Source organism: Heterocephalus glaber, unplaced genomic scaffold (genome assembly GCF_053883595.1).
Source record: "Heterocephalus glaber isolate CG9 unplaced genomic scaffold, H.glaber_assembly_v1.0 deba00001444, whole genome shotgun sequence".
Lineage (NCBI taxonomy): Eukaryota > Metazoa > Chordata > Mammalia > Rodentia > Bathyergidae > Heterocephalus > Heterocephalus glaber.
Window position 1 is genome coordinate 12,284,779 of NW_028258297.1, and position 503,013 is coordinate 12,787,791.

Below are 503,013 nucleotides of genomic sequence, written 5' to 3' on the forward strand. Positions count from 1 at the left end.
GATCATCTAGGAGATTGAATAGCATAAGAGAATGCATTACTTGTCACACTCGCTTGAGTTTTGTTAAGTACTTGCAAATTTAGAATGATGCCGTTCAGCGTGGCTTTACATTTTTCTCTAGCAATATTAGCAGGTCAGCTATACAGCAGGCCAAACGTTAGATTTAACTAAGTTTCACCCATTGAATAATACAAACAAGGAGAGGATAAAGAAGAGTTGAGGATCATGTAAGGGAGCTATTATGATGATCAACTAATCAAATTGAGCAAGAAGGAAAAACAGGGGATATGAGAGGTGGGATACCATCTAATAGTAATGACTCAGTGGGATTATGGGGGTTGAAAGCTGTTGGAGTTAGGGTGCTTAGAGGGTACAAGTAGAAAGATGAGACATAAATGTAGTAAGGGATTAATCTGCTTGAAATGGACACTATGAGTTGCATTTATTGGTCAATAGAATGAGGGACTGAAGCAGAGAGAAGGAAGTGAGGTCATGTTATGGCTTGGATATATGTTTCCCAGGCTCATTGTGTGGAAGGCTTGGTTGCTGTAATGAGCTTTTTAGGAAGTGATTGGATGATGAGCACTCTAATTTCACCAGTGGATTATCCTACTGATGAGCTCACAGTTTGAGGACAACACTGGGCTATGATGGTACCAGGAGGTGGGCCATGGGGATGTGACCGTGGGAACTCAAGGACCTTGGAAGAGCTGGTCTCCAGCTTCTTCTCCTCTGGCTCATTCCCTTTTTTGTCTGTTTCCTGGATGCTTGAGGTGAGCAGCTTTCCTCTGCCACACCCTTCTGCCATGATATTCTTGCCTTGTCACAGGCCTAAAAGCAATGGAGCCATGGAGGACCATGGGCTGTCTCAGGTATTTGGTGACAATGATGAAAACCTTACGAATACAGGTTGAGAAGACAGGATATGAGAAATATCATTTATGTAGACATTTGAAAGTATCATGAGTTATGGCCAGAACATTGTTGGCATATATAACAGTGAGCCAGGAGGTAAATTTGCAAGGGGTTGAGAAGGATGACTCAGGAGTCTATAAGTGTCTGCAACAAAGATAAGAAGTATATATTTATGACAGAATATACATACAAACTCCAGAGCCATAGAACAATAAAAGTAAGACGATAATACTAGAATTACTAGATCTTGTAAAAGCAACACAACTATGACAATGGTTCTCAAATTTAGGAAACATCAGAATACTTAAGCAATTAATTAAAATAGAAACCCTTAATCCCCACTAGAGTTTCTGATACAGCAGTTCCGGAGTGGGGTCAGTAATTTGTATTTCTAACAAGTTCCCAGGTGGCACCAGTGTGGATGGTTAGAAGCCACATTTTGAAAACAAATGTAGTATAAAAATTCAGAAGAGGAAGGGATTGCTTATGGTTGGAGAGAACTGGAAAAGTTCACAGAGAATAGATAGTAGTCTGATATCATTAAATATCATGTATGGATCAATTAAAAGAGAAATCACACTTTTGTATTGGGCTATATAGGTATTCATTTTTCAAGTTAGAAATGCAGAGGAAATGTAGCTCCCTTGTTTGTCTAAAATCTGCATTGTTTAAAACTGATCTGATCTTCATCCCAGGCTCCACCTGCTGGACGACCAGGAAACAACCGACTTCAGTCCTTTCCTATTGAGAATTTGATCCAGTTACAACAGTTTAAACAATCTTTGGGTAAATGTCTACTCTCTTTGGGGTAAGATGTTGGTCTTCTGGATTTCACATGGCAGGATGTGGTTTTATGACCTTGCGGCTTTGAGGTGGAGGGGCGTTCCCTGTTTCACAGGCTCAGTCTTCTCAGTTCGCTGTGGCAATGGCTCTTCTCTGCCAGGTTGCTGGCTCTGCCTGCACTTGGCTGCTGCCAGTGGTGTGACGCATGGTCAGTCACCTGCAGTTTGACCAGAGCACAGTGGTTCTCCCTGACTGAACTTCGCAGTCCCTGGCTTACTCGGGTCCCTTCTGAGTTTCTGCCTTGTTCTCTAACTGGGCTCTGGCCTAGTGGATGATGGGGTCGGCTCGCCCTTCACCACGGCCATGGCCTGTGGCGGCCCCGTGGGTTTCAGTGCCCGTGCCTTCACGCTCACCTGTGACCAGCATGTGCCCTCCCACCTGTACCACACAGGGGTACCGGTGAGCATCGGGAACCTGCATCTCCTCCACCTCTTCTCCAAGGACGCCTTCTGCCCTCAGTGTTGCCTTCAGGTTAGTTTAAAGTCCTTGAGTGAGGAGAGTGGAGCCTCTCACCTACTTCCTTGGCTTCCACACACATCTATTCACAATGCAAGTATGTGAATAATCTGTTGTTTACTGAGAAAAGCTGGCCTGCAAATGGTCTGGATAGGATTTTCTCATTTTTGTAAAAAAAAATATTATCTGTATAACTACACATGAATAATAAAGGCCAAAATGAGACACCAAGATAAATACAGGGCTTCTGTGTGGAAACGTAATGGTGTTTTTTCTATTGTTTATCATTATTTCTATTTTTATACTGTAGTATGACTTGTTTGTACATTATTTAAAGGTTAGGCATAGTTATTGCAACTAAGATTATATTCATCCTCCTTATCCATGGGGGGATATATTCTAAACCCCCAGTGGACACTTGAATCTGTGGATACTACTGAACCCTATAGATACAGTACTGTGTTTTTTCCTATGCATACATAGCATGATAAAGTTAAATTTACAAATTGATAAATCAGGCACATTAAGAGATTAATACTAAAATAGAAGAATTATAACAATGAACTGTAATAAATGTTACTTAGAACTTATGAATTTTTTATTGCTAGAGTTTTGCATTGAATGTTAAAAACCCTGGTTGATCTTGGTAACTGAAGTTGCAGAAAACAAAAACATAGATAAGGGAGAATTATTATACTAAGAAAAATAGAAGTTGACATATGATACAGTGATAGGAGATGAGAATGGGGAGGTTAGGATTTAATTACTGACTTATGGATTAGACGCCTAAGTTATCTAGGCCTTAATTTTTATCATTTGTAAATTTGGAAAAAATGATATTCATCTAGGTGTGGAGCTGTTATCAAGTCTGGGAGTGTTCTATTTGCAAAATCAGAAGGAAAATTGAGTTCAAAACAAAACACCAAAATAGAAGTAAAAAACAGATATCTAAGCTTGAACTCAAGAATTTGGCTATTTCATTATATTATGAATCATCCATAGAATTTCTTCTATTTTCCACCTTTTTTTCACCAAACATTCATACACTGAAAGAAACATTCACAAAATTAAATGATTTTATTTTCTTCACTTGTAAAAATCTTAAGTATTTTTAAAATATTAACTTAAAGTATATGTAGAACTAGTCACCTCATCATTGCTCTTATGGATCTTAAAAGTAATTCTGTTGAGTCAGTTGTTGCTCAAAATAGGATTGAGTAATGCAAAATACAAAATCATTGATTTCTTTATCTCTCTCAAACACAGCTTCTGCTCCCATAATATACCGAGAGTACAAATTATGAACAAACCTATAATTCAGAAGTTTCCTGCTCACTATACACATCATGTATTTATTGATATCCTCTCTGTTTTCAGACCTATAGTGCCAAATTTCCCCCATTTCCTATTTGGGTATAGTTCAACTGAATATAAAAATAATTCTGAAAATTCTAAACACTATTGAAATAAGTGGCAGAGTTATTCTATATGGTCCTTGATAGGCTAGGCCACGAAAATTTGTTGTTATGGAAATCTATATTTAACATTAATATTTAGACAGTATGGCCCCTGTCTCATATACAGACCTGGTTATTGAGGAGTATTTGTGAGAAGGATATTTTTTCCTTTGTGGCCTTCAGTGAGGCTAGTCCAGGTTAGCTGAAAATTGCCAGGGAACAATAGATGATTGAGGATATATGATGTTTGTTGATTTGGTAATTGCTTCAATCTCCTGGATTTGGAACATGTTATTATTCACATTAATATGTGTCAACTTAAAAAAGGGATGAGATCAATTATCTATGTACCCTCAATTGCAATTTTTGTAATGCAACATGAACCAAAAATATACTTCAGATGTGATCAAAATTAACATGCAAATTTTAAGTTTGTATAGCTCTAAAATTTTAATAGTTTTGTCTTCTTTAGAAATCATAAAACACATTTGTATCATCATATTTATATTAAAGATACAGGACCAGAATAACATTTGATTATAAAATGTACACACACAGAAAACAATATGTATCTATTTCAATTTGGGATAAATAATGGAAATAAATAAATAATATTTGGCTTTTGTAATTAGAAAATACTGTTCACAGAAATGCTGAACTTCACCATTTAGCTAATTAATTGAGCTAATTTTTTTGATGTATTGGGGATCGAATGCATGGCCTCATGTATGCTAGGCAAGCACTCTACCACTAAGCTACATCCCCAGCCCCTTTAATTTTTTTTTTTTTTTTGGCACCAGGAATTGAACTCAGGTCCTTGCACTTGCACAGCAGGCAGTGAAACCACTGAGCTAAATCCCCGGCCCATTTAATATGTTTTTTTTAACGTGCAAATATTTGACTTCCCTCAGTTATAATGCAAACCACTCGAGTTGGCCTTTCGTGTCCTTCTGTAATTCTTAATTGACTTAAAAATGTCAGTGCTATGGATTTTATGTGTTTTTCCCCCATAAGTTCATACACAGAAAACTTTGTCTCCCGTGTGGTGATCTTGAAACGCAGCGGATTAGGAGATGGATCCTGGTGAGAGGTGGTTAGGTACCTGGGGGCTAGGCCCTCAGAAGGAATTAATGCTGGTCACTGAGGGTGAATTAGTTCTCAAGGGAACGGCTGGTTATAAAGCAAGGCTATGCTATACACTTGGCCCTTTTTGCACCCAAGCTGTTCCTGTTCTAATTCTCAGCCATCATGTGATGCATAGACCCTTTTCCTTTTTAAAGTACCCAGTGTCAGGAATTTTGTTATAGAAAGCAAACATGAAATAAACAACAAATTTGTTAATTTATAATGCCTTGGAGAATATGTGTCATTATACTTATTGCTGATGGTTGACAGTGTACGGAGTGGTTTTTTTCCCCTCAGAGCACCAGTTTTCTAAGCTTTCATTTCTTGTCCCCCCCAAGTTGTTTTTTTTTTAATACCAGAACAACATCCCTATTATAGGAGTTGATGGTTCAAGAAATTCAGGAGCTTAATTTCTATTGTGAAGTTAATGCATAATCCAATTCAATTCAAAGTTACCATTTTGTTCAGAAAATAAAGAGGAAATCAACAGTTTTCGTAGTGGAGAAGATTTTGCCTGCCTTTCTCTAGGGCTAGCCCTGGGAAGAGTGTGAGAAGGAAGTTGTTCATTTGCTTTCTTCTGTTTCTGTAGCACCCTACCTGGAAGAGTGTAAGTAACTGATAGTTCTTGATGTGATTCTAATGCTTGAAAGGCAATTTCTTTAAACACTTCATCAGATTTTCACCTTAGTTCTGATTTTAAAACTTAGTCTTTAAACAAGATGCAACTGGACAATATAATTCATAAAATATTCAATATTCATTTTTCCCTTAATATTCAATCTTACAAAACTGAGCTGGCATTTTCTAGGAGATAGCTATGCCAAGCTCTTTGCAGGCAGAAACAGTTTCTCCTTCACTGTTATAAAACTTCCACTTAGAGTGGTTGGCTCATAGTATGTGCTCATAAATATTTGCTGAATAAATACAATGGTAACTTGACTTATGAATTTAATTTGTTTTACAGTTTTGGAGACGATAGATGCATTTGTGTTTGTGTGGGGAAGATGACCTTGGTCACGTTTGTCACCTGATGCAGAGACGGCAAACAGAAGCAAAATTTTGCTGAATGCTTTTGTTTGAAAATTGAATTGTTTGCAAACAGAGGTGTTCGTGAACCAAGGCATTACTGTACAATGCCTGCCAGCCTTCCCTGTTAACTTTGAGTAAACTGTTACATTTTAAAGCATTAAAATGTTCATCTCTGCTTGCTTTCTAAGAACATTGTCAGACAAATGTCCACTGTAGTAGTCCACTTGCCATCACTGGGACAAAATACCTGAGAAAATCACCTTAAAGGAGGGAAATTTTTTTAATTTTTTTTTCTATTAAATTCTTTTATTGGTACATTGTAGGTATACAACACAATTACATTTCTCATTGGAAACTGTACCTTTACATAATGCATCTTGGTTCTTATTTTTTCCCCATTCCTAGCCCTCCCTTCACGCCCTCCACCCTTCCCTATTTACAAAGACGTTATTTCCATTATTTCCAGGAAATTTTATTTTGGCTCATAGTTTCAGAGATTTCAATCCATGGTCACTTGGCTCCATTGTTTTCTGGGCCTAGGGTGAAACAGAACAGCACAGCAGGGAGTTGGTGGTGGAGCAAAGCTGCTGAAAGGGGAGGACAATATAAGGGCACGCTTCCAAAGGGCAACTTCCTCCCCGAGGGTCCCACCACTTCCCAATATCCCATTCATCACCCATACATAGATGAATCCATTCACCAGGTCAGAGGCTTCATCATCCAATCTCCTCCCAAAAGCCCCACTTCTGAACCCTGCTGCATTGGAGACCAAGCCTTCTCACCAGCTTCAAATTTACTCGGTCATAGTATATGTGCTGCCAAAGTGAGCACATACTGAGTCGTGGTTTAGAACAGTACAGGAAGATTTGATTCTGGAAAAAAATGAAAGCTGATGCTTCTATTAGTTTGGGGGAAGAAATGGGTAGATGTTTGGAAGTGGAGCAATCTGAAAAAGTGTGAAAGCGTCTGATGCAGCATAGACTGATGAAGCTGTACTCGAAATGTACATGAATGGTGCCTGACTGATGCAGTTTTGATGGGTAAGATGTGCCTCAGTAGGGGCAGGGGGAGGGGTGGAAAGGATGAACTCTCTTCCTGTACTCCCACCTGTTATCCGAGAATAAGGTGACTCAAAAATATTGGTAAAGCAAAAAAAAAAAAAAAAGAAGTTTAATATTGTTAGTAGAGAATACTAACGAATAAAAGACAAATGATTTTAAACTCTAAGGATGCAAAGTAAAATTAATGTAGCTTTGTAGTATAGCTGCCAAAAACCCAAATGGTGGAACTTTATGTAGATATGTGTGTGACTGTGTGCTGGGGGGATAGCATCTATCAGAGATACAGGCAGCTATGAAACGACTCCAGGAGGCATGTTCCAAGTGACATGGGAATGGAGGAATTGTGACTTGCAGGGAAAACAGCATGTTTTCCAGAAGCAAACAGAATGCACACTGTCAGCTTGCATATTTTCCCAAGCCACTACCACCTGGCTGTCCTTAACATCCACACACTGACATCACTTAACACAGTCTCTTAGAAACTTTACACCACAGACTCCTTCTATTTTTTTCAGCACTGGAGATATAGCCCAGGGTCTCACAGGTGCTAGGCAAGCACTCCACCACTGAGCTATATCCCAGTCCTTTTCATTCTTCATTTGGAGGTAAGGCCAGCTAAGTTACTCAGGCAGGACTTGAACTTCCGATCCTCCTGCCTTAGGCAACTAAGAAACTGGGACCACAGGCCTGTGCCACTGGGCCTGTCTCAAAGACAGACTCTGGTACAGTCCATGAGGAAGTGAAGGTATATTCAAAACTTAGTGTTCCTGTTAGCTTAGTTTACAGACAAACACGACCAGGAAGTAACATCAGAGGTAGGTTTCTGTCCTTTCTGGGAACTGAAAGTCACTGTCAGGCAGCTGTAGAGAAGACCCTGTTGGAAGGAAAAATTTTCAATTTTCTCTAATCTAACCCTATTTCAATAGGAAAAATACTGAATTAGATTTAAGCAAGTCTTGAAGCATTCTTAAGAGGAGATGGAAGATCTGGGGAGCTCGCTGGCTGAGTTTAGGCCCCTCGATTTGGCAGCATGTCAGAAGTTCCTATTGAAACGGGTTTAGCATTTTATCTCCCTGTCAATATTTTTGTAATTTATTGCTAGGCTTATTGAATCCAATACCTGCTCCCGTCTGATAAGAAGAGATTGTAATGGGGAGTTAAGCCAAGTTCTTGCTCAGCCTGATGGCCGTCACTAAGGCAAAACTGGTAACAAGTTTAGTTGCAACACCTTCCTGGAACTTGGTACCCAGAAATAAGCAGACCCTACACACTGATAAGGTTGTCATGGAGAACTACATTCCAATCTTAACTCCGCTTCTGCCAACAAGGGTAGATTCGAATTGTACAAGCTTCTTGAATTTCCACACAGGCCAAGATGTCCTGAAAGATCCTGGGAGATACTGGCCCAGGCAAAACAAGTTACTGTAGTGCCAAGGGGCTCTATGTGCTCTGCTTATGTCTCACAATAAAGAAAATGATAAACATTATCTTAGAAATGCACATTCGTCTGAAGAGATCAGCTGAAACACCAAGAGTCAGGGTCCCATCAGGTCATCTGTGAAGCTGAGTCTGATGTGTTCATCTCCTGGGTCATTATGAGATTGCCCAAAAAAGCCTTTCATGTGGCTAATTACTTCTATGGGAATCTTTCCTCTTAAACGAAAATATTATTAAGTGTTAAGTGTTATTTTTTCCTTTAAAAATCATTCTCTCTAAAACATCAGGAAAGTTAAAAATTTATCCATACTTTTATCATGCAAGTCTTTTCTTTTCTTATATGTTTGGTCCCCCCAATATTATGACTGTACTTGATACAGAATTCCCCCCCCCCATCCTCAGTACTGGGGATTGAATCCAAAGCCTTCACACTGAGCTACGTTCTTTGCCCCTTTGGCTTTTTACTTTGAGACAGAATCTTGCTAAATTGCCCAGGTAGGACTTGAATTTACAATAGTACTGGGATTAAAGGCATGTGCTACTGCACCTATCTTCAATATAGGACTTTTATTATGCTTTTTAACTCATCATATAAATCATTTTCTATATTATTATATAATACATACTTTATTTATTTATTTACAATACTGGTTCAAGCCTAGGGTCTTGCATATGGTGAGCAAGTGCTCTATCACTAACCTATATCCCTACCCCAATATGACATATTCTTAGTAAGAATCATTGAATATATTCTGTCAGCCACTAGAGTCTATATCATGAATATGCTATTGTTCAATTTTTACTTTATTTCCAAAGTTGTTCATCATTATTAATGCTATGATAAACATAATTTTGAACAGAGTATTTTTCTTATATAAAATTATTTCCCTGGGATATATTCCATATTTCTATTTAAAATGGTTGCATAAAATATGAAATTGATTGTTTGACTATCTACTTTTGTTAGGACAATTGAATATCTGATAGGTGAGAAATTATATATGATTATTATATTTCTTTTGTTTTTGCCTGTAGTCAACTTTTGGGTTTTACAAATTGTTGAAGATAGATTTCCCATTTTGTTGTTTTGTTTTTAATTTTGTTTGAGTTTTGACATAAAATTTACTTGATTCTTTGCTTTATCTTTTTATATTAATGCATATGTATTTCTAAGCTAAGAAATCCCTTGTTCTCAGGGTGTTGAATATCCAATTCCCTTTTCTTCAGTGTATGCATTTTTAAATATTGAATGACTCAATATGACTTGAATTCATTTTTAAGATATTTGATATACTGAAACTGTTAAACTTATATTCTCCATATAAATAAATAATCATCTTAGCATCATTTATCGAACAATCGTATGCTTTCCTACTGATTTGTTTTGTTTCTTTGTTTTTTTGGTACTGGGGATCAAACTCGGGTCCTTGTGCTTGCTAGGCAGGCAGCGGAACCACTGAGCTAAATCCCTGGCCCTCCTATTGGTTTTGATGCTTCCTTTAGCATATATCTGATGCTTACAAAAATCAGGCCTGTAGGCCGTGGCCCTGTGGCTCTAGGTACAGATAACTGATACAAGACCCCTTCTTCGTCTCTGGGCATTGGGTGTGGGACAGGTTAAATGAAGGTCTTGTTTCCAGGATCATCCCTCAGGAGATCCCAGGCTTCTGGACTCTGAAGTTTACTCTGCTGGCCTCTTTTAAACGTGCTTAGTCTTTAAATAAACACATGCAAATTGCTCCTCTTGCTCCTTTAGATATTTACTTGGCTTTCTGTATTGTGACCCATCGGCCTCTGAATGACTTGAAAATTTAGAAAAGTCCATCAGATAGAAGTTCATTTCCTGAGTCTTTGCCCCAAGCAGAGTGTATAATGGAAATATTGTGACTTGGATCCAGGAGCATTTCCGGGCAAATGATCTCAGTACTAGGGTGCAGCGGGGATAGATAAGAGAAGTATGGGTGAGAGTTTTTGCTTTAATCAAATGTATGATTTAATGAGGCAATCAGGATGCATATGCCTGAAATTATGCACAAAACCAGATCCATAGCATTGCAATTCAAGCCACTTACATAATGAGAGGAAAACAAGGTAACTTGTAGGAAATGAGAAAAAAAGACTCCTGGGAAGTTCTCCCTGGGTTTATGCTCCCTATTTTTGCCCTTTTCTGAGTTATCCGCTCCTTTGGCTTTTCTCTCCCATCTTGCTAGTTTGGTGAGCTTGGATAGGTTCCGTCTCTACGTGTCAGTTTCTTTGTCTGTTAAATGAGATTGATAATAGCAATTATCAGTCTTCCTGAAATCACCGAATCAGCCTGCTGCAGACAGGCTGGTCTGCGGACTTAGTCCCCAGGTCGCCAGTCGTGCTGAAAACATCGAATCAGCCCGCTCACTGGACACCCCCACCCACCCCCCCACCCCCCCCCCCCGCTCCTTTGGCCTCTTCTCTGTACATCCACCTGGTTCCATACTACAAAGACTCAGAGGACACTGGACCACCAGGTCACTGTACTGGAGCTAATCAAATTCTCAGCATTTAAAGAATTGCTGCCCAGAGGTAGGGGCTTCTGAGCCACCCCCCCACTGCTCCTGGTCCAGAGGAAGGGGCAGCCCAGCCACCATCCTTCCCACCACTGCTCCCAGCCCAGGTGAAAGGGCTTTTGGGGCACCAAACGTCCCACCGCTCCCGGCCCAGAGGAAGGGGCTTTCAGGCCACCAGCCCTACCGCCCCTCCTGGCCCCTGGCCCACCTCTCCCAGCTCAGAGGAGGTGAGCCGCGTGGACGACAACAGCACCCCCCTGGCCCCCCAGTCAAAATGAGAAAACACGTAAATAAGTCTCAAAACCAGACTTCCCAATCACCTACAGCAACCCCAAAGGGAAATGAGATGGAACACTCTGATACTCAACCACCTGGACCCACTGAACTGGCAGCAAAAGGGGATCTGGAAAAAATGAAATCAGAAATAATTTCTCAGATAACAGGAGAAATTGTGCTCCTAGTGCAAGACATGATTAATAAATCTAGAGAGGAGCTCAGAAACATGATGGAATCCCAACATAGGAAACAAATGGAATCCATAAAACAGATGCAAATAGATTTCCAGGAGATGAAAAACTCCATTGAAAGTCTACACAGTAGAATGAACCAATGTGAGGATAGAATTTCAGATATAGAAGATAAGATTGCAATTAATGACCAGGAAAAGAAAAATTGCTTCAAAATTATAAGGGAACATGAGAAATCAATCCAGCAGCTGCTAGACAATGCAAAGAAGAATAACATAAGACTGATGGGAGTCAATGAAGAAACAGGAGAGAGGGCAGATGACATAAAAAAATTCTTCACAGAAGTAATGGCAGAAAACTTCCCAAGCAGGGGAAAAGAACTTGACATACAGATAAGTGAGGCATATAGGACTCCAAATAGCCTTGATCAAAAAAATCTACACATAGGCATATAATTGTTAAGATTCCAGAAACCCAACAGAAGAACAAAGTTCTACAAGCAGTTAGAGAAAAGAAACAAATCACATACAAAGGAAAGCCCATCAGAATCACAGCAGACTTCTCAACACAAACCATCAAGGCAAGAAGAGCTTGGAGTGACATATTCCAAGCCCTAAAAGAAAACAGCCTCCAACCCAGACTGATGTACCCTGCAAAACTAGCTTTCAAAATGGGTGGAGAAATAAGATACTTTCATGACAAAAGGCACCTTAGGAACTTCATGAATACCAAACCAGCACTCCAAAGAATTTTAAACAATATCCTAGGAACAGACATTGAGGATCACAGCCCCAGGAAGCAAAGCAGAATGAACCCATCTGGCATGACAAGAAATTAAATGTAAAGGGGGAGAACCCAACAAAAAGAAAAAGTCATGGCAATGACAAGTCAATGCAGTTCAGTTATAACCATCAATGTTAATGGTCTCAATTCACCAATCAAAAGAAATAGACTGGCAGAATGGGCCAAGAAGCAAAATCCAACAATATGCTGCATACAAGAAACACACTTCATTCTAAAGGAAACTCATAGACTGAAAGTTAAAGGGTGGAAAACAATACTCCATGTGACAGGAACCTGAAAAAAAGCAGGAGTAGCTATCCTCTTGGCAGATCAAGCAGATTTCAAACCAACACTGATTAGGAGAGATGAAGAAGCACACTACATCCTTGTAAAGGGAAGAATCCAAGAGGAAGACATCACAATCATAAATATCTATGCACCAAACACTAGTGTGCCCAACTATATAAAACAAATACTAATGGACATGAAAAGTCATATATGCACTAATACAATTGTAGTGGGGGACCTCAATACCCCACTGTCACAAATAGATAGATCAACGAGACAAAAAATAAGTAATGAAATACTAGAACTCAATCGAACTCTTGAACAAATGAACTTAACAGATGTTTACAGAGTCTTCCACCCCACAAAATCAGAATACACATTCTTCTCAGCTGCACATGGGTCATTCTCCAAAATAGACCACATACTCACACATAGAACATGTTTAAGTAAGTGCAAAGGAATTGAAGTTATCCTCTGTATATTGTCAGACCATAGTGCGATGAAATTGGAGATCCATAGCAAAAGAAACTGGAAAAATTTCATAAACACATGGAAATTGAACAACACACTTCTGAATAACCAATGGGTCATAGAGGAAATTAAAGAAGAAATCAGACAGTTCCTTCAATTAAATGACAATGACAATACAACATATCAGAATCTATGGGACACAATGAAAGCAGTCTTATGAGGGAAATTCATAGCAGTGAATATGCATATTAGGAAAACAGAATGAGCCCAATTAAACAACCTGATGCTGAACCTCAAGCTTCTAGAAAAAGAAGAGCAGGACAAACCCAAAGCTCATACAAGGGAGGAAATTATGAAGATCAGAGGAGAAATCAATGCAATGGAGACTAAGAGAATGATACAAAAAATCAATGAAGCCAAGAGTTGGTTCTTCAAAAGAATCAACAAAGTTGAGAAGCCCTTAGCCAACCTTATCAGAAAAAGGAAAGAAAAGGCCCAAATTCATGCAACTAGGAAAAAAAGGGTGAAATTACAACAGACTCAGCAGAAATCCAGAGGATCATCAATACCTACTTCGAGAACCTATACACCAATAAGATGGAAAACATAGAAGAAATGGACAGATTTCTAGATACATATGAATTACCAAAGTTGAATGAAGAATACCTAAAAATTCTAAACAACCCAATATCAATCAATGAAATTGAAAACATAATTCAAAACTTAACAACTAAGGAAAGCCCGGGCCCTGATGCCTTCACTGCGGAATTCTACAAGACATTTAGAGAGGAACTACTGCCACTACTTTTTAAACTCTTCAGTGAAATTGAAAGGGAAGCAATACTCCCAAATTCATTCCTGGAAGCAAGCATCACCTCGATCCCCAAAACAGAGAAAGACCCAACCGAAAAAGAGAACTATAGGCCAATTTCACTAATGAACATAGATGCAAAAATCCTTACTAAGATTCTGGCAAATAGAATGCAGAAGATCATCAAGAAGATCATACACCCTGATCAAGTGGGATTCATCCCAGGGATGCAGGGATGGTTCAATATACACAAATCAATCAATGTAATACACTATATCAATAGAGCCAAGGACAAAAACCATATGATTATCTCCATAGATGCAGAAAAAGCATTTGACAAAATCCAACATGCATTTATGATAAAAACTCTACAAAAAATTGGAATAGATGGTCTCTACCTCAAACTGATAAAAGCCATCTATGAAAACCCAACAGCCAATATCATACTAAATGGTCAAAAACTGAAATCCTTCACACTCAAATCCGGAACAAGACAAGGATGTCCACTATCACCACTCTTGTTCAATACAGTTCTGGAAACATTAACCACGGCAATTAGACAAGAGAAAGAAATAAAAGGAATAAAGATAGGAAATGAAGAAGTCAAATTGTCATTCTTTGCAGATGACATGATACTCTATATAGAAGACTCCAAGAACTCCACCAAAAGTCTTCTAGACTTAATAACCAAATTCAGTAAAGTAGCTGGTTACAAGGTCAACACACAAAAATCAATAGCTTTCCTCTACACCAATGACAGACTCACTGAGACAGAAATAGGGCAAACAATTCCTTTCACAATAGCATCCAAAAAACTGAAATACCTAGGAATCAACCTAAAGAAAGAAATCAAAGACATCTTCTCTGAAAAGTATAACACTCTGAAAAGAGAGATTGAAGATGATATCAGAAAATGGACAGACATCCCCTGCTCCTAGGTAGGAAGGATTAATATAGTGAAAATGTCCATACTTCCAAAACTGCTCTATAGTTTCAGTGCAATTTCAATTGAGATTCCAGCACCATACTTCAAGGACCTTGAGAAAACAATCCAAAAATTCATTTGGAAGAAGAGACCCAGAATAGCAAAAGCAATTCTAGGTAACAGAGACATGGCAGGGGGTATCACAATCCCCAACCTGCAACTCTACTACAAAGCTACTGTGATAAAAACAGCATGGTACTGGCAGAGAAACAGACCTGAGGGCCAGTGGAACAGATTAGAAGATGCAGAAACAACTCCAGACACACTCAGCCATCTTATGTTTGATAAAGGAGCCAAACACCCTCACTGGAGGAAAGATAGCCTCTTTAATAAATGGTGCTGGAAAAATTGGGTTTCAACTTGCCAAAGATTAAAACTAGACCTATATCTCTCACCATGCACTAAACTAAAATTGAAATGGATTAAAGATCTAAATATTAAAATAGAAACTCTGAACCAGTTGGAAGAAAAGTTAGGTAGAACTCTTGAAGACATTGGCGTAGGAAAAGATTTTATGAACAAAACCTCAGTTGCCCGTGAACTAACACAAACAATCAACAAGTGGGATCTCTTCTTATTAAAAAGCTTCTGCACAGCAAGAGAAACCACCAGCAGTGTGAAGAGACAACCCACAATGTGGGAAAAAATCTTCACCTGCTCTTCCTCAGACAAAGGTCTACTATCTCGAATCTATAAAGAACTTGCAAAGATCAGACCTCCCAAATTTAAAGACCCAATCCAAAAATGGGCATCTGAAATGAACAGACATTTCTCAGACAAGGAAGTAGAAATAGCAAATAAATAGATGAAAAAATGTTCAACATATCTGGTCATTCGAGAGATGCAAATGAAAACAATGCTGAGATTCCACCTCACTCGAAAAAGAATGGCTGCTATTCTGAAATCAACTAATAACAAATGCTGGCAGGGCTGTGGGGAAAGAGGAACCCTTCTCTACTGCTGGTAGGAGTGTAGACTGGTGCAAGCACTGTAGAAATCAGTATGGAGATACCTCAAAGAACTAGGACTGGAAGTTCCAGTTGACCCTGCTATTCCCCTGCTGCGGATCTTCCCCAAAGAATTAAAAGAATCATACCACAGTGATATATGTGCACCCATGTTCATAGCAGCACAGTTTGTGATAGCTAAAACTTGGAAACAGCCCAAATGCCCATTAACTGGAGACTGGATAAAGAAAATGTGGTTTTTAAATAAAATGGCGTACTACTCAGCCATAAAAAATGAGAAATTAGAGAAATTTATAGCTAAATGGATGCACATTGAGGCAATACTCTTAAGTGAAATAAATAGGACACACATGTATAAATACCAAATAGTTTCTCTGGTGTGAAAGTGTAAATAAGGACTAAAAGGTATAATAGATAATGTGAAATAGGAAGAAAAGGGGCAAAGGGGAAGGAAGTAGGAGGAGTAGGGGAAAGGAAAGAAGGGTATGGAATTAATATGAGAAAATGAAAAAATAGGAACAAAATCTTTGTAAATAGGGAGGAATGGAGGGGTTGAAGGGAGGGCTGGGCAAGGGTGAAAAATAAGAACCAAGAGAGATTATGTAAACGAGCAAATTTCCAACGATGAATGTCATTATATTGTATACCTAAAATGTACCAATGATTAGAATGAAAAATTGATAATGCAAAATAGGAGGAAAAGGTCCAAAGGGGAAGGGGTAGTGGGAGGGGCAGGGGAAAGGAAAGAAGGGAAAGGAAAAATGATGAGAAATGGAAAAAATGGAAATAAAGTCTTTGTAAATAGGGAAGGGAGGGCAGGGAATGGGGAAAAAATAAGAACCAAGATGCCTTATATAAAGGTACAAGTTCCCAATGAGAAATGTAATTGTGTTGTATACCTACAATGTACCAATAAAAGAATTAAAAAAAAAAGATAATAGCAATTATCTCATGGGTTTATTAGGGAACTATGAGGATTGCTCCGCACAGAAACTCAAACATTATGAAAGTTACTCAGATATGTCAGTTTTCTTTCTTACCATGCATTCTTTCCCCTCTGCTAAAACTTGCCCTCATACTTTAATTTCCATTGGCATTATAATCAATACGTCTTTTCCCATTTATTAAGACAGGTTTAGAATTCCTGAAGTAAGGTTTTAAGAGTAGTTCAGAAATCCGGAGTGACCTTGGAATTGGGACTACACTTCATGAAATTGCTCTTACTTTGGATTTTAGACTTTTCACTGCCCAAGCAGCCTTTCTTATGGACGCTGAAGTCTACATAAGAGGTGAGGGACAGTCAAAGTCTGCATTACATCTCTCCATCATCACCCACGGGACCACAAGCATGACAGTGTTCTCTGGTGTTAGATGGCAGTTTCTCTGTGGGTTTTATCTGCTCCCTTCTGGGAGAAGATAAAAAACCTGTCAGCTTGTGGAAGGCAGTATTCTCATGTGACATTTGTGGGTGGTTTTGCAGCACCAGCACCAGGCTGGAAATGTAGTTGCAAATTTTTTTTTTTGGCCTTAAAATGTGCTTTTCCCTGTTGTATCTGAAATTTGCCTTTTAAAAATTGATTTTTCCTTGAATGAGATAAAGATGTCATGAATTACCAAGTATTTACTGTTGCTTACAGAAGGGACTAATGTGTAAAAGCTGTCAGCTCAAAAAGATTCCCCAGATACAATCCTGGGTTGGCTCGATCAGTAGTGTCTTCTTGTATAGGTTAAAATATCTCTGATGTTTGGGCTTTTAAGAGTAGAACGTGACTTTCACTGAGCACTTAGTTTGTGCCAGGCAGCATCATGCCAAGCCCTTTAAATATATTTTCTAATTTAAACCTCAGTCAGCTCATGTGAGATAGGTACCATTATTGTACTCACTACAGATAAGGAAAACCAGGCCACTGAGGTATTTGCATAAAGACTGGGAAAAGGTAACTTAGTGAGCTAATGATTTCACTGAGGTCTCTGAAATGTTTGCACAGTTACAGGATTCTGTTGAGTAACTGATAAATGTTCATCCTGAAATCTGCCTGGCAACATGAAAATACATTTGGGGAAGAATCATTGCAAATTGAGGTAGGCTGGATTGGAGATAGTCATGTATTTTATCTCAAAGCTTGCAATTCTTTCACGTTATCAAGACAGGCCATTTTTTTTCCTTCTTCAAAAAATGTCATAGATCTCAACTTTGAATGATTATGACTTACAAACTCCCACAAATTGATAAATTGTAGTAGCTCTTGATGTAGTACTTCTAATTACAACATTCCTTCTTTTTTTTTTCATTTGCAGGCTCTCATAGAACTGTGAAGCCTGGGTATAATCACAGGTATAATCCTGAGTGACTCAGCAACAAGTACTATAAATATTTTTAGGACTGGGACCCTATGAAGTAGATTGGAAGAATATATATATATATATATATATATATTTTTTTTTTTTTGGTACTGGGAATCAAATTCAGGACCTTGAACTTGTGAGGCAGTTGGCGGCACCACTGAGCTAAATCCCTGGCCCTGGAAGAATATTTTAATAGGGTGTTAAGTTGGGAGTTTCAGTGAAAAATTCAGGGTATAGTAAGATCAAGATGCAAGTTTTGAAAGAGAATATTTGAACATCAAGGATACAATGCTTAACAATCCTTTTCCTAAGTTAGATGTAGTGCTGTTTCCCTCTAGTACTATCTACTCAGGAAGCTAGGCAGATGGATCACTTGCACCCAAGAGTTCAAGATCAGCCTGGGAAACACAGTGAGACCCAGTCTGAACAAAACCAAAAACAAGCTGGGCATGGTGGTGCGTGCCTATAATCTCAGCACTGTGTGAGGTTGGAGCAGGCAGATTGCAAGTTTGAGCCCAGCCTGGCCAACTGAGCAACTGAGACACTGTCTCAGAAACAACAATAACAACAACAAAAGCCTAGGGATGTAGCTAAGTTTGAAGGCCCTAGGTTCAATTCCCAGTACCAGAAAAACTAAATCTTTCTCCTAGGACATAAAACAGGTGGACCGTTGGAGACATGAATGTTTGGAATGAGCTGCGTACAGGCAAGAGTAGATTGAGGTCAAACTCTGGCCCTGCAAACAGATTAAGGGTGAAGAGATTGGTTGGACAGCATTTTTAGCAGAAAGATCAGACTTGCTTCTGGCTTGAGATTGGCTTTCAATTCCAGAATTGTCTTAGGTTAAAGAGGGGCCACATCTTCACAAAAGATCAGATTTGGGATCATTCTTAAATTTCTGTGCACCAGAAAATGCCCTGACAGTGCTCAAAATTGATGCTGTCAATGAAGGCAGATGGACACCATGTCCCTGTGGTTAAGCTACCTTGCAATGAACACCATCTCTCATCTAGTGTTCAATCAGGGAATTCTTTATATCTAATCCAATTGTGAAGAAATGCAAGACAAACCTAGTTGAAGAATACATTATATATATATATATATATATTTATATATATTATTATTATTTTTTGGTACTGGGGATAGAACTTGGGTCCTTGCGCTTGTGCAGCAGGCGGCAAAACCACTGAGCTAAATCCCTGGCCCCAAGAATACATTATAAATAAATGGTCTAATATAATAAATGGTCTAAATTCTTTATGAATGTCAATACCACTAAAGACAAAGTACAGCTGAGGAATTATTACAGATTAAAAGACACTAAGGAGATGTGACAAGAATTCATGATCCTGGACAGGATTCTGACCCAGAGGGAAAAAAATGCTTTAAAAGTTAGAGCTGAGACAACTGAAAACATTGAAATATGGGGAGCAGTTTAGGTAAGTTGTTGTTGCTCTTTTTTTAATCAATGTTGCATTTCCTAATCTTCATAGGTGTACTTTGGCTATATAACAGACTATTCTTGCTCTTAGATACTGGGTACATGAACTATTAAAAGGCAAATGGGAATAGTGTATGCTATCTACACTCAAATGGCTGTGAAAATAAATTTTGTGTATATAAAGGTAGCTATAAAATATATGTAGCAAATTATAAAAATGGCTGAATCTGTCCTTATGCATTTTTAATCATTTTTTTGTAAGCTTGAGATGATTTCAAAATAAAAATGAAAAGTAAGTCATTTTCTCAGCAAGGCCTTCCCAGTAATTAAGGTTTATTTGAATTCCACACTCCCTCAGGCCCTGTCCAGGAATGATGGCAAACCCCACCCCAGAACTGCTGAATCAGAATCTCAGGGGACAGGGCCCAGAATTTGTGTTTTAATGAGGTTTTTAGATGGTCTTGTGCATTCTGAATCTTGAGAGCCCCTGATTTAAGGCTCCTCAGGATCCATGTTTGGAATTAGGGGTACAGTTATACAGCGGGGGACAGATGGAGAATATAGAGGTGGTGACCACATGATCTACCTCATGGGATGCTGAGACAATACTGATTGAAGACCATCATATTTTCCCCTGTACTATCTACGTTTTCCCTTTCTGCTTGGATCCAGAAGCTTAAGGACCACATTTTTAGTACAAAATTTCACAGGAAGGATAAATGACTAATGTATATTTAGAGCATGAACTTATCATGGTGAATACAAGTTGGTTATAATGAGTTTGCAGAGTTTTGTTTTTTTTCAGTATTAGGACTTGAACCCAGGGCCTAATACATGCTAGTCAAGTGATCTACCACTGAGCTGGTTGTCCATTTTCAATCTGATTAGGAGTGACAGTCCAATTCCCTTGTCTCCATAGAGGCTATTTTGGAAGGAAACCTGTAGAGTGGTAGTGTCTGAAAGAGAAAAAGCCTGGTTGGTCAGACTTGTTGATGTGGCTGAGATGGGCAAAAGGAATTGGTGCAGGAGAGATTCACAGAATGAGGGAATTGGCAGGACAGTTCACATGCTCTTTGGTGTGGTAAGGAGGTCTGAATCCAGAACTGGCTATATTAATTGCAGCATGCAGTGCAAAATGAAAATACGGGGGTTCTTGTTCAGAAATGCTCAAGAATTTCAAGATGGCACCAACAAAACATCAATTCAAGCATGAGGAACTTCCAGGCATGGGTCCTCTGCATAGGTGGAGTGACCATGAAGAAGACTGCCTGAATCTCCCATAGTCTGAAGGAGGCCAAATTTACTAGAACTTCACCCAAGTTCTGCCTGTGGGGGATAGTCTCAGGGGTGGAGCTGAGAGAACTTGAAGTCAGGCTGGGGACTATAAGGACTGTACACTGCAGAGTTCCTTCAGAGCCGTTAGAAATGCCACTCAAGCCCCAAAAGAAAGCTAACATTTGATACCCACAGTAGAAGCCCCCAGTAACCAGTCAGCTTTGGCCTAATGAGCTGTGATAGTTCAGAGAGGACTGAAATCACACACATAGTTCAGAATAATATGTTTATTCTTTTCATCCTGATCCTACTTCCCCATGCCAACACTCAAAGGGCTAAAGTATGGAGACATAAGAACAGTAGCAAAAGAGCAGACCATATCCCTTCCATGTGGCTGAGTCATTGCTTTGAAAAGGGCCAAAGGGGATAAGACCAATGTTTTAAATTAGAATAGATGGTGTGTGTGTGTGTGTGTGTGTGTGTGTGTGTGTATTTGTGTGCAGGTACCTGGGTGTCAATTTTTAATAACTAAAAGAACTTTCAAGGGGTCTCCTTGAAATAGTATAGAATGTGTAGATTTGATAGAGCATTGTTAAAAGGGAGTGATTATAAAAATTCATATTTTATTTGTATCTCATGAAGCAGGTTGCTCAATAAACCAATTATATTTTTAAAATTATATTTGCTGCAAGGGAAGGAAGAGAGGAAAGCAATTCGTGAAACACTCAGTTGACATAATAGCTTGCAAACCCTTTCACTTCTGGTATTGATCTGAACACTGAATATTCAAGTGAACGCTGAATATCAATTACCCTGAAAACATCTCCAGTGGAAAAACTCCTTCCTGGAAACTTATTCTTAATATATTCACTCCTTGGAGAGTAAACATTTCAAATATTGCACTGTGTTCTATTTATTGCTTCTCTGTATAGATTTTTTTAAAGGCATGATTACTGGGGCTTTTGCTGAAGTTAATCATGGTATCAGCATAGGAGACTGAGGGCTGTTCAGTTAAACTGATGTTCCCAACATCTACTGGTGTCATCATCAGTGGGAATAAAAACATTTAAACATTAAACAAGTCTACATTGTTATTTATTATTTTATGTACTTACCAATATGTATTGAAACTCTAAATGGGCACTCCTAGGCCCCATGAGGCATGAAACATGAATTAGGCACTGACTTCATTCTTCAGGTGCTGCTAGTTTGGTAAGACTTGAGATGTAACAAGAAGACAAGGTGGAAAGTGTTGGGAGGTAGTTAATAAAGGATGTGCTCTCATGCCAGGTGCTGGGCTCCGAGTTTCAGGTGACCCAGCTCTAAGCAAGGGAGCATGCCCCCTATAAGCCAGAACTTGTGTACATGGCTTCACACCTTTACCTGTTCATTGGCCTGCCCACTTGCTCATTTTATTATGTGTTGTCCCAAGATACTCTGAGGAAGCCAAGGACATTCTTGACTTTGACCATTATCCGTTGAATCCTCTATTTCCAGGGTTATCATCTTGTTCCATCTCAAGTTTTTTAATAATAACTCATGGCCAATCTCTTGAAGGCTCTCAACCGTGATATCATGTGTATAGAGAGGGGAGGACTCCTGTCATGTAACAGGCATTTCTAAGTTGCTAAGTAACCCTTTCCAGGGGAGAATCCAGAAGTGGAGAGATCTCTCAACTGCAGTGTAGTCAATGACTCAGTCTCCAGCTTACCCCCACGCGCACAGCCTTTTTACTTGTATTTCCCACATTCATTATCTAGTCTCCTCTGTCCTGAAGGCTTTCTAAATACACACTTGAACATTAAGCTTATTTTTATTTTATATTCTGTGATCATAAAACGAAACCAAAACGAACTCTGAGTTGTAAGATCCGAGTGCCATCTGAACTGGAAGTTGCATTTTGGTCATTTGCACAATTTGGCACGCGTCCCTCTGCCCGCCCAGAATTCCTCTGCCTTTCTGCAGACCTTGCTCCGCACGGCCTGCTTAGGTAGCAATTTTGAGATTGAGTGGCCAGTGTGTCATAACCCACAGAGTTTGCCTCTTCCAGAAGAGTAGGGCAGAAGGCTTTTATCACGCGCAAGCGACTGAGAAGGTGTGGAAACGTGTCCCGCCTCCAGTGTCCCTTATAACCACTAGGCTTGAAGGGCCACCGGCCCTACAAGCCAGCCAGCCGGGGCTTCAGGTAAAGTGGAGACCTCGCACTCCTGGAGGTGGAGATTTAACCTCAGTTAAGGAAGCGCTGGGGGCGTGGCCTTGGAGGCCTAAGAGAGGCTCAGCTCTACCAAGGCCCTTGGCGCTAGCGATTGGCCGCAAAACTGCTGGCTCTGCCGAGTGACCTGGACCTCGGCGGAGGCTTGCATTCACCTGGACAGGTGCCGACAGGCCAAGTTTCATTAACGCCAAGCATTTGAGAAAAAAGAAACGAAAGGAAACAAAACAAAACTGCACGCTCCACAGATCTTCCTCTTTCCCTTCCTTTTTCTCCCTCTTTCCTCTCTTACCTTATTAAGCACTTTAAAAAAATTTTATATGCTTGCCTTTACTTCCACTCCGTCCTCTCCCTTGGTCGGCAGCCCCCTGTCCCTCAGCTCATCCCACCCCCAGATACCCCTTTTTTGTGTCCAGGCGACTCGCTGGCTCCCTCCCTGTCCCCGGGTCCCCCTGCGCCCTCGCCACCCCGGTTCTCACCTCCCCGGCCTCTGCAGGCTCCGGTGCTTTCCCGGGCAGGGACGGTCGCGCGCCCCTCCCCGACTGGGGTCCCCGCTGGCCCCGCCCCGCGGTGGCCCCGTCCCAGCTCCGCCCCCGGCCGCCGCCGTCCGATTGGCCGCTTCCCCCCATCCCTGCTCCTCTCCTCCCCTCGCCGGTGCGCTCGCCACCTGGTCCTCAAACTGCCGGTGGGAACCGCGGGGCTCAGCCGCCTGCAGCTCCCGCGGGGCGGCGTGACGGCGCGGGCGGGGAGGGCGCGCGGAGGGAGGGGAGGAGGAGGGGCGAAGGTGTCACGGAGGAAACTTCAGAAGAACAGGAAACCTGTGGGGAGGCGGCGGCTGCGACTTCTCGGGGCGTCCTGAGCTGGCTCCCCCGCGCGGAAGCGGGCTGCGCCCCGACATCCTCTGCTGCGCCCGGAGCTCGTCGTGCCCGGGCCGTGCGCTCCATTGAGCCTCGGCCGCGGGGAAGAAGAGGACGTCCACTCTGGAACATGAGGCAGCAGCATGTCTGAGAAAATGTCCAGTTTCCTCTACATAGGGGACATCGTGTCCCTGTACGCGGAGGGCTCGGTCAACGGCTTCATCAGCACCCTGGGGTAAGCAGCGGCGCCCCCGTCCCCCGCGCCCCGGCCCAGGTGGGGCCCGGCAGGGTCCCCCGCTCGCAGGAAGCCGCCCGAGAGGCAGGACTTTCTTGGCAACTTTGTAATCTCAAGCTGAGAGACACATCAGAAAGGAGGAAGTGATTCGAAAGCCCGGAGCCAGGCCCTGCGAAGACGTCCTCGCTGGCTTCTCCATGGCTTGTTTTGATTAAAATGTGTGTTTGTTTTCCCTTCAAGGGAAATCAAAACACCTTCTCTGCCCATCTCTTCTCACTGCTGTGCCGCTCTCGGCCGCTTGTCTGTCAGTGCCGGGTTGGAAAGAGCGGTTGCTAGAAGGCTGTGGCCTTGACACGAAGCTCGGGCGATGTGGCGAGCCCCAGCGTGGCTTTGTCCTCGCGGAGCAGCTCACCGGCTCCTCTTCGCTGAAGTAATTTCCTTTCGGCTCTGACAGAGAGGACTCCGCGCCTCGTGGGCAGCCCGGGGGCGTCCGGGACTCAGACCTGCCTTACCCCCTCCCTGGCTTTGGTCCACAGAACCCAGAACCTCTGGTGGAACCCAGTCAAGTGCAAGGCTCTTGAGATTTGAGTGGTTTATGAGTTGGGGAAATACATAAGTGTGTACAGAGATAAAAGCAGTCTGCTAAGTAAATGGGACTTTTGGGGATTACGAGTAGTTTTTTCTCTCTCCTGATCATCCATACTACTGTGCAGTTGAACTGCGCACACTGCAGTATGTTTTGATGCATAGTTTAGTTGCTGTTGTTACTTCATGGTCCCAGGCTCTTAGACTCCCAGTCTTGGAGATTTGTGGCTGTGAAACTGGTGTTTCCACGTCTGGCTGGTCACTGCTTTCAGCTGTTAGGTTTTGGGCACATGACATGCAGTGACCCCTCGACTGTGCCTGGGAACCTTGTTGTAAGGGAGCGCTGTCTCCTTAGCTCGGAGACTTGGAAGACACCAGTGGTTTCACAGTTCCTGTTATGTGCATTTCCCCAGATGTCTGAGAAGGAAAGTAGCTTTAATTTAATCCCTTTTCCATCAGTGTTAATATTTACTTGTGAAAGTGAAGCATGGAAGGAAGAAATATCAACAGCAAGTGCTCAGGCTGGTCTTTTGTAAATCATGTTGCTAAGAGAATTCACGAGTACAAGTTGAGTTTTGGGGCCCTGACAGCGTTTTGCAGATGAAGTCTGATGTTGTTTGTCTCCATTGACCTCTCGGTGTGTGTAATGCAGTAGTTAGGAAGGAGTGACTCCAGGACCAGAAGGTTTGGGCTTTAAGTTCTGGGTTTTCTACTTAGAAGCCCATGAACTTGGCTTGTCACACAATCTTGGGCAGGTGACAGAATCTATCAGTACCTCAGTTTCTTCAGTTTTAAAAGTGAGACTAAAAATGGTGTCTATTTCATGGGGTTGGGGTGAGGAAGAAAAGAGTTAGTGTATGTCAAGTGCTTAGCATAGTCCAGGCTTGTAATAAGCGCTTATGTAAGTATTAGCTATCACAGTAATTATGATAGTGTTGGTGAGTGTGTGCAATAGTGACATTTTGGCACAAAATAATAAAAAGGATGAGAATAGAGTATAAACCCTAAACAAACAAAAGGTAGTGTTCTTAGAGTATCTTGTTCAGTAAAGGTATGCATATGGATAACTTGCAAAACAAACACTAGCAGGGCTGTAGGTGATAAATCAAGAAGCGACAACTTTGAAAGTGGTTGAATTTCTCCTACTTACATTAGAGATCAGGAAACCGAGGGAAGGAGAAATGAAGTGACCAACCCAAGATGCAAGACATGGATGCCAAAAAAGTGGAACTGTAACCCTGCCTCCAGATTCCCAGCCAAGTACTTTTTCTTTGGTTGCGCACAATAATCTTTAAGCCTTGAGAGGCAAGAGCTCGAGTGACCATATTTATGGCATATACTTTTGTATAACCGTTTTTTCTTTGTATTCAGCATTTCTTGTGTGTGTTTTGAAAGTTGAGTTTCCTCAGAATGCCGTTGTGCAGCACCTCACAGTATTTTTTTTTGGTTAACGAGCTGAGTCTTGTTGAGATTAATCTGATAAGACCTGCATGCAGTTAGATGCAGTTGAAGAAGGGGCTTTAGAAATGCTGCCTTTGGTGACACTTGGTGCTTTGAATATTCTTTTTCTGAAATCACTTGCTCAGAGGTTCAGATCCTACTCCAGATGTAGGAGTTGGAAATGACCATACCTCCCTCCTGGTACTTGCTTCTGAAATGGCTTTTCAAAGGGCACAGGGGGAAAGTCATTGCTGATGTGCCCTGATGCAATTCCTGGCCCTCAGTGAAAAGTGTCCAAAGGGTACTCAGGTCAGGGTAGCATGATGGCAGTCGAGGCTTAAGTTGGTTCTAGGTGAAGAGAATACTTGTGCAATAATCACAACAAACTATGAAAGTGCTGTGATAATCTCAGCCAAGTGTGGTGGTTTATACCTGTAATCCTAGCACTCTAGGAGGCTGAGGCCGGAGGATCACAGGCTAGAGCCCATCCTGGACAACTTAATGACTTATTGAGACTGTCTTCAAAATTTAAAAAAGGGCTGAGTTTGTAGCTTAGTGAAAGGCCCTGGGTTCAATCACCAGTACTGAAAAAAAGCAGTACTGGAATATTTTACTTGACAAATAATATGTATTACATCTATGATGCATAAAAATATAGCATTTTTTGGCTCTGAAAACAAGACAGCTTGGGAAATATGTAATTTTAGAATATCAAATAGAATTAAACTCAATTATTAATGATCATTTCCAAACCTTGCTGTATATGAGACATGTAAATAATAGTGCAAAAGATGCTTCAGAACTCATGTGGCCCCTTAATTTTTTTTGCTGGGGATCAAACTCAGGACTCTGCACTTACCAGGCAGGCGCGGTGCCACTGAGCTAAATCCCCGGCCCCTGGCTCGTTAATTAAGGTTCATTCAATTTCTAAAGGGACCATGAAGCTTATTTTTATTCTTCATCTCATTGATTTTTATTACCATGTAGATAGTTTTCAAAGCTACAGATTCATTAATATAAAATAATTCTCTAAAATCAGGGATGAAAAGTTTCATCTATTGAGAAATAATCCTATTTTATTTTGTAATGGTTTAATTAAGGCCACAGAATATAATATCTGATTTTTTTCTTTGTGTTAGCTTTTCTTCATTTTTTTTTTTTTTTGAGATAGGGTCTCACTATGTAGTACAGGCTGGCCTCGAACTCATGGAGAGCCTCCTGCCTCAGCCTCCTGAGCACTGGGATTTTAGGTGTGTGCCTCCATACCTGGCTGTAGCTTCTCATTGTAACAAAGTACTTGAGATATTCAATGTGAAAAGAAAGAAGGTTTATTGTGGCTTACAGTTTTGGAGGCTCCAGTCCCTGATCAGTTGGCCTCCTTATGGCTCATTTTATTGCTGCAGTGCATGTGGTGGAGGGGACCTTTCATTCACCTTCTGGCAGCAGGAAGCAAAGAGAGAGCCGGCAGAAGGCGATGGGTCCCACTGTCCCCTTTAAGGCACACCCCTAATGACCTGACTTCTGCACAGCACACCCACCTCTGAAAAGGCTCCAGCACCCCGAACACTGCCAGGAGTGGCGACTCAAGCCTCTCACTCCTGGAGGTTTTTAATGGCCAGGCCTGGTTTTAAGGCTCAGGACTTTCTTTAGCTTGTCCAACCACACTGGCCTCAGTTTCGGGAGTTAGGAAGCTCACTAGGAGTGCAGGCCGGTGCTGCAGGAACCCTTATCGAGGCAAGGGTGGAGTAGTATCCCTGACTTGCCAGGTTAAAGAAAAATGGGTACATACTGCATTTTTCAAGTTGGTCCTGGGGCTATGAAACCAAAGCAGTACAGCATGGTAGTTCCTCATTATATTGGTCTTTTTAGTTGTTATTTTTTAAAGCTTTTTATTAGTATTTGTTTGTAGTACATAATGTTTACAGTCCTGGTGGGGAGTTGGTACTTGTACATAACACACTTTAATTTCTCTTTTTCATCCCCTTCTCTTCCCCTCTTTACCTCTTCCTCCATTAATTGACCCTGTTTCCCTTTGAGAAAGATCTGTTTCCCTATTTCCTACTATCTGTCTTTTCTTTTGCTCTTTATTTATGCTTTGGGTTTCTCATATAAGATAGAACTATGTGATATTTAAGCTTGTGTGTGTGATTTATTTCACTTAACATTATGATCTTAAGGTGCATTCATTTGCCTACAAATGCCTCAAGTTTATCCTTCTTTTTGGCAGAGTAGTACTCCATTACGTGTAAATATCACATTTTCTTTATCCTTTCATCTGTTGATGATATACAGGCTGCTTCCAAAATCTAGCTATTATGAATTGTGCTGCTATTAACATAGATGTGTGTGTATCACTGTAATATGATGTCTTTAACTATTCCAGGAATTATATTGTTTCAGAATTATTATTTGTATACTTTCTGTATCAAAGACAGAGTTGGTACTTCCGGTGGAATTTTCTTGCTCTTCTGTTCATGAAAGGTTTTGTTTTTTTTTTTGGTACTGGAAATAGAACTCGGGTCCTTGCACTTGAGACGCAGGCAGCGAAACCACTGAACTAAATCCCCGGCCCCTGCCTAGCTCTCCTGTTATGTGGAGGTCTGTTGTCCTGGGTGTGCTGCTAATTAGCTGGATGGCCTTGTTCACATCCTTTATTCTCTTATCATCATAAGAGATATCTTCCTGGAGAGTAAGGACGGCAGATGTCATCCTTCCTTTCCCTGGAGAAATTCTAAAATTGAGCAAAAGAGACAGAAATGAAAGATTTCTTTTTTGAAATTTGCTAGGAAAATTACATCATGCTTATAGTTTTGCATGTAAAATTGCAAACTTTCTTCAAAGGCTTATGAATTATTAAAGTGAATCAAGAAGCTAGATTGGAGACATTTGCATTGTATCTGCTTAGCTAAACTAATTAACTCCACTGTATTAAAAAAATCAATGGAAGAGCTACAAATTAGGCTTGAGGTATCTGGTTTCCATTTTAGTTCTTCACCCATTTGACACTGGTGGTAGCATGATAGTTTTTCAAATTCAGCTTAGGAGATTTAGACCTAAAATGTCCCTTAAAAGTCTCATGTGTTCACACGGGGGTCGCTTTTGGAAGGTGATTGGATCGTGGGTGTGTGTGATACTCAGCAGTGGATGACTACATTTTTGGGAGGTAGGGCCTAGTTGGAGGGGTGGATCACAGGGACTGTGGCCTGGAAGAGTGTATTCTTGTGCCTGGCTCCTCCCGTCTCTTGTTATGCTGCCTGGATGCTATGACAAGAGCATTTGTCTTTTACCACGCCCTCCGAGCACCAGGCCATTTCTACCTTGGAACCAGCCAACCACGGGCCGAACTCTGTGAAACTGTGTAAAGTAAACCTCTACTTCTTCAGATTACAGATGTTGGGTGCATTTTTTGTTTTGGCAGTGGGAAAGTGTCTCATACGGGAGGGTAGTTCAGGACATTTACACAGCATTTGAGGACAATGAGTAGATGTTTATTTGCAAACAAATTTTGTTGAATTTTAATATTTACTGTGTAAAAATTTTTAAAGAATGTATTATTATTACTGTTTAGTTTTGGGGGATCTTTGCAATAGTGCAACAAAATTTTCAGCATAAAAAGTGGTGGGATTTCACTATATTTGGGTTTAGCAGGCTCTTCTTGGAGGCCCTTCTTACTGGAGATGTAGGAGGAGTTTCTTAAGCTCTATAGAACAGCTTTTGTTTGATGGTTTTTAGTCTGTGCGGAATTTGTCCCAGTTGCAAAGATTTGCGTCGCTCCTTTAATTCTCAGTTATCCTTTAACCAGTATATACCTGATGCTTCTGAATCCACATTTCTTACAAAATTGGTTGCAGTTATTACTCTTCTCTCAGTTTGGATAGGTGCAGGGGGCCTGGTTTGTATCTCCTAATTTAATTTTGTATCTAAAGATCTGTATAGGAAATACCTGTACTGACTTGTGGAAAACTGCTTTGAGTCTTATTGAACAAAGATGGTGAATATATTTCAAAGAAACTTTTTTTTTTTTACTGGTACATCTTAAGGACTACAGTTTTATTCTTCTTGTAAAACTGAAAGAGGAAGTTTTGGCATATGCTGTACAATTTAAGATGCAGTGTTAATTATCCATCCCCACTCTTTCCAATTTCTGTATATTGGGACTTTTCTCCTTTCTGTTGCTGCAGATGTTCATGTTTGTGTACATCAGCTTGATATCAGGTATCACAGATGGCGATTCCCCCGTTCTTGGGATGGGGGGATATTAGGATCAGCTATTCCTTCCTTAACCATTCATATGGTTGAAAGTTAGTAAATGAAGAGTGTGCATATTCATTTGTGTGTGTGTGTGTGTGTGTGTGTGTCTATATATGTCTGTTCAAGCCACTGCTACCTTTGATTTGGGGGTTCATCTTAGGTTCTACCAAGAATCAACACTGACAAGATGTCAGAAAATTGTCAAGGGACCCCGAACTGATCAGTGGTCTCAAAGCATCATACTAGTCTCTTAATCAGAGCAACACAAGATTGGGGCCCTTATTTTTATTTTCTGCCTGAATTTGACTAATTCAGTTATTTTCCATTCTTCTGTTTCCATATTTAATAGTGGGTGTCAGGTTGGGTGAGGGATGGGTCACATAGTTTATAATTCTGACTTAATTCCTGAAATAACAAGTGTGCACTGCTTGGATTTTATTGTTTCCAATTACAATCCCATGAATTATCTTCCTGTTGTATTTTCTGCCAAAAACTTTTTTGATATTTAAATGTTTGCAAATTCGATTTATTACTTTTTCTTTCTTCTTTTACTTAATTATGCTATTCTTATTATAATTAAAATCTTTCTCTTAACAGGACTATGTGATTGATGGGGAGTTGTAGATGAAGCATGGAATGGCTATAAACAGCTTTTATTTTTGTATAATTTGTAAGTTATCTTTAGTATCTTCCAAGTAGAAGCCTTCCAAACAATAGCCATTGTTTTCAGCTGTAGCTAGTCATAGACGCTTAGCTTTGTTTTGACTAATGCGTACGATAAAGGGATAAAAGTGCATAAAAACCTACCGGACACTTGCATGCGTGTTTAGTGGAGAGGGCAAAGATGAGATATTTTGGCAGATCAGAGAGTGGGAAGTGTGACATTGTGGAACTTGAAACCGGCTTAGGTTCAAAGACAGTTTCTGAAGTGGCAAAAGTAAATTCTATTTTGAGCAGAAAGATGGACTATTTCTTAAACCTGTAAGTCATTCTGTGAATGACCTTGCAGCTTTTGGATCCTCACTGGCAACAAGAGCTCAGTCAGGTAAACAGTTGTTCCTTCTGAAATGGACCTGGTTGCTGTGTTTTGACATAAAGAATTCAGCGGCAAATGCTTGACTTCATTTTAGGTCCAATATAAGCTTTTCCTTTTTGCATAGATAGCTCTTTTCACAAACGCTTTTTCCTTTGGGACTGTTCTTATAGAGATGGTGTGTAGATAACTTAGAGGATATAGACAGAATGCTATAGGCTCAAACTTTAAAATTTAAATTCCAGGTCTTTTTCTGTGTGCTTTTTTATGTGTATGTGTGTGTGTGTGTTTGTGTGTGTGTATCTTTCTACTTCCATAGTCACTTAGATGGGAAGGTTTTTAATAGATAACTTTAGAAAACCTCAATTCTAGTAAATTCTTAACATCATCTGTGGAAAATAGAACAGTGTGGTAGCAGTAGTTGACCCTGCGTGGTTAATGAACGATTTTCATTTTTATTTTTATATAGCCTATATTTCCAAGATTTTGTATGATTTTAGTTAACCATCACTGTTATAGTCAAGAAAGTTGACTAAAATAAAAATATTTTTAAGAATTCTTTAATCTTTTTATTCTTTATATTGTTAATTCAACAATATTTATTTAAAAAATCATAAAGTATTTTCCTCGTTATGGGCAGTGGAGGAAAACCACAAACTAGGAAATACATGTTACTTTTTGTTTACCTTTTTCCTAGTTCTTAGTCGTATTTTAAAATGTATTATGGAAAATGTCTGGTCAATAATGCTGAGCAGTTATGATGGTCAACTTATCTCAGTAAATATATAATCTGTTTCATTTTAGAAGTCTGTTTACACATGTAAAATAATACCTCTAAGCATGTCTGATTTGTTCATTTTAGTAATTTTAACACTCAGTATGAAAATGTGCGATAACTTCTATAGTGTTAGTTTGTGAGAAGTTTGTGTGTGACTGAAATAAATCAACAAAGTTTTTATTAACTGTTTTTGAAATGGATGGATTAATGCTCTCACACTTCAAATCAATAGCTATCATATAGTTTATAATGACACAAACCTCCAGAACTCCAACCTTGAATTAAGAATGAGTTAAAATATCAGATTATGCAAAAAACAACTTTAATCATTAAATTAATACCATGACCACATCATACTCAAGGCCATGTGACCATCTTGTTAATGTGATTGAGCCAAAGCAGGCTGCAGATTAACTCATTCACTCATTTATTCACTCAGTCATTCATTCAGTGCTTATTGAGCTTGTGGTAAGGGTTAAGGATACACATGTAAAGAGATGCCAGTTATTAAGCTGTAATATTATCTTTAAAAATCTTCCTTTGCAAATTCTTAACATGACATGGCCAGTATTTGTGGGAGACCTTTGCTGTCAGTGTTATAAATGCTTGCAAGATCAGGAACTGACTGTCCTTTTAATTCTTGTGTGGTCAGCACCTGACATAAGTCCTGGTACATAATAGGCATTTAGTAAATATTTGTGAAATCAATGTAGCCCCTTTGTATCTTTAGAAAGAGAGAAGACTGGTGCTGAATAACTGTAGTGAAAGGGGGTTATTTGCTGTCCCCATACAGAGGGCTAGGACAGTATCTTACATAGTCAGAGAGTCACATTCTCTCTCCTCCCTGGGATGCCCTGGGGGTCGGGGCTTCAAGGCAGAAGTGGCACTTAACCTGGACTTTGCAGGACCGCAAAGATGGACTGTGACTCATACCTATGCCCATAACTGATCATGTACTCTTGGTACTTTTGTCTTTCATTAAAAAAAAGTCAGTGAAATTTTACTGTCCATTTCAATAGCTCCCTCCACCCTCAACAAAACAAAACAAAAACCCTGGATACAAACAGTTTGATATTGTTGAGCTAGGGAAATGGAGGAGAAATAATATCAAAACCTACTCTATCCTTATTTACCAAATATGAGAGGTTTAAGCATGCTTTAGGCCCTCTGAGATCAAGAATACTTGTGTGCTAGATTTACAGAGGCTTCAGATAATGAGGCTGGGCCTATAAAGCTTGGTCAAGAAGAAACTTGACAATTATTTGGGAGAAATTTAGAAAATGTACCCAACCCCTTTTGGATATTATAGTTTTATTCCTCCTATTTTTCCCCACCTCCAGTATTTTTGTAGTATTTCTTCATGAATCATGAACTTAGAGTCCTATAGATCCCTGAAAAACTGGAAATAAGAATAACTTTTCATCTAAAATAATTCTTATTTTTGCCTTATAGTGCATATGATTGTTTACATGGGTGCACGCACATGCACACACACAAACACACAGCCACTTGGTATAGAATACTCTTCTGCTATGTTTGGAGTCCACTGTTCCCTCTTTGCCTTTCAATGTTTTGACAGTGGCAGAGGTCATGGATAGATTTCTATGAATGCCGGGAAAGGCTAAGGAACTCAGCAAAGCATAATCTAAATTCATATCTAAATTCCTAGAATTCAAACATATGTTATTGAGGTTTTATCTATTACTGAGCTGCTTGAGTCCCTGTTAAAGTATCATTGTAAAAACTTCTTAATGGTCATTATAAAATGCTGGATTTTTATTGCACTAGTTATCCGAGAGAATTCCTCAGCAGAGTCTTGGAGAAAACTCAAGTTTTGTGTGAAATAAATCCAAGTTGTCTTGCTCCCTGAGACCTTGTGGTAACGGCTAATTTTGAAACAATCACTAAGGGCTGACGCTGCTATTTCCATGTATTATCAAATCATGTAGGGAATTTATATGAAACATCAGCACTAAACATAAAGAGTCCAAATGGCTAAATAAGACATAACAAATGAAAAACCCCAAATGGGTTTAAAAGTTGTTGTTTAACCTTTCTAGTGACAAATTAAAGTTTATCATTTATAAAAATTTCAGAGAATAAAGTACTGTACTCTTCAGCTCCTTTCAACTCATGTTTAATTCAGTTATTTACAAGTCTTACAGTGAATTGCATTCGAACTCTCGGAAAACAGTTTATAGGGGTCCCTTGCTATCCCGTCCAATCTCAAAAGCCCAAAAGATTCGGAAACCAAGGGATACTTGTACATTGCTTTGCCCACCTGGATAAAGCTTAAGAATAGAGTGGCTGTATTACACTGGAAGGAAGGTTCTGTGTTGGTTATGAACAGAAGCCATTGCTGGCAGCCTAAGAAAAGGACATTTATTGAGGATACTGGAAGAGTCCCAAGGGACGGAATGATGAGCTCAACAAGTGAGCACCAGCCAGGCAGAGACACAGCCAGCTGTTGTGGGAGTCTCAGGGGCAGCACCTTCTCTGTGGGTCCCGCCAGTTCCACGACTAGGATCCCCCAGTTCCTGTGTTCAATGTCGGGTTACAGGGCAATGGGATTTGCCCCCACTTGGATTAGTATTCATCCATTATGTCTGTGAAGGGAGTCCCAGTGACCTGGCTACCAGGGAGATCACTGTGAGCAGACCTAGATTTCTATTTCTTCTGTCTTGGGGAAAGGGAACAAAGGGTCTGAGTGTGAGCTGGATGCCACTGCTTACATAGTAGGCAATTTAAGAATGCTGTAAATTCTTATACCTTTTAAAATAAATCATGGTACTATATACATGACATATAATTTACCACTTTAACCATATTTCAGCATATAAGTTAGTGGCATTAAGTAAATTCATAGTTCTGGACAACCATTATGACTGTGCCTCCAGAACTCTTTTATTGTCTCTTTTAATGGAAACTGTGCCCTTTAGAGCAGGGATGCCCAAACCCCGGACCATGAACCAGTACCTGTCTGTGGCCTGTTAGGAACGGGGCACACAGCAAGAGATGAGTGGCTGGCAAGGGGTGAAGCTTCATCTGTATTCACAGCCACTTCCCACAGCCTGCATCACCCTCTGAGCTCTGCCTCCCTTCAGAGCGGTGGTGACATTAGATTCTCACAGGAGCTTGAACTACTGTCCCTACTGTGAACTACACAGACGTGGGCTCTGGGTTATTTGCTCCTTATGAGGATGGAATGCCTGGTGATCGGAGGTGGTGGAGCTAGCTCTGGGGGAATGTAATTATGTTTTGCAAGCAGATTGATAAAAAAGAAACTAAAAAAATCTCCCCTGGCCCCATCAATGGAAAAATTGTCTTCTACAAAACAGTCCTAGGTGCCAAAGAGGATGGGAACCACTGCTTTAGACTGTGGGTCCTTATCCTCCCCATCTTTCAGCTCTGGTGGCTTCTGGTCTATTTTCTGTCTGTATGAATTGTCTTCTTGTAGTTAACCTAATGTAAGTGGAATCTTACAGTAGTTGTCCTTTTGTGCCTGGCTTATTTCATGTAAACATGTTGCTTATTGAATAAGTATTTGTTGCATTGGGATATATATTAAACTAGCTATTAACGACAATCCCTTTCTGAAAAGGAAGTCATTGTCATTATTATTTGTTAAATATCTTGAGAAATATAGTCAACTCTTCCAAAATATATGGCCGTTTTCTCTGGATTTATGGTGCCATTAAATCTTGCTATCTTAAGTTCTTTAGTATTCTCTTTAATAATCCATTAAAAATATCTGTTCACACTCAGGCTAATGTTTGATAAAACTTATATGCTAGAAAATAATGTACATGACCTTTCTTGATGGTTTACTTGTGATAGCCACATCAAAGAAAAGTTGATATTTCTGTAAATTCAGTTCTGTTCTTACATATGCAGAGAGTGAATTTGTACAAGCTTTGTGAGACCATTTCTTAATTTAAAACAGCCCTTTTTCTTCATGTATAGTACATAATGCTTCCCGGGAAACATTTTTTGCTTTAACTGTTATTGATAGAAAAATTCAGTTGGAAAGAATTTGCTGATACCAAACCTAGAGAATAGTTGAATTTGTAGAAGGTAGGAACTTCAGGAAAATAGAATAAGGTATATGGCACATCATAATTTCTAGTTTTAAAATTCAGGAGTAAATAGTTGGATAATGATAGACATTTAAATAGAGGTTAGAGAGAATAAATGGCCAGTATTTTTAATTAATTTGTGTCTACTGACTGATTCTGTTGTAATGTGCTGTGTGCCTCAAGCCAATTCCAAAACATACATATTTGGCTTATTCTGGTAGTGGTGTATAAATGGAGACTTCTTTGACTGTATGTGTAAGAGAGAAATAAAGTGAAAAATACAGAGAGCTACAAATTAAAAAATAATTTGAAAAAATAAGACAATATCATTTAGGTTTTGTTCTAGTTCTAACATGCCGTAAACCTCTATGATAGACGTTCAAAATATAATATCTTTAGAAAGGTAATTTTGAGATGATAGTAGCAAGTACTGTCAGAGTTTTATTTCATTTCTTTAACATTCAAATTAATCCAATTTAATAATATTATACCCAGTAACGATGACGACTTAGCAAATGGACTACTCAAATAGCCAAACACAGTTATATTAGAAACACAAAGTTAAGTTAATGATTTAAAGACTGGTCACTTGTGTTTAGAGAGTGTTCAAAGTCATCGTTAATATCAGAGACATGGCTACTTAAACATTTGCATTGTAGAATTTAGCTTCAGTTAAATTTTCAAACAAGATAATTTTAGTTCTGGCTCTTTATATTAGGTGGGAAGGTGAAGAAAGGAGTTTTGTTGTTCCTAGGATTCTATAGTTGTGCCTAGGAATGATAAATCTTAAAGGACATTTTAAGTCAAATCAAGATTCACTGTCAGTGAAAATGTTATTAAAAATTTACTAAATTAATGCATCTCTGTGATCAATAATAGATGAGAAAAGGGCTTTTATCTACTTTTCTTCCTTTATTTACCTGACAGGTCATGATTTAAGAATCGTCTTTCCTGGTTAGTACAAACAAAGTCATTGTTATCTGTTAGGGCAGAAATCAAGCACTTATTTCCAAAGTCTCAGCTGCTAAAGATTCTCTCAGAAGGTCTTTTAAAATATTTTGATATTGCAATTTTGATATTTTGATATTACTATAACAAAAGTACTTTGTTAATAATTGGGGAATCTGAATCAAGAATTGTTTAGGTAAATTGTCATGTAGGGGCATTGACAGGCAGTAATTTCTTTGGCAATGAATATCTATAAAGTTAGTCTGTAAACATTCTAAATAGACTAACATAATGACATTTTTTAAAAAATGGAAATTCTAATTAATCTAATAAATTCTGATGAACTAATATCAACTGTATCATTTAGTTTGAAACATATTTAACAAAAGGCATGTTAATTTCATTTTCTCTGTCGGAGACTCTAGTTCGTCTCCAAAATTTATTTTTTCCTTCTTTCATACTAATAGAAGTACTTGGGTATGTGGGTATCCAGAATAAATGTCACATTTCCCAGTTTCCTTGTAGCCAGGTGTGACCACAAGCTACACTTTGCAGAAAGCCTCTTAAAGGAGATGTTTAGTCCCCTATCCCCATACCACATGGGCAGGGGAGGAGGGCATCTTGGACCATGCAGATGGTGCCAATTCACTAGAAATAACAAAGCACCAAGAAACAAATTGGTTTTCTGGATGCCCTCAAATAGGGGCTCTATTTTCTAATGAAAGGTGAAACTAGACGGGTGGTGAGGAGCTGGATGATTATTCTCAATCTGGCAGTGTGAAGTCCCTAAAGGATTTTTAGGCAGGAGAATGAAGTAATCAGATGTAGCTCTAGAAAGATCAGAGAGTGATAGAGAAAAGACCAGAAGGAAGCTGCAGATGACAGTCATAGGTGGACCCGGGTTGCTCTGTGACAGAGCCTGAACCAAGCTGCTGTGGTGGGTGTGAAGAATCTTGGAGGGACAATGTCTTTATTTAGTGCTTCACTTTAGACCTAGAAGAGATTTATGAATTAAAAATACCATGGCTATTTGAGGTTTTATTACTTTAAAAAATTGAACATACAGATTTGAGGGAGATACTCATGTGCTCACATCTGGAGAAATGTCTTTGTGTCCAGCTCACCTTCTGGCTTTCCAGTTTTCTGAGCTGTAAACCTTGTCTTGAACCACGCTCCCTTCTTCTAGCTCTCTGCTTTGGGCACGCTGCTTATTTTCTTTTTAGGTGCACAGATGTTCTGTCTGCTCAGTCTGCCTTCTTACCCACATCCTTTCACCTCTTTCTCATGCAGATTTCAGCTCCATGACTCTTGTAGGACACCACGACACCAGGCACCATGATTTCCCAGACTGTGTGACATCCTTTTACTCTGTGCACTTCAGTGCCACGTTCTTCTCCTTCACAAAGATTTTTGACAGTTGTGGTTTTGATTTTGCTGTTGTTTCTCTGAATGTTGGATTATGTTTGTTTCACTCACTAGACTTGAAATTCTGTAAAGGCAGAGGCTGCCTCTGGTTTTGTTCAAAATGATTCCCCAGGGCCTCACATAGTATGTGTCATACATTCAGTCCTCAAGAAATATCTTGAATGTTTGTTTGATTTTTTTTTTGGTATCGGGGATCAAACTCGGGTCCCTGTGCTTGCACAGCAGGTGGCAAAACCACTGAGCTAGATCCCCGGGCCCGAAATATCTTGAATGAATGAATAATGTTTCATTTAGCATACAGTTAAGACTTTTGGGTCAAATAAATCTGGTTTCAAATTGTAGCCCCATCTATTTTTATAGTGTGATCTTCAGAAATTATTTAATATTGAATACCTCAATTTCCTTATTTGTAAAGTGGCATTACTGCTTACTTTATATTATTGTCCTCAGATTATGGCATTCAACATACATAAAACAGTAAGCATTAGGTTAAGCATTGGACACTGTTAGTATGATTTATATTATATTTGAAAAATCAGCATGAATCAGTTTTTGAAAGCATAGTTGAGTTTATATTGCCTGGATGTTAAAAATTCTACTCTGTAAGGTTTATATAACTTCATAGTACACAGTTTTTAAGCCGCTATTTGTTTAGTAGGCTGTTCAAAGGCACACTGCCTTATCTATTATTTATTTTGGTTTTGGTCTTTTTTTTTCTTCCTTACTTTGATAATACATATTACTAAATTGCAAGTACTCATATTTATCTTTTATTTCTGGTTTTGATGTACTGCAAACACCTAGAGTGTTCCAACCTTAATAATAACCTTAGCATTGCTTGATTTGTATGTATTTCCTTGACTACAGTTTTCAAGTTTGTTACATTTTCAAGCCAATATTTAATTGTTACTATTTCTTCTCTACTAGAACATAGTATTAAAGGAAATAATTTTGTTTTATTTATTGAAACACAACAAACATTTTTTCCCAGTCAATAAAATAGTTTTTGCATAAGTTTCCATGTCACAGCTGGTGGTCCTGTCTCTTTTCTGCGCTTTCGTATTGGCCAAGAATAATTCTGATTGAATTTATGTGACTGTTTAGAATTAGCAAAAACATTTATCTGGCTTGGATAATTAGCTAGTGTACAATAAACTTGTTTAGGAGGGGTCAAATTTTTAATAGTAACTAATCACATTATAATACTTCTCTTGGAATACTAATGATTTTTAGACAAAATTATAGGGATTGAAAAATTATAGAAAGTTTATCTTATTCCTCCCCCTAGATCTATCTAACTAATGAATAAAAAGTATTGAGGCCTTAGCTTTCTTTAGTTATGCCATAAAGGAAAGATTTTCCTATTTACTGGAAATGTAACATAGACATGTTCACAAACTATAGGAAAACCTTCAAAAATACTTTAAAAAGAAACTACTACTTCTAACCCCTCATTTGAAAACTTCTCTATGAGAAAATATTTCTTGTTACTAACATAAATTCCTTAGGATGAGATTTAATCCAGTTGGCTAATTCTAGGCATACTGGAGTTACTGGTAATGCAAATGAGCATCAAGAGTACCATACTGCAGGACATGATGAAGAATTTTCAGCCCAAACGAGAGCTCTGTGACTAGGGTCAGTGGAAACATCTTGACATCACTGGATGGCTCCCAGGATCCTGCTGCACCGTCTGTATTAGTCCCAACTAGGCAGGTGGTTGTCTTTGGTGGTACCATGTTTGCTACTGGCTTCTACCTTAACCTGGCCTCTTACACCCAGCGTGTCGGAGAGCACCCCATGTCCTTAAATCTAAAATGTACAGTACTACAGCTATCTCTGTTGAAGTGGGAGATAACGGTCTCATGTTTCAGTTAAGCGTGGTGGCCCAGGTTACAGAAGTGATAACATCATGTTCTGACTAGGAAAAGAGAGCTTGTCTCCATTCTCCAGCCAGGAGAGGCCAAGACAATACAGGTCCACTGTGCCCCGCGAAGATCACCCTTCACTTGATGAAGCTGCATTTCCTAGGTCCTTATAAACAGGATTTAAACATTTGAAGCCCTTAATTATTTGGCTACTTGCATCAGACTGTTCTCATTTCCAGGCTTTATTCTAAGACTTGTTTCAGGTGGAGTTTACTTCCTGTTGAGAAGGCAAATCGTCTGAGTGCTTTCACATGTCCCCTCCAGGGCTCCATAGTCTGGTCTGAACTTTACTTTGCCTTTATCTAGTGAAGAAAGGAGTTCTAAGGAACTCAAGGGCAGGAGTAACGGTGAGGGGGCAGAAAGCCACAGAAATTTGCTGTAGCTAAATTATATCTCAGTAGTGTTGATGTAAAATTATAAAAGGGAGGAGAGCTTATGAAACAAACTTTTTAAAAATAAGCACATTTTCGCAAGTGCAAGGTCCCAAGTTCGATCCCCGGTACCGGTACCAAAAAAAAAAAAGCACATTTATTCATAAATGCAGAACTTTGATAAATGAATCTCATTCGTGGCAACATACATATTTGAAACTTTCTCACAATAAGCTTAATTGTGAATGGTTTTGCTTTTTTAGACATCTTTGGTTTGGACAAAATTAGCTTGTCTAATTTGTGGCATAATAGTAGTGCTTTATGTGTATAAACTGAACATGAATTAGTTACTATAATGGACATAAACACAAAGAGTAGTATTGTTTTTTTGTTTGTTTGTTTTTTGTTTTTAGTACCGGGGATCGAACTCGGTGAAAGAATTGTATTGTATAAGCAGGATTTAACATTTTCCAAATTTAAAGTTTTAATTTTAAAATAAAAAACTCATTTAGATCTCAAGAGTTAGGAAAATTTATGCTAAATTGCTTTTAATTAAAAACTCCCCCTGTATAAAAACTAATTTATATTGTGCTTGAACTAAATATCAGTTGTATTTCATAGTTAATGTATAACATGTAATATCTGAAATGTCACCTTGCGTAACCCTTTTGAAAAGTTAAAAGTAATTTTTCTAACTCTCAAAAGTCAGTATCCTCCGCTCATTTATTTTATTTTAGTGTGTTTTTTCTGTCTTAAGTATTCAAGTCAGATTCCTGTTGATCTATTAAAGACATCGGTTGATTATGACATGACTGTGTAGAAATTGTATTTCATTTCAAGGTTGATCTCAAATCCCTGAATAAATAGATGTTTGGTAATGATTCTTTAAAGGCAGTATGGATTACAGAAAGAGTTGTTCAGGAATTTCGTTCTGAATTCTATTCTGCCCTGAAGAAGTTCTGAAACCTTGGAAAAATTATTTAACTTTCAATTCAGTTTCCATCTTTAAATTGGGAGCACTAATAATGCGAGCTCCCTGGAGATTAAAAAGTGACATTATGCCTGTTCTGAGTATTTGACATTGAAAAAATTAGTGCTAAATTTCAAAAAATGATTAAGTCAGGCAGAGGTCACTGACACTTGTTGTATTAACCAGAGTCGAATCATACGACACATCTTAATATCAATTCCTTATTTTTCCAGATTTCTATAATTTGAAAAGAAAGAAAATATTTCCCTGCAGCAGTGGTACAAATAAAAAATATTAAATTAGTTTCATAACCCATATTTCTTAGTTTTCCATTTAGTGATGAAGGAACAAATTTGGAAAACAGAAAGTACTCTAGTTATACAAACAGTCTTGTCTTGGTAATCCTTTAAAAAACTTTCTTCTGCTTATCTGACTACAATTCAACAGATCAATCATGATATTTGCAGTGTCAGTAGGTGTTCTTTATTACCTTTTTTTTTTTTTTTTTTAGCTTAAACATAAGAGAGAAGATGAACCATGGCTTTAAACTTTGTTGATTATTTAGGAAAAACAGAAGAATCCCAGCAAAACCCAAAACAAATAAACACCCCCCTCCAACTGTTCCAGCTGCTTTTTCAAACTCGAGCATTTAGGGTAAAAGACTAAGCACTGTTATGTCAAGGAAACGTAACATTAAGTGAAGGAAAATAAAACATTTCCTATCACATCTTTTCTATTTCTGTTTTAAAATTCTAAGTCCTTAAAAAAAAAAAAAAAGAAAACTTTTGCTACTTAGTGAGTCTTTAGGCAAGGCTTGGAATGCTCCTGCAGGGAATCTGGCCCCATCACAACTCTGGACTGCCAGCCAAGTTTGTGGAGCTTAGATGTTAGACAAGCAGGGAAGAAGGCTTTGATGGGTGTGTGAAAGGAAGGGAGACTGAATGTCCCTCAGTGCTGTGCTGAGCAGAAGAGAAGAAAAAAGGGTCATATCCACCCTTTGGACATAGGGAAAGTGGAAAATCCCTACTTAGTGGCTTTTTGCACATAGAGAAAATTCAGTGATTTAGAAGAATGAATAAAGCAGGTAACTAAAGAGATGTCATTTCACTAATTTAACACTGAACTACAGAGCACTACAAAAAGAAAAACGAGGCTTCTGAGTGACCATTTACTAGAGGGATTACCCATAAAATTACTTTGGAAGAAAACTAAAACAGGAATGGGGTTGTTGTATGGGTCATACTAAATCTCAATCCAGAGTAAACGTGTGAGACATGTGCCTTTCACAGATCTCCCTCAGACAAGACTACCACAAAAGCGAAGTGAGATTGTGGTTTCCTTATTCTTTATGACTAAGGCTAATTCTTACTTCTTCTGGCAGGGGATATCATGGTCTTGTGTGGATGTGGTCTTTCAGTGACACAGCCTTTAGTGTACAATTTAGAAACAACACACAGTTGGAGAAATGTCTGTCTCCCAATGGATGTGTTTTTCCATGTAATTTACAATTATGAATGGTATTATGACTTAATGTGCAAGTCTAAACAAACTTCTTTAAAAAGAAACTCAAATCTGTAGGGAATACATTACCAAATTTACATTTGTTTCTTACAGCGTCTCTGGTGACCTAAGGTAACTGTGGAAGTTTGTCTCTTACATGATTAGAAGTTTGGTTAGAAACTAACACATTGGTAAGGCTACTGAGCTCTGAAAGCAGTTATTCAAAAAAGACAGTTTAAAAATATTTTGGGTACATTTATCTCAAAATGTGTTTCATGCTTGATGATATAAAAGAGAATGAGAGGCAGATACAGATATAAAAATAAGGAGAGCATGTGCCCTAGAAAGACTCCTTGCTTCTAGTTATGGAGCAAAATGGCTGTTGGTGACACTGTTTTTTCTCTCTTCTCTCCAGGAAACAGGAAGCTCATACTGTCTTGGAGGGATGTAGGAAAATGTTGCCAGCATGTTGAATGAGATTATTCCTAGGGAGATATCTTTTAGAGAGAGTGAAAGTAGTGTGATACTGGTGAATATGAATCAGTGAATTATTTTGGAAGGATTAAAAATGATGTACATTTGATGACTTCAGTTCCATTCTACAGATGGTAAAAAGTTGAAAAATAGGTTGTTTTTCATTTAAAAGGAATCTGCTTTAGGTACCTTAGAAGTATGAGTAGCCAGAATTAAAGCCATGAATCACACGCTCACAGGAAGTTTAGGTGAGAAAATGATAATAATCAGCTGCTGTTTAAACATCTTTGGGGGAAGTTTTTTTTGATACCAGGGATCCAACTTGGGATCCTTGTGCTTGTGAGGCAAGTGGTGGAACCACTGAGGTAAATCCCCGGCCCTGGAGGAGGTTTTTGAATAAGAGAATGCAGTGGTCTTCATTTCAGTTTCTCTTTTAATCTGGAGAGGAATCTGATCAGCATCAGTTTAGAATAAAAACATTTTGTAGATGAAAGATTTCTTTCCTTTTGGGTCCAGGAGACCCAGGAATGAAACAGAAACAACCTAGCACATACTTCAGAGAGAATCGGAGTCTGGACTGAGGTACTCACCATCCACTCAAATGAGGGTTAAGATGCCAGGAGAAGATGACTTTACAAAACTTTATCTTTGTAAAATTATTTTTCTGCAGCAGAGCTAAATGGATGCATATTGAGGCCATACTCTTAAGTGAAATAAATAGGACACACGTGTAAATACCGAATAGTTTCTCTAGTGTGAGAAACTGAAAGTGTAAATGAGGATTAAAATGATTAAAACGAATAATTGATAATTTGAAATAAGAAGAAAAGGTCCAAAGGGGTAGGGGAAGTGGGAGGGAGGGGAAGGGGAAAGGAAAGAAGGGAAAGGAAAAATTACGAGAAAAGAATCGAAACAAAGTCTATGTAAATAGGGAAGGGTGGAGGGGGTGAATGGCACCCAGGTAATGGGGAGAAAGTAAGAACCAAAATACATCATGTACAGGTACAAGCACCCAATGATAAATGTAAACGTATTGTATACCTAAAATGTACCAATAAAAGAATTTAAGCAAAAAAAAAAATTATTGGGCTAATCAGGCATGGTGGTGCATGCCTATAATCCAAGCACCCTGGGACTCTGTGGCAAGAGGATTGATGGCAAGTTTGAGCCCAGCCTGGACAACCTAGTGACTTAGTGAGATTCTATTAAAAAAAAAAAAAAAAGACCTTGCAAGCAGAAGATCCCAAGTTTGATCCTGGTACCAAAAAAAAATAAGTAAAATAAAAAAAGAAAGAAAAGAAAAAAGGTGGGGGGCTGGGAATGAAGCTGATTGTGAAGACCTTGAGTTAAATCTTCAATTACCGCCCCCCCCTTCCTGGTTATATGTTGGCCACAAACGTGATTCAAGGGAGATGAAACTATACGTGATCAAGAAGGGAGGTTCTGTTTTATCATCTGCTCCTACATAAGTCCTTAATGAAAGTGCTAATATTTGAGACACTCTCTAGCTTATTTGGAGTTAAGGGAGGCAATCGTTAGCTGTTTTCATAAGAAAAGGGATGATTAGAGGCATCAGCTTCATAATACATTGTAAAAGAAAATGGTATTTCTGTGCAGTGCTTTTTAGTAGAGTGGGACTCCTTTGAACACAACTTTATGCTAAGGTTAAAGGGTTAAATTTCCTTAAGAATTTCAAGACCATTTGACCCCAGGGTGTGGTTATGCTCTCTCTGAGTACCTCTTTCTTAATCTTTTCTGAGATCATATGTCTCTTTGAGATGCTGAGAATATATATGTTGCAACTTTCCATAAATAGGCACAAACAATATTTTACATATATTTGAGTGTCTTTGAGTTTCCCTGAAGTCCACTCCCTGGGCACAAGCTTAGGAGGACTTGTACTAACATGCAATAAAAAATGGAAGGTATAGATTTAGTCTGTTGTGTACACTGCCCATGGGACAGTGTCTGGTCCATAATTGACATTCAAGAAATATTTATTGAATGAATGAGTCAATGACAAAATACACATACTTCATTTTTTGATATGTAGCTAACCTGGCTTTTTTGGTTGTTTATGCTGTATCAGTTCTTTACAGCTATGTGACCTCCATGACTACATTTACTTAAGCTACAAGAGACAGGAATCCAACTACTGTAAGCAAAATAGAGGCTTGTTGGTTTGCGTTACTGGGAAATCCTAAGAGGTGGTTCTAACTTTAGATATAGCTGAAACTAAGGGATCCGTTGATGATGTCAGGATTTAATCTCTCTTTCTTCAAAGGTAGGGTTTGTTCTCTGGCAGATGTTTTTCATCCACGGTGGAGAAAATGATTTCTAGGCCTGTACTATCTCTCTTGATGCTTGATCTTAGAAGCAGGTGGACCCTGCATGCTCCTTCTTTCTCCCATTATTTCTTTCATTGTTCATAACTGCTTCTATAAAGGCAGTTTGGCCCTGCATGGGTGAAGGGTTCTCCTCTGGACCAAGCTCCCTATGTGGCTGATGGGAGAGAGAGGAGCCAACCCTGGTCTCATAGTCTCTCTTGGGTGGTATGAGTCTTACTGGTTTTTAATGTGTCATGTTATGAGGCATAAGTGGGCAAGAGACAGAATCAAAAGTAACAGATGTGCTGTTGTTTACAATTAGCTTAATTTGAAGTTGATATTTTGCTCTTGGTATGTCAGCAGATCCTCTGAATATCCCTGAGTACTTGGTTTTCTGGATATTATGGAAGGCATGTATGCACTTCTGTGTTTCTTGCAAAATTTTTTTTCCATTATGTTTATTGGCACATTTTAGGTATAAAATACAGTTACATTCATCATTGGGATCTTGTACCTTTACAGGATATATCTTGGTTCTTATTTTTTTCCCCTTCCCCTGCCTCCCTTCACCCCCCCCTTCCCTATTTGCAAAGACTTTGTTTCCATTTTTTTTCTTTTCTCATATTTTTTCTTTTCTCTTTTTTCCTTTCCCCTACCCCTCCCACTTCCCCTACTCCTTTAGACCTTTTCTTCCTATTAGGCAATATCAATTATACACTTTTGAATTACAATATCAAAATTTAGAGGACATTACCATAGATTTTACAGAATTTAAAAGGTTAAAGAAAGCATATTAGAAAAATCTTTTTTGAAATAAATTTGACAACTTCTAAGAAGTACCTTGGAAGACAAATTAATGAAACTGACTCTGGAGGAAATGTAAGATTTGAATAGCACCTATTAAAGAAAGTATATTCCTAGCTTGAAAACCTACCTATATGACAACAACAGGCTCATATTCATTTTAACTGATAAATTATATCAAACATTTAAAGCAGAAGAAAGAAGGAACAATTCTCCCCTCATTTTAGGAACTCAACATTGTGCTAATCCTAAAACTGGATAAAGATAATAGAAGAAAAATGTATAAAAATAGGTAAACATTTGTTTAACAAAACAAACTATTAGAAGTCAGATCTGGGAGTATGTAAAAAGTTGTTTTATTATAGGGATGGCAGTGTTGGTTCAGCATTGGAAGATCCACCCCCAAAAGTCATCATTTTAACAGAGGAAAGGAAAAAGCCGTATGATCCTGTCACTAGTTGGAGAAAAAGTATTGGACTAAATTCTACAGCTGTTCATAGTAAAAGCTATCAGGAGACTAGAAGTAGAACAGAACCTTCTCAACAGATAAGCCATGTCCTCCATATTTCCAGCGAGAACACCTTATATGAATGGAAAAGATACAATGCTTTCTCCCTAAGGTGGGGAACAAGGGCAGATATGCCTACTCTTCATCTGTCCCTTAAACTTTGAAACATAGGCCCAAACCAAAATAATCTGGCAATAAAAAGACAATTAGCATATGATTGGCAAGGTAGAAGTAAAATCTTTATATGTAGATGAAATGATCATCTACAGAGAAAATACTAAGAAATCTCTAGGAGCCCCTAGAACTTGTATTTGAATTTAGCAGGATTAGAAAACACAAGGTATATATAAAAATTCAGGTCTATGTATACTTGCTATAGATGGAGAATTGGATATTGAAATTTAAAAGTTATATAGGAGTACAAAGCACCTATGAAAGTAAAAAGAAAAAAAAACAGTGTTGGAAGACATTTATTACCTAATTTTAAGACTTCCTTTAAAGCTACAGGAATCAAGGCAGTGTTGGTGTAAGGAATATAGATCAATGGAATAAATCAATGTATAGATCAATGGAATAAAACAGAGAATCTAGAAATAGAACCACGCATATATGGTCCACTGAGTTTTGAAAGATTATTTAACATAAGCATTTTATAGAATATAAACTCAATTCAAGAGCAGAGGAAAAGATAGTGTTTTCGGCAAATGGCACTAGAACACCTGGTATCTGTATGCAAAAAATTAACCTCAACCCTTTATTTCCATACATAAAAATAACTTGAAAGGATCTATGAACCTAAATACGGAAGACTAAAACTAAAACTTTAAGAAGAAATTATAAGGGAAAATGTTCATTAAGGTAGGCAAGAATTTCCTAGGATACAAAAAACATCATGATATATAAAAGAAAGATTGATAAATGAGATTCCATCAAAATTTAGAACTTTAAATGACATCGTTAAGAAAATGAAAAGTAGTCCTTAAACAGACCATATTTACAATGCATATAACCTAAGACCAGAATATTTAAAGAATTCTTACAGCTCATTAGTAGACAACCCAATTATCTTGCAAAATTTTTAAGAATTAGAAGAGTAAATAACAACACTTGTACAAAAGAAAAACTGAGAACACTATAGGAATCTCATGGAGTTTATTATAAATCCCAGGGCATGCTGTCTTCAGGTGACAGAGGTAGTGATTTGGACTTACCATGTGCGACTCAGTTGACTTCTCACCTGCCCTTTGGTGCCCGCAGCAGGACATGGGCATGGACTCAACATATTGCTTGGCAGGGCTCATAAATGACACCAGTGCAAATTGATTTGGGGTAGAGAAGAATACCTTAAAATAAATGGGCACTGTTGAAATACTTTTTCTGTGTACTTTTTAAAATAGAAGATAGTCAATATCAATGATTGAGATCCCAAGTTACTGCAGTTTCAATTACTCCTTCCTTGAGCATATGTATCTTTCAACATTAATTTGCTGCTAGTGCCTGCGTTGTTTTTCTTTAAATAGAAGGGGAATATTTTCTTTCCTTTTTTTTTTGGTACCGGGGGGATCGAACTCGGGACTTTGTGCTTGCGAGGCAGGTGCCAGAACCACTGAGCTAAATCCCCGGCCCGGAATATTTTCTTTCTATAACCACCATGCACGTTTTAGAAAAATATTCTTAGAATGATTTAAATGCACTTAAGTCTTTAAGGTACATTTTGACAAACTGAGATGATTGCAATGGTTAACTGCCACATTATTTAAATCATAATAATTTAAATTCTGTTTGGCTCATTGTGGGCCCAGGCTGAGCAGGAGACTCAGGTCCTAGATGAGGGGCTAGCTTTTGAATTGTAGCTGTTTAGCATATTAGGATCTTCATCCTGAACTTTTCATGTTTAGTTAGGACAAAGTGCATCTATTTGGAATATTTTCACACTTTTGTTCTTTTTGTTTGTCCCTTAAGTCTTAATCGAAGAGATTGGTTAGAAACATGTATGGTACCTGACGCAGTGTAGGTGGTCAGTCATGTTTGTTTAATGAGAAGATGATCAATCTAAATTAACATGTAACACTAAGATTCCTGAGCAGCAGGTACTATACACTTTCTTGTTCTTTTTCAAGTTTTTTTCTATGTCTTAGTTTCTATTAAAAATCATATCTGGATAACATTTTGTACCAAGAATTTAAATAGATTCTGATCTACTGAATTAAAAAGGTGACTATTAAATGTTTACTTTGTGCTAGGCACAGTCTAATTTTTTTGGCACTGAAATACTTACCTGCAGCTAATTTATAGTAATACTATTTTCCCATGCATAATTCTCTCAAGCCATTTGTAAAGCTCTTTAAGAGAGAATAATCATTGATAGAGTTCTTTGGGTTCTCATCCTAAGAATGTTTTTTTCCAACTGGCATGATAATTATTCACGCTGGTGAGGATATTGTTAACTTTAGGTGAAACATATGTATGGGATTAATTTCACTTTTCTTCCCTGGATTACTGTGCTATTTCTGAAATAGTCTCTCTACTTGTCTTTTGTTTTTGTTTTTGTACTGAGGATCCAACACAGGGCCTTGAGCTTGCTAAGTACATGCTCTACCCCATGCTACTCCTCCCCAGACCTATTTCTTATTAATAAATCTTATTTGTATACATTAAGGTATACAAATATGATATTATAGGATACATATTGATAGCAAAATGTTACTATAATAAGAAAATTAACATAGCTATCATTTCAGTTACTCGTTTTTATGTTTTTATTTTGGTAGCAAGGGCAGCTAATAATCGACATTCCAAGTGAATCTCATGTGCAGTACAATTTGTCATCTTGTACATCAGATCTCTCCCTATTTGTATCTCCTTTATTTCCACTTGTCCATTCCTAACTCAGGAGCTACAGGGTTCTTCTTAGAAATACGCCAGCTTACGCTGGCCTTCTTCTACTCCAAAACCTCCAATAAGTCCTTTCTCACCTGCAATAAAAGCCAGAGTGTTTACTGTGACACAAGGATCCTGCAGCACCTGGCTTTCCATTCCTTGATGGTTCTGATCTTCTGTCCATTCATCAACTTCTTTGCAGGCTTTCAAACATGCCCAGCATGGTCCAGCTGTTGGGGTCTGTATCAGCTGTTCCCTCTGCCTATAACACAGTTCTAGTAGCATTTGTCTGTTACTATGCTGTATAATTTATGGATTTACTCTTTGTCTCTTCCTCATTCCCCCATTCCAAGAGTGTTGGCTTGGTTTGCTCTTATACAATGCCTGGCAAATAGTAGCTGCTCAGTAAATATTTGTGGAATGAATTTCTTTATGAAGAGATTTAAATTCATTTTCTCTATGAAGATTCCCTTGTCAACTTTTTTCAACAATTAAGTGGCGATAATAAATACCACTGATGGTGAAAATGATGATGAAAGTGATGATAGTTAATCATTATTTAGTATTTGCTTTATGCTGGGCATTTATAATAAAGAACATTAAGGATGTGATGATAATGATGGCTAACCATTATTGAATATACTGAGCATTTTGCATTACCAGCTAAATTTCAAGATTGCACAGATAATCCTATGAGGTTAGTACTATTTTAATCTGTTTTCTATTTAGGAGAGAGTAGTAACTTTCCCAATATCATACATTTGGTACAGAATAGACAAAATTGTGATACTAGAATCTTTAAAAGACTGTAGTGTTAATTTAATATTATCTCACTTTGTTCTGTTCTGTTTAAGTCAATATATCTCTTTAGAAACTTTTTCTTGTAGTTATGATGATCTCTGAAGAATAAGGGATTAGAAATAGGAATACTTGGAAACATTTACATTTAGATGTACATTCATCTCTTAGAACTAATTACAAATTCTGCTTTAAGCATGCTATATTTTTTGCCTCCAGGGGTTGGAAAAAAATCTGTGCAATCTAGAAGCAAGGGAAATAATTTAATGCATGTGTAGATAGCTCTTTTCAGTCACCGGATTTTTCTGCTTTTTTTTTTCCTCTTTGATTTTATCCTTAGTTCTGCTGTCAGAGGTAAGTGTATTGCTTCCATTATTTTGGGGTAAGGATTCACTCTTCATTCCAGAAATAGTTCTCTGCTCTTTAAATAAAATTCTCCAGAAATGGGTTTATCTGTCATTCCAGCCAAAACTAGACCCTGCCAGTACCACAGATAAATCTGGGATTATTTTTTGTGTGTGCAAAAATGCTTGAAAGAAGGCCTTATGTCCACTGATTCCTTCCATACCAATTACAGGTGTGACCTTAGAATGACAACTGTGCATTTTTAAAAACTCATATTTATTCAGTTAGCCACTGTCAATTAAATGCAGGAAGTTTTGTCTTGGAAGGAATTATGTAAGAATAGGAAGTTGTTTTGTTTTTAGCTCTTCCCTTTTGTGAGAGTTCTTAGAAAATCCTAGTTACTGATTGACTCAGGAACAGAGTCATCTGCTTGTAGTTTTAACAAGGTAACTTTTATACCTTCCAACTTTCTGGAAACAGGAGTCTAGTTTCCCATGCTGTCGTGATTGTGGGAATCGGTCTATAGTTGCCAGAGGTTTTTCTGGCCAGGGAACTTCACTTGCCAACTATTTCCTCCTAGAAATATTTTTCTTTTATGTCTGATCAGTCAGGAAATGGTAGTTGGTTCTCATATTCACCATTTTTAAAAGAAGGTAATATAGTTAAAGGAACATGGAAGCAGCAAGTCCCGTGGTTACAGACCTAAGCACCAACTGCAGTGTCTGAAGATTTTAAAGCAAAGAAACGTTTTGGCTAACTAATGTTCTATTCTGTTCTGTTCTATTCTGCTCTGCCTTGGTGCTCTTACAGACTGGATTATTTTTGGAAGTTGTTTAGCCATCCACTTTGAGAATATATAATTAAATGCTACTTGATGGTTTGCTCAGGGGATATCCAAGAATAAATAGTTATATCGTGATTACCTACTTGCTTCATCTTTCCTTCCTATGTAATTTGTTTTCTCCACTTCTGTGATTCATTAAAATACAAATTTCCCATTCAACAGTTGTTTTGGGGGCACGTACTATGGGCCCAGTCACTGTGCTGAGTAGCAAGCATCTGAAGAGTAAATAAAGATATAAAAGGATCTCACTGCTTGTTGGAGACATGTAGCTGGGGGTATAATGCAATAAGGCAAGAGCTTGAAGTGTGGCACAGTAAGGAAATAGCATGTCAGGCTTAGGGATCAGAGAAGGACACTCAGCCTCTGGAGAATGGGTGAATTTGTTTTTAGTTAATAAAAGTTCAGCATAACCCCCAAAATATTTAAAAACTCCCCAACTTGCAAACTTAGGCTTTTCTTTACCGATAGAACGGAGATATGAAAACCATATAATTTGTAAATAGTTAAGGTAATTAGTATGTTAAGATTTTACATATGCTCAGAATGAATATATTTTCTCCAGGTGTTGAGTTTTACGTGCTTCTATTAGAAATTGCATGTTTTATGGATGTGTGTTACGTTTCAAAGCATGTAGTCTTACTACATTTTTTTGTTTGCCCTGTTAGTAATTGACAAATATGTTGAAATCTCCTACTATGGTACTGTATTTGTTCATTTCTTCCTGTAGTTTTGTAAATTTTGTTTTATATATTATGAGGATTTTTTACATATAAATGTAGAATTTTTGTATCTTCTTAGGGAACTAAAATACTTCTCATTATGTAGTGGCTTTCTTTATCCCAAATAAAGCTTTTTTTTTCTCTTAAAACTATTTTTTCTACTATTATCACTGCTACCACACAGTTTTTTTTATTAGTTTTTCCCTATAGTGTCTTTTTTTCCCCTTTTGTTCTAGGTATGACTCATGTAAATAGCTTATGGCTTGGTCTTTTTCATCCAACTGAAAATTTGTTTTTTAGATGATAAGTTAAATTTTTTTAAAAATGAAGTTATTATGATTATGGGCAAAGGACTGAATGGACATTTTCTAAAGGAAGACATACACATAGCCAAAAGGTATGTGATAAAAATGCTCAGAATCACTAATCACCAGGGAAATTCAAGTAAAACCACAAAGGAATATACCACCCTCCTGATAGAATGGCTATTACCAAAAAGACAAGAGATAACAAATATTGGCAAGGGTATGGAGAAAAGGGAACTCTTGTATATCCATACTGGTGGGCATGTAAATTAGTATAGTTATCATGGAAAACATCGAGGTTCCTCAAAAAATTAAAAATAGAACTACCATATGATATGGAAATCCTAGCTTTAGGTATTGAAATGAAATTATTTCAGAAAGACATCTACACTCCTGTGTTTATTGCAGTATTAACAATAGCCAAGAAATATGTAAACAAAAGTGTTCATTGATTGATGAATGTATAATGAAAATGTGGCGCATGCACACACACACACACACACACACACAAACACACACAGTGGAAAACCATTCAACATTAGAAAAGAAGAAAATCTTGTCACTGGCAACAACCTGAATGAGCCTGAAGGACATTATATTAAGTGAAATGAGCCAGGCACTGAAAGTCAGCTGCTGCATGATCTCCCTCATATGTGGAATCTAGAAAAGTGGATCTCATAGAAGCATCAAATGGTAGTTATTAGGGCCTGGCAGGCAGGTGTAGGGGGAAATATGATGATGTTGATCCAAGGGTAGAACCTTTCCGTTGGATAGGATGAAATTCTGGCAACCTAATCTAGAATGTGGTGACTATACTTAATAATAATGTTTTGTATAGTTCAAAATTGCTGAGAGTAAACTTTTAAATGTTGTTACCGTAAAAAGGATATGATAATTAGATTGAAGTCATTCTACAGTGTACACCTATATCAAAGCATCATGTTGTACAATTAAATACATATGATTTTTGTTTGTCAGTTTCACCTACGAGAGCTGGAATGGGAAACATTTTTACTATATACTCAACAAAATATTAAATTAATTGATATTTAAAGATGGTACATGGTAAATGCACTGGCCCTGGAGATAAGGTATTCAAGAAGGGATAGTTGGGAGACATTCTAGAAGTTGGTGCAAGATCTACCATTAAAATCCCATTTGACTTTTAACATCAATGATTGTAATTGTCTTATAACAGATTTAAACCCCTTTCCCTTGCTTCTTACCTCTGCTTTCTTCTATTCTCTTTAAAATTAGTTCCAGTTCTTTAAGTCTACAAGATGAAATGATTGCTTTTGTGATTAGTTTGTGTAGAAGGAACGGGACAAATTCTTAGAACTCAAGTCATTTCTAATTGTTATGGTTTTATCTGGGCTCCCAGTAATTAAGAATAGACACAAATATTTGCCTAAGTGCACTATGATCTGATTTATAGCTTTAGTTCCCATTTCTCTTGCTGACTGGCCCATGCAGGTGGGACCTGGAGGCATCCAGTGGAAGCCTGTAGTTTGATGGAATGGGCAGGCACAAAGAATGAGTGGAATGTTGGTGTCACTTACTATCTATTTTTTATATGCTCTAAACAAGACTGCTTTTTTATCATCATATTTTGAATTCTTAACATGTCAGACTCATTAGAAAGGCTGACCTTTTCTTTATAGCATCTTAATCTAAGTATGATGTGATATTCTTAGGACTGTTGAAGCCTTTCAGAGTCAATGTAAACAAACTGCAGTTGGACATTTGGAGATTGGGATTTGCTTTCTCTTGACCCAATGTGACTTCCTGTTTCTAAGAAAACAGCTTCTAAAGACTCTTAAAAAAATATCTTGCATGCCTGGCAACTCTTATAAAACCACACTTTAGTAAACTGCCATGAATGAAGTATATATTAAAAAATCAAAGAAAGAATGGTACTGCTTGATCAAGTCAGCATTTTGTTTTGTGGAAATTGGATCCAATACAAAAATCTGGTGGTTTAGGAAGTGTCTGCCTCTGGTAATTAGATAAACCAGGAACCAAAAGTTTCACTTTGACTTGGTTAGTCATCCTTATTCAAAGTGTTTATTCTGTGCTGGAGCTGATGTATGTTTCCAAATCTGGTAAATACTTAAAAAAGGAAATTGCTATGGGCATCTCCATTCAAATGAATTCACATATGTGTAACTAATTCATATACATTCTCACAATATTCTAGAACAACCACCAGTTATCCCTAGCACTTATTCCACAGAGAGATGAGTTTTTGAGTCCTTGGTAATCAGGTCTTTCTCTCTGAACATAAGATTCATGTCTCCTGACTTTCAGTTCAGAGATTCAGCTTCTCCCTCTTGAAATTGTATTAGACCTTGACCCTTTTTAAATATTCAAAAAGGAATTAAACATGTTTTTTCTAACTGCAAAGGTAATTCATTAATTTGACTAGTATTTGTTGAGTGCCTGTTATGTACTAGGCCCTCTTCTAGAAGCAGAGTATGGTGAAGATTAAGTCAGACACGGTTCTTGATTGTTTTAAAATCAACTAAGTCTTTAGGGACTGATTGTATGCCAGAAACTGTGGTAGGTATTTTAAAAATAAGAACTCATTTCATCTTCCTAACAATGCTGTGAGGTATGTCCTCTTAGCCTTGTTTTATAAGAATAAAGGAGTCCTGAAGTCACCTAGATAGGATGTGGGTGAGGCAGAGTGTGGATGTAGGCTGCATGCTCATTACCACCTACTTCATGGTCACTCCATGCACATGATCTCATACGCTTACCCATTCCTTATTCCATACAGGTGGGGTGGGGAGAGAAAGGAAAATAAAAACTGAATAATCTAACCACTCAATACTGTGTTGTGTTCCATTTTTTATATGTATATTTCTATATGTATTTGTAGAGGGGTGTGAGTGTGTGTGTTTGTGTGTGTGCGTGTGTGTGCGCACGTGGATGTGCCTGCATGTTTGTGTGCTGTGGGAATAGTATATTTTGAGCTCTTTATGTTCACTCTGGATGCATGTGCATGTATTTAAACATTTGTGATTGTGATATCTTTTACATTGGTTAATGCTTATTTTCACAGCATGTTTTAACATTTGAGTGTCTTGTGCATTTTGTTCAGTAGAATTTTAAATAGCTCTACAGTGTTCCATGGTTTATCTCTGTCGTGACTTTATCTAGTTTCCTATACTTAACAATGCTTTCTATTTTTATGTTTCATAATCCTTGCTTTAATGAACATCTCTACAACCAGATCTTTTGATAAATTTATGATTATTAAGAAGTTTCTTAGTGAAGAATGGTACTAATACTCTTCGTAAATATTTATATGATGTCCTTGTGCAGTCTGTGTTTTATGATATGAGGACATTAACAGTGTAAACATGCTTTCCCTTCTAGGTTAGTGGATGACAGATGTGTGGTACATCCAGAGGCCGGGGACCTTGCCAATCCTCCCAAGAAGTTCAGAGGTTAGAAATAAACTTTTTTTTATTATGTGACCTATGAGGGCAGATTACTTTCATGTCTTAAAACAAGTGAGGTTAAAGCTTTATTGAATGTGAAACTTTCAGGCAACACTGAAAACTCTTTTGGACATTTCTCCATTGTTTTTCTTTCATACCTTGGAAGATTTATAGTGACAGAATAGTTTCCATTTTTATTTTGCGGGATAATTGTCTATCTGTTGAAAGGAAATCCTGGTAGTTAACTGTGAAAGACAACGACATTTCAAGTGAGCAAACATAGCCACATAATATTTATATGTTTCTGTGGCAGGTATATTATCAATGTTGTAGTACTTTGATGTGAGCCCATTAATTTGTCTTTGTAAAGTCTTCAGGAGTGTGATGGTGATGCATTGACTTGGCTTTTAAAATAGCACCCTGAATGGCGTATAATCATTAGCAATTGTCTTAGAACTCCTTTCTAAGTGTAATTTTAGAAGTAGCTTGATAATATCCTTAGAAAAATTGGTCATAAGACCAATTTTTTTTCTGCTACAAAAGAAAGGTGAATGGGATCTGTAGAGAATCACAAAATTAAAATCAGTAATTAAAATCTTGCCAAAATCAATTTCATAATTTGTGTATACTTACAATAAATAGAATTTAAAGCAGCATTCATCTTGACTACTCAGTATGCATTCATTCTCACAGAGGTGGGAAACAGCTTTAAGAAAAGATGAAACAGGACCCGGGATTTAGCTCAGTGGTTTTGCCACCTGCCGTGCAAGCGCAAGGACCCAAGTTTGATCCCCAGTACCAAAAGAAAAGAAAAGATGAAACAAATGGAAAGAGTTGAAGGGATTCTATGGCGCCTCATGCCTAAGTCTAGATTGTTGCACTAACATTTGGTAAATAGTTCCTATGTTTTACTCTCGGCAATAGGTAGTTTATATATAATATCTCTTTATAAGAATATTTTATTTTCCCCTAATCTCAGATCCTTGAAGAGAGTGACATTCATAATCAATGTGCTATCAACTAAACTGATCACTTTGCATAAGGAATCCAATTTTTTTCTGAATTGGAGAAAACATAAAACAGGTTTTAGAGAATAAACGGCCCACTGGAAACTGTCATGAAACCACTTAGCAGGGACGCTTCTCTAACCCTGGACAAGTGAGGCTTTATCACTGTAGATGTCTCTGTCCTCTGAGGATGGACTGACAGTAAAACCACCACAGAGAGGCCATTAGCACTCAAGAATACCCTGCTGAAACTATGTAATAGGTGTGTAAGATAAATTACGTGCTAGAAGAGGTTGGAGAAACCTTATTGGAAGAACAGGCAGTATGCATGCATACAGGCTGGTTATTAAAAAGCATAAATTAGCAGGTTATATAAAGCTGGAAGGAGAATTAGTGCTCCTCAAAAGAGATCTGAGGAAGTCATGTAGAACAAAGAAGGAAAAGCTGTGCAGGCATAGTGGCACACGCCTCTAATTCCAGCATTGTGGAAGGCTCACACGGGAAGATTGCAAGTTCAAGCCTAGCCTGGGCAATGTAGTGACTTGGAAAGACCCTGTATCAAAATAAAAAAATATAAAAGGGCTGAGAATATAGCTAAGAGTGAAGGCCCTGAGTTCAGTTTCCAGTAAAACACACACACACACACACACACAGAGGAGGAGGAGGGTGAGGAAGAGGAGGAAAATAGGACCAAAGTGTGAAGAGCTTAGAGGATGAACTAAGAAAGTTCAGCAAGGTCTAACTGAATTCTAGAAGGAGAGACTAGAGGGGATGGAGAGATCACATGTGCAGGGATATGAGTAAGAACTTGGCGGAGTCAGAGAGGAAAGGGCTACGCGGTGTTCAGAGTAGTGATAATGAGTAAGACCAAACCCAGTGCGAGGTACTCCTCTGGGCAATGTAGAACACTAAGGACCAAAGAGAAGGCTTTGAAAAACAAGCTGGGACAGCACTCTAACCAGAAGAACCCGGTTATTCCTACTTGTAACCAGAAGAAAGGTGAGGTTCGGGTTTTGAATGCTTGCTTTGAATGCTTGTGTCCTCCTAAGGAGGTCACCTCACTGTTTTGAACCTCACAGGACCTCTGTCATTGGCCGCTAGGGCAGAGGAGGAAGATAAGGGCAGTGCCTACCCCGTGAGGTTTTGTGAACCTGGAAATCTATCTGGAGAAAGTAAATGTAAAAGTTATTTAGACCATTATAAAAATGATAGCTAACTTATCATAGGAAGGCATAATGCATTTCTGTTAAATGTACAAGAGGTGATTGAAAGATATAGTGACTGTTTAAATTTTAAAAAATTAAAGTAAAAAACACTTTGCCAAGAATGATGGGATAAGTGGGTTTGAAGCAAGGGGAGTATTTTTAGAGGGATTAATGACATTTTGTCTTTTACTGTAATACATTTTAAAATTTAAGTATTCACAGAATTTTATCTTCACCCCTCCTTGATCAACTGTTGATGGTAATTTCTATCAAATAAAAACATTATGGTGAGTCCTCACCTACTTTATTCACCAGATCTGGCACTGTATAGCTTCTGGCTCTTTCCCAAAGTCAAAATAACCATGAAAGGTAAACATTTTGAATCGATTCAAAACGTTGAGATAGCCATAATAGTGCAACTAAAGATATTCATGAAACAGAGCTTTTAGAATTGGTTTAGAAAGTGGCAAGAATGATGGGATAAGTGTGTTTTAAGCGAGGGGAAGTACTATGAGGGGGATTAATGGCATTGTATCTTTTAAAATAATATTAAAGGCCCGGGGATTTAGCTCAGTGGTTCCACTGCCTGCCCCGAAAGTGTAAGGACCCAAGTTTGATCCCTGGTACAAAAAAAAAAAATTAAAAAATTAAAAAAATTTGAACATTCACTATAGTTTTTTATCACACCTTATAGTTGACTCCACCCTTACATTATTTTTTTTATATTTCTCAGGTGTATAGCTTTACTCATACTGTGACCATTTGATACTTCTACATGAGGCATTCAGACTTTCCCTAGGGTCATGTGATAAAACATTTTTCCTCAGGGTGCCCCGGATTTCATGGCCGTGGACCTGGTGAGCCTTATTCCTCTGTTGATCAGGAAGGTTTAATTTTTCAAAGATAAACATTTAGTGTTTGTAGCTGCCTTACTCTTTTTCCTCTTTCCCAGCATAGAAAATTGTTTCAAAGTGCAAGATTATTTTGGAGAACATGAAGGAACCTAGGGTAACAGCACTATACCCAAGAGGTGAATATATTCAGATACTTGGTCCCGTATTATTCAATGGGCACTGGTTCACAGTATGAATCATTCTTCAGGAGCTCCATCTCTGGGCTGAAACGCTGGCTTTTCCTGTAATCTGATGCTTCAGGTCATTATCCTTGCTAGTTTTCTCTCGTTTTCTGCATCTAGTTGAAGACTAAACCATTTATCTTACTCCTTTTATCACTGGAAGTAGGGGTGGGTCTTTCCTATGGGAGACTCAGGATGCTCTCTTGTCTGAAAGCTCAGTTCTTCGTAATTCATTGGCCCCCATCCTGGCAGAGCTGGGAAGAGCACTCCTTGGGCTGGGCTGGCCTCCGTCCTCTTCTTCATACAGTCCAAAAGCCAAGGGTAAACACTGTTGACTAGATGCTTCATCCTTCGGTGTAGCTTTTTCTGTACAATGTTTGCCTTTTAAAAAGACTGTTGCTGCCTGAACGTATTTCCCTTGACCCCTTCAGCTGTCAAAGTCATTGCTGTTCATGGAGGGGCCTCTCAGAATCCCCCTCCTGGTGTTTCCAGCCTCTTCTGCCAAGTTTCCAGAGCACTATTCCCTATTGTTACTTTTTAGACAACACCAAGAAACAATTATCCATCAGCAGTTCAGGTACACAGTCAGCTTCTCTTGCCCTGGCCAGGCACATGGTACTCAAATTAATTTTAAACGACTTTTGGTTTTTATATGTATGCTATGATTTGTTCAAATGAATTATATCATTTCAGGCTTTGGGGCAATTTTAAGTAAATCTAGCACAACTCCTTCAATTTTTGGAATGAAACACCAAAGTCCCAGATAAGGTCAAAATGATTTTTCCCAAATACACCCAGCTGTAAAGCGTTTTTCCAACTGTGTCCAAATTGCCTCTCTTGCCAACACAGGAAACTATATCCTAACAAGTAAACAATATCCAAAGGGTTGTTTAAAACCTGGCGGACAGCTATTTTTTCAATAGCAATCACATGGTGAAAACAGTATTAACAGAAGCAAAGTGGGTTGATCTTAAGAAACAAAAATCCCCTTGGCGACCAGATATTCGCTATTTTTAAAATATAAACTTGAAGTTTTGCAATAAACTTGGATATACAGAAGAGTTGTAAAGGCAGTACAGGGAGTTTCCCTCTACCTGTCTCAGTGCATTTTTTCATGTTACCATGGGACATTTGCCAAAACTGGGAAATTGCCAGTTGTACATTAACTTGGGTAAATTCCAGACTGCATTTGATTTTCTAATTTTTACACTTATTCAGGATCTCATGTTGCATTTGGTCATCCTGTCTCCTTCATTTTCTGTGGTGTGTGATACTTTCTTGGTGTTTCCTGCTTTTTGACCTTGAAGTTTCTGAAGAGTACGGGTCACCTATTTTATAGGCTGTCCTTTGGACCAGGTCTGACTGATGTTTTGGTTGGGAGTAGACTGGGGTTGAGGTTTTGAGAAGCAGACCATAGAGGCTAAGTGCCCTTTCTGCATTGTTATCAGGAGGTGTAAAATAGCAACATGATTAGTCATCAGTGTTTTGTTTGTTTGTTTTTTTGTTTGGTACCAGGGATCGAATTTGCATAGCATGGGGGCGAAACCACTGAGCTAAATCCCCAGCCCCTAGCCATCAGTTTTGTTTTTGGGTATACTGTTTAACCTTCCTCTTCACCCTAGATTATGGCAATCATTTTAGTTTATATTGTATTCTTTTGGGTTTTCTTTTTCTTTCCTAGATGCTTTTTGTACTTCTCCATTCTTCAGAAAGCCCTTCTCTAAGTATGGATTGTTCCAAAAGTCTGTGCATATTCATACATGCGCCTGTTGATTAGAAGCTGGCGTAAATCAAAGCATGAGAGGTTTATTTGTCCTTCTCCAACTATGAGGGCAATTAAACAAGCAACCGAGAAGCCAGGGTGCCTCAGGAAGGCTGAGGGAAGAGAAAACAGCCTGTCATCCTGGTTGATTACCTTCTCTCCAGGGTATGGGTTATTAGGCCTGGAAAGTTCCAACTCTGAGATGCTATATCCATATCTGTATATCTCTGTCTGTCTGTCTGTCTATCTATCTATTTATCTATACTTTTTTTCTCTCTTTTTCTTCGGCTACACTGGGGATTGGAACCAGTGGTTAGGCCTGTGCTTTACCACTGAGGTTCATCCCCAACCCTTTTTTATTTTTTAAGTTGCCCAGGCTGACCTGAAACTTGAGATGTTCTTGCCTCAGCCTTCGGAGTTGCTGGGATGACAGGCATGTGTCACCATGCCTGGCTTTCTGTAATCATTTGACACTTGACAATTTCATGATCTCCTAAGCCTAATACAGGGCCACTTGTGGTAGACAACAATTCATTTTGAAATAATAAGTCTGAATTCTTCAGGAATTGGAACTAAAATAATTTCTTTTCTATGCAATGCAACAGCAGTGAAAATCAGGGATTTGGGGAGAGGATTGACAAGATCTTTTCTTGAATCCAATTCCTCCTCTTCAGGTAACTCAGGGAAGTCACTTTGAAGGGATCACTACACCTTTAGCCTCCACTTACGGAGTAACACACTAAGGCCACTAAATGAAGTTTGCTGGGCAGTTGCTGTGGCTTTTGTGTAGTTGAGTATGTCAGTATTTTCTAACAGTAGTTCTCCACTAGGAGTCAGTTATAAATACTTCCTCCACCACCTTAACAATTGTTATTTTGAATTTCTTCAGAATTGGCATTAGTGTAATTCTTTTTTTAAATTTTATTTTATTGGTACATTTAAGGTATCCAATATAATGACATTCATCATTGGAAATTTGCACCTTTACATAATCTCTCTTGGTTCTTATTTTTCCCCCTTCTCCTGCCCTCCCTTCAACCCCTCCATTCCTCCCTATTTACAAAGACTTTGTTTCCATTTTTCCATTTTCTCATATTAACTCCATTCCCTTCTTTCCTTTCCCCGACCCCTAACACTTCCCCTTCCCCTTTGCCCCTTTTCTTCCTATTTCACATTATTTATTATATCTTTTAGTCCTTATTTACACTTTCAGTTTCTCACACTAGAGAAACTATTCGATATTTACACGTGTGTCCTATTTATTTCACTTAAGAGTATCGCCTCAATGTGCATCCATTTAGCTATAAATGTCTCTAATTTTTCATTCTTTATGGCTAAGTAGTACTCCATTTTTATTAAAAAACCACATTTTCTTTATCCAGTCTCCAGTTGATGGGCATTTGGGCTGCTTCCAAGTTTTAGCTATTACAAATTGTGCTGCTATGAACCTGGATGCAGATATATCACTGTGGTATGATACTTTTAATTCTTTGGGGAAGATACCCAGCAGGGGAATACCTGGGTCAAATGGGACTTCCAGTCCTAGTTCTTTGAGGTATCTCCATACTGATTTCCACAGTGGTTGCACCAGTCAACACTCTCACCAACAATGGAGCAGTGTTCCTCTTTCCCCCCAGCCCCCGCCCCCCCAGCATTTGTTATTGGTTGATTTCATGATAGCAGCCATTCTTTCTGGAGCGAGGTGGAATCTCAGTGTTGTTTTCATTTTCATCTCTTGGATGACCAGTGATGTTGAACATTTTTTCATATGTTTATTTGCTATTTCTACTTCTTTGTCTGAGAAATGTCTGTTCATTTCAGATGCCCATTTTTGGATTGGGTCTTTAAATTTGGGAGGTCTGTTTAAGTTCTTTATAGATTCCAGATAGCAGACCTTTGTCTGAGGAACAGTAGGTGAAGATTTTTTTGCACATTTTGGGTTGTCTCTTCACACTGTTGGTGGTTTCTCTTGCTGTGCAGAAGCTTTTTAATAAGAAGAGATCCTGGGCCGGGGATTTAGCTCAGTGGTTTCGTCGCCTGCTGTGCAAGTGCAAGGACCTGAGTTCGATCCCTGGTACCAAAAACAAAACAAAACAAAAAAAAGAAGAGATCCCATTTGTTGATTGTTTGTGCTAGTTCACGGGCAACAGGTTTTGTTCATAAAATCTTTTCCTACACCAATGTCTTTAAGAGTTCTACCTAACCTCTGTTCCAGCCGATTCAGCGTTTCTGTTTTAATGTTTAGATCTTTAATCCATTTTGATTTTTCTTTAGTGCATGGTGTGAAATATAGGTCTAGTTTTAATTTTTGGCAAGTCGAAACCCAATTTTTCCAGCACCATTTATTGAAGAGGCTGTCTTTCCTCCAGTGAGGGTGTTTGGCTCCTTTATCGAAGATGAGATGGCAGAGTGTGTCTGGAGTTGTTTCTGTATCTTCTAATCTGTTCCACTGGTCCACAGGTCTGTTTCTTTGCCAGTACCTTGCTGTTTTTATCACAGTAGCTTTGCAGTATAGTTTCAAATTGGGGGTTGTAATACTCCCATTAGTGTAATTCTTAAAATGAAAACAAAGTATTTCAGATTTGAAATCAACTAACACTTATTGAGTACTTTGTACATGATCCACTGTGCTTAGGACTTCCTATGAATTATTATTTAGTCAACACAATCATCTTATAAAGTAGGAATTGTTGCTATTCCAATTTTACAGTTGAGAAAGTTAGGTATAAAGAGGTTATACAACTGTCTTTCAGGTTGCCAAGTTTACTAGTGGCAGAACTGAGATTTAAACCAAGTTTTATGACTCCAGAGCGGTTTGTTTTTAACCACTATACCATATATCTTTTCAATTATGCCCACCAATAAATTCTGTTGGTTCTATAAAACCACATAGATTAAATCTAATGGTCTGTCACACAAAAGCCTTAAGTGTTTGTTTAGAATGATCAGATTCCTACAGATCTCTTTTCTTCTAGTCCCTGTTTTGCTTTGTTCTTGCATCTGTTGCCAGCCACAGATTGTTCAGGGATTTATGTAGTCTTCCTCATACTGCCTTGTTTTCTGCTTAGGCTCCTGCTTGTCTCTTTAACCCCTGGAAGTGTAGAAAGAACTAAACAGAGCAGTTGAGTTTGTTCTGATGAGAATCCCTCTCATTTTTGGAGGTCATATGTGCAGCCCAAGATCCTTGAGCAGGATTCCTTTGCTCACCCAAGTTTCTAGTTACCCCAGACTCCCAATGTAATAATTTGCTGCTCACAGAACTTTAGAAAATTGTAATGGATTTCCAAGCTAAGATCTATATGATTCTTATCAAAAACTTTAAAAGTCTTCAGTTGTATGTTAATACTACTATGTAGTTTCTGGGTAGTATGGCAGGTCATCGTGTTAGTAACCCTCTACTGCTAATCCTCTATTACTAAGCTCTTCACAGGCAGTGGAAATTGGATAATGAGTTTACTCTTCTCAGTGAGGTTTCAGAGGGGGTGAAGGGTGACATGAAAACACTTTTTTTTTGCTTTGCCTCTTACTTTCTCCTTTTGAACTAGTCAGGATGGTAAAAGTGCTTGTATGTTAAAATAGTTTCTATTGGAGGGAAGTTGTTGTGGTTCTGAGTGATAAAATAGGACCACATCAAAAGGCTCATAATTGCTGTTGAAAGCAGCACTTACACAATTAATTGTGTGTCTAAAACATGAGTGATGTTTGAATTTTGATTGATTTGTGGCTTTATTTAGGAGGTTGAATTCTCTCCCTTAAGTATTGAACAGGCAGAAAATTAACAAATGTGGTGCCCGTGGCACCACAGTAGCTTAGAACAGTTCTCTAACCCCTTCCGTTCTGAATCTGAGTAGGGGCATTTTTTATGAGCTGTAGGCTCATGTGTGAAAGCTTCCTTCTCATGTTGTATATGAAGCCAGTTGTCTAAATTTATTTTCAGCACTGAGTAAATACCCGTTTTTGTGAGCATTTTAATAGCCAAGATTACTCTTTCCAAGAACAGGAAGTCTTTTTTTTTTGTACCAGGGATCGAACTCGGGTCCTTGCACTTGCAGGGCAAGCAACGGAACCACTGAGCTAAATGCCCGGCCCAGGAAGTCTTAAATATTGAAATTCTTAACTCAGAGTGCTGTGACAGCATTTCTACATATTACCTTGCTTAACCCTTCATAGTCCCATCTTACAAATGTAAATGCCACACTTTAGAGAAGCAAAGTACATGCTCCTGGGAAGGCAGGCTTGTTTGAAGCTGGTGGTCTTTAATACTAAAAGATCTTGGCTATGTGCTGAGAGATGTACTCAATATACAGTATGTACAGTGTAGCATGTGAACTAGTTGTAATGGTCCAGATGAGTCAGACATAAATGCTCCTTTTGAGGAATTTATAATCTGATGAGGGGGATAAGATGTGTATATAAATAATTACAGCTTCAGATAGAAAGTGATAAGGGCTAAGGAAAAGGTATGGTGAAGGTATAGTGGGAGAATGGACATTTTGCCTTCCTGTTTTGAGTAGTGAGGATAGATTCTCCACTAAGACAGCCTTTGGCCTGAGAGATTTGTATCAGTGAGGAAAACACCTGGGCTTCTCTGGCCCAAGTTGCACTTTTCATGAAGGGAGGGTAATAATTGGTGTGCAAAGCTTCATTTCATTTCTTCTTTATCTTGTAATGAAATTTTGGGTATTCTTTTGATTTTTACTGAGATAAAAGCACCAAGCCATTATCTCAGTAAATTCAGTCTTCTGAAAGTGATATTTAAGTCAATCAATGTTAACTGAAGGTGACAAAAGATATTCTACTGCTACTACTACTAATAATTAATGTTTATTTAGTCCATACTCTATGTCAGGTGATTTTCTGAGTCATATTTTGTTAATCTATCTAATCATTATGCAACCCTATGAGAAATATATTAATATTTAAATATGATTATCCCTCTGTGTTAGAGAAGGCACTATCATGGAGAGTAAAAAAAAACCCCAAACACAACATCTTACATAAGTAGAAGTTTATTTCTCTTTCACTTAATAGTCCCCAGGTGAGTGATCCAGGACCACTTGGCCATTCTCAACACAGGACTTCCGAAGTTGCTTCAGTAGTCTTCACTTCCCTGTCAGTGAGATATGAGGAATCCAGGGAAAGTACGTTCTTTTTACAGAAGGACACCTGGAATTTCTTACACCACTTCTACTAGTATTTCATAGTCAGACAGTATACTAAATTCCATGGTGGCCCTGTGGAAGACATGTCCAGGTCCTATATCCACACCCTGTGAGTGGAACCTTATTTTGAAAAAGGATCATTGGCAATGCGATTAAGTTAGGCATCTTGAGATGAAATCCTTCTGGATTTCCAAAGGGGGTCCTACATCCAATGACAAGCTTTCTTATAAGAGATAGAAAAAGAGAAGACATACACAGAGGATAAGGGCATTTAGAAACATGGAAAATGGAATTTTGCTGTCACAAGCCAGGGAACACCCAGAGCCACCAGAGCTGGAACAGGCAAGAGAGTATTCCCTCCTACAGCCGTCAGAGGGAATATGGCTCTGCTGACACCTTGACTTTGAATTTCTGGCCTCTGGAACTGCAACAGAATAAATTTCTGTCATGTTAAGGTAATTTCTGTTGTGTAAGCTATCAATTTTGTGGTAACTGATAGCAACAGAAAATGAATACTCGTCTATGCATACACATGTCATACCGCAAGGAGGCTGAAGAACATGGTAGTTGGTGAGTTGGCCACATGGAAACCTGAAAACTACCTAAAAGAAGAAGAAAATGGATATGAATGGGAGTTAGCATTTCTTGTCATATCTGACTTTGTAGATAAGGAAATCGAGGCTCCAGAAAGTTAAGTAACTTGCCCAAAGTCATGGCTCTACAGGGAAGCCAAGGTATGATTGAAATCCAGCCTTTCACTGTTAACTAGACTACTCCCAAGGCCAGGAGCCTTCAGAGGCACAGGGAAGAGGATTATAATTGGCTTTGGGATTCAGAGGAAAAATGGAGGAAAGTTGAAGCTATGGGAGACCAGGCAGTTGTTAAACAGGCAGAGAGGAGGGGGTTGAGGAGAAGGAGACTTTGCTAGCTGAGGCACAGAGGTGTGAAATAGCCAGACTTGCTTATGGTATAGCTTTGAGAAAAAAGCTTCGGAGAATTTGGAAGACTGGCAGAACTGACCTTAGAGAAGGATCCACATACCTAACAGCCTTGAGTGCTGTGCTGAAAAAATTGATTATTACTTTGAAGGCAGAGGAGCTACCCATCTTAGTCCATTATCACATTTTCTCACCCAGGACTCTCATACATTTCTGATGGTACATACAGTGCTACAGACACCTCAGAAAAAGAGTTTGGCAGTTTGTTAGGAAGTCCCACATGCAAATACCATGTGAACCAGGAATTTCACTCAGTGAATCTTAAGTCCACACAAAGATATATACACGCATGTTTGTAGCAAAACCTGGAAATAACCAAAACTTCCATCAGCAAATGAGTAGGTAAGCAGTACATGCATTGGTACATCCAACATGGTGGAACACAGTTAAAAGCAATACACCACTGATATGCCCAACCATGCCAGTGAACCTTAAATGCATTATATTAAGTGAAAGAAGCCAGACTCAAAAGGCCACATAATGTACACCTCCATTTGTTTGCTCTTCTGGAAAAGATTGAGTTAGGAAAGGTGAATTTGGCCAACTCAATATTCAAGGAGTGTACAGAAGTTCAGTTGATCCAGAAATGCAGTTGACTTCACTGAAAAGTGATCGTCTCCTTACACTACATTTGTGTGACTTATTTTTTTAAATCTCTAATACTGTCTGTGTGGGAAAATGGAGGCTTTATTCATTCAGTTCTTTGCTTCTTCCCAGGGCCTTTTGAGGAAGGTTTTTGGTGAGGTCTTCAGATATGTATATGATAACGTTCTACTTTTGGGCAAATGTTACGGAGGGTTAGATATTTCTACCTATGCTGTATTCATTATTGATTTTGTAATTTTTAGGATTTATCCCAATAGAATTTCCTTTGAAAAATGTACTTTTTAAATAATGTAGTTTTTAGGAACGCACTATAGTGAGAAGCACGGGCTGTTTGTAGAACTGAAGCATTGCTCACTCAAAATACTTGTCAGTTAATTAAATAGCATAAATAGCAGCTCTTTTAAAAATGTAAACCATTCCCCATCCTCTTTACTCTTATCATGTATTGGGCATATTAAAAGGCATATTTTACATGCACTGTGAGATAAATAAAAATATCTCCAGTGGGAGGGAGAATGTTACATACATGTTAAGTGGAAATGTGCATGAATTAAGATTGTGCTATGGTTTTCTTCTAATATTAAAACACTTTATGTTGTTTATGAAACTCTCCATGTATCTAATTAAAGCTCAATAATCATTAGTTTTTTCAACTTACATGGGGAGTTTGGATAAAAGATCAATTTGCCCATGTATATTCAAGTCCAAGTCAAATGCTTTCCCTTCCTAGGTGTTGACTTAGTGAGTGAGCAGTTTAAAGAACTTCTCGGGTCAGGTGCCCTTGTTTATAGTTTGTGGTTTTCAAGGTAAATAAAGCAATTTCTGAAGAAAGCAAATGTTGTTGGTGGGTGGCGGTGTTTATTTTCCAAATGCTTGGAAGTGGTGTAGAAACTTTGTGTTTTAAAGAATAAGGGGGATAATAACCTAATCAAACATATCCCACAAATAGACATGCATTCTCTGTTGACCATGAACTCCTGATCCATCCTGTTTTTCTCCAGCCTTGGTTGCTCCCTCTTTTTATATGGGGACCCCTGCAAAGAGAGATTTGTATCTTGAAAGTGAAAAGTGATGGGTCCCCAGGAACATGCTGAGTCTTGGTACCTCTCTAATGTTTTCCCGAAGGCCTGAGATTGGTGTGTGTGTGTGTGTGTGTGTGTGTGTGTGTGTGTGTGTGTGTGTGAGTCACTTAAAGACTTGGAGATGGTTAAACTTCTATTTTTATTTTTATTTATTTATTTTTTGGTACCAGGGATTGAACTTGGGACCTTGCGCTTGCGAGGCAGGCACTGGAACCACTGAGCTAAATCTCTGGCCCTAAACTTCAATTTTTAGAGGTCTCAAAGGTCTTAAAAGGCTTGTGCCAGGGATTTAGCTCAGTGGTTTCACTGCCTGCTGCGCCAGCGCAAGGACCCGAGTTCGATCCCCGGTACCAAAAAAAAAAAAATTTTAATTAGGGCCAGGGATTTAGCTCAGTGGTTCTGCTGCCTGGCTTGCAAGCAAAAGGACCTGAGTTCGATCCCCGGTTCAAAAAAAAAAAGGTTTTAAAAGGCTGGATGATAATATGCTTATCTAGAGAAAGTCTTATCCTGGAATTATTGGTAGGCTAAAAATGGTTTCTTAGACTAGCATTTTCTAAAAGACAGAAACTTTAGCTCCATTTAGAAATAGGGCTGTGGACATTTGTCCTTCTGGTCTATTAGTGTAAGTGCAGGTTTGGTTATTGGAAGAAGCCTCACAGTTATGTAGCTTGAATTCTGATTATATCTGCATAATTAAGTACCTGAATGTGGGTAAATATTGGAAAAGCAGTAGATAATGAAAGGTAGGTGGTTAGATTGGCAGTTAGGTTCTATAATATCATTATATAAAAGAAAAAAACTCCAATACCCAAAATGTCTACAAAAAATAATGTGACTGTCCATTGTGCAGATGTGAAAAACAAGGCAAAAAGCAATCGAGTCTGATATTTTAACTAAGAACAGTAACAGTGGAAGTCCTTTAATTCCTATTTCTTTCATTGTCCTGTTTTCCTTCATTATATTTGGGCAGCATTATAAAATTAAACGTAGGCACTTCTACTAATCGGCTTATGCCTATGTCAGCAAGGAGAACAAGATAGCTCCTTGCTTTCACTAAAACCCAGAATATGGGCTGCAGTGTCCTACAGGATTCTAATATTCTGCCTTTCCTTCTTTGCCATCCTGAAGTTTATTAAACAGTGCCACCAATAATTCATTGCTTCCCAAAAGCCTAGAAATGCTGATTCAGTTGAATAAAGCCTTTGGTACTTGCAAACTGGTCACTTTTTGTGGAGAAAACAAAGGCCACTGGGAGAATTTATTGGATGTGCCCTGTAAGTCATGAGAACACAGTGTACAGCAACCTAGCAACAGGCCATGGCTATCAATTAGGTAACAAAACAAGTCATAGGGCAAGGACAACGGGGGCTCTTCCAGATCTGTTGGGAGAGGGTCTGCAAGATCCAACTATTTCCACATTATTTGCTTTTTCTATTTATTCTTTCTTGAGCATATAGCACTTTCTAGTTTTTATGTAATACAGTAACTGCATATAGAAATGGCCCACAGAACACAAACTCTTTTGGGGACCTCTGGCCCCAAATTTTGAGAAATGTTTCCTGGAGGAGCAATGAGATGAGAATAAGCTTAACTGAGCTATGGGAAGCAGCAGGTGTTAAAAGTAGGAGATGGTCAAGGATTAGATATGAACGATGGGCAAGGAAAATGATTACAAAATCAGGAAATCAGGGCAGACAGGCAGGCAGGCACACCAAACTGAGCAAACAAGAGAAAGCCCATTTTCTGTAAGTTTTGGGGGGTCAGCATTATACCCTTATCACTGTGCTTACAGTAAGATGGGTCTTTGATTGCTGCGGGGACACTGACTGACAGGACACCGAGGCCTTTTTCCCAGGAAGCAGCCTTATTGTGCCATCACTGACTCAGCTGATTCGTATCCAAAGGCCGAGTCCTGGACAAGGCATAGTTGCACCCTTTTATGCAGTTTTTTTGTCTTTGTCTCCCTTATATGGGCATATATTAACACGTTACAGTCTGGTGGGGTACACATTAACATTCTGCAGTCTGGTTGGGTATTATTTATGTTACAGAGTTACATCAGAACTATACATGCTACACAAAGGCTGATATCGCTATACTGTAAAAAGTTCCTGGCCCACAAGTCTGGAGGGTTTGTACCACATGATGAGTGTTTGTGAATGATTGTATTGATAAGGATAAAGATTGAGGACTCAGGAATAATTTCGAGAAACTTGTTTAGCACAGGATTACTTATAATGGAGGAAACTTAAAAATACAAAAGAAAGAAAAAGACATAAATACATCATGATGCATGCTTATGAGGGGATTTCATGTTTTCAAGTCATATTTAATGACATTAGAAAATATGAAGAAAAAAAGCTTTATGTGAGATTACGTAGATAATATATATCCAGGATATATAATGTATATGTATATTAGTCAGCTTTTTGTCACTGTAATAGAATACCCGACACAGGCTACTGATGAGAAAGCACACGAGGTTTATATGAAGCTCACAGTTTTGGGGATTCAAGGCCACTGTGCTGGCATTGGCTCAGTTCCTGGCTGGATCACATCACGGCAAGATAATGAGAGCAAGTAAGTGATTACATCTTGAGCCAAGAGCAGAGAGAGTGGGAGGGATGGGACATGTTCCTTTTATAATAATCCTCTTGTAGTAATTACCAGAGAGTTTCATGAGCAGCATCAAAAGGTCACAGGAAGATTAACCTCATGACCTCAGTGTCCTAAGAACCTTCCGCTAGTCCCACCTCCCAGGGAATAAGCTTTCAATCACCCTGGACACTTGAGGGACACAGACTGCTCAAACCACAGTAGCATGTGTATGTGTATGTCGGCAAATGCATCTGTGTGTCTTGACAAGGATATGCACCAAAATGATACCTGTGTTTAACTCTGGGACAGCAATAGATGTGGCTTTTTTTTTCTTTATACTCTAGATTTTTCCATTCCCTCCAAGTGATCATGCATCAGTTTTATACTTAGAAAAAACCCCCTAGTTTTTAAAGTATACTTAAGTACTTTTTCACCACTAGAAAAAATTCATCAGTTTTCATACCTGGAGAGCTCCCAGTCTCAGAATTTTTAAATTTCTTTTCTGCCCTTGTGAAGCCAACCTGAGTATCTGGAGGTAGCAGATGCAGGAGGTAATTCTAGATAGAGGGAGCACTAGCAGCCAGATGCTGCCTACTTCCACTGAGGGAAAGGTACAGATGCAAGATTGCTTTAATTATGCTGCAATTCCTGCCTCTCCCTGTGAAGGGCTTTGACAAACTCCAGACTGGTAAAGAGGCTTGAATGTTGGGGTATCAAGGAAAAGACAAGAAAGCTTATAATGCTGAGAATGAGAAAATAAAGAAGGAATTATTGATGTTTTGGCAACTTTTGCCTGCCTTTGCCATTTGGAAGGGATAAAATCTAGACTTATAATATGAGAAAATAATCACAGAATATATTAATATATACACATACATATATGCATCTACTGGTTAATGTTTTTTTGTGGTTTGAATTTTCTAGTGTTATAGAACACAGACTATCCTATTTTGCCTCAATTCTACCTGTTTTCATTTTCTCTTTAAAGTAATAGGATATTTTGTGGTATTTAAAGTTAAAAGGCACATACACAAAAACTAACTCAAAGTGGATCATTGACCTAAATGTAAGAAGTAAAACGGAAAGACTATTAGAAGCAAAAATAGTAAATTTTGATGACCTTGGGCTATATGCATTGATTTCTTAGCTATAACACCAAAAGCATACACACAAAAAAAGAAAATCTGGATTTCATCAAAATTAAAAAATTTGTGCTTCAAAGAATACCATTAACAAAGTGAAAAGATAAGGCACAGAGTGGAAGTGAATATTTGTAAATCATACATCTGAAGAGGCATTTGTATCTAAAGAACTGTTACAACTCAATAATAAAAAGACTACTTGTGGTGATGAATGCTTACTAGAGTCCAATGTAGAAGTGTGCAAGACACTTGTCTGTGCACTGGAGATCCGCAGGATCCAGTGGAGGGCTTGGAGTCCGTGCCAAGGTCCCACGCAAGTTCCTCCTAGGAGGTAGAAGGATCCGTGATGGGAGACCAAGGACCTGTGCAGGAAAGGCCTAAGGGCCAGTGCCAGAAGCGGAAGTGTCTGCACCGAAAGACTGAAGCATGTGAGCCAGAAGGCTGAGGGATCAGCACCAGAAGCCAGGAGATGAAGTCCATGTTGAAGACGGGGATTGAAGCTCCCCAAAGAAAGAAAACAGCCAAAGCTCCATTGAAGGAAAACTGCTGAAACTCTTCAGAGAAAAACCGCCACAAGGAAGCTCTTCCAGGAAAATCAGCTGAAATCCTCCCCTCCTGTTCTCCTTTATACCCTTCTGGCAACAGTCCTCCTTAAGTGGGGCTTCCACGCCCAGAACCACGCTGACTCAACCAAGCTGTGTGTTCCCACCCAAGGGGACAATTTAGTTAATTAACCACCGCACAACCCAATTGAAAACAAGCAAAGGATCTGAACGGATATTTCTCCAAAAAAAGTATAAACATGACCAATAAGCACATAAAAAGAGGGGAACATCATTGGTGATTAACAGCAAAATGCAAGTGAAAACAATAAATATACCACTGCAGATCTGCTAGACTAGCTACTTTCATAAGAAAGAGAGATAATAACAAGTGTTCAGGTTGTTACAGTGCTCCCAGCCCAGAGGTAGGGGCTTCAGGGCCACCATTCCACTGTAACCAGCTCAGAGCTGGGGGCTTCCGGGTCCCCGTTCCACAGCTCCCAGGCCAGAGGAGGTGAGTTGTGTTGGTGCCAACAGCACCCCCCCCCCCCCCGTCAAAATGAGAAGACACATAAACAAGGCTCAAAACCAAACTTCCAGATCACCTACAGCAACACCAAAGGGAAATGAGATGAACACTCTGATATTCAACCACCTGGACTCCCTGAACTGGCAACAAAAGAGGATCTGGAAAAAATGAAATCAAAAATAATTTCTCAGATAACAGCAGAGATTATGCTCGTAGTGCAAGACATGATTAATACATCTAGAGAGGAGCTGAGGAACATGATGGAATCCCAACATCCCAACAAATGGAATCCATAAAACAGATGCAAACAGATTTCCAGGAGATGAAAAATTCCATTGAAAGTCTACACAGCAGAATGAGCCAATGTGAGGACAGATTTTCAGATATAGAAGATAAGGTTGCAATTAGTGACCAGGAAAAGAAAAATTGCTTTAAAATTGTAAGGGACCATGAGAAATCAATCAAGCAGCTTCTAGATGATGCAAAGAAGAATAACATAAGACTGATTGGAGTCAATGAAGAAACAGGAGAGAGTGCAGATGACATAAAAAAAAAAACTGTTCACAGAAGTAATGGCAGAAAACTTCCCAAGCAAGGGAAAAGAACTTGACATACAGATAAGTGAGGCATATAGGACTCCAACTAGCCTTGATCAAAAAAAAATCTACACATAGGCATATAATTGCTAAGATTCCAGAAACTCAACAGAAGAATAAAGTTCTACAAGCAGTTAGAGAAAAGAAACAAATTGCATACAAAGGAAAACCCATCAGAATCACAGTACACTTCTCAAGGTAAACCCTCAAGACAAGAAGAGCTTGGAGTGATGTATTTCAAGCCCTAAAGGAAAACAACCTCCAACCCAGATTGATGTACCCTGCAAAACTATCTTTTAAAATTGATGGAGAAATAAGATATTTTCATGACAAAGGGCATCTTAGGAACTTCATGAATACCAAACCAGCACTTCAAAAAATTTTAGACAATATCCCAAGAACGGACAATAAGGATCACAACCCCAGGAAGCACAGCAGAATAAACCCATCAGGTGTGACAAAATTAAATGTAAAGAGGTAGAATCCAGCAAAAAGAAAAAGTCATGACAATGATAAAGTCAATACATTTCAGTTATAACCATCAATGTTAATGGTCTCAATTCACCAATCAAAAGAAATAGACTGGCAGAATGGGTCAAGAAGCAAAATCCAACAATATGCTGCATATAAGAAACACGCTTAATTCAAAAAGAAACTCATAGACTGAAAGTTAAAGGGTGGAAAATAATACTCTATGTGATGGGAACCAGAAAAAATGCTGTAGCTATCCTCTTTGCAGATCAAGTAGATTTCAAACCAACACTGATTAAGAGAGACAAAGAAGGACACTACATCCTTTTAAAGGGAACAATCCAACAGGAAGAGATGACAATCTTTAATATATATGCACCAAACACTAGTGCACTCAACTATATAAAACAAATACTAACAGACATGAAAAGTCATATATGCACTAATACAGTAGTAGTGGGGGACCTCAATACCCCATTGTCACAAATAGATAGATCAACTAGACAAAAAATAAGTAATGAAATACTAGAACTCAATCGAACTCTTGAACAAATGAACTTAACAGGTGTTCACAGAGTCTTCCACCCCACAAAATCAGAATACACATTCTTTTCAGCTGCACATGGGTCATTCTCCAAAATAGACCACATACTCGCTCATTGAACATGTGTAAGTAAGTGAAAAGGAATTGAAGTTATCCCCTGTATATTATCAGACCATAGTGTGATGAAATTGGAGGTCCATAGCAAAAGAAACCAGAAAAATTTCATAAACACGTGGAAATTGAACAACACACTTCTGAATAACCAATGAGTCACAGAGGAAATTAAAGAAGAAATCAGACAGTTCCTTCAATTAAATGACAATGACAGTACAACATATCGAAATCTATGGGATACAATGAAAGCAGTCTTACGAGGGAAATTCATAGCAGTGAACACACATATTAGGAAAACAGAGCAAGCCCAATTAAACAACCTGATACTGAACCTCAAGCTTCTAGAAAAAGAAGAGCAGGACAAACCCAAAGCTCATACAAGGGAGGAAACTGTAAAGATCAGAGCAGAAATCAATGCCATGGAGACTAAGAGAATGATACAAAAAATTAATGAAGTCAAGAGTTGGTTCTTCAAAAGAATCAACAAAGTTGAGAAGCCCTTAGCCAACCTTATCAGAAAAAGGAAAGAAAAGGCCCAAATCCATGCAATTAGGAATGAAAAGGGTGAAATTACAACAGACCCAGCAGAAATCCAGAGGATCATCAATACCTACTTCCAGAACCTATACGCCAACAAGATGGACAACACAGAAGAAATGGACGGATTCCTAGATACATATGAATTAGCAAAGTTGAACGAAGAAGACCTAAAAATTCTACACAACCCAATATCAACCAATGAAATTGAAAATGTAATTAAAAACTTAGCAGCTAAGAAAAGTCTGGGTCCTGATGGCTTCACTGCTGAATTCTACAAGACATTTAGAGAGGAACTACTGCCACTGCTGTTTAAACTTTTCAGTGAAATTGAAAGGGAAACAATACTCCCAAATTCATTCCTGGAAGCAAGCATCACCTTGATCCCCAAAGCAGAGAAAGACCCAACTGAAAAAGAGAACTACAGGCCAATCTCACTGATGAACATAGATGCAAAAATCCTTAATAAGATACTGGCAAATAGAATGCAGAAGATCATCAAGAAGATCATACACCCTGATCAAGTGGGATTCATCCCAGAGATGCAGGGATGGGTCAACATATGCAAATCAATCAATGTGATACACTATATCAATAGAGCCAAGGAAAAAAACCATATGATCATCTCAATAGATGCAGAAAAAGCATTTGACAAAACCCAACATGCATTTATGATAAAAACCCTACAAAAATTTGAATAGATAGTCTCTACCTCAGTCTGATAAAAGCCATCTATGAAAAACCAACAGCCAATATCATACTAAATGGTCAAAAACTGAAATCCTTCACACTAAAATCAGGAACAAGAAAAGGATGTCCACTATCACCACTCCTGTTCAATATAGTTTTAGAAAGATTATCCATGGCAATTAGACAAGAGAAAGAAATAAAAGGAATAAAGATAGGAAATGAAGTCAAATTGTCATTATTTGCAGATGACATGATACTCTATATAGAAGACCCCAAGAACTCCACCAAAAGTCTTGTAGACTTAATAACCAAATTCAGTAGAGTAGCTGAATACAAGGTCAACACACAAAAATAATAGCATTCCTCTACATGAACAACAGACTCACTGAGACAGAAATAGGGCAAACAATTCCTTTCAAAATAGCATCCAAAAAACTGAAATACCTAGGAATCAACCTAACGAAAGAAATCAAAGACGTCTTCTCTGAAAAGTACAGCACTCTGAAAAGAGAGATTGAAGATGATATCGGAAAATGGAAAGACTTCCTCTGCTCCTGGGTAGGAAGGATCAATATATTGAAAACGGCCATATTTCCAAACCTGCTCTATGAGTTCAGTGCAATCCCAATTGAAATCCTAGCAGCATACTTTATGGACCTTGAGAAAACAATCCAAAAATTCATTTGGAAGAAGAAGAAACCCAGAATAGCAAAAGCAATTCTAGGTAATAGAGACATGGCAGGGGGTATCACAATCCTCAACTTGAAACTCTACTACAAAGCTACTGTGATAAAAGCAGCATGGTACTGGCAAAGAAACAGACCTGAGGACCAGTGGAACAGATTAGAAGATGCAGAAACAACTCCAGACACACTCAGCCATCTCATGTTTGATAAAGGAGCCAAACACCCTCACTGGAGGAAAGATAGCCTCTTCAATAAATGGTGCTGGAAAAACTGGGTTTCAACTTGCCAAAGATTAAAACTAGACCTATATCTCTCGCCATGCACTAAAGTAAAATTCTTCCTTCCTGCAGTTTTTCTCGTGGTACTTTGGATTCTGTCACTTACAAGGGGGACCCGCTTCGGAACTTGGGGACTTTTTCCCTAAGATTTTTTGGTTATGCTAAGTCCATACTTGTCAAGCCTTAATAGCTTTATATTCTGCTTTTTTAAAATAAAAGCTTAATTTTATAATTATTCTTTCATATTCTACAAATTCATTTTAATTATCATTTATCTTTTAAGGTCATTATGGCATTTCTTGAGAAAAATGTGAAATAAAGCATACATTATGGCATTTCTTGAGAAAAATGTGAAATAAAGCATACATTTAAAAATGTACATAATGGCTACATGGGTATATAAATCTAAATATGTATATATATATAGATCACTCATTTATGAATACTGTATATGGATATATTATATTGAAAAAGATATAGAACTAAGTGGGAAGAAGTAAAAAATAATCCTGCTGTTTATAAAAAAATGGACTTTATTTTTAAGAGCCGTTTTAGGTTCACAGCAAAAGTGAACCACAAATACAGTGATTTTCCATATATTCCCTGCCCCACGTGCACATAGCATTTTCCACTATCAAAATCCTGCACCCAGTGGTACATTTGTTGTGATTGATGAGCTTACATTGACACACCATGATCACCCAGAGTCCATAGTTTACAGTGTGTTTGCATGTAGAATGTACACTCTTGGGGGTGTACGTTTTTTGGGATTGGACAGATGTGTAATGACTTGTAGCCACCAATATAATACCATGCAGATTAGTTTCACTTTCCTAAAAGTCTTCAGGGTTCTGCCTATTCATCTCACCCTCCCTGAACTTTGGGCAAACCATGATTTTTTTCCCACTATTTCTATAGTTTCACATTTTCTAGAATATCATATAGTTGGTATCCTACACTATTTAGCCTTTTTGGGTTGACTTCTTTCACTTACTGTAATGCATTTAAGGTTCTTCTATGTCTTCTCATGGTTTGAGAGCTCATTTATCTCTAGTGCTTAATACTATCTCATTGTTTGAATGTATCAGAGTTTATTTCTTTATTTAACTACTGAGGGACATCTTAATTTCCTCCACATTTTGGCAATTATGAATAAAAAAGCTGTAAACATGAGGGTGCAGGCAAATGCCAAGGAGTGTGACTGTTATGTAAGCATGTTTAGTTTTATGGGAAATCACTAAGATGGCTTCCAGTGCCATTTCACATTCCTACCAGCAATTCGTGAGACTTCTTGTTGCCCCATATCCTTGCCAGCATTTAGTGTTAGTCATGACTTTTAGCTACTCTAGTAGGTGTGTAGTGCTCTCTCATTGGTGTATTAATTTTCAGTTCTCTAATGACATGTGATAATAAACATCTTTTTACAGGTTCATTTTACAAGTTCATTTGTCTTTTGTGAGGTGTGTCTGCTCAGGCCTTTTGGCCATTTTTAAATCAGGTTGTTCATTTTAGTATTGATTAGTTTCTCACATTTATTTTTGCCAATATTTTTTTCCCAGTTTGGGCTTTGAGTTCTCATTTTCTTGACATTGCCTTTTGCAGAAGTTGGAAAATTTTACAAAGTTCAGCTTATCAATTCTTTCGTGAATTGTGCTTTGGTGTTGTCTGTAAACAGTCACTGCAAAACCCAAGGTTATGTATCTTGTCCTCTTTTTCTCTCCCAGGAATTTTATAGTTTTGCATTTTACATTTAGGTTAATGACCCACTTTAGTTGATTTTTGTAAAGATGGAGGGTCTGTGTGCAGATACACTTATTTTGGCTGTAATGTCCAGTTTTTCCAGCAGCATTTGTTAAAATACTATCTTTAATTCATTGTATTGCTTTTATTCTTTTCTCAAAAATCAATTGACTATTCTTTGTGAGTCTCTTGATTTTCTATTCTGTTCTGTTTTCTAGTTTCTCACCAATACCACACTGTGTTGGTTACTGTAGCTCATTAGTAAGTTTTAAAGTGGAACAGCTCTGTTCTTTTTCACTAAGGAAAAGTTGGGAGGGAGATAGGGTAGGAAGATCAATCCCAAGATTTCACTATATGAGTCTAGATTTGGATATTTAGCTTCAGGAATTTTTGCTGAGTTAGTTTACTAATTCTGAACCTGCAACCAAGTAGAAATCTTTGCCCAGACATTGGCAGCATTCAGGCAAAATCATGTAATTTCCTTCCTTTGTCAAGGGCTGTGAAAGTAAAGGAATGAAGAAATGCCAGTTTCACTACACAAGTTTCCTTCATCAGAAAGGCATAGTAGAAGTTGGGGAGAAATTCCCAAGTACTGTTAAAAAAAAATGACACACTTGTAATCTTAGCACTCTGGGAGGCTGAAGCAAGAGGATTGTAAGTTTGGGTATTTTTATTTGAAGTTTGATTAAGTTCTTCAAAAACAAAACTCAACTATTCTTAGTTTTTTTAGTCCCCCTATTGAAATTTTTGTTCTTTTAATTTCTAAAAATTAAAAACATTTATTAGTATGTGTTTGCAGGATATAATGATTAGATTTGTTGTGGGGAGTTGCTACATGTACATAACATAGCTGTCTGATCATTCTGGGGTCACAAAATATATTTAGTAGGTCTGCTGATGGTGTTCCATAGTCCTTTAGGCTTTCTTCACCCCTTTTTTCTTTCTTTTCCCCTTACTGAGTAATTTTAAATTGCCTATCTTTGAGCTCATATTCTACAGATTAGTTAAATCTGTTGTTAAAGCTCATGGAATTTTTCCATTAAGGCATTGTGTTTTTTACCTCCAGAATTTTGTTTTTATTAGGATTTCTTTCTCTCTGTTGAATTTCTGATTTTGTGTGTTTATCTGATTTTGTGATTTTTGTTTGGTTGTCTGTTTCACTTGTAGCTCACTGAGTTCTTTAATTTAATTATTTTGAGTCAAAGATCAGGCAGTTCATATATTTTCATTTCTTTAGGATCAGCCACAAGTGCTTTACTTTGTTCCTTTGCTGATATCCTGTTCCCCTGTGTATTTGTGATCATTGAAGCCTTGTGTTGGTGCCTGTGGATTTCAAGAATAAGTGTTTGTTCCAATCTTTACAGGTTGGTTTTGGCCAGAAGAGCCCTTTACTGGTCAGCCCTGTGGAGACTTTGGACTGGCTGTCTGGAGGGATCCTTGGGCAGGCTTGTTGACTGAGTCCTTGGGTAGGCCAGCCTTGTACTTTCATTGGCAGGTGGGTGAGCCAGGTGCCTTGGGGCTTGAGCCTGGGTCCTCAGGGACTGGCCCAGAGTCTAGGTCCATGGAAGTAATCTGGAGGCTGGATCTGTGGGTGGTGGCTTGGTGCCCAGGACTCTGGGACTGCTCTCATTGCTTTCAATAAACTGTTATTCTATGAAGGAGTCCATGAACTTCATGAAACTATCCAAATCCATGGTACATTCCACCAGGGTTTTTCTCTGACTAGCATTGCTGGGTCTCAGGGAATGTGCTTTTTACTCTTGCTAGAAATCCATTAGACTTTCCCTACTCTTTCTCACCTTATCTACCACGGAAAGGGGACAATAATGCAAGTGACTGTTTTCAGTTCTCCAAAGGATGAAATGCAACCAGTGCATTCTATATTGGTAGGAGAGCAGTTAATTCATTATTGCAATAGATTCTTTAGGGAATTAGGCCTTACTTCTCTCCTGGAAGTACAGTTTTGCTATTCAGTTCTTTGTTGGATTACTGGGCACTTTTTTTCCTGTATTGGGGTACAGTGGAGTTAAGACTGATTGGTGCCATCTACTGGGGATGTGACTTTGAGGGATTACTTAATCCCATTTTGTTTCAGTATATTCAGTATAAAATGATGGTAATATTGACACATTGGGTTTAATTGGGAATTTATTAAAATAGGTTGTGTAAGTAACTAGAATAGTTACTGGCCCAAAATAGAAATCAGTAAGAGGAGTGTTCTTCCCCATTCATTTTCTGTATTATAAGGAATCAGAGATATACATGTTAACATATCAGTTCATTATAAATGAATATGGCTATAAAAAATGAAAACAAAACAAAAAATGGTCAACAAAAGAAAAGCACAACAAATTTCTTAATGTTTGTGTGTACATGGGAGCCATACAAACTATGAACCTTAAAGAAATGGCCAGGTGGTTGAAGCTTAAATCCTCCTTTATGGGAAAGAAGGAGGTCAGGGATGTAGGTAATTTTACAGGGACAGGGAATGATTTTTAAAGGAAATGAAAGAGCCTGGAAAACACACAGTGGCCTCAGACAAAGTTCCTCTGGGCTCTAGGTGTGGTGTTTGGAGTTTAATCTTCCTGGCGAATGAAATTTCAGTAAGAGAATTGAAGGCCATTGGGTTCCTCTTTGGTGGATCTGGTCTTTTGGTAAATAAGGGAACTTTGGAGAAAGCCTTCCCTATGCTTCAGAAGAGAAAGTGGCTCAAAGTAGACTGAGTTTGGGGCTGGGGGAAGGTCAGAGAGACCTTGGCTCTGAGTCTTTCTCTGGCTCAACATTCAAAAGACTGTATTTTGGGTTATCATTTTCTGAACCCAACACTTTCTTTGTTGAGATGCCTAGAGTTGTTTTTAAGTTCATCTTTATTACTCTAGTAAATTATATTTGATTCTTTAAACCTCTTTCTGTCTCTTGTGCTTTCTCTTTCCCTCCCTCCCTCCCTCCCTTCCTCCCTTCCTTTTCTATCTTTTCCTATAATGAGGATTGAACCTAGGGGCTTCATACTGAGTTTACATTTTCAGCCCTTTTGAAATTTTTTATTTCAAGATCAAGTCTTGCTAAGTTGCCCAGGTGACGCTGGAAGTTGTGATCCTCCTGCCTCAGTCTCCCAGAGTGCTGAGAATGCTATTGATTTCTTTAGTTCAAACTTTGCTTTGGCTTAGTGGATGAGGTATCACTAATCACTGGTAGCTCTAGAAAAGATGATGGGGAGGTCACATACTTGGTCCTTGACCTTATCAAAAACTGCTCTTTTAATATCCTTTTTGCACCCTGTTTTATTTCTGTCCAACCACTACTAATCACTCTTTAATCTTTGATAGAATCCTGTCCTCTTTCCATAGTAAGTTGGTGTGTGCCAGCTCATAGTAACTGTGTATGCAATTTGTTTAGATTTGCTTGGTGTTTGCAAAACTAGGATAATTTCCTTACATAAGATAAAATTCACAACCGAGTGATACCTGGTAATTTAAATAACAGCTGTTGAGGGAAGGCAAACAGTCACAAACTGTTCCTTCTCTTCTTTTGAAAAAGAGCCAAGCTCTGATGACATGAATAATGTATTTTAGAACATACCTGGGCTTGCTACTCTGGGTTGATTTACATGGACAAAGAAAAAAACCCTACCCATTGGAATTTGGTTTCAAATCAAACACAAGTTAGATTCCTGTAAGAGAAATTTGAAAAAACACTGTCTTGTTACTGAGAGAAGGAAATTTTTAGTCTAAGTTAGTTCATGGGATTACATATTGCTCAATCACCTATGTCTAGAGATGGGTGTTCCTCTTGATAGGTGAAAATTCATATATGCATTCATGAACAGTCTTTACATGTTAGGTACTTTGATAGATTCTGGAGATAAGATAGCAAGCAGTGTAGACACCGATTCTGCCCTTGGGGTCCAAATGGTCAGAGCAGCCCACAGTGTTTATATTTGACTTCTTGACCTCTGTAATGGAGATGACTGTGTCAGCATATGTGTGGCCCGAGGGGACCATTAACCTGCTATTTGAAAACACTTTTTGTAAGTATTTCTTTTTATGTTTTCACTTTTTTTTTGGTATCAGAGATTGAACTCAGGACCTTGCGCTTGTGAGGCAGATGGTGGAACCACTGAACTAAATCCCTGGCCCCTACATTTTCACTTTTAATAAGAAAATTTTTAAAAAAATGTTGGCTAATTTCACTTGAACTAAAAGAATATATAAAGTCCTTCTGCCCATTTATGTTCCCAGTTGCAGATGGGGAGCCACAGACCACTGAGGGGTGGCTTTCAGATCTCAGCCGTGAAACCTCAGTGGTGGACCAGGATTTTTAATTTGGGCAATTTTTATCAGAATTGAATTTTAATAACTTTTTTTTTTTTGGTACTGGGGATCGAACTCAGGTCCTTGTGCTTGCGGAGCAGGCGGTGAAACCACTGAGCTAAATCCCTGGCCGTTAATAACTGCTATTATCCCTGAGAATTCTAATTAATGCTCAAACAGTTATTCTTACCACTTGTAGAACTGCAACTGGACTTTTAGAAATCCTCAGGTAGGAGTCATGGCCGCTATCTCCTCCTTTACTTTCCCATTTTCTGTATCCCAAAGTGAATATTTCTCTAAGGACTCTGCCTAAAACATTGTCACAATGTGGGATACTTTCAAGAGGCCAATAAAATTAACCTGGGATGGGTTTGGATCAGATAGAGAAAGAATAACAGTTGAGATAAACAAACCTTTTCATGTATTTGAAAAATTATGTGAAGTATGAAAAGCCAGCAATCGCTAAACTGAGGAGGCCATAGGAGAAACAGGCTCAAGCATTTTGAGGAACTTAATGTAGACAAGAAGAGTTTTATTACTAACAAAGAGGGCTGTTGAAATTCAATGTGTTTTGGATGTCTACTGGGAAATCTTAAATTTTTTTAAAAAGGAGATTGTTTACTCGTGAAAGTTAATTATTAATCCTGCATATGCATTGGCCTCTCAACACTAGACACGTAGCCCTGTAGTTCTGTGGGATTCCGTGTATAGTAAAAAATAATTGTATATGTGGGTTTAACATCATGCTGCTCTGAAGTGTTCAGGACCTTTGAAACTTTTAGTGTAAGGATGGCTTCAACATTTCAAACTGATTTGAGTCAATGGGAGTTTATTATGGAGAACTGAGGGAGAACTTGGATCAGTCTTGGTCTCCAGCACTTGGCCCTCATAGCTGCAAAAATGTTTTTGGTAGTTTCAGATTAGTCCTGTTGATCTCACTGTGACTGCAAAGGCTGTGCCCTCAACACTGCACAGCTACTGCTCTGAACTCTAGCATGGTGTTCTTGCAACTTCTTTTGGTTATATGCTCCATGAGAAAAAAAGTGAGCATAGTAGATATATAATTATAAATAAGTTATATATTTATTACATATATGTATCACTGCAATGCTAAGATGTATACAGTATTACACATACACAAAAGAAGAATTAAAAAAGAGGATAAAAGTCAATATAAATTTAGTTTCTAGAACTTTCTTCCACACTCCAGTTTACCCTAGAAGGTGCACACCTTTTTTTGGAACGTAATGTCATGGTGTTTTGCCATTATGATGACTCAAATGTTCTTGTCGATTAGGCGGTGTGTTAACTAGGTACATGATCTTAGGCAGGTATCCTCATTTAATTTACTTTTAAGTGGTGGCTATTGGACATATCTCAGGATTGCTTGAAGATTAAATGCAACAAGTAATTTAAAGTTGGTAGCACAGTGACTGAAATGGTAGCTCTTATCTTCCCATTTATGAATTTCTCTCCATTCTACTCTGTCTCACTTCTGCTCATTTGTGGTACCTACTGCCTTTTCTTCTGCCTGAGGACTTTGCTTGTGGTCTTCTGCTTGTGTGTTTCTGTTGGCTTTTTTCCTATGTCTCATGCACATAGAGGAAATCTGTTTGAGCTCATTGGTTCTTATTTTGCCAGGAAAAATCCTAGTTTTCTCCTGATGTCCCAGTGTAATTGTAATGATTCTTTTACCTTTTTAAAGAAATCCTCGATTTGAAATAAAGGACCTAATTATAGGAAGTCATCATCAAGTACGGAGGACTTGTAGGAGTTTTGCAAAGGTTGCTGCCTTTGGCACTGCATAGCCTGGAGATGGCTATCTTCACAGGGGGTGTTAATCAGAAGAGCAAGTCCTGTGGCTTACAATTTATAAGGAAAAGATGGAGTTTAGGTGGACAGGGTAAGCGTGGCCTGCCCTCAGAGAGATGTCTAGTATAAGCGGTAACTACCAGTACACAAAGGGTACACAGAGAGACACAGAGGTGAGGGGTGGCCAGTTGGAGTCTATAAGCAGAGTGACTATCTTCCCAGATTGCAAAAATGAACATCAAGAGATTATTGAGTATTGGACTTGGAAATCTAAATCTATGATTGGAAACTCAACACAATAGTTAATGTCTTTTAAATTGAGAAAACATCTTGATTTGGGTGCTGCTATTAGGAAAGGTTATATTAGCGTTTATAGCAGCAGTTAGAAATGGGGCTTCCTGTGTTCCAAGTGCTCTAGAAAGAATGGAATGGTTTCCTGTTTCCCTAATAATGGTTTACTTGGAGCTGTTAGCCCTTGTCCTGTGGGTTTTTTTCATCTCTGGCTCCAAGATTTATCCGTATTGAACATTCAGTAAATATTGATTAACAATCATGAAGATTAAGAGTGCCAGGGGCCGGGGATTTAACTCAGTGGTTCCAACATCTGCCTCACAAGTGCAAGGACCTGAGTTTGATCCCCGGTACCAAAACAACAACAACAACAACAACAACAACACCCCAAAAAAGAGTGCCAAGGGGAAAACTCATATGATTAATGAATCATGAGCATTCTCTTTACTTTCCAGTAAGTTTCTACAACTGTATTCCTGAAGGATAATATTTAAAATAACCATTTTATTTGAGATGTTATAGAGAACATATATAATCATTACAAAAGAAATTTTAAGGAGGTTTTGTTTTTATACCCACTTTTATACATTTATCAGAATTGACAGTATAAACAACTACTGGCTAAAAGTTAACACTAGCATTTCTTGAGATCTGTGGGGTTGGTTTTCCAAATTGAACATGGTATTTGATTGTGGTGCCCAGATCTGAAATGTTACATTTAGGCACAATCTGAGAAACATGACCTCTATTTCCTCTCAGGAATCAGGAACAGATGATAATGTATTGAAACATGTCAGTATTTCATTGTTTCTTGAGGAAAAATAGACAGTGACTGAAATTTTATGGTTGTTAGAGTTATTAAGAATTATAAGAGACTATAACTTGGACTTTTTCACTAGTGCCAGATGGTTTACATTATGGAATAAGCAGTAACTTTTCAAATAGAGATTCATAATGATTATGTCTGAGTGATTGTTTCTTTGGGTCATAGTACATATTTAATTTCTTGACTTTGACATTTAAAGTACATGCTAAAGAATTAAGAGTCATCTTCTTTTTCTAGTTTCCCTCTTAGATTTTCAAACTATAGAATAGAAGTAGTAACTCATAATGACTTAAAAGAGAAGCAAGCTCATACCTTTGGCTAAAGACTGCAGTTATTTGAATATATGTGACATCTAACAGTTTAATCCATGAATCTCATTTCCTTTAGTCATTCAACATATACTTTAGAAATATGAATTTTCCCAGGTTTTACTCTTTTTCTTCACACTCCTTACATTTCCATTTTAAAATTTTGTCTATTTCTGTAGACCATCTGGATGGACTTTAAGGTTTACACTTCAGGTTCTTTCTAACTTTCCCTGTCTCCTCAGTGACTCATCACCTGTGGGTTTCCAAAAGGAAACAATATTTTAAAATAAGATCTTCTGTTTCATGGTTAAAAAATTATACAAACATCATGAATGGCCATCATAATTTTCACAAAGACCAAAGGAAGCTCTGCCTGTCAAGGAAAATGAGATATCCAGTGGATCTGTTCTGAAGACAACTTGGACATTATTGTACTGAAGGTTTTGGGAAAAGATGGTTTAGAGATACCTGTCTGAAGTTTAGGTGGGAGCAATTGTCAAAACAATTAGATAGAATAATTTTTATATAATATTTTAAGCTATTAAATGTCAGTTACTTTTCTTGGTTCTGGGACAAAATACCTGACACTCAAGTTAAAAGGAGGAAAGGTTTATTTTAGCTCACAGTTTGTAGAGGTTTTAGTCCCTAGTTGGCTGGCTGCAAAGCAGGGTGGCACATGGCAGAGGGGCATCACAGAAGAGAAACAGTCCATGGCAGAGCAGGTAGAAAGCAGCAAATCAGCAAATGGTGGCAGTAAGCTTGCCTTTTTTTCTGTCCATTTATATTCCATCCAGGCTACAAACTTATTGATTGATGCCACCTGTGCCCAGGCATTATTCACATCCTTAATCCCAGCATTACACCTTTAATCCACATTTACAGACCTTAGTCTAGCCACCTTTGAAACTCCCCACCTATGACTGCATGAGGCCCTGGGGAGCCATCTAGATACAAGCTACAATATTATAAAATTATTTAGTTAAAGTTTTCTGGAAAACTGTTTCTTCAGGATTTTGAAGACAGAAGGGACTAGAATTGGTTGAAAGTCAATAAACTGAATTATTCAGATGATGGAATAGCACACGGAAATCCCATAAGAAGGAATGAGCAGTTGTAGGTTTCAAACAAGGACTTTTTTGTGGGTGTCTAGAACAGAGAATCTACTGGAGAATATTGAAAAAGGGATAAGAAAGGGATAGGAGAGAAGTGACATGATGCAGGGCACTGAAGCAGGGGTAAATAAGTTTGCATTTGGTGCAGAAGAATTCTTGAACAGAGAAATATATGAAGAGCAGTGTTAGAAGATTGATCCAGTGGTATTGGGACTGGATTGGAAGGGGAGATTTGAGTGCTGCTGAGTTAAGCAAGGACAGAATTGGAAAGGTGACAAGCATTGATGTTCAAAGGCATTCAGTAAAAGGAGAATGGTGGCTATAAAAATAGAATAAAAGACATCAAAAAGACCTTATAGAATTTGATTAGAACCTTATAACATTTGAATAAATATAGGAATTAAAAGTTGTTTATGAGATTACTAATATTTGACTTTTTAAAGTCTGCAAAAGTGGTGGTTTTATATGTATTTTTGTAATTCACACCTGGGTGAGGTAGAGATGAATGTTCTTAAAACTGGATAATGAACTGGTGCTGTGACTTATATCTAGATGTCCCCACAAAGACTCATGTGGTCGTAGGTGGGGCTTTTCAGAGGTGGCTGGATCTAGAGTGTGGGATGCTGGGATCAAGGATGTGATGCTGGGATTGATTCACAGAGTGATGCTAGGATTAAGGGTGTGTGTACTACCTGCCCTAAGAACAGGTATTTTGGATAAGTTATAAGAGACAGGGAGCTGCTGTTGTTGCTTGTTGCTTTCTGCTTCTTCACTATTTTGGTGCCTTTTGCCTTCTACCTGCCATGGACTCTTTCTCCTCTGTGATGCCTCTCTGTGATGCCAACCTGCCGTGGAGCCAGCCAACTATGAACCGAAACCCCTACAAACTGTGAGCCCAAATAAACCCTTCCTCCTTTAACTTTGGGTGTTGAGTCTTTTGTCTCAGCAATGAGAAAAGTATTTAGACAGCAGTGGCACTGGTGTTTTCCTGTAATTTCAGCTAATTGTGAGGCCACAGCAGGGGGATTCTAAGTCTGAGCCCAGCCTTGGCAGCTTAGTGAGATCCTGTCTCAAAATAAAAAATAAAAAGGGCCAGGGGTGTAGCTCAGTGGTACAGCCTTTGAATTTAATCAGCAGTACTGAAAAAAAAAGAGAAAGAAGGAAAGGAAGAAAGAGAGAAAAATGTATAATAGCCACAGTGAAGCACCAAAAACTGCAATGGTGACAATAATACCATTTAAATGAGGACAGAAGCCTTAAGAGATTGTGGGTATTTTCAGAGCTCTGACTTGCTAGCAAACTGAATTATAGTATTGTAATGAAAGAAAGGAGACACACACACACGCACACACACACACACACACACAGGAGTCAGAAAGAAAAAAGCAAACAAGCAAATTTCATGTGTCACTTTTCTTTGAAACTGTGAAGATATATGTATGTACATACTAACTGAAAGTCTCAAATAAAACATTATAGCTCTTGACTAAGTGGTGTTTGATCAGGGTAGAAAAACTTTTTTTTTGTACAGGGGATCGAACTCAGGACCTTATGCTTGTGAGGCAGGCAGCGGAACCACTGAGCTAAATCCTTGACCCTGGGTAGGAAAACTTTCAAAGATGATTACCTCTCCAATAGTGTGGTACAGACTTGGCCAATTGTTTAGTTGTGAATTATTTGGATATTTAGCAAGAAAAAGTATTTTTCAATTTGAAACTTTAGCCTGAAAGAAAAATAGACCTGAGTTAATTAAGAAGCTAAACAAAATATCACACACACTCTGTTAGAGAGAAATGCAGGTAGAGCATACAGCAGCACTGTCTTGTGAAATAACCCAATTTGGCTGTGTCACCTTGATACCCCTCTCCTCCTCTTTGGGCAGGTCTGATTGATGAACATAAGTTAGTCCTAAATGGTCACATGTGCTTTGTAATAAAGAAGGTAGCAGCACTGCCAAACAAAGTTCATGATGCTCTCAGGAAAGCAGGGGCGGTATGAGTGTATGGATGACATTTTAACACAGACTCCTTTGAGAAAGAGGAGACCTGGTCTCCAAGAAGGCATACCACACTAAGTTAGGACCCAGCAGCCATGGAGAGGAGCCCACATGTTCTGGGGGATCAAATTATCAGGTTGTTTCTGCTCATTTCCCAACTCATGCCCCACACTTCCTGAGTGCCACAGGAAACACTAGCCCTGTCTTCCCCTGAGCACAGGGAATGTGGGGCATGGACAGAATAGATAGAATGCGCTCATTCTCTGGGTTCGCTCCATTTGCATGCATATTTTATTAGCTCTTCAGAGAAGCAGCTTGTGAAGAGCCTCACAGGAGCATCGCACGCGCGTGCGCGTGTGTGTGTGTATGTGTGCATGTGTGTGGGTGCGTGTGTGTGTTGTGGGAATATTACATTTCAAGCTGTTTGGGCTCACTTTGGGTGACATGGTTCATATTTAATATACTTGAGATCCCTACACTTTGGTGCTGTTGGGTTACTCAGAAGAAGTTTAAGGTGCAGATTATGAGGGGCTCACAGTCTGTTTGGGGAGGCAGAAATTAAAGAATAAGAAAAATAGTTTATAATCATTGTTCAATAATATGTATTACAGGAATCTATAAAAGGAGTTTCTTGTGAGCTAATGTATCAGGGAAGTCTTCTTGGAAGAATGAGATTTAAGTTTTAGAATTAAATTTTAATCAAAATGGTATTTGTTGAATATCTACAGCCACCATACCTGGTAATGGGACTAAAACTCGACGTATGAGTGGGACTGAAACTAAACTCTTGGTATGGTTTAGACAGAGCCATGTAAAATGCTTTTTGATAGTTGTGTTAAACAAGAAGGACATTATGACCTTTCTCTCTCTGAAACCCAATATTCTTAAATTCTGCTTTGTTAAATTTTGACTCCCCAGTAGACTTCTGTGCTTTCTGTAATTGAGAATTTTGTCAAGGAATCTTTTTCTTTCTCTAGTCTGTGGTTCTGGGAAGGAGTTCAAGGGTACTTCTTCAAATAACGAAAGTTGGCTATGTTGGTAGCAATTGTTTTAACAAGCAAACGGTTTAGCTTTGCAGTTTGGGCTATCAAAAAATAATCCTGTACCATTTACTGGATCATTAAAGTATCCAGAGTTTATGCCTGAAATAAAGTTTTATGTCTGTGGTGTAGAGAGCTGCTTTTGCCTTGTGTCTGGATTCAGTCACACAGAATGGGAAGATGACAATGTGTAATCATTAGAAATGCAATCAAAACTGCACATCAGTTGAGCCAGCTCCTATTTAGTGAGGTCACATCTGCTTTATGTCTCTGTTTGTTCAAGGATGAAAGGAAAGAAGCACCAGGGCTCCTTTATGTTCTCCTGTTTTTATCTGGCAGGCCAGGAGCTCAGGAGGTCTGTTGTTCGTCATTCCTAGATCACATCAAAGCCCGTTCTGGCAAAGTCATAGCTAATCTGTGGGCAGGATAGGCCTCAGTGACCCCTGAGAGCATTTAGACTGCAGCTACCTGGGAAATACTTCTCCCTTTTGCAAAATCTTTTATCTGAAAAAAGTTGCACCTACCATTGTTAGCCTAACTTCTAATGGAAAACTGCTGACAATTTGTAAATGAGCAACAGTTGGCCTGTAAAATAATTTTCCTCCATATTCACATTTTTCTTTTAATTGCTCACAGTCACCACTCTGTTAGTAAAGCCACATGGATGGAAAGATGGTCAGGATGAAAAATACACTGCTTTGGCTTTACTGCTTATTCTTTTTAAGCAGATCCTGCATAAAACCCAGGTGAAGTACAAGCTACTGTGACCATGTTCTCTTATTGCTTGTGATGGAAAATAACCCATATTTATGACAACAATTCAGATTGTATTGGTTCAAGATCTTTTCTGTATTCAGAAATTATAGCTTTTATTTATTTCTCTTCATAGTCAATTTTTTTCATTCATTCATTTATCATATGTTCATTCATTCAGAAAACATTTATTGAGTACCCTCTAAGGGCCGTGCATTTCTCAGATGGTGAGATGCTACGTAAATAAACAAAGCAGGGTAACTAGAGTGCCAGCTAGACAGGGCTGAATCCAGTGCCAGAGTAGGCAGTCGGCTTGGAGAATAGGAAGAGCTGGACAGACTGTTGAGGGCAGAGGCCTCTAGGTATGGTCCTGGGTACGTTTCTAGTAATAGCAAGCAGGCTGGTGTGGCTGGGTGGAGCTTCGCCTAGCCAGGTGATGGGAGGCGAGGCCAGCAAAGTGGGTGTGGGTGGGGGCGGCAGAAGAGAAAGCGGTGTAGGCAGGGCCCCTTGGGCACTGGGAGGCCTTGGCTTTGACTCCTAGGGAGCTGGGGCTTGGAGGGTTGTGAGCAGAGGCTGAGAGGCCCTGACTTCTGTCCTAACAGGCTCAGTCCTCCCGCTGTGCGGAGATCTGCGGTCAGGGAGGGGCAGGGGCAGAAACAGCCTTGTTAAGTGGCTGCTGTTATAGCTAGAAGAGAAATGATGGTGGTTTGGATTAGGTTTGTGAGTTGCTAAGAAATTAGATGATTCCCTTCCCCTCCTGTTCCTCATCTCCCCTTCCCCGTCTCTCCCTCCCTCTTTCCTTTCCTTTCTTATTTTCTCAGTACTGGTCTTTGAATCCAAAGTCTTTGCACTGAGCTACATCTCCAGCCCTTTTTAATTTTTTTTTTTTTTTTTTTTTGAGTCAGGATGTCACTAAATTGCTAAATTTCCCAGGGTGGGCTTGAACTTGTGATACTTCTGCTTCAGCCTCCCAGAGTGCTGGGATTACAGGCCTGTGCCATCATTCCAGCTGAGAGGGATATTTTAGCATATGTGCTGCTGAAGCGAGCACTTCTATATTTTAGAAGTAAAAGCTGCAGGGATCCTTTAAATCTGGACATGAGGTATAAGAGAATCAGAGATGATCCTAGGGTTTTTAGTCTAGGCAACTGACTGGGTAAATTTGCTTCACTGAGCACATACTGTGTGCTAGAAATGATTCTACGAGGTTTACATCTACTACTAATGTCTGATTCTCATTATAATGCTATGGATTGAATTTTTTTCTAAAAAATGACTAAACTGCATATCATATTCAATAAAATGGACAGTTTTGAAGAGTAAGCATAAATATATCAGATGTAAACCTGATAAGTGAATATGTGTGTGTGTGTGTTTATTCATGTAATCACCACTTTTATTCAAAGGTATGGACTTCCAGACCTGCAGAGGGTCCTTTGCTAAAGGTAGCTAATATTTTTACTCTCATCACCATGGATTACTTTTGTCTTTTTCCAAACTTATGTTAGTGGAACCACACCCTTTTTCTAAAAAATAAAGTTTTACTTGACATATAATTCATGTACCATAAACCATACCATTTTCAGGTATACAGTTGAGTAATTTTCAGTGTATTTACAAGCTTGTGCAGCCATCACCAGCACTGTCTAATATTAGGACATTTTCACCCATCTTATTTCTGGTATCTATCCCCTGATTACTTTCCGTCTCTGTGGATTTGCCTGTGTTGAGCTTTCATATGAAAGGAGCCACATATTAGGTGCCCTTTTGTGACTGGCTCCTTTCGCTCTGATAATGTCAAGGTTTATCTATGTGGTAGCATGAGTCAGTATGTCTTTTTAAAAAAATGATGAACGGTATTCCAATGTGTTTACATACCATGTTTTGTTTATCTATCAGTTGATGGACAGTTGGGTTGTTTGCTCTTTTTTGCTACTTTAAACAATGCTGCTATACACATGTGTAAGTTTTCGTGTGGACATAGCGAGCTTTTCACTTCTCTTGAGTATGTACTTAGGAGTAAAAATATGTATCTTCTACTAACTAGCTTCTTTGGTTCAACATTATGTCTATATAATTCACTTATCTTGTTGCGTGTCTCAGTAGTTTATTCTTCCTTATTACTCTTTAGGATTCCATTCTCTAAACATACTTCAGTGTACTTATTATCCACTCTCTAGCTAATGGGCACTTAGAGTGTTTAGAGTTTCTGCCCTTGATGAATAACCCTGCTGCAACACGCTTTGCATGTCTCCTGGTGGGCGAGTACTCATTTATCTCTAGTAGATGCACAGAGGTAGAACAGCTGGCTCTCTTACTTGGTTCTCTCTCTATCCTTCTGCAACATTACATCATGCTTATTCACCTGGGTGCTGGCCACACCCTTGTCAGCCCCTGGATCAATGAGATGTGCTTCTTCTTGCAGACCTGGTTCCAGAGTCTTCCTTCCTGCCTGGGCACACATTTTAGGACTGATTTTTCTTCTGTTTCTCTAAAGCATCCTTTAAGAACCCTCTCCTTTATATATTGCCTCTTCTGCTGCTCAACAAAGCAGAGTTTACATTTGTCTGCTGCAGCTTCCTATGTTTGTGTAGCTTTCTTCCCAAGAGCCTAAGATGACTTACACTGCCATGTTCCCTTACAGGAGTGCTTACTACAGGGTTCTGAGGGACTGAGATTCCTTTAAGAATCTGGTAAAGTCTTTGTACCATTCCATAGAGAAATGCATCTGTGCACGTGTGTGCACACATACACAGAGTTTTCTTACACTTTGGGGATTTGTGGACTCCATGAATCCCATTCATTGTGGGTCCAAGATTCTAAGATTAAGAACTCTTCTCTCAAGTAAAGGGGAGCAAGAGGAGGAGGGAGGTTGTGTAAGGGAAGGTATTTGGGGGATGGATATAACCAAAATTATGTTATATGCGTGTATGAAAATGCCATAATGAAACTTACTATTGTGTAAAGTTAATGTACACTAATAAAATATATACAGTGACTAAAGTAAATTATAATCATTGCCATCTACCCAATAAATTTATCTCCCTAGAAATACCAAAAGTAATTCTTCTCCCTTTTGTAATGTCTTAATTTTTTGTTCACATATATCTTCCCCTGACTTACTAAAATCTTCTGCCCCAGACTGTCACTGTCAACTGACATAGACATCTGGAAGGACAGTAGATGCACAGATGTGAATAACACTAGCTAGTACAAGATTTCAGTTAGAAGGAATAAGTCCAAGAGATCTGTTGTTCAACATGGTCACTATAGTTAACAATGCCTTGTATACTTGAAAATTGCCAAACTAATAGATTTTAAGTGTTATCATTATAAAAAGCATATAAGGTAATAGATATGTTACTTAGCTTGATTGAGCCATTCCTCAATATATACATGTATTAAAACATCATGTACACCATAAATAAGCATGATTTTTATTTGTTAACTAGAAACAAAAGGAAGCAAACCTGGCCAATACGAGGCCTTGACTTGGACCTAAAATTTATCAAAGGAGGTAACAATTACTAGCACTTAGAAATTGTTGTGGAACCCGCATTCTTTTCCAGGGACAGGCATTTGAGAGCTTTAAAAATCATATCCTTCTATATGGTACTGGAGATCGAACTCAGGACCTTGTGCTTGTGAGTCAGGTGGCGGAACCACTGAGCTAAATCACTGGCCCTAAACTTTTTAACTAGAGGTTAAAATGATTACTCAGGCTGGGCCCTCCCAGGCTGAGAAGGCGCTGCTTTGGCTGTAGGAACAGCTGGCATCCATGTGGGCTGTGTGTGCTCCAACCTGAATCCCTCGGCTGTGAACCCGCCCTCCACCTGTGTTTCCTGTCTCACTTCTTAAAAGTTGGATAATAGTTGGGTGCCAGTCAGTTACAGAGCTCCCTGGAAAAAAACAGGTGTGGAGTAAGTAATGTAGACAATTAGACCTTTTCTAAATATGAAGTTTAAAATAATTTAGTGACAATGGTAACAAAAGTAGGTGCTAAGGCTTGTTCTCATTCGCTGGTGCCCTTCCTCTAAGACAGAAAGAGAAACCAGAATGTTAAAGACAACACTTTTTATTTTTAGTTTTTGAAATATCTATCTATCTATCTATCTATCTATCTATCTATCTAAAATTCGGGCTTCATTCAAGAGGAAGTATAACTTTATTGAATCATTGCAAGGCCTTAATATATTTTCATTCTAAAAATATTTTTTCCTGGAAAAATAAAGTTTTTGTTTTGAAATTTATTGCTTTAAAACTTTTACAAAAGTAATAAAAAGCACAAAGTGAAAATCATTTTCCTTTCTTTGCAATACCCATTTCCACTCCTCAGGGATAACCACTGTTCATAGTTTTTCTTCTTGGAGTTTTAAATCAATGCTATAAAAACACTGTGTAGATTGGTTTGTTTTATTAACACCGTGATCACATTATACAGTCTTGTGCAGCTTGCTTTTTCCACTTTGCAATAGATGGCAGACATCCTTGGACATATGTCTTGATTTACTTTCCTCTTCCCTTGTCTTTTTAAATGCTTATTTCCTTTTATCTACTGGTTTTTAGAGCGTTGAGTTTTACAGTTTTAATCTTTAAACAAGACAAGTAAATTTTGTATTAGAATTATGAACTCATGGGTTTTAACATATTTGTTGTGTTTTAATCCAGTATGGTCCTTAAGCTTGATGGCCATATAATCTCATCTTTGCTCTGATGCTCTTATCATTGAAGATAGTCTCATCTCTCCTGAAGTCTTTTTGACATGATCCCCTGTTCTTCATTGACTTTCTTACTTTCAGATACAACGAGGCCTGCCAGTCTATTCTTTTCTTCAAACTAAGATTAAACTGTAGATTAAGCCTCTATTCTATTTCACGCTGTGTTTAGGAAAATTTTCCTCAATAGTTTTAACCTGATTTACTGCCTGCATCCCTGGGTGTGTCTTATCAGTGAATCGTCAAACATTTTTTAGAGCTACCATGTGAAGAGAAGTCATCTATATTGGGTGATGTCAGCAAACAAGTCACCCCAGTGCTCCCTTCCCCACATACTGAGCAACTACCATCAACATGACTAGAATAGATTCTCAGGATGTCTTTAAAGCTTATCTTTGATCTTAAGGAAATTTACGAGAAGGCACTGATCCCTAGAAAAGTCAGTAACTGAAGGCCAGATGTAAATGTGGCTATTTCTTTTTCCAATTTTACTTTACAGTAATTTACATGCCATATATTTCACTCATTTTAAGCATTTAGCTCAACAAATTTTGGTAACTTGTGTACAGTGGTGCAGTCAACACTATAATCACACTTTCATCCATCCAACTGTTCCTTCATACCCTTTTGTAGTCAGTATCATCCCCATCTCAGTTTCAGGTTGATCCTCTTCTAGATGCTATAATTTAAAAAATGTTTTATTAGTACATGTTTGTAGTACAAACTGATTACATTCATTGTTGGGAGTAGGTACATGTACTAGGTGCTATAGTTTTGTCTTGTTTTAGAATTTCGCATAAATGGCACTGTATAGTATGTGGTCTTTTGTGTATGGCTTCTTTCACTCAGTCTGATGTTTTTGAGACTCATCCATGCTGTTGTACATATCCGTAATTATTCCTGTTTGGGGCTGAGAAGTATTCCATTGTGTAGATATAGTACTACATATGAAGTTGAGCATTTGGAATGTTTCCCTTTTGTTTTTTCGACTGTAAATAATGCTGTTGAACATTTGCATACAGGCTTTGTGTGGCTGTGCTTTAATTCCCTTGGGTAGATACTTGGGAATAGGATTACTTGGTTGTGTAAGTGTATGTTTAACTTTATCGAGAGACTACCAAAATGTTTTCCAAAATAGTGAAGCATTTTGTATTCATACTGCCAAATGTTTTAGAGTTCCAGTTATTTCACATCCTCAAAACACTTGGCTTAGGGCCAGGATTTAGCTCAGTAGTTCTGCCGCCTGCCTTGCAAGCAGAAGGACCTGAGTTGGATCCCCAGTACCAAAACAAAAACAAAAACAAAAACATGTGGCTTTGCCATCTTCTAATTTAAGCCTCTCTATTGAGTATGTAATGTTCATAGTTGTGGTTTTAATTGCATCACTAATGGCCAGTGATATCAAATATCTTTTTACATGGCTTTTGCCCTTCTACAGATCAGTTTGTTTTGTTTTCTATTTGTTTTTTTGTGAAATGGTTGTTCAAATCTTTTTGGACTGTATGTCTTCTTTCATTGAGTTTTAAGAGTACTTCATATATTGTGGATTCAAGTTCTCCGTTAGATATATGTTCTCTGTTTGCCCTTGAAACTAATTTTAAATTGAGTTTTGATAAGAAAATGTATAAATTATTTATGTTTTGCTTAAATACAAAAGGTATAACTTTATCCAAAGAAAATAATGGTACGAGTTTTAGAAAAAGTTTATGATCATGAAAGGGAGAGAAGGAAGAGAGAAAGTTCAGAGAAGAAATAAAGGAAATATTAGAGGCAGAGACTGTAAAAGGAAAAAAATGTTTTGGAAAAAACAGAGAAGGAGATAAAACCACAAAGAAATGTGTAATGAGAGAGAATTTAAGAAATGGAAGAAGAGAACCACAAACACATTTAAAGCTATAGAGAAAAAAGAAGACTAGACATGAAAGGAGAAGACAAAAAACATTTTTTTTTTTACTTAAATTCTTTTATTGGTACGTTTTAGGTATACAACACATTTAAATTTCTCACTGGGAACGTGTACCTTTACGTGATGCATCTTGGTTCTTATTTTTTCCCCATTCCCTGCCCTCCCTTCACCCCCTCAACCCTTCCCTATTTACAAAGACTTTGTTTCCATTTTCTGCTTTTCTCATCATTTTTCCTTTCCCCTGCCCCTCCCACTACCCTTACCCCTTTGGACCTTTTCTTCCTATTTTGCATTATCGATTATTCATTCTAACCATTGGTACATTTTAGGTTTACAATATAATGACATTCATCATTGGAAATTTGCACCTTTACATAATCTCTCTTGGTTCTTATTTTTAACCCTTGCCCAGCCCTCCCTTCAACCTCTCCATTCCTCCCTATTTACAAAGATTTTGTTTCTATTTTTCCATTTTCTCGTATTAATTCCACTCCCTTCTTTCCTTTCTCCTACCCCTCCCACTTCCCCTTTGCCCCTTTTCTTCCTATTTCACATTATCTATTATACATTTTAGTCCTTATTTACACTTTCAGTTTCTCACACTAGAGAAACTATTTGGTATTTACACATGTGTGTCCTGTTTATTTCACTTAAGAGCATCGCCTCAATGTGCATCCATTTAGCAATAAATGTCTCTAATTTCTCATTTTTTATGGCTGAGTAGTACTCCATTTTATAAAAAACCCACATTTTCTTTATCCAGTCTCCAGCTGATGGACATTTGGGCTGCTTCCAAGTTTTAGCTATTATAAATTGTGCTGCTATGAACATGGGTGCACATATATCACTGTGGTCAGTGATTCATTTAATTCTTTGGAGAAGATCCCCAGCAGGGAAATAGTGGGGTCAAATGGGACTTCCAGTCCTAGTTCTTGGAGGTATCTCCATACTGATTTCCACAGTGGTTGCACCAGTCTACACCCCCATCAGCAGTGGAGTAGGGTTCCTCTTTCCTCACAGCCCCACCAGCATTTGTTATTGGTTGGTTTCTTGATAGCAGCCATTCTTTCTGGAGTAAGGTGGAATCTCAGCATTGTTTTCATTTGCAGCTCTCAAATGACCAGTGATGTTGAACATTTTTTCATATGTTTATTTGCTGTTTCTATTTCTTTGTGTGAGAAATGTCTGTTCATTTCAGATGCCCATTTTCAGATTGGGTCTTTAAATTTGGGAGGTCTGATCTTTTTAAGTTCTTTATAGTTTCTAGATAGTAGACCTTTGTCTGAGGAACAGCAGGTGAAGATTTTTTCCCACATTGTGGGTTGTCTCTTCACACCACTGGTGGTTTCTCTTGCTGTGCAGAAACTTTTTAATAAGAAGAGAGCCCAAGAGTTGATTGTGCTAGTTCACGGGCAACTGAGGTTTTGTTCATAAAATCTTTTCCTACACCATTGTCAAGAAGACAAAAATTGAAGGAGATGAAAGTGCCACACTGTGTTCTTTTTGCTTCTCATATCCTGTCCATGGCATAGCTGCTCTGTTAGCTCATTTCTCCATTGCCAACTTCTCACATCCAGCCTCCTTTCTTTTCTCCCATGTTCCAGTGCTTCAGTGTTTTACTCTTCTGTCTTCTACATCTTTAGGGTAACAGCATAGACTCCGAAGTTATGTGGTTGGGTTTGAGTACTAGCTCTGTGATCCTGGACAGAGCTTGATCGTTAACAGTCTCCAGCTTTATGATTTGTAACATGGGAACGATACTAACACCTGTCTCAAAATTTTCTATGGAGATTAACAATGTATATAAAGCTTTTTTTGGGCTTGACACACAACACTTGGTTATCAAATATTATTGAAGCTGATGTTTGTGTGTATGTTAGGAGGAGAGGGTGCTTCTTGGTTATCGTGCCTTCTATCTACTTGCTCATTACATTTTCCTTTGGGAATATCTTACCCGAATAAAATAGTTAAATGGCATAATATGACAAGGATCATGCTTCTGAAACTGTAAGATATAAATACAACTGTATTTGTTCATCTGGAGTACAAAGTTGGAAGTAATAATAATGAATATTTACACAGTGCATGAACTGTGAGATTAAGCATAGGACTGACAGATATTTAGTAGGAAAACTTTTAGGGCCTGGGACTGGAATTTTCTGGTTTCTGGAATGCTGAGTTGCTGAACAAAACCACAGTTTGATAAATACAGCTGAGGCAGGTGACAGGTCTGGGGTTTTAATGTAAATCCAGGGCATGAACTCTACTTCTTTTATGCCAGTCACATCTCCCACAACTCCCACAGGAAAACAGAAGGCAGTATTTGGAAAGGACCTCTTTCTTGATGCAAGATTCCTTCAGCACCATTTTGTACCTGCCTCTGCTTTAACATGAAGAATGAAGTAATTTTAGGAGTAATTTTATTGTTTGGATTTTTTACAGTTGTTTGAAAGTTTTCCCTTGCATCGAAGTACATTTGTTTTTATCTTGGATCAATATAAGGAAAAAATATTTCCTCCTTTTTACCTGTAGCCCTTTGGCTATATGAAGTAAGATCATTGAGCTCTTTGTTTTCTCTCTCTAATGAAGCAATTTCTAGTTCCTATGACTGTTCTTCAAATAAAAAGACTTTTATATTTTACTTGCTGTCTCGTTTGTCCAGCTCTGGATATAGGCTGTTAGAATGCCACCTAAAATATGGCTCCTATAATTAATCCCAATAATGTAGTGTGTTCCTTTTTCTGATCAAGGTCCATTTTTCTCTCCACTTGCCTCCAATAGTGGCATCAGGTTTTTAGCTGTTACAGCATAGTGTTCATGTATTGTGTTCAGAGTGGTCATTTAGTTATTGTCCAAATCAGGACACATTGAGATCGAAAGAGGTATGATTAATCATTAAGCTCAAGCAACAGTCTTAAACCAGAACTGTCTTGGATATGCAGGCATGTATAGTCACCGTATTAGTCAGTTTTCTGTTCTTATAACAAAACACCTGAGCGTGACTATTATAAAGAAAAGAGATTTACTTAGTTCAGAGTTTTGGAAATTTAAGAACATGTTTCTAGCATCTGCTCAGCTCTGGTGAAGGCCCCCTTGGCTATATTACATCATGGTGGGAACATGTACGAAAGTGAGAGATCATGTGGTGAGACAGGAAGCCAGGGAATGGGGGAAGGGTCATTCCTGCTCTTTTGTAACAATCTTCTCCTGAGAACTCTTCGGGGTTCCTTGATAAATGAGGTTTTTTTTTTTTTGGTACTGGGTATCGAACTCTGGACCTTGAGCTTGTGAGGTGTGCAGCTGTACCACTGAGCTACATCCCCAGCCCTGTTTCCTTGAGAACTACTTTAATCCCTTCTAAGGGCAACATCTTGAATGACCTAATTACCTTCCACTAAGCCCCACTTCTTAATGTCCCACCACCTCATAATATGGCCACACTGGGGCCAAGCTCACAACACATGAGTCCTTGGGAGACAAACCACATCTAGACCATAACAGTCACCCTAATTATGTTAACCTCAAGGCTGAGGTCTGGGTTTTAAAAACTTTCACAGAATATTAATTGCTAATAACCCTCGTGTTCCTCTCTATCATGTTCTTAAGTAGTTGAGTTTTTTCCTACACATCCTATTTATGTTTGTATAAAGTATAATTGTGTTATCCTGAGATTAATTAAAACCTGTCAAATTCACTATTATCCCCAGTTCCTATCATCTGAAAGTTTGAGAAACAGCTTTCCTGCAGATCTTCCTTATTGTTGCTACTCTAAAAGTTGCCTTCCCCACATCCTCAGTACCAATCCCTCTCACCCTCCTGGAGCTCGCAGGACCCGGGCGTAAACCAAGCACAAAGATCCTAGGGTGCTCCCTTCACACATATTTCTGTTGAAATACAAGACAAGAAAGACTGTGAAAGCTTTCAGACTAGAAAAAGTAGGTATCTCATGGTTGTTCCTTAGGTAATTTGGCAGGAGTTTCCTCCTGAAAACAGGTTCTGAGCATCTTCATATACCAAATAGTAGGTGCTGAATGTAGAGTTACATGCAAACATGTTGACTAATAAACAAGACCAGGTGATAGATTTTTGCAGGAAAAGTAGAGTCGAGCAGAGTGGCAGTAAAGAAAAGAAAAAATATTTTTAAAAAAACAACTTCCCTTTTCATCAAAATTACCTGTACACAGATTTCATAAGGCAATTTAATAAAAAGATAATTTTTATATATTTCTAAGATTATGTATGTAGCAGAGTTCCTTTGGTGTCAGTTTCTTCTATTGACCATAGGATTTAATGTTTATATTTTCTTTTTATTCATATTAACTTAAAGTTCACTTAACTTTAATTCATGTGCATGTGTCATCTTCTAGAATAGTGAATTGTAAACACTTCTATTGCAACTCTCTGAAAGAAATAGATTTTACATTGTAATCCAGCATGCATCTGTACACACACACACACACACACACACAGAGTCAAAAGTTTCTTGAAAGAGTACTTATTCTTTGCAATTTCCATTTTCTTTTCCTTCTCCTTCTCTTCCTTCTTTCTTTCCCTTTCCTGTCCATTCAATTTCCTTCCATTCCAGTCAAAGAGGACTCATTGAGACCAAACAAATTGATTTCAAATCTGGTGTGCACAATTATAAAACTCTGCGATACGTTTGTTGCCCATTGACTCCTAAATTATCTGTAGATACTGGTGGTGAGAGTAAGCAATAGAAAGATAGACTCATTTGATCCTGAATCTACGGTAACAGTGGTGAAAGAATTCTATGATCTTGTTCCTATGCACAAATTTCTGCTCATAGAGGAACTAGCATAATAAACTGATTTTGTTTTAGTTCTCCCATATGAGAACGGTGATTAATTCAACACTGGGCCAGTGAACAGCAAGCAATTCTTCAAATATCTCTATTACATAACTATGACTTGGCATAAACTCTCCTGTGTTAGGCATTTTAAAGTTAAAAATTTAAGCCAAGAGTTATTATTGCCTTGCTAAAATTGGTAGGCATCTATGAAAATTAATTTACCTATATTGATAGTTTAACTGTTCCTCTATTAGAAGGTATTACTTTCTGAGTAGTGGGCTTGAGGCCATAAAATTTCCTAAGTGTTTTTCCTTGCTTTTGCACACTTCTGTTATGTTACTGGGTACAGATTTTGAGACAGTTTCTCTTTAAAATATTTTTGGGGCCTTGTAAGAGATTTCAGCATCTCTTAGAAGTTGAAATCAAGAAAAGTTAGACTGTCTTATTATATGTTTTAATTTCAGTGAGTGTACTTAGATTTGTTTTTCAAAGTTTATATTTTATAAATGTAAAGTATCATATAAAGTTATGAAGAAGATAGGCTTTGGAAATAGAATGATCTGGAATAAGTTGCAAAACTTGTAATTAGACTTTAAGATTGACCTCTAAAACAACCTGAATTTCACTTTCTACATGTATAAAACTAATACCTCAAGGAGTTTGTAAAATTAAATGATATATATGTATATTTATATATAGCAAGTAGTATGTGTATATAAGAAATATATGTATATAGTAAGAGTTATGTATAAACAAACCCTGACATATAGAGGTACCATAGAAATATATATAATTAAACGTAAATATATTATTCAAAATATATACATATATACACATATGTATGTGTGTGTCTATATGAATAAATTCACTTCTTTTTCAGTATTTTGTAATAGAGTTTAGAAGCTTGCACTATAATCTCTGAATCAGCTTGCTCATTATAGTTTTTGATTATGTGTTAATATAGCACACTGAGAATGAGAATCTTAATTGAAAAATTATACATTGTGATTTTCCAAAACCAAATTCTGGTTATGTCTACTGTAATGGTTTGCTTAATGCTGAAATTCAAACCTTGATAAAAATGTAAATTACCCTTAGCGAATTTGAATTTTATTTTATTTCACTGCTCCAGTTAAAGTAAAAGACAAAGTTTTATTGTTCTTCAGTATTCACTCATTAATGTTTGAATCAGGGTGATTAATCTCTTTGAGGGTAAGATTTTGCAATATTTTTATTGATGTTTTATCATCTTATTTAATTATATATACACGTGTAGCAAATTCCCTATGAAAGACATTCATTGTGTTCTTCTGAAGTACAATAGCTAGTGCATATAGGTAGTTTACCTTCATAATATTTTTCTAGAAGTTATGTTATGTTGCAGGACTGTGTTAGGGTGAGAACCATGACATTCCTTATTGGCTGGCCTATGTATTTTCCACTATCTCTACTTGATGAGTATATTAATCAGTGCTTTAATAGTGCCTTAAGGGTTAAACCTTGAGTTGATCAGTTACTTCTATTATGGGAAAGAAGTGTTGATAGTATTTAGTGTTAAAAATGGTAGTTTTTGAGGCAATCTTGTGATAATCAAAGGAAAGTCGAAGCAGAGAAGTTAGAAGATGCAGAAGGGGACATGCACAGCTGCTGGGTAGAGTCTGTATTAGATTCATTCTCAGTGGCCTTGGGTGTACACATAAAGTTTGGAACAGCATTTAGCCTTAGATAAATTTTGCTTCAGCACCAGAAGCCTGCTTCCAAATGCTGCCTTTGAAGAAAAGCGGCACTCTGAATTGGGTTCAGAGGCACTAGGTTCAAATTCCAGCTCATTTCAACTTTTCTCTGCCTAAGTCTCATGTGTGTTGTGGAGGAGAAATAGTTTTTATTGTAATTATGTAGTACTTTTATGGCTTAGAATGTGTTTATGGTAGTCAACTGCATTGTGCAAACCAAGTGTAGCATTAATTTATTTTTTGGTACTGGGGATTGAACTCGAGACCTTGTGCTTGTGAGGCAGGCAGCATAACCACTGAGCTAAATCCCCGGCCCATTAATTTTTATACCAAAAGTTAGTGCACCAGGTTGGATCTTGAGTGTCCTCCAGAGCCCCATGTGATGAATGCTTGGTATCCATGCTGTGGTACTGTTGTTTTGGGAGGTGGTGGAGCCTTCAGGAGGGAGGACCTTGTGGGATTGTACCCTGAAAGGGGATATGAGGACTCTCGTTCCTTCTTATCTTTCTCTTTTCTTCTTGTCTTTCTCTTCTTTTTGAGGTGATCCATTTCTTCCACCATGATGATACTACATCACCACAACCCCAAAGGGTCAAGTGACCATGGACTGAAACTTCTGAAACCATGAGCCAAAATAAACCTTTTTCCTAATTACGCTGATTATCAGATGTTTTATCACAGTAACAGAAAGCTGACTAACACAGGCAGTCACTTGTCAGAGCATTCAAGCCTCCTATATACAGTTGAACTTGTTCATATGTATAATTAATTCTAATCTAGAGATTTCATCAGGAAAGACCAGGCAACTCACTTTGAGTTTTTTCTTCTTTATCTCAAAGAAGGGAAAGGTTGGGTTTTATCTGAGGCCTCTTCAAGTTCTAACATTTTGGAATTCTATAAGCCTGTAACTACAGAAGACCATTTGACTTCCTCTTCAGTTGTAAAATAGCTGACTTACAGCCAAAGGAAGTTATATTGCAGTCTTCATGGTTGCCAACTTGTATGTTGTGATTAATTTTAATGTTTGGTAACATATGCAATAAATTTTCTGTGGCCTTTGTAGCATTCTAAAGTACATTTTCTTCCTTAGATTCTCTCTTTTAGGCAAAGTAAAAGAGGTAGATGTTTGGTTTGAAGTTTCCACACTCAAATGAAATGAAACACAGTAGTTTTAAAGACTTCTAAACGTAACGAGTTTTGTAGTTTTATACAAACACTGTATTTTATCATGCATTTCTTTGAGCAAATAAAGAGCAGAGTTACAGTTATATTTTTGGCAAACGAATGTGTACCACTCCTACGATCAACTCTGAATTCTGATTGCTGTTGTGTAGTGGCCTTGTCTGCCTGTCTCTTACCCTGGGGAGAATTTTCTTACCATTTTCCATGTATAACTGTGGAAGTCCTAGCTTGCTCTTTGTCACAGAGTGCATTGTCATCATGGAACTCTGCTGCACCCTCTTATACAGAGAAAAAGAAAAGCCCTAGAGCCTCTCCCTCCCCATCTTCCTCCAAGTAATAAAGTCCCTGGCAGCCATGTTGCCTGTTATCAGTTACTCCTCAAATTACAGGGGAATTTTACAAGTGACCATGAAAAAGCCTTTTGTTGAATGTCCCCCTTGTGACAGGTGCTTGCTGATGGTTTGATATGCTTTGCCTCATTTACATCTGAAATGAAATGAAATGAAATGAATTGAAATGAATGAAATGAAAAAGCAGGCTTTCTTGCCACCATTACTAAAGGAAATCTGCTGGCAAAGATGTAACTTGAGCTTTGTGTACAGTAGCTTTGAATTTAGTACCAAAATTGGTTGCAGGGGGGGGAAGAAGTTTCTCAGATAAAAATGTTCTAGCGATACATTTTGAAATTACTTAGATGGGTATTGAAAGTGAAGATGGAGATGGGTTTCCTGCCAGATTTGCATGGAATCCAGTGGGGAGGTTAGTCCTCTGACTCACAGTGACACATGGTAAGGCTTCCATGGGCCACACTACTTGAGGAGCTTTCGGTTTTCTACCTTTCATCTGTATTTGAAACCAGGCTAAAGGACTACATCTGGGTGGCTTAACTTCCTTTCTGTGACTGTTAAAATATTTCTGATTTTAAGCCATTGTTCTTATAATATTGCTTGAGTGAACATGTCAGATCTTCTTGGATTCCTGACATTTCCTGAACTTCTGTATTTCTGCAAAATTGTTGGCCTCAAGTCTGAAGGTTAAACTCAAATTACTTCTTTCTATTTGTGCTGTTGGTACTTATCCTATGAGACAAACTTTTCTTTCTTTCTTTTTTTTATTCCTTGTGTCTTGAAATGCTGAAAAGTGTGTGACCCAATTAAAAAGTGACGCTGAGGTGATTTCCACCTGGAGAACTCCCTAAAAGCTTTTTCTTAGCATATACACAATTCTAATTTTAGAGAATGAGCAGACCAAGGAGTACTAGAGTGCGGGGTGTGGAAGGTGGAGGGCAATTGGCAGCTCTGAAATAGGTGAGTTCTCCTAGGCAGGCAAAAGGCTGGCTTGTTAGCCTCCACCCACCCTGGGTCTAGTGATGGTATTGCATGTTTCAAAAATATTTAAGGTAATGGAGATTGTATACTCTGCTCATCACCATTCTGTTTCAGAGACTTTGAGAATTTTATAAAACCCCACTGCAGCATCTTATACCTAGGGATCAAGCACTTTGTCCTTAATGGCCCTCCTTTTGTGCGTGCTCAGGTTTAATCCCAGCACTCCACCTTTTGTTGCTCTTTGTTGGGAGCCCTAGAAGGACTTAGTCATCTCTTCATTTTAGTGAGGCTATTACTGAACGAATGAGGCAATATTAATAATAATGCTTAACATTTATAATAGGGCTTCCAAGTTCTTAGGGAACTTTCACACAGATTATCTTTTTGTGCATCTCAGCAGTCCTGTGAGTTAGGTGTGGCAGGTATTATTAACACTTTTATTATGCAGTAAATTTAGAATCAGACAACATGTGTGACCAGCTTGAGACAAGCAGATTTAAAAAATGTGTTCTGAATGAGGCAGAGACAGAAAATTAAACACACACATATCCATCGCCACCAATAAAAGCAGTAGAAGCCCCCTCCCCCTCAAAAGCCTGTGTTGCCTTACATTGCCTCCTCTCAGCTAAAATAGTCCTGCAGTTTTTTTAAATTCATTAAGTTTATCGTTACATTTTAGGTATACAGTTGGTTCCTATTTTCCCCCCATTCCCTGCAGTTTTAATTCACACACAGAAGCAGGTTGGTTATTTACTGTAATATGAATTAAGATGTCACCTGTGCAATATTGCTGAGGGGGGTTTTGCCTTTTAAGGCTTTGTAGGGCACAGTGCGAGGAAGCTTGTTCATCTGGCCAACATGCTTCCTCCCTCCCTCACCTTTCCCCAGCCCCACATCAGCTAGGTTATTAAAGCCTGTTGGTTCAGCTACTTTCTTCTTAATCTACAGCTTCCCTAAAGCTACTGTCCAGCCCCAGCTCTCATCACGTGGTGGGCTTTTATGTTGGTCTTCTTGCCCTGTACTCCTGTCATCTTTCAGATGCTGGGAGGGCTCAAAACTCAAAGAATTTAGTACTTTCTATGGGATGTAGCTCATTCTCCTTAGTCTAGAACATAAGACTGCAGACCCTGACCTGACCTCACCACTCCACTTTCATTTCAAAGCCCAGGTACTAGTTTTCTTGCATAGTTACTGGTTCCTAGCATTCTGCTGTGCCTTTGTATTTCTGCTGGCTCTGTTTGGAACACCTTTCCCCCTGCACTTGAATCTCCTTAGTCCTGTGTTGAATTACTATTGGTTGTTTAAAAATTGGCTGGGTCTGCCCTTTACTTCTCCTTTGGGAAGCCTTTCCTGACCTCCCTGCCTAGTAAACTTGGCCACATTCATCTTTGGGCCCATAGCTCCTTCTTCAGAGTTCCACTGTGAAGCTTCAAGTAGCCTGAGCTTTCTGAGAACAAGGTTTGAATCTTGAAGCTTAGCAGCATAGGGCAGAATTCCCTTCAGGACGATTACAGTAAACATGGGTCATGGGTTGGCCAAATGTTTGGCTTAACTTCACAGTGACCCCAGCCACATGATTAGAAGTGTTTGGCTATGACATAGTTGGTTTACTCAGCTTCCCAAATATACCAGTAATTACAGGTGCTATTGGCGTGCTTTGGAAGCAATAAAATATATTTTCTCTATCAAAAGACCCTTTCTTAATGAGTCTAATTAGGATTCTATAGTAGTGGACAAAAACATAAATTTTCTCTTTTTCTTTTCATACACGAATAAATTTAGAAGTATAGATTGCAGTTCAGTTCTATTTGAACATGAATTTATATTTTTGTTACATGAAAACAATGTGGAGTTTTGTCATTTGCCTGATCCCGAATAGTCAAAATAATCTTGCATTAAATTAGGAGCACTCTTGAGGCATTGTTTGTGAACAACCTTTATACTTGTGCTTCAGAATCATTGTATAATTCTTTGGAGTTGCCAATACACAGTAAATAATTGCCAGGGGCTATGAGATACATTACAAAGGAAATAATTTTTTAGGTGCTTGTTTTTAGTTTTCACATGGGTGTCTGCTTGGTGGTTTCTGTATCATACTGTAATTGTGATGGTGTCTCAGCCTGTCTTCAGCAGTTGATAGCGTCTGTTTTCTGCTACCTATAAAATCTTTACCTGTGTCAGAATTTTCAAGATGGAAATTAAGACTTAGTTTTTAGAGCCTTGTATATGGGTGGAGAGAGAGCCAAGCAATAGAATTTGTGTTTATAATTACAAGGTATAGAAAAAGATAATTTTTTTGTTTTTTCTAAATTCCTTCAATATTTTACAGTCGTATTTCTTAACCACTTATACCATTACAATAGTCAGTAATGTGGCTACATGGATATTTGAGTTGACTGAATTTTCTTTTCCTGATAACATCTTTGAAATATGAAAATTATTTTAAATATTAACGCATTAATCAAAATAAACTAAATCTGTTATATGGATTTATATACTTTTTTGTGAGAAAAAGTAAAAATAATTTTTAAATTTTCTATATCATTATTCCTTTATTATATAGTTTTGAAAATTGATCTTTATTCTAGATTGAAATCTATTCCATAAGTTTGCAGAATCATAGGATAGATTTAAGTTCTTCATTTTTCCTCAGTAAAAAGAAAACATATATTTTGCTTTTTGATTTAGAGATATCACTAACTATAGTTATTTCCTATTTTGATATTTATGAGTGGAATCAGGACTGTAATGTTGGTGCAGTTGTTTGTGTTGCTTTATTTTTGCATTATAGCATGCTCTTTCTCAGATTTCCATGCCATATTCACCCCAGGTATTTGGAAACTTGAGAAATGGATGACTATAGTGATTGGGTTTCTACTTCCTACGTCATTTTAGCTGTCAAAGATACATACCACAAAAAAGTATTAATTGGACAAGCTCAAATAAGGCACACATCTCATTTTTTTACTTTCTAAGGCCAGGTACCTCTGTTATAATTAAGAAATGCTTTATAACATAACAATTTTATTGGTTTGCTTTCTTTACCAAAAACACTGGCTAAAGTACTCTTAAAAATAACCAATGAACAAGGGATTGTTTTAACTGTCTTAATTATTTGAAAAGGATACTATAGAGGGAATTTAAGAGTTGGCCAGAGGATGAGCTATATGACCTTTTAATGTTATTTATAAATTACGTTGTAAGGATAGCTAAGAAACGCTAGTAGCCTTAGTTACAATATCTTTGTTTGTTGGTTTGTCGTAGACTGCCTTTTCAAGGTGTGTCCTATGAATCGATACTCTGCCCAGAAGCAGTATTGGAAAGCGAAGCAAGCCAAACAAGGGAACCACACAGAGGCTGCCTTGCTGAAGAAGCTACAGGTACGAGCCAGGCTGCATGTGTCTTGTTTGAGATGGACTGAGAACAGCAGAAACAAAAGATATACTCATTATTTCCAACTTCTTAGCATTGTAATTTCACCCAGTACACAGAGATTTCAGGTGGATATGACAAAACATTGAAAAGTAGAGGGTTTAAATTAGAGGGTGTGACTGCCTTATTTCCTGGCATGTAAGTAGCACATTCCTGCTGCTATTTTTTAAGGGTGTGCCACACTAATTCAAAGCTTTGCATCGAACTGAGAACCAGTTCAGAATTTCTGTGGGAAAATTAAATCCAGTTGTATTTTACCTGACATTGTACTTAATATTTTTTCAATCTGAAAGGGTATGGAAAAATATTTGAAAGATTACAGCTTCTGGTTTGGTGCAATATAAATCGAATAGGCCTTAATTTTGCAACATTAAATGCCTGTTATTTTCAGAATTGAAAACTGAGCTTTGGTTCTCCTGTAATTCATTTACTATCTGAGTTGGTGTTTCAAGCAACATTCCTTCTTAAAGTAATCTTATTAAATCCAAAAGCCTGGCACTTTCCTGAAATTTTGTTGTTGTTGTTGTTGTTGTTTTTGTTTGTTTTTGCGGTACCAGGGATCAAACTCAGGACCTTGCGCTTGTGAGGCAGGCACGGTGCCCCTGAGCTAAATCCCCAGCCCGTTTCCTGAAATTTTTAATGTAAAAGTGGCTCAAGACATTTTTGGCTGCATTTCAGCATAAATTGAGTAATTTTCACACTGTTATGACCGTTAATTTATTATCCCCTTTCTGCCTCTCTCTCTAAGCTTCAAGAATAAAGCAACTGGTCCATTTTATTTGTCGTTATATTCTTGCTACTAAAAAATTTATTTCTTTGTCAGTTATTATATTCTGTTTATTGTGTTTTCACATTGACTATTTGGTAATCACAGCATGCTGCAGAACTGGAACAAAAGCAAAATGAATCAGAGAATAAGAAGCTGTTGGGAGAAATTGTGAAATACAGTAATGTTATACAAGTAAGTTCCTACTTATTTTCTTTTTAAAATGGTGACTGTTTTATGGGTAATTTTCCAAATTGTCCGTATGGGTTAGAATGTCAGACTTGTGAAAATTTTGAGATGCAGTAGTTTGTTCTTCAGTGGAAATTACAGGTAGTGTGAGTGGTGAGTGCTCTGTGCTACACATTCAGAGTAAGTTGGGGCTGGAGGTCAAGATTAGTTCAGTGGTGGAGCACTTGCCTAGCATGTGTGATGCCTGGCTTCTCTCTCCAGCACTGAAAAATAGGTCTGATGTATACACTTAAAGCAATAATAGATCTAGATGCATGCATAAGTTCTTACATCAAAAGTAAGAGATTGGGGAAGTAATTTGTAAGGACCTAAAGAAAAAGTCTTTTAGATTAATGGGGCTAATGTTCCATGTGGGGAACTTTATCTTTTCATTTTATAGGGAGAGGAAAGTTTTCAAATTGTACTGCGGAAATCATCACTGGGTTGTTGCTAGAAGGTCTCCCATTTCAATTTGTACGCATACAGATTTATCTCAGCCGCATTCCTTTCCTGTGCTTCATTTAGATCTTTTTAGCTTTTTTACTTGGTTATTTGTTAATAAATGTCCCACCTTCTTCCAAAAAGAATGTGAGGCATTTTCCAAAATACATACCACAGAACAAGGTTAAATACAAATAAATAAGGCACCTGGGTCAGAGGGAAAAATAATGACTGAATGAATAAGGTGAGGTTAGGAGAGAGGCATGTCCATAAAAATCACGTTGTAAAGTCTGGAAAACTTTGGCCTGAAGCTTTCTTCTTGTCTTCTTAGCCACTAGGAAAGTACAGTATGTCACGCCATTGGTATAGAAGACCCATGACATATAACTAAATCTGAGGTCTAGAAGCACAACCCTTTCCGGCAGTAATACCAGGGAAGTATTTCTCTCAAGAACAGTCATAAAAGAGGACACTGTTTAATATAGTAAACAATAGCCTTAACAACTTCCCTGCAGTAAATACTACAATGAGGTACTTCATGCAGCTGTTTTTAAAAATAATATCTCCTGATACTTTGCTGTTGGCCAATGGCAAAATGCCAGAATACAGGGCAAGCAGTTCTCTTATGGAACAAGATGAGGAACCCAGGTTTGCAGCTTCCTCAACTTAGGACTTAATGTAATGATAGATAGACTGATATCTTTGGCTTGGGGGAGCTGCATGTGTCTTGGGCAATCCTCCAGAAATAGAGGTTTGATTATTAAGTCCATCAAGTGGCGCTTATGTTCCTTGGTAAGTACTTGAAGTGCCAATGTCAGCTTGCTCAGTTAGGGGCTGAGCCATGGGCTTTAACATGTAGAACCCAGAGGGGTAGGGTCAGCCCACTAGGGTTTCTGTTGTTTTCTGATAAAATGAGAACCCAAGGTATGATAGTGGACTTTTCAAAAAAGCTGACTATTTTAATAATTAAAGAGCCGCCTTTTACTTTGAGATACCTTCCTTCTCACAGTTAGGTACTAAATGATCATTCTTTTTTGAAATGATTTTAGCAATAGATGGGAAGTTTACTGTAGTTTGTTTTGATTTTTTTCTACTCAGTAGGATTATGTTTTGGAAAGACTTTGTCCACGGAATCCAAAAATCTGAGGAATAGTGCTTCTGCACTCCTCTGAGAAGGAGGTCGGGTCAGCATCCTTTTGGGGAAAGCACTGAGCCAACTTACTCCAGAGGAAAACAGGACTGTCTCTGGGGTGGAAGGTTAATGATGCTAAGTAGGTGGGTCCATTATTTCAGTTTCTTGGGGTTTTTTAAAGTGTTTTCTGTTTTTGTGGCTGTGTAGGCATTGAGAAAGGGTGTGGGGGAATCTCAGGCCTGCTTTGCAAAGCCTGGTTTTATTCCATTATTTATCAGTAGATGAAAAAGAAATCACTCTGAGTGTCCTCTGGTTTATTTCCTCATGTGCCCATTTCATTATGAAGGAGAATTGGGTGGAAATGAAGAACACAAAGAAAAAGCAGCTTGGAAAGATGATGTTTGTGGAGTCTGAAAACATCTCATTTGTTTAATTTTCACACCAAACTCTGTTACCTGGACATATGACATATGTATAAACATAGAAATGCAATTAACAGAGGAGATCAAGGAATAAAGGTAGTAATGCATGTCTTTTCTCTGCAGCTACTACATATAAAAAGCAACAAATATCTGACTGTCAACAAGAGATTACCTGCGTTACTGGAGAAGAATGCCATGCGAGTGTCTTTGGATGCTGCAGGAAATGAAGGATCCTGGTTTTATATTCATCCCTTCTGGAAGCTGAGAAGTGAGGGTGACAATGTATGTAAATATCAAATTAAGGGGGAAATAGTGAGTTTGTAAAAACAATCTTACTCTGGAAGGGAGTCCAGAAAGTACAAAGAATGATAGTTTTTAATCAATATATTGTTTTTATGTTAACATCTTTATGAGGCTAAATGCATAATACAAATTTATAGTACAGATTGTGTTCAGAAATCTTCTAAAGACAAAATGCAGATTAATTTAAAATCATCTTCTAGCTAGAATTTGGGTGAAAGAACTTGAACAACCTTAATATTGGCTAAGACTTTTTAAGAAGAGTTAGAAGTTTTCTCCTTGTCTTGAATGGAGGGTGGATGTTTGTAAGCAAAGAACTGTGTTTAGCCAGTGATGTCTGCCCACCATGAAATAATAGAATGACACCACAAATCATGGCAATATTCCATTTGCTGGCTTCAGGGTCTACTTCTTACAGTCTGTATGTTTTAATAAATGTTAACATATATGAAGCTGTAGGTTTCGCATCTAGTTATTGATGATAGTTATATTTAAAAGAAGTTGTGAATATTGTCATATAAAATTATGTGAAATGATTTTTGTAGCATCAATAGTTTGATATTTTAGAGTGTGTTAAGTAAAATACTACATGACAGTCTCTAGCACTGGGGAGGTGCCTAATAAATGCCAGTTGACCCTGAACACGAATAACTTCCATAAACAGAACACTACAAATTTTAGGCCAGGTGGAAATTTAAAAAATTAACATCATATATTAAAGTCAAAAGCTTAAATTCTTTTGACAGTTTTCTCAGTCAACCCTTTGATTGCATTTTAAATGTTTTGGGTGTTTCTTATCTTAGAGATGTCTTCTTTTTGTAGTGAGTCTGTTTTTCCAGTGAATTTCAAAGTACACATTCAATTCCACAGGATGCAACCTTCATGATTTACTTTGGTTAATAAATTATCTGGTGATATCTTCCTTAGGTAAGGTTTGGGAGAAGCATGGCATGCAGGAATGTAATGCATTTTAAGTCTTGTGTTGGAGTTCTTGAAACAATAAGTCCTATTTGTTTTTCTTTTGGTATCAAGTGGTCTGTGCTGTGAGCATGATATTTATTTTAATTTAGTAGGTAGTTAATTGCAATCAACTCTCAATTATTCAGCTACTGATTATGTAGTAGATGAATGACTCATGCCTTTGATATCGTTCTTTTTTTTTTTTTTTTTTTTTTTTTTGGTACCAGGGATTGAACTCAGGATCTTGTGGTTGCGAGGCAGGTGCTGCACCACTGAGCTAAATCCCTGGCCCCTTTGATATCTTTCTTAAAATACTTATTCTCCACCTCTTGTTGAGCAGTGTCCCAATCTACAGGTGATCCATAAAAATCAAACATGAAAGCGAACCAAACCTAATCTCAAGTTTAGAAGGAATGGATGAATGACTGGATTAATTCGGGCCTTTGGATTAATTGGGAATTTTATCAGTTCATTCTGTTCATTCATTTTCACCTGTCTACCTTCCAAATCACTTTACCAGGCCAATAGAGAGTTGAATGTAATGAACTATTTCAAATAATTCCTTGTAGTAGAAAATGAAACAAAGCAAAACCCACTATTCTAATGCTCCATCTTGGTGAAAATGGACAATGGAATTATTAAGTGTGGCATAGGAATTGTCTTCCTCTAGGGGCGCTCCCTATAGCATGGCTCAAACAACCTCCACATCGCTTTTCTGCTGAAATAGCACACTGTTGTTGCTTGTCACTGTGTAGCCTTTGTGTGTCATTAAGGTTACTGTGCAAACCTAAGCACCCACAGCCCTATATTGGCCACAAAAGTGGTTGTGTTGTAATCCTCATTTTCTTTCCTAGGAATAGGTAGTATTTTTTGTAAAATATAAATCTACTGTATCTTGTTGAAGGCAGTTGCAAATACTGTCACTTTACAGGAAGTAGTTCAATCACTACTGACTCTTTCTTTACAAGCATATTAAACACAGAGGAAATTGCAATGGTTGGAGGACTTTATAATTTACCAGGAGCAATTAGTTATGATTTAGGTGGTACATATTCAATAAGATGTTTTGTGTTCTACATCAAATGCAAGAATAAGGCAGATGGTAGTTTGGAATAGTCAAGAAAGGTACTCATATTCTCAAAACTCAGTGGCTTCCCCCACTTGAATGCACCTTTATAATATACATGAGAGGATGTGTTATATCTTCTAATATGTCCTCTACTTAAGATGGTTTTGGGGGACAAATAGATTCATGGATCCCTCAACTTTCAGCTGCATAGAAAGCCTTTACTTGCTGTTGAACTTTTAGAAGTTAATTGGGAACAACTATGAGCAGAGAGCATCAATATTTAATTTTCATTTATCTTCTCATGATTGAGCAGTAAATTTTTATTTTCAATTTTGAGCTAAGAAGACATGGGTTCTGTACCTCGCCGGTAGATTTTGAAAGTCTGAAGAGGCCAGATAGTCTTTAAATCTCAGCTCTTAAGGAAAGAGACTTTCTGTGTAGCAAGTAGATTCTGCTATTTAAAAAAAAAAATATATATATATATATATATATACCTTGAATTTCTAGCAGAGGTGGAACCAGAACCCTAGAGTTTTGATTCCTATTGAGATGCTCTTTTCACAATACCAGGTGCAACTTCAGAAGGAGGTTAGCTGCAAATGGCATTACATTGCTCTTTATTTTCAGTAAAATCCCAGCTTGAATCTTACATGGCTGTTATATAGAATCAAAAGAAATGCTTTTGGAATTGCAGTTTTTTTTTTTAAGACATTTGTGCACTGTCAGTGAATGTGATGGCTAATCTGAAGATGTGACATAAGATAACTTCACCCTCAGGTCCTGTACTAAATATACAATGTCTCAGAAAGCACCTGGCCCTGCCAGTGGGTCAGGGCCTAAGCTCCATTTTTTTTCTGAGAGTGTTAGCAACTTCCATATAATTAGGTGTGAATTTGCTGCAAAAAGGACTATTTTTCATACACATTTTTTCTTTCTTCCTAGCTCCCCCTACTATTCTTTCTATTTGCCATAATTGGCCTATTATTTGTTTTGTCTGCAAGTTTTATTCATCTTGGTTAGTCAAGGTAGAGGTTGTCAAGAACAAGACTGAGGAACTGAAAATTAGTGAATGAATGTTACATTCTCTTTATGACTAGTGTCCTCATAAACCTTTGGAAGCTGTTTCATAGACATGAGGAAACATTTTGATTGTACAGTTGCTCTCTGAAGAATGTAAAAAGGTTTATGGGTGGAGCTTTGAAGGAAATATAACATGAACAAACAGTAAGATAGAGCAGTGGAGATAGGTCAAACAAAAGTGCTGAACAGAAGCACATAGATAAAATAGATCATGATGTTTAATAGCTTATTGACTAATATTTATATGGTGCAGATGAGAATGAAAGAGTAAATCAAATCCAGTTGTTCTTTAAGAAAGAAATTGGATGATTAGATGTAACACTGGCAAGATACGGTATTGCACTCCCAGTAATTTATACTATTGACGACTACTCAGGCCTCTGCATGGCTCTGCAACCTGGGGATGTCTTTGTGTCATAGGAAATAACTTCAATAACATGTTTTTTCCCCCCTAAGGGAGGAAGGTATTTGAAATATTTAGACCATGTTGACCTTAATTTGTTTTTTTGTTTGTGGTTTAATTTTAAAAGATGCACCAATTTATGGTTCAAAGACAGAAAACAATACAAAGATTGTGAAAAGTCTCTCTCTTACCCATTTTTTCCATCTGCCATTCCCACTGCCTTCTTCCATAGTTAAACACTGCAGATGTTTCCTTAGGCGTATACTCCTGTTACTCTCCTCTCACCTTTACACAAGAGATAACGTACAGTATGTCTTGGTGGGTTCCTTTATCTTTTACCTTTCCTTATCCTTTTATCTTCCCTTCTCTGTATATAAAGAGCTTCTATGAGGAGTCTCTGTGAGTCACAGCTTCTGACTTAGGATGGATTTGGAAGTTTGAGTGATGAATGGAGACTAGTCCTGTAGAGAGTAGAAGCTATTTCTATAAACGGAATGGCTTGGATTACTAAACTTGAGGCTTCGCTATCATATTTGAATCTCCAGATATAGATTGTGACAACAGTAACACATGTGACTGTAGATTCCTCTGTATAATCCATATAAGGTTATCTGATATTGACTTTATAAAATTATGCCCCTTAAAATTTTGGCTTGGGTTCAGATGTGTGGAGAAGTTCTGAGTCCCAATTTATTCTTCAGCTGTGTAGCATCTTAATCTTTTAATACTGAATTGGTATGAAATATGCAATGTGAAGGTTTTGTTTTCATTTCTGAGTTGGTGGAGCCAGTCTATAATTGAGAGCATAGGCTGTCAGAGAGGGGAAAGGGATTGGAGGGGAGTGAGAAGGGGTAGTGGGATGAAAATGATAAAGATATGTTGAATGCATGAGCCAGTTTCCCAAAACTAACTTTGGCATTCTGTATTACTAACATGCTCCAATTTAAAAAAATTAGCAATGTAAATTGAGTGAAATTAGTAAATTCATATTAGATCTACTTATAAATGTTGTCTTTATGAACCCTTGGAAGCTATAGCATAGACTTCAAGAAGCATTTTGGCTATATAACTAGTCTTTTACAAATATAAAAGACTTCGTAGGTGCTATTTTGAAGCTAATATAGCATATGAATTAACCCAAAGCCTACAGACAATTATAGTAGAATATAGATTATAAACTAAACTAAAACTAAGCTGTTCCTTATTATCATTAAGAAAGGATAACATTAATTCCCACAATTTACAAGTAAAAATATTTTAAGATAAAGTAGACATTGCTATGATAGCATAAATAAAAATCAACATGGATTTACTTCTTGAGCACTTTTCCTAGAACCAATTTTAGTGTGTATTTAAAAAGGAACATCAGGTTTAAGGAGCCATGTTAATTTTGGATGTTTAAGATAACAGGAACCAGATGCCAAAGGTGCAAACAGAAAACATATGTTTGCAAGATCATACCTTCTTTTTTTTTTTTTTTTTGGTATCAGGGATTGAACTCAGGACCTTGTGCTTGCGAGGCAGGCGCCAGAACCACTGAGCTAAATCCCAGGCCCAAGACATACCTTCTTATATTTCTTGAATCCAGATGACATTAGAATGTTTACTAAATTTCTGAGATTATGGTAAGATCAAATTTGTCTCTTCTCTCTCATTGTAGATATACACAAATATATAACATTGCCCTTGAAATGATTCTGATATGTAGGTAGACGGGTTTCATTGTGGTGGATGTATTTACTCTCTGTATCTGCCATGCTTGTGGCCTAAGATCTTGTGGGGAGGAAAAATGGCCTAATTATCAACTCTAAGAAAGCTCCAGCTGAAATGGGAGACTAATGAAAGAAAGATCTGCACTAGCTTTATGAATCCAGAGTGATAGGCAATATGGAATGTGATTACATGATCATTTATTAAAAGCTGTTCTGCCTCAAAGAGAAAAAGAATTGAACTAAAATTTGTGCAGAGGATAAAGGGACCAGGGTCAGGTTGATAATGAGGACTCTTGTGGAGTTATTTTTAACTTTCAGTGTAACACCACAGATCTGTACAGTGTCTAGATTGCGATTTATTTCTGATTCCCAGATCGTTGTAGGAGATAAAGTTGTTCTGATGCCTGTGAATGCAGGACAGCCGCTACATGCCAGCAATATAGAACTTCTGGACAACCCTGGGTGCAAAGAGGTAAGTGCTAGAGGAAAGGACATGGATTTGGTGATTTTGAGAGAGAGAGAGAGAGAGAGAGAGAGAGAGAGAGAGGCCAGTTGCTTTGTTTTCATGAGTATAATCCTGGTGATGCTAACTAATATCCCTAAGTTACTTGTAGATAGATATTGATTAGCTATTTTTAGTCCTTTGAATGTATTTTTACTGAGGTACACATACTTCATTACCCAAGATTTTCCTTTTTTATAAACTACCAGCTGAAGTAATAATTTCTTGTGTAAGAACCTGTTCTCTTATAACTTTATAACATTAACATTTCTTCACTAATAGGTGAATGCTGTTAATTGCAACACTAGTTGGAAAATCACTTTATTCATGAAATTTAGTTCCTATCGAGAGGATGTATTAAAAGGAGTAAGTATGTGCTATGCTGAACATTTGCTAGAAAAGCTAAAGGTATTCTTCCTAAAATTCTAGATGTAAAACCTATGTATTCATTAGTATTCATAATTTACAATGTGACCACATACCTTAATTCTGACTATGAATCTTTTACTGGATTTCTCCTCCAAATATTTTAATATGTGTAAATAATCATTCAAAGCCAAATAGCTGGCAGAAGGGCCCAGAAGATCGAAACCCAAAAGATTCTCCTGCTTCTTGTGTCTATTTGTTCACATGGATACTGGAAATACAGTTTTTCTGACATGTTTTTCCAGGGTGACGTTGTTAGATTGTTTCATGCAGAACAAGAAAAATTTCTGACTTGTGATGAATATGAGAAAAAACAGCACATTTTCCTTCGAACAACTTTGCGTCAATCAGCAACTTCTGCTACTAGTTCTAAAGCACTCTGGGAAATAGAGGTGTGTAGTTTTTTTTGGCTTTTAATAAGATCTACTATGTTGTTTGTTTTATTGTTATAGTGACTGCTTGTGATACACCCATAACACCAGAATAATTTTTGTGAACTGTCTTGTACCTTTCATTGCATGTGATCAGTTGGCAAGAATGCTACTTCCTACACCTGTCTGGAGTGTCTTTTATTCATTCTCTCTCTTCTCTCTTTTCACACACACACACACACACACACACACACATTTAATAAGGACATATATCATTTTACTTTTCAAAAATCCTTTTTGAAATATCATTGAAGCTGATCAGACTAAAGCCTCTGGTGGTCCAGGAATTAAGAAGGAACAGGATGGCCCACTATAAATGAAGACAAATATCAGAACTACGTAGTCACTAAGAGAACAATGTTCATGTGCCTATCTTCTGGGAATACCATTTCTATTGGAATCAAGAGACTCATAGTTAAAAATCTATTCATGCTTTAGAAAGTATTCATTAAATGTGCCAGCACGATAGAGTAGTGAAGAAAGTACAAAAGATACAGAGTTTTTTTTAAAGGACCTTTGTATGCAGTGGAGGAGGTAATATATGCATAATCACCAATGAGCAAGCCAACAGCTGATAAGTCACATCTTGATTTAATGGACGTATCAACCCAACACAGTGGTCCTTATCCATTTCAAACCATTGCCAACCCCGTTTTAAAGCATATGTTTTGTAATACTTCCCAAAGTATCCTAGAATGAAATGTATAGGTTGTCATGAGTAAAAATGAATACAATGCTCAAATTCTAATAAATAAAAGAAATGAAATGAAAATGTTATAAAGTAATATATGTTTCACCATGTAAGTGACCTGTCTGGAAGATGTAACATTTCTGTGTATCTGTGATAAAACCATTTATACCCTGGATTAGCGAGAAGTGGTAGAAGGTCAGAAGGCATGCCACACCAACACAGGAAAAGGAAAGAGCAAAGGAAATTGTGAGACCTTGAGAAATAACTAGTGAGTAAAGTAATAACACAACAGACATATTGGCCCATGAAAAAGAAGGAAATAACTATAACTAAAGGAGCCTGTAACAGGACTAATACAGACACCTGAAACAGAAAATGAGGAAGTATTACATTTATGTAAATGAGCTGAGCCTTGTTTAATAAACGTAACTAACACCAAAAGAATGTTGGGAGTTGTAACATGATTTAGAGTAGAGATGAAATCACATGATTAAACAAATCTTCTATCTTGAAATCTCACTACATGTTGAGGCATATTTTCAGCCTGACATTTGGGAGAACTTTTGTGCTCACATCCATCAGTAGGAAACAAAATTGGGAAGGTCTGGGATTAAGAAGCACTTCCATCCAAGCCAGGACATGAGGCTGAGACCTTTCCCAGAAGGATGCCTCACTCATCAGGATAAGGCTAAAGAATTACAGGCAAGTCTCCAAATAAATACATATGTAAAACGAGTGCTGTCACTCTGTAAATTTCTTTTCATTGTATTCAGAAAATTAAATCAAGATTGCAATAATGTGAGATATTATTTAAAATTGGATTCATAAAATATAGTGAGTTTCCTGCCTTCTTAATATTTGCTTCTGAGTCTGTTGAAAGGCTTATTGAACTTCTGTCATATATTTAGTTTTATAACTTTTGCTGTAAGTGTAACACTGCAAGGAAACTGTTTTCACCAAATGTTAGGTGGAAATTCTGTAACACACTGAGCAGTCAGAATGGAGAGAAAGTTGTTTAATAGTTTTGAGCTAACGTCTTTACCTCACCATAGAGAATTTCTTAAAAGATTAGACCTTTCATGTAACTCTATATGAAAACCTTTTAGCATGATTATTCACCAAAGTACTACCAGTGTACATTAGTGGTAGGCTTATTGCTACTGCAGATTTGAAAGATGTAAGCTGCAGGACATTTCCCCATCCTATGCTTCATCAGGAAGCCTCGGCATCTTGTTTAATCAGCCTGAGGATCAGGCATTTCATGCAAAGAGGTATTTAACATAGGAAATTAGGCTTGGCATTATTGGAAGGGCTGGAGGAAGAAAACGGGGTGGGGAGCCCATGAACTTATTAAAAATCCAGCATAACATCCGTAAGCTCTCACAGCCCCTCTCTGAGCCCACAGGCCCCTCCTTTATGTGCTGGGCATCCTCACGTCCTCACTGGCATGTAGGAGCCTGCACTTTCACAGCCATCACTATTCTGAACACCAAGGAGGAATCTCTATGTTACCTCCTACTTTTTTTAATAGTTGCAGGAAATGCCCTGAACGTCATTGGGTAAGACCCCAGGCCCTTGATACAGAGAAGCATGTAACGATGTTCTTTTGGGTTGCACATAATATCTCCATGCTGAATGTTTCTGTGAATGTTAGGATAAACATTCTCTTGATTATTCCTCACTGTATACCCATAGCTTCTCTCCAAAATCATCGTGAGAAATGAAACATTCTCCCTTACATATTTTCAAAAAGTCTCCTAAGGAACCTGCAAGGAAGCTCCCCCGATGCCATCCCAAGCTCCTAGGGCAGAGAAGCTGAGCCAGTCCCAGCACCTGGAAGGAAGCTCCCCCACCGCTATCCCAAGCTCCTAGGGCAGAGAAGGTGAGCTGTGTGGGCACCAGAAGCACCCCCCCTCCCCCCGCCGCCGTGGAAGTGAGAAGACACATAAACAAGCCTCAAAAACAGACTTCTGGATCATCTACAGCAACCCCAAAGGGAAATGAGACGGAACAATCTGATACTCAACCACCTGGGCTCTCTGAACTGGCAACAAAAGAGGATCTGGGAAAAATGATATCAGAAATAATTACTCAGATAACAGCAAAGATTTTGCTCATGGTGCAAGACATGATTAATAAATCTAGAGAGGAAACAGATTAAAAAAATAGAGGATCTGAGGAACATGATGGAATCACAACATAGGAAACAAATGGAATCCATAAAACAGATGCAAACAGATTTCCAGGAGATTAAAAACTCCATCGAAAGTCTGCACAGCAGAATGAACCAATGTGAGGATAGAATTTCAGATATAGAAGAAAAGATTGCAATTAGTGACCAGGAAAAGAAAAATTGCTTTAAAATTGTAAAGGAACACGAGAAATCAATCCAGCAGCTGCTAGACAATGCAAAGAAAAATAACATAAGACTGATTGGAGTCAATGAAGAAAGAGGAGAGAGTGCAGTTGACATAAAAAAACTGTTCACAGAAGTGATGGCAGAAAACTTCCCAAGGAGGGGAAAAGAACTTGGCATACAGGTAAGTGAGGCATATAGGACTCCAAATAGCCTTGATCAAAAAAATCTACACATAGGCATTATAATAGTTAGGATTCCAGAAATCCAACAGAAGAACAAAATTCTATAAGAAGTCAGAGAAAAGAAACAAATCACATACAAAGGAAAGCCCATCAGAATCACAGCAGACTTCTCAATGCAAACCTTCAAGGCAAGAAGAGCTTGGAGTGATGTATTTCAAGCCCTAAAGGAAAACAGCCTCCAACCCAGATTGATGTACCCTGCAAAACTATCTTTCAAAATTGATGGAGACATAAGATACTTTGATGATAAAGAGCACCTCAGGAACTTCATAAATATCAAACCAGCACTCCAAAAAATTTTAGACAATACCCTGGGAAAAAACAATGAGGATCACAACCCCAGGAAACCCAGCAGAATAAATCCATTGGACATGACAAATTAAACACAAAGGAGGAGAATCCAACAAAAAGAAAAAGTCATGACAAGGCTTTTAAAACTTTTAACTTCATCTCCCTAATGAGTGTATAATTCAGTCTTATTATTGTACTGATTAGTATTTTTCTGATTCTAGAGTTGCACACCTTTCCATATGCTGTACTGACTATTTATCATCTTCTTATGTCTACTTTTTAATTGGGTTGTCTATTAATGAGCTCTAAGAATTCTTTATATATTCTGCTCATAGGTTATATGCATTGTAAATATGGTCTGTTTAAGGACTACCATTTTAATGATGTCATTTAAAGTTCTAAATTTTGATGGAATCTCATTTATCAATTTTTTTCTTTTATACATCATGTCTTTTGTATCCTAGGTAGTTCTTGCCTACCCTGAATTCATAAATATTTTCCCTTATAATTTCTTCTTAAAGTTTTATACTTTTAGGCTTTCATATTTAGGTTCATAGATCCCTTCGAGTTATTTTCATGTATGGAAATAAAGGGTTGAGGTTAATTTTTTATATATGGATACCAGGTGTTCTAGTGCCATTTGCTGAAAACACTATCTCTTCCTCGGCTCTTGAATTGAGTTTATATTCTATAAAATGCTAATGTTAAATAATCTTTCAAACCTCAGTGGACCATATATGTGTGGCTCTATTTCCAGGTTCTCTGTTTTATTCCAGTGATCTATATGTCTTTCCTTACACCAACACTGCCTTGATTACTGTAGCTTTAGAAGAAGTCTTAAAATTAGGTACTAAATGTCTTCCAACACTGTTTTTTTTTTTTTTTTTTTTTTTTAACTTTTCTAGGTCCCTTGTACTCCTACATAACTTTTAAATTTCAATATCCAATTCTTCATTTATAGCAAGTATACATAGACCTGAATTTTTATATATACCTTGTGTTTTCTAATCTTGCTAAATTCAAGTACAAGTTCTAGGGGCTCCTAGAGATTTCTTAGTATTTTCTCTGTAGATGAACATTTCATCTACATAAAAGATTTTGTTTCTACCTTGCCAATGCTATCCTAATTGTGTCATTTTATTGCCAGACTATTTTTGTGGGGACTAGGTTTCAAAGTTTAATGGACAGATAAAGAGTAAGCATATCTGCCCTTGTTCCCCACCTTAAGGAGAAAGCATTTTATCTTCTCCATTCATATAAGGCGTTCTTGTTGGAAGTATGGGAGTACATGTCTTTAATCTGTTGAAAAGATTCTGTTCTACTTCTAGTCTCCTGATAGCTTTTACCATGCACAGCTGTAGAATTTGGTCCAATACTTTTTCTCCAACTAGTGACAGGATCATATGGCTTTTTCCTTTCCTCTGTTAAAATGATAACTTTTGGGGGTGGATCTTCCAATGCTGAACCGACACTGCCATCCCTATAACAAAACCACTTTCTACATACTGCCAGATCTGACTTCTAATAGTTTGTTTTGTTAAACAAATTTCTGTCTATATTCATACTTTTTTCTTCTATTATCTTTATCCAGTTTTAGGATTAGCACAATGTTGAGTTCCTAAAATGAGGGGAGAAGTGTTCCTTTTTTTTTCTGCTTTAATTGTTTGATATAATTTATCAGTTAAAATGTGTATGAACCTGCTGTTGTCATATAGGTAGATTTTCAAGCTAGGAATATACTTTCTTTAATAGGTGCTATTCAAATTTTAGATTTCCTCCAGAGTTAGTTTCATTAGTTTGTCTTCCAAGGTACTTCTTAGAAGTTGTCAAATTTATTTCAAAACAGATTTTTGTAATATGCTTTCTATATCCTTTTAAATTCTGTAAAATCTGTGGTAATGTCTCCTAGATATTGATATTATAATTTAACAAATGTATAACTGATATTGTGTAACAGGAAGAAAAGGTCTAAAGGTGCAGGGGAAGTGGGAAGGGTAGGAGAAAAGAAAAAAGGGAAAAGAAAACATATGAGAAAAGGAAAAAATGGAAACAAAGTCTTTGCAAATAGGGAAGGGTGAAGGGGGTGAAGGGAGGGCAAGGGAAGGGGAAAAAATAAGAACCAAGATACTCATGTAATGGTACAAGATCCCAATGATGAATGTAACTGTATTTTATACCGAAAATGTACCAATAAACTTAATGGAAAAAAAAAAAAGTCTCCTAAGGATCTGTACTGCCATTGCTAGACACTCCTGTGTATAGGTAGAGTTCTTACTCTGGGATCCATGGGAACTTCAAGTTTTTTGTCTTTTTTTTTGTACCCCTAGCAGTTACAGTAGTTCTGTCTTTCCCCAAAGAGTAAGAATTCCAACTTGATGAGATTACAGTGGATAGGCTGATTAGCCAAGAATTTGTGGAAGAAGTTTGATTTGAGAACTGACCCTGAAAGGATGGGTAGAGTTTTGGTCACAGGGGCTCTAAGACTTTGTACACTTTGAAATTTGTTAATAAGTATTATTTTATTTGAATTATGGAAATAGAGGAAGATATAGAAGCTGGAGTCTACCAGAGACATTAGAAAGCTACATATGTTGGCACACAGAATTTGAGACTGTAGAATGACCTAAAGAGTGGTCAGTACTAACATAAAGAAGGTCCTCTGTTGAGGGAGAATTCTGAGAAATTATCCTTGCTATTTACTGTGCCTTAAATTTAATCAGAACAGTAGGTGAATTAACCCCATTTTGTACACGAGTCAAAAAGGCTTGAGGATATTAAATTACTGTGACTATATGATTGTCAAATACCACTCATACTCTGAGCTCTTCCATTGCACCATATCTACTTCTATACCCAGATTCTTCACACCTTCTTCCTATTGCTTTCATCCCCAGTGACCCCAGAGGCTCAGAACCCAGGGCCAGTTTGTAGGGCAAGTACCAAAGGACATGGTGTTTGTGAAAAGCAAACATGGAACGGGGCAAGGACTAAAATAATCCAGACCTGCTGGCCTGAACTGTTGGGCTTCCCTCTGCCTGCATTGCTCTCTTCTGGTCTCTGCATGGCTGTCTCTCTTCCTGCAGGTGTAGACTCCATGCCATGTCTGAGTGGCCCATGAGGATTGCTGTATCTATAGTAGCCTTTCGTAATTAGTCCATCATGCATTCAGTTTGTCTCCTTCCTGGCATTTGTCAAGTCTTATTTATTTACTTGCTACTTCTCTCTTCTCTATTAGAATGAAAACTCTATACCCACTGCCATGTCCTTATTGTCTTGCAGAGTACCTGGCCCATAGTATGCTGTTATGCTTTTCTGTTGAATGAATATTTGAATAATAAATTTGGGGGGGCCCATAGTATTTCCACTTTTGGCTTTGGAAACATGCCTTTTGAATTAAGGCCATATTTGCAGATGTAAGGCATGAGCAGCATGATGCATGCATAGTAGGATAGTAACTGTAATCACATGTCTCTTGCACACTTATGGAGAATTTTGTTTTTCTGACACATTGTACTCTTTAAACATATATTAGGTTTGACAGGTCAGCAGTAATAGGAAGGTGCTTCATGTAAACTGTTGGCATTTGCTTGCCGGGACATGAATACCATTTTGTCATTATTGTCATTCCTCTCTTTGTCTGTAGGTGGTTCATCATGACCCGTGCCGTGGGGGTGCAGGACAATGGAACAGCTTGTTCAGATTTAAACACCTTGCAACTGGAAATTATTTAGCAGCAGAGGTAAGAGTAGTGATAGGGTGCTGTTAAGTGTGACTCTGAATCAGCCAATTAGGCAATCGGTTTCTCTAAAATGCATTGTATTTGCAGGTATGGTGGTTATATAAATTTAATTATTGCCTATTATGGTCTGGGTTGGGATTTTAAATTTTAAAAGGGAAATATTGGTCAAATTCAAAATAAAATGAAAACAGTGACAACAACCAGACTGCAATGGATTGACTAAAGTCAGCTGGAGTGAGTGATATGTACATGTCTGAGATACGGTCTGAAATGTTCTATTTTCTTTCAGTTTCAGAATGTCTGCTGTGTTAGAGATATGGCCAGTTTGTTGTTGATATCATGTAGCCCAGATAGTGTAAGATTTATATTCAGTGGCTACTCTTTTATTAGTAGGTGACTTTTATTGTTTGAACCACTGGAGAGGAAAGAGTTTACTTCTGTCATACCAAACTGTTCTAAGCTTGTCAGTAAAAATGGTAAGAACGTATTAAGAACTTTTTTTCCCTCCACTAAAGACATATTGACAATCCAATGAAAGGCTGGGTAGAAATAACACCAACAAATAGTTTAAAGTTTGGTTCTTTAATTTAAAAACTATTATTTTTTAGACATGAAAATATCCATTTCTTCTGCTCTCTTCCACTGGATTTTTTTTTTTTCAATTTGGAGTTTCTTTTGGGATTTGAAATGAGAATCTGTCCTTAGGAGTGCCAGTATTACTCACCTAACTTTGGTTTTGGATGAGAGGAAGGGTAAAGCAGGAAGCAGGCTTAGAGGAATGATGAGGGGAAGGTGAGTCACAGGTGGGTCTTCCAGGTGCTGTGAACATGTGACCCCTGCCTGCACTGGCAGCCCAACCATGTCAGCCTTCTCATCCTTCACATCTGCGATGATCTTTGGTGCACTCACCATCTGACTGTTTGTCTGTCTCTGCTATTTTTCCCCGAAGCAGTCTGGTATATTTGGAGGACCTTTTCTTTGACCTTTAATTCTTTAGATAATATCGGGTTTTTTTAATGGTAAGATGGGAGAGAATCAAGCATTAAATACATGCTGAAAAACCAAAAACTAGGAATCAATTTTTTATCAGTTTTAATTAGAATAATGTATGATGATGCATTTTATTTTAGTGACTGTTGAGTGTGCACTTTTGGAAGCCGGGAATTTTCTTTCCATTATTGTATCTCCAGCACCTAGAACAGCACCCGACACATAGAAAACATTTGATAAATAATTTTATGAGTGAATGAAAAAATATAAAGAAGCTGTTCAGGCTTCTGTAAGATTAGAGAATGGGAGGAAGGAGATTTCAGGATTTGTACGTGAGAGGCATTTAGAGCCACATTTGGGCCAATTAATCTCTCTAAGCTCTACTTTTCACCTCTGGAAAAGGGTAATCAAGTAGTTAGGTAATTCTCTTTAATTCATTAAGAGATTTAAATAAGGTAAAGTGCTTAGCATAATGTGTGGCTCAAGGTGGACACCCAGGAAGTAAAGCCTGCACGATTAATTTTATTACAGGATAAACAGAGACTATCCTTGCTTTAAAAAATATCTGACACATTATTGCTGCTCACCTGCATGAAAAATGGTGTGGCAATTTATAGGCTTTTTATGTCATAAGTATTTTACTCTGATTCTTTTGAAAAGTAACCCTTTGAAGCAAAAATATGCGTTAAGACAGAGAATTTTATCTAAAATAAGAGTTGGAAAAACCTAGCTAGATGTTCTATTAAAAATAAAAATTAGGCTGAGGATTTAGTTCAGTTGTTCTGTGCAAGGTCCTGAGTTCAATCCCTGGTACCAAAAAATAAAAAATAAAAAAAATAGAAATTATAGCCGGGTGTGGTGGTGCAGCCCTCTAATCCCAGCACTCGGGAGGCTGAGGCAGGAGGATTGCTTTGAGTTCAAGGCCAGCCTGAGCTACATAAGGACAGACCCTGTCTCAAAAAAAAATTGTAATTAAAATCCTCTTGTATCTCATGTTATGAGTCTTTTCCCTAAATCACTTTTCTGTTAATAGCATTTTTAGCTACTGAAATTCTTTAGAAAACTCACATGATGCACACATTCCTTTTTAAGTTCTGTAATGAAAACTGGTATCATTCGATAGTCACATGATTTGACTATCAAGAATTAAATACTTCGTCAACTTTCATGAAGATCCATGACCTTAATAAACAAACGAACTTATTAAAAATTTAAAAATAGGAAACTACTGGGCCGGGGATTTAGCCCAGTGGTTTCACCGCCTGCTGTGCAAGCGCAAGGACCCGCGTTCGATCCTCTGTACCAAAACCAAAACAAAACAAAAAAATAGGAAACTATTCTTTGTTGAAAAGAATTGGAAAAACTATTTTTATTCTGTCTCTAGGGAACACAGCTTTAAATGCCAGTTGCTATTTTGTCCTCTAAGGAGTCTGGTATATTGTGAAAGGGCTTAGTCTGGTATATTAATTCTTTAGATAACATCTTTCTTACAGCAAGAGGGAAGAAGGAGAGTTAAGCATTAAATGCATATCTGAAAATTTTAACTTGTATAATAGAATGGCTAAGTCTGTGTGGTATTCCAACATCAAAATAGAAATCATGGCTTCTGATACTGACAGTCAGTAAGTTGGGACTTTATGTTTCCTGTGCTATTTAAGTTCAGATGCGGTTCTGGCACATCCATCTTCCGGGGTGTTTGTCTTCCTGGTGTGAACGTCTGGAGGTGTGGCCAAATCACAGTGATTGTACTCACTGTCACTTGATAAAAAATTAATTTCCAGTCAGGAAACAGGTGGTAATCAACCTCTGACAGCCACTGAAAAACCAGGATTATCCTTTTGTCAGTTCGCTTTTTACAGATGCCCACATCTTTAATCTGAAACCGTATGATGTTACTGAAGTAACATGAGTTCCCAACATTTTGAGTTGGAGTCTCCTAGCATTATTTATTTAATTACTCCTTGCTCTTTTCCTGAGGTGGGGGAAAGCTCCATAGCTTTTGTTTATCTCATATTTTTAGTTTTCCCTTTAATATCTAGATATTACTTAAAATACTAGGTATGGGAATGTTGAAAACACAAGAGGAGAGAATGATTCTTTTTAGAACTCATAAACACTGCAAACATCATCGTTAAGACTCAATGGAACCTTGAATATGTGTATTTTTAGTGCCTGACAAATACACAGTGGAGTAAAGGATGCTGCAGGAACAGCAAGCAAGTTAAGGACTCCTTTGCCTTTGGAGAACTGACCTTGTAGTTCAGAAGGTAGCATGTAATAAACAGCCATAGACCACTGGTGAGAGCAGGGTGGGCCAGTTAATTATGCATGCAAGGGAAGTTAGGTCAATGTGAGATGAGTCCAGGAAAGTTCTTGGATGGGATGAGCTTTTCCCATGGTTCTCAAAGAAAGTAATAGACACAGATTGGCAGAAAAAAAAAGAGAGCAAGCCCTGTGGAAGTTGCCAAGGACACACAAACAGGGATGCAGAAAGTCTAGCTAATGTGTGGACTATGTAAAAATGGAGACCTAGCTCAAGGAAGGGGTTGGGAAAGGGATTGTTTAGTGACAGTTCTCTTTGATGTGAGATTTTTGCCTGAAAAATTTGAACTTGCTATAATTAGCAATATGAATGAAGTTTGAGGCAGTTTATCATAGCTTCCTAGAGAATGAGCCTGGAGAACTATTTGAAGCCATTGGTAAAGACCAGTGACATCATTAATAAAAATCTATTCCTTATGCTCAGAAGCTCCCTGCACAGTGTGGTAAGTGTGTGACAGCAGTGTGAGCAGTGGCATGCTTGCGAGGAAGCTCTGAAGTGCAGCACACCTTTGTTGGAAGGTGCCAGGGAGGTGCACGGGATGGCCAGGGGGCCTTAAGAGGAGCTATGTGTTGGAAGAGTGAGGCAGATGGGGAAAAGAGGGGAAGGGTCTGCAGGTGGTGAGGACAGCTTGTGCGTGACAAGGAGGTGTGTGATGCCGTACAGACTGGCTTCCCAGGGCTGATATATGGATGTGTATGAGCTTGGAAATGGTGCTGGATGGTGGGAGGCGAGTGACAGGACCAGAAAGGTGGTTCAAGGCTTATCTATTAAATTAAGGAGCACTGGTTGAAGAAGAGTGTTACAAACAAGTTTGTGTCTAAAGAGTAGCACTTCAGTTTTGCACTGTCCATTGTGGTAGCCATTAGCCATATGTTAAATATTAAATTAAAATTCATATTATTAGTATTAGGTAAAATTTAAAAATCAGTTTCTGACTCATATAGCTGTATTTTGCTTTGCTCAATAACTACCCAGTAAGGGATAGTGCAGATAGGAAAAGCTGCTGTTATCAAAGAGAAGATTCTAGAAGAAGGTGCTGCTTTGAAGTCTTTGTGAAGTGACTAGAAGACTGAAGAGGAGAGAGAAGGATGGTACCTTTGAAGAACTTTGAGAGCTTGGACCAAGGGGATGGCATTGGTAATGGCAAGAAGAGCAAGGAGACAGGATGAGTAGCATGGTAGTCAACTGATGGTACAGTTTACGGAGCAGAAGGACGTCAGCTTTGAAGAGCTGGGGATGTCGCTGGTCAATTTGGAGAAAACAGGAAGTGCAAAATGGTGGAGGGAAATAATCCATTCCATTGTGATTATGTTTAATTGGAGGTGCTTATAAAATGGCCAGGAAGAGATCTAATAGGCATAGGTTCATAATGTCTAGAAGTCTGGGGATTGACCAAGGCTGATGAAGTAGATTTGGGTCTTTTCAGCACAGATAAAATCATCAGGGAGGATGAGAAAGTGGTGAGATGTTTGAAGATGGAACCACAAGGGACATCATCTTTTAAGGGAGGACAAAAAGACTGGGAGTCTGAGAAGCCAGGAAAGCAGCTGGAAAATGGGCCGAAAAGGAGAAATGCCAAATAAAGGAGGATTTAGAGTTTCAAAGATGAGAGAATGTTACTGAAAAGGTCAGGAGCAAAATCTATTTACTGTTCTCAGCGAGAATGCAATCATTTGTGGCTTTATTGAGATCATTTTTAGTGGAAACCAGAATGCAGGGGTGGAGAAGTGATGAGAAAGCCTGAAAACAGAAATGAGTGCAGGCTGTTTCACAGCACGGCTGCAAGAGGAGAGAAGCAGAGCAGTGGTTAGAGGGAAATTATGAGTCCTAATGGATTATATTTAAATATAAAATATATTTTAAAAATATGAGTGAGAATTGGATCATTTTTGTGTTTTGAAAATAAGCACCCAGTGGAGGAGCAGGAACAGCAGGTAGTGGGTCTTACTCTCTTCCCATGGTTTTTCCACCCATAACAGACATATTTATAATTTAAAACTTTACTTAATGTGCTTTCGGCATTCCTGGTAAGTTGGATTATGCAATTCTTGAATTGCCTTGGAGATTATAGATATTTATATTGGCCAGTAGGGCAAAGAGAGGCTAGAATAATGGAAAAATAGATTTGCAATGTATCTGATTTTGAGCAAATATTTACCCTCTCCAGACCTGAGTTCCCTTGTGTGTAAGAAAGGTGATAATATATGTTATATGGGATTATTCTGGAATTAATAAAGACAGGGAATATATAGCACTCTGTACATAAAAGGCATTTAATAAATGTTATGTCCTTTTACTTTGTAGAGAGGAAGAGTAAATGGAAAGTAGAATCTTATCATCACTTTTTAAAAAATGAATTTTATTGGTACATATTAGGTATACAGTATAGTGACATTCATCATTGGAAATTTGCACCTTTACATAATCTCTCTTGATTCTTTTTTTCCCCCTTCCCCTGCCCTCCCTTCAACCCCTCCATCCCTCCCTATTTACAAAGACTTTGTTTCCATTTTTTCATTTTCTCATATTAATTCCATTCCCTTCTTTCCTTTTCCCTTCCCCTCCCACTTCCCCTACCCCTTTGGACCCTTTTCTTCCTATTTCAAATTATCAAATATTCATTTTAATCATTTTATTCCTTATTTACACTTTCAGTTTCTCACACCAGAGAAACTATTTGGTATTTACACATGTGTGTCCTATTTATTTCACTTAAGAGTATGGCCTCAATATGCATCCATTTAGCTGTAAATGTCTCTAGTTTCTCGTTCTTTATGACTGAGTAGTACTCTATTTTATAAAAAACCTCACATCTTCTTTATTTATCCAGTTTCCAGTTGATGGGCACTTGGGCTGTTTCCAAGCTTTAGCTATTATAAACTGTGCCGCTATAAACATGGGTGCACATACATCGCTGTGGTATGATTCTTTTAATTTTGGGGGGAAGATACCAGCAGGGGAATACCTGGGTCAAATAAGACCCTCTAGTCTTAGTTCTTTTGAGGTATCTCCATACTGATTTCCACAGTGGTTGCACCAGTCTACACTCCCACCAGCAGTGGAGCAGTATTCCTCTTTCCACACAGCCCTGCCAGCATTTGTTATTGGTTGATTTCAAGATAGTAGCCATTCTTTCTGGGGTGAGGTGGAATCTCAGCATTTTTTTCATTTGCATTTCTCAAATGACCAGTGATGTTGGACATTTTTTCATGTACTTATTTGCTATTTCTACTTTGTCTGAGAAATGTCTGTTCATTTCAGATGCCCATTTTTGGACTGGGTCATTAAATTTGGGGGGTCTGATTTTTTAAAGTTCTTTATAGATTTGAGATAGTAGACTTTTCTCTGAGGAACAGCAGGTGAAAATTTTTTCCCACATTGTGGATTGTCTCTTCACACTGTTGGTGGTTTCTCTTGCTTCTGCTTTTTAATAAGAAGAGATCCCACTTGTTGATTGTTTGTGCTAGTTCACGGGCAACTGAGGTTTTGTTCATAAAGTCTTTTCCTACACCAGTGTCTTCAAGAGTTCTACCTAACCTCCTGTTCCAGCCAGTTCAGCGTTTCTGTTTTAATATTTAAATCTTTAATCCATTTTGGTTTTAGTTTAGTGCATGGTGAGAGATATAGGCCTAGTTTTAATCTTTGGCAAGTCCAAACCCAATTTTTCCAGCATCATTTATTAAAAAGGCTATGTTTCTTCCAGTGAGGGTATTTGGCTTCTTTGTCAAAGATGAGGTGGCTGAGTGTCTGGAGTTGTTTCTGCATCTTCTAATCTGGTCCACTGGTACTCAGGTCTGTTTCTTTGCCAGTACCATGCTATTTTTATCACAGTAGCTTTGTAGTATAATTTCAAGTTGGGCATTGTGATACCCCCTGCCATGTCTCTGTTGCCTAGGATTGCTTTTGCTATTCTAGGTCTCTTCTTGTTCCCAACGAATTTTTGGATTGTTTTCTCAAGGTCCTTGAAGTATGCTGCTGGAATTTCAATTGGGATTGCATTGAATCTATATAGCAGTTTTGGAAGTATGGCCATTTTCACTATGTTGATTCTTCCTACCCAGGAGTAAGGGATTTCTTTCCATTTTCTGATATCGTCTTCAATCTCTCTTTTTAGAGTGCTATAGTTTTCAGAGAAGAGGTCTTTGATTTCTTTCGTTAGGTTGATTCCTAGGTATTTCAGTTTTTTGGATGCTATTCTGAAAGGAATTGTTTGCCCTATTTCTCTCTCAGTGAGTCTGTAGTTCATGTGGAGGAAAGCTATTGATTTTTGTGTGTTGACCTTGTATCCAGCTACTTTACTGAATTTGGTTATTAAGTCTAGAAGACTTTTGTTGGAGTTCTTGGGGCCTTCTATGTAGAGTATCATGTCATCTGCAAATAATGACAATTTGACTTCTTCATTTCCTATCTCTATTCCTTTTATTTCTTTTTCTTGTCTAATTGCTGTGGCTAATGTTTCCAAAAGTATATTGAAGAGGAATGGTGATAGTGGACATCCTTGTCTTGTTCCTGATTTGAGTGTGAAGGATTTCAGTTTTTGACCATTTAGTATGATATTGGCTATTGGTTTTTCATAGATGGCTTTTATCAGATTGAGGTAGAGACTGTCTATTCCAATTTTTTGTAGGGTTTTTATCCTAAATGCATGTTGGATTTTGTCGAATGCTTTTTCTGCGTCTATTGAGATGATTATGTGGTTTTTGTCCTTGGCTCTATTGATACAGTGTTTTACATTTTATTGATTTGCGTATGTTGAACCATCCCTGCATCCCTGGGATGAATCCCACTTGATCAGGGTGTATGATCTTCTTGATGATCTTCTGCATTCTATTTGCCATTATCTTATTAAGGATTTTTGCATCTATGTTCTTTAGTGAGATTGGCCTATAGTTCTCTTGTTTGGTTGGGTCTTTCTCTGTTTTGGGGATCAAGGTGATGCTTGCTTCCAGGAATGAATTTGGGAGTATTGCTTCCCTGTCAATTTTATTGAAGAGTTTAACCAGTAGTGGCAGTAGTTCCTCTCTAAATGTCTTGCAGAATTCAGCAGTGAAGCCATCAGGACCTGGGATTTTCTTAGTTGGTAAGTTTTTAATTGCGTTTTCAATTTCATTGATTTATATTGAGTCATTTAGGATTTTTAAGTCTTCTTCATTCAACTTTGGTAATTCACATGTATCTAGGAATCTGTCCATTTCTTCTGTGTTTTCTATCTTATTGGCATATAGGTTTTCAAAGTAGGTGTTGATGATCCTCTGGATTTCTGCTGGGTCCATTGTAATTTCACCCTTTTCATTCCTAATTGCATGGATTTGGGCCCTTTCCTTTTTTTGATAAGGTTGGCTAAGGGCTTGTCAATTTTGTTTATTCTTTCGAAGAACCAGCTATTGGCTGCACTAATTTATTTTGTATGGTTCTCTTAGTCTCCATTGCATTGATTTCTGCCCTCATCTTTATAATTTTCTCTCTTGTATGAGCTTTGGGCTTGTCCTGCTCTTTTTTTTCTAGAAGCTTGAGGTTCAGCATCAAGTTAATTGGGCTCACTCTGTTTTCCTAATATGAATATTCACTGCTATGAATTTCTCTCGTAAGACTGCTTTCATTGTGTCCCATAGTTTCTGATGTGCTGTATGGTCATTGTCATTTAATTGAAGGAACTGTCTGATTTCTTCTTTAATTTCCTCTGTGACCCATTAGTTATTCAGAAGTGTGTTGTTCAATTTCTTTGTGCTTAAGAAATTCTTGCGGTTTCTTTTGTTCTTGATCTCCAATTTCATTGCACTATGGTCTGATAATATAGAGCTGATAACTTCAGTTCCTTTGCACTTACTTAAACATGTTCTATGAGTATGTGGTCTATTTTGGAGAGTGACCCATGTGCAGCTGAAAAGAATGTGTATTCTGATTTTGTGGGGTGGAACACTCTGTAAATACCTGTTAAGTTCATTTGTTCAAGAGTTTGATTGAGTTCTAGTATTTCATTGCTTATTTTTCGTCTAGTTGATCTATCTATTTGTGACAGTGGGGTATTGAGGTTCCCCACTATTATTGTATTAGTGCTTATTTGATTTTTCATGTCCATTAGTATTTGTTTTATATAGTCAGGCACACTAGTGTTTGGTGCCTAGATATTTATGATGGTCATCTCTTCCTCTTGGATTGTTGCCTTTAAAAGAATGTAGTGTCCTTCATAGTCAGTCTTAATCAGTGTTGGTTTGAAATCCACTTGGTCTGCAAAGAGGATAGCTACTCCTCCTTTTTTTCAAGTTCCTGTCACATGGAGTATTGTTTTGCACCTTTTAACTTTCAATCTATGAGTTTCTTTTTGAATTATGTGAGGTTTTTTTGTATGCAGCATATTGTTGGATCTTGCTTCTTGACCCATTCTGCCAGTCTGTTTCTTTTGATTGTTGAATTGATACCATTAACATTGATGGTTATAAGTGATACATATTAACTTATCATTGTCATGGCTTTTTCTTTTTGTTGAATTCTCTCCCTTTGCATTTAATTTCTTGTTGAACCTGACGGATTCATTCTGCTGTGCTTCCTGGGGTTGTGATCCTTGTTGTCTTTTCCTACGATATTATCTAAAATTTTTTGTAGCGCTGGTTTGGTATTCATAAAGTTTCTAAGGTGCTCTTTGTCATGAAAGTATCTTATTTCTCCATCAATTTTGAAAGATAGGTTTTCAGGGTACACCAGTCTGGGTTGGAGGCTGCTTTCCTTTAGGACTTGGAATGCATCACTCCAAGCTCTTCTTGCCTTGAGGGTTTGCATTGAGAAGTCTGCTGTGATTCTGATGGGCTTTCCTTTGTATGTGATTTGTTTCTTTTCTCTAACTGCTTGTAGAATTTTGTTCTTCTGTTTTGTTTCTGGAATTTTAACTATTATATGCCTATATGTAGATTTTTTTTTATGATCAAGGCTAGTTGGAGTCCTATATGCCTCACTTATCTGTATGTCAAGTTCTTTTCCCCTCCTTGGGAAGTTTCTGCTTTACTTCTGTGAACAGATTTTTTATGTCATCTGCACTCTCTTCTGTTTCTTCATTGACTCCAGTCAGTCTTATATTATTCTTCTTTGCATTATTTAGCTGCTGTTGGATTGATTTCTTGTGGTCCCTTACTATTGTAAAGCAATTTTTGTTTTCCTGTTCACTAATTGCAATCTTATCTTCTATATCTGAAATTCTGTCCTCACATTGGCTCATTCTGCTGTGTAAACTTTCAGTGCAATTTGTAATCTCCTAGAAATCTGTTTGCATCTGTTTTATGGATTCCATTTGTTTCCTATGTTGGGATTCCATCATGTTCTTCAGCTCCTCTATTTTTTCATCTGTGTCCTCTCTAGATTTATTAATCATACCTTGCACTATGGGCACAATCTCTGCTGTTATCTGAGAAATTATTTCTGATTTCATTTTTTCTAGATCCTCTTCTGTTGCCAGTCCAGGGAGTCCAGGTGGTGGAGTATCAGTTCCATCTTGTTTCCCTTTTGGGTTGCTTTTGTAATCTGGAAGTCTGGTTTTGAGATTTGTTTATGTTTCTTCTCATTTCAGCGGGAGATGGGTGGGCAGGTAGGGGTTGTGCTGCTGGTGCCTGTGCTCCTCTGCACTGATGGTGGCTTACTCATCATCACTGTTAAGAACTGATTTGTCAGATGACTTAAAGGAAAAAGTATTTAGGGACAGTTTAGTTTCTTAATCTGTTTATTGTAAATAATCACCCAATATTCTTTGACATAGGAAATATTACCTCATAAAGACATTAAAAACCCTTCCACCATTCACATGTCCAGTGTAACACACAAGTCAGCCTCTCCCTTGACATCAAGTAGACATTTTGGATGGGTTACTCAAACAACTGGGCTAAATATGCTATGTGTATATTTAGGAAGGCAACTGAAAAGACTATTCACTACTTGAATTATTAGAATGTTTTAACATTCATTGTTTTCTAAGTTCCTTTGATAAATTTTTAAAAAATGACTAACTATCCTAGTCTGATCATTACACATTGTATATATGTATTGGAATATTACAATGTATCTCACAAGTGCATATAATTATGTGTCCATTAAAAATAAAGTATATATATTTCTGAAGAAGAAATGGAGGTTCTTTTGGGTAACTTGAAATTGTTTTCTCTTGTTTTAAAATTTGAGTTAAGCAAGCCCTGTTGTATAATAATTTGTGGTCTTATAATATATTAGAATTTATTGAGCATTTTAACATAAATGTATTTAAAAAAATTTTTGATTCTGTGTAGTGTCACAGTTACTCTCTATAAAGCTGTTAAGGCGTTTTAGAAATTCCCCATTTATTTTTAAAATGTTTACAATATTTCTTTGGATTTATTACAATTTGCAATTATATATATATTTCTTCACTTCATATTGATTGCCGTTTTAAACATAGTTTATTTATTTGTAGAGAGGCAAAGCTTCCACTAGATGGCACTAAACACTTATTTCCTAACTATTCAGTAGCCTTTGGATATAATTGGTTAAAAACTTACTATTCAAGAACCTGTACCGTAATGTAGAATTATGCATATTAGAGCTATGGTTTTAAATACTTGTGTTTAATTCTTTATCAAATGCATCAGCCATAGTATAGGAGAAGGGCCTGGTTTTTATAGATGTACAATAGACTAATACATAGTGGACCCTAAATACATACATGTAAATATTCTATATCAGAATATAAATTGTGCTTGGCACATATTTTTGATTATTTTTTCCTTTCTCTTCTGTTTTAGACTTATGAATCAGAATAATGGATTGGCTGTGAAAACTAGTCACTGGAAAGAGGAATATGCATATATAATTATTTAAAAACATATACATGATGATTTTATGACTTTAATGTTTCCTGTAGAACAAATTGATTAAAATGTTTTTCTATGTAAAAAGCAATTCTTCTGCAATCCTGAATATTCTCACTCATATATGGATGCAAAATAAAATTGATTTCATAGAAAGTTGAACCGTGGTTTCCAGAGGCTGGGGAGACTATGGAAGGGAGGGGTGGGGAAAGGTTGGTATGTGGGTACTGAGTTATATTTAGATAGCAGTGAGCGGTTGTGGTGTGCTATTACACAGCAGGGTAACTTCAGATCACATTATTATCTATAGTTACTATAGGCACACTATTGTAGTATAGATTTCAAAAAGCTAGAAGAAAGGATTTTGAAAGTTTTTACCATAAAGGAACGATAAGTATTTGAAAAAAAGATATATTTAACTGATTTAAACATTACATAATGTATGCAAGTACAACTTTCATGTTTTTATGTATCAGTTCAGAATAAATTTTACTAGAAAAGTAAATGAACATGTGTTATGGACTTCTGATACTAATTCTGCTACTGATTCTGATACTAATATGACTTTCACTGTTGAAGTATTCACAGTGTCACTTTCTCTCTATCACTTTGCACTATATAATTTCTTTCTATTCTTCTTTGGCCATTTAATTGAAGACTCTCTTCAAATAGCAGTAGGTCTTTAAATTCATTCTTTGTCACCCCCTCCCATGGCTTTGGTCCACGAATGTGATCTTGGCACATTGCCATATAAGAGTAATGACTATTTCTAAGAATAAATTTTCCTGCCAAAATGGTGATTTTTCTTAGTGCAAGTCTTGGCATTTAGTGATTTTTTTCTCATTTTACAGATGAGGACACAGAGTTCTATGGGGGTTGGGTGACCTTTCCCAAGGCCCATGATATTTCCTTTTAGAGTAGTCTGGAATCCACCTACCCAGTCACACTAGTTTGAACTGGGTGACTTTTTTAGTCCACTCATATATGGATTGATCGAAAAGTACAGTGAATGTTTAAATTAAAAAAGTATTTATTACAGTAAAGAACACATTGCTATTAATTCCCTTCAAAATACTCCTCCTCATTTTGAATACACTTTTCTCATCATTCTTTCCACTTTCTGAAGCAGTTCTGGAAATACTCTTTCATGAGTATCTGTAGTAGCACTATTGCAATGTCTTGAATAGATTCAAAATGTTTACCTTTCATGGTCCTTTTAACTTTGGAGGAGAGCCAGAAGTTGGATGGTACCAGATTGTCAGATCTGATGAATATTGTAGATGATGACACAACTTAAGGTTTTTAGGAGCCTGCCTTTCTGTGGATGTCATTAGGAAACATTCACCATGTTTTTGAAGAAGACTTCCGGAACTGCTTCATTTCTTTTCTTTTTTTTGTTTTTGGTACCAGGGATTGAACTCCAGAACTGCTTCAGAAAGTAACAAGAATGATGGGACAATTGAGTTTGAGCCAAAGGGGAAAATTTTAATGAAAATTAATGGCAGTGTGTCTTTTACTGTAATTTAAATTTAAACATTTAAAATTTCACAGTATATTTTGATCACGCTGATACGGCTTGATAGCCATACCCAATGGAATCCCCCCCTTTTGCCTTCTTTTTAAATGTTATACTAAAAATATAAAAGATAAAGCCATGTTACTTTTATACATTAAGTATACGATATATTTTTGTTGTTGTTGTTTTTGTTTTTTTTCCGGTACCGGGGATCGAACTTGGGTCCTTGTGCTTGCACAGCAGGAGGTGAAACCACTGAGCTAAATCCCTGGCCCCAAAATTATATATTTTTATGTGGTCCAAGACAACTCTTCTTCACTAAAGAAAAAGAAAAGTGTGAGAGAGGTAAAAAAAGGCAGGCTTCAGGTTTCAGGTTGGACAGATCTAGAAAGGGCCCATTGGTCTGAGCCAGTTTCCCGACTGCCTTGGATCTTGGATCACAGCACTCTGCTTTCCTGAGGCAGGAGGGAAGCTACATGAGGTAGTAACTAACTAGGAGGTGTTGGCCTGGGTACTCCTCTCGGGATTTCCTTCTCTTTGTGGGAGGGGCCCACAGTGCCTCTTCTGTAAAGTGGGGTTAAGAATCCCTTCATACAGAATAATTGCAAGGTTAAATGAATGAACTTTTAAAAGCACATAAAAAAGTATTCCATAAATGATATTTATGGGTCTTTTCTAAACAAGTCCTTCCCTCTCTGGCATCCTCTCCCTAGCACTGCCTGTCTTCTCACTCCCTCTTTTCCTTTCTGCCAGTTAAAATTCTACCCATCCTTCCAGGTGTATCTTCCAGCGCTACTCTCCATGAATAATTCTTGAATAAATTTGCCCACCCCAGATCCCTCCTTCCTCTGACCTATATTATTTATAAATTATTCATTCCTGCCTTATATATCTGGTCACATCCTATTTTGTATTATAGCTAGAAGTTTATGTCTTATTTTCCCACCTCGAACACAAGGTCTTGTGGTCAGGGACCAGATTCTCTTTGTCTTTGCTGAAATACCATATGCCACAATGCTTTGCCCATTAGAGATGCTCTATTAATATTTATTGAATAAATGATAGAACAGCATATTAGTTCTCTCTCTCCAGTGGCAGATTTATAATTTGTTTTTTAATGTAAGAAAATATTTCCTCAAGAACTTACATAGAACCATATATTTTCCCTCTTTTAAAAATTATTTTTTCTATTTATCCTTTGTGTACTTATTAGAGTAGGACAGCATCAGTATAATTTAAAGAATATGCTTATTGAATCTTTAATAGTTAATGTTGGAGAATTTGTAGAGCCATAGATTTATTGGGGTGGGTTTTCTTTTTCCTTTCCCTACTCTTCTTTCTCTTCCTCCTCCTCATTATTATTATTATTATTACTATTTCTATTTTAATGAATTTACTGAAGTAATCACTCTATGTTAACTTAAAAAAAACCCACACATTACGTGGGTCAGTAATTTAGCTCAGTGGCACATCAGCTCCTGCCTCGCAAGCACAAGGTCCTAACTTTGATGCCCAGTACTGGGGAAAAAAAATTACAGGGTGGAAAGACACAGATGTGGCAAAAGCTAACCCATCTTTAGTATTGCCGCCAAAGACATGAAAATGTAAAATTTAGCGACGTGGACTTGGGATTTAGGCATACGTGTTTCCCCCTCATCTTACAGATGAGGACATGGAGTTCTGTTGGGGTTGGGTGACCTTTCCCAAGGTATTTCCTTCTAGAACATCTGGAATCAGATCCTGGGTCACCCTAGCCTGAGCTGGATGGTTGGGAGCAGGTGGCTTATGTAAAGACTGAGTTTAAGAAGGTAACATTTTCTGTGGGGTAGAATATGACCTGCCCTTCCATGGGCATAAATTCTTTTGTATTTGGCTTGAATATGTTAATTATTATTGTTGTGGACATTTTAAGTATAGATAAGTTTTATTTTCCAGTATGAATTTACTTTATGGTGTCCAAAACCAACTATTATATATTAAATGGAGATTTTGATCTTAACTTACATCCTTGGTTAAACATGTCGCATATCTTTTAGATATACTTTGATTAAAATTTTAGAATGAATTTTTTACATTTGAGAGAAAAGTTTGAATTACTCAGGCTTTCAAAAACTCCCAATTTACTTGGTTAAAAATAGGTGAATAATCTCTCTGGGCACTATGCTAGAATTTTTCTTTACTTTCAGGTAAAAATGTGTTTTCTTGAGTTATCAGTAGATAGGAGGCAACTTAACTCAATCTCTGGCCCTCCACTTTTCCCTTTTGGATTTTAAAGGCAAGATTTGGAATAATATCATGACTCATACTCCACGAGAATGTAAGGAGTCTGAGTCACTGTAGAGAGAGAAAGGGGAGCCCAAACTCCCCACTGCTGGTCGGCACTGACAGGCAGCTTGTCTCTCTTCCCTCCTCACACATCAGTTCTCAGAAACAGAAAGGCAGCTGCCAGGAGACTCTTGACTGGGTTCTGCTTCCTGTCCCTCCCCCCATCCCACCCCACTCCCTGTCTGATTTGTTTCACCATATTTGAGGTTTGTTCTTGTATTTCATATAAATGGCGTCATGTAGGATATTGTTTCTTGTGCCTGGCTTCTTCCACTTAATATTTTTGAGGTTTATCCTTCTTTTTTTATTATTAAACAGCTATTATGTTTGTTTTTTCCACTCTTTATGTTTATCACTACATGATTGCTGTACGTAACAGTTACATTCTTTGTAGGGAGTTGGTAGATGTACATCTCCCTTTCTCATTGGGTGTCTCAGTAGCACATCACATTTATTGCTGAGTATTTCATTGTTTGAATAGAGCCCATTTGGTTTATCCATTCTCCCATGATATAATATGGATTTAAAAAAATCTAAGCCTAATATCTGCCTTGAGTTATGCCTGTACTTCTGTTTTTCCTCTTTTTTCCACTTTATCTTTTTTTAATGAATATGTCCACCCCTTTGAGTTGGTTTTTGTCCTGGGGTAGAGTAACTTCTGTGTACACAGTTCTGTCTTCAGCTGAGAAAGCTTTACTTTCCAGAGTCTCTGATTACTGCTTGTGTTCTTTTTTTTAAAATTAATTTTAGTGATACATTTTAGGTATATAATATAATGACATTCATCATTGGAAATTTGCACCTTTATGTAATCTCTCTTGGGTCTTATTTTTTCCCCCTTCCCCTGCCCTCCCTTCAACCCCTCCACCCCTCCCTATTTACAAAGACTGTTTCCATTTTTTCATTTTCTCCTATTAATTCCATTCCCTTCTTTCCTTTCCCCTACCCCTTACTGCTTGTGTTCTTATTCGCACTTCCTTCTAATAGGCCCTTCTCCGGTCCTCCATGACCACTTTCTTTTTCCTGATTTTTATTTCTGTGTACCTGTCCTCTGCCGTTCCACTTCTTGTCCTCTGCATCACTCATTTTCTGTAGCATCAAATATGCTTTTATTGCTGCCCATGTGGACTTGGACTCTGTATTTATGTTTTAATTTTCATTGAAATCCCCAAGTTATTTTATAGTATGATCTTTATATTCTATTATTTTATTTTTATACTATCTTTTTAGCATAATTTAACACAAATTTTTGTTATTTTGTTACTTTTCCATAGATCACATTTACTTATATTTTCTTGAGTATGCAAGATCATTTCCTGAAAATTTATTTTCTATCATACTATAGGAATATTCAGGAAGAACCTGAGAAAAAATTTCCTGTTTTCTGACATACTTTTTCATGACTTCCTGTTGTTTTTTCTGCCCTCCCCTTCTCCCTCCCTCCCTCTCTCCCTTCCTTTCCCCCTTTCCTTTCTTCTTTTTTTGTTTGTTTATTTGTTTGAGGCAGGGTTTCACTATGTAGTTCAGGCTGGCCTTGAACTCACAGTGATCCTCCTGCCTCAGCCTCTTGAGTGCTGGGATTACAGGCATGTGCCACCATGCCTGGCCCTTCCTTCTATCCTTTCTACCTTCCTTATCCCCAGATGTGTGAGTTCTGTGCAAAACCATATGGATTAAGTGGATTGTCCTTGTGTTCCATTTTTAAATTCTGTCATGTGACAATTCAGTCTTCTTCCTGTAGCTTCAGCTGCAGGGCCGAGAGTGGGTGCATTTGCAGAGTGCTTCCCCTTTGTAGCAGATGCTGACTTCACCCACCTAAGCTCTAATTGCCAGAGTTCTCCTGTCCTCTGCTGTTTCTGCATCATTACTCAGTGTCATTCCAGCACTCAACATCCGTGCTTCTCAGAACATGCCCTGCAGCCACCTGTCCCTGGCTTCCTGTCCACCTCCCTTCTGAGCACTGTGCTATTTCCCTGGTCCTGAGAAGACAGGCAGGTCATGGATTGGGCTGGGGAAACAGTTTTCTGATTAATCTAATAGCAGCTTCTCACCGATAGAGAAGCCTTTCTGTTTGTTTGTTTGTTTGTTTGTTCTGGGGATTGAACCCAGGGCCTTCACACTGAACCACCCCAAAACTCCCATTTTTTTTTTCACATTTCAAGACAGTGTCTTCCTACATTACTAAGTTGCCCACGCTCGGCTAGAACTTGGATTCTTCTGCTTCAGCCTCCCAGAGTGCAGGTGTGCACCACCATGCCTGGTTCTGAGTAGCTTTTTGTTTGGTAGGTTCTCCAGGTTTCTGAGTCAGCCGACAGATAGTCTACGGCATGCCGGTTTCTTCCTAACTTTGACCCATGGCTGCTGTCTTGAAGGATGTGACAAGATAAAGCTGGGTGGTTGCCAGACTGTCTTCTCAGAACAATCTGCTTTATAATTAGTGTAGATTCATTGACAATTTGGACTCAAGGTTTTTTTTTTTGGTACCGGAGATCGAACTCAGGTCCTTGCGCTTGTGTGGGAGGTGGCGGTACCACTGAGCTAAATCCCTGGCCCTCAAGGTTGCTTTTCAGTGTATGTTCTTAATGAGATTGAGGGTTTTTCTTTTGTTTTTTTTGTACCTTTATTGATATTTAGTGAGAGTGGCAATTAGTGCTTTTAAAAGCCAAATATCATTTTAAGAAAGACATCTGAATTGGGTGTGATGGTGCACGTCTGTAATCCTAGCACTCTAGAGAGCTGAGGCTAGAGGATCCCAAATTCAAGCCCAGCCTGAGAAATTTAGCAATTTAGCCACACCTTGTCTCAAATAAAAAATGAAAGCAAGGACTGCAGATGTAGCTCCGTGCAGTACTCCTTGGTTCAGTCCCCACATGCACTCACACAAAGAAAGACATCTGACTTTTCACTTTAAGTGATAATGCTAACAATTTGGGATTACATGTTGTACACACAAATTGATTTACATTAAAAGGACTAAATTCAGTTGGACAGTTATTTCCAGAAAAACAGTTTCTTAATCCATTGTTTGACAGATTGTCAACTAGTTACTTCGGTACAACTAAGATATTGTTTTGAGAGTGGGAATTAAGAGTTACGGCATCTGACCAACTGGATGACACTTGGATCGACACTCAGCATGTGAGAACTCATTTAAAATGACCCCTGAACTCCACCATCCAAGGCCAAAGACATGCATTTCTGTGTGCTGGCTTCAGCGTTCCTTGTGTATTAACTGACATATCCGATGCTCAACTCCTCTTCTGCTCTGTTTTCCTTGTGGTGTAGAGTGTGTACAAATAGAGCATGATTTTGAATCATTGTAGAAGTTTTCCCTTCACCTATTTTTATTTATTTATTTTTAACTTGGTGGCTGTGTTATTGGTTGATGGCAGTCTTTGTGGCAGGCCAAATGGTGAACTCTTTGGAGTGTTTCCCTTGAGAAGCTGAGACTGTCATTTCTCACCTTTTTCAAGATGTCAGGAGTTCTGCTATAAAACAAAGCCATAAATTTTGTATTTCAGCTCCTGTCCATGAAACGGGTTTGGCAGTATATTTTAAATTGTTAATTTACTATTTTTTTTTTTTAGCATTTTAGGTATTAAATTTAGTTAAGCATAATGAACTGAATTGAATATCACCCATCAATGTGCTCTTAATAGCAATTCTAAACTAATTTTGCTTTGCTTTTGTTTTTTAGCTTAATCCTGATTATCGAGATGCCCAAAATGAAGGGAAAAATGTGAGTAGAATTGCTTTTCCCCCAGCAAACCCTAAACATTGTTTATTGTACTTTATACAAATGAATTGAACATTCAGTGACAAATTTGAAGACTAAGGACTCAGAGGCGATCTTTGAGTGAAAGGAGTGGATCAAGGAAAAAAGTAAACAGTAATATGGCTTAGATTATGAAGTTTCTAGTAATGGACACTTAGGAGATTTCTAGCAACTTGAAGGGCATTGAGAGCAGAATGGTGAAGGCTCCTGGCTCCTGGCATCTGGGACATACAGCAAGTCTCGCTTCATTTGTCAGAAGTGCACATTAAATAGGGAACACAAATGGAATCATGGTGTGACATTAACACAGGACAACAGGACCCTGCTTTGGGATTTAAAATAGAAACGTCAAGCAACTATATGACTAGTTTTTAAAAGTGTGCTGGTAGAAAGATATCTCAATTTTATTTTAAAGCCAATTTCCCTGAAAATATTTTTTATTATTCATTCTGCTCATTCCACCATCATTTGTAAAGAAGGTGACTGCATGGTTACTGTTTTATTTAATCAAAAATTAAGAAATCTGGGGACAGTTGATATGACCAGACAAAACCTCTGGATGATGGGCTGGATTAAAAAAAATTAACTAGATATTTTGAAGTATTATAGACACAGTCAGTTGTCTTGAGAATTAAACAGTTGTTTTTGAAATCTGCATATATTACTAGTACCCCATTCACAATTGTGCCTTTTCAGCACAAGTTTGCAGTTAGATAAGAGGAGTAGGAATGTATAGCCATTATGAAAACGGTGTGGAAGTTCCTAAAAAATTAAATTTAGAACTACAATATGATCCAGAAATCCCACTACTGAATATATATCCAAAGGAAATGGAGTCAGTGTGTCAAAGAAACATCTGGACTCCCATGCTTATTACTGCACTACTCACAGTAGCCAGGATAATAAATCAGCCTAACAAGTTAAGTGGATAAAGAACATGCAGTATATAAACACGGTGGAATACTATTCAGCCAGAAAAGGGTAAAATCCTTCCATTTGTGATAACATTGATAGACCTGCAGGACATTATCTTACAAGCGAAATAAGCCAGGCATAGAAAGACAAGTACCACGTGATCTTATTCCCATGTAGGATTTAAAAAAGTTAGTCTGATAGAAATTGGGAATAGAACAGAGGTTGCCAGAGGCTGGGGAGAGTGGAAAGGAAGAGGGAAGAGGAAAGGTGAGTCAAAGGTACAAAGTTCCAGGTAGGAGACACAAGTTCCAGTGTGCTATTGCCTGTGGAGTGAAAATAGTTAACATTCAAATAACTAGAAGAAAGTATTTTGAATGTTCTTACTACAAAGAAATGACAAGATTTTAAAGTGGTGGATATATTGATTACCCTTATTTGATCAGTATGCAGTGTACATATGAATCAAAACATCACATTTTACCCCCTAAATATGTACAATTAACGTGTCAATCAAAAATGAAAAATTAAAAGAAACACAAAAAGTAACAACACCCCCCATAAAATTCTACTTTTTGATAGAAAGAATTGAATATTTAATTGAAATGACTACTATGTTTGCATCTATATACAGCTTTATATTTTATTTTGCCATGGGGAACCAAATCAGAACTTCCCCAGGAGGCTCAATCCTGTTTACTCCTTTTCCCATTTGATTATCAGGATTAAAATAGGAATGAAGCCAGAGTGTCAGGTCACTGGCCTCATGAAAGCTTAATTTGTGTTAAAATATGCTTGAACGCAGAAGTAGGCCTATTTACTCAATTAGATCTTCTGTTTATATTTTAGTTTTATTATCCTGAATGGTTTTCAAATGGCCGCCCCAGCAATGTTGGATTCTCACTTTCCTGTGATTCAGGAAAATGCTATCAGTAGCCAGGTTTAAAAAGCTGAGAACGCAGCATGGTTTCTTTGGGTCTTACTACAAGCTTGTCAGTGGCTTCCAACCACAGACCACCAGGGACACACCTGCCTGTAGTCAAGCAAGGGGGATTTATTCCTCAGTGTAGTGAAATGCGCATGTACACACACACACACACACACACACACACACACACACACCCACCCCATGGGGGATGTTGAGGTATCTAGAATTAATCAGAGGATGTGGGCTTGTGGAAGGTGAATTGGGGAAATTTTAAGGATTGTGTTTTGCCCTGGATAGGAACACTGTTAGGAAAAAGAAAGAACTCTATGATTGGTATGTTAATAAATTTTATCTGTAGAAAGGCAGACTAAAGAAGCTGCTGTCATTAAGTCAGCTGGAGAAGAAGGATATTTAGTCATCTTTGTAGCTTGGCCAATATTCATGTTTTGTCACAGTCAGAGTGGCCCTGTCTGACTTTGCTCTTTCTACTGCGACACTGTTGGTGGTTCTGGGCAGAGCGGAGTGTGTGGAGATAAGAGTTTGAAGGTTTATGGAGCAGCACAGAAAATATACATAATAAATCAGTGGTGAAATCACTGGGCTAATCAAACTTGTAGTTTGGCTTGACAGTGGCTTTTTCTTTCCTTTTTATTTCAAAACACCATGTCTTGTTTCACCTCTAAAGGTGGAAAGAATGCTATTCTGTTTAGGCAGTTATCGCCTGCATTACTCAGTTGGACACAGGGTAGGTCTGCACCTGCTATAAAAGTTTATGGTGGATCTCAGCTGCCATCTCAGAGAAACATACAACTGGAGACATCTGATTAAGTTTTTTTTTCCCGCTCTCCAAAATCCCTAGACTGAGAGTAAACAAAACTGAGAATATGGAACTATACTGTTAACAATATGGCTTCTCATTTTATAGACCATTTACCACATAGCAATTATTATGTTTCTGTCTAAACAAGAAAACAAACGAGCCAGCCAAGTTTATCTCCAGCCTGTGAAATAAGAAATCAGTTTGCCCAAACAGTTGCTATTTCACCTCCAATCTGGGTTCCAGTAATGCTGAGTTCACTATGAGTATGCTAAGTTTTTCTTTCCTAATTATCCTTATGTTGTCTATTTAATGCCCAGTTAATATCATGCCAGTAATTCAGAAACCTTTATCAAAATGTTGCCTTCCAGTTTTGAAGTTTCAGAGGTTAATGCATGGTGCCGGAGAAATAAGGCAGTGTGTGTCAGAGCGCCCATTAAGACCCAAATTGCTGTATTTATTTGACAAAGGAGTCTATTATTTCCAATTTTACAAATGTACAACATCCACAGGGACTTGGTAAACATTGGAACTGTGTCAAGCCCAGCTGGGAACCTGACAGTCATTATTTCTTCTTGAAAGGCTGCATCCTTTTGAATGGCTCTGTGAAGGGGTTTTTTTTAAAAAAAAATTTTTTTGGAAGAGTTTGTAATACCATCCATATTAACATTGCCATATTTATGTGGAATGGATCTGACTTTTTAAAGGGCCAATCTTGGGTTTGTGTTGAGGTTTCTTAACCTTTGCATTGTAGGGTATTCTGCAGCATCTGTGGCCATGACCTCCACTCTAGGTACCAGCAGGACCTCCCCACCCCAGGCCACTAAAATGTGTCTAGAAATTGCCAAATCTCCCTCCCTCAGCCTCCTACCCTCACCCCAGGAAAAATCTCCCCCTGTTGAGAGCTGCGAGTCTATGTGCATTTATATACAAAACAGAAATATTCTTGGAACCAGGAAGCATAGCTAAACATGTAGTTACAAATTGTATTCTGAGGAATTTGGAGGTGAGAGGAGTTCTGGGTTCTGAGAGAGCCGCACACTTCCTTGAGTTTGACTCTAGCTCCACCAGTTAAGGTGCTAAGGAAAAAGAAAGAAACCCATATCCTCTTAGGAATCAGTTGGGGAACGAAGAGAAAAAAGCGCCTGCAGCTTTAAAAGGCAGCACTGTGTGGTTACATAAAATCTGAAGCCACAGGAGCTTCCACATCATTATGCGGCGGGGCCCACGCAGCTCTGAGGCCGCAGACAGGGCTTCTTACAGAATGTCTCCAGCGCCCAGCAACGGAACTGTAAAGTGATGTTCCTGCTGAAAATTCGTTGACTCACAAGTGAGTCAACAGAGAACACTGCAGTGCAGCCACTCACAGGCCCTGGGGCTGCTGGAGCAGGGAGAGCTTTGGTTCCCTGGCCAGCTGTTCATCAGGACCTTTCTCCTTGTGTAATGTGGAGGCTGCCTGCTGCCTGCCTTCCTTCCAGTGAAAACTGCCAGTGTTGAAGTTCACAGACTGAGACCCTGCAATCCCCCAAATTGAGTGTGTTTGGAGCACATACTGATGCTACACTTCACACCCGTTTAAGCTCTTTTGGGCCTTAATGTATTTTTCAGATGCAAGAGGAAGACCATTGCGCTTCCTAATTTTGTGTCAGGAACTGGAGTTTCTTTCTTCTTTTCTTTTCTTGGTTAACAATCAGCATGAGTTTATGAACAGAAGCCACAGTACACAATCTTAAACAGGATTGTCTTTGTGGTAGAAAGATACAATATTGATTTTCTTCTGTATTTAAGCTAGATTCATATGTTAAAAGTTGTATAGTTATTATTCAGAGTTCATTAGTTAAAAATTTAGAGAGCCTGGCTTAAAGTTTATTGGCAACCTGTGTATGAAGCAGAGTTTGTTAGGCACACTAACAGAGTAGGAGAGATTAAAAGCAGAATGCTTAAGACAACAGCACTTTTTAAAAAACAGCTAACTGTATTAGGAGCTCAGATTCCCACATAAACAATTGTTATGCTGTTTATAGATAGCATTTTCTATTCATTAAATGGGTTTTCCAAGAACCCATATAAATTGTTTCTGGTAGAACACTACATTCCACTTATTCTATGTAATTAAAAATAAAACCACAGATCTTAAGTAGTATGAGTAATTCAGAAAGGACTGTTTTAATTAACCCTAATTAGTGAGTGTTTTCTATGTTTAGAAAAGATTTTCGCTGTTGCAGTGTAAGAGTGTCAAAATAGGTACCTGAGCATTCTGGTTCGGCCTCCCCAGGAAGACATTACTAAGGGGTGGCCAGGAAGGACTTCTCTAGGAACCCATATCTGACCTGTTCTTGTAAGTCTAGGAAATTAATTTCATTAGCATTCCAAAAAAGGAGTGAATGGAGGAAGATTCAGTCTCCCTAACACACTCACAAATGACTGATATATAAACCCTAATGCCAACTTTCAGTTGCGAAGTAGATCTAAATAGGTCAGTTAATGCATTTTCCTTAAATGATTATCTATATCAAAAGCTAAATTATACTACAAATTGGTGTAGAATAAACTCAGTCAGGAAATTAGATGACATTTCCCTTTTAAGGATATACTGTAGCATTCTTCCAAGAAGACTGGTGTACTGTATTAGTCCACTTTTCTGTTACTGGGCCAAAATACCTGATGTGTAAAATTTAAAGGAGAAAATATTTATTCTAGCTCATGGTTGTGGAGGTTTCAGTCCATGGTCAGCTGACTCAAAGGCAGAAACCTCATGAAAGGGAAGGGGAAATCTTATAACCTCGTGGTGGCTGGAAATAAAAGAGAGCAGTAAGGACAGCAGAGAGGAAGAGGAGGAGGAAGAGAGGGAGAGGGAGGGGGGAGGGAGAGAAAGAGAGGTAAGGGGCTTGGGACAGGATATATCACCCTTCTAGTTCATGCTTCCAGTGAACTGCCTCCTCCAAGCAGCTCCACCTCCTAACAGCACATCCAGCTATGAGCTAACTCATCAATGCATTAATTCACTGATGAATGTAGCACCCTTGTGATCTAATCACTACTCCAACGCTCTGCATCTGAACGCATGAGACTTTTGGGGGCAGCTTTGATCTAGACCATAACAACTGGTATACATGTACTCTGGTCAGTATTGGGAGAGACTATGAAGTCCTTGCTCACTGACTATGTGTTTAGGTTACATGTTGATCCTTCATTTTAATAAAGCCTTTCTTTCAACATGCTTCAATGTAATTGATAGGATTTTATTATAAACACATATTTTACTTGTACCTTTCCAATAGTCTACTTAAACTACTTGTGCCCTGCTATGGCTTAAATGTATCTCCCAGATTTCATGCGTGGAAACTTGTTCCCATGCAGCAGCATTGAAATCTGGGACCTTTGAAAGGTGACTGGGGCACGAGGGCTCTGTCCCATGAGTAGATTAATGCATTTGTGTGATAGTGCAGGAGTGGCATTGTTTCAAAAGCCAGGGCTCTCCGACCTGCTTGCTCCGCCTCACCATGTGATGCCCTCCACCATGTCACGATGTAGTGAGAGGTCCTCCTCATGGGCTGCCAGAACCATATTCTTGGACCTCCAGCCTGCACAGCCATGAGCTAAATAAACCTGTACTCTTGCAAGGTATATTCCTGTAAGTCTCTGATGTTCAGTTATAACAACAGAAAACACAGTAAGACATTCCAAATGCCATTGTCTACATATTTAAAAAAAATCCTTTGAGTATTTCTACATCTGACTGATCTTGACCATAATTTCTGTATTCCTATATCCTGAGGCAGTTTTCTCTCATGAGTATTAACTGCATTCATGATATTGGTGCTTCTTTCTTTTGACAGCAATAGCATTGCAAAATCAAAAAAGAATTTCTTTTATTGTATTTCTTTGCAAATGAAGTCATTTTCATGTTACTAAGGATATAATTTAGAACAAATTTCCTTTTCTTTTAAAATTATCACTTTCTTTTCTTAAAATTTCTCCTTTTCTTTTTCTGTCTCTGCCTTCTTCTTTATCATTATCATCTTCAGTATCAGATGTCTCTCTAATTTTTAACCTGGAGAAGGAACTCCTAGTTGTGGGTGGGCCCTGTAAAAGAAGATGGTAGACCTTGTTCAGGCTTCTTGCCGAAATCATTTGCTATTAGATAGCTGTGTAGTTTCTTTGTCCCTGTTAATTTTCAGATCTCCAGGGAATACTGGCTCTCTGCTATCCATATCTTAGTACGGCACCTGGATTTTGTTGAGCTGCATGCTATAGATTAATGAAACAATGAAGTTCACCTGACTTCCTTCTTCCTTCCTTCCTGTCCACCTTCCTTCTCTGGGTTTAAAAAAAATTGTATATATTTAAGTTGTGCTGCATGAGTTAAATGCTTACTACAGTCAAGCAAATTAACATATCCTTTAGCTCATATAGTCACATTTTTGGTATGTGTGGTAAAAGTACCTACAATCTACTCTCTTAGTAAATTTCCAGTATACCAAAACTAGAGCCTTCCTGCTGTAGTTCTTCATCCTACACAACTGAAACTTTACACCTTTTGACTTTCAACTTCCCATGCCCCCACCCCTGTCCCCCTGGTAATCACCATTCTTTTCTTGCTTCTTTCTCGATGTATTTGAGGTTTTTTGTTTGTTTGTTTTTTTAGATTGCACATATAATTAAGATCATGCAGTGTTTTTTTCAGTGTCCGGCTTATTTACTCAGCACAGTGTCCCCTATGTTCATTTCTGTTGTCACAAGCGGCAGAATTTTCCTCTTTTTAAAGGCTGGATAATATTCCATCGTAGAAGTGTTACTTTCTGAGTAACTCATTGTAACTTGAAAATATCAGCATTTAAAAGTGAGTTTAATACTCCTAACCTACCAAACATCATATCTCAGCAGCACAGTAAAATTAAATTATTGGTCGTGGACCTTCATGATCTCATGGTTAACTGTGGCCTGGGGTTCCCTGTCATTGCCCAGCATTGTAAGAAAGTGTCATATTGCATGTTTCTAGCCTAGTCAGAGATCAACATTCAGAATTCCAAGCGCAATTCTAAGGAATGTGTATGGCATTAGCACTGTCATAAAGTGGGAAAATTGTAAGTCAAACCATTATAAATTGGGTGTGTGTATGTGGGTATCATGGATTTCTTTGCCCACTCATCCCTTGAGCAGGTAAGTTGTTTCCATGTGATGGCCATTGTGCTGCAGTGAACCTGCAGGGTGCAGGTGCCTTTATGAGGTGATGATTTCATCTCCTTTGGATCCATACCCTGAGGAGGAATTACTGTGTCACGTGCAGTTCTGTTTGTAGCTTCTTTAGGAATCTGCACACTGTTTTCTGCACACTGTTCATTCCAGTCAACTGTGCACTGGGGCTCCCTTTTCTCTACACCTTCCCTAACACTTAGCCCCTCTGGTCCTTTTGATGATGGCCATCTTAACAGGAGCGAGGTGATTTTCATTGTGGTTTTTTTTGTGTGTCCCCGATTGGTGATCTTAAGCACCTTTTCGTATACTTGTTGGCTATTTGTATGTCTTTAATTTGTGTAATTGGAAAATTCAACACACTGTTTCTTCTCTGTTTTCATTTAATTGTGAATAGTCAAAATTACTACTCTGTAAAAAAGGAAATGAGTTATAGTTATTGTGACTGTCAGTGTCTTAATAATGTACCTAGATCAAGCCACCCCACTCAAAAGTGTGTGACTTTCCACTGTTGATAATTTTCTCAAGGCCTGTTAGGCCTGATGTACTTTTTCTGGGTAATGTGAAATAGACCCAATGTAGAACTAACACATAAAATTAAACCTTATATCCTGATTAATTAGAGAGTTTAGCTAGAAAATTGATAAAAGTAAATAATTTTGTACATCCTCAGCAGAGAGATGGAGATCTTCCAACTTCAAAGAAAAAACGCCAGGCAGGAGAGAAGATCATGTATACTTTGGTCTCAGTCCCACATGGAAATGACATTGCGTCTCTTTTTGAACTGGATGCCACAACTCTTCAAAGAGCTGATTGCTTAGTTCCAAGGTAAAAAAAAATTACAGCTAAAAGATGTTTCTTTGAATAACTATTCCATAGGTAAAGAATGAAAATCATAATGTTGATATAATTTTTGCACTATCAAAAGAGTAGAAGTGAAGAAAAAGTGTGTAAAACATTGTACCTTTTTGTAAGTAGATTAACATCATTTATTTTTTCTTATAAATAATTAAAATGTGCAGGACCTAAGAAGTTCTAAAAAATTCATCAGAATAGTTTATTCTTATTACTTATCTAACCTTTGGTTACTCAAATGAAAAACAATCTGAAAGCGTTTTAGTAATACTTTTTCATTTACTTTTATTATGTGAGATTCCTCACTTCATTTATTTAATTATTCAGTTAGCAAATATTTATTGAACATAGGTTATGTCTTAGGCATTGCCGTTGGCCTTGGGAAGATAATAGTAAACAAACTGGTTACATTCAAATGAGGGAAACAGGTAGTAAACAAACTAGTAAACATAAAATTTATGGTCAAAGTACTTTGAAGAAAAAGTGCAGGGCATGGGGGCGTTCTATCAGATTGGACACTGCAGAAATGGCCTGAGTTAGGACAGTTGAGCAAAGATGAAAATGAATTGGGGGTGGAGTTCTCTCCATCTGGGAGTAGCACTTTAGGCAGCAGGAAAAGGAAATGGAAGAATTTTGAAGTTTCTAGGTGATTTTAAAGACCAGTGAGGAAGTCATCGTAGTTGTAAGACAATTAGAACTCAGTGTAAGATATTATCTTTCATTCTTTTGCTCAACTTTGACTATTTTAGGTATGCTCTTTTCACTCTCTAGATACATTGAACCTTGTCTATTAGGTCAGGTGGAATGGTTCTAAATAGTGTTGTACTTGGTGTTGGGCAGTGGTTAGCTGAAGATATCTATGTAGAAATGCAGACGCTGCTATGCCTATTCCTTTTAAATAGGTGCTGTACTAGTACCGTTGAGAAACATTCCTGGTGTCCCATTCCTAGTGTGTCCCATGGCTATTCCCATTGATAAGGAATGTCACTCTTCTCTTTCAGCAATGTAGTCTGTAAAGGGATCCATCCCCTCTGAAGGTTTCACCTGACCCAGGTTGGCCTCTAGCTTTGTCTTCCCAGTACTGGAATCTTAATCCTCACTGTGACTTTACTCCTTTTAAATTTTTCAGCAAAAACGAAATCCTCTTTGAACATCAAAACAGTTTGCATAAGGAGATGATAAAAGAACCTCACTGAGAACTGCATGGACCCATGACAAGGCCCCCAAGCTTAGCTTTGTCTGGAGGTGTTAATCTAATATTATTCAGAACTGTTGAAGTTCTCATTGTTGTACAGAAGTCTGTATTAAGATGGATTCATTTGCCTTTTATTGTGTTAAAGCTAACATTAATTAACACTTGATAGTAGCTACTAGTGTAATAAAATTCTCGAGCACTTTCTTTGTTTTTTTTAAATGTTAATTTTAATTTTATTTTTCTTTTTTGGTACTGGGGATCGAACTCAGGTCCTCGCGATTGCAAGGCAGGCGGTGGAACCACTGAGCTAAGTCCCTGGCCCTTTTCCTATAGTTTTATTTTTTAATTTTTTTCTTAAATTCATTTATTGGTACATTTTAGGTATACAGTACATTTACATTTCTCATTGGGAACTTGTACCTTCACATGATGCATCTTGGTTCTTATTTTTTCCCCATTCCCAGCCCTCCCTTCACCGCCCCCACCCTCGAGCACTTTCTGTATGCTAAACTCTATGTCAAATTCTTTATAAATGTAATCTTATTTAATCCTCATAGTAACCCTTACAGGTTGGATATGAGAGGCTGGGTTAGAGCAGTGCTTCCCAAGCTGACAATACATTAGAATCACTCGAACCTCTTCATGTCATGAACTCATTGTTTTCCTTTTTTTTTGAAAGCATTACTGAAGTGATTTTGTTGTGAAGTCCAGTGTTTCTCAAACTTTAAACTCTAGCCCAATAAAGGTTTAAGCTTTACGTTATACTGAATCAATTGTGGGGATTCTGATAAGAATGAAGCTTGGCATTGATTTGTTCTAGAATAAGGAGGGACCTGAGAATACATTTCTAACAAACCTTCAACTAAAGCCATTGGTGCAGATATGCAGGTCCTGGAGCAGTAGTTCCCCATCACTCCTGCGTATTGAGACACCCTTGGGAATCTTTAAAAAGCGCCAATGCCTGGCTTCTGTTCCCAGACATGTTGGTCTAAATTGTGTATGATGTAGTCTGGGCATTGGGATTGTAAAAGCTTCCCAGGTGATATAAAGCAGAGTTTGAGAACCAGTGTCTTAGAGTGACAAGCTAATTAGCCTGTGTCATGCTCATGAAGTGGAATTTGATCATGAAGCATGGGAATGTCATCTGCACTCTAAACCTCTATGCTACAGTGCCCTCATGTTACAGGCATTTAGATTATATCAACATCTTAAAGCCAACAGGTTTCTGTGGCATTAGGTCCTAAGAGTTATTCAGTCTTAGAATCTTTGCAAATTGTAAGTTATGATACGGGAATATAATCCCTTGGTTTGGAACCCACAATATGGGTTGATTCAGTAAGCATACAGAGGTTGAGACTGTCTAATCTGAAAATATACAAAATATTCTAAAAACCGAAATTTTCTTAGTGCTAAAATAATAATACAGTGGAGAATTCCACATTTGACCTCAGGTGATGGGTTGCAGTGAAAATACAGATGCACTAAAAAATATTATATAAGATTATCTTCAGGCTGTATGTTTAAGGTGTATAGAAAACATAAATGAATTTCATTGTTAGACTTGGATTCCATCCCCGAGATATCTTGTTATGCACATATTTAAAAATGAAAAGAATCTAAATCCAGAACAATTCCATCCCAAGCATTTGGATCAGGGATATTAAACCTGTATTGAAGAAGTGTAAGGGTCAAATAGCAGAAGGAGCTATGAAGTTGAGCAGCAATGAGCACATTTTCCACATGCTTAAAATACAACGGAAAGCAACTGAGTGCAAATGTTGTCTCCTTTTTAATTCAACACAGAAGATGATAAGTGATAAAGCAGAGGGATTTCAGAATTTGTTCAGGGATTGGATAGATGACATTTTAGATTTTTAAAGCTCACTTTCTATTTTATCTACTTTTATGAATGAGCAGAACCATAATGCTGAATGAAGCTCTTGCCCTGAGGCCACCAGGATGTTATTTGATTTTCTTTTACAGGTCCTAATGTTTTATACCTTATATTATATGACATTTAGATGCTTTATGTTTAAACTGAACTCTAAACAACTCTAGGATATAAAACTTTTCATTTAGTAGGTACTATGGACATATTTGTTAAAGAAGTAATGGTGGTAAAAGATTCAGTAAGATGGTAATATTTAAATTGTATGAAATTCTAGGTCTCTTCTAGGTGATTCCCACATAAGTCAGTTTAGGTTATTCAAGATTCATGGAGTTAGCACACACTGAATCAATCATTCATTGTTCCTGGGTGAAATACAGGGTTAGATTCCCATGAGCTTCTGCTCACAATTTTGTCAGTCAATTCGTAACCTTCTTTTGTGTGTGTTTCTCTTTAAAGACACCCTATTTACTCTACATTTTTTGATCATTAACCTCATACTCATGGCAAACAGCACTGTAACTCATTCCTGAAAGAAGCTTATTTAGCTTCTTAAGTTGTGTCACACCTATCTTGTTCTTCAGATCACCAGACAATGCTTCTAAAATGGGGGCCATTTTAAACACCAAAATCACCAACAGAAAGCACAGAAATGTGAGAAACATGGCAGCAAATGTACCGCAGAAAGGATGCATGCTTACAGTATGAGAGCTGAAACAAGAGGGCTGCTTGTCAGCTTGCTCTACCTCAGCTTGCAAACATGCCTATTGGGCAACTCAAACTTCTTTCCCCTCCGAGTATGTTCTCAAATAACCACAAAAGGTGCATGATTTGAGGGCTACAAAGAAATTTTTGTAAGTAGGAGAATTCACGAAGGTGGCATCCACAAATACTGGGGATTGATTGGACATACAGTCCCATGAGGTGATCAGACTGGAGGAAGGACAGCTGTGGCAGCAGTTTTGATCCACCTGGTCACTTAATCAGTGTCTCACTCGACTGTGCATCATAGTTGCCAGGGGAGCATTAGACTGCTCACTGTGGGCCCCACTCCCAGACTGTCTGATTCAGTGGCCTGGGATGGATCTTATAATCTACACTTCAGACAAGTTGTGGTGGTGCCAAATCTGTTGGTCCAGGGACTGCACTTCGAGAACCACTGGCCTAGGTACTGATACTGCGTGCTTTGACATAGTCGAAATTCAGATTTTTTTTTTCTTAAGCCAGACACATCTTCAATCAGTTACTGATTTAAGATACATTTATGTTCATATCATGTATGCAACTGAATGGGTTAATAAGTTAAATGTTCTAAATTTTAATAATCTCTTTTTGGCTTTTAGAAACTCCTACGTTCGGTTAAGGCACCTGTGCACCAACACGTGGGTAACCAGTACTAGTGTCCCTATAGACACAGATGAAGAGAGGCCTGTTATGTTGAAGGTAAATACTGTTGAAGATGGTTTAATTTTCCACCCAATGCTGTGTTCATAGAATTAGTAAGTGACAGACACGTCCTCTACTGTGTGTCTTTATCAACGTTAGAGATTATTGCAGTTAACTTCACTAACCACACATGCCTGCTGGTGGCCTACGTAGCCGAACCCATATGGGGTGGCTGCTTCAGAAATGAATGCTCAAAATGAATGGGAGCAGCCAGTGGAAAGAGGAGATGATTCCGAGAGTGCCTCTTCTCTGTTGAAGCTGAAGCACGGGGCAAGTGCGAAAGGACCACATTTCCAGGGTACCGTGGGGGCAGGACTGGAAATGGACAAGGAAATCTCTGCTCCCTACAGCCTTTCAAAGTGGATATGATGCTTGTGGGAATTACTGTGTTTGGCTGATCTATTTTTTTTTTTTTTTGGTACGGGGGATCCAGCTCAAGACCTTGCGCTTGCGCAGGCGGCGGGCGAAACCACTGAGCTAAATCCCAAGCCCATGGCTGATCTATGTTTGCCTTGTTTTTCTTAAACAGTGCTGAGAGGTGTTAGTCCTCAAAGAATGTCGCGTAGTTATTTAGCGAAACTAACCTTAATGGAAAAACACATTTCAGATTGGAACCTGCCAAACAAAAGAAGATAAAGAAGCATTTGCCATCGTGTCTGTCCCGCTCTCCGAGGTCCGAGACTTGGACTTTGCCAATGATGCAAATAAAGTGCTAGCGACCACAGTTAAAAAGCTGGAAAATGGCACAATAACTCAGAACGAAAGGAGGTTAGTAACTTTAAAATGGCTTTTAATCATCAAGAGTCAATTGTCAGTTTTTCCGTAAACTTTAGATGAATGAATGACACTAAGGGAATACTAAGAAGACTCCTGCTAGCAGCACTTTTTGCTTCTGGATGAGGTGGGAACTTAATACTTCTTAATTGTGATGAATGAACAAAAATGGCAAAATTAAAATCTGGTGTAACATTTAGTTTTTCCATTTCAATTTGGCTTGAAAATAGTTATTTTTAGCTACTTTCTGGGTTTTTTGTTTGTTTGTTTTTTGGTACTGGGGATTGAACTGAAGACCTTGTGCTTTCGAGGCAGGCACAATGCCACTGAGCTAAATCCCCAGCTGCTTTCTGGTTTTTTAATTTTAATGCTTCATAGGAAGCAGTAAGCATTCATCCACTATATCATTTTGGTGTACTTGGTTTGACATTTGAATTTAGAATTCTAAAGTTCCTAAAGGAGATTTTATGTTTTTCTGGTTGTTTTTGTTAATAAGACATTTCTCAGCTCTGGTGCCACAAAATAAACAAATATATATCAAATATATAGAGAGAATATATATATATTCTATATATATTCTATATATATTCTATATATATATATATCTCAGAAAAAATTCTGCAATATGTAGCTCTTTGCCCTTCTAACTCACTAAGAGAAACTGGACCTTTGATTCTTAAACTTATTTTGGACATAAATGAGAGAGAGAGAATGAAATTGATAGTTTCCCAATTTTGTGTCAGTACTATGTTAGGCATTATAAATATATTTTATCTAATTCTAATAACCCTCAGATAGACATTCTCAGTTTACATAAAGGAAAATTGAGAGGTTGAACAACCTGGACAGGGTCACATCAGTAATTAGTGATTTGAAGTCCATATGCTTTCTCGTATACCAGCACAGGCATCATCTTTATTTCCCCTCTTCATGGTTTGCTATACATCTTTTCATTTGAACAAGTAAAAACTATTTACAACTTCCCAGGCATTCATCGATTTGAACTATTGTACACAGCTGAGGAGATGAGGACTGATGTAAGCACTTGGAAAGATGCTTTGGCAATGACTAGCAAAGTTAAAGATACAGACACTCTGTGACTCATGAGTTTCCCTCCGAGGCTGAACATTCTCGGAACATTCTTGGACATCTGTCTGAAACAGGGTCCTTTGGATATGCACCATGACACACATTCAACAACGTGAAACCTTGTTCCAAGGACCCCCAAACTGAGAACCATGCAAATGTCCATCAGCAGTTGAACAGATGATGACAATTTCAGCATGTTTATAGGCTATGAAAATTTATGAACTACATCTGCATGTAATGCCGTGGTTCAATCTAACCAACTTAGATGGAGTGAGGATATAGCAAATGCATTCACTGTAACACTCACTACTTATAAATTCCAAAGCAAGCAAAAATAAACTCTCTTTCCCTGGGGTGTTTGATCTATTGCATGAACTGTAAAGAAATACAAAGACGTCACTGTCACAAAAACCAAAAGGATGTTTCTTCTTAGAGGGGAGAGAGGGGTGAGGACCGCGGAGGCTGTAGTCTGTTCCTGCTCTGGGGCTTTCATGATAAGTGTTCCTTAATTAAACTTAGATGTCTGAGAAAGCTTTAGATACATATCTTACCATTCAGAGGAACAAAAACATTTAATCTGTTTCCTCCCGTGTTTATCAATTAAGAGATCATAATATGCAGATAAGTGGACTGGCTGGTTCTCAGCTTCCCTTCTGCTGCTTTTACCTCTGTTTTCCCTTGGCCAACCAGCATGTGAAAAGAACCACTGGGTGTTCAATTAGACTTCTAATCCTATTTGGGGAAAATGAATAAAGGCCAGAAGCTGAAGCACTGCCCCACTTTTGTGGGCTACAGATAATTAAGGATCAGAGCGAAATTATGACAGGAAATGGGTTTCAGTGTGCAGATAGGAATTTTTATTTGCCTGTTATTTAAGCTGTCTTGATGAATCTGTTTTCGTCTCTGTTCTTATATAGGCACAGAAATTTACTAAGCCTCTGTTACAAAGCCTCCCATTCTAAGAATGGAGGTATTTGTTGAAGAAAGGGACAAATAAAAATTCCTATTATGAGTGCTCCACCGTTGCTGGCTGCCACTGGGCAAGTTACCCTTCTCCAGTTACAATGGAGGGGGTTTTATCCCTTTAGGATGCTTCTGAGGAGGGTGGTAGGCCAGGACTGACCAGAGATAATGCTTTTTAAGAATACTACCCCTCTCATTTCCCTACTCTTTAGAATGAAAAATATTTTAGCAAAGAAATGACTTCGCTTGACAAGTATGAAGTCGCAATTATTGATCTTAATTTAGTAATTTCAGAAAAGCCATATCCCACCAAAATGCAGTCAAAGCTGCCTGTCAGCACAGTAGAGTTTATTGGCATAGTTGAGTGCATTAATATTATTTTCTGTGTTTTAGAATTCAATATGAAATTCTTTCTGAAAATAACTGACAACTCTTGACTTTTTCTCTCTGTGGAGAATGAAGTTATTATTCTTTTTTACTCAGAGCCAGGAAGAATGATGGAAGGTCAAAGGGAGGGTGTGAGAATATTGCACATCTGCCTCCAATACCCACGTGTTCCAACCCTCTCTTTCTCTCTTGGAGCTGTCCTTTCACTGAACCCAATAATGGACTCTGGAGATCCAGCTGCTGTGTTATGCTCCGATAACCTTAGATGATTTTCAGTTCAGTTTTCTGATCTCGTTTTACATAACTACCCCAGCAAAATAGAGCATATTGGGAACATGTTTAAGGGGAGGAAAGAAGGGAGATGGAGAGATGTTAACAGCTGTTCAGTGCTCGAGGGAGTGACACCCACACTCCTTAACTAGAATTTCTGCACCATGCTATACCTGTCAGGGTCCATGTTTGACCACCAGAGCTCCATTGGAGCCTACTCTTAACAGGTGTAATTAATTCAGTGTCATTGAGCTCTTGGTGTATGCCAGGCACTGGGCCGCAGTGCATGTGTTTATGTGGTGCTAATGTAATGGTGACGGTCTTAGGCTAGACCTATGTCCCACTTGAGGAGTGCTTCTAACTCCCCACGATAAAGCTGAGGATTTAGAATAGGCATCGTTCAGCCTAGACACCAGGTCAGGTGTCTTTCTGATGTTCTTCCTAGAGCAACATCAGTTTTTTAAAAAAAATTTTATTTGTCTGGTATTACTGTTACTACATTAGCTCTGTCTTTTCTTTAGTATTCACCTGGTGCCATTGGCTTAGGATGTGGCTCAGTGGTAGAATGTGTACCTCAAATTCTCCTGGTGTCTGTTTTTAAAAAATTTCCTTGATTTCAGATTTTCTAGTCATTTTGTCCTTAGTTATGTGTCCTGGGAACAGCAGAGCACTGGATTTTAGAACCTAATCTGATAGTTTATTTTATTTTGCAAGTTTAATTACTTTGTATTTGATAAATAATATTTTGGGACTCATTCATATTTTTTCATCCTTTAGTTTAGCTTTTTTTTCCCTTCTACTTTTTTCTGGCTTTTTGTTTAAGAAAGTTCATCATTCCCATAATCCCCCACTTTGCCTTTTTCACTATTGATTTAGAAACTTCAGGTCATATTTCTATTTTTTTGGCAATTGACCTGAAATTATTGATCATACATTTTAACTGTTTATTTTTTTCTTTATAAAACTTGAGGTTATTAATATTCCTTTCTTTCTCTCATGGGAGCAAGTGCCTGACAATGCATTAATTATGTGCTGTTTGTCTCCCCATCTTTATTGTAGCAGGTATCTAGAAACATAGTTCTATGTTTCTTCTATAAAATTTTAGTTTATATTTGATGTCCACAAAAGAACAAAAGCATCATAAATTATGATGCACCATCATTTTTAATGAGAAACTTTCTAAAAATTGTTTTCCAGTGGTTAGTTATATTTTTAAATATAGTTTACCTCTTTCTCTGCTTGCTTTTGTTCCTTGAATCTCATGTCTCACTCTGCTCACTTCTCTTCAGTCCATTCAGTAAAAGTCTGTGGATTCTAATCTTTTTTTTTTTTTTTAAGTTTTTGCATATGTGAAATATGAAAATGTCTTTCTTTTGCCTTTATTCTTTTTGTTTTGTTTTGTTTTGTTTTGTTTTGTGCTTTTGGTGCTGAAGATTGACCCCAGGGCCACACATATGCTAGGGAATTATTTTCCAATGATTTGATTGTTTTCTGGCATTTCTTCTTGCTGTTGAGAAGTTTTTTAATAATAGGTTTACTAATAATTATTGTTGTTGTGGTGCTGGGGATGGAACCCAGGGCCTCTCACATACTAGGCAAGAGCTTTGCCACTGAGCTACACCCTCAGCTGGACTTGCTATTTTTATTGGTAATTTCTCTTTACTTTCTAGTAATTTTGTGGGGTTTTTCCTGTCTTTGGTGTCCTAAAGTTTCAGTATGATGTGTTTATGAGGCAGTCCCTATTTTTGTTTTCTTTGCCTTATAGGTAGAGTATATGTTTAATCAGAATACTTATGTATTCATTAAATTCTGGAAACGTTTCAGCCATTTTCCTTCAAATATGGCTTCTTTATATTTTCCCTTTGTGGGGACCCCTATTAGATATATGTGGGTCCTCTTTACTTATTCTCCTATTCTCTAAATCTTTGGGGTTATTGTCTGCATCCATTCTTTGATACTCTTATAATCACTGATTTTCTTAGAATATGTGCAGAATAGTTTACCTTCATCAATTAAAATTTTATTTAAATAACTAATTTTTATTTTTCAGATAACTATTATTTCTTATCTCTACTTCATCTTCATTAATATATAACATTTAAAAAATTTGTTATCTTTTTGGGTAGATAATTGCTTTCTTTATCTCTTTAAGGACTGAGAATGCACTCACTTAGAAGTCATTATGAAATGGTTTTGTTGCTTGGGTTTTATTGACAATAAAATAGCTTCCTGATTTTTCAGTGTGATGGCTGTCTTTCTTAATGTCAGATTTTCTCCTGTGCTTTGGAATTTAACATGCAGGCTCTTCTCAGGTGGGAAATTTTTGTTTTTTCCCTCTTCTTATGGTCATTTTCTCAGCCAGCTTTTGGGTTGACTCCATGGGTGTCCCTCAACTAGTCCAGGGCCAGATCTGATATTGAGGGCTGAGGTTTCAGGTAGCTGGATCTGGTCCTGTCTACTCAATTCCTCTTCTTCCTCCCACCAGCCAACCCTGGAGGAGGCCACTGAATTTTTTATGAGTTTTGAAGAGACAGAGAAGCCCTATGTTAGTCGCTGCTTTCACATCTATAGTTCCAATAAAGTTTGAATTTAGGGATTTAGAAGTATAACCATTTTCCCTTAAACAGAAATATCCTGCTTCTGCCAGATAGTCATGGAGAAGCATCTGGTGGCATTGTCTGGGGAGCTCATCTGTTGTTTGGGGTTCAAGAGACTTTGTTTTGTAATAGTCTTTGCAAATATTCAATTAGATCTGGAGACGGAGTAGAGATTGGAGGAACTGTAGCAGGAATATTATTGTAAAGGTAAACACTGCATTAAATGTTATCTTTAGCTGATTAAATTTTCTAGTGTTTTACTTCTTAAGTTTAATGAAAAAAATCCAAAATTAAACCACAGAGTAAAATTTCCTTTTTATTTTATGACAGGTTTGTAACCAAATTATTGGAAGACCTCATCTTCTTTGTTGCTGATGTGCCTAATAATGGACAGGAAGTCCTGGATGTGGTCATCACCAAGCCAAACCGAGAACGTCAAAAACTAATGAGGGAACAAAACATATTGGCCCAGGTGAATTTTTTCATGGCCTAGATTTTCATATTTTACTTTTTGAATGAGAGTGTCAGGAAAGCTTTTGGATTACGTACTTATTGCTGTGTGACAAATGACTCCCCAAACAGACACTCATTACAGTTTGTGTGGGTTAGTATAGCTCAGTTAGCTCTTGCTCAGAGTCACTCACTGAACCACAGTCAAGCTAACAAGTAGCGCTGCAGGCTGTGGTCATCTCAGGCTTGCCCCGGGGAAGATCTGCTTCTCAGCACGTTCACCAGAGTCTTGCACAGGGCTGCAGTAAGCAAGGCACCCTGCTTCCCTTAGTGAGGGATCCAAGAAAGAACAAGAGAGGGCACCAAGACAAAAGTGGTAGCCTTTTCATAACCCTGACTTAGATGTAACATCCTATCATTTCTGTTGTGCTTGGTTAGAAGTGAGTTGAACATTCCCCGGTGGTAGAGTTTAAGGTTTCCCTTTCTAACCTCTATTGAATAGGTACAGAAGTATGTTGTTCTGACCAATGACCTTTTAAGGGAGGCAAAACAAAGTTATTTCCTCCTATATTTTATAGTAACATAGCTATATGAAGGTCTAATATTTGTATGGAGTCTAAAACCTCAAGATTTTGGGATGGTCACGTGGTAGAAAGAAGAGAGGAAACCAGTACTTCTTGAGTAGTCAGGGACCAAGCTCTGTGCTGGTGATGTCCTGTATATTTTATCATTAGGTCCTCAGAATAATCTTTAAAGGCATCTTGACTCCCACTTTTCCCTATGAATGTACTAATGTCCAGAGAGAGTAATCTCCTAACTGTAGATTGTGGATCTCATAACTGACAGAGCTGACGATTGAAACCGTGTGGGAAAAATGTCCAGGTAGAATTTCCAGGTGATCTTGGAAAGTGCCTTTTTCACCTGCTTTCTACTTTTTTCCTCCTCTTCTAAGAAAGTAGGACCATCTGCTCATTATTGTATAAGTGGTCTACACAATGTTCTAGATGTTTTTCCCTGAAAGTTTAGAGCTGATCCTATATGACATCTTCCTCAAATTATTCAAACATCCCAGGAAGTGGATTCACCTCCTAATAATATGCACATATGGACACGCCTACCCTTATGTCTTCTTTTTATTCACTTTTGTGTTAAGTATGAATTAAAGAAGATATTGAAACATACAAATTATGTTATTAATATACATGTTCTTTTGAGTTGGAAGAGGAAAACAGTAGCTACATAGTTAATATTGATAGCCAATTGTCTGAAAATTTGAAGTCAAAGCTCTCAGATAAATTAAAAGGTTACAAATCTAGTGAAACAGTCAAAATCTAGTGAAACACCAACAGTTCTTTTGTATGAAGCATTTGAATTCAAGGACTTTTAGGGCTCTGTATGATGTATTAATATTTCAGTCAATATATGTCACATGTTAATTTCAGTACTATAAAATGCAAGGCTTAATAACTGTAGAATTATTGTAGAAATGGTATTATATTTCATGTACTCCAAAGGGTAACTCTGTTCCTGTGTTAATGCTCATGCTCTTGGCTACATGTTCTTTTATGGCAGTTTACTCTTCCTAGGAGCTCAAGTTCAGGTGACCCCACCTGCTGATTTGCTGCCAAAAGTTATATTCCTTAATGTTTTCTAATGCAGAGTAGGAGTTGCTAACTGCTAACTTTCTTACAAGAACCTGGCTAGCTGTCTCCTACCACCTGCTCTTGTAGCCCCTTGTTTGTTATACTGCAATTCTCCTGATACAGTCATTGATTTGGCCACATCTTTCCTCGTGTGTCCTGAACAGAGAATTCGCTCTTAGAGGTTTTATGTATTTGGGTGCTCTGATATTGGCTGGATATATGCTGCAATTTTCTAATGTAATTTTCACATTAAAAAGCAAATGTCCTCTTCATATTACTTTGATTTGGGGAAGTTATAGAAAGCAACAGAATAAATTATAAAGCATATAGAAATTATATTTTAGTTCATATGAATATATTTATGTAACTTGGAATAATTGAACATCTTTATATTTCCCATTTTAATAAAATATAATGCCTACATAAAATTAAGCATTTTAGATGAATAATGTTTTTGTTATTTAATCTAGGAAAATCCTCTGGCAGTGTTTTTAACTGTTCCTTGCATGTCAACCCTGTGTCCTAAGTACTTTTCCCCTTTTACCTTATTTCTACTCAAATATTATAAAAGTGTTTTTGCGTCAATATTCTTATTTGTAAAATAGTTCAAATAGGTTGCAAAGCATGCACCTTCGTTCGTCCGAATAGGGGGTTCTTTGTATTCCTGACAGGTATTTGGGATTCTGAAAGCACCCTTCAAGGAGAAAGGGGGAGAGGGCCCTATGCTGAGACTGGAGGACCTGGGGGACCAGCGATATGCTCCCTACAAGTACATGCTGCGGCTCTGCTATCGGGTGCTGCGACATTCTCAGCAGGACTACCGGAAAAATCAGGTCAGAGAGTGGCCCTGTTCTTAACTCTGCTTCACGTTTGAAGGATGAGCAAGATTCTTTGGTTGCAATGGTAAAAGCACAGAAAGTAGGAATGGGAAATTTCACCTTTCAATGAATTGTTTTATATTGACACCCCAAAGAAAATGATCCATAAGTATTTTTGAGCTGACATATGTATTTCTTTTTCCACATAAAATTAGAATCACTGGGTGTGGCTGTCCTGAGGGCTTACATGTGCATAGTATTGCTCCTGCTGTCAGGAGGCATCTGGGATCTAGACTGTAACGAGGAATGAGACATTTCTTGGCTTGAGGAACGTGTGAGATACAGCCTCATGGACCGAGGAGTTTATTGTCTGGTGGAAAAGATACAAAATGTGCATCTGAGATATAAGGAGGAGGCAAAGAGGGGAGCCCGAGACGAAAGCAGGATAGGAGTTCACAAGAGGGAGGGTGTAGTTGTGTCTATGAAATCCAGGACATATACATGGGGAGGGAAGCATTTGAGTAGGATGAAAATCATTTTCATAAATTGCATGTGAACAGCCGTTGGAGGAGGAGGGGCCTATGAAAAGAGAATGATGAGTGCTAAAAAGAGCACTTGTGCCTCAAAATATCTGCAGTTGTCGGGAAGATATGGGTCTAGGAAGGCAGCTAAAAGTTGGCAAGAGCTAAGGCGTTTCTTTCAAGTCTCATCTTAAAAAATACATAATATTTTGCATTGTGTTCAATAATATCAATGTTTAACATAAAATTGTTTAAAATGAATTATCATTTGGTTAATTAGTGTGCATGTTTCTCTTTCCCAGTGGAGGGAAGAGCGCATCCTCAGTGAGTTTTGCTGATGAGTTTAGTCCATGAGGAAGAATGGTGTGACAGAGGGTTGGAAGGCAGGGGCCTGAAGGCCTCCAAGGGCCTAGGACTACAGGCCGAGAAGGTGGAGGTTGCTAGAGAATGATTCATAGTATTTATTGAGTGTTTGTTTGTATCCAGCTAATTATTTTTTTAGGAAATAACTCAGCTTAGTTGATACTACGATAAGGTGAACTTAAGTAACTTGCCCAAGGTTTTAGGTTGTTTATTTTGGAGGAGGAGGAGGAGTGGATTATTGGGGTTTGAACCCGAGGTTGACATATGGTAGACCACTGACTGACTTGGATTCCCACTCCCATGGTTGTAGTTTTAAGAGTGAATTTAGTGTAGAAACCCAGGCTCTTAGTCAACACACTTGTTTCTCAGTAGTTTGAAAGTATTTTGGCAAGAAAGAAAAAGATTTGCTTTAGGAAAAAAAGTGTTAAAATATTTTGGCTTTGGGAGTCTGTTTAAAGATTAAGATCTAAAAGAATGTATAAAATAGGAGCTAAATACTACAGCAAGGAACAGAAGAAAGGGGAGTAGCGTAAAGAAATTCCTAAATGTTTTCTAGTATGAGCCTAGTGATAGACGTCTTTCTTTCCAACTGAAAATGCTGTCACTAGAATTATGCTTTCCAGTTTCACTGCAGTAGAGTTATTCATGTTTTTTTGGAGAAAACTTAAGTTCCCAAAGGTTCCATGACGGACCTTCAGGCATCTAGAGAGTCAGTGTTGGGGATCCTCCTGATATGAGGGGCCCAGGTTATCCAGTGGAGGTCTGGAGTGAGGCCACTCAGCATATTTTTCTTGTCCCCATTTCTTTTCTGGGTCCAGAAAACATACAGTAGTTCCCCCTTATCCACGGTTTTGTTTTCTGCTATTTCCAGTACCCACGGTCAACTGTGGTCCAAAAATATTAATTAGCAAATTTCAGAAATAGATAATTCCAGAAATGGAAACTTACCTTACTGACCTGGGTACCCAGTACAGAGTAGCTATCATTTTAAATAATGATACCACTGTACTTTACTAGATAGGCCACGACTGTACACACACAAGTAGTACTGGATTATGGAGAGTGAATTTATCGGAAGAAAATCCATAGCTCTGAAGAGGTTCCCTGGAGCCCACAGTCCCAGTGGATCACAGCTGGTGGAAGAGTGCTGAGGATCTGTCTGCCCTGTCTGTAGCCCGGCCCTGGGCTTTGATGCCGGATCTCCTTGGGCTTGGTTCTCTGCTGGTTCCCTGTAGAGTCCAGCTGCCATGCCTTTGCTGATATCTTTCCTCAGTTTCTCCAAGTCTGGCATGCTCAGTTCTCTCATTTTTTAGTCTTAGCTGCAGATTTGCCTAGTGTGCTGATGTGCACACAGCTTCTGCTGAACACACACACACACACACACACACACACACACACACACACCGCCTACCTAGTTGCATCATTTCTCCCAGGTAAATGTTTACACACTTCAGGGCCCTGCTTTCCATGGGTGACCTACTCCCTCCTCTCCTCTCCCCAAGAGGTAGGTCACTGAGCTGACAAAGGAATGAAGGGTCCCTGGTGTCCACTGAAGGTCAGATTTTAATTCCCCTCACTCTCTCCTTCACGCTCTAATGGAATCTCAGCAATAGCTGAGAAAGGTTTTTTTCTCATTGCTATTGAATTAAGTGTTTTGTATTAAGCATAAAGCAGCTCTGCAATGTGTTGTAGAACAAGATTTCTAAAATGTAGGCAGAAAGACCTCCTACTTTTTTTTTTGCTTAATTACCTTGTTTTCTTTTATCCGCACCTATATTTTATAGCCCTAATGGAGCAGTTACTCATGATACAGCACTATTCCAGGTCTTTAGAATTGAGCTTCTGTTTATTATTATTTATAGAATTTGATAACACCTCTAATTTAATTTAATTATTTATTAACATCTGGGAAGTTTGTCTTGTACCAGAATATGACTACAGTAGTCATAAAAGTGTGTAAATCAATATATATCCTTAAAATGATACACTAACAGAAGACATTTACTTTACTTAATTGGCTACCCAATACACAAAGTCATCATTTTGAAAGGCCACAAAAATACTGCCTAGAATATAATTAGATTTGTGCAACTGATATCATTTTCAAGGAATAGATATGTTCCAGTAAATTGTACCTCAGGCAAAAACCACTTTATAATCAATAAATTCTCCTATCACAGAAACAGAAATATACTCCCAAGGAAAATCTCCAAGAAATGGAAATTAATTGCGGAAGGGGTTAAGTTCACTAGTTCAATGATTATATGAGATGTGTTGCTTGCATGCAGAATGCTAAATATGAACAATAGTGGGTTTGAATATAGGAGACTTAGTGTGAAGAATAAGGAGCAGATTAAATAATGGATGAAAATAACCTTTCCTTACTTTTAGAATAACCTTTTTGCCCTTTACCATGACTCACAACTCAGGATTCAGTGGCTACAGTTTGTTTATAGAATACAACAAGCTCAGTTCCACTACCCCTGGGCCTTTCCACCGGTTACTCCCACTGCCTAGGGAGCTTTTTACAGGGCTTCCCATGGCTGCTTCCTGTCCATCATTTCCACTCTTGCTCGACTATCACTTCCTTAGCATCTCCCATCTAAACTTTTCTCCAACCTTCTGCTTGTTCCATTTCACCTACATGTAAAATTGTCGTACTTGTTTGCTCATTACTGCTCTGTCTCAGTAGGAAGAAGGCTACTGAGAACTCATCTGTCTTGCATGCAGCCATATCCCTAGCTTTCCAGTACCTGGAATATTTCAGGTCTTTAGGAAGGATGAAGAGATCTGATTAATAACACAACTAATTATATTATGGTATTTGAAAGCTTTTAATGATGAAAGTGTATTTAATTATTACCATTATTTTTCAGAGAACATCTTATAGATCACTATAGTATATATACAAGAAAGAAATCAACTGAAATTCACCTTTAGGTAGCTACATAGAGCTCATACTTTATGAATAAAATATCAGGGAGTCATGTCTTCTTCTTTTATTTAGTCAAAATCTTCGGTCATGATTTTCAGTGAGAGTTGGAAGAAAGATCTGTATGAGGCTGATGAAATCCTAAGTGACCATATTGTAAAAACTTGTTATTTTATTTAGATTTATTTTTGTTTTTTCCTACTATTTGTAGGAAAAAATACTATTAGTATTTCCTACTATAGTACCCATATTGAAACCATTTCTAGCAACAGAATTTTTTTGTGTAATTTAATTTACATGTATGTTGATACATTTTTCATTTCCTTTCTTTGAAAAGCTCTATTGATCAAAGATTTTCCTGGTTTTCTTTTGACGAAACTTCCAGTGAGTTGTCTGTTTTGAAAAAATTAATGCGTGTTGCTGACCCCAGTGAAAGCTGTTCCTTCTGAATGCCGGGCACACTCTGACAGCCTTTCTTCTTTGTAGGAGTACATCGCTAAGAACTTCTGTGTCATGCAGTCCCAGATTGGCTATGATATTTTGGCAGAAGATACCATCACAGCTTTGTTGCACAACAATAGAAAACTACTAGAGAAACATATCACAGCAAAAGAAATAGAGACATTTGTCAGCTTACTCCGGAGGAATCGGGAGCCAAGGTTTGAAGTGGTTCATGCAGTGTTCTTTTCTATGGGGGATGGCGGCTTTTTGTTTTATTTGTGCAACAGTTAAAAGTTAGGATTCTTTTGTAGTGCTGACTTTCATGGACAGCCTATGTCGGGTTTATTGCTGTAATAACTATGTATAATAAAGAGTTATTACCTTGCGGGAGATCATAGTCCATCGTGGACTTGTATTTGTTTATTTGTTTTCATGGTATTGAGGTTGAGGCAAGGACCTCATGGCTAGGCAAGTAAGTGCTCTACACTGAGCTATAATCCCAGCCCTAGACTTGTATTTAAATGCACTTGATTTCCACATGATAATGTATGTATAGTTTTCTGAAATATATTCATATGCATTACCTTATTTAACTCATGCACATTCTCATGAAGTATACTGATCATATATTTATTTATTTATTTATTTGGTGTTTGGTGCTGGGAGCTGGTCCCAGGGCTTCATGCATGCTCAGGACTGAGCCACATTATCCACATATTAGAAAGGAGAAAATAGAAGCCTAAAGAGCAGCTTGCCCAGAAATACCCCAATAGTTTGGAATAGAGTGCAAGGTACATCAGGGTGTCTAGTTTTCCTTTGATTACAACTTGCTGCCTCTCCTGGGAGAAATGAATGCAGAGAAACCAGGCACTTTGATCAAGTTTCCTTAACTACAGCACCTGAATGCTGGAGGGTAGAAATAGGCCTTTCACCTGACCAGGACGTGGTCATTTTGCTTAAGCTTTTGCTATAGTCCTGTTTTACTCAGTACAATATTGGCGTAGTCTGCTTTTGTTTTGCTATTCAATTTTGGAGACTCTCATGTTAGGACAGATAAATGATTTTTTAAATATAAGTCAGCAAACTAAGGAATTCATGGCAGCAGACAAACAGAAGCAAACACTTCCTTTGTGAAACAAGATTTGTATTAATTAAAAAGACGAGCCTTTGATTTGTTTCTAATGACAGTAGATAACACGTGAGAAAAATGTTGCATGGAAATCATATTAAAATAAGTTTCTTTTGTTATATTCCAAATTACATTTTTGTTGTGAAGATTTTATAAAGTGTTTTGCCTTAATGGTCACTTTAATTTTTTTTCTCTTGCCAGATTTTTGGATTATTTGTCAGATCTATGTGTGTCTAATACCACCGCTATCCCTGTCACTCAAGAACTCATCTGTAAATTTATGCTGAGTCCTGGCAATGCCGACATTCTCATCCAAACTAAGTAAGAGAGATAAAGGGACGTCTGTTTTCTGTTCATTATTTTTGTAGGCATTGCATTTTTTCATGTCATACTCTTTAAGTATGGCTCTTGATAGATTTTTGTATGTGTTACTGATTTCAAGGCTGGTCTCAATGCAAGTGGACAACCCCATGGAGAGTTCCATCCTTTCAGATGACATTGATGATGAGGAAGTTTGGCTGTACTGGATTGACAGCAACAAGGAGCCTCATGGCAAAGCTATCAGGCATCTGGCTCAGGAAGCAAAAGAAGGCACCAAAGCTGACATAGAAGTTCTTACCTATTACAGGTTAAGTATTGCAGAGATTCATGATTCTCCATCTCCCGTACTTGTGACAGTTGATTCTCTGACACCTTTAAAAGTCAGGTATTTATGAGGAGGAAATTTTAAAAGTCACATCAGAATTAGGGTAGCTGAAATGCATGGGACTTAAAATATCCAAAATGAAAGTTAACATCTGTGTGTTCCATGTATGTCACTTGCTGTTTCCTGATTTTTCTACTTAGTTTGAAATTTGTGTGGAGCAAAGGGCTTCTTCTCTTATTGATTGAAGTAGAGACAGATGAGAGACCAGTTAGGACCTAGGTCACAGATCGGGAGGTGGAACTGGGGCTCAGGAGACTGTTCTGGCTTCAGGCTTCAGGTGCCTTAGTACAGGTCATTGTACTGTGTGAATGAATTTATGCTGAGCTGGGGCTTCAGGGGAGCTGGTGTCTGTAGTTTGAAAGTCCACTGAAGGAGGTTGTCTTAGTCATTTTCCTATTGCTGAGACATCATGCCTGACACCTGCAATTTAAAGGAGGAGAGGTTTATTTTGGATCATGGTTTCAGTCCTTGATCCGGTGGCTTCGAGACAGAAACAACACAGTGTAGGATTCTGGTGGAGGAACAGATGCTCAATCCATGGCAGCAGCCAGGAGCTGAGAGAGAAGGAAGGAGACAAGGACCAAGAATACCCTTCCATGACACCCCCAGTGACCCACTTCTAACCAGGACTCACCTCCTAACGGCTCTCAGCTACTGAACTCATCTATTGATGAATCCACTGATGAGTACAGTGCCCTTATGCTCCAGTCACCTTACACACACACACACACACACACACACACACATACACACACACGGAGAACTGGGGGGACAGTTTAGATCTAGTGGTCACTATATTGGAGGCAAGAACCTGCCTGACATCTTTGAGCTTAAGGTATAAAAACCAAGGCAGAAACTCTTGGGCCAAGCTGGCCCCAAATGGCAGGAGCCAGAAGCAGAAGCAGAAGCAGAGAATGCTTCTTGTTCCCTGGTTTCTACAGCTGCAGCAACACAAACTTAAGGCTAATTCTCTGTCTCAGAGGCTGAAGAATCTGAGGTACCAGTGCTGTGTGGACTCATCATGGTGTTGGGGCTGAATGGGGCTAAGTATACAGTGTAGCTCCCAGAGCTCCCAGATGAGTGAAGCTGGGGAAGTAGGAGGCTTTCATGTGAGCTGTTGTCCTTGGCCTTCTAGTTTCGTGTTTTTGTAATCCCAGGAAACTGAGAGCCTAGTGACACTGTCCTCTAGAGACTTGTTGGCGGAACAAGTAAGAGAAATCGTAGTGAAGGGGCATAGAGGCTGTTTCATATCTGTGTTGCTGTTTGATCATTTGACTTACTACCAAAACAGTTATAATCTGTATCAAAAACACTTGGGATCCCTGGTACCAAAAAAAAAAAAAGTGCTTGATGGGGCCAGGGATTTGGCTCAGTGGTTTCACTGCCTGCTGTGCAAGTGCAAGGACCTGAATTCAATCCCAGGTACCCAAAAAAACCCCAACAAACCAAAAAACACTTGGAAATGCAAATATCATAAACAAAAACCCTGCCTGATGCTATGATGTTTAAGAACTTCGTCAAGATACGACAAACAATGTACTGTGTTTAACATTTTTAAGGTACCAGCTAAACCTCTTTGCAAGAATGTGCTTGGATCGCCAGTACCTGGCCATCAACCAGATTTCTACACAGCTCTCCGTAGACTTGATCCTGCGCTGTGTGTCGGATGAGAGTCTGCCCTTTGACCTCCGAGCATCTTTTTGTCGTCTCATGCTCCACATGCACGTGGACCGGGATCCCCAGGAGTCCGTGGTGCCTGTTCGCTATGCCAGGCTCTGGACAGAAATCCCCACAAAGATTACAATTCATGAGTATGTTTCGAGACATTTCTCAAGGCTTTTAAATTTAGCAGATGTACTTAAACTCAGATGCCTTTAGCTTTGAAATGAAATCCATGGAAAAGGCATCTGTGTTTTCTCACTAAAATTGTTCATCTTCCAAGTGCAAATGGGATACTCTTCTTGGAGGGTAAAATGACAGCTTTTGACAAATAGAAACTTCTTTCTAGAATCCAGTACAGAATAAAATGGGTATCCATTTGCTGAATGATTGATATTATGGCTGGCTTTGATTTATTGCCATGCATTACCTCATTTTACAATAACCCCATTTTACAGATGAGGACACAACACCTAGAAAGATTAACTGATTTATCCAAGATTACAAAGCCAGGAAGTTAAACTATATATCGTAGTTGTGCGCTTTGGCAGCACATATACTAAGAAACTATATATAGTAGTTTCCCTCTTTTTAAATGATTAAAACCAATTCAACTTGCTCTATCTTCTTTTTGTCTTCCTAGATATGATTCTATAACAGATTCTTCCAGAAATGATATGAAGAGGAAATTTGCACTGACAATGGAATTTGTTGAAGAATACTTGAAAGAAGTGGTAAATCAGCCCTTTCCTTTTGGAGATAAGGAGAAAAACAAACTGACATTTGAGGTATTTTAAAACAATTATTCTTGAAGTGATTAAATGTTCCCTGTCAAAAATTAGAAACATTGATTTTGCCCTTTAATTTTTAGGATGTTTTGGTAATTGGGTAGTTTAGCTCACCAAGGTGTGGTTTTTCTCTGCCACTGACTAAATATAGATTTGATGCTTTGATTATACCTCGATGTGCAATAGAAATACTTTAATTGTCTATTAGTTATTGTTTTCCTGATATTTTTGTGTCATATATGTAAGGTTTATTAACTATCTTTAATGAACAAAGACAGTTTTGTATACTTTATACTATGTCTGGATACTTTATTTCATTTTCACAGAGGTGATGCTTCTAGTCTCATTTAATTAAATTGAAATACCTCCAGTTATAATGTTATTTTGGGATTTATTGGCACCCTAGAGAGAGGGTGCTATTACTTGATACCTGTTGTATTAGCTTCCTATTTGTGTGACATGCTTCTCCAAGGAATAGTACCATAAGTCAACAAACACTTACTATCTCATAGTTTGATGGGCCAGGAGCCCAGGAATAATGTGGCTGGGTGGTGCCGGCTCAGGGTCTCTCACAAGGGAGCTATCGAGCTGCTGGCTGGGACTGTGGCTGCCTAGGACTAATTTACTTCCCACCTCATTGTGTAGTTGTTGGTGGCCATACTTCCTCGATGGCTTTTGACCAGATACTTCAGCTTCTTGCCACATGAGCCTTTCTGTGGGCTATCTGACATGTTCCCGTGTGATGACACCTGGCTTCTTACACACACACACACACACACACACAGAGAGAGAGAGAGAGGAGGGGGAGAGACTGCAGTCTTCTCTGCTCTAATCTTGGAAGTGACACCACCACTTCTGCCGTACTCTGTCAGTCCCCCAGACCAACCTTGACTCAAAGTGGAGGACACCATACACATAGGGCCACATCTTGGAGGTTGACTCTCAGCCTTGGTATGGCCTGTGACATCCAGAAGTCCACAGAGCAGTGTAATGAACTACATTTCTGGGGAAATTTCATGAATTATATTTATTAAAGTAATTTAGCCATTAGATGTGTTAAGATTTCATTAAGAGGTAAATAATTCTGGTGTAAACTTCTTTAGCCGCGTCAAAGCACTCAGCATCTTATGCATTAATTCCAGGCTTGAATAAGTCAAAAATTAAGTGGTTGCTTTTGCAGAGATTTCAATTCCTGGTTATTAGAGAATTACAAAGTTTAGAAATACCTGAGATTAAAAAAAATACTCACTTCAATTTCTAATAAATTTTCTTTTCTTTTTCACCTTCTTCTCCCTTTTTTAAACTAAGGTGGTCCACCTGGCTCGGAATCTCATATACTTTGGGTTTTATAGTTTCAGCGAGTTGTTGAGACTGACAAGAACACTTCTGGCTATCCTAGATATTGTACAGGTTCCTATGTCATCGTATTTTGAAAGATTAAGTAAATTTCAAGATGGAGGTAAGAACTTTTACAGAATGTTATAATGTTTTGGTCTTTTTTTTTTCAGTACCAGGAATCGAACTTGGGTCCTTGTGCTTGCGAGGCAGGCAGAGGAACCACTGAGCTAAATCCCCGGCTGTTTTTGTTATTACATAGATGTAAGATTTTTAAAAAATCTATAGAGAAGTGGTTATCAACATGCACCTACTCATATATTGCACAGTATTGATGAAAATTAAACCTGTGCTAGGAGTGAGTGATAATAGATGGACTCACAAACATACTTAGCTGTTTTTAATGGTAAAGTTTTGATAGACAGTTTCCATAAGACTGAATTCCGTCTTTAGCAACTAAGGTTACAGCTAATCCACTGATGAAAGGACTATGTGTTAAAAGGATGAAGACACCTTGCTATTTGTGATCATCTTGTTATGTGTTATTGGCTAGCTCTGGTTTAGAGAGTGTTGTAGAAAGATGGGAGAGCAGGAAGGCTGGGGTTCATGTAGAGAGGTGGGGAATGCAAAGCTGATGAGGTGCAGAGAAGTGAAGTGGATGAGGGAATGGGCCTTGAAGTTGAGTGCCCGTGTTCAAATCCTGCCTCTGCCATCTATTAACTTATGCATAGTACTTGGGTTTTTTTTTTGGTTTGTTTTTGGTTTTTTTGGGTTTTTTTTTGGTACTGGGGATCAAACTTGCGACCTTGTGCTTTCGAGGCAGGCAGTGGAACCACTGAGCTAAATCCCCAGTCCTGCATAGTACTTGTCTTCTCTATGATTATCTTCTCTTCTGAGATCTGAATATGATCATAATAGCATCTTTGTCACAGTTTCCTTTTGAGAGGTGAGCAGATATATACAATATATTCAGTAGACTTACAACAGTGACAGTCTCATAACTCAATAAAATTATTTTATACCAGTGATTGTCTTACATTGGATACACCACATTCCCCCGAGACAGAGAGGTGTTTACAGGAGGTAAATTGAGGAATGCACCCAGCATATGCACCTGTAAGGAGGTGAGGACAGTAGGGATGAACAGACATGAGAAGCCAGTCTGCAATGCAGTTACAGGTGAGATCTACAAGGAGGTCTAAACTGGGAGGGTCCATTGGGATTGTTCCATATTAAGGCTAGGGGACGAAGCTTTGTATCTTAGCATGAGCCAGCCTCTGGATGCCCCTGGAGAGGGTGTGACATTGAGTCTCAGGCAATTCCCTTCGGCCAATTGTCATGCTAATGAGAGGCAGTAAGCTTTTAGCACCTGTGATGCCCAGAAATTAGGGGAAGAGGTGCCTCAGAGGGGCATGGTTGGGGCACAAGAATATCCACTACAGCATCTGCTACAGGATAAAAAATGTGGGATGAGCACTATGGTTTGGATCTGAATGTCCCCCAAACCTCATATATCGATGGCTTCGTCCCCCATGCAGTAGTGGTCAGAGACGGGCCTTTGGAAGGTGATTAGATCATGAGGTCTCTAACTTCCAACTGATGGACTCATAATTAGATGGTGTTATTGGGATGAGCCAGAAACTTAGGAGGTGGGGCCTAATGCAGGGAGTGGGTCAGGGGATGTGCCCTTTGGACTGTATCTTGTCCTCAGCCGCTTCTGTGTTCTCTCTGCTTCCTGGCTCCTGTATGGTGAGCAGCTTTGTCTACCACACACTCCTGCCTCACTGTGGCCCCACAGCAGTGGAGCCAGATGGACTGAAACCCCCACAGGCTGAAATATACCTCATCTCCTTTAGGTTGTGATCCTTAGGGTTTTGTTTTGTTTTCCCTACAGGGGACTGAATCCAGGGCCTTTGGACTGAGCTACATCCCAGGCCTTTTTTATTTTTAGACAGGGTCTCACCAAGTTGCTAAGTTGCCCAGGATGGGCTTGAACTTCTGATCCTCCTGTCTCAGCCTCCCACAGTGTTGGAATGACAGACCTGACCTGGTCTGTTCTCATTGTGCTCTTATGGTATTTTGTCACAGAAATGGAAAGCTGACTAACAATGAGAAATCTAACTTCAGATATAATAAGAAATACCTGATAAAAATTACAAATGGGGCACTTCCAGATAAGCTGAAGTAATTAATTTCTGCCGCCTAAATCTCAAGCCGTTTTACTTCTTCAAAAAAAAAATTGTACGGATCAATAAGGAGCAAATTAAGCTACATAAACCCCTCGCCTTGAGCCTAAGTAGAAGCCAGAGAATAGTAAAAACTTTAGTTACTATAAGTAGGAAAATGAACATCAGTTTTCAGTAGAGCTACCTCATGAACTCTCACAGCAGGCCACAGGCCACAGAGAAGCAGAGGCAATTGTGTGAAAATCACTCTCAGACAGAGAAAGTGGAAAAACAATGAAAAAATATCCAGGTAGACAAGAGCACCTGCTACAGAGGATGGGACTTCATATGGATACACTTTGAGACCATAATGCTAAGTAAAATAGATCAGACATAGAAGGTTAAATATCACATGGTTTCTCTTTTATGAGAAATCTAAAATATAAATAATTTAAACAGCAAAATACAAGATGGATGATAGGAAACAGGGAGATAGACTATGTAGAGATTTATGTAGGGGATCTAGAGGTGGGGAGGGACATGGGAGGAAGTGGAGAGGAAGGGGAAATAAAAAGGATCAAGATGTGATACATATGTGTACCGGATCCCACAATGAATGCATTTATTATGTGTCACAAAAATCCACAATGAGACTTCACCTTACTTCAGTAAGAATGGCTATTATAAAAAAGACAAAAGGTTACAAGTGCTGTTGAGGATGTAGAAAGAAAGAGAACATTTGTACACTGTTGGTGGAAATGTAAACGAATACAGCCATTATGGAAAACAGTATGGAAGTTCCTCAAAAAATTAAAAATAGAAATAGCATATGCTCTAGCAATCCTACTGCTGAGTATATACCCACAAAGAAAAAAAAAAGGTATTCAGGTACTAGGTACACAGCTTCCGGGGATGAGTAGTCTTCAAGGTAGGGAGAATCACTTTGCTGGTCTTGTGAAGGGAAGGGAAGCAAAATGGGGACACCTAGGATACCACAAGATAAAAGAAAGTCACGAAATAGAAGGACATACAACTTCCTTGTCCACCACGAAAAGCCACTTAAAAGGAACTGCACTTCATGACTCTGGCAGGAGGGGGAGCTCTTGAACCAGAGATCCTGTGAACCAGCTCTCATCCTGCGCCCCACTTGCAAAATGTGTCCCCAGTCTTTATCTCAGTGAAAGAACTGTGAGATCAAGACAGAATGGAAAGCCCAGGCATTGCAGTTGATGGAAAATCCTCTCTGAAAAGCAACCATGAAATAAAAGAATATTGAAAATGGCACCACACGTGGTATTAGATTTCTCCCACGCAAACATCGGTTTATGAAAAAACAAAACAAAACACTTTGAAACATAAATTCCAGAACCAAGATCAGAAATGGACCAAAAAACCAGGAATAAATAAAAGTTGGATGAACTTGGTAAAGAAATAGGATAAAATAGAAGATTGTATATATTTACTTAGGCTTAGAAATACAGACTAACTTATTAGGTGTCCAAGGGAGAAGAGATTTGAATGACAGTCTAATGAGGGATATTGAAGAAAGATGGGTGAATAGTGAAGAAAAGGGTTATGATATAAAGAAGCAAGTAACAAGAGTCTGAGAGAAAGAGGAGAGAGGGAAGAAAGGCAAAGAGGAGCTACCAGATGAACAACTGGAGTCCACGAAGAAGGAAAACAAGTCCATGATGGAATGGATACTTAAAATTACAATCCATGTCTCTTTAACAAATGGTGCTGGGAAACCTGGCTATCCACATAAATCCAGACCCATATAACACCTTTTACTGAGCTAAAATAAAAATGAATCAAAGATCTAAATGTTAAAATGGAAACATTTAATCTGCCAGAAGATGAATAGGTAAAACTGTCGAAGACAATAGGTATAGGCAAGGACTTTCTGAACAGAAGTCCAGTTGCATAAGAAATAAGACCAAGAATCAACAAATTGCATCCTATCAAATTAAAAAGTTTCTGCACAGCAAAGGAAACAACAGAGTGAAGAGACAGCTTATAGAACAGGGGAAAAATTTGCCACCTATTTCACAGAGGACTAATATCTAGAATATATAAAAAATTAAAAAATTAGACCCTCTTCCAAAAAGACCAAATCAAATAATGGGCAACTGAAATGAATATATACTTCTCAGAAGAAGTACAAATGGCCTATACATACATGAAAAAAATGTTCAGCATCTCTGGCTGTTAGAGAAGTACAAATTAAAACAACTCTGAGATTCCATCTTACTCCAGAAAGAATGGCTATCATCCAGAAATCAAATAATAACAAATTGCTGGTGAGGTTGTATTTATTGTCGGTGGGAATGTAAATTTATACAACCACTATGGAAATCAGTATGAAGATTCCTCAAAAAACGAAAGCTACAAATTCCATTTAAAAATTCCTTTCTTGGGTATCTTCCTGAAATAGTTAAGAGACATATTACAGTGATACATGCAATACATGCATACCCATGTTTATAACAGCACAGTTCATAATAGCTAACTCTTGGAAGTGGCCTATGTGTCCATCAACAGATGAACAGATTAAGAAAATGTTATATCTGTGTACAATGGAGTACCATTCTGCCATAAAGAAGGATAAACTTGTGTCATTTGTAGGAGACCATAATCCTAAATGAAATAAATCAGGCACACAAGCTTAAATATCACATGGTTTCTCTTATATGAGAAACCCAAAATATACATAAAGAGCAAAATAAAAGATAGGTAGTAGGAAGTAGGTAGATAGATCTTTTGCACATGGGAAGAGAATAAAGAAGTGGAGGGAGGGGAACAGGAAGGGAACGAAAGGGGATGAAAAATAATTAAGATGTGTTTTATATATATATACCAGCTCCCCACAAATAATGTGATCATTATGTACTGCAAATATGTACTATAAAAATAAAGAATAAAAATTGGAAAAAATAATTAAAATCCAAGGAAAATTCTGGAAAGTAGAGATAGCCCAATCTACATAGTGGAGTAATAATCTCTGAGACGTAGACTAATAATACTGTTATGTATAGCATAAATTTAAAGAAAGTGGCTAAGGGCTGAGAGGTGGGCCATGACCGAAAATGGAGAGAAAAGGAAAAGAAATGCATTGCCAGCTTTCTCGTCACTAAGACACAGTACCCAACATGCAGCACTTAAGTGGGAGGAGAGGTTTACTTCACTTCAGTTCACGATCAGATGGCTTCAGGGCACAAACATCATGGCAGAGGGAGGTGGTGGAGCAGAGATGCTGTGTTCGCTGCAGCAGAGAAACAGAGCAGGGGAACAGTGCTAGAGTGGAAGAAGCTGTAGACCTCATGGCCAGCCTCTGTGACCTCCGAGAGATACCTAGGAGTACGTTCCACCAATCCCCAGGGTGGGGCCCAAAGCCAGTCAAGCTGAAACTCCACCATGCCTGCCACAGGGGATGAATGCTCTTTAGTATTCTTGCATCTTTTATGGACAGTTGTAAGTTTGTAAAAGTAATTCTCTGAACAATGTATGAATGAGAGCGAAGTGAAGTCCAAGAACCACAGTGGTAAATCAAATGGCAATTCCATGCATGTGGCCCATCCTGTCCTCATTCCACTGCCTGAATCTCACGTGCGAGTGACTTCATTCGGTTCAGAGTCGCCTCCACTTTCCATATCAACGATGTTTTCTGATATGAGGTTTTCACAATCTCCAATGGAAATGATTCTTAAAAAGCTAGAAATTGATCCTTATGTTTTGTCTCAGTGCTTACAGTCTGCTTTTAGCATTTTACCCTAAAGAAAGTAATATTTTCTCTGAAAATTTGCTAATTGCTGATATCTTGTTTGCACACTCTACTGTCCTGTTTCATATTTTCCCTCTTAGAAATATAGTTGGCCTCTTTTTTGGTGCTGGGGATTGAACCCAGGGACTTGTGTATGCTAAGCATGTGTTCCATCACTAAGCTATACCCCAAACCTCATACATTTAAAAAAAATAATTCTTATCATTTTTAGTAAACTTGATTCACCTCTGGATACCTTGATTTTTCTTTCAGCTGAGATCCATTGATTAATTTATCCCAGAGGAACCTCTTGAGCAATCAGTGTGTGCTAGATGCTGCTTTCGTCCTTGGGAATTAACGTGAACAAAATCAGCAAAGTTCTTAGCTATAGGGGAGTTAATAAGTAAACAGACACAATTCCCTCCCTGCCCCTTTGGGAGAAGCAGTCAAATAATAAATAATGAAAATATGTGGCAACATCAATAATGCTGTGATGAAAGATAAAATAGGGCAATGATATAGTGGGTAACGTAGCAAGGGAGGGGCAGAATTTTGTTCTGAGTTTGGTGGGCAACTTTTGGAGGGATTTGGGAAGGGATTGTTTTCTGATCTGACCGCTTTGGCTGCTGAATGGAGGATAAATATTAATGGGAACAAAAATGCCAGTGTTGTAAAAGATAAAGGAAGGCTGAGGAAGTGGTCCAGATTACAGGAGATTACAAAGAGATGACCACTAAAAGCCATGTGTAATTCTGACTTGAATCCTGAATCAGGAGAAAGTATTCTATACAGAAGGCATTATTGGCACAATTGTTAAAATTTAAATATAGGTTGTAGGTTGTAGTATTGTGTTAGATTTCTAGAATTTTATAATGGTGTTGTGGTTATGCAAGAGAATGTTTTCAGCAAACACATGCTGAAGAATGAAGGGTTGAAAAGTCTGGAGCTAACTCTCAAATATTGTAGGAAATATTGTGCCTGTGTGTGTGTGGGGAGAGAGAGAGAGAGAGAGAGAGAGAGAGAGAGAGAGAGAGAGAGAGAGAGAGGGAGGGCGCTAATGTGACAGAATTTGTGAATTTATTTGGGCAAAGAGTCTATGGAAGTTCTTTCATTATTTTCACAACTCTTCCCATAAATTTGAAAGCTTTTTAAAACAATGACAATGAAAAGTAAATCACTTAATTAGCCAGGTAGGTAAAGGATTTATTTTATGCACAGCGACACTTCAAGTTTAGAACTCTTCCAGGAGATTTGTTATTATAGCTGGGTCCTATTAGACTATAAATTCCTAACAAAAGTTCTCGTAGACTCTATAAATTCTTAACTAAACAAAAGGGAGCATATTTCTGGAATCTCCAAATGTGGAGGAGACAGAATTATCAGGCATGGGAAGAATCTTGTGGTGCAGGGTGAAACTGTGGTTGATGCCAGAGAGGAAATCCAAGATTATGGAAATTACCTGGGGGAAAAGAAGGACAATTAATAGGAGTCACAGATAAAGAGTCACATTACAGTTCTCAGTGTATCATTATCTCAGCTCTTCCGTGTCAAAATGATTTGGATTGTGTTTTCCTATCTTAATGAAACTTGGAAGTCGTTGGGAAGGTATAATTAAAAAAACAACTAAAGTTATTAGAAAATAACTTTATAAACATTGCTAGACACACCAGTTCCTTCTATGTTTATACCATGTTGAGAAAATTTTGTGCCGTAGCACTGGGTCTTTTTGATCCTTTTTACTTATCCTTTACTAATTCTGCTTTAGCAGTTGGGGTTGGCCATGCACAGGGGTGTGTCTGGCAGTATTGGGCAGGTTGGAGGCAGGGAAATGGAAGAGGTGTCTAGAAAGAAAAGGTTTCAGGGGCTAGGGATTTAGCTCAGTGGTTTTGCCGCCTTCTGCGCAAACACAAGGACCCAAGTTCGATCCTCGGTACCAAAAAAAAAAGAAAGAAAAGGTTTAAATTCCTGGAATTCCATTTGTACCAGCCTCAGTGGCGCCAGTCTTGAAAAGGTGTGCACACACAGCATTTATTTGTTTTTCTGGGGAATCCTGGAAGCCTAGTTTAGAGTTTGAGGTGGTGGCAAAGGCTGGCTTGTAATGGGGCAGTTACCAAAGTTTTCCTCTTCTGGGTCCTGGGTGACAGGGCAGCTCCCCTAGGTGTCACTGGAAGCTATCCTCGACCTGGAGAAGAAGGTGGAGAGGCTGGGTCTAACTCCCAGGCGCTGGCTGCTCACTGTCATCATGCCTTTTAGTCGCCACACTCAGAAGTTGCTAGGCTCACAAGTGGTTCTCATTTTGTGCACTAGAGGTGGTACATTCAGAAAATTATTAGAACAAACCACCCAGAGATGCGGAGAGCTGGTGCCTCTCCAGCCTTACTGGGTGGCAGCAAGGGGTTCTGATCTGCAGAAGTATCAATGCAGTGCCTTTCTTGGCTGTGTACTCACTTAAGAAAAGAAATATTGTTTTCAAACAAATGTATTCACTCTCAGCAGGCCCCGATGTTGAGTCAATTTGCTTTGCCTAATACCTATCATTTGATCTCAGCGATTTAAAATGCATGGGCACCATTCAGTGTAATTGATCTTTGGGTGGAAAGATTGTGTCAAGCAGTGCTCTTCTTTGTCATGTGTAGAAGTTAAAAGAAAATGCACATAATAGCTGGCAGGTTGGATATTTTGGGTCTTTTTTGGATGTTGCATTTAAAAAATTATACAGTTGTTTTGTTTTGGTGCTTGCCAAAGGATACACAATGCAATGATTTTACTACTAATAATGAGGTTTTTTTAAATAAGAGGGTAAATATATAAATGACTACAGAGTCATTTAAATAGTGGGGACAAATGTGAATTCCATTCATATATTCTTCTAATCAACTACATGATATGTGTTAATGGGGAATAATGAATAGGTATAACCTTTATTTGACATACAAGGGGTGATCAAAATATATGGTGAATCTTTAAATTTAAAATATTACAGCAAAAGATACATTGCCATCAGTCAGCCCTCAAAGTAACCCCTCTTGTTACAAACACACTAATTCCATCAGTCTTGCCACTTTCTGAAGCAGTTCTGGAAGTTCTTTTTTGTGAGTGTCTTTATGGAGCGTGATCAAAAATATGGTGAATGCTGCTGTCAAGTGCTATCCAATAGAAAAGCGGGCTCGTAAAAACGTTACAGTGTATCCTCATCCACACTATTCACTGGATCTGGCACTGTGTGACTTCTGGCTCTTCCCCAAAGCCAAAATGGCAATAAAAAGTAAACATTTTAAATTGATTTAGGATGTAGAGGTTGCTACAACAGAACAACTAAAGACACTCAGAAAAGAGGACTTCCTGAACTACTTCAGAAAGTAATAATAAGGATAGGATTAGTGTAGTTGAATTAAGGGGTAGTATTTTCAAGGGGGGGGTTGATGAAAATGTGCCTTTTAATAAGTATTTTGAAGACTTTAAACACACACCATAGTTTTCGATCATGCCTCATATATGTGGTCAGAATAGAGAACTTGACAAAACCTGGAAACAATTTGGGTCTGATTTGTTAGTTAGATATCCTGCTAATATCCTTCTACCTATCTGTGTTTGTTGTTTAAATGAGACTGGGGTTCAAATTGAAGCTTCCAACACGGAGCGATAGAGTCTTCACCATTTTGTAGACCTTGGGTCCAGCTAGGGTGTCTGGATGTACAGCACCATTGTTTCTTTTCACAGTTGTCTCCCTGTCTTTGAACTTGCCATAATTTGACAAGCCAGTAGATCACAGAAAACTACCAAAAGACCAAACAAGTACTGAATAATTTCCTTTTATCATTTATCATTTTACTTTTTCACAACTCCTAATTCTTGAGTTTCCATAGTTCACCCCTGAAATGTGGGCCTCTTTCCAGTCAGTAATTAGATAATCTCTTTTGTTGGCATACACATTACAATGTTGGCAGTGGGAAGTCCCTAAAAAAAAAAAAATCACTGGTGAATTCTATTACTTGTAGGATTTCCTTTCCTTTGAAATTATCCTCCTGCCCTAACAGGATTAGAGCTACACTAGCTGATTTATAGTCTTGTGGGCCCAACTCAGAGCAGGGAGGATATAAGGAAGGAGTAGTGAGAGGCCCTTTGGAAATATACATGTCGAGAATAACCCTTGCCCTGGAGATGTGAAGAAGAGAGTAAGAGAGTGCAAACTCTCCATCTAGTGGCAAAGAACCAGCTGCTTCTTCGATTAAACGTCCTTTTCCTCCTCCTCTTCTTTTTGCTTTGCCTGGGACTTCACACCATCCACTTTGAAATGCTTTTTCTGGCAACATAGTTGCTGTTAAAAAAAGCTAAGGGAAATTGAGATGGGAGGTGGAGCAGAAACATATTTGACATTGTTATATGGGTGGGAAAGGAGGAAAATATTTTCAGGCAAAAAAATCTACCAGAAAATAATATCTTTCTTTATAAAATTACGAGGTTCATCTAAATATGATCTTTATAGTCTCTTTCTGTTCAAAAGTGATTTTTTGATGAATAGTATGTAATTCTTCATTCACTGAGTGGTATTCTTTTTAATATGTCTTACAAAACACTTTAGCAAATAATTCATGAAGCATTTCTCCTGATTAATAGCTGTGATTGCTCTTTGTAGAGACATCAGCTAGAATGCCTTAGGAACAGAAGCTTTAGTTCACTCAGACTATCCCAAGTATCTTTAAAAATAAAGAAGAAAAAGGAGAAAGAGAGTGAGGGAGAAAAATTTACCGTGTATTAGGTGAGATTTTGCAGAGATAATGTATGTGGTGACAGGGGATGAGAAAGATCGGATAGGGTTAGTACAAGAAAAGGTTTAATACACACCAAAGAGCGAATACCTAAGGTAGAAGTTAGCTGCATTCTTATCTGTGTTTGTCTCCTTTTAATTTTTCATCTGAGCTCCTTTCTGGTCTCTGTAAAGGATTTAAATTTGCAGCGGAGTTCGCTGCTGTGAGGCATAAGTGAGCTTCCCTTGGAAAGAGGAGTTATCACAAGTACCATTCGTTGTTTGAAAATGTCTGTCAGTGATTTCCAGCTCCATTCTGCCTCTCAGCATCTTCTCCATCTGGTGGCCAGATTCCACCTGTCCACCCTCATCTCTCTGCTTTCAGTGAGGTCCCTTTGCTCCCAGCAGAGCTGTCTTATCTCCCCTGTGTATCTTACTCCTTATACCCACTTTCCTGCCACCTGTTGTTCCTTTCTCTCTACACCTCCTCTCCATCCAAATCATAAACTTCTGCCACAGGAAGCTTTAGACTCTAAGAGGCAAGAACTCCTCCCCTCCACAGTCTGTCCACAGTGATAGGTTTTTCCTGTCTCTCTGTGTGTCTGTGTGTTGTATCAGATGGGCATGTTCTATTCACAACACCTTGGAATTCTTCCACTAATTTAAAAATAACAACAAAGACAGCAATCCCTCGAACAGTTCTAGGATTTCTTATTGCCAGTTGCGTTCCTGGGAAGTAGACACTGAGATGGACACGATCATGAAGATTTGCTGGAGAGAGCCCTTAGATTCAACACCAGTTTGGCAAAGGCAGGAGGTGAGCGGGGTAGCAGTGTCAGCGGAGGCCCTGGGAACACTGAATTTGGGCTGTCCCTTCAGAGTGGCCTCCATTAGGGTGAGAGGGTGAGTCTTTCTGTCCTCGTAGGCTGCCTGGTAGTGGGTGTGTGAATTTTCTTCAGACTAGCTGAGACTTTTCAGACTAGTTATCTTAGTCATGTGGGGCTCCTATAACAACACACCATAAGCGGTGTAGCTTATGAACAACAAACATTTACTGGTCACAATCTGGAGGCTGAATAATTCAAGATCTAGGTACTAGCATATTCAGTATCTGGTGGTGATCTGCTTCCTGGTTCATAAATGGTGCCTGCCTGCTGTGTCTGCATGTGGTGGAAAGGACAAGAGATCTCTCTTAGTCGTCTTTCCCAAAGGTACTGATCCCATTTATGAGGCTTCATCTTCATCACCTAATCACGTCTCAAAGGCTCTGCCTCTACCTTGGGTTGAAGATTTCAACATAGGAGTTTTGAGACCATAAATATCCATATCATAACATTCCATCTCTATACCCTCAAATTCATGTTCTTCTCATATTCAAAATACATTTGTTCACCTCAGTACCCTGAAAAGGCTTATTCAGTCTGATACCAGTTTAAAAGTCTATAGTCCAGAGTCTCATGTAAATGTCATGTAAATCAGATATGGGTGAGACAGACTCAAAGTCTGGTCCATTCTGAGGGAAATTGCTCCTTAGCTCTAAACCTGTGAAATCAAATGTATTACATTCATGCTTCCACCATCCAGCCGTAGAGCAGACAAAAGACAGACATTCTCACGCCAAAAGTTAGAAATAGGAAAGAAGAAAGGAGTGAGAGGTCCTAAACACATTCAAACCCCAACAGGGCACACAGTGTTAAATTTTAGGGCTCAAGAATAATATTTTGTGACTCCTTGCTCTGCCCTCCAGCCCCCTTGGGACAGTGACCCCCACCTCTGCGGGCCCCAGAGCTTTTGGCAGCACTGTCTCCAGGACTTTGCAGGGTGCTGAGTGCCACCCACGCCATAGCTCTCATGCATGGGGGTTCCTTGCCTGTGGCTCTCCTGGGCAGGAATCACACCAGTCTAGCGGTGTGGCCTTGCTCCCACAGCTCTGCTGGGCATTGCCCTAGTAGGAGCTCTGTGCCATGACTCTGCCTCTGAGGTTGTCCCCTGCCTGGGCCATGTAGCTATCCAGGCCATCTTTGAGATGTAGATGAAGGCAACCATGTGCCATAACTTTGTTGGGCTCAGTGCATGCAATACTGGGGATACTGGAGCCCCACTTGGGGCAGCCAAGGAGCCCAGTGCCCAGATGTGGAAGTGAAGCCCATGATGTGAGGCATTGCCCCCTCCTTTTAAATCTGTGTGTGCTCCAGGTCTGTGTATTCTGGGCCTATGATGTGAAGGATAACCCTCAGGAAAACTTATGTGCTTTCAGGGGCATTTTCTCATTGTCTTGGACAATAGTTCCTGCTTTTGTTTAGATCACTAATCTCCCCATTGGCTTGATGATAACTCATGCGTTCCATGGAGATGGACTATCTTGGTCACTTTCTCCTTTCTGGGCCAAATATGTGACACCCATAGATGAAAGAAAGAGCTTATTTTGGTTCATGCTTTCAGAAGTCTCATGATCTCATGCTTTGCTTGTTCCACCAAAAGTGACATGGTGGAAAGACCTGGGCCAGGGAAAGCTACTCACATCTTGCTGGCCAAGAAGCAGAGCAGCCAGGAGGAGCCTGGGAGGGAGATCTACCCATGTAAGTCATACCCCCAGTGGTGCACCTCTTCTAATGAGGCCCCCCCCTCCTAACAGTAAATTAGCTATATTCCCTCTATTAACCAGTCACCTCCTAAAAGCCTGGCCTATGAGTGTTGGAGGGCTTTGGAGAACATTCTGGATCTAAACCAGTGATGGAAAACCTTTTAGAGCTTTCAGTGATACAAACAGCCTGCTACAGCATGTGTGCCATAGGTTCGCCCCCACTGATTTAGACCCTACCATGGCCCATCTGTACTGAATTCCTTATCAAATAGTCCCTCGGCCACACCTTTGTTCTCTTCCAAACAGGTTTTCTCATTTTTTCCAATATGGATAGGAGAATTTTCCAGTTTTTAAAATTCTACTTTTCTTTTGAGTGACGATTCCATCTTGGTCATCTCTTTCTCCTATTTACTGTAAGTAGTCAAGAGACACCAAGTGCTCCTGTAACACTTTGCTTAGATATTTCCTCACTCAAGAAACCAATATCATCCCTAGCAAGTTCTGCCTTCCACAAAACATGAATGCAATTCAGCAAAGGTTCTTCTTCTCTGACACTTTAAAGAAAATTGTCTTTCCTACAATCTCCAATAATATGTTCCTCATTTTCATTGGAGATTTTATCAGAATGGTCTGTCATTTATGTTCCTGCCAGTATACTTCAGTACCTTTTATGTATTCTCTAAGAAGACTAAGTCTTTTCTTACAGCTCTTTCTCTTTCTGAGCCTTTGCTACATCTGCACTTGATGGCCGCTCATAACAATGCACCTAGCTTTTTCAAGGATGCATCTCAAAGCTCTGCCAGCCTCACCCAGTTCCAAAGCCATGTTTGCCTTTCAGTCTGTTCCAGCAGCACTCCATTTCTTGGCATCAATTTTCTCTCTTTAGAGAATTTGGGCTGCTAAAACAAAAATGCTACCGACTAGGTGGTTTGTAAACACGTTCCCATAAATACTAAAAAAAAAAAAAAAGTCACGGACTAAGTGATTAAAGACCCATTTCACAAATATTTCAGTCTTACAGGATGGAGGCCGGGAAGTCCAAGAAGGCACCCTAGAGTTGGTGTCTGAGGGGATCCACTTCCGGATTTACCGACAGTACCTTCTCCTTGTGTCCTCGTGTGGGGAAAGGGTGGGGGAGTTTCTCAAGCTTCTCTTATTAGGGCACCAATCTCATTCATGAGAGTCCCCTTCCTGTGAACCTATCACCCCCAAATACCCCACCTTTTAATCCCATCACTTGGGGCAAGCATTTTAACATATGAATTTGGGGGTGACAGGAACATTCAGATGGTGGCATTGATTAATTCTCATAGGGTGGGGACAGTGGAGGACTGCCCTCCCTTAGCAGTCCCAGCAGCTGGAGCTATAGTCCTTTATTTCTGAGAGGGAATCTGGGCAGGACTGTCACTGCATCCACTGTAATTACCTTTCAGGAAAGTACCATGATTGGAAAAATTGAGATGAGGACTGCATAGGAAATTGTGATTAGAAGGAAAATATAAAAATGACGTTAAAACACTGAAGAGCCTAACAGAGTTCTAGGCGTGAAAAAACATTCTAGAAGCTACCTATTTCCAAATGCCCCAGAACAGCCTGGTCTGGACAGCGTATCTTTTCTGGACACCAGTTCCTCAGATGTTGAGAACGAGTTCTGTGACCTTCTGTTCTTCTGAGTCTGATTCCCTCCCTAGCTTTGTGCTAAGCTGACTGCACCTCTGAGCCCTTTGTGGCCTAAGGTTTAATGTCTTTTGTATTTCTTCTCACATTTTTCCCTTTAAGCTTTTATCAGTTTTAGAAAAGGCGCTTGGGAAACCATCAGGCTTTCTTTTAGTAATACAGTGGTGACTGAAATAATTCTCCTTGGGGGATGCCGAATCTTCTTTCTGTATATCAAGGGGATCTCAAACAGGTGATCTACATGAAATTATGCTCCTCACATATTCCTTTTTAAAATAAAACACATATATAAAAGCAGACAGAAAATAGCTATGTAATATTTGGCAAGGGCTTGCTATGTAAGGTTATCTATTATTTATATCGAACAACTGGCACACCTCTAGGTTTTTTGCATAATTTTGTCTTTAATCATTATCACAATCCAGAATGTCAGGTATGCTTTTGCCTAGGAAGTAAACTTTAAGGTAGACTGCGTTCTTTAAGATCATGCAGCTTGTAGCTTGCTGGAAATTTTGAATTCAAGTTTCTTTTTCTTTTCTTCTCTTTCTTTAATAAAAGTCTGTTACCCTGTAGCTGATGTTCCTAAACAGTATTATTATTCTGTATTCTTCCAAAATGACTTCATCATGTTCAAGGACTATGTTTTCTACTTTTTCCAAGTTTCCTAAGAAGATTTAGTATATACTTACTAAGAGTTTTGATTTGACTTGAAGTGATTTTGTTAGTCAGATCAAAAAGAACTTTTAAAGGCTAAGAATGATTCCTATATGAGTGTTTGTTTGTCTCAGAAACAGAGTTGTAATTACAATGTTCAAAGTTTTACCACCTACCATCTCTTGAGCTGAATGTTTCTCTTCCCTTCTTTTCATAGATTTCTGATTGTTCTCCTTGATTCTGTTTTCATTCTCTTTCCCCAGTCCAACATAAGGATCCTTCTAAATATTCTACATCTTTTCTTTAGCTCTCATTATCTCTAGAAAATAATAACTCAGCTCCTTAAATTGGTGCCCAAGGGTCTTCATAAATTGAGTTGACACCACTTGTTCTGTCTCTTGCTGTCACCCCAGTAATAGTGAAGATTTTCTCAGATGCTTTTCTGTATCTACTTCTATATCTTGTGCACACAGTCATGCACTGCATAACTATGTTGGTCAATGGTCTGACATGTCTGACAGCATGTATCTTATAGCCTAGATGCATTGTAGGCTAAACCATCTGGATTTGTGTAAGTGCACTCTATGATGTTTGTACAATGAAGTCACCTATGAACACATGTCTCAGAGCATATTGCTGTCATTGAGCCATGCATCATTGTTCTTCCAGATCTTGTCTGTCCTTAGGATGGATGTGTATTACTGACATGCCTTATGTAAATATGTGCTCATTTGAAGGAGAAAAATATTTAGAGTCTAACATTACAAATATATACTTGCGCCTTTCTTTTGTTAATTCTGTGATTATTTTTTCTGTCTTTTCAACAGTCTTATAAAAGACTCTTTGAGTCACTACCTAAGTAATTCAATAATAAAGATTTTTATCTATTGACTGAGAGAACCCAAGTGGGAGGAAAAAGTGTTAAAATAGATTCTATTTCTGAATCTATAGTTGACTTGTGCCATGCTTAATATACACTACAAAATACTTGGTTTTCAAAGATAATTGTGTTATACATTTATAACTTATTTGTTATTAGTACATATTGGTAGTCCCTCGTGTTTATGCTCCTTAAGAGGAGTTGGTACATGTGCAGAATACATCTTAGTTCCTTTTTTACATCCCTCCCCCTTTCCCTTCCCTCCTTCCCTGTTCCATCCATGTCTTGACCTCCTTCCTTGTTTTGTACATCTCAAAAATAATTTTTCAGTGGTGTATTTATGGATATCTATGTACTTGAATAAAAGTGTTTTCTAGACCAAAGCATTCCACATATTTGATTTTTCATGTAACATTCATATTAACTTTTATAGTTTGGCTTTTCAATCTTAAAACAAATGGGAAATAAGATGATAAATGGCAGCTCATGTTAAAACACTGCTTGTGTGAGAAACAAACACATTTGGAGATTTTTGAGTTTGATGTTCCAAATGGATCACAGCAAGGGAGCATGTTTCACAGTTTGGTACGAAGGTGTTTAGTCCTATTCTTTTTGCTATAATGTGACTTTGAAACTCTGGACTTATCTAGAGGTCGTAGGAATGGGTCTTAGAAGTCCTCCTGACACCCAAGAACAGCTTCCAACATTGCCTAACTTCTTTAATCAGGAAAGACCCATACCCAAGGATGCCCCCCAAATAGAATGACTGAAGAGGATGATTTTACCTCAGAATTGGGTGTTCTAAGTGTTAATATACACTGGGGTCGGTTCTCTAGTTCTCTCAATCTCTGGTCCAGGGTGTTGACCAAGGGCGATCCAGTAAGGTACATTATTGGAACCTAGACATAGACTTATAGAACATCGGCACAGAAAGGAATGACAGAAATCATCATTGCAATCAATATATGAACCTTAGAACTTCATACAACACTCATTACAGATGGTCAATGAAAGTGTTAGAAGGACTGTGATTTTACTGCAGCAAAATGTAGGTGTTTCCTACTTTTCACAGCTATAAATTATTATTTCTCATTTGTCAAGTTATAATTATACTTCCTTCTTATTTTTGACTGGGTTTTACTGCTGTTTACTGAAACCGTACAGAAATTCAATGTCATGTCGGTTCGTGCCAAGCTTGAAAATGGCCAAGTCATCCTCTGATTGTCTCTTTTCTGTGTGATCATCTGCAGTCTTTAATATTTTCTCTTGTGATTCAAATCTAATTTTCTACTGATTTGACCAGAAAAGATACAGGTAGCTACTTTTTCATTTATTCTGAGCACTTCATTTTTGTAGTACGGGGAGGTGAAAGTGAGTGTTTTGGTAACAATGTATTGATTCCTACTGAGCTTGAACTCAACTGTACTTGAGTTGGCTTTATTTAGATCTAAGCAGTGCTTTTTATAATTTGATTTTGGATTTAAATCAGTTTTCAACTTTTATCAATGTAGTTTTGAATTTGACAGAGTTATTCATTATATTGTTTCCTTGTCTCATGTCTTTGCATTTGAGAAACATGCTAAATATGATTTTATTTAAGTCACTGACAAAAATATAGTAGTTTCCTTTTATCTCTGGCTTTCTTTTCTGTGATTTCAGTTATCTGCAGTCAACCACGGGCTGAAAATATTAAATGGATAATTCCAGATATAAGCAATTCATAAATTTCAAATAACTTCATTACAGTATATTACTATAATTGTTGTATCCTGTTACCAACTAGCACTCTCTTTTTTTTTTTTGGTACCAGGGATCAAACTCGGGTCCTTGAGCTTGCGAGGCAGGCAGTGGAACCACTGAGCTAAATCCCTGGCCCACCAGCTAGCACTTTTAATTTCTTACTATGCCTAATTTATAAATTAAACTTTATTATAGGTATGCATGTGGAGGGAAAAACATAGTGTATGTAGAATTTGTACCATTTGTGATTTCAGGACCAGTTTTGTGGGAGATAGTTTTCTAGGAGTCCAGGGTTTTGGGATGTTTCACAGGAGTGAGCAGTCTACATCCCTCACATGCATGGGGTTTGCGTTCCTATGAGAATCTAATGCTGCCCCTGAGCTGACGGGAGATGGAGCTCAGGTGGTAATGTGAGTGGGAGTGGCTGTAAATACAGATGAAGTTTTGCTCCCTTGTCCGCCACTCACTTCTGGCCGTGTGGCCTCGTCCATAAAAATACTGAAGACTCCTGCAGTAGTGGTCATGGAATGCATCCCCCTAGGAAAGGGAACTGACTACTGATCTGGTCAAGGCAAGAATAAAATAGCAAAAAACTAGAGGCCTTTTTATAGTTTAACACTGATTCATTAACTAGTACTGTTTGACTATGACCGTTAACTAAAATCAAACCTGTCAAATGCCACATTGGCCAGAGTATGTGTCCATAGTGTGGGCAGCCGGAAGAGTGCTTGCTTTTGGTGACAGGGATGGAGGGAGGTGAGGGAATTGACTGCAGTAGGGCACAAGGAGGTTCTCTGGGGTAATAGAAGTTTCTGTATCTGCATGACATGTGGTTTATTTGTGCATAGCCTTTGTGAGGACCATGCAAACCTTGCACAAAACCTTGCACAAAAAGATCTGTGCATTTCACTGTAAGCCAGTTACATCTCAATCATAAAAACAGTATGTAAATTCATTCATGGCTTATATTCCCAACTGTTAAGAATTAAAGATCAGTTTTGCAATTAAAATCTTGAGGTTTGGAATGCCGAAATGACTGTCAGTATTTGACAGTGATGAAATCCAAAATAAGATGCAGAACTCAGCTGCTACTTTGTATGAATTGCTTTTTCAAATCATCCTTTGAATAATCCTTCTTTAGTGTGTAGGATGGAAAATAGTTTTCTTCCAAGTAGTCTACTTGATATTTAAAAAAAAAGATGCATAATAGCATTACTATATTTTAGCTATATGTTTTTGGTTGATTTTTTTGTTTTGTTCTATTTCTAAGCTTGAAATTTTGAAGTCAGTAAACAGTCTGTTAATATACTGTATTCAGTGAGTGTTTATTTAGAATCAAGGAAATTAGGTGTAGCATTATCTGTTTTGTCCATTAAATAGTCTTTGTAAATTACTCTTCTGGAGGACATGTCTTTCAGAAGTGATACTTTTAGAGGTGATGCTGTTTTCTCAGAGATGAAGAGCTAAAATTCTGTGATGGAGTCATTTATTCATTAGCAGGGAGGTGACCACTGTAATGGAGGCTAATTAAACGAAGTGCTGCTTTTCAGAGGTGAAGTCAAAAGTGTGATCATGTACTCCACTTTTCATTTTAAACTAATAACTTACGATTATACGATACTTTTATTCTTCAAGGCTTTTTTGGTGCATGTTATATAATTTTATTCTTACAAGAAGCCAGAACACGTTTTATTAGGTTTCACATTCTGAACAAGACAGTGACATGGTTTGACAATGATCATTGCTTCTTAATCTAAATCCTCCACTTGATCAGAATTGTGTGTCTTCACTGGAGCTGTCTTTCACTCCCCTCATCCTAGATGATCTCAAATTTAAAAAAAAAATTTTTTTTTCAGCTGGGCAATGGTGGCTTACACCTGTAATCTCAGCACTCTGGGAGGCTCAGGCAGGGGGATTGTAAGTTCCAGTCAAACCTGGGAAATTTGGGGACTAGTGAGACCCTGTCTCCAAATAAAAAATTTTAAAACGGCTGGAGATGTAGCTTAGTTCAATCCCCAGTGTGGCAAAACAACAAGCAAACAAACAAACAAAAACAGACACCCCCCCCCCAAGTCATTCTGTAAACTGCTCATGCTACACTACTACCATCACATCTGCCTTATACTTGCTCTTAATTGATTTTGTGGACCTAATTTGTGTTTTGCCAACCATACTGTAAGTTCTTCTCTTATGTTTACACACACTGGTATGGAGACAGAGGAACACTGGTTACTACGGGAATACTTTCTGAATAAGGGTTGCCCATAAAAACCAAATCTTTTAACATAAGTAAAATTCCACTAGGATCCTGTGGTCCATCATATGTAATAAAAGCTGGTTGAGTAAGATGATTGCGACTAATGTGAATTCACAATATGATTAATAGAAAATAGCAGTTTTTGGAATTATAATTGAAATCTTTTCTTTCTGGGCTGAGTTCTAGTAAAAACTCATGTTGACATCTGTTGACCTATGTTTGAGACTCTGTCCCTGTCTGACCGTGTCAGTTGGGGTGCATTTCCCTCCCCCTTGCCTGCTGTGGAGGTCAGGTGAAGTAGAGGGATGTGCAGCCTGTGGCCCAGCATGATAGGTGGAATGTGAAATGCCCCTTGATAAGAGCAGGTTCCATTAGTTCTCCTTATCTCAATGGCATCAATCAATTTTTTTCTTTTAATAAATAAATTTCAAGAGATACAGAATTATGAAAGCTTTTGAAAAAATTACAAATGTATAAAAGAAAGCAAACAAAAAGACAGCTTGATGAATGGAGTACCGTTAATACAATTAGATCCAATTTGTATACAAGCCTTATAAGTAATTCTCATTGTCAGTACTTCATTTATCTAGCTTGTTGTTCTTTCACTCATGCACTTATTTAATGAACATTTATTATGTGCCCACTACACATCAATCCCTATTCCACATATTGGAAATACAGCCAGGCAGGATCCCTGTCTTCATGGAGCTTATGTTCTTTTTGTTGTTGGTGTTATTTTGGGGAAGCGAGGCTACAATAAACACGTTACCAAATATATGATGTAAGATAGTGGTGATGTTGTGACTGAAATGTAAAGTGGGTGCATGGATTGAGAGTCATGGCAGACCTCAATTTAAAAGTCTTTCTTTAAGGGCTAGGCCACAAGGGGCGTCACCGAGGATGTGACACAACTCAGAAATAGAAAGGAGCAAGGGAACAAGCTAGCAAACTTCTGGGCAAGAGAAGCCCAGGCAGAGGAGAAAAAGTTCCCTCTGGGTTGAGCATGAGGAGTAAAACCCTATAGGGGCTGGATACTTCTCTAAAATATTGGGGACTCACTTAGAATGGGGAGGGCTGGTTGTCTAATTGTCTTTTCAGGATATCTTTTCAGGATGTTGATCTGCCTTTTAATCTGTGTTGGCACCACATTACCTGTTACTCTGCTTATAACACTAGCTTCATTCAGGCCTGGATCTTACGTTAATGTTTTTGTTTTCTTTGCACGTAGAAAAGTCCTTTTATAACCCAAACCCTCAGCCACTGGGAGGAAGTACTGCTCCAGAGGATGTTTAAAATAGAAAAATGCTCTAGTTCTAGTGAATGTAGGTGTTTTCCAGAGGAGCTGCTGAGCTGGGATGGGAAACAGGAAGACTGCCTGAATCAAGACATGCCGATTTGGCATCATTTTGCTTCCAAGGAATTATTGTAACAGTGGATGCATTTATTCAAATCCAGCTATAGAAATGTGTTTCATAGAAAATAACCATGGATTTTGGAGTATCCATTTTTGGCTTCTATTATTGTAAAACATTAAGCCAACTTAAGTAGTCACAGAACAACTAATTGCTGTGAATAATTATTCACAGAACTCTTATAATCAAGTATATATCATTTTTGGCTTAGTTACTCTCTTGTTGCTGAGACAAATACCCATCATGCAAAGTTAAAGGATTAAAGATTTATTTAAGTTTGTAGAGGTTTCAGTCCATAGTCAGATGGCTCCAGGGCAGGGAGGCATGGCAGAAAGGCATGGCAGAGGAGAAACAGTCCATGATATGGCAAGCAGAAGGCAGTGAGCAGCAAACAGCAGCAGCCTGCCTTCGATTTCTGCTTTTTATTCCATCCAGGCTACACTCAGGGTGGAGCTTACCATTACCCACACCCAGAATAATGCTAACTAACCAGTGGAGTAATCCAATTATCATACATATTTTTTCCATATTCACAAATCCTACATCCAGCTACCTCTGTAAAGCCCCACCTCTGAGTGTGTGAGGCTTTAGGGGGACATCTAGATACAAAGCTGTAACAATCTCTTATGAAAGCAGAATGTTTTAAAAATGCCTCTCTGAATCTGAATAATGGGAAAATTCAAATTTTTGTTTTTATATGTGTTCATAAAAGAAAAGTGCTTTTGATAGAAAGCAATAATATATAAAGATGACTTCAAATAAAATGTCAGTGAATTGTAGGTAAATTTCAATCAGTCTGTTAAATTTCTTATACTTTCTGTAAATCTATATAACTGCTAATGATTGTTGAACCCAATAATGATCCCCATAGTAGAATTAGTCCTGAATAGGGAAAATTTAAATTGTGGTTTGTGCAGCTTTCTTGTTATATAAATTCTTTATTATTTTTCACTTCTTTGAAATTGGTAATAGAAGCTTGGCTCATTGGAACAATTAAAGAAATAAAACAGTGTATTCCCAAACCATTCCTAGCCATCATCAGTATGAATTTATTATACCTTTCTTACTTTTGAATTTTTCTCTTGAGGAAATTGGGATTAGTAAAAATTATGTATGCAATCATATAATGAAAGAATCTGAAAAGCTCATCTACCCTTTTTTCTAAGCAATTCCTTCCTTCTTGCTTTGACTTAATAAAAATGACTTGCAGGTTTTCCAACCATCTCAACATAGGATGTACATAGATCCAAATTCTGTTAGATTAATATGAGAAACATAAAAAAGAAACTGGTTTTCTAGGGATTAGATTGCCCAGAAACTTTCTATTATAAAACAGTAGGGTTTTTCTTTTTTCCGTACTGGGGATTGAACCCAGGATCTTTGCACTGATCTATATCCACAACCCTTTTTTTATATTTTAGTTCAAAATAATGATTTAGTTACTAAGTTGCCCCAGGCTAGGCTTGAATATACTGGGATTATAGGCATGTGCTACCATGACCAGGTTTAGTAGCCTTTTACTTGGAAAATTCTAAGCCAGTATTAACTAGTTATGATTAAGAACAGAAATAATAGACTTCTTCCTTTGCAATTTTGAGGGCTGATCACCTCTGACTTATCTCAACAGTCTAGAATTAGAACTTTTTTTCCTATGGAAAAATGGATACCAGAAACCTTACATGTCTGTGATTTATGTAGTGTTTGGCTTGATGTTTTCCATGCTGCAATACCTCACAATTTCAGCACTTCTCATCATCACCAAGCAAAGCCAGAAAATATAGCATCTTTTAATTTGAGACCTCTTTGTTGGCCATACATGGAAATGTCAGGAGGATTTTGTGGCATCCACGTGCCACAGGCATATAAGGACGCGGTACAACCAAGGAAACCTTGGATTTCATTGACAACATGTGTTGTGTATTAATTTGGTCTCTGGGTTTTAACTTCTTGGTGACAGGGTCTATATTTGGGGGGAAAGAATTGTCTGGGATGACTTTCTTTGTAATACTAATTTAGATTAAGTGATTATCTTCCATACAAATCTAAATAAAATGCAGGCACTGTGGGTGCCAAGAATTTCGGCTCGAATCAGGGTTAAGAATAACAAAGAAGGCTGTTCTGTGTTAGTGGTGAGAAAGCAGCCCATTGAGGCTAGCACACATGCATACTTCAATCAAGACTCCCATAAATGTGGTGGTTGAATATCTGTGACTCAAAACCATTGCCAACAGCCAGATGTGCGTCCCTCCCATCCCATAGCAAACAGGGAAGGGAGATTTGGAAATACTCAGCTGCTATGGTTGGTTGAGAACCATAGACAACGAAGCATTCTGCCTTGAGGTAATTCTGAAAGAAAATAGGAGGCTGTCTCAAATCCTCTTGCCGCAACTTTGTCCAAACTTGGAAATTACCTCTCTATATTTTTCTCTGACCAACCCCTCTCCTCCTTGGCTTATGCAAGTAGCAATGTAATAAAACATCTAAGACCTTCAAAGTGAAAACTCAAGTTAATTTCTGCTTCGAATATGCGAAGTTAGAGAAATGTTACTTTTGGAACATTGTCATCTTTTAATCTACTGATTTCACATATAGATAAAGTAATGAATTTTGAGAAGCATGTCATCTTTACATAATGTGCAAAGAATAGTAGCTAGTAGTGGTTAATTGTAGTCTGGGCCATCCCGATTCCCTTGAGTCATCTTTTAAATATTTTCTTTTTATTTATTATTTGCCCTTCAATCCTGTAGGTATTCCCACAGTTTATGTTCTTTTGGAATGGAGAGTTTTTTTAAAATCTCATCATGTCTTATTTCCATTTCCCTTTCTCTTGGTTTACACCCTCCACACATAGGGAAGGGAACATTCTTTGCCAGATTCTTAGATCTTTCCCTTAGGCAAACTTCCATGAACACCCACGAAGCCAAGACCACTGTTTGGAAAGAAAAATAGAAAACCATTCTTTTGAATCCTAGATGCTTGTTGTAGGAACTAGAAGTGAGAAACAACAGTTAGGCAGGAGAACATAAATCATAGGAGTGACAGGAGGCTCCTTAACAGCTGTTTGTGGTCAGTGTAAGGAGTAGGTTCATGATACAAATCATGCAATTTTATCAAATCATGCAATTTTATCTATGGATGAATGAAAAACCACACTCAGGAGAAAACACAGAAAGAGTGCTTCCTCACTGAACGCAGTCATGTCTGTTATTAACTTTTTCTGTAATTACCTTAAACATTTTTTTCTTATTTTTTGGTGGATTTTGAGTTAACAGTTTTCTATTCAAATTAGATGGGGTGGGAAGTGTGTTTTAGAATACAGCCTTCTTCTTCAGCAGAGTCTTTTCCTAAAACTGCTCACATGCTCCTTCTTTAAGTGTTGTGCAGAGAAAGCTAAAAAGCTAAAAGTATAGAATTAGGTTGCTGACTTTCAGCATTTAGTTGTTTTCGTGCAATCCTGTTACCAAACCAGGCCCGTTTTGCCAGCCCCACAAGATTATGGGGCACAGAAACCACCAGTTTGGCAAAAGAGAGAGTTTATTCAGAGTTTATTCGGGAGGTTGCCAAACGTGGGGATCCCGGAACTCAAATCCTAGAAGACAGTGTTTAAGGGTACTCCTGGGCTGAAAAAGCAGGGTGCCCTGATGTGTGGGGAAGGTGATGGACAGTAAAGAAGAGAATGAGTCATGCTCTGCACAGGTGTAAACAAACCAGGGCTCTTCACAGGGCGTGAGTTCAGAAATTGGCAGCAATATCATGATCTGTGGGTGGTGCTTTTGGCCCTCTGATGGGAAAAGGTCAAGCACGGGACATTTGTGGATGATAAAGAGGTTGGTGGTTTCACCAGTTTGAGCTAGACCTGTTTATTTCCAAATCCCTAAACACAAAAAACAAAACAATGCAAACACACACACAGCACAGATACACACAAATGCAAAACAACTGTTGTCAGGTGACCGATCATACATCAGAGGCGTTACGTATAGGAAAGCTAGCAGGGGTCTATTACCTTATTATTTAGTCAGGCAGCTTCTAAAACCAGAGGTCGGAGCCTGGTGTGGTGGCCAATGCCTGTAATCCCACTACTCTGGGAGGCTGAAGCAGGAGAATCACAGCAAATTCCAGGCCAGCCCGGGCTACACAGTGAGATCCTGTCTCAAAAACAAAACAAAAAATCCCCAAAAGAAATAAATAATAAAACCAGAGGTCAAAGTAAGTATCTAAAAGCAGGTGAAGCTAGAGGATTTATTTAGGTTATCTCTGAGTTTCAGAAGAATGAACGTGCTTTTTGTTTTTGTTGTGGTTTATTTTTCTTTTGGGACAGAATCACTGTGTTGCCTACGTTAACCTAAAACTCCCGTGCTCAAGAGATCCCTCCCTTGCAGCTCACTGTATCTTAGAGATGAATAACCTTTGTTATGAATAACCTTTGTTATTGTAAAAATTAGGGCCTATTGGTATTATAGGTGGTAGGACTTACTGCTGTCTTACAGAAGGATCTGACTTGGATATTACCAACAACTTACCTTTGGTGCATCATTTGAAAGTATTTTGTGAGAAATGTAAACTTTCGTTTTTTGAAAAGTCAGTTAATTTGAGCTAGGCCCAGCAGCACAAGTCTATAATCCCAGCACTCTAGGAGGCTGAGACAGGAGGATTACAAGTTTGAGTCCATCTGGGCAGCTTAGGGATTTAGCAAGACCTTGTCTCAAAATAGAAATTTTTTTTTTTATAAAATACTAGAAATGTAGCCCAGTGCTAAGGTCCTGAGGTCCTGGGTTCAACTCCCAGTATGAAAGAGAGAGAGAGACAGACAGAGAGAGAGAGAGAGAGAGGGAGAGAATCTGTCACTTTGAAATGGGTCTGCAGAGTCTTAACTTCATCTGCAATGAAAGAGCCAGAGCTGGTGGTTGTGGCCAAGTGAGCAGCACAGCTGTGGGTCTCCAGCTGCCTGCGTGTGGACGAAGGCCTTTTCTGGTGGCAGGAAACAACGTCATGAGAACCATCCACGGGGTGGGGGAGATGATGACGCAGATGGTGCTCAGCCGCGGCTCCCTGTTTCCCGGGAGCGTGCCCGACGTGCAGCCCAGCGCCCACCCCAGCAAGCAGGCGAACCCCACGGAGCACGAGGACATCACCGTGATGGATACCAAGCTGAAGATCATTGAGATTTTACAGGTGCGTCCTGTCACCGACACTAAGTCACATCGGTGTCATTTTGCTTATACTGATTTCACTTAAACTTTCTTTGTTCTCACTGTGCAAATATTCTGCAGTACTGTTGATCTAATTTTTTTTTTAAAGTAAAGGACAAGCCCGATAAGAAATCTCACCCCGACGCTATTTAACATCTCAAGCCCTTTGGTTCATTCTCGTTAAATATACTAATGATAATATTTAGCAATTGTGAAGTGCTTTCAGATCGATAAAACTGCTTTCATATTTTTTCATTTAATATTGATCCTGATTGAATTTTTAGCCCATATAAGAAGGATTTATAACAAGCAAAGATGATGATTGAATTCCAATTATGTTCCTATTTTAATGGATTCAAACATATAATTTTGTATATCGATTCATTATTGTAGCAAAGAAACACACATAAAATATTATTTGTTAAAAAAATTATCATTGACTTTAGTATTTTATATCAATGACTGTTTCTCTTTATGAGTTTATTTCTAAGGGACTAGGAATAATTTTTTAAAAAGTTAACCTAGTCTAATACCTAGTGCTATGAATTTAAACAAGAAAAATTATTTCATGTGCTGTGCTGACTTACTGAAAAAACTTTCCATTTACGGTAGTTGTGAATTCCTTGCATTTTTTTTGGTAAGTTCAGAGAGCAGTTTTATGATCTCCTTCTCTTTTTAAAATCATTATTTTTGTTTGATTTTGGTTTTTAAAATTTATTTATATTTATATATATATATATATATATATATTTTTTTTTTTTTTTTTGGTACCAGGTATCAAACTTGGGACCTTGTGCTTGTGAGGCAGGAGGCAGAACCACTGAGCTAAATGCCCGGCCATGATCTCTTAATGATAGCATTTATTCCAGATTTGGAGAATGGAACCTGGAGTTTTCAAGAATCTCTTAAGAGTCTAGATACAGTTTACTAAGGCTTTCATCATAATTTAATGTAGACTGAGCTACCAGAAGTGGGTCAGTCGTCCTGGAAGGGTCTGTACATTTTTCATTTGAAGTAATTAGATTTATCATCATAAATGGTTTCACAGTTCCTCCAGGAATTCTGGAGGCAGAATCTTGAGAAATATTGGCAGGCCTCCCAAGCCTGTGTTCATGACCCTGAAAAATCACTTACAGTTTTCCTCTCCTTGAGCTGAGAAAGGTAGGGATCGCCTGGTCTGGGACCTAACAAGGTCCCAGCTTGACATCCTACCTCTCGGGACAACCTGTAAAACACATGAACTCATTGTAGCCCACAGTTACACAAAAGGAGCATTGGAAAAAAATCCCTAACAGGTAAAACATGATGAGAAGCAGTGGCACAGTGGTGGAGGGCTGATTCATTTCTGCTGTCTCTTTGGGGCACTTTAGGGAGTCTCCTTGAACTTCTGCGTTCCTGCCCTGACTGCTGCAGTCTGTGTCGGGTCACCTTCACTCTGCTATGTTCCTTCCTTGGAATGCACGTTCAGGAATTTCTCTGTAGCCTCATTCCTTGGCAAACCTGCTTGCTGACAGCTCTTTTCCTCTATCAGGGTTATCTTTTCCCATTTTTAAATGTGTCTCTCATTTTCAGTCCCTCCTTTCTCTCTCTCTCCCCCCCCCCCACTCATTTGAGATTGAACCCAGTGTCTTCTCACTAAGTTACAATCTTAGCCCTTTTTAAATTTTGTTCTTTTAAAATTTTGCCACAGGCTGTGACTAAATCGCTAAGTTCCCAGACTGCCTCGGCCTCCTGGAGTGTCTATCTGACCCTCTCTAAATGCTTTCTCTGCTCATATTTTCATTTTTCCTTCTCCTCTTTTTCTTCCATCTTCTATTTGCTCTTTATAATTAGACAATGAAAATTTTTATTTTGGATATATATATATGAAATTAAATTCTGTGAGTATTCATCTTCAACTTAAAGTGATAAGTATTTTATTAGTGTTTCACATTTGACAACTTTGTTCTTTACTTTTTTACAAAGCATTAATGAAACCTCTTATTTGCTGAGCACGTGCACCCTAGTTCTACTCCCCGCTCCTGTTCCGGGCTGCCAAATCCAAGAGCTCTTTTGTGGTTCTCTTTCCCATGTCTGTTTCTTGCTCTGTAAATCCCTTTAGTAACTGGAATCACTTCACCCAGTATGCATTGCAGTGCTCACCACATGCTCCTGAAAGAATCTCTTTAGTGTTTGTTTTCTCCTCTGGACTATAAGCCCTTCAAAAGCAGGAAGTTCTTTGGCACTTTTTTTGTCCCCCTGGCATCTTCCTCAGTACCAGGCTGAACAAAGGTGTGGTAAATTTAACTGTGCATACCTGATAGAGATATCAGGCCCAGAAGATGCCCAGAAGAGCATAAAGATCTAGCAAAATGGAGGGAGAAAGGAAGAAAGCGAGAAGGAGGGAGAGAGGGAGAGAGGAAGAAGGATGGGAGGGAGAGAATTTTTTCACATTTTGACTGGAAAACCAACGAAAGCTTCATTTACAAAGCTCTTTAAACTGGACCACGGAAGATATTTCAGGAATGGTTATTATGGAGTGAAGGAGAAGAATAGTTAAGGAAAAGTGGACTCTGAACAACACGGAGGATGCAAAGAGAGAAATCAGAGGTATTCCAGTGCCTGCGGAACACAGGAGTCAGCATGAGAGCAGGAGGGGGGGAGAGGGGCAATGTGACCCGAGGGTGGCAGAGATAGCAGGGGCTAAGGTAGATGGCACCACGCATGCCAAGACCTCTACACCTTGGGCGGCCATGTTGCTTCCCGTCCAAGTGAGACTCTCTTGAGCATGCAGCGGGGATATGGTTGATAATTACACTGGGACAAAAGGTGAAACTGGGCTTGTCTCAGGCCACCTGGCTGGAAGGTAACTATGTAAATCCTCTAATCTGTAGCACATCCTGACTTTTCCTTCTCTGATCTGCATGGTATTTATGTTGCATGGTTTAATCCTTCACGTTTCCTGATCATGTTAAAATGTTGTATTTTGTTTTCTCAACTTGGTTAATGGCTTCTTGAGGCCAGCGGGCTTCAGATATTTGCATTCCTCATGGCGCTGGCCTGTCTGGAGCCTTACTGGGTACTTAGGTTTCTGTCACTGAATCAGTTAATGAGAACAACGGTGGATAACAACACAAACCTAAAGAAACACAGACTCCAATGGGGAAAAGTGGTGGCACATAGGTACATAGGTTATTTCAGCTGTTTTCTTATAGCCCAGCCCCAGCACTGACTGTGATGCCGCTGGAATCAACTCTGTTGTATCTAAAATCTCAGCTTCTTTGTGCCAGAATGAGGGTCACAGCTCCAGCATTCTCTTCTTGGGCCCAGTGAATACTTTGCTCAGTGTTAAGTCAAATTATGTCACCATTACCTCTTCCTACAGACTCTCGTGAAGTCTCTACTTGGAATATTTGGCAATAAAGATGGGGAATGAAATTTCCTTCTGTCCAGCATTTGCTGTGGGATTTTACTAACACCGGCTTGTAGAAACACATTCCTTTCCTCAGTCTTAAAACTGTTAAATATGAAGACAACTGAGTGTAAAGAGTTCCCAAATAAAGTTACCAGTTCATTCGAAAGGCGAATGGCTGTGTTGTTCAAGGTGTTGTTCATGGTGTTGTGCAATGACCTGCATTTTTAAATACTGTGCCAATTAATACAGAATTTTCCTGTTTTGATCATTTCTCATAGTTTATCCTGAGTGTCAGACTGGATTACAGGATCTCGTACATGCTGTCCATATATAAGAAGGAGTTTGGTGAGAGCAATGACCCTGCTGAGACATCTACCAATGGCTCCCCAGATACTTTGGTGCCATCAGGTATCTTCTCTGTGACAGTGCTTATTGCTTGCATTTAAGGTTTTCAGAACTTGAAAAGGCCTTTCATATTTTAAAACACAACAGATTTTTTATGAGAGAAAATGTAGATGTTACTTCCACTAATGACACGAGAGAACTCAGCGCTTTAAATAACTGGCCCAGAATGCCAGAGGATATTTGCTGTTATTTGTGCTAACTCCTGTGAAGACCTTGTGCTTTGTGAGCTTGCCAATTCTGTGAGGCACAGGAAATGTGTACTGTGCCATTACACAGATGAGAAAACCAAGGGCAAAGAGTTTAAGTTACTTGTTATGGGTCACGAAAGTTAGGATTCTCCCAAGGTATCCTCAGTCCATTCTGAATCTTATTAGCATTATGCTTTCTAGTGAAAATCCAAGAGAAATTTTTCCACCTGCATCAAAGAACAGTCAGGAGGAAAGGTAAATTGTGGGGATGCCATCGCCTTCCTAAAGAATAACGATGGGGCGTTCCCTGTCCAGTGCTTATTGGTTTGGTTTGGAGTATTTTTTACTTTGCATGGTTATAAACTGGAATTATGTTTCAATTTTCACATTTGAAAAGAGTAAGAACGAAGCGACTCTATCTCTGAGATGTGGAACCTGGCACCCAAAGAGCACAAAAATGACTGGAAAATTTTTGTGAGTATAGAAAGGACTTTATGAAAACTAAGAAATACTAAATTGCCAGTTTTTCTGGATAGACTAAGCCAGCCGTGGCAGGCTGGAAACTATGTCTTAGGAAATATTTAACTGGTTAACAGAATTCTTTTTCTGAGGGTAGGATTTGTACACGGATACAAAACTTTCTTTACCGTGGCAGTATTAGGAACTGTTCTGTTCTTTATCTGTCGGTCAGTGGACAGTAAGGATTCAGTGATTGCAGATATGCAGATAAACTGGATATTTTAGGACCAGTGTTTCACTGCCTGCGTCCGAATCCTTTTCAGAACCCCAAATGCAGCCTGCCCCCGTGGTTGGGGACTGGCTTGCCTGAGAGCAGTCAGGCTGGCACCTTTGCAACCGTTTCTTTTTTCTGCTTCCCAGAAGCATAGAACCCCAAAGGGCCATTTCCAGGAACAGGAAGGCAGATCCAGAAAGTCATGCTGGCGGTTGCATTGACAGAAGAATAACAATTATTGGCTCCCAGAAGCTAGACTTCTGGAAACATAAGCTCTGAGTGTCAGTAAAGTACTGGAGGGAAGGTTCAGGGGCACCCAGGAAATCCTTTCTCTCTCATTGGCCTGAACACTTGCCTCGTGTGCATCTCCAAGGGACGTCATTCTGGGGAGGAAGGGACAGACTGCTTTTGCCTTTGTATGTCTTGCTCTATTTTCTTTTCATGCTTTGGAGAGGAGATGTGAATTGTATATTTATCATTTAAACATGTTTCTTTCAAAATATTAGTGGTGGGAAACAGTGAGGAATCATGGTTTGGATAGAAAAAAAAGAAAGGAAATACCCTATGCACGAGAGAAAGAGGTGGAATTTTAGAGGTTAAATAAGCTTAGGTAAAAAAAGACCACTTTGTTTGGATTAAAGAACTGGGAATGAAGCCTAGGGGGAGGGTGGCCCTGGGTTTAATCCTTAGTATGCAGAAGAAAAAAAAATACTGTAGAGCAACAAGGCTCTATGTATATTTTGATTTTTAAAAGAATGATCCTACCTTATCACCAATTTAGGTTACATGTATATATGAACATATATATAGTACACACATATAATGGAGATATATATATATATATTCATATAGTTAAGAGGCACCTTTAGATAGTGCTTTCTAGTCTTTTAAATCTACCTTTGACTACAATAACACTTTAGTTTAAAATATAGCTTACATTAAAAAATGGAAGCAATATTCACAAGGGCCTGTGTTTGATCCTCAGCACCAAAGAAATAGTAAATGGAAAGCTTAATTTAAAATACTAACATTGAAATAAAACTATATTGTAATTTTAAAAGCTATTAATTGATCTATGGCGGCATAAAGAAATTAAGGCAAAATATTTTTAGGTAAGCTACTGTTAATATGAATATTGTGGCTCCAAAGTGAGATAAAGAATAGATTTCTCCTTTTTTCTTTGCAGCTATTGTTCCTGATATAGACGAAATTGCAGCTCAGGCAGAAACTATGTTTGCTGGAAGGTATAGTAACATTTATGTGTCTTTATCTTACTTGTGAATAAAATTTTACCTGGAATTTTATTGCTACTTTGTTATTGCTCACCTCCATATATCTATTTTTAGACCCTCTATGTTGCTAATATAATTTCTACCAGAAACCAAGCTGTAAATTTACTCTAGAGGAGAAAGCATTGCTTTTCTTTAGGTTAAAAAAAAAAAAGAGGACAAGAGAGATGAGATCAGTGTATTGAACTTTCCCCTGAATTCTTTGCTTTTCTTTCCTCAAATAATGATGGCACAAGAATGCCCTTTAACTCTCCTGATACAAATATCACTGCATCTTGTAAAATACTGCCTCCCTGAAACTTAGGTATTTGAGGCAAAAACGTAACTTCTTTTAATGTTACCATTAACTTTATAGTGAGAAATAAAGCTATTTGCTGCCAGTTGGAAATATCCATGATTAAAGAAAATGAGATGCCTTTGGCATAACTACTCTACTTTGCTATCAGGAATCCTACCATTTATTGTTGTAGAGTTGTATCTTTTTCAGAAATGAAGCTAACAACAATCAAAATGAAAAAGTAAAACATCTAAGCTAAAATTATCAAGAATCTAGTGTTCATTTTTATTAGACAACATGAAAATCCAAAAAAGGCTATACTAAACGTTTTATTACATTTTTGTTGTTGTTAGAGAAACAAGGACTAAGAATTAAGGGACCCCCTTCCTCCAAAAAAAAAAAAAAGGTTTTTTTTATCTCCAGTAAACATTTGGTTTAGGTTTGCTTTTGTATTATAGTAACATTTTTGTTGTGTTTTCCTATTGAAGTATTTCATTTTTATGGAAGAAAGAACCACTGTATGGTTTCACCTTAAGATACAGCCATATGCTGCATAGTGATGTTTTGGTCAACAACAGACCACGTGTACAGTGGTGGTCCCACAAAGTTATAATGGAGCTGGAAGATTCCTATGGGCTAGGAATCTCATAGCCAGCCACCCTATTGTCAGGGCACAGTGCGTTCCTCACATTTGTGGTGATGCTGATATAAACAAACTACTTTGCTCCCTGTTGTGTTAAAGTATGGCACAGGCAAGTACAGTCACATACAGGACATTATACTTGATAACGATGAAAGATGCCTATGTTACTGGTGTATGTCTGTTTATATTTTTAATCACTTAAAAAGTGCGTATCTACCTAGAAGTATTCTGGGTTAGACTAGTGTTTCTCTTGTGCTTGTTTTAACCTTGTGTTGTTTTGCTCATCATAGCCTTAGAAGAGATAGGTGACACTGTCTACACATATATAGCCTATATATGTGTGTGCTACATATATATAGTTTGCATAAATGTACTCTGTAATGTTCACCCAATGACACAATTGCCGAAGCATGCATTTCTCAGAATGTATCCCCATCATTAAGCAATGCATGATTTTAGATAGGCCTTTCATTCCACTGGAATTTTATTTGGAGTCCCATTATTTCAAACATAAAGAGCTGCTGCAGTAAAGGTTGTGCATGTGTAGACTGTACTTCCCCAGGCACTGTCCCCCTAACATGTAGGGATCTCACTGGCTCTGGGGAAAATCAGTCACTGGGTACATTCTCCATAACTGCTTTTGAAATGTGGAGATAGGAATGGGATCTGAAGATGGGGGAGATGAGAGGGTGGGAAGGGGAAGGGGAAGTAAAAATAATTCAGATGCAGTATATATATGTATCAGTTTCCCAAGATGAATGCAATCATCATATGTTTCACAAACATATATTAATAAAATTCTTGCAAGAATTTGGATTTTTGTGGGAGTGATACTTGTAGTCAATGCTTTGAACTCTCAAATAAAAGTCCTATGTATGAATATAAGAGTATGAAACAAATATGTCTGCTATGTGAGCAGCTGGGTGGAGGAGGATGAAAGTCTAACATGCACAGAAAAAAAAAAGATGGGTCATGCACAGGTACCAACTATGCAGTGAATGTATTCATGATGTACTGCAAACATATGCTAATAAAGAAATTTTTACAAATCCATAGAGATTTCAAAAAAAATGCTTTTGGACTGAAATGCTGACTGTCTTTTCTCTATGCATAGTTGACCAACTCATCCCAGTTTGCCTCAGAACCCCTTCAGTCTTGGACCAACTAGAATGGCTGGTCATCCCTGCTTTTATGACCAAGCACAAGTTTTCTTTGAGGTTGTTTTCTATCAGTTACACGAGGGGAAGAAAGTAAAAAGTTCTTCCTTTTCACTTCCTAATTTGGGAAAAAAACCCCCGATAGACCTCTGAAAACAGATATAATTTTAATTACTTTAATATAGATATTATATAAATGTGCTATTTTGTAATCATTTTTCATTTTCTAGAAAGGAAAAAAATCCAGTCCAGCTTGATGATGAAGGAGGCAGGACGTTTCTCCGGGTCCTCATTCACCTGATTATGCATGACTATGCTCCTCTGCTGTCTGGAGCCCTGCAGCTGCTGTTCAAGCACTTTAGCCAGAGAGCGGAAGTTTTACAGGCATTTAAACAGGTAAGGTGGGGACTGGAGGTGTAGCACAGTGGTAGAGCAGTTTTGTAGCATGCACAGGCCCTGGGTTCAATCCCCAGCTCTCCAGACAGGAAAAAAATAAAAAATATTTAAAATTGAGTAGTCTTGCTAAGAACCATAGCTAAAACAATGAGAATATTGCTTATAACATCCTCCATGACTTCAGTGTTGGAGAGTTAATGAAACTGCATGGCTTTTCTTGGGGACACTTTATATTTTTAAAGATAGATATGGCTTTGTCTGTGGCAAGACGCGATCTGTTTTAGAGAGTTCCCCACAAGTGATTTTCAGTTAATACCTTTAATATCAATGACAGGCACTAAGATTTAGGAAGGCACTGGAGCATAATAACATTATTAGGAATTTTGTTGCCACTGCTATTATTATTTTGACCCTACATTTTATTGACTCATTGCTTAGGACAAGCAGGAGCTCTGAAATAAATATTTCGTAACTGAAAGAAAGCATTAATCTAAAGAAAAGAACTGTTAGAGATCTAATATTTTTCTTTGTGATCTTTGAATAAGACATCAATTTGAGATTATTAATTAGTAATATCTATGAGCTTATATTTCATTAATAGTTATTTTATTTAATAGGACATTTTTATTAGGAAGTTTTGCAAGAATATGCTAATGAATATGAGATAAAGGCAATCATATAACTACAGATAGTTTTACACGTATTTGTATGTCATAGCACACATATATTATAATAAAATAAAATTTATGTTATGAAGCTTTGGTTTTAACTATATTTTCTTCTGCTTACTTTATGTTTCTACCTGTTTTCAAACAGAGAAAGTTTCAGAAAAATGAGTATCAACAATGAAAGTAGAGTTCTTTTATTCTTATTTCCTTTTGGTATAAAATTTCTTGGTTGAATTCTGTATTTCTACAACATATATGAATATTTTAGATGTATATTGACCGTAAAAACTTACTCAGGAGTATCAGTGAATTATAACCAGTATATTCATATGCTATAAAGGTTTTTTCAAAAAAATATTTGCCCTAGCCAGACTTTTCAAAGTGGTAAAAAAGTAATTTAACATAAAAGATAGCTTAATACAAATATATAAGCGTATATAAGTGTGAAATTCTTGTTTTTAGGTGCAATTACTGGTGTCCAATCAAGACGTAGATAATTACAAGCAAATCAAGGCAGATCTCGATCAACTTCGGCTGACTGTAGAGAAATCTGAGTTATGGGTGGAGAAGAGCAGCAGCTACGAGAATGGAGAAATGGGTGAAAATCAAGTAAAAGGCAGTGAAGAGCCAAATGAGGTTTGTTTCCAAGATCTATTTTGAAATGATCCAAATAATATATTTTAAGCAAGATATTATGTAACCATATGCTTGCTCTACAATCAAAATTGTTCATAAGGAAAAAATTGTTTCTGATCAACAAAATGTCATATTTTTATTGTTTAGTTAGTGAACTCGCCACAGGTGCTCTTTGGTTAATTATTGTTAGTTGTTACTACCTCTGAATTCATCTGTCTAAAATTTTAGCTTTTCTGATTTCCACTGTGAAACCTGGGAAATCTGGGAATTAGGACAGTAGCAGGTAGTGGGAAAGAAGTCAAGAAATCTTGACCTTAAGTTGAGACCCATGGAGAGAAGGGAGTTTTTATTGTCAGCATTCACTGTAGCTACTTATTGCCAGCTTGTAAATAATTTCATAAATAGTGGCATATCCTTATATAATATACAAGAATATCTAAAGGGAACAACACTGTGCTTTATTGCCAACAAGAAAATGCTAAGAACTTGTGTTTGAGTTGAAGAGTTACAGTAAGATGATGATCTGGAGTCTTTCCTTGTATTGGATTTTGCTTTTAGTAGTTAATTGTTGCTCTTTTCCCATTTTACTTTCATATGACCATTTTTAGAAACAGTGTTTTAGTGGTAATGCTTAAATAAAAGCAGACCAGTACTAGCATCATAATTGATAGTGCATAAAATTTCTTCAGTGCCCATCTATCTGCCTGCCTATCTATATCTATCTATTTATCTATCTATCTATCTATCTATCTATCTATCTATCTATCTATCTATCTATCTATCATCATGCTAGTGACTGAACCCAGCGCTTCTTGAATACCAGGCACGTGGTTTACCACTGAGCTATCCCCTCAGCTCCTATTTATTTGTTGTTTAATCTGCAAGAATATAAAGTATTCAGATAGGCTCATCTATGTCAGCTTTTATGTTTGTTGGAGTACTCAAAATACTGTATTTAGGAGTGAAGAATGGTGGAAGATTAGGAGTAATTAAAATGCTGAAGAGTTTCAAAGGAGATTTAAATTGGTGGCTATACTTGTCTCAGGACTAATTACCAGTCATCTATAATTTTCTGATATTGTCTTATAGGAACTTTGCCAGTGGTTTTGTAATTTATCAGTATAAATATGGTATTTCTGCTTCATGGAAATTTGTTTTATGACCAGTTTTCAGGTGGGGATAAAATTTTTCCATAACGTATTTATGAAATATGAGAAAATTTAACATTTATTTAGTATTTACTGCATCTACATCTCAGAACAAACATTTTCATCATGGAATCTCCTTTTTAAATGTTATAAGAAGCTTCAGAGGTTATTGTAGACATCACATTTCTAAGGTTGAATAAACTGAAGCTCAGAGAACCCACGTACTTCTTCACTGCCAATTAGCTCTGTGATTCAATTCAAATTGACACACCTTTTTGATGATAAAATCCAGGTTCTTTAATGAGAGATTGTACTTTCTGAGATGATATTTAATGATATTAATGCGTGTATTATGCTTTCACAAATGAAAATAGCTCTTCCTTTTGAAAATACGTATTTTATACACATCCTGGGGAATAAATACAGTGTTGCTTCCCTTTTCAAAAAAAGAAAAAAAATCTTCTCTTTTAAAAATAAAATGTAGCGGGCTGGGGATTTAGCTCAGTGGTTCCACCGCCTGCCCTGCAAGTGCAAAGACCCAAGTTTGATCCCTGGTACCAAAAGAAAAAAAAAAAAAAAAAAAAAAAAAAAAAAAAGAAATAAGAGAAGAAATTAATTATTTTGGGGCCAGGGATTTAGCTCGGTGGTTTCGCCACCTGCTGTGCAAGCACAAGGACCCAAGTTCAATCCCCAGTACCAAAAAATAAAAAATAAAAAATAAAAATAGAACAAGGTCAGGGATTTAGCTCAGTGGCACTGCACCTGCTTTGAAAGCACAAGGTTCTGAGTTCAATCCCTGGTACCTCAAAAAAACAAAACAAAAACAAAGTAAAACAGACTAAAACTTAGAAAATGCATTATGTTCTTTGTAAAAGTTTTCAATGAAGAAAAATATCTTCTAAGAGTAAGATGAGATGTTCCATGAAAGATGTTGATCACTAGTCTGCAGTTCCTGGACACAGAGGGAAGGTAGTAGAAAGAGCCTCTATCCCGCAAAGCAACCTTTAGAAGTCTCACAAGCATTTTGTGTTTATGTAAGGAAGAAGAGAAACAAGTGGTTTGGCTGATGATATTCTAAAGGTGAGACTATCTTACATGTAGTTTATACACGTAATTTCCTAGGATCCTCAGATGAATAGAACTCAGTCAAGCTGGTATTTATTGTTGAGTTCAGGAAAGGATATGTACTTCATGGAGGAAGTGATTTAACAAAAAGAATTAAGTATTTGCAAAGTCTGGAGTAGTACAGTTTGGAGGTTGCCCAGGGACTACTGATTTCAAATAATCAGACAAGTCAGAGCTCAAGAAGTTGCTTTGGCTGCTGCCACCAACTGCTGCAGCCGTCACCACTGCTTCGCTTGTTAAAAGTATGTGACGAGATAATGGAACACGGAGTGCGTGGGAAGCACTCCTGTCTATTGGGATTTTCTTTCTGGCCCTCACAGGCCTGGGGAAGACATTCTTCACTTTCCTTCTGGCAACTGCATTCCACATGAGTTCCTCTCATTGCAGAAGTTGAATTGGATTTAGAACTCTAGCTGTAGGGGAATTTGGGAGACCAGTCAGGGGAACCTGAAGGATGGAAATGCATGCTAAATGTCGGTTAATAATACGCAGCCCAGAGATGCCAATGTGTATGTGATTAATAGCAAGGATTTAGGGAACAGACACCCCAGATTTGCCTCTTAGTGTGACTTTGAGCAACTTGTTTTCATTCTCTGATTTTTCTTTTTATCATCTATAAAATGGAAATACTAATGATCCTTTGCTCAAATTGCTGTAAGGATTAAGTGAGCACACCTTGTGCAATATGGTGTGTCAGTTATGTGGCTTCGGTGGGAAAGCATAAACAGCTTCTCAGAAGAAAACCATGGCATTAAATTTTTTCAAAAGTCTGAAGTCAAACTAGAAGGTTAGAGATTAATAGAATAATAATGTCTTACACATGCTAGGCAAGTGCTCTACTGCTGAGCTACATCCCTAGGCCTTAAATTTTTTCTTTATACATTTGGAAGCTATTTTATTAGATGCATATATGTTTAAAGTATTATTATTATTATTATTATTATTATTATTATTATTATTACTGGTACTGGGGATCAATCTCGGGACCTTGTGCTTGAGAGGCAGGCAGTGGAACCACTGAGCTAAATCCCCGACCGGGATTATTATTTTTACTGCAGAATGAAACTTATTAGTTGAGAGAGATATTTTTCACACTTGTGATATTGTTCCTTGCTTTTTGGTTTGCATTGCTGCTGTGGAGAAATCTGTTGTATGTTGAACAGTCGTGCTTTAATTTTGAAACTTCAATTAGGTGTATATTAAACCTTATAAGGATGTCTGTTACTAGTAATTTATTCTATCAATTTCCTTCTGAAAGCTTTCATACCCATAACGTCGTACTATCTGTATGTTGAATAATTTCTTCAGACTCACTCCAGTCTCTCTTCAGCTTTGCTGTGTTAACAGTTTATTCCACCCATTGAATTTTTAACTTTAGCCATTACGCTATTTCATACACAAAATTCAATTATTATCACATCTGTTTGGTCACTTTGATCATGTTTTATGCTTTTTAATTTTTGTGATTCCATTTGGCTGTATGTAATGCTACCAGGATCTGAAGTACTTGTGAATTTCATGATTCTCACTTATAGCCCTCATTTCATTATATTTTTGGTCATCTTTGATTATGAATTCATATCTTTTTTGAGTAGTCTTTTAGAGCAGATTTAGGCTCAGAGAAAAATTTCACAGGTAGTACACAGGGTCCTCATGTACTTGCTCTTTCCTCTCATTTCCTTCTATTCTTAGCATCTAGGTTTAATGTAGTACATTTGTTCTAATGAGTGAGCTGATATTGGCATGTTTTCATTCACCGCAGTGCATTGTTTGTTTAGGGTTCACTCTTTGGGTTGTAAATTCTGGGGGCTTTGACAAGTGCATAGTATCATATGTCTGCCGTTATAGTGCCTTGCAGGGTAATATCCTCCCAGCCCTCTGCTTCACCTGTTCATCTCCCCCTGCTGAGCCCCTGGGTCCCCTGCAAGCACTGATCTTTTTACTGTCTCTGTAGGTTTGCCTTTTGCAGAATGTCATAAAGTGGAATCATATAGTACATAACTTTTTTAGACTGTCTTCTTTGATTTAAAAATGTATATTTAAGGTTCTTCCATACTCTTCTGTAGTTTAATAGCTCACTTCTTTTCTGTATAACAGCCCATTGTATGGGTATACTACAGTTAGCTCATCCATGGGCAATTATAAATAAGTCTGTTATAACCATTTGCATGCAGGCTTTGAGCCCATTATCTTTTTGACCTCAGCCGAAGCGGTTGAACAGGGGATGCTTTCCCCGCTTAGAGAAATTGTGATTCCCTCAGTCTGATGCCAGGGGGCACTGCTGGTCTGAGACCACGTAGCTCCCTTCCTGATCACCTATTTTAAAACAGGAATTTTGGGTTTAGCTCCCCAAACTTGATGCTTGCTCAGGGCTTACTTAGTTTCCAGGTTGCACAGCTAGTACTGGCTTTTGCCTTCTGGGATCTTCATCCTGTGGCCTGGTAGACTGGAGCCTTTTGATCTCATTTCCGGTTACTTCTTTTCTGCTTGGGGTATGGAGGATGAGAGCTTCTGGGAGTTGTCCCCCTCTTTTTTTTTTAATGTGAGTTCAGAAATGTACTTAAAATAGGTTTATAACTAGAATCTGGTTGTTTTTAGTAGGAGGGTACTTTTCAGTTTTAAGTTAGCTATTCTTACAGAATTCCTTGGGAAGTGCTTATTTATGTGGTTAGAAGAACTTAAAAAATTTTTTTGCTGTTATGAACTTACATTCTTTGGAACTTTCTATGTGAAATTCTTTTGAGGGCTGTATTTAATTTAGAGTTTTCACTTGCTTCTGTGAAGCATTTTGAGATACTGCATTCTGTAACCATATTAAATACAATTTTTGATTTGGGGCTTTGGGGCCACTTTATTAGTGGAAATTATAGTCTTAATTCTTGAAGGAAAGTGGGGTTATCTTTGTATATAGGTGCCTCAGTAGTAACTTTGACCAGAGCCAAGACCGCCAAGATCTGTACCTCTTGATACTTCTGTGGGCTACATCTTTGCTTGATTTATCACTGAGGTGTCTACCTTTGGTTTTATTGGCTTTGCTCCATGCCCCCCTCCCCCCGTACTAGGGATTGAATCCAGCGTCTTCTCATTGAGCTATATCTCTAGCCCTTTTTAAAATTTTTATTTTGAGGTAGGGTACTGCTACGTCAGCCTGGGCTTGAACTTACAATCCTTCTCTTTAGCCTCCCAAAATGTTGGGAATACAGTTGTGTGCCACTGTGGCTGACTTGTTTAGGGTTTCTGATCTTATCTTCCATCTTTCTGGGGATGCAAGCTTTGTTTTCTTTGGGCTGTGTGTGTGTGTGTGTGTGTGTCTGTGTGTGTGTATGTGTGTGTGTGAGACGTTAAAACTCAGAATGCATGTTATCAGGTGTGGACTAAAGCTCTTAGGGCCAATAATGAAATCAATGCTTGAATAATGTGCTGAAGTTTTTGTGTACTTTCATGGTGCATAAAAGATATGTGAAATGTTATATCTGTCGTTTTATATATATAGGATAAGTTTCTCTGAATGATATTTACCATGTTCTACTTGACAGTTTTTAACAATAAAGAGCACGTCTGTATTTGGAGCCCATATATTTGTCCGTATTATGCCTTTTCATGGCGCTAGGTTTGAGACAATATGGAGCAAACCTAAACCTCTTTTACCTCGTTAGCTGTCATGTTTCTCCAGAGTGGCACCCTCCTTTAAAATGTTCTGTTTGAAGTGAAACTGGGGACCCTTTCTCATCGTGCTCACTCAGCATCACACTCACTTGAATTTCCCATTTCCCTTCTTAAAATGTGATATCGAGAATTCAGTCTGATATTCCAGATATGACTGTCTTCCTCCGAGATTGAACATACAGAACAGACACCCTTAAAAGCATTCAACAAGATAGACAAAGACCCGACACTGAACTACATAGTTCAGAAAGACGAGGGTCACTGTGGCTTCTGACTTGTAGAAGGCATGGCCTAGGCCTGTTTTGGAGGATGGAGAGCAGTTAGTTAGCTAATGTTTTCAGAAGAAATAACAACCACAAATAGGAAGAGCAGTTTGTATTTTAAATGGCTGAGGATTGGAAATCTGTGAAGATTTGTGGGCAGAGAGCTTGGAAAATTTCATCTGGTAGAATCCAGAATGGTTCAGAAGAACAGGAGAGCAAGGTGGGAAATCAATGAAGAGCCTCAGGCTTAAAGTCAGGTGTGAAGTTATGAAAGCGTAAGCAAGGGACAAATGTACCCTCAGAGATCATGAGAAGCCAGGAGAAGGTACATTTCTAATGGATTAGTTTAAGGAGAAAAAAGTGAGAAATTATAAAATTTCTAACTTACACACAACCAAATAACTTATGTTATGCAATGAAACAGCAACCAAAGATAGGGGCAATGCCTTGTAAACAGGATGGAATAGATCACAGTGTCAATGGAAACAGTCACTAGCAGGCAGCATCTGCTCTAGCAGACCATGCAAATAATGATTCCTTGTTGTTCTGTTAATCTTACAAAGACTCTAAACATAGGACCATTGGCATTGTTTTAAAACAGCTCATAATGGTCTGACTTGGTGCCTGCTTCATTGTCAGAGGACTAGTAACATTAATGTGATTCTTCATCTTGGTAATTAAAGAAATTCCTCAATAACATAAACATTTCTTTCCTCTTTAATTATAGATTCTGTATAGCATGTGGGCAATAAAGGTGAATTATCAGTTCATTTACCAATATTAGTACATCTCAGCCTAGGATCCAAAGTTATCCCATTACTTTTATTGATCTGCTTTAAATAAGGAGGAAAGTGGAATGGGTTTGGTCATGTAGTGTGGCCATTGCATCCCTGGTGCCTATGAGCTGTCCTATCTTTTACATACCATAGTGTTTCCCTTTACTAAACTTTCCCCGGCATTAAGAAACTGCACCACAATTTCTGAAAGCTTAAAACCTAGAGTATAACAAGTTGACAATGTTAGTAGCATTAGGAGAAATTACTAATTCATCATGTTCACATATGTGTTGACTTCTAAATATAGAAGGAGAGATTAACTCAAGAAACCATATCCGTGTGGGTTAAGTCAGGATTGCCCTGTATGTTCATCCATCTCTTTATTTAGGCCGGAGAAGCGGGTCATTTGGACATCACAGGGCTCCCAGGGGAAGCCCCTGCTTATGTTATTTATTTTGGTTATTTATTTTTCTTACAGTGATTTTGCTTCTTTATTTGTACACATGCCTATATCTGTCTACCCACTTGTATGTGGTTTCAAGCTTCTTCTTAAAAAGTTACCTACACTCTCAGCAATTTAAAGCCCGATGTTTAAACCATTTATCCAGTTCTTACTTTGAGGATTATATAGAACATTTTCAAGTTTTCTAATCAGTTCTTTTTCATATCTATCCATTCTAAATTCATAGTTGCCTGTTTTTATTTCTGAATTCTTATTCTTTTAATGAATATGTGATGCAAGGAGCAAAATTAACTGAAAAAGAAGTCTCTGAGGATTCACCCTCGGTCGTCCAGTCAGTAAGCTGGCTGAGAATGAGTGTGTGGGGAGGGAAATCACTCTCTCCAAGGAGTTGCAAACTAACCGCTTCTCATGGGACCTGTGGCTTCAGCCCTCATCCCCTGCCTGAGAAGTCGAGTTTCTATTGGCTCCATAGCTGCTGTTCCTAAGAAGTTTCTACAAACAATAGGCACTGCCTGGTGCCAAAGCAGTTTGTGTGAACCTTCATTGAGAAGGTTTTTCTCAAAATTTCCCTATAGGAAATTACTGTGGCTATGGGAGAAACAGTTATTTGGAAATCGAAACCCACACTAGTGTCTGGCAGCATAACTGGCCCTTCTTTGTTGGCTGATAGGAGATCCAGGACCCATGCCTGAGGCTAATGCTTGGTTTGTAGTCTCCCCTTTCAAAAAAAGCCCACTTGCCCATGCTGAGTGCTGCTATGGAGTCTTCCTGGTCTCTATTCCATGCTGCAGCAACTTCCCAGGGTTCCACGTGCAGAAACCATGCTATTCCTCCTTGTTTCCCTGTTGGTTTTAAGCACATTTGATTATAAGTCCTTTTGGAGATTTCCTGATCTTATTTCACTGGGAAATGATAAACTTTTCTTGTTTTTGAGTTTTTGTTTGTCTTTCTTAGTATTAACATCCCTCATAGGCATTTGCATTTTAGTTTGCAGCTTTTATCTTAATTGTATTTTTGAATTATTATACTTAATTATTCATAAATTAATTGGTTTCTTTTCTCCCTTCCCTCTTCCATCCCTTCATCCCTGTTTCTCAGTTTCTCTCTAGGCACATCTTTGATTGTTGGATTTCTATTACTTCCATATCCCATTACTCTTTAAAGGCAAAATCTGTATTTCAGTCTTTACCTACTGCTTCTGGTCTTCTTTGAGTTTGATATAGGGGAAAATGTAACTCCCAACTTGCTAGATGTCCGATATTCCAAGTTCATGTCCCCTGAAATCCAAGAATGAATTCTAAAGGACAATGGAGTTAAGAGTAGGAAAGGTTTATTGGGGAACAGGAATAGCTCCTAAGAGACAGGAGAGGTCCCAAAGTGAGGTGGCCTTCGAGGCCCATTGTCAGGGGTATTTATTACAGCAAAGTCACAATGTGGGTACAACATGGGTTAGACTACAATAAACCTTTAGGATTACAAGTATAGCCACTTAGCTAATATTGAGCCAATAGGGAAGCAGGTCATGTAGCAAGTGTACATGGAAAGAACAAAGGCGTTTTAGGGAAGGGATGGGTCTGATGCTCTGGTCACCCACCCAGGTGACTGATGCCTACCTGGACTTCCTGGACCAGGTGGTGCTAACTGCAGTATAATTCCGAGTCACTGCTTATCCCTTAGGGAGGCATGGAGGCCTGGCCATTGTAACTTGGTCTTGGGCCTGGCCTTCTTCAGATGCGCCTCCAGCCACAATTCTGATGTCTTTATTTTTGAGCTGACTCCCTTGACAGCGCAGTCCCTCTCTGACTGTATATTAATTTCTATCTAATTTTACTGTCTATAATATTTTGATGAATCAGCAAAGAAACAGTTTCCTCTTGAAGGATACCTTGTAAGAAAGCTCTGCTTTTCAAGTAGGGGCACTTGATTCTGCACAGTGGGAAAAGTGTTCTGCATAAACATTGTTTCTGCAATGCAATTTGCAGTTAATGTGCTGACTTTTTGTATGTGCTCCTGGGGATTGAACCCAGGGCCTTCTCTTTGAGCTATACTTCTAGCCCTTTTTAAAATTTTATTTTGAAACAAGGTTTTGCTAAATTACTAAATTGCTGAGGCTGGACTCAAACTTGTGATCCTCCTACCTCAGCCTCCCAAACTACTGGGATTACAAGCACGTACCATCACACCCAACTGACAAATTGACTTTTGACGTCAGTGTCTGGTAGAATGCCAGATCCTCGTGGCTAGGTATTGAGAGTCCGTGTGTTTTAAACACAGACTTGCTACTTGATCTGACCGGTAATGAAGGAACGCTATGGTAATTTCATGAAGAACTGTTATTTATTAATATTGGGCAGTTATTTTCTGAATTCCCCTTTTTAGAATCTGCCTTTTTACCTCCATTTTCTATTTTTGCTTCAGCCAGATTGTATAATTTATCTTATTTGTTTATGTTACATTACTTATCTCTCAAGGTACTTGCCAGAGGTAAGGATCAGTAATCCTTTTCATACAACGTATGTCCAAAAAAAGTTAGTTTTGGTTTTTACCCAAATATTAGTTTTACATATCCTCATTCTACTTGGTTGTAAAGCAAATTTTTAAATGTGATGCTCAGACTTCCTGCATTGTTATTTGAATTCCTTCCACCACAACAGTATTTTCACGTCTTGTCTTCTATCCTCACTTAAAATTAATGCTGTTTTTAGCTTGAACTTAGTATTTCCCTTTGTGTTAATACTTGCTATCTGACACTTCCCCTCTGCTTTCTCTATTCACTCTCACTTCAATACAAACTTAGTGAAGATTCTGTTCCTACTGTATATGGTTTATCAGCGAATGTCTTTTAAGGTAATAAAGTTGACACATTCATATCAGAACATACATTTGTCATTGGATCAGGCATCAACATTTCAGTAATGAGTGCTTGGTAAACAGTGAGTCTGAAAGAAAGTACTGATCCCTGTGTCATACATTCTGTATGTACAACCTCCTCTTACAGCCATGGCCCCATAATTAGGACTAGGGAAACTTTCAGTATGCATCAGGTATCAGAGAGCCTCAGAGGGCTCTATTATGTTACTGTTTCATTTCCTGTGCAGTGCTTTGTTACTCTAAGATGTTCTGTTGGTGAAAGGGTCTTGTCTGTTATTTATACATTTTATATTGTACTGGCAAGTTTTTACTCATTTTGTATAATATCGATAATAGTACTCTTCTTGTCTTCTAGTCTCACTGAAAATTAATACTGTTTTTAGCTTGAACTTAGTGTTTCCCTTCTGTTAAAAGAGTAGCTGTTGACACCTCCCTCATTCTTCCCCATTCACTCTCACTTCAATACAAACTGTTAGTGAAGATTCTAAGTTCCTGCTGTGTATGGTTTATACTGTCAAGATACTACTGGGATAAGACAGCTGTGATGATACATACCTGTAGTCCTAGCTTATGGGGAGGCTGAAGCAGAAGGATTGCTTGAGCCCAGGAGTCAGGGGCCAGCCTGGACAACACAGTGAGACACGTCGCTAAAAAACCCTCCTCCATACAATGAGTTCCAGTTGCATCTTACGAAAGCAATTACTTTATAGTAAAACATATCTATGATCAATATATTCCCTGTCCTTCCTTGTACCTCTCTAAGCAAGAGGTTGCTCTCCAGGGATACATATTTTTACCTTATTTGTTGGTTACCTTATTTGTTGGAGATTCATACAGTACAGGAGATTTGGGGTGTTTTCTAGGACATCAGATTAAACATCAATACTAACCCAAATGACATCAAATCAACCAGGAAGCACCAGTGTTTGTCTTGGGATGGAGGGAGGCAGAAACGGGCTTGGGGTAAATGAGGGATGCACACTTATTCTCTAGTAGGGAAGGGATTGGGGCCTGGGTTGAGGGGAAGTCTAGCACGATGTTATCTGCCAGTAGTGGGACACAGTTCCTTCAGGACACTGTGAGTCTTGGCCCAAGCTTCCTTGAGCACCTCCCAGGGAAGCGGGGAAGCAGATGCCGTCAGCCACGACATCATGAGGTCCAAATTAGCTTTACGTTGCAAGGGCAGGTCGGTAGATCTAGGGTGATTTTAGACATTCTGAAAGGCCCTGGTATCTTGCAAAATGACAGGTGCAGTACATGATGTTATTCATAGAGCAGAGGACTCATTGTCCCGCACAGGGTTATCGCTCAGTGGTCTGAAGGAGAAATGTTTATTCTGAAGCATGTCAATCAAATTAGAATCTGATAGACTAAGAAAATCTGAAAGGCTTTGTCTTTGTTGCTTGGCATCCGAAGTTGGGGGAGGCTTGTTGGCTGGTGATGCCATCGCTTGGGTTGAAGAGAGGTTATAAGAAGAGAAGGCTTGCAGTACAGAGGTGAGCGGTGTTGCAGCCATGCTGACTCCACACCTTCTGTGAGGAAGCCCCTCCCCTCCCAAGCCCAGTGGGGCAGGGATACATAGGAGGCCTGCACTGAGCTATTTTAATCACGCAGCTGCACATGCTGCCAGCTCTACATGGTAGGATTTGGAAAGTTCTATTTTTAAAAGCACGATTGCCCTTGCTTAAAGAAGCTGGATCCCCATTAATTGGTACCAGTATTTGGTTTGCCATGTAATCCATGAAACATTATTTTAATTATTTTTACTATTGGTAGAAAAATTTCCTTGCTAGCCTTGATACACTTAAAAAAAGAAATAGAAGAAGAAAACAAAAGATGAGGAGGAACCTCTGTCTCAAGGCAGCATTTCACTCTTTTTGTCTCTGCCTAGAGTCCTGTTGCCTGGCTCATTTCCCCCCTCTTCTTGCTGTCTTGCTTCTGAAACTACTGTTTTATATTATGGTATATATTATACAATTAAAAGTGTAGCTGGCTGTATAAAATTGTTTCATTTATTCCATTAGAGGAAATAAATTTGGGTTGTCCAGGTGACAGGCAGAGGGTATAATAGAATACAAGTACTATCAGGGCACGGTATTTATTCTTCCTCACCATTGTCAAAGGATTGTTTGCACATGTGCGGTTGGCATGGCATGGTTCTCAGTGTTAACATTTTTTTTTTTTCTGAACCTGCTCAGCTCTGGGACCCTGTAGATGTCAGGCTTTTATGTTTTGTGCTTTTCTAATTTTTGGTCATTAGAATAAATTTAGGGCTTTGATTTTGGTCACTGACTTAGGACTAAAGTTGTGTAGGATGTAGAGAATACAGTCGGTTTCTTCCCTTTGTGGAGGAAAGCTCTTTAAACAACTTTCTTTAGAGCATTTTCAGAATAAAAAAAAAGCCTAAGTTTAGTTACATAGTTTATGTATCTCTTAAATTCCCCTGATCACTCCTTTGGAATTATCCAGATGTTCTATGGATTGATACTTTGTTCAGCTGAATTATTTTCTAAAATTAAAAGAGATTATTTATTGAAATCTCCAGTGCTGGTTCTTGTGTTGACTGCTGGAAATTTAAAATTAAAATCATTATTCTTCATAATTCCCTTCTTAACATGGTTTAGCAATATCTATATCTTCCCCCAGGTTCAACTAAAGACCATAACTTTTTGTAATTTAGTACATTTTGCCCAAGATTACTTTTTCTTAAAACGAGACTGTTGATTTTTCTTCAGGGCACTGTTTTGAAAAAACAGCCTAAAATATATGTGCCGAAGCTTTGCCTGTCTTTTTAACTGCTTTCTTTAAAGTTGACATGTATCAGAGAGATCTTTTTACCTTAGGAGGTTTGTCAACCTTTAGACATGATAATATCTTAATCCTGGTTTGTGGTATAGATTTAGTTTTCTTTAATATTTCTTCATTCCAGAAAAAAATGAAATGGTCTTTAAAAATTCAGCCTCCACCTTTGTGACCAGAAAAAAAAATTTTGATTATATTTCTGGGTTTCTAATTTCTACTTCTCATCAATAAGTTATTTTGATATCAAATAGAAACTGTATTTGTCTCATTCTCTGATCTCTAGTCTTTCCATTTCAATAGTTTGATTTATCTTTGCCACTTGGATTGCCTTTCCTCATCTACATTGGTTTCAATTACATAAATTGCTAATATTTTCCTCTATAACTTTTTAGGATTCACTAAATATTTAGTGTCTTATGGATAATATCTCATCCCCCCTCTTTTTAACCTGGAATGCAGTTGGACTATTCTCCCTTCACTCTTACTATTTATTATGATAGATGAGGAACCAGCCCTAGAATCTCTATTAGTAAAGTTTACAAGGCTTTCACTATTTGTTTCTGTTTCCTTTTGCAGTTCCAGTTCTATTGAATGAAAGAGATGTATGATTAAAGGGTAGAAGGTAATGATGTCATAAGAAAACAAGTAGAATAGAGTCTAGCAAAAATGGGAACGAGCCATGGAGTCAAATGTGGAAGAAAGTGTTCATAATTATGAGTCATTGGTATGTAAAGCAACTTTAGGACAGTTTCGCGTAGACGATTCTTTTGGGGTTATTGGTGGGAGCAATAATCTGAGAGGCCAGACCACTTCCCAGGATGGGGCAAATTGTTGAAAGTGCTTGGAGAATCTCAACCTGCCCATATTTTCCGACATGAGAATGAGTCAGTAGAAGGTAGAAAATGCTGTGCATAGGAAACAGGGGTATAGCAGGAAGAGGGGAAGAGGAGACGGATTTCAAAATCCATGCATTAGAAGTTTTATTCTCTGTGACATGGGAGGGAAGGTAGACAGGTTAGTTGGTGATGCTGGATATTTCCAGGTGGAAATGAAGAAATGTCATTTAGAGGAACTTCTGTCTGCTACAAATTGAAGCAGGGATCACCTGCTAAAGTGGCATTCAGACTGAGAACCTTGCACCGTATTTGCCAGAAGAGAAGCAAAAGAGGAAGGCAAAAGTGACCCATGAGTGGTGCTGGTTTAACATGGATCTGGTCACTCTGAGGCTTGAAGCCCCCATCAGAATTGACTATCAAGGACAGTAGTTTTTTCTTTCTTGGTTCGTGTTAATTTTGTGATATATCGTGGATCACAGTAGGAAAACCAGCTGAGGACAAATGAAATTATAACAGCTGGCCTCATGTACCTTCATCATTTCTTCTTGAGCTTATTCAGAGATCCCTTTTAACTCTGAGAGTCCAACACCATTATAACCAGAAATTTAGGTTATTTTTTGACCCAAGTTGGATTTGACAGTCATCCCAAGGGCAATTTTATACTTACTATAAACCTGTCAGGTAAGTGCTTCACCTTTTGCAACAGGCACTGTCAGTCCTTGCCATTTTCTGTCCACCATATGCTTGTTCGTGCTGCAAGACCTTTGGCTGAAGTGACTTGTTCAACTGACAGGTCTTCCTCTGCCCGCTCATGCGTCCCTTATGCTTAACTAGGTAGTTTCTGCCTTTGAAGACCTTGGCTTACACTTGACCTCACTCATAAAGCTGTCTGAACCTGTAGCTGTTCTCTTTTTTTCAATTGTGAATTGTTTTCAGTTCAAATCTTTTGTTGTTTCTCCCTGTTATCTTAGGTAGTCTGTAATTTTCTTGGGAGAGGGAGCATATCTTCTCTGTCTTTTACATCTGTTCGCCATAGTCTTTTATCAGTCACATGTTAAGTCTTAATACTTCCTGTAAAGGGAAGTGTTTGTAATGGGTGGATTTTTTATATGGTGATGCCAATAGTGGATATTTAAAAAACATGTACACTCCTCATATTTGCTTTTTACTGTTGTGCTTCAGACACCGACTGTTATAATGCAGTATTTTTGGCTTTTCAGGTATTCTTAATAAGCAAATATTATTTTTAGTTCAAGTTTTATTTTCCTTTTTGAATTTTGATGGCTCTGTACATACTTGGTTGGCCTCTAGTCATGACTCTTGAGGCTGTCATGGTAATGTGGCAGAGAATCCCTGGGTTAAGTTGTTCTTTCCTCCCTTCCCTACGATGTACTGTTGTGATATGCTCCTCACTCTTTATTTCCTTACGCTTTATCCCTGATGATAAAATTATATCTTTTATGACTTGGACTTTTCCTGTTCCTTTTCCAGTAGGCAATATAAACCATGCTATGCCTGAAATGTATACATATATTTGTATATATATGTGTATATATATATACACACACACCAACCATATGTATAACTTTGTGAAAATTTTAATTCATTAATTATTAATAACAGCATTTATCTTGTAATTTGGTTCATAGTAGGTTGTGGTAATTTATATAGCTCAAGGAACTTTTTTTTTTGGTACCAGGGATCTAACTCAGGTCCTTGCATTTGCAAGGCAGACGGCGGCACCACTGAGCTAAATCCCTGATCCTCAAGGAACTTTTTATCCAATAAGAAAGCACCAAAAAAGAACCCCCCATTCAGGTTGAAAAATTTATTACAAAATAATACCAACTTTAAATTATTTATTGCAGATTATTACAAAGCTATGTATGGCATAAAAATATATATTTGTGTTTATTTTAGGAATCAAACATTTTAAGTCCAGTACAAGATGGGACAAAGACACCGCAGATCGACAGCAATAAGAGCAATAACTATCGGATTGTGAAGGAGGTCAGCAGATATAAGATATTTTAACATAGGTTTACATTTGCATGACAAATACTGTTTTGCTTATACTTAAATCGCTATTTTTTTGTATTTAATGCTTTCCCTTTTTTTAAAAGATTTTGATTAGGCTCAGTAAACTTTGTGTACAGAATAAAAAGTGTCGGAATCAACACCAACGGTTACTGAAAAATATGGGGGCCCATTCCGTGGTGTTGGATCTTCTGCAAATACCCTATGAAAAGGTTTGTCTTCAATAACTTTTGTCTTTATCTTTTTACTTCAATACAATTTCATATGTGTAGCAACGTTATAAAGAAGTTTTGTCCCCCCCTTAACTATTTGAGAGTAAGTCCTTCATCCTTGAGCCCTTTCACGTGTATTTCACAGAGACAAGATCAGGGACGTGCTACATGTAACCATCTGCAGCTTTCCTCGCCAGGAGGGAGACACAACTTAACTGCCACCTCGTCCCACACCCATTCAGATTTCTCTTGTTGTCCAGACAAGTTGTGTTAGAAACATACACCGTGTTGTTATCATATCTATTTAAATCTCATGCCAGAAGGCTCATGTTACTTTTACAGATACTTTTGCAGATAGCCAGTTACCTTGAAGGATGTCCCTGAATTTGTACCACTTGTTTCTTCATGTGACTAAATTCAGTAATGTAATTTTGGCAGGAATATTACAGAAAGATGCTAAGTTCCTTTCCTTGCCTCCTACTAGGTGGTACATGGTTTTGATTTATCCTGTTACTAATGATGTCCACTTTGGTTGCTTGATTTTCTGTCTGGATTCTCCATTGAGAAGTATTCATTTTCCCTTTATAATTAGTACTTTGTGGAGAGATTCTGTGAAACTAAGTAAATGTCCCATTCTTTATCTTAACTTTCAATTCATTCACTTATTGTTATCAGTATGGACATGTGGATGCTAATTTTATTCAGTAAGTTATAATAGGTTTCCATTGTAATTTTCTTTCACAGATTATTCTAGATTTGACCAATGAAGCCACTTCAAGCTAGATTCCTTATCCTGTAACACTCCCTCTTCATTCTGTGGGTGCTTTCTTGCACAATAAAATATTCCAGAATCAACTTGTTTTCTTCTTGCTCCAACCCAGTTTGTCAGGAAGCCCATGTTCTATTTGGTGCAGAGTGCCGTTTAGAAAGAGAGTTCTGAGAACAGAGTGTGCTTATTGCTATCTGGGTGTTACCCTTCCAGTCTTCTAAATAGACAGAGCCAGGAAATATGCATATGGGTGTGTGTAGGTGTGCACGTATGCACACACATACACATAAATACATACACACAGTATATACAAATTACATTTATTTTCTTATCTACCTATACATATTGAAAGACATGATTTTATACCCATAGCTCTAATTTCAAAACCATGGGACTCATTTTAGTTTCTCCTTTCCCATACTGCATGTCCATTCCTTAACAGTGGGAGACTTGCCCTCCCATTATCTACAGCATGGCTACCTGTTTATCAATATCTTGTATAAAACTACACTATAGTCTTCTGTCACGCTACTGTCATGCCTCCCTGTGAATACCTTCATACCCTACTGAGTCTCTGATACACAGCCTCTGGGAGGGTGGCCCTTCCCCTCCTTTGGGTGCCAGCACACCAGGCCACCTTTCTGTGAGGATGCTCACCCCATTTGGGCTTTCAATGGGTTGCCTGCCCCCTTCCCAATGTGGTTACTTTTAATTTATGTAAAATTGTAAGTTATACCATTCCTAAGCTGGCATAATTCAAGCTATGGCAAAGAAAACAATAGAAGAGTTATTGAAAGACAACAAAAGATATCAAATCCTTAGTGTTTATTATCCACATTATTTTTCCTGATCTTATAACACGGACATGGGCACATAATCTATTCCCCTCTTCATATAATATAACTGAAGCACTGAGGATATTGATCCTACTTTCTTCTTATCTGTTTGCTCGGTTTTAATAGCTAGATTGTTTAGAAACAAAGAATAAGATGGAAGTTCTAAAGAAACATGAATGCAGTAGTCCTGATGATGTTCTTCAGTGGCCAGTGTTGGGTGGGAATTAGATGTTTCTGTGGCTGAAGTGTTTTTATAGTCTTCTAACTATTTCTCAATTATCCAGGTAAAAGAGCTACTAGATTTTGAAATTTAAAATTCCCAGTTTTGGGGTTATGAATGGAGGGGTTTTTTTTCTATTTAATAGGCTATTTCAGTGATGGTGACTCTTTTTGAGCTTTCAGTGATAACAAACAGCCCGCTATGGCACGCATGCCATAGGTTTGCCATCATTGATCTACTTAATTTATTCATATTTTAAATATGAAGAAATGGTCTATTAGTGACTATGGGCTTCTTATTTAGTTATAGTGGCATAATCTATAAACCCTTACTTTAGAAAAAAAGAAAATGTTTAATTCATGTAATATAGTCTGGCACTCAATGCATGACTCCCTTTGGGAAGTTTGACATGAACTGCATGAACAATAATGATAATCATCTGTACATGAAAATTTTAGACTTCCACCTTTAAGAAGAGAATTTTTCGTTCTCTCTGAATTAATTTCGAGGCCTACGTTTTGCAAAATGATGGTGGAAAGGGAACAACATATGTTAAGAGGAGAACAGCAAAGTCTTTGTAAATAGGGAAGGGTGGAGGGGGTGAAGGGAGGGCCGGGGAATGGGGAAAAAATAAGAACCAAGCTGCATCATGTAAACGTACAAGATCCCAATGATGAAGGTAACTGTATTGTACACCTAAAACGTACCAATAAACTTAATGAAAAACAAAAAAAGAAATCCACTAAGAATGTAAACAAAGCAAAGAAGATAATACTAAATTATCTGTGGGGAAACTGAAAGGACTGGATGGTGGAGGAGAAGCTTGGGCTGAACTGTGAAAAAAGGGGTGGGTGTTGCTCAGCAGACAAGAGTGGGAAAGACATTTGAGCCAGACCCATGACCCATAAAAAAGCCCAGCACAGAAGCTCAGTAAAGGTTTGGACCCTCATGAAAATAGCATGAACAGGATGGCGTACAGGAGGGGCCATGGGTCTTATAAGAGAAAGCTGTGTTATCAGGGCTGGGAGCCTGCTCCTACTGCACAGGAAATAGGAAAGTACTGATGTGTTATGAACAGACCCTTGATGTAACTGTGGTGTGTTTTAGAAAGGCAATTCTGGCAGTGATATGGAGGGAAAAGTTTTGAAACAAAATTTGAAAAGGGGAATGAAAAGACTGATCTGGACACTATTTTGTAGTTGTGGTTATGATTCTGGCTGATTTCTGTAGAGCAACTTAATTTAGGGTAATGGGACCTAAAACGTACAGGAGAGTGACTTTCTAGGAAATAGAGTCCTTTGAATATAATATCAAATGATTTTAAAACTATAGTGGTACCTTGGCTTACGAATTTTGTGAATTTGGAGAAGATGGCCGCATTTGTGTTTATGTGGGAGAGATGGCCACAGTCATGTTTGTTACCAGATGTGTAGTTTGCAAACAGAAGCAAAATTGCGCCAAACACTTTTGTTTGTGAACTGAATTGTTTGCAAGCACAAGTGTTGGTGAACTGAAGTATTACTGTATGCCTTGAGTATGAATAAAATAGTCATTTTCAAAAAAAAAAGAGGACAGCAAGAAGGAGGGGAAAGAGAAGGCGAGATAATAAAGGAAAAAAGAGTAAGAGGAAGGAAGGACAGAGGAGGTGTGGGGTGAGGCAGAGGAGGAGGAGATGGTTGTGCCCGGAAATCTGGTAGACAGTCTTAAGACTGGGGAGAAAGGATCCGCTGGGAAACAACAGGAACAAATACAAGGAAAAATAAGGAGAGGCCGATAAAGATGTAGAATGTGGGGAGGAGAGACAGCAAGGGTTACTGGGAGAGGGGGAACATAAAGGGGAGGCAGAGGAAAAGTGTATGTGGGTAAGAGGACGTATTTTTCGATAGTATTTGTGTTTAGGTTTGTTTCTCTGTATCATGTGCTGTCCTATTGACTTACAGAATGATGAAAAGATGAATGAAGTAATGAATCTGGCCCACATATTCCTCCAAAATTTTTGTCGGGGAAATCCACAGAATCAAGTTCTTCTTCATAAACATCTGAATTTGTTTTTAAATCCTGGTGTAAGTATTCTTGTGACCACTGAAATTTATAGTAAAGTGTGTGTAAAATTTATTTGGGTAGCATTAATTAATAGAATTTTATTAGTCTTGGCCACTTTGTTTTTTCCTTATAGAGATTCTCTTCCTAAAATTGATTAGCTTTTTATTTCCATTAAGAACACTTTTAAAATTACACTAATTTTATATGTTAGTGACAATTTCAGTTACATGTATATAGTTTAATGTTACAAAAACAATATGGCTGAACATAGAATCAACTTGATGATACAACGAATAAGATAAACATGGAAAACTCAAAAATGGAGTTGACTCTGGTCTGTTAAATGTATTTAAGCAGATCTTTAGGAAGAATTAATGTTGAATAATAAGTAATAAAACTAATCTCAAGAACAGTGTTTTTGTAAATAGGGGGGCTGGGGGGGTGGAAGGGAAGGAAAGGGAAGGGAAAAAACAGGAACCAAAATGTATCATGTACAGGTACAAATTCCCAATAATGAATGTGATCATAATGTTTACCTACAGTGTACCAATGAACTTAATGGAATAATAATAAAAAAAGAACACTGTTGCTGACACACTGTACTTGAAGAGTGTAAGCTCCTTTCTGTACTAAATTCCCTTGTGAGTTAAATTTCTTTTGATGGTTTATGACCTCACTGCATTTTGTGGAAGGCATGTACAGATAATTCACTGTGGCTTTGCATAGATTATAAAGCTGGTCACAACCAGGCAACTGAGTCTGAGTTCTGTAGAATAGAAAATGGATCTTGTCATCATTACAAGGGCGCGTTCCTCTCTCTGCCTAGCTCCTTGAAGCAGAGACCATGCGGTACATCTTCATGAACAATTACCATCTGTGCAATGAGATCAGTGAGAGAGTGGTGCAGCATTTTGTGCATTGCATCGAGACACATGGCCGCCACGTGGAGTACCTGAGGTTTCTGCAAACAATTGTAAAAGCAGATGGTAAATATGTGAAGAAATGCCAGGATATGGTCATGACAGAGGTACGTTCTCAATTTGCATTGTATCCATTTCCCGTAAACAGTATGTTCTAATATGTATTTTCTATTAATTAAAGGTGGGAAAAAAACCATAACATAGGTTTGGAAAATTATTTAAATGAGTCATGACTACTTAAGTATAAATATATTTTGTTCTAGTCTAGTGAAGCAACACAGGTGCAACTTGAATTTATGATTTTCTGAGTTTTCCCTTTTGATCCATTGTGAATTTGGGTATGTTGAATAATGGGTAAAATCTTATTTCATATGAGCATTTGGAGTTAAAGAGGCAAAATGTTATGTTTTTACTTTTTCGGTAATACAGTGAAGAGAGAAATTTTCCCATGCCTTTGTTGCTCTGTTTCTGACATATAGAATGGGTGTCCTTTGCCGTTATTTGCTAGAACTTTGAAGGGACCCAACATAATGAATTCAAACTACTCGCCTGTGCTTTATTGCAATAGGTAAAACTTGCTATTTAGTTTAAGAATTTATTTTAAAAAAATGAGTGATGTTCTTTATTTTGCCCTTTTGATTTTCGTGTTTGACATTGAGTGAGATTTTCCTAATGAGTAAGTTTTGAGGAACCAAGCTCGAGGCCCCGGGGACCTGGGGGCCCAAGGAGTCCACTGGGTGAACCACTGCTCTGTGGTGGAATGCCTGTCCAGTGGCCTGTGTGCATTAAGCAGCTTCCACCCACAGCTAGCAGACAGTCATACAGCAGACTATGTTGGTATGAGGACATTTTCATAATTATATGCCTTTAGTTTGGGAATGGAAGATGTTTCCATATTGATTCAATGTCCATTCCTCCTGCCATTTAGAAATTTTAACATTAACTCAGCTTAAGGCTTTCAAGTTTTATAGGTATATTCTTATTATTAACATTGTAAGAAACATTACAATAAACTTATAAAATTTACCTTTCTTAAATGTATATTTGCATTTATATTAGTTCTTTATTGTGTATAAATGTGTGGGAGCTAATTTGATTTTATATTCACCAAGGAAAGAATTGGAAAACAATTTTACTTTTTATTTTGAAACATGTTCTCACTATGCTGCTGACCTACCCAGGCTGGGCTAGAATTTGTGATCCTCCTGCCTCAGTGTGTCAGAGTGCTGAGATCACAGATGTGTGCCACCATGTCTGGCTCCTGCCTGGTTTTGATAGGTTTTGTAACAGGTCACTTGGCATATGATTATCATCTTTTCACCATGCTGCCTTGGCGTAGCTCTGCATTTTCAGTATTACTTATGGTTTTACAAAGAGATACACATGTTTTCAGATAGGTCAAGCCTTTGGAAATAATTTCAAGAACGAACATTTGGACTGCTATGTAGATTCTCTTCTTATCATTTCAGTTGATAAATGGGGGTGAAGATGTGCTGATATTTTACAATGATAGAGCATCATTTCCAATCCTTCTCCACATGATGTGTTCAGAGAGAGACCGAGGGGATGACAGTGGCCCCTTAGCCTACCATATCACTCTTGTGGAGTTGCTGGCAGCGTGCACAGAGGGAAAAAACGTGTACACCGAAATCAAGTGCAATTCCCTTCTGCCCTTGGACGACATAGTGAGGGTGGTCACTCACGATGACTGCATCCCTGAGGTAAGCCTGGCCAAAGCATAGCAGCCCCACACTGTCCTTAATGTTTAAAGTTCACTGAAGTACCAGTGGTCCCCCATGGTAGCTAATATTTATTAATGAGATCAGATATTTAGTCAAGGAATTGTATTTAGCTCTATGACTCAGAAAATTTAAAAGAACATACAAAGTCTGCATTTAGCTATAAGAAGTTATGGAGGAGAATCAACCGTTTTAAAGTATTTCCAGTTTGTTAATTGGAAGCTGCTACAGATGTCTCCTAACTTCTGAACATAGCAGTGGCTGCAAACAAAGACACATTTACTTGTAGTCTCTAGTATGTTTTTGAGCATTAAACAAGTGCTTCTTAAATGTTGGAGTCATTGATGGGAGATGCTAGGATAGTCTTGTAGGATCCAATATCAGACACCACAGGTTTATCTTGCCTTTATGAATAGAGTCATTCTTGAAAATATGCTCACACATTTTGCTGTATTTATACATCCTCCTTTGCCCTCTCTCCTATTTTGGCTCTGATGATAGGAAAAAAAATCTTCAGCAGAAGCTGGTTATCTGCCAACAGGGTTCTATTAATGAGGCTTCCAGGAATGTACATTGTAATAATTTCTTTCAATTGTGGTGTATTATTGCAAAGTTTATAAACATGTGGTACACTGAAAATATTATGGAACCAAACATTTTAAATCACAGTAACTTAAAAAGGTGTCAGGGAAGATTAACTTCCCTGTTTCCAAAAAGTCCTATGTAGGGATGGACTTGGAAGAATATTTTTGTGGAACTTTGTGGAACTACTGACACCTCAGTCCAAGGGTACTTCAAGCTTTGATTGGTTGGAAACAAAATGGCAGCGAGAGTACGTATAGTTCAGTGAGGAAATCCATAGCTTCTGTCCCTATGTGAGGTGCTAGTCTTGGCTGTGCCTTGTCCCTCGTTCAGCTCCCTCTGAGGATACCATCCATGGTCACCAGTGTAACCTTTTCTTTTCACCCTTCAGATCTTCTTCTGGGACAAGTGCCCTGCCTTCCCTTAGTGGCATCTAGAAGAATCCATAGTATGGAACATGGTTTTTTACTTAACAAATGTCTTTAGCCCTCTTACTCTTGCCCAAAATTGTAAACTCTGGGAGGTAACAGCTAGAGCTCTTTCTGGTCACCATCGTATTGTCTGAACCAGAGCCCATGCTCAGTAACTGGGTTTTGAATGCATGAAGAAATGAATTGAAGAATGAGTCAAAATCCTGGATCCATTACTTCCCAGTTGAGTCACTGACCCTGATAGGCTACTTAACCTTTCCAGTCTTCGATTTCCATAATCTTAAAGTGAAGTAATTATACTTATGTGCCTCATAGGATTTTCAGAGGATTCAATTAAATAAGATAATATATACTAAATGCCAAGGACCCTTGGCACATAGAAAACACTGACTGTCGGCTGCTGTGAGATCCTGATGCTGGGCTGCCTGGCTCAGCTGTCTCCCCACCCTGTGACTTTTGATTGACACAGGCCTCTGCCATTGACAGTTTGTCTGGACCCCAGTCAGATAGAAGGAAATTCCTAGGGCATAAAAACTGACCCTGTACTTCACGAATTTTAATTTGGATTCCATGCATCCCTTGTAATGATTGTCATGATTTTTTATGTATATGCATTTTTTAAGATTTATGATATTTATTATATTTTTGAAAGAAGCAAAGAAAAAAAAAAGCAACAACTATTCCCCTATGTGCTTTAGAAATGCTATGCATTGGTGACTCATCCTAGTCTTTTATGCAGAATTTTTCTAATTCTAGAAAATAATTTTACCACATCTTAAAATAATACAGTTTGGGGATAAGCTGTGAGCCAGTTTTTTTTCAGGACTGGTAATATAAATTTTTTAAATGTCAATGTATTATTTTGTCAACATATTTAAACAATACAGTAAGAAACTGTTGGTTGCAAGTAACAGAAACCAAATTAAACTAGTTTAAATAAGAAAAAGAATTTCATTGGCTCTTGTACTTGGGAATTTGAAGGACAGTTGTTCAGGTGGGTCTAGAGGTTCAAACAGTGTCAGTATTCTTTCATCTCTTGTTTCTTTGTGCTTTGCCTCATTCTTTTCTTTAGGCATGATTTTCCTGTATTCACCTGTAGGAGATGATTTAATATATTTTAAGTTTATCATGTTTTGCTTAGGTGGAAAGGGAGAGAGAGAGAGAGAGAGAGAGAGAGAGAGAGAGAGAGAGAGAGAGAGAGAGAGAGAGAGAAATTGAGAGCACACTTTTGACTCCTAAGATGATGGGCTTGGTTTGAGGAAAATGCTCACTGTCACACCAAATACTGGGCTTAGGGAAATGGAATACTGTATTAGGTTCTGTGTTCACTGCCTAGGTCTGGGTGGGTCACCTTAGCAAAAGAAGAGACATGAGAATGCTTTCTGGGTAGATACAGAACATACCAAAATCTTCTATAGGAATGACATAGATTTGATGTAGCATTTCATAAGTGGTATTTGAAGGCAGTAAATAAAGAAATGAAATTTCTTTTATTTGAAACTTGCACAGGTTAAAATTGCTTATGTGAACTTTGTTAATCATTGTTATGTTGACACTGAAGTGGAAATGAAAGAAATCTACACAAGTAACCACATTTGGAAATTATTTGAGAACTTCTTGGTGGATATGGCAAGGGTAAGTTATAGTTTAACTATTAAATGCTATTCAACTTTAGGAAGGTCATATATATATATATATTGATCAAACAATATTAAACATCTGGATAGAAATCTACAATGAAACGAATGACCTTTTGATTCAGTCTATTATATTCATGTAGTTGTAAGTGAGCTTCACCTGATTTTGAGATTTAATGAGTTAATATACACACAATGCCTAGTATAAGGTGCATAGCAAAGGATAAAGTATTCATTTTCTGTCTTTTCAAATGACTATATCTGTCTGTTATTAAATGGAACTTCAATAGGCTTTTTACCTTGATTAGAGAAGACATGTGGCAGAGATCAATTTGTATTCAGCTGCCTACCGTGAGTACAATGAAAGCTCAGAAGGAAAAGGCCCCGAGAGACCTCAGCGCCTGCTTTCAGGCAGATAGGAGCTTGGCCCCACTTCTCAGGACTGACCATTGCTCACTGTTGCCTAACCAGTCTTTGTTGGAAGCTCACTCTAATAATTTAATCATCTGTTTTTACTCATGTCAGAAACATCATATTGTTCTTTTTATTCTGAGTCCATTTCTTCTTGTTTTTCTGGAAAGGAGAGGGATTCAGGGAGGACATGTACAGCTGGCTGGTACTTTCTAGAGACGGTCTAGCATATGTTTTTTTCCCCCTTTGTTAATACTGAGTAAATTAATGAATAAAAAAAGGAAAGAGTGGATTTTCTTGGTAGATAGCTCTTAATTTTCTTTAGCACATGTTCGCCTTTTCTTTTGTGTGCTGTAGAATTATAATAGCCAAGATCTATTATTTTAGTTTTTAAAAAATCCATTCTAGTTTTCCCTTTAAAGTGATGAAACATGAAATTAAGTTAAATAAGGGTTCCTCTACTGATGAGCATGTATAGACACCTTCTTAGACCTGCTATAAATTATGGTAACCTGTCCCAGTCCCTTTGACCTTCATATATGCCTGAGTGCTACTAGCTTCATGAGTTAAGGTACAGCTGTATTTGAAGGAGAATTAGTGAGGTCCCTATTTCTATCATTCTACAGAATGGATACTCTTATGTTAGCTCACAGCCTCCCTACCACCCATGCTAGAGGGGGAGATGGCGAAGTAGATATAATAAAATATCAACTATAAAATTGAGTATTCAAGAACACCCTTGGTTAAGTCAGTGAATCGTATGTTACTTTAGTACATGGTGTCTTTTTATTTAGTCAGAGCTTCCAAGTGAAACACATTTATTTTACCTTTGGTGTCGTATAACATGTGAGATTGTTACTAAGTTCAAGTACATGAGATGTAGATAGTTCCTGTTTGACATCATTTCTGTGCAATTAGAAGTAAATCTGTACCTGTAGCAAAATCATCTTTCTTTTTATAGCATTGATCATATTACTCATATTCCTTCTCATTGGATTTGTGAAAACTTGGCATCTGACCTGCCACAAGAATGTTCCGAGTCCCTGAAGTAAAGGATGGATTCTGTGCCGGTGACTGAGCTTTAAAACGGCACGTGCAGAGGGATTTTAAAGAGATGAGACTGATTTGCCCAGTTGCACAGTATTACTGACTGAAGATAAGCTTCAGAGAGTCCAAGGTCACATTCCAGGCAGCTGAGTTCTAAAGCTAAAAGGATCTCGTTTTTTTTTTTTAATCAGAGAAAGCTGATGATGACTGCCATTGACCATGCCACCTTGGAAACACCCTCCATTGATGTTGCCATAAGACAAAATTATATAGGTTTATGTTCTGAAAAAAAGTAGGCATGTAGAAGTGTTCAGAATTTTGACTGAGCAGATAATTCATGTTATTTTTACTGTGACGGCTTTAGGGGAATTTCAAGATCTTCATGGCCTATTCACTCTTCATGTTTAACTACAGAAGCTTAACTATGTTGCAAAAGTGCTTTTCCTTCTTGTTTTCTGCTTCTTTATATTTGGAAATGGGAGCTCTCTAATCCTTTCAACAAGTTTGATAAGAAATCACCCTTTCCCCTTCACAGAAGGAAAAGTAAATCTGACTTTCCATATCTGGGATTTTTTTATCTCCCCCTCCAGAAGAATTAAAATATTACTACAAATTTGCAAATTCAAGATACAAAAATAAGTGTGGTTAAGGGTGTGGAATATGGCCTTCTAGGCAGACTTGCTGCTTCCTCGATACAGATTGCTGACCCTGCCTCAGAGTTTCTGAGTCAGGACCATAGAGTCTTGACATTTTTTACAAATTCCTACAGGATGCTGCAGCTGGTCCAAGGACCATACTTTGAGAATCATTGTAGTATTTAGAGCATGTTGGTTGGGAGAAGGGATTTCAAAGCAATTAGGAAGATCAAAGTTCAAGGACACTGCTTTTTACTAGCTTGGTTATCTTGGACAAGATACTCAATCCTCCTGACCCTGAGTTTTCTTATCTATAAAATTACTACAATAATAACACATTCATTGTTAGATTCCTGGGAATATTCAGTGAAATAATGCACATGATACTTTTGACACATATTGGCACCTAGTAAGAGAATTAATAACATCTTCTACATCATCATCACCATATTATTACAAGGTTACATGGATAGACCCTTGTAAGGAATTTTAAGAAGCTTCTCCAGGACATATTCTAAATAATAATATTAAAGATAACCAAAGGGAAGACCACCCAGTTTAGATAAGAGGTAGAAACCATGTCCTTGCAGCTGGACTATGTGGTAGTAAATATTGATGTGAATTGCCACAGAGAACATGAATCCAATTCAGAGGTTACAACAAAATGATGAAATCCTAGAACAGTTGATTTACATCAGTGACAAATGGTGAAGAGAGTGTGGAGGAAGGCACACTTGATAACTTGGATATACAGACTCACAGAAGAGATTAGTAGTCCTATCATTCAACGTTATGTCCAGTTCATAGTCTTCAACACCCACCTGGATATTTTTATTACCGATTTCAAAGCCCCTTTGGGCTTTATTATGGCACAACTTTATTATCCAAAGCTCTTATAGTGAGTCAGTTTTTATTTTTATAATTTTAGCTTGATCTTCCTTCTCCAGCAGCATTGAACAATTCAGTTAAGCAAAGATGTAAGCGCTTACTACAACAACGTAGCCTCCTTGCTAGCAGTCTACTTTGAAATTATGAAATTGTGTAATTTACAGGAACTTAAGATGTTCTAGATTGGCCTCATAATTTTCCCTGTGGGTTTCAGAGACATACTTTGCTAGGTGATTCTCCTAGCTTGTTATAAAGTAGGGTGCCTCTTTCCCTAACAGCTTCTCAAATATTTTATAACAGCTCACATGACTTCCAGAACTTTCTTCACACCTTTCAGTTGCTTTCCTTCTCATGTGGTTTCTGGGATCTTTGTCTTCATATCTTTTGGTTCCCTCTAGTCTTTCCGTGTCTATTTAAGGAGGAGATGGGACGCAGGGCTTTATGTAGGGTCTAGGCAGCACAGTTACATTTTAGCAATAACTGGAGAGAAGTTTTATCTAAAAGGCAAATGAGATATTAACATACGAGGTCACTCATACCTTCCACCTTTTTTTCCCTGGTTCTCTAGAGTCAGCACTACTGGGGGTTTTTGTTTGCTCTTTAAACTCTCTGAGTAGCCATCTCTTTTAGTATCCTTCAGTTTCTTGTTTGTATTTCCTTGTCTTTTATCTTCTTATAGCCAATATAAGAAAATCTTTTCCAAAAGATAGTTTTAAATAAACGGATACTAGACTGTTTCACATACTTATTTCATTCTGATTTCCTGACACAGAGAGTGTCCATGGCCTGTAAATACACCAGATTCAGGCAGGCAGCAAAGTTAGTAGACCCGTGAAAAATTGTTATATTGTCTTTCAGAGCATTTGACCACAACCCACTTTGATCTATGTTCTAATGCAGCTAAAATTGGTGTTTGTAGGGCAGAAATGCTTTTCTTTGGCTTTATGACTGATTGTTGTTGCAAAGTCAGGGGACTTAGTCATTATTAGAAAGCACATGGAAGGGGGTGGATGATAATCAATGTTAACCTCCAACTTCAATATTTTTTGAAGATGTTCCCAATTTTGCTGTCAGTTTCCGTATCCTAATAATGATCAACAGCATTCTCAGTAATGTACTGGCAGAATGAAATTAGACCAAGAAATAATTTAGGCGGTTCACTTAACCCAGTGTCAGGTCATTTTTCCATCTGTCATTGCTTAACAAGACAAATCAGGGTATTTTGTTTTCACAGAAGATCCCTGGAACCACTGACTATCTTTACTAAACTAATGAAAGAGGTTGGAGGAAGGAATAAACAAGAATTTATATATACTTTGAAACACATTTCCCCAGTTCTTTCATTAGGTAGGATTAAATAGATTTTACAGAATTTTCTTGACTTTCTTAAGTTAAATTAACTACTGTAAGCATTATTTGAGTTTTTTTCATATGGCCTTATTAGCTAGCACATTGCAAGGAAGTGAAAAAGTATAAAGCATTACATAACTTTTATTTTTGGTGTAGTATCTTTCCTTCAACTGTAATGTTATTTGGCTCATTAAGTTTCATGCTACATTATAATGATGCTTCCCACTTGGACTGAACACCTGTTTAGGTGTTCTTGATGTTTGGTTTGTTGTTCCCTATCCTGCATCTTACTGCCTGCTATTTCAATTATTAGCCGTATTCATCATAGTTGGTTGGTTCCTTCTTCAAACACTTCTTCCCTTTGCCCCACGATCAGCCCCATCCTGTCTTTCTTCCAGCTCAGTAGCCACTCCTTCATCTCTTGTTTATTTCCTCAGCACCTTCTCAACTTCTAAATATTGAGGTGCACCAGACTCACATGTTGAACTTGATTCCATCTCTGACCATAGTCACTTCCTTGCTGATCTCAACTCTCTCATAAATGTAGTGCCAGGTGGATTGAAACTCAGGCCCGCCGCTTGATGTCCAGCCCCACATATATAACTGTCTACATGACATTCCCACTTGATATCTGACTTCAAACTCCTTATTCGTTAAAACACTGTACTGCAAAACACTTCCTTTTCAAGTCTTCAGCATCTCAAAAAATGGCAGTCTCATTATTCACTGGAAGCGTTCAGGCAAAACATCTTGGTGTCACCTGTAAAGTTTATCTTCTTCCACTCTATTTGTAGTCCTTCAGCAAATTCTGCAGACAGAGTATCCAAAATATCCCAAATGTGGCCAGTTATGAAACACTTCCATTCTTACTATCCTGATCCAAGGTACTATTATCTCTCATCTGGAGCAGGAAGAGGAAAAAGAAAAGAGGAGGGAGGAAGAGGAGGAGGTTGGTTCAGATCATGCCTCTGTCCCTTTAAAGACTTTTTGTTTTACCCAGAGTAAAACTCCTGCATGATCTGGCCTTTGTTCTGCTTCACCTGTACTTGTCTTTGTATTCTCTTTTTCTCATCTCCAGGTAGCTCTCCATTCCATCTAGGAGCCTTCTTGCTGCTCCTCCAAACACTCTCCCATCTCAGTACCTTTGCATTTTCTTGGGATGCTTGACCCAGGGGTCTCTTCAGGACTTCTCCTCTTTTTTAAGGTCTCTGCTTAAAGGCACCTTGTTGGAGAGCCCCTCCCTGACCACTCTGTGGTAAGCCCCTCTTCCTTCTCCTCCTCTAAACTCGATGGAACTCACAACCACCAGAACTTTCTTTATGTATTTGTATTGGTTTTAGAAGAAACAAATGAAGGGCAGGGATTTTTGTCTGTTTCCCTCCCTGTTGTATACTTCACCTAGAGCAGGATCTCTCACATCATCGGTGTCCTGTGACTGTGGAATAAATAAATAAATGTCATCTGAAGTTAAGTATGCTTAAAGAGGGATCTAAAAACAAAGCAAGTGTAGTCTAAGCACAGAATTAAGTGGACATAACAGTGAAATGAAGCAGTCAGAAACAGATATATATGATCATAATATATAATAAAAATTACTACTCATTCATGAGAAGGGACAGGTTATTTCCAGGGATCAGTTAACATTTTCTATAAAGAGCAGAATAATAAATATTCCAATTTTGTATGCTACTGTCACAACTATTATAGAAATTACTATAAGTTAAGGAGCATTGATAATATGTAACTTAATAGCTATAGCTAGATTTGACCCATGAGCCATAGTTTGTGGTCCTTTAATTATTAAATTCACAACGTAAACTTCATTAGAATTGTGAATTTTGTATATTTTATTCACTGATGGATCCTAAGTGTATAAAACTTTCTTGGCCTGGAATAGGCATTCAAAAAAATTGTTCATCAAGTTAAGTCAAAATGATTGTTGAAGACATTTACTGTTTGAGGTTAAATGAACTCATGTCACATAATAGCAGTAAACCCACTGGATTTTTAAATGAAAATAAAAAAGAAAAGTAGATGGATAGTTATCTGACCTTGGATGAGAAAGGCCTTTTGAAGCCTAACAGCAGTGGATAAAATTGGCCAAGAAAAAACAGACATTTCTCTGCTTGAAAATTTAATACTTAAGTACATAAAACATCATAAATTAAAAATTTAAAAGAACATCAAAATGGAAAAAAGTTACTATACTTTTTTAAAAAGATAGTGAGTATCATACGAAAAATTTATACTTAGGGCCGGGGATTTAGCTCAGTGGTTTTGCCGCCTGCTGCACAAGCAGAAGGACCCGAGTTTGATCCCCGGTACCAAAAAAAAAAAAAAAAAAAGAATTTGTACACATGGTCAGGGGCTGTGGTGCAGGTCTGTAATCCCAGCACTGAGGAGGCTGAGGCAGAAGGGTTATGAGTTAGAGGCCAGGCTGGGGCTACATAGTGAGCCTCTGTCTCAAGTAATATAAATAAATACATGCTTAAATAAATATATAAATAAATAAATTTTAAAACATTTATATGCATTGGTAAGAAAACACTAACAATCTAATAGGAAAGTGGACAAAATATGTATTGTCATTTATAGACAAGGAAGCGCAAGTAGTTAATAAATCTCTAAAAAATGTTCAAATGTTAGTAACTTAAAAATATGTGAAAAAGGGAAATAACATCCAATTTTGAACCATTCAAGTTGTAAGCATGAAAAGATACTATTAAATGTTATCTTTAATATTATTTAATATTATGTTTTAGGTTTGCATTTACATACCTAGTAGAAGAAAGTACAGTATAATTTTATACAGTCTTTCTGAAAAGCATTTTGGTGATGCATGAAAAAAATCCCCTTTATACCTTTTTAATGTTTTACATAATTTACCTTCCAAGAATCTGTCCTTGGGAAATAATTAGAAATGCAAGAAAATCAATAATTTTTGGTCAAAGATGATCATCCACTTATTTTGTGATAATATACAGTAGCAAATAGCTTAAATATTTAACAGTAGAAAAATTGTGTTAAATAACTTACATATCTATAAGATGAATGTTAGTGTCACTGAGATTTTTTTTTTTTTTGGTACTGGAGATCGAACTCGGGACCTTGTGCTTGCGAGGCAGGCGCCAGAACCACTGAGCTAAATCCCTGGTGCTGAGATTATTTTTTGAAGGTTTCCATCACGTGAAATGCTAACGATAATGTGTTGAGTAAAAAAAGGAGGATATAGAACTGATTATCTGGAGTGATTTCAGTTATATAAAAAATATACACTGCAGCACAAAAAGATTAGAAGATATAAAAATGTTAACCATGGTTCATCTGAATTGTAGAACTGTGGATAATTTTTGTTTTCCATTTTGTATTTTTGTATTTTTTCAGAGTTCCTATAGTTAACATATATTGATATTAAGAAAATGTTTTTAAAAAAATAAATTTAGATTTGTAAGAGAGCCAAGTGTATGAGCTGATGATTCATGTAAAAAGGGAGATATGGGAAACAAGTACTTGGAGAAGTTTTGGTCTCATAAATGAAGAAATACAAATTAAAATAAAAAAGATAGCCTCCCATTTTTAGAGGAACATTTTTGCTGTCCTTGAGGCAGACCGAAGTGCATCTTAGGATGTATGTCCTGTGGTCTGTGTAACCCAAAGTATGTTCCAAGCACTAGAGTGTCCCCGCCTGGAGGCTAGCCACTTGCCACACTGGGCTTTGTAAATTTAAATTTGAACTAGGAGTAATGAAATAACATTTAGAAATCCAGTCCTCAGTTGCACCAGCTACATGTCAAGCGCTCAGAAAGCACGCATATCTATGGCTTCTGTATTGGACATCACAGATTAGGAAGTTTCTGTCGTTGTAGAAAATTCTGAGAAGCACTGCTCCAGTATGAAATTTATTTGACAAAACTGTCATCTTTGGAAGGGTAGCAGTCACTTTGAGAGCAGAAGAGAGGAGAGACATTATATGTGCCAGCAAGGAATTCAGACATAATTATTTCTGAAAACTTCACTTAGTATCTGTTTATTCAGCAAATAATTTAAAAATATGTATCAGGTGCTGAGATGCCACACATCCAGTGATGAGCCAGATAGACCAGTTCCTGGTGTCCAGGAATATATTGCTCTTCTTCCAGAAATCTCCATGGCTGCTTCTTCCTTCACTTCTTCATCAAAATATTGCTTTTTTAAAAAAAATTCTTTTATTGGTACATTGTAGGTATACAACACAATTACATTTTTCATTGGGAATTGTACCTTTACATGATACATCTTGGTTCTTATTTTTTCCCCATTCCTAGCCCACCCTTCCCTATTTACAAAGACTTTATTTCCGTTTTTTCCATTTCTCATCATTTTTCCTTTCCCTTCTTTCCTTTCCCCTGCCCCTCCCACTACCCCTACCCCTTTGGACCTTTTCTTCCTATTTTGCATTATCGATTATTCATTCTAATCATTGGTACATTTTAGGTGTACAATATAATGACATTCATCATTGGAAATTTGCACCTTTAAATAGTTTCTCTTGGTTCTTATTTTTCACCCTTGCCCAGCCCTCCCTTCAACCCGTCCATTCCTCCCTATTTACAAAGATTTTGTTCCTATTTTTCCATTTTCTCATATTAATCCCATTCCCTTCTATCCTTTCCCTTTGCCCCTTTTCTTCCTATTTCACATTACATACATTTTATTTCACATACATACATTTATTTCACATTACATACATTTTAGTCCTTATTTACACTTTCAGTTTCTCACACCAGAGAAACTATTCGGTATTTATACATGTGTGTCCTATTTATTTCACTTAAGAGTATTGCCTCAATGTGCATCCACTTAGCTACAAATGTCTCTAATTTCTCATTTTTTATGGCTGAGTAGTACTCCATTTTATAAAAAAACCACATTTTCTTTATCCAGTCTCCAGTTGATGGGCATTTGGACTGTTACAAACTGTCCTGCTATGAACATGGGCGCACATATATCACTGTGGTATGATTCTTTTAATTCTTTGGGGAAGATCCCCAGCAGTGGAATAGAGGCTTTTTTTTTGATACAGGGTCTCACTACACATTTCAGGCTGGGCTTGAACTCACTGTGGTAACCCAGGCTGGCCTCGAACTCCTGGTTATCCTCCTGCCTCAGGCTCCAGAATGCTAGGATTACAGGAGTGTGCCACCACACCCCAAAATGTTGCTTTATAGAGAAATGCTATCCAAGCAATTTAAATAAATAGCAACCTACGGCCCTCCCTGGCCCTCTGGCAGCATTCTGTCTACCACTTGCACCTCTTCTCTATTGCTTATTATTCTCTTTCTTTCTCTCTCAACCATTGAATTTTTATGTTTGTCTATTTGTGTCTCTCTTCATTAGAATAAAGGTTCTAATATAAAGAAGGACTTTGATTTGGTTCACTAATGTAATTCCTAGTCCAGTACTTAGCTTTAATTTAATAATTTATGATCCCATATGCTAGGCCATGAAGTTTGACCAGTGAATAGCAAAATTCATCTGGAGATAGAATAAGGCAGATATCTCAGAAGATGGATTTTTTAAAAGTTGTGAAACATGACAAACAGAACCACTTCATTTTCATGAACAGTATTAAAATATAAAAATCGATGATGTGTACTAGAGGCTTAGGGAGAGAATCATTAGTGACACACTGTAAGACAAACCTTAAGTAACTTAAAAGTGAGGCAAGAAGTTACTAGTTAATAAATGTTTGGAGGACAGTTGAGTATTAGTATGGAAAAATATCAGAATGTATAAGTTAGGTCACCTATAGCATAAAATTCCAGAGAGTTTAAAGTTAAAAACTGGAATAAAAATGTAGACTATTCTTTTCCTTTGTAGAAGGAAAGTTTTGTCTTACTTATATTAAATAAATAGTATTGATCAAAAGAAGTAATAGTGCCAGAATGTTAAAACTCGGTTCACATAAGGAAAGACAATGAAATAAATATGCTAAAGACTCAGAATGTGAAATCTGAAAACAGCTTATGAAAAGTGTATTAAACTGATACATAATCTGTAGTCATTATCCAGGCTTTTGTAAAGTGGTTTAGAAGGTCTGAATTGCTTGCACATGGAAGAAAATAGAAATGAAATGAATATATGAAAAGTATGCAGCCTTGTTAGCAATGTAAGTAATGCAAAATAATATAACTCTTAAGTATTATTAAATGGACAAAACTATCATTTGTAGGTAGAGCAGTCAGTTCAGGTAAGAAACAGCACATTCCAAGAAATGTGGGTGCAGACAAAGGAACCGAGAAGGGATAGGAGAGCACCCAGGAATTGAGGACAAGGTAGAGCTGTCACCTCCAGGACTGAATGAAGCAAAGGACAGCCAGTGCTCCTGGGGCCTGGGGAGCCTGGACACATGGAGGAAGGGCTCAGAAGAGGCTGGAACCAAAGACCATGAGCCCTCTGCAGGGAGAGGAGAAGGGGATGGAGCAGAGCCAGCAAAGGTTGCAGACTTTCTCCTTTTCTTCTTCTCTCTGATCTCCTGCCAGTGCCTCACATTACCTGACCCCAGTCAGAGCTTGAGAGCAACAGCTGGCTGGTGGGCATGCAGGAACATCCTATGCATCTGTAGATAACTTGTGGACGGCATTGGAAAGTTATTATTTTGAGGATCAACTCAGAAAGCAATTAAAAATTGTCTGCACACCCTCATCTGGTGATTCTTCCTTTGGGGAAATAGACCACCAAAATCTGAAAGTAAAATCAGCAATTGTACACAATTCCTTATAATAGCTAAATAAATAAATAGTTAAATAAATCCCCACAAAAGACTAGCAAGAAGGAAATCACTAAAAAAATGATTTGTAATTTTGCTAATGTGTACCTTACTTAACTCATTCCAAAAATAGATTAAAGCATGTTGGTGCATTAAAATGATGGAATAAATATATAGCCCTTTAAAATAAGTTTTAGATAATGACAGTACATGGAAATGTTTTATAGGAAATAATATCATGTCATTAATAGGTGCAAACAGATTGAAACTTTAAAATATATGTTACACATAAAAACATGTAACCGTGTAATGTGATTTAATTTTATTTGAGCCATTTTTAATCTTTGTTTTAAAGAGGCAATAAAAATAAAGGACAGGATAAAGAAATATTATGCTATTTATTATGTTCTGTTTTATTTCCTGAAAAATTTTTAAAGAATTTTAATAAGAAAAGTGGCTTCCTACATTTTCTGGCTATCCATGGCATCACAGTGTAGGATACAAGGTGGAAATGTTATCTTTAATACTTGGCAGAAAAATATCAAGAGGAGAGGAATACATTCTGTACAGTTTGTAAACACAGACTTTTCATTATCCAGGATTTTGTGAAAAGTCTTTATCTAGAAATAGATTACTTTTATTAATCTACTGACTGGAGAGGAAATTTCTGGGTGGAGCTCTGGCTATTGTCCAGTTACATGTAATGCCGTGTGATACTGTAATGACTCCCCAAAGCCCCACACAATTGCAGGAGATATCCCTGGATAAAGGAGATGGTTGTGTGGGCTGGTCGTACCAGAATTGGTCAACTACCTATTTAACTTTAAGACAGTTTCAGCCTTCATATCAGAAAAGTTCAATGTAAAAGCCAGTACTAGAAAGATACTAAAAGCACTAAATCTTAATTCATGTCTATCATGGAAAAATCAATTTTATATTAGCTCTGGGATCACATTAAGTTTTCATCTTAGGTTAGAGTGGTCCATAAATATAACCTAGTCCACAGTTAACCTGAAACAAAAATAACAGTCTTTAGTCTTTCTTTCATTGTCAAAATTAATTGATTCATTCATTTCACGAGCATTTACAGTCATGCCCTCTTACCTACAATTTTACTTTGTGCAGTCTCAGTTATCTGAGGTTGTCAGAAGTTAAAAAACATTCAATGGGAAATTTCAGAAATAAGAAATTTAGTAGGTTTTAAATTGAATGACATTCTGAAAATTGTGATGAAATCTTGAACTATCCTGAGTCATCACAGGGCCCTGGGATGAATCATCTCCCTTTTCAACCTATCTACACTGTATATGCTACCTGCTTATTAGTCACTTGTAAACCCTGTTTGTTATCAGTCTCCTGCTATCACTGTGATCATGTTCCTGTAGCCCTTACTTTACTCAATCACAGTCCAAGCATGCAAGAAGAGTGATGCTGTCAATTGGGATATGCCAAAGAGAAGCTGTAAAATGCTTCCTTTAAGTGAAAAGGTAAAAGTACAGTAAGATCCTCAGAGAGAGTATACATTCACATAATGTTCATTATAGTATATTGTTGTAACCATTCCATCTTATTGTTGGTAATCTCTTCTGGTGCCTAATTGATGGGTTAAAGTTTATCATAGGTATGCATGCATATACTGTATGAGCTTTGGTGCTCTCCATGGTTTCAAGCATTGCTTAGGGGTTTCAGAACATATCTCCTATAAGTAAAGGGGAGAAGCTGTGTGGAAAATCTTGGGTGTGCCAGGCACTGTTATACACTGTGGCAAGAGCTAAGTGACACCATTTAACTTAATTTGTTTCTTTTAATTGTATCATTCCCTACACTAACCCTATGATATTAATTATACTGAAAAGCTTTTGGTTTTAATATGAGCATCAGGTAAGTGTCATATTAGATGAGGAAAGAATAAACTGCCAAATGGAAAGCAGTTTAGACACAAACATGGCTTCTTTCTTCTTCCTCCATTTTACAAACATTGGCTTTCACACATCTAGTTTACAAGCCAGCAACACTGGAACACATGGTTCGAGAAGGAATTTTTCTTTTTTTATGAATTTGTGTGAAAAATTTTTAAAGCAATATCAAATTAAATTACATTTACTTACTCTTTTGATTAAGCATCATATGGGAAAGACAAAAGTTACATAAAAATTTGGATTGCCTGAGAGCATCTGGAACACATGGCCACCATATTTACCCACCATGGTTTGTGAACATTGAAACTTTCTCTGTCTCAGTGTGTCAGCCTCTTTGCACACCCTCTGCTCTCTTGCTCCCCCTTCTTTCAGTCCTGTCTCCATGTTTCCTGTGTGGTTTTCATTTGCTTTCAATCACGTATCAGCTTTTCCAACTTGTCTACACTGACACACTTTGAAATGTATAGTTTGGTAAACTGGCCAATCTGTGTCTCATTTATTCAGATGTAAAGATCAGAGCAGAAAGCAGAGCTGTCCTTTTCTGGCCCATCCCCAGCTCCTCTATTGTGCTATCGCACTTCACCTACACTGCAAAAAATGTGTGCAAATGTCCACTTTCATGTTCCCCAGTTAATCTTTGTAGAGGAAAACAGAGTTGTAGGAAAAGGGTTTGAATTTATCTTCTCTCACTTTTCTGTTTTCCTTTCCAGATAGTTCCTGTCTTTTCCCTGTCCCATTTGGGCCAGTTCTTTTAAGGGCAAGTGCCTGAATACGTAATCCACCCTTAATTACATTCACCACATCCTTTTGCTTGTAATGACTATTTCCTCTTTGACTTCCTCATATCAAGCGGGGAAAGTGTTTTTCAGAAAAGCCATGCTTAGTGACTAAGGGGGAGGTTGGTGAGAGAGAGAGAAAGAACAGGGACACGAGGATGACAGTCTGGGAAGGAATTCTGGGCCCTGGCCGAAATGACAGTCAAGCCTGAAGGAGAAGCTATTGTGCAATGACACAGTTCAGTGGATTTGGGGAAGAAGCATTTCTAATCAAAGCAACTTTGAAAAGCATAAAAATTGTCATGGAGAACTACTGCAGGGTGATTTTTAGAAGGTTCTGGAACTGAATTATATGCAAAGATGTGGAGAAATATATTGAATTGTTTCTCTCCAGGTTTGCAACACAACCACTGACAGGAAACATGCAGACATCTTCTTGGAGAAATGTGTCACTGAGTCCATCATGAACATCGTGAGCGGCTTCTTCAATTCTCCCTTTTCAGACAACAGTACCAGCCTCCAGGTAACTTGACCACATACCATAGAGAAGCATTTTCTCACAAATTACCCTCTTTGAGTCAGTAATAATCCTATGACATTAGCTAAGCTGAATCTTCAGTCTGGCCAGGAGGTCATTTCTGACATTTCTAATGATCATTGTTCTCTCATATTTTTTATTCTTATGCCCCTTTCTGAGTTTACCAAAGTTTATTTTAAATAAATCTTGCTCTTCCAGTTGAATTCTTTTTCCTCTCTTAAGCAGAATAAGACCTTTCATATCTGTTTGTTGACCATTTGCCAGTTGTTGAAATAATGGTATAATTCTTTAAATGGGTAGGCATTGTGGATCAATAGTTCCACTTTAGTAATTCATTCTGGAACAATTAGCAGAAGTTTATGTATTAATATTTTCATCTAGTTATTTATAATACTTAAAAATTGATGTCAACTTTAAGTGCCTACAATGGAGGAACAACTAAATTAATTATGGTATATCTATAGGGTGGCTTATTATATAGCAATTAAAAATCATGTTTTCGGGCTGGGGATTTAGCTCAGTGGTGATGCCACCTGCCTTGCAAGTGCAAGGTCCTGAGTTCAATCCTTGTACCAAAAAAAATCATATTTTAAAAGAAAAATTATTATGAAGTAATATTCGGCCACAGAATTACATTATTGTATCATCCAAATTTGTTTGTGTAAAGAATACATATGCATATATACACAGAGAAACTAAGGAAGTACATACAACCAGCTTACTGCATCCACTAGTTTTTTTAATCTGTGGATTCAACCAAGCTCAGATCAGAAATACTGGAAAAAAATATTGAAAAAGAGTTGTATCTGTGCTGAACATGTGTATAGATATTTTTTGTTGTTAAATTCTTTTATTGGTACATTGTAGGTATACAACACAATTACATTTCTCATTGGGAACTTGTACCTTTACATGATACATCTTGGTTCTTATTTTTTCCCCATTCCTAACCCTCCCTTCACCTCCTCCACCCTTCCCTATTTACAAAGACTTTATTTCCATTTTTTCCATTTCTCATCATTTTTCCTTTCCCTTCTTTCCTTTCCCCTGCCCCTCCCACTACCCCTACCCCTTTAGACCTTCTCTTCCTATTTTGCATTATCGATTATTCATTCTAATCATTGGTACATTTTAGGTATACAATATAATGACATTCTAGATTTTATTTTCTTGTCCCTATTCCATAAACAATACAATATAAGAATGATTTACATAGCATTTACAATCCATGAGGTATTATAAGTAATGTTAAAGTATAAAAGTACATTACAGGGAAACCTGTCCACAGGTTATTTGTAAATGTTACACAATTTTATATGAGGAATTTGAGCATCTGTGGGTTTTGCCATCTTGGGGGTGGGGGGATGGACCAAGTACCACACAAATATGAGGGATGATAATATCTTTTATTGTTGATACTGATCAACTCCACCTTGAATGATGATTGATTATTTTTATTTCTGTGGTTCCCAGATTATCTTTCTCTAGAAAAACATTTTAAACCAATAGGTAGGCAAGTAGGAAATTGTTCTTTTAGTTCAAATGTCCACTGTACTTACCCATCATGCAAAATCAAACCAAGCAAACCAGTCTAGAAACACATACTATGTTTTACTTGGGAATAAACAAGAGTTTATAAAAAGTGTTTAAATTCCCGGCTAGGGATTTAGGTCAGTGGTTTTGCTGCCTGTCTTGCAAGCTCAAGGTCCCCAGTACCCAAAAAAAAGGATTTAAATTCATGTCACTTGCTTTAAGAAATGACATATTTTCTGATTAAGAATATAGTTAAAATACAAGTGATCGATTTTCTATGGTGCAGATCATGAAGTGGGTACATATAAAGATTGTTGAGTGACATATTTATTATGTAGCCCTGACACTTGGAAGACTGCCTTATATGTTATTTTGATGAACCTTTCTGATAATTGATCCCACTTTAGCGGCACTATTTGCCTACTTTATGTTTTCAGACACATCAGCCAGTTTTTATTCAGCTGCTACAATCTGCCTTCAGAATTTACAACTGCACCTGGCCAAATCCAGCACAGAAAGCCTCGGTGGAATCCTGCATCAGAACACTGGCTGAAGTGGGTAAGTTCATGATGTCCAGTTTGACCTAGTAATGCATCTCTTGAAGAAATTGGGCTTTTGGTTAATAGCAGTACAAACAGCTTTCCATTCTATGAATTAGAGCATTGTAGACTATTTGGGAAGGGGATATATTCTTATTTCGAAACTGAAATGTATATTGCATATGGCACTTTTAAATATACTTGCAGTTCAATAAGATTTTATAGGAATCATTTTAATTTATTATCATCTCACATTTCATTGTGGAATTGTGTGGTTTATTAACAGCCTGACTTACCAATCCATTTTTAGTGTTTCAGTTTTGTTTGAAGTCCATCAGTATTTAATAAGGGCCTATACATTGAAGGCTTCACAAATTGTAAGTGAAGGAGAAGCAAGGGGATTACAAGGTCTCCTAGATTCCTCTGTGTGTGTGTGTGTGTGTGTGTGTGTGTGTGTGTGTGTATGTGCGTGTTTAGGTTAATAGTAGAGGGGAGGGAAAAAAAAGACATACATACTTGGCTCCACTGAAAAAAGAAAAAAAGAAAACCTGATTATTCTCTGATGGTTCTTTAGGAATCGGGAAGTTTTTATCATGTTTCAGTATCTCATTTAACCCTAGACAGGTTCTTTGATTATTTACATTTTACAGTTGAGAAAACAGAATTATCTGGGTTGTGTAACTTGACCAGGGTAATAGTATGTGCTCAGTAAATATGTGATAAATGAATAAAGATTTAACTAATTAATGACCGTTTAAAATTTTTAATCTTTCCCTCTCCCTGTCTGCAGTCTGACCTATGTGATTTTATATTAACAAAATTTAATGATGGCACCATTTTTGATTTGAATAAAATTTGAAAGCAGTTATAACTCAGGAAATTCAAATGAAAATTACTAAAACTCACATAGTAATTTGTTTACCAGTGTAATTAATTATAAATATTATACTTAATGGATTTCTGTATACTATTAAAAATGTGAACAAGTTATTCACACTAACAGTAAGTACATTAAATACTTAAGAAGAAATTTGAAATAGAAGAGAATGAAATTAAAATGCCTTATTGAGGAATATAAAAGATTTTTATAAATGGAGAGATATACAATATCTGGGTTGGAAAACTCGGTTGAGGGAGATGCCAGTTGTCTTCGAATAAACTAATCACTGTAATGCTTCCCCAGATGGAGCCCTTCTTCCCATGCACAGCCCACGTGGGCCTGGACACGCAGCAACGATTCTGCCCTCTTGCATTGGCCTCTGACCTCTCCCATGGAAGCAGACTCCTCCCCTGCCTTTGGCTCCAACAATCGGGTCAGGCTGCTGCTCTTGGCTGATGTGTTCTTGACCCTGCTTAGTCCTCACTCATCCACAGGAAGACCTTCTTCATCCATCACAGCCTGTGCCCGGCTGTCCCCTGTCCTCCTCCCCAATCCAGTTCTGCTCCTCCTCTCCATGCAGCCCTGCTACACAGACCTTCCCTTCTTAATGGATCCAATGCTCTGGACCATACAGCTCCTTTTCACCCCCTTCCCAGCACTGATGCTTACTTCTCTATGCTCCTCCTAAACGGTTTAATTAAAACTGGATGGTTTAGGAAGAGAAGTGAGAGATATAGGCAGAGGAAGAGGCCAAAATGTGTATTATATGAAGATGAAGGAGGACAAGAGAACCTAATTTTAATTTTTTTAATTAATTTTTTTTTTTTTTTTTAGTACCAGGGATTGAACTCAGGACCTTGTGCCTGCGAGGCAGGCGACGGCACCACTGAGCCAAATCCCTGGCCCTCTTTTATTTTAAAAACATGCACATTGCAAAATGAGTGAAGATGTAGAAATAAAATATTAACATTGGTTATCTCCAAATAGTAGAATGATAGGTGAGCCTGGTTTTCTTGTTCACACTTTCACATAATTTTTGAGTTTTTAATAATAATGTTACTTTTCAAGTTATAATAAAATAGCAATAAAAGTATAGCAATAAAAGTGTAATCTGTTTACTCAGTTGCTAAGCTCTGGAGATTCTGTCCCCTCCTCCCTAAATTTCTCCATCCTCTTCTATTCCCTCCATGGGGCTCTATTGGAGCCCTCCTTAGTTTCTTCTTACATCACTGCAGAAAATGAATGTTTTTCTTCTTAACTTCCTTAGATAAATCTGCTGAAAGAATCGTCTTCCTCAAGGGAAATTCTGTTGGTTTTAAAACAGTCATACAAAATCCCCAACTGTCAGTGGGATCTTTTGTCTAACACACTCAGGATAGATTCCTCATTGTGACATTCATGGCCTCCACAGAACAGCCCTGCCTGCCCTTTGTGTTCTTTTTCCTCACCATTCTGCAGGCATCTCATTTGACAGCAAAGTGAGCTGCTATGCCCCGTGCATTATATGCACTGTAACTTCCCTTCTCTAGTTTCCTTCATTGCCATGACCTCCAGGACTCAAAATTCTTTGTTAAAATTCCTTCATAACAGCCATTCTTGTGTGGCATGATGGCATATGCCTGTAATACTAGCACTCAGGAGGCTGATACAGGAAGATTATGAGTTTGAGGCCAGCCTGGGCTACATAGTCAAACACTGTCTCAGAAAATGAAGGGGAAAAAACATTCTCGATCCCCCTATCCATAAATTAACTCTCCCCAATTTGGCCACTTACACTTTTTATATGGTTTTCATTTTATCTGAGCTTATGTCATAAGTGCAAATCTTTTCTCCCTTAGTAGATTTCAAAGGACACTAACTACAAAGTAAGTATCAAGAAGACATTCATTGAAAGTTATTATCTAAGATGAAGGTGAAGAGTAAAGTCTGTGATGATTGGATTCTATGTTTTTGGTTGTTGGTAGATCCTGTTCATAGGAAAGTATAGGGCTGAAATGAAATGCATTCAGAAGTCATGATTGGAAACATTTGAGATATTTGGACAAAGAAGAAAACTCTGAGTAGGAACTTTCTAATTTTCCACAAAAACATTTGAAGTTGACAGTGGGCTTCTTTGGTAGGGTGCAATGGATAGAGCCATAACCAGGATATGGCTGCTGCAAGAGGTCCTAGTTTACTTTAAAAACTGACTATTTTACAGTCACTATCCCTATTATTCTCCTGAGAGCAGCAATAGATTCTATTGGTACCACTTCCAAAATATGTTTTATTTTTCCTGTGAGTCACCCTTATTCAGATCTTTCATTATTAGATGTGCATTACAGAGGAATCTCCTTATTGAATTCCCACCTGTCCTGCTGCAATCCATTCCTTGGGCAGCAGTTAGAAAGGTCTTAACAGTACATCAGATTAAATTGCTTGCCTACTTCAAATTCACCACTGCACTTGAAATTTGTAATCCTGCCATGGTTTACAAAGACCCTCATCTGTCTTTCATCCAGTCCTTCCTTTCCCCCCTCCCTACCTTTCCCCCATCTCCATCTTCTACTTCTCCTCTTCCTACACTGTCCTTCCTTCATGTCCTTAGAACCGGGACACGTTGGGTTGCTAGCATCAAAAGGCAAAGTTACAAGAAATTTAGCTTAAATATCTAATTGGCTTTTTGTGTGCAATTCTAGAAGCAGGTAGCACATCATTTTATAACATTCTGCAACAGAGGATGAGTGTTCTGTTGAGCTGAGAAAAAGGTGGGCTTATTTGTAGAAAGAAAAGGTCTGAAGAAATCAGACACAGGGAATCAAAAGCAGATTGGCCCTTTCAAAGTTACTTTCCTTACAGAAGTAAGACAGAGGGGCCTCCTTATCATGCAGAACTGGGCCCCTTTTGATTGATTGCTGTGAATCTCCTGTTCTCTTGGGAACCTGGCCCGTTTCAGAGTTGAGTTTGATTTTGTGGCACTAGCGTTAATGAATGACTCCTTTCTGGTTCGATCTAGCCTGCTGAGGCCTAGGGCAGGAGTTCAGTCTAAAATAGTGGCTTCCCATAAACTTAGCCTGACACTGACTGGCAGGGATCTGTCTGGAGTTTTACAGCTCAAATACAGACATTTTTGTGTTTCAGCAACTCTTTAAAAATGCGTAGAGGCTCTAAAATTTAACACAGTCCAGATATATAAGAATCTATAATATTAAGAAAACAAAGAGTATAGATATTTAAAACAAAGTCAAGAGAGTACTTTGTATTTTTAAAGCAAATTTTCAGTGCATTTATGAATTGGTAAACACATTCCTCTAAATGCACATAACACTTATGATTGCATTTACACAGCACATTGAGATCTGTAAAGTGCTCTCAACATTAGCTCAACTCATATATCATTATAAAAAATACTTCATTCTCTTCCATATTTGTACAAAATACCAAAGGTAGTGAAAAATCAGCACTGAATCAGCACTTACCTGCTGAGAGCAGCAAACATGGCTTGAGTGTTAGCCTGGTGAACTGTATGATGTGGACATAATTCTTAGTCCCATTTACAGATGGAGAAATGAGTTAAAGCAAGGCCAGGCAGATTGGCTACAGGTTGCGCAGTTAGCCAGGGGTAGAACTAAGATGGAAGCCTCTTTGAACTGATGTGATAGCAGGCATTTGTGATGTTGTGCTATCACATGTCTCTTTAAACAAATGTATTCTCTGTTTTATACTTGGCTGACACACAAAAAATGGTAATTTTAAACTGTACATGACACAAATGCAAAGTTTTTCAGAATTTTGTTTGATAAAACATCATAACCTTTTAAAATTGAAGCCAGAATTGATTGTGAACTCACCATGTATATTGTTAGATATTTCTGATGAAACTTCCCAAGCTTTAAAAAATACCTCCATTGTTACACCTTCTTCTGAGGTGTATAGAATTTAAAATTGGTAAAAAGAAACAAGTTCTTAGGTCTAATCCATGAAAATTTCCAGGGAAAGGCATTATTACCTGCAGGGGCCCTAACTGGAATGTAAGATACAAATATATCTATCATTTTCTACCCTCAATGAGATAAATTAAGACTGGTGGTGGAGCAAGCAAGGACAGAGACTTTTGCAATAAATGTACAACATAGTGTTCACTGAGATTTGGGAAATACAGAGGTCATGTGAATATTTAAATATGCTTGGTCAGTTACTATTCCTCAGTTTACTTGTTCATATAAAATACGATAGCACATGGTAGAAGTGCTTTGAGAAAACACATCCAAGAATTACTTCCCTATTATTTTATTTACAAAAGAATTTTGTTCCGTGTGTCTCATAATCCTAAAATGATTTGGGGGATTAATGTTGGGTACTTTGTTGGCAATACAATCTATTTTCCGAATGGAAATTCTATTAAATATCTTTTATAAATGGTTTGAAGAATGAACATCAATTTTCAAGTTGGTCTTTCCCCCCAAGTTAGAGTATGTACAAAAATTAACCATTTGAGAAAGCCTTTATTAAAAAAAAAAACTACTTTAATAGAGAGTGCTATAGTTGATTGTAAAATGAGTTTGATATGATACACTTCTATGATTATGGTTTTTAAAAACTCCCCTAGTATTATTATTATTATTTTTTTGGTATAGGGGATCGAACTCAGGACCTTGCGCTTTCAAGGCAGGCGACGGCACCACTGAGCTAACTCCTCGGCCCGCCATTATTTTCTTTTACATTAAATCTCAATAAATCATATGATAATATAAAATTTTTCACTTACTAATTTAATTTATTTGAATGATTTCTCATTATCTGAAAGGCTTTAGTTGAGGGAAATGAGCTTTCAACCTGAATTTCCCGTCTTCAGTGAACGCCCATAGGATTGAACTATTGGTATTTTCTTAACTGCAGTTGTCATTTTTTGTGTTTTTATTATTTTTTTCTCTGTTGGGATTTTTCTTAATTATTTGTGTAACTATTTATGTATTAAGGACATGAGCTTTTTGCCTATAAGTAACAATTTTTTCTTAATTTATCATTTGAATTTTTATTTTCTTTCTGGCATGCTAAATTTAAAAATTTTTCTTTTAGGTTGTTGGTTTAAGTTTTCTCTCATCTTCTGTCTAGCTTTGATCAGTTTGAGTTTTTTTTTAATCCTCATAGAGAATTTTCATGGTTTTGTTTTTTCTGCATTGTGTTGAAAACTTTGAGCTATCTGGAATATATTTTTCTTACAGGGTATAAGGTATGGAATCAATTTTATTTTTTCCAGATGACTAGTTAGGCGTTCTGAGACTAGTTCTTGAATAATTCAAAAAATATGTATGTATCTTTAAATTTGAGGATTAATTAATCCAGTATAGTTTGAGTGCCAACAGGAAATTTGCATTTAATATCTTTAGCGTTCTTCCTGTTTAGAAACAGTGCTTCTGTACAGATTTATCCTGGGCACTTGATACAGAAAAGATACCACTCTCAGCCCACGCTTTTGCACCTTCCTCCCCTCCCACTGTTCTCATTCTGATGAAGCTGTGCAGAAGTGCCTGACAACCAACCAAGTTTTCTAATTAGTGCATACATTTTCTGTTGCCTTTCTCCCCTGCCTGTCAGTTTATCTATCTTAGCATTTTTTTCTTATGGCACCTATCACTGCATTATGTGTGTTCTCAGAGATTTCACTCTGGCAGATAACATCAGTAATTCCATCTAATTAAAACATTTCACATGATGTATAATATTTAATGCATAATAATTAGAAATAGATTTTGATTATATCTGAAAATCACTATGAAGTCTGGTCATATCCAGAGAATTTTCAGGATTTATAAGCCTAATTAGAAGGTTAGCCTAATAATAACAATTCTTATGAATAAAGATAGCTCATTTTAGAGAACTAGTTATCTCTAGGTAGAGCTTTATCAAAGATAAGTGGATTAATAACAGCCATCCTCTCTCACATTAGTTTTTAAGGACTTTTTGTGCTTGGTCTCTGACAGTGTGTCTTTAACAAGGCAGTATAGCAGGTGTACTCTAACTCAGCGCTGAAATAAGAATAATTTTTAAAAAACATTTTAAACTTTCACGTGACCCCTTTTATTAAAGCACACATTTGGAGTTAATGCTACTGACATGAAGAATAGCAGGCTGTAGTAAAGTCATTAGCTCTTTCTTACTATGAATCCCAAGAATATGTCCCAGTTCACATTTCTCCATAGTATATATCCTAGAATTGTTCTAGTTTAATGAAAGTCATCTCAATTTGGATAATGTTTTTTGGTTGTGTTTGAAAAATACTGGTTTAGTTATTAATGTTCTTGTGAGATAATAATTTTTCTTTTCATAATTACAATTTTCTTCTGTGCTTAATTTATTGTTTTGAAGTTTTAAACAATATAGAGAAAGTTAAATTGGCCTTGTGCATTTTGATTTCAGGTTAATATTTACACTATTTTGGAAGTGCAGAGAATCAATTTCAGACCATCTTTAGAGGTTCATATTTTTACAGTTTTTTGAAAAAACCTAATTATTACCTACACAGCTGACTCGTTTAAGTCAAATACTCTTTTTCTCAATTGCATAGTAAATTTTCTTTTATTGCCTAGAAATTTTGATTGGCTATTGGCCTGAGTTTACCTTTAGGCATGAGAGAGTACTATATTTTATCTGGCTAATTTATGTTGTATAATTTTTGCTAATTAAGGAAACTAGATACTGCCAATTAAAGTTGTTCATTTTGGGGAAACCAAAAATCTTTCAGCAAAGCTTGGGATGAGTCTTCTCAGCCTGCCTTGTCCATGGTGTTGTCCATAGAGAAATATGTAGTGGCTGCGATTTATAGGAGAATTTTGAGGTAGGTGAGATTTTCTTGAATTTATTAATAAAAGAACCACATCATTAATAACAGAAGTATGGCCATTGAACTAAATTTCCACTGGGATAATTATAAAAACTATCGTTGAGCATTTATTTGTATCATATTCATAGCAACCATACTTATTTAACTGTCAGTTCCACCTAATGTATCTGATTCCTTTATAAAGGGGAGATATATTCTAATACCATTCTTCCTGTTTGGAAACAGTGCTTCTGTATAGATTTGTTCTCTATTGGCTTAAATTTTAGTAAAATATGATTGTAATAGGTTCTGAACAGCATTAAAGTTTTTAATTTTTGTTGCTTAGAAAGTAACAGAGGCAGTATTGGCTGCAGTTTGAGTGGTTTTTGTTTTTTTTTCTTTTTTTCTGTTGCTGGGGATGGACCCAAGCTCCTTGAGGATGGTAGGCAAGTGCTGTACCAGCTGGCTCTTCTGTTTGATTCTTACAGATGTTCAGAGCAAGCACAGATTATGGATGAATCAGCCAGAAAAGGAAGAAAATCTCGCCAGGGTTTAATCATGGTGCAGGATTAAGTACTTACAAAACTGTCCGCCACTCGGGAATGTGGTGCCTATCTGTTCTTCAGATGGAACGGAAGTGGAGATGGGTGACTATGTGTGAAGGGTATGAGTAGAGAAACTGCTTTGGAAAAACAGTATCAGGAACATTAGGAAACCATTCAGTCGGGAAATCCAGGCAGTGGTGCAATTGATTGTTTAAGGTTGTCTTAGAACTGTTAGTACTCTTAAAACTTCAGTTTTTGTTCTTACGTTATTTGTATTTGTTTTTGTGTTGTTAGTGAAAATAGTACATTTATGGAAGGGATTTTAAGTATCTTTCAGCTTTGGAGAATTTTCACTAGTGTTGTCTTTCATTTTGAGAGCAAGCCAGACAGTTTGTCTATCCCTACCCAGTTTTGTTATATTCTTTACTTTCTTGTCTTCATTCACTTAAAATGTGTTTTCTGGTGACTATCATTATGGCTTTAAATTTGATCTTTATATTGATTTTCTTGGTTGAACAGCTCTAAATAGTGTCATATTCTTCACACTGTGAAAAATAAGCAAATTAGCATACTCCCTTCGTTTTTACCAAATTAATGGCTTTACATTGTTATTATTTGTGATATCTACATTCTATTTATGAAATATAATCAAATCTTCCCTTACAGACTGATAAACATTACAAATCAATTATTGCAACATACAAATTATGTTGCATAATCATTTTTCACTGTATAGCCATTTGAGATAAATAATTTAGTGCTATGAAATTTAAACTTTTTCATTTGGAAGAGAATTTCCCATTATTATCAAATGAATCTTCTTTCATTTGTTCACAAACTTGTTTTCTTCCTCAAGTTCATACCCAGTTGACGTACAGTTTCTTATACTCAAGTTGGCATTTTCTTGCATTCCTTTCTCATTTTTTGAGTAATATTTTAAAGGCATTCAGAGAAAAATTTCTGAGTCTTTACATGTTCTGGAATGTTTTTATTGGGGAATCACATTTGATGTTTGTCAGGTAAAAGGGCCGAAAACCAAGACCAGATGGGAGACCTATCAATGTTTAGTTTAGATGGATATATAGTCACTTTTTTTTTTTTTTTTGGTACTGGGGATCAAACTCGGGTCCTTACACTTATGAGACAGGCACAGTGCCACTGAGCTAAATCCCTGGCCCTACAGTCACATTTTTGAGACATTTTGTGCACTCATCTTTTTTTTTTTTTTTATTCTTTTATTGGTACATTTTAGGTATACAATTCGTTTACATTCATCATTGGGTGTTTGTACCTGTACATGATGTATCTTGGTTCTTTTTTTTTTCCCCATTACCTATGCACCCTTCACCCCCTCTGCCCTTCCCTGTTTACATAGATTTCATTTCCATTTTTTTTTCTTTTCTCATAGTTTTTCCTTTCCCTCTTTTCCTTTCCCCTTCCCCGCCCTTCACGCCTTCGTCTTTGGACCTTTTTTCCTATTTCAAATTATCTCTCTCATCTTTAAAGACATTCCACTGTGTTCTAGTATTCAGCAGTGATGATAAGAAGTCTGATTATTTCTGGGAACCCTCTCTGCTCTCTGGAAGTTCTTGAGATTTTCTCTTTACTCTTGACATTTTTTGTTACTTTCCATGGCTGCCCACACAAATTACCATAGGTAGTGGCTTATAGCTGAAATGTAGTCCTGGGAGTTCTGGAGCTTAGAATTCTGAAATCAGGGTGATGGCAGCACCGTGTTCTCTGAAGGGCTCAAGGAAGAACCTGCTCTGTGCTTTTCACTTAGCCTCTGTGGGTGCTGGCAGTGGTTGGTATTTCATGGCTTGCAGCTGCATAAACCCATTTCTTGCCTCCATCTTTACGTGATAGTTTTCCTTCTGTGTGCATCTCTGTGCTTCTTCTCCTCTTCTTACAATGACACCAGTCAAATTGGATGAGGGTCCAGCCGAATTCAGTATGACTTTAATTCAACTTGCTTACATCTGCAAAGAAATGATTCGCAAATACAGTCATATTCATGGGTATTGATGATTAAGACTTCAAGCTACTTTGGGAGGGTACAATAATTCAACCCATAATAGCATTTTACAGTTCTATTCTAAATATGCATGCAATATGCTTATTTAATCCTACTTAAAACACAGTAAGCCCTTTCAATTTGGAAACTTACACCTGTCTTCAGCTCAAAGAAATTTCCCAATATTTTTTTCCCATCCATTAGGTCTGTTATTTCTTCCTGCAACTAGTTTTTGTTAGTATATGACTTCCTGGGTCGACCCTCCCTACTACATAATCTTTAGTTTATTTTCCCTTTTGATTTTTTTCATGCTTCATATTTTAGTAGTTTCATTGATTTCCTTTTCTAGATTACCAACTTTATTCCTATCCTTTTCTTTTCACCTACCTTTTGAAGTGTTTACTTGTGCGTAAACGTGTGTGGTTACATTTTAATTTCTATGATGTCTTTTTTTCTGGTTTTCTACTCTTTTGGATGCAGTATATACTCAAATTCTCTGAGGACAATAATTAGAATTACTTTTTGCTCTTCCTTGAATCACTTGTTTTCATTGGGGTCCACTGGGGTTGGTTTTGTTTGTGATCCGTCGCGTGTTCTTAAGGATGGAGCCCGATAATGACTGACATGGGGGCAGGCCGGGGTCTCCACTGCAGTTTGGGGGTCTGTTTTTCTACTAGAATCCTCACATATATGACAGTGCTGAACTGGAGTTCTGTGAGAGGGACTGAACAAATGACATGTAGACTTTCCCTTGTGTGCGTGCGTGTGTGTGCGTGTGTGTGTGTGTGTGTGTGTAGCAGAAGACAGGTTGAGAATACCAGCAAATGTTAAAATAATGGAGGCTTTGCTCAGGAGTTAGTCTTCAATATATTTTCTTTCTCTGTTGGAACTTCTTTTTCTGACTTCCCTCTTTTTACATAACCCTTACCTGATGTTTTTTTGGAGTTACATCAAGCTATCTTCAAGTCCTAACCCTTTCCTTTGGCATTCTTTCCAGACAGGTATTCTCATTTCTTGAGAGAACATACCTATATTTCTGTATTTATCCTCTAGGTAAAATTGCTGCTGCCAACTGCTCTGTTTATGTTAGTGTGAGGGAGGAGGGTTTTACCTTCCCTGCTCTTCAGGTGTGATGCTTTAATGAGTGGCTCGCCCCAGGTGACTTCTCCGTGCCCCATGACACACCTTGTATTGGCTGAGTGTGCCTTAGAAGAACTGCTGTAACCTGAATCCCTTGTGGGGCAGTTTCTTCTCTTCGTTCTGTAATGGACTGGTCCCATCCTCATCCTGTCTCGCAGAGATGCCTAAGCATTCCTGCCTTTCTTGTGGCAAGCATTCTCAGTTTTCACTGTTGCTGTGATATAAGTCTGTTAAAATACAGATTTCAGTGAATCTTGGGGAAAAAAAAGACATGAACTATGTGTTGTCCTCCAATGCAGATTGTTTTACACTCTACATCTTTTAATTTCTACTCTCAGATTCTATATCACATGCAATTTTGTGCATACACACACACTGATTAAATCAGTGAATAAATTGACAGGATTTCACTGTGTGTTGTTTGTCTGGTTTCTTATTTTCTTTGGAATCTGGGAAAGTAAAAATTTGCATGGTTGTTTTACAGTGTTTTTCCACATTGATGCTGTATGAAGTACATTTCCACATTAGTCACTGAGAAATCAAATAACTTCTTGAATGTTTAATGAACCCAATTCAGTAATTGGTCTGAAAAGTTGAAATACTTTCAGTTTAAAAGCTGTTGCAGTTATATAAAACAATTTAATGGCAGAGTTTAAAGATTTAATTTTTTTTTTTTTTGGTACCAGGGATCGAACTTGGGTCCTTGTGCTTGTGAGGCAGGCGACGGAACCACTGAGCTAAATCCCTGGCCCAATATTTTTTCTTTTTGTTCTATGTTCCTAAGAGTGTTTGGATAATGCATAAGAAGGTTTAGTCAAATTAAGAGGGAAATATTTTAAATCTTTCTTTTTCAGCAAAAAATCGTGGAATAGCGATTCCAGTGGATCTCGACAGTCAAGTCAATACCCTTTTCATGAAGAGCCATTCAAATATGGTACAGAGAGCAGCCATGGGCTGGAGACTTTCAGCTCGCTCTGGACCACGCTTTAAGGAAGCTCTTGGAGGGCCTGCTTGGGATTATAGGAATATTATTGAAAAATTACAGGTACAATGACAATATGCAATGGCTTTAATATTCTCTAAATTCCTGTTTTAAAAATGTGTGTTTCATGAAGACATTATGGTTGAAAATATCAAATTATCTTTGGGGACAGACTTTACAACTCCCTACCACCACTACCTTTTAAAAATGCCTATCTTCCAGGTCAAAGTTGCTTTGGGTTATTGTTAATGACTGTATATTACTTAATATGCTCTGATATCACATACGGGAACCAGACATGGAAGCAGTGAGTCTAGTTCGGTTGCTTTGTGTTAATTCAGCCAAAAGATGACAATAGCTTGGCTAAGAGGAAGATAACACTGGTAATTAATTTTGGACATGGATGCATTTTGCACATATTTGGTTTAGGACCAACAAGACTTGGTGGATGTATGGATGAGTTGTAGGGTAATGGAGAGAGGAATCAAGGATGACTCTGGGTTTAATATGATTATGTCATTGCTGACATAGGAAAGGGGTTGGGAGAAAGTTGGAACTAGGAAGTTTCTTTGAGAACTTAAAGTCTGAGCTGCCTATTTAGATACTGGATGCCAATTTGATAGTTGGATATGTGAGTCTGAACAGGTGTGGAAAGAGGTCAATGTGGAAATATTAATGTGGGATGTTCTAGCATATATATGATATTAAAATCAGAGAATTAGATGGGATCTCTCAGAAGAAATTGTAGATGTAGTAGAGAAAAGGACTCGGAGCTACCAGAAATTGGTAAAGGAATGGTCAAACATGGATGGAAAATAAAGTGTGGTATCACAGAATTCAAGAGCAGACATTATTTCAAAGTGTAGGAACCAGTATGTAAAATACACAGCAGTGATTCAGTAAGATGAGGACCGAAAAGTTCCCACTGACTGTGTCAACAGTGAGGATCCCAGCTCACTGATGCCCAATAATAATGATTACTAACATTTAAATCAAGCAAATGGCTCTTCTAGACACTCACTTTTAATCCTCACAGCAAGGTCCTGTGATTGCTTGTATCATTATCCCAAGTTTTCACATGGGGAAATAAAGACTTAGGTTACATAGTTGGCCCACGATCAAGGTAATAGATAAAGACAGAGTATACATCATAGCAGCCATAGCAACATTTGTTCAGTAAAGAAAGTAAAGAGACAAAAGAAGGATACATTTTAGTGACATTTCTCTGAACATACATGGTCATATTTGGTACGTGGACTCTTCTCCCATCTTGACATAATATCTAGTTTTCTTCCTGATGTTATTTCTTTCCTGGTAGTCTCTTTTAACTGTTACTAGGAATTTCTCAGAAAGCTTATTTAGATAGTTGAAGGAGGAAGGATCACCTGTAGTGAAAGAGAAAGTCCGGGTTAAAGATAAGTTAACTCTTGAAATCTGTCCATAAGAACTCAAGAAGGTGGTAACTCCCATTGAGCTTCTGTAGCTGAGAATAATAAGAAGTTTTCTGCTTAGCAAAATCTGCCATAGCTGTGGGTGAATAAATTGTTGCTTAATGTGAAAAGATTTATTTTTGTCTCCTAACAGTTTAAAAATGAAAGGGGGATGCTTTAACTTGTAAAGACTGCTCAAGAAAGTATCATTGTTTGTGGTTAATTTTAGAAATACATCTGACTTTCCTTGATGTCTCATTGGTTGGGACTGTATCATGCAGTCATGCTGAGACCATTTGCTAGAGGAGGAAAATGAGATGCCCATCACTGGTTTAAACTAATCAAGTTGATTGAGCTAAGGAAGCTCATCTCCCTGAGAATGTTGCTGTCAGATTCAGAAGCAACACTTAGATTCTTTTACCAAAGAATAAGGCAGAAAGGCTGTTAGGTAGGTGAGTGAGGGTCTATCATTAAGTATAATTTGAAACAGCAATGAATGTCATTGAACCCTGTATAATATTAACATGCTTCAAATAATATATCGATAAATTATTCCTTTAGAAGAAATCATTAGTTCTGGATGACCAAAGACATGAAAAAAAAATTTAAGCTGTTCCTCAGTATGCCTCCAATTTATTTCATTTTGCTGTGTTTCCATTGCAATCATCGACTCTGAAAAGTCTGTTCAATGGCTTTCTTGAAGTTTCCTCTTACATTTTTAGAAATGTTATGGTTACCCACCCTTCCTTTATATTGTAAATGGAAAAAAGCAAAAACAAAAACAGACCAAAGACCCAAGCAGTATTTATACATGAAGCCAGACTCTATGAAAGCACAGATATATGGTGCCATGGGAAAATGTGGTCCGTATTCTCTAGAATTCCTAGATCTCGTTCCTGATTAGTATTTCTTAGGTTTGCCATATCTGCCAACAGTGAAATCTGACTAGGCTTCCTCTTGGCTTCTCTGGTGCTTTGTGTTTTAGGATGTGGTGGCCTCCTTGGAGCAGCAGTTCAGCCCAATGGTGCAGGCTGAGTTCTCTGTGTTGGTTGATGTACTGTACAGCCCAGAGCTGCTCTTCCCTGAGGGAAGTGATGCAAGAATAAGATGTGGCGCTTTCATGTCCAAGTAAGTGACTACGTGTCTCCAAACTGAGATGGCCCGTAACACTTCTGCTTTTCACTCTTCTGAAATTTAACAAAAATCTGAAAAGTATATGAAAGGCCTAAAATCCATGTTAAAATATAGTCCTCGAAAGTCGAATCATGTGAAATTTTGTTTTACCCAAGATCAGTTGTGCCGCAAGCACTTTACTGAAGATCAAGTTACACTATTTTACTAAAATTTACTAAAAATGATTTGTGCTCTTGGACACAAAATATTATGCAGAATAATAGTTAGCTTAAAGAAAATGAAAATCCTCTGAGAGAAACAAAAAACTCAAAAGAAATTTCCAGTGTCCAACAAAACTGTTTCCATGTGTTCAGAGACTCACATGAAAGAACCCAGGGTGGAAGTTTTAGGGAGGTAAGCTTCACTTTTCTTGCAAAGAGAGCTTCTGAACACTTCCTCTTTCTGCCCACTCGACTCAAACACAGGAATATGCAACACCTTGTCAAGACTCAGTAGGTCTAAAAGGAAATCATGGTTATGACTGTGGCTGTAATAGCCTTCCCTGTGTGCTACTCCTTTAGTATGAAGTAGATGTCGTTTAGAAGTATCACCACCCAGACACTAGCCAGTCTCTACACCTCAGGGGTCTGTGAGCTGCCCGTCTTCCTCTTCCATGTGTCTTGTGTCGTCATTGGCCAGGTTGGCTGTGGCATTTCTGTATTGCTTCTTAGACCCTCACCCTGTCACGTGCCCTCCTCATCTCTCACCTTCTTCTCATTTCTCTGCTTCCTTTGCCTCACTGTCATTGGTGGTACCTTCCTCACACCCAGAAAACATAAAATATTTTTTAATAATAGAAAATGTATAAGCAGAAGTATAATTTTAAAACATTTGAAAACATGCTTCTGGTTTACTTCCTATTCTCAAAGTGTGATTTTTTTTTCTTATAGCCTATAATGCTTGTTTGTAGCTTGAAATCACTGTCCTTGTTAAAGTCTAATGTTTTGCTTTAAGGTTGATCAATCATACAAAGAAACTCATGGAGAAAGAAGAAAAACTGTGCATCAAAATTCTTCAGACACTACGAGAAATGCTAGAGAAGAAAGACAGCTTTGTGGAAGAGGTACTTTAAATTTTTTAGTATTTAATGATATAAGATTTCTAGAATGCTATAACATACGGTTTACAATTGTATAATTACTTTAGAGTGGCCTAAACATTTGGTTTATTTGTTTTATAAATTCTGTCTTGGATATATATATAGTTTTCTTCTTTTTGCTTCAGTACACCAGATGACCTTTTAAAACAAATGACTGAGGTGCTTACTTAGATTTTGTATAAATTTCTGCTTCTTAATAGAATGTCTATTTTGACATCCATTGGTTTTAAAAAAATTATAATTATATATGTTATTTTTGATATTATGCCAAGCATGATAAAATAATGCAATTTTTCACAAATGGAATAGCCAGTTTCTATTCTTAACTATATTAAGTTCTTATCAGATGCCTTTCAGGGAAATATCAACTTATAGATAACAATTGTCATCTGTTATTAAAAATGACAGCTCAGGTACTCATTAAGAGGTAGCTAGCAGCATTTTAATACCCCGGGTAATATACTGCAGTATAAAATATGAATCTAGAAGTTTTTAAAATTTTGAGCTGGTATCTCATATTTTTATATTAGATATCCAACGAAATTAGTACTATGCTCTTTAAGAACTTTTTGGTCTGTTTCTACAAATACTAATCATCTGATATTTGAAAACTGTAAGGACCATATTTATTAATTTATAAACATGCCAATTCCAAAATAAGTACAGTGATTTTAAAATGCATTCCTATAGCAGAGGAAAAACATAATAAAATCTTGGTTATTATAGGAGGAGCATTACTTCAGAGTACTCCATTTGTGTGTGGGTTTATTAGTGAAAATCCCTCTTCTTTGCTTTGGTTCTGTTCATCATTTAAACTGTATTAGGGAAGTAAATTAAAGTTTTGAAATAGAGATGGTGGATGCAATTTTAGCAAATATTTCTCTGACACAGGATTCAAAAAAATGCTTGTAAGTTTTAGTAATAAGTTAGACTTTCATAAAATAATAAATAGAGTTCCTTGGGGTTTTTTGTTGTCTTTCTCTGATTTCTTAAAACATTACTTGATTTTGACTGAAGTACTAGATTTTTAAAGTAGAAAATCACATCAGTATACTTTCTGGAGGGGGGAAATTACGACAATTTGTGTTTAACTGGAGATACGAGGCAAATCTTCCAATTTGATGTGACAGATCTTTACTGAATTATTCTAAAGGGAAATAGGAAAGAAATCAAGTAAGATTTTACTTCGACTAGTTTATCTTCCAAACTCTTAACATCATATTTTCTCCTTTCCATTCCCACAGCTGTCACTAGTTCAGGCTTTCATTTCTGTCTGGGAAATCCCAGTGGTCCAGTCCTCCGAGATCTCCTTGAGGGGAGTGGGACCACTGTTTTCACATTTCAGCGTCACATCACGGGACATGAGTGTACCCGAGGACATAGCCAATCAGGGACCACTAAGATGAGATTGGGGGACATTCACTCATTACTCAAAACATATATTGTGGTCAACTCTTAAATACTGGTTATTGTGCTAGGAAATACTGGAAATACAAAATGAATGACACAGCTTTCCAACAGTCACCAGTGGGTTCAGTCAAAGGCTAGAGGACTCCTGTAATAATCGAGGCAAGAGGTCATGAGAGCCTTTCAGAAACCTGCAGGGCCTCCTCACTGCCAGGACGTTCCAGGTCCTCATGTGTCCTCTCTGCCTCTTCCTTCTGCCTTCCTTATCCACTGAATCTGTGGAACTCTCAATGCATACATTTGCCATCATGGAGAACAATCTAAACAGGCCTCCTCAGTGCTCCCCATATTACTTTTTGTGGAAGAGCTGATGGGAAGTACTTATGAGCTAGCAAGTGGTGATTACCTTCTCAATAGAATTACTCACATACATCCAGGCTGTATCTGGATGTTTAGTACAGGCTCTGTTTAACAGCTGAGATAGGTGTCACTGAGATCCAAAGAGGTTACGTGATTTATCTGAGGTCACATAGAGAAGGGCAGAGCTAGGGCTTAAATTGGACCTCCTGCCTCTCTGCCTAAACTTTTATTTCCTAGATTGCAGGCAACTTTTACAAATTTTGTATACTGATAATAAGAAAGGTTAGTGCACTTTTGTCTGGTAGATTTATGGCTCTTTTTAAAATAATTTTTTGTAGTACTGGGGATTGAATCCTGGGCTTTTGTACTGTTCTTCAGATTTAAAATGCCATATATCCTTGGAATAGTATGGCAGAGGGATACAGAAGCTGGTTATATAAGCTATCCTGCAGTTTTAAGTACTAGTTTTAAAAAAATAATAGCTAGCATTTATTAAGAGCTTGCCAGATTTCAGGTACTGTTCCCAATCCTTTATATGTGTTATTTTATTTAATCATCAACCTGTGTCATAGGTAGTATTATCTCCCTTTTATGGAGGAAGAAACTGAAGTGTAGTAGAATATGAAATGTAGATCGTGAATCTGTAAGGAGAGCTGGGATTCCAATTGCACCATTTCATCTCCTAACCTCACACTCTTAGCTAAGCATGCTAGATCCAAACATGGGATTATGCTGTAGGATTCATGATCCCAACTCTCCTACCTTGTCAGACATACAACTAAGCAAAATGAAAAATTCTTTAATTTTATTCTTGACAAAACTTGCCTACATGTATACTGGAAGCCATAGTTTGTTCAGTGAGATGTTAAGGAAAGGCTTGGCGATTTTAGGTCATGTTTATTGGGAAGAATAAGATAAATCATATTGGAGACATTTAAGATTCATTTTACAGACCTACAGATCTGGATCAGAAACCTCCACTCACATCCATGCCCTCCTTATAATCATTGTCTGAGTTGTTAGGAACCAGAATGTTAGATATAAAAGTTCTAAGCAGTACTTTGTAAGATGATGATTATAGACAGCCCCTTGTGGAAATCTGGTATTCAACAAACAGTGTAACATCTGATTGAGATCTGTGATCTTTACAAATGCCCAGGTAGCATGGGTGATATTGATACTTTAGAGGATGATAGCAGATAGTAGCTTCTTGATTTCAGAGTTGGTATCTGGAGTGACATAGGATAAAGATCTTTAAGAAATGATGTCTTGAGTTATTTTTAAGATGTCCTCAGGTTTTTTTAAACTCTAAACTTTGCTGTCACCTGAGTTAATAATGTATTCTTTTCCTCAGCAAGAGAAAAAAAATCATTGTAACTAATCTTTTATTTCTGATTTTGAGGCACAGCAAAAAAAAAGAATGTCAGCTTCCTATCAAGAAACTTAACTCCTACATCAAATATGCAAACCTGTCAGTCCCAGAAGTAATCATATTGTTGCAAATTTATAAATTGTATCAAGCTCCTCTTATTGTAAGAATCTTTGCAGAACCATTTACCTTCTTTGCATATACTAATTTCACTTTCTATCAGACAAACAAATTTAGGTAAAAATGCTCCATACAGTGCATTGTAGCTTAAGAATTCAGTAATAACTATTTTGGTATAGGAAATAAATTTCAGCTACAATATCTGCTGAATTTAGTGATTTTCTTAATAAATACTTTTTAGAGATGGGTGCAAATTTGTTATGCAATGTAAGTATTCTCTCTAGTGTTTTAAACTACACACAATAAGTGGCCCTGTGAACATGTATTGTCCTCATCATTCCTCTACATGTATATTGTGTGTACATGTTGTGCTTTTCACTAGGTGACAAAATATTTACAAGTATGAAAATATGTTAATGTCTTTTGTAATAAAATATCTGATTTAGAAACAATTGATGTGTTATTCCACTTTGGATTTTTATTTTATATTTTCATCTAGACAAAGAGACTTTGACCATTAAAGTGGGCATAAAAGCACTAGTTGCTTTTATAAATTTATTCTTTTCAATTACTGGGCTGGCTTAGTCATTTGTTTAGGCTTTAAATGTTGTTAATTCAGTAGATTTATTATAACTACTGTAACTTCACAAAATTCTTCAATTATACCTTGCCTCTACTTTCTCATTTCAAACTCTGACACAAAAATTTTATGCTCATTGCCATAATGGCTTTTGAAATGTGCTCTGATTCTATAGAGATCTGAGAATAAAAGGTCATAATGAAAATATTACTTGCATTCAGAAAATGAGCATCATTCATTTCCTCTTGTAAGTTAAGTGTAAGGTAGTTGGTAGCTAATGATTTGGGGTGAAAAACAGTCTTGTGATTAACAAATTTAGGTAACATTAAAAAGAAAAACATGGGAGGAGAAGGAAGAAGAGGAGTGTTCATAATAAAGAAGAAAAAGGAAAAAGTAAATTTAATGCACTATTAAATTATATTAATCATTTCTACCTAAATGTAACCTAAACCCTTTTCCAGGAAGTATTGCATAACTAGTTTAACTTATATAAACATATATATCTTATTTTATACACATTTTTATATCATGTCTTATAAAGGTTTTCTTTGATGTGCAGTCTGTTATTTAAACAAATCAGAAACTCTGAGGATTGTTTCCATTTATAACACAAGGTGAAGAAATGTCCAGAAAGCCTTTTAGTTCTATGAAAGTCTTTGAAGCTACAGTTCTGGTCCTCATTCTACAAAGTGTTGCACTATCTGAGAGTAGAGGCTGTTGATTGTATTCAGTGAAGAATTTCCAGTGTTCAGCATTGTGCTCTGCACACAATCATTGCTCACTAAGTGTTTGTGGGCCGATTGACTGACTTACACAGTCTGCAAGTCCACCACATTGACCTTCACTACTCCTAGCCAAGAAATAGATTCTACAAGTATTACTTCAAATTCTATTTTGCATATCTTTATAGCCCAGAAAACTACACATTTCTTTACTTTTTATTTTGACAGTGGCAAAGTTGTACATATAGTAAAGGTAGGGAAAAGAAGATGCTCTGCAGAGGAAGTTTGGGCCATGTAAATGTAGGGAAAAAAAGTATACACAATAGTGTGAAGGTGGACTATTGTGTAGGGATACAGTAGCAAGAGCTCAATGTCAACTATACCTGTTTATATCTCCCACCTGTGAGGCTGACATCAGATCTAGGCCGTCCTATCAAAAACTTGCCGGAGTTCTTGCAAAGTCAACATGCAGGGCTTTGGGAACTGTTCTGTGCATGTGACCCAGGATTTTGTAATTAACAGGTCACACCTACTTTCCCAGCCAGTCATAGCCATCCCCTGTTCTCCTGCCTCATTTCCCTCTGAGAGACTCATGCCCCCATAATTCTTTATGGAGTGTTGAGGGAGTAGAGGTCTCCATCTTCTTATAACTACTCCTAGGCTTCTTTATGCTTGACACAGTTGCAAAGCTGGCCCAAAGGCAGAGAGCTGCTGCACAGAAAGCCGATGAAGGAGACTGTCTTGCAAAAAGTAGCATATCCAATGGCTGTTGCATTCTCTGCTTGTGGTGTGGCCTGGAAAGGAATACAGGAGATGTGAGGGATCCCCAGACACTGTGCACAGGAGTGGTGGGCACTCAGCTGCACAGGTTAGAACAAAGGAAGGATGCTGTGGTCTGAAGGTCAGCAGGTGGGAGCTCCAGCCAGTGGGCCTCTGTTCCAGGAAAGGCTGCTTCTCTGAGAAGGGGCCTGGTAAAGAACAAGCAGTAGAGTCAGGTCACAAAAGAAGCAGAAATATCATGTAGTCTTTGAAGCAGGAAAAAGCTGCCTGTGAAACCAGGAGAACATGGGAGCAGTGGGGAATCTGGGGAGAGACTAAGGTCCAGTCATTGGAACAGGACATTAAGCTAGATCAATGAGAGTAGCTCCCTGCAAAATCCATTAAGTATTGGACTCAGGTAGCATCAGAATCTCTGGCCACGTGACAAAATTGGTGTTTGGAGATGCTCTGTGCTGTGACCATTGTGAGCATGGGTAGGAATATGCAGGCTACAGAGAAGATCTGGCCTGATACATTTGACTTATCCTATCAGATACATTAACTTCTGGACCATTATTTGAACAGGTCCTCACACAAGAGAGACACGACCTAGTATAGGCGGCACTAAACCCACATTATGATAGTGGTTGTTGTTGTTGTTAACTGCTGTCCATTGTACATAGCTAGAGAAAGCTGTTTGCAAGATAGCAAAGTATCTGTGTCTACTTAGATCATCATAATAACTTGGAGGTAGCAAGTATTACTTTAATCTTTATGTTATGACTAAGAAGAAACACACAGAGTGTGAAATGTGCCAGTAAAAATCTGTGCTTAGTACTGACCGAGCTCGAGTGTGAATCAGGGTCTGTAGTGTTTCTCCATATGACAGGGAGTTAAATAATGCTGGTGAAAATAAATAATAATTTGAATTTTCTTTCAGTTTTCCAAGCTACTGCCTCAAACTTCCTAGAAACCTGAAAGTTCAAGCAAATCTTAAAAATAGAAATAATTTTTACAAAGGGAAATACGCAGTATTCTCACCCATTTCAGAGACATGCCCTGAATAATAATAGTAACTAAGGTTTTTATGGTATTTACTATGTTATATTGTAATTCATTTAACCCTTGTAGTAATACACTGAGGAATTGTAGCACAAAAAAGGTTAAGAAACATGCTCAAGTTTACACAACAACAGCAACAACAACAACAAAATGGTAAAACCAGGTTGAAATGACAGACTTTTGGGCTTTAATATCCATATTTCTAAGCACTGCATGATAGTGTCTTTCATTCTGCTGTGATACCAACTTACAAAGCTTAGGAATTTCATGCCTTGCTGTCAGAGGAAAACTTTTTCTTGCTTAAAATAAAACAAATCACCTTAAGATATTTTTCTTGTGTGTAGTGACTTTGAATATCTACCATTTACTGATTTCTTCAGAATAGGCTTGCTTCCTGCAGGTTCCATCTGGTACTTGAAAATCTTAAGCATTTTTGGATAAATCTTAGTTACAAACAACAGTTTGGATATTTTCAGAAAGCTCGGTGAAGTTGTTAGGCTTACCTTTTCTTGGTTGTTCTTAGCTTTTGGTTGAGTTTTTATATATTACTTATATAATTATCAAATAGGGAAAACAAAACAAATGTGATATATTAATGAACACGACATGGCAACTTGGTATAGTGAGTCCAGTGCACAAAATAATCTAAATGAGGAGAAGTGAACCATTAAAATTGTGGATGTAGGTCAGTGGTAGAGCACTTGCCCAGCATGCAATAAGTACTGGATTCCATCCCCAATACTGCAACAAACAAACATATGGACAAAAACCCCCACAAAACAAAACAGAGAGAGAGAGAGAGAAAGATAGACAGAGAGACAGACTGACAGACAGGGAGAGAGAGAGCCTAAATTCAGATCAAATGCTTATAATGTAGCTCAGAGAGGTAGCATGATGCTAAAGGTATTAACTCAGAGACATGTACTTCCATATCATTCCTTCCTAGGTATTGAGCTGATCTCATTTTCTCTCACAATTCCAGAGTATAATAAATAATCAGGGAAGTGTTTGCCAAAAGATAAAAGGTAACCAACCTGTAACCTCTCACTTGGGCATCTCTTTGAGAAGGATGGATTTTTAGACTCCTTGCCATCTACCACCAGGGTCCATGTGACCATTTATTCATTGGATGGATAGGCTCTGCCATGTGTAGAGTTGGCTAAGAGTCCCCATCCCATTGGCAGAGTTAGACAATACTCTGGCTACTAGGCTGATTCCCCACTCTCTTGAAAGAGAATGCTGATGTCAGTTCCACCATGGTTTTACCAATCAGTGCATGAAATGTAAATACCAAGTCCTTCCTCTGTCTCCCATGGGATTCCATGTTTCCTTGTTATTGCTGTTCTCCTTGGTCTCTTCAGCTCTTCCTGTCTTCCTCTGGAATCCTCACTCAGGAAACTCTCCTATATCCTTGCCCCCTTCTCGAAGTGGTTCCTCCTCCTTGCTTTATATGAAGGCTGTCTGTGTCCTGACCTCAGCCTGCTTTCTCAGCAACTGTGTCAACTAGGGTCTCTTTTCTCACTCATCCTCCATGAAGGGGGCATCTTATCCTTGTGCCTTCCTAGTGTTACTTCAGTACTGATTCCTCTGGCTTCTTCTGGAGTCCTTAGCTCCTTTGAGGTGAAGGTCCTTGACTGTCATGCTGGCACCTGCCACTTTCTCCCTCACTCTCTCTCATCCACCCAGGACTTTGGATCCTAGCACATGTTCATTCTGTGCCTTGTCCCTCAGACCTGCCATCATCCAGGGTGGCTTCAGTCCACATGGGTGTGTCCAGTGCTCTGGCCTCTTGGACCCTTGATCCCTGTATTTTCACCAACCTTCTCCTGTCATGCCCACCACTCACTTTGATAAAATCTTGGAAGTTTTCATCAGCAGGAATTGGTTCTTCTCCACAATTTCTAATTCAGATGCGCCAATGCACTGGCCTGTACTCTTCTGCCTTCCCTTTGCTTCTTTAGCTACACTTTTTAGGATCCTACTTTGTTCTAGTCACAGGCACTGACCCTTCTAATTTCCCTTTTTTCCAGCTTACTCCCTTCTTCTGCTTATTAGCCTTAGATTTTGTAGACACAAGCTCAACTGTGGAGCAGCTGTCTCGAAGTCAGGGCACTAACCTTTCTCCTAACAAAACAGCATGGAAGAGAGAAGGGTTTGTTCCTCCTAAAAATATTGGAATATTCTTGCTAAAAGGTGGGGGAAGTGCGTATCAAGCATGCCAAAACAACCAAAGACTACCATAATTTCTTCTACAAAATCTTGATAGATGGAGTTTTTAGATAAGTTACTTGACTAATTTTCTATTCATGTTTCACTTAAATGTGTTTGCCACCTCTTTCTAAATGCAGCAAGAAATCTTGGCTCAGAGTTTCCTTATAAAAACACTTCTACTTCGCCGTATGCTCAGCCACTCTGTGTTCTCCAAAATTGAAATGACTGAAGATATCTTTTCTTAAGGCTGAGAAAACATATGGATGAAAGTATGCTACTTCCCAGAGTCTGTACCCTCTTGGCAAGACATCTGCTACAACATTTTTTGTTCTTGGATCATGGACTGTTGTTTGCCAATTGTTTTCATAAATATTAATCTTTGAGATCTTGACTGGCATGCAAATTGTTCTTTTTGGATTCTTTTCTTCTTTAAATGTACCATCTTTAAATAATTTTCCCATAGCACAACAAAAAAGGATTTTCTTATGAAAAAATTATTATTTTTAAAATGGGGGCTTTATAATGTCTAACGTAAAAATTTGTGACTTTTTCTTTACATTAGAATTATTTTTTCTTTATTGCCATTGGAATAATCCTTCTGCGTTAATTTTGCAAAAAGAAATCTTTCACTTAAGCCTTTCAAATTAGCTCAGGAAGACCTTTAAACTTGCATTTCCCAAGTACCGGATTGATTTAGTCCTTAGGTAGAAAATTATTCCTTCTTAGTCTGGAACTATAAACTTTAAAACTGGATTGTGATCTTGAATTGGACTCTGAACAGCCAGAGTGTTCTGTCATGGCATTGAATACATACTAATTTCTAAGATATGTGCATGAGAAGCTATCTGAAAGCTCTTTGATGAAATACGCAGTTTACCACATCCCCTACCAAAGAACATTATTTAATGATTGTTGATAAAGTTTTACTGGAGTTCTGTGGCATCTACCAGACCCTAAATAGCACATATAAATTATTCTAAGTGCTATGCATCTTTTTGTAGCTCATCTTTATTATATATGGTTGGTCTTGATGTATTTTACTGTTAGCTTTAGAGATCAGTAATTTGGAACATTTTAAATGTTTTTAATTATTTCTGAATTAATTAAACAAATTTCAACCTTAAAAGTGTTTCACATAGATACTTAATGCTAAGGTCTGTAAGCAAAGTCATCAGCTCATGTGAAGCCAATGAGACCAAACAGCAAGTGACTAAATTTGAAGGAGACTAATTGATCACAATGCCATGATTTCTTTTATTTCTTAATAAACTACCTGTTCAACATTTAACTTGACCTCTCTTTTTCCAAAGCACATTATAAAGTCTTAAGAGGGAAGCTTCTTTCACTGGTTTTTATAAGAGATTTGGACTCTTCTTCCTGCTCTCTCTTCATTTTCTCCTTTTCCCTCCCTCCCTCCCTCCTTCCTTCCTTCCTTCCTTCCTTCACTTCTTCCTTCCTTTTTCATTCATTGTTAAAGTCAGAATACTCTCTTGTTAAGGAGAATTAATAATTGGAAAATGTAGTAACTCACTGATGGCATGAAGCTGACATTTCTTCAGTTCTAGAAAAAAATCATGTAAAATTTGTATTTTGAGTGGAAGAGATATTTATGTCTTGCTTTCCAGGCTGTATCAGGAATTAGGAACCGATGTCATAGTTGAGATCAAGCACAATCTCCCCTGAGATCCGTCGGCAAGTGTCATCTCTCTCCCAAGTGTGCCCTTTTCTGGAAGTTTTATGAGAGTTACATGTTTATGTACAGTCTTGCAGATTCTTCTTGCAGGGATGGTTCCTGGAAAGAGCATACTGAGTATTTCTGCAGTGTCTTTATTCTAGGGAGCAAAGAAAATATTCCAAAATTGGAGAACTAGTCCATGATTGGGCCTAATGCTAACGACTAGGTGAAGGCCACTTTAGGAAGGCCACTGCCATGACAGGTGGTTATTCCATGTGATTCAGAGAAAGGACATTTTGAGCAGTGTCCCTCTGATCAGGCATTCAGCACCAGGAGAGGAGTATTTGCAGAAAATCTTGGCTTGCTTTTATGGTTTTAGTCAGAAAACCAGCACCTATTATACAAGAAATGAAATGATAGCATCTCTATTAATATGTGAGGGCTACCATACAAAGACTGAGTGGTTCAGACCACAGAAATTTATTTGCTCACAATTCTAGAAGTCCAAGATGAAAATATTGGCTGGCTTAATTCCTTCTGAGGGCCCGGAAGGAAGGACCTGCGTCCTGCCTCTCTTCTTGGCTTGTAGATGGCCATCTTGCATCTTCCCATCGTCTTCCCTCTGAATGTGTCTGTATTCAAATTTCTTGCTATAAGAACACCAGTTATTGAATTAGGGCCTTCTCTAATGGCCTCACTTTAATGTAATTATCTTTTTAAAGGTCCCATCTGCAAATACAGTCATATTCTGAGGTACTAGCATTAGAGCTTGAACCCATGAATTTTCGAACATATCCTTATTCAGACCTTGCACCAACTCAGTCTTTAATTTACTCACAGATGAGACATGTGCAAACGGTTTGTGTGTTGCTGCTTCTATGCTCATTTTGTTGAGGGCAGCCAAACTGCACTGAGCAGATTGCTGGCATCTATAAACAGATTTAGGAAGTTCTTTCTAAACATTATTATTTAAATCAGCCCAAACCAACAGAAGAAACATACAAAGTGGTTTTGCTTTCCTCGTTTTATATCTTAATGTTCAAAGAAAACAGGTAATTGGCATAAAACTCCAGGGCCACCGAGAATTACAGACATAGATTGTTGAGCTTAAAGTTGAAACACTATATAGAGCTGAGTCGTTCTGCAAAAACAAAATGAGAGAATTTGAAACTTCAATAGAATCATACTGTCTGGCAATCTTAGCCTTGGGTCAGCTCTTCAATTTGTAGTCCATTATTTTATTGAGCATCTCTGGATGTTTCAGCATGATCATGAAGAATTGCAAGCTTCAGATATGACCTTTGGAATTTTCTCTTGCTACAAATTCAGTAATTATTTGGAATATCATTTCATCATTCCAGTCTTCTCCTTGCAAAATGTATACTTAAAATTCTGCATTGAGGGATGAGGGTATGGCTCAGTGGTAGGCCACTTGCCTAGCATGCAAAAGGTGCTTGGTTCTCTCCCCAGCACTGAAAAACAGAAAGAAAAAAAAAGAAATCCTTTATTGAAAAATATGATTTTTAAAGACATGTTTCATACTATTTACAAATTTTCATAAACCAAAATACACACTTTTGCTGCTTAGCTTGTTAAGCAGCCAGCTTTTAAAATACCAGTGGTTATTCCTATTATCTACATAAAGTGAATTTTTTAAAAAACGTAGAACAAACAAAAACATTAATTTGGGGCCACAATATGGTCAAATCTCAGTGACTTATTCTTTGTGCCTGTATATGAGCTATTACAATGAAATAATAAATTCTCATTCTTTTAAGAAAATGACTCATTACTTTCATCAGATTTATAATTTATGGTATATTTTTTGATATTTTAAGTTAGCATTACTTTATTTCCTTAGGTGTAAATTTTCTACTTATGGTATGTTTTAAACCAATTCTCTCATGCCAACAAAAGAAAGAATAGCAGTGTCAGAAAAATACAACTTCACAGTACATTCACAGAATAACTCCTTCTGTCCTCAAACAAGTGATTCTGCATAATTAAGTTGAGTTTTGGGCATTTGTGTTTTGATATTGGTATAATCTTTGCTGTGAGGTTCTCAGGCTCTGGGTTACTTTATACAGGAAAAGGAAATTTTCTTGCTCATTCAGATACACATTTATAGGCTTATGTAAATGCAACAGACATGTGGCAGGAAGTCATAGGTGTATGTGAGAATATACCACCTGTTAAAAACAAGACTGAAACATACTGTTCTGAAAGTGAGGAGGCAGACTAACCTGCTAGAGAGTGACAATCATCAGAGCATTGCTATAAATGTGGAGGAATGAAAAAAATCCAGAAAACTTTTTTAAAAAAACAATTTACTGTTTACTGTAAAAACAGTAAAAACTGTTATTGCTGACTTTCTCTGTATTTAATTTTTACTCTGGTTTACTACACATGCCTTCAGTATGTGGTAAATAAATGGTTAAGAATAGATTTCAGACTCTAATGTCAAAATCTTTTGTCCAGTTTTATTGTTCACTGCTGTTATTATCAGTACATTTATTGGAATGTCTTGCAGTGTACTGAATTACACTGGTTTGTATTTCATGTTGCCTCACATATTTCAGTGGGCAGAATATGATGAGGTGCATTAGCTAAGTCCAGTGTGTATGTATGGTGATCCAAAAGAACCAGACACAGAAATGAACATACTTGGTTCTCAGGTATCTATCTTTTATCTTACTCCTAAGTGTATTTAGAATAAAAATAATTTACTGTAACTGATTTAATTGACAAACACACTTAGCATTCAGTGCTATCCAAACCCCAAAGTGTTGATAGTTCAACAATAAAAGTGGATCTAAATGGAATCATAAAAGGGTTTAACTCTAAAAAGATTTATTTTGGGCTTTTATCTGTTCTCAGCTCTTCTGCTGAATGTAATTTTTTTATGATCTAATATTTATAAATTAGATAATGTGCATTAAGAGAACCCCAAATAAGGAAATAAAATAGTTATAGAAAGTTGTTTTATTTTCTGAACTTATTGCTACAATCTCATGTGGAAAGACTATAATGTCTGAAAAAGTTACATAAACATGGGCTTTTTATCCAGAACCATACACATATTTAAGAATCCAACCCAACAGTGGGTTGAAACTGACCACAGAAACTCCTACACTAGGCACAGCTCTTGAAGGTAGAAATGAAGAGCAAGAGTTACAGGATGTGGAGACTATGGCTGTGTGGACTCCTAGCTGCAGTTGGGGTCAAAGACAATAAAGTCTTCCTCCTACATTTGCGCCCAATTTATCAAGAAGGATAAAAATCTCCAGGATCAATGGGGAAAGTGACCTTCAATGAACAATATCATCAGATGATTAATATTGGCAATATAAATAATGTTTCCAAAATACATATATGGACACAAGAGAATGGCCCAAATAGTTTCAAGGATTTTGTGGCCTCTTGGTCTTTGAGGCCTTCAGATGTGCACAGTTGCAGAATAAGTACTTGAGAAGTTCACTACTTTTCTGATCACATATGAATGAGAAAACAAACTATTAGTCATACTTTGTTGACTCTGCAACTCTTAAAAATAAGCGTAGTCAGTTTGACTCTATACAGACCAAATATGGCATTTGAAAATACTTTTCAGGAGCTAGGAATATATCTTAGTGGTACAGCATGCGCAAATCTTGGGTTCAGTTCCCAGTACCACCACCACCAAAAAACAAAACAGCAACTTTGAACAACATACAGAATACTGGCTAGGGATATGAGTCTCTTGCTGCATTACCCTTTGGCTGTCACTTGTGTCATCTGCCAAGTTAAATTCAAAGCCAAAAATTGAGCCATGTGACCTTTTGAGGTCCCCTTGTTACATACCTCTCTGATTCTCTTTTAAAGCTTTGTGTTGTTATTGTGATTACAGAGTATATAAAATCCTTTTTAGAAGTATTTTTAGGGTACACTTAAGCTAATCTACAAGACTATAAGGAAAAAAGTTATTCTGATTGCATCCCTACCATGTACCAAGAACCATACTAGATACTGAAGTTACAGTCATGAAAGAAAAAGAAAACAAAATGATAGGACAAGTTCCATGCTTGTGTGGAGCTTCATTCCAGTGGGTGAGGGGATGACAAAAAGAGTATATAACAAGTGTGTGTCAGGAAGGGGAGAATACTGTGATGAAAACTACAACAGCCAATAGTAATTGAATGTTCAGAGGTCCTGGGAATCATTTTAAGGATGTTAGATGTACTTTATATAGTTACTCAATCTCATAGCTACTTGGTGTAGAAGGTATAATTTCAATCTTTGTTTTGCAGATGGCAAAACTGCAGTACAGAGAGGTGAATTTGTTTGTCCCAGGTTCCATAGACAGAACCAGCTGGTAACTTACTGGCATTAGAATCTAGGCATATAGTTCCTAGGATTTTTCTCTCTAATACTAGTTACTCTGCTGCCTCGATCAGGATAAAGACAGCAAGCATGGAGAGTGATGGCTGTGTGTCTGTATGGGGTGTTAAGAGGGTACTTCTCTGCCATGGTAGAGGTTCAATCAAAACCATTTGACAAGAGACTTGAGGAAGGTCTCCTAACTCAGAGAATCCTACACCAGGCACAGGTCTGGAAGTTAGTAGAAAGCAGGAATCAGGGAATGTAAGGATCATGTAGGGAACATGGCAGGCAGAGGAAACAGCACGTCCTACTGATCTGAGTCAGAGGCTCACATGCTATGTTTGAGAAACACAAGGAGCTAGTATGCCTGGAGAAGATGTCATTCATGACAGGCAGTCCTAGGCAATGAGATGAGAGAGGTGGGCCAGGGTCCAATCAGCTAGACCTTTGCAGGACACTGAAGGACTTTGGTTTTTCCTGAGTTAGACAAGAGTTCAATGAGTATGGAAGCAAGTTCATTCTGACTTGTGGTTCACAGGGACCACTCTGTCTGCTATAGAGAGTACAGCTGAAAGGACAAGAGTGACAGCAGGGAGGATTTGAAAGAGCTGGTTGCAGTCATCCAGGTGAGAAATGAAGGTGCCCTGTACCAGGGTGATGACCGCGGAGGTGGAAAGTCATAGGATTCTGGAGAAACCTTGAAGTTTGAGTGGATAAGTTTTGCCAATAGGTTACATACAAGATTCAAGAGGAAGAGGAGTCAAACAGGACTCTACAGACTGTGGCTTGGGTAGCAGGAAGAGTCGGGGTGCCAGTTACTGAAAAAGGAAAGATGATAGGAGGAATCTTAACCCATTTTTGTGTCTCTGGTGCTTGCACAGCAAATTCGTACAGTACAGAACTGAACCAGGTAGGCGCAGAATCATTCTGCTCCTGCCAGGTTTCCTCAGACACACAGAGAAAGCAGAGGCAATGAACTCTGGCCAAGTAACCATGTCCCCTTTGCATGATATTTTGAACATCCAAATGGCAGTAATGTCAAGGGAAAAAGGCAATTACAATTTGGAGGAAGATTGAATCTTGTGAACATTCAAAAGATATGTGACTTAAAGGTTCATTCTTCTGTGATTTAATTTTGAACAGGTTTTCTGCAGACTGTGAAGAAAACTTTGTTTTAGTCCAGCTTCTTCCTTCTGTTTTTTATGCAGATAGGTGCCACTGTAATGATTAGGCAAGAATATGAAGAACACGATGGGACAGACACTGTTTCTCTGGAATAGATACATAAAAGTTCCTGAAAGATGCAATTATGTCAGACTTGTATTTAGTTTGGAGTAGAACAAGAATTTAACACTCTTTCTGGTTCAGTTTCCAACAATTAGTTAATTTTTGCATTTGAGGAGGCCACTTAAATAACATCTTTTTTTCTAGGATTTGGAACCATGGAAAGACGTAGGAGTCGTTCAGGTTTATACCAAAATGTCACCTGCATAACTGGAATATTTAACTGGAGCATGGCTTTAGATCTGTGAGTGTCTTCTAGCATTTCCTCTTAGCCTAGTAACACTTCAGACTCCACTAAAGAACCAAGACTCCTGGAGCATGTGGAGAGAATCCTAGAATTCACTGGCCCTTATGGTCAGGCAGAACCCTGGAGAGACTTTGCTGAGTATCTCCCCAGTCACACAAGGTCCTTCCTCTTTTCCAAGGAAAAGTGAATAGGTGAGCAGAGAGAAGTCAGGAGTATCACGAATGGAAGTCTCATTATGTGGGACACATGAGGCAAGGAGGAAGTTCACTTATCTATGGAAATACAGTATATGTGTACCCCTTGCTTTATAGTGAGAAGAAGTCTTATTTCCTTACAGAAACACATCTGATCAATAACAAGCCATCAGTCTTTGTATCTCATTTTATGGTTCTGCTAAACTATTCGTTACTTTCAGTTTCACTGTACCATTCCTTCCTTTGCTCTGTGAGGTTAAGAATCATTAGTGTAAGTATGTTTCAGTTAAAACTGAATAGAGAAAAGTATTGTAAAATGAATATTTGGGACTGATTATCCCCAAAAGCCTACTAATATACTTGAATTAAAAGGTATTTACTTGATTTCAATCCCTCAAATTGCCAAATGTTTATACCAGAAGTATATTGATTGGTGATGTCCTATTTAATAAAATTTCCAGAGCTCAACTATTCTTTAGACATTGCACTCTACATCACAAACTATAAATATTGATCAAAAGCTAGCTACACACAAAGTATAATACCAATTTCTGAGGCACCACACTAAGTAGCAGTTGTGTGCTAAATGAACTATGTTGGTGTTAGAGTTTTGTCTTAGTTACTTCTTTCATCGCTGAGACAAAATACCTGACACCCCCAAGTTAAAGCAAGAAAGATTTATTCTGGTTCACAGGTTGTAGATATTTCAGTCCATAGCGAGGTGGTTCCAAGGCAGAATGGCATGGCAGAGGGGCATCACAAAGGAGAAACAGTTCATGGCATGGCAGGTAGGAGCCAGTGGCAGGTAACAAGCAGCAGCAGCAGCAGCAGCAGCAGCAGCAGCAGCAGCAGCTAGCCTCCCTTTCCCTTTATCCCATCTAGGCTTTTGGGTGATGCCACCCACACCCAAGGTGGGCCTTTCCATTATCCACATCCAGAAGTATGCTAAACCAATAGGACTAATTTAGTACCATACACCCTTAATCCCAGTATCACACACCCTTATAATCCACATTCATACACCCTAGATCCAGCCACCTCTGAAAAGCTCCACCTATGAGTGCATGAGGCTTTGGGGAGGACATCTAGACAGATACAAACCATAGCAAGGCTGAATGTAAGTCATGCACCAAAGACATTTGCCTGGGTTGGGATGGATACAAACTATTTCCTAGGAATTATTCATAAAGCTTGAGACACTAGATAGGAGTCAGTGTTGCTGTTACTTTTCAGAAATAGATTCTAATGGGCTGTTTGGTAATAGGAAATTTCATGAAGAAAGTAGAAATTGAGCTGGGCCTCAAATATCCCAAGGGCTGATCCTTTGGAGCCCTGCCCCCGCTCTACATTCTCTTTAGTCATAAAGATCCTCTAAGTTACTCAACTAAAACCTCATGTGTCATTCTTGATTCCATCTTATCACTCACCACATATGGTAGATACATCAGCTAGTCCCACTGAACCTGTGAATGTTTCTTGAATACACCCAACTGCCTATCTACCCTGTCACCCCCTTGTTTAAGCCTGTTAACCCTGACTAAGTCATCAGTATATTCCCTCCTGGACTGTCACATAACCTCATTTGTTTCTTTGCTTCCATTGTCTTTAACTTTCAATCTGTTCTTCCCAGACAGTAATAGTTGTAAGTCATAAATCCGATCATATCGTTCTCCATTAATATCCTTTGAAGTTTTTCTGTTGGTCTTTAAAAGAAAATTTATGTTTGTTACTAGAATCAGTAGGGCTCTGTGTGATCTAGCTTGTGCCAGGTTTTCAACTTCTTGCTCTTATTTAATTATAGTGTAGCCAAATGGAGTCATTTCTGTTCTTCAAAAAAAGATCACTTCTCTCTACTTAGGTGTTTTGCATTTTGTCATTCCATGTGCCTGGAATTCTGTTCCTTTAGCTCTTTGTCAACCTTGACTCCTTTCATGCTTCAGATATTAGCTAAAATGTCACACTTAGAGCTCACGTAACTTTCTTGACAACTCAATCTAAAATAACTTTCTCTAGTCCTTCTCCACTGTAACATCCTATTTATTTTCTTTTTAAATAAAAATTTCAAAAATGCATACATCTGGTTTTATTTTTGTTGTTGTTTACTTGTTCATTATTTGTCTCCCTAAATTATCTGATAACTCCCAGGAAAGTAAGAATCTTGTTTATTACTCTATCTGTAGGGCATACACAGTGTCTTTGACTGATTCATAAAGATTTAAAAATGAATAAAGAATGCACCTTATATAATCAAAGAAGAAAGAAAGAGGGCATTCCAGGCTGTGTAAGAGCGTGAACAAAGAGCTGGAGATAGTGTGTGTTGGATTGTAGGGGGCAGTACCTGAGTCCCGCACAAGGGACAGAGAACATGGAGCAGAATGTTGCAGTGATGGCCTGGGTTGGAGGTTGCAGCCGGGGGCTGGGTTATCATGGCTGACAATCTAAATGGAATGTTTGAACTGTGTTCAAAGACGAACATGGGGGATTAATACAGAAGTGCCTTATTAAGCAGTAAGTCTGATAGGGTAAGTCCAAGGTTGTAGAGAGAACACATCAGACAAGTTTGGAAACAGTGGATAGTATGAAACACAAGGGATAAATGAAAAATGCTTTGTCCAAGAAGTGGTTTGTGAACAAATCAGCCAAAGCACTTGATGGAGGCAATCCTATTTACATGGTGCAAAGTTTTGTTTCAGTAGCACTGGGATAAAAATTTGAAGAGCAAAAATTAGGTTATGAAGAGTACGAAAGTCAAAGCTCTGGGAGTGGAATTCACTTTTCAGTAAGTGAATTTGAGGTTACCGAAGGAAGATTTTTGATCAGGGACCGACTGTTAGGTTAATCCTGCTGTGATACCATTGGTGGGAGACACTATAAGCACAGTATAAGTCAGTAGGAGAGGATTGTAGATATCCAGTTGAGAACTTCTGAAATGTAATTCTAAGTCTGATTCACTTGAAAAGGATGGACTTTCTATATGTGTTACAAATTCCAAACTGAAAAGTGTTGTAAGGAAGTTGTTACAGAAGGACACAAAGACCTGGACTTTGGGAAGTGTGAGGAATAGAAAGGTTTAAGGACAGGAGAACATTTCTCCTCTGATATTCTTTGTTTTCCATGCCTATGTTTTCCTCATGGTACTGATGCACATATTTTACATCAAAATCTTTGGAAATTATTTTTCCTTGTCTCTTCCCTGAGATGGTAATAGAGCCTCTAAAGCTGGGCTGCAATATCACAGTTTATCAGTAGGTGTCACTGTCTCACAAGTGATTTTCCCACTCCGAGTTTTTCTCAAATTTAAAGTTTTAAATTATGTAAAATAAATGTTTTATTTCATCCTGTCCATAGTTTGAATTCCCTGTAAATAGTCAGATCACTTGAAGTCAAAGAAAAACTTTTCCAATTCTAGTCACTTATAACATAGTCACATTTTATTCAGAATTTTATTCAATAGTGTTCTTTGTATACAATTAATATCCTGCTTAATTTTAGCTACTGTAATAAAAATTGTTTATGTTGATAATATTGGGTGTAGACAAATACATTTGGAATCAGAAAAAATGTGATTTATATACTTTTTTTGTTTCCTTTATTTGCCTTTTTTCTGTCAATACAGAAAGTTCTATTAAACAGCTCTGGTACAGACTAAACTGATCTCTCTTGTTTTTGAAAAGATCTGCAGACATTTCTGTGCACCCAAATATAGCATCTTACATAGAGACATATTTTTCAAAATTTGGAGAGAAAAGATAGATAGGACTTTGTTTGGCATCTATATCACATTATCAAATTTAGAGCTATTTCTACAATGGGGCACAACATTAACAATAAAATGGAAAGAAAGCAAAAGAAAATATTTAGGTGTATAGCTCAGTATTTACAAACCCAGTAACATTACTTGAAAACAAGGTATTCTAAGTATCTCACAATTGTGCATATTCTGCTTGATCTCAGGAAATAAAATGAGGAGTATTTGAGGATTGGAATAGATAATGATCCCTGAGGTTCATGTTCAGGAATACCTAGATCATGCTTGACAATTGGTTATACTCTTTATAATGTCTTAAATATATTGTTCCCACACCTTCACAGTTTGAAAAGCCAGGGATAATATTGTACATCCTCAGGGGTCTGAAAAATGGAATATTTTATATTTGCTTTCTTTGTTGCCTACAAAGAAGCCCTAGTGTCAGCAGGCTTAGTCTCCAAGCCTGATATAACCTTGTGTCCTGTATGACTGGTTTTAATGAACTGTTTCTACCAGTGGGAAAATGGTCCCTGTTTTATTTGCTGCTATGAAATTCTCAAAACATGTGACTGTACATGTGAACACTGTGTGCAGATTAAAGCTGCAGGGCATGATTGGAGGAGACATGGACTGCCAAGCCACCGAGACTGCTCTGCCAACAGCAGCATGTGATTATGTAACGCCTGCAGTGTCTGGCACCGTGCACCACTGGGGCCTCGTCACGTGCTGTGCAATGCTCTTGGCCCTGAAATTCAATTAGGTTGCTTTGAATGATCCGTGAGGCTGCATAAGATAAGCTTCCACTGCTGTATACTAGAAAGCAAATGGGTTGATTAGCTGCACATAAATGGATAAATTGCCATTGTAATTCCAGCAACGATATTTGCATTATATATACATCATCATGCCACTGAAGAGTAAAATTCAAGCATTATGTAACCCAGATAAATAATGCAGGGGGAAGAAAGCTCAACCCTCATGACTAGAGAAAAATATTTTTTTAATAAATACTCCGCAGTAGATTTTTAAAAATAGATTTTGCCATTATTTTGGAGACTTTGAAAGGCTGCCGGTATTATTCTTCCAATGTTAAGATCTATGAATGAGAATAAAGAAATTGATGCAGTGATAACTTGGTGGAGGGAAGGAACATTAGTGAGCAAATATTTTAAATTGTGAGTTCAAGTGACCTTTTAGTATTGAACAAATTTACTTTCTTTATGAGACTGTATCGGATCAATTTGAGGAATTGGAAACCATCAGAAATTAACCCCACATTGTGTGGCTGAGACTTCTTGATATCTTTTCACAAGAGGAAGTCTAGGATAGAGGAAGAAGGTAGCAGTTGTGATGTGGAGAAATTGGGACCGGAGAAAGAAGTTGGGGATTATTATAATACCAGGGTCATAAGGGAGTTTGGCCCCTATGCCCCTAGTATTAGAGGTTTCCCAGCAATCTCTACCCTCATTTTCCTACACATGGGATTGAAGTTTTCCACCACAAGCCCTGGGAAGAATTGATGTTCCTTTGAATTGTTCAGACACTGACTTGAAACCAGAGACACTGAAATGTTATGCAGAGGCTTCCGTTTTGTTATATCAACAGGGATTATGTGTACAGCTCTTTTGTGATTTTACGTAATCTTAAACTGTAACAAAACCAATGCAGCCATAGTTTTTTCCCTGTTGCAAAGAGCCTTTTTTCTTTTAGCCTTTAAAAACCTTAGCACAAGAATTTGCTTAATGTAACCTTATATTCTGACATTAATATATGTGAGTATTCATAAGAATTGTTTTCTAACATATAATAACCCCCAGATTTTAGCAGTTATCACTTTAATAGATTATCTAAATTATGTGTGACATTTAACAGACACATGTACTTTTCCATTCATGTCATTGTTACAGCTGTCTGCAGTAGGTATGATTATTTCATCTAACCAAAGAGAAACCTGATGCATAAAGGTATAAGGAGCTGCATAAGGTTATGCTGCTAGGAGGTAACTGGATGGGCTTCCCAAACAGATCTTTAGTGTTTCGTACCAACAGTACTAATGGCCCACAAATGTTGCTCCATGGACTGGTGCCAGGTGGGCCCATATGTTGAGGCAATTCTGATTAGGTATGCTTAGAGCAAAGATCTGGGTAAGTATGGTTTTAAATAACTTCCAGGTGATTCTGATATAAGATAAGGATTGATAGCTACTTCCTGTACAATATTCTGAGCTTCAGAGATAGCCCTGCAGCTAGCTCGTCTACTTTATGCTGTACTTCTGATACATATGCATGCAGTCAGCCCTCCATGTTCGTGGGGTCCCCAGATTGAAAATACATGACAGGAAAATTGCATCTGTACTGAACATTTTTAGACTTTTTGCTTGTCATTATTCACTAAGAATACAGTATACCAACTATTTCAGTACTATTTACATTCAGTTAGGTATTATAAGTAACCTAAAAATGAGTTGAAGTAATTTGGAGGATCATGTAGGCTATATACAAATATTATGCCAGTTTATATGTAGGACTTGATCATCTGGATTTTGGTATCCAAAGGATGTGGATCTGAGGTTGGTAGAATCAATCCTCTGTGGTTACCAGGGGTTGACTCTATGTATGTGTTTGTGTTTGTGTGTCTGTGTGTATAGAAATAATATTTATCTCGTATATTTAAAGAAAAACATAGTTCTTTTTGTTTCAGGTAAAACTGTAATAAAAATACATCTTGCTAGAATAGACACAATATTCTGTGGCTAAAAGAGCAGTAGTATTGGATAATAGTCTAAAGGACTAAATAGAGGGAAATGTAATTCAGTAAATGGCATCTGCTATAAAAAGGCTAGCCTGCAGGTCTTAAATTGATGTAGCTGGTGTAACTTTGTTAATGAGTGAATTCAGAGTTGGTTTAATGAGTTGGTGATGGAAGGATGGCTCATTATCATCAGTGAATGTAACTTGTTTCTGCTTCTTTACAAACTAGTGAAAGGAACCAGCTAATCCCCTACCTGCCATAATTGAGTCTCGCTTTTGTTTGTTTCTTTTCCTGTCTGCATCTTTAAAAGATGAGGTATTAGGCTGGGGATTTAGCTCAGTGGTGCTGCTGCCTGCCTTGCAAGCGCAAGGTCCTGAGTTCGATCCCCAGTACCAAAAAAAAAGAGGTATCACTGCTGGGGCTGAGGTCCCAGAGCATCCCTTTTCTCACCTGCCTTTCTAAGTTACCTTTTTTTTTTTTTTTTTGCAGTGATTGTCTTGTTTTGTAGCACAGATATTTATTTTAAGGGGAATGTTTGAAAAGGCCAAATTCATGTTATGAACATATGTACTTCAGGACCAAAGCATCATGGCCTAGGCTTGGAAAGACGCCAGAAAGGACTCAGCATGCATGCAGTGAATCTAAAACTTTTGACAATAATAACATTCACGCAACTTTGCAGAATATGTACTTTCTAGGAAAAGTCTTGGTTATGCAGCTGTCATCATGCAATTTCCAAGTATATGAATGAAAGTGATTACGGGTTTTAACTTAAATTTTAGTATTTGTATTACATAATAAATAAAAAAATTTTTCATATTTCACTTACCAAAATAAATAATAATAAAGGATTTTATCATTTCCCAGGCCTCAATCACGAGTGAGCAAACTTCTGGGCAGACATTTTTAGGTTGCATAACCATTGAAAATGCACCAACCCCAAAATGTATTCATGTGATAAACCAAATTAAATTGAAATTATACCATAAAAAGGAAGCTGTTAAAGGCAGAATCTGACTTTTTAAAAATTTTTTGCAGCACGGAGAATTGAGCCCAGAGCCTTCACTCTGAGCTACATCCCTAACCCTTTTTAAATATGTTATTTTGAAATAGGGTCTTGTCAAGTTGCTAAATCACCCTGGCTGGAGTTAAACTTGGCAGTCTTCTGACTCAGCCTCCCAGAGTGCTGGAAAGAGTCTGGCTCTTCATTGTACTTTCTCTCTTTTTTTTGTACGGGGGATCAAACTCGGGTCCTTGTGCTTGCGAGGCAGGCGGCGGAACCACTGAGCTAAATCCCTGGCCTCAATGTACTTTCTCTTATAGGACTGATATTGGTGTACTTGTGTGATGTTGTTCCATCCAAGAAATAACTTATCTAGGTAGTCCAAAAAGGAACATGTCATTTTCCTCACATAAACAAATTCTTCCTAATTCCCAACTTGTTCTGCTGTTATTTTTCAAAGCTCTTTCAGCTTGCAGAAGATATCGACAAGGTATCTACCCTCCAGCTAGTCAATCAATCAAGTTCATAAATGGCATGTGCTTTAAAAAGCAAAATGAAAGATTTGCTTGATTTGTCAATCACATTTGAATTAGGGGACAGTAAAAAGTGTTAATGGAAAATTTAATATAAATAGTTAATAACTAGGAATTGAAGTAATGGAAAGCTAGAAGAGAACACTAAAATGTCACATACATGGCAACTTCAAAAGCATCTGTCATCCCCAGGGTGAGAGCAAAGGGGAGAGACTGAAATTACTCACCCTTGAACGTCTTAGAGGAGGGCTCCCACGAGGCAGAGATGCAGACTTCAGGGGCTTCCATAAAGGTCAGAATCGGGTGCTTCTGATATAGCAGGGCATCTCAGAAAGACTACAAACTGCCTAAGTTGTAGCTTTGGTCAGGACACACCCTTTGTGGCTGAAATGACACTTACAGAAACAGGTAGCAAATTAGGGAGCCCACTGGAAGCAGACAGCAAGGAACATGTCCCTTCTTCCTCTAGCCTGATGTTCTCCCTGTGGCCAAGCCTGTCCTGTATTTAGCCAGCAAAGGAGAAATGGGATATGTAAAATCCCATCCCCAGCATCACAAGGGCCTAGTTGAATCTGAGAAGCAATAGTTTGATAACTGGCATGTTTCTTTGAGAACTCTAAGAAAACGCTTTCAGTTAAGAATTACTTTGAACTTACCTTTTGAATAGACAATACATTGTATGATACAAAAAAAAGAAGTACTGAGAATAGTTTCTCTTCTACCTCCCTTTGTACCTGTTCCCACCCTCCTGCCAACTCCCACTTTGTCACTGTGATTGGCTTTTTAGATACCTTTTTAGAATTTCTTTATACATACGCAAGCAAATATAAATATATCTTATCTTTGTTGTATACTATATATATATAGTATATGTACTATACCCCTACTATACCCCTTACTGTATCCGCTACTGCTTACTATACCCCTGTTTCATGCGTTGCTCTTTTTCCCTAAGAATACATCTTCTTGGTCTTGCCATACCAGAACATAAGAGCTCCTATTCATGTTTTTTTTGGTACTGGGGACTGAACTCAGGACCTTGCGCTTGCAAGGCAGGCGCAGTGCCACTGAGCTAAATCTCCGGCCCTCCTCTTCATGTTTTAAATCTTTTTACCTTAATGAATTCTCCTACTCTTTTCAATAGTTTTTCATTTTATTGTCTTTGGTATTCACAGGATAAAGTGGCATCATCTATAAATATTGATAGTTTCCAATTTTCTTAATCTCTAAATCATTTCTCTCTGCTAATTGTTTTTGTGGGTATGCCCAGCACACGTAAAATATTAATGGTAATAGTGAACATCTTTGTCTCTTTCTGGCCTTATTGAGACCATCTCTAATATTTCCCATGAAGTATGATTATGGATTTTTGGGCTAAGATATATATATATATGATCAGAAGTGATATATATATATATATATATATATGATCAGAAGTGATATATATATATATATATGATCAGAAGTGATATATATATATATATATGATTGGAAGTGAGGTTATACCTTGTAAAATGGCTATTTGGTGTCTATAAAGCAGGATCATATAACTTTTCTTTTTATATTTAATATGTAATATACTTCCTTAAACCTTTTCTTTGATAAATAGTTTCCTAATATGTTTAATATTGAGCCATCATTGCATTCCTGCAATAAACTCCACTGAGTCATGGAATTCACCAACACACATACATGTAATGTACACAATATTATTTATAAAAATTTTGTGATTTTTTTGTTGACCACTTTCAGATTTTTCCTATCAGTTTTACTTATTTCATAAGAATTGAGAAGTTTTTCTTGTTTTCTTCCACTCTGAAACAGTTAAATACCATTAAAATAGGCTTTTAAATTTTGTAGAATTTTCTTGCTAAACTATCTGTGGTTGTTTTTTTTTTTTGAATTTTTACTCTTTGATAGTTTCTTTTATTTCTTCTATGGAAATGGATCCATTAGACTCTTTTCTGTCTCATTTGGATTCAGTTTTGGTGAAGTATATTTTCCAAAAAAATTATTCATTTTACTCAGACTTTCAAAATATTTTATATGCAGTTGAAAAATTATGTTGATCATTGGAAATCTCATGATCTGTTTAATTTTTTTCTATTTCTTTGGTTTTTATTTTGCAACATTTTAGTACTTACTGTATGAACTTTAAACTAGGCTGTCTGATGGTTAATCTCTTTTTATACAAAGAGCAAGTTTTAAATATTTAGTAGTGCTATTTATTTTTCTCTCCTAACTCATTACATATTTCTATATTTAATAATGTTAATTTTTCTCTTAGCATTACTTTAACTGAATCCTATAGCATCTCCCAATATATATTTTAATTATTGTTTTTTAGAAATTGTGCAATTTAGTTTGAATATGCTTTTAAGCAGACTTTCTTTTTCAGATACAAGAGATCATTTGTGTTCTGACTTTAAAAACTAGTTCCTAGTTTTCTTCTTTGTTATCAGTGTTTCATTGCTCAAAGTTTCTTATTCTTAGGGAAATTCTTTTTCAATATTTCTTCTTAGGCTACTCATTATCTTCTATTTCTTTGATTGTCTTCCTCAATCTTCAATTATGTGTATGCTTAATCTGCAATTCACTGTCTTCTTGTTTTTTTATGGTTTCTAAACTTTCGAAAAGATTTTTAAATATTTATCTTACTTTATTTTTCTGTATCTCTCCATTTACTGTAGTGTCTAACTCATTTATGTCCCTTCTAATTATTTATTTCTTGAAGAAATATTTTCTTACTTTCACCTCTTACTGCTTTTTTTTTTGCCATGTCTTTCTGAATTCCCTTTTGCTGTGCAGTATTCCAGCACAGAGATGATGTCATCATTTAAAAACAAATTCATGTCATTGGTTGATTTCGTGATAGCAGCCATTCTTTCTGGGGTGAGGTGGAATCTCAGTGTTGTTTTCATTTGCATCTCTCCAATGACCAGTAATGTTGAACATTTTTTCATATGTTTATTTGCTATTTCTACTTCTTTGCCTGAGACGTGTCTGTTCATTTCAAATGTCCATTTTTGGATTGGGTCTTTAAATTTGGGAGATCTGACTTTTTTAAGTTCTTTATAGATTCGAGATAGTAGCCCTTTGTCTGAGGAACAGCTGGTAAAAATTTTTTCCCACATTGTGGATTGTCTCTTCACTCTGTTGGTGGTTTCTCTTGCTGTACAGAAGCTTTTTAATAAGAAGAGATCCCACTTGTTGATTATTTGTGGTAGATCATGTGAGACTGAAGTTTTGTTCGTGAAGTCTTTTCCTATGCCAGTGTCTTTGAGAGTTCTACCTAACCTCTCTTACAGTTGGTTCAGTGTTTCTGTTTTAATATTTAGATCTTTAATTCATTTCAATTTTAGTTTAGTGCATGGTGAAAGATATAGGTTTAGGTTTAATCTTTGGCAAGTTGAAACCCAATTTTTCCAGCTTCATTTAATTAAAGACGCTCTCTTTCCTCCAGTGAGGGTGTTTGGCCCCTTTGTCTAAGATGAAGTGGCTGAATGTGTCTGGAGTCCTTTCTGCATCTTCTAGTCTGTTCCACTGGTCCTTGCATCTGTTTCATTGCCAGTACCATGCTATTTTTATCACAGTAGCTTTGTAGTATAGTTTCAAGTTGGGGATTGTGATACTCCCTACCTTGTCTTTATTGCCTAGAGTTGCTTTTGCTAATCTGGGTCTCTTCTTGTTCCAAATGAATTTTTTTATTGTTTTCTCAAGGTCTGTGAAGTATGCTGCTGGAATTTCAATTGGGATTACATTGAATCTACTTTGCAAATGCTGGCAGGGCTGTGGGGAAAAAGGAACCCTTCTCCACTGTTGGGAGTGTAGACTGGTGCAACCACTGTGGAAATCCATATGGAGATACCTCAAAGAACTAGGGCTGGAAGTCCCATTTGACCCAGCTATTCCCCTGCTGGTTATCTTCCCAAAAGAATTAAAAGAATCATACCACAGTGATATATGTGCACTCATGTTCATAACAGCACAGTTTGTAATAGCTAAAACTTGGAAACAGTCCAGTTGCCCATCAACTGGAGACTGGATAAAGAAAATTTGGGTTTTTTTAATAAAATGGAGTACTACTCAGCCATAAAGAATGAGAAATTAGAGACATTTATAGCTGAATGGATGCACATTTAAATGATACTCTTTAAGTGAAATAAATAGGACACACATGTGTAAATACCAAATAGTTTCATTGGTGTGAGAAACTGAAAGTATAAATAAGGACTAAAAGTTATAATAGATAATGTGAAATAGGAAGAAAAGGGGCAAAGGGGAAGGGGAAGTGGGGGGGGGTTGGAGAAAGGAAAGAAGCAAATGGATGAGAAAATGAAAAAATGGAAACAAAGTCTCTGTAAATAAGGAGGGATGGAGTGATTGAAGGGAGGGCAGGGGAATGGGGAAAAAATAAGAACCAAGATAGATTACGTAAAGGTACAAATTTCCAATCATGAATGTCATTATATCGTATACTTAAAATGTACCAATAAAATAAAAAAGAATAACAACACCAACAACAGCAAAAGCCAAATTCATGTCAAAGCCCATTTAGGTGGTGCCCACGTGTAATCTGATGCACTCAGGCAAGAGGACCACGAGTTCAAGCCCAGCCTGGGCAATTTAGTGAGGTCTTGTCTCAAAAAATTTAAAAAGTGCTGAGCATGTCTCTCAGCAGTAGAGGCCCCTTGATTTGGTCCCTAACACTGAAAAAAAAAAGTAAAAATGTTTTGGTAGTGATTTAATTTGTATGTACAACCAATGAGTGCTATTTACATTGCTCTTTACAATTTAGATTGCTATTTACAGTGCTCTTGCATTGCTTTTATTACTTTTCTTCCCCCTTCATATCCCTTGTATATATTCTTTCTGTTGATATACCCAGTCAGTTACAAGAGATCCAAAAGCTCTTTCCTTTTCTGCCATCACAAATACACAAAACACCCTGCAGGTATGACTACAGGATGGATCTCTCCACAGCCTCATCTCTGACATGGCCTTTTCAGACCGCTGACGTCCCTTGATACCAATGTGAGCTGTAGCTTTTGCATTTCTTGGTGGGTGTCTTAACTGCAGGGAGTATATTTTTGCCTGTATTTGGGTGGGCTGCTGGACTAGCTTGCCTTTCTCGGTCCTTTTCTTCACATTCTCCTGCTTATCCTCTCCAATGGCTGCTGCTGTGGGCAGCCATTATAGATCTCTTATAGTCTGCTAATTTTGTCTGTTTTTTTCCTTTTGCTGAAAATGGATTTTTAAGGGTTTCATTTTATTTTCCTTGGTCTTCTTGTTCTTGTTGCTGATTTCACAAAGAGAAGCATAATGATACTCATTTAACCATGCACATGCTTGAACTCAGTATGTGCTTTCAAAGAATAGCATTTTAATATTAGGACTTTGATAGTTTACAGACAATACAATAGTTACAGCAAGTGCTGTTCAAACATGGAAGGGAAAATAATATTCAGACTTCACCAGAAACTCACTGTAGAAAATGAGAGATGTTGCTTTCATATTTCTTGCTTTTATTATCTTTAATAAAGCTTTGGTATTAGAATTTGGTGCTAGTATTTGGATATTTCAGGAAAATTATTTTCATTACTAAATGACATAAAACTTCCATTTTTTTCCCCTAGAGCTTCCTTTTTAATCTGTAAGTGTTTTTCTTGTTCTCTTGCTGGTCCTGGAGAAAATTGGTTCAATTTAAGTAAGGTTTCATAGACTCTTTTTACTATTCTTGTAGGTGTCTTATTGGTTTTGATAGGGCATATTATGTTAGTGAGAATGGAGGTGTAAATTACTTCGTATATTTGTTAAACTTCTCAGAGTTTAGGAGAAGAATTTTCCATCATCTTACTTTTATTTAATGAGAAATACACAGATTCAGTTCTGTTTAAAGGCTAGATTCTTGGTCTGTTGTTTTAAATCTAGACAGCAGAAGATAATTAGATTTTGCCTAAAGAATTAATTGTTGTTTTAATTGATAAATTAAAAAAAGAAATAACTTAATGTCATTTATTCATTACCTCTTATTCCTTTGTTGGGTGTTGTTAGTAACCAAATTTACAGTGGCTTTAATTAAGATTTAAAATGAAGCTTTAAAATTAATTTTCTTTTTAAAGTGCAATTCTCAGCAAAAGGGAGAAAATAAAGTGAAATCAGTGTCCTAATAGTGTAAGTGCATGTACGGAAACTGACAGTTATCAGACAATAGGAGCTGGTTATATAAGTCACCCAAGATGGCTTGATGTACTATTATTTCCAAACAGACTTGGAAGGAGCACGTGCCAAACCAACAGGCAGTCAGACAAAATCATAACAATTTACTTTCCAGTAATTATTATCACTTCTAGCCAGGTTGAAACTTGATGGATCCAACATAGAAGAATATCTTTTCGTATGGATTTCTTTCAAGCTGAGAAATATCATATCTGCAGTAGATATTCATATAAATCCCTTTTGGGACTTCATTAGAGAAAAAAAGAATAATTACTTTGTTCTTTGTGTATCTAACTAACTTGATACAAATACTACCCGTACCATCAATCATTTATTTACTCTTGTTGTTTTCCTGTCCTCTTCCTTTTTCCTCTTTCTCTTTTTAAAAATTGCAGTTAATTGGAAACTGTTCCATGATAACTGATTATACAAGAATTTAGGTCACATTTCTGCACTCGCTGGTAAAATAATAAAATAAAATTAAAATAATGCTTCATATTTTTCCTAAGTATCACATTGTTCTCAGGATATATGTGCTTAATGGAGGGATTTCTGAGTGCTTTCAGAGGCTTATTAACATGGAATGCATCATTGTCAAAGGGAAATATTTTCAGAGGTTCAAATATGGGACAGATGAAAACGGACAAATGACAAGGTTGGTGGAAACACAGCTGAATGCTAGAGAGCCTTTTGAGACAATTGATGGCATCTGTGTGGTCTGAAGTCAGTTGATTTTTTCTTCTGGGTAGCTTTTCTGAGACTAGATCTATTCAGAGATTCCCATGGGGAAAGATGAAGTAGGGGTGTGTGTGTGTGTGTGTGTGTGTGTGTGTGTGTTAGAGAGAGAGAGAGAGAGAGAGAGAATATGAATTATGGTAGTGAACAAATTGGGCAGGGTACATAAGGCAGAGATGCCGGAAACTCAGACAGTTTGAGAGACCCTGGAAAGATTTTGGCACAGGTGAGATATTCCCAGATGACTTTTCCTGGCAGCTTCATACCTAATGTGTGCTCAGGGTCAGCGTTTCTGTGGTCGGAGGTTGTTCTAGACAAAACACCCTGGACAAGAGCCCAGGACAAGAGCAGTGGTGGCCCATTCAGACTGACCCACACACTATGTTCTTCAAGGGAAATCTAGCGAAAGAAACAATTACATCTGAAAGTAGCCATGGCCACAATATCGTAAAAGTTCACTTCTGTTGAATAATGAAAGTTGCAATTCCAGTGGGAGTGCTCCTAGTCAGGCAGCTCACCTACTAAGCAGCCTCCTTCGAAGTTTAGGGCCCCAGTTCCTCCCACCGTGCCCTCTGTATCTTCCTCTGTTGCTTTGCTATCCTGCCAAAAGCTACAGTGGAAAAGATGAGCTTCCACACGGGCCAGATCCACAGGACTTCTGATTATTTTGCATTTGCTCAGACTTCCTCACATGGATCCACCTGTCTGGGCAGAAGACCAGAAAATGTAGTGCAGTTGTGTGCCTAGAAAAAAAGGAAAAAGATTTGGTAACCAGCTGGCCAGCCTTCGGCACATGGCCACTTCTAGCAGGAAATTAGAGAGTTTGTCACTTTTTCTCATGTAGCTAAATCCAGACTTGCAGGACAAGGATAAATCTGATGTTATCTCTGACAATGGATTTCTCTAAAACTAGCCATGTTTTCCAAAGGAGGAAAAAACTATACTAATCTCTTTTTTTTTAAGAGTTAAAATCTTAATATTGTAGAAATATCATAATAAATCTTAATTCTGATTTAATTATGAGCTTTTAAAATGCCAAATAGAGATGACTTTCATAGCCTATGAAATCCCCTGGGAAAAACATGCCACACGCTGTGCCTCGTGATGATAACTGCAGTGTTTTACTGCAGGTTCTGCTCCAAAGCTTTAGAGCTAAAGATCCTTCCCCCACTCTGTCCATGGAGAAGTGAAGCAGAGGGGATGAGCTGTTTCTGGCTAAGGGTTGAAAGGAGATGAAGAGGAGATGAGGCAGAGAGGTATCCCAAGGTTGTTCCAGATGACAGAAGCTTCTGGGCACAAGATGTCAGTGCTAAGAGTGGGCAGATGCTGTGGAAAGGCATGGAGGAATTCAGGAAGGAAGAAAGTGACGGAGCCTGAATGTGGAAGTGGAAGGGAGAGATGACTTAGGCTCTAGGGCTTACTTTGCAGCTGGAGTGGGCAGTCCCTCTCTGGCCACCCTCAACATGTTCATGGTTAGGCCCACACATGTCCCAAACATGGTCACATACATGTCTATGTGTTGGCTCTGCATGCACTGAGAGTGATTATTTTCTGCTCATCACAGGCCAAGTAGGATGAAGAATATTTCATAGTAGAACTTTTTAAATGACTTTGATAAACAAGAATATGAACTCTATGAAAAACAGTCTTATTAGAAAATCATGAAAATGGCAGAAGACAGAGGTGTTTGGAAATAGAGAAAAATAGATGAGGCATTGTATATAATTAGACAAGAATTACTGAATGTCTACTCAGCCTTGGATGCACTGATGGACAATTTATTGCACTCCTATAGAGTTTAGAGTTTAGCAAGAAAGTCAGATACCAACCAAATAGTTGGAGAGAGAGAGAGTAATTAATTTATTTCCTTTAATTAGCGAAAAGTCCAGAGTGCTGTAAGAGAGTGTAAGCAGAGCATGCAAGATAGGCTAGGGAAGGGGATCTGGAAAACAATTCTTTCCCAAAAAGTGACAATTAAGCTGAGGCCTGAAGATTGTGGAAGAGCTGTTGATGATGGTAGAGTGCAAAGGCTGCTTGTTAGGGTTTGGATCTGGAATGTTCCTCAAAAGACTCACATTCAGAGGCGGGGCTTTTGGAAGGTGATTGGATCACGGAGGCACTGTACTCTTCAGTGAGTTAATCCACTGATGAATCCATAGCTAAATGTGCTGTAAGGAGGTGGAGCTTGTTTGGGGAAGAGGCAGGTCATTCGGGGCATGACCTGCAAGAGCTTATCTCCCTCCCAGGCTCCTCCTTTTGCTCCCTGTTTGCTAGCTGCCATGATGTGGATGTGGGCAGATGTCCTTCACCAGAGTGTTCCACCGTGTTGTTTCCGTGGTGGGTCCAGCCAACTATGAACTGAAACCTCTATAAACTCTCCCCTTTTAGCTGTGGGAGTCTGGTATTGTGTCTCAGTGATGAGAAAGTGACTAAGACACCACCTCTGCCCTACAGTGGGGCTGATGCTGGTGGAGACCCTTCTTTTGAAAAAGGACTACAGAAGCAAAAAAAAAAAAAAAAAAAAAAAAAAGTGCAGGGAAAGGATTGCCAAGAGCTCAGGTGAGAAGAGATTGAGAAAACAGGAAGACATTGGTGAAATCAAGATGCTAATGACACAAAGTAGCAGAGCAGAATTGGCGACAGTATAGAAACTTTGTTAGTTCACAGTTCTATTTAATGGGAGTATTTTTCTAGGTTGAGTTCTTTTTGTGGTCTTCTACCACCAGCTCCTGCCTTCAACACTTCTAATGAACATTTTCTAAATTTTTCAAAAAGGTGCGTGTATTTTATGTTAAAACGAATGGACACTCTTCATAAATACTGGGAAGGGCCGGGGATTTAGCTTAGTGGTTTTGCTGCCTGCCGTGCAAGCACAAGGACCCCAGTTCGATCCCCAGTACCAAAAAAAAAATATTGGGAAGACCAATAGCAAGAGCAATGACTCTTGCTGCTAAACTAGGTGTTGCCTTTCTGTGAGCATGACATGAAATTATATTCATGAAGTTGTTCTGATACATGATGCAATATTAGTTCAATTTGATTAAAATGTAGTGATTCATTTGCCTCATTATCACAGTATTTTGTGTCCTTTCCCTTAGTTATGCTAGTCTTTCTGTAATACCTGGGTTAAGTGGGCCAAAGAATACAGCTGCATTTCTGCGCATGCTGATTGTCTTTGGAGTTTTGGGACTTTATTGCCTAATGCAAGTGATTTGGGAACATGGAAAAAGCTGATACTTGCTCTTTCTCGAACTTCCTTTTCTAATCTATGTTAATTAAACAGGTGTGTGGTCAGGTTTTCTTAGTAAAGTAGCGTGGGAAGTATCTTCTTTTCTTAAGGAAACTACATGTGTTTGACTCATGCTTTGTTTAATTCTGAAATGGTTGGCAAATAACACCATGGCTTTTATGCTACATCTGGAAGCTATGTAGTCATATTTCATGGGAAGGAGCAAAAGCATGGTGGGTGGAGTAGCCTGGTTGTAATTACAGTGTACATTTATTTGGAAAGACCAGCATATTAGTATGCAGTGGCTAGATTAATTAAACTCAGCTGCAACAATCATTGTACTTGGTTTCTATAAAAGCCAAATATCTTTAAACTCTCGAGGTTGGCTGTAAATCCTATGAAGAGAGACATATTTTGAATATCTCTTCTAATATGAATTCTGAAGGAATTTAAGAACTATCTTTACAAAAATTTGCCCCACCTCTCTCCCTCAAAACTTTATCTACTTATCAGTAAAATGAAGTCAGGCATTTTTCTTTAGGAAGATGATTTTTTTTACATTGAAACGTATTTTTTGGAAGTATAATTCCTATGAAGTTGTTTATAATTTTGAGTCCCTACACCTCAAGCTGTGTGAGGTCTCCATGGAAACTGTCTAGCCTATATTCGGTGCATTGGGCTGCCTTCCCACACAGGTCAAGACACAAACAGTCCCAGAGATGAGCTCAATTTATTGTGCCTTAAACATTAGGCAATTTTAACAAGAAACTGGCTCCTAATTGACACATACAATTTCATATTTAATTAGCAGTTTGAGCCTTGCTACATTTCACTAACAGATGTAACATTCAAAACGTGTGCCATCATAATGCATCTGTCGCACAGATGTGCTTCAATGAGGGGACTTGTATCAAATAGCAGCTCGTCTCCTTAGCAAAAATTTGGATGGAACTGACATTATTTCCTTTAAGAGATATAGTGTAAGATCATTTAAGGAGTGATTTTTTTCCTTCACCAAGCTAATGGGTTTATTTTCTATTTCTAAAACAGCTTTATGAAAGTATTCACATATCATAAAATTCACTGAAATTCATAAAATTCTGCTAAAATAACAATTCAGAGGTGGTTAGTATGTTCACAGATTTGCAATGAGCAGCAATGTCTAAGTTGAGAGCTATTTTCAGCACTCCCCAAAAGAACTCCATACCCATTAGCAGTTACTCCCCATTCTCTCCATCCTTGGCTCCTGGCAACTACCAATCTACTTGCTGCCTCCAAATTTTCCTCTTCTGGACATTTCCTATAAGTGGAATTATATAGTAGATGCTCTTTTGTGACTGTCTTTACAACCGTACCGTATACGGTTTTTCACTTGACATAATGTGTTTAAGTCTTCATACTGTAGCGTACATTAGTATTTATACCCCTTTATTGACAATCAACATTCTATTGTATGCTTTTAGTACATTTTATTTACTATAGTACATTTTTTTCATCATTTGATGAACATTTGGGTTATTTCTACTTTATAACTATTATGAATAAAGCTGCTATGACCATACACATACAAGTTTTGTGTGGACATGTTTTTATTTCTCTTAAGAGTCTTCCAAAGTAGCTGTACCATTCTATATTCCCATCTGCAATGTATCAGGGGCCCAGTTTTTCCACATCCTTACCAACGTGTGTTATTGTTTGCCATTTTTATTTTTGCCATTCTAGTGAATGTCAAATACTATTGGGGGACTTGATTGTAAGTCAAATGACTTGGATTGGTTGTAAGGAAGAGACATAACAAACTGCCCAAGCTTCATAAATTAGTTAAATCCATCTCTCTTTTTTTTTAAATTAAATTCTTTTACTGGTACATTGTAGGTGTACAACACAATTACATTTCTCATTGGGAATTGTACCTTTACATAATGCATCTTGGTTCTTATTTTTTCCCCATTCCTAGCCCTCCCTTCACCCCCTCCACCCTTCCCTATTTACAAAGACTTTATTTCCATTTCTTCCATTTCTCATCATTTTTGCTTTCCCTTCTTTCCTTTCCCCTGCCCCTCCCACTACCCCTACCCCTTTGGACCTTTTCTTCCTATTTTACATTTTTGATTATTCATTCTAATCATTGGTACATTTTAGGTATACAATATAATGACATTCATCATCGGAAATTTGCACCTTTACATAGTCTCTCTTGGTTCTTATTTTTCACCATTGCCCAGCCCTCCCTTCAACCCCTCCATTCCTCCCTATTTACAAAGATTTTGTTCCTATTTTTCCATTTTCTCATATTAATCCCATTCCCTTCTATCCTTCCCCCTAGCCCTCCCACTTCCTTCCCCTTTGCCCCTTTTCTTCCTATTTCACATTACCTATTATACATTTAGTCCTTATTTACACTTTCAGTTTCTCACACCAGAGAAACTATTCAGTATTTATTCATGTGTGTCCTATTATTTCACTTAAGAGTATCACCTCAATGTGCATCCACTTAGCTATAAATGTCTCTAATTTCTCATTTTTTATGGCTGAGTAGTACTCCATTTTATAAAAAAAACACACATTTTCTTTATCCAGTCTCCAGTTGAGGGACATTTGGGCTGTTTCCAAGTTTTAGCTATTACAAATTATGCTGCTATGAACATGGATGCACATATATCACTGTGGTATGATTCTTTTAATTCTTTGAGGAAGATCCCCAGCAGTGGAATAGCGGGGTCAAATGGGACTTCCAGTCCTAGTTCTTTGAGGTATCTCCATACTGATTTCCACAGTGGTTGCACCAGTCTACACTCCCACCAGCAGTGGAGCAGGGTTCCTCTTTCCCCACAGCGCCCCCAGCATTTGTTATTGGTTGATTTCATGATAGCAGCCATTCTTTCTGGAGTGAAGTGGAATCTCAGCATTGTTTTCATTTGCATCTCTTGAATGACCAGTGATGTTGAACATTTTTTCATGTATTTATTTGCTATTTCTACTTCTTTGTCTGAGAAATGTCTGTTCATTAATCCATCTCTTACTTACTTACTTTTTCATTACTTGTGATGTATAAGGTAAATGTATCTCTAATTTCTGTCAGTATTGCCATTTTCTTTCTAATTTGAATGCAAGCTCAACTCAGTGCAAGGAAATATGGCATCACAAGCTCAAGATGGTGATGCATTGGGCTGTCATGTAGAAATGTAGCATGAAAAAGGAAAAGCGCTGAAAAGGAAAAAATTCATTACAAAGGTTAAATTCTCAAATTTCTAATATGGTTCCATCTTACTTTATACCAGCTAAGAAAGGAATATAAAAGTGATGCCACATATTGTGAAGCTTAGTAAAATGCTGGAGTAAAAGACATACTTATTTTTTCATTCAATGTATTTCATCAATTCTAATATTCTATCAACTCTTAAAACATGCCATCATTTTCCTTATCACTAGAAAAATAAAAAGAATACTTCCAGTTAACCTATGTCACACCACTGACTTTAAGGTGACCTTTAATTCAGCAATGTTAAAATGTTAAGAAAAAAAGTTTACAACATAAATACCTCATATGTTACAATCAGTGAAATAAAACAGCAGAGTAGGTGCACTTCTTCACGTGTTGTTTAGAGCCAAGCGAACTCAGCCATCTGTGTTTAGCAGGACCTAGGGAAGAAAGCAGTGATGCTTTGTTGACTTCATAAATACTTTTTACAATATGTGCATTACCACCCAATGGTATAAACTTTATATATTTGTATATTATATGTATGTACAAACTGTAGAGAGAAAAAGAGAATGGTAGTCATTGACTTACTCTTTCCCAGTTTGGGAGTATTGTGAACTTGTAGTTCACTGAAATAATTCACGTTCTTCTGTTCAATTTACTAATTCCAAACAACTGGTTTACCTGGAGTGAAATTTATTTAAGTGTTCTTCTCAGCCCAAGAGTGTTTTTTCTTTTTTTTTTTTTTAGGAGCTAAATTCAACAGGTGATTTATAAGTCTGTGAAAATCTGTTTATAATGCAGATGCTAGCAGTGCAGTTCTAACAAGGTGTCATGCTTCTACTTCTAAATGTGCTTTGCTTGTTATTAAAAATATTCTTGCTTTCTTAGTTACCTGGATTCCAGTTACCATTCTAGATATATAAAGGTAGCAAAATGTCTGCCATGGCATATGTCACAGGGAATCAAAATGATTTTCAAAATAATGTTTAAAACACAATAATAAGCATCATTAGAGACTTTTTGAAAAAGATCATTCCTACGGTGGACATTTGACACTTTGTCCTTTTAACTAGCTTGGGCATCATTAGATTTGTTTGAACTGAGACTTCATTTGTTTTGGGTAGTAATTTCATTGGTGTTTTCAAATGTTGATGAACTCTTAAGGAATTTCTATTTTTCGTAACATGTAAATCATTGCCTCAGATTTTTGCTGTGAAGTTCTTTGAAAATTATGGTTCACATATAGAACACAATTAGAAGATCAAGAGAGTACATAAATGTATTAGTGTAGGCAAACTATATGGTCTCATGGGCAAATTGATGTAAGAAATGATCAGAATTAGATATATATATATATAATTTTAATATAATAAACACAAATAAATGAAATATTTTATTTCATGAGAAAAATGAGATAACATAGAATTACCTTTAATTTTATCCTTTTTTTGTACATTATAACACACCTCAACATTTTAAAAGGAAATTAATGAATTCTTATCTCTTTAAGCTGACGTAGTAATGTAATATTAGGAGTTAGGTTGCTGAGATAGATCTTTGGATGATGCATAGTGTCAAGATGGTTTCTTTGTTTTTCAGTAAGATATGAAAATCCTGTTTCAATAGACATTCTGTAGCAAGAGTAGGAGTTAGCCTGGAATCATCTGCAATCATGAGTGTGCTGTCTTTCATTAGGCTACATCTGAAATTATTAATTAATATTTTACCTTCCAAACTTTTCCAATGAACTGTCATTACATGATAATGACTTTAGAAGTATATTTTATATATTTCTTACATTTTCAATGTGAAAAATAAATATTAGGAGAAAAATAGCTCTTTCTCACAGAACGTGGAATATTGCTTTCCTTCTAGCATTACTTCAAGGAAAGTTGGTCTAAACTGTCTGCTGAAGAATTCTGCTTTGTATATGTATGCACTGGGAGTGGGTGAAACCTAACAAGCTGTGTAGGTGTTATTTTTATGAAGTGATAACATACTAATCGAATTGACTTCAAAGTAATATCTACAAAATGAATGCTTTTTAAAAATGTATAGAATGTCAGAACGGGGTATTACCTCCTCATCTAAAAGCATTCCCATCTTTGTGATGCTAGGCATTGTAATGTCCTGTATATGTTATCAGTTGTGCAAATCTTCCCCAAATTGAAGCTTGTTTTCCTTTCATTACAAAATAAAATATTGCAGCCACTGTTTATGTGGTACTCGTGGCTTAAAACAGAAGGCATGCTTTCTAATCCTTAAATAGCCCCACATTGTGGATATTACTATCCAGAGATGGGGAAACCAAGTCTCAGGGCAGTTAAATAAAATTCTTGAGATCACAAAGCCAGCAAGTGGTGGAGGCAAAGTATATTGTTCTCTAAAATATATCATTTCTGCTAAAGAACACAGTCTTTCAGTGCAGGGAACGTTCATCAGTTAAACTTATGTATGAAACAGTGTATATTCTTTTATATCTCAAGACTGCCCTTTGAAGTTAAGCAGTATAGAATCCTTCTTCGTTTCATAAAATCCATAAAGAGTTCCCTCCTGTTAGAGGAAATTCTAAATTTATTAAAATTTAGCTTCCTACTTCTTTTGTCATGTACATATTGGCTGATAAATAATACAAGTGCCAGTTTTCTCCCTTTCAAAAATACTTTATTTCTAGTATTTTTTCTTGTTGTTTTAAAATTTTTTATTAGTATATGTTTGTAATACGCAATGAAAATATTCATTATAGGGTATTTAGTACATATACTGCATCTTGGTCCTTTTTATTTCCTCTTTCCATCCCTTCCCTCCTGTCTTCCTCCCTCCTTGGGTCCGCTTTCTATCTCCACAATGCCAGTCTCCGTTTTTCCTATCATCTTTATTTTATTTTGCTCTTTAAATTATTTATACTTTGGGTTTCTCATAGAAGAGAAATCATGTGATATTTAACCTTCTGTGTCTGATTTATTTTACTTAGCGTTATGGACTGAAAGTGCTCCATTTTCTTAAAAAATGACCCAAATTCATCTTTCTTTATGGATGAATAGTGCCATACTGTGTATATATACCACACACGTTTTCTTTTTGGGGAAAGGATGAGGTGTTTCACACTGTGTGTGTGTGTGTGTGTGTGTGTGTGTGTGTGTGTGTGTGTGGTGGGGATTCACTGTCTTCCTCCACATTGTTTCCTTGTCAGCTCTCCTGAGCGCAGGCTCCTCTCCCAGCCTGTGAGCTCCACTCTCCTGCTTGTAGATCTGTAGATCACAGCTTGGAGTTGAGGGGCAGTGCTGGTGTTGAGCATGCAGGACACTGTTTTCCATAGACACGGGAAGGTGAGGACGGGGCAATAGTGCCTATCTTACTGCCTTTTTTGTATCATCCTTCACCTCCTGTTGTATCTTCTTCCAAAGCTGTATCTGTGTATCTGTCTTTATTAAATGGCACTGGAAATATAACAGGAGTCACACCGTGAAAATGCAACACAGCAGCCAAGGACAGGACTCCAAAAGAGCAGGCTAAATCTGATTTTTTTCATTGTCGGAGAGAAAGACCCCTCTTCCACTGGCATTCATGTTATTATCCAAGTCAAGGGTTATCCTCTCACTTCTTCCCATCCCTACCCCTCTCCTTTCTCCTCTTGTGATCTCTGACATCTGCCTGCCTTAAGCTGAGTGCATTATCAAGCTCTCCATCTCATCCCTTAGCAAAACAGTCTTTGCAGAAGGCTTGAAACTCCATTTCCCAGCCTTTGCTGTATGTGTTTGCATTGGCACCATTGATTCCATATTTTCGGCAATAAATGGTACTCTAGTAAGTTTCTATACTATGTACCATGGCATTATGGGCTTAACTTTAGTGGTTCTGTGTCAGTGCCAGCTGAGTGTAATTTTATGAGATAGTGATTTATGATGTGTAAGTTCAGTAGTTTTTCTTCAATAAGGAAATGATATCTAAAGCTTGTTGGCACATTTTATGCTTACTTACTCTCCTTTCAATGTTTTGCCTTTGTGTTGTAAAAACCAGATGAATATTGCTTACTCAGAAACTACACAATTACAAACTGAAATCCATTCTTAAGTATTGTTGGTGAGGGTCACATAAGTCCTCAACTTCTGAGTTTAAGCAGAATTTGCATTTAAAATGGTTGAGGTGGGAGAGTTTGCTGAGTTTGATAACAGTCATTATCCTTCTTGGAATTCAAATATTGAGAGGCTTTTATTATGCCCCAAAGAAAATAAATACAGTTTCCTTTAGTCCTTATCATTTGTGAGGTATGGAATCATCTCCTAACAAAGCCTTCTCAGCAACCCTGATTATCTTGAGGATAAGATATGCCATAAATCTGGATTGCTGAAGTTACTCATATCCAGCATCACAAATTGCTTAAATACTAGCATTTACTGTTTAAAGTTTTAAATTTCACAAATAGAATCAAATAATTTGGTGAGGGTTACTTATATAGGAAAACAGTGTCATACATTTCAACTGTACATGTTTTAAAAATTCTTTTAGCATATGCTACAGAATTGCTTTTTGTACCCCCTTTTATAGTTCTTGACACATGGTAGAAATGTAACACATGTCTTTATAATGAATAAAAACAAGGAAGGAATGTGGAGGGAGATTGTCATTGTGGTATATGAATAATTGGTCTTAAAACTTTCCAGTCTTTGATTTTTCATAAAGGGCTCTACTAGCATTGTTGAGGCATTCATATGTCTTTCAAAATTATAATGACCTGTCATTATGTTGATGAAAAGTATCATGTGGATACATGTGACAACTACTACTGAAATTTGTGTTTCTCAACTTAAGAAAGCTGGGCAAAATGAACAGAGAAAGAAATTGGCATCTGCCATTCAGACTTAAAGATCAAGATATTCAAACCATTAGACAACTAAATTATAAGAGATTTGCCACATTTCCTCAAAGGAGTTCCCTAAAGAAGTGGTTGATTATAATGATGGGCCAAAAATAATTCTATTAGGATATGGTTACAATAATTTATTTGAAATGAAAAGTGTATTCTGTCCTCCCCATCCCAGGGAACTCAAATGAGGAAAAATATTTACTCAGACATACTGACATTAAAAGCTTATAGAAACATCAGTTATGCCACTACTGAGTTTAATGTTCAAATGAGATTGTAGAGGCAAGCTAATCAATACTTTTTAAGGAAAAATACCATATCAAACATCTTTAGTTTACAATTTTTAATACTTTTTGAATATCCCACTGAGGGCTAAGTTTTCTAGGATATTGATTGTGGTATCATTTTTATAATGTCTTGATTTTATTGTCCATAATGGAAAAAAGATTAGTAGTGTATTTTTTCCAAAAGGATGGCAACAAATGTGGAATCAATATTTCAAATATTATGCTCTTGGACTCCTTGATATCTTAAGGCTATTAACCTCTATTAAAGCAGTGTTGAGCTTTCTCAAGAATAAAAGAAACCCTTTAGTCTTTTTTCAGATTAAAACATTTTTATTATCCATCCTATCCATGAAAGGCAATGATTTGAGTTGCTTAAGTTTTGACATTGGACTCAGCTTAACAGGGAGTGACCAGGAACAAAGCAATCCTCCCAGATATTCACAGACTCTCAGCAAGACTTTTCTGGCCTCAAAAGACATCTTTTTATGGAGATATTTTGTTGTAATTTCAGAAAGTGGTTGTTAGTTATCTTGGCTACATGACATTGAGCACATCTGGGATGTGTTCACAGGAAGACATTGGCTAAAAGCAGTGTCTTGTGGCCTGGAATTGACTGCGACATTGAAAAGGCTGTGTAAGACAGCCCTTGCTATTTGGGCTAATTCAACAGAGACACCTTCCATGGAAGACCCAGTCAGGAATTCCTTCTGGATCTGTGGAACCAGTATAGAAATCAAACTTTTCCTTTGTGGTGGAATTCTTTTCAGCATGACTTAATAAGCTGTTAGTTCTTCCCAAATTTCTGCCATGACAATTATAGCTCTGAGATAATTATTAACAACCATGGCAGCTGAATTTCTGGTAAGGGTTCTATAGTTACTTTATTTGAGTTAAAATAATTTGGGGAAATGACTCATATCTAAGCATCCATGACGTAATTCTTCAAAGATAGTGGAGGCCACCAAGAGTGTCCCCATGGAGAACAATGTCACAGGACTTGCCTCTTATCTCTCAAGTCAGAACCTAATAAATGACAGCAGAAATCAGTTATGCTGAACTTGTCATGTTATGGTATTGAAGTTTTCTATGGGGGGGTGGTTTGAGACAGGGTCTAACTATATAGTTCAGGCTAGCTTTGAGCTCACTATGTAACCCAGGCTAGCCTTAAACTTGGGGCTATCCTCCTGCCTCAGCCTCCCAAGTGCTGGGATTATAGGCATGTGCCACTATGCCCGGTGATGTTTTCTATTCTTAAAGAGGATGAGTTTTCTATTCTTTTTTTCCATTAAATTTATTGGTACATTTTAGGTACACAATACAGTTACATTCATCGTTAGGATCTTGTACCTTTACATGATGTATCATGGTCTTATTTTTCCCCATTCCCCTCCTGTCCCTTCACCTCCTCCACCCTCCTATTTACAAAGACTTTGTTTCCATGTTTTTCCTTTTCTCATATTTTTTCTTTTCCCTTCTTTCCTTCCTTCCTTTGAGTTTTCTGTTCTTAAAGAGGATGACTAAGATACAACAAAATCTTGTTCCTGTCCATACCTATTCTTCCTTCACTTTTAGCACCACGATTTGTCTTACTTGGAATTTGAGCCAAGGTAGAAATTTTTTTCTCTTTCATTGAAGTCATAAGGTATATTTTTATGATAAAATAGATACATGCTTTCACTGGCTTTGCCAAATTAGCTCACAAATCTGTAATTTCAACAGCTGATTAATAGTGTAAAAATTAGATATTTCAGGCAATTTATCATTTATTCTTTTTGCCATTTTCTTTGTTGAACGTTTCATTTTCTTTGGGAACGTTAGGTATAAAGTGAGAAAATCTGGGCAAATCACAAAGTTGTAAGCTATTCTATATATGGATAATATTACTACTAGTAGGGAAAGTATCAACTATACACAACTTATATAGCACTTAGTATGTGCTGGAAACTGTTCCAAGTATTTTATGTAATTTTAAACTATTTAGCCATAGACCCAAAAGTAGGTAGTGAAGTTACTTCATTTGACAGTTGAGGGAATGAGACCCACAGTGATAAGGTAACTTGCGTGATATCTCTCAGTCAGTAAATAGTGTGGAGGGGATTTGAACTTGGGCAGTGTGGTTCCTGAGTCCAGAACAGAGATATAGGGACTCCTCCCTTTCCCATGATATTGCGCATACTACACATTCAGAAAATATTCTAATTAGGTTGAAATTGAATAAAAAGTGTCATTCATGTGACTTTGATGTTTAGCAATCTGATAGACACTTGCAATTTATTTTATCTGCCTGAAGAGAATTTTAAAATATTGTTAAATATGATGGATATTTTAGTTTAGTGAGACATAATTCTACTCTATTATTGGTTTTAAACAGTTTGTTCTTTTGGCAATATAAAGGATATTTTTTCGACAAAGGGAAAAATGGGGGTTCTTTTTTAAACAACATGGTGTTTGTCTGGGTTGGGTACTCAGAGTAGCGTGATTAAAAGGCATCAGAAAGTATAAAGGGAGCTGGGTCCTACGGATTTGGCCCCTGCTCAGCGCAGGCTCTCTTCCACATAGTAATGTGGACACTTGCGATTTCCAGAAAAGAAGCCTGGACATTCATGTTTGCCTGCTTCGTCCACTATAGCTGCTCTGGCTGTAGCTTGTGGGGTTGGAAGAATGGTCTATGGCGGTGAGAACCACTGTTACGTCTGCAAACTGACCTGTCTTCTAAAGAAGTCATTGCTTTCACATTAGGAATTCACATTTTTCTCCCTAAGTTATAGCATCGACCCAATAGTTTATAGGTCTAAAAATTCTTTCATGTCCATCTCCTTTGCTATAATGAGATATAAATTACAAGCCCACTTGATGCCAAAGAAGTGTTTTATTTTATTTTTCCTTTTGGAACCACTACCTTTAAGCCAATGGAACTAATTCAACTGAAAGGACTATCCCATTCATTTCCCATTTCATTACTTTTCCCATTGTGATGATAATTTCCATTTCTCTTGTCTGCATGACTTAGATTTTATAAGGGATAGTAGAATTATATTCAGGGGTAGAATAAGTTGTAATATTTCACTGTTTATTCCAGGACTGTTACCACCTTTACTTACTATACTCCTATTTGAAATAGTCTGAAAGGAAGAAAACATGAAATAAGAAGCAATGGTAAAATCTACATTCTAAGAATTAAAGTGACAATAAGTAAAAATCACTATAAATATAAGCAACTGTAGACCTTGAGGATCTATTATTAAAACTCTTGGCACTATAACATTTAGAACATATTCGTTGCTCACTGACCATATACAAGACAGATGTGTTGTGATGTCGTGGGTTAGCGGAGGACATATGCCACATAAAGCCTCCTGGGAGTCTACTGCTTCCTTCTTTTGTGCTTCTCTAGGCCTTAGCATATGTCTCTATGACTGGCCTCATCTCATGGTAAACTCTGAGGGATGGATTTTATCTTGTGCTCTTAGAATAATGCCCAACATAATAGATACCCAATGAATACTTGTAGAGTGGAGAGAGAAAATAAATCCTGTCCATAAATAAGATGAAAGAAGACCATTTCAGAGAATGTGATATGAGCAGAGACTTAGACAACTTTGGTTGAGAAATGATCACATAGTTCAATTCGGTTAAAATAGAAAAACCTGAAAACACTCTGAATCAGACAGCTGATATGGAAGGATTTCACAAGTCATTTTCAAGATGGGGTGAGGGATAGTAGATGATTCCTTAAGTTTGGAACCTAAGTGATCAGAACAATTATAATCTCACTAAAGTAAACCAAAATTGAGGGAAAAACATATTTAAGGGGGAAGGAGCATTCCATTCTGAAAAACTGAATTTGAAGTGCCAGTAGAGCCTCAAGACAGAGATAAGGAAATCTGACTGGAAACCGGATGAGAAGCTTAGGACGGCAAAGGCAGGGCTGGAGGAGACACAGTTGGCAGACAGATCTGAGGAAGTGATTGTGCAATGGAGGATTAGAGGAAAACTGCAGATAGGGAGAGGAAAGATGGGGAAGGAGCACAACAAAGGGAAGCATGGGATAGAGAAGGCATGTTGAGAACCACACGTCACAGCACTAGGGAGGGGACCTTGGGGAATGAATGGCGCAAGGAAGTGGCCTGGATTTTCCACTCAAGAATCCAGTTAAAGTCTTGCTCAACCACCTGTTGGCTGATGGTGTGCAGCCAGTTACATAAGCTCTTGGGCCAGTTCCTTTATCTGCAAGATGGGCATAGCATCTTGCAGTTGTGTTAATTTGAGTAGTTTAAACAAGTATTCTTCAAAGAGTACTTTTAAATCATTCTTTTTATTATATTAATAACTGGTAAAAGGGAAGATTTGGCATTATCATCTATGTTTCTTATATAAATGCAAGCAACTATATTGCAAAATGCATTATTTGGAAATATCCTATAATCAGTATAAGGTTGAAGTCTTGGGAATTTTTTAATTTCAGGTTTTATAAAGTAATAATCTGTCAGGCCGGGGATTTAGCTCAGTGGTTCCGCCGCCTGCTTCGCAAGCGCAAGGACCTGAGTTCAATCCCCGGTACCAAAAAAAAAAAAAGTAATAATCTGTCTTTTGCCCACTGTCTTCTGAATAAAGGTTCTTGGAGTTTGAATACAATTTCCTCTGTATTACCAAGCTAATATTTTGAGTACCTTTAATATACCCAGCAACTTTTCAACTCACTTATCCTCCTCTATCAAGAATTGCTTTTTGATTCTTAGGGTGTTCTTTGCTTTGTGTTTTCTTTAGGCACTGATATTGATATTCTTACCAATGCTAGGACTTCCAGCTGTTATGACATTTGTATTTTTTTCTAGTACATTCAGTTGAAAATACTGCATTTTATTTGTTTTATTTCTGAAAGAGGGAAACATTTCTTTTGCGAGTTGTCCTCCCTTTGTTGTCTCGTCATTTTCCTTATTAGTATATGTTTGTGGTACAGAGGTCTGTCTTCCTTGTTGGGAATCATCACATGTACACAATACACTGCAATTCCCTTTTCCAGCCTCTTTCCATATCCCAACCATCTCTTGATTCTCCCCAGAAAGGAAACTTATTTTTAAAACCACTTTATTGAGATATGAATAATATACAAAAGGCTGTATATGTTTAATGTCTACAACTTGTTGAATTTGGAGATGAGGGTTATACTGATGACACCATCACCACAATTTGTGCTATGAACATATCTATCACTTCCAGAAATAATGCTAAATGAAATAGTTCAGACATGGAACGGTAACTACAACATAGTTCCCATTGTATAAGAAACCTGAAATAGGCCAGGGATTTAGCTCAGTGGTTCCGCCGCCTGCCTTGCAACCACAAGGACCGGAGTTCGATCCCTGGTACAAAAAAAAGAAAAAGAAAAAAAAAGAAACCCGAAATATAAATACTTCAAAGAGCTAAATAAAAGAGCAATGGTAGGAAGCAGAAAGGTAGATTTTGTGGAGTTGGAAAGGGGACCTGGAGAAGGCAGGAGAAGGAAGAGTGGAGGAGAGGGAAGGAAGGATATGCAAAAATGATCAAGATGTGATATGCCTGTGTACCCATTCCTCAAGGTGAGTATAACTAGGATGTATCACAAAGATACACCAACAATTGAAAAACGAAAGAGAATGTTATTTGGTATAGAATTATGTTTTTCATGTCTCAGCACCACCCATAAAATGCATATAAAGTGGCATTTCAATACTCTGACACTTTTGACTTACACGGCCCTAGAAAAAGATAGAACAACTAACACCATTCCTTTTCTTCTTATTAGGGTAGCACGTTAAGAAAAATACTCCTGAACCGATACTTTAAAGGTGATTATGGAGTTGGTATGAATGGACACCTGTCAGGAACCTACTCCAAAACCGCACAAGGGGGAGGTAAGGCAGCTCTTTCCCCCTTGCTTTAGGCTTCTTATGACGTATCTTTAAGCTGGTATTACTCTAGTATTTTACTAAATGACTGTTATAAAATATTTATTTATTTATTTATTTATTTATTTTTGGTACTGGGGATCGAACTCGGGTCCTTGCGCTTGCACAGCAGGCGGCAAAAGCGCTGAGCTAAATCCCTGGCCTTTATAAAATATTTATTGAAGAAACATTATTATAAACTTTTGTACAATTTAGCATTTATTAAACAACAGATTTGAACATTGTAACTGATGTTTGCCTGTAACTTTGGAGAAAAAGCAGTTAAACTAAATGATGTTTTTTTGGTGCATAAATTAAAGACAATATGTAAAGCTGTTTCCTTTTTCTAAAATATTTTTCAAGAAAAATCATTTACAGGTGTTAGATATCTAATAAAAATTTCATTTTTATAAGTCTTTAATATTTTTGTACCTCAGGTTTGTAGGAAATAAATACCTCAGTAAATATTTCATGGTTTAAGAATTAGAAAATATGGTATGCCAATAATGTCTGTCACTGAGGCTTATTTACCTATTTTTCCTGACCACAGGAAGCTTTTCTGCACAAGATTCAGATAAGATGGGGATATCGCTGTCTGACATCCAGTGTCTGCTGGATAAGGAGGGAGCTTCAGAACTTGTCATCGATGTCATAGTGAACACCAAAAATGACAGGATATTTTCAGAAGGCATTTTACTCGGCATTGCCTTGCTTGAAGGAGGAAACACACAAACACAGGTGCCTGTTTATCATCATGGGCATTACATTTATTATCTGTGTTTCTTACTTACTTGTCATAGAAACCAAGGGAAAGTAATGTTTTTTCTTTTACCTTCTCATTGCTGTTGCAAAAAAGGAAGATCCATGGGTCACATTTTCCTTATAAATTTCTTTGATTTGCTGTGGAGATTGCAGGCCTTCATAGACGAGGCCATAAAGTGAGCATCTTTGGAAGCATCCTTCTGGCTTTTCTCCAGGAGTTGCCTCCCAGTGAGTGGTATGCTCGCCTGCACACAGGGCCTTCGACACCACTGTTTCCAGAAGGTGCACATTTCTCCTTGAAGCTCCTGCCAGGTTGCCCATAGGCACCTCCACACCCAACCCCATGGTGTGCTGCAGGAGCCCAAGAGCTGGGAATTGTTCCCAGAGACATGCATCTCCCCCAGCCTTGCTGCTTGGTAACCTGATCTTCCCAGATTTGCCTGGGTCATTGAAGGGAACCTTAGGATTACAACTAATTAGGAATTCTAAAATCTGTTGTCCCCACTCATGGCAAGCAGAAGCCACATCTAATTCAAAACTGAGATATTTTACTTTAATCACCAAATACATTGAAAAACAGGAGCTTCTCTGCAACACATCTAATTGCTGGGGCTTTGAGGGGAAAAGGCTTTAGAAACAGCAAATTATAGTGACAAACACAAAAGAAAACAAAAAATAACTTCCGAACAATGATATTTCTTTGTTGAAAAAAGATATGTTGAGAATTCCCATAGCGCTAAAGCCACAGCGCACATTCCTGTGAGGAAAGAGGAAGGATGGAGGGACGTGAGTGCGTCTTCTTGGAAATGGTCTTGTCTTCTCCAACCGGATGCTCAGTGGAGACTTTCTAAAGAAATTGTCTAGGCAACTATATAACATTAGCTCTAGGCTTACTTAGAGGGAGGGAGTGAAGGATTTCTTATCATCTCTAGAAGAAATCCTTAGGATTACAGCACTTTGTAGATTCCTGTGTCTGGATCGCAGAGGGTCATCAATAGGATCACTCATCATCCTCCCCACAGTCGTGCTTACTTATGTCCACGTACCGCTGGCAAATGAGCCAGGTCCAGTCAGAAACAGCATGCTCCACTTAAAAATTCTAGGCAAGTTGCTCCTTAGATCACTTCACAGCCAAAAAAAATCTTTCAGTCCTAACCTCCTGACAAGTTCTCTCTCCTTCCTTCCTTTCTCTCTCTTTCTTTCTCTTTCTTTCTTTTTCTTTCTTTCTTTCTTTCCTTCCTTCTTTCTTTCTTTCTCTTTCTTTCCTTCTTGCTTTCTTTCCTTTCTTTCTTTCTTTTCTTTTTTCTTTTTTTCTTTCTCTCTCTTTCACTTTCTCTTTCTTTCCTTCCCTCTCTTTCTCTTCCACTTCCCTCCCTCCTTCCCTTCCTTCCCCACATTTTTTTTTTCAGTACTGGGGATTGATTTCAGGGCCTCAGGCATGCTATGCAAGGGCTCTACCTCTGTGCTATATTTCCAGCCCTTTTTATTTTGTATTTTGAGATAGGGTTTTACTAAGTTGCCTAAACTGGCCTCAAACTTGTGATCTTTCTGCCTCAGCTTCCCAAGTGGCTAAGATTACAGACATTGCCACCATGCCTGCCTTTTACCTAACTGTTCTGTGATGTTGACATTTGTTAATGGTGACTTTTTCTTTCTGTTTGAATATTTTTCTGCCTGCTTTTTGAGACACGATCTTCTCTTTGTACCCTATTTCAGTTGCTTCTTAGCCTCCTGTGAAGGTTCCTCTTCTAATGAACTGTTGGATCCTGGAATAGCCCATGTTTCTTTGTGTCCTTCCCTATTATTTTACTTGCTCCCAGCTGTAACAGGTTTCCTGTTAGTGGAACACAATACCCAACACCCACAACTTAAATGAGGGAAGGTTTAATTTGGCTCTTGGTTTCTGGATATCAGTTCATGATTGACTGGCTCCAAGACAGAAACATCATGGAGGAAGAACATGGCAAAATGAAGAACCTTAGATCATGGTGTCTGGGAAGCAGAACAGCAACACAGCACCAGAGAGGAAAGAGTAAGAGACCAGACACAGACCCCAAGGCCATGCCTCTGTAGCCCACCTAGACACACCAGTCCCCTGGGCAGATTCCAAAACCAATCAGATTGACACCATCAAGCTTAATTATCATGCCAGCTTCATCTCATTCATTTTGACATTTTTTACCTTCCACTCTATGCTGATGATTCTCAACTTCCTTACTGGGGTCCAAGATTGTCGGTCCAGATGTGTTCAGTAAGCTTTAATGTGATGTTCTACCAATACTTTAAACTCAACATGTCCCAAATGGAATGCCCTGCTGTTTTCCATATATCCCTTCCTCCCTTGGTATCCCAGAGACTGACACTGCACCTATCCAGTTGTCTGACCAGAAACTGGAAGTTAACCTTAACCTACCCACCCTCCTCGCTTCCTGGAAACTCCATTGATGACCAGCCTCTGTGGTTCTGCTCTCTCCATATTTCTCATATTCATATTCTATTTTCAACCTCACACCTCCAGCCAAAATCGTCCAACTTTTCTTTCTTAGTCAGTCTCTTCCCTCCTCCTCCTGTGTGTGAGCTACACTCAACTCTTTGTAGGTCCTCAAAAGTATTGCTGTTCTTCATATTGCTTTCACCTCTTTAAATATTTAACTCAATGGACTTATTCTCATGGAAGCCTTTTCTGACCCTGCTGGGCAGAATTGACCTTTAGTTGCTGCATGCCCCTGCTGTAACTTGTACACATCTTTTTTTCCCCATTTTTTCATTTTCTCATATTAATTCCATTTCTTTCTTTCCTTTCCCCTACCCCTCCCACTTCCCCTTCCCCTTTGCCCCTTTTCTTTCTATTTCACATTATCTATTATACCTTTTAGTCCTCATTTACACATTCAGTTTCTCACACTAGAGAAACAATTCCGTATTTACACAATACTGAATAATAGGACAGTGTGTGTCCTATTTATTTCACATAAGAGTATCGCCTCAATGTGCATCCATTTAGCTATAAATGTCTCTAATTCCTTATTTTTTATGACTAAGTAGTACTCCATTTTATAAAAACCCTCCACATTTTCTATAACCAGTCTCCAGTTGATGGGCAGTTGGGCTGCTTCCAAGCTTTAGCTCTTACAAATTGTGCTGCTATGAACATGGGTGCACATATATCACTGTGGTATGACTCTTTTAATTCTTTGGGGGAGATCCCCAGCAGGGGAATATCTGGGTCAAATGGGACCTCCAGTCCTAATTCTTTGAGGAATCTCCATACTGATTTCCACAGTGGTTGCACCAGTCTACACTCCCACCAGCAGTGGAGCAGAGTTCCTCTTTCCCCACAGCCCCACCAGCATTTGTTATTTGTTGATTTCATGTTAGCAGCCATTCTTTCTGGAGTGAGGTGGAATCTCAGCATTGTTGTCATTTGCATCTCTCAAATGACCAGTGATGTTGAACATTTTTTCATATGTTTATTTGCTATTTCTACTTCTTTGTCTGAGAAATGTCTGTTCATTTCAGATACCCGTTTTTGGATTGGGTCTTTAAATTTTTGAGGTCTGATTTTTAAAGTTCTTTATAGATTCTAGATAGTAGGCCTTTGAGGAACAGCAGATGAAAATTTTTTTCCCATGTTGTGGGTTGTCTCTTCACACTGCTGGTGGTTTCTCTTGCTGTGCAGAAGCTTTTTAATAAGATTGTTGTTTGTGGTAGTTCACAGGCAACTGAGGTTTTGTTCATAAAATCTTTTCCTACCCCAATGTCTTCAAGAGTTCTACCTAACCTCTGTTCCAGCCGGTTCAGCATTTCTGTTTTAATATTTAGATCTTTAATCCATTTATATTTTAGTTTAGTGCATGGTGAGAGATATAGGCCTAGTTTTAATCTTTTGCAAGTTGAAACCCAGTTTTTCCAGCACCATTTATTAAAGAGGCTATCTTTCCTCCAGTGAGGGTATTTGGCCCTTTTGTCAAAGATGAGGTGGCTGAGTGTGTCTGGAGTTGTTTCTGCATCATCTAATCTGTTCCACTGGTCTTCAGGTCTGTTTCTTTGCCAGTACTATGCTGTTTTTATCACAGTAGCTTTGTAGTATAGTTTCAAGTTGGGGGTTGTGATACCCCCGCCATGTCTCTGTTACCTAGAATTGCTTTTGCTACTCTAGGTCTCTTCTTGTTCCAAATGAATTTTTGCATTGTTTTCTCCAGGTCTGTGAAGTAAACTGTTGGGATTTCAATTGAGATTGCATTGAATCTATAGAGCAGTTTTGGAAGTATGGCCATTTTCACTATGTTGATTCTTCCTACCCAGGAGCAAGGGATGTCTTTCCATTTTCTGATATCAGCTTCAATCTCTCTTTTCAGAGAAGAGGTCTATACTTTTCAGAGAAGAGGTCTTTGATTTCTTTTGTTTGGTTGACTCCTAGGTATTTCAGGTTTTTGGATGATATTGTGAAAGGAATTGTTTGCTCTATTTCTCTCTCAGTGACTCTGTTGTTTGTGTAGAGGAAAGCTATTGATTTTTGTGTGTTGACCTTGTATCCAGCTACTTTACTGAATATGGTTATTAAGTCTAGAAGACTTTTGGTGGTATTCTTGGGGTCTTCTATATAGAGTATCATGTTATCTGCAAATAATGACAATTTGACTTCTTCATTTTGTATCTTTATTCCTTTTATTTCTTTCTCTTGTCTAATTGCCATGGCTAATGTTTCCCAAAGTATATTGAAGAGGAATGGTGATAGTGGACATCCTTGTCTTGTTCCTGATTTGAGTGTGAAGGATTTCAGTTTTTGACCATTTAGTATGATATTGGCTGTTGATTTTTCATAAATGGCTTTTATCAGATTGAGGTAGAGACCATCTATTCCAATTTTTTGTAGGGTTTTTATCATGAATGCGTGTTGGATTTTGTCAAATGCTTTTTCTACATCTGTTGAGATGATCATATAGTATTTGTCCTTGGCTCTATTATTGGAATGTATTACATTTATTGATTTGCATATGTTGAACCATCCCTGCATCCCTGGGATGAATCCCACTTGGTCAGGGTGTATGATCTTCTTGATGATCTTCTGCATTCTATTTGCCAGTATCTTCTTAAGGATTGTTGCATCTATGTTCATGAGTGAGATTGGCCTATAGTTCTTTTTTTCAGTTGGGTCTTTCTCTGCTTTGGGGATCAAGGTGATGCTTGCTTCCAGGAATGAATTTGGGAGTATTGCTTCCCTTTCAATTTCACTGAAGAGTTTAAACAGTAGTTGCAGTAGTTCCTCTCTAAACATCTTGTAGAATTCAGCAGTGAAGCCATCAGGACCTGGGCTTTTCTTAGTTGATAAGTTTTTAATGACATTTTCAATTTCATTGGTTGATATTGGGTTGTTTAGAATTTTTAGGTCTTCTTCATTCAACTTTGATAATTCATACGTATCTAGGAATCTGTTCATTTCTTCTGTGTTTTCCATCTTATTGTCCTAGAAGTTTTCTAAGTGGGTATTGATGATCTTGTGGATTTCTGCTGGGTCCATTGTAATTTCATCCTTTTCATTCCTAATTGCATGGATTTGGGCCTTTTCTTTCCTTTTTCTGATAAGGTTGGCTAAGAGTTTGTCAATTTTGTTTATTCTTTCGAAGAACCAACTCTTGGCTTCATAGATTTTTTTCTATCATTCTCTTAGTCTCCATTGCATTGATTTCTGCTCTGATCTTTATAATTTCTTCCCTTGTATGAGCTTTGGGTTTGTCCTGCCCTTCTGTTTCTAGAAGCTTGAGGTTCAGCATCAGGTTGTTTAATTGGGCTCGCTCTGTTTTCTTAATTCACTGCTATGAATTTCCCTCGTAAGACTGCTTTCTTTGTGCCCCATAGATTCTACGTATTGGCATTGTCATTTAATGGTAGAAACTGTCTGATTTCTTCTTTAATTTCCTCTGTGACCCATTTGTTATTCAGAAGTGTGTTGTGCAGTTTCCATGTGTTTATGAAATTCTTGTGGTTTCTTTTGTTATTAAGCTCCAATTTCTTCGCACTATGGTCTGATAATATACAGAGGATAACTTCAGTTCCTTTACACTTAATTAAACATGTTCTATGAGTGAGTATGTGGCCTGTTTTGGAGAACGACCCATGTATAGCTGAAAAGAATGTGTATTCTGATTTTTGTGGGGTGGAACACTGTAAAAATCTGTTAAGTTCAGTTGTTCAAGAGTTTGATTGAGTTCTATTATTTCATTTTTTATCTTTTGTCCTGTTGATCTATCTATTTGTGACAGTGAGGTATTGAGGTCCCCCACTACTATTATTATTAGTGCTTATTTGATTTTTCATGTCCATTAGTATTTGTTTTATATAGTTGGGTGTACTAGTGTTTGGTGCATATATATTTATTATTGTCATCTCTTCCTCTTGGATTGTTTGCCTTTCAGTTCATGGCTTGTCACAACAGTCCCATTCTTTTACACCAACATCTGGATCAGAGTGCCTTCTTGAAGTTAATTGATGTATTTAATGTACTTTTTTTGTGTGTACCGGGAATCAAACTCGGGACCTTGCACTTTCGAGGCAGGCAGTGGCATCACTGACCTAAATCCTCAGCCTGATATATTTAATATACTTTATTCAAGATCAGTCAGGGGAGGAGGATAGAAAAGGAACTTACATTATAATTTCAAACACCAGTAATAACAATAAGAAAAATAAAGCCTATTGTATACTTGGCACTCTTCCTAGTGACTTACATATACTAACTTGGCTAATCCTCAAATAGCCTGTGAGTAAACATAAATTATCCTACCTTAACCAAAGAAGCTCAGACAGACCCAAGCTCACAAAGGTACTTAGAGGTAGAGTCACTTTGAAGCCATGCGGTCTGGCTCCAGATTCGGTACTCTGGCTACAGTGAACATCTCCTTTGTAGAATAACGATCTATATCTTCAGGTCTCGAAGGCGTCACTATCTGATCCACCAGGTACCATGCCCTTCTCCTTCTCTGAATCCCTAACTCATTACTTCACTTCCCTTCTCTGTCCTTCCCATTTCCAATCTGTCTTCCCCTCCTCTTTGGAGCCAAATCCTTCCTCTGTTACTGATGTATTTATCTATTTCTTTCAGCTCCTAAAAACAACTTTAGTGTTTCCCCCTTCCATGCTATACAGATCCATAAGGTCATTTTCCAAACAAAAACCAGATCTTAAGAGAAATCCATAGGCTATCTGTTGAGATTATATAATTATCTATGAAACCTACTTTTAGCCTTCATTGAACTCCTGTTTTTCATTATTATACATCCCTGATTTTTAAAAGGTGTCATCTACATAAATAATTATTTTGAACTTATGTTATTATTTTTAAAATGTAGTTTATTATGTTGTTCATTTTATAAATGTAGTGGTTTAGAGAATGAAAATCTAGATTTAAATCCTAGCTCTATCACTGACTCATTACATGATGTTCAACAAGACACTTATTGCCACTGACCCTCATTCTGTTAATGTATAAAATGACAGTGAGAAAACTGTTCATCACACCATCAGGACTGAAAGTATCCACTGTGTGATATGTATGAAAGAGCTCTATAAATTTTAAAACTTTGTTTTAGCAGAGCCAGAACATTTCCATAACGCCTCACTAATATATGGAAACCTCCTTCCACCTTCTAACCATATCCTGGTAAAAACACTAAGGCTTATGAATCAGCTTACTCTTCTGGATCATAAAAGTCTATGAATTCTGCACTTACCCTTTGCATCAACAGAACCAGCTTGACTCTTTCACTGTAGTTGCTATGGTTACTGTGACTTTTGGCCTGCTTTCTTGAAGGATTGCGAGCCTTCTGCCTAGGCACTACCCTTGTAGGTGTGAAGCTAACATCTCAGGCTTCATAAGAATATATATATAATATATATATATGAATACATATATATAAGAATATATATATGTAAGAATACATATATATATAAAAGTATATATATATATCTCACACAGGAAAAGGCAGCACAGGTATCACTTCAAGTCCTGAGTCTCACCTACAGATGCCAAGACCTGTAACTCATGGTTCCAGACATCCTTTTAGGAAAACATGTCTCTAAGGACCAAATTCCTCAAAAATGACTATTTAGATTTTCTTATTTTGGAATATGACCAGTTCTACTTGATCAGGAAACCATTGAGGGTTTTTGTTTGTTTGTTTTGCTGTGTTTTCTTCACACTGATTTTCACTATGAGTGTATTAATCTATTCTGTCACCATAATTATAAGCTTATTATCTTCATTATCTTTTTACTATAGTTCTCTTATTCTTGTTATGTCCATCTCTTAATTTTTTAAATGAAAGCTTTTATTTTCCCCTCCCACTTCCAATTCTGGCCTCTCTGGAGTGTATCACCTTTCCTGTCTCTTTCCCTCTGGATATTTCCAAAAGGCACCGAGTGGAAGTGATTAGGGTAAATATTCCCAAGATTCAGTATGTCCACATCCTACTAAGATATATTTTATTATCCTTTTGATGTTGAATCCTTTCTACATCATTATTCTCTATAAGGCATAATTTATTTTAAGTTGGATTCATCCTAGCCCCCATGCAAAGCAATGTAGCTAATGAAATACCAGAAGAACTTAGTGCCTATTTATTAGTGGGCTCTCATGAGTACAGTTGTCATGGTTACACACTCTAAATTAAATGTACTATAATTTAGATAAAGAGAAAAATAACTCTTTGTAACTTACCATAAACTCACATTTATACAGGATAATTATTGGATTAGTGGCTGTTTTTTACTTTAGATTACAAACTCATGAGGGCAGAGTGTTGGTTGCTTTTCCTTTTTGTTATATCCGTAGCACCCGCATAGGGTCTGGCATTTAGTAAACATTCAATAAATATGTTCTGAATTACTGCATGACTTTATAATAATATCAAAATTTAAAACTCCACAGATCTTACAGTGTCCTTGTAATTTTTGACAAATACATAATCAGGAAAGATAAATGAAATAGCATATGAAAATATGTTGGATTTTAGTAGAAAGTGCTAAATAAATACTCGCTATTATTAGTACATGTTAAATAGTGCAAGAGACTGAAAGGCTGTCAACTTATGAAGTAATAATGGGTAGCACACGAGATGGGTGCTTTTATCCATAATGCTTATGTTTGTTTCAAGCATAAAAACACTATTTTTGTCCCCTTGGGTATTGATACCTTAAAATATGTTTTCTTGCAGTATTCTTTCTACCAGCAGTTACATGAACAAAAAAAGTCAGAAAAATTCTTCAAAGTTCTCTATGATCGAATGAAGGTTGCTCAGAAAGAGATAAGATCAACGGTGACAGTTAATACCGTAGATTTAGGTAGCAAGAAAAGGGATGATGACAATGAATTGATGACATCTGGTCCACGAATGAGAGGTAAAGAATTATTTGTGTATTTGGGAGAACAGAGTGAGCTAAACAGAGTGAGCATGGTCTTCAAGTATCACTTATTTTTGTCATCTCTCCTGTTGGTTTAATTATCCCCATGGTGGCCCTGAGTTTTGACTTTCCATCCATAAACAGTTTTGGACATCCCTGCAGGAAAAAACTTAAATGAGGCTTAATCAGTGCAAAGTTAGCAGTGACATGAAACATGTCTTAGTTCATTGTGCCATGCATGGCAAAGAGCAGCCTCCAGAACCTTTTAAGGGACCATGGAAATTGAACTGTTGGAGCAGAATTCATAGCACTAAACTCCAACAAAATATTCTTTACTAATAGACAAAAAAATATTCTTGGCATTTAAATGCAATAACAAAATTATTGGCTTATTAAATATAAATCATAAAGATGCTAATACATTGACATTTGTTATTGAACCTTCTTGTATATGTGAACTCACAGATGTGTGTACACATGTGTGTCTTTCTAATACTTAAATCAAAGCATTCTAAAATTGGTTGTACACCGAGATCTTTCCTGATGTTCCCGGCAAATATTAACTTTTTGCTGCCGCTTCAAATCCCTTTTGGGAAATTATTGCATCTATTGTGATGACTTATAATGCAACTGTTAGAGAATTTAGGACCCTGCTTGTCTTTTTTCTCCTTAATTAGCAAAAAAGAAATTAGTTCAGAATTATAAGAATACTACTTTATTTTCAGTGAGAGATTCCACGCTACATTTAAAAGAGGGAATGAAAGGGCAATTAACAGAAGCTTCTACAGCAACGTCCAAAGCATACTGTGTATACAGAAGAGAGATGGATCCAGAAATAGATATTATGTGCACAGGACCGGAAGCGGGAAATGCTGAGGAAAAGTCTGCAGAGGAAGTGACAATGAGTCCTGCAATTGCTATCATGCAGCCAATCTTGAGATTTCTTCAGTTACTGTGTGAGAATCACAACCGGGAGCTGCAGGTATTTGCTCTGATTTGTGTTAAAGCTGTGAATACAGCCTGTGGTCATAAGTAATTAAATTCAAATAAAACCAACAGTAGTTTTGGAGAGAGAATCAATAAAACCAGAAATGCTCTTCTGAAATGGAAGAGCATATTTTTATTAGTGAAGAAACATGGGAGGAAATTTCTTTTATGCTTGGGAAAAAATTAGACTCACACAATAACGTTCTGTGTATGCAAAACTCAGATCTTTATAACTGCACTGGTCATCTCTTCTTGGTATTCTGGTTTTGTTGAGGAAAATCAAATTTGTGTTATCTATATTTTTCATGGTTTTATAGACTTCAGGGCCTTCCATCATTTCCAATACAATTCATATTTCTTGAGGGAGGATACTGAGCATATTTTACTTCTTCTTAGAAACAAAGTTAATACAGAAAAGAGTATTTTACAACTGTGAAAGCTGTTATCTTTATAAACGAATATAATCCATGTCTTAATATCATCTTTCCTCTGTTTTCCCTTTGAGATAAAATTAGGAGTGCATAAAAATTTTGACCCCCTTTTTTTTTGCATTATTTGTACACGTTGCTATGTCACCATGGCAAAGCCACATGAAAGGTGAAACCCTTCATTGGCCTGATTGGAAGTGGATGTGTATACTTAACCTCAAGAGGTCCCAACTGGCAGGCAGTCTTCAGCCATGACTTAGCTCCCACCACACCAAGTCAGCCATACAGATGGCTTAGCTGACGAAAGACTGTGTAACTGAATTACAGTGAAACTGGCTGAATCGTCTGCAGTTAATGCTGGGATCTGCCTGAGTGCATCCTCCTGCCCTGAATTTTCACTACAGGCAGTGAATATTCCCTGTTTTGAATTAGAGGACAGCAGAGAGTAAAGTTGTGTTCTCAGCAAGGCTCCCGAGGTGCAGTGGTAGGAGGTGGTAAGTTCACATGTATTGGACCAAACGAGACGCTCAGGAATTCGTGATGTTAGAAGCCATGACTCTTGTGTACCATCCCACCACAACTTGTGGAGAACTTCCACAGAGTGGTTGGCAGGCAAAATCCAGAATCTTTATTCCAGAGGAATGATACTGAATGTTTGTCTGCATGCTATTCCTAACCTATCCCATCTGTCAGTGTAGGAAAGAGATGTATAGAATATACAATGGGTTATATAGCATTTGATTGAACATTTTACTGATAAGAGTATGGGATCAAACTTTGTGGAAAATGCTACAGAATAAACGTAGAAAAATTCAAACTAATAAATTAAATAATAAATAAAATTAGCAAATACAAGTAATACATTAAAGTAAGAAATAAAATACTCCCTCGCAGCTTACCTTTTCACCAGGCTTATTTTCTAGAAAATTTTGTGCAGCTATAAACATTGATAGATGCATACAAACCTTTTCTTCATTCAGTATTATATCTCATTGCTAAATTACTTATTGTGAAACGATGCTTATCATATCTATTGGAGCTACATCATTTTTATAGCTTCACTATATTCCAGTGTTTGGATGTGTTATTATTTATTAAACAAATCACATTACCATGAGTGTGTTAAAGTTTCCAAGTTTTGCTGTCACAAGTGGTGTGCACTGAACATCTTTCTGTATCTATATACAGAGGTTTAGAATAATTTTTTAAAGTGGAGCTGTGTATTTAGTGATTTTTTTTTTTCTTTTCGGTACTGGGGATTGAACTTGGGACCTTGCACTTGCGAGGCAGTCGGCAAAACCACTGAGCTAAATCCCCCAGTCCGTAAGTGATAGTTTTGAGGGTGCATCCATGTTGCCTTTCACAGTGGTTGTATCAATTACAGTCTACAGTGAAGCTCTACTATTTATAATGGACCATTTACTTGAAATTTAATGACTTGTTTTCCTAATGAACTGCTTTTTTACATTTTCTTTTTTCCCCCTTTCATACTTACTATTTTTGCCTTATCTATCTAGTTTTAAAATAATAACATTGAGAAACATTTTTATGAACTCTACTGATGAATACAGATACTTGAGCTAAAACCTAAGCCTTTCTAAACCTCAGAGAGATTTAATAACTGAACACTTTCTTATAAAGAGCAGTTCCATTCCATGCTGCAGATCTTTTCAAGTTAGAAAAACACACACAAGAAACTGAAAACTTGATACAGTGATTTTTTTTTTTAACCCCATGGATGTATTTTCTTTTTCCCTCAGAACTTCTTGAGAAATCAAAACAACAAAACAAATTACAACCTTGTCTGCGAGACCCTTCAGTTTTTGGATTGCATTTGTGGGAGCACAACAGGTGGCCTGGGCCTGCTGGGGCTCTACATCAATGAGAAGAATGTAGCGCTGGTCAACCAGACCCTGGAGAGCTTGACAGAGTATTGCCAGGGCCCATGCCATGAAAATCAGGTAACCGTGAAAGCCGCTCTTTCTGTGGAAGTAGCCATGACTCCCGAACAGAGGGCCAAGCTAGGGAAGAAGCCAACCTTTTTGTACATTAGATCTTTAATCTTGCTTTGCCAGGCATTTTCACTTTCCTGACACAACATACAAAGACTGAATTATAGACTGGAAAATAATATGCCATATTTTTATTTAATTTCATCCTAAATGAAAATTCCTATGAAAATGTTCAAATCAAAGTTACCGAAGTAAGGGTAAATATGTTTCTTAAGCACTACTCAAGTTTCATCAGTAGTGAATCTTTCCAGGAGTTGTGGAATAAACTTCCTTTGGCTCTTTGGTTCACTGCAGTGGGTGGGGTATATTGTCTCTTTTATACTCACGGTAAATCTATGAAGTAGTCATGGTTGCTCCTGTTTTTTGGGGTTTTTTTTTTTGGTACTGGGGATCGAACTCTGTCCTTGCGTTTGAACAGCAGGCAGCAAAACCACTGAGCTAAATCCCTGGCCCCCAGTTGCTCCTGTTTTGCTGATGAATAGTTTCTGCCTCAGGCATGTGACTTTTCAGTATCTTGAAGTACCAGAATCGGTCAGTTGTAGAGCCATTCTTAGAACTCAGGACTTTGGTCTCTGAGTCTAGGTAGAGTATTCTCTTGTCTACATCATTCGGGGGTGGGGACACAAAGTTCATTTCTGTTTTGCAGAATGATTGTCTCTGATTCCCATTTTTGGCTAGCAAGGACATGTTGTGGGAGAAGAGAACAGGTCAGTAAAGGGAGCCATCTTCAGGTTTTTTAATTCACCAGCCCGCTTCCACACAAGCATTATAAAGCTACTATCACAAGCCTGGGTCCACCTTGGAAAAAACAGGCTTCAAATCGCAAAGATTTCTGTCTATAAATTTTAAAGAAGCCATTGAGACCAAACATCAGTAGTTGACATGGAAAGGAAATGTGAACAAAGTTTGTTTTTCTCTTGCAAATTATGTATGAATACATATCTAGCGCTTATGTGTTCAGACACATGTATGAACAGAAACACATGTATTCATACATATGTAGGTACATAAAATACAAACAGGACAATTACTGACATGAATAATTTGCTAGGAAGGCATTTTTTCCTTCTCTGTAATGTACATATGTCACACTGAAATGGATTTTGCCCTGTGTTTTTATGGATTACATTTCCATTTCCTAAGGTAATGGTACAAGCAAACCTAACTGTTGATTTAAAATTAAGGTTAAAATATACAGATTTGGAAATTTGTTTTTGTTGTTGATAAAACCACATTTATCTATAATAGGAAATATGTATATTATGTTATCACTTTTACTATTTAATGGAAAGACCATAAGAATGTTCCCTTCCTTTTTTCTTAAGAGAATGAAATTGAATTTTGAAAGTAGTTTATTAAAACCAAATAAGCTGGGCCAGGGATTTAGCTCAGTGGTTTTGCCGCCTGCTGCGCAAGCGCAAGGACCCGAGTTCAATCCCCGGTACCAAACCAAACCAAGCAAAACAAAAAACCAAATAAGCTGTAAAAGTAAAAACTAAGACTAAAATAGCATGACCCTCACCTTTCATTCCCTATGTTCTGCAAATGTGTGGAAGGAAAGAAGGTTGCTAGCAGATTCTAGAAATGATCTGCTGGTGTTTGTTTGGCAAACATTTCAATAAGCACAAAATCCTCAGGAAATAATATAGAAAAGATGGATGGAAAACACCTTTTCTCTGTCTTCTGGAAGTAAAAAAAATGCCTTATATGAAGGGGAGAAGGAAGCTGGTACTAATAAGCTGTCATTTCAGAGTCATCTGCTGTTACCCTTTCTCCTTTCATTCTCTAGTGCTTCAATTTTTAAAACTCCTTGATAAGGTCCTACCTTGTAACACAGTCCTACAAATCTAGCCCTCAAGCCCCTGATTTTAAATTTTTAAAAATTAAGCTCAGACTCCTAGCTCAGAAGATGTTCATCTGCAAAACATTCATATTTATCTCTCAAGATGTTTGGTATTCTCTCCCCAGTCAATATCCCTCTATAAATATCCAAGTTTAAGAAACCTGCCCAAGGTTTACCTCAGCCACCATTAATGGATGAGGTTCCCCCAAATGTCAGGAGGCTCCAGTATCACCTGTCTTTGTTGCTACCTGGCAACAGCATCTCATCGCTAATTTAGCATTAAGTAGCAACTGAATTAGAGCAGTGTATCACTTCTGCGTGATTTACTTAAAAATCTTCTTTTTCATATCCTCTTAGGATAGGTCAGCTCTTAGATTTAAGTTGAAGGAGATCTTCTATTGATGGTTATATTAAAATTGATTAACTGAAAGAGTATTTAATTTAACCAGTGGTCTTTAAAATCCTATAAAAATAGTTTATTTTAAAAGATACATGCTTCACACTGTCTCTTTTTGTGTTCTGTGTCCAAATCCATTTAACCAATACCAATCAATTAATAGACATACTCTACACAAAACAATAAACCAATGCTCAGAGTTAAATCCTAATTATATTTTGAAAGTAAAAAAACTAATGCGTTTCAGTTACTGTATGTCCTGTTATTTCTGGGGGTAGCTATGGTGTAAATAAAATGTTAACTTACAAATACCTTGTGTTCTAGACCTGTATTGCTACTCACGAATCTAATGGGATTGATATCATCATTGCTCTGATTCTAAATGACATAAACCCCCTTGGAAAATACCGGATGGATTTGGTGCTTCAACTAAAGGTAGGGTAAATTTATGTGGATTATTCAAGTGGGAAAACTTAATTTCTCTATATAAAATTCCCTTTCAGGGTTGATTCTACATCTTCAAGTAGCTCTCATAAAAAGCAAGATATTATCAGATTTTCAAATAATGAATTGTCAGAAAGAAACAGTAAAATCAAAAGGCTCACCAAATTGCTGATAAAATGTGGAGTTAACTGAGGTAATATTCAGTTGCAAGGTCCTGTAGTAGAAGTTCCTTCAAACAGCTACTTTATTTCACTACTTTCTTTCTGCTTTTATTTTATATTTTTCGTTATATAGAGAAGCAAAAGGTGCTGAACAATCATCATACCATGTATATTTAATTCACTTTGACGAGAGAATTCCATCTAGCAAGTCATAGTTACATAATGTCAAAGGAATGCATTTTAGGGTTATGTCTCTCTCATTTCTAAGTCTTTTACATTATCTTATTTTCCCCTCCAAATATGTTGTCATAGTCACATTACCCTTAAGAGTGTCCTTTAATTTAAGCCTTGTTCACCCTTCCAGCAGTCCCACTGATCAGATCTCAGGAGCACAATGATGTTTCAAAACATTTCCCCTTGAACTCTTTGTTCAAATGAAAATAAATGAATGAACACGGACACTGTATAAATCCCAAATGCTAGGGCATGATATTCAATCAAGATAAATTATTAAAGATCACATCATTGTGTCCAGTGTTAAGCAGATTTTCACAAAGCTAATCACTTGGTTAAATATAATTTCTTTGTATAGCTAATTCTGTTTAATACTATAAAAACTGTACAACTAAGTTGAACTTTGTATGGTTAAACATGTGGCCAAGAAAAATAGAAATGATATTTTTATAAATCTGTTTCTAAGTGTAAGTTTAGGTATGTGGTAGAGTGTAGATATGTCCACCTCGTGGAAAGAATGTCCTGAAGCTCCTCGTACACCATTGCCTCTTTTAATAGAAGAGCTCCATTCCCAGTTTTTCACTGTTTCATCTGTAACGTGTGTGAACATTGAGCCCTTCTGTTCACAATCAGGATGGAGATGATCCTTACACAGGTTGTGCTTGGGTCCTTAGCTCCACCAGCCTCAGACTTCAGTGAGCAAGACCAGCTTAGGCCTACAGGACAGTCAGCTTACTTTGAAAAAATTTTGTTACTTTATCTTACACTCCCTTTGACTATAATTCATAAAGAAACAATATATAGAAGCCTAGGTCTTTTGCTTTTGAATTTCTTGGTTAAATACTATACTTTTAAATCTCATTTTTGATTACTGTGACTTCATAGAAGAAAATATTGAGTAACTCATCAGTTGAAAGTATGGATATGCAGAGTACTTACAAATCCAGATCTAGGTAAAAACAAATTAAATGGGATAAGATTTAACAGCACAAAGATATTAGCTGTTCAAATAAAAATACTTTTTTAAAAAAGGATTCTTTAAATATTTATTTTAATAAACACAATTTACACCTTTTTTATTTGTGTTTTGTTTGGGTTTTTTTGATACCCAGGATTGAACTTGGGTCCTTGCAATTGCGAGGTAGGTGGCGGAACCACTGAGCTAAATCCCCAGCCCCAACACCTTTTTAAAATATGGCAGTTGAATAAATCAAGGTATGACTAAAATACCAAATTATGAATTTGACTTGAAATATTTTAAATATAAATTTTTGCTTTGAGGTAAATGTGCCTTTGCAAACAACCTGTGAGGTTTCCTAAATTTTAACTAATGTGAGAACAATGTTTGTAAAACAGAATGATACAAATTGGCAAATTTGGAGCCTCTCTTGAGTAGGGTGCTTTAAATAAATTCTCTGTAACATTATCAAGATACCATATGAAAAATATTCAGGTTTTATTTCATATCATTTACTCCCGAATTTGTTGCATAATTACCCATAATTGTAAGTATACTTTATATGCTCATTTAATATCAGAATATGAATTTTTGAACTATGTCTTGTCCGTTACTTTTTAATTTTATTTTTATAACTGGCTTGTGAGTAAGAAATTCTGAGTTTGTAAATATGTAGGATGTTTTGTTTTGAAGAATCTGGCTTCCTTTGGAAGAAAATCCCCTATTAATACTGACACTTCCATTTGATATTTTAGTATACATAGGTTCCGATTAACAAGATTTCTTTCTATTCTCCTGACATAGTGTGAAAAAAGAAAATTGGTTAAAAAGATAACCGCTTTGCTGATCGCATTCTAAAATTGGATGTATTTTTAAGCTATTATGTATCGGGCCTGCTGAGCGCACTTCATTAGAGACCGCTGATGGCGCTGCCGAGGAGCTCTTTGAAGTCTAGGGAAGGCTGGCTCTAAGAATTTAAGCTCTCCACTAATCCTGAAACCTAGCTTTTGTTTTTTTGTTTTTAAGCATGTTGCTTTACAGGATCCTAGATTATAAAAGATTTAGGATTGGTGCAAATCTGCAAAAATGAAAATGGGAAAAAATATAGTTCCTCCCTCAAAAGTACTAAAACGTACCATGCCTGCCTCGAAAGCATAAGGTTCTCAGTTCAATCCCTGGTACCAAAAAAAAAAAAAACTAAAACCTTTTCATGACGGATCAGCAACACTGGTGCTCTTCACCTCCTCGTCTTCGCCATCATTATTACAAACCCTAGTCACTTACAGATGACCATTAGGCTGTCCTTCTGAAACAGTGGGTTAGAATGAACTTCTAAAATGGAACAGTAGGGTTAATTTGCACAGCCTTATCAAGTTGCATGGTGATTGTCTACTTAGACCCCAACACTCATTCAATTTTATTTTTTATTCCTTAAAGACCCTAATTTGAGCCATTTGCAAGTGTCTTAAAACCATTTGACTCTTTTTTTTTTTTCCTTAAATTCTTTTATCAGTACATTTTAGGTATACAATACATTTACATTTAGCTTTGGGAACTTGTACCTTTACATGATGTACCTTGGTTCTTATTTTTTCTCCATTCCCCTACCCTCCCTTCACCCCCTCCACCCTTCCCTATTTACAAAGACTTTGTTTCTATTTTTTCTATTTATCATAATTTTTCCTTTCCTTTCTTTCCTTTCCCCTATCCCTCCCACTTCCCCTACCCCTTTGGACCTTTTCTTCCTATTTCACATTTTCAATTATTCATTTTAATCATTGGAACATTTTAGGTATAAAATATAATAATCGAAATAGATTAAAGATCTAAATATTAAAATAGAAACGCTGAATTGGCTGGAACAGAGGTTAGGTAGAACTCTTGAAGACATTGGTGTAGGAAAAGATTTTATGAACAAAACCTCAGTTGCCCGTGAACTAGCACAAATAATCAACAAGTGGGATCTCTTCTTATTAAAATGCTTCTGTGCAGCAAGAGAAACCACCAACAGTGTGAAGAGACAACCCACAATGTGGGGAAAAGTCTTCACCTGCTGTTCCTCAGACAAAGGTCTACTATCTTGAATCTATAAAGAACTTAAAAAAATCAGACCCCCCAAATTTAAAGACCCAATCCAAAAATGAGCATCTGAAATGAACAGACATTTCTCAAAGAAGTAGAAATAGCAAATAAATATATGAAAAAATGTTCAACATCACTGGTTATTCGAGAGATGCAAATGAAAACAATGCTGAGATTCCACCTCACTCCAGAAAGAATGGCTGCTATCATGAAATCAACCAGTAACATGCTGGCAGGGCTATGGGGAAAGAGGAACCCTGCTCTATTTGACTCTTAAAACCATTTTGTACTCTTATCAAAGACTTCATGTGGAGATTAAGATTCTTATCTCATATAAAATCATTATAGAAATATCTCCTGGGTATTTTTTTTTTACGGGTCTTGCTATTTGCCAAAATTCTATAGCAGTGCTATGGAAAATACAATGTACAGAAACATCTTTCAAAATGTGTAGGACATTGTGCTTTCTGTAATATGAGGATTTTTTTTTTTTTTTGGCACTGGGGATGGAACTTGGGACCTCGGGCTTGTGAGGCAGGCGGCGGAACCACTGAGCTAAATCCCGGCCGCTTTCTGTAATATGGCTGTTACTGTGTGATACCCATTTTGGATTGTAAATTACTTCAGAAACATTTTTGATATCAGTAAAAATGTTTGAGATAAAATATTTATAAATAAAATAAAATTAGAACACAAAATATAACATAAGTTATTTTCATTCTTTATTAAGCAAAAATAGAAAATATTATTCTGGTCTTGGGGGTTGAATCAGTGGTAGAGAGCTTTCCCAGCATGTGTAAAGCTCTGGGTTTGATCCTCAGCATTGAAAAAAGAAAATAAAATATTATTTTTTCACTGTCATGATAATAAATGTATTGTTTATTGGTCTCATATAGTGAGACCAATAACTCATTATCAATTTATATTTCTAACTCATGAATTTAGTGTTTCATATATTCTCACTATTGCTGAAATTTATGTAAAATTTTGATTTGCTAGTGATACTTTTTTTCTATTTTTAAAGAGTTGTGGTAAATTCTTTAAATTACGTGCAATTTTTATTTATTTATTTATTTATTTATTTATTTATTTATTTTGGTACGGGGGATCAAACTCAGATCCTTGCGCTTGCGAGCCAGGGGGTAGAACCACTGAGCTAAATCCCTGGCCCTTATATGCAATTTTTATAAAATATATCACTGATTCTTGTTCACTTTATTGTCATGTTAAAATGCAATCATAGAGGGCAGGGGATTTAGCTCAATGGCACTGTGCCTGCCTTGCAAGCACAAGGTCCTGAGTTTGATCCCTAGTACCAAAAAAAAAAAAATTAAAAAAAGAGCAATCATAGAAATGTCTTTTGAGGAAATAGTAAAGGAAAATATAGTTATATTTTAGAGTAGCATATAGTAATCAAATTTACACTTAATACAGCTTTTCACCAATATTGAAAATAACTCATATAACATATCTGTCATGATTCATTAGTTTTATTTTGTAATGACAATGAAGTAAAACATCCTATTTATTTGTTTATTTATTTATTTAAGAGTACGAAAATGTATTGAGAAAATGATAGCTTCTGTCTAAGAGAGACAGAACAGGGACCAGAAAGAGGGTTGCCCTAAAACATCCTATTTTAAAATGTTAATAAGACAACAGAAATTAACAGTTTTTAATTTTGTTTGATTAAAAAAAACAGTCTTGGTAATCTCAATTACAGCAAGTGCAAGGGATCATTAATCCATGAAATAGACTTTGGGTGTGCATTACCTCTGTCTGTGTCTCTAGAACAATGCCTCCAAGCTCTTGCTGGCCATTATGGAAAGCAGACATGACAGCGAGAATGCAGAGAGAATTCTTTTCAACATGAGACCCAGGGAACTGGTAAGAAAACTTTTAAAGCTGCATTAGTAATGTAAAGCCTAAACGAGACAAATTTATAGTACGCACATCAGAAAACAAGGCTGGCAACTTTCACTGCTCTAGAAAGGTCTAATGGAGCATTATGAGCTACCATTGCCAATACCCTAGACACCCCTGGGACGGCACAGGCCTGTGGGATTGGGGGCCTGTGACTTCATCAGTTCTATCAGTTCTGAGCACCTCTCTTTACCGAATTGTCACAGTCTTCTAAACTACGTGCAATTGATTTTTGCCAGAAAATAGTTGACTTTGGTTTAGTAGTATCTGAAATACAGCTAGCCTTCCTTATCTATGGGTAGCTACTCTGTTTTGTCCACTGTAAGGTCCTCAGTGCCCAGTACCATGCCCAGCACCATGTCTTCCCATTATCTTGTGGGTGCTCAATCAATAACAGGTGCTTATCAGGGTTCTACATTCTCTGAAATCATAAAAACTTCAACACTGCTAACATTTGAAGATCAAAGCAAAAGCTTCCAAGGAAAACAGGGAATATTGTAGAACTGCAGTTCCATGTTCATTTAAATAAAGGTGGTTTCCACGGATACCTTAATTTTGAATCTTTTTATGCTTTTGAGTCTCTAGAAGCTTCCTAGTTTTAAATTGTAGCTCAGACACAATCTAAAATGTGTGTTGTGACATTGCAAATGTCATTGTTCATTTTTTAAAAAATTTTGGCTAGGTGGATGTGATGAAGAATGCCTACAACCAGGGACTGGAATGTGACCATGGGGAGGAGGAGGGCAGAGATGATGGAGTTTCCCCCAAGGATGTTGGACACAACATCTATATTCTGGCTCATCAGGTATCACATTTTATATCTTTGTATTATTTTGCTTGTCCCATCAATCATGCCTTATGTTGATGTCATATTTTCAAGTTCTGGTCTCTTACCTTATTCAGCAGTCATCCTGTTAGGTTTGGTTTAAATACAAGAACAGGCTCCCAGAATGCTTGATTATGTACCCTGGGGTGTGCTAGGGACAGTCCACAAGAAAACAGCTACTGGGCCAGGAGGGAGGAGACAGTCCTGTGTCAGAGCCAGAGGAATAGATAAAACAGAGAAGCCAATAAAAACCCCACAGAAGAAAGGCAGAGATGCTACTGGGAAGATCCAGGGTGTGAAGTAAGGGACGCTCTCAGTTCTGATCAGGACAGACCCAGCAGGTATCTTCAGCCTCCTCGAAATGCCTTCTGCAGAGTCCCGAAGCTGGCAGCCTCTAGTTGGTTCTAATAAATATGAGGCTGAATTTTAAATTCCTTTGGTGGAACTACTTCCATTTCATGACTTGTAAAAAGCAATACTTGCTAAGTATTATGTGATAAATTTAATTCCATTAATATAAAAATTAATTTTAAATTTGCATTTTCTAATGAAGATTTATTCAAAAGTTTAAAGGCTTTGAAAGTACATGTGCCAATTTAATTTTGTCTATCATAGTTCCTTCTTTTAATGGGATAAAGTTCAGGCTTAGCAGGCATCACTTTCTTTCTAGCCATTCCCTCCACCAACAATCTCTCCTTTCTCCTGCTTCTTTATTCATCTTATCTGTTGATTAAATAATCATTGGTAGATTTAAGGTCAGATTTGAGTAGATTTATCTTTAAAGGTTGCTCTTTAGACATTTCTTACGCTTTACTGTTGTGTAACTGTCTAAAGGATGTAAAGTTGAGTATAATATTTGTAAAAGCTTCACAAAAGAGTCAGACTCTAAAACTATTATTGAAAGAGACTGCTACTATTTTATGAGGCAAGTGACAAGTGGAGAATAATTTAAGGTCTTTTTTAGTGTATCAGGATGCATTTAAGGACCAGAAGGAGGTAGGAATAGATGTGTTTTAGCAGATTAAGAGTAGAGAATATAAATTTTTGAAAAAATCTAAATTGAATGTTGAGAGAAATGGAGGAAGAGAATAAAGAGTGCTGTCGTTCACTGAAAGATGATCCCAAAGGAGAGCAACCTTATATATACGAGAGATGTGGAAAAGGATGAGGGCGTGAAGGTCCGTGATTTTGATGGAGTTGAGCTTATGAAAGTACTTGAGGAGGAGAACAGATACAGTGTTCAGAGGTGACAGTGGAATTATCCACTGAGCAGAAATTCAAAACTAGTGAGAGTAACAAGGGCTGTTAAAACAATTTCTGAAAGACAGGAAAGAGCATATGTGAAAATAGCTGGGGTGGATATATGGAGAGCATCAGGCGGAGGAAGGAGGCAGATTCTGAATGGCTGAATGTCATCAGCCTTGGGCCTAAATTGTAATTTCCAATTAAATTGAGTCCCTTTGAGAACTCCGAGAGAAAATAGGAATGTAACTGACAGAGTAGCTTTATACAGTCTCTCCTTATTTTACTATAAGACATAAGAAATTGTTGCCTTGTCACCTTATGAATGCACTCTTCATGGGGTGACTCCTGCCACCAGTTTTTCAAGAAAAATGATAGACTTTCACTCACAGAAGAGCCCATTGCGCTGCTTGCTCTGTGGCTCCTGTGGCTTTCTCTGGGCTGTGGACATCAAGTTTGGTTTCTTGGGAGGCCAACCATGGCTGCTGAGTTTCATAGGAGCCTGTTGTCCAAACGGCCTCCGTGCCAAGGCACAGACGCAGGTGAGCGGAAGGTGTCAACTTGGCTTCAGAAGTGGCTCCCAGCTCTGCTCCAGGGCCTGGGAGAATCCAGGTTGTGCTGTTTTCCTTGTGGATGTGAGGTCACTGGGCTCCTGCAGGCAGGTCACCATGTAGATTGGCTTCTGTCTTTGCACAGTTCAGTAACCTTGAAACCAAAATGTAGCTTCCTCCTTGTTTTACTATAATCATCTTTTGTGCAGACAGTTTATTTTGGTGCATGCAGACTTTCAATTTTTGTTGTTATGCTTTTCATGGCACTGAGGTGGTTCTGCTTTTTCTACCATGACATCCCTTTTGGCCTTTCCTGTGGTTGGTGTTACAAGAAGCAAATAATGCTTCTTGTAAATGTCTTGTCTGATCTACATAACACTATAAATACATCAAAAAGGGAATTTCTTAAGATCTAGTACTGTGGTATCATGCAGAGAATTTCCTTAAAAACTCTTCATTTAACACTTATCAGAAGTAAGAAGTATAAGGAGATACATTATGTCTTGCAAGCCAGGGAGAAGTATTAGTAAGCCTGTGGAAAACAAAAATAAGTCCTGCATCATAAAGAGAGAATAGATCACTTTAATTAGTTATTTGAAATTTATTTCAAAATAAGTCTTTACAATTTTTCATGAGCATTTTCCCAGATCAATAAATGGTCTTTGAAAAACATAATTTTAATGTCTGTTTAATTGTGCATCACTTGAATGTACTATAATTTACTTAATCACTCCTTATTATGAGACAGTTAGGTTTCAAATGTATTTGATAGTGTAAATTATGCAATGATTAACATCCTCATACATTAATCTTTGTCTGCCACACTGATTATTTTCCGAGGATAAATTTCAAGAAATTTAATTACTGGGTCACAGGGTAGTATCTATTTTATGGATTTTGATGTGTATTCTAAAATTATTTTCCACAGTATATTATGATATTTATCTTACTGAATCCCAAAATTATTGCTATTTTTAAAAGTATTTGGAACACAGTGATCACTCAACAAATGTTTGTTGAATAAATTAATGTATAGTAGATGAATGAGATCTTATTTTGATTCATATCTTTTCGGTTCTATTAAAATAGACTGTGTTCCTTAGTTATTTGTAATTGTTCTGTGAATTGCTAAAAATGTATTTGTTCCTTCTTAATTGGGGTTTGCTTTTTTCTTACTGAATTTTAATTATAGATAATAACCTTTTGCCAATCATATTAGTTATAGTTACTTCCTAACTCATTGAATTTTATGTATTAATAAAACATAAATGGTAGTTTTCTTCCACCAGCTTAAGGTTTGTTGAACACTCACCTAGATTTTCTTCTAGTGTATAATGAATTCAATTTTAGTATTTAATCATTATAATTCTTCAGAGTCACAAAGCAGAAATATCATCAGAAGGTGTTCTGATGTCAACCCATCTCTAAAGACATATTCCAGGTTTTGTGAAACAGTAACCCCTGAGGGCAGCGTCTGTAGGAATTATACAGGGGGTGGAGAGCACTGGTCATGGCAGAAGCTTTAGGAGGTCAGGGCTGAACTCCATCCCACCTTCAGAGGAGCCTGGGCGTGTGTGTGACTGGGAGGAAGAGGGGCCGCAGCAGTCTGGTGACCTCTCCAGAGCAGGCAGTCACCACCCACACCTGCTGATTTGCCAGTTGAGGTTGTAGGCCCTGGATTTCCACTTATTCTAGTATTTCAAAAGAAGCCTGATTTTGAACTTTTTTTTCTTTTTTTGGTACTGGGGGTCAAACTCGGGACCTTGCGCTTACAAGGCAGGCGCCAGAGCCACTGAGCTAAATCCCTGGCCCCTGATTCTGAACTTTTTAAAAATGTGAAATCCCCTAACTTAAAAGTTGACAACTCATTTAAGATTTAAAAGTGCTGAGTAGGCCACGCAGAACTCACTTGCAAGCTGAACGCTGCCCAGGAGCCCTCAGTTCTGTGGAATAAAGCATCTGAATTCCTCCTTCCTTTTTTCATTCAGCAGCATAGATGTACTGAGTGCTTACTGGATGCCAGGCATGGTGCCAGGTTCCAGAAATGCAGCAGGGAAGATCAACAACAGAGCAGCTCTCAGGGAGTTTACATTCTGGCTGGGAGCAATGAAGGGGAGACAAACAAACCAGAAAGACGACAAACGCGATAGAGGCATTGCAATGGGTGAGAACAGGATGTGGTGAAAAATAGCGAAGGCTGTCACTAGTTACTGGTTGATCTGGAGGTGCTGAGCCTGATGGTGGATCTAAGGGGCGGGGAAAGGCCCACTGTGAAGTGGGGGGGGGAGTCAGGGTGCAAGGAGCATCTCAGTGACTTGAAAGTGTCAGTGCGCTTGGCGTGTTAAGAGGAGCAAAAGAAGACCTGGGTAGCCAGACCACCCCCCAACCAGCTAGCAGCACTTGAATATTATATTAATCACATAAAATGCCCCTCAGGCTAATTTATTATAAGATAGCCATTCAAGAACATTTATTGAGTACCTCTTATTATGTCAGGCGTTGTCCTAGTTGCTAAGATGGAAAGAAGAATAAGGATGCATCAAGAATTTCACAATGAGTGTGCCTAAGGGGGAAAAGGTGAGAGAGAGAGAGCCATCACTGTAATTGGGTGTTCTGTGTTCAATGGAGTAGGCGGGAGGTACTGTTCACCTAGGAGTTAGTCAGCGAGGCTTCTGGAAGAGGTGACGCAAGAAGCATGTCTGACTCTTCAAGCATAAAGGGGTGGGGGGACATTACAGGCACCCAGAACAGCTGCTGCAAAAATGTACCATGAGTATCTTAGAGAGAAAGACTTCTTTTGGGAATATTCGTACAGATCTCACATGGTATTTTCGTGTCTTTATCTGAGATGAGCTACAGTAATTTGAATTGAGTAAACACCTTTGATAACTTAATGAATGATATTAGGCACTTCAATATTTTACTGATGAGTAAGTGAAGAATCAATCAATGAATGAATAAATGACTAGGATGTGATATATTCTAAAGCGTTGGTATTTTATAGTTTAAGTGTGATAATAAAATTGAATGAAGATATTTTCTATTATCATGATCCAAATAAACAATGATTTCTGCCATTGGAGTATAAATTCCTTATGTACAGACACAATGCCTCTCAATATCTTTTTTTTTTTTGTAGTACAGTGACTAGAATATATTAGACATTCAAGAGGAGTTCGGGAGAGTAACTAATTGTAAGATTGCATGCATGCTTATAATACTTTGATGTAACACAGGTATTAGGTAAGTTTAATAGCATCTTGCACAACTGCTACTACCATTCTGGCAATCAAGGACCTTATTCAACTGCTATTAATTTTCTTTATAATTTTAAAGCTCATTCTTTACCAGTCTTTTCAGTAAACTTTACACAGGGCTTTGTGTTGTCTTTCTTCTTGCTAGGAACTTGTCTTATTTTTCCTTATGATGTCATCTTTCTCATGAGCTAATAGACTATCTCCTCCTTTGTTTTAGAGTTACTATAGTTTTTTAAGATCCAAAGTGAAATTTGTATAGCCCCATTTCCTCAATAAATTCCAACCAACAATGGTTTTCTTTGTTTTGAATTCTTATATTCATTATGTCCACCTCAAACACACATATATAGTACAACTAGTTTAGGGTATATGTTCTGTCATTGTTTCATACAAGTAGGCCTTGATTCTTAATTAGTGGTAAATTCCAAAAATGAAAGCCGTGAAGTTTCTTTTTTTAAAAACAGAAACTTTCTACAAAGTAAAAGCATAATGAGAAAAAAAATGACTAGGTATAATAGATTTAAATCCTCTAATAGGCACCTGAATATCTTTCACTAAGCAACTAAACATGTTTGGGCTACTGACATTTAAATGACTTCTCTAACTCATAGTTAATGGAAGCAATAAAAAATACAATACAGGAAGTGGATTTAGATTGAACTCTAATTGTTAGTTTGATATAAGGGTCATGAAGTCAAATTCAGTAGAAGCCATTTTTGTTTGTTTGTTTTGCTTAACATTTCATGTTTGTTATACTCTTATTTCTAAGTGACATAATTATTAAGGAATTGATCTGGATTCTAGCCACACAGAAGGCTGTTGCTATGTCTGCAACTCTTCCTTGTGACTGTTGTGACTTCAACTATATCCACTGAATTCAGAGTATTAGGAGAGGTGATAATGTCAGGCATGCCGTCTATGTTGTTTCTCCCCTTGAAAAAGGAAAGAGCATGGCATTTCCCAGCGTATTTCAGATCTTTGATTGTTACCTTAACCCTCACCAAAGCCAAAATTTCTTTCTTAACTCTTAGGAGAGCAAGAGACAAGATGATAGGAATAGCCCTGGTGTTTTAAACACTGGCATTCTTTGTTACACTCACCAAATTTTCTCAACATTCTGATAGTCATTAACCCACTTTTTGTTCCTTAAAAATTCTATTTCATTCCTGCAATTGCTTGCTCTGTATTCATTTTAAGGGATGTACATATAAATTACTTGAATAGTAAGGGTTTAATTTATACTGAAATCGTAGGAAATGTGTATCACTCAGACTACTTAAAATGTTTCCCTAAGAGACTTAATGCCATTCACCTTCTTGAAGCTTCTGTTTTCCTATGCTAATACATAGTAATCAGCGTTGCTTCATTTACTTTATTTGTAGAAGCAGAAGGATGAGTTTGTAATTGGATACATAACTTCCATCTCTAATATCTTTGTAGGGTTTTAACTAACTTACAATTACTTCATCTCTGTTATTGTTTGTAATGCAGAAAGTAGAAAACACAGCTGGGTTTTCAACTCAGAGGGGCATTTGTAGCTCAGTAATATGTTAGCTGGAATATTATACCAAGAATATTGTGCAAACAGCTGAGCTATTATTCACCTTGCACCATGTGTTTTTTTCTACACACTGTTTATATCACGCAACTTCTCTGACTTCAGCTTCTCAGTACAAAAATATGATGGTACTCAGAGACTGAGGCAGGAGAATTGAAAGTTTGAGCCTAATCTGTGCAAGTTAGTAAGACCCTAACTCAAAATTAGAAATAAGAAAAGGGCTAGAGATGTAGGTCTCTGATAGCACACCCCTGGGTTCAGTTCCCAGTACCTAAAAAAAGAAAAGAAAAAGGTGTCAGGAGCTGTGCAAAGTAAAATTCCAGGGACCATGGAGACCCTTTTACAGGTTACAACATGTTTTAAATAATGTAACAGAAAGTGACAGAAAACTAGCCAGCTGCTAGATATTTATGTATTTCTTTATACTTCATCTGTTTACAAAAGAAATGCAAGGTTGAGCAAGAAATGTCCATATATAATTAGAATGTTAGAACCACAAGATAAAAAGTCGAATGAGGGAGAGGAGGGATCTAAGTGTTTTGAGCGCCTTAATATTCTCGTGGTTTCTCTTTGGCAGCTCTGGGCTTCTTGGTAATCAAGAGTGGAAAATAATGGTCTGTCTAACTAACACCTATACTATTCACCAATAGCCAACTTTTACTGGTGTTTAATTCTAAAAGGAATTTTTACAAAGGCATAATACAACACAGAGGGTAATGTTTTCTAAAAGAATTCTGAAGAAAACTCTGGATGAAATAAACAACACTACTGTTTTTTGGTCTGTGGGGAAAATGATCTACACTTCTGAGCTACAATCAAGAGTGAATATAATTAATCTTAAAGTGTGTTTAATATAATAGTTATTACAAAAATGGATATATAAGGTCAATTCATGTATAGACTGATAATGCAGGAACTTTCTGATATGTTAATTGAAAATTTAAAAAAATATTACCAGATGATTATATTACATTGCAAAAAGTAGACTTATCCTAATTGCACAGGTATGCAAAAATATCGCTGTTCTCCGTGCTGTTCTCTGTAGTGAGCAGACAGACCACAGTCCCTCCCCTCAGCAGCTTCATTGCTGGTGGGGTTTTCTTCCTCCTGGAGATCCCACTGTCGGTTGCTCTTAGGGCATGCATTCTGCACACACCATTTGTGCAGCAGGAGGGGAGCACAGAGGGTGTGGAAATGAGATGTAGTCTCTACTCTTGTGAAGTTTACCTTCTCTGACAGGATGGAGACACAAGAGCAATCATACTGCATCAAGTGCTATGAAAGATGTGTGAGGTGATGTGGGAATTTCAAACTGGGAATGCGCTTGGGAAAGTGGGTGTGAAAAAGCCAGTGTGTGCAAGGAAGAGAGCCCCAGAGAGCCTGAGAAATAGACACTGATTTCACTCTCAGCCATCTGATCACTCACTGGTTACACAAACAGAAAATCTACTCTTAAAAACCTCTGCTCTACTATTACTACTGCAAAAATTCTGTTCCTTTTCTTCTTAGCCCTTTGCAATACTGTGACTTGAACCCAGAGTCTTTGCACTGAGCCACATCTCCAGTGCTGTTTATTTTGAGGCAGAGTCTCACAAGGCTGGGCTTGAATTTCCCAGTCCTCCTGCTGCAGCCTCCCGGAGTGCTGGGATTACAGGCCTGAGCTACCACACCTGGCTTCTGTTCCCTTTTATAGCAGAACTATTCAAAACATGGTATGTACTTGTTACCTTCTCTTTTTCCATTCTCTTGGTGTTCACCGTGCTACATCTAACACTGTGCCATTCCTCATCTTACTGGATCTGTCACTTGCATTTGACACAGCTAACTTATCTGTTCTCCTTGAAGTCCTTTCTTCACTTACTTTCCTGCACTTTCCGATTCCTACTGCCTCTTCTTTCTGATTCCTACTGGTTCCTATTCGTTGTTCTCTCCTCCTCCTAGGAGAAGTATTCTGGCTAAAATACTGTAGGACACATTCCTTGGATCTCTTATGTTTTCCATCACTTCTCACTCCGTGGGTGAGCTCATTCATTCACACAGCTTTACACACCAGGTATACCATGATAAATCCCAAATTTTTATCTTCAGCATGGTCCTCTTTTCCAAACTACTGGCTCAAGATCCACATTTGAATGTCTTTTCAGGCATCTAACAGTGAACATATCCATAATGGAACTCTTGGGTCTCCCACGGTCTGTACGACTTAGGTATGAACTCAGATACTGAGATGCTGGGACCTGAGCTTCTTATCATTTCTCTAACCTGAGGCTGGGTTGCTGCTTCTCCAATGAGTTCCCAGTGCGTACTGTGCTTACTGTAACCACGGGTCATCTGTCACTGGATTATTGTGCTCTATTTACTTGTCTGCCTCCTCCACTAGACTCTGAACTCCATAAAATCAGAAGTTAGGTTTTATTCTTGAATGTTATCAGGTGCATAACAATTTGAGTGATACAGTAAATACTTTGAATTGATGAAGTAAATGAGTGATTGTTACTGTCAACAATTGTTGTATATGACCAGAAAGGAATTAGGTTGATGTTGACTAGAGTTAAGCGCCAGGCTTTGTGGAGGGGCTTCCATTTTCAGTGACTCTTAGGATTGATAAGATTTAGACAACCAAGAAAAGAAGACATTTTCATCATAGGAAATTATGTGCACAGGTGGGAGCAATATTCACCGTGGCATATGTGTGTGTGTGTGTGTGTGTGTATGTGTGTGTTAGGTTCTCTGGGATCTTGTGCCTAGGATAGAGAAGACAGCATGGTCCACCGTGGAAGGCCACAGTGGTGGGATACAACTTACCAACTTCTGGAGGACTTTAAAGTAATTCTGTAGGAATATTTACCAAAATGTGATGGAACAGAAATTTCTGCTAAGCTGTTCCTCCGAGTGCTTTATACTTACATTACCATAAAATTAATGAGACATTAATGATTTTGTAAAATGCTGAACACAACAATGCAAAGACAAGTGACATAGAAATCTGCTTCAGAATATATTCACTAACCCAGAAGCATTATTTCAAGTCTTAAAAGGATCTTTTAATGATTGTATTTTCATTTGTGCACTAATTTATACTTTGACGTTATCAAGGAAAGAATTTAAAGATAAATCAATTCTAAATGAACCCATGAGAGAATATAATTAGTAAACACACAAGCCAATAAAAACAACTTATGTCAAAGTGCTAGGTAATATTCTGGATATGTGTATCTCTGTGCATGTATCTACCTATAGTGTTTATTGATTGACTTATTTTTCTAGCTGAAATATAAATGAAGAAAGTTTATGTAGGTGACATTTTATCCTGAAGACACATTGTAGAAGTGGGATAGGATACCAAAATAGAGAGCTGAAACTAGCATTTGGTGAATAGATCCAACATTAGAATATTGTAGCAATCTCCTGATATAATAGCCAAGAGAATCATAGGTATGTAGGTATGAGAGTGTCAACCAACTATTCAGTAGGATTGCTCAACCTTTATCTTTATAGTTGTTGATGAATTTTGAGTTTCAGAATTACTTAGGCACTGAAAAATGACAGACCATTGTGACAAAATAATGCTGGGAGATAAACTGTTGAACTAAAAAATGTAAAGCCTGAGAGGGAAAAACAGTTATCCTCAGCCAGACCAGAAAATTCCCCCAAGTGGATATCTGAAACTATCAGTAGGGGAAAATCCTGGAAAATTTCTTATTAAGATTTATGTTATCAATGGAGGAAGATCAGTTTTCAGGATATAAAATTGGTTTGTATAAAAGAGATCTTCTAGAAATGTATTTATCCACTTAGCTTATACTTACACTTATAAATTTTTGTCAGCTGTCTGAATCATAATTTGTGTTACTTTATCGAAGTTTTGCTAATTGCCACCTAGTAAATTTTTTAGGCTTTTTAGGCCATACTGTATCTGTTGCAAATATTCAATTCTACCATTCTAGAACAAAAACAGCCTTAGACAATATGTGAACAAGTGAATCTGCCTGCATTTACCAAATAAAACTTCATTTTACAGTGCAAATGGCAAAACAGATTTGACTCAGGAGCTATAATTTGGCAAACCCTCCTGTAGATGATTTTTATAATCCTCACAGTCCAAGAGTTTCTTGTGTCCCACATTTGAAATATACTTGAGAACAAAAACTGATGGGGTCATTTATTTTAATTATTAGTCATCTCTGTATTTATAATGTTGATTCATTTTGAATTTAGGGTAACACACACAGAGAGACATGCAGAGTTTCTGGCTGGATGAAAAAGAACATATGAGAAAACATAATTAGTAAACACATAAACCAATAAAAGGACCTTTTAAGCCAACAGATGATCTTTTCTCCATTCCCATAGTTGTATGACTTAAATACACTGCAGACAGTGGGGACTTTATAAATGAGAATTCACTAATCAGTTGGGAGGGCAGGTGCATGTTCATTTATTAGATGGAAATGAATAGATCCAGTATGAATGAAGAGTATGAATGACTCTAGCTCGAAGGAAGCAGAAGCAGAGAAATGAAGGCAAAGGGATTGCAGTGAGAAAGATCTGGGGATCTGGGCCACAGAACAAACCAAAGACAACTACCTGGGGCAAAGCTGGTTTCCCCCTTACACCTTATGCATAGCTTGGCAAACACTGTGTTGTGCTGAGGTATAAAGAAGAGTCTCTCAAATACAGTGTTTCAAATTCCTGGACCCTGTCTGCGGAGACTCTTAAGTCTAATAGGGCCTGAAATCACCTTTGACCATAAAGCTGGGATATTTTAATTCAAACTGTCTGCAGACCACCGTTTCAAAAAAAGCTGCTCCAGACTTTTGCCCTTCTCCACTAATTGACCGATAACTTGATCACCTGACACTGATACCACCTCTTCTCATTTCCTCCCCTTCCTTCTCCTTTTGTGCTTTCTGCATCTTGCTGTCTTGCTATCAACCTAACTTGATTGTTACTTAATTTCTGTTAACCTTCCAGACTTCTCAGGAGTTAAAGAAATTGACTGTTTTATTAACAGAAAAATATCTGCTAAAAATAGCTTACACTAAATAAATAAATAAAAATCGTAACTTTCTCCTTTCTAGTCATACACTCCTTGGTCTCCTAAAGCAGTATGAGAACCTGGAACCTCTTACTGCTTTATATACAAAATCCCTAAAAAACGCACAAGAGGTGCCCAGAATTGCTAGGGTACAAGAAGGAAGCGGGCCAAAGATAAGGCTGAAGAGGGATGCAGGGTCGGATCAAGGGCACATGTAGATCTTGCTGAGGTTTTGGCCTTTATCCTGGGGTCAGGGAGAAGCCATCACTACTGTCTCTTTAGTCAGCTGTCTCATCACTCAAATATAATATCCAATACCCACAGTTTAAAAGAGGAGAAGTTTAATTTGCTCATAGTTTAGTCCATGATGCTGGCTCCAAACCAGAGACATCGTGGCCGAAGAGCATGGTGGAGGAAAGCTGCTTAGTTCATGGCAGCTGAGAAACAGAGCGGGAGAAAACTGCCATAGGGAATGGGAGAAGGACCATATATAGTACCCAAAGCCACACCTCCATGACCCACCCAGGCATACCCAGGAGCCTGCTTTAATAATCTGCTGGGTGGTTCTTAATCCAGTGAGGTTGACACATCAGGATTAATAGTCACACTGTCCTTTCCTAAGTCCAGCCACACTTTACTTATAGCTGATTTACCATGGCTTAGGGAGAGAGACAATGATACAGCTCCTAGGTGTAGGGTTGACTGGTGAACAGATGGTCACACATCACATGAGACAAGACTGGAGACAGACAAGCTTGCAGGTGGCATGGAGGAAGAAGCTTGGTTCTAGCCTTTGGGATATAAGGAGCTAATAGGCCCCTGGCTTTGAGGTATACAACAGGGAGCTGACTCTATGTACTTCATGCTCAGGAGGAAGAGTAACACTGATGTACAGAGATGTTAGTGGATAGATGCTCTTTGGAATTCTGAAGGTAGATGAGCTTTCCCAGGAAAAGCAATTAGAGAAGAGTAAAAGACCAAGAATGGAACTCAGAGTAATATCAAACATTAAAGGAAAGCAGCCAAAAGAGAAACTCATAGTAATGGGCTAAAAATGAGAGGCCTGAAGAAACAGGATATAAAAACAACTGAGGAGAGGCCTCATAGAGGAAGGTAGGACCAAAGACCCTGAAGAACTCAGTGAACAAGATGCTGCGTCAGCCTGAGGCAGCTTTGGCACTTACTAACGCTATGAAGAGTAACTGGTGGTCAGTGGTGGGGTCCCAAACTGGACAGCAGTGGGCTGGGGAGCCATGGGATTATAGGTACACTCCAAAACGCCCAGGAAAGGCAGAGGAGCAATGAGTTGAAGTCTCTCAGTCATGGTGTCCTCTTCTGATCCCTACCTTTAGGAGTGAAAGTGCGATGTCAGCTCCAAAACCTGGAGAGGAGGGAGAAAGAAATAAAACTGACATTGCCTTGCTGTCGCTTGAAGTGACTTTATTTATGTCCTGAATATACTGTGATTGCTCTTCAGGAGAGTGGCGTGTGTGTGTGTTTGTGTGAGTGTGTTGTTAAAAGGTCCATACCCAGGATATTCTAGGGCTCTTCGTGTTGATATTTGCTTTCCCTGAGCATAGTAGCATTGCCTAAAAGCAGAAAGAGTAGAGGGCTAATTGGAAATACTCACAGGGTCCACTTTGCCAAAGCGGATTTTTATCTGCCAGACCAGGGATTTGCAGCAACGTGCACTGACTCTGTATGGTGCTTTATGGTTCTCCTCTGCAAGGCATGCTTTGAGATCCCAGCAACAGTGGTAATTAAATGTCAGTGGGTCTGGAGTTGCAGTGAATTGCTGAGACGGAAGCAGGAAAGGGAGGCACATCGACCTTCCTGAAGCTTATTAGGATCGGGAAGGGTTCCGATTCAATCAGCTCCAGGGCTCAGATCCTAAGTGGATGCTTCAAGAGGGCTCGTAAATGAGCTCCGAAAGGAATACACTGACACGTGTTGTGTAATCTTCACTGAAAACAATTTCCCTGGGCCAGTTTTCCTTGAAATTGTTTCCCTCTATTGCCCACAATTTTAGTGACTGTATCACTGATTCTAGAAGTGCCTCATATTTAACTTGTTTGTGTAGTGACAGTTTATCATTCTTGCATGTTTAACATGGCTATAAACTAAGGGAGAACTGTTCCAAAATCATAATTTAAGCACACATATCAAAAAAGGCTCAGTACTTTGGGTGCAGGTGGTGACAGGTGGCTGGGCCCTCCCTACTGTGTCCATATCCTGACCTTCTCCTTTCCCAGAAGTTGGGATAGGAGGATACTGGGACCAGGGAACTTCATCTTAAGCCCTCCTCTGCCTCTCTCTGGCCACACTCTGAGCCCCATACTCACAAGCAACACATTGTCTAAGCAGTCACTGAGCTAGAAGCTGGCATTCCCCTGGACCTCCCCTGAGATGCCTTCTCTCCTTTGCTCTTCCTGCCCCTTTCCTCCTGCAGCCTCCGTCAGTTCCTGCTCACAGTTGCAGCAGCCTTTGGTCTCTGTATCCATGTAAGTCCCTTTTCCATCCACTCCACACAAAAAGGCAAAGAATTGTTCTAAAATACTAACCGATAGGATTCTGTTTCCCTGCTCAGCATTTCAGTAGCTTCCTCTGAGCCAGACTGTGCAGTCACTATCCTGGCTCAAAAGACGCTATGACTATGCTCCTCATTGCTGTTTTTCAGATTATTAGTTTGGCTCATATTTATCGAGTGTTATCTTTGTATCAGTAATGTGTGTCACCTGAACATCTGTAAGGAACACCTGTACCTCTGCAAGGTGAAAAGCAATGAAGTACCCGTAGTAGCCTCACTCACAAAGGAAGAAGGTGAAGCTTGGAGAAGCTGAACATTTCCCCATGGTTGCTAAGTTGACAAGAAGGGATTGAACCCAGATCTTCTCGGAGCCCATGATGTGAGTCACCGAGTGACCCTATTCTTTAGCCATTTTTGTTGTGATCCCTCTGAAAACAGAGGTTCCAGAATCTGTCCAAGTCCTTCACTACCACCTGGTGCAGACTGTCATCTCTCTCCTGGATTCTTGCCATAGCCCTCTAACATTTCTTCCTGGTCCTATTCAACTGTGCGATCCTTCGTGTCTTCCCTAACACAGCAGCCACAGTGAACCCCTGAAAATCTAATGTAGATTATGTCCCCTTTCTGCTTAGTGCCTTTTAACACTTCCAGTTTCTCAGCAAAGAATCAAATCTTGCCTTGGCTTCAAAAGCCTCCCGGTGTGACTTGGTCCCTCCACCGATTTCTCTGGTGTTTACTTCTTTACTTTTCTCTGCTCAGGCCACCTTGGTCTTGTGGCTGTACTTTGTTTTTTTGTTTTTTGTTTTCCCATCAAGTTTACTGGTACATTTTCAGTATAAAATACAGTTATATTCATCATTGGGATCTTGTAACATTACAGGAGTATCTTGGTTCTTATTTTTTTCCGCTTCCCTTGACCTCCCTTCACCCCCTCCACCCTTCCCTATTTGCAAAGACTTTGTTTCCATTTTTTTCCTTTTCTCATATGTTTTCTTTTCCCTTTTTTCCTTTCCCCTCCCCCTCTCACTTCCCCTGCACCTTTAGACCTTTTCTTCCTGTTACACAATATCAATTATACATTTTTTAAATTACAATATCAAGGTCTAGGAGAAATTACCACAGATTTTACAGAATTTAAAAGGATATAGAAAGCATATTACAAAAATCTGTTTTGAAATAAATTTGACAACTTCTAAGAAGTAACTTGGCAGACAAATTAATGAAACTAACTCTGGAGGAAATGTAAAATTTGAATAGCACCTATTAAAGAAAGTATATTCCTAGCTTGAAAACCTACCTATATGACAACAGCAGGCTCATATACATTTTAACTGATAAATTATATCAAACAATTAAAGCAGAAAAAACAAGGAACACTTCTCCCCTCATTTTAGGAACTCAACATTGTGCTAATCCTAAAACTGGATAAAGATAATAGAAGAAAAAATTATGAACATAGATAGAAATTTGTTTAACAAAACAAGCTATTAGAAGTCAGATCTGGCAGGATATAGAAAGTGGTTTTGTTATAGGGATGGCAGTGTTGGTTCAGCATTGGAAGATCCACCCCCAAAAGTCATCATTTTAACAGAGGAAAGGAAAAAGCCATATGATCCTGTCACTAGTTGGAGAAAAAGTATTGGACCAAATTCTACAGCTGTTCATGGTAAAAGCTATCAGGAGACTAGAAGTAGAACAGAACCTTCTCAACAGATTAAAGACATGTACTCCATACTTCCAGTGAGAATGCCTTATATGAATGGAGAAGATACAATGCTTTCTCCTTAAGGTGGGGAACAAGGGCAGATATGCTTACTCTTTATCTGTCCATTAAACTTTGAAACCTAGTCCCCACCAAAATAGTCTGGCAATAAAATGGCACAATTAGGATAGGATTGGCAAGGTAGAAGCAGAATCTTTATATGTAGATGAAATGATCATCTACAGAGAAAATACTAAGAAATCTCTAGGAGCCCCTAGAACTTGTATTTGAATTTAGCAGGATTAGAAAACACAAGGTATATATAAAAATTCAGGCCTATGTATACTTGCTATAAATGAAGAATTGGATATTGAAATTTAAAAGTTATGTAGGAGTACAGAGGACCTAGAAAAGTTAAAAAAAAACAACACAGTGTTGGAAGATGTTTAGCACCTAATTTTAAGACTTCTTCTAAAGCTACAGTAATCAAGGCAGTGTTGGTGTAAGGAAAGACATATAGATCATTGGAATAAAACAGAGAATCTAGAAATAGAACCACACATATATGGTCCACTGAGTACTGAAAGATTATCATTAGCATTTTATAGAATATAAACTCAATTCAAGAGCCGAGGAAGAGAGAGTGTTTTCAGCAAACAGCACTAGAACACCTGGTATCCATATATAAAAAATTAACCCCAACCCTTTATTTCCATACATGAAAATAACTTGAAGGGATCTATGAACCTAAATATGAAAGCCTAAAAGTATAAAACTTTTAAGAAGAAATTATAAGGGAAAATATTTATGAATTCAGGGTAGGCAGGAACTACCTAGGATACAAAAAACATGATGTATAAAAGAAAAAAAATTGATAAATGAGATTCCATCAAAATTTAGAACTTTAAATGACATCATTAAAATGAAAAGTAGTCCTTAAACAGACCATATTTACACTGCATATAACCTATGAGCAGAATATATAAGGAATTCTTAGAGCTCATTAATAAGACAACCCAATTAAAATATAGACATAAGAAGATGATAAATAGCCAGTACAGCACAAGGAATGGTGTGCAACTCTAGAATCAGAAAAATACCAATCAGCACAATAACAAGATTGAATTATACACTCATTAGGGAGATGAAGTCAAAAGTTTTAAAAGCCTTGTCATGACTTTTTCTTTTTGTTGGATTCTCCCCCTTTGAGTTTAATTTGTCACGCCCAGTGGATTCATTCTGCTGGGTTTCCTGGGGTTGTGATCCTCATTGTCTTTTCCTAGGGTATTGTCTAAATTTCTTTGGAGTGCCGGTTTGGTATTCATGAAGTTCCTGAGGTGCTCTTTATCATGAGAGTATCTTATTTCTCCATCAATTTTGAAAGATAGTTTTGCAGGGTACATCAGTCTGGGTTGGAGGCTGCTTTCCTTTAGGGCTTGAAATACATCACTCCAAGCTCTTCTTGCCTTGAAGGTTTGCATTGAGAAGTCTGCTGTGATTCTGATGGGCTTTCCTTTGTATGTGATTTGTTTCTTTTCTCTCATTGCTTGTAGAATTTTGTTCTTCTGTTGAGATTTCTGGAATCCTAACTATTATATGCCTATGTGTAGATTTTTTTTGATCAAGGCTATTTGGAGTCCTATATCCCTCACTTATCTGTATATCAAGTTCTTTTCCCCTGCTTGGGAAGTTTTCTGCCATCACTTCTGTGAACAGTTTTTTTATATCATCTTCACTCTCTCTTTTTTCTTCATTGATTCCAGTCAGTCTTATGTTATTCTTCTTTGCATCATCTAGCAGCTGCTGGATTGATTTCTCATGTTCCCTTACAATTTTAAAGCAATTTTTCTTTTCCTGGTCACTAATTGCAATCTTTTCTTCTATATCTGAAATTCTATCCTCACATTGGTTCATTCTGCTGCACAGACTTTCAATGGAGTTTTTAATCTCCTGGAAATCTATTTGTATCTGTTTTATGGATTCCATTTGTTTCCTATGTTGGGATTCCATCATGTTCCTCAAATCCTCTATTTTTTCATCTGTGTCCTCTCTAGATTTATTAATCATGTCTTGCACCATGAGCAAAATCTTTGCTGTTATCTGAGTAATTATTTCTGATTTCATTTTTCCCAGATCCTCTTTTGTTGCCAGTTCAGAGAGTCCAGGTGGTTGAGTATCAGATTGTTCCATCTCGTTTCCCTTTGGGGTTGCTGTAGATGATCTGGAAGTCTGTTTTTGAGGCTTGTTTATGTGTCTTCTCATTTCCATGGGGGAGGGGTGGGGGTGCTTCTGGCGCCCGCAAGGCTCACCTTCTCTGCCCTAGGAGCTTGGGATGGCGGTGGGGGTCGTGGCTGTACTTTGAAGCTAAGAACCCTAATTATTTTTGTGTCTTTCAACTTGCTGCTTGTTCTGCTTGTAATTTTCTTTTAAAACAATCTCAGAGCATTTGACTTAAAATAGCAGCCACTACCCCTGATATGCTTGAATCCTCCACTTCTCCACTTAGTGCCTGCACATTTTGAGAGACCATATATTTGTTTATGTCTCCCGACCCATAGAGGTCAGTTCTTTGAGGCTTGGAGCTTTTGTCCATTTTGTTTACTTTTATAACCCCAATACCTAGAGTGTTACTTGGCACATCCCAGGGGTTTGTTAAATGTTGTAGAATGAACGTACAAGGCATATATTAATCAATATATCAGCTCATGGTGGCTTGAGTTATAAGAAGTTTTGGGGATATTGGTCTGGGAAAAGAGGGACTATGTATGTATTATGTTAGTACTGCATTTAAAGTACCTCATGGATCTGACAATATAACATTGTCTCATTTATTGATACTTCATGACTTCATTATATAATAGCAAGAGAATTTATAATGCAGACAATATCTTTGTACATCATACCTATGTTTATGGTCAATACTAATATCTTTAAATATCTTCTTTACCAATTAGCTATCTATTTCTTAAAATAGTGGAATAAGTTTTTCTAAATGAGTTTATCCCTAAATTTCTTTCCTCCTTTTCTTTAAGTGCCCTATCTTGGTCTTTTCACTTGCAAGGTGCGTCATTTAACTTCTGACTGATTAGATAACATTTAAAAGGGTGTTGGAGATCTCTGAATGCACAAGTAAACAAAATGCATCTGTTCAAACTTCTTTGTCTCTTTTCAGTTTGATTCCACTGAGCTGAATCCTTACTTAGAGTTGAGATTCACCTTGCCAGCTCATTTCCTCCTTTATTAGGGATGCCTTTGAAATGCAGAAGTTCATTTGAGCAGTAATTCTCTGTCTTTAAAAACCACTCTATGGAACAAAAGCTGACCTTTCTTTTTTTTCAGCAGCTGCTAGACAGTTAAACATAGAGAAAGCAGTGGCATGATACTTCTTAGTCTGTCTAAAGCAGAAATAGAAAGCTGAAGAAACCTGCAGTTGAAATGCTTTCAAGCAATTGAGCTTAAAGTTCCTGAAAATTATCTCGTAGTGTTTCTTTTCGGCTCCTCATATTCCACCCCCGATTTTACATCTGGCTAATTTGTGCACTTCAAACAAGATTTCTGAGCACATTGGTAATGGGAGAACTGTTGTGGAACTCATCATTATAATTTCAAGCCTTTAATTAACCCGCGTTAAGTGGCTTTGTCAGGCCTATGAGCAACCAAAAGGCAATTGACTCATTCTCAGAAGAGGTGTAACAGAGAGGAGAGTATAAGGGTAGCACCATGTTCTTCAGCTGAACCTGGTTGGTTCAGCAACCCAGGGAGCATTAGCAGCATAGATCCTCCAGTAATTCTCTTTAAAGTATTATTGTAGATATTATTGCTATTGCGCAGCTAGCAAATTAAGCATTAAAAGGTCAAGTGACTTGAACGTGTTGCAATAAAAGGTCAGTGGCAGAAACAGAAATAGCCCCTCCATATAGATAAGCCCACTTACTTCAGCAATTACTATGAGAGCAACGTTTCTCTAAGTTTTCCCAGTCGACCACAGAAACCATTTTAATAGGTCAAAGTCCCCCAAAAGATGACTTTCTTCACCTCTTGGTGCTCGCCTTAAAAATCACTAGACACAGTGAAAGAATTGGAATGCTGTGGAAGAGATAAGCAAAGCCATCCTTCTTATTTTCCTCACTGTTGTAAGTAAATGATTAATTTGTTCCAGAAGTAGGAAGTAAACATTTTGCACATTTACATAGAATATAGCAATTCATCTTCCAAAAATCAATCTCTTAGAGAATTTAACACATGTACTGTTAAAAATGAAACTAAACTAAAAAATAAGCAAACAAATCAGTGTTCTGTGTCATCCATTCATCTATTGTTCCTTCCATTCATCCATCCATCCAATAAATGTTTACTAAGTAACTATTTTGTGCTGGATATGATTCTAGATATATGGGATACAGCACTAAATAAAACAAAATCCATATCCTTCTGGGATTATCTTCTAGATGAGTGAGACTAATGTCAGATATGGAATAGCTGAGGATTCTGCCACACTTTCTCAATTCCTATGGAGAAAGAGCCTTGTGTTTTGTTAGCATTTCTCAGACCCTATTTGAAGAAACCTGAGAGGGTAATGGATGGGAATAACTTCAGCATAATATGAGCAGCATCAAGTAAATTTATTTCTGAATGCTTGAAAAAATAACTCATCCTCATCTCGATCTGAAGAATATGCTTCCTGAGTCGGAAGAGTGAGACCCAGAAATTTCAAGACTTGTCTTTAGTTACATCAAAAAGAAATAAGGTTAAAAAAATGTGTCTCTCTTATCATCTCTACAGAACAAAAGCAAAAATTCCAAGTACACATCATCTGGGGTTCTTTTCATATTAATGTTTTTCTGTACTTTGGATAACCATACTTAGCATATAGAATTAGTTTCTTACTTTCTCATCCTAAAATATTTTAAGTATTTTGAACAGGACTCTGCAAAAATGACACATTTGGAATATTTTTGTGAAATGCTGATTTCAGATAAGATGACCTACATACATAAAAATTTTAGTCATTTAGAAAATATTGTTCTATATTCTTACCTTATTATCAGAAGGAATTAAGCATTATGTTTCATTAAATTTTGCCTGAAAAATACAAAATGGTAAAAAATTGTCGTTAAAATGACAGATATTTAATGAAATTCTAAATAAGTACCTTCTGAAGTCCTAAAGTCAGAGAAGATGTGCTCTGTTTTAGTTGAAAACTGGAACCAAAGAGTGTTTGTCTTATTGTACATACAAAGCTTGATTTAGAAGGGAATTTTGTTCTCCTAAAAATAAACCTTTAAGCCCATTTTATGAACTAATATATTTATTATATATTATATATAATCATATAAACCTCCTTTACAATTAATTTTTCCTTAATGAGATTAAAATAATTTTGTATAGTACAGGAATCTTTTCAAAAGAGTAAAATGGGCTTAGAAATCAGAAGCTATAGGTGATGCATGAGTAGTTTTTAAAAATTAAATGGAAAACATTTGATATATCTGATTCCAATTCCAATTTACTTTTGCAAAGTATGTTCAGTACATTTACTGTAAGAGTCTCTGTTATATTTCTCTTATATTTTTTAAAGAAAAAAACACCTTTGACAACATTTGATTCTTTTATGTTTAATTTTTAGTTTATAAAGAACTGGTGCAACTTTTTAAACTGATTTTATTATTGTAATTTAAGTCAGACCCTATGAGTAGGAGTCTGTGTCATCTAAAATTCAAGAGTTGGTTTTCTTTAAATCATTTAATTCTGTCGAATTCTGTCATTTTGTATGTATCTTTCTTTTAGTTTGGCCATCACTTTGATGGAAATAATTAACAGATGTCCAAAAACTATAGTGGATTTATTTTAGTTTGGTTTTTTTTTTGGTACCGGGGATCGAACTCGGGACCTTGCACTTGCGAGGCAGGTGGCAGAACCACTGAGCTAAATCCCCGGCCCTATTTTAGATTATAGGTAAATAAAACCTGCAATAATATTTTTGAAAACTCCTTAGATAAAGATACTATAGCTCAAAATAATGCTGGCATTTCAGGGTCTCTTTCACTTCCGCCAGCAGGGGGGAAAGCACCAATTTCTCACTTCCCTTTATCTGTGTGTGTGGTGGGGGGATGCAGAAAAGCCATTCTGAGATTTCATACTTTCCTCTGGGTCCAGTGGTCCTTGAGTCCTCTATAACTGCCTTGCAACGTACCCAAAAGTTTTTCTGTCTTTCCCAGGGTCACCCCTTCTGTTCTTTTTCCTGTCCATTGACATGCTTTCCTCTCCGTTATGCTTCCATAAGACCTTTCTCTTTACATTTTCAAGTGCCGATTTCTAAAGCCCAGTCTCTTTCTATTCCAATTATAATCCAAAATATGCTCAAGACAATATGGACCACTGTGTTTGACTGGAGAGCAAGGATGTTTGAGGATGAATAAAACTATAAGAGTTAACTTAAAAAAAAATACCAATATTAGTTACTTTTTCCAGTTAACCCATTTCATTATATGGTTTGATTTGAAATCAGTGCCTTTATCTGCTTTCTGTAGCTCATCTTTAATACTCTTCCCTATTTTCTCCCCTATTTTTTCCTTCCCCCTCAACTTTAATGTTCTTACCCATCTGTTTTGGGGAACTGCGATTTCCTCCTTGAGAAGAGTTCTTGTTCACTGCCCTTCACTGTATGGTTTGACCTCAGACTGGGCTCTGGTGGGAAGTGGGGAGGACCTGCTGCTCTCCACTAGGAATGCCTGGAGCTGATTTCCTTCTAAAGTGTCCAAGTACAGACTCCCCTGGCCATGTGAAGATTTTCTTGCTGAGACCACACAGCTCAGTCTCATGTGAGAAAGCCCCTTTCTTCTTTGTAAAATGACTTTGACCCTACTCCTAACAGAATAGTAATTATGACATTAATATTCTGGAAGAAAAGTTGTTTCTTCTTTGGTCTGTGTTCTTTATAAAGGATCTTGCAGTAGTGAGAGTTGCTCTAGACAGATAGCACCATTCCCAAATGGATCCTCTTTAATTTACACTTTCCTTTTCAAGAAAAGGGAAAATAATGGTGAGAAGAATCCCATTTTATCTTGCCATGGTTAAGAGAAAAAATCGTATATGGTTTGCATTTATATTGGTTTTCTAGGAATAACAAATTATCACGCACTTGGGAGCTCACAGCAGCAGTTACTTTCCATCTCACATTTGGAGGCTGGAAGTCCGACATCACAGCAAGGGTAAGACAGGCCCCGAGGAAGGCTCTAGGAAAGGATCCTTCCTTGTCTTTTCCCAGTTTCTGGTGTTGGCTGGCTATTCTCACCAAGCCTCAAACTTGTATCACCCCAGTTGCCCCCATCATTGCATGGTACTTTCCTTATGTGCCTCTCTGAGCCCACATTTTCCTCTTCTTTCATGACACTAGTTAATGGATTGAGTCCACCCTAATCAGTATACCTCATTTTAGCCTGGTTACATCTGCAAAGGCCCTGTTTCTCAATAAGATCACCCTCATAGGTGCTGAGAATCAGCATGTATCTTCTTGGTTTGGTTTGGGCATGTTTCAACCCGCGGCAGTATTCTCTATTAGAACTCGCACAAGCATTTATAGTATAGCTCCAAATTCCTTTTCTGGTCCATCTCTCACTATCATCTTCCATGCCTTTTCTCATGCATCAGTCTCTCTGTGCAGAATGTCATCCTCATGCTGTGCTCTCATTTCTCTTACCTGGGGATATTTGATCCATTCTTTAAAACTTTTATCAGATGCACTTTGTACATGATTCTTCTCCTAGTGCCACTGAATCAAATGCTATTCCTTGTAATTCTACCCCTACTGTACTTCATATCGCTCACTATTTAAATTCCTCCAGCTTCTAGAAAAGTTTGCTTAAAAGAATAAAACACATTGTCCTTCTCTCTATAACCTCACAGTAGCTTTGCACATAGCAGGATCACAAAATCAGAGAGAGAAAAAAAGTAGATGTTTTAAAAACAGGATTTTCATGTGAGAGTAGGTAAAACCTTAGTTTATACCCTCCTTTTATGGGTTTCTCTGCTTTAAACTGGGATGGTGTTTGATATGAAAGCATTGCACAATTATTAACCTAAACACATTGGGCAATTACTCTGACTTCAGGCTCCAGCTCACTTTGTGATCTTGGGAAAGCTTATTGCTCTGTCACAGTTTTACCAATTAATAAAAGTAGAAAACACATGAAAAAAATTCCACAGATAAGAAATACCAGGGAATAATTATGGTTGAATATCATTGAAGTATAATTTCTTAATTTTTTTACTCCATCCTTACTTGGACCCTAACTGAAAGGAACATTAAAATCCTAATAAGAAGATAAATGTAAAATATTTCAATAAAGGATGCCACCAAAAATGCACAGCCAGAGTCTGTCATCTTTATTCCCAAATCTTGGAGTAAAACAAGACATGATATTCTTTAGAGACCCTGCGCTGCACATTATATGTGTTCATGTATAAGGTGTATATCTAGGTGGATGTGTATATTTTATGAGTACATACGTATGAATGTTTTTTATTTCTATTTAGTGTTGTATGTGTACTTAACAAAATTGCAAATATATCACGACTAATAATGATCCTTCCCAAACAAAGAATGGCCAAATTTCTGTCCCTTTCTTTTTTTGGTACCAGGGATAGAACTCGGGTTCTTGCGCTTGCGCAGCAGGCAGCGAAACCACTGAGCTAAATCCCTGGCCCCTCTGTCCCTTTCTTAACAATAGTCCCCTGCGGAGACACTCCTGCTATTGATTCCATATATCCATATATCATGTTACATTTTCTTGTAAAATTTTAATACTATGCTGTTGCTGAGCTTTTGTTGCTGCAACAAATACTTGAGATGATCAACTCGTAAAGAGGAAGGTTTACTTTGGTTCACAGTTTGGGAGGTTTCAGTCTATGACCAATTGGCCACTTTGCTTTGAGTATGCATTGAGGCAGAGAACATCATGGTGCAGATCAAGTGGCAGAAAAAGTCCATTTACCTCGTGGCTGGGATGCTAAAGGCAAGTAGGAAATAGAGCTAGGGTCCCATTATCCTCTTCTGGGACATGCCCTCCTGGTGACTGGAAGACCTCCCACAAAGCTTTCACACAAAGTTCCACCATCTTCCAACAGAACCTGGGGCTGAGACCAAGTCTTTTTTTTTTTCCTAATTAACTTTATTGGTACATTTTAGGTATAAAATACAGTTACATTCATCATTAGGATCTTGTACCATTACATAAGTCTCTTGGTTCTTATTTTTTTTCCCCTTCCCTTGCCCTCCCTTCACCCCCTCCACCCTTCCCTATTTGCAAAGACCTTGTTTCCATTTGTTTCCTCTTCTCATATTTTTTCCTTTCCTTTTTCTCCTTTCCCCTACCCCTCCCAATTACCCTGCTCTTTTAGACCTTTTCTTCCTGTCACACAATATCAGTTATACACTTGTTAAATTACAATATCAAGGTCTAGGAGACATTACCACAGATTTTACAGAATTTAAAAGGATATAGAAAGCATATTTCAAAAATCTTTTTTGAAATAAATTTGACAACTTCTAAGAAGTACCTTGGAAGACAAACTAATGAAACTAACTCTGGAGGAAATCTAAAATTTGAATAGCACCTATTAAAGAAAGTATATTCCTAGCTTGAAAACCTGCCTATATGAAACAGCAGGCTCATAAACATTTTAACTGATAAATTATATCAAACAATGAAAGCAGAAAAAAGAAGGAACACTTCTCTCCTCATTTTAGGAACTCAACATTGTGCTAATCCTAAAATTGGATAAAGGTAATAGAAGAAAAAATTATGAACATAGATAGAAATTTGTTTAACAAAACAAACTATTAGAAGTCAGATCTGGCAGTATGTGGAAAATGGTTTTGTTATAGGGATGGCAGTGTTGGTTCAGCATTGGAAGATCCACCCCCAAAAGTCATCATTTTAACAGAGGAAAGGAAAAAGCCATATGATCCTGTCACTAGTTGGAGAAAAAGTATTGGACCAAATTCTACAGCTGTGCATGGTAAAAGCTATCAGGAGACTAGAAGTAGAACAGAAACTTCTCAACAAATTAAAGACATGTACTCCATTCTTCCACCAAGAACACCTTGTATGAATGGAGAAGATACAATGCTTTCTCCTTAAGGTGGGGAACAAGGGCAGATATGCTTACTCTTTATCTGTCCATTAAACTTTGAAACCTAGTCCCCACAAAAATAGTCTGGCAATAAAATGACACAACTAGGATAGGATTGGCAAGGTAGAAGCAAAATCTTTATATGTAGATGAAATGATCATCTACAGAGAAAATACTAAGAAATCTCTAGGAGCCCCTAGAACTTGTACTTGAATTTAGCAAGATTAGAAAACACAAGGTATATATAAAAATTCAGGTCTGTGTATACTTGCTATAAATGAAGAACTGGATATTGAAATTTAAAAGTTATGTAGGAGTACAAAGGACCCAGAAAAGCCAAAAACAAAAACAAAAACAGTGTTGGAAGACGTTTAGCACCTAATTTTAAGACTTCTTCTAAAGCTACAGTAATCAAGGCAGTGTTGGTGTAAGAAAAGACATATAGATCATTGGACTAAAACAGAGAATCTAGAAATAGAACCACACATATATGGTCCACTGAGTACTGAAAGATTATTTAACATTAGCATTTTATAGAATATAAACTCAATTCAAGAGCCAAGGAAGAGATAGTGTCTTCAGCTAATGACACTAGAACACCTGGTATCCGTATATAAAAAATTAACCTCAACCCTTTTTTTTCCATACATGAAAATAACTTGAAGGGATCTATGAACCTAAATATGAAAGCCTAAAAGTATAAAACTTTAAGAAGAAATTATAAGGGAAAATATTTATGAATTCAGGGTAGGCAAGAACTACCTAGGATACAAAAAACATGATATATAAAAGAAAAAAAATTGATAAATGAGATTCCATCAAAATTTAGAACTTTAAATGACATCATTAAAATGAAAAGTAGTCCTTAAACAGACCATATTTACAATGCATATAACCTATGAGCAGAATATATAAAGAATTCTTAGAGCTCATTAATAGACAACCCAATTAAAATGTAGACACAAGAAGATGATAAATAGCCAGTACAGCACAAGGAATGGTGTGCAACTCTAGAATCAGAAAAATACCAATCAGCACAATAACAAGATTGAATTATACACTCATTAGGGAGATGAAGTCAAAAGTTTTAAAAGCCTTGTCATGACTTTTTCTTTTTGTTGGATTCTCCCCCTTTGAGTTTAATTTGTCACGCCCAATGGATTCATTCTGCTGGGTTTCCTGGGGTTGTGATCCTCATTGTCTTTTCCTAGGGTATTGTCTAAATTTCTTTGGAGTGCCCATTTGGTATTCATGAAGTTCCTGAGGTGCTCTTTATCATGAGAGTATCTTATTTCTCCATCAATTTTGAAAGATAGTTTTGCAGGGTACATCAGTCTGGGTTGGAGGCTGTTTTCCTTTAGGGCTTGAAATACATCACTCCAAGCTCTTCTTGGCTTGAGGGTTTGCATTGAGAAGTCTGCTGTGATTCTGATGGGTTTTCCTTTGTGTGTGATTTGTTTCTTTTCTCTCCCTGCTTGTAGAATTTTGTTCTTCTGTTGAGATTTCTGGAATCCTAACTATTATATGCCTATGTGTAGATTTTTTTTGATCAAGGCTAGCTGGAGTCCTATATGCCTCACTTATCTGTATATCAAGTTCTTTTCCCCTGCTTGGGAAGTTTTCTGCCATCACTTCTGTGAACAGTTTTTTTATATCATCTTCACTCTCTCCTCTTTCTTCATTGACTCCAGTCAATCTTATGTTATTCTTCTTTGCATCATCTAGCAGCTGCTGGATTAATTTCTCGTGTTCCCTTACAATTTTAAAGCAATTTTTCTTTTCCTGGTCACTAATTGCAATCTTTTCTTCTATATCTGAAATTCTATCCTCACATTGGTTCATTCTGCTGCACAGACTTTCAATGGAGTTTTTAATCTCCTGGAAATCTATTTGTATCTGTTTTATGGATTCCATTTGTTTCCTATGTTGGCATTCCATCATGTTCCTCAGATCTTCTATTTTTTCATCTGTGTCCTCTCTAGATTTATTAATCATGTCTTGCACCATGAGCAAAATCTTTGCTGTTATCTGAGTAATTATTTCTGATTTCATTTTTCCCAGATCCTCTTTTGTTGCCAGTTCAGAGAGTCCAGGTGGGGTTGAATATTAGATTGTTCCATCTCGTTTCCCTTTGGGGTTGCTGTAGGTGATCTGGAAGTCTGTTTTTGAGGCTTGTTTATGTGTCTTCTCATTTTCACGGCGGGGTGGGGGGCAGAGGTGCTTCTGGGGCCTGTGTGGCTCACCTTCTCTGCCCTAGGAGCTTGGGATGGCAGCAGGAGAGCTTCCTTCCCGGTGCTGGGACTGCCTGACCTTCTCTGCCCTTGGAGCCTGGGATGGTGGTGGGGGAGCTTTCTTCTGGGTGCTGGGACCGGCTGAGCTTCACTGCCCTAGGAGCCTGGGATGGTGGTGGGGGAGCTCCCTTCTGGGTGCTGGGGCCAGCTGAGCTTCACTGCCCTAGGAGCCTGGGATGGAGGCAGGGAGCTTCCTTCTGGGTGCTGGGACTGGCTGAACTTCACTGCCCTAGGAGCCTTGGATGGAGGCGGGGAGCCTGAGACCAAGTCTTTAATGCATGGGGCTGTGGAAGACACTTAATAAAACCACAGTAATTGTGATATTTGATAGATTATGTCAGGTCTGGTTTTATTATTTGTAATAATGACCTAATAAGTGTTCTTCTTTGGCAAAATTCTTTTGGCATCATATACACAGTAGGCCAAATAGAGACACCATTTCTATTCCATATAGGAAACAACTGCTACTGTCTTGGCTAATAAAGGCTGCAGTGAGTTGTAAGTACATCTAGGACCCAGAGTTTCCCCACTTGTAACTTCACTCACTTTTAACATTCAAAGAAGTTACCCAGGTTGAGACACTCATAATTACCAATATTGATTGTTGGTTGTTTGCTGGACCAGGTAGGATAGCGACCTCAGCTAATTTCAAGTACCATTGTGTGATGAGTTAGTAGTCAAGTTGGATTCATGAGATGCTGTCCTTGAATATCTTCACTTGTTGTTTTTTGGTTTTTAATTAGGATTTAAATTAGATTTCTTACTGTGACACCTCTCCATAGATATGCCAGACTTGTCCAGAAACCTACCAGCTGTTTTTACCTTTGCTTTCCAAAGCCCAGAATTATCACAGTAAATGATGCTATTGCTTCTTTGGATGCTGGCTTTTTAATTGTTGTTTTCGCTTTATTAGTAATGTCATACAAAAGGGTACATGGCAGATATAGTAAACAAAATGTGGCTAAAAACCCCATCAATGAGAAAATTGAATGCCTTTAGTTGGCAATGTTGTTATTCTACTGAACATTTTTAATAGGATTGCATATATTTCGGGAATAAATTCTTCAAAAACTATTAGACATATCTTAATCTCTGATAAGTTATGTTGTGCTTTCAGTAAGTAGTAAATTTGAAACAAAAAAGCTTTATTGACACCAGTCCTTTTCAAGTATTTCTGAACAATTGAGATATTTTTAGTATTGTGTACTTTTTTTTTTTTTTTGGTACCAGGGATTGAACTCAGGACCTTGCACTTGCGAGGCAGGCAGCAGAACCACTGAGCTAAATCCCCGGCCCCTGTGTACTTTGTTTATATGGCTGAGATAATATATTTGCTCTTTCCTAAAGGGGTCCATTCAGCATTTATTGAGTAATCAGCTCTTTCTCTAAATAGTTTATCTCTATCAGAGATACCTAAGTACATAAATAACTGAAAAAGAAAAATAAATATTCCTGGGAATTGTATCATTGTCTGATTTATTTTTTAATAAATTTTATTTTATTTTATCCCATTCCCCCCTGCACGCCCCCTCCCCTCCCTATGTTCAAAAGCTTTGTTTCCATTTTTTTTATTTTCACTTTTTCTTGTCCCTTCCTTCCCCCTCCCTCCTCCCTTGTTCCCCTTCCCACTTGAACACTTTCTTCCCCTTTCCCAACATCCATTATACATCCCAGACCTTATTTCCACTTTCAGTTTCTCATACCAGAGAAACAATGCAGTATTAAACATATGTGTCCAATTTATTTCACTTAAGACTATGGTCTCAACATCCATCCATTTAGATATAAATGTCTGAAGCTCATCTTTCTTTATGGCAGAGTAGTACTCCATTGTGGAGTTCTCCACATCTTCTTTATCTATTCGTCAGTAGATGGGCATTTGGGCTGTTTCCAAGATTTATCTATTACAAACTGCTGCTGTAAACATGGATGTGCATATATCGCTGTGGTATGATGCTTTTAATTCTTTTGGGAAGATACCAAGAAGAGATATAGCTGGGTCAATTGGAACCTCTAGTTATAGTTTTTTGAGAAACTTCCACACTGATTTCCACAGTGTTGCTGATTTCTAATCAGAGTTCTTTGCCATTTTTTATAGAGGAAGAAACAGATAATTCATTGAGACATAAGCGTCTTTGCCTACTTTAACACACGATTGTGTGCCATTAATTAGCTCATCTCTTAGGTGATTCAGTGAACATTTATTGAGTCTATTTTGTGTACCACGTTTTATTTCTGCCTCTCAGAATACAGAGATGAATATGACCAGGCTCATTTCCTTAAAGGTTTCACCGTATCGTGGAGAGAAATAATGGTGACGAAATAATGATGACTCAGTCAGAAAGAAAAATTACATTATATAGGTATATGTAGGACACTGTTTTAACACAGAACAAAGAAGAGCAAACAAGGCTGGTTGGTCAGGAAAAGCCCTGGATTACCAAGACATAAAAGATGCATAAATTAAAAAAAATGGTGCAATTAATTCTTTTTGTTATTATTGTTTGTTTGAGACAGGCTCTGTGTACATAGTTCAGACTGGCTTTGAACTCTCTGTAGCCCAGGCTGGCCATGAACTTGTGGCAGTTCTCCAGCCTCAGCCTCCCAAATGCTAGGATTATAGGCATGTGCCACCATGCCTAGTTTTCTTTGGTTCTTTATTTTTTAATTGTATATTTCAGATCTTCCAAGATACATGTAGATTACTTACATAATAACAAGTGAAATTTGTTACCTTCTATCCAGCAACAAATAAATGTAGAGTTATCTCCTTAAGACTACAGGGAAGAGAAAGGGCCTAAAATGCTAAATAAAACATACTAAATGAAAGTTATTTGAATAGACGTGTTTATTTTCAATTATGTCACATAAAATAGCATTATTATTTTATAAATTAATTAAAGTAATTTTAACACCACAAAGTGACTAAAAGCAGTAAAAGCTTTTTAATAAATTTATGAGAAATTGTGCAAATTACCATCTCACCTTGGGAAGCTATCAACTATTTAAGTTTTAAAGAGTTCTGTCACATAACTATGATTTAAAAATATGTATTGAGCACCTCGTATGTGCCGGACATTGTTCTAAGCCTTGGAAATAGAACAGTGAATGGAAGACATGAAAATCATGCCCTACCTTATGTTCTTAAAGGGGAGGATTCATAAACAGATCAACTATAAAGTGTACTGTGGCAGATCATCCTATGTGCAATGGAGAGAAAAGAAGCAGGAAATGGGATTAGATGTGCCAGGGGAGGTGGTGGGCCAATCTTCTAAATCATGGTTACTGGTGAGACAGTATTGGATTGGAGACTGACAGTAGTTAAGAGAGAAAGCCACCCAGGTGTCTAGAGGAAGAGTGCCCAGGCAGGAGGGAACACTGCCAAAGCCCTGAGGTGAAAGCATGGCTCGGTTTGAGGGAGCAGTTGGGAACCAGTGTGGCTGAGACATCAGTGGGGAGCATAGTAGGAGAGGAATTCAGGACGGCAGTGGGGCTATGGTGAGGACATGGCTTTCTCTCTCTGAATGAGATGGCAACCATAATTGGATTCTGAGTAGGGAAGAGGCCTGATTTGACCAAAAGAACCACTGTAGCTCTTGTGTTACAGCCAGACTCCAGAGAACAGGGTGGGACAAGGTAACCAGTTAAAAGGCTACTGGAGTATTCCAGGTGAGAGAAGACCATGGATCAGGCCAGGCTATTGGAGGAGGTATGAGAAGAAGTTAGATGAGAGCCATGTGGGCTCTTCTAAAACCAAATCACCAGTGACTGCACATGCTTTCTGTCAGTCCCACTCTGACTAGACCTTCCTAACTAGCACTTCCTTTGAGCTCTTCAAATCCTATACTTTTTTTTTTTTTGGTACTGCGGATTGAACTCAGGTCCTTGCGCTTGTGCAGCAGGCGACGAAACCACTGAGCTAAATCCCCGGCCCAAATCCTATACTTTTTAAAAACCACATTAGGAGCTACAGTTTGTTGATTCTAACATCTTTTCATTATCCTTCCTGGTTTCACTGCCTTCTTTATTCAGTTTAGATTTCCTAATCCTGGCTCAATTCCTTGCACATATCCTTAGTTCCTATGTATCTGTTTTCGGGGTGTTTGGAGCCTCACCTAGCTCAACCCTAAGTCTCATTAATTACAACTTTCTGCCTACTCCATGCCTATGTCCAGACAGCTGAGTGTCACCAGAGAGAACCTCACAAACAGGCTTACTCTGACCGAGGAGATCCTTGGGCTTCCTGGAAGTGCTACTGTGTTTCCAGAGTCTGTTCACTTTCCTTCGTGTTTCACATCTACTCTTCATTGAATATCCAGCACCTCTTCTTGTATCCTCCTTGGGTGCTCCCTACTCCAGTGAGAAAATCAAAGTAACCAGAAAATAGCTTCTATGTGTTCACATGCTGCCCACCTTCCCTGAGTCCGTGCCCCTGCCCTCTGCTGTCACTGAAGTTGCATTTGTTTCTGAGACAAACTCTTCCACTTCTGTGTTAGATCCTTCCACTCTCAATTAGTCAAGACTTTGCTCTAACAACTGTTCTTCCTTTTCTCTCAAAATCAAATAAATACAACATTGCATTCCCTGTATTTTAAAAAATCTTCTTTGTACCCTACTTCTTGTCAGCTATCCACTCTATTTCTTGGCTCTTCTGACAGCAATGGTCCATAAGAGTTGCCTGTGTCACACTCACTCCTCTCCTTCAATTTTTATTCCAAAAAACCTCACTACAATTAAACTATGGTGTCCACTGCTGCCTGGAACTGCTGCTACTAAGCTTATCGGTGACTTCCAAGTTCCTAAACAGAATGACACTTCCTAGTCTTCATTTGATTTTTCTTCACTTGACAGCCGGGACACTTGATCATACTGGTTTTGTTCCTATCTTGCTGACCCAATGTCCTCAGTCTTCTTTGCTGATGTTTTTCAGTTCCATAGAACACTTTTCTTGGTCTAAGCGATTTTTAGGGCAATTTCATGAAGATTCATAATTTTAAAGATCAGTGGTATAATGTTGTCAGAAAAACAAATTACGATAAATTTAAAGATCCTAGTTAACTCACTGATATTCTAGAATCAGGATCACTTTATTCCATAAAGTAGAATATGTTTTTGATGAGTTTAGTTGGTCAGAAAAGGGCTGGAGAAAACATAAACAAAGAGCAAAAAGTGGATTAGTCATTTAAATTTACTTTCTTTATAAGGCAGGATTTGGGAAATAGACAATAGAAAAGTAACTGATTGCTTGAGGTGAAGTTACTTCAGATTCAGGATTAAAGCAGAGAAAACTTTATTTTAATGCCCACTGAAACTGGCCTGTTTGGGAATTTGACTACTTTCTCTCTTTTGATTTCTCAGAAGTTCAGACAACAACTTTGTTTTGATTTGGTGCCATGAAACGTTAGTAGTAGTGACTCCATGTGGTGTTTCAGCCTGGTCTGGTGGTGCCTAGCATAGGTGCTTAGTGGATCTCAGAGGGTGTGCAATGAAGAACAGGTCTGAAACATGAAAGAAAGTGAATGGACTGGGTGTCTATAATTTTTGTTTAACATTGTTGACCCACAAATGTATAGCTGTATCTCTAGTCTCTGCTAGAACTTTTGACAAATGTATCCAACAATCTGCTCCTTGCATGACATTGAAACCTCTTGGGTGTCCAAACTTGAAGTCCTGATTTTCTTCCATTAAATGTGCATCTCCTGCATTTTTGTTAGTAAACGTCATTTCTGAACACTTAGTTGCATAGGTCGATAATTTTGGGGTCATCATGTGTTAGTCAAAATTTCATTGCTATGACAAAATACATGAGATGCACCTTGCAAGGTTGGCTCACAGTTCCAGAGGCCACAGTCCGTGGTTGCTTGGTCCCATGGTTACGACCTGTGGTGAGGCTGAACGTCATGCTGGGGAGTGTGTGGCAGAACAGAGCTGCTCTCCTCATGGAGGCCTTCCAGGTCACACGCCCAATGACCTAACCTTCTCTTGCTGGACTCTACCTGCTAAAGTTTCCACTGTTTCCCAATAAGGCCATCTCATGGGACCAAGCCTTCAACCTTTGAGATTTTTGGGGGCATTTAACTTTTCTTTTTTCTTGTGCCCTAGATCCAATTTGTAAATAACTTGTGCCAGTTTTATGTTTGAGAACTGGCCACTTGTTGCCCATTGCTAATGTGCCTGGATGATTACAATAATTTTGTCCTTTGAAATTTGCTTAGATTTTTAGAAACTCCTACAAGTTACAACATTTCATTACCATGGTTTGTAATAAAAATCGATATAATTCACATTTAGTCAAGTATAAAAAAAACAAGACATGGCTTTGTGAGTGATTTATAAGTGACCCTGAAAACCAATTCTAAAATAATGGTTTCAGAAATGATTTGTTCTAGAGCATGATTAATGGGGTGAATATTTCACTCACCAAATTATTGCTTTGAAGGATATCATTCATTTGATTTCATAGATTCAGGATTATTGTTTAAAATTTATCTCTGTTCTTTAAAAATCACAATTTGTGTTAAGATCTCATAAGTAATAGGAAGACTAATTTATTGTTCTATAAAGTTGGCTGACTCTGGAGCTGCATTGTCTGAGTTCAGTACTTGTTCTACCCATTTCTGGCTATGTTATTACACACAGGTTCCCTGTGCCTCAATTTTTTCAGCTGTAAAATGGGGGTTAATGACAGTACCTACCCAGGATTTCTCAGTAGTATCAAATGAGATCATACACTTAAATTTCTTAGGATCATGGCTAAGAGAGTAAGACAGAGGCACTGTGCTGGGAGTAAAAGAATTATATGGGAGAATGTTTGTCACTAGAAGCCCTTGAGGAACTTGAGGCATAAATAGATCATTTGAAAGGCTAAAGATGTAGCAAGGTTTCAGGATTGTTCAAGACAACCAGAAAAGAGACATCTGAAGGTAACATGTATTAATTATCTACGAAGTGAGAGAACCAGCCAACAAATGCCTTAGATGTTCAGATAAGAGAGTTATCTTATCTGATACCCACGGCAGTTGAAAATAATTTGATGAAATTTTTGTTTTTTAAATACTTGGTTTCATTTTCAATAAAATTGAAGTCTATACCCATAAAGTGCTAATTTTGACTTACTAAGATGCACAAGTATAGGATAGTTATAGTATAGGAGTTCAGTACAATTACTAATGTAGAGCTGTGATTAAAAGCCATAAGGGGAGCCATTCTGATATGTAGACCTATTTATGTATATACAGGAGGCTACCCTTGATATTGCTTCCACTGCCCACAGATCTGTTGCACTGTTGATCAAGATGTGTTCTATGCGCATGTAGTTTAAATTTATTAGAGGAAATATCATTTACATCTATGTCACTTTGAACATTTCTTCTTCCTGGCATAGTCACACATTTATTGAAGATATAACTTTAATGAAAAATACTAATAACTGATCTTTATGACGAGTATTTATACCTATCAAATATAGATATATTTTCCTAAAATATAACTTGATTGCCATTAACCACATGACTGTGAAACTGTGTGTACACGTGAACAACATCATTTCAAATTCTGACCCCAAGAAAGAGGAATAAAAGACCTAATGCCTTTCTCCTTTCCCCTTCAGTTAGCCCGCCACAACAAACTGCTGCAGCAGATGCTCAAACCAGGAGCAGATCCAGATGAGGGAGACGAAGCCTTAAAGTATTATGCCAACCACACCGCACAGATTGAGGTAACCATCCATTATCTCATGAAACGGACCAACTGGGAAAAAATAATGCCTACTTTCTATTTGAGACCATTTTCATAACTTTTTTTCTTAAAGCAATAAGGTGGCATTGAGTGATTTGAACTGAAAAGTACTGTCTCTGCTAAAAGATGATCCATAAGAAAATGAGGTGCATATCTTTCAAAATTATCCTTCCTTTTTTTCCTCACCAGACTATATGTCAATTTTAAAAAATAATAATAGAGGACTTTGTTGGCATTGTTTTGTCCCTAGAAATGATCATTGCAGAACAGTGATATTTAAAGACAGGATAATTATTATAGAAGCCATCATTCAAGAAAAGGTTTCTTTTTTATTTTATTTTTTTCATTAAGTTTATTGGTACATTTTAGGTATACAGTATACAAATTCAATGGGAATTTGTACCTTTAAATGATATATCTTGGTTCTTATTTTTCCCTCTTGTGGAAGGCTTATTCCAATTCAGATCTCTGTGTGTCTTAAGAAAGTACTCAAAAGGAAGGGGAACTTGGAAATGGAAGGAGGAGAGAGAAAATGAACGGAAGGGGAAAGGGATAAAAAAGAATTAAGATGTGTTATGTACATGTACCAATTCCCCACAATGAATGGAATCATTATGTACTGCAAACATACTAATAAAAAAGAAGGAAAAAACAAGAAAATAGTTTAGAAAACATTGAAGGCACTAATGAAGTTTTCATATTGATATCATAAACTTAGGATTCTCTAACAGTTTCTATTTTCAACATGTAGCAATCAACTCCTTCGCCCCATAAACGAGACATTATTCAGTGACCAAAGGCAGTTCAAGAGGTGGGAGTCAAGACGAACTTATCATTATTTCCTGGGAGACCTATCTGGCTGTCATTGACTAGCTATGGTATCATTTTGACATTACTTGGCAGAACTAATCAGGCAGAACTGAGCAGAGTAGTTGACGCTTGTCCGTCCTAATTTACATTCATTCATTGTGGCAGATAGTTTTAGTTTTCAGTAGAATAGATGATGGACATCACTACTCTAAGACTATATAATCACTATACCTTATTGTGTACTTTGTCAAACCTTTGGAGTAATGTGCATTATCACCTGCGTCACATAATGGAACCCTTGCTCACATTTATAAGAATTAACAGCACCAAAGGTTTGGTGTCAGACTCAGCCTAGTGGTACCCAGGACCCAGACCAGCAGCCAGTGCTGTTCAGTCCATCGGTTTCATAGGAACTGGGATGCTCACAAGGTCAGGAGGCCCCAGGAATTGAAGTATTCATAAGCCACAGGGGGCCTAAAGAAGGTGCCAAAAGCCAAAGTACAAAGCTAATAGGCCAGAAGAGATCATGGAATAAATAACAGGGGGAGTGGACAGAAGAGGGGGTTCAGTTAATACCCCAAAGAGATGGGGGCTGCTGTTTGAGATTTTATTGATTATCAGCAGTGAGGAAAGATGTAGCTGTAAATACTCACATGTAGTTAATGTTTACTGAGCACTCACTCTCAAAACAGTTCACACCATAGAGGATAATTCTGTACAGTAACGATCTATTTTTAAAAGGCCAAGGAAATGTAGAAAAAAACAGCAATTAATTTTCCAAGATGAATTTCAGGATAGATTTTCATAGACATGACTGCTATTAAGATCATATTAAAGATTGAGTAAAATTTCTCTTTACTAATGAAGAGACAAAGGACTTCTGATAGAAGTAAATGGAAAGAAGATTCAGCATAGGAAGGGAATGACTGTTATCAAAACAACTCTGCTTGCTGGCTGGATGGGAAAATATATGCATATATAGTTACCCATATCAGGGATAGATAGATAGAGAGATAGATAGATAGGGAGAGAGATAGATAGGGAGAGAGAGCGAGACAGACAGAGAGGGACAGAAAGAAAGAGAAAGGGGGGTCAAGGCTTGATGTTGGATTATACATTGTATTATTCAATTCTGATGTTATTGCAACAAAATATCTGTGATAATTAACTTAAAAAGACAAAAGGTCTATCGTGGCTTACGATTGTGGAGGTTCCAGTCCATGACTGGATGGACTCACTGCTTTTCTGCCTGTAGTGAAGCAGCACATCATAGAGCAAAATCACTCATCTCATCAGCCAGGAAACAAAGGGCAAAGAAGTAGAGACCCAGGCTCCACGTCACCCTTCAAAGCATGATTCCAGTGACCTAAGGAAATCCCACTAGGCCTCACCTCACAGAGGTTCCACCTCCTCCCAACAGTCTTTATTTAACACATGGATCCTTGGTGGGGAGAGGATTCCACATCCAAACTATAGAAACGTGCTATTCGGGAAATGGTGTGGAGAAGAATGCTCTCTGAGCTACTACTTTGAGTAAGTGGACAGACATTAGTGTCGTGTATGGGGATCCTAGGAGAGAAGGAATTTTGACACTTACAAGGCAGAAACATTATTTCTTCATTCTCTGATCAAGTGAATGTGCAGTGAGTTTGAGACATCCATGAAGTTCAATATAGAAGCCAAGGTTTCAAAGGAATGGTCTGGACCGATGCCATACTTTCTTCACATGGCCTTATTCACATCCACATTGGCCCATGTGGCACTCAGTGAGTCCTCCCTCCTTCCTTCAGTCACTTCTCCCACCATGTTTCCACAGCAGTTGGGTCATCTCGTTAAATATTGATCACCTCACAATACTGGTAGCTTCATTTATTTGTAGCTTGACCCCACTGTGAGCCAGGGACTGGCCTCAATTATCTTTGTATTTCCAAAACTGAACAGTGTGTCTGGAATGTAACTACATGATTGACATTGTTGAAAATAATAGCTTTTCTGTAAAATATAGACACAATAAGCATGGGACATAGAAAGAGCCTTATGTCTAATCAGCCATCCAAGAAGGAATTTCCCTGTAATGATCCTGCTTCTGCTTTAAACTCTGATGATAGACAGATCACATCTTCAGAAGGAAACTGATTGAAATAGAAGCAATTTCAGTCATTAGAGAGGCAGTTTTGAACAAAGAGCTCACACTAGCCCACTTTATTGTTTACCTACTGTTCAGAACATTTTCTCCCCTCTCAACAGGGCAGCTCTAACATATAAAGAACCACCTTGATCACTAAATTTCAAGCTTTTATAGATTATATCTTATGTTGTTTTTCACTTTGAATTCACCCAAGATCCTCATGTAAAGATTGAATCAGCATTTATTGAATAATGGGTGGAAAATTAACCATATTTGGCTTTTTGCAGTTAACGTATTCCCATCCTTCACTAATCTCCCATTTTGTCAATGCCCTTTGTAAAATATGACAACCAGAATTAAACATGACATTTCGTGAAGGGACTGAATAGCTTGACTTATAATAATCAAGAATCTATTTCTTTCATGTATCCTGAGTACTTTTTAAAAATATTTGACACTGTAGAATTAAGCAGATTTTTAAAAAGTATTTTTATCTGGCTGCCTACCATACCCAGTATGTCTCAATTATTTTGTGTAATTCATTTTTTAAACTTATCTATAGGAATTTTTATTTACCACTATTAAATTTCATCTTGCTTAGGTCACTATTTTTGTTTATAGTTTGGATATATAACAAATTATTTAAAATACCAACAGTTACAAGTTTAACAGAATACCAGACTGACAGTTATTTAAAGAATAAACATTGTATTATCCTACTGGATGTACCAGTAGTTCTATAATTGATTCAGTGATGACTGTAAACACGCAACCTTTCCATCTTTCTATTTGGTTCCTAATCAGGCTGATGATGTCGTACCTCAGGGTTCCAAAGTGGCTGCCACAATTATAGGCATCACACCTTCGTACTACTTACTGTTTATTCTAAGCAAGCAGAAAGAGGATACGAGCAATAAGCTTTTGTTTTTGTGTATTTGGGTTTTTTCCTATAACTCTTTTATTGGTCTCACAAACCTCTCTGCCTTTACGAGGATCAAAAATCTTGTCTGGAAGCCTTTTCCCTTGACTTCTACCCCAAGAAATTTCTTCTTATGCCTCATTTTCTAGAAGTAGGCCACATGCCTACCACTACACCATTGTTAAAAGGAAATAAATCACTTTTCTGGGTTATATCAGTCCTTAGTAACTGCCTAGGACCTGAAATGGACCTTGAAATTTAGGGAACAGACCCTCATTAAGTAGGAAGCTATATGAGAATACATGGCCTATTTCATTTAAAGTTAAGTGGTCACAAATATCAAACAAGGGAGGCTGAAAATAGTATTGTGTATGAGTATATGCTTAAGTGAATGTTGTACCTACATAAATGTTTTGTTATGAATAGAACATTTTAATGATATGAAACACCTTACTCTGCGGAACTTGGAGCACATAATGCTGAATGTATCACTTATTACCCAGTAGCTCTTTCAGGAAGAACAGACTAAGAAGAAGATACTGATACGGTAAGTGCTAGAGTTAAGGCTACTCCATCAATAATTTGCTAAACAAGACCATTATAGGTCCCTGATATACTTCATGAAAATAAAAAGAAGTGGCAAAATCTAATACTAACCCAGAGAGAATGAATGATTTAAAGTTTTCTTCTTTATAACCAAGTATGGTGTTTATAATATGCTCATCAATTAATTTCTTTTATTGAAAGAAAAAATGCAAAGTAATACAGTAAAGAACTATTAGAGGGCTGGGGGTTTAGCTCAGTTGTTCTGCCGCCTGCCCCACAAGTGCAAGGAACCGAGTTCAATCCCCGGTACCAAAAAAATAGAAGAAGAAGAACTATTAGATATTTAGCTGGCACTTTCTTTTGATAATAGGATAAATAATATATTATCAGCAAGCTCATGCTAAAAATGAAACAGAGTCTAAGACCAAGGTGTACAAAAGGATAAAAACAAATGCAAATTAATGTTTTCAGATTGTTCGGCACGACAGGACTATGGAACAAATAGTTTTCCCTGTTCCCAATATATGTGAATTCCTCACTCGAGAATCCAAGTGCCGTGTGTTTAATACAACAGAAAGGGATGAACAAGGAAGTAAAGTGAATGACTTTTTCCAGCAAACAGAAGATCTCTACAATGAAATGAAGTGGCAGAAGAAAATCAGGAGTAAGTACAATGAACGGAATTGGGTTTTGGGTGTAATGGTAGATAAATTGGTACTTTGGGACACATGATACCAGTTCATTTGAATTGTTTTTTAATTCCTTGCCTGTCTGATGTTACTGAAATCACTTGTAGGTGTAAGAGTGTAAGCTCAGTCTACAAGGAGAGCTGAGATACCTGCAGCTTAATGAAAACAGGAAGCCCTGATAATTACATCACCTGTAATGTTAGCAAGGAACCTATTTTTAACCAGTTTATGTCAAGGATTGAAAATTTTTGAATTTTTGCATGAAATGTATATATGTTACCTAGAAAGATTCAAGGAACAAGAATTTGAAGAGAAAACATTTCATTGTGTCCCATTGTTTTGTTTTTTTATTTTGAGACAGGGTTTCACTATGTAGTTCAAGCCGGCCTTGAACTCACTATGTAGCCCAGGCTGGCCTTTAGCTTGAAGTGATCCTCCTGCCTCAGCGTCCTGAGTGCTGGGATAATAGGCATGCACCACCACTCCTGGCCATTATGTTCCATTGTTATGAGTGTGCCAAAAATGGATCACTAGGCATTGAAGTGTTACATACGCATCATGAAACACAGGTTGTACCTGTTTGCTTCAAGTGTTGGACAGCTGAAGATCTGAACTCTGTGAAGACCTAACTGGTCTTGACAGTGGGTGACTAGGGCGGGGAGACATGGGCATCAGCACCCTTTGCCTCTCTTGTCTCATGATTGAGTTGATGGTTCCATGTTCTTCTGAATGCCACTCTTGAACATATCTTTACCTCTCCAAATCCACAAGCTAAACACTAGAACACTGGTATTCAAAGGGAGCAATGTGATAACTTTACATTTAAAAATCATAATATAATTCTCACTATTTAAAACTTAGTTTCCAATCTACTTGGAAACACTAAGTTTTAAATTTAAACAATTTTGAAATTTGAAATAAAAATTAATTTATTTTCCCAGACAGGAGATATCATGAGTTTTTTGTTTTTTAAATGACAGGAAGAAACTCTTGATTAGGCCTTTCCTGTCTTTTGGAGAAGTTTTCCTGACATACAGGCATATATACTCACAATGCCTCTGTTCAACAGTGTTTCAGCACTCTAGTTTTCTAGGAACTCTAATGACTATCATTTAGGAATTTGAGTGTAGCTTGAGAAACACCATCTTTGGAAATAAGATTGCAGCATGCATTTTCGGCTCTCTTAGCAGAATGTTAAAAAAAAGTCCAGAGAGCAATTACTGGCCCTTAGCACTTTATCAGAGAGAACCTGTGAAATTCAGTGAAAATTTGGGGTATCCGAAATAAATATAAAGACAATAATCTTATTTAGGACACCTGAAAAATCATACATTTATGTTGACAAAAACAAAAAAAGAAAAATAAGTAATGCACTGGGGTCTGTGCTTTTTTAAAAAAATATTTTGTTATGTATTTATCAAGAAATAAATCTCATAGTTATTTCCAGTGTACATTTTACTTGAAAATTTGGAAGCAGTTTATGAGGTTACAGACAGATGCTAATTCATTTGGTGGATGTATAATAAATATTTGTTATTATAAATATAGGTATCAGCATCTTCAAATTTTGTCTTAGTAGTCTGCTTTTTCACAATGAGCACTCCTAATTCAGAAAAAAATGGAGATGCAGATGTTTAGCCAAACGCCATGGCTGATGAATCATAACCTCTTCCAATGAGAAATACTCCATTCTAAGAGAAGTACAGTAAAGTGTGCAGTTTGGCAGAGGCCCTCCATTCCATCCTTGAGTGTGTGCCGATCCCGGGGAGTGGCTGTGTGGCCCAGACCGATGCAGCTGCAGTCAGATCTCATTTGGGGATCCACCCGGAACCGAGAGGCTCCTTTGCACCTGCCCAGTCCTGGAGTCCACCAGGAAAGGAGCTGCATGGGCTCGAGGGCTTCCACCAGAGGCCCAGCATACCATCAGCCACTGCCAGGGACCTGCATGGAGAAGAGCTGTACAGGCACACAAGCAATACCCAGAGGCTTGCTAGATACCATTGATAAGTGCGTGGTGACTGTAGCCAAAGCCTGTGCAGACAACAGGAACTGGGGTACACAGCCCCCAGCCAAAGACCCTCCCAGACAACAGCTACACAGGGGCCCCTGTGAGAGGCACACCTAGATACCATCCCAAGTGTGCACAGGCCCCAGCCAGAAGCCTGCCCAGGCAACAGCTCTGCTCAGGTATCCAGAAGGCCACCATTCTGAACCCAAGAGTTGGTGTACTGGTGAGCAGTGGAGTAAAGGCTGCTCTGGGCTTGCTGAGAATTCAAGACCACTAGGTGAGCAAAAAGTCACCTCAACAAAGGCACAGAAGGTTGCATCTGTTGAAATGAGAAGACACATAAATAAGTCTCACAATCAGACTTCCAGATCTCTTAAGGCAACCCCAAAGGGCAACAAGATGAAACAATCTGATACTCAACCACCTGGACTCCCTGAACTGGCAACAAAAGAGGATCTGGAAAAAATGAAATCAGAAATAATTTCTCAGATAACAGCAGAGATTATGGCCATAGTACAAGACATGATTAATAAATCTGGAGTGGACACAGATAAAAAAAATAGAGGAGCTGAGGAACATGATGGAATCCCAACATAGGAAACAAATGGGATCCATAAAACAGATGCAAACAGATTTCCAGGAGATTTAAAACACCACTGAAAGTTTACACAGCAGAATGAGCCAATGCAAGGATAGAATTTCAGATATAGAAGATAAGATTGCAATTAGTGACCAGGAAAAGAAAAATTTCTTAAAAATAGTATAGGACCACGAGAAATCAATCCAGCAGCTGCTAGATGATGCAAAGAAGAATAGCATCAGACTGATTGGAGTCAATGAAGAAACAGAAGAGAGTGCAGATGACATAAAAAAATCTGTTCACAGAAGTGATGGCAGAAAACTTCCCAAGCAGGGGAAAAGAATTTGACATAGAGATAAGTGAGGCATATAGGACTCCAACTAGCCATGATAAAAAAAAATCTACACCTAGGCATAGAATAGTTAAGTTCCAACAGAAGAACAAAATTCTACAAGCAGTTAGAGAAAAGGAACAAATTTCCTACAAAGGAAAGCCCATCAAAATCACAGCAGACTTCTCAATACAAGGCAAGAAGAGCTTGCCACAAGGCAAGAAAAGCTTGGAGTGACGTATTTCAAGCCTAAAAGGAAAACAACCTCCAACTCAAATTGATGTATCCTGCAAAACTATCTTTCAAAATTGATGGAGAAATAAGACACTTTCATGACAAAGAGCACCTTAGGAACTTCATGAATGCCAAACCAGCACTTCAAAAAAATTTAAACAATATCCTGGGAAAAGACAACAGGGATCACAACCCCAGGAATCCCTGCAGAATGAATCCATCAGGCATGACAAGAAATTAAATGCAAAGGGGGAGAATCCAACAAAAAGAAAAAGTCATGACAAGGATAAGTCAGTACAGATCAGTTATAACAATCAATGTTAATGGCCTCAATTCACCAATCAAAAGAAATAGACTTGCAGAATGGTTCAAAAGCCAAGATCCAACAATATGCTGCATACAAGAAACACACTTAATTCAAAAAGAAACTCATAGACTGAAAGACAAAGGATGGAAAACAATACTCCATGTGACAGGAACCCAAAAAATGCAGGAGTAGCTATCCTCTTTGCAGATCAAGTGGATTTCAAACCAACATTGATTAAGAGAGACAAAGAAGGACACTATATCCTTATAAGAAGAACAATCCAAGAGGAAGAGATGACAATCATAAATATATATGCACCAAACACTAGTGCAGCCAACTATATAAAACAAATACTAATGGACATGAAAAATCATATAAGCAGCCCCGGGATTTAGCTCAGTGGTTTTGCCACCTGCTGTGCAAGCGCAAGGACCCAAGTTCGATCCACGGTACCAAAAAAATAAAAATCATATAAGCACTAATACAATAGAAGTGGGGGACCTCAATAACCCACTGTCTCCAACAGATAGATCAACTAGATAAAAAATAAGCAAAAAAATACTAGAACTCATTCAAACTCTTGAACAAATGAACTTCAGAGATGTTTACAGAGTGTTCCACCCTACAAAATCAGAATACACATTCTTTTCAGCTGCACATGGGTCATTCTATAAAATAGACCACATACTCATAGAACATATTTAAGTAAGTGCAAAGGAATTGAAGTTATCCTCTGTATATTATCAGACCATAGTGTGATGAAATTAGAGATCAATAGTGAAAGAAACAAGAATTTCATAAACTCATTGGGAAACTGCACAACACACTTCTGAATAACCAATGGTTCACAAAGGAAGTTAAAGAAGAAATCAGACAGTTCCAACAATTACATGACAATGCCAGTACAAAATATTGCAATCTGTGGAATACAATGAAAGCAGTCCAATGAGGGAAATTCATAGCAGTGAATACTCATATTAGGAAAACAGAGCAATCTCAATTAAACAACCTGATATTAAACCTCAAGCTTCTAGAAAAAGAAGAGCAGGACAAACCCAAAGCCCATAGAAGGGAGGAAATTATAAAGATCAGGGGAGAAATCAATGCAATGGGCACTAAGAGAACAATGCAAAATAATCAATGAAGCCAAAAGTTGTTTCTTCAAAAGAATAAACAAAATTGACAAACCCTTAGCCAACTTCATCAGAAAAAGGAAAGAAAAGGCCCAAATCCATGCAATTAGGAATGAAAAGGATGAAATTACAATGGACCCAGCAGAAATCCAGAGGATCATCAATACCTACTTTAAAAACCTATAAAAAACTATATTTGAAAACCCAAAGCCAATAAGATGGAAAACACAGAAGAAATGGACAGATTCCTAGATAGGTGGGAAATACCAAAGTTGAACAAAGAAGACCTAAAAATGCTAAACAACCCAATATCAATCAATGAAATTGAAAGTGTAATTAAAAACTTACCAACAAAGAAAAGCATGAGTCCTGATGGCTTCACTGCCAAATTCTATAAGACTTTAAGAGAAGAACTACTGCCACTACTGGTTAAACTCTTCAAAGAAATTGAAAGGGAAGCAATACTCCCGAATTCATTTCTGAAACCAAGTATCACCTTGATCCCCAAAGCAGAGAAAGACACAACCAAAAAAGAGAACTATAGGCCAATCTCACTAATGAACATAGATGCAAAAATCCTTAATAAGATACTAGAATGCAGAAGATCATCAAGAAGATCATACATCCTGACCAAGTGGGATTCATCTCAGGGATGCAGGGATGGTTCAACATACGCAAATCAATAAATGTAATACACTCCATTAATAGAGTCAAGGACAAATACCATATGATCATCTCAATAGGTGCAGAAAAAACATTTGACAAAATCCAACACTCATTTATGATAAAAACCCTACAAAAAATTGGAATAGATGGTCTCTACCTCAATCTGATAAAAGCCATCTATGAAAAACCAACAGCCAATATCATACTGAATGGTCAAAAACTGAAATCCTTCGCACTAAAATCAGGAACAAGACAAGGATGTCCACTATTACTACTCTTCAATATAGTTTTGGAAACATTAGCCACAGATATTAGACAAGAGAAAGAAATAAAAGGAATAAAGATTAGAAACGAAGGAGTCAAATTGTCATTATTTGCAGATAACATGATACTCTATGTAGAAGACCCCAAGAACTCCACCAAAAGTCTTCTAAACTTAATAACCAAATTCATGAAAGTAGCTAGATACAAGGTCCACACACAAAAATCAATAAATAGCTTTCCTCTACACAAACAACAGACTCACTGAGAGAAAAATAGAGCAAACAGTTCCTTTCACAGTATCATCCAAAAACCTGAAATACCTAGGAACCAACCTAACAAAAGAAATCAAAGACCTCTTCTCTGAAAACTATAGCACTCTGAAAAGAGAGATTGAAGATGATATCAGAAAATGGAAAGACATCCCTTGCTTTTGGTAGGAAGAATCAACATAGTGAAGATGGCCATACTTCCAAAACTGCTATATAAATTCAATGCAATCCCAATTGAAATCCCAGCAGCATTACTTCACGGACCTGGAGAAAACAATCCAAAAATTCATTTGGAACAAGAAGAGACTTAGAATTGCAAAATCCATACTAGGCAATAAAGACAAAGTAGGGGGTATCACAACCCCCATCTTGAAACTATATCACAAAGCTACTGTGATAAAAACAGCATGGTACTGGCAAAGAAACAGATCTGAGGATCAGTAGAACAGATTAGATGATGCAGAAACAACTCCAGACACACTCAGCCACCTCATCTTCAACAAAGGAGCCAAACACCCTCACTAGAGGAAAGATAGCCTCTTTAATAAATGGTGCTGGAAAAATTGGGTTTCAACTTGCCAAAGATTAAAACAAACCTATATCTCTCACTATGCATTAAACTAAAATCAAAATGGAATAAAGATCTAAATATTAAAACAGAAATGTTGAACCGGCTGGAACAGAGGTTAGGTAGAACTCTTGAAGACATTGGGGTACAAAAACATTTTATGAACAAAACGTCAGTTGCCTGTGAACTAGCACAAACAATCAACAAGTGGGATCTCTTCTTACTAAAAAGCTTCTGCACAGCAAGAGAAACCACCAACAGTTTGAAGAGACAACCCACAATATGGGAAAAAATCTTCACCTGCTCTTCCTCAGACAAAAGTCTAATATCTAGAATCTATAAAGAACTGTTAAAAATCAGACCTTCCAAATTTAAAGACCCAATCCAAAAATGGGTATCTGAAATGAACAGACATTTCTCAGACAAAGAAGTAGAAATAGCAAATAAGCATATGAAAAAATGTTCAACATCACTGGTCATTTTAGAGATTCCCCCTCATGCTGCAAAGAATGGCTGCTATCATGAAATCAACCAATAACCAATGCTTGCGGGGCAGTGGGGAAAGAGGAACTCTGCTCCACTGCTGGTTGGAGTGTAGACTGGTGCAACCACTGTAGAAATCAGTGTGGAGATACCTCAAAGAACTAGGATTGAAGTCCCAATTGACCCAGCTATTCCCCTGCTGGGGATCTTCCCCAAAGAATTAAAAGAATCATACCACAGTGATATATGTGCACCCATGTTCATAGCAGCACAATTCGTGACAGCTAAAATTTGGAAGCAACCCGTTTTTCCATTAACTGGAGACTGGATAAAGCAAATGTGTTTTTTTTATATAAAATGGAGTATTATTCAGCCATAAAGGACAAGAAACTAGAGACATTTATTGCTAAATGGATGCACATTGAGATGATACTCTTAAGTGAAGTAAATAGGACACACATGTGTAAACACTGAATAGTTTCTCTAGTCTGAGAAACTGAAAGTGTAAATAAGGACCAAAAGGTATAATAGATAATGTGAAATAGGAAGAAAAGGGGGAAAGAGGAAGCAGACGTGGGAGGGGTAGGGGAAAAAAAGAAGGGAATGGAATTAATAAGCAAAAAAGAAAAAATGGAAACAAAGTCTTTGTAAATAGGGAGGGATGGAGGGGTTGAAGGGAGAGCAGGGGAAGGGGGAAAAAAGAAGAACCAAAATGGATTATGCAAACGTGCAAATTTCCAATGATGAATGTCATTATATTGTATACCTAAAATGTACCAATAAAATTAAGTTAAAAAAAAAGAGTGCAGTTTATAAATAGACAGCAGACTCTTGATTGAGATTCACAGGGTATATCTGTTATGATTTAGATCATTTTAGTTTTCGTGAAATCTCATCTGTTCAGAGGTGGGGCCTGGTTAGAGTTGGCTGGCTGGGAGCGTGTATTCTTCCTTCTGGCTCCTCCCTTCTCTCTCTGCTTCCTGGCTGCCATGGATTGATCCACTTTCCTCCATTATGCCCCTCCACATGCATTTCTGCCTTGGAGCCAGCTAACCATGGACTGAACCCACTGGAAATTGTGAGCCAAATAAAACTCTCCTTTAAATTGTAGGGTCAGGTATTTTTCCCAGTGACAAGAAAGTGACTAATATAATACCCAAAAAGATTATCGCTCCTATTTGGAATCAATATGCCTCCCCCCCCTTTTAACTCCAACATTTTAATACTAAAATATTAAAAGTTAGAGAATAAAGAAAACCTGAAGAAGCCATGTGTGTGCCCAGGACAGGCTGATAAACTTGGCTCCTATTAGAAGTGATATGCATTACAGATCTGTTTACTTATTTTGGAGAGGTGGAAAGAACTGACTTTCAGTTAAAGTAAATTATAGTCAGTATATGCATTTACTAATTTATTTGTAATGACAGACATGGAGTCCCTCTTCTGTAAATATTCAGTAATTACTTCTGCACTTACTAATAATTCTTATTGGAGATTTCATTTTCTTTTACTGCTTAAAATCAACAAGCCATTAGGAAGCATTGCATTTAAAAATGTACATACTATTATAAATCACTTGTTCCCCATAAATTTTATTATGCCACAGTGTTGTTTCAGAGTTTCAGGAAACTATGACTGTGTTGTAAGAATTTTCATTAGAGATAGTTCTGTGCTAGGGGCTTTAATTTCTTAATTTGACTTTTGAGTCATGAGCGTGAGGCCAGTTGTCACTTTTACCAAATTGTAGAGGGATATGTACCATTCCATTAAAAGGGTCCTAGTTAACTGCTAGACTACTCTTCTAACCTGCTCTGGGGATAGATTACAGAGCCTTATTATAGAATCACCTTTTCTGCCCACTATCACCAATTGCCAAACTAGTCACCTTCTACAGTAATTTAGGTATAAATTACCTAAAGGGTGAAACAAGGAATCAAACATAACTTGCTATGGTACTGATACTTCTTAATAAACTGATATTTCTTAATAAAATAAATCATAGTCAATGGTTTTATAATGGTTTGCAGAACTGCATTTAGTGCAATGTTCTTGCAGTCAGGCTCACGCGTTGGATTAATTTTATTTTCTGTTCTGTTCCTTTGCTTCCTAGACAACCCTGCCCTGTTCTGGTTCTCAAGGCATATCTCCCTCTGGGGCAGTATCTCCTTCAACCTCGCTGTGTTCATCAATCTAGCTGTGGCTCTCTTCTACCCATTTGGGGACGACGGGGATGAAGGCAAGTACTGTCTCTCTTCAAATAATAAATACCTGAAGGTTCTAAAAGTTATGCTCTAAATGAATTCCTCAACTCTGTAGAGCTTTTAAATCAATACAATTTAATTCTTGTTAAATGGACTTTTCTGTATGTATTGAAAATGGAGTATGATAGTAGGTAGTGCAGGCAGAAAACTATGGAAAATAGATGTAGTTTTTTATAAAAAGCTCACATGCAGCTTAGCTCTTACAGCTATCATATATTTTAGCAAATGAAAAGTGATTGTTTCCGCCTAATTACTGTGACACAAAACATTTTGTACTGTATTATCTCAATTAGGTTAATGAGTCTTATGTCCAAATATTGTGATTACTTAAATAGTGACATTTATTTTTTACTCTCTTCCTTTTGCTTTGTCTTATCTAAGGATTTTTGTAGTGAACCTATGCACAAACTAAATTTTTAAAAATTCTATAATACTGTATCAGGGAAAATAGAGGGGAACTAAATATAGCATTTAAAATCTGTTTTTAAAATGCACAGCATAAGACAGAATATAGTAATATAGAGTAAAGAATATGGAAGAATAAAAAAGTAAAAAAAATTAAAATAATAAAAAAGTAAAAGAATTTAAAAAATAGAGTAAAGAATAAAAGAGTAAACAATATGGACCCTGAAATTAGCATGATTAAGCTAATAGTGCATGAGGTTTTACAAAAGCAAAATTGAGAAATTACAACATTGTAATTAAAATGGAGAGTACAGTAGAAATATGTTGCAGGGTGTAACTTTGGGAAGTAAGTTTGAATAAAGTTTGGCAGAGTACATGGGAAAGTATGTTACAGGCCCAGGATAAAATCAGGTAAGTTACTTTGGAATAAGCATGGAAATAATGGGAAAAAAAACATGAGAGAAATCAGCTAATATTAACCACAAAGTACATTTCATTTCATTAGTGCGTGTTAATATTATATGATGATGGGTTTGGGGAATTTGGTATTATTTTGGGAATGTGCGTTTGTCATATCTGAATTTTAATCTCCTCCCACCCCCTTTTCTCCCCACTCCCACTTATCCTCATCCCTTTTTCCAGAACTCTACCTTCTGGTTTTCTATTCCCTCTCCTTTATTTTAATTACTTATTTATTAATTTTGTGTATTTTTTAGGTTCCTCATATAAGAGAAAACATGCCATATTTAACTTTGTGAATCTGACTAATTTCATTCAATGTGATAGTTTCTGGTTCCATCTATTTTCCTGCAAATGACATGATTTTATTCTTCTACGTGGCTAATAGTCCACTCTGTATATATACCGTATTTTCTTTAACCATTCATCCAGTGATGGGCATCTAGTCTGTTACAGCTTAGCTATTGTGAATTGTTTTACTTGAAACATGGGTGTGGGTGACTTCAAGCTATACCGTAAAGCCATAGTAATAAAATCAACATGCACAAAAACAAAAATGTAGACCAGTAGAATATAATAGAAGACATGGAAACAAACCCAAGCACCAACAGGCATTTACTTTTTGACAAAGGAACCAAAATCATATGCTGGAGGAAACAAAAAAAGTCTGCTTAATAAATGATACTGAGAAAACTGGAGAGCCACATACAGAAAATTGAAACTATATCCATATACTAAAATCAAATCAAAATGAATCAAGACTTAGATATAAAACCAGAAACATTAAAGTTGCTGGAAACCAACATAAGGGAAACACTTGAAGCCATCAGCACAGGCAAAGACTTCCTGAGCAGGACTCCAAACCTACGGGAAGTGATATCAAGCAATAAATGATGATGTAGTCATCAAATTAAAAGGCTTCTGCACAGCAAAGGAAACAAGAGGCAAAGTGGAGAGAACCCACTGAATGGGAGAAAATCTTTGTTAGTTACTCTTCTGATAGAGGATTAATATCTAGAATATATAAAGAACTTTTAAAACAGCAATAAATCCAGTAAGAAGTGTGGGCAAATGAACTGAATAAATACTTCTTTTTTGAACTTCAAATGGTCAAAAAGCATATGAAAAAATATTTACCACCAGAGAAATGCAAATTAAAACTACATTTAAATTCGATCTCATTCCAGTCAGAAAAGCTTTCATCATCAAACATACAAAAAAAGCAATGAATCCTGGCCAGGATGTGGGGATAAAGGAACCTTCCTGCTTTGTTAGTGGTAATGTAAACTAGTACAACCACTATGGAAATCAATATGGAGATTCTTCAAAAGACCAAACATAGAGTGTTTCTGCATCTCTTCCTTTTGTAGGGTTATTGTGAAGATTTAATATGGTGCTAGAGGTGAAGCATTTAGATAGGGTAATGCCTTGCAGGCACTGGATGCAGTTTAGTGATTATTGTTACAAGGTAAATATTCATATTACCAGGGGAAGCTTCTGGAAAGGTGGAATGAGGAGAGCATCAGGTATGAAAGCCTGTTTCTAATGAACTGGAGTTGAGCTGGAAAAGGCATGAGAGCTCAGGAGTAGCCTGCTCTATTCCAAGTCCAGCGCAGGCAATGTAGATACCCAAGTCTTCACCTTTAGCTGCACTTGAGTGACCATGAGTGCAGTTTGCTGCTTTGGGAAGGCATGCCAATGATAGGAGATTATTTGGCAATGGAATGGACGTGTGAGAGAAAGCAGTAAAAACATAGAAAAAATTTGTCCATTCATTGTGTACCAGAAAGTGGAAACAACTTTCTCTTTCCTGTGTTTAGTCTTCTTCAGTGATGAACTCCTGGCACAGAGGAGTGTAAATCTTGTGAGGAGAGAAGTCCAGCATGAAATGATAAATTACTATCATCTGCTCACAGAATGTGGAGGATAGATTGCAGAGTCCTAGTTAATAGAAACATAAAGTTGTAAGAGATGGAGCAACTTTGGAAGTCATTTAATAGATGGCAGCCTAGCAGTGTCCAAAATGGCAGATCTCAGAGGAGAAGCCTAACTTTTGTGTCTCATCAGGACCTTTTACATTGATAACTGAGTGGAAGCATAGTTAGCAGGTACCCCTTCATACAGGACCTAATTTTCCGTGTTCCTTCCCATGGAATCTCTTACCTAACCACAGAGGTGTGTATAATTTCTGCTGCCACCTATGGCACATAAAATACAATGGTGACAGGAATTACCACCCTTCTGGACAGTGGCTCTTTAGTTATTCAGGAGAAAGCAGAACACCTGATGCATTTTTATTACTAGCCTAACTAAATAGTATAATAGTAATATTGATAATAGCAGCAGCTGATGTTGCTTATCAGTTAGGTTGGCCCAGGCAAAATGATGAACCCTTCGCATATATAATTTTACTTCTTTCTGACAGCCTGTATTATAGTACCATTTCACCATTTGATGAAGAAGCTGAGGTTAAAATTTTGGCCAATAATTCAGAGTACAGTCCTGAATATATATATAATTTATATATATATATATAATTTATATATAAATATATAGGATATATTATATATATAATTTTTTTAAAATGAGCTCACCAAGTGCTCCTGATATGACTGGTTTTTGAACAAGTATTCAGAAACAAATGGGTAGGAGAGTTTGGACTAGGACCCTTGCTTCCAAATGAAATAGAACCAAAAACACAAGACTGGAAAACATAGTTGTCTTTATTACTTTCAGGTTGATGAGACAAAATACCCCATACCTACAAGTTAAGGAAGGAAAGATTTATTTATCTCACAATTTGTAGAAGCTTCAGTCCATAATCATCTGGCTCCAAGGCAGGGTGGCTTGGCAGAGAGGTATTGCAGAGGAAAAACAGTTCATGGCAAGCAGAAGACACCAAAAGCAAGCAAGCAAAGAACAACCACAGTTCTTTCTATCCCTTATATCTTATCCAGGCTACTTAGGACAGGTAGCACTCACACACTTAATCCTAGTGCTCTTGGGCCTAGCATTGTATCATGAATCAATCCCAGCATCACCCACTCTAGATCCAGCCACCTCTGAAAAAGCCCGATCTATGACTTTGTGAGGCTTTGAGGGGGACATCTAGACACAAGTCATAATGGTGGTGCTCTGTCATCAGATGCAAATAAAACTTTACTCTACCAAAGACCTCTTGAATAGGAGTTAACAGTAGTAACCAAGATAGAGGTTTAATCTTAGGTACCTGAGTATAGGTGTTGTGCATGGGAAAAATATAGGCATGAGCTGCTCTACTGGCAGTGTACAACCCCAAGATTTGTCTGGACCCTGAATATAGTTCTAGATGGATTATTTGATTATTATAACCCCATGAATAAAGCAAAAATTTTGCTCAGGGTTAGCCCAGCCTCTAAACCTCAGCTGCACATTGTGCATGGCTAGGAAAGCTCAAGGAACAAAGTTAAGGCCAATAAATACACTTGGCCATCAGAACTGTCTGGAGAAGGAAAATTCTGTGCTAGTGGTAGAAAATTCTTTAATGCTGGATTTTTTTCCAAACAGGCTAAAAATCTACTCTCTAGGAGTACTTTGAAGTCATTTAAAGATGGACTACATGATTAAAATTCCCCTAAGAAATGCTAAAAAAAAATGATGGGAACATATAAGAACACAGGATCCAACATGAAAGGCTTCCCAATAGCCAAATCTGAGAAAGTTTTGAGAAAAAGAAATGTCGACAGAAAAGCATTATGACACAGAATAAAATAAGAATTCAGGAATCCACATTACAGTGAGAAGAGTGAGCTCTTCTTTATAATAGTATTCCAATTAATAAAGTGTAGAAGGAATGATGAAAAAAAGGATGTCACTTTAATGAACCTCACAATAGTAAGAATCATCAATGGAGGCTAAAATTAAGGTATGACTATATCATGAGGAATATGGTGAAAAATAAGAGATCTACATGATCTTAAAGTATGTCCCCCACAATATCCTTCCCAATTACAAAAGGAAGTGTAATAACTTTAAAATAGAGAAGTCGCTTCAAGTGATCAACTTTACTACTGCTCCGTAATGAGACAAACCAACACCGCATGACTTCTGACACAGGGCACTGAGGAAGACATGCTATCATTTGGGGCCGGGGATTTAGCTCAGTGGTTTCGCTGCCTGCTGCGCAAGCGCAAGGACCCCAGTTCGATCCCCAGTACCAAAAACAAAACAAAACAAACATGACATCATTTGCCAAACAAAATGAATAAACAGGAAATTTCAGACAAACCCCAAATGAGGAAGATTCTATATGATAATTGGCCATTACTTGTCAAAGTTATCAAGCTCATAAAAGGGAAAGATTAAAGAACTGTCCAAATTTAGAGACTGAAGAGACATGATACGGAATTCATTGCAGGGCCCTGGTCCAGAAGATGGATGTTAATTGGGCAGTTGATGAACTTTGGTCTGATAGATTAGATAAACAGGGCCTGTCGATGTGAATTTCGTGATATTAATCATTGTAATGTGATTATGTAAAGTGCTGACATTTAGGAAAGCTAGGTGAAAGGTATATGGAATTTTTGTGTTATTTTTGCAACTACTACATACACCTTAAAGATTTTTGAAAATATGTTTAAAAAGAAAAAATAAATATAAGGATTTTGTTGAACCCTGAGGCCACATAATTCTGAGTATAGGAGTTGATGATGAAATCACTTGGTAAATCTTGGGATAAAACAAAAACTTCTGGCCAGTGTGTGCCACCCTTTCTAACCCTAGACGCTAATGCGTTCTATTTCGGAGTCACAGAGGCCAAAGGGGCAGTGAGAGGGGAGGGCCTGGCCAAGGGAATAGCTGTGTACCCTTTCTCCAGCTGTATTTTCCAGCCCAGTAACGCCTGAGCCACTAGGAATTTCTTGTGCCCAAATGTCTTGAGTTACACTTGGGTTACAATATTAACTAAGAGAATAGTGTCCCTCACCAGCCAAGGTGCCGTTGTACAATAATTAAAGAAAGATATTTTAGGGGGAGCTGATTCTCAGAGGACTAACTCAGAGGGCCCCTCCAACTCTGTCCTACAGATAGCGGATCTCCTTTCCTTACCAGGCTGTCTCAGCAGCTGTCATTGGTGAGGAATCTCCTAATGATCACCGTGCCACCTGTCTGCCATGGATGTCACTTGGCAAAAGCAGGCTAATCAGTGGAGAAAACTGATGCAATTGGAATTTCTTATACAAAGATAGCAAATGCTTTTTAAAAATACTTTTTCAAGTTTTGGGTGTAATCCTTTTCCCCATGTGCTTTATGTTAAAAAAAAATAAGTTCTTCGAGATGATTTCAATTCAGCCAACTTAATGAGTATGGATGGGGGTCACACTAGGTGCCAGGCACCATGCTAGGCTCTAGAGATATAAAGATTAATAAAGCTGTCCTTGTCCTCAAGAAGTTCATGGTCTAGGTAAAAGACAAAGAAATGAGGAAGATACAAGACTAAGGACCACCCATGGCCTGGCTGTCTGCTTTAGCTGGACCCAGGTGGAGGAAACAGGAGAGTCTTAGGGGGCCGTGTGGGAGGCAGAGAAATGGAGAAAGACTGAGAAGAAACAGCAGAAATGCTTAGTCTATACCAGAAACGATAAACAAATCTGCATGAGGTAGATAGCAGAGTTTCATTACATGAACTGAAGTTTCTGATATGGCTGTCTGAGTTTTCCTTTATACAGGATGAACTTCCTGCTTTCTAAGAGTTGAAAATGTATGAAGAGATTTCCAAAAATATTTTTCTATCATAAATATAATGCATGCTTATTATAGAAAATTGGTAGAAATAGAAAGTATTAAGAAGAGAAAATATTTCCCCTTGATGGGTAAGCATTGGTGCTGAAAATCTGTACTGTTTGTTTTAGAGATTGTAAAACAGATTTTAATTTCTTTTTTTATCATTGAATTTTCAGATAGCAATCAATATGATCATTCGTAGAGAAGATAATTATAGATATCATTGTCAATGAATAGTCTTAAAGTAAATTTTAAGTTTATGTTTTCATTCCACAGTTATATTTAGCATTAAACTATGTGTAAAATGCTATGCCATATTTTGGGTTCTTTCTATTAGGGGAGGAAACTCCAGTCTGAAGGGCATGAGTATAATTTCATGTACAATCAAGAGGACACCTCAGCAAGCCAGATACTGTATGGGGAACAGTTGATATATGGTTAGCTTATGGGGCACTCTTGATAAAGCACAGTGTGACTGTGCATACATAATCTGACACCTTTGGAATGTCTCACCAAGACATTACCTGTAAATTATACTTATAAATTATTATACCACATAACTGGCAGGAAGTTGTTAAATGTGCCTTGCAGATGTTGATGGTTTTAATGTGTAATTAAAAATGAAACTCCACAACTTTGAGCTTTTGTAAATAGGGAATTAGTTTCCTATTCGAAGTGAATCCACCGAGCATGCCTTTGTTTATTTACTTAATGGATAAATATTGCTGCAAGACAGATCCTGTGACTGGCCTGGACATGGCCTTCACCCTTACAGAATTTACTTTCTGATGGGGGCCCACGCCCCAGTAAGCATGACAAATATTGAAGCATTTTCTCCCTGTGGCCCTGTGAGATCTATGAAGCCAAGGTGGTTGGTGGTTGGACTATATTTTGGTAGATATAGAATGCTTACAAGCCAACATCAAAATAAACATGAGTATATGCACCTTGTCAGCAATTTCAGAAGACAAAAATTGAAAGCCATTTCTGAATAGTTTACCCCTTTTCTTTTCCTATGTCCAAATTAATCTTTTCAGATCTAAAATTTGATGAGGAAGCAGATCAGATCTCTCTTCCTAACCTTTTTTCATCGTTTAATTTAAAAGATGTATTAGTCCATTTTCTGTTGCTATAACAAAATACCACATAGTTTATAAAAGAAAGACTCTCATTTGGCTCGTGGAGGCTGAAAATCTGGATTGGGTGGCCCCACCTGTACAGCAAGGATAAGGGCCCTTCTAACTGTCACAAAGTGATGGAAAGCAGAAAGGGAAATGGCTGGGTGGAGAAGGAACCCTGTGGGCAGGATGGCCTCAAGTTATAACAGCTGGCTCTCAGGAGAACTAGCTCTGTCCTGTGGTAACTGCATCACTCCCTTTCCAAGGGCAGAACCCCATGACCTAATTGCTTTACAGTAGACCTTTCCCCTTAAAGATTCTACCACTCCAACACTGTCATGTTGGGACCATGACTCTAGCATGTGAAGTTTGAGGGGACATATTTAAATGGTAGCCAAACTATAGCATAAGATAACATGTTAAGAACAACTATTTCAAAATAAACATGTCTGAGTTCCCGTCAGTGTTTGATTTTTTTATTTGTTGTAAACATCTGACAAATCTTTCTATTTTTTTGAAATTTATTAAGGCAGAACTCACTGTGAACTAAGATCTGTAGAGAATTCATTAAAGAAAAACAGATAATCCCAGGGTTTGGATAATAACACACAAGCTCTACACCACAAAGCACTCAAGGTATTTTGCATCCAGAACTAAATTTTAGAAAGAATAAAAATAGGTATGGCCAAAAGAATAAGAATTGTTATGGAGTATTTGCCAAAGGAAGCTGTGGAAAATAGCCATTTTGTTGTTTCCCCTCTGACTGTATCACCCTATGGACATGATTTTGAGGTCCCAGAGCTGACTGAATCAGCCCAAATGGGTTTCCCCTCAATCCACTGTGCAGATGCAGCACACATCACTTGCAGAGGGAAATCAGCGGGCGATTCCTTGGTTCTGCATGTCTGTGTGAGTGCCCTTTAAGTGTACATCTTTTTATTTTTTTGATGTGAAACAATTTCCTTTCACAGATGTCTTTAAAATAACAAAACCATTTTCTTCATATAATAATATTGCTGTACCTGTACTTTCTAGAAAATTATTATATAGACTGGCTCAAAGAAAAATGTGCCCCATTTTGTGGTTTCAGGGAGATTGCTTGGAAAAAATATATCTGAACCAGTTTCTAAAACATGCCATTCCATGTACTGCCTTTTTAAAAAAAGATGCGTTTTTAAATGATTTTGGAGAAGTTCATAAAAATTTTATTTGTAATGAAGTTCATTTCAAAATGTTTAAAACTTTTCTAATTAAATAGCTCAAAATATTTTTTCAGAATTTGAGTTGGCTTTCATACACATACGTCCATACAGATAAACTAGGTTGAATTGTTAAAGCTTATACCTATTTTATAAAGATTAATGTTTTTCTCAAAAAGTAAAACCTAACTGGAAAATAAGCCCTAGCGTGATTTTTCAGGATGCTGATAATATAAGCCCTACCCTCAAAATAAGTCCCAATTAAGATGGTCAGCCAGACAGATGCATTTGATATGTTCACTGCAACACACGATAGACATCCTGAATTACAAACTAGTAACCCTAATATATAATTAAATATAAATAAATAATATTGTTAACATTAATACTTAAATGACAATATTAAGTATTTGTAAATATCTGAGTGGGAACTTTTGAATGAGAGGTAAATGCCTATGTAAACATATGAACTCGATACTTATTGCCAAATGACCAACCAGAATATAGACACAAAGCCCAAATAACATGCACACTTGATAACGAATGGACATGGTTGTGTCTACTGTGAATCTTCATAATTCAATATGTCATGTGTTGTAACAGATGTATTTAATGCACTCGTATGCAATAAAGGAATTTTTTTTTTGGATTTTGGTGTCTACAACTTATCATCAATTTTGTGTGGAACATCATTCATAAGTTCATCACTGTTGTTGCCACTCCTGTCTTGAAAGTCTTCAATTAACACTTGATTTAATGGAAACTTTGCTAACCCTTACCTGAAAGAGGTCATGACTTGGGGGAAGAATTCATGGGATAAGATCACTGACAGCTGTGTTGCCAATGCACTATGAGCAGGCTACATGGTCAGGAAGTAGAGCTTTGTTGCTGGACATGAGAGATTGGGGCCAGTGGTTCTATAGGAAATTGAGTCGCTAGAAATTTGAGCCAGAGTTCTGGGTTTGGAGAGTTACAGCATTGTTACAGAGAAAGATGACATGATCGTATTGGAATAAATGTAGATTGTTGTACATGAAAGAATAAGACAGCTCCTGAAAATAAGCTCTATTTCATCTTTCGGAGCAAAATTAATGTAAGACCGAGTTTTATTTTCAGTGAAATACAGTAGGTATTCTACATGCTGGAATCTTTAGGGGAATCTATAACATGGAAACTTGATAATAATAGAACAAGCCAGGGTATAGTTCAGTGAAAAAATAACTGATTTTACATGATTTAGTATCTCTAATGGTCATTAATCATAAATTTTAAACTAAGGTTCTCAAGTAAGATGAGTCTATCAAAAATGTCAGCAAATCACTTCATCAGAGGGAAGGACGCACAATTCTCAGACTTAATGGAAGGAACGTTAACTAGTGAGCAGACAAGGAGCCCAAAATTAATCACTAACTTTCTCAAAATCAGAATTAAAAAATGTTTGGAATGGGCTAATTTCAAAATTCAGTACATTAGGGTTTCACTTGCTATAGCTTGCAAAGTAGAGCTGTAAATACTTCAGCATTTTCTAGTTTTGTTCTCAGTAAAAATCAACCTTTTTTACATTTCACAGGTACACTTTCTCCACTGTTCTCAGTGCTTCTTTGGATAGCAGTTGCAATCTGCACATCTATGCTGTTTTTCTTCTCCAAGCCAGTGGGCATCCGGCCATTTCTTGTGTCAGTAATGCTCAGGTCAATATATACAATAGGTCTGGGGCCTACATTAATACTTCTTGGTGCAGCCAACGTAAGTACTTTGCTGTATATTGCTACAGAATTAATTAAAAGTGTATGAAATATAAGAATATATGTTTTAATCCTAGTACTCAAAGTGAATTCTGATTTATTATGAATCTAAATAAATCAGAGTATAATTTGCACACATTTTACTTAATTTAGAGAGAAAGAAAAAGTAACAAATGAAAAGTTGACATATTGAGAAAGTAGCATTTGGGAATGCCCTAGTACTGCCATCAATTTAATCTAACCCAGTTTTAATGCCTTCTGCACCCTATACCCACAGCTATTGACAAAAATGACTTTGAGCCACTGTTAACATTCTATAGTGACTTTTAAATCACCCGAGAAAGATTAAGTTATATTCAGCAGAATTTAAGAAGTATCTCTCATGAAATGACTTAAAAAGGGTTGCTTTATGAGAAAGTAAGAAATGGGACTCCTTTTATGTGAACAAATCCTATAAACTTGTAAAAGGCATAGATGAGATTAATAATTGTTTCACCAAATTTAGAGAATGGAACACATTTTGAAACTAGGTAAGTTCAGAATAAGTGAGCTAGAGTACTCTCAAAAAGCAAGAGCAATATTTATAGAAATGAAACTACCCAAGAAATAAAATATTAAAGAAACTTTATGCCAGCTTTATTCAAGGCAGAGCCATAATGGGATATAAAGAAAAAGTAAATTATCAGGTTGGTGAAACAGCAAATAGACAAGTACACAAGTAATGTTAATACATCCACTGCATAAAAAAGCTCTTTCTATATATTTTACTGGATTTCTAACTTAATATTCTGTATTCAGGTGTGGTTCTTAATGATATCAATCAACCATTCAGTGTCTGGAACAGTATAGGTACTCGGTAAATTTTTCTTGAATAAATCAGCTAATCAATGAATGAATAAATGAATGAGCAAATAATTATCTTTATATTCTTGTACATTTATTCATTCACATAAAATATCTGGCAGATATTTATTGAAAATTAATAAATAGAAGAGCCAACAAAATTTTGAAAATTATAAAGCTGGTTAGTATGACCAATTCTCTTGTTTCTGTGTTTCTGACTGCTTTTTTATAACAATTCTTTAAACATTTGACATAATGTATTTGACAGCTTCTAGTCAACTGGAGTATTCAAGCAGCAAATTACCAATTTCCTATTGTCAGTACAAGGAAGTAAAGGGAGTGATTGAAAATATGGATGTTTACATTTTGAGAATTTTATTCCAGTAAAAGACACATTGCCATTAATCCCCATCAAAATACCTCCACCCATGCACACTTTGAAAACATTTATGCCATCATTCTTGCCACTTTCTGAAGCAGTTCTGGAAGTCCTCTTGTGAGTGCCTTTAGTTGTGCTGTCGTGGCTGCCTTGATGTCCTGAATTGATTCAAAACATTTCCCTCCCATGGTCATTTTGACATTGAGGAAGAGCCAGAAGTCACACAGTGTCAGATCTGGTGAACAAGGTGGATGGGGACGCACTGTAATATTTAATATTTTTACCAGCCTACCTTTCTGTTGGATGGCACCCAGCAGCACCATTCACTGTATTTTTGATTACAACTCCTAAAAACATGAAAGAGCACTTCCAGAACCATTTCAGAAAATTACAAGAATGGTGAGACTCTTGTGTTCAAAGCGAGGGGGAGTATTTTGAGGGAAATTAATAGCAATGTGTCTTTGTAATAAATCTTTTATTTAAATATTCACTATATTTTTATACTATATATATATCTTGTATACTATACATATAAAGAAATCTATGACTAATAATTTTGTTAAGTACTAAGTGTACTTACTATTCTGCAAGTTTCTTGAAGGTAGAAATTGTCACATTTATATACATAACTCTACCCTTCTTGCTCTTTCCCATCTCTAGTATTCTCTACCATTTGGGCATTCAAAGGTGTTTACCTGGATGCTAACTTTCAGTGCTTTGGAAACAAGCTCATTTCCCAGTATTATCAACAAAACTAGTTAGAGAATCTTCATGGATGTATCTAAATTTGTCTAAAACTATGTGTTTGACTCATTTAAAAAAATATGTTGACTATGAAATCATATTATTTGAAGAAGCAAATACTTGTCATAAACCAGTAACTGGCTCTCAATAAGACATTAATGCAAGTGAAAAAAAAACCCAAGTTGGACAAAGGGAAATAATAGCTAGAAAGAATTGGGTCAAAAATAACAAACATTCACTAGGCCTCTGTTATATAATACAATAGACAGTAAAAATACTAAGAAATAGAGAATACAGTGCTTACCATCCAGAAGTTTATGTGTCAGGCTCACCGATTTGCATTTTGGACCAAGAATGTAGAGATAAGAACTAACATTTTTATGCTTGCTGGAGTACACCAAAAACATTTGTAATATTTTTCTTTTCCCCCTCCTCAGAAAGCTAAAAAGGTAATTCCTATTTGGTTTGGTGAATATAATTCCACCATAACAAATGAAAGGCAAGTTTTATACTATAATTTCTTTATAAAAAATAAACATGTGGACATATCCATCTTATTAACTACATGAATCTATGGATACTCTAATAACCTTCATGCATAAAACATGTTCACATAGCCAAATAAGTTTTCACATCTACTGGTCCAGGCAACTTCAACTAAAGAATCAACATTGATTTTGGACAAATCCAATGGAATAATTGTAATTTTGATGTTGTAAGTATCGATAGAAAAGTTTTTATCTATAATTTTAATATTATATGGACTAATAAAAATGTTTCCGTGAATAATCATTTAGTTTGACTCTTAAGCACTTTATAAAATTATCAATAGTTCATTACTTGGGAGGCAAGAAAAAGTAAATCAGTGAAATTATAAACCAGTTGTGTTATTTAATCTTAGATTTTAATATATTTTATTAATTTACACTTAGATGTTTGCATTTTTAATGGGTGAAACTATAAGTATTCAACTTACAGATGTCAGAAACAGAAAAAAGAAAAGAAGATATTCACCTGAAAGTTTAGCCTTACTAAGAATCAGAATTCCAGACTTTGGGCAAATCAGAAAACCCCCAAAATATTAATGCCTGCTCAGTCCTCACCAGGCTTTTGAGGTAATTGAGAAGATTAGTGTGGAAGATCTGGTAACAACGACCACCATTCGCCAAGTGGAGCTAATATGTAAAGCACGATTTAATTGTAAAGTATTAGGCTTATGAGAGTAAAATGTTTAATTGTAAAGTATTTATGCTTATAAAATGTTAGTTTGTATTTTGGTTTACAGAGTTATTTGTTTATGTACTCTAACTTTCACAATGTTAACCTAATGCAGAGACTTTCTTTTGGAAAAGGAATTGAGTAGGAGGAAAACCCTCAACTTGTGTGCTGAGCAATTAGTGTTATCAGTTTCTACTTATTATAGTGCTTCATTTTTATCATTATGCATTTCTAAAAACTGAAGTTTTGTGTAGATTTCAACTAGTTTATTTGTCATCAGAGTTGTCTCCATATTTGAGATGTTTCAAAAATTCAAATGTTTTTCTCTGTTACAAAATACATCTTAAACTCAGTGTAGTTTTCTTCCCATCCACCATACTACATTTTTAGCTAATGGTAATAGAAGTTAATATATTATTCTGATAAATATAAGGACATAGTTTATAAATTTGTGGTTACTTAGTATTTTTCATGCTATTAAAATTGTTTGTAAGCTTCATTTTAATAGCTATAATGTTTCTAGTTTTGTAGATATTATATAATCTTCTCAACCAATCCATTTATTTTTGTCATTTAAGTTTTTAGATTTTTTTATAGTAAATAACAGTATAGTAAATATTAATGAAAGATCTTTTTTGTTTGATTGATTCTTTGGTGTTTTTGTGCTGGGGATTGAACCCAAGGCCTCACAGTGTTAAGCAAGAGCCTTACCAATAAGCTACCCCATCATCCCTACAATGAAAGATCATTTAACAACTTCTAGACCTTTTTTACAAATAATGTTTTCTCTTTTTCTAATAGGCCTGGAAATGCGTAATTTATGTATTGGTATTTGTACCTCATTTGTCTTTCTTAGAGTAATTTATAATGTGAAGATATTTACTTTTGCTTGAACCTATCTCATTATTTCATAGAGAAGAGGAGCAAATAGAAAGCAGATAGCTAAGTTACAGTAAACTCCAGTGCTCAGAGTTAATAGCATTGTACCTTTAGTTACATACCTGTAGTTAGTTTTCTGGGAGGTCTCACATTACTGCTAATCTATAAAGTTTGGCCTCACCAAATGTTTACTTAACAAACAAGTTCAATTATATATTCTGAGACAAAACTTTTGAATTCTTTCTACTCCATACACACAACACACACACACATGCACAGTTTTTCATATTGTTTCATATTGTCACCCAGTGCCCCCAACTCATTCTGATATTCAGCTGCAGAAACACAAAATGGCCCCAGTGCTGTTGTTGAATTTAGTGAGAGATGTTACTGTTTACATACTGATTTTTTGGAATTTAAAACATTTCCAGCGTAATTTGACTGCTTGCAAATTCTGCCTTATTATTGACCTTAAAACCTTATTCTGCTTAAAATGTAACATGACTGATGGAAGATTTTTAAATCAAATCATCTTGTTTTCCATAAGAAAGTGGATTTATATGGTTGATGAAAATGTGGTAATGTAGTTCAAGATAATAAATTTAATTTTGTCTTTCACTACATAAGTAGACACTTTTTTTTCATTCTACTATTTATTCTTGGAAAATAGGTCATGTTTTCTCATAGGAATGTAAGAGGGAATAAAATTCCTGATCAAGAATAGAGTCCAGGGATTTAGCTCAGTGGCACAGTACCTGCCTGGCAAGTGTGAGGTCCTGAGTTCGATCCCCAGTACAAAAAAAAAAAAGAATACTAAATCAGACCAAAAGAATAATAACAAGACAAAGACATAACTGCTATTAATTTCTGTGGTACATAAACTTTAAGAACGTCACATAGAATTCTAGAGCTATACAGCACCTTAATTCTAGCCAACTTATTGAAGAAATGAGCAAACAGAGTCTTATAGATACCTCAGATGGACCACAACAGGGAATGGATGGCAGGGCCCCAACAGCACCCATATGGCTGACTCCTAATCTAGTGTTTGTCTACCATTCTGCACTGATAAAGTCCTGAAGATATATTCACAAACTTTCAAGTGTATGTGAAGGTATTACTTTTCTGTATCATTTAGTTACCTAGTTAAAATTAATGATATTCTTTAGTATACATTAATTAACAAGCAAACATTAATTTTACTTGGTTTTTGGAAGACCTATTGGTAAATCATTTAAAAGATGGTCAAAAAAACTTACACTTGTGCTATTTCTCCAGCCTCCTCATTATCTCCTGTCATGACACGATTCACCCCATCCCTTGCAAAAAATATACCGTGGGTAGTTCTGAAGAATAACTGAAGAGGTGGGAAACATGTACATGGAACAGCTATGGTCATTTGTATTGGCATTTGTGTGCTGACAAAGGGATCATTCAACACCAGCTCAGAAGTGCATGGCCTTTAGCCACCTTGCCACACCTTTTACTCATTGTTGTACACCTGGCCACTGGCCTTTTGTCACAGAATCAATGGCCTAAATAGCAGTATGGACAAGTGAAGGACTGGTTGGCTGACATCAGCTAAGTCGTATCACGAGAAAGAAGGATATTTTTCCAACTTCTTCAATTCCTCGTTAATATTTCCAGATTACATGCCATATGCTATATCAAAACAACTTGTAGATTTCATGATGCCAGAGAAACCAGAGTTCAACTTCTCTTACCAAATCATTTATTCTTGAATTTATTTCTCCTTAGTATGAGCACTTTAAAGCATGAGGATAGCAGAGTCCCTGTTTCTGATCTCAAAAAAAATAGATGGATGCCACTGTAGTGTAAACTCCACTCGACTTCCAGGCTTAGTCTGGAGAACAGAAAGGTACCCTTCAAGCTCTAGAGCAAGGCTCAAAAATGAACAACAAGCTCTGCAAATGAGTAAAGAAAATCTGTGTTTCACATGAAAATCACAGAGTGCCTTTTATATTTTTTAATTTTTTATTTTTTGGTACCAGGGATCAAACTCAGGTCCTTGCGCTTGTGCAGCAGGCAGCAAAACCGCTAAGCTAAATCCCCAGCCCAGAGTGCTTTTTAGACTCAGACCTAAGTCCTTGCTTTTGAATTGGGAACTGAAATGCCTTGTTCTTTTTAAGAATTTGAATTCTATGTATTTTCATTATTTTTTCCCCTGGATATGGAGCCTATAAATATTTTAATTTTTTACAAATCAATTTAGAGAATTAGGAATCAGGAAGCAACATATAAATAGTTTATTTTAATCATGGTCATCCTTCTGAAAAATCATGATTCCAATTTGTAATTTTATATTTTATAAAACTTTTTTTTGTATGACAGTGGTGAACTGTAGTAGGGGAATCAAGATAAATAGTGTAAATTTAAACAACAGTCACTCCAAACAATTTAAAGAGCAAACTAAGGAATACTTCTTTGCCATTTTGTTTCTAATCATTTTCTTGGATGTTTCTTGTCCAACACTTCATATGGATCAGCACCTTGTATATATTTCCTGAGTTTTTTAATGATGGCTTCTTACAATATCAAAGTTGCCCTTGAACAATAAAGACCTCCCACTATACTGCAGATTTAGTAGTGGTGTAAGCAATTGATGACAAAACACTAACTAGTGAAATCAAATGTTCTGTTTAACATTACTGAAATCTTAAAATGATGAAGTGATCACATTGATTATTCAGAGGATAGTTTTTCACCTGGGAGAAAAATTCAGAAATTTGCTGTGTTGTTGGCTTATTAGCCTTTCACAACATGAAGTCAAACCCATTTATCATTTCATCTGTATTGATTTGGACTCCAGGATGTTGACGGAAAAGTTTTTCTACCCTCTCAAATTTCACATCTGCGTCACAGCATCATGTTCTTTCTTGTGTTATTTGAAGTCATCTCCTAAGATATTTTTGCTCAGCAGAAAATGAGCAGTGTTATAAAGAGCAACCTGTTCTCCCATTGTCACGCTTGGACACTTAGAAACAAATCTGATTCCACTAGATAAGGGGATGACCCAAGAAACAACAAAGAAGAACAACTGTGAACATCTAAAAATGTGTACTTTCCTTGATGACTAAGAGGCAAAACTGGCTTTTATAAGTAATACAAAATTCTAAAGCCAAACAGATGGCACTAAATTTATAATGGTTATTTTTGTAAATCATTGCATACGTCATTATTCCTATGAAAAAATCTCATTATAAATTTCTACATTCCAGTGTTATGCCACTTAAGACAATATTAAATATAGGTTGAATATAAATATACTACATGGTCAGAAAAATAATAAACACTCCAAAATGTTTATTGAATAATTATCAGATATATAGTTTAGGAAATAAGTACATGTGTTGCATTTATTTTAGCACAGTACATAAGTATATTTGTATTTTCTGTGCATATAAAATAAGTGTAAAATATACTTTGGTGATTTGCTTGTTTAAAGTAGTGTTCAATATAAAAAGTCCAAGATTAAAAAAAGTTTGAAGACGAATGTCTGGATATTTTCTGAAAAGATACTTTTTGGTAGTATATTGTTTATACTTTTTTGTTATATTTCCAGTATAATTAAAACTATATATATCATATATACAATAATATATAATATAGTATAGTGTATAATATGTAATATAATATATAACATATATTATATAATGGAAAATATAATAAAGGTAGCATCTAAAGTGTTATTAAATTAATTGCTTCATATAAATTATGTCATTTGATCCTCTGAAGAGATCTATCAGGTGGGAATATTTTTATTCTAGTTTTTCAGAGGAAGCCATTGAAGTTTGCAGTTGTAGGAACTCAGTTGCACTACAGTAAGGAGAGCCAGGATTTAAATTCAGTTCTGTCTTAATAGCATAGCTAGGTCTCTTCATCAATCTCTCTTTTCCTAGAACTGCAAAAGATACAAGTTTTTTGTGTGTGATTTTTTTGGTACCAGGGATCAAACTCGGGACCTTGCGCTTGCGAAGTAGGCGGCGGAACCACAAGGATACAAGTTTTACATTTATTATATTTATATGGAAATTTGTAAGCCATGCTGAAAAACTACAAAATGAGAAGTGATAAAAAAAAAATCACAGACTTTGTGAATAATAGTTTTTGCCAGTGTCTTGCTATGTATATGAGTTTGAGGATCAATGAGACAATAAAATCTAATCTTTTCCTCCCTTTAGCTTTGTAATAAAATAGTATTTCTGGTGAGTTTTGTCGGGAATCGTGGCACGTTCACGCGGGGATACCGAGCAGTCATCCTGGACATGGCCTTTCTCTATCATGTAGCGTATGTCCTGGTTTGCATGCTGGGCCTCTTTGTTCATGAATTCTTCTATAGCTTCCTGGTGAGTACCTCTTCCCGTGGACAATTGGTGTTCAAAAAATATACAGTGCTGCTTCTCATGCCTCATCTTTGATTTTTTAAAAGCAGGCCCTGACATTTAGGACAAATTATGTTATTTTTAGAATTACCTAGGAAAAGTATGAATTTTTTGGTCTTTTTCTTTGGGAAACCACATAGGTAGTAGAGATTTTTAGTTCTTCTCTGAGAAGCAACCAAGTATCCTACCTGTTGACCCAGACTTCATAAGAAAATAAGCTGCTTTTGGTTTCAGCCAAAAGCCCTTTACTCTTTTTTTTTTTTTCTTACCTGGGATCGAACTTGGGACCTTGGGCTTGCAAGGCAGGTGGCAGCACCACTGAGCTAAATCCCTGGCGCACCCTTTTAATGATTCTCCAGCAGAGGGTAGGGGAAAATAGGGATATATTTTCTTAGGTGCTGAAATCATTATATTTTATTTATAATATCAAATATTGTGCTCATCTTTAGAATAGCATATTGCCTAAATGAAGAGGAACAAAATACAACCCAGCAAAATGAGTTGTTTTAAGTACAGCCTTACAGTTGCAGCCTTCATATGTCATGTTATTAAGCATATGCTGTATATATATATTTTTCCTCTGGTTTCTTTCTGGTTTTCAGTTTTCCTTGTTACATATATACTCTTTTATAGCTATGAACCAGAAAAGGGGTCAATATAAAAACATGATAATGTTTTGAAACTTAAAACATTATGAGGTTTATTAGCATCATGATATAATAGAACAATTATTTCCTGTCCCATAGTGGACATCAGTGGAGAGCACTGTTTGATAAAATGATTCCTGAAAACAAGATCTAAAATGGTCTCTTGACCCATTTGCTCAGGTCACCGAGGATGAATCCAGCACCTTCTGCTTCCTGGTTATCCAGCATACCCATGTAGGAGGCTGATTGAGGCCAGTTTTCCTTTATCCTTTAACTCTTAGAAGAGCTATAGTAAAGAGTGTGTTTGTCTTATTATATTTTGACACAAACATTCTGGGCAGTTAAGTTAGATCATTCAACAATATAATGGATTCAATCCAAACGAATTCCCTCTTTCCTGATTCAATAGAAAAGTTCCATTTTTTTTACCTGCCTGTCAAATATAAAGCCCTATTATACCCAGCACTTTTACCTGACTATGACACGTGATGTTTTGTTTGTTTTAGGCCACTTAGTTGAAGTATTATTGACATACAAAAAACTGTACCTATTTTATGTATATAACTTGATGGGGCTATAATGTTTTTGATTTCAATATTCTTGCTCATAAAATGAGTAAGGATAGTAACTGAGACTCTTAATATGAATATTCATTAAGTAGATAATATGAAAAACATATGACATGTATGGAAAAGTATTTGACAAAATAAAGGTATATTTTATTATATGAGTTATTAGTAGTAATGTTACTTTTATTTTCTCTTAATCCTTTTTTTCTAATTTTCCTCTGATCTTTTATCTTTCAATTCTTACCCTCCTGATGCTAGTTTGCTTTTTTGTGTGTGTGCTGGGGATCAAACTCGGATCCTTGCACTTGCGAGGCAGGCGACAGAACCACTGAACTAAATCCCCAGCCCACTAGTTTTTTATTTAGTTTGTTAGTCCATTTTGATGTTTAGAGTACTAAAAGGAAATTGCAATACAGTTAATACCACAAATAGTAGTTAAGCATATTTTTAAATATTTTTACTATTGTTTTACATTATAAAAATATTTAAATCTGAACTCCAGATTGTATACATAGTGTCAGTCCTTTATCCAAAGTAATGAAAACGACACTCTAGATTTTCCTTTCAGAAATAAACAGAAAGAACCATCAACATGTCCAATATTAATACATTTTGCATTGCAAAATTCTGGTTCTATGGGCATGGTTCTATGGGCCAGGAATTTGCGTCATTAGCAAGCCTTCCAGGGGCTTCTGAAAGCTATAACTTTCTCTAGAGCTGACCTACAGCACATTGCAAGACCCTTCCTTCAAGCCACTGTTGAGTTAACATAAAGGAAAATTTTCTTTTTGTCAATTTAATCCTTAAATAAATGGAGGAAGTCAGAGCATTGACAGTCTAGAAGTTGAATTTGTATTAGTTAATTTGTCTTTGCTAAAGAAGAACATTGACTTTATTTCTAAAAATAGCTGTACCTTCCAGGAGATAAACAGCTAAATAGTTTTTAAATTAAACCATCATAAACATCAATTTCCAGAGGTGAGCAAATAAGATAATATCTATACAGCAATTATTTGTAATACTATAATTAAATGGGAAAGTAACTGTGTGACTTCAGTACTCAGAAAAAGAGAGAATGAGGCCTTGATGTTTCTGAAAGGATGCATGACACATAATTAATCATTCCAGCCAGTAGAGAAATTCTACTTCTTGCTCACAGATAGCAGAATACAAATCCCAGTTATTCCAATTTTAAAGATATTTAAGCAGATATTTACACCTTTTAAAAGTGAATGTTATTTTACTGCCTTCAGCCCTATTTTTATAATAAAACATGTACTTAATAATACATAATTTCAGCTGCATAATGTTGCAATAAATAAAGCTGTTCTCTGTGTTCACTACAGATGGTAAACATATACCCAGTGTTCTTGACTAGTGTATAGATTTTTCTACTACGAAGGATAAAATGAATAATAACCATTAGAGAAAGTGAATTCAAAAATTGTGTTGTTATATTTTTGTTTATACTTTTGCTTCCAAAAATATATGCTGAAGTAATTGATTTTGTCCTCATTAGTATATCCCTTTCATAAGGAATGATATTTCAATTTCTCAAATATTTTTAAATTTCATACCTATTTCTATTATACCAGGCTTATAAACTTGTTCTTCTAATTTTATCTCTAATTCCTAAGTGATGCTGTAGGTTTAATGAATTTGTCAATTGTTCATCAATTAGGTGGGCCTAATATTATAATATTTCTAAGTTGAAATGAAAGTATACTATTTCTATAATGTCTTCATAAATTGGAATCATATTGGTTATGACAGTGACAGATGCACATTATATTCTGTGTTAGATTTATCATCAATGAAACAGTTTATTAATACATTCCAAGTGGAGAAGAAATAGATATTTTGGTTTATTTTTAGGTAATATCTTTCCATAGATAAGCTAAAATGGCTTACATCTTTCTTTGTATTATCTTTGTATTTATTCACCTTTTGGTCTATTACATTCTTCCTTTTTCTAAAATTTTTTTGTAGCTTTTTGATTTGGTATACAGAGAAGAGACTCTGCTCAATGTCATAAAAAGTGTCACCCGGAATGGCCGCTCTATTATTCTGACTGCAGTCCTGGCTCTCATTCTTGTTTACCTGTTTTCCATCATTGGCTTCCTGTTTCTGAAGGATGACTTCACTATGGAAGTGGATAGGCTGAAAAACAGAACTCCAGTGACAGGTATTGCCGTTACCACTAAGTGGGCTCTCTCTGGTGACAGATAAGACTTGTGCCTAGTTTGTTTACAGGATTACAGATAAACACTAATGGAGGAAATTTTTCTGCCATTCCTTTGACAATATGTTCTTGTTTACTACTAAGCATCAAGACTGCGGAGTATTCGCAGGCTCTATATTAGCTGTCCATGTATACAGGAAAATGTGACATAAGAAACATCAGCTAAGCTCAGTTTCAGTAAGAAAGTTTCAGTAATGCTGACCATATTCCAGGAGACAGCTGACATCTTCTGTGCAAAGTTAATAGCTTTGGAATTCTTTTCTTCCTTTTTGCCCATCTCCCCAGAGAACAATAACTAGTGTAGTTCACAGCCATTATTCCATACATATTTGATCCCAGTACATCACATTATACTAAAGCAATTAAAGATGATAAGTGCTCTGATTTGGAAACCATCAGACAGTAAGAAATTCAGTATAGAAGACACACACAAAGTACTGTGACTAAGGGACCCAATCTTCCCAGTGGTGACTGTCAGCATCCCTTCAGGATCTTTGTTTTGGTTGTTTCACTGTTTAGATCCGTCCATTTGTACTCCCTATGATTTGGGGGCTACTTTTTCCGTGTCATTTTAGATTTTTCATTATGCTTTCCAATGGCTCTTTCCCCCTCCTTTTCTACCTTTTGTTGTTTTGGTTACATTTCTTTGTTGCTCTTTTTCTCCTTTTCCTGCTTTGCTAGATGGAAACCACAGTTCTGCACTTTGCTGAGAAGTTTCTTTTAGCGATTCTGCTGAGTGTAGGTTGCAGAGAATGGAAACCACAAAACAACTCTCTTTCCACAAACTGTTAAACTTAAAACTAAGATTTAATTAGTGGTCTTTTACTAATGATATTCTTTCTTATTTTTAATAAACATTTCTTAGTCATTAAATTGACAATGTATGCTATTGTCTTTCTTGGAATATTTCAGAACAATTATGTTGCACTGAAATGTGTTAGTAAAGTCATCCAAGCACAGGATAGAAACATCAAATACATGGATTAAAAGTTATTAAACTAGAGACACTACTAGATTTCATACCTAGTTGTTAGTCTTTGTCCATAGGTATGAGAAACAATATGTCCTTGTTCTTCCTTAAGAATTACTTTTTCTAGAGTTTTCCATATTTTGAGGAAAATCTCATATGTAAGTGCCCCCCAAGCCCCACTTTTACTAAACTTTTTGTGACTCATAAATACCTTCTCTCAACAATTGTTACATTTTAATTACTTGCTAGATTAGAGGCACGATCATATTGAGTTACTTAATAGAGAATCTAAAGCTGAAGCTTTCTTTTTTTTGGTACCAGAGATCGAACTCAGGACCTTGTGCTTGCAAGGCAGGCAGTGGAACCACTGAGCTAAATCCCCAGCCCTAAAGCTGAAGCATTTTAAGTTGTGAATTCAAAATGTGCACAGTAATTTTTGTCCTCTGAATTTAGCGGACAGTGTTTTGGTATTACTTAAAAACTAAGTTGGTATCATAGTATGAGTATAAATATTTTCCTTAGAATTACAGAAAATACTTTTTTTTACAAGATAAGCAATACTAAAGGTAACATTTCAAGCTCTTTAGTAAAAATATGCATGCACATTCATACTAAAAGCTGCTCCATAAAACTTTTGTAAATACCATGAAAACCAAGCACATGGGAGCAGCTAACAAAGTGATATTCTTCATTCCCCACACAATGTGTTTGTCTCATAGATTGAAAATATTCTTTACTTACAAAGTTGACTTAATGCATTGAAGGAAATTATTGAAGATAACAAACTCAGGTTGCAAGTGAAATTGGGTGTGCAAGAGTATCAGCTTTTCAGTGGGCATAAAATAAAGATCAGAAAAACAGTGGATGGGAGCAGAGGGGCAGTTGAAGAATTAGAACCGAATAGCAGAAGTACTCATAACAGTGAAGGGTGAGGAATTTGTAAATGACACTGTAGATTTAGGAGAATGCAGATCCCACCTCCAAGACCAGAGGAATCTTTGGCTCATAAACAAGAAGCCTACACGTGAGCAGTGTCCGGGGAATATGTGTCTTATACAAGCCCGAGGACTTGGATGGGAGTTTCCACTAAAAAGTGGAGGTGACAATATCTCTTGTACTTGTCCTCAGTCCCTGTCTTATGCCACTCTCTTGTTTCTGTTTCTCACCACCCTTTCTTTGTCCCCAGAGCACGGCAGGAGCCGCCTCTGTGGCTTCACAACCTGCAGCCTCTCCTCTGCCCTCAGAGATGAGCCATGCAGACCACTGCTGGATTCGGCCTCTCGTGGCAGCTGCAGCGGCTGCGGGCTGCTTGGTAGAAAGTGGTCGGGCTGGCACCTCAGGACGTTCAGCCCACTCTGTCCCTCCCCGCCAGACCGCACCTGGAATTGCCCTGGGGCACAAATTCTAGGACTCCTTTCGGTGGCCCCTTCTCAAAACAGCTGTTGTCTTTCCCTTGTAGAATTCGCTTTTCCCTTCCTACTGTACGTTTCTTAAAACTGTTACTTCACTGTTTTCATTCAACTGTAGTTATGTAGGTAGCTCTCTGTGTCCCCTCACTGATTATAAGTTCTCCAAAATCTCAACTCTGCATCCTTAGAGCCTGGCATGGTGCCTTCATGAATATCTATTAAGGGAATTTGCCACGAGAGCACATTCCAGAACTCCACCTCCCTCTCTCCCTCTCTCTCTCTCTCTGTCTCTCTCTCTCTCTCTGTCTCTCACCACTGGCACACACCCCATCCCAGCCCAGAGCTCATTGGGATGTGCCAATCTCAAGGGTAGGGAGAAATGAAGGTGGCATCTGTGACTTCCCTTCCCAGAGGGAAGCCAGCTCTCTCGACTCCACTGTTTGCGTGGCTGGCAACCTTCTGTCTAATGTATGCCCCCCTCACATTTCCTCCCAGCTCCAGCTTCCATTTGCCACTTGTACTCTCATGTGAGTTTATGAGTCAAAGAAATTTCTTAAAATAAAACCTTGTCTCATATAAATAGGAGGGTGACTACTTTGAGTCTTATTCGGGGCCAGAGAAATAGTCGGTGAGCCATCAACAAGATGGGTTCTCAGGAACTATGGAAGAAAAGAAAGATTCCAAAGAATCTGGCAGAAGATTCTTCCAACCTTGGGTGTTTGATGCCCTCTTGCCTGGAGCCAGTCCTGTGCTTTTAGAACTGCCACTGCCTACGGGTTCTGCCACAGCTGTAGGGATCCGTGTCTGGTGTCCTAGAGCTCATGCACCACCAACTGCATTGGAGGGATGTGTTCCTGGCATCCCAGGGCGAACCCTGAGTGCAGCTGGCTACAGAACCATTATCACACATGGCAGTGAAGGTCTACAGTATTATGAATACTTTATCTCAGCCACTTAAAAACGTATAAGAGGCTTTTAGCGGGTTGGCCTGTGAATCTACTCTCTATTTATAAAATTGCTTCTATAGGCAAAACTGTCTTCAGAGTTACAAACTAACTTACCAAAAAGCTTTAGGAACACAGCTGCATTGGAGCGCAAATGTCTGTAACTGAGATGACTCGATAACTGTGTGTTTATTTCTTGTCATTAGCATATTTGTCTCTACTTCCCCTTCTTGTGTCTTCTTAGGTAATTATGAAGTTCACACTGTGACCTTAATGTCTGTGGTGGAAACATGTGAAAAGGACAACTGCTCAGCCACTATACCAGCTTCAAATAAAGGTCTGTAGAAAGAACTCCAGCTCCTGTGAGCTTGATACCACTAGGATACATTTTATTTAGTGTTACTGCCACTGAGAGAGTTTTGTGGGAGAATACAAATAGAAGAATAGATGATAATAGAACCAAGAAAATTCAAACCAGAGAAAGGATTGTCTTATCTATCAATTTGCATACCCACCCTGTTCTCCATTATTTGTATTTTTGAGAATTTAGCAAACATCCCGTAGTATGCCCTGCTAAAAATCTTATTACCTTATGGCAAACCCAGTAGATGAGTCTCCTTTTGACTTCAGAGCCTTTAACACCAAACACTTGGCTATAATACTGGACCTGCCCCTCTAGCTAGATGTCTTGCATATGTTGTGCAAATGTTGTGGATTTTGTTCAAATCGCTTGCAAAAAGAGAAAATGAGTGAATGAATGAAAGTTTCCCTACCTTCACAGGAGAAGGGAACCATACATATAAAAATATTTTTAATATTAAATTGTTCTCTGAAGATGTGGCAGAGGTCTAGAAATGGTGCTGCATGTTTCATGAGCTATAGAAGAAATTAGTGCTTTGTTTCTTGAAGTGGCAAAGGTATAAGGAGTGTGTGTCTTAAAATATTTCCAGAGTTGTCATATGTAAATAGGAGCAGATTTAGCAGGAGTAAATGTGTGGTGTCTATGGAGGGCAAAATTGGATTCAGGCAAGATTAGGTAAGAGCTAAGCATGATGTAAGAATGGTGCATGTTGTTCTATGATCATAATGATACCATCTTGTTTCCTAAGTTGCCTGTTTCCTTGAAATTTTGAACTATCGCTTGGGTAAAAATGGATGGTCCCTTGTAGTGACTAAATATTTCATGTCTTATGACCTAAAGGAAGAATTAAACACATGAATTCATTATCCACTGACCCAGCTGCTACAAACACTGAGAGCAGCTGCTGGTGAGACCCCTTCCTCCTCCCCATTCCCTCAGTTGCAGCTTCAGTAAACATGAGCTTTTCGTGGCTTGTGTGGCATTATTGTGCTCTATAGTTTCTAAAATCCTATTATATGCATCTACCAGTTTTAACTCCTCCAATTTCTTTGGCCTTCTTCACACACAGCAGTGACTCTTGATTTAACAATCCAGTGAAGCCACTGAGTGGTGCTGTCTTGTCTAGGTAGTGGAATTTGAGATCACATCACACTTTGGCTGACTCTTAGCTAAAATGCCATTTTTCACTAGCTTAGCTGTTGAGCCTTAAATTGTCCATCCTATAGTCATATAATGGAGTTTGGGCTTTCATAAATGAAATGTTATTTATTTTTATGTGTCTGCCCATCTATGATCTAAGACTTCATACACTGCCCAGGGAATGGATTCACAGTTTTTGACCAGATGAGCTTGAGGTTTGGGGAACCTTCCTGTTCTAAAGTGCTATGAACTTCAAGATTTCTTTATGGATCTTGGTTCTGTCAAACAGTATGTTTATTTCCTCTCATGTCATTCTCATGTTTGATAAGCTCTAGAAAGGAGTTAGAGAAATCTGATTTGCTACCTTTTTTTTATAGCTCTTGACCTAAGAGTAGTTATAAAATTTTTTTAAAGAAAAAGATGCAATGGAAACTGTATGTGGCTCATACAGCCTAAGATATTTGTCATCTAGGTTCTTACCAAAAATAATGTCAGCTTCTGCTCTAGAAATTTCCATTAAAAGTGCTAGAAGTGCCGTGTGGGGCAGTAACTGAGGAATGGAAACATACACTTAGATGGACATGGGGATGTTTTGTGCAGTTGTTCAGCTACAGAGACGTCTGTCTGAAATAAAATGTCGTTTGGATCAAGTTTTTTCATCGTTGCTCAAAATACATATTGAACGTATCAGAGCATCTTTACTATACTCCAGATACAGTGTCTGCCTCGTTCCCAATTTGAGGTTAATCTATACCTACACTGACTTCTTTTCATCCCCTTGTTCTCACACTATCCTTCTAAGGATCCACTATCGTGTCTTGATTTAGCATCAAAGAACTTTATCAGCAGTTTAGAGAATTTGTGTCAATCTCAAATTCATCTCTAGTGATGCTGCTCCCCTTTTGTCATTGTCTGTGATTTTATTTTTAAAAAATTGCACAGAGCTATTTTGAAAACTTAGACATAGTTTAACTGGGTAAAATTAAATATCCTTTTGGCCACTTTGATCTTTAACTGATTATCACCAGCCCCTATAATTGTCTTTTCAATTCAATATTATTTCTCCTGACCAGAGTATAAAAAAAAATGTGTTAAACATTTAACTTTTGTTAAACACAAATAGTTTAACATGATCCCAAATATAATCACCTTATGCTTGCATTGGTCTTCTACCTCTGAATATTATTTTCAAATTAATTGCCTTTATTTTAAAGCAAATATATTGTGGATTCTCCATCCTTGGATTTGACCAACTATGGATTGAAAATACACAGGAAAAAACTTCTTTCTGCACTGAACATATACAGACTTTTTTGTTGTTATTCCCCAAGCAATATGGTATAACAACTATATATATATAGTACTTGCATTGTATTAGGTATTATAAATATACTAGAGATGATCTAAAATATATGGGCATATAAGTCATATGTAAATACTGTGCCACATTATTTAAGGGACTTGAGCATCCATGGACTTTGGTATTTGTGGGGGTCCTGGAACTGGTGCCCATCTCGTGGATGCCACAGATAGCTGTACTTTATGATTTTAAGAGCAAAATTACTTTGCCAGTAGGCCAAAAACAAAGCTACTGCACATTCTTGCAGAGTTTATATAGAGGCCAGTTCAGCAGGCTCAGAAGAGCACGTGAAGCGTGGTGTCACCCCCAGCATGGTACCCATGCTGTCCTAAGCCGCAGTGAGCTAACTGCCAGGATCCCTGACCTAGAATAAGACCTTCTGAGCTGAACAGAGTGTGACATACCCCAGCATGGTTGGCTGCCCAGCTTCAATTAGATAAATATCAGGCTTTATCCAATTCTGCAGGCATTATTTTGGTTCAACCAGATATGCTATTGTAATTGTTTCATATGTTATTTCTAATTGTGACCTTTAAGTCTTAACATTTTAAAAAAGAAAGTAAATATTTCTGTGAAATAGAATGGTTATGTCCATCAGTACAACTTCTTGATGATGATAATAGCACTAATAATAATAAAAACTAACCTCCTTCCTTCTGTCCTTCTCTCTTATCCTCCCTCCCTCCCTCCCTGCCTCCCTCCCTCCCTGCCTCCCTCCCTTCCTTCCGTGCTTCCTTCCTTCCTGTTCACATTCATTCTTTCATAGAGCGGTATTTCTGGAGCCCTTACTCTGGGCCAACCTCCATGGTAGGTGTCAAAGAAACTGTGGGTTGAAAAAGCAAACATGACCCGGGCTCTTACGTAACTTAGAAAATATTGGAAGAAGTATGAAAAGTTATAAAATCAGGCAAGTACTACAAACAGTGCTATGATTGGTAATTGTGAGACAGCCCAGCTGTGGGTAGGTGAGACAGAGAGAGCTTTCTAAGATGGACTGTTTGAGCTGAGACTTGGAGGGTGAGAAGGAGCCAGTCAGGCCACCGGAAGGGAGAGTGTGCTGGGCACAGCAAAAAGGAGCGAGGCCTCACAGCACTTCAAGGCCCTGGACGAGGCTGCTGTTTGGGGACTGTGCTAAGCACACTGTGTGCGTGATGCCATTTAATCACTGGGACACTCTGTGACACAGAGATACTACTAATGATCCTCACATTTTAGGTAAAAACACTGATGGTGCCAAGTCTGTACTTAAATAATGTGCCAGGACCGCATAGCTAGTGAATTGATTCAGATCTCTGATTCCAAAGCTTCTGCTTTAATCTTCAAAGACTTATTGCCTCCTAGTTAAGAGAATAATCGCTATGAGTTACCTCTTCCCTAACCAAAATTTAGAGATTATTAAAACTCTGCCTACCAGGTTGTCTTTCACTGAGTATGTTTAGGTTAATTTTCTTTAAGCATGTTATCTACTGAAGGTAATTTCCTGAATATAAATATTTACCACCTTGACTTGGTTTTGTTCCCTCCCCCTCTTGCCTGGGAACATTTGACATTGTGTGGAGGGAGATAGTGTATGTGTGGTCGTTACTAGAGGGCTACTAGTGGCATCTAGTGGGTAGAGGCCAGGGATGCTAAATATCCTGCATTGCAGAGGACAACTCACAGCAAAAAAATCATCCAGCCCAAAATAATATTGTTAAGGCTGGGAAACTCTGTTCTGTTTAGATTATTGATTTGTAACTCAGATCACACTCTTATAAAAGGCTTCCCATGAAAACCTCTGCAATACTGTTATGCATATAACTACAAAGATCGTAACCCTCACTTTTTCTTTGGAGTAATAGGAACAGTTCTTCCTCCCAGGGGCATGGCCCCAGGGGGCAAAGTCTCTATCCTTTTGGGTTCCAGCTGAGTTAGGAGTGGGGAAAAAGGCAGAGAAGATTTTGCAAGGAAAGCTGCCGAAGTAGGGAGGAAAGCAAGGGTTCCAGCTGGGTAGTGGAGGAGTTTCAGCACTGGTGGAGGGAGTGTCAGAGAAGGTGTTGCTGAGTCTCTCTTCCGCGAGCCAGAGACGGTGGCAATAGCTTTTCACAAATAGGTTTTGTTCCTGAATTGGTGTTTAAAATACAGAAATGCCTGTGTTCATTTATTACTTCTTCTCTATCCTTTGTGCACTTGACATGGCAAGTGTTAAAATTCATTTGATTGAAAATTCTTTGGATTTGGTCTTCTGGCCCTTGCTTCCTTTAAATTTTGGCTGCATATATTTAGCTGTGAAAGTAGAGTGAAAGCTAAAACCTGGTGTTTGTTGTACAGCATGTGTCACTTAGATTTAAAAATAACTTTTCTATGTCTAAGACCAGGATTAAATTTTAATTTGCAAACCCCAGTGTGCGTTTGTGAAGGCCTTAGTTTGTTACCTTGTGGACAGCAGGTCCACATTACAAAAGGCCCAGACATACACAGTGGCATAATAACAAGCCTCGTGGTGACCGGGTGCGGAGCGGCCGGTGCAGAGTGGCCAGCTCCGGGGGAAGGCTCTGTGGATGCAAGTTCGGCCATTGTCCCTGCAGCAGAAAATGCATGTGGGCACTGGCAACCAGCTGTGGTTGAGGGGGAAAAACCAACTTGTTATTTCGTGTACTGAAGACCTCCCTCATTCCCAGACAATAACACTCACTTCTTTAAAAAGCCCTCCCAACTGATTTTTCTTGAAAAGCAAGGCTTTCTTTGAGACAATTTACAAAATATCATCAAAATTTGTTTGGTAACTAAAAGCCATTTGACTGTATAGAGGAAAGGAGGAAGTTCACAGATGTTTAACATTTATGAGTAATTCAAATTTAATGTTTTGGTACTTTACTCTAATAGAAAAGATTGATGAATACCAGAAACCAGTCAGCCTAATGCACTCTACATTTTTGCTTCCCACAGGGTACCCAGTGTTTTAAAATTTTTTCCTGGTTAAAATTGTTTAAATCAGCATTTCTATAATGGATGGATTGTAATTAAAGCTGAAGACTAACAAGCAGTTTTCAATTCTACTCAGACTTTCAAATGAATCTCAGTGACAACCTATTGCTTCCTCAGAAACCATAAACACTGAATGATTATTAAATCAGAAAAAGTGGCACTAGTAAAATGCTTTTATTCAAGCATGTCCAGTATTTTCTGAAATCATAGACTAACACTTGAGTAGGAACTGTTTCCGAACCAATGTTATATTTTTATTCCTTTCCTTATATGAAACAATTTTGTACTGTGAATTGAGACAAAATATTTCATTTTACCAACAGTCAACAGAAAATGAATTTTCCAAATATCTAATTTGTTACTTGTGTTAAAACTGTAACTTTTCATAAGACTTAACAGCCATTTGTTAATAATAGGAGCAGTTAAGATAGCTAGAATTTGTGGAGTCCTGTCCAGTGTGTACAAGCGCTGCTCTAAGTTCTTTACCTCTACCTAATCAGGTCTTTTCAGGGTCTCTACACTGAACATCTATTTTCACTAATTCTTTCCTTTGTTCATAAACAGCCATACTCTCGCCCCTTTTGTAGCTCCTTCTGTTTTTGTCTCCACCATTGGCTGGACCATTGTTCTTGCGCTTGAAATCTTATCTGCAAACGCTCGTAGGTTCTAGTAAACCTTCTTCTGGATTTTGTTATCTCCCCAGCTCATGTCCATCTCCTTCCTTTTAGCACCAGATCTTTAGCACCCAGTAAACATTCTGGGCTTCACTCTTTCCTTCAACTCCCTGATGAACCACTTTCTTCTTCACCATTCGCCCTCTTCTTAATTAGTTCCTAATGACCTAATTGTTAAATCTCGTGAATTCTCGCTTCTCATTGCCTTTAACTCTTCTGTAATTTGACTTTTTTTGCTGCCTCTTCCAGTTGCTTTCTTTAAATCACTTTCGTCCTTAATTTAATCATGGTATTATCCTAGCTCTCGTCTCCTCTGATCTTTGTTAAATGTTTCCTCATCTTCTCATCCTGCAAATATAAAAATCATCTCAGATTCTTTCCTTATCTTCATCATTATACCTCCTGTCCAGTTCCTCCTTCTAAATTGTCCGTTTTTGTCTAATGGGACCATCCCTTTCCCATGTCACTCGCTGCGGGACAGCCCATGCATGATTTTTAATGCTGCCTTCTCCTTCATGCCCAAAGCTTGCCCTCTCCCTTTCATTCATCCTTTCCCGCTCTCTGCCATCATTTTGGTGAAGCCTCCACGTAGCACATCATGCCTGAATTATTACAGCTGCCTCGTCAGTGGTCTTTATACCTCCAGACATTCTCCCCTTAATTCATTCAGTTTATCACCATTAAACTACTTGTCAGTAATCACTGCTCTGAGTATTTCCTGGCCTGCCCCCAACTCAAAATTTCTATGATGCTCCATTGTCTGCCCAGTCAAATCCAAACTCCCTACTGAGAGCTTTCCATTTATTACTCCAGCTGTTTTCCACGTTCCTCCTGTGTACTGACTGGTGTATTTGCTGTTCATTGTACAAGTGTACATCCATCTACCCTAGGTCTTTCTTCCTGTGCTGTGTGAAATGCCTGCCTATTCAAGTCTTAGCCCACTGGCTATTCACTCAGGGTCTCCATTCATCATGAGGACTTCACTCAAATTATTCATTGTATGAAAAGTTTTCTCACTGTACTGATCTCTTTGCACCACTTCGGTGGTTTTTATTGTATGCTACATTGTCTTGTGTTTTATCTCCTACTGTTTCACCAACTAGATGGTAAACCACTTTGCCCCTGTTGAAAGTTCTCCGGTGGCTTTCCATGGCTTCCAGAATGAAGTTTTAAGTCTCTTCTTGATGAATGAAGTTCCCTATGGTCCAGTCCATAGAATTTTCAGGACTCCACACTCCTCTGCATACAACAAAGGCCCAGTTATTCCTGTCCAACTGAAGTTCCCCCAAACAACATTGGGTGCCACTGGCCTCCAAAATGCCAGTGCTCCATCCTGTGAGATGCTGAACTCTCTTATTTGTGTGCTGACTCATCTTTCCTGGGGACCACACATTTCCCACCAGCTGGAACACTTGCATCTTTCTAACATGTATTCCTAGCAACTAGCTGAGAGCTATTGGTGTAGTGAAATGAACAAAGCAGGGTTGGTAGGGAGAAGGCCAGCTGGGTATTCAGGTAGCCACAAGGTAGAATGTACCACGACTCGGGGCCTGGGAACTCTCCTTGAATAATGAGAGTGGATCCATTTCACCAAGGCAGAATCTTACTAACTAAGCTTGTAGAGACCCTTGTGTATGAGCAGCATAGCTGTGCACTGATTATAGTCAAGCAATATTACTGGATTGATGCTAGCGTTGACCTGACATGGGTGCTCTCCTCAATTTACATGCCACACAGAAAGCCAAGTCGGTCATCTATCTACAACCAATCTATTTTATTTTGCAGTGGCTAATCACCTGAGTTGTGTGTGAACTTTATTAGCTCACTTAATAGAGAATAAACACCCTCATTTATAAATTCTTGAAGAAAGATTAGAGCACTTTGCCGTGACTTTTTATTTTCAGTAGTGGGGGTTGAACCCAGAGCCTTCTTACTGAACTACATCTCCAATTCCTTTTTTAAATTTTTTTATTTTAAGACAGGGTCTTGCTAAATTCCCCAGATTGAGCGCCAAACTTGCAATCCTCCTGGCTCAGCCCTCCAGAGTGCTGAGATCACAGGTGTGTGCGACCACAGCCAGCTTCCCATCATTTCTGTGTACTGATTAAACTGGCACTTAACTCATCATTAGTAAACCTTTGTGACCTGACCAGTCAGTCTCTTGAATAAATAAATATAGATCGTGCCACTAAATTTGATATTGCTTTGATTGAAAGCCTGGCAATAGACATATTCTATATGACCTTACTGGAAAGCCATTTTTCTTTGTTAACATTCTCACAGACATTTCTAACCCTTTTTCTTCTCATTCTTCCTAGCCATCACGTTAGAGTCTATCCCCATGTGTCAAGACCTAACTAGCGCGTTACAGACAGCTTTGTCCACTGCTTTGTCTGCCTGCCCTGTCTGTTCTGCAGCTCCGACTGCCACCCCCATCAGCCTTTCCTCTTCCCAACTGCTTCTTCCTCCTACTTTCTAAATCAGAACATGCCTTGGGCTCAGCTCGCAGGCACGTGACCACGCACGGATTCTGCCGCTGTCCTTGATGCTGCGTTTTATGCTTGTTCGAGTCCTCCTGGCCAGGGGTGCCCTGACATGTTTAAAAAGGGACAGTCCTGTGTAAAAACATCAGAATCCCTCATGCATATGCTGTTAAAATAAAGTCAGTTCAGAAAGGAAAAATCGATCTTTTCATAACAGTGTGCTCAACATGCTGTTGGTTATGGATCACACAGACAAAGTCAGATTTTTTTTCTTTTTTCTTCTGGTGATTATGTATACACTCACATCTTAACATGCAGAATGTAGCTATGGCATTCCTAAACTCAGTCCTCCTCTTGTCCCATAGCTGGTAACCAAACAAACCCAAAATCCTTTCTGCTCATTTACTAATATTAGAAAATTCTGGTTCTAATAGCCACTTTAGTATGAATTTTTCACTATTTTAAGTGGTTAGGAATTATGTTTTAAATTTGATAATTATAGCTTTAAGCAAAATTAGTCCAGTCTAGGGATTTTTCTATCATATTATGTCTTTTTCTCCATTTCCATTATGTCTTTATCTCCTTTCCCATTTCTCCTTGTGCAGAATTTTTCAGTAAGTGCATTGTACTTCTCACCCATAGCTCCAACTTGTTCCATAAGACAAAACTAGCAACTTAACCAAAATAATGAAAGAATAAGGGCTGCCCAGGTGTAAGCACTTATTGTGCAGATCCCAACCCCTGCTCAGTATTTCCACATCTTAAACCTGATCTTTGAACAGTGCTCTGAAGGCTAACCCCTAAGTAGCCCTCCTCACTTCTTAGATGAGGATGTTGAGGTTCCATAAGTTGCTGAGTCCTGCAACAGAGCAGAAATCTGAAACCAGGTTTATCTAGTTTGCTGTTCACACTCTTTCCTCAGCAAGACTTGCCTCTTGGGTGAATTTTTAGAGGTTTTCCTACCATCTCCTTCCACCCCAATGCACCCTGAATATTAGTTTTCTTATGTGTTGGCCTTTTCACCTTTTCATTTTCCACCCATGGAAGGAAAAATACATTTCAGGACATTAAATGTGTGGCTTTATCAGTGTCAGTTGCCTGCTGCCACATTTGCAATAGACCTCACATGTCTTCAAAGCACTGTGTCGTGGCACAATTAGAAATAGCTCTTTGACAATAGATAATGGTATGTTTTCAAAACGTCGATCTGCCATGTGTTTAATCTCTGTGTTTTTGTAGCTGACGAAGAGCATGGCAACGGGATTGAAAGAATGTGTGACACTCTCCTCATGTGCATTGTCACTGTGCTGAACCAAGGCCTCAGGAATGGTGGCGGCGTAGGGGATGTGCTGAGAAGGCCGTCAAAAGATGTAAGGCAGAGAAAAAAGAATTTTTTTTTTTTTTTTGCAAGAAGCACACAATTATCTTTTGGTAACCTTTATTAGCAGCATTTCTAAAATGGCTTTGGTTTTCAGAGTAATATATTCATTAAAGTGTAGCAGTAACTGTTAAAACCAGTTCATTGTGTGCTAGGGTTACATAGAAGTAGCTCATGTCCTAAACATCTGTGTGTGCTAGTAGAATTAAAATGTTTCCAAGTCTGAACTGTATATTGTACTATAGCAACAAAATCACAGCCGCAGACTTTATATAGGAGACGATTATTGCATAAGCATCCGCAACTTTGCCTGCTTCTTGTCTGTCCAATTTCTCAGGCATGAAGATTTACTGTTTGCTTCTGCATAGGAATAACCTTCCTTGTTCATCCATGATGCATATAAACTTTGAACAAATTCCAACAGGATTCATATGTTAAAATGGCAAAGTAGAAAAATTTCTCAGTAATTGTAAAATATCAATTGCTAGGCAGGAGCTATTCAAGGCATAGTTCTGCAACCAGCCTATTGCATAATGTTGTCAAATTATTTAACTCTATAAGCTCAGGTTCCTGCTATTAAACAACTAGACTACATGATCACTAATGTATATTTTAATTCTGTTCATCAGGTGGAAAGGAGTATGAGCTATACATACAGTACTTGACCTTGCAATGCCAAGGACAAATCATACTTCAGAAATTGACAAATCACTAGGTCCTCCTCAGCTCCCTAATCTCTGACCTTTAGAATTAGTGTTTAGTTGCCTTTTGTGTAGGCTCTGGGATAAGGGCCCACTATGCCAAATGTATTTGGAGAATGACATTAAAAAGGACTTTCTAAAGAAAGATAAGCCCCTCCACTAGGGCAAAAAGGTCAGTATTAGGGGAATGAAAGAGGTCTAGGAACAGCACTTAAACTAAAAATGTTAAGTGGATTTTATTTTCCTAACTGGGGATATTATTTGTATTTATTTAGCAATCATTTATTGAATATATTCTTTATGCTAGGGAATGTGCTAAGTGAACATGGCTTAAAAGTGATACATTTTATATGTATTTTAAAACCCTTTTTATTTCAGGAGCCCTTGTTTGCTGCCCGAGTGGTTTATGACCTTCTTTTCTTTTTCATTGTTATCATTATTGTTCTTAACTTGATTTTTGGTGTTATCATCGATACCTTTGCTGATCTTAGAAGTGAAAAACAAAAAAAAGAAGAAATTCTCAAGACAACTTGTTTCATCTGTGGTAAGTGTTCTCCAGATGCTACAACAGTAGATGAATAAACTTTAGCAGGAAAGAGGGAGTAGAATGATTTTTGTCATGCTTTTAGAAAAATTATTTCAAAATGAAGGCTGGCTAAAATTTAGATTTTATAACTGAGTACTACACTGGAATTCTCTGCTTCCATCAATAGAAGAATTGCATCCAAAGATATCCTATCATAATTTCTGCAGTTTATTTGAGTCTGTGATTATAGAATGTGATACAAAATACCAAGAGGTTTCACTAAGTGGTCAACAGGTTTTTAAGCACAATAACATACTAATTATACAACAAATGATTGTTAATTTATTTTGTTAGATTCTGAATCCAAAGATGCTTTTTTTCAGCAGCTTGACTTTTACTCACTGACATCACTGTTTTTGGATTCTGAACTGGACCTTCTCCCAGTTTTAAATCAATGCCCCCATCTACACACATTCACACGCATGCATGCATGCACACACACACACACACACACACTCTCCCCTCACCTCCATCTCCTCAGACCCACCCAACCTTGTCTTTGCTGTCATCATTCTCCTTGGATATCCCCTGCTCTCTCTTTGCATCGGCCCTTTCTAGCTTCACCTGTCTCTAGATTCACCCTGGATTCTGTCTCTCTTTTTGGCTGATCACTAATTCTGGTTACACTCACTCTCCATTTTTCCACGCTGGGCTGAAGAATCCTTCAATAAAAGTTACCAAACAATCATCAGACTTCAATATGGTGTTATACTCTAGAACTTAAACTGGCTTGCAACAAATCCTTTCACTCCTCACTCATCTTTTGTTAACTGGCTTGTTCTCCTCCAAACCTTTCCTTCATTCGGCCAACAGTTAGATGTGTACCAGGGAATAATGTGCAATAATATGCTGCTTTCCAGGGAAACATATGTAAGTTACACATGCCCTGGGTGTTCATAATTTATTATGAGAGACAAGCACAGTAAAGAGCATTGCTGTCTTGTGTGCCCAGGGAAATGACTGAGAAGCTTCCAGGGAGTTTCAGATACCCAGACAAGGGACAGCTTTTCAGGTTGAGGCAGGGAACCTTGACAAAGAACTGGGAAAGCTTCTGAAAAGACATGGGGCTGGAGCCAGTGGTCAAGGATGACAAGGATCAAAGTGGGTAGTGACACAACGGCCAGGATGAGCAAAGGCTTGGAGAGAAGAATTGCACAGTGAGTGTCCTCACTTCCTATGAGAAGCACAGCATCACCAAGTATGAAGTTCAGAGAGAGGCATGCCACAGGGAAAGCTTGGTCAGGTCATGCCTGGCCTTTTAGGTCAGGCAGCTTGAGCTTCGTCCCGTGGATTCTAGAGGATGGCAAACTACTAAAGATTTGTGAGTAGAAAAGTACAGAGTCTAATTTTTGCTTTAGAGCACTGTGGCAGCTATGGCAGGTCCTTTATCTGGAGACAGTCCTCGAGACAGAACAGCAACATAGGAGGTTATTGCCACAGTCCAAATGACAAAAAAACAATGAAAGACTGATTCAGGATAGTTAATGGCAGCAGTATTGATGTCAGAAAGAAGAGTCAAGAGATGCTTACATGATAGAATTTTTAAATATTGGCTGGTTAGAAATGGAGATGAAAGATAGCTTAGGTACTTGGGTAGATGGTAATATCAACAGGTAATTAAGTTGAGAATAGATGAAAAAACCACTTCATGTAGACATATGCTGGGTTTAACTTTGGGAGTGCCGAACTTGAGGCGTGTAGTGACCACAAGCTGGTGTGTGAGTGAGTCTGGGCCTCGGAGGATGTCTATACGGAGATGGTGACTGCGGAATCCTTGGCCTTTGTATCGTAGTAAAATCTGGAGTTCTGGGAAAGGCTGCCAAATGAGAAGAGGAGCAGACAGGGTACAAATGGAAAGTTCCATCTTTGAAGAGTTAGGAGAGAAAGAGGTTCACGCACAAAAAAACTAAGAGAATCACACACCAACCTCATCATTCACTTTCAACTTCCTAAGACCACCAAGTAGAATGATAAGAAGGGAACCAGGAATGTGTGGCATCTGGAAGTGACAAGAGAAAACTTTGGGAAGAAAGGAATTAATTACCAACTCTGCCAAAGTGGAGAAGGCTAAAAAGCCTTTAGAGTTCTCATTTAGGAAGCTTTGGTATTTTAGATAGAGTAGGTTGCATAATTGCTAATAAGGATTCACTAGAAGAAAATTGAGACAAAAACAGGAATCTTCTTTGTTTGTGTCTAGATTAGATGGGCAAGGTTGAGATGTACCAAAGGAAGGTGACTACAACATTTGGGAGTTTGAGGAAGAGAGAAACACGCCTAGAAGCCAAAGGGGACACTCTTTCAATTTTAGAAGGGAAATAAACACACTACTTTTATGAAAAAGTGAATTAAGTCCTGTCTAGTTTTTCTCCTGTCTATATGAAATCTATCACTACTTCCATTTTTCCACAAAAACTAGAGTAGGGCCGGGGATTTAGCTCAGTGGCACCATGCCTGCCTACCAGGCACAAGGCCCGGAGTTTGATCTCTGGTACAGGCAAAAAAAAAAAAAAAGTTGGGTAGTTCCTTCCTTTCTGTCCCTTCTCAGCAGATCCATCAGCCACCCAAAATGTGACCCTGCCCTCCTTCTTTATCCTTGACCTTTATACGCGTCACCTTTTTTGGGACCATGTTCTCCTCCTGTATCATCACCATGAAAATTCTTTTTAATTATTTGCCGAATGCTTACTACATGTGGCTTTTTACTTAGTTTTTTTTAAAAAAAATTTATTGTAAAAAACAAGTACAGTGTACCTCTTCATAAATATGGAAACAGAGATACAGATCACATCAACATCTGACTGGTCAGCCATACAAGCAGGATTCAAACCCGAGCTACCTCAAAACTTCACTGAACTCTTCAGTGCCTCATCAAGGTCTAACACAAAGACAGCCAACCCTGGGGACTGATCCAAGTCGACAGGTGTAGTGGTACAGGGCAGAACCATTGTGTGCAAGGGTTAGTCCCATGGAGGAGAGAAGATACTGTCTTTGGAACCCTTTCTGTGTGCATTTCATCTTGGATGCTGCTCCCTGGAAGCTCTTACCTTCATGATCATAATCACTATGATGTCAGGTGCACCGCCTCTAAAATAGGCCTTCCTCTGAGGCACCACAAGGATGAGGGCCTCATTCTAAAACACAATCCTGTCCCTCACATTGTAGCGACAAGACACACAAACAGCAAATTAGTACGTCATTTACCCATTCATAACCCTTGCTTCTCTGTGTCTTCCCTTCACTGTCAAAGTTCTCTGGCTTCTCAGAGTTACTCAGACTTCCTTCAAACATGACAATAACCCTCACTGCCAAATGTAAAAGTTCTTATCAAATTCCACTCTTAATTTCCTGCTTACCTTTCATTCTACCTCTGATTGCACTGTCTTTGGTTCCAACATGGATTCTTATTCCTTCTCCTCCATCCCCTAGAAAGAGGGCTTGCTTTTGTCACTGACTTCCTGTTTCTTCTCTCCACCCCTCTCCTTATCAGCCTTCTATACAGATTATTTCTAAATAATGGCCATTCCAGCCCCCAACTCTTACCGGTCTTTCCCCCTCTGTTTTCACTTGTTCACTGGGCAGTTGGTCAGGCTTGTCTTCCTGGCAGCCAACAATACCATGTCTAAAGCCGGTGCATCCTGCCTTTCTGGCTCTCTCCACTGGCCCAGCTCAGCATCCTCACTTACTTACTGCAGCTAATGATAGCCTTCAGTCACCTTGGCTGGGAACTTCATCATCATCTTTAGCATCTCCTTCTTCCTCTTCCAGATATGCCAGCTGCCATGAGCTAATGAATCTTCTTCCCCCACCACACTCACCTCCATCCACGTAGTCGCACAGCCACACTTGGGATTTTCAGCCTCACCTTGGCTCACCCAAATGGCCTGCCCAGGGATGCCAGACTCATGTTTCCATGTTGAATTAATCATTTCAAAAAGCCATCAATAACACTGCACAGTCTAAACCTCCAAAGCTTATAATTTTCCTGGCATGTACAGTGCTTCTTCACACACTGCCTCCACCCCATACCTACCTTTTCATTCATTTTTTTAATCCATTTATATCTCAAATTCCAGCCCAACCACATCACTCACTTTTAATTTCCTAGCTCTGTTCTCAAGTGTGGGAGAACAGTCCACTTGAAATCCTTAACTTCTAAGCTGTTGAGCTCCTGCCCTCTCCCCAACACCTAGCTCTAATGCCATCATTCCATGGAGCCTTCTCTGATCCTGCTAACCAGAACACGCATGTCTGCCCCTCTCCACTCAAAAGCCTTCAGAATAAAGTGTAGATGCCGAAGCTTTGAATTTCAAGCTCTTTGTGGTTTGTGCTCAAAAATACCATTTCATCTTAATTTCTGAGGGTTCTCTGTTAGCTACACCAAAGGAACTGCCATTCCCCGGAAGAGGTTACCTTCCTGGCAAGAGAACGTGGGCTTTGGAGTCAAAAGTACTTTTCTTTAAATACTGACTGACTCTTCCACTAACTAGAGGAGATAACTTGAGAAATTTATTGAATCATTCTGAATCTCTTTCCTCACATCCTTAAAGGTCATATTGGATTATTATAATTATGATACCATATTTAGACATCAAATTGTCAGTATCAATAGGTGCTCAATAAAAATTAAGCACCTTTTATTACCATTCACTTTTTCTCCACTTGCCACAAGTATGTTCCAAGGTAAGATTTTTTTTTCAAAGCTTTATGCTTCTTTGAAACCTCTCAAAGTGTACCTGATCAGAATACATTTTGCCTCCTTTATGCTTCCTTGGCAATTTTTATCGCTTCTGGGTCCTCTACCATATTGTGGATTAATTGATAATAGAAACATTTTTATAGCCTTATTATCTTATAAGCAGTAGATGTTTGCATTGAGTTCTGGGAAATTCTGTTTTAATATTCTGTCTGCCCCCCCTCTTTGGTTAGTAACTTTACCAAGATATAGTTCACATACTTTGTAACTCACTCATTTAATGTCTATAACTTAGTGGTTTTTAGCATGTTTGTAGTTACATATAGATCACTGTAATCAATTTTAGAACATTTGCACTTCCTTCCTTCAAAAGAAATAGACTCTGCAGCCCCGACTCCTCCCCTGCCTTCCACCCTCCTGTGCCCTAGACAGTCACTAATCTGTTACCTGCTTCTATACATGTGCCTGTTTGAACATTTCATACAAGTAGAATCAAAATATCTGGTCTCTTATGACAGACTCCTTTCATTAAGTATAATCTTTTCAAGGTTCATGTTTTACCATGTATCAGTACTTCATGCCTTCTTATTGCAAAAGAACAATATTTCATTCTATGACTTTACCATATTTTGTTTCTCTTCATAACTGTTGGACATTTGAGTGGTTTCCCCTTTGGGCTATCATGATAAATGCTACTATGAACATTCATGCACAGATTTTTGTGTAAATATGTATTTTTATTTCTTTTTTGTGAATAGCTAGGAATGGAATATGCTGAGTCATATGGTAACTCTATGTTTAACCTCTTTAGGAACTGCCAGATTGTTTTCCAAAGTAGCGGCACTATTTTCCATTTCTACTAGCAGTGTATGAGGGTTTCAGTTTTTCCACATCCTCATCCATGCTTGTCATTATCTGGTTTTTATTATAGCTGTCTTAGTAGGACTGTATTTTATTAGTGAAATTTTCATAATTCATTCAGTCTATGTTTTGTTGAGTATTAACAGCATTCTAAGCTATTGGGACCACTGATGAAGAAGAGAGACAAATATATCTTCCCAGGAGGATTTTATGTTCTACTGGGAGAAGAGACACATAAGAAGTAATAAATTCTTATCCAAGCCTCTGTGTAAAATGAGATTTCTTTCTTAAGTGCTGGTTAGCAAGCAGGCTGTGTTTGCACTTAGTTTTTGCTTATTTACCAAATTGAGATCCATTTTAACAACTTTCTCAAGGTTTTACCCTGTTAGGGGGTGATAAACACTGTAGAAAAGGAAAAAGTGATGGGGAGTGTCAACAAAAAGAGAGGGACTGATCGTGTGTTAAATAGTGCGATGAAGATACACCATATCGGGTTTTCAGGAAAAACTTGAAGATAAATGTGTCACCAGAGATTATCAGGGAGAAGAGTTTTGTGACCAGAAGAAACAACCAGTGCAGAGCCCCCAAAAGCAGGATTCTCTGCCCAAAAAACAGCAAGGAGGCTACATAGGAGGCTACATAGGAGGCGAGCAAGGGAGAGGAGGGTAGGGAATAAGGACAGTGACTTGAAGGCCCAACCACAGGATTTAGCAAATAAATGCTGCATGAGACACACTTACACTAAAATGTTCACTGTTTATCTGAGATTCATACTTAACTGGACATGATTAGCAACCCTACATGAGGGCCAATATAAGGACTTTGGTCTTTACACTAGAGATGAGGAGGGAAGCCGCCATCTTAATTCAGTCTTTGAAGGAGCCCTCTGGCTGCTGAGATGAGAATGGGCTGTGGAAGACAGCTAGACACAGGGAGGTGGGCAGCTGAGGCAGTGGTCCACACGAGGGGTAGAAGTGTCTCAGACCACAGTGGCAATAGCAGAGGTGGTGAGAAATGGTCAGATTCTGCATATGTTTTGAAGGCAGATCTAAAGCATTTCTGTGTGGATTAGATGTGGTATGTGAGGGGCAGAGAAAACTCAAAAATGATGCCTAAGCTTTTGGATTGAACACCTGAGAGAACAGAAGGGTGGGTGGTTTGGTTTCTGGGAAGAGTGCTGGAGTTATTTTGAGCATGCTAAACTGGTGATAGGTCATATAAGATGAGGCATAGCCATCAGGCGGCTCAATCTTGCGTTGTTTTCCATAAAGATATCCAATAACATAAGTTTAAAAGCCACCCCTTCGTTGCAGACAGATTTTTTAAAAATTGATTGTGCTTTGCATTTTACTATTTAAAGGATCTTCTACATGCCGCATTGGCCTTTGAAAAAAATACGTAGGGAACGAGTAGCCAGGATTGGAATCAGTTGCCTGGTTTCTTCTCCAGTATCTGAGCTTCAAAGCCAGACTCTCTCCCAACACCCCATTTTACTTGGCATTAGAATTTCTTTTTCCATCGTTGCTTTTCTTCATGTCCATTCATTTCCTTTCTTCCACTCTTCAACTTTGAGGAAAAAGAATATTACTGCTCTGCTCCTTTCTTCAAAGTGTCCTTCCCGTGGGTGAAAGGTGTACCCTGGAAATTGAACAGTCCACCCGTCCCAGAGTGCTCAGAGCATGGTGGTCCAGGAGGCCAGAGGGTGTAAGTCCCCGTCACCCTGCCAGCATGGATGACTGTCTGTGTTCATGCACCTTTCACTGATTACAAGTGGTTTTGAAGAGATGATTCTCAGCTGCCTTTGCTCTTTTAACCCAAGTCTTTGGTAAAATGAAATATTTTTTTTGTCCTGATTAGCAAGTATGCCTTTTCTTGCACCATCAATTTTACCTTTTTTTCCCTAGACTTGTGGTCCAATTTAATTTGACAGTTTTGATATGGCTATATTTTAAATTACCTGCAGATTTTACATCTATAATAGGACTGTACATTTCCAGGGATCCAAGGAGGGAAAAATAAATGTTAGTTGGAAAGAAATCTATAAACTATGGCTTTTCTTTCAGAGGTCTTGTGTACTGTGTTGTTTATAATCATAACATTTTAAATTGGCATACTCTTACATAAAGCATTTTTTGCACAATAATGATTATGTTTTGTTTTTATGCTAAGAGGCAAATGCTGATTAAATGACAAATTACATATATTGTATTTCCTGTGTTTTGCAGGACTCGAAAGGGACAAGTTTGACAATAAAACTGTTTCATTTGAGGAGCACATTAAGTCAGAACACAATATGTGGCATTATTTGTACTTCATTGTCCTGGTGAAAGTTAAAGACCCAACAGAATACACTGGACCTGAAAGTTATGTGGCTCAAATGATTGTGGTGAGTGACCAGAGTTTTAATCTGTGACTATGTTGTATTTTGTATGTTTCCACCCTCTCTAACCTAGCCTCTTCCCAGAGCATGAAGCTTCTAGCAGGCAGTGTTGTTTTTTAACTTCTAAATATGGCTGTCCATCACTGAAGAACCTCCATAATGCCTAAGTTATTGGTTCCCAGTAGATTTCTTGGTTATTCAACCAAATCTAACTCTCACATGTGCAGATGATATCTATTAAGGGATTCTCCATTTAGTGAACAGTACCTTCTCAGGGATGTCTGTCACCTTCTATCATTGCTGATCTCCCAATACCCCAAATCTAGAACTTTCCCATGAATAAATATGAACAGAAGATTCACACTTTAAGAAATTTCTTGAATTTCAGAAATCAAGAGTATAAGAAATTACATTGTTTTGGGGGAAGAGTAAGATGTTCAGCCCTAACTGAGAGCTGAGCTGAGCTTCCTGGCAGTGAATACTTTGGGTTGATTGACCAGCGTTGGTGATGGATCTGCATTGATCATGCCACAGCCAGTGCTAATAGCTCCTCATTAAGATAAGCACAGAGGACGTGATTGCCCATGGCTTGAAGTTATTTCTATCTCATAGAAAATTAAAGCTAACTGGCCTAGAGGGAAATTTAAGTTACAACTTTAGTGTATCCAGGTACACTAAAGTAAGTATAATTGCATTTATATAAATTCTTGTTATCATAGACTATCTACTGGATAGTTTTTCTCAAAAAATCATCCTACAAAATTGTGTTAACTGTCAGAGAAAGAGGCCTTAGAGGAAGCCGGATCCTCCATGCTATGTAAGGGTAGCGTTTAGCACCAGCGCTGAAGGGCCAGGAGAAAGACACTAACAGAAGGGCTCTCTTTCCCTCTGACAGCTTATTGGCTCCTTAGAGAAGCACAGACACAATAGCAGGAGGAACCAAAAACATGTACGGAGGGTGATATAAGTACAGGTTAATACAGTGATAACTTATCTTCTGGTCTATATTGTTGTATTCCAAGACAAGCTACATGTAAATTGAATTTTTCATGTTGCTCATGATTGATTTTTATGTGACTGTAAGTTGTTTTCTCTGTATTCTATATTCGACAGTGAGCAGAACCTGACCTTATTTCTCTTTCCCCTCTTTACCCTTTTAGCCCTCTCTCCCTTCTAAATCATGGTGGGGGTGGGGACAATCATTTTAAAGATAATCGTAAGGGTACACATTCATACTTATTGTTTATATATTCTTGATCTCATTTGTGAGAAAGATTTCATTTCTGTTTGCTCGGGGGGAAAGCAGATCACATTTAGAATGTGACCTCACATTGCTATATTTTTTTCAGAGTTTGAGTAAATTTAATTGATGTGTATTTATTTGGCGCCTATTGTATCTTTTGAACTAAAAAAATTCAAGGAATACAGTGAAGATTCTGATGCAGTGCCCATCTACCAGTGAACTTAGAGCTTCATAACAGGGGAAGGGGAATAAAGAAACCCAAAGGTAGAATATACCAAGTTTCTCCAAGAGTTGGACAAATGAAAATCTGTGAAGGTTTAAAGATGTAGAGTGCCATCCAACTGGAAGGGGACCTAATGGAGGGAACGTTGCTGGAGAATACACAGGACAGGGGAGGATTCGTGCAGATGGGGTTTGTTGGCTATGTAAGAGTGAGTTCTTACGTGAAAAAGCAGCCTAAACAAAGGCATAGAAGTGGGACAGTCAGATACTTGGGGAATTGTTACTTTGCCCAGCTTCAGTGGGACTTAGTCCACTTCTAAGGCACTTACCACGTATCACTTATCACTTCTCTGAGTGATGGGCAGGAAAAGTAGATTGCACTTTTGAGCAGCAAATACAAGCATTTGAGGGCTATTTCATTAGCAGTGGGAACCCACTGAAGATTGTAATTAAGGAAATGATGTGATCTAGAACAACAGTCAGGTAGTGATGTGTAAACTGATTCAGAAAGGGAAAAGATGACATCAGCGATGATATGTTGCAATGGATGAGATTGGAGTGGGGGACATGGGAGGAGCCAGGGAGATGTAAAGGAGCAAGATGAGCCCCAGATGCCTGCCACTGTGAGCCTGGTCACTGGGAGGTTGGTGCATCAGTAGAGCTTTAGAAGGGCTTTGTGTTAGGAAGAGAAGCTGGTCCAGGAAGAAGACTTGCTGACTTTGAAGTGAGACTAGAGACTAGAGAAGTATGTTATATGCAGCTATGAAAATAGCGCAATGAAACCCACTGTTCTGTACAATCAATGTGTCCTAAATTAAAAAAAAGAATCATAGGTCCAAAGGAACACTGAAGTGGCAGCAGCATAAGTTTTGGAGCTAGGAAACTGGAACCTGGGCTCTTCCCATTTTTTGTTTTTTGCTTGGTGGTCTTGGCGTTCAGGGAAGTCCAGGAACCTGCCCGAGCCTCATCTAGTGTGGAGAAACTGCGGTGTCTCTCACAGGAAAGTTGTGAGCTCAGTGTCAGGTCAAGACTGCCTTAGAGTATATGGACTTAGTAAGTGACAGCTGTCACTACGACTCTGCACAGAACAATGAAGCCACCAGACTAGAGAATGTTGGGAGAGGGGAGACAGTTTAAAGAGAGAAGACAAAAGCCAAGACAGAATTTGTGGATGCCCCATGTAGGAGAAGAAGAAAGACAAGGGAAATAGGTAGAAAAGAGTATAATAGGAACAAAGGAAAACCAGGGAGTGAAGTTTGTCAGAAACTAAGAGATAAGCATTTCAGTGTCAAAGTTCAGCATGATCAGTTGCCTCAAAGAAGACACAGAGGCGACAAATCAAAGCCTTTCTGAAATACAGAAATTGCCAAGTGACTTTTTCCCATAAGAGAAGACTGCTGTTAAATGCTGACCCATGTTTCTGCCCATCCTCCTCTGTCAGAGCTCTTTCCAGAACCACAACAGGAGGGATAAGAGCCCACCAGTTTATTCCGACACAAAGTTCTCATCGGCACAATGCACACCCACAGGAACAGGCTCTGATCCTGAATATTAATGGGTAGGAGGAAGAAGGGTGGTGTGAGCTTAGGCCTGATGCATACAAAAATTATTCACATGAAAGTTGTTCATTTTCTGAAAAAAGCCTTTTGGAAATCTAAAAATCTGTATCTGGCAAACCCAATTCAGAAACCCTGTTACTCCATGCTCCGTGGAGATTATGGTTTTGGAATTCTGATCTTCCTGAAGAGAGAAAATTTTAGAGTACGCAGAAAGTTGAAGCACATTGACAGTTTAATTTAATGACTGATTTTTTTTCCCCTCCACTTGAGACATAACTACTCGTGACAGTTCAGTAGGAAACCTGTCAATCTTATTTTTGGTACTTACAAATATGTTCATTTACCAAGTTGATTTAGATCCTTTTCAGTATGGCTTTGAGAGAAGTTTAAAATGCTTCATAATTGATATAGTTTTATCTGCAAGGATTTATGCGAAAGAAAATGAGAATTCATCTGAGTTCTGCTTCAGTATTTAATTAAATCTGATTTGTATCTTGAGGCCCTTAGAAGATTCCTCCTACCTTTTGGTGAAATGGGTGGTGTTTCTTTCTCTGTATGTTCTCTTTTTCAGTGCTTCAATTTTATACTTCATTAGCATGCCAATGAGTAATATTTATCCTAATATCTATTAAACACATTTTGTAAATAAGGTACTATGTTGCTTCTAGAGATGAGAATTTTAGGACACATATTGTGCCACTGTATCCATCCAGTAAGAGAATCAAGACCCTGAAATATTGATCACAATTTAAAACCGCCTTACCCCTTCCCTGTAACTGCAAACCAAGTTGTTTCATAGCCAGTGTATGAATATTTGGATTAACACAGAACATCTTCTGGGATATTGTTAGGGAAGGTGGAAGTTGACTAAAGCATTTCCGGAATGAATTTTCTTTTGGAAAGAAAATCCCATTTCTGTTAAGGAATTGATGTTTTGGGTCTGTATGCAATGGAAACAAAATGACAAGGGAAAAGAGGGACCATCCAGCAAAGTAAAAGTCATGAAAGGGAATCTAGTAAACCAGAGGAAAGTAAATGAAAGGATAAATCCCCCAGCCCTTCCTAGTAATGGCCTTTGGGCATCGCTGAGCCCCTTTGCTTCTCTTATTACCCAAAAGATGATGGCTGAGGAGGAACAAACAAAATAGAGATCATTAGAAAAAAAGAGCCCAAGGCTTTTAGCTGCTTCTCTAACTTTTGGGGGACATTTTCAGGTTTTCAGTGTTCATTTGCTGAGAGATGTTAGGGATCTTTGGGGATATTTACTACTTAATTTGACAAACAGAGGGATCCAAACCAGAGCTGCCTGTAAAAGCAGGTGCTGAGTTGCTGCCCCCTAATGTCCTGATGGCACTGGATTGCCCCAGAGACCCTGGCTGTCCCAACTCCCATCATGACCATTGGCTTTCGGCGACTGTGTCCCCCTGTCAGTGCGTTACACTTTCAAGCCCTTCTATTTATTTGATTCAACTCATAACCGCTTCCTTACATCATTACAGTGTCAACTAAAAATTTAATTCCTACTAGTCTGTTTTGTGATGCTGGATTTCAAGCCGAGGGCCTCACACATGCTAAGGACGTGGTCTACCACTGAGCCTCAGTCCCAGCCCCAGTTGTCTTTCTTAATACACAAAATGATTGTAATTTTCTCAAAGGTCAACCAGGTATAAGTAGCTCTTTGTTCTGCATGGTGCCAGGGCAGGTAATATCTGTAATATGTATTAAAAACAATTTATTGAGCACTGAGTGCATGGTAGCAGGTGTACTGAAAGTTTGATGTATAAAGATAAATAAAAAAAATAGTCTCTTCCCCTAGGAAGCACCAAACATATATTGAATGAATAAATATAATTAGAAGTGAATTAAATGAATGATTTCTTTTTAGCCTTCCAGTTGTTGGATATAATTTACAGAAAGATACATCAAAAATAGCTGCAAGAGATTGGAACATGAATTTCTTATTAGTCAAATGCTACCTTTCCCTTCTTTAAAATCAGGAGATAAAGAGGTTGCAGGAAGGGTTACAACACCTGAACCACATATAATGGAGGCAATATTAAAAATCGAGTGCCTGAATTGAGAGATGCGGCACTGTAATCCCTCTGTGGTCATCCTTCTAGCGTTGCAGCTCAGCACCTCCCTCCCACACACGAATCCTCGGAATGTGCCTCAAGTCACTCTAAGCAGAAGGGCAGATATGTGAGTGGGTGGGTTTTTCAGACTAACTTCCCCCCAAGAAGCAATCCTTCCCTGCCCTAATCTGTTAAGACTTTTGAAAGTCAGGAGCCATCCTTCTGATGAAATGAAAAAGAAACCTAGTCACTCATTATGTTAGCCACACAAGGAAGAAAAAGAACTAACAACTTTCCAGATGTTGTTTTCTGAGACTAGAACTCAAAATCAGTCTTGTTTAGTTAAACCGTATTTTTGAGCGGTAACTATTCATGGCAGGGAGACATTTGGGCTCCTTGTACGTAGAACACATCAGATCATCTAAGATTTTTATGCACCATGCTGCTTCAGCGCCATTTGCCAGCTTAAGTTCTGCATTATTGTTATCTGTCATAATTACAAAATTATATGTTCTGATTCTATTATTTCTAATTTACACTAATTGTGTAATTGGATCTAATGAAGCTAATTATGTAACTGCTTAATTTTTAACTAAAACCGATTTTAAAGACTTCAAAACGTAATAAGACACTTTTTTAAATGTTTACACCTCAAGGCAAGCAAAAGGGTCTCTAAGTCTCAGAGTACGCAATTAAGAAGAAAGTGTATACAGTCAAGAAGCCACCACCTTCACGCCCCACATTTGAAATGCAGATGTGTGTCTTTCATTGAAGAGGGATCTGTTTCAGTTCCCCAGCTCGAGATGGGAGCTACACTGTACATTATTCTCATTTCCTGTTCCATATTCATATGTAGGCTCCATGAATCAGCACCCTTATGCACACATGTTCACACCTTTCTAATTCTTCTCATTTGTAAAATGTTAAGTATTTGAGTGGCTGCACACAGAGCTTCATTTGGAAAACTAGACTCCAGGGCTCAGGTTGTTAGACCTCAGTGCCAAAAGTGAGCGTGAAAGGAATTGGGCGCATAATGTTGAAATGATTTTCATGGATGCTTCCAAAAGAGACAGAGGATAAAGGTGAGGCAGGCCGGTGAGAGGCGGACTCTGAACAGTTAGTTCTCAGCTACTTCCTGATTTTATCAGAAACCAGATCTGCTGGTGTCTAGGTAATTGCCCATAGAGTTTAAGATGCCAAAAAGTGGCTTTTGTTAGTCTTTCCTCAGTGTAAAGGAAGAAAGTGGGCATGAGAATATGCGGCTTGAGTTCATAGAATTTCCATTTACAAGATTGTTGATCCTGCTAATCCCCTTAGCTCCTCAACTGCCCATTGATAAAATACATATAATGGGTCAGTCCGAACTCAGAATAGAAGCAGCTGAACTAAGGTAGGACCCTAGAGGCCCCCAGCTGTCTGGGGGAACTAACCCTTCAGTTGCAAGATGGAAACCTGGGAAGACCAGGGCAGATAAAGATGCAAAGAAATGGGGGGAGGGGCTATTTGGAGGGCTTGGTACAGTGGCTAATTGGACAAGAAATTCTGCGGCATTTTAGCAGTTAGTATAATGATGTCTTTGCCTACCAGCTGAAAATTAGTCCTGAATGAAACAATGCTTTTCTTGACGAGTTGCTTTGAGGACTGAATAAAATCGTGCATACCAACAGCACTGGTGCTCACAAAAGGGAGGAGATGCAACCCAACTGTGTGCTGGGTGCTGCACTAAGTGCTTAGCGTGTGTGATCTCTTCCAGAGGCGTCTAACAACTCCAGAAGGCAGATCGTGTTGTTATTATCCCCAGTCCACACATGAGGAAACCGAGGCTTGAGAGGATGGGTAACTTGCCCACAGTGGCAGAGCTGGTACAAAGGGATGCTCTGTCCATACTATGCCAGGCACATGGGAGTAGCGATAAGTCTGTTAGCGTTGGATCCTGTACAATGGAGACAGCAAGAGGCCGTGGCTCCTCAGAGAGCAGGCAAGGCCAGCTGTACCCAGCACTCTTGACAACACACATCATGCTTTAAAGGAAGAGACCTATAAAAATTCAGTCCACGGGGCAGAGAGTAGACCTGGCCAGGAGACAGGAAGTCAGATGACAGCCTTGCAATGGCAGGAAGGCCTGAGAGGAATTCAAATAGGAAGAGGACTCATTCGGAGCTGGTTGGCTGCTGTGCGTCCTACAAAGATTAGAAGTATTGTAAATGTAGTTATGATTGCAGGCAAGAAAGAAAGAAGCTGCAAGATATTTGCATTTAATTTGGCCAGTATTTAGTGGGGAGCAATATGCACCAGGCACTGATAAAAAAACCAGAGTAAAACATCATCGCTGGCCTTGCACAAGCGCAACTGAATGTGAAGGGCTGTATGCACCGGACACTACAGTGCAGGTCACTCCAGTGGGAGTGACAGAATAGTGTACAAGCACTCAGACACCAGAGATAGCTTAAAACATTCAGCCCAGTGTTACCCATGCTAAAGACCCTTCCATGGCACTTAGGATAAAACTGTAACTTTTTCAAGGATCCCTTGAACAGTCCACCTCCAGCTTACCTCATTCCATCCCACCTCCCTTAGCTGACTGATTCAGCCACCTCGGCCTTTTTCTTTTTTTCCCTCTGGTCAGGAACTTTGCACATGTGTACCTTCTGCTGCTCACCATTGTCCCTGGCTCGTTCCATGCCTCAGCCCCTCTGACTTTGATCCTATCACCCTCTGCTACTTTCAGTGTTTAGATTAAAACCTTATACTATAGTTTCTATACTTATTAGTGCCTTAGTCTTCATGCTTACAATGTATACTCCACTAGGGCATTTAAAGGGCTGTTTTGTTCTCTGATGTGTTCTTCGCACCTGAATTAACTCCCAGTACATACAAAGCACCCAACACAGATTTGTTAAACAAAATAAATAAGACAGAGAGCCACTGAGGTACAGAAGAGAGGATAGTTATTTCTGGCTGAAGGCACTGGGAACAGTTTCACAGAAAAGATTATGAAAAGAGATGGACCTTTAAACTGAGGAGGATTGTTGAGCCCATGGTGGTGCATGCCTGTAATCCCAGCACTCCGGGAGGCTGAGGCAGAAGGATCGCAAATTCAAGCTCAGTATGAGCAACTTAGTGACTCAGTGAGACTGTGTCTCAAAATTGAAAAAAAAAATTTAATGGGCTGGGGATATAATTTAGTGTAAAGGCTCTGGGTTCAATTCCCAATACTAAAAAAGAGTAGGATTTTGACAGAAGGGATGGAAGAGCATATGGTCCAAGAAGAGTGTGTATTTTAAAGGGAAAGTGTGAGAAAAAGAAAGAAAACTAATTAATTGCATGATGTGTGCCAACAGCTCTGCATGTAATCCTATTTCATTATAACCATTTTATGTAAATTGAGCCTTAGAGAAATGTGTTGCTCATCCACAGCACTGAGTAGAAAAGGACTTGAAGCAGGGTGTAAACCCACATCTTTCTAGGGCAAAGTCTGTGGTTTTAGCTATAGCTGTGCCAGCTGCTGGTGCAGACTGAAGTCAAACATATATAAATCAATATCGGAGAGAAGGTTTTGGGTGAGCATCAAAAGCTGAGACGTCCTTTGGAAGGAGCAAAACTCTTTGCTCATCTCTGTGATTCTTAGGAATGAAAGTTCCTAGTGTCTAAGCTGCAGCGATGAGATATGATCTAAAATGCCTTGAACATGTGGACCGTAAGTCATTTCCCATTTCTAAAAGGTGTGTTTGTTCAACCCACACAGGTTGAAGGCTGGCTGTGCTCCTGGCCCTGGGTTAGCTGAGGGATTCAAAGCACAGGCAGACATTCCAACTTCCCTGGGAAGCTTTGGTGAAGTAACGGAGTCAGGCACAAGAGAAAGGAGTTGCACTGCTCAGAGAAGTGGCACCATAGAGGGCCTGGAAGACAGGCCCCTGAGGGTCACGCCTGGGTGCTTGAGCTGAACAAGGCAATGATGAGAAAGGGAGGCTAGGAGCCTTAAGTGGTACTTAAGGAAGGTACTTAAGGATGGAACCCAAAAAACCTGGTGTGCTTGGAAGTTTTGACTTTATCCTGAAAGCTAAACAAAGTCCTTCAGAGGTAATAAACCAAAGAGACAGATTTGCATTTTAGGAAGTATGTTCCATGGCAGGATAGGAAATGGTCTCAAGGGAGCCATCCTAAAGGAAACAAAGAAGAAAACAAAAAGATTTCATTACCAGCAACAAGAATGAGAGATGATACTGAGGATATGTCATTGGAACTTGAATAGAAATGATCAGTATGAAAATTGAAGGGAGAGTTTAATGAAGGCATTGAGTAGTTGGAGGAGGGAGGGGCCCGAACAGAGGGAAAGGATATGAGTTGCACAGAAGTTGACGGGATGTGATTAGCTCATTTTCCCTTCTAGTGTCCAGGAAGAAACTGAATACATGAGTCTAGAAGTCAGATGGACAGTCCATTAGAAAAGTTCAGCTACTACACAAAGATAAGATTTTAGCCTCTTATCCACTAGAGCATTCACAGAGCATAGAACAGTATATAGTATATAGTAATGATTTGTTAATTGATCATTACGATTCCTAAGTCACTCCGGTACACTCGACAGTTGAGATCACAGATTTGGATGAGACCATCCAGAGGAGACCATGTAGAGTGAGTAAATAAGAGGAAACTTTCCCTAGGGCTTAGAAGGGCACAGAGATAACTGCTAATTTAATAATGATGATGATAGTAGTGTCAGGCCTACCAGCTAGATTTAACTCATCAAAAAGTAGAACCAGAGAGGAGAAAAAACAACATACATAGGAGGACTCTGGGAGAGGATTTTGTCTTTTTAATTAGTCAATGAATTTAGAAGTGGTTTTTGGTCAGTTTGTGGATATCTTTTGACCCAGCATAACTTTTTTATATGAAATTATGCTGCAACCCCAAATGTTTAGAGCAAAATGACCTGGATTTGTTCAATATATAGAAGCCATTTGAAATAATGATCCACCCTAAGTCATTTTTTTTAAGCTTATAAAGGGAGGTTCACATCTCTGATTCTCATAACCTTAATAAAAAGATTCTTTCCTGCTGTGCTGAAGAAAACTCTTGTTTCCCAGTTCTAGTCATTACTGTAAGATCTTGTTGAATTCTCAGTTGGCTTTCTGGAATAATAATGTCCACACTGTTAGGACTGATACATTGTACTCAGAAACTCTGGCTTTCTTCCAGAGAATAACAGTTGCCATCAAAATGTAAATTGTGGGAATGAGAACTATATACGGTAAAGCCACGGCGGTCCTATCTAATGGTTTCTGATGGACTAGCATAGCCCAGGCCACATTATGAGTAATTAGTTAAGATGGCAGTTAAGCTGAAATACTGCTCTTGTGTTAGGTAAGGTTATCAGACAAGCTTAGTTTCCACAGGATTTGGGACTGATAATTATCTATTTAAAAAATCCTGAAAAATAGTTGCTGAATTTTGCAAAAGCAATTTGGCATTTGTCTTTTTGAGATCAGTTATTTAATATCATGTTGGTATAGTCTGCTACTTTTATGGGATTTTGAGATCAAGGTGTTTCGAAATAATAGCATCTGAGGTAAGTTACCTCAGCCTCCTGTGTCTGTTTCCTCATCTGTAAATGGCAGGGATACTTCTCTTTACTAGAATCCCCGTGTGGATTAAACAAAATCACATATATCAAGGTGTCTGGCCCATGCTTATTGCTCAACAAGTGTTTAGTCTTTCCACCTCTAAAATATTTAGCTAATTAAAATAACATGGCTAAATAAAAATGCTACTTTGCAGTTGCAAATCATCCTTAAGCCATTTAATGTTCAAGCACTCTAGCAGTTCTGCAGAGTGTAACTTTTACAGGTGAGGCAGTGGTCACCTTTCATTTACTGAAACTACTGAAAAACTAGCTAGAAAGGGGGACAGAGGAGGTCAGAACGGGTAGGTCCTGTCATGTACTTCCTATTTAGCATAGAAGCCAGATTCTTAATGAGTCACCACAATTTTTGCACAATTCAATAGCGAGAATTACTACCAGGACAAAGGTTAGGCAGAAGGAACTTAATATATTATCTGAACCAAACCCAAATTTGTTTAGCATTTTTCCCTTTTTTAAACCAGAAGTCAGGAGCTTGCTTAAATATATATACTTTTGAATTTTTATTAGTACATGATTCACTTCAGTATTTGAAGTACTGGGGCCATTGAATCCATCTGCATTTTACAAGTGATTTAGGACCGGTCTTATCACAAAGATATGTGGTGTGATGTCAGGTGACATATCAAAGAGAGGACACGGGGACAGATGTCCTACGAAAGGGAGTGTTGGACACTGATATGGAATCAGTACCCACATTATCTAAGAACACACTGTGTCCAGCTTCATCTTCATACTGGAAGCAACATTGCCTTCTTCTAGGCTAACTCATGGAAATATCAAGAAATATTTAGTTCATTTTCCGAAGAATATATTTTAGGATCTCTCAGTGAAGAACTTGCCCCATTTTTCCATTACAAAATCAACTTTTATTTCTTCTGACTTTTGAAAAAAACATCCAGAATAAAGCACATATTTTTGCTTTAGAAACATACTCTGATTCTCCGAGTTTCCTCCTGAATTCATGTTCTACTATGATTATTAACTCTGAAGAAAAGTTTCAAAGTATTTATGTTATTCTGTAGGATTATTGATGAGCATTTCACACATGCTCAACATAAAAATAAAACTCTAGTTCACCAGAATCTGAAATTCAAAAATAGCCAAATTCAGAGGTAGTTTAATTGCAAGGTAGCTGTACCTTTTCAAAGAGATAATCAGCCAGAGTTTCCTTTTAGCTCTCTTATGTGCCAAGTTGTGATGTAAAGGCCCGTGGTCCTGCTCCTGCTAAGGAGGCCTGTGGCTAAGAAAAGAGAATTCCGTAGACCTGGATTCCTTGTTCAAAATGAGAATCTCTTCTGTCCTAGTTCTGAAAGTCTTATAACTCTAATATTTGAAATCTTTCTGTGTCAAATTTTGAGAACACTAATGTTTGCTTTATATGACAGAGCAGAAGCAGTTGTAGCAGATTTTGGAGAGGTTAAAGTTGACTCTTTCCATTTGATTTTCTGGGCCATCATGTGTGGTTTGTCCACCCCAGCTGGTGTCTGGCTTTAAATCCTGGTGATCTGTCGTCCACTGTGCTGAGACTGTGCTGAGACTCTCTCAGTAGGACAAACAGAATCGGGGTAGACCCTGAATTTTCCTTAAGATCCAGATCCAAACCCTCTAAGAGAAAATTCACCTGTGTTTTTGCCAGGCATGTGAGGGCTGGGAAACTGCCAGTCTCAGGCTGCACGGGATTGTAGTAAGGCTGGAAGAATTCCTGTTTCCTGCTCTGAGGGCCTAGAACCATTTGCAAACATGAAATCCAGCTTGAAAAGTTATTTTGGAAGCAAAAGTCTTAATGTCCGCAAATGTATAATAAGATACTTCATTTTATTGGGGATGATAAAACATATTCTTACTTTGGAGTATAATGATTGCCTCACTTTATTTTCTAATATATAACTCATTTGTGCCCGAGAACCAAAAATGGAAGAAGAATCCAGACTGTGGAGAGGGATTTAATGAAGAGACACTGTGTGTGAGACACAATGTGACAGTGTTTTAGCCACAGTCTAAGGGACATGGGAGCCTTGGTCAGGTCATTTAGTACCCCTGTGTCTCAGTTTCTTCATCTGTAAAATGGGGAAAGGTTCCTACTTACAGGATTTTATGAAAATTAAGTAAGTTACTATTTACATATTATCTGACAAATAGTAGGTATTACATTAAATTTTAAAGTTTTATATGAGTGTTTGAAGGACAGGATAGCATTTAGGCTCAAGAAATTCTTTCTTCAGTAACTTTTATTTAGTGTTTGCCATGTCTCTATCAAGAGTTGGACCCTCTAGGGAAGTACAAATAAAGGATGAATGAATTCCCTGCCTTCAGGAATTTTGGGCCTGGTGAGAGACTGTAGTACAAGATCAGGAAAGTTAGATGACAATATCAGGTAGCGACACCTGATGAACTACAGCTGAGGAGCTCTCGTACAGGTTAGGAAAAGACATTGCATGTAAAGGAAATGAGCAATGAATACAGTATCCCTCTGCACCCAGAACCTGCTTTAGATACAAGAAATCTATGGATGTTCAAGTCCCTTATATAAATTTGTGTAGTATTTGCATGTAACCTACCAATATCTTCCCATATGCTTTAAATCATCTCTGGATCACTTGTAACACTTAATACTTTGTAATAAGTTATACTGTAGCATTTAAAGAATTTAATGACAAGAAAAGAAAGTCTATACATGTTCATTCAGGGTGGCAGATATTTTTCCAAATATTTTCAGTCTGCGATTGGTTGAATCCACACAGGCTGAACCTGGAGATACTCCGAGCTGACTGTAACTGATACCCAGAGAGGACCTAAGCCACCTGGATTGGTTGGGGCTAAATGGTAGAAATTGCTCGTGGTAAGAAGTTTTTGCTTGATCCTCCAAGTAAGTAAAGGAGAGACATCTGTGATTTTGTTTGGTTTTGTTTTTTGGCAGTATTAAAGATTAACCCAGAGCTTTCACACTGAGCTGTATCTCTGGACCCTTCTCTACTTTTTTTTAAATTTTGAGAAAAGATATCACAAAGTTGTGCCAGCTGGCCTCAAACTTAAATCCTCCTGCTTCAACTACCTGGAGTACTGAGATTACAGGTGCATGCCAATCCACCTAGCCATCAATGATTGTTAAGTAGAGGGACCGTAAGATTTTTAATGGAGGTTTTAGGAGATGTCATCTACTCCACAGTGAAAGAGTGGGAGTGGAGGAAGGAAAACCTGTGGTCTCCGCACTAAAGGACAATGTGCTGGGAGAAGCCAGGACCAGGGAAAACTGGGCTGCCTGTGGCGGAAGGAGGATTTGACTCAAAGGGAGCGTGGGTTGTCATCCTGGTGCCACCACCCATGAGCCAGGAGGGCTCGGTGGCCTCCCAAGCCCTGACCCTATACCTGGCTTTATCACTGTGCCCTCCTTCTGGTGCTTATGTGTGTTTCAGTTCTGACAACTTCAACTTGTGCTGTTCTCTTCATTAAGAATGCATAGCCTCAGAAATTAAAATACCCCTTTTCTGGCCCAGCCCCTGCAAGGAAGAGACCTCTATAAGAGCAGCTTGTCATAGTTGCTCCAGTGCCCTTACCTCTGTCTGAAATTATTTACCTGTGCATTGTTTAACTGTTTTATTACTTTGTTTTCCTTGACAACTGGACTCTTCCCAAACATTTATGAGATAAGAAGGGTCTGAACAAATAGCTGCTAGAAAAAAGAATGAAATAATTGTTCCCTGATGGCCTTCAGGATCTGTTTTCTGACTCTTTGATTGTACATGAATAATAAATTAAGAAAGCTGTTTGCTGACTCTATTTAGGAGAAAGGAAAAACAAAAGACTGAAAATTGGAATTTGAGTGACCTGAAGAATACTTGCACCGCCTGAGTTATGAATAGTTATCTCCTCCCCCTCCAATGTTCAGGGCAACTGTGATTTTGGTTGTCAGCTCATTGCACATGTGGCTATGGGGGACTATTCAAACGTGATGATTTCGTGGGCCTGCACATGACAGAACTGGGCCTCAGAAGAGAAGACCAAAGGAGATTGGGCTTGCGTAAAACTCATGTGTGCTGAATGGTAGTAACATGGTCAATTTATTTATTTGGGGGAGCTCTTTATATTTGAAATTCCACATGGGAGAATCCTCCCCCCAACCATGCCAAGAGATTTTAGCCTGATAAATCGATTTTAAAGATGTGATATATGTAGACCTCTGCTTACCTTTTAGGACAGAGTGGCATTGGGATTAAGACACTCCCTCCCCACTGGCACTCCCTCCCCACTGGGCCTGACTGTGGATAAAGGTTTCTCCCCAGGTCCCCTCTGTCTTGGGCAGTGACAGTGACCTGGGTGCTGTGCGGACACCAACTAGTGTACTGCGGTACAAGTCTGATGCTAACCACTCAGAATTAGCACAGAACCCACGGTTTCAGGCCATCGTCCTCTATCAGAGGCCCTTCCTTCTTGGGCCCGCTGCCTTTTGGGTATCCCCGGCTAACTCATTCTGTGAGCTTATTGGCTGCAAATTCAGGGCTCCCATGACCCTTTCGGATTTGGTAATTCACTAGAATGACACAGCACCCAAAGGAGCACTACATTCACAATTACAGGTTGATTATAAAGGGTGTAGATCAGGAAGACACACAGGAAGTGATACATAGGACAAGGCCTGGGTAGGTTTTGAGAACAAGGCTTCTGTGCCCTCTGCCTGTGGAATCAGGGCACATTGCTCGCTGGCACAGCAACGTGTTTAACAACCAGGGAGCACCGCTGAGCTTCTCTGTCCAGAGTTTTTATTGGGGTTTCATTACAAAAGCTGATTGACCGAATCATTGGCCACATAACTGAACTCAGTCTCCAGCCTCCTGCCCTCGCCAGAGCTTGAGTGACTCAAAACCCAAACCTCCAATCGCATAGCTGGTCTTCCTTGTGAGCAGCCCTTTCCTGAGCCATCTGAGCTGCTAACCTAAACTTAGATGTGATACACAGGGCTTGGGAATAACAAGCATGCTCCTTTCTCTTGGGAAATTCTGGGCACTTCAGAAGATTCTGAGAATCAGGGACAAAACCAGTTCACTTCTTTGCTATACATCAGATATATTCACACTTTTCTACACTTGGATTTGTTGCCTTTTTAAAATAATTAATAGGAAAGTTTTAAATCTTAACTGGAAGCTAACACTCCTCATTTCTCTGTCTCTCTCATACGCAGCATATCAAATATCTCTTGTACACTACTCAATTAAGTAGCAACCCTAAAATGGCTAACTCACTAGTCCAGATCACCTTCAACTCTCCTCTAGACTGTGGCAGGTGCCACCAAGGTGGCCTTTTGTTCCCAGACTTGTCCTTCTACTGATCATGCTTCAGAGAACAATGAGACAGTTTTTAACATAAACCAGAATATGTGCTCTCCTGCTTCAAACCTTGACTGGCTTCCTCCTGTGCACAGAATCAAATCCAAAACATCTTGTCCAGACCCACAAGCCCTGCCACCTGCTGTCCTCTGCCCTCCCTCATGCAGAGGCTCTGGCCTCCTCCATGGCTGGCTGTTCCCGCACTCTGCCCAGCTCCCTTCCGCTTGCTGGCCTTTGTCTGTCCTCACAGTCACAACATCCGAATGTCCTCTCACATTTTGCAAGCCTCTGCTTAAATGTCACCAGATCAGAGAGCTTTCTCTGGTCACCTTTTCAAAATAGATCCCTCCTCCCCACTGTCATTTTTTATCCTCTTACCCTGCTTTTTTAAATTTCCCTAAAACATTTAATACAACCAGCATTCCATTTTTTAATCATTTGTCTCCCACACTTGAACATGATCTGCATTAGGGCAGATTTTCTTTGGTTACTGTTACATCACCAGGCCCTAGAGCAGCTTCAGCACATAGCAGTGCTTTGTAAATATGTGCTGATTGAATGCATGAACAAATGAACGAGCCAATAATATAGTATCAAATGTCTTTGGTGACTTACTTTAGCTTCCTAATAATGCAGGTGATAACTACAGCAAAAACATACAGTAGTCAAAAGCACAAATACTAATCTGGCTGAGTCCACATAACAGCTTGGATACTGCTAGCTGTGTGACTCTAGGGATTTTTCTTACTTTCTCATTTTTCTTACCTGTCGAAAAAAGGAAAATGTAAAAATACCTGTTCTAACAATTAAAACTGTATTCAAAGACCTCTAGTAGTGAGGATTGTAATTTCCCCTAATATCTATAACTCTTCTGTCTACACATAGTCCAGAGCGTCCTCTGATCAGAGGGATCCAATGATTAGAGATTGGCCTTGACATAAAGAACTATATTAGGAAATAGGAGATATAGAGAGATTAGGCAAGTTTTTTTAACCCCCTCTTGGTTCCTTTTATGAAAACCAAGGTGTTAAATTTGTCAAAAGATCTTCTGCACTTTGATATTCTGTGATTCTGTCATTAAAAGTGCATGTCCAGACGTACCTGGAAGACAGTCACATTCCAACCTTAGAGAATCAGTGGGACTCTCTTCCTTATTGTAAGTTCCACTCATACAGTGGCCCTCAAACAGTCCTACAACACCAACTAAATTTACTTACAGGAAGTAACAAGTCTGGTTATGACTAGGTTCCCACCTATGATCTGCATGGGGAAATGGCCAGGAAAATGGAGTGGAAACTGAGATTGAATTTTAGTCAACAACCCCTGTCAGCCAACTCCTTTCTCTTACTCTTTCTCTAATAAAATACTACATGAGAAGGAACAGAAATCCATGTACAGGGCACTAAGGAGAACTAGGTGTTCACAGTGGCAGGCACGTGGGCTCACACATGAGAGACTGAATACAATCTCTCCCAATGGTAATGGGCAAATTAGTTGATATGCTCGTATCGTGGTAACACAATAGGTCTTCCTAGAATAAACAACTTGTTCTATTGCTCATTCTTATTTTTTTCCAAGGTTATGTCTTAGCTTGGCTATTTTGACAGATCTCTTCTTTTCCTATAACTCCATTGTTCTATTTATTTTTCTCTGTCTGCATTATGAGTTTTTGTTGGATTTTTGTACTCCATACAAACCTGCTTCACGAACTCTTACCCTTCTCTGTCTTCATCTGTAAATCTCCCTTGTTCTCAGTAGTTTGGTGGATGTGAATGTAATAGAAGCTAAGATCGTATCATCTTTAATAAAGGAGAAAATACGGAGTATGGAGAATGCAGGTGATCTTGGAGAAAGAAATCAATCAGGTTCATAAATTGCATTTGTGGGACAAAGTACAAAATACCTTGTTTCATGTAGGATTTATTGAACAAGCTTATTGGAAAGATGTTCAAAACGTATATGGAAAAGTAAGGAACCATTTTGTTCAATTTAAATGACATTGATGTATTTTTTACATCTTGAAATCTTTCAGTATTTCCAACAACAACCTTTGATACAATATTTTACACAATTGCCTTAAGGGTCTTCAGAGATAAAAGTATATATCTAAGGTTGTAAATTAGGTATATCCAATATCTGTATAATGGAAGCCTGTACAGTCACCCTACAGAATTCAATAGATCAAGAATTGCTTTATTGTTTGAGAATTTAGAAAAGCTAAGATTTTGAGTAATCCTCAAAGCCCACAGTTAACTGTCATTTTTTAAAATCAATCTCAGTTCAAATGGTGTCTGGGTAATTTTCTGTGGGATCAAGTAATCATCTGATGTGTTTTTTCTATTCATTGTGTAGAAAAAAAATCATAATGCTGGTTTTACAGAACCAGAAAATTTATTCTGAAATTAACAGAAAGGGGAAAATGACTTTTCTTTCCTTGTGGTTATTGGAACTATTAATACACCATCCTTTTTAGAAGGAGCTAATCAACAGGTTGCTTTTATTGTTCTCAAAGGATTATTTAAGGGCCTGGGATTTAGCTCAGTGGCACTGCGCCTACTTTGCAAGCGTAAGGTCTGAGTTTGATCCCTGGTATGGGGGGATGGATTATTCAGGCAAAAGTACTCCCTTCCAGGTCAAGTGGGTGGTTCCTTCTTGTGATGGATATATCTAACCTGGGGAGGAATAACCCCTTAAAAACTTCCATTTTAACCAACTGTGGTAGTTCCCTTAGTAATTCCAGTACTCTGAGTGACTGGGGCAGGAGAATCACAAGTCTAAGCCCAGTCTGGACAACTTAATGACTTAGTGAGATTCTGTCTCAAAATAAAAAGGGTTGGGGATGTAGATGGAGGCAAGTGTGAAGGTGTTGGGTTCAACCCCTAGTACCCCAAACAAAAAACTAATAAACAACACCAACAAAAAAAACTTACCCCATCTCTTTAGTTTTCCTATCCTGAAAGAAATCATAAGACAACAGTGGAGAAGAAAATGATAGATTGCATTGTCATTCCTAAAACAAGAGAACATGTTTTATTTTAAAGATGGAACAGAGACAGATTGCACTTGGGTGATTCCTGATAAAGACATCCTTGCTAACAAAAAATATAGTGCTGTCTAATCGCACTTTCTGTAAAACACATAACTATACCCATCAAAATATCAAACCAAAATTAACAAAGGGAATCAGTGACAAAAGCTTTGTAAAAGAGAGGTTGTACAAGCCATGAAGTTGTAGTTAACACTCATGTTGCCTTTTATTTCTTATTTGCAATTTAGTTGGATTTTCTTATTTCTGCCTCCTGTTGCTGTAATTAGCCATTAAGCTGGCAGAAACCACATTTTCCACATCACATGGGCCCTGTCTTTTAAGTTTGCGAAGAGAACAGGGGGAGTAAGCTACGCTGTTTCACGAGGAAACAAACCGATTTCAGAAAATAAGAATATTTGTTGCATAATCACTGAAAAGCTGTCAGCAACCAGCAAAGGATGTTTAACTGGTAATTACTTTAAAATAGAGTTCTCTTCTGGCTTTTTAAAGAAATCTTATGTATTATTTTTACTTTCTAGTTTAAAGTAATTTATAGTTTTCACGGCAAATTTGACAATATGCAAGAAATACTGTGATACTTAAAAATAGTCAGACTGGAAATGGTTCCTGTAAAGGCACCAGCTGTGGGACCAGTGTTTGTGTAAAGGTTTTCCTTGCACACTCAGAGGCTTTTGGGCCTGACTACCTTAGCTGCCCTCATCACTTGACACTGCCTTAATCAAACAGAGTAACTGTTAACAAGCATCCTATTTAAAGCACTTTAGATGCTTTAAATTTAAAATTCAAACATTTTATTCCTTTCAGCGGCATACAGATATTATCCACAGTTTATTTTCCATATAAAGCATCTTCTTTTCCACTTTATTACACCTAGAATAAAAGCACAGGTGAGAAAATTTGTTTTAGAATTTAAAATTGTAAACCCACATATATAATGGTAAATAGTCATGAACAGTTTAACATTTCTACAATGTCATGTGTATTTAATAAAAATTCTAATGTATTTCTAAATTCCTGTGTTATGAGTTTGAAGATACAGTATGTCAAAGAAAAAATTACAATTTCAGAAAAAAATGATTCATATAATTAAAGTTGTAGGAGCCATTCTTAAATCTTTGCATGTTTGGGGAATGTACAGAGCCATCCTCTTATATTACATTTAATGTATTGTTAGAACCCAAGCTGCAGGAATTAGCCTCAAATTAATCTTTCATTCTTTGTAATGGCATTATGTTTTTTCCATTCCTCAAGCCCTTGGTATTCGGATGTGAAAATGGTCTGACTTGCTTAGTGAATTCAGCTTAACATTATGAGCGTAACCTGAAATAAAACTGTGGCTTGCTTTTGTGCTAGAGCTAAGTCAGTGTGATACCAGTATGCTTCGTTTCACAATTTATGTTCATCACTGTCGTTCCCAAACTGTAGCAGGTAACTATAGTCAGAATATTGCCATGCTAAAAGTGGAATGCAGTAATGATGCCAGGTTCCATCTGGGGAGGTGGACACACAGCTCAGCAGATGGTCTCTCTGGAATAGCACCCCAAGACAGGCTGTCTCTTAGATAACAGAAGTCCAGATCTACTGCCAGCCTTTGCAGGCTCAGATTCTAGATGACAGTGGGGTAACAGAATGGATTGGGGTAGGAATTCACTAGCCAGAGTCAGAAAGCAGAGATGTGGATATAGCAGAATGTGTCTGCATTGATTGCTTGTCGTTGATTTAGCAAGATAAGTTATAATTTCCAAGCAAAAAAGACAGGCATGATGGTCAGTCAGTGTATTTTTTTTTTTCCCTGAGAAGCCAGATTTGAATCAGAAAGTTGCTTAATTGGCAGAGGTTGGGAAGAAAGGGAGTTAGTTGGTTCCGTGACTTGAATGTCTAGTGAACCATATTGAAATAAACTGAGGTGACCTCTTCAACCTGCACAGCTATGGACTCTAGTTTAGATGACAGCTCGAATCTTGCCTGTGCACCCTGGATTTACCACGCACTGGCTCTGTGATTGTGGCGAACACTTCCTAATACCTACCGTAGGGTTGTTGTACAAGTTCATTCATTTGTTCATTTATTGCCAGTGACATGCCTGGCACATGTACCAGAACAACAGTAAACAAAACAGACAGAAATCCCTACCCTCGTGATGTCTACATTCTAATGCGCAGGCAGTCAGTAAAATTGCTAAGTAATGTAAGGTGCTAGATGCTGACAAAGTGATGGAGAGAAAAACCAAAAAGGGGAGGTAAAATAACCAGGGCAGTGGAGTCACTTTTAAATATAGGAAAATAACGTCACATTTTTTATTCTGTCTTTCTCTCTTTTTGTTGTCCTCAGAGTGCAGAAAGAACCTAACCTGGTATCTTCCAAAGAGTGCTGGACACAAACCAGTCCACCTCCTTTTGCCCCCTTTGGTTCCAGCTCACTGTCTCCCTCCTGATCACCAGAGCTGCCTTTAAATGTGTTAATGACATTAACAGTTGGATCTTCTGTGTTTTGGTCCACTCTAACCCTTAAGTGTTATCCTTTTAATTCCTTTCTCATGTGCTGAACTTCTAAATTTAACTTCAAACATTTTAGAGGTATCTTCATACACGGAGCAATTTATGGGACTCATTTTCTAAGGTAAGATCATAAAAAGGTTGCCAAGGCATGAGGATCTCCAAGAAAGAATCTTAGAAACTGGAAACCAAAAATCAATATCCTAGTAATGACTTTTTCCTTATGTAGGTGACACTGGTTAAGCCTGACAGCCATGTACCTGCGTTTTCCCTCCTGTTTCTTGGGGACAATTGAGGCTGTCCTTCACGTAGCTTATGAGAGAGTAAAAAGAGATAGTAAATGCAGAGAGCAATTAAGCTTTTAAAATATTATGTAAGTGAAAGACAGCAATATCAATCACATTATTTATCATTTTTCCTTTGAAAGCTCAAAGCATTTTTCCTTTCACATCTATTCTAATCTCATGCCCACAAACCCAAGTAGGAACTGAGGTGATAAAATGTGAACTTTCACAGTCATAAAGCTGCAAAGCCCTCCTCCAACATCCCAACCCCACTCAGCCATCTCTCCCCAGGAAGGATCAGAAAACAAACGTAACTCAGCCAAGATCAACTACCAGTCCTATGGGCTTTGAGTCTTCTGTACTTTTAAAGTTGTGCATTCTTTCAGCTACAGTGCAGAGAGGTGCTGAGTGAGAGAGAGGGATGGGGAGAAGAGGAGATGTATGTACATAGGTTGGGTAGCTAGATAGTGATTAGGCTTAATATTAACCCAAGAAACCAACTTAGGTCGGATCTGATAGATTTAAAAACATGGTATTTACACAGAAGTTCAGATGATGATGTTTAAAGAATCTTAGCCACACTGTCTGAGAGAAAAAAAAGCTGATATGAGAGACATTAAGAAGAATATGATTTAATCAGTAACTAGAAATAGGACTCGAGGGAAAGATGATAGTAAGAATCTATTCATTTTCTTGCATATACCCACCCACCTGCAAATATTTGAGTGCTTGCTGGGCTTGTGTGCTTAGACACTAAAAGGAAAATGTGAGTGGTCATTAGATGCATGTGACTTCAGGGTAAGATGGAAAAACACATTTTCCAAAACGTTCCGCTGATACTTAAGACCCAGAAGAGTCATGTGAATTGTTTTATACTGTATCGGTAAAGAACACATCTGGGTTTGATCATAGGCTCAGGTTGGATAAATTGCCAGTAGCCAACTCTGAGGGAGAACCTGTCCAGCGAGCTAGATAAACAAGAGCAGGTAACAAGCTGCCCTGTGGACCATCCAGGGATGTGAGGCTGCCTGTGATCCCATCCTGCTTAATGGAGCTTTAGCACTTTGATCCCATCTTGAAGCCTAGGAACTGAGCTCCCTCCGGCTCCTAGTTCCTAAGTCATTTGGAAGGTGGATGCAGCAGAAATGCCTCACTACCTGGATGCATTCATCACAACACAGTGGGATTGGATACAATAAGCAGCTGTTAATTGTGAATCAGAGAATAACAGGAGCTTTCTGTATGTAACATAGGTCTCTGTGGATAGAACATTTACCTGCACATTGCAGTAGGTGTTTTCATCCTATAAAATTTGACTTTGCAATAAAATAGTAGTCTATATAAATAAGATTTTTCTAAATGTGTGCTTAACCTGATAGTGCATATCAAAGTAAGTTCTGCTTCACTTTGTATGCTAGGCATCTAATTGAAATAATATTGCATATAACTGTATTTTGTGTTGAAAACTCAATCTTACTTTTAATGTGCCTGGAAAATTTTTACTTAAATCCAGTGATGTGCTGGGGTGTAACTCAGTGGTAGAATGCTTGCCTAGAATGCATGAAGTCTGGGGTTTGATCCCCAGCACCAAGAAACAAAAACAAAGCAAAAAAAGACACCTTTTATGAGATAAATAGTAAGTATTCTGTATTTGTGGTTAATTTCAGTTACATATCACAGTAACCTAAATAGACCTCTATTTTAGGTTAAATTAATTAGATTACCTTTGTTCCTGTTAGCAGTTGTGCACAATGTAAGTTAATACAGGACAAGCTGCCTTGTATATTTATATCAACAAATCTCCACCACAGTTTTCAGCAAATTGAAAAATGAGTTAAGAGGCAATGGGGTGAATAAAAGTTACTCTGAGGAAGAGAAATGAGAAGAAATTATTCTCTGTCTTATATGATATATAGCTATAACCACGGACTAAATCATAACCAGATCCCTTAAATAACGCTGTATAAATATCGCTATGATTCCAATATGGAACATATCTTCTAATCCAACACAATTAAATATGAGGTTGCTGGTAACATTGTTTTAAATTCTAAATTAGTACCCCAATTGCAAAAATATGTTAAATTGGTGGGTGATAATTACAGTGTCTCTTTAAAATACCTGTAATGGTCAAGCAAAGATTTAGTCAGATTACTTTAAGATCTTAAGAGAACATCTATTGAAGAGCTAAGGACAAATCTGAGTTCAACACAACTTTGGAAATTTTGGCTACTAAAACTGGCAAGACCATCAATTTTCCATTCCCAGTGATAAATTTTAAATCCAAATAAATCCTGTTTGTTAGGCTACTAAAAAGCCTTGTCAGCTCTGAAGTTAAGTAGATGTGCATTCACTGGCAGCATGTTGAAGCCACAGGCTCAGCCAAAGTGCGGGCATCTCCTGTAGTTTGGTTTCTAAGCGCAGTTATGGCAAAGCCAAAAGAGACCCTTAGGCAAGGCCTTCTTAACACAGTTTATCACATGACTGTGAACTTTGGGACCAGCCAAAGCTAAAGGTCATCCTCACTTCTCCAAACCTTGGAGCCTTGAACAGAAGCAGCCATGAGGCCAGGATGGGAGGGAGACGAGACAAACTTGGTGTGTGGAAGTGACTCTCTGAGCCCCTGTGGGTAACAAAAATAATGAAAGAGGAAGTAAAACAGGATTTGTAGAGTGTTTCATAAAATGTGGAAGGGCTACAAATACCCAGGAAGAAAGCCTTCCAGCTTCCTCCCCTCGTTCTTCCAAGGGACAGTCACATACACAAATGGGGCAGCCCCACCCCTTGGGAAGCCTGACCACAGACAGCCCTTGCAAGGAAACCCACATGGAAATAAAATCCCTCTATCCTGGGGTGGAATCCTTGCTTTTATGTGTTGGTGGTTTTCAAAAAGTAGATTTTTAAAAGTGTGACGACTTGAAGAATTTACATTTTAAAAAGTGGAAACACAGAGGCAAAAGTTGTATTTGGGGAGGTGGAAGAAATGAATAGATTCCTCCTTCCCACAGAGTTAGCAAATAGTAGGGTGGGGCAGAGTGGAAGAAAAAACCCCTAAAACTCCCAGATTGCAATTGACACAGGAGAATCTTAAAACTCTTGTCAGAGTGACTCCTTATTTTTGTCCCTGAAAATGTGCTAACTTCAGGGACATCATAAACCCAAGAGGCCAGACCCAGATCGTCCACTCTCTGAGCTTCACCTTCACCCTGTTTTTCCACATGATCCACTCCCATTCTCCCACCTAACCCTGCTCCCATTCTCCCACCAAAAGCGTGTTAGGAATATTGGTGAAAAGCATCACACTAGTCCTTGTGGGGCATTTTATTATAGCCTGACAGAAATCCTAAGAGAGGGGCGTTATCATCCCCAACTTTCAGAGGAAGAAACTTAAATAATCTTCTCTGGTCGCACACTTAAGGAGAGGTAAACCAGGGGTTCACACACAGACTGGGCTGCCTCCAAAGCCCCTGGCTTTTCGGTCCCAGCCTTCTTCCTGAGTTCCCTGCACACCTGAACATCCTGTCATTTGGGGGCTGTGGGGTTGGTTTCACCTAAGCTAATGCTAACCTGGCACACTTCTCCTGGTACCTGGATGTTCTTCAGCTCTGGAGCCTTGAAAAAATGAAGTGGTGGACAGAGCACTTTGCTCCATTTTGAGCTCAGCATTTATTCATTTAACATTTGTTAAAAACCTACTGAGTGCACAACACTGTTCTCGGCGCCAGGAACAAGAAAAGCAGATCCCTGCCCTCGGGGAGCTCACATTCTTTCATTGGAGACCGACACCTGTAGAATGCAGGTTCTGTCAGGTGGTGACAGGGAAACACAAAGCAAGTCCAAGAAGTAGAGAGGAACAAAGGTGTGTCAGGTGAGGTTGTCAGGGATGCCCTGTCTGAGGAGGTGATGGAGGGGTAAGTGAGGAAACCAAAGGACCTAGGGATCAGCAAGAGCAACCCCTGTTGGGAATGGATTGGGCCTGGGAGGGGACCATAGGGTAGTTCATGTGGCAGAGTTAGTGACAGGGACAGATGGTGACAAGGATGCAGGAGAGGAGGGGACAGGAACTGGAATACACAGGGTCTCCTGGGTAAAGAAGATGTTTGGGTTTTATGCCAGCAAAATTTACTCAAAATACATATTATATATATATTTATGTATATAATATATATGGTTTATTTTTGTATCTGAGAAGTACCCAGCATCATCAGTTATTTGTGACACACAGAATTCAGTCTTGACAAGGAAATGGGTAGAACATAAAGAGTAAATAGTTTAATCCACAAAGCACTCACAGGCTGATGGATTTCAAATTGTCCCTAACTCAGGCAGAATGGGTAAGGTGATAAAGAGATATCTTATGTAAGATCATAATCAGAGAACATTCTTTTCCTGCTGAGAGCTCAGGAAAAAAACAGGAGTTACTTTGTTCTTTAGCCATGGACACATGCTAGATAAACCTTTTCTGCCTTGCATGATCCTATCTTAGATATCCATATAACTACAGTTCTGTGCTATCTCTTGCTTTCTTTGCAGTGTGTCAACCAAATGCTCAGTATTTACAGACCTCATACAAGCAAGAATTAGCAAAAACAAATGCCCAGCTGGACCAGTAATCTGCAGTACTTTCCCTTCAGTGTTTCTCTAACATTTCGACCATGAACATCCTGCCCTTCTTGTCACCTGCAGCAGCTGGACCACAGCCAGATGTGGTAAACAGAGTTGGTGACTAGTCAGACATCAGCTATTCAGTTCCCACCCCAATTAGATGTACTATAATTCAGTTTTGACATTAATTGTCCACGAGTTAGTGTAGACCCCACAAGTTAGAGAGCATGCTCCCCAACAAGACTTCAGCCACTAGTTGATCTTTGGAGGTCCCCAAGCTACTTGCATTTCTTGCAAGCTGGCTATAAATTGGGGGATTTCTGTCACCCCCATGGCCCCATCAACTTCGATAATTTGGTGTAACAACTCAACTCAGAAAAATCCCTGTGGTTATTATTGTTTTATTATAAAGGAGACCTTGCCAAATGAAGAGATACCTGGAAAAGAGCACAGAGTATCCATGCCCTCTCCTAGTGGAGACGGGGCATGTCACCCCGCATCCCCTGCACATCAATGTATTCATCAATGTGGTAGTTCCACTAAACCTCAGTATCCAGAGATTTTATTACATAATCGTGATTGATTGAATTGTTGGCTGTATGATTGAATTCAGTCTCTAGCCCAGAGGTTGATTGGCTTAGAATCCTAACCTTGTCATCATGTGTGTTTGGTCATTCTAGTAACCTACCTCCTAAAGGTAGGTATCTAAGGAGTCCAACAGAAGGCATCCATTAGCATAAATGCAAGTGTAATGGGGGTGGTGAATAACAAAGACACTTCTATCACTTGGGACATTCCAGAGGTTTCCACCATCCTCCTAAGAACCAGAAACAGAGAGCACTCAAATTGTTCATTATAAAACAATGTCTCAGCCAGGAATGTGATGGAACTCCTGGTTGGGAGAGCATATGACGGTAAAGAAGCCAGTTTAAGGAGAAATGTAAATTTAAAAATCGGCAATACCACTGTGGGAACTATAAACATGTATGTCTGTGGCTTCAACTCATAAGATACATACAATCGAATTGAAGAGGCAATACATACATAACTGAAATTAAGACACAACTGAAGAGTTGGTCAATATCAGATGTCTCCGGACAGCATATGGGTGCTCTTCAGCACAGAGTACCCAAGTAGGGCAGCCAATCATAACAAATCATTACAGTATTTCATCTGACTAGCTCCATCATGTGTTGGAAATGAGTTTTGCATGTAGGAATTGCTTCAGGAGCTGTTTCTATGTTTTAAAGTCTGTTAGACTGATATTCCATAAAAACAAATAATAGTGAAATGTTTCCAAATGGAAAAGTTGGCAAAAATGCATACAGCCTGAGTAGCCTCAGCTTAAAAATGAGAAAATTATTTGTGAAATAACATTAAAAAATAGAAATGTAGCAGCTACCGCATGTCCAACGGTTGTTTTCATGTTGCATTTGTGTGAAACTGTTCTGTGGCTCGTGGCTATAATTCCTGTTCGCCAAAAGCTTATGCCTTTTGTGATTAGGCATCTTATAATTATAGTCAGCCAGAGGTCATTATTCAGAGAGAACCAGGAGCCTCTGGAATTGCAGTATACCACAGTCTTCTGTTGGCCCCACTGTGTACTGAGAATTCCATGGCTTTGCTTCATTATTTGAAGCTCTTCTTGTTTGTCCTATTTGAAATTAGCTCATTGCATCTCACCATCTGACAGCCACTTGGCAGTGTTGTCTATTATCACCCGTGGCTGCTGGGCTCCTGTGTCCAGGGCCCTGGTCCGAGGACCCACCTAGCCAGCTGTCAATTCTTTGGTGGCTGGGGTTGAATCTTTTTCATGCTGTGCACCATCCTGTATCGGATCCAAGTCCCAGTGCCAACCAGACAGTGGTCAAGGCCACACTCAGCAAAGCTGTAATCTGACTTACAGTTCAATCCCATTTTGACCTCACACCCTGTCTGCCCCATCCCAGGAGAACATACTGGTTTGGATTCAATTCAGATTTTTATTCACATCCCTCAAGCCACATGATGGCGTTTTGGAAAAACCTAATAAAGAATCCTTAGGTCCTAAATGCTGAGAACATCTGGTCAAAGCAAAAGATCTCTTTGGTGCAGTCTGTTGCCTCATCTTGATCCAACTTTGAGTTCATTGCTAAGTCTTTATGTTGGGCTAACCCTAGAAGTTAACATTTAATAGTGTGAATATTCAATACTGTGTGGAATACTTTGCCCAATATCACCATGAGCAAATCTGCAGCTTTTTTCTATCCCAGTGATACTCAGGAACATTTCTATCTCAAATAATTTCTAGAAGAGAATAAATATTTATGTGCTTTATATAAAGAGGCCAAGAGATAATAATTTAAGGAAGTAAAATATGGAAATTAATAAATAATAAGAAAGCTCTAAAATCTTGAGAAAAATATAGATTCAGAAGATGTAAACATTGATAGGAAAAGGAAAACACAAACAAAAAGAGAAACAATTCGCTCTAGGACATCCATGGGTAAGATCTTGGGGTCACCTGCTGGCAGTGAAGGTCTCTTGTGATGCCTAAGCTTTGCTTATTTGTTTTTCCTTTGTGTTCAGAACGTGTCCCACTTAACACTGCTGCAAGAAAAACAGCAGTGGGGATCTAGGAGCAAGTTGGGCCAGGCCTTGGGTTTTTTTCTCACTCGTGGTGGGTTGGCAGACAAGCCTCCTATCATTGTGTTAGCAGAGTTAGCAGATGGCTCCCCAAATTCCCAGCTCTTCCGCCCATTGTATTCCAGCCCTTGAAGCTAATACCTCCGTGGTTTCTAGAAGTCACCTGGCCAGTGGATCACAGCAGCTTTGGGTGTGGCTCTGCTGGCCTCTCCTCGAGCACTCCTCACCCTACTTGCTGTTCTCTGTTGGTCCAGTGTCTGTTCCTGACCCTCTCAGAGTCATTCTGCCCTTCTTCACTCGTCCCCTAGCAATGCTGCTAAGTCACTGACAAGAGGGCTGGGGCTTCCTAGCAGCTCTAAGCAGCCATTGGACCTGGGTCTTCTTAGACCTCCTTAGACCAGGACACTCCCTGTTTTCACCGTGGCTCTGTCCTCCTCACCCCATGCCCTGTAGCTTGGGAACAAATTCAACCCCACCAAAAGCAGATATAGCTTATCTATTCTGTGGACACCCAAAGACGCTTATTCATTGGGTCGGTGGCAAAAAGCCTGGGACCAAAAGAGGGCAGCCACTGCCCCGTCATTCATGGATGACAAAAAAAGGGAGAGCTGGAAAGGAGAAGGAATGGGCAAGGGCAGCAGTCTGGGCTGTCTGGGCCTGTGGTCTCTGCTCACAGCCCAAGCCGGTGTCTGAGGATGAGACCTGCTGCTCACACCACCGGCTCAAAGCGTGCTGGAACATTCTCATCGCGTGTCTAGCAATGCTAATCCTTCACATCATTCTCCAGCTTTTTTTTCTCCTCTGATTTTTGAACTTGGAAGTTTTTCGGGTTGTTTAGGCAGAGTGGGGCTGGAAGATCAGTGTCTGGATCCCTACAAGTGACTGAGGTCCCTGCCCTTCCTGCAGCCACCCTTGGGAAGTGACTGCTGGCGTGTGGCTGGTGTGCAGGGTGCTGCCCGGCCCTTGGATGCCTGCTGTGGCAGACTGCAGTCCTCCTCATTATCTGTCCCTAACAGTACCCACTTGGCCACCATTGACACATTTTAGAGATAAGGAGTTTGACCCTTGGGTCTTTGAAACTCCAGAGCCTGACACTCTTCTTTACACCCTATAGACTTTTTAAAAATGTTTGTTAAACTGCTTTGATCTTCTTTCAGCTGAGAATGCTGTCTTAGTCTATTCTGTGCTGCTGTAACAGCACAAAATGGAGAAGTGAGTTTGGAAGGGAGCAAATATTCAGACTGTAGCAGAGATCCTCACTTGCCTGCTTCAGTCTGGCTTCCATCTCTGAAGAGGCCATTCCTGTAGGGCCAGGCATAACATGGCATTCTGTGGCCCTAGCCCCCCCACAGGCCCTGTACTGGTCCTCCCTGTCCCCTGCCATGGCTGACTGCATAAAGCAAGAGATCTGGACAACCAGGTTATCTCCCAGTTCATCCACCAGTAACCTTTGATTCTAAACCTGGGCCCTCCTGAGGTCAAGTTATTTTCATCCCAGGACTGTCCTTCACCAGCATTTTTCAGTGGATTATCTTTTCCCTCTGTCTCTGGGTGCACAGCGATTCTTATTAAACAGGCCTTGTCCCTGCAAGTCTCCCAGGCTAGTATACTGATGGTAGCACTATGGCAAAGGATCCAGGCAGGAACCCAGCAAGGGCACCAACATCTGTTAGGTACCCTGTGCTGCTCTCAGGTGAGGGCCCCAGCCACTGTGCATGTTGCCTGGCTGCCCAAAGATACTTTCTATTTGTATAGCATTTTATAATGTTCAAGGCACTTCACATATATAGTATAAACTTGATATTTGAACATTTCAATTTTAAAAATAGGTTAAAGTGTCATGATGATACTCCAAAGGAATTTATTTATATCTTTCAATGCAGACTTGCTTTGGATAATTTGCAAATTTAAAATTTCTCAGTCCACATAAATTTTGTAATCTACCACATTAGCAGGAACCTACCCATTAAAGAAAAAGGATCCAGGAGATAAAGCTAAAGAATAAATGGGAAGACACAAAAGGAAAGATACTAGTAAGGGCTTGAAAATTAATCCTTGAGTTCTGTATTATGTTTTTGTAACAGAGAAAATTTTACTCTTCTTCCCTTCCTCTTTTTAGAATGGATCACACGGGAGGCCAGTGATTTGTCAATACAGAAACAATGTTTTAATTTCAAAGAACACAGCTACACAGCTGGATCTTCTCTTTCTCACCTGCAGTCCCTAATGTTTGTCAAACAAGAATGTGCTTTCTAGCCCATTTTGGCCTTCTTATGAACCCAGGGCTTGCATCTGAGCCCCTATGAGTGGCAGCTTTTTAGTTGCTTACCTAGAAAAATACTTGTGGTATACAGGTGAATGTTCACTAGGAGCCAGGGTAGGAACCCAAACACCAGTGTTGGGGGTGTCATTTTTTTGAAGTAATACCCAACCTGTCCCCAAGACTACCATATTGATAGAAGGTTGAGAAGCCCACCATGCTCCTAGTGAAATTAAGCAGACCCTGGGATAGGGCACAGAAGGCAAAAGAAATGCTCCAGTTTGTTTTCCTGGGTCTGAAGTGCCAGGAAAACAGGAATCGTGTCTTTCCCTGAGGGGCCTTCCAGTAAGTAGGCGGTAGATGCATTGCTAGTGTCCCTTTCGAGAGCCATTTCCGTTGACATCTTCAAACCAAGAGTACGAAGAGAAAAATGCAGTAGGTCATGGTGAGGCTTTGGGAAAATGGTTATGCCCATCAGTCAGGGAGGCTTTGCAAATGAATTTTAGAATGAAAAATGTAATATAAACATAAAGCTTAGAAGAGGATGGAAAACTTCCTTTTCCTAAGAAAAACCTTAGGAAACAATCTCATGCCAGACCATCTACGTATAGATACAAAATCTGGAAGCATATTTTCCATACTAAACACATTAAATGGTTTATTGATGTCTCATCACTGTGCATGGCACATTCACTGTGCCACATCTCATTAGCAGTATTTGAGGTCACTCTGCAAAATTGCAGTAAGGGCCAAGGGTTGATGCATTTCCATCAGTACCTGGGTGCACATCTGGGATACAGTCCTTAGATGGTTTCTGCTTCTGATTTCCAATAAATAAACCTTTAGCATTTCCCAGAGAAAGTAATCAAAGAGGTTCAAGTCATAACAGTCTGCTTGGAGACTCTTCATGGTCTTTGCACTCAGTGGCAAATTCAGAAACTAAGCCTTGAGGTCTCCAGGAGACGTGAAGAGTAGTCCAGTGTGGTCAAAGGACCACAAGATTTATCAACAGGGTGGAGGCCAAAGCCTGGCTCAGACATTTACAGCACCTATATAACCTTGGCAAGTAACTAATCCTCTTCTCCCCTCCCTGTGTCTGTAAAATGGGGCAGTAACCATCCCTCCTTTATGGAATTGTGGTGGGTGTGGTTTGTAGAATGACTAACGTGCCTGATACTTGGTAGGCAGCCCACAAGTGGAATGTGTTGCTATGGTGTAGAATGACAGAACTGGCTCTCTCTTTATCTTACCTACAGTCCGCCTTGCAAGTGGAAGGACCCAAGTTCGATCCCCGGTGCAAAAAAAAAAAAAGGCTATAAGACAATCTTTCCAATGTTTGATTAACCAAAATCAATCTAACTGCTCCTTAATCTCATTCTTATGTGGGAAAACATTACTGTGCACTTTTATTTTCTTGAGCCTATGGTCAATTTGGTATCAAGAGTAATAGCCTGTGAGCCTAGCATTTGGGAGGCTGAGGCAGGAGGATAATGAGTTTGAGGCCAGCCTGGGTTCATAGTGAGTTCAAGGCCAACCTGAACTACAGAGTGAGACCCTATCTCAAAAAAAAAGAGGAAAGAAGAAAAGAAAAGAGGGGTGGGAAAAAGGAAGGAGGGAGGGAGAAAGAGAAGAAGGAAGGAAGGAAGGGAGGAAGGAAGGAAGGAAGGATGGATTATGTAAGAGGTGCTCCTCTGTGTCATGTGGAAGGACCTGTCCAGACAAGGAACAAGCATAGGGACACCTGCCATGGTTATGCTGCGAGACCTCAAGGAAACTAAACTTTCTCAACTTCAGGCCACGCTTGCACAATGCCCTGGGCTTGGACTGTGTGGTTTCAAGATTGCTTCTAGTCTAGAGCTCAGGGTCTATGTGCTCACCTGGTGGGCTCAGAGTTCTCTCAGCCACCTGACTTTTAGAACTTTCCTTGCACTCACGGTTCACAGAATGACAAGCTGACAGAATGACAGAGACACAACCTAAGGTAATGCTCTGGTTTTACAGATGAGCACCCTGCAACCCGGAGAGCAAAGCTTTACTTTTTACATGTCAGGTAGCTAGTTTGGGCTGAGATAAAGTAAGAACCCAGGCATCCTGACTCCTAGACGGGTGCTCTTCCCGTTGTATCACATTGGATCTCTCCCACAAATGAAATGTCACATTTAAGTAGCAAATATGCAAACAGTCCAGGTGATCTTTGACTGACAGTAACAACATAGTCATTCTATTGAACAACTCTAAACTTTAATAGGTCAAATTGATCTGACTGTTGTTGAAGATACTTCTACCTATTGGTCTGCCAGAAAAATAACGTTATAGAATTCAGAGACAGCGAAAGGGTTATGGTTGGCATGCTATATGTGTCCACAAGTGACATCTCAGAGTCAGGACAAGTTCATCTCTGAGCTCTGCACTTTAGAAACCTCTAGAAGTTCTCAGTTTTCATTCACCAAGTCATTAGGACCATACACTGTAGCCACAGAGTCTAACAGTTAATCCACAACTTTCCTCGCTTTATGCTACCCTGTGGTCAAATATTTTCATTCCTTGTGAGAGAAGGAAATGATTTCATATTGACTAACCAAAGTCAACATGAGGACCTAAGAATCATGTGCATGGTCACAAGATGTACATAGCACATACGAGTAAACAACAGATAACAAATCACATCAGACTACTTTGTTAGACAGTGAACACACTACAAGGTGGCCTGGAGAAGTGGTGTCCTGTTAACTGGTAGGTGTTCTGTGTGTCTACGTGGCTCCAGCTCAAGCTGAGGTCCAGAGTTCGCCTTTTTCAGGATGAGACTTCCATGGGGACCAGTAGAGAGAGGAATTGGTGGCTGTTTAATTGGGAGCTACTTTCAATTAAAAAAAAAATCAGTTGCAATACTAATGTTTAAAAGACTGACTTTATTTGAAAAAGGAAAGAAGACAAAAACTACCAGTTGAAGTTGGTTCTATCTTTCCATTGTAGTGAGAGATGTAAAGCATTCAACTTGGCTTCTCTTAAAATTAAGACAGGAAGCATAAGATATTATTCAATAGTTTACAAATTTAGGTACACATTATATTTTCATTTCAGTTGATACATAAGGGGAGAGAAAAAAACAATAAACATTCACAAGCAAAAGAAAGATAAATTAGAAAAGTGAAAACAAGGTTAAAAGAGAGACGGAGTTTTAGCAACTAAGAGAAAGGACAAGAAGGTCATGTAACTTTGCTACCTAGCATTTAAGCACACCTTGTCATGATTTTTGTCATCTGTTGATGGAAGTCTTACTCTCTACCCCGAATATAAATTTTAAAAGCACAAGAATTGTGCTAGGTTTTGCCAACTGTTGTTTTTCCAGTGCCTAACATAGATGTGGAAGTCACAAGTAAGAATTATTAAATGAGTGGATAAAGAAAGAAACAAATGAAAAAAAGAGGTAGAGAATCAGAGTCCTGTGGCCCAAATGGCTGCAGCAGTGGTGTGCTGAGAACTGCAATTGTGTCTTAAAAAGCAAGAGCCCACGTCCTTGCCTGAGCCTGGCCCTGGAGATGCTTGCTATACTGTTTCTTTGGAGGAATTTTCATAAGCTCTCACCTATGTCCTCTTTGGCAGAGTAATAGCCTGTTGAGTATTAGGGTAACATTTTGTGCCTGCTCCTTTTAAAAACTTCCTGATGGTTAATGTTTCCACTGTCCCTCACATTGGGCCTCACCCTGTCACCTGGTACTTTCTCACCCTGAGCCCAGTCATCTGATGTTCCCCACTCCGTCTGCTCCACCAGCCCCTCTGGAATCCCTGTCCTCTTGTAGACCATTCTGCTATGCCACCTCGTGGGCTCTTCCAGGAGCCCCTTCCCTTTTAGCCTTCTGGTTGCCGCTGTTTATTTTCCCAGCGCCTCTGTGCTAAGGGCCCTAGAAGCAGGTCAGTAAATTGGTAGCTCCTTGTCATCGAGAAATTATCACACCGTCAACCTCTCATAAAAATGCATGTTTCTGGTCATTCTCTCCTTGACCCCTAGTATCCCAGGGTCGGCCTTGTTCATTCATCACACATACTGGCCTATGGGGGTTCACAGCCTCCTCATCCGCCCCAAACCACTGACACTGTCCTCAGGGTGACCTCAGGGCTCCGTGCACAGTTCATCAAAAATTAGCTTCTGCAAATTCTGCTTTTTTATTGTAGTGAAATGTGTGTGTGTGTGTGTGTGTAATATAGAATTTACCATTTTACGTACAGCTTGTGACATTAAGTCTATTCACATTGTTGGGCAACCACTCCCATCTCCAGAGATTTCTCATCTTCGGTGGCTAAAGCCCTGTCCCTGTTAAACACTGACTTCCAAAGTTAGGTGTTACTTACTTTTACCAGATTTAAAGGCACTCGCATCCCAGAGTTTTCATTTCCTAAAATTGTCCTTCTTTCAGAATCTTTGTTTTATCACTGCATGTTTACAGTACATGCATTTTATAGTCATCTTGGGAAGTTGGTACATGTCCACAGCACAACTTGTTTCTGTTTTTAAATCCCCTTTCCTACCCCCTCCCTTCCTCCCTCCTTCTTCTCTAATTCCCTTTGCCCCTTTGTCATTTTTTTTTTTTTTGGTTACCGGCATCAAACTGGGGATGTTGTGCTTTCGAGGCAGGCAGCAGCGCTACTGAGCTAAATCCCCGGCCCCCTGGTCATTTTTGTTGATACTATGAACCTTTGTTCCTGTTTATGGCACACAGTGTCCACACTGACTGAGGTTATTAGGGTTCGGTCCATGGTATATCTTCACTCCATCTCTTCCCCCTCACCCCTTGCCTTTGGTCTCCTGGACCCTTTCCCATTTGTGAGAGATCCATCTCCTTGTCTCCTTCTACCTTCCTTTATTTCTCTCTGAGATCTTAAATGTATTCCATTTTCTGTCTGCAGTCACTTGTCCTCTCAACAGACCAGAAAGCAGACAGATCTGAGATGGGACCCAGCTAATCCTCTTTCAGGCCTCAGTTACTTCATTTGTAAAATTCAGATAATAGTATCATAGATAATATAGGTACTAAGATAGGCGATAGAACCTAAGTTCATTGGATTGTTGAAAGGAATAAGTGTTTGTAGAGCATGCAGCACAGTTCTGTTCTCCATCCTTCCTGCCACTCCATACTCTGAGTGTTCATCATTCCAACCACTTTGCTGACCTTCCTAGCTCCCCTGCACCTGCGCTGTTCTGGTGCCCGCCCCAGGGAGACACATTGTCCTGTATTATCCAGCTCCCTGTCTCACCTCCCCATCCTCCCTGGCTGTTGGAAAGAGTAGTTTTCACTGCAGTCGTTACAAGGCCTGGTCTGTCGCTCGGCTGGACCCTCTGCACTATCCTGCACACATTTAATGGGTCCCGATCCTGTCACTGCCCCAACAGTAATTTATTTTTTCTGTCTCTGTAGACCAGAGTTCTTACACTTTATTGACATCAGAAGAAGAATCACACAGATCACCCCAGTGTTCTGATTTGGTGAGAGGTAAAGGGGTTGACATCTGCAATTTTAAAAAGCAACCCCAGGGGATTTTGAGAGACACAATGTGCAGTCCACTAGACCTAAGCCACAGACTCCTCGAGAGCAGCAGCACAGTCTTATCTGACTTTCAGCCCTAAATGCCTGACAATAGATGTTGAAGGATTGAGGCAATGAATGAATCTGTCACTCCGCTTTCAGAGGAAGTGACGATTTGCCTTTGAAATGCTAATTAGCTACCGCTGTTTAAATGCAGTTTAACACTCTTCAATGTGTTTTATCTTTAATCCTTTATCAGCCCTTTCCACTGCCATTGGAGGTAGGAAACTAGAAAGAACTTCTTATTCCCTAACTAGCAACAGCTAAGGGCCAACCCCAGGGCTGGGGAAGATGGAGACTGCAGTCCATAGGTGCACAGACTTGGTCTCTTCACTGCACTTTGAGGAAGGAGAGGACTCTGATGACCCACATGTTTGGGATTCTCCAGCAGAAGTTGTCATAGCCATTACAGTGGACTTTCCTGGAGAGGAATCTTAAGTGGGAAGTTCACTGGTGGAAATGTTGGGAGGATGTGACGTAGAGAAACAGGTGTCTAGACGGAGATAGACGCGCATGCCCAATCTGTGGCACGAAGGCTTCAAAGCTCAGCTCTGTCACTCACCAGTTAAGGAGTAACCTAGCCGGGGTGACCTTTTGGAGCCGGGTGTTTCATTATCTGTCTAATGGGTGACAATATGATTTACTTTGAAAAATTGAAAAATGTAACACATGGGAATTCTATGATGTTAGGCAGTCAGGCAAAGTTTAGGACATCTGTGTATCCACCACGATAGAGAGGAAATCACACACACACACACACACACACACACACACACACACGAGACATGCTTTGTTGGCCTAGAAAAACAGAAGTGGTGCCAATTATTGCTGTCTGGGGAAGTCACCCCGCTGTAAGAATGTTTCCAAAGGGGACAGACAGAGTAACCCAAGGCTATGCCCTCCCACTCTCCTCTTCCCTGAGTAGAGCTGGTGGGGAACCACAGCAGGGGAAGTGTCAGGGGGATTAGCATGTGCAGCTAGAACTGAAACCTTTCTTTTACCACCCTCCTATTCTACCATCCCCTTCTCTCCTGTGCCAAGGGAAAGAGAAACTCCTCATGCCTCTTCTATTCCTTCCCGACTTGGATCTGCTTTCCCAGCCTCCAGACCCTACTTCATCTTTCATCAGAGTCCACTGAATGCCCAAAAGGAGTGGGATACTCTTCTAAGTGCTCCAACTGGACCTCCCTGAGAGCCCATTGAAAGTTTTCTTCAATATTTGAGACCTTCTGCCACCCCAGGAAGGCCAGTGTCTAACCTGCACTTGATTCCTGCCCTAGACCCACCCCACCCCACCCCACCAGGGAATATACATCTTGGTAGGAAGCTAGGAGATGCTGGTGTACAGGTTAATAATAAGGAACACCTGCGAACATTCTCTGTAGGACTTCAGGCTCTTTTCTGTACTAATTCCTTTGTTTCTGCACATTTATTTCCATGTAGGAAAAGAATTTGGACTGGTTTCCCCGGATGCGAGCCATGTCTCTTGTTAGCAATGAAAGTGACAGTGAGCAAAATGAGATCCGGAACCTACAGGAGAAGCTGGAATCAACCATGAGTCTGGTCAAACAGCTGTCAGGTCAGCTGGCGGAGCTCAAGGAGCAGGTCAGTGTGACCGAGGCCCGGGCGCTAGGGGCGGAACCACTCAGTACCTTGAGAGAGGGGAGGCCCGGAGCCTGCAGGGTGTCCAGGCTGTCTTCCCCAGGGGACTATAAACTCCAGTAAAGAGACCCCCAGTTGTGCTGTAGAACCACAACTCAGCAAGCAAGGACTTGCGCTGACCAAACTCCCCCAGGCCTATGTGACATTTCTCCTACAGAAAGGGGAAAGAAGAAACAGATGCCAATATACAGGGACACCCTGGCACTGTATGATCACATTTTCTTCCAGGCTACCAATTAGTAAACTCCTCGGAAAGGCAGATCATCATTAGTCAGTGCCCCTTCCATGTATAATCAACCCCTTTATCACGTAACATTGTTAGCATTCGTAAAAAAATAGTGTCAGCAGAAATTATCCCAGCTATTAAAATGACTGTGATAATAATTATGTGACAAGCAAGATCTGTTTGAGAAACATGGTTCCTGTTTCCTAACCACAGAGAGGGGTTTGCTCTTTTTCTCTGTTTATGGAAATTGACTCTTTTTAAATATCTCCCTTTTACATAAATATATTCTATATGATGGCAGATAGTAAGGACTTGGGAAATAGTAATGCAGAATGGTTGGGACCCACCAGCACTGGGGAAGAGTGAGAGAATCAGCTGAAAACACTCTCTCTCTTTTCCCCAGATGACAGAACAAAGGAAGAATAAGCAGAGACTGGGCTTCCTCGGATCAAACACACCCCATGTGAATCATCACATGCCACCACACTGATACCATGGGGGGAAGCCGTGACTAGCCTTTCATCTGTGCCCTGCCTGATCACTGAATAAAGGACTGAGATGGAGGGGAGTGAACAGTGCCTATTGTTGAAAAGTTAAAAACAACCAAGTGCCAAGATGTTGAGTGGTTTAGCTCTGAGAACAATTTGTAACTGTGTTTTCATGGTTGAGAAGATCCAAGCTAAAAAGCAGCAACTCGAAAGCACACATCACATTCTCAATGCAACAGGAAGTAACCTGCTCAAAGGGGTAGAGGGAGGGGGAGAGAGAGGCAGAGGGGAAAGAAACCCAGGGCAATGAGAGCTGCCTTCTGCTAAATCAGTAGGGTTCAGTCTTGCCTTACATGCTGACTGCAACCTTTGTTGTGGCTGGTTGGGATTTATTTCTTTTAATTGTGGCACATGGGTCAGTGATACAGGAAGTCATACTCTGGTGGCTAAGTTTTACTAAGGAAAATAACTGAAAAGATTAAAAAGGAGAGTTGGAAAGAAAAATGTTAATGCTTCCAAACCATAGCTGTCACGAAGCAATTTCTTATTTATAACGCGAAACACAAGGGCCGTACAGCTCTAGGAACTTAGCGCTTCGGAGCTTGTGGCCCTCATGCTGACAATATAACTGGAATGTGATTGCTTTCTCCAGGACTCAAACAGGCTTTGTCAATGTGCAACACAAAAGGAAATTTTCATAGAACTTTTGTTAGATAATGTTTGAAGTCATGTATAGGCTAAGACTGTAAAAGACTTGTGGAAGAAAAACTTGACAGTAAGCCCCAAGAAAGAATTTTTTGAGAGCATATATATGCTATTAAGATATACTGAGATTAATAAATGCAAATGCTTAAAGGTGACAAGACGTATTGAGAAATTTATAATGGTGCCCTTGCCTTTTATAAACATGGAGTAAATGCATTGATTCATGTTTGTTATGCTTAAGGAATTCAGTGTTTCTATTTATACTATTTCTGCAGTTAGGGGAAAAAAAATCTATTAAATCCTCAAGAAATTGGAGCATTTCAATTGTATGTTTAAAACTGTAACAGAAATGTCTTTTCAAAATGTAGAAAGATCATAATTTCTTCCCCAAATTATTTTTATGTCAAATCAGGCAATCAGAACTTACTGAGAGAGAAAATAACCTGGTCTAGCCAAATTATTTTTAGAGGCTGTACATTTGGGACATTAAAGCAAAATATAGATAATGAAAGTATTAGAACTGCTGTGTGGCAAGAGACCAAAGGCCCCTGACACTAGACTCTCAGAGAGCCTTTGCAGTTGACCCTGTGGCCTCCAGAGCCTTTAAATTCTCGGTTATTACTGCCAGATAGAATTTGCTGTGGCAATTTTTGGCCTTTGCATCATTCTAATATACTTTTAGTTGTTGGCCCCTAAAAAAATTCCAAAATAATAAAATCCATAGAATATAAAGGAAAGCTGAACCAGTTCTTCCCCACACTTACAATATACTTAAAACCCACCTGTTAGAACCCAAAGCAATGAATTTTTGAACTCTATCTACTGGTACCCTTTCCCCCAGAAAGGGGGAATTTGATAAATATATGAGGAATACAGCTGTCACTCAGTTACCCTTATAATTAATTCATTATAAAAACTTTAAACTGCATCACATATTTGTTTCTTTAATGACTTCCTGCAATTAAAGTAGACCAAAGCAGCCATTTCAAAATCCCAGGTTATCATTGCTCTTAACAGTATTAAGGTAAAAGCACACTTTAAAGTATTTAAATCAAGTACTCTTGGGTGGCAGGAAAAGAAGAAAAATGTGACAAAGGTTGAGGACATTCTACCATGAGATGCTATCTCTCTTTTAGCACAAAATAAAATATTTCTGATTTCTGGTCTGAAAGTCAAGAGAATCAATTAGTTTGTACAGATGTGAGCAATGTGCCTTTCAGATGGTGAACTCTCTGGTCTTTCCTGATGCTGTGATGGTTCATTCTACGGGGAATAAGTCACCGGCTCTGTAGTGCCATCTAGAAGTGACCTAACATCTCAGCCCTTGTGTAGACAGCCCACTTTTTCGCTATTTCTTTTTTTTTCCTTCAATTCTTTTATTGGTACATTTTAGGTAAACAATACGTTTACATTTATCATTGGGTGCTTGTACCTGTCCATGATGTATCTTGGTTCTTATTTGTTCCCCATTCCCTGTGCACCCTTCACCCCCTCCATCCTTCCCTATTTACATAGACTTTGTTTCCATTTTTTTTCTTTTCTCATAATTTTTCCTTTCCCTTCTTTCTTTCACTATTTCTTCTACTGGAAATATCCAAAAGAGACTGTGACTAATAGGACTCTTATTTCATCAAAACTTTTAAAGTTCTCAGTTGTGCCTTTAATGCCCCTTTCCTTTCTGCATGAATGCTTAGAGATTATAAAGCAAAGTAAAAAAAAACAAGCAAAACGAAAAGATGCTTCCCAGACCATTGAATTCATGAAGGAGAAGATAATAAAGGGGAAATTTGACATTTGTTATGAATTTATAGTTGTTATGCATACATTTGTCAGTGCAACTGGAATATTTGATGTAAGTATCACTGATATCCTCATATTTATATAGTGATGTTAAATACAATTATCTTCAATGTTAAGGGAGTTTTTAAATATGTAGTTAGTAAAACCCATATTGGTTTAGAAGTCTGCTTCTACCGAATATTATTTTTAATTTCAAAAGTGTTTTGTTCCTGCATGCTCCATTGTGAGGCTCAAGCATTTAATGCAAATAATTTTAAAATTAAAGTATTATTTAAGATTAGAAATATTTGTATCATCTAGGACAGTAATATTAATAAACTATGTGCATGCAGAGATTTATCATATTATCTACCCTTTAAAAGTTGATTTAGAAAAGGATTTATTTTCTTGCATACTGACAGTTTTCCTGTTGGTAAAGAGAATGCAGTTTCTAGTGTGTTGTTTATAGTATCAGGAAGTGAATTCAGTTAGGTCAGAATTAATTGGGTGCTGATTCCCACATTCGCAGCTCTCAGCTCAGTGCTTTGGCTGCCCTTGAAGCCCTGTAGTTGTTTTATGATAAGCAGTGATGCAGTATGGGCCACACTCACGTCCACCCCCCTCGGCCCTGTCCAGCCCGACTGAGGAGTAGGGGACTCGAGAGTGTGTGAAGGAAGGGTAAAGTGGAGACTTCTGCTTCCCTGGACCCCCTCCTAGGGAAAAAGAAGGGGTAAACATTACAGGAGGAATAGGGCTTGCCCTGCAGGGACCCCATAGATTGGACATAAGTAAGTAAATATTGTACAGGCAAATGATGTAACAGATTACAGACTCACGAGATAACCCTTAAACATGCAGAGAGCAGTGCTTTGTGGGAGAGCAACTGTAAGATGGTGTATCCCTGCAGCTGTCGGGAAGCTATACTGAATAACAAATAGGCATATTCTGACCCAGAGACCCATCCTAGAATGCTGTGATACTTGATACAGCAGGAGTGGGCATCTTGAACACAAACGCAGGTGCCTGCAGGAGTCAGGCCAGTCACTGAAATGCATGAGACTGTGAGGCTCACACCAAGGGGAGGGAATGGGGAGGCCTCACTAAGCCGTGCTAAGCTCTCTATTTTCAAAATTTGACAGCCAATTCCAGTTTTTAGCAAATGCCTGAGGCCGTTGGAAGCCCTCTAGTCTCTCACTTGCTGCTGTCTCCGAAATAATTATTGATAAAGCTATTCCATTTAGTAGAAGAAAGCACAATACCAAGATCAAGCAGAGAACTAAAATGTATGTGAAAATTGAGAAATCTGAAAATAAATCCAGGTACCCATCTCTGAACTGGAGTGTCTCCACAGACTTGAATAATTTATGAAATTATCATGCCAATGCGTCTCACATCAGCAAGTGGACCCCCCCCCCCGCCCCCGCCCCGCAGCAGAAGGATTACTATAGCTGCCTTGGAAAACATGATTCTAATATGATATGTTAAGGCCAGATAATGTGTCAGTTAATATTAATAAAATTGGATTTGTATAACTTTTATGTGTGTGTGATACTTTTGTGACTTATTCATTTCTTGCCATGTTTCTGAATAATCTCTCCATTGGTATGAAAAGGTTTTATTATTATTGCTATTTTACATAGTAAGAAAGGAGGGACAAAAGTATTGTGATTCAAAGACACTGATGAACCGGTCCCGATGGATCAGGTGCCTGCAGTGTACCAGGAGCTGGCCAGATCTCCAGTTTACCAACACCTACTCATGTGTCCACGGTGGGTCTGGTGCCCCGGTGATAAGCTCGGCTGGACACAGGCCATTTGGTCATCTCGAATTTCCTGGTTTTAAAATCCACTGCTTCCAAGGATAGCTGCCCTCAGAGGAGAACTAAACACGCCACAGCTGAAGTCAACACGGGTGGTGTGAATCACATGCGATTATGAATCGATCTCTTTGCTCATGTGAGTGTTTTCCAGGATGCCACACTTCCTTGAAGCAGTGTGGCAAGAACTACTTTGTTTTGTTTGGAATAAGAGGAGAGGCTGAGGGAGGGAAATGAGACAGGGACTTCCTCTTGCAGTGAGAGTGATTGGCACCAGGGACAGTGACCAGTGTTTGCTAGTCACCCTGCTTTGACTGGTTGACTGGGGGGTTTTGAGGAAGTCTTTCGAGGCCTGGTCTTCAGAGAACAACCCCAGGTCAGAGATCGCTGCACTTCAGCCTCTCCTCTGTCACCGCCCCCAGCAGAGGTGCTGGCACATCATGCAGAGTCACGTGACCAACAGAAACCAAACATTTTGCAGGTAGAAAATTCTTAAGCCCATAAATTAGTTGTTAAACTCAGTTGGACTCAATTTAACAGAAAAGTCTGGCTTCTACAGTTTCCATGGGGATTTTCCCTGAGATTCGCCTCTTTCCTTTTATCTCTGGTCCATGTAGCAAAATCTCCTCCAAGTAAAGCATGCCTCCTCTGGGCTGTACAGAGGCAGGAGAGGAAAGATGACCCCTGGCCCCACTGCTGCGCCTCTGCCGGAAGCTCCTCTCCTCAACTCTTTGCACAGGGGAAAAAGCTTCAGAGGCTGCTCGCTGCTCTCTAACTGCTTTTGGTTTTGTTTTACTTTTATACTGAACAATTGTACCCTTTTTTCTGTATGGTATAACCTATTTCCTCTTCTCTTTCAACAAGAATCAAGTACTTTGTGATCCTCCCTTCTCAGCAGTGTCCTCAAATAAAAATTCTGTGACCATGATAGCTTACATTTGGCCCTGCTTTATAACATATGGTTTTCAATTAGGATTTTACCAGGGAATCAAAATCACTATGGCTAACATGGCCTAAGAGAGTTATAGTAGGGATTAGACATCATGCAGGTAGGGTGGAGAATGAATGGAGAACTCTATGGAAGTGTATGTGCTTTTGCATATGGCAGTGGGGCTGAAGTCACTCTGAGTCAGTAGGGCTGGACGTTGTTCAGAAAAGCCAGGAGTGAAATGAAGGAGAGCAAGGGCAAGCTGGAACCCATGGTGACAAACTCAAACTGGTATCCAGCTCCCAACATCTCCAAACTGTACTGCAGGTAACCTAAATAAAGAAGCCCTTCACCATGGAACTGCATGTGGTGCTGAATCAGGACTCAGAGGAGCTGAAAGGAGGAGATCTGATAGGAGATGGAGAACCTAAGGCTGGCTACTGCCCCACACCAACAAGGTGTGGAGACCAGGAGACCAGGTATGAGCCTCAGTGGCACCTGTCACCTGCTCCTTCTGAACTTACTAGCTACTGCTTGATTTCCACCATCCAAACCTCATGAAAATATCTCCTGTTGAATTATTGTGTAACCTTAAAGGTAAGGGAATTGTGGGAAATGTAGTTCCAGCTCAGCTAAACTGACAAACTACAAAACCACTCCAATGGAGCAAACTTTAATCCTCACTGACAGTGATACTGCTTTTCATTGTGAGCACACAGAAGAAACCCTTCCCAGCACCCACTGCAATTGGGTGGGACTGCATGGCTGGCTGTGGCCAATAGATTGTGAGTACAGTGGACAAGCTGAGGCCCTGTACAGGCTCCAGTTCTTTCCTGGCCATTTCAGTCATGAGATACAAGACAGAACTAAGCTAAATACCCAAGGCACCTCTTTGAAAGGAACTACCCTGAAGATCCTAAGTGTTGTTTTTTTTTCTTTTCAGTGGTTGTTAAATAAAGTCGTGATGTTGGATAGTTTATTATTGCAGCATGACCTAGCCTACCTAACTAGTAGATACATATGGATTAGGTACCAGAATATTGGCCCAAATGTAAAAATTCTAGGATTTATCCAAGAAAAATATAAAATAAAAACTGTATATATACAAAATATTCATCACATCATTATTTATCCTTTAAAGATTGAAAGCAGTTTAAATGCCCAGGAAAGGGGTATGTTTAGAAATTTATAATTCAGACAGAGGATGAAATGTTATAAAACCTATGGGAAGTACATATATAGAAGCAATTTTAGAAAACATGCAGGATTAAATTTTGAAGTAGCTACCAAATTGTGCACACTATTAACTGTATGAAAGCATGCGTCTAACAGAATACAACAATAGTCACTGTAAAATAGCTATAGGATATATACTATTTCCCTTTTTATCTTACATTTTGCAGTTTTCAAAAAGCTTTGATAGTTTAATAATAACAATCCTTTTAAAAGAAATAAAAATCTTAATGACTTAAATCCAGCTAGCATTTCCTAAGAACAAGTTTTCCAAAGTCAGTTAACATTTTTTTTCTGTTTTTAAATCTCCTTTCCCTTCCTTCCCCTTCTTCAGTTCCCCTATCCCATTTTTCGTTCTTGTTCATACTATTTATCTTATTTCATGTTATGGCATATAATGTTTACATTAATTGGGATGATTAGGTCCCCGTGGATGTAGTTTACATTTTTATAGGGTCAATGGAATTGTAAATTAAGTGACTATCATAAACGGAGTTCATATCAATTTCAACAGACATTTTTCAAAACTTTGCCTGAAATTCCTGTCGACAATGTAGAGAAATTTATCCTAGGTAAGACTGGAATTCTGCAAATTGGTATGCAAGTGAACAATTTTACTTAATGTGAGGCTGGAGTAAAATATCCTTGGCATATTCCGGCCAACATTTACTTCAATGTCTGGAATAAAGAAATATACAGCAAAATTATGAAATGTGTAGATGACATAAAGTTGGGAAGCAGAGTTAACATGATCTCTGAGAGAGTAACAATCATATCAGAAAACTGGAACACTGAACAAAGATATTCCAATGAACTTCAAGAGATATGCAAAGCTTAGCTCTGAAATGCTCAATGGCATAAAATAGGACAGGACAGAGTAATTCATGTAAAAAAAAATCAATCATCAAATTTTTAATAACCTCTATCTCCCTGCTTATATATTCATTTATCTCAACATTTATTTAGGACTTATTAGATTTAAGTACTTTTGCAGAAATCTGAGTACAGTATGAGGAGGGTTTTATTTTAAAGACTATTACCTTCTTTCCCTGAAAATAAGATAGCTGGAAAATAATCACATTGAAGACTAGAGAGCAAAAATGCCAGCCCCAATTGGCCTATTCTCACCTTACTTGCCACCACTATTCTCTTGCTCGATGGCTACTCTGTAAGGCAGGTAAGACAAGGACAGGCTGATTGGGGCTGACATTTTTGATCTCAAGGTTTCAAGGCTAATTGTTTTCTACCTAGATCTCAGTAGACTCCAAAAATGGAAAGAGGGGTTGCTTACAAGAGGAATCCCAGAGGATGAAGCTAAAGAACCTTGGGCTCAGTTGGAGAAGTGAGAAAGAGAGAGGGATCCACAATGGTTCTTGGACAATTTTGGCTGTGTGAATGGGAAAATAGTGGTGCCATTCATTAGATAAGGAATACTGGAGTAAGGAGGATGCTGTACATTAAGGGGTGAAAAAGGAGCTATTCCTGGATATGATGAGTTTTATTTGTTTATAGGTCTACTCCATGAAAGGAAGTCAGGTCTAGAAATAAAAGATTTTAGCACCATCAGTGCATACATGGCAGTGAAACCATAGGAATAAATGCATGCTAAAAGAAAGAGTACATTAACAAGAGAAAGAAAATCTAGTAAGAGAAGTCAGAAATGATGAGTAATAAAAAGGAGAGAGCTAGCGAGAGAAGAAAGAAAAATGTTTCATAAGTCAACTAAGGAAAGAAATTCAAAGAGATATGGAACTTCATATCAAATATGCTCATGGACTATAAGAGCCTGATATAGCTTCTTCTCACTTCCTATTTATGAACAGGTAAAAACCAGTAAGTATTGCTCTACCTAATAATATAGTATAAAAACAAAACATCATAATTATACATAAACTGAGACACATCATTATTAAAGCTAAGTAAAATCTATAAGGAGTTTTTCTAACTATATCATAGGTGACATATGAGACGTTCCATTCTCATAACTAGTTTGTGGACAGTCCAAAGAAAGAAACTATGAGAAAACTTTGGTTCATCCTACAATTTACCCCTAATTGCAAGAATGGGCCACACTTATCTGAAAAACAGGTGAGCATCCTATCAGTATAGAATCTAGAGTCAGTGCTCTGTAGGATGCTGGCTGGGCACTGAAATTTGGACTGCCAGCAACACACAACAACCTGCCTGGAGCAATAAAAGCAAACACGAAATGAGGAAAATGGTCTACCAATCCGGCTTTCTAATCCCCTTCCTGATTGAAGGCAGCTGGAAAGGTAGCACAGAATGGACTCAGCAAAGATGACCTGAAGAACCAAACTTTCAGGTCAGCAATACAGTAGTTGTGCCATTGAGTGTTGGACTAAAAAAGAAGATGACAGAAGAGCCTTCATGGCATCTGAATTTTTAAATGCTCCCCTAAATTTGGTTACAGGGGGAGCTACTGGTAGTTTAAGCTCAGAATATTTTAAGTGAGAAACATTACTGTATTCATTTAAACTCACCTGTTATAGTTATAGGCTCTGCTTTTCTGGTTTAAAGGCACACAGCACATGGCAATTTGCCTATGTTACTGAACAATTTCAACATCACTTTATTGGTGTGACCCATATGTTAAGTGTACTCCTTGTCTTAACTTAAAGTAGCATAGCAGTCCTGAGAGTAGACACATACACACAGATAACTGCACAAATGATGAACACACAATATTACTAAGTGTTGAGACTCATTTTATTTTGTTTTTATTGTGCCCTGCACAATCTCCATACTCTTCTTACTCGTGGAACTTGGGCTGGCTCAGTCGATGAGTTTGCAGGCAGCCAACAGCGTGATGGTTGATTCTGGGAAGGTCATGGGCCCCCATTATTGTCTAGACTTGTCTGAAATAATTGTGTTTATTTGGAGAATGAAAGATGAAGTGGACAACTGACTTCCAAACACCCTTTATAAATGAGCACTGTTGAAGGAGAGCAGTGACTGCGACATTCTGTCATGTTTCCATTGATCAGTGACATACTGAGTGACTTAATTTAGTGAGCACTAATTTTGTGCCTAAAGATACGTTCCAAGTAGAGAGTAGCAGGCAAAGAGTTCAGAATCAAAGGATGTGACAAGACATAAAGCTGTCGCTGAGAGATACAGATTCATGTACACACTAGAAACCAACCAGTGTGATAAGACACTGACCGTGGAGCCCAGAGGATGGAGCGGAGAGGAGAGGAGTTCACAGATGACAGCAAACCTAGTAGGAGCTAATATCCTCTGCTAAGGGTAAGGCCCTACCTCCCCTCCTCCCTCCCCCTTTCCCCTTCCCTTTCCTCCCTTCTCCTCCTCCTCTTTCCTCTTTCCTCTTCTCTTCCTCCTCCTCTTCTTCTCCTTCTCCTTCTCCTCCTCCTCCTGTTCCTCTTCTTCTCCCCTCCCCTCGCCCTCCCTTTCTCCTCCTCCCCTTCACCATACCCTCCCTTTTCTTCCTCTTCTTCCTCCTTCTCCTCTTCCTCCTCCCTCTTCTCTTTCTCTTTTTCTTTCTCCTTCTTCTTCCTCTTCCTTTTATAATACTGGGGATTGAACTCAGGGCCTTCCCACTGAGCTACATTTCTAGCTTTTTCACCATTTTTATTTTGAGACAGAATCTCATGAAGTCACTAAGCTGCCCAGGCTTGGCTCAAACTAGCAATCCTCCAGCCTCAGAATTCTTAGAGTGCTGGGATTACAGGTGTTCCCAGCTGGATCAGGCCCTCTTCTAAGTGCTACACATGATTTAACACGTTAGTTCTCATGTAATCCCATGAAGTAAGTATATAACTCTCTCTAGGTGAAAGATGAGAAAACCAATCAATGGAGGTTAAGCAAGTTGCCAACAGTCCCCAACAGGGGGTCTGAAATGTGTGCTTCTAGAATGCCTACTCTCAGCCCACGTCCTATGCAGTGATTGATACACCAATAGAAGACACGGGATGAATAATACTTGGGGAGGGATGAGACTATGACAGGACTGAATGTTTGTGCCCTGTCATCATCCTCTTTATTGTATCAAAATCCTAACAGCCCCTATGCTGTTATTGGGAAGTGGGATCTTTGATTTCCCCCCAGAGATGGAGTTCACTATGTTTTCCAGGCTAGGCCCAAGCAATCTTCCTGCCTCAGCAGGTTGCATTCCAGGCATGCGCCCCCACACCCACTCAGGAGGTAGGCTTTTTGATCATAAAGTTGGATCATCGTGAATGGAATTAGTGCCTTTATAAAAGAGACCTCTAGGATCTCTGTGCAGTCTGTCCTCCATATGAGGATCCAAAGAGAAGTCAGCAGTGTGCAACCCTGAAGAGGCCCTCACCAGAATCTGTCTATTGTGCCCCCTTGTCTCAGATTTGTAGCCTTCAGAACTGTGAGAAATAAGTTTCTCCTGTCTAAGCCACCCGGTCTATGGTCTTTTTTTATAGCAGCCTCAGTGGACTAAAACAATAACAATGTTGTTTAATGTTTGAGGTGGGGTATGAGCAAAAGGAAAACTGGGCAGATTTTAGGTTTTTGGGGTTTTTTTTGGTACTGGAGATCGAACTCGGGTCCTTGCGCTGGCACAGCAGGCGGTGGAACCACTGAGCTAAATCCCCAACCCAAGGCAGATTTTAGAACAAGAACACCAGGACAAGTTCCCAAGAGAAAAGCAGTAATGGAGGTGAGTCCACCTCCTCCTGCTTAATTATCAAAATCTGTCAAATTCAGATTCCGTCAGATTTTAGGCACTGAGCTAGGCACTAGAAACACAGAGGTAATAAACTATCATCTCTATTCTAGAGTAGATCACATTAAAGGTAAGACAAGCCAAAAATGTATTTCAATACAATAGTATTAAAATCACAGTAAACACTATGATCAAAATATGGAAGCTGCCATGAAAATGCAAAAGAAGATTCTATGTCCAGAGTGTCAAGAGTGATTGTATAGAGGAGAGGACGCTTGAACAGCTGAAAGAAAATTTTAAATTTCCTCTTTGGCCAACGAAAGGACTCAGGGAGAAGGCATTGAAATCATAGGAAGAATGAAAGAAAGCACAGAAAAAGAGGAGAGAAACGAACATTCTTCATGGAATGGTCAAGGTGGATGGTATGGCATGGAAAAGTAGTTAGACCAAGCTATGAAGCTTTTCCAGATTATATCCTAGGAAGCAGTGGGGGAGCTAGTGGAAGCTTTGATTTGGGAAACAGAATATGATTGCATTTGCTTTTAGTGAAGTGACTAGAAGCAGAGTGTGGGATGGAAAGAAGAGAAAGAGACTATCCACAGAGATGGGAGACTGGATGGAGATTGTTCCACAGATCCAGCAAGAGAAGAGAAGGCCTGTATCAGAGCAGTAGCGATATGGTAAAGAAACATGGGCAGATCCAGGAGACACAAAGAATGTAGCGGTCCAGAATATCAGATCAATAAGATGTCAGAGAGGGAGAGTATTGAGGATTATATTAAGGTCTTCATTTGGGAAAGAAGGTGCCATGGCTTGGATCTGAAATGTCCCCCAAAACGCAAGCATTGAAGTCTTGGTTGATTGAACCATGAGGGCTTTGGCTTCATTGGTGGATTAATCCACTGATAGGATTATAATTTGATGGTATTAGCAGAAGGTGATGGAAACAGAAGGTGGGACCTAATTGGAGGGAGTGGATCATGAGAATGTGACCTTGGGGACTATATGTGGCCCCTGACCCCTTCTTCCCTGGCTCTTCCTCCTTTGACTGCCTCCTGCCCACCATGAGGTGGGATGATTTGCTCTGCCATACACTCCCCACCGTGCTATTCTGCCTTCCCATGGGCCCGACAAGTATGTAGCCAAACAACCATGGATAAATCTTTCTTCCCTTTCTTCTTCTTCTTCTTCTTCTTCTTCTTCTTCTTCTTCTTCTTCTTCTTCTTCTTCTTCTTCTTCTTCTTCTTCTTCTTCTTCCTCTTCTTCTCCTCCTCCTCCTCCTCCTCCTCTTCCTTCTCTTTCTCCTTCTCCTCCTTCTTTTTTTTGGTACCAGGGATGGAACTCAGGTCCTTGCACTTGCGGGGCAGGTGACAGAACCACTGAGCTAAATCCCTGGCCCAAATCTTTCCTCTTCTAAGTTGATTTTTTTTTTTTTTGGTACTGGGGATCGAACTCAGGTCCTTGTGCTTGCGCAGCAGGCGGCAAAACCACTGAGCCAAATCCCCGGCCCTAAGTTGATTTTCTTAATTATTTGTCACAGCCACAGAAAGTTAGCTAATAGAGAATGTAAATGTTCATTAGCAGGAACAGAAAATTCATGAGTGGGTATGCTTTTGACCTGTTGAGCTTGAGGAACCTGTAAGGCAATCAGAGGCATATGCTTGTAAGACTCTGTAGTCACTAAAGCAAAATAATATCATTGTGCTCTCCTGACACCTTATTTTCAATGCCAGCTGGTTGCATCCTAAAAACATCAGCAATATGGTAGATATTAGGCAACTGAATCCATTCTCTGAACATTATAGATAGATAAGCAATAATCACAGAGCATGTTGAGTTCAGTCAAGAGAAATCAAGAATTTTACATGGGTTTTTGAGTTTTCATGGGCTTTTGACTTACGTTGTCACCTTTCATTGCACTGGAAAGATAGTATTTAATATCCTCCTGTTTCTACAGATGAGGAATCTGAGTGCAAATTAGAGCTTTCATTTCTATACAGTCACTAGCAGAGCTAAGACATGATCACTTCCTTCTATCTTTGCCTACATCTAGAGAGAGATCATCCTTATGAGAGTCCAAATCCGATGAGAACAGAATTGTGATTTCACAATATTGATGCCCAGCACAATTGCCTCATTTATTATAGCACAGAATCATTCTTTGTGGAATGAATAAATGGAAAACGCTTTTAGCACCCCAAAAGTCTTTGCTTCATTAAATAACATTACTACATTCCGCAGTAAATATTCTCATAGAGATGAAAAATTAAACACCAATCAGATCGGTGTTACTTGATATGAAAGAGCTCAGGAGAGTAGGTAATTTCCATGAACAAAAATAATAAGCATGGAGAATTCATGTTTTGAAAAGGAATCTATATAAAGAGATATTTCCATGTAATCTAATTAATTTCCTAAGCTGCTGGCAGAAATACCCTCTCCTGAATCCCACCTGAGCAATTGTGTTCCTGGCTTACTTCCCAAGGGTGTGTCTTATACCAACTCTTAGCACCTTTCCTATCTGCCTGCCTTGGCTTTATTGTGTGACATTTTCATTGAGCTGTTGAAATTGGATGTGTCAGACACATTGAAAGCAATGGCAGTTGTGGCAAGTTAGTTGATATATTTTAAAATAAACCAGGGGGCCCATGTAGATGTCAGGGGAATAAATTGCTCTGTTTAGCAACAAGTGATTTATTTAACCACTGTAGACAGGGTCCAAAGGACTGCCAAGCTGCATACATTTTGGTTGGGAAAAGCTGAGCTATTTTCTCAGAAATCTCTCATGTGGGATCAAAATAAGAATAGAGGTTCATGAAAAGATTAATTAAATTCTTGATTTGGGAATGACCCTAAGGAATGAATTTTATTTCCCACGCGCTACAAAGTTGACCTCGTGTTGTTCCGAAGGTGAGATGTGCTGTGGAAGCATAAGGTATTGACAATAACCCTGACTTCATGGACTTCACTTAAGCTGCAGCCGCAGTGTTTCTCCTTAGCCTGCCTTTGAGGGCAAAGCGAGATGTTTCCAGAAGAGTGCAGATGCAAGGCAGAAGTCTGTGATTGAGCTCCTTCTTCCTGGCACCATTCAACTTTGGTTAGTGATGCCTGGGTTCAAGGTAATCAATAACTGTGAGTTGATTGGACTCTTGAGTTGCAGAAATATAGCACAGGCTCTAGAAACAGAAGGCCTGCATTTTGCATCCTGGTCCTACCACGTACGCACTGGGTGACCCTGAACAAGTTCTGACCTTTCTTGGCCTCATTTTTCTCATCTGGATGAAGATAAGAGTAGTGCTTATAATGGTGTGAAGTTAAATGAGCCCATATAACAGCAGAGTGACACCGTCTGCAGGTCAGCCTTCTCTCTCTGCATCGTCAGTCAGTCCCCCTCTATCTGTCTGTTCCTCCCAGCACAAATATAGTGCAGCTCCCTTTCAAAAGAACCCTTGACTCTACATCCTCCTCCAGTTTTGACCTTATTCCTTTTCTCTCATTTACATCAAAATTCCTTGAAAGAACTGTGCCTTTGCTCTTTGATCCTCTCCAGTCAGACTTCTGTTCCAACTATTCAAATGAAACTGTTCATCAAAATCACCAGTGACCTCCATCTTACCCAGCCTAAAAGTCAAATTCTCATAAAACTCAACTTCTTAGCTGCATTTGAACCTTCTCTGATTCCTTCATTCATGAAGCAACTCTTTCTTCCTCATTTCCTCCCTCCATTATCCACTCTTTCTCACCTCCTTACTGGGTGCCCCAGGGGGAACTTGTCTCTCCTTCTTTGCACCCCTAAATGATTTCACCTCCCTCAAGCTAGATATAGATAAAGACTGAAATACATGGCAGTGATTCCCAAATCAACACCTGTAGCTCCAACCTTTTCCATAGAATTTCCTGTGCTACAATACATTTTTAATACATTTTTAGATGAACAGTGGGTCTCTAAATCTTAATACAGACATTATTGTTACAGACATCATTATTCTTGGGCTCCATATTTGTGAATTTGCCTACTCACTACTCACTAAAATTTATTTGTGACCCCAAAGAAAATGCTTACGGTGCTTTCATAATCAGTTGCAGACATGCACAGAGCTGCAAAAAAAAATGTGAGCCACTAGCATGCATTTTCCAGCAGAATTTAGAAAAGGTGATGTTGTTCCATTGTGATGTTCTTTGACTCTTATCATGTCAATTAAGCATCCTTTTATGATCTACTCAAAGCCACTTTTTCTCATTTTGTGCTTTTTCTTGGTGATTTTGCGGTCAAAAACACCAATCAAGCATTGTACTGAAGTACTGTCTAGTATCTCTAAGTTCAAGGGAGTTCTCTGTGCCCCATGGAGAAAATACATATGTTAAATAAGCTTCATTTAGGCATGAGTTGTATTGCCGTCAGCTGGGTTCAATGTTAAAGAATCAAGAACATATATCAAATAAACACTTACAGAGCAAGAAACACATACAGAGCAAGAAAATTTGTTGATAGTTTGACAAAAATTTTGTCATCAAGTCTCAGGGGAACCCTGTATTTCCTCTGAGACCAATGAGTCAGTATTGGCTAATTCTGTCTTCTAGGTGACTTTATAGATCATACAACGAATAGCACAAATCAACTGCATGCATATCCAAAACCAAACTCTGTGTTCCTTCCATCTTACTCTTATTCATCTCAGAAAATATTTCCATTCTTTTTGTTGCTTAGGCCAATGACCTTGAGGTTATCATTTGCTCATCTTTTCCTCTCACATCCCATATACAATACATGATTTAGCATTACTCTAGTTTCCTGTGAAATTTTTCTACATTCTACACCTTCAGAATCTCAAGACTGGTCCTAGACACAATCATCTTGATTATGGAAGTCATATCTTAATTGGTTACCTGTTCCTATTCACGACTGTGGCCACCTTGACACACAAGTCAGAACATGCCACACTTCTGCTAAGAGACTTCTTATCTTAATTGGAGCAAAAGCCAAGGCCTCACCATAGCTTTCAGCTATAATGTCATTGTGGCTGGCCCTCTAACATCACAGCATGCTGTGTTAGTCAGCTGTCCATTGCTGTGACAAAATACCTGAGAAAATCAATTTAAGGGAGGGAAGATTTATTTTGGCTCATAGTTTCAGAGGTTTTAGTCCATGGTCTGCTGGTTCCATTGCTCTGTGTCTGAGGTAAGGCTGAACATCATGGTGAAAAGTGTGGTGGAGAAAGCTGCTCACTTCATGACAGCCAAGAATCAGAGACAAGAGCAAAAGCCAGAGGGGGGGCCAGATAGAGCCCCCAAGGCAAGGTTTCCATGATCCACTTACTTCAATTAGGCTCCACTTCATATTTCCATCACCTCCCAATAATGCCCTTCCATTTTAATCTCATTGTTCATCCACTAATGAAGTTAGAGCTCTTGGGATCCAATCACCTCCCAAAAGCCCCCCATCTCTTAACACCTGAGACTTTCCCAAACATGTCAGATCTAACTCTAACACCAGCTCTCACTTTGCATTTGTTCCTTTAAATATTCATCCAGCAAGGATCCAAGTGACTCATCTCCTCACTGCCTCTGTTCAGATATCGACTAATCAGCCAAAGCTACCCTGGTTACTCTTATAAATCACACCTCTCTCACTCTCTGTCCTCTTACCCAGATTTATTTTTCTTCATATAAATTATCACCAAATATATTATAAATCTCCTTATTTTTTATTCTCAATAGAATCTAATCTTTTTGAGAGCAAAGACTTTGCCTGTTTGGCTCACTCCTGTTTCCCCAGTGCCTTAAACAGTACTAGATATAAAGTATACACTCAAAAAAAAATGATCATGATGATGACTGATGCTTTGGTTTCTTTTGTGTGAAATGGAGATATTACTTCATTATGATCTGTACTTCATTGTTGCTTATCTGTAATGATGTTAAAATTTACCTCATGCTGCCTTCCGTGTTTACTTGGCAGGTCCCTGGGCCATCCTCACCAAGTCAGCTCACGTAAGGCATTTGTTTGCCACGGACCTGAGCAAGGCAGCGACATGCTACATCCCAAAGCAGGTATCAGGAATGTTCAGCTAACCTACTGCCCTGTTCCTCAGTTAGAGTAAAAAGGATTAGGAATGCTGTGTTGTTTTAGGAGGCATCATCTTCAAAGCTCTTTTGCTGATATGCTGATTTGCTTTGATTGGCTCGTAAATTACTTGTTTCCTTTTCAGTATGGATTTTGGTAGTGACAGCTTTCTTTTCATAAAAGTTTCTTCCCATGCAGGAATGCACCAACCATAGTGAGTTCACCACTCAGCCAACTCAGGACATTCATGTAGGTTTATGCTTGAAAAGTTAACTGCATTGTTCCCAGGTGGCAGGGCTCCTTACCAAGGGTGTGTCTTTGACTCTGAAAGGTTTGCCTTGGAACATACTTCCTGGTGAATAGAATCAGGTATTGCTTAATAGATACAAATTAGATACAGAGTGAACCATGGGCCAATGCAGGGGATTTGGCTGCTTTGCAAACTCACTTTTCAGCCTTGGTCAGGAAGCCAGGATTTTAAGAAAGAATCAAGACTGGAAGCCACATGCATGGAGAATCTAAGAAGCCACCCACAGGGTCATCAGTCTTCAAACTCAGCCTCCTCCAAAAATATCCCACTCTGTTCTCAGGCAGTAGGGCCTCCAGGTTGGGATTGCTCAAGCCTCAGGTCATAGAAATGTCACTGGATTCATCTCCCCTGTAGGTTTGCATGCAGGCTGGCAGCTCAGGTTAACAGAGACTAAGGGGATTTAAAATTTGATTTTTATGGCAAAAAGAAGGCATATACATTGTGAAAAAATGAAGCGTACGTATAAGCGCTATGGATTTAAAAAGAACTCAACTCCCAAACCCATAGGTTAGACACTGTTAACAATTTATTATCTCTCCTCTGACCTATTGTCTATATGTGTGGGAGAATATACTTTTAAATAAGTTGAATTGTTTTAATAATATTGTATAATCCTTCTACTTACTATTCTTTTGTGGATATTTTCCCAACTCATTAATCTGCTCTCAATTATTTTTTTTCCTAATGGTCATGCAACATCACAACATATAGATGTACCGTAGCTTATTGAATAATGCCTTCCAGTTTAACATTTAGATAATTTTCAGTATTTCATTATTGAAGATTACACTGTGATGAGTGTAATTACATATAAATACTTGTGTGCATCTCTGATTATTTTCTAAGAATAAATTCATTCCAGTGAAATCATACGATCAAAACATATGACTATTTTTAAGGCTTCCAAAAAGTTGTGCCAACTTATACTCCTACACAAAAAGCACAAAAGTGGCCCTTTTCCAAAGGTGCCTTTTAGGTATGCTGCTTTAGTGGCCTGTCCCCAGGTCCCCCTGTCACCAATGGAACTAACCTGTGCCCCTAAAACCTTCCAAGGGCAGCTGTGTGCAGAAGCCTGCCTGCAGCCCAGGGCTTTCCAGGCCAGCGTTTACTCATCTGTACAGCTGGGCCAGCTGAAGCATGTGGAGGTCAGGTGATGTGCGTGGGGTCATACACTCAGCAGTGACTCAGCCAAACCCACTCCTGCTCCTGAACCTTGCTCAGATCACAAGGCTGAGAGCAATCACTTCCTTTAGGCCCATTATTCCCAAATAATTGAAAGAGGTCATTTGCACATGAGTTTGTGAATATTAAGTTTTAGGAACGAGTAGGTCAACCCCATGACTTTGTTAATTGGTGGTGCTACATGGTCTGCCTTCCTTTTCTGTGTTGGAGGCAATCCATCACAGAATAACTTGGAGAGCTTTCCTGGGTAGTAAAGTTTCCAGTGAAGTTTTGTGGTGCATGTGTCCAGGTGTCCATATGAAACTCAAAACCAGAGACAGAACTGCTGAACTGGCTCAAAACAGTATTCTGGTACAACTGATTCATTAGGATTCGTACATGAATGTCAAGATTGCTGCCTAGTAACACTGTTACCACCATAAAGCCCCTACTTGTCAAAGATTGACAAACTCTTAGGGCTTCTTATTTCCTTCATCCATACTTAGAAGCCAAAATAAATTCAAGTGATTGTGGCCAGTCAACCTGACAAGGCTGTGTCTCCCCCAGGTGACTGAGCCTACATAGGACAACTGCAGCTACAGTACTCCCTTGTGGGCTTGTGTTCCCTGGAACACTCACCGGAGTGGTCCCTATGAGTTCAAGCTCCTCTCAGGATGCTTGTTTTGTTCTAATACCTAGCCGTAGATGGTGGGAGTTGAACACCAGAAGGCCCCTTAGGGCCCAACACCAATTGGAAAAAAGTTGAGACAAAGTAGAAGAGCATTCATCTGTCTTTTCAGCTGAAGGATGATTCCTGACCCTTTACCTAGGAGGACATGTCAATTACACCCTCTGTCAAACATTCACAGATGAGCTTAATATATACAGTTAAACAAAATAAACACCCTGGAGAGAAATATGCTTGCAGAATAACCTCTGTGCTGTTTATCTGCATGTACAAATACACAGACATAACTTGGAAGACTACACTCTGGGATCCAAAGGTGGTGTTTATAGAACCAGAGGCTAGAAATGTCTCTCAGTACCTATTGGCCTGGGGCTGTGTTTCAGGCAGGCTTTTGGATGGAATTTGGTGAGGAATCCTTGGGACAAAGAACAAAGTGAGAAGGAGGGATGAGGGAAGTAAAGGGGTAATATGGCATCTGGTTCTTACAAGAACCTTGAAAATGCTTTTGAGCTTGAAATACAAAAAGGAAGACAGCCACTTGTTCTGGGACTTGATGCTCCTCAGACAGTCTGAAGATCAGCAGATCTGAGAGCCTCACAGGGGCACTGTTGGTGTGGAAGCTGGTGATGCTCATGCATGTTCTGTCCACAAGAGCAGAACTGAGGCTCGTCAAAGGGTATTACGAATAGGTGGGGAAGAGTGCAAGAGAAGAGTGAGGCAAATACCATGTGTGATGGTTTCTGAGAGCGTGTCTCATGACTTCCCATGAAGGAACTTTGAGCAAGCCCAGAAATACTGGGATCAGGAAGCTCAACTAGAGGGCCGGTTAGGCCCAGAACAAGAAACCCAGCTGTAAATGTTGATATATTCATTGTGCCAAAAGCCCCCATTTTAACGCATCAATCCATTATTGCCTGTTGTTTTGGTAGTTTATAGTTTTTCATTACTAATAATAACAATATGAGAAACATCCTTGAACATACATTTTTATGTGTATCTCTCAATTTATGCACATATACCAACAATTTAACATTGTACCTAACACTTACAATGAAAAAGTGTTGAATTTTACCAAATGCTTTCTTAGTATCTATTGAGATAATACCGTGATTTTTTATCTTTCATTTTGTTAAAGTGCTGGGTGCATTCATTGATATTATTTTATTTTTAAAATTTTATATATTGAAGCAACTTTGCATCCCAGAGATGAACCCCACCTTGTCATAGCATATAATCCTTTCAATGTGCTGTTGAATTAGTTTGCTAGCATTTGGGAGTATTTTTGTATCTATGTTCATCAGGAATATGAGCCTGTAGTTTTCGTATAATGTCTTTGCTGGCCTCATAAAGTGTTCCAGTTCTCTTCAATTTTTTGGAAGAATTTGACAAGTACTAGTATTGAGGGGGGGGTGTTGTTTGTTTGTTTGTTGTTTGTTTGTTTTTGTTTTTTTTGGCACCACTGGGATACATCCCCAGCCCTAGCATTTAGTTTTTAAATGGTTGACAGAACTCTCCACTGAAGCCTTATGGGTCTGGGGTTCTCTTTGGTGGGCCTGGACCTCTTCTTTTCTTTGTTCCGATGACTGACTCAATCTCTTTCCTGGTCTTTGGGATGGTTTAGACTATTTCTTCATAATGTAGTCTTGGTGAGTTTTATGATTCTAGGAATTTACCCGTTGTTTCTAGTTTATCCAGCTCGTTGGGTGATGTTCATAGTAGTCTTAACAATCCTCGCTGTTTTTCTGTGGCATCGGTTGTACAGTTTCCTCTTTCATTTCTAATTGTATTTGAGTGATTTTTTTTCTCAATCTAGCTAAAAGGTTTGTCAATTTTTATAATCTTTTCACAAAACCT

General features: G+C 38.1%; 1 protein-coding gene across 4 annotated transcripts; it reads left to right on the forward strand.

Moving 5' to 3' along the window:
• Positions 1–23,584: 23,584 nt before the first annotated feature.
• Itpr2 (inositol 1,4,5-trisphosphate receptor type 2) lies at positions 23,585–485,822 on the forward strand. Of its 4 annotated transcripts, XM_004845734.4 has the most exons (57): positions 23,585–24,002; positions 56,693–56,763; positions 111,508–111,623; positions 112,550–112,636; positions 114,788–114,946; positions 120,562–120,660; positions 120,973–121,056; positions 121,362–121,508; positions 128,774–128,869; positions 148,546–148,587; positions 157,150–157,304; positions 161,758–161,857; positions 162,468–162,628; positions 168,271–168,412; positions 170,705–170,866; positions 175,154–175,326; positions 176,439–176,558; positions 176,680–176,865; positions 178,503–178,754; positions 179,246–179,390; positions 180,699–180,849; positions 207,583–207,776; positions 211,466–211,595; positions 213,700–213,757; positions 216,110–216,275; positions 217,406–217,579; positions 233,450–233,539; positions 233,653–233,778; positions 237,544–237,666; positions 238,473–238,673; positions 240,036–240,287; positions 242,828–242,953; positions 257,124–257,252; positions 259,238–259,358; positions 271,575–271,765; positions 274,118–274,260; positions 275,260–275,368; positions 324,116–324,224; positions 324,808–324,995; positions 334,232–334,415; positions 335,144–335,400; positions 337,594–337,794; positions 340,410–340,520; positions 345,756–345,851; positions 346,570–346,692; positions 382,623–382,730; positions 387,625–387,817; positions 396,796–396,921; positions 407,458–407,633; positions 415,898–416,062; positions 419,304–419,499; positions 423,124–423,216; positions 433,104–433,234; positions 434,322–434,487; positions 442,309–442,469; positions 480,868–481,029; positions 481,716–485,822. In XM_004845734.4, the coding sequence occupies exons 1-57, from the start codon at positions 23,911–23,913 to the stop codon at positions 481,800–481,802; spliced, it is 8,106 nt and encodes a 2,701-aa protein (XP_004845791.1). In that variant the 5' UTR covers positions 23,585–23,910; the 3' UTR covers positions 481,803–485,822. The 4 variants fall into 4 exon arrangements, with proteins under 4 accessions (XP_004845791.1, XP_087069566.1, XP_087069567.1 ...); XM_087213440.1 differs by lacking the exon at positions 423,124–423,216; XM_087213441.1 differs by lacking the exons at positions 480,868–481,029; positions 481,716–485,822 and adding an exon at positions 455,945–471,359.
• Positions 485,823–503,013: the final 17,191 nt, after the last annotated feature.

Bases quoted from the DNA above. Each gene is read 5' to 3' on its own strand.
- Itpr2 (XM_004845734.4), top strand. From the start codon at position 23,911: ATGTCTGAGAAAATGTCCAGTTTCCTCTACATAGGGGACATCGTGTCC. The intron at 121,057-121,361 runs GTAAGTATGTGC...ATGTTTTTCCAG, and splicing joins GAGAGGATGTATTAAAAGGA to GGTGACGTTGTTAGATTGTT. The intron at 240,288-242,827 runs GTAAGCCTGGCC...AAACTTGCACAG, and splicing joins ACGATGACTGCATCCCTGAG to GTTAAAATTGCTTATGTGAA.